The sequence below is a fragment of the Engystomops pustulosus genome, chromosome 7 (genome assembly GCF_040894005.1).
Source record: "Engystomops pustulosus chromosome 7, aEngPut4.maternal, whole genome shotgun sequence".
In the NCBI taxonomy this organism is placed as follows: Eukaryota; Metazoa; Chordata; class Amphibia; order Anura; family Leptodactylidae; genus Engystomops; species Engystomops pustulosus.
In genome coordinates, this window is record NC_092417.1 from 55,053,758 (window position 1) to 55,630,473 (window position 576,716).

General features: G+C 40.8%; 1 protein-coding gene and 1 long non-coding RNA gene across 3 annotated transcripts; one reads left to right on the forward strand and one right to left on the reverse strand.

Moving 5' to 3' along the window:
- Positions 1-10,848: 10,848 nt before the first annotated feature.
- On the reverse strand, positions 10,849-464,613 carry MDGA2 (MAM domain containing glycosylphosphatidylinositol anchor 2). Of its 2 annotated transcripts, none has more exons than XM_072115988.1 (17): positions 463,783-464,613; positions 260,588-260,727; positions 234,071-234,245; positions 178,654-178,850; positions 170,607-170,739; positions 141,368-141,637; positions 108,860-109,189; positions 81,537-81,830; positions 49,669-49,938; positions 44,177-44,325; positions 29,176-29,353; positions 27,238-27,258; positions 22,039-22,194; positions 21,718-21,876; positions 17,016-17,146; positions 14,403-14,508; positions 10,849-12,344 (listed from the first exon to the last, which is right to left on the reverse strand). In XM_072115988.1, exons 1-17 carry the CDS (start codon positions 463,853-463,855, stop codon positions 12,250-12,252), a joined length of 2,877 nt encoding a protein of 958 aa, XP_071972089.1. In that variant the 5' UTR covers positions 463,856-464,613; the 3' UTR covers positions 10,849-12,249. The 2 variants fall into 2 exon arrangements, with proteins under 2 accessions (XP_071972089.1, XP_071972087.1); XM_072115986.1 differs by having other exon boundaries at positions 178,642-178,850.
- Positions 159,657-221,606, forward strand: LOC140069829 (uncharacterized). The gene is made up of 3 exons (XR_011848860.1): positions 159,657-159,741; positions 160,401-160,557; positions 221,490-221,606. It is a non-coding gene; the product is annotated as an uncharacterized lncRNA (long non-coding RNA).
- Positions 464,614-576,716: the final 112,103 nt, after the last annotated feature.

The window sequence follows — 576,716 nt, forward strand, 5'->3', positions numbered from 1 at the left end:
AAATGACCAAAAGATTTTATAATACCTAGGATGAAACACAAGGCATCAGAAGACATGCAAAGAACAGCAATGGAAGTTTTTAGAGTAATACATTTCACACAGGCAGATTTTAGAAGACTTGTATAAACATGGCAGTATTCACAGAACTAACCTCCATAATTGCACATTCTTAATTGAGGGTTAAAAAATCATTCATGAACAAATGCAGAGCCTAGCCATAACCAAAAATGTCTAAGAAATATAGAGAATGTAAATAACTTACAGACTAGAGATGAGCGAACACTAAAATGCTCGGGTACTCGTTATTCGAGACGAACTTTTCCCGATGCTCGAGTGCTCGTCTCGAATAACGAACCCCATTGAAGTCAATGGGAGACTCGAGCATTTTTCAAGGGGACCAAGGCTCTGCACAGGGAAGCTTGGCCAAACACCTGGGAACCTCAGAAAAGGATGGAAACACCACGGAAATGGACAGGAAACAGCAGGGGCAGCATGCATGGATGCCTCTGAGGCTGCCTAATCGCACCATTATGCCAAAATTATGGGCAACAGCATGGCCATGACAGAGTGACAGAATGAAGCTAGATAGCATCTAAAACATCCAATAATTGACCCTGACACTATAGGGGACGGCATGCAGAGGCAGCGGCAGCAGGCTAGAGAGTGGCATGGCGACATACCCTAATTGGACTCAGGCTTCAAACCAATGGGTGTCAGAGAGGAACCAAAGGAGGTGAGCAAGAAGCGCTCAAATAATATCGGTACATGATAAAAGTTTGCCAGTATATTTTGTGGATTACACAGCAGGGTGGCGACAAAGTTAACATGGAAGCCATGAAAACAACCCAAAATTCTGCCTGACACAGCTCGTTTGATAAGGGGACCATGTATGCTTACAGTTCATGCCAGTCGCTGCACTGGCTGCCAGTCTCCTTTCGAATACAGTTTAAAATAATAATAACCCTCATCCATAAAGCTCTGTATAATGCTGCACCCCCCTACCTCTCCTCTCTTATCTCAGTCTATCGCCCAACCCGTGCTCTTAGATCCGCCAGTGATCTTAGATTAACCTCTACCCTAGTGCGGACCTCCCACTCGCGTCTCCAAGACTTCTCTAGAGCTGCACCAATTCTATGGAATGCTCTGCCCCGGACTATCAGACTAATACCTAACCTCCAAAGTTTCAAACGTGCTCTTAAAACCCATTTCTTTAGGCAAGCCTATAACACTCATTAACTGCATGAAGTTTTAACTCTTCTACTAACCCGTCCTGTGTCGTCCTCCCATCTGTTATCCAGCAACCAACAGGCACCAGACTTCTCTGCAGTCCCATTCACCCTGGACCTGGTATATAAGATGACGGCTGAGTGGTTCAAGCGACAGCAATTCCATTTATTATATTTTTTTCTATTCCCTAAGAAGAATGGCTTGACCATTAAATATTCTTTTACCTCGTGTTACCCCATCATCTTCATAAACCGTAAGCTCTGGCGAGCAGGGACCTCACTCCTGTTGTTCCATACAAATGTTGTGCTCTGTTACATTACATTTGTATTTGTTTCCTATGATTTGTAAAGCGCTACAGAATATGATGACGCTATATAAATAAAGATTATTATTATTATTATTATGGAGGCAGTGAACTAGTAGTAGATTAAAGGTGCTGCAACTATGTTAGTTGGATCTTGGGATGGAGCTGGCGCTCTGCAGCCAGGCGAGCTTTCGCCAATCCAAGCCCCTGTCTCTAGGCTACTCCCCAAACAGCACTTCTAAGAACCTTTTGTATAAGATCAAGTGTAGTAGCGTTCTTATAAGTTTAGGATATGACGGGTGAGGGGAATGTAAACAGATGCGCAAGAAGCGCTGAAATAATATCCCTAAATGGTAAAAGTTTGCAAGTATATTTTGTGGATTACACAGCAGGGTGGCGACAAAGTTAACAACTTTGATGTGGAATGCCCTGTAATAGCTCTTGGGCGGTGTGCCTTTTATCGCCTAGGCTCAGCAGTTTCAGCACCGCCTGCTGTCGCTTAGCGACGGCACTGCTGCTGTGCCTAGAGCTACCGACTGATGGCGCCATGCCCACGGATGGTAATTCGGAGGAGGAGGAGGTGGAGGAGGGGTGGGAGGAGGTATAGTAGGCCTTTGAGACCTGGACCGAGGTAGGCCCCGCAATTCTCTGCGTCGGCAGTATATGACCAGCCCCAGGGTCAGACTCGGTCCCAGCCTGCACCAAGTTAAGTGTAGTAGCGTTCTTATAAGTTTGGGATATGGCGGGTGAGGGGAATGTAAACAGATGCGCAAGAAGCGCATGATGCGCATGGAGCTGGCGCTCCGCTGCCAGGCGAGCTTTCGCCAATCCAAGCCCCTGTCTCTAGGCTACTCCCCAAACAGCACTTCTAAGAACCTTTTGTATAAGATCAAGTGTAGTAGCGTTCTTATAAGTTTAGGATATGCCGGGTGAGGGGAATGTAAACAGATGCGCAAGAAGCGCTGAAATAATATCCCTAAATGGTAAAAGTTTGCCAGTATATTTTGTGGATAACACAGCAGGGTGGCGACAAAGTTAACAACTTTGATGTGGAATCCATGAAAACAACCCAAATTTCTGCCTGACACACCTCGTTTGATAAAGGGACGATGTATGGAGGCAGCTATATGGACGACTTTTGGAGGTAGCAATGGAGACAACGTGTGGAGGCTGCTATGGAGACAATTTAATTTGGATAGTGCCTGTATGTGGCAGTCCCAAACATTTTTCAAACCAGAGGAGCAGGTAGGTGGCCCTCCAGTAAAATGGAATAGATTGAGTGCCTGTATGTGGCAGTCCCAAAAATGTTTCAAACCAGAGGAGCAGGTAGGTGGCCCTGCAGTAAAATGGAATAGATTGAGTGCCTGTATGTGGCAGTCCCAAAAATTTTTCAAACCAGAGGAGCAGGTAGGTGGCCCTCCAGTAAAATGGAATAGATTGAGTGCCTGTATGTGGCAGTCCCAAACATTTTTCAAACCAGAGGAGCAGGTAGGTGGCCCTCCAGAAAAATGGAATAGATTGAGTGCCTGTATGTGGCACTCACAAAAATTGTTTCAAACAGAGGACCGGGTAGGTGGCCCTCTAGAAAAATTAAATGCATAAAGTACTATAGCAAGAGCCAGTGGGCCCTGTCAAAAAATAGCCAGTTTCCTCTGCTTTACTGTACAAAGAGGAGGAGAAGGAGGAAAATGAGGAGGAGGAGGAGTGGATCAATTATTCAGGTTGAGCTTCCTTCACCTGGTGGAGATTGGAAATTCTGAGAAATCCAGCCTTTATTCATTTTAATAAGCGTCAGCCTGTCAGCGCTGTCAGTCGACAGGCGTGTACGCTTATCGGTGATGATGCCACCAGCTGCACTGAAAACCCGCTCGGACAAGACGCTAGCGGCAGGGCAGGCAAGAACCTCCAAGGCGTACAGCGCCAGTTCGTGCCACATGTCCAGCTTTGAAACCCAGTAGTTGTAGGGAGCTGTGTGATCATTTAGGACGATGGTATGGTCAGCTACGTACTCCCTCACCATCTTTCTGTAAAGATCAGCCCTACTCTGCCGAGACTGGGGACAGGTGACAGTGTCTTGCTGGGGTGACATAAAGCTGGCAAAAGCCTTGTAAAGCGTACCCTTGCCAGTGCTGGACAAGCTGCCTGCTCGCCTACTCTCCCTCGCTACTTGTCCCGCAGAACTACGCACTCTGCCGCTAGCGCTGTCAGAAGGGAAATACTGTTTCAGCTTGTGCACCAGGGCCTGCTGGTATTCATGCATTCTCACACTCCTTTCCTCTGCAGGGATGAGAGTGGAAAGATTTTGCTTGTACCGTGGGTCCAGGAGAGTGAACACCCAGTAATCGGTGCTGGAATAAATTCTTTGAACGCGAGGGTCACGGGATAGGCAGCCTAGCATGAAATCTGCCATATGCGCCAGAGTACCAACGCGTAAGAATTCACTCCCCTCACTGGCCTGACTGTCCATTTCCTCCTCCTCCAACTCCTCCAACTCCTCTTCTTCTGCCCATACACGCTGAACAGTGAAGGACTCAACAATGGTCCCCTCTTGTGTCTCGCCAACATTCTCCTCCTCTTCCTCCTCATCCTCCTCCACCTCCACCTCCTCCGATATGCGCTGAGAAACAGACCTGAGGGTGCTTTGGCTATCAACAAGGGAATATTCTTCCCCTGTCTCTTGTGACGAGCGCAAAGCTTCCGACTTCATGCTGACCAGAGAGTTTTTCAACAGGCCAAGCAGCGGGATGGTGAGGCTGATGATGGCGGCATCGCCACTGACCATCTGTGTTGACTCCTCAAAGTTACTCAGCACCTGACAGATATCAGACATCCACGTCCACTCCTCATTGTAGACTTGAGGAAGCTGACTGACCTGACTACCAGTTCTGGTGGAAGTTGACATCTGGCAGTCTACAATCGCTCTGCGCTGCTGGTAAACTCTGGATAACATGGTCAGTGTTGAATTCCACCTCGTGGGCACGTCGCACAACAGTCGGTGAGCGGGCAGTTGGAGGCGGCGCTGCGCTGCCCTGAGAGTGGCAGCATCTGGGCTGGACTTCCTGAAACGCGCACAGATGCGGCGCACCTTCGTGAGCAAATCAGACAGATTGGGGTATGTCTTGAGGAAACGCTGAACTATCAGATTTAACACATGGGCCAGGCATGGCACATGTGTCAGTCTGCCGAGTTGCAGAGCCGCCACCAGGTTACGGCCGTTGTCACACACAACCATTCCCGGCTTGAGGTTCAGCGGTGCCAGCCACAGATCAGTCTGCGCCGTGATGCCCTGTAATAGCTCTTGGGCGGTGTGCCTTTTGTCGCCTAGGCTCAGCAGTTTGAGCACCGCCTGCTGTCGCTTAGCGACGGCACTGCTGCTGTGCCTAGAGCTACCGACTGATGGCGCCGTGCCCACGGATGGTAGTTCGGAGGAGGAGGTGGAGGAGGGGTGGGAGGAGGAGGAGGCATAGTAGGCCTGAAACACCTGGACCGAGGTAGGCCCCGCAATCCTCGGCTTCGGCAGTATATGAGCAGCCCCAGGGTCAGACTCGGTCCCAGCCTCCACCAAGTTAACCCAATGTGCCGTCAGCGATATATAGTGGCCCTGCCCGGCAGCACTCGTCCACGTGTCCGTGGTCAGGTGGACCTTGTCAGAAACGGCGTTGGTCAGGGCACGGATGATGTTGTCTGACACGTGCTGGTACAGGGCTGGGACGGCACATCGGGAAAAGTAGTGGCGGCTGGGGACAGAATACCGACGGACGCCATGAGGTTGCGAAAGGCCTCGGTCTCTACTAGCCTATAGGGCAGCATCTCCAGGCTAAGCAATCTGGAGATGTGCACATTAAGGGCTTGGGCGTGCGGGTGGGTTGCACTATATTTGCGTTTCCGCTCCAGCGTCTGGGGTATGGAGAGCTGAACACTGGTGGATGCTGTGGAGGATCGTGGAGGCGACGATGGGGTTTTTGTGGCAGGGTCCTGGGCAGGGGGCTGACTATCAGCTGACACAGGGGAAGGAGCAGTGGTGTGCACGGCCGGAGGTGAACGGGCTTGTTGCCACTGAGTGGGGTGTTTAGCATTCATATGCCTGCGCATACTGGTGGTAGTTAAGCTAGTAGTGGTGGAACCCCTGCTGAGCCTGGTTTGGCAAATGTTGCACACCACAGTCCGTCGGTCATCCGGTGTTTCCTTAAAGAACCTCCAGACTTCTGAAGATCTAGCCCTCACCGCAAGAGCCCTCGCCACGGGAGCTTCACTAGTTGACACATTTGGCGCTGATGCACCAGCTCTGGCCCTGCCTCTCCGTCTGGCCCCACCACTGCCTCTTCCAACCTGTTCTGGTCGAGGACTCTCCTCCGTCTCAGAAGCACTGTGTTCACCCGGCCTCTCAATCCAGCTTGGGTCTGTCACCTCATCATCCTCCGATCCCTCAGTCTGCTCCCCCCTCGGACTTCCTGCCCTGACAACAACTTCCCCACTGTCTGACAACCGTGTCTCCTCATCGTCGGACACCTCTTTACACACTTCCACTACGTCAAGAAGGTCATCATCACCCACAGACTGTGACTGGTGGAAAACCTGGGCATCGGAAAATTGCTCAGCAGCAACCGGACAAGTGGTTTGTGACTGTGGGAAGGGTCCAGAAAACAGTTCCTCAGAGTATGCCGGTTCAAATGCCAAATTTTCCTGGGAGGGGGCAGACTGGGGGGGAGGAGGCTGAGGTGCAGGAGCTGGAGGAGTGGCGATTTCGGTGACATGGGTGGACTGCGTGGAAGACTGACTGGTGGTGGACAAATTGCTCGAAGCATTGTCAGCAATCCACAACATCACCTGTTCGCACTGTTCTGGCCTCAACAGTGCTCTACCACGAGTCCCAGTAACTTCAGACATGAACCTAGGGAGTGTAGCTCTGCGGCGTTCCCCTGCTCCCTCATCAGCAGGTGGTGTCTCACCCCGCCCAGGACCACGGCCTCTGACCCCTGCAGTAGTTGGACGCCCACGTCCCCGCCCTCGTCCTCTACCCCTAGCCCTCGGGTTAAACATTTTTAAAATGAGAGTTATAACTTTATTTTTTTTTTAACTTTTTTTTGTTTTTTTTTGTGTTTTTTGTTTTTTTTTGTGTTTTTTGTTTTTTTTTGAGTTTTTAAAACCAAACAATGCTATCCTATTGCTATGGCTATTTTCTAGCCAAGTATCAAAGCACACTACTATGCCAGATGAGATGACACTGAGTTAGTGCCTAATTGAAATCCAACCCCTACTAAATTTTCCCACTTCGGTCTTTGCTATGGATATGTGCGTCACTAAGCGCAGAACACAGCGGTCGCAAGTCTCACTACAAATTGCTCAGAATTGGCTAGTACATGCACTGCAGAAAGTACAGCCACCAGCAGATCAACCAGAAATCAAATATATAGAACGCTACTGTAGGCGTAAGTAAGCTGTTTGTATTCTCCTATGGCTATTTTCTAGCCAAGTATCAAAGCACACTACTATGCCAGATGAGATGACACTGAGTTAGTGCCTAATTGAAATCCAACCCCTACTAAATTTTCCCACTTCGGTCTTTGCTATGGATATGTGCGTCACTAAGCGCAGAACACAGCGGTCGCAAGTCTCACTACAAATTGCTCAGAATTGGCTAGTACATGCACTGCAGAAAGTACAGCCACCAGCAGATCAACCAGAAATCAAATATATAGAACGCTACTGTAGGCGTAAGTAAGCTGTTTGTATTCTCCTATGGCTATTTTCTAGCCAAGTATCAAAGCACACTACTATGCCAGATGAGATGACACTGAGTTAGTGCCTAATTGAAATCCAACCCCTACTAAATTTTCCCACTTCGGTCTTTGCTATGGATATGTGCGTCACTAAGCGCAGAACACAGCGGTCGCAAGTCTCACTACAAATTGCTCAGAATTGGCTAGTACATGCACTGCAGAAAGTACAGCCACCAGCAGATCAACCAGAAATCAAATATATAGAACGCTACTGTAGGCGTAAGTAAGCTGTTTGTATTCTCCTATGGCTATTTTCTAGCCAAGTATCAAAGCACACTACTATGCCAGATGAGATGACACTGAGTTAGTGCCTAATTGAAATCCAACCCCTACTAAATTTTCCCACTTCGGTCTTTGCTATGGATATGTGCGTCACTAAGCGCAGAACACAGCGGTCGCAAGTCTCACTACAAATTGCTCAGAATTGGCTAGTACATGCACTGCAGAAAGTACAGCCACCAGCAGATCAACCAGAAATCAAATATATAGAACGCTACTGTAGGCGTAAGTAAGCTGTTTGTATTCTCCTATGGCTATTTTCTAGCCAAGTATCAAAGCACACTACTATGCCAGATGAGATGACACTGAGTTAGTGCCTAATTGAAATCCAACCCCTACTAAATTTTCCCACTTCGGTCTTTGCTATGGATATGTGCGTCACTAAGCGCAGAACACAGCGGTCGCAAGTCTCACTACAAATTGCTCAGAATTGGCTAGTACATGCACTGCAGAAAGTACAGCCACCAGCAGATCAACCAGAAATCAAATATATAGAACGCTACTGTAGGCGTAAGTAAGCTGTTTGTATTCTCCTATGGCTATTTTCTAGCCAAGTATCAAAGCACACTACTATGCCAGATGAGATGACACTGAGTTAGTGCCTAATTGAAATCCAACCCCTACTAAATTTTCCCACTTCGGTCTTTGCTATGGATATGTGTGCCACTAAGAGCTAAACACAACGGTAGCAAGTCCCCCTGCTAATTCCTCACAAAATGGTACTAGATGCAAATTAAAATAAAAAAAGTAGAACGTTATTGTAGCCCTAAGAAGGGCTGTTGGGTTCTTTGAGAATCACTCCTGCCTAACAGTAAGCTAATAGAACACCCTAACGCTTTCCCTGACCAGCAGCAGCTCTCTCCCTAGCGGCATCCAGACACAGAATGATCCGAGCAGCGCGGGCAGCGGCTAGTCTATCCCAGGGTCACCTGATCTGGCCAGCCAACCACTGCTATCGACGTGTAAGGGTACCACGTCATGCTGGGTGGAGTGCAGAGTCTCCTGGCTTGTGATTGGCTCTGTTTCTGGCCGCCAAAAAGCAAAACGGCGGGAGCTGCCATTTTCTCGAGCGGGCGAAGTATTCGTCCGAGCAACGAGCAGTTTCGAGTACCCTAATGCTCGACCGAGCATCAAGCTCGGACGAGCATGTTCGCTCATCTCTATTACAGACCTGAGAATGCCTGTAAGTGGTAAAATACAGAATCCTGAAGCCCAACAGACTATGATAATTCAAAAGGCTATGGAGCATGTCGAAAGTATGTACAGAAAATATAACTTAGAAGACATTAAATATGACAGCTCTCTGAAGAATTAAAAAAACAGTCTAGTTATAAAGGCGGTCTACCACCTCCACAAAGAATTCCATATTCCTTGTTTATTTATGTCAAGTATGTTACACAAGATATTCCCGATATATTCCATTTGGAGCACCAAGGATTCGTCCTCAGCACCCGAGACATTCCTCTTTCTAGCTTAATCACTTACCTCTTTTTTGAATGTTGCCACAAGCTTCTCAGAAGACAACTCTCTTGCTCATCTGATGAAGAAAACAGTAATCTAGGAGGGCATATCTTTTGCATCTGGACCCACCATCAGGTGCATAGACTGACTTATTAGCATATGGATTCAAATGAAAATTTTAATCTGTATTCGGATAGAATTATTTCTCTGGTTTATAGTATTTACATCATCAGGGTTAGGGTGCACTTAACACCCCTAGCCCCCAATCACACCTTGGCCAACCACATTAATGACTAGTAGCTAGGTTGTGTTGGGTTGTTTGCTGTTTGGTAGCCAATCTGGAAATACGTAGAGGATGCGTGGAAGGCACCTGAACCCACATCATCTCATCTTTAGACATCAGTCCATCAAGTCCAACCTATTAATTCTACATTATTCAGTGTTGATCCAGAAGAAGGCAAATAAAACCTGGAAGGCTGATGCCAACTGGACAAAAGTAGGGAAAAGTTCCTTCCCGACCCCTAATATGGCAGAAAGAGTAACTCCCTGGATCAACAAAAACTAAAATATATTACTCTCCAGAAAGGCTTCTAGGCCCCTCTTGAACACATTTAAATTATAAACCATTACAACATATTGTAATGGTCAATCTCAAGTCAATAAATAGAAGACAATTATGAATCATTCAGTTTCCCAGAAAGGTGGGTTTCCACTGTGACAATATGTCCTGAATTTCCAAAGAATATTAGACTCTTCTAGACACATGAAAATACACAGATGCTAGTGAGGATTTCACCTGGTATTAATAAGTAACCCCAAACTCACATCACAGTATCCCCCAAATTAGGATGGTACACAGCAAGTGTATAATGTTGGCTCATTTTTCGGACAGAATTAGACCTTGAGGTACAAGTAACATCAACATTCATGTCAATGTTTACATTACAGCTACTGAAGGATTCTCTACAGCAAGAAGCAGGAACACAACCAGGCAGTTTCTGCCACTTTCGGCATGAACAGGACAGTAAAAAAAATGCTGAAAAGGTAAATAAATGCGATATTTTTATATTATTTTCATAGCTGTATTAATGTTAGTAACAGCTTTATGCAAATAAAGTTGATTAAGGTCCCACTTGTGCCTGACATGACCACTACAATGGTGCCATATAAGAGAAGTGGCTGTGCAAGCATGTTAACATTTCCACCAATGTACTAATCGAGGTCTGTACTTACCATCAATTCACCTGAATTTTCTTAAGAGGTGGGTTATCAATTTAAATCCATATTAAATTAGACATTGAAAGTTACTGCTTTTATGAAACCCCATTACTTTATTTTTGAATATATAGAGAAATAACCAGTAGACCACTTCTCATACCTTACCTGGAAAGAGGCTTTATTGAACACAGCTGAAAAATGTATGGTTTTTTTTTTTGGTTCAGTTAAATTACTGAATCAGCACAAACATTTCTACAGTTTTTGAAATGAAATAAAATAAAAATCATAAAATGGTAATCATTCTACTATATATTCTTGTGCTTCGGTTCGTGTAAATCAATTTCAGCAATGTTAAATATATATATTTTTTTTATTTATAGCCCAATTGCTTGCATAACATTTTTGTAACCATCATGTGTTTTAAAGAACATAAAAGAATATTTTTGTAGATAAAAGTATTTTCTTTAAATGAAGTTAAACTTTAAGATAATTTAAAGAAATCAAAAAAATATCTCCAAATGTTCATAGCCAACATTATAAGGGACATATACAATGCACTGAAAAAGTGGCTGGTTAAGGTATGGTATTTAATCAGGTAGCTCAGTCATTTTTTTACAGTTTTATGTAAAAGTGTAATTTCTTTTTTTTTCTTTTTTTTTTCCAAACTTGCCAAAATAATAAAATACTATGTCACAATCTGCTCAGAGTCTGATTGGCGGGCAGAGGCATCGGACCCTCATATTTTTTTATCTTAAATGAAGACTAATAATTCAGAGTTTCTGTTGGGTCACTCGAGCTGTAGTCTTAGATATTCAGAACATTTTCCTCTTAAGATCAGACTGATTTCATTTCAAATGTAGATAAGAGTAAGAAAATCTTTTTTTCCCCATTAAAAAAAAATATTGTATTGAAAGTCCTTGGACAACTTTTCAAACCACCTAAACTGTATTTAGAAGAAAAGTAGGTTTATCCAATTTTTGGAGATCAAGGTATAAGATACTGTCAAATGGGTAATAAGCGAGAAGGCCATGGCTGTTTTTAAAAAATAAAAATCCAAAAGCAATACATATATTTGTGTATATGTATATGTGTCAAAGAAGCTTATGCAGCAACTTAAGTCCATGTATTTTTGTAGCAATTTTTTTTCTAAATCTGGCCTGCATTCTATATTCATGAATTGCAGTTTGCTTAAAAAAAAAAGTTTGTTTTCCTTTTTTTTTGTATTTTTTTTTTTCATTTCCACAAACCACTCACAGCAGTGCAAGCTTGTTTAGCTAACTTTTTCAGGCTTGTTAATTGAAGGCACTTGGTTTCCTGGCATTTTATAAAAGGTGGTGGTTTGGTTCCTTTATTACAGCTGATGATGGGCCTGGTGGCGGCTTTGTGTCCATAAGCAAGCAGAGTCACCTAAGCTGAAAAATGCTTGTAAGACTAAGCTGCTTTTCCTTGAAGACATCTACATGCAAAAAAGATACGGCATACCTTTCATTAGCAAAGCTGTGGGACAATATGGAGTACAGAGGTCTTAGATGGTGGCAGCCAAGGCAAGAGGGCTTACTGATACTTGTTCCATACTGAAAACCTTTTTGAATGGAAAATTAATGCCAGATCTTCGTGTACCCTGTTAACTGTGAGGTTTAGGTTGGCAGGCCATTAGGTGTCCATGGTAACAAGCAAACTCTATTCATTTGAAAGAAAACCAGCCATGACGTTGTGCTTTGACAAGGATTCTCGTAATTCCTTCCTTTAAGAGAAAATTCAGATTATTCTTGAGAGCCACAGAAGCCCTGTAAGGTCTCTCCTTTATTTCACATCTCAAGTATACTTGTAATAAGAATTTATATCCCTTGTTCCAGTAATTCCCAGTGCCCCAGTGGAGGAATCTTTGGTAGATTGTTTTTTTTTCAGATGTCCATTTACAAAGACTCTTTCTTCATACCAGTGCCTAGTGAATCTTTTGTAGCCTCTGCCAGGATATGGTCACCTTTGATGACTTAAAAAAGAAAGGAAAAGGAAAACTGGATACAGCCATATATGCAATATAGTCCCAGACACTTTCACTCCAGAAGGCGGAGCTATGAGGATAAAAAAAAATAAAAATTGAAAAAAATTAGTAGTCAGCAATGTCATAGCACAACACTAGAGATGAGCGAGTATACTCGTCCGAGCTTGATGCTCGTTCGAGTATTAGCATACTCGAAATGGCTCGTTGCTCGGACGAGTATCTCGCCGGCTCAAGATCGAGCATTTACTAAACGAAACACAGTGAATAACAGTGAAGAATACAATGAAAACAGTGAACACAGGATCATTTAAGTGAAGAACACATTGAAAGAACACAGTGAAGAACACATTGCAGATGTTCTGTACATCTGCTAACTTATCCAAACACACGCCTGCCAAACGGTGCTCTTCACAAATATTGTTCTTCACATCTGCAATGTGTTCTTCACACATATTGTTCTTCACATACTATTGTGAAGAACACCGTTCGGCACGCGTGTCTTCGGATAAGTTAGCAGATGTACGGAACATCTGCAATGTGTTCTTCACTGTGTTCTTTCAGTGAAAACATCTGCAAACATCTGCAATGTGTTCTTCAGTGTTCTTCTTTCAATGTGTTCTTTCAGTAAAAAATGCTGGAGTCCCCCATCAATGGGGTTCGTTATTCTATATGAGCACTCGAGCATCGGGAAAAGTTCGACCCGAGTAACGAGTACTCAAGCATTTTGGTGCTCGCTCATCTCTACACAACACATAAAGCTAAATAGCTACCTAAAGGTACTCTCTGTGGCCCAAGTGGATCCCGCAAACTCATCAACTGTACTAGATACCAAGAAATAATCATATTTTATAGAAACTGGTTGTGTTGCAATGTCAGTGCCTGATAAAGCCATATTTGTACAAGAACACTAGACATACAGATTTCTCTACAGTTCATTGAAAACATTTGTATATGTAGTATTCTTGTGTGGATACTACAGGGAGGTGAAGTATTGAGGTACCATGTTCTATACACTGGATACATTTTGCTCCTCCTCTCTTCCTTGGTTGATAACCTAATCTTGTATAAGGAAACACTCTGTCTTAACCCTTTAATGACCAGTGACATAATAAGACGAGACAGGTTGGCTGCGGGTGCACGGAGAGGGCTCTATAGCTGAGCCCTCTCCACAGCCGCTAAGTTTTTGTTGCATATTGCAGAAAAGACTTACCTATTGGTGCTCGCACCAATCGCAAGTGTTGTCCTGTACATCGCCAAAGAGATGTAAAGATTGTCGCTCCCCGTGATGTCATCGGAGAGCAGCGATTGGTTGCCATGATAGCCTGGGTCTTCTGAAGACCCGAGGCTGTCTCGTTTTAAACCATTCATGACAATGTGTGATTTGCACATTGTAATGAATGAGGAGGAAAATCCCCATATACTGCCATACTGTAGTACCCTAGGGGGTATGAAAAATAGTAAAAATAAAAAACCCATGTATATATTTTAAAAAAACTTAAAATTTAAATCCCCCCCCTTTCCTTAGAAGTCATAAAAATATAAATAAACAGTAAAAATCATAAATGAGTTGGGTATCGCCGCATCGGAAAATGCCTGATCTATCAAAATAGAATAATGGTTTTCCACTGCATTTAATCCCATAAAAGAAAATAACACCCAAAGTCGAATATTGCACTTTTTTGCGATTTTGAAAACTATGAAAAAATTCCAAAATGGTAGCATTGAAAATGTCATAGAAATTCGCAAAACATAAGTCCCCCCACAGCTCTATACAGCTGTACAGGAGGTTTTAGTTTTTGTAAATGTATGAAAACATTTTAAAATCTATACAAATTTGTTATCTCCATTATCGCACCAACCCAAAGAATAAAGTAGACATGTCATTTGGGGTGGACAGTGAAGCCGTAAAATCCAAGCCCACAAGAAAATGCCACAAATGCATTTCATTGCATTTAGAATTTTTTTCCCACTTATGACTGCTGAGGGTCCTAGTAATATAACCACCATCAATCACTTGAGAGATAACATTAAAACTTGGGGCAGTCCTTTTAACTCAAAATTTTCTAAAAAGCTACTAAGTTTTTGCTTTCATTTTAATGAAAATTTAAGAACAGAACTTGGTACATACAAGTGACTGGCTGATCCACCTTTGTACATTCTCCCTCAATGATCGACACATCATCTATGGCGATGTCACCTTCAATACCAGGACCCCGGACACCTTCAAAAATGATCTATATTGGTAAAAGGTGACAGTTGAGTATTAGAGAAAACTTAAAGTGGTATTCCCACAAAGTCAAGTTTCTTATATGTACTCAGAACAACAAAATAAAACATTCTCTAATTCACTGTTATTAACAAAAATGCATCATTTCACAGATATAAGTCCAACCTGTCTCTATCAGTCCTGCTGTACACAATTTCAGTTTCCCCTAGACACGACCCAGTAAATTCTCACTTATGGTTGTCAGCCATCTTGGATTTGTGTGTGAGATCGTGGTGCAGAGATTACAGTCTGTAGCCCCGCTCCCTGCACGGAGCTCACACAGAGACACAGACACTTGCTGTCAGGACATTGTGAGCAGAGAGAGAGAGGTTGCAAACAACAAACTACAAGGAGATTAGTGACCTGGGGAAGGGGGATGAAGGCACATATTTGTGAGATGTAGCAGTGCTCACATTGTAACACTGTAATGGTCTGTCAGCCTGTGTCTTTCAGCCTCTGTGTAATTATCTCATGCATCTCTGATCAGTCTCATCTCTCTGTCTATGTGTCAGTGTGTTAGTACAATTTCAGAAGCCAAATGAAAGCCTATATACACCTGTACCCTGATAATGTAACCCTACAGAACTAGATGGATAATATAGTAACGTGTCTGCTTAGAGAGGCCCCGCCCACACCCTGGGATTTTGGATTGAGCAGCAGAAGGAGAGATAAGAGCTAAAACAGCAATAAAACTGAGTAAAATTGTAAAGTAAAGGGTTAAAACAATCGATGTTGTGTTAATATCACTAAGGGATAGAACATTTTAGAAAAATTTTAGTTATATATACAAGCTATATGGCAAAATCCAAACCATTACAAATATCTGTCTAGAGAAAATGAAAGTCCAAGTCAGCAAAGTCTTGAAAAAACTCCTAAAAAGGAGGGGTGCAACACAAATCAGGTCCAGGCCTCCAAACGTATAGAAGTAGAAAAGCTGGCAGCACTCCAGGTTCTACATGAAAGAAATGAGTAAGATTTATCGAAAGTGGGGCAAGTTTCGGTGTCAACCGCCTTTGTCAAGCTTGATGATCTTGGTGATCTATATATCATCTCCATTATGTATAATCATGTCTAACATAATAACATTTTGGTTGTAGTACAATAATTTCCCTTAAAATCTTAATCTTGATCAAGCCCTAGGTGGGAAGCAAAGCATGTCCAATTATATTCTGTGGAAATGACAACTGAAGAGAGACCAGAATAATACAAATTTGAACGAGACACCAATAAAACTGTAGCTCCCAGTACTGGGTACTGACACTGTGCCAAAATTGCAATTTGGCATGCACAGCGAACAACCTGTACCATTCTCAGATTTAATGGTATTTTTTTTTTAGCAATTTTTAACATTGTACTTTTTATTTATCACAACTGCTCAAATGACCAGTGGATTTGCCAACGATCAGTCTTGAGAAATTAGACGTTTGTTGTGCTATAATATACTTGATTTATTAATCTACCTGTAACTGGAGCACTTTGGTTTAATAAGATTTTTGTAAATTTGTTAATGCATTAAAAGTGAGCTTCTGGTTCTGTCATTCATTTTCATTATGTTGTCTTTGAGTATTCAGACCAGATCCAGTATATTAAAGCAGTGTTCATAAAATATATAAACCATCAATAAGTAGACTAAAAGGGATGAATGGGTCTTCAGAGCTAAATGCTGGTGTCTTTGATGTTATAGGCAGAGCCCTATTGTCAGACTGAAGTTGGGAACAATCAATTAAGGTAAATGAAAATGTGCTTGCCCAGAATCCTACTACGAGAGGGAACAACCTAATGTTTTTAAGGTCCACCTTTACGTTTGCAAATTTATGTACCTGATCACATGAAATCACAGCAGCCTCCATGGAGGATAGGGAGGAGTAGAAGTGCATGGAGGCATGCTCGGATTTCATGTGATCAGATATATACATGGTGTACATTATGCTACGTAAAGAAACTTAGAAGACATCACCCATGTCACATGATATGAAGTGCTGAATAGTGTGGAGACATAAGGCATTGGGAGGAGAAGATTGGAGGGGTTGGCCAAACAGGACATGCCCCCTCTGATGATAGGTGATATAACTTAAATTTAGTTTAATTGGGATGGGAAGGAAACAATTTGTAGCTAAAAGAAGGGTGTCAGGGCTCTATGGGAACCTGTCAATAGCTGTATTTGTGAAAATGTGGTGACAGATTCCCTTTAAGCTACCAAGAAAAATGGAAAACACAAAAATCTCATCATGCCTTACGTTTATGAATGGAATCCATGGCACCAATGTTAACAGTGATACACAGCAAAATCAAGCAATACATTTTGAGAGGGTCATCCAGCACTCAAATCACCTCACAAGTAATTAAATAGGGAACTTAATACATTTTCCAGACATACCTTAGTTGTTGTCTAATAATTTGTCATTTTAGAGAAAATTCTCTAAGTTTAACATCTAGAATTCACCTACAGAAACCCATGGGGTTAGTATGACTCACCTGAAATGAAGCCGTTGGGTGTATATTAATGCGGGCTTGATGCCACTGCTCTCCTTTATTCCCACTAGCCGACCAGATTTCGATTTCTGTGCTGGTTTGCCCTTTAAGTCGAAGGAATATGTTCAAGCTCCCTATGAAATAGAGAAACAAAATCCACTATTAGGACTTATCTAAGCACATTGCTGATCAGTAACTACTAGAGACGAGCGAGCACTAAAATGCTCGAGTGCTCATTACTCGAGTCGAACTTTTTTTTTAGGGGGATCAAGTCCTGTTTCTTCGTTTTTTTTTATTCAATGGAATATTCGTGGGACTTCAAAAAGGAGAATGACCCGTGTTAAACATCTTCAATGTTTTCTTCACACATATTGTTCACATACTATTGTGAATAACCCCTTTCTGCACTCGTGTCTACTGATAAGTTAGCAGATAGCAGATGTATGGAAACATCTGCAATGTGTTCTTCACTGTGTTCTTCACTTAAATGATCCTTAATTATCCTTAAATAAACCTGTGTTCATTGTGTTCACTGTGTTCACTGTGTTCTTCACTGTGTTCTTCACTTAAATGATCAAGTGAAAGCTCGTTCTCGAGTAGGCAAAATACTTGTCTGAGCAACGAGCTGTTTCGAGTACGCTAATACTCGAACGAGCATCAAGCTCGGACGAGTATGCTTGCTCATCACTAGTAACTAGCATTCAGATGAACTGCCATAAAGCAGACACAACCTTCTACACTGTCCTCGTAGATACTACAGGTTTTCCCCTCCCTGAGGAGGATTATAGAATAAAAATGTAATAATAATTACACATTATCTTACCTCTATAGACATTAATTTATAATAAATTCTCTTCAACCAACTCAAATTAAAGGAACCATATTGTGATATGGGAGACTGACAGTGGAACTTTACAAACTTTATATATTGAACTTTAGTAAGAGGACATAGATAGAAAAGTGTCTCTCCCTAATGAACCCTATGTGCTGGCTGGATACTGAATGCAAGGCTGAAGTCATTTGGAAATGGAGACTGCTAAAGAATCATGGTGTTTCGAAATCAATGTCGATGTGAACAAGACTGTTCAAAAGAACAAGACTCTCACAGAAGTGCGACAAGGATCTGTAGGCTCGCCTACCTCATTAAAACTTCTATTGAGAAGGGAAAAGGCTGGTCAAGCACGCCAAAGAACATGCTAACAATATCAGAAGGGGAATGACATTGTTACTTTCTTTGTAGCTCAACCACACTAGAAAAAGATGTTTTGTTCAAGTAGAGAAAGTAAAAATTGGAGTTAAAGCAGTCATTTTAACTTCAGAGGGTTATACTGGATTGTAAATATGGCAGCTCTACTCCTTGAGTAGGATCATGTATAGGAACTCAGCTCGACTAAACTCTGGCAAAGATGCAATACTAGCCATGTGTGGAGATGTTGCTGGAAGAAAGCAGCCATGTTTTTCTAATCCTATTAAACTGCTTAAGAGGGTTTTTACCATTGGTAGATTATTGGCAGATTTTTGCATAAGTTTTAAATGAAGTGTTTCAAATATTTCATTTTAGTTCTTTTACAAAGGACCTAGCTGTTTGACACAATGACAAAATGCAGAATTCTATGTGCTTGCTCTAGAATTGTTATTTAATGGTAAAAATTAAAGACATGTATCCAACATTCATATCACAAGGCATAGATGTCTTGTTACTGGGGATGTATTGGAAAAAGGGACTATAATTCTTCTTGAACTGCACTATAGTAAAATGGTCTTTCAACTGTTTCTGCCCTGTAAGCCATGATGGAAATTCAATAGAAATGAATGAAATACAGGACAAGATCTTTGTGCACTCCACTGACTTCCTTAGGACTTCCTGGATGGCTTACAGGAAAAATGATCCCTAAAGGTGCAGCTTAAAGTTACAATCCCCCAAATGCCCAATTGCTGGGGATCTCAGAAGTCCTGTGAGAAGCTAAATTTTCCTTCCTATAAAATATTACAATTATTTATCTCAAACAAATAGTCCAAACAGAAAACCACATTGCCAGAAATTGCACCTATTTTCCCCTGGTTTGGTTTGGGGCATTACTGTAGCCTGCCTGTTCTGGCAAACCTTATATCTATGCCAGACAAGACTTGCAGACTTGTCCACAGCCACCCACTAGATGTATCAAGTGGCTGGTGCCTCTATATATAGAGGGGCAGGGAAAACTGTGCACTGGAATGCGATACACCCCCCCCCCCCCCCCAGAGAGCCATGGAGCATAATTTTAAGAATGGATATAGTTAATCCAGCTAAGGGCTCTAACTAATTTATGGACTAAAATGAACGACATTGGAAGCTGTGCAGGCCAACACAAGGAAAAAATCTAAAACCATTGATCATCAATGGAGGATCAGGGACAAACATATTGACAAGACGCAGGTTGAAAATTTTACTGAATCTAAATGTTCGTTTCACTGATTCAGGTGTGAAGAAATCGATCAAGGAGAGAGATGGATGAGAATTGATCAGGAGCTCTAGCAGCAACAAGAGACTGATTACGTATATCCACAGACAGTAAACAGGATTAATGGCCGTTCTCTGGGTGTTTTATTTTGGCTAAAATCTCTTCCGTTCCACATGCCGGGTTTTAAAGCGCAGCAACTTTCTTTGCTTTCTTGCCAAGTTTCATTTCATTTTATCACATTCTTTATTATTTTCTATTTGCAGGACCAGGCTTAGAGGTGTTCAATTGATGCCATACTGAATCATACTGAATGGGGAGGCACCACTAGTAATGTATTATTTGGCAATGCTACTTGGAGACTACATGGTATATTGCTTTAGGAGTATATGGTGGTCACACACCTGGGGTCTTATCCGACATAAGTCTGCCCTGATGATAAAAGTGGAGCATAGGTTTCATCATCTTCGGCATCTCAACAGGCTCAAATGATGAGAGGTAGCTGACTCTATATTGTATGTGTATGGACAGGGTTTCAGGTTTCACTAAGCACTGGGGCAACAGAGCCTCAGTAGGCCCATTTGCCATGAATTCATGTGGCGTCATTAAAAATTCTGAATCTAAAACAGTCTCCTGTTTCCTAAAATAGTTTATCATACCAATCAGCCCCTCATGGTTATTTTATATTAAGCCCCCCTCACTCCCTATGGATTCATTAGAAACAGTCCCCCTTCACCACCATGGATTCCTGTGCACAGCCTTATGTTGGCCCCCCTAGCAGACTTGCCCAGGTATGCCCAGTGCTGGTGCCGGCTCTGTGTATGGAACACAACAATAAAATATATGTATTATGTTATTAAACCTCCTCTATGGGCAGTTGCATTATTTTTTCACATTTATATTTTTTGAAAGGGGAATTCTTGTAGTTTTGTCCATAGGATAGGTGATATCTTCTAAATAACTTGAAATCTGACTGTAGGGGATGGGAATCCATTATGGTTAATTCTATTAGTCATTACCAGAATACCCTTTTTATTATATGTTTGCACAAAGGGGTTCCAGCATTGTATCAAGAAAATAATCTCCAACCAACCAATCCAATGTAAAGATTTAACTTGACCTTGAAATAAAAATGTGGCCTTACCTATTTTTGGCTCAACATTATTGGTGCAAGATGACCAAGCTCAAATAAACATGTGATTTTTCATACTTATAGATACCTATCCCATTTATATATCTCTATGTATGGATCCCTTTATATAGTAGTTGTGAGGAATTTGCTGAGTCCCTAGGTTTTTACTAATTTGTCATGATTTATTAAATTTGCTTCATAATTATGTTTCTGAATTCAGGCTAATATAAGGCAGACATATCGCTGGCTCCTATTGTACATGTTGCTAAAATATTTTTGAGAAAATTGTTTATAGAAAAAAACAGCAGTGATTAAGATAAAGAGTAAGGTGGCAAGTTCTCTTTAAATCCAAAGTATATTGAGAAATAAGCACAATGTGTGAAATCCACTCTTATATGGAGAGAGCTCAGAACAGAACAATAAAAATGGGATAGATTGCTTACTGAGCCACAACAAAGCACCTGCTGTTATCAAGGAGCTATGTAATCATCACAAGTATGTTTTGCCATTTGGAAAAGTGTTAATGAGTCTTATAATTGATTGCACTAAATAGTTGTCTGGCACAACAATGCACGGAGAACATGCCCAAACCATTTGAGAGCCTGGACATGGGTGATTGGCCATCATTAAGTTGAATGCAGCTGACTAGCAGAGATAGGGATTTTATACCAATAGATTCATTTTATTGAAACATTTACGCCAGTATCTAGGAGGACTACTTTACTTTCTTAATTTTGTTAATTTTATTTTACTGGACATGACCATCTTGATCAACATATGAGAAATGGACACTTAAGAATTAGGTATAAGCTACAAAATGAACACGTCCGATTTTGCCTGTAGTGGGCATTACAATGATTGATATAACCCTCTAAGGGCATGCATGAGTCACTTTAATGAGGATGCAGCTATACATCGCTGACCACTGATCTTCCTGTCCATTGGATTTGGATTGATGACTTGCATTTTAGTACATGTAGTTTCAACAATTGCGAAAATAGAGGAACACAATGCGATATGGAGTATGGTTGAATTTTCTGTTGTCCACTTTTCAAAAATACTAACAAAGTTCTGGCACCATTATACAACATTCACTGAAACAATTTAGTCAATGATATCCCATAAAATGACTTACCTATATGCCTGCCATACATATGATAAAAAAAGCTAAAACAATAAGCTGTATTGCTGGAGCCATATGGATTCTTCTGCGCAATGTTAAAGACAGGACTAAATAGTCGGGCCTTTTCTCCTTCTAAGCGGGGGCGAGAGGTCTCAATGTACATATAAAAACCTAGAGGAGGATAGATTTTGACACTGCTGAAATTTTTGAAAATTTTTAACTGACACTTTTTAAATTATGTTACATTGTCAAAAAAAGAAGAATGACTATACAGATAATAATCAGCTTGTTTATGTACACTTTACTACAACAGATATCGGGGGATATATATACCTTGCTTGGATCCGCCAGCATCTGTTGTGGGCCCTGTGTTCGGGGTGTACCTAGTATCTCTTGTGCTGGCACTCTGCTTTGTCCAATCAAAAATATCAGTTTCATCTTGGGTGAACAAGCACATGTTGCCATCCTCAAATCCACAGTGGAATTCTCCTATAAGAAATCCAGACATGTAAGAGTTAGTAGAGAAAGATGAAAGTCTGACTTTTTTATACTGAAGAAAAAACAAGAGTAAACTACTTTAGTTGTATCCTACCAATTCTTTTGAATTTTTGAAACTTTACTACATTACTCTCAAGAAGATCGAATGCATTATAGACGAAGTTTGATGGGAAAACTTGATTTTTCAAGTCAATTTGATTGACTGAACTGTTGTGGTTTTATGTCTGAAGGTAGATTTGAACAGGACCTTCTGATGAGACCTCAAAGCGACCCAGGTTTTACTCATTTAAAGGCATCTACTAAGAATAGGGTCACAATGTGGACATGCACATAGTCTTAAGGTAGACCCTTAAAATAAATCCTTCTGTTGGGTTAAAGTTACCCCCATCCTCACTTAACAAATACTTTACACACACAGTGGGGGAGATTTATCACAAGTTTCTGAGGTTAAATTGTTCTAGTTGCCCATGGAAACCAATCAGAGCTCAGCTTTACTTTTATAAACAGTTATGGGAAAATGAAAGTTGAGCTTTTATTGGTTGCCACGGACACTTCTGATAAATCTCCCCCACGTTATGTGAATAATCTTTCTACATTTTTGGATATATCATTTTATTGTCCCAAAATAAAAGGTACTCCAATAATCAACAACATATATTCTAAAACTTAGTTCATATTTTCTCTGTCAAGTGTGTATGGGGCTTAGTAGCTTTCCTCTGACTTATATTTCATTGATGGTAAGCTTTGTGAGCAGGGCCCTCAACGTTTCATGTGAACGTTGTATTACTCTGTAATATCTTATTCTATTTGCATATGTATCCTGTATACTGTTTTGCAGAATTTGCATGCCTAATACATACTTTAAAATCTTCTGAAAAAAATTTCTGAACAGGGATTTATGATTCAAATCAATGCCTAATTCTCCATGGAAGGCCTACAGCTATGTCAACAAGAAGCCTCTGTGCCGCAATAGAACTACAATCAGAGTCTAAAAAATGGCAGATTTGTTCTGAATCTACGACCCAATGAATAGATTTGCTCATCTCTATGTAGCAGTTTACTATTCATCTCCTAAAAGAGCTCATTTTATTCAGGTAATTATTGTTTTCCAATAGGGGTTCTACAGGAGACGAAAATATTGTTGTCTATTCTGTGTGATATGAGCACTTCAGTACCGGAACATGCAATTATTTTAATCACATACAAGCAATTATCAGTTATTTTTGGCTCTAATAGTAATGGAAATGGAAGTCGCTGGTAGGTGGTAATCTTTTTCTATACATATTTAAATCATGTGTATGATACAAGCAGTGGCCTCCAGCAGGTGACTTCAGAGGGGGTATTAATGAAGGAGTCTGCCAAGCCATTCTGCATGCCAGATATGATATTGACATGATAGATGAATCATATCATTTTCTTTACATCCAGAAAACAAAAGGTCAAGCTCTCAGCTTGACAATGACCCTATAAACTGCAAATAATCCCGAGCTCAGCAGGAACAACAGAAAGATTAATAACAGGTTTACACGCTTAAGGACATTCATAGCTGATCGTAGCATATATCAGGAAACAGATTTATGCTACAGTATCTACATAAGATAATTTGGTTCTTCATAAACAACCTTTGGAGCATTTATGGAAAAAGGTAATTATGAAGGAATCTTCTACTAAAGAAAATAGTTTTTTACCATGACTCCCACCTCAGACATGGAACTATTTTTACTGCTTCAGTTGTGTCTGGTACTGCAGCTCATTTAAGTGAAAAGAGCTTGGCTGCAGTGCCAGACACAACTACTCATATGTGTATGGCATATAAGGGTACATTATTAAAGGGGTTCACCATGAATGCTAAACATATAAGTATGTATAAAACACTAATGGGGCCACCCATATATGTCAAAGAGACGCCGGTAGCAGAACTGGGGCCTTCCAGTGACTTCCCATCTTTTGTTGGTTTCCGGTTGATAGAGGGGTCATCATACAGTCATTACTATTTGCACACACCCTCCATCATAAGAACTCCCATATCAGTGGTTGGAAGGGTGGGTCAATGAACTAATTTAGGGCTCATTCACACATCCATTTTTTAATCAGTTGGTGGAAATCAAAGATAGCATATTGACACTTTACTAACTATGTGGCTACTGGGGCATTGAAAATGATACTTGTAACTTTCCATTCCTTAAAGGACATCTATCACCACTTTAGGGGTGTTAGACAGCATTATAACTCATGCTCGTTACCTGTAGGGGATGATCTTGCTTCTTTCAGCCATTTTCCAGGCTCCAGAATCACCGATAAAACGACTTTATAAACTTAGCAAATAGTACTGGAGGCGCTCTGGGTCGCGTCACCTGAGTTCAGTGCATGCCACTGGCCAATTGGCCAATTGATATGCATAACTCCTCTCCATTGCAGTTCCCTACCCTCCCGTGACGTCAGCCAGTTTGTAAGAAATCTCGGACAGACGCGGGAACTTGTCCCTTACACAGCCCACACGGTCTTACAAGCCAGAGAACTGAGATGGAGAGCCGTTATGAATATTAGTTAGCCAGGGCATGCATAAATTACTGAGCGGAGAAGCTCAGGTGACTCAACCCGGAGCACCTCCAGTACTATTTGCTAAGTCTATAAAGTCGTTTTATAGGCGATTCTGGAGCCTGGAAACTGGCTGAAAGAGGCGAGATCATCCCCTATAGGAAACGAGAAACGAGAGTTATAGGACTGTCTAACACCCTAAAAGTGGTAGATATCCTTTAAAGGAAAGGACCAGTGACTGTGGTAATCTTATATGTGTTATCCATGGCCTCCTTCCTTCTAAAATCAACTTTTAAAATTATCCTTATGGTCCTGAAGTGCTCCTGGGGGTGTAACCAAAACCCCTTACTGCAATATTTTCACAGGTTTTTACAGGAGCTATGCAGGAGCATCCCCCTCCCACTGTGTGCTGAAACTTCCGATGCTGCTAATATTAGATCAGGCAGAGGAAGGGGGAAGTGCTAAGGGAGGAGGGGGAGCAAATGGAACAGTCTGTGAATATGAAGCATGGAAGGATCTGTGAACTGCCCCAGGCTCATTAGCATATATATAAAAGTTGATTTTTAGAAGGATAACAAATATAACAAGATTACCACAGTCACCATGCCTGGATCTATGAGTAAGTGTCCCTGGTTTATCTGAAAAGATAAAGGTATGCACTATTTATTTTATCGTTGAGGTCCATGAATTTTCATAGAAGTTAATGTTTTTCCAAAAAAACTAATAACAGTGAAGGGTGCGGGGAAACCAGACATTTGGCCATCTAATTTTTACACACCATGGCGGATATTCTTTGCTGGCGCAGAATGGGCAATTATTAAAATAGACCATTACTTAAACTAGTGTCAGTGGATAAATATTGGTAGTCAAATGGACTAACTCCCCAGTAAGCTCACCAACTAGTAGTTCTGGCTTTCTATATAACTAATGTTTTGGACTATTTGACTGTTTATTGTGCTAACATGATCAAACAATTGCTTCTCGTAATTGTAACATTTATACGGTGGATAAATAACCATGCTTGCCGAGGTCACAGAATGGAATAGACTCTGTGTATACTGTGGTGCCTAATCTAGGCAGTGAGCTATAAAAATAGCTGCAGCTTTAATGAAAAAATTATTCTCTGAGTGCTGAAGGCTGAGATTTCTTCACAAAGAAGAACAAAATTAAAGACAGAACAGGGAACTTTAAATGGAAGGAGCTTCAGTGATCTTTTCTCCTTTAAAGTGAGTATATTCATAACGTAGCGACAAAGGTCAATCTGTGAACTTTTGTTCTCGCACTAAAAGCCCCGGACAATAAATGCAGATATATCTTTTCTAACCTGACATCCAAAAATTTGTAGGTATAACTTTAGACCTAAGAACTGCTGAAATTTAACAGAAAATGTTTACATTGTGCTTTACTTTTTAAAATATTCTATCCAAAATTTTTATTTAGTAAATTAATTTTCACCCCCCCCCAATCCTCTTAGAATTCCTCATCATTTATCATAATTCTAAATGCAACCCCAACTTGAATGCGAAACCCATTGGTCACTTACTCCTACCCCCTCTTTTAATGGCGGCCATAAAATTACGTGAGCACCTGCATATGAATGTGTTCAGTCCATAGCATATGACCAGCACATGGGTCATATTTCATGGGTCATAAGGGGTCTTAAGATATGTAAACATATGATCCTGCCAACCTGGATGTACACTGTGAAATGTTCATTGGATTTACTTGTAGGACTCTCACTGGATTTGATGCTTAATTACTTTGAGAGAGAATACAAGGCATCATGGGATCTGTCGGCAAGCTAACTGGTCTCAGCTTGAGGGCATAGACTGACAGACATTAGTCTCCACCCACTTCACTCTGGATTTTTGCTATAACTTTGGAAAGAAGGGTGAGTAAGGCAATATTGGCATTACATATGAGAATTTGGTAAAATCATTATAACTTTACAGTTACACTTTAAGAACAAACCTACAGGAGCTTCAGAATCTTGTACATAAACTGGGGACTGTATACACAAATATAGAGGCAAACTTTTTATGGAGGCCAAGAGAAAAGATATTGTTTCACAAGTTATTATATGGTGCCCCTTCTAGATGGATAAAATCCACAGAATACTGTGCCATATGGATTACATAACAAGAAGTAGTAGGTTCTGACACCTTAATAATTCTGGTGCGTCGCCTGCACTAGATTTAAAATTTACATTATCCTGAGGTGAAATTATTACTGGAGCAAGTTCTAGTAAACCTGGCCCCTTTTAAGAAAAGTAGAAAAAAGTGGCACAAAGGGTAAATAAAAAAGACTTTTTTCATAACTTGCATGTCAATTTTCAAGGATGGTGGATTGGCTCCATAGTGTTGGAGGTCTTATTTAGCATGATATGACAAAGGGTGTAGAAAAAAGATACTTTCCAGATAGAGCTATTGCTAAGGCTTGATGGGACTGATGAGTGATAATAACAGTAATCTAACATTTTTTAATCTTGATACTTACTTAAATGTGGATTAATTGGAGCTGAAAATATAAAGTAAAAACATGTTACAATAGGGTTCAAATTCACATTCACTTAGTATTACATGTCATCATGCATTCTACAACTTCACAATTTAATGCCTCATGCACACTTGAGTTTTATTGCTTTCTAATGGGTGCTGTCACGGTGTGGTGCATACACTGTGCCTAAATGCAGTGGGAAAATGCAAACTATCTGCACCGCAAAAGATGGAGCAAGTCCTATTCCACAGTCATTTCCTGAGGACATCACCAGCTTGCGGCCAACAAAATGCATCTGTTCGTGTGCACAAGGTCTTTCCTTGACAAAAAATAATTAACATTTAGGTTCTTGCTTACTAATTGAGCATTTAGGAAGAATCCACACCACATATGTGTTGCATGTGACCCTATTGTGCAGCTTCCGACAGAGGTGTGTCGCACACCCATGTTATAGGTACACCAAAAAAAGTTGGTGCACTCTGTCGGAGAACTACAGAGGGCCCCGGATTCAGGAAGAATGGGCGTCACAAATCATGAATTTTGCACCCTCTGCTCACCAACAGGCAAACTGCACATAGAGCAGTTTGAACTGTTTTTAGTAAATGTGCCCCATAATTATCAGATAAGCTGTAAATGTCAACTAAATCCCTTTGTATAAACCTTTGTAACCAGTGAAAAATTTTACTTTACTTAAAAACCTTTGCTATCTTGTGTATACAGTTTCTGTATAGACCTGTGGCTACATTTAACACCTTCTACCTCCCCCTGGTCCTTGCTAACCTACAAACACAAGATACAGGACTAGACATAAAGAAGGTTTGTTTGTAATTTACAACTATGGAAATACATAGGTCGGCATGAGAGCTGTATAAACAAAACTGTACAGTAGAGAATGGAATAAGGAACTAGATAAGGAATGGCAGTGGAACTGATATAGTTAGATTATAGTTCATATTGGCATCATCCCCCCCCATGGCTTTGTAGCTGGGCGAGCATGAGCCAGATTGCCTGGGATTTGAGGCTGTTCCCTCCCTGTTCCTGGGGTGACCGCGAGCTGCCTATGTTTATTGCTGCTGACGTCAACAGCTGATGTTGGTCAATTGTGTTAGAGATGATGTGGTCTCCCGCCCATTATAGATGGGATCAACTTGCGACCACTGTTGCCAGAAGTCTATGGGTTATAAAGGAGACCTGGTATGCTAGATTCCTATTCTGGTAGACTTCAATGGCTAATGGAATGGGGGGATATATGGAATAGATCTCTGATCCCACCATATCGCTACGGGGGGCAAGTGACATCAAATTAAATAAGTGTAAGTCCCTGGATTGGTTAGTTCTACATATCTTGACCAAAGTAGATGGAATAAATTGGCTGGTATAGCACTTGTATTGTGCATGTTGCTGCTGAGGTGGATTTCTATGAAAAGCTAAGGGGAGTGGCGTAGGGTAGTCATTTTACTCCAGCCTACGCCAATCTCTACCAGGACTGGTTGGAGAGGTAGATTATCTTCAATGACAGCATGGGACAGTGGAAACATCACATCACATTATGGCAATGTTTCACAGATGATATGTTGATCATCTGGATCAGAGGATCCTCCCTTAACGTCAATAATGTGGGCTCATACTTTACAATGGAATTCCAGGAGAGCCAAATTTTCTTCCTGGATCTAATTATAAAGAAATCTCTGACAGGTATTGCCACCCATATGTACCACAAACTCACCGCAACTTACAACCTTTTGTCGTGGGACAGTTTTCAACCGAAATCCCTAATCAGAGGGATTCCCAAGGGTCAGATCCTACAGGAGTAACTTACTTTTATCTGATTATCTGTCATTGGTTACACATTAGTAATACAACAACATATAATACAATAACAGTCTTCTAATTTCTGCCAGTACATCAACAAACCCAAACATTGTAACAGACACTTACCGCTGTACTTGATAATTCGAATGGCTGAGTCCCCCTCTCCAAATCTGTTGATAGGGGTGAGTCTGATTTCATATGGTTCTGGCTTGACAAGTTTAGTCAAGTTATTAGTAATTAATTCCCCTTTTTTAATTGGTCCATCAACTGAAATCTCTGTTTCCCACCAGCGTTGTTGACCTGCCTGTCATAAACAAGAAAGAGAGAATATCTACTGGTAGTTCATTCACTTTATAATAAATAGTAGATTTAGAGATAGATAGATAGATGATCATAGGTAGATAGATAAATATTAGATAGATAGATAGATAGATAGATAGATACATAGAAGATCATAGATAGATAGTATAGAAAGGTAATGTAGAGAATGCATCAATAAACACATTGATTGATTAAATAAATAAATGCATCACTTTAATTGTTAAAGTTTAGAGAAACTCAAATAAAACTTTCACAACAGAAGTTTTCTAACAAAGGACAAAACAAAGATGCTTTACAGTGTGTGACCCAACTATAAAAGAGTCAGTTTACCAGCATTGTGATCTATAAAAATGATGATAAAACACTGAACACTGTGATGTGCAGAATACATCCATCCCGCACTGCAGCAATGGATCATAAAGGAGATGTCTAAAATCGGTAAAACTCCATTGTAGTTACTTTGCCACATAAGTTTTACTTCCAAGTAGATATTCCCTTATCCTTATCCACCCTTTACCACCACTACTACACAAAGAGGCTTCTTATAAATTACAGCAATGACACAATTCACCAATATGGTCTCTGTTGGCCATCATCTTAAAATGTGCTGGATGGCCACGACCCACCCTTGATCTATACAGTTATTATAGCAGCATTTATATGGGGACTTGCATGTTACACAGTAACCCAAAAGATTGAATAACAAGTCAAAGACAAAATAGAGTACCCTGCCAGCATCTCATGAAAACAAATTAATCAATTTGAAACAAATTAATTTACGTAGAATATTACATGACGCAGATGACAATGATGCAAGTGATATATATGGATGTGGTTCTGATAAATGGATAGGGGGTGGGTGTTTGCTTCTGTCTGGAGTAGAATTGTAGAATTGTACAGGAATTGGAACAGGCTATAGCTTTTGCTCCCATTTGGGTCGTCACTGCCCCACTCCGTAACATGGCACAGCTCACTCCACACCCCTTCACTCCAACTTAGTAGGAAAGTGGCATAAGGGGGCAAAAGTCCCAAATTGTGCCCTTGTGCCTGGAATCACAACTTTTTAAAGGCTTGTACTGGCATACAAATCCCTTTACCTAATGTACAGCTTCTACTGTCTCATCTACGCCCGCTAACTAGATAGAGGAAGATTTAAGAATTTATTGTAATAGCATGGTATAAAGATATAACATACGGCAATAGACTGCATTTCTACTTATTTTTATACTATACTATTACCCCTCCAGCCCGCCTATCAGTCATCCCCTCATTCTGTAGTAATCCCATGCTTTTATGTCTTGTTTTCCTCTTTATGTCATCACGACCCTCAGTGGTGATTTTGCTATTTATACTAAGGGATTGAAAACAGAAAACCATCTGTATTTTTAATTAATCCCATTAGGGCCCCAGCAGGTTTACAATGATAATAATTTACTCTCGGATATAAATAGCGTCCGTGTTACTGAAAACACAATCCCTGTTATCTAGACATGACTCATATTCACACAGCAGGACTGACCAACACGATTTTTTTGATGATTTATTGAGGCGGCCAGAAAATAATCTTGGATTTGTATTTCATAAATAAAAATTCATTCCTGCTGTACAGTATCTCATTATGTTTTCTGAGCCTGATGGCAATAGTAGCTTTCACGTCCAAAGCTTTAGCCTTTATAGATAACCTAAAGGGAATGCTCCAGGCAAAACTAATACATGGTGCTATGCCCAGTGCAGGGATTTAGAGGATGGCACATGAGACATGAGTTCTCTCTTGTGTTCTTTGAATTTATGTCTCATGCACATCAATCATCCCTTAGGCCCTCTTTCCAGCTTTTGTTTTGCCCAAATTATTAATTTAAGTGTTTTCAGACAGTGCTTTTTTATTCTTACATTTTCTTCATAGTAGAATAAAGGTATGTCAAGTGATAGACACATAGGGGCACATTTACTTACCCGGTCCGTTCGCGATCCAGCGGCGCGTTCTCTGCACTGGATTCGGGTCCGGCCGGGATTCATCAAAGCAGTTCCTGCGCTGAAGTCCGCTGGAATGCCTCGAAATACACCGGCCTATCCAGGATGAAGGTGAGTGAAATTTTCGCGACACAATTTTTTTTTAAAATGCGGCGGTTTTTCCGAATACGTCGGGTTTTCGTTCGGCCATGCCCCCCGATTTCCGTCGCGTGCATACCGGCGCCGATGCGCCAAATTCCGATCGCGTGTGCCAAAAACCCAGGGCAATTCAGGTACAATCGGCGCAAATCGGAAATATTCGGGTAACACGTCAGGAAAACGCGAATCGGGCCCTTAGTAAATGACCCCCATAGCATCAAGCGAGATACCCAATATGTATTAAATGTAAACCTTTCACCTGCTTTCACCCCATTAACCTCCCCCAGGTATGGTTTGACGATTACAACTTCATATGCAAATAAGCGCAGATAAGGGAGTTTGGAATGAGTCACTTCCGATGCCATATTCATATATTGGACTTTATAGAACGTAGGACCATAGTATATTCCAGATTAGAATATCATCCTTCAAAATGCATATGACGTATATACTTGAGTATAAGCCAATTTTTGTGCTGAAAAATTCCCACTCTTATACATATATGCTTGAAAAGAGTGAACACTCACCGAAACGTTGCATCCTTGAAATAAAGATCACCCCGCTTTGATTCCCTATTGGGGTGCTGCTGCTTTTCATGAAACTACATTAGGATCCTTTGCCACGGATTTCACAGACTTTGCACCCAGATGTATAGGTTGTGCTGCCTTGGATCTCCTTCTTTATAGATAGATAGATAGATAGATAGATGTGCAATGACGTTACTCAGCTCTGCCTACACTGCCAGAAAGACGCCAGAAACACATCAGTAGCCGTGAGGGTTATGCAAGAAGAAAAGGACATGGGGGGGGGGGGGCTAGTATTACGTTTAGTATTTTTAAGGGGGCTTTACTGGCCATTTTATTAATGAGTGGGGGTTTGTTGTGCATTTTGTTACTGAGTAGGGGCTCTGCTGGGAATTTTAGTACTGAGTGAAGACTCTGCTGGACATTATATTACTGAATGGGGGCTCTGCTGGACATTATATTACCGAGTGGGGGCTCTGCTCGACATTATATTACTGAGTGGGGGCTCTGCTGGGAATTTTATTACTGAGTGAAGACTCTGCTGGAGATTATATTACTGAGTGTGGGCTCTGCTGGACATTAAATTACTGAGTTGGGGCTCTGCTGGACATTATATTAGCGAGTGGGGGCTCTGCTGCACATTTTATTGATAAGGGGGATCTGCTTGAAATTTTAATAAATTGTAGCGGCTACATTTCCCACCCTACGCTTATACTTGAGTCAATGGGGCAGATTTACTTACCCGGTCCATTCGCGATCCAGCGGCGCGTTCTCTGTGCTGGATTCGGGTCCGGACGGGATTTATTAAGGTAGTTCCTCCGCCGTCCACCAGGTGGCGCTGCTGCGCTGAAAAGCATCGGAACGCACTGGAGTTCACCGGCTCGGGCTGAGTGAAGTTAAGTGCAAGCTCCGTGACAGATTTTTTGTTTTAAATGCGGCGCTTTTTCTGAATCCGTCGGGTTTTCGTTCGGCCACGCCCCCCGATTTCCGTCGCGTGCATGTCAGCGCCGATGCGCCACAATCCGATCGTGTGCGCCAAAATCCCGGGGCAATTCAGGGGAAATCGGTGCAAATCGGAAATATTCGGGTAACACGTCGGGAAAACGCGAATCGGACCCTTAGTAAATGACCCACAATATGTTTTTCCAGTTTTTTTGGGGTGAAAGTAGGGGCCTTAGCTTATACTCAAGCATATATGTCCATATCTCCGGTCTTATAGTTCACAGAACCACAAGCCTGATGATATTTTTAACTTTAATCTGATAGTGTGAAGTACTATGGAGCCCAAGATCAGGCATCTGAACTGCCCCCCCCCCCCCCCTTCAGTGTCTTAGCATGACCCATCTCAGGCCCTCTTCACTTCTTTCAGATCATTTGCTTATGACTTTAAAAGTTATTTTCTATGGGTAAATATTCAAATAAGATATTCTAGAAATAAAAACCTTTTTTTTGGAGTTGGTAGTTTAGTAAGGTAAAAGCTGGTGACAGTGTACCTTAAATGTCTAATGCTTAAAGTTAATATTCTGTGTTTAAAACAGATTGCTGATTTCTTAAAAAAGCACCTCCTGTCCTGACCACTGGTACAGGGTAGTACTGCAACTAAACTACATTCATTTCTATAGAGCACCAAGCAGGGACAGCTGTAGCACTGTAGTTGGAAAGAAGCAGCCATGTTTGATGAAATCTGTCTTGTCTAACTTTGCACCTTTTATTTGTAGGCTTTGGTTACATAAAAAACACAATTTTACATGAGAAAAAAAATCACAATTTTGGTTTATTTTCTTAATTTTCTGCTCAACTTATGTCTTGCCTTCCCCTTACCACTAGGCTACACCTCTTTGCCATACATGTTGTAAAAGTGTATAAAATCCCTCAACTAGAAAGCTCCAGTGCTACATCGACCAAATAAAGCTCCAGTAACCATTGTGCTAATATTCCCCCTTGAATGGATCGATTTGTTTAATTTTGCTCTTATAAACTGATGCAAAGTTCTCTATATCACATGTAAAGCAACTAACTGGGGAAATGAATGGCTATGAAGACATTGATTTCATTTATAATTTACAACATACGAACTTGTCACTTATTTCAAGTAAATGAAGTTTGTCTATAATTTATGTGCTCCGAGTGCTATTTATTTCTTGCTCAACTTTAATCATTTTATATAATAACTGAATTTGTGAAACATGAATATAATATGACATGAATGCTAAAGGTTCAGGTAGAGACTGACAACTGGAAGGTGTTTTAATATATGGTCATAATGATAAACCATTCTATCTCAGGATGAGGTTTATTTCTTCCACTGTATACAGCCACACAGTCACTGCTTCCAACAAGATCTACACTGTCTTTTGCTGCTACCAGGAAATCAGATTGTGATCCCATAACACCCATTTGTCACTACTGACATTAAAGAAGCATATTGGTGGATAAGGGGGCTCATCAGTAGTGACGTGTACTGGTGTTAAATAAGAAAGTCAGTGTTTTTCTGACATGCACCATGGCTAGCACAATGCCATCATAAATGCCAGATGGCAATGCATGTTAACAGACCGTAAACATTGCCTAAATAACTGACCCCTGATGAATTTAAGGTACAAATGTATTATTATGGTTCACAGCAAAGTCAAATAGGGCATTGATGACATAGCGCAGTAATCCTTAAACCTGTCATCAGAGAAAAATAAACCACTGCTAGGATGTTGAAAAGTAGCTGAACAGCATCCAGATTTGTTTCTTTAATAATAATGAATAGCACACACAGATTACACAGCGCTCGTCAAATCAGTCCCTGTCCCCAACGGGGCTCACAATCTAATCAACCTACCAGTATGTTTTAGTGTGTGGGAGGAAACTGGAGGAAACCCACGCAACACGGAGAGAACATACAAACTCTTTGCAGATGTTGACCTGAATGGGACTTGAACTCATGACCCCAATGCTGCAAGGCTGTAATGTTAACCACTGAGCCACCATGCTGCCCTTTCTTTCATGGCCCTGTGTGGTGGCATCATTCAGAAAATCAACTTTCGAAGTTGCAGAAAGTTTAACACCAAAGTCAAGCTTCCCTGTCTCTGAACACCTCCTCCCTTGTGATTGAAGTTATGTCCCTGATTGATGCAGGACCATCAATTACAGTGAATGCGGCATTCTGGGACAGAGAATGCTGATTGTAGTGTTAAACTCTCCGCCTCCTTGACTTCATTAAACCAATTTACATCTCACTTCAAAGTTGATTTTCTGGATGATGCCACCACACTGGGACATGAAAGAAACATTATCTAAAAGCTGCTAAGCTGCTTCACAACACACTGGTTTATTGGACCAATTTCTGCTGACAGATTCCCTTTAATGCTGAGCGATAGAGGCAGAACAGCATGAAGGAGCGCCTTCGACTTTCAATCATAGCCCTAAGTTTTCAGTACACAGGAATGTTATACTAAGAATTTTGGTGTACATCTATACTTCAGTGTCATACCAATTGCAGTAATTGTTGGCGATAAAATCCAGTGTAATCTTCAGTAACTTTGGTTAGTAAGGTAGAAGGATAAGGACAGACAATAAGAGGCAAATCTCTCCTTCTGGAGAAGTCTGACAGGTCTGTTATGAAACATCATTCAGATTAGAGAGAAAGAAAAAGGAATCAGTCTTCTCATACTCAGCAGCAAGACAAATCGGTGTCATAAAATTCTTACTCCTAATGTCCATTACATTACAGCTACTCGCATGGATTGTAATGAAGTAGAGAGACCAATTATTACATCATCAGGCTGTAAGAACTTCTATTCAGTAAATACTCTATATATACTACTATATATACTATATGTAGTGTAACTATGTTTGATCCTTATGGATGATGTCCTATTGCACTAGAAAATCAATTATCAATACTAAATCCAGATTGTTGTGGAAATAACAACCTTTATGGATAGCTTTGCTACGTAATTTAAAGGAGCTATCACTTAAAGTTGAAAGGTTCCCTCACGAGAGTCAGAAAGCTTTGAAAAATGGCCAGCTAGCAAGAAAAATCCAATGATCGGCACAGAGAGTACTCAATTTGCAGGTGAAAACCATAAATCATTATTGGCATCTCATTAAAAATGACACATTAGCCCCAATGGGTGGAGGTTCATTATGAACTGAAACATGAAGGTTGAAAACCAGAGACTCTTCCGTGGTATCAGAAAGGTAACACAAGGATAGAGATGTAGAGTATATATTTTAGATGAATAAAAGACTGATATACAAAAGTAACTAATAAATAAACAATGAATTATCACATTTTCTACAATTACATGTATCGGCATAATGATGTTGGTAAACAGCCTCATTATCAATGAGATCCTCCAGTGGCATACTTCATCTTTTATTAATATAGTCGATATACGTGGACTCTAGAATATACAGTACTGTAACAGATTTTACAGATTTATGGCCTTTTGGTCTTTACAATACATAAACTCTTTAATACCTTCAATCAAACTCTAACATGTAACATCTAAATCAGGCGTGATAAACCATGGGCACTTAGATCCTGGCACCGTGACTATGGCAATCTTTATATATTTGTTATTCATTCTTGTTGTCCGTACTTTAAAAAAAGTATGCTAATGAGCCAGAAGGGCCCTAAAAATACATGTAACAATATAAAAGCTATCAAAATCCCCAGTTGACCAGTACATCTGTCTACCTCAAGGTCGCCTGTAGCACAAATGTGGCTTCTATGGGACCTTTGGAGTCAGAGATTTGGGTTGTCCCATTAAGTTACAAGCACCTGGGCAGAAAAGCTGCATTATTAGCAGACAAGTGGGTGTGAAACTGGCTCATATTTCTTCCAAAGTAGAAAACAAATACTAAATTCTTTTGTTCTGGTTTTAAAAAAAAATCTTTAAGTTTCATATTTAAATCTTTTCTAAAAAAAAAAAAATACTAGGAGCATGTGATGATCCAAACCCAGACAACCAAAAGCCACGACTGAAAGCCGCATAGCATTTACCTATTTGTATTTCAAAATAAAAGATGTGAGGTTTTCCCCCGTCACATTATACGATACGCTTTACCATTTTTGTGCTACCCACCTTTATTTAGGCTTCTTAACCAATACACTTTAGCTAATAGACTGAGAGATTTATCACTGCACTTTCAAGACTAAAATTTAGTCCTGTAGAAATCCAGCCAGCACTGATAGCTGCTGCGGCACGTGAGGAAACTTCAAATGAATGGTTGCCACAGGTATCATAATGATTTATACCATCCATAAAACCGGTGCTTTAAAAATAAATAAATGCTTCCGAGAGCAAGATCCCGTTTCTCCCTGAATATAATATTATCACACATTGATCTGCAAACAATGCAGTATAATAAAGTTTTGCGATATGAATGAAAAAAAAGGGTAAAAAGTTTTTCTTGAAAAAAAAAACCACAAGATAATGTCCTGGCTTGATACTGCCAACTTGGAAATTAGTTTCAAGTTTTAGAAAGTGGGGATTTCAGCTTCGCCAAAGAGAGCGGATAGGAAGGGAGATAAGGATGCAAAGAACATTTATAAAAAGGTGAAAGAGAAAGAAATGTTCTTTCCTCCAGTTAATGTAAAATTCACAATGTTGTATGGGAGTTCAGACACGGTTCTATTTGCCACGGTAATTTTTTTTTTTTTTTTTACAAATATTTTAGTACATGTGCACAGAAAGAAAATGATTTCATAATCTTTTCATAGTTGAACTGACATATCAGTTTTGGATAATCTATTTCCATTCAATTATATCCTGCTGACTCTATGTATTACCGTATATCAGGCTAATGAAAGTAATATAAAGAAACACGGCATGCAAAACCAATATACCTAGGACACCCTATTATAGCAAACCTCTCAATATTAGTTCCATTTCTCACATAGTTTGTCATATAGTATGTGCCTGATATATGGTGCAGGCAAGGTTCAAAATAAATTCAGACCTCAGACCAGTAACCAAATTTAATAGGAGTTTGTAGGCCATGATGTTATCACATCAAATATTTTTTCATAACAAGCTACCACCAAGCACTGTATTGTACAGTATTGTATGGGTGGCGATAAATGCAACTTTTCTCGATGTGGCTAGTTTCTCTGACTTGATTTTTTTTTAAAGTTTTTTTCAAAATGTCACAATTTATGGCACAAAAAAGTACTAAATATGATTACACTCAGCAGAGGCAGGGGCCGGATGCAATTCAGTTTGCTATTTAAGCCTCCACCAATGCCTGTCACATTTTAAAATCCTGGGTTCCCGCCTGAAAGCGTTATAAACTGAGCCGACGATGGTCAAAATCATGCCATGCTTTGAGGGCATCTACCACCAGGATGCAGGACTGTATGCAAATGAGCCTGATCCCCTAAGGCTCATTTGCATATAGTCTTTCATCCTGATGGTAGATGCTCTTTATGGCATATTTTAGGAGCTTTACATGTATACACACTGGTCACAAGTCAAGTCACACCTGCTTTTCTCCCTTTTTTTTTATTGCCCATTCTATAACCATTTAGTAGTCCTAAGTGTGCAGCTCCCCACGTCTTATGAAACCCTTTTTCCAAATGTGATGCAAGAATTCAATAGAGATCACAAGCTTTTAACTAAAGACTTTGGGTGCACCTCCGTAATGTACTCAAAAAATAGAGAGTGTAACGCAACACCCCACCCTAGCTGTGAATAAAAAAAAGCGCATCAATTCTGACTCAGCTAGCGTATTTTATCTGAAAACCAAAATGTTTGAGTAACGGAAACACACATGTTTTAGTTTCCCTAACGTTAGACAGAATTGGAGAGTTTTCAGTAATCAGAGACACAAATGTGAACTTAGCAAGCAAGTATGGTTAACTCTTGAATCTCTTGGCCATGCCTATACAATTGCTCCAATTTCTCATTCTTCGCTCAGTTCTCCAGAATAATCATGGTGAGGTTTTATGCATTTTCATGTGACTTTTTAAAAGTCCCTGTAAATAAATCAGTAAAAAAGTCGGCTAAATATCTGTATCCTTTAGCTAGATAATGAGATCGGTTTGCAGTGAGTTGAAGTGCAGTTCTCAAACAGTCGCAAAAAAATGCAGAAATAGAAAACTACACAAAAATATGTGTAACATTGAAAAGAAAAGATAAGTCTCCCCCTCCAAATATAATTACGTTTTCAAAGTAATAATAATAATAAGAATTTAGATGTTTGCTTATACATTTCTTCCAGTCCAGTATCATATCATAGTTATGGTGGTCTGTAACAAGAGCCAAGCAATTTTGATCATTTAAATAAAATATGAGTTTAAACCACACCCAAAAAATTAACTAGACCCCAAAGTTAAAAAAAAGACCCGTAAGGAAGTACAGAATGCTGAATGCCTCTGTTTCCCAGATCAACCTGGGGTTTGTGGTTGTTTAAATATTTCTGCTCATTCCAAACATTTGGCCTTTTCTGGTTTAAGTTTCCAGTAAATTAGATCATACTAGCCAATGGGAAGGTAGCCTTTTATTTATATACAACACACATAGGAAAGTCCCAATTATAAAAGGCTTAGTGTCTCATTCAGGAGTAAACATTTTAGGGGTGGATATCCTGTGAATGGGTGGATAACTTTAAAAACACTGAGTAAAAGGTGCCAAACTCCAAAGGACCTGAAAATTAAGTTACCGTAATAGTATTTTTATCTTACTATGCCTTGCCTGCCAACTTTTTAGTGGTCAAGGCATGTATAAATGTTTCCACTTTGGGCTTGACAGAGTGTGGAGTGAGGCTGACAATGGCGGGAATACCCCGGGCCTTTGCATTTACTATACTCACTACTGGAAAACTGGCGTAGACTAAAGCTGAAATCTCTGCCATGTCAGACATGTTTGGACTTGGCAGAGATTGCTGCCCGATATACCAAGAGGCCAGAGCCAATTAGTATATCCGGTCTGCACAGCAGCAGCGAAGGTCAGGTCATTTATGACTATAATTCAAATCATTCCTTCCAGTATGTTGGCTGAAATTATGAGAAAAGAAAGTCAGGGCAGGGTTCTCTTTATTGTACATGGTTCCAGGTTTTTTAAAACTAATATTTATTACATTTATTCCTTATATTTTTTCTTACCATTTCTTACTTTGTTTGTATGTTCAACAACTGCACAGCATGTCCTTACAGTGAACACTTTCTATAGAGTTAAACTATGTTCTCGAGAACATTAATAAAATCTTTCCACATTATGTCGCCTTTTAGATTCTGTCCTTGCATTATGAAAACATTCTAAGGAAAATGCAATCACTAAAAGCTTTCTGTTTGTTGGGTATCGGTCTATCTTTGTGGACCTGCACTCGTTAATGTGTTCATTTTCTCCATGGAAGATACTTACTGTGATGCTTTTATGTGACGGAACATTGAAAAGAGGAACTTACAAAAACATAAACCATTTGCCATATTCTTCTTTTATGAAACAGTCGCTCTCGGTATGATAGAAGGTTAATGCAATCACTATTACTATACATGATAAAGGGAACATTTAACACTTTGTGTAAAATAACTATGGGGACTGAAAAACGTGTGGCAAGAAAGACCCTCAACATTCAAAAAGTGACTCCTCTAAGAAACAAGCTAACTGGAGTAGAATGTATTGAGATCAAGACAACCATCATCCAGAGAAGAGGACATGTAAATGCATATTGTAGGAAAGGTCACATTGCTACAAATGTAATAGCCCCAAGTTTATGCAAGATAATGGATTCTTCAAGGTAGATAGATAAGAGCAGCATTTGTTACAATGAAGGAGAGTACGCTCTTCAAGTAGTACAGGATGGGCATTGTCCCTACTCATTTGTATCTATGTTGAATGAACAGAACTCAACAATGCAGTAGCAGTGCCTACAACAAAGTACCAGGATAAAACCCATAACAAGTTAATGGTATGTGTCAGGTTTCATCAGGGGGTTTATCACCTTGGCAGAGATATATAACTGTATACAACTCATTACTTTTTTCATCAATTATGACCGATTATTTGAAAAGGGCCTTAAAAGCATAACCTAAAGATGTACACAATACACTAACTATGATGTATTATTTATAGTATTTGTCTCCTCATATATGGTAAAGGCCTAAAAAGCCAAGGCTCCAGTGCGTTAGTACTCCGCATCCAAACTTGTTATGCCACAGAGGAGCCTCTTATACTGATGGCTCTATAGACCTTTCTCATACTTTGGTCTTACTCTTGTACGAGTCATAACAGTGTATCAGCCTTGACCACATAACAGTTATTTGCCAACCTCTGGAAATAGAGCAAGCGAATGTCTAATGTCACCTCTATAATAACAGCCTCATATTTCTCCTGAAACTTCTGGGAATCATTGAGTTCCTTTGTGATTCCATTTAGAAGGTCATAGTTTATATGTCCCTGTGGGGGTAGTAGACGTGTCCTTTAAGTTTTACTTCATTTTATAGCTATAAATAGATGTCTAGGAATAGCATATGGACGATAATATTTTATTGTTGTTAGGTCACTAAAGGTCATCATGTGACAAATACAGCCATTGTATAATCCAATTGTGCTGATATTTGCAATACAAATTGTTTTATGAACCTTCCTCTCCTGCAGAAGCTCACTTTGGGAAAACCCCATACTTGGGGTTACACAGCCATCATGAGATATTCCAATCTGCAGAAAGCATGATTTAGTGATTTACATACGGATATATGTATCTTTAAACCCGACACTGAACATTAATGTTGGCAATAGACAACATGGGAGCTCAAATGGGAGCTCAAATATGCAAAAAGTGTCAGATTAATCTACCCCTAACCTATTAGTTTTACCTCCCTGAGGCCATGCATGCTTTATACTTGAGGTAATGTTTTGGTGTGTGGCATCCAAATAGTGACTTGTTGCTTAAAGTTCTACTTTTTCTGCTCATAGAAAATGATTGTTCCAGGAATATCAATTTTCTTCAGTGATTTGCAGAAGATGAACTTTTTACCATACACGTGTATCATTTGGCTTTGTCCGTCTGTTTTTTGTGACTTTTCTTATCTTTTCTGCTGGCCAAATGTATCTTAGTTATTTTTTTATCTTATTGATACATGTGTTGTTTAGTCTTTAGTGAATTTCAACTTTTTAAAACAAAAAAGCAAACAAAAGTTCTCCCAAAGTCGCAAAAGCTCCAAGCTAACTTCTACACCTGGTCAGGAGTACAAAATTTGAGACTTTGTTTTTAAAAAAGTTGTGGAGTCTGGATTGAGGTGATAATTTAGGGTACACTGCAGAAATATAGACAATGACCAACTTTGAAGGGAGACGATTTTAGGCGCAAAAAAAAGTTTGATACATGTGCCCCTTTGTGCATTGTGTTCTTTTCCACCTATTTCAGGATTGATGGTCATTTGAATGATCTTAAAAAGTAGCACGCAGTTGAATCACATATTATGACTGTTTATTTCACCCAGGTCTTTTACAATGTTTATGTACCTTTTTCTAGCTTTGTGTGTTTCTGTAACACATTGGACAACATTTATTAAGGTGTTTGTGCCAGTTTTCTGTTTGACTGTGTACTGAAAAGAATGTGCAATTTATAAAGTGTCTGCGCCAGTTTTGTGTTGCGGTTACTTCTAACTGCACCACAATTCTGCAGCATGAACAAAGTGAACCAAAAAAAATAGTGCACACTTCTGGTGCAGTGTAGGGTGCGCCAGATAAATACTGTGCGCCAGTTTTGATTAATCTGCACACTCCACAGGCAAACTGCACATAGTACTGACTGCACTAGTTTTGATAAATGTGGGTCATCATCTGAGATGATGCATAGTTTTCACTAACCAACATTTCCAAGGCTTTGTATCTTTTATTATATACACAAAGCTCCACACTTCTATTTCATTTCATTTACTCAACCTAATTTTACCAATTATTTCCAGGAAAGGTCATTATGCAGAGTTTTCCTTACTTTTTCTCTCTGCATTCAGTAAGACTGGAACATTACAGCGTATCATTAGTTACATTGGGGGAAAATCATTAATCACCTGCACCAGATTTGCAGAATCCTAATTTGCACAAACACAATTATGAAGGCTTTTAGATAATTTTTTGGCACTTTTCTGTCTCGTCTAACAAAGGGGGCTTGGTCTTGAGAGAGGGGTGTGGTCTCAGAAAAGGGGTGTGGTTGGACAGGAAATAGTGTGTGTGCCAAAAAATAAGGAGAGTGCTCTACATTGAGTCGCACAGTTTAAGCCAGCCAAAAGCATATATTTAAGAGCAGAAGTCAGCAGTCTTCGGTTGCTTTCACACAGCATATATGGCGCGATTGCTCACCCTCGTCTCTTCATAGAAGATAGCACCAGCCGGCCATAAGCATGCTATATCTTTTCCCGTTGTACGGTACAGTGCCCCACACGTGTGGTCACATACCACCGGCGGGCCTAAAGCCATCTATGGGAACTTATACATCTCCACACAGCAATCACAATGATGAATCTTTCACAGGACTACACTAGTGTCATTGAGCTCTGTGATTCTGTTGAGTCGGAACCTGTGACACATTATTGAATTCCCCTTATTATGTCTAAAAACAATGTACAACTTAGATAACAATCAATGCAGGAATTCAGGAAATTTCAAAATGTTCACTTCTTTCTTGAAACTCTATTTGAAAATCTAAAGTAGACAAATCCTTTAAGAACAAGCTATTTAAGTAAGTGGCAAGAATCATGTCTCTTCCTGTCCTTACCCTATTTTCTTATTTGCAGCATACAGCAATCAAACAGACAAGCATCCTCCAGGAAGATTGTTGTAGACTCTAAATGAGAAGTCTTCCTGCCATCTGTTCTATATGGTGCGAAAAACAGAGGCCAAATCTGCATGCATAAAACAAGTGATCTGTATCTGAGTGTACCTGTCTTGTATTTTACAAGTATGCTTTCATCTCAACACAAGTTCCTTCAGATGGAAGTTAATCTTAAAATGTAATTAAATTTTTAGGCCTTTAAATTGCAAACCTGCCATCGTATCTCCTGCTCTGCACAGCACATCCGTAACTAAAGAAATCAATTCCCAGTGAGTAAGAAGGAATGATTACCCTTTGCAGAATGTTTTTCAACGCTTTAGTATGCGCCTTACAATCTCAAGACAAGCAAATAATGCGCCCATTAAATTGTTATCGTATTGTTTAATGTAAGGGATTACCTGCTTTAGTCCCAAGCGGTATGCCAGTATGCGGTCCACAGCATCCGGGTTCATCTGTGTCCACTGTAAACTGTAGGAGTAGACACTGGCTTTACTCTGCCATAAGGGGTTGTAGGTGTCATAGTAGAATTCGGGGGGATAGGCCTTTCCTGGAATAAAAATAAATACATTCAATCGAACAATGTCATAAATTTCTTTGCATTAGTACAATTTTATTCAGTAAATGGTATTGGTCCTAAATTCAGGGGACATGTCAATGAAAAAGCCCCTTTATAATAGAACAGCTTTTTAATACCCTATGTAACAGAACTATAAGAAGTATAGTGGCAACCCCCATACGCTGGGCCAAATGCTATCTATATAAGAAGACCAATGTTCCAATTCAGTCACGGGCAGATAGGCAGCTGTTCCTATGGTCCTATGAACCTATGAACCTTTTAACCAAAGGAACTTGTTTACTGTACATTATATGAATTAATGAAAGGCATCCAGGCCTATCTTGAACATGTACAATGTATCACAACCTCCTGGGCAGAGAGTTAACATTGCTTTAGTATAAAATCTATGTCTATTGTGATGATAGAACCATATCCCCACTAGACATGGAGGATGCCCCCTCCCTTGGCCACAGGCCTAGGATCATTCAAAAAGATCTCTGTACTGCAATTCATGTATTTGTACATTGTAATTAGATGGCCCTAGAAAAAAGAAATGTCATAACCTTCCCTTTATTGCCTTGATCACCCTTCTCTGTGCTTGTTCCCAGAGTTGAAGGCTCTATCTGATGTCCGAGTTACATGTGTGGTCTAGGCCAATCAAATATCTCCCCCTGCTGCCCTGTTCTCCTCTTACTGTGTGTTCTCTCAAATGCATTGCGAGGAAGCAATACGGCAGAAGGACCCCTTCTCCAGTTCCTTCTATTGAAAATTTTGTATAGTACATTAGATATTAGATTAGATGAAGCTGTAGAGCCAGGGGAACTTCTGGAGAGGGGGGGGGAGATCATACTTACTTCTTATACACTTTTACCTTTTCTTGTTCCTGTATACTACAGGTCTATAGAGTTTTCTAACACAATTTACAGTATACTCTACCATTTGCCGGATACAATTGAGAAGCAGCACTCCGGTATCTCTGAAGAGAAAGGTTTATTCCACCAAAAAATGTGCGACGTTTCACCAATTCAATCAAGGCATTATCAAGCCCTGGGGTTGCTGCCAGACCTCTTAGAAGACCTGCACCCGATTATTGTTATACACACGGTGCCGCTCAACAACACATTGTTTGGATTTCTCTACCATTTGCCTATACTTGCTTTGCCTGACTGTAGAGTCCATGGACGAGGAGACAAACACACTTATTCCTGGACTCTATAATTTGGCCTCTTTTAAGCATCATCTTTTCAATCCATCCACTGAATTAGTTGCATTACTTCTAAATTGATGAAAATGTGAGGCTCTATTACGGTAAAAGCCCTTACTTCTCATTGCATTAAATTACTGGGGAAAATTTTTTTAGAATCAGGAAGGACTTTTACGGGGAAGCACTAAAAAAAAAAACGAATACATTGAAAGGAAAATGCTCTTGAGTAAGATCTTTCACTTAGCACTTGATGAGTTCAAATGTAAAAGCTTTGTAATGCAAAATATGGAGATAAACAAGACAAGGCCATTCTATAAAGAAAGTAACCTCACCTATTCAAGAATAACTCTAATACAGTAGTAGTAGAGTAGTGATGAGCCCAGGCAAAATGACACAGTGCCCAATCAACACATCTGAGTAATCTAAAGGTTTTTTATTTTAACATATGCATATTTTTATTTTATTTTTTATTGTGTAAAAAAACCTCTTCTTGCCTAGCTGCGGAACTGGATTCTAAACAGTTTTAGAATTTGCTTTTCAGTTGCTACCTAGACATACAGTATGTGTTTACTCTTCATGGAATTGTCTGGCCCCTTATCCATCTCTTATAATGATGAAATATTTACATAAAGCTCCATCCAGTGCAAAGTACTTGTTTTCGGGGAAACACAACTCAGCTCCCTATACAACAAATAAGATCTAAGCTGAAGTTCCTTGGAGCCACCACCTAGAGTGGATATATGAACAGTAGGGTGCTTCCACAGCTCAACGACAGGGTCTATATTCTGATATAGACTATTGCTGTACCTATCTTCATTTAGTTGCTTGATGAGGTTATCCTGCCCTAATGACTGCTGTGATGGACAGTATGAAAACCATCAATTACTGTCAATGATGAGATTGAAATCCAGTCCATCTGTAGAGAAATTACACAAGAAAGCTGTCACCAGAAATATCTGTCGGTTTTTGCTGTGGGTGGGTCTACTATGAGTTGTCCATTGACCGCAGAAAATTCATGTTACTTTGATCTAACCTATAAGTCCATATGCCTTAAATATCTACTAATGGAAACTTTATATCTGCAACTCTCCAATATTAAGAGGATGTGGATTCCTGAGAGGTGGAGATGAGGTGAGAAGTGGCTGCAGAGGTTCACCTATTTCTCAATAGTCTATTTTAGGGATCTTGAAACATGTGGTTGTTACAGTGTCTCATTTAAATATAGGGAGCTAAACTTATGCAAATTCTTACTGTATCTCCATCATATCTCTTCCTCAAAAACAACAAGGAGGATCAAGAAACACCCATTCTTCCAACATATGTGAGTTGTAGAGGTCTAAGCAATTAGCTAATGACTGGCTTGTCAAACATACTACTTATGACTAGAATAGAAGGACCATGAAACGGAACCCCTGCCTAAAATACATCTAAGGTATACTGTGCTGCAGTAGTCCCCATCTGAATGAAACTACAGCAGTCCCTGACCACCATGTAAAGGCCTGTAGAAAGGTAGGTTCAGAATAGGGTGTGGGGTTGGGCACAGAGTAAAGGCAGGGTATGTAATTGAACACTTTTATGTACCCTCCTTCCCCCATTAGTCCTTGGAAATAGTTTCTTTTGTACAACCAGTCCCTGGTTCTTATATGGGTGGGGAGCACTACTGTATTGTATTCCGTTCCCTACACCTGCCTTTTTTATAGAAGCCATTTGTGCACCCATGGTATACATAAGTAATCTGATAAGTTATTACATTCCCATACACAGAAGGGCTGGTGCTTCATGACTTTGCACAAAACTGAACGAGTAACTAGTGCAGTCTATAGCATGTAAATCAAAAGTCTACAAAAAGTCCAATAACCCGCCAGGGCCGCTGAACCACCTTAGCATAAGGAACATTTATTTTTAGATTTGCTTCACCTTCAGTTACTCCAAAATCTGAATTAAACTCAAGATCAAAGAGAAAAAAAATGACTTTCTTCTGAAAACATGTCCTTGTATAGCATATTAGAAATGCCTGCAGCTCTACAGTACTGGTGTGATTCCTGACAAGGAGACTAACACACTCAGTTTGATCAGCTAGGAAGTGGTGATGCTTAAGGCAGAGTTGAAGATTCCCTTCTCTCTTCTTCTTTTCCTTCGTCAGTCTATAGAGACCTGCAGAGCATACAGTCTTCGAAAAAATCCTTGTCACGTTTAGTTCTCTGTAATAAAAGCATTTTCACTGTCCTGGAACGTGTGACAATTGTTTTACAAAATACTATTACTTTATAATGTTTCATTAATATTGCAAATGCGTTTTGAAAATGGGACTCAAAGGTCAAAATATTAAAGGGATGAGCCATTGCTTTACGTAAGCTGTCCATGTGCCTTTACTGCCTTACTTATAATCTCTGAATGTTCATCAAGTGATTCAGCAGTCCTGATAACTATTTTAGTGCTGTCTGAAAACTCTCTATGGATCTTTGTTTACAAGTCTAAACATTGATGAATAGGAGGATCTGTAGCAGGAGAGTAATGACTCATCCAGCTCCCTCCCCCATCTCTTTCTGGGTCTGTCAGTGAAACTTACTGTGAGAGAAAGAGGCACAGTGGATAACGCCATTAGGACAAACTAAAGGATGAGAAACAAGAAGCTAAGTATATATGCAGAGGGCAGCATGGTGAGAACAGGGGAAAGAAGCAATATTTATTACATGGGCTATTGGAACCTGTCATCAGGTTAAAATGTCATATCCTGATGACAGATTCCCTTTAAAGTGTATTAAGGAGGTCTGCAATACCAGAAACAACCCATGGACATCTGTAAAATGGATTTTGAAGTAAAACTGACTTGTTTTTCTAATCTTGTACAGCCCCTTTAAAGTTGGGTGCCTACAACATGGACACATTTTCCCTGTTTGTCTTCCTAACCTGCAAATTGTAACCAGCCTTCTCAACTCACCAATGTTTAAAGCAGAGCGGCTGTAGCATATCATTAATTTTCTTTACACAGCTAATACGTTTCAGCAGACTCTGCTGTTATCCACATGTAACATCAATTTATCTCCTAATTGCTCTCAATTTATTGCTTATCATGCTAAACATCCCTCCAGATATTCCGTCTTCATGCTAGGTCGCAAATAACAAGTGAAACAAATGACGCCAAATAATGTTATATATTAGTTATAATTTAAGAGTGACCCTAAAAAATCCAATTTCCTGACAAGGATAATGTCTCCAGTTGTATTTTTCCCCCTGATGTTGTAGTTTAGCTTTTACTACAGGTAATAAAAATTATACTTCAATTCATCAGTCATGCAGTTTTGTTGCCGAATTAGCCTCAGTTCCTTTACATGTGATGTGTAAGGAGATGGAAAAGTATGCTAATTTAGATTAGATCTTGTTAATAAAGGTTTCCAGCCTTTTAAAGCAAATGTGTAACTTGGGACCCATGAAAAAAGGGTCCGCCACCCTTGCTGGTTAGTTTTGGTTTATGAATTTCCTCTCAAGAGCAATTGGCCAATAAGTTTGATGGTTGGAACAAACACCAAACCCTTCAGAAGTGTTTGGTAGGGTTCAGCAGTCCAAACTGCGCTGTACAGGTATGTGCTTAACATTGTGAGTTCGGATCTCCGAGTCCGCGTTCAGGCTTTGGCTCATCCACATCAGTAACACCCACGATCAGGTGCTCCTCACTAAATACCAATCCGCACCAATTCCGGTGGTAGCAGTAGGTGTTTGAGTTTGGGTACCCAAACCAACCGTTTTGTCCGTATGAACCCGAACTGGTCCGTTCATTACTAGTAAATTTGGGAAGGTCAGGCGTCATTTGCACCAAGACAAAATACCGGGTTTAAGATTAGCTGATTTATGAGCAACCAATAATTTTCTTGTACACATCCTCATAATTAGTCCAACAATAATTTGGGCACCATAATGCAGATTTTATAGCTATTGTAAAGCTCAGTGCAGTTTCCACTTCAATTCCATGCAGAAAATGCTTAACAGAAACTGATTGTGTGCGGAAGGACCTTATATTAATATAGTAGAATATGAGAAAGTACTGAATAAAATAGCTTTGAATTTACTTGGAAACCAGTCAATATGGAAACCTTAAAAAGACACAGAATTGTTACCCTGTGCGGCTTTACCTGTAACAAGAAAACTGCACCGTCCAGATCCGGCTTCATTTATAATGCTGCAGTTGTATGTGCCATAATTTTCCCTGGCGTGTATATTCACAGTTAGTTCTGTGTAGTCTTGAGAGTCAAATTGCCCCTTCTCTAATAATTTGCTTCCCAGTCTCCATTCATACATAAGAACCCGGGTAGGGAAAGCTCTCAAGACTCTGCATCTCATGGTCACGGTGGTGCCCAAACCTTGCCTAATTTCCTGGAAGCTTGGTTCAACAGCTGGGGGATCTGCAAGACAAAAATAATAGAATATCATTTATTGTTTATCTTTTTTGTATCATTCTTTATTTAGGAGGTATTTCAATATAATTATACAGAATGAAAGACAAATAGCAAGTGATGGATTCAGAACAGTAGGAAGAAAAAAATACTAAATGTGTCATAAGAAAATCTCAGAACTAGTCTAGGGTGAGAAGTTCATGTATATACATTAGGTACATTAGGTACAGAAATCTTTCACTCTTTTTGCCAGAAAAGTGTTTATACAATTGTCGTGAGTGCCGGAAAACTGCCAAAATTGTGTCGCGACGACACTTTATAAATAAGGTGAAAGAGGTGTAGCAAGAGAAAAAAATTATTTTCAGCCAAAATTCTGTTGAAAGGTGATTAGAAATGACCCCCATAATCTCCTGCAACCACAGTAGGAGGTATTGGGGTTTTTCAGTGCTGAGAAATCACCATTCTTACAGCCACTAACTTAAAACTAGCATTGGTCCAGGAATCATGGGAAGTAGAGTTACATTGTGAGAGTTAATAATTGGGATCCCAGAAACATTACTTGTGATTACTACAGAGTTCCAGCCAGAAGGAAGAGATTAATGGGTATTCCCAACTCATATGGATCATAGAGCCTTTAGTTTATCCACATCTCCTGTAAACATTTAAGACATTAAAATACAAGTTATGGATTAGGAAGAGACTCTGTAACAATGTAAAAGACACAGAGAAATGTCAGCTGTTATTTTTAATTCCAGTCTTGACTGTTATGTACACTGTGTTTAAGGGCAAACTCCACCTTTAAGAACATCCTGAAAAAATAGAGCAACTTGGTAAAGGGTGTGATTGACAAATAGGTTGCTTTATCACATATTGTACAAAGGTCCTTTACATCCCGGTGCGACTCCTAGGTTACTGACGGCACTCAAACATTAGATGTAGTCAGAAGCTGCATTTTTGTGTGGCTTGTGCTTCTTCTGATCATCAGCCCTTATAAAGGGGTCCATAAACATGACTTCCATATCATACATTACTACACACAATAGCCCACATTTATTAAAGGTTTTGCACCAGTTTTCTGTCTTACTGTGCACTGAAAAGAACGTACAAACTGCTTGCACATGTATTTATATAGAAGTGACTGAGTGCACTGTGTCCAACAAGACAGAAATCCTGGGAAGTGTGTGATAGAGACAGTGGCGAAAGCGCTAATACTGTGACATATTAAAGGAAACCTACCAGTTAGAATGGCAGGGGTAAGCAGTAAGTACCGAGCACCAGCTCAGGGTGAGCTGGTGCCGGTACTTACTTTCATTAGTGTTATTAACCGTTGTATCGCGGTTTTAACACTTTTTAAACTTTAGAGCAGAAGAGGCTTCGGCGCTCCGTGCGCACGCCTACATAGGAAATGCTGGAGATGCGCGTGCACGGATAGGCACAACACTATTGAGGACTTTGCAGCAAATTGGGTCTGGTGCAGCCTCCAGAGGGTGATCTCCTGGCAGGAGATCTCCGTTATATCCTCGGCATTAGTCTTTGTTCACTTGAGAAAGGGGTTCTTTCACCCCAAAACACATTGTGTTTTAAAGACCTTAAATAAAAATCTCTAATATACCTACCTCTGAGTGCACCATCCATCTGGACCACCACTACAAACCAACAAGACAGAAAAGCGTGCACCTAATCGATCGTGTTGGTGCTTAGTCGAAGTTTGTGCCACAATTCTCTCTGCACCACAATTCTGCAGCATGAACAAAGTGTGCCAAAAGAAAATGGTGGCCATTTCCAGTGCAATGCAGGAGGTGCCAGATTATTTCCAGTGCAATGCAGGAGGCGCCAAATTAATGAAGACCATGCACCAGTTTTGATTAATCTGGCGCACTCTGACCACACCACAGGCAAACTGCAGATAGTACAGATAATAAATGTGGCCCGATATGTTTATATATTTATACTACTGTCCTATTTGCTTTTTAGAACACAGTGTAGATGGCAAACCATTCTTTTAAACTCTTCAGCCATCAAATTTTTTGCCATTATTTACAATTCTCTTACTTGTCATTGCTTATAGACTTGTCTTTTTTCATCTGTTTTGCTGAATGCTTAAATACGCTATTTTATTTGCAACACGCCTCCGGGTTAGCTAACATACCAACTACATCCCCTAGATTGATTCTGTGAGAAGACATTGCTATTCACTTGTAACAGCAAACAAGAGCTTTGGGGCTTAACTGCTTGTCACACTTGTCACACAGCCCCGGCACCGACACATTCGGAGAACACTAGAAAGTGCTTAGACTTATAAAGCAAACTTCTCAAATCAATTAGTGGGTGGTGGTGTCCCCGCTGATGACTTTCTTTTTGTCTTGGAGCCATACTTGTAATAAGTAACATTAATTTAAAAACCTTACACTTTGCAGGTCATTAATCTCTGTCTGGCATTGTAGTCTCTTGGAGAGACAGGAAAAGCCATCCTGTCTATTCGAAAATGACTTCTTTATCTTCTTTTGCAGGCGAGAAAAAAAAAAAGGGAAAAAAGTCAGCAGTAAAGTTCACGTCCAGGTTAATGCTTTTGAAGGACCATAATGTATTTAAAGAGCATTTCCCCTCAAAAATGTTCTTATAAACATACAATGTGTGGAAGTTTCCTATTATATGCAGGGACTTATATGAAGGGAACAAGCTGGATCGGTATATAAATGTTTATTTCAAATCCAACAATAACCCAAGAAATTGTATAAAAATACAATAGAAAAATAAATTAGAGAAAGCATATATGCTCCGACATATACTTTTGTACTGTGTAGCAGTTTGTGTTTCTTTTCTACCGATAGTATGAGGAATTCAGCCATCATGACAAAATTTGAGGTTATTTTATTTAAACAGGGGGATACTATCATGCACTTGAACTTGCAATGTATGGATAAGCTATAGGGAAACCCTAGGAAATCTGTGAACCAAAACCCGGACTTCCAATTTCACACATGACCTTTAGTTTTTTTAAATTGCATTCATTCATTTGGGGGACCATTACTTTTAGGTCAGACTGTGCAGAATGAGTTACTTTATGGTGGTCAAACCACTACCGCACCTACAATTTCATAATGCCGTATGATGTCACCATATATATTTTATTGTTCTCCTGTCTGGCCGTAGAAGTTCTACAGGTCGGGCAGGGTCGTAGTTTGCTCAGGTGTCACTTGAACGTATGAGCAAGCTAGTACTATAAATGGTAAATTATAGTCACAGGGTCAACATCTGTAAAGAGTTTGTATGTTCTTTCCGTGTTTGTGTGGGTTTCCTCCGGGTCCTCCAGTTTCCTCCCACACTCCAATACATAATAGCAGATTGATTAGATTATGAGCCCCTTTGGCGAGCTCTGCATAGGGCTGCGTAAACTGTGTACTCTATATAAATAAAGGAATATGCAATAGGAGATGAAGATGCGGCACTCGCCAATACATGCAAAATAATTTATTGCGGGTGCATAATACAGGGAAGGAGCGGGGCCTGGCTCTGCTCCTTCCCTGTATTATGTACCCGCAATAAAGAATTTTGCACGTATTGGTGAGTGCCACATCTTCCATGCATATTTACATGGACTATTTTGTTGTCAGCTGAGCACCCCCTACTATGCTTGCTTTTTGTGGCCCCCTACCTAGGACCTCATCTTGGTTGCATGTGGCTGTTGGTGCCTTGTTGCAGTCGGATTGTGCCCAGTGCTCTTGCTCTAAATTTTTATAAATAAAGGAATTATTATTATTATTATAGTTGGGGGCCTGGTACAGATTTTGTACTGGGGCTCCGTAGCTCATTGTTATGCCTCTGGCTGGGAGCATATTCTGATACAAATGTAGAGATGACTGCGCAGAGCAGGGGGGGAGCATAGTTGTTCACATCGGCCTATTTTTTGCTTGACTTCCATTGGTTGTTTTGGGCATGCTCTGTGAACTGCAAAGTTCACTGGGTCAGGAGGAGGGAATTAAATCCTTCATCTGTTTTAAATAACAAAGTGACAAAGTATTATCTTATGCTGTACAATGCACCAAAAGTAATCTTTTTGTTATGTTTCTGTTGTTTCAACACTGAGTGATCCATCTCTAATCTTTGACAGGACCCACATAATCTATGATTCCAACATAGGATTACCATCAATGCAGTTTACAATGTCCTATGAGATTCCAAAGACAAAGATTGAACTATTATTCCAGGAAATGTGCCGCTTGTACATAAAAAGCCCATGAAGCCAGCTAAATGTTTCTATATTGCCTGGAGATATAGGAGGCTAATAATATCCATTATGTTTTACAACGGTACTATCAGATCTTATTGAGATGTTGCACAGGAGAGATATTTATTTGCCGAAACGGAGGAGGGGGATAAAAAAAAGTTTTGTCTTGCCTTTTTGTTTCTCAAAGAAAATTGTAAAAAAAAAATTTCATGCAGGAGAAAAGACATGATCCTGCTCTAGGAGTAAAAACTTTCAAATTCCTTAATAAGCATTAAAAAATATGCAATGTTCAGTATGGTGATTTATGTATGTGTAGACCAGGCAGATCCTATGCGTTTCGACTTAGTCTTATTCATGGCAAAAATTACTGAGATATCAAAACTTTGAAAATCATTTGGTCAAGCCAGAGGTGTATAGACCTTTGGGACCTGACCAGTATCAAAGGGCTCAATACCTGGAGGTTAAAGTTACAGGACTTACAGGCCATTTTAACTCCACCCCTGATTTATAATAGAAAAACTGCACTGGGATTGGTCCAACATATTCTTTTACAGTTTTCTTATGTCAGGTCTAATTAAAAGGGATCTCTCCTTTTGGGAATGTCTACATCTCAGAAACTCTTTTGACAATGAGCTGCTCAGGATGTGTCCTCATATAGTGTATTGGACTCTGGTCCCAGGTAATCAATTGTATTCTATGGCAGAAAGTGCCCAAACTCCTTACTATGCACCTCACATGAAATCAAGTAGTACATCAAGCCTATTCCTATATATGAATGACAGATCGTCTCAAGACATAGATACTTTTTGTAACTATTCTCCACTCTAGGGGATCGACGTGGATCCTGAACAAGGGACCCACCTCCATTATCACATCTATGCATTACAGTAGTGAGACTAAAGATATCAGGAGTCATTTACTACCATTGTTTTTCACTATTCTCCAATCTAATAAAGACTTTGCTATGATGGGCTACAAAAACCAAAGGACAACGAAATCTGCCTGTTTTTTCAAGTAAAAATTCAAATATCTGAACATTTGTTAAATGAAATAACAATAACTAACGCATTCCAGGTCAGCTTTCATATTTCATAGGCAGATTACTAAATAAAGGGATTCTGTTATTATGTTGCTATAAGAATTTTGGCTTTTCTTTTTGGCCATGGGACAAATTAGTTTACAAACTCTATGAAATGTCCTTGGCGTTTCTCAAAGTGGAAGAAAGCAGATAAAAATAGCTGGATTGTACTGTGTCTGTAAGTCGTCATTTTCTTGCAGCAGGGGACAGAGTTCTACTTTTGCATCACAAAGGTTGAATATTATACATAGAATATGTAACCCTTCCCCTGGGAATTTAAGTCACAGCATTTCGATGGGATTGGTATAAAACATATCTTCTATGTGGCTTTAGACAGTGTTTCACATTTTTTATCATAATAAAACATGGGCACTTACCCATAGATCCAGGCACTGTGACTGCGGTAATCTTCTTATATTTGTTATCCATGGCCTCCATCTTTTTAAAATCAACTTTTAAATTGATTCTTATGAGCCTAAGAGGCTACCCTAGCCCCTCTGTAATCTGGATTTATAGAGTGGTACACTGTCACACCGTCCCCCCCCCCCCCCTGATTCCTCTGCACTAATATGAATATTCTCTGCTGAGAAAGTTATGTATTCTTCAGATAGAAGATGAAAATTAATAAAGTACCACTTGTTTTACTAGAACACCAACATAACAACTGGATGATAACATTTTGTCAATTCCGCACATATGGGTAGCATATGGTACAAATATACCATTTTGTACTGGACATTCTGGTTATTTTCCTAGGTTTTTTTGTAGCATAGCATGGTAGCTGATATTCTTGACAAAGCTTGTACAGCAGCTTCCTGACACTGCCATATACCAAATGCTGAAAAGACGGATTATTAAATATTGTAACTAATGAAATAACAAACCAGGATTCACATTCCATATACAGCCTAATAGCCAAATTAAAACCATGCACATAATACATATTCAGCTCATTGTGAGAAATGACATTATCGGCCTCCAACAAGTGGGTTGAGACAGTTAACGTTGGGAAATCTCAAAAGCCACTTCTTGCAAACGGACATTGAAAATAAAATTCAGATAATTGATTCTTTTCTTTACAAAAAGCAATGACTAATTGTATTAGAGCAGCGCAGAATACTTGCTACCTACTTGTAATCGTCTTCTTTGGCGGAGTATAATAGACACTAGTTATGTTTTTGTGTAGCGCACATTTATTGACTGCTGAATGCTGATTACGACATTATTTTTGCTTTTGCTTGATTTGTGCTTTTTTTTTCCCCTGAAGGAAGATTGGATTCATACAGCATGCAATTATGCTGCACTACCTTATTTTTTAGGTAACCATAGTAATAACAGTGATTTAAGAAGATTTGATTCCAGCCTCCTTTCAGTAACTTGATATGGAAAGTATAGGAGAGCGGTGGTAAAAAGTGCTGGAAAAACAACAAGGTTTTATTTGCTCTTGTCATCAGTTGACTTGTACAAAACATGTTAAAATAAAAATAGCCAACTTAAAATATAAATCTTTTACATTTTGGATGTGGGTTACCTTAACCCTTTAAAGAGGAGACATGTATTCACTACCTATAGGATAGAGTAAATGTCTGCTGGGGACAAAGATCTCTGGGACCTTCAGATATCAAACATTTAGGACAAAAGCACAGTTCACAATACAGTACAAATTTTTTTTTTCTTTCTGGCACTTCTTTTTGTGACTTTTTGAGGAATATTGGTGTATTTGCCCCATTTTTGGGATTTTTCCATCCACATGGCACACTTTATTGCAACGAGTCTTGCAATAAAGTCTTGACTGATTTATCTATGGAATGCCGATGTTGATGTTTAAGAAATTCACACATTTTTGCATAATTTTGCAAAAAGGCGCAGGAAAAAAAATTAGAAAAGGTTGCTCAAAAATTTGCAACTTTTGTCCAAATCTTTTTTAACGTTATATGTCAGATTTATGACCCTCTAAGATAAATCACACAATGCCCCCCAAAAAACAGGTACATATTTTGAGAATAAAGATAACCCCTTTGCCATACCATGACCTTCCACAATGGCTCCCAGGCTTGTTATTCAGCACGATCTATAATAGTGTGCCAGTAGCACACTATTATTAATCAATAGGAAAATCCCCTGTACTGAAATATAGTAGTATTGCTGTATCTGTTAGAATCCATCAGACCCTCTGGAGTTCAGGTAACCAAAGGGGTCTAAATATTCAGTAACAATTTTTTTTAAAAAGTAGAACATTTTTTTTTAATAAAAACTTAAAAGTGGAAATCACCTAACATAAAATAAATAAACATATGACATCATAAACATAATATTGACACATCCCAAAATGCATGTTCTATCAAAATATATAAAAGTTTATTTACGGGGGGTGAACCCTGTAGCAGAAAATAGCGCCCAAGTGTTTGAAACGCCAATTTTTTTGCCCTTTTCCAACACATAATTACCGTATATACTCGCGTATAAGCTGAGTTTTGTATATGTATATGTAGTATCTCTGTGCTCATACTAACCTAAAGAATAAAGGTAAGGTGTAATTTGCAGCTCACAATGAAAACTGTAAAAACAAGAACAGTTTGTCAACTGAAAACAAGCCCTCATGCAGCTGTGTACACAGAAAAATAAAAACGTAAAAAAAACAAAAAGGGCTGTGTCCTTAACGGATTAAAAACCCTGTTTTTGATGTTATTCCAGATAGAAAAGTAGACATGTATTGATATTCTCTTTGTCCATGTAACGTGGCACAAGGCTCAGGCAACATGTGGAATTTTTTTTAGAAATCTCATATTTCATCTCATACTTGGCGTAGATTTCAGTCATCATATTTTCCAGAAAACTGTTGCAGGCTATCATAAATCTGGTGAAAGTCTCAGAAGGCCACCACCACCCAACCCACCACCACTCCACTTTTTATAAAAAGTTGTTGGGGCATTTCTAAATTCATACATTAACGTAATCTGCATCAGATACATACACTGGATTTAGTAAAACCTTATAATTTATGACCTAAGACATCCGCGAAACAAAGGTTTGGTAGATCAGTAGGAGAATGGTGGACTATAAACTGAATAATGGTATTGGAGGAATTAACGCTAAGTACAGTAGATACCGAGCTCCGCATAGAAGACGTCTCTAGCTGCATCTTATTAAATTTAACTGTGGCAATGTTCTCTCCTTGCAGCACTGCTGGAATCGGAGTTCATGAAAAGGACACCCTCATTTAAATGGATGAATACTAAAGAGATAACATTTGAATACTAATAATAATTGCTGCATAGAAAATGACCATCCCTTTTATCTATGATAATAAGTCTGCGGGGAGTATCTGAGAAAGTGAAGCAGTTTAGAGGTAACATGTATACACTTAATATGACACTGATGCCTTGTTTAGGATGTTAGGTAGGTTCTTCCTGCTATGTGAAGCTGTATTAATGTCATATATGTACACCTGTATTGGATATGACTTCTACAATCAACTTAGGGGGAGCTGCTTACCATATGGTCACATGATAAACTAAAGAGAAGGATCCCAGTAACTTTCAAATAGAAAGAAAAGTGGATGAATTATATACTGTACATAAAATATAATTACTCGATTTCCACACAGAGAACTAACAACCCGTCTTTTATTGGTTCTTTCTGATAAACTTTATCAAAAGCACATCCAAAAGTCTAATTCAGGCGGCTGTAATGGGGGCTGTGATCTGGTGGCATGATGGCCTCCATAGACTTCTGTGTCTCCTGGTGACTGTGGCTCACCTCCTCCTCTGATCCGGCAAGCACCTGACCATGGCATTTTTGCTATGTAAGGATACATTTGGTGGAATCTCAACGTGTCCATACAACATATAGCTAGAACTTATATACATATAATTAAGATATTAAATGTGGTTCTTATGTATGCTGATATAATGGGATCTGTCCTCCGGTCCCTAATCCTCCACTCTGAATGGAAGGAGAGGAATGAACATCCACAGAAGCCAATAACTGGTTCAGAGTGTTTCCACAGTTTCCTTATATGGACAGTGACATCACAGGGGTCTTCCCTAAACAAACACTTAGCGGTGGTCTGGGTACATTACTGTTGCATCTGCCCCCTATAGACTTCAATGGCAGGATGAAAAGATGCATCTTCTGCGACTTTCCATCTTGCTTTTTGCACCGGATTCAACGTATACTGTGCAGCCGGATGCAAAATGTAGGCCTCCAATCTATGTATATGCTCAATGTATTAGTCAGTTGTTTTCGGTTGTAACCTTAGACTTATGCAGGTTAGACAGCTATAGTAGGTTCATGTAAAGTGACTAGTTTGGGTTCAATGGATCGAGACTAAAATAGGTCTTTGTCTGTAGTTTAAAAAGTAATTGGTCCGCAGAGCAAGTATTACTAGTCATTAATCATTCTACATACAGTATATATCATCCATGAAAGAAATCAATTGAGAAGTTATTCTGAGTAGTAAAAAAGGAATAGATGCCAAAGTTTTTCAATATTAATATCTGATCAATACCAAATATGCAAATTCAATTGAAGCAAAATACAAAAGTCAATATGGGAGAATATTTTATGCTTTTCAGGCTTTTTTTGCCTTCTTAAAAGTGGTTTTCTTTATGAATCACCTATTTTGCAAGATCTGAGTTAGGGTGTGGTCCCACAATGCGTTCTTGGACCGTTTTTGGTGGGTCTTTAAACTCACTAAAAACGTATGCGTTTTTCTATGTTTACCATGCGTTTGGCTGGTTTTTCTTTGTTCCTGAAAGTGTAAGCAGCTGTAAAACTGACTCAAACCAGCCAAACGCATGGAAAACGCACCAAGAACGGCCCAAGAACTGCCCAACAATGCATCATGTGACAGCGCTTTTATCCTGTATAGGTTGTATTTGACTTTACAGTGTTCGTTCAGATGGATATACACTGCAGTATTATTTAATAAAAGTGATAAAAGTGGCGCTATTTAAAAAAAAATTAATCTTGACTAAATTCACCTTAAAAAAGGACCATTGAGTACTGTATTACAAGTTAATGTGTAGCCCTGCCCCTGGAGATATACAGTAATGGCTCAGTAAATTTTCATCATAACATCAGAGGACGTGTATTTATATATATATATATATATATATATATATATATATATAGCTTTTAACCTACATTTTTATTTCAGAGCATTTAAGACTGCTGAATGATTAATTCTGTACACCGTGTAGTCTGATCAACACAATTCCCAGAATTCTATTTATAATGACATAGTGTATGCATCAGTACACCCATCTAGCACGCTACAGTAGATTAGTAAGAAAATACAGTAAAGACACAGAAAGACAGAAGTTATTCATTAGTAACAGCGATGGTTTCCTATGTCATAAATAAATCAGGAGGAATGTATCGAAATATACTGCTGGTAAAGTGTGTTTCTATATGGACAGATATATGTGACATGAAACTAGAGAGGTTTAAAGGGGTATTCCGGGATTAAGCATAATTCATATACAAATGGGTCCTTAAAGGTGTATTCCCATGAAGACAAGTTTGTTATATGTACTCAGGATAACAAAATAACACATTCTCTAATACATTGTTATTAACAAAAATGCAACATTTCACAGATATAACTCCAACTTGTCAGTCGTGTTGTACACAATTTCAGTTGCCCCTAGACATGACCCTGTAACTTTTGACTTAGGGTTGCAAGCCATCTTGTGTGAGATCATGAAGCTGAGATTTCTGTCTGTCTCTATGCTGTGTGGCTGTAGCCACGCCCCCTGCACGGAGCTCTGAGATACTCACATCCTGCCAGGAGATCATGAGCAGCGAGAGAGAGGCTGCAAACTAACAGGTGATCAGTGATCTGGGGGAAGGGGGAGGCAGTAAAAGGGCTATCCTCACATCCTACAGATCCACCTACCACCTGATCTACCTTTATAGGTAGATTTGGGGTGGTAGGTTCCCTTTAACTTGGGTAGATGAAGATGTAATTACATGTGTAACGTCCGTGCCTAAACGTCCCTCTATCCGCACTTGGCAGATTAGTTGCCGTTAATTCCTGTTTGTGTTTCCGGTGTGTGAACTGGGACTTAGCCTTTGTTGTGTTTTGATATACTGAGCCACACCCTGCTCTGTACAGTTCAGCTCTGTCCTGCAATTGTTACTAGCCTGATGTAAACTGCTGCTGGAGGCCTATTCAGGACCTGGTTTATATGTCTGCTCATTACCATCAGACCTCGCCGGTTATATTATCATATCTCAGCTCCATTTCTTGCTTGTGCTTTCTATGGTATTCTATGGCTTACTCTAGTTTCGGCTTACTCTAGATGTCGGCTTTGTTCTAAGAACTATCCCTCTCGGACTATTATTATGTACAGTACCCACTATCTGGTTGTGTCTCAGACCCCTGACCCCGCTTTCTGTGTTTTGTGCCTTCACTGTGACTAAGGGAGGGCCAGTAAGTAGGTAGGTGACAGCATGGGGTCTCAGCTTAGGGTTTAATTTCCCGTCTGTCATCCTGCGCCCTCTCGCCACCTGTCCTTACAACATACCTGGTTCAGTACGGACCAGTAGGAAGACACCTGTTGCTGGGACCAGTGAGATGGCCTGTCCCAACTGGGTCTACTTGCATGAATGCAAAGTTCTTTCCTGATGGCCCAGCTACAGAACATTACACATATATTATACTGGATACGTTCAGTCAACATTAATTGACAACCATTAGTCAGGCTCTATTGTTAGGAAGCGGGTGGTATAAACTTCAGCAGAAGACCTACTTGATAACTCCATATGCCAAGGGGCAGATTCCCCAATTAGAGAACCAGATCAGTGAGGTCCTACCTATATATGATCAGTTTAAAGCAATGGCACAGCAGAGGTTTAATTGCTGCTCTGCCATTTGGAGTGGGGGTATGCATTGAGGACTGCAAGTATAATTTAGCTTTGTACCCCTGAACCTGAATTTGCCCTGATAAAAATCTCTTTACAAGTATAATTTGTAATTGTGGAAACTGTCTATGATAAGACAATAAAGGCCATCTATAGTAGTGTATGTCATATAAGTGTTCTATACAACAAACAATGGACCTTATTGTCCGGATATGGGTTAATCTTGACTGCCCAAAGGCAGTTTTGTAAAATATTTCCTCTGTGTCATATAAGTGGTTACGTCTTCAGGGACTACTAAAAGCTACATAATTTACCATACAGGGGTAGTTACAAGCAAGGGACCACCCTCTGTTATGTCCATATGCTCAACAACCTCCCCCTAAAAATAATAATACTAATGAAACAGTAGAATAGAAACAAATTCTATGTAAATAAATCACTGAAATTATCAGTACATGTAGATGGAAAGAATTAGGCTACATTCACACTGCCGCATGGGGGATGTATATATGACCAGGGCCGGTTCTAGACAAAGTGGGGCCCTGGGCAAAACTAAAAGTGGGGCCCCAAAATAAAACTATTTTATGACCAGTCACAGTCAGCAAGAGGCTCCCTTTAGTATGGTAAAACAAACTGTAATATTTTATAGGAGATAGATAGATGATAAATGATCAGGTTATAGAAAGTAGACAACTAGACAGATAGATGTTAAGCATCTTCACCCGGACATTCAACCAAGGAGTATTAACCCCTTCACCGCCTGGCATTTCTGGATATTTTGTCACGTTTTTGACCAGAGCAATTTTTACAATTTTGACATGTAAAAATAAAATCGAAATTACAGTAAAAAGAATTAAAGTAAACCCAACAAACCACATATTTTCTGAAAGCAGACACTTGCCCCATTTTCAAAATTGCATTAAAGAGTTTATAGACATAGGCGCCTTCATGGAATTTTGATTCAAACTGAAACATGTTATAAAAAATACTTAAAATTTGACTTTGATGGCAAAAAATATGCTCCAAACAGAAAATATTTACCTTCACATCTCCTAAATGTAATGTGTAGAGTTCACAAATGTCCCATATTGATATGTTCACATCAATGAAATCCACATAATATCACTAAAACTGTAATAACTAGATATCTGCTTTTCAGCTAGAAATTTTAAGACAGTCAGAACCTGCAAAATACAGCAATAAAACAGAACAAAAAGTAAAGGCGCCATTGGCAATTAACATTCAAAATTTCCTGTACAAATCCAGATACGTTTATAAAGAAAATATACTTTCCTAAAACAGCAATATATGAGGAGATCATACAGACCCCACATGTGTTTATTCATCAAAATATGCAGCAAAGGGAACGTTAAATTCACAGGGGACACCAAACAATTTTTGCTGAAAATCACACAGATCTATCATGGTATGCTCCCTTACAGAATGGTAACCAAATAAATAACTATATATCCATAAACCAAGCTAATGAGATAACAAAAGTCACTATTAGATGTGCGCTAATGTATTAGCCAAATAATAACAGAACCCTCTGCGCTTCATAAGAATCTGAGTGAGAACGTCGTAACATGGGTGTAAATAATGGAGGACGGTGTGAAGAAAAAACTTTATCCCAGAACATGTGTGTGTTTTTGGTGTTACATATAACTTTATGGACATGTTCTGGGTCACGGTGTTAATATATAATAGCAACATTAGGGGAAGAGGATTGAATGTTTATCATATCAGTCAATTTTCTAAAAAAAAAAAAAACTATCATGAATTAAGAGGCAATAAAAGAGAAAGTGTGTTCTTAGATAGTTCTGCATAGAGAAGGGTTAAAAACATGAATATTAGTTGATATTATCCCTTCTCAAAATGCAGTAACATATAAAGTGAATATTTCCATTATCTGTGAGGTGCAGCAGCTCCTGTGTGCAGCAAACTCTCCCTGTAGCCTGATGGCTAAGAATCTGGACGGGACTACACTTCAGGGGGCTATATCTCTGGCTCTGTGACACATAGAACATCACTTCTTTTTTCCTATGAAAGAAGAGTCGCCTCTTTTATATGAATCTAAGTGTTTATAAGTGCCAGGAAAACGGAGATATTAATTGTTAAACTACCGTCGGGAGTGATTTTTTTTTATATATAAAAATGGAACCTGAAATTCTCACCTTAAACCTGAATATCTTTGGATCCATGGCACCTAGAAACACAATTCAAAATTTATTGGAAAGAAGAGAGTATCCCCTTTCAGGGGGCCATTGGCAATTGCCCACTTTGCCTACCCATAGTGCCGGCCCTGTATATGGCCTACGTATATACGGCCAATATATGCCCCCATAGATGGCAACGGGCACACGGCGTTCCGCTACCATACCAATCCGTACCCCAGGAAAAGATAGAACATGTCCTATCTTTTCCCGTATTAAGGCGCCGCAGCGCTCACCTCCTCGTCCTCTCCCCGTGCGCTGCCGTGTGCCCGCCGTGCTACGGTATGGCGGGCAACGGCAGTGTGCATGTAGCTTTAGATGAATATTGCACTCCTGGGTTTGGTGGCTGTAATCAAACCCTAAAACGCAACTGTATCATAAACACATGAAAGAATCATAAACCTTATATAAATAATGGCTCAATGATTCTTAATGTAAATGTTACATATGTGACTAGAATATTCTACAAGCCATAAATTCCCATAGTAAAAATTTAAGCCAGTCCCCTTTAAAATTAAATTACAGTAAAGCAGGTCCTTTACAGCAGTACTTGCTTTACTGTTGTAATGATGGCCCTGTCTCCAGTTCTAAGGCTCAATGTCAAAAATAATCAGCTAATGTCATACGAAAAGCATACGAGCTTCTAATTTCATATCATCCCAGATGGACTACGTACTGACAATTTTTTTATTTGCCCTTTAAGTGGTGTCATTCACTTTGAGCTCCTCTTAGTAATCGCAGCAGATGCAATCATTTAATTAAGATCAACTAAAATATGGCAGTCGTCTTATTTAGAAAATGCACTGAAAAATGGGACTGCAGCATTATTAAAAGAGAAATTAGATCTTACTGCAAAAAGTTTGTCAGCCAGAAAATTTGCAAACTACCAGGTAGTTGACTTAACCCCTTAACAACTTTTTTTTCACTTCAATTTTTCACTCCCCACCTTCAAAAATCTATAACTTTTTTATTTTTCCACAGAAAGAGCTCCGTGATGGCTTATTTTTTGTGTAATAAATTGCACTTCAAAGTGACGGTATTTAATATTCCATGGCGTGTACTGTGAAGCGGGAAAAAATTCCAAATGCAGTGAAAATGGTGAAAAAACGCATTTGCAACGTCTTGTTGTGCGCTTGGATTTTACAGTTTTCACTGTAAGCCCCAAATGCCATGTTTACTTTATTCTTTGAGTTGTTGTGATTACGGGGATACCAAATGTGTAAAGGTTTTATAATGTTTTCATACATTTACAAAAATTAAAACCTCCTGTACAATTTTTTTTTTTTTAATTTTGCCATCTTCTGGCGGCAATAACTTTTTCATACTTGTGTACGGAGCTTGTGTACGGAGCTTTGGGAGGTGTCGTTTTTTGAGACTTGTGGGCCTGCCCGACTGAAAGCTGCAACAGCGCAGCTCCCCTGCCCCTGGAAACAAATAGGGGAACGGCCCGGATGGAGCGCAGCGTGGGACACCAGGAGCACCAGTACTAGTAATTTTTTAATGCAGCCGACCCCTGCCACCTCATTTTTTTTTACTTAATATCAGAGAACCCCTTTAATATGTGCTGCTCCAGTGTATTTTTCACTCCAGCCCCTAACCGCTTCCAAGCAATCATTATGTTTGGATCTCTACTGCCAGGTGACCGGACTGTCTGCTAAAGGACCTCTCTCTTGACAATAGAGTGCCAAGTTAGCAAACTGTGTAGCAACTCTATCATGAAACTATGCTAAACCGGGTCTCCAGTGTCTGATGGGTGGTCCTTAGAGATGAGCGAGCACTAAAATGCTCGGGTGCTCGTTATTCGAGACGAACTTTTCCAGATGCTCGAGTGCTCGTCTCGAATAACGAGCCCCATTGAAGTCAATGGGAGACCCGAGCATTTTTCAAAGGGACCATGGCTCAGGAATAAAATGTGTTATTTAATTGAAAAAGAATGTCTTCTGATAAGTGATCAGATGTATGCAAACATCTGCAATCTTTTCTTCACTGTTCCGTGCGTATATTATCTCCCGACAAGTTAACAGATGTGAAGAACAGTGAAGAATAGAATAAAAACAGTGAACACAGGATGATTTAAGTGAAAAACGCAGTGAAAAACACAGTGAAGAACAGATTATAGATCTTCTGCACATCTGCTTACTTGTCGGGGTGATACGCTGTCCCGGGATCCGCTCCTCTTCTTCCACTGAAGTCTCCCCGTGCTGCCCGATGTCTGTCTCCCCCGTGCTGCCCGATGTCTGTGTCCCCCGTGCTGCCCGATGTCTGTGTCCCCCGTGCTGCCCGATGTCTGTCTCCTCCGTGCTGCCCGATGTCTGTCTCCCCCTTGCTGCCCGATGTCTGTCTCCCCCGTGCTGCCCGATGTCTGTGTCCCCCGTGCTGCCCGATGTCTGTGTCCCCCGTGCTGCCCGATGTCTGTCTCCCCCGTGCTGCCCGATGTCTGTCTCCCCCGTGCTGCCCGATGTCTGTCTCCCCCGTGCTGCCCGATGTCTGTCTCCCCCGTGCTGCCCGATGTCTGTCTCCCCCGTGCTGCCCGATGTCTGTCTCCCCCGTGCTGCCCGATGTCTGTGTCCCCCGTGCTGCCCGATGTCTGTCTCCCCCGTGCTGCCCGATGTCTGTTTCCCCCGTGCTGCCCGATGTCTGTCTCCCCAGTGCTGCCCGATGTCTGTCTCCCCCGTGCTGCCCGATGTCTGTCTCCCCCGTGCTGCCCGATGTCTGTGTCCCCCGTGCTGCCCGATGTCTGTCTCCCCCGTGCTGCCCGATGTCTGTCTCCCCCGTGCTGCCCGATGTCTGTCTCCCCCGTGCTGCCCGATGTCTGTCTCCCCCGTGCTGCCCGATGTCTGTCTCCCCCGTGCTGCCCGATGTCTGTCTCCCCCGTGCTGCCCGATGTCTGTCTCCCCCGTGCTGCCCGATGTCTGTCTCCCCCGTGCTGCCCGATGTCTGTGTCCCACGTGCTGCCCGATGTCTGTCTCCCCCGTGCTGCCCGATGTCTGTCTCCCCCGTGCTGCCCGATGTCTGTCTCCCCCGTGCTGCCCGATGTCTGTCTCCCCCGTGCTGCCCGATGTCTGTCTCCCCCGTGCTGCCCGATGTCTGTCTCCCCCGTGCTGCCCGATGTCTCCCTGCTGCTTGATGTCTCCCCGCTGCCCGATGTCTCCCTGCTGCCTGATGTCTCCCTGCTGCTTGATGTCTCCCCGCTGCCCGATGTCTCCCTGCTGCCTGATGTCTCCCTGCTGCTTGATGTCTCCCTGCTGCCGTTCCGCGCGTATCTTCCGACAAGTAAGCAGATGTGCCGAACATCTGTAATCTATTCTTCACTGTGTTCTTCACTGTCTTTTTCACTTAAATGATCCTGTGGTCACTGTTTTTATTCTATTCTTCATTGTTCTTCACTGTGTTTTTTTAATTAAATGCTCGATCTCGAGCAGGGGAAATACTCGTCCGAGCAACGAGCCGTTTCGAGTACCTTAATACTCGAACGAGCATCAAGCTCGGACGAGTATACTCGCTCATCTCTAGTGGTCCTAGATCTGTCAATATATGACAGTACAGAAACAAAGAGTAATTACAATTATTGCCCAGGCAGGAACACAATGCCAATTAATGAACAAGTTTGGGTTAGTGAAAGGTCCTCATTTAAAGATATTGCAGACTCCACAATATGCCATTTGGAATGGGACTTTTTGCAAAACCTCAAATCAAGTTCCTACATGTCAATTGGGTTGTAGGTATACAACAGGTTGGAGGCAACTGCTTTAAAGGAGTATTACTAAATGGCTATTTACCTCCATTCCAGGAGCAGTGTGATGCCCTCCTCTGGATTTTCAACAAGCTCAGATGTGGGCCAGTACTTGTATACTTTGACGTTCACTGTAAATAACTAAGACATATAGAAGTCATCTCCATCATCCAATCCATTGAAGTATCTAAAAGTAAATCTGAGAGTTTCTTAAATAATCTACCCTTATATATATGAATGTATAGGATGGTTAGAAGTTGCTTGCTGAACATACAGTGAGGGTAATGTGTCACGACCTAGCAGACCCATCTCTTCACCTTTGGACCAGAACGAGACTCGTCCTATAGGTGGGTATTTGTCATGCATCACTCCTGAAAACAGTAAATCATGTATACCTCTCAGTAGCATTGCCTTTCGAGTGCAGTCATGCCTATTCTGTGTTCATGATACCTTGGTCTCAAGGTGAATTATGAGTAATATCACTTTCCTGTCCTATGAATCTACTTACAGTATTTCATAATGGAGCACAATTTAATTTGCACTGGTATTAGCAGCCCTATGAAATTAGCCTGCTCTGAAAATGATCCCTTGCTGTTCTTTTTACTAATAAGATAATTTTAAGGCATAGAGATATGTAAATTATGTCACTTCTCATGATATGACATGATCATTAAGATGCAAGCCAGGCTCAGTGATACCAGTGCTCCAGCATATAAATAGCTCCGGCGAATTGTTCCTGATAATTTGTGAGACATACACACACTTGATTAATGACACTGTGATATGCCTTGACTTAACTTAATCACTTAAATATCAGTTGATATTGACAAAAAGGGAAAGAGTTATGTGACAACGTCTACCGTCGCAGGCGCGGCCATGGCCTGAATTTTAAGTATAGTCTGAGGAGGCTGTCGTCCTATCTCAGCATCAATTCAACACATCGAGATGAAAGGGATCATATATTTCCTACTTTGGGTAAAAGGAGTTCTAGTGTATAGTAATAAATATTGGTAAAGGTTGTGCAGTCACCCCATTTGTCACATATTACAACTTCTATTTTGTAAACTGTGCAGCTTTTCTACTGGCTGGGACAGGACGAAATTTGGTAGTGGGAGCCTCATTTCCCTTTGCTATGATGGAACAAAACGGTTTTCAAGTTACATAGTTTATACGGTTGAAAAAAGACGCATGTCCATCAAGTTCAACCAAGGAATTGAAGGGGTTGGATGAGGAAGGGATTTAGGGGAACAATTCTATATAACATAACTGTCAATGTTATTTAGGTGTAAAAAGGCATCTAGATCCTTCCTGAAGCCCTCTGCTATCCCTCTGTTTCACATTACCAATCCCTCCCTAATAACCAAACCCTGTCCAAATACTTGTTGGGCGCTTGCTAGTTTCTTTATTGGCCAAGTTTAGAAAATTTTAACATGGTGAGTAGATGACCATAATAGGATCACCCATGTTTTGTTCACCCTGTTAAAGCCTTTTTGGAGCTGCCGGAAGGCTCCGGTAGCAGTGGTTCCTGAGATCCTGAAGGCCCTCAGAATAGGGTTATTGCACGCCCCTCCAACCACTCACAGGGGAATGGTTATGATGAAGGGCAGTGTAACTAGATGGGCCTGGATAAAACTTTTCAGTTGGAAGACAGGAGGACACTGAAGTCCTTGGATCACATGACCCACCGATCCTACTTTTAGCTTCAAATAACGTTTAAAAGGGTAAATATATAGTAGGATTGACAATATTAGGGTCACCCATTTCCCCAGTAAACTTTCCTAAAGGTGGTTAATCCTTTTAACAAGTGATTGGCCCGTGGACCAATCTAAGGGCCATCTAACCTGAATGTGCTTGCCCCCATCGGATTGCAGCTACAACACGTTTTCAGGCCTGCAAATTACCAAGAATGACTGGGAATCCCAGGTTTTGTTGACCATTTAAGCCAGTGTCTGGCAAAATAGGCATTGTAGGAATCTTCTGGGTTGCAATGAGGCTAGAAACGGAAAACAAGTGTGGATTTGGTAAATATTGGAACGGCAGAAGTAGTGGATCAGGTAGTTGCTTTGTGTATTTGCTCATTTGTTACACATTTTTATCCTGCTGGAATATCCCTTTATCTTCTAACACATTCGGGTCGACTGTATACAGTAACCACCTTTAGAGCTCCCATTGACAGCAATGGAATCGATGCACCAGTATAACATTTATTCCCAGTGTTTCCCATGCTTTATTAGTAATGCCCTTCTTCGCTTGTAAAACTGGGTGACAGTGGGTGCACTGGACCTTGTGGCCACACCCATGGAGCATCAAAGTGGTTATTGGCAAATTAATAAAATTAAAAAATATGTACTCAGGCAACAGATTTTCTCAAGAAAGACATAAGTGTGATGCAGGACTCTTCACCTATAACAATATATGTTAACTTTATAGTATAAAGGTGACCTAGTTGCTGAATGAGCCCCTTTTATGCTAAAAGAAATCAACAATGGACAGCATGATGCAGTTGCTAGGGAACATGCAAAGCCTTCTGGGTATCTCCGAATAAGTTGAATAACTTCAGACTACATTAATCTAGAGGCTGACATTTCCGCATTGTACAATGTGTATGATAATAATTGCATTTGTGAGGAATTTGTCAAGACAGGGAAAGGAATAATTCATTTTAGTAATAGGTTCATTAAATGCAATTGTGAACTTTGACACAGCAAAGGTATAAGCGATGAACTCACTCAAACAATCTATGACAGCATCTATTAAAATGACTACTCTGCTGCTCGTCAAAATAGGTTTTCTCGATAATTCATCTCTAAACTTTGAATCGAAATTCAAAGGTAACATGAAAAGCATCAGAGACAGTGATCTTGAATTTTTCATCAAATGCAGCATTTTCCAGATACTGCACCAAATCTGTGAAGTCGTTTTATCAAAATTAATTGATTTGTACGTATGGAAAGGAGCACAGTCACAATCGTGTGCAGAATTTTATATTACTTGTGAAGAATAGTTCATAGAAAATCAGTTGTACACCCTTATGAAGCCAACCAGGAAGAAAATGGGCCACAAAGTAGGGTATACTCCTGACAAAGCAAGGTGAAACACATGTCGGGTTGCTGTCCACCCTTGGTCTGTATATACCTGTGTATGTGTCCCTTGTCCTCTGTTATTCCTTTGAATAATGTGCAATGCTTGTTTGAAGCAAATACCTTAACTTGTTCTGAGGACAAGACCTTATATACCTCTATACAGCTTACTGGGTTCTATTTATTATATATATTTAGTTATTTGACCATTGGTGGACTTTTTCTGTGTATGATGTCTTTTTAAATTGATTTGTTTTAATTTATCTAATAAACTGTTATTTTATGCTTTCTACATTTTTGTTATTGTTTACTTTTTTGTGGTAGTAGCTAGGGACGTTAATTTGCTGGATTGACTGCACGGCTGTCAATCTGGCAATATGTCCAGGTTGCATGGAATGTAACATCTTTTTCCATCCTTCTATGATGCCTCGTGCCAATCAGTCCTTCCACTTATATTAATTGATGGAAGAAGGTGTAGTAAAAAAGTAAATTGGTGCAGCTTTGACCGTGGCCCCACCCCTAGTGCACTGAGAAGCATATTTACATAAAGGAATATACTCTAAACTGACAGATCACTGAAAAACAGGAAAGAGATGTCCACAAAGATTATACAGGTCCCAACACAATGCAGCTATGGGAGGAGGGGCACTATGTTTAAACAGAGACCATTTATTTTTATTGCACTTCGCTTAAAAACAGTCATTTAAATCATTATCATATTCAAGGTGTCCAGCTTACTCATGAGTGGGAGGCACAGCCACACCCCCAGTGCTTGACTGACAGCCTGTATAATGATGTGAGGTATAATGGTGTAATGGCTCCTCCATGTGCTTCCTGGTGCTGGCGCCCCCTGCAGCCTGTGTGTGTATGAGATAATCCTATACACATGACTGACAGCCTGTTTAATGGTGTGAGGCATAATGCTGTATTGGCTCCTTCATGTGCTTCCTGGTGCTGGCGCCTGTGTGTGTGTATAGGAGAGATACAACAGCTCCAGGCAGCCATGTTACAGCAGAACATGTAAGGTACTTGTGTAGCTGATGTTTGTGTCTCACACATGTGTATTAGGAGGGAGAGCATGTCAGCAGATGCAGCACACACACTAGCAATGCTTTACTACACATTACACACATACATGAGCAGGGGGAGGAGAGAGGAGGGGTAACAGGGGTGACATCACTGCCTCTGACCATGTGACCAGCCTCATTTACATAATAAAGAAAATATGATTTTATAATGATTAATGTATGAATTGACTAGATAAAGGCTGTAATGGATCATTGTGAGCTGCTCCAACAGGTAGTAGTGACAGAGACCTGATGACTGGTGTCCTTTAAGGAGCAGGTTGGAGGATAAGTCAGTGTAATGGTCAGTAAAGCCAGATGTAGCCCTTCAGGCTCATTAGCATAATTTTAAAAGTTGATTTTAGAAAGAAGGAGGCCATGGATATCATTACCACAGTCATGGTGCCTGGTTCTGTGAGTAAGTGTCTGTTTTAGCATCCTTGTTTTTGATGGTAGATTTAGCCCTTCAGGCTCATTAGCATAATTTTAAAAGTTGATTTTAGAAAGAAGGAGGCCATGGATATCATTACCACAGTCATGGTGCCTGGTTCTGTGAGTAAGTGTCTGTTTTAGCATCCTTGTTTTTGATGGTAGATTTAATTTAAGGTCCTAAAAGGTAGATTGGTCATGGACAGTTAGAGATCACATGATCCTCCATCTCCCACCATTTTCTGCCACCAACCAAAAGAAAAAGGTATTCCAGCAAACCTAGAGCTGCCAACCGGATGTCTGACTGACCAAGTGATCCTAAAGCACATTTCACTAGAAAAGCATTGACGTGGGGATGCCCAAGCACAGTTACTCCACTATCATCAGTTTTATAGAGATTGCAAAACATATGGTCATCCTTGACTACATTAGTAGAAAGTACAAGAAGATTGCTTGGGTTATCGCTAACAGTCAAATGTCTGCATGAGGCCACCTACACATGAACGTGCTTGATCTGAAGAAACGGACCAGTGTGCAGGTCAGATCCCTACTGCTTGGACCTTGTGATCTGACGTTTCGACAGACATGTGCAGGTAGCTTAAGTCACTTTGCATTGCAGATTTTTTCTGCTACTCGCCATCAATAAAGCTGCAGCTAACCTGGGCCTTGTGTAGCAAAAGAAAGTCATGGCTGCTTCCTTCAAAAAACAGCACTTTCCCTTCCTGCACAGTTTCATTACCACACACAACTTGCAGTCAGGTGTGATCTAGTTCTTATACTCTATATTTAAGGAAAATTTACTTTTACTTATTAGGAGCAGAAAGTTTTGTTCATGCCAGATTGAATTTATACAATGACATCACCTGCTTCATACTGCACAGATTTTTTTTTTGCCTTGAACTTACTCTGAACTTGGATTGTGCGTTAAAATGTATAAAACAGGCAGATGATTCATATTTTGTTCATTGTTCATCCAGCTTTTCTGCTAAAGGTTTTTCTTTGGTCGCTTACTTTGGGATTTATTAGTCCACTGAGCAGACTTTTCTACAAAATACAAAAAACCTCAGTACAAGCTGTTCCTTCACATATACACGCCATATATAAATATGTCTATATGTATTTACGGTATATCATTATCTGTAAAAATTACATTATTAAAGAATTTAAAAACCTATATATACAGCTAATGCTGTCATGCAGCAACCCATTGACAGTAGTATGCCATTACCCTGCTGCATTGCCAGCAAGCCCAATGTAAGCAGCAAGGGTCTTGTTTTCCCTACCAGTCACTATATTTACTGTAGAATATACTCAAGCAATTGGATATAGGGTTATAACTACAGATGAGTAGAGTATACCCCCAGCCCACACTATACCCAGGTTTAAAGTGGCCTAGCCCAAATTATACCCCAGGTATACCTTGGCCAATACCAGATTACCCCCCCCCAGGCCACAGTGTACCCCCATCAGTCACAATGCGATATACACAAGAATCACTTTATTTTTCTACATTTAATTGGGGATTTAATCATGGTAAGTGAGAAACCTAAATGTTTTCAGACATCACTGTCAGGCTTCATTCCCACATTGAGGTTTTCTGATGCAGTTTTTTCGCAGGGTTGGATTCTAATGGATTGGAACATATAATGGAGATGCTGCCCCCCTTTTATATTTACTCCACTCCTGGTTTGGAAATCAAAAACTGCTTTCTTTCAAGCATCCCCCATTCTTATCTCAACATTCACATTACCATATGCAGACATTTCTTCAATTACATTTTATTAAAAATTGTCCCTGTGTGAAGATACCGAATGAGCCACAGACCCTCTAGGTAGGCGCTGCAGGGGGGTCTGATGTATGATGTGTAACTGTGGCGTGTAAGGGGTTAAACCCCTGCAGTTTCTGGTAGCAGCTCTGTTTAGGAGCCGGTGCTGGGACCTTGACGTAATAGTACTGCATAATGCAGAAACTCACTTCCTGCCATGCAGTACTATTATGTCACATGTTGGGAAGGGGAGATACAGGCTCCAAGCATTGCTGATAACACTTGATACACACATTCACTCCAGAGAAATTCAGCACAATCCAGAGAAAAAGTTTATTCCTTCTGTAGGTCCAGAATGGAGGAGCAGGACTCCACGTTCTAACGAGGTTTTAGGAATACAATGGAAATAAGTCCTGCTCCTCCTTTTAAGCCCTGCACCATGTATTATTTAGTCAATTGGCTTTGACTGGAGTGTTCCGGAGAGTTCAAAATGATAATTTCACAGTGAATTCAAGTAAGCCTTACACAATCTCTCTTTGACCTTGAACAATGACCCTTTCTGTAAAATAAATTAAAAGTAATACTTTATATTCTACCCCTAAGGCTATATTAATGGATACTACAGTTCTTAAAATAACCATTAGGTCAATGTAGATGCTGTAACAGCCAGGGCACAGGCCACCTATAGCCTCCCTATAGCTACAACCCTTCTTACTTCAATTTATGAAAGAAAATATTTTACTAGGTTAATGTCATAATGTTAATTAACACAAACGACATTATGTTGTGTCTGTGAGAAAAACTGATTTTTTATACTTTTAGTAGGTACATTTGTATGTTTCTTCCTCTTTTCTTATCTCAGAGTCTTCCTTTATCTCACCAATTTCAATTCGCTTCTTTAACTCACTTAGGCTTCAATTCCATTTCAATCACACAGACCTTAGTATTAACATTTTATCTTACATTATTCAATACAGTCAGTATACAGTATGGACCATTTCCATCAATCTTAACTCATCAATTTCCAGAGATTATTAAAGCGTATTCCCATATTATTCTAGTATTATATTTGTGAACAAAATAAAATTTAATATCATAAAATATTATAAGAAAATCATGTAACCCTTTCTTTCATTTTGTGGTTTCCCAAATCAAACCTGGAAGGAGGGGGTATAGCAGCAGTACCTCTCCCTCAGTGTGGGAACATACAGGAGAAGACTCAAAGTTAGGAGACAAAAGATAATGGGGCAGATTTATCAAGTGTTGTAAGGTAAGACAAATTTATCAGATCAGATTTGTCAAAGATAGTGTGGGACTATTTAGCACAAAACAAGAAAGCCTCCAGCTTCCTTAAAATCTTCATATTTCTATTTGTTGCAAATCCATAAAAATCATAGTATGGGCTACAGGCTTGGCATAAAAAAAGATATTTGTGATGTGTTTCCACACACAAGGACAATAATAGTCCTTTGTCAAGCTTGCAAGTACGCTTTTTTCCACCTAGGAAATCGCCATGTCTCTGCCCCTACAATGATTTTTATGGATTTAAACATTTTTAGGACACTGGATGGTTTTTTGTTTTGTGCTTCTACATGAGAGGTAAGCGAGCGCCTTACTATCCACTTTATTGTTACAAAAAAAAAATAGTGTGTGTTTAGACAACTTAGTCATACTTTACACCTTCTTTTAGTTTGTCTAGGTTTTACGTCAGGAACCTGCACCAAAATTTTATGCATTAGCAATATTTTTGGTGTGTGGATATTATGCCAAAACCCTGCCTCCCCTTTTGTCGTACTGGTGAGAAAATGTCTGAAAAATGTCTAAAGCCATTCACAAATGTGGAAGAACAGTGTATTTGGTGCAAATTGGTGAATTATGTTAGAAACAGATTAATAAATCTCCTAAATTGGGGCAGATTTATCAGAAGTGTCTGTGAGAAAAACTGTTTATGACAACCAATCAGAGCTCAGCTATCATTTTATAAATTTGTGTGGGAAAAATGAAAGGAAAACTCTCATGGCTACCATTTAACTATCACAGTTTTTCTCTCAGACACTTCTGATAAATCTCCCCCATTGTGTCTACCAAAAGCAGTGGCCCATTCACCTAACCATGACTTCTCCTGAGTAATATTCTATCTCTATTGTAACTATCAGCTAGATTAAAATAGATTAAAATGGTCCCATACAATGGAGCCTTGAGGTATAACATGGAGAACTTGGGGTCCCTACTTTTAGATGTTCGTAGTGGTTTCCAAAAGAGATACCGCCCAGAGATATCTTAAGAAGATAGCTATAGGCAAATATGAGGATGTCATGTTTATATGCTCAGTACAGCAATATATAAAATATTTAGGGGTTTGCAAATTGAGTCATTTTCATTAGTTTTTTTTAAATTTATAATGTAATTGTAAAGTTCCAAATACAAAGATTTAACACGCCTTACCACACATACCAGTTAACAGAAAAAATGGGCAAAGGAAAAGAGAAAATTAAAGAGATTTTGCATGTTTCCTACTACCACTTGCTACTGGCTTCTGGATCTAAAGAAGAGGGAGTCCTCCAACGAAACGCGTAATCCCTTGTCAGAAAATTCATCATTTTTTATAAACATTTTGGTATCTATCTGACCTATTTTTGCTCTAGTTCTAATTTTGTGAAACAGGATCTGGAAGGCTGCTTAGCCTCATACTAGTAGTGGTTTATTAGGTCATTTTCTGATGACAGGTTCCTTTTAAGATGACCACCTCTTTAAAGGAAATCTATCATTAAAATCCATCATGATAAACCCGGAACACTTTCTCATAGATCCAGGCACTGTGACAGGGGTAATCTTCTTATATTTGTTATCCATGGTCTCCTTCCTTCTAAAATCAACTATTAAAATTATGCTAATGAGCATGAAGGGCTCTAGTGGGTGGTACTAGAGACCTTCCATGCTGCAGATGCACATGCTATTACACTGTACAGAAGCAATTTCCTTCACTGTGTGTTAAAAGTGAGATTACATCAGGCAGAGATATATAGCGGGAAGTACTGAGGGAGAATAGGGGAGGGCAAGACATTGTAACACCCTGTGAATCTGCAGCACAGACAGACTCTGATAATTTAAAAGTTGGTTTTAGAAGGAAGGAGGCCATGGATAACAAATATAAGAAAATTACGACAGACACGGTGCCTGGATCTATAAGTAAGTGCCCCTGGTTTATCATGATGGATTTCGATGGTAGCTTTCCGGTAAGTGACAAAAACATGCAACGCAAAAAATCTTTTTTTTCTCCTTTTCTATACATTAGTCAGTTACTGATACTATACTATACTGATATTATAAGTAAGTGTCCCTGGTTTATCATGATGGATTTTGATGGTAGCTTTCCGGTAAGTGACAAAAAGATGCAAGGCAAAAAATCCTTTTTTTTTCTCCTTTTCTATACATTAGTCAGTTACTGATACTGAGATGCACCACATGGAGTGCAGCCATACCGATTCCAACCCATGACTCTCCTCCTAATGGGGTATTTTTAGCCCCACTGGAGGAAGCCAGCTGTGCTACTACTGTATCGTTCTTCAAATAGGGGTAGGAATGTAATTATTCAAGATTGCATACAGTCCCCCTGCTGTATCTAGAGCGGATGTAATTGTAAGTGATAAAACATTGTACATTAAAATACTCCAAACAAAGCATGATGCACTGTTAATATCTAGTCAGTCTTTTAGGGTATGCTGACGGTGGAAAAATCATCAGGGAGAAAATGTGTCTTCCATGTAATTTAGCTTTTTCTATATGTATGGTATCATTTATAGACTGTGGCTATTTTTTAAGCGATTTATTGTTTCTTACAAACCTTTTATTTACCAACTTCTTATACAGATTCATTATGGGGCAGATTGGTGTAGATTTGATTCCTTCATTGATAAAGATTATAGGGCAGATTTACTTACCCGGTCCGTTCGCGATCCAGCGGCGCGTTCTCTGCGCTGGATTCGGGTCCGGCCGGGACTTAATAAGGTAGTTCCTCCGCCGTCCACCAGGTGGCGCTGCTGCGCTGAAAAGCATCTGAACGCGCTGGAGTTCACCGGCTCGGGCTGAGTGCAGGTAAGCGCGCCCCGAGCGACACATTTTCCGTTCTTAAATGCGGCAGTTTTTCCGAATACGTCGGGTTTTCGTTCGGCCACGTCCCCTGATTTCCGTCGCGCGCATGCCGGCGCCAATGCGCCACAATCCGATCGCGTGCGCCAAAATCCCGGGGCAATTCAGGGGAAATTGGCGCAAATCGGAAATATTCGGGTAACACGTCGGGAAAACGCGAATCGGGCCCTTAGTAAATGACCCCCTATATTCCTTCTGTAATAGATATACTGGTTTGGCTTTAATCCCACATCCTGTCATTAGGCTTCTTGAAAATCATAATTGATGGTACAGGAGCTGCCTTACAAGGTAACTAAGAAGCAATGCTTTCTTTGTTCCTTTCTGGAAAATGTATTTGCATATTTCTCCATGCAATAACTTCAGCAGTGGTGGTTGTATCCAATGACAGCCTCCCATTTCTAAGAGACCATATTGGTGCAATCAGGGGACATTATCTTCACATGGGTACATTTTTAAATAACATCCAATTGATGTCGCTGTAGATGGGATTAATATGAATGACATAAATTCTGCTTGGTTTTTCGATCTGCAGAATATCATTTTTTGTAAAAAAAAAAGATAGGACATAAGTTAAATGATAAAAAATGTAAAAAATGATAATTGTCATATTAATTAAATATCAATAATTGGAACTTTATGACAATTAAAATTGTCATGTCACCTTGGATATTACCAAAAGTTCATAAAGCAGGAAAACAATGGGTTTTGGAATTAGATCAGTGAATGGAGCTTATGCAGCAAATATCAGTCTTCTAGAAAAAGAATCTCTCGGCGCTAATTGACTGTGACATAGGTGCAGAACATGGGATTAGCCAAGCACGATCTTTTATATGGGTTACTGTTCACTAAATATGCTGTAGGTATGTAAAAAAGATTCATCTATCAGCCATTGTTAGCTGAGCAAGACTTATCAAAGAACTAAAGTGGATAAAGTCTAAAACAAACAATACTATAATGCTATCATTCACATACAAGAATTTTAATATAACTAGGTGAACCCAAAAGCACCCTGCCAGGGTTGTCCCTTAAAAATGTCTTCCGTTGACTTCCGTTGAACTTGAAGTTGGCATCACAGGTTAGTTAAGCTGAACATGTCCACTTGCTGGGATAAATATTGTTTATGGGAAAACCCCTTTAGGTGACAAAATGTACTTTTTAAATGCACTTCATAGTTTGTTACCACAATTCTCCCAAATGTACCAATCCACCAAATGCTGTGGGGGCAGAAACCGGGACCGGAAAAGGAAAAAGCACTAGTTTGCTCCTTGAAGTTAGATTTTGCTAGATTAGATTTCAAGGCCTATGTCAACTTTGCAGCACTGCTGAGATACCAGAGCAGTGGAAACTTCAATACAGTCACTCCACTTCGGAAACTACGCTCCTTAAAAAAACCTAAATCAAACTCAAACATGATAAACCAGTGACACTTACACCATGACTGTGGTAATCTTCTTGCATTTGTTATCTATGGCCTCATGCCTTTTAAAATCAGCCTTTAAAATTATGCTAATGAACAAGAGGGGCACAGGGGGGTGTTTCCAAATAGTGTTTTTATAACAATTTTCACTTTTCTGTCATTATATGGAAATTTTGTATGGGCTTTTATGACATTAATATTTTTTTGATTCATTTCATTTTTTAACTTTCTTTTATTTAGTCCTCCTATGGGACTTGGACAAGCAATCGTCTCATTGCTTGCTTAAAATATTGCACTGCAATATTCCAATGGATTGCAGTACGTTTGAGTGACCAGATTATGTCATAATCTAGTGGGTATTTAATGATAGTCGGAGACTGCTGTGGAGATGATCAGCCCCCCCAAAGAGGGTGTCGATCATGAGGTAACAAAGCATAAAACCTTTTGTTTGCAAAATCATGTTGGCTTAAGCATCTACAAATTTAAGACCTGTGATCTGAGTTATCTACAACCACAGGTGTAATGTCAGAGTATTGATGGTTAGTTACAGATGACACCCTGATGTTAATGGTGGGGACTCCGCATGTAGAGCGCAGAGCTGGACCAGGTCAACCAAGAGCTGCAACAACAAGGGACAGTGAACATTTTTGGGAGTAATGCAAACATTCATTTTTGATCTTTGTGCTTTCAGATGGGCTGCATATGGTCCCACAATAGTGGGACAGCATCCCAAGACCATTTGAACATGGTAATAAACAAACTTTGGTGCCATTGTAAAATATTTTTGAACTTTATTGTGAACCGAACTTCATTTATAGTATAAAGTTATTAACTACAAGGCCTTATATGGCTCCAAGATATTAAGCATGCTCCACCTCTTAAAGCATACCATATTATTGCGTATCTTTGTAATATGTAGCACCCTAGAAATAAGACAACTGATAACTGATTATACATACTGTACATAGGGAATTTGTCATCAAAGTGGAGTGAATGAGAATGAGTGAACCTAACGGGGCTTGGGTTCGGCAGGTACCTTGAATAAAGGTTGGGCTCCGGTACCCAAACTGAAACTGAAAAATTAATTGGCAGCTTTGCTGCTCTGTGATGGGGGTATGAGTGGGGGAAGGGTGAGCCCAGATCCTGACCCCCAACTTCTGGCATGGACCCAAACATTGCTGTTTGTGTCCTTTCAACCATTACAAATATCCTCCTCATATGGAGATATCTTCTGCTGGACCTTTGGGGCTCTGTGCTGTGCCAGAGCATGGACTAACCATGGATGTTTTGGTACCACAATGGGCTATTCCTGTCCTGAATGTACTGTAGCTAGGTAGATAGGTCTACTAAAAACAACAAGTAAACTTTAAAAAAAAGGATCATATATAGTTTTCAAAAACCCTAGTCCCCTATTACTGGAGACATATATTTCTTTATATACTAAAAAATATACTTTTTCCTCTTACTTTTTTATATTGTATGTACAGATCACCTTTTATATAATCAGAATTGACAGGTTTTCCTTCACCGCAATGTAAACATGATAAAAAAATAATCATGGTCATGACCCTTTGTACTCACATTGTACAATCAGCTCAACTGTAGTTTCTCTGGGCTTCACATTAAATCCATTGTATTGACTTGTCTGACACCTGTAGCGTCCTGTCATTTCTCGAGATACATTTACTATCCTTAATATTCCATCATAACTCTCCATCTGCATTGATCCATCGGGCATTGGTACTTCTTTGTCGAATCTGGACCACATAATAATTGGCTTGGGCTTCCCAGATACTTGACACTGCAGCTCTATGGTATCTCCTTCTCTCGCCACCATTTCGTTCTTGCCATTGGGAACTGTGAGATTTGGAGGGACTGAAAGAAAATGAAAAAGTTAACATGAGCACTTCTTAAAACTGTAAATCATAAATTGTATGAATTTAACACATGGAACATACTTTCAAGGGCATTGCCTTACTATGCTTTGTCCAACGACGCTACTGAAATATTAAGCAAGTGACTTTGCTGTCAACTACTAATCATCTATTTCTTGGTGGCATGGATGGCTATAACACAACAAACAGACCCATATTCACCCCTTCTTTGTCCTCCGCTGCAGAGTGTCACCTCTAGTTCTGCTTACCAGTCCATGTACATTCCACCTCAGGGTGAGATCACTATCCACCACTACCACCGATTACAAAACTTATGATTATGTTAAATTGTAGATGCCACGACTTTAGTGTAGAAAACATGTGTTGGTGAGGAGAACAAGGTGCAAGAAAAGAGAAAAAAAATGAAAAGACAAATGATCCCCCAAAAAAGTCAAACTCAGGCCCCCCTATCCATGGTCCATGTTGAAAGCCAAGGGGGCAAATATATGTACTGTATTTTCGGACTATAAGGCGCACCGGATTATAAGGTGCACCATCAATAAATGCCTACTAAAACGTTCATATATAAGGCGCACTGGATTATAAGGCGCACCTGATTATATGGATGAATGACGAACAGGTAGCAGACATGTGCACAGTTCAAGGCAGCTGTTGTCTATATGTATGGTTCATGCATAAGACGCACTGGACTATAAGGCGCACCTTTGATTTCTGAGAAAATCAAAGGATTTTTTGTGCACCTTACAGTCCGAAAAATACGGTATAGGTTGATCGCTACCAGCTTCAGCTTATTGTGAAGCTTATACATTCTTTCAACTTTTTTGTTTTCTTTTTCTTTTCTTTCACATAACCTGTATGGCTTTATATATTTTTTTATCCATAATATAGTTGTGAAATAGATATGTATGTTCAGTACAGTGCTTGTTTTATAGTTCCAGAACTAGTCAGAAAATAGTTGCTTAAAGTTATACTAATTTTTCAGTCAAAGAAAAAGTTAAACCATTAACCCAGGGGTATGTTTTATTTTTATTTGTTTGCTTGTTTTTTGTGTTAACAGCAATAGCACAAACAAAATGAAAATAAAGTCTACAGTCCGACCATACCATTAAATTGTGAAATATAAAAAAGCACAATTATAAATATATATTTATATGCACCTTCTAGTCGATCACTTTTTTCAATCACTGAGGTGTATAAATTTGCATGTTTTTTTTTTTCCACTTCTTAAGCTTTGAACAACAGTCGGATTTAAAATGCAAGGAAAAAAATCTTTTTGTTATTGGAATGGAGCTGCTAAGTTATTATTAGAATTTAGCTTCAAGCATTTGTTGTACAAAGAATCATGGGTCAGTGACTGGAAAATCAGCTGGTGTATGAGCGAAGGTTTCGTGCAGAGGAGTCTTCATGTATATAATCAGCATAGTATAAGACATTCCTGGCAAGTATGTCTTGTAACTGCTCCTTCGCGTCTCTCCCAGCAGGTGCTGCTGCTGCATAACTATTTCATACTCACAAACTGCATACACGCCGGATGAGCAACAAGCCCAGCGCGACAACATGTAAGTGGCTGCCATGTGAAAAATAACTCAAATGAAAAATAAACATGAAAGCTTTTTTCAGGATACTGAAATATCACATCAATTAATTTATTTTCTTCAAATGTCTAATAGAATTCATAGATTAATAAATAGATTATCTACATTATTTAAAAATAAGCTGATACAATAAACTAGTTGAAGAAAAATATTTGGAAATTGATTGATTGTAAATTATTTACAAAATATGTATCCTTTATCATTTATATATTTATTTGAAATATTTATACTTACTTCAACATAAAAAAAATAATTATGGCAATATAATAATACAGGCGGTCCCCTTCTTAAGAACACCCAACTTACAGACAACCCCTACTTACAAAAGGACCTCTGGATGTTGGTAATTTACTGTACTTTATCCTTAGGCTACAATGATCAGCTGTAACAGTTATTAAAGATGTCTGTAAGTAACCTTTATTGTTAATCCTGGTCCAACATTTTTAAACTCCAATTGTCAGAGAGACCAAAAAAATTCTGTCTGGGGTTACAGTTATGAAATATACAGTTCCGACTTACATACAAATTCAACTTAAGAACAAACCTACAGAACCTATCTTGAACATAACCCCTGAACTGCCTGTAATAATAATAATAATAATAATAAAGTGCATTATAAAATAATAATATTAATAAATAATAAGGGTTTGAACCATAAATAAGGACATTTATACTACGCTTCGGTTCTGTAGCCCATGAATAAACTAACGCAGAGGAAAAGTGCATTTTTGGAGTCATGTTTATCTTATTATTACATTCATATAGGCACGGAATATAAATGAGAAAACTGATGTCTGGTCTTTATTAAAACAGTGGATATTTCTTAGTATATGCATCGAGCAGTTTAGGCAGATCTTGTTATGTGTCTGCTGTGCCCTTTGCTGAAAATATTACCATAAATAGCGCTGGCCTTTTATGAGCATGGCATTTTCTTAATACCCGAGGTCAGAAGCAGACAGCAATGGTACAGATCTATAAGCCAGTACAAGATCACAGTAAACTTCCCAGATATCTCCCCCTTTTCACTCTGACTATACCATAATTTTATTTGTTACAGATTTTATTCAATTTGGCTGGGTGGGGAATTGTAGGTTACAGTATAGTGTTGGAAAACTCGAAATGTTTTTTAAGGGAATTTCATTATTGATGGCTTACCATTATTAGAGCATGGGCACCCCCATCTAATAGGATCCATTGAGGGGGTCTGCACTTTGTTTCTTATGGACTATGGCTCTGTCTGATAATGAAGCTTATTATATTGCAGTTAGAGCTGAGCTGCAGTACCTGACACAGCCACAGCCATGTATGGCTCTATGTTATAGGTCTATACTATTGTATAGAGTCTATACTAGAGTTGAATGGACCCAAACTTTAGGTTTGGTAGCTCTGCCTAACCCAGAAATGTTGCTTGATGGGCTGCAGAGCAGTCAGTCAGTCAGTAACACCCCTAGCATTTAGGCGAGGATATGATTGGCCAGGTGAGTCCACCAAGTGTCCAAGGAGCCATGCCTAGTTGCTAGGGGTGATTGGGCAAATTTGCCGAACAGAGGACACTGAACCTAAAGTTTGGGTCCACTCATCGCAAGGCATAGTAAAGGTCCAGATATATATACGGATATCCACCTAGATAATTGACGAACCCCTTAATGACTGCTGTATCAGGCTTTTACCGAGGCCATTAAGAGTGCGTCTTTCTACGTCAATGCAATAGAAGAAGATTGAAGGACCTAGTGTCCTGCAAATGCCGGGCTGTGAAGACACACTTACACCTGGGATCGGAAATACCCTTACACGCTGTGGTCAAGGCTGCCGGGTCCTCTGTTCACCGTGTTCTGCCTCCTGGTGTCATCATGCTCAGTTACTTACATTACAATCTGCAATATATGGATTGCAGTGTGTGAGGGCTTGAACAAGTAATCGGATGAACGCTTCAAGTGTGTTAAAAATGTAAAAATTAAAAAGGACAAATCTTTTTATAATTAAAAATAAAATAAACTAAAAGTCCCCAAATCACCCCAGTTGCATATGAAAACCAAATAAAGTATATAATACAAAAAACATACATATTTGGTATCACTGTGTTGGTATTAATCTGTACAATAAATCTAAAGCAATATTGAAACCTTACAGTGAACAGCGTAAAAAAAAAACCAAAAACTTCCCATAATATATAAAAATCTTCTTCAAAAAAAGTTACATTCCCCAAAATGATATGACTGAAAAGAACAACTCTTTTCACAAAAAATAATCCCTCAATCAGGGTTGAAGTCATGCCCCTGAAAATTTGTCGATACTAAAAAAGTGATTTTCTCCAATATTGCGTTTTCATTTTTCACTCCCCCCCCCCCTACAAAAATCTATAACTTTTTTATTTTTCCATGTACAGAGCTGAGTGATGGCTTATTTTCTGTGTAACAAATTGCACTTCATAGTTATGGTATTTAATATTCCATGCCATGTACTGGGAAGCGGGAAAAAAATTCCAAATGCAGTGAAATTGGTAAAAAAAACTCATTTGCCATATTCTTGTGGGCTTGGATTTTATGGATTTCACTGTATGCCCCAAATGACATGTCTACTTTATTCTCTGGGTCGGTACGATTATGTTGATACCAAATTTGTAAAGGTTTTATAATGTTTTCATACATTTACAAAAATGAAAACCTCCTGTACAAAAAAAATTTGGGGGATTTTGCCATCTTCTGGCGCTAATAACATTTTTATACATTGGTGTACGAAGCTTTGGAAGGTGTCATTTTTTGCGGCTTTTGATGATGTTTACAATGTTATCTTTTTTTGGACTGTACGACCTTTTCATCACTTTTTATAGAATTTCTTATTTTTTTTAAATGGCAAAAAAGTGCCATTTTCGACTTTGGCCGCTATTTTCCGTTAAACGCAGTGAAAAACTGTTATTATATTTTGATAGGCCCTATGACTAATGGATTGAATAAGCATCCCATTAAAATTATTATATTGCATTTACTGCATCAATAATGGGTTCACAATCAACATGCGTTATGTACAGTTTTATTCTCTACAGATGTTTTTGTCATGGGTTTTCATATAAATGAAATGATGGAGGACCTCTGTAGAGGAGAGAAAGACATTTTTTTATTTACATTGTGTATCTACAATTGAACAGATGACAATATCAAATAGTCTTAATTTTAAATATTCTACTATTTTATGTAAACAGTTCCAGTGTCTCCCTGGTTACAGACTACAAACAAACTCAATGTAGTCAGATTCTGCAGTCATATCACCTTTTGTACTTCTTTCTCAGAAGAATATACATATATATATATAAGACACACCCCCTTGCCCAATCACTGACTTTTGCGTTGCACATGTGCTGTGAGCAGCTACCTGGACAAGAAGGATTTATTGAAGGAAAGCGCTAAACGTGAGAGATTGGGACCAAAGACATCCCCTGAAAATAAGACCTTGTGCATCTTGAGAAACGCTGTAAACTGTTATCTACATTTGGTGTGACTTTGCAAAGTTCTTGGGGCATTTAGTTAGTGAAGGGCCCCAGGCTTTTACTCTTCCTTAAATCCACACAGTATTATATTCTTGGTATAGAAAATCAAAATAAAGTAAAATTCACATTTTAATACTGCATATATCGGGTTTGGAGCTTTTAAAATATTTATTTTTTTACAGTTTCTTTAGTTAAAAAGAAAATTGTAACTATTACATTAGTCATTTCACTGAACAGACTTACAAAATTCTACAAATGACCTATCTTGTCCCAAAGCGGCTGCATCACATTAATTCTTTACAGCCATCTGACTGCTTCAGAAGTTCTGCTGCAATTGGGACTCACCCAGTGACAAAACATTGCTTGAAAAAACATGAAATAATAAAACAAACATCATCACAGAGACATGGCAACAAAAATTGGTTCCCAAAAGTTAAAAACGTATTTATTTATGACTCTTTGGTGAGTTTGCATAAAAAGACACTGAAATTACGTGTACTGGTTATTCAAATTGTCGAATAACATTAGTTTTATTGTTTATTTACTGAAATACAGGATGTAGGATATATTTTTTCTCTTTTTTTGAGAGGGGAAGTTTCTATTCTTCTCTCTCATTCATTGTAGTCTATGGGCTACTGACTCTACTGGTTCTTTTCCACATACTCGGTTCTGCTACACCTAATGCAAACTTAGTTCACTTGAACTTTTACTGGATGAACGTGGGATTGCCTAGTGGTCTGTGGTGACAGAATCAGCAGACACATTGGCCCACATTTATTAAAGTGTTTGCGCCAGTTTTTTGTCTGACTTTGCACTGAAAAGTACATGCAAACTGCTTGTACACGTATTTATAAAGTGTCTGCGCCAGTTTTGTGTCATGGCTTCACTGCGTTTTTTTTGGGACAGAGTCAGACCGTGCACTACATTATTACTGTAACTCCACAGAATTGGTGCACACTTCCCAAGCAGTGCAGCGGGTGCCAGATAATTAAAGACTGTGCACCAGTATTCAATAATCTGGTACATTCTGCACATTAAAGAGGCTAACTACACATTGTGCAGTTTGCACTACTTTTGATAAATGTGGGCCATTCAGTTACTAATAGCTGTTTTCAGGGTTTAATCTATTCTTTCACATATTCCATGCCTCTTCTTAGTATTCAGCACTTTATTTAATGTGACTAGAGTGATGTCATACAAGGTCCTGTTATATATGCAACATCTACCCCATGTATGTATCTGATCACATGAAATCACAGCATGCCTCCATGGAGGAATGGGGAAGTGTAGAAGTCCATGAAGGCATGGGGATGAGAAGAAGGTCATAGAGGCATACTGTGATTTCATGTGATCAGATACATACATGCGGTAGATGTTGCAGATGTAACAGGATCCTAGATAACATCAACCTGGAAACATGACTTTAAGTGACCAATGATGTAACAGAGCTCTCTTTTAATGTTCCATGCAGCAGCATATCATAGCACTAAAACCTGTCAATCAGCAACAAGGAGGCAGGGAAAACATCATCAGGTGAGTTGCTGTAAGTTTACAAACTTTTTTTTTAATATTGCAGCCACGGAAATTAACAATTTAGGGATAAGGGTAAGACTTTTTAATCATAGTTTTTAAATTTCAATGGCAGGTTCTCATGTGACCCAACAGAAATTTGTTCTTGGTAGGCTCATATAAAGAATCTTGGACCTGAAGAAGGGGAAATTCTCCCCGAAACGCATTGTCCCTATGCTTTCACCTGTTCATCGATTACCAATATCTACTCTTTGTATTCTGACTAGACCGAGTAAGCAGCGCAATATCATATCTGGCAGCCCACTACTATCTCTAATCTTATAAAGAATATGGAACAGGCATGCATTAAGAAGGTACAAACATGGAGTTTAGAAACATGTTCCAGGTTTATATCCCATGGATCCCTCTCCTTAATATCAACACGTTCACTAGGTTTTACAGTATTTAAAGCAAGGCTTTTAGTCCAAATTCCATTTTCCTTATTATTAGCACAGCCAAAGGGTTCTACAAGAAGATAAAGTTGTTGAATTAAGATATTCGTTCCAAGCCTCAGATAAAGGTTTCATAAGAGAACAAATAATAAGCTCAGTTTGTGGATATAGGAACAATACCCTATTCTTAAGACAGAGTTTAAAAAGCAATATTGTGAGCTAAGCTAAAGAAGGGGTAGAAAGGCCCACCAACAGAGCAATACCACTGGTACTAGTGTGAAGGTGATAGGAGCAAGGACATTTGGCCACGTCAGAGGCATAGAGTGAACAACCAGAAAACAATATCTGATGATACATTAGACATGTATAGCCAACACAGCTAAAACCCCTTTTCCTTTAGGACTCCAGTTGCTTGATTCCCTTTGATGTCTGTAGGTACAAGACAAAGCCTCATCACTTGGTTCAGGATAGTGTAGGGGATGTGTCTATAACTTATGTTCCCTATGAAATCAGTGGCTAGTTTAGAATAGATATAAGGACAAATACAGTGAGGGAGGCACCAAGAGCTGGATGGAGGGTACTAGGTTTCTGAACTCTCAGGTTTTGTTTTATGAAGGGACGATCACTATAAGTTGAATCTTCTAGACCATAAAGCTAATTTTGTAATAGGGCCCCAAATAAATAATAAAAGTGTGAGCTTTGGGACCCTTAGACAACAAGATCCAGGTTTGATTGTCCCCTCCAATGTTCCATGCTTTAATTTAACATGTACACTCAGCCGTAATGTACATCCGCAGCCTCCGTACACAGTTAATTTACAGAATATATAGAAAGCTGTAAATATTTCCTAGTCAGACATTTGAGCCTTTGTTTCTCGTTCGGTTCTGCATTGTGCTGATCTTTTAATAGAATAACAGCCAAATAGAGCATGCAAAATGGGCATAAAATGTCTGTTGGGGACGTATCAAAAATTCATGACTGCATCACATCAATTGTTATTATGCAGGTAGCCAATACTGAACATCTAGTTCTCTAGTACCGAGCCACATTGTTGTAAACTGTGCAGGAATGATGACTGTTATAGAGGGAAATATGTCAAATCTGCTTTAAAGAAAAATCACTGAAAAAAATACAGCTGGCATTGCTAAATGTCAGGATTAAGGATGAACAAACCTTTAAGTTCGGACCGGGTTTGGAGCCGGGTACCGAACCCAAACATTCACAGACGTCATTGGGGAATGACGATTAAAGATTAGGTGGCGTTTAAAGAGTTAAAACCAGCGATGGGTGCCAGCAGACTAGGATCGCTCATCACTAGCCACCGTATTATTGATATTTCCTTTTTTTCCTACTGAACAGAGGTATATATCACTGTATACAAGGTATATACCTTGCTTGATTGGGTATTAATATAATTTGCCGTAGTCTAACTATCTTGTACTTTGCACATCTTTTATTTTGACCAGAAAGATGCACCCAATTTTAGATAACTGTTGTGCATTTTGCCTTAAAGGAATTCTACCCTCAAAACCAAACATAAATGATAAACCATGGCCTCCTTCATTCTAAAGGAAGATCTTACTGCACAAGTGCCGAGGAAGCAGGAGGAGGCAAAGCCCGATCCCAGCGGGGATAAGGTAGCCCCTCATGCTCATTAGCATAATGTAAAAACTTGATCTTAGAAGGAAGGAGACCATTGAAAATAAATATAAGAAGGTTACTACAGTCACATTGTCTGGAATGAATGGTTTATCACGCTTGATTTTGGCTGATTTCCTCCCCTTTATATGGCCAGGCCTTTGGATGGAAGGCAAACATATGGATAAATCTGCCCAAACCTAGTAATTCTCCATTGGAGATTTTGTTTGGATGATTTACAGAGGTACGCATAAAAAAGAGTTGCTAAAATGTCCTGATTCAAACATCTATCTCTCCTTTTATATTTCCCAAGAAAATTCTAAATAATCAGTAGAGAAGTTGTCTAGCATTGTACTGTTATTGTAGGATGGTGCTTTACCATCACAATGAGAGTGGGTATTGCTGCAACCCTGTATATCCAATTCAAGTTAAACTGAAGAGCTAAGTTCTTCTAAGGAACCTTTGTGCTGTGCTAGTAGGTTCTTCAGTTTTAGCAACAACCTGTTTGGACCCCAAATCAAAACTGGTACAAATCCCACATGCTCCTTGTATACTCTGTATACCAGTATGTTTAACTTGGTCATGCAAGTACTACTCAGCATGTGCCTTGGCTTTACCATTGTACAAATGAAAGACTTTTTCATGTCACCTTAACTAACTCATGGAATGTAATGTCCTTCAATCAGGACCTATTTTCATACCCTCTTCTGGACCCAAAATGGGAAAAATAATGTATGTCTTTCTTTTACTGTGCCACCATGGCTAGTGTATTTTGTTTAATAATACAAGTAAAAGCTATAAATACCAAGTATGACCTATGTGTATAAGTGGTGCTGTTCTGTAAACAAAATGGGACACATCTTCCATTATGATGTTCCAAAGAACATATTGATTCTCATGGAGAAAGAAACATGGATGTGCGTATTATTGGATATCTTTACATCATATACTCTGGTTCTAGATGGGTTAACATTGGGGCTTGCCGTGCAACAGAATGAACCCTTTACAATAACGATTTGACTATTTATTAACAAAAGAACAAAGGAAAGGAGATTCTTTAATCAGTCTTTCTTTTATCTGTCCACCCAAAGGCTGTCCAGCTCTCTCCAGCTTTACAACCTCTTCCTGTTATTTGCATAGAATACAACTGGAATTAGGAAAATCCCTGCGAGCTAATGAAAGTGATTATATAAATGAAAAATAAGCAGCAGCCACATCATATACTGCATTTTTGTTACTGATGGAGGAATAATAAGGATGTGTCTCGAGGACAGAAATATTTCTTCTACGGCCAACAGAAGTGATGGCGCATCTTGGACTATGAAAGCCATATGTGGGCCCTCAAGTGTAGTCATGAAAACCATCAAACGCTGTAATGAAACTGACTTTCAAGAGGACCACCCCAGGAACGGAAGACCACTCCAGGTGACTACCTCATGAAACTGATTGAAATAATGTCAAGAGTGCACAGAGCTGTCATTAAAGCACAAGGGGGCTCCGCTGCAGAGGATTAGGTCATTAGAAATACCAACCTCAGAAACAACATATTAATAGCTACACAGATTAAAGCCCACACACTGTAAAGCTTCAGAGATCAAGTTGTAGACCAGAAACCAGAAGTTTACATATGGTATATAAAAATAAATATATACATGTTTTTCTCACTAAGAGACATGAAATCAGAATAAACCTTTCTCGTTTTAGGCCAATTAGGATTACCACAATTATTTATATTGGCCAGATGCCAGAATTATGACAGACAGATACTTTTTTAGGTAATTTCTTTCTACTGATTAAAAAAGTTCCATACATTTCATTAGTATTTGGTACCATTGCCCTAAACTGTATGGTTTGGGTCAAATGTTTTGGATATCCTTCCACAAGCTTCTCACAATAGTTGGTAGAAATTTGGACCCATTCTCCCTGACAGAACTGATGTAGCTGAGCCATGTTTGTAGGCTATTTGCTTGCAGCTTTGCCCATACATTTTAATAGAACTGATCTCAGGGCTTTGTGATGGCCAATCCAAAACATTGACTTTGTTATCATTTAGCCACTTTAGTCAATAGCTTCAGGTCATTTTAGTTTCATTAGACCACAGGCCATGTCCCCAAAAATTAAGGTCTTTGTTCCTGTAGTGGCATTGGCTTGTAAACCCAAGTACTTATAAGTATAAACACTACTTATTTCACTGTGGATAATGACAGACTCTTACCAGATTCAGCCAGCACCATCACAAGAGTAAAGTTCTAGTTGCCTGTGGTAACCAATCACAGCTCAGCTTTCACTTTCAAAACTGCTGTGGGAAAATGCAAGCGTAGCTCTGATTGGTTGCCATGAGAAAATAGAACACTTTTGCGCTCAGATACTTCTCATAAGTCTCCACAGCGCCTCCTAAACGTGTACATTGTATTGTGTGCTGTACTGTATACTATTTACCATGTATATATTAAATTATATGCTTTTAATTATGTAATACAGACTGTAAACTATGCATACATGCAGAGATGTCACTTGGAGACTTCTGAATGGGGCCCCAACCCCCTTAAATACATATTTGCTCTGTACTTTAGAAGATGTGCACTGTTATATACATATTATGCCAAAAGATGTACAGAAAATATGATATTCCTGCTTCCTCAGGGGGCCTGAGGAAGCGGGGATACGCGAAATACACTCATCATTAGCATACATTATGGGTAAGTTAACCTAATATAACTTAGATGTATGGGTAACCGAACACTTAACTTACTCTAAACTCTATGGGGCAGATTTACTTACCTTGCCCATTCGCGATCCAGCGGCGCGTTCTCTGCTCTGGATTCGGGTCCGGCCGGGATTTATGAAGGTAGTTCATCCGCCGTCCACCAGGTGGCGCTGCTGCGCTGAAAGTCATCTCAACGCGCCGGAATGCACCACCTCGGACCAGGTGAAGGTAAGCGCTTCGCAAACGACACTTTTTCGGTTTTTAAATGCTGCGGTTTTTCCGAATACGTCGGGTTTTCGTTCGGCCACGCCCCCCGATTTCCGTCGCGCGCATGCCGGCGCCGATGCGCCACAATCCGATCGCGTGCGCCACAATCCCGGGGCAATTCAGGTACAATCGTCGCAAATCGGAAATATTCGGGTAACACGTCAGGAAAACGCGAATCGGGCCCTTAGTAAATGACCCCCTATGTGTATTGCACAGGCAATTGATCTTGCACTTTTCATCTTATGAGACTATACGGTGAGCTGCTATGAAGCTGTATATGCACTGGCACTTTATTCTGAGACTGTAGCAGTTTACCCATTTGATGATGCCCAATGAAATTGTGTATTGTATGTTTTTGTGATGTGCAGAGGCACTAAATGGAATACCGGGATCAATTTTCATACTATATCCTAATGTAATTTCTTTACTTTTAAAAAATTCTTTAATAAAATGAATTATATTTTTAACTATGTAGTCATGGGCTGTATAAGGACTGAGTTTCACTCATGCGGTTGTTAAGAGCTATAAAACTGATGTATTGCAGGGTATTAGCACTGTCAGCCTATGCTGATGCACAGACTAAGACACTGCCTGTAAGGTTTCATCTGTGTCAGAGCCTTACAGGCATTTACCATGGACAGACCCCAGGCTTGGCATAGCAGCAATCGGCACTCCCTGAGAATGCTGCAGTGGGGCGCCGATCAAGCAGGGAATCTCCCTGCAGCCATTTAAATGCCTCGGTTGCGCTGGCTGTGGCATTTAAAGGGTTAACACCCGCAATTGGAGCTCACTCTGATTACTGCTGACACCCTGCTATTCCCTTTGCCAGCTCAGCTCAGGAAGCGGTTAAGCATTATATAAGTGATGCGGACAGCAGCAAGGATTTAGGTAGATGGGTCTTGATACTAAGCTTTTATAAGGGCCCATTGGAGTATTAAAAAATAAGTGAACTCTAGAGCAACTAAATAAAAAAGTAAATAAACTGTATTCCATAATAATTACAAAAATGTATGGTACGTACACGAACATGCAAGAAGAGTTAACATGTTTTGGGTGGATAAACTGTCCTTAGTCGTAACTAGAGATGAGCGAGTATACTCGTCCGAGCTTGATGCTCGTTCGAGTATTAAGGTACTCGAAACGGCTCGTTGCTCGGACGAGTATTTCCCCTGCTCGAGATCGAGCATTTAATTAAAAAAACACAGTGAAGAACAATGAAGAATAGAATAAAAACAGTGAACACAGTGACCACAGGATCATTTAAGTGAAAAACACAGTGAAAAACACAGTGAAGAATAGATTACAGATGTTCGGCACATCTGCTTACTTGTCGGGAGATACGCGCGGAACGGTGCGAACAAAATACTAAGTGAAGAACAATATATATGTGTGAAGAACACATTGCAGAACACGGTGAGCAGGACAGAGACAACGAGGAGCAGCACAGAGACACCGGGGAGCAGCACAGAGACACCGGGGAGCAGCACGGAGACATGGGGCAGCGGCAGCACGAAGACATGGGGCAGCGGCAGCACGAAGACATGGGGCAGCGGCAGCACGAAGACATCAGGCAGCAGCACGGAGACATCGGGGCACGGAGACATCAGGCAGCGGCACGGAGCGGCACGGAGACATCGGGGCACGGAGACATCAGGCAGCGGCACGGAGCGGCACGGAGACATCGGGGCACGGAGACAGCGGGGCACGGAGACATCGGGGCACGGAGACAGCGGGGCACGGAGAGCAGCGGGGCACGGAGACAGCTGGGCACGGAGACAGCGGGGCACGGAGACAGCTGGGCACGGAGACAGCTGGGCACGGAGACATCGGGGCACGGAGAGAGCGGGGCACAGAGACAGCTGGGCACGGAGACAGCTGGGCACGGAGACATCGGGGCACGGAGAGAGCGGGGCACGGAGACAGCTGGGCACGGAGACAGCGGGGCACGGAGACAGCGGGGCACGGAGAGAGCGGGGCACGGAGACAGCTGGGCACGGAGACATCGGGGCACGGAGACATCGGGGCACGGAGACAGCGGGGCACGGAGACAGCGGGGCACGGAGACAGCGGGGCACGGAGACAGCTGGGCACGGAGACAGCTGGGCACGGAGACATCGGGGCACGGAGAGAGCGGGGCACGGAGACAGCTGGGCACGGAGACAGCGGGGCACGGAGACAGCGGGGCACGGAGACATCGGGGCACGGAGACAGCGGGGCACGGAGACATCGGGGCACGGAGACAGCGGGGCACGGAGAGCAGCGGGGCACGGAGACAGCTGGGCACGGAGACAGCGGGGCACGGAGACAGCTGGGCACATCTGCTTACTTGTCGGGAGATACGCGCGGAACGGTGCGAACAAAATACTAAGTGAAGAACAATATATATGTGTGAAGAACACATTGCAGAACACGGTGAGCAGGACAGAGACAACGAGGAGACATCGGGGCACGGAGACAGCGGGGCACGGAGACAGCGGGGCACGGAGACAGCGGGGCACGGAGACAGCTGGGCACGGAGACAGCTGGGCACGGAGACATCGGGGCACGGAGAGAGCGGGGCACGGAGACAGCTGGGCACGGAGACAGCGGGGCACGGAGACAGCGGGGCACGGAGACATCGGGGCACGGAGACAGCGGGGCACGGAGACATCGGGGCACGGAGACAGCGGGGCACGGAGAGCAGCGGGGCACGGAGACAGCTGGGCACGGAGACAGCGGGGCACGGAGACAGCTGGGCACGGAGACAGCTGGGCACGGAGACATCGGGGCACGGAGAGAGCGGGGCACAGAGACAGCTGGGCACGGAGACAGCTGGGCACGGAGACATCGGGGCACGGAGAGAGCGGGGCACGGAGACAGCTGGGCACGGAGACAGCGGGGCACGGAGACAGCGGGGCACGGAGAGAGCGGGGCACGGAGACAGCTGGGCACGGAGACATCGGGGCACGGAGACATCGGGGCACGGAGACAGCGGGGCACGGAGACAGCGGGGCGCGGAGACAGCTGGGCACGGAGACAGCTGGGCACGGAGACATCGGGGCACGGAGAGAGCGGGGCACGGAGACAGCTGGGCACGGAGACAGCGGGGCACGGAGACAGCGGGGCACGGAGACAGCGGGGCACGGAGACAGCGGGGCACGGAGACAGCTGGGCACGGAGACAGCGGGGCACGGAGACAGCTGGGCACGGAGACAGCTGGGCACGGAGACATCGGGGCACGGAGACAGCGGGGCACGGAGACAGCGGGGCACGGAAACAGCGGGGCACGGAGACAGCTGGGCACGGAGACAGCTGGGCACGGAGACATCGGGGCACGGAGACAGCGGGGCACAGAGACAGCGGGGCACGGAGACAGCGTATCTCCCGACAAGTAAGCAGATGTGCCGAACATCTGCAATCTATTCTTCACTGTGTTTTTCACTTAAATGATCCTATTCTTCACTGTTCTTCACATCTGCTAACTTGTCGGGAGATAATATACGCGCGGAACAGTGAAGAATAGATTGCAGATGTTTGCATACATCTTCTAACTTATCAGAAGACATTCTTTTTCAATTAATTAACACATTTTATTCCCGAACCATGGTCCCTTTGAAAAATGCTCGAGTCTCCCATTGACTTCAATGGGGCTCGTTATTCGAGACGAGCACTCGAGCATCTGGAAAAGTTCGTCTCGAATAACGAGCACTCGAGCATTTTAGTGCTCGCTCATCTCTAGTCGTAACATATTAACATGTGTTATAAATAAGGATGGTTTATCGTCCTGAAACGTGTCAACTCTTCTTGCATATCCGTATACACACAATGCAGTTTTTCATTATTATGAAATAAAGTTTTTTCGTTTTTATTTTAGTCATGCTGGAGTTCACTTATTTTGTCTACTTTCACTTGCTATAACCCAGCGTCCTCCTCTCCGTGCGTTGACTCCAATCATTGTAGTCCGTTTTTTTTATTCCCTCATCTGTATTGATGAGCTGTGTTTTGGAGTCTTGTTATGCCACTGCTGTGTAACCTATTCATATATTCTGTAAGCTATATAAAATGTAAGAATACTGTGTCATACCGATTGTTTGTACTTTATACTATATATATATTTCAGTACTGTATCTATTTACAGCATATTATAATCCGCTGAGTGTCTATGTTTTATATAGTACTTTATCTTTGTACTGTATAATATAATCTGTTGAGTGCATTATGTATATCCTATGTATGTACTGTACAGCACTCGTTATATAGCACATGTAGTATTGCAGATGTACGTATAATACAAACTACTAGATGTGTCTAGACTGGAAGCGGCTCCCGTACACATCAGTATGCAGAGAGAATAGATGTTACGATGGTATAAGCTTCAGTTACGGTTTCACTTGCAGCTTCAGTGTTTTGCTGGAAATATTTATTTTTAGATTCACTTTTTGAGCAGGTTTCCATGAATGATGTTCACACGTTGAAAAAGGCAATTGTTATATCTGGAGGTGATGATAAGGTTTCAGAGGGGATGGCTTTTTGGCTCCATTCATACCACTGCACCATATCCCTACAGACGTCCTTTCTGGCTAGCCTTAAGGCCTTGTGCCACAGGGCTAATAGATACTGGGGCTCATTTACTTACCCGATCCTGTCGCGATCCAGCAGCGCGTTCTCCGACGAGGATTCGGGTCTTCCTGCGTTTCACTAAAGTCATGCGCCTGATGTCCACCAGGTCCACCATCCTATTCCTAGTGCATGTAAGTGTGTGTCAAGCGACAAATTTAATTTTTTAATACCACGTTTTTTTCCGAATCCGTCGGGTTTTCCGATGACCACGTCCCCGATTTCCTTCACGTGCAACCCGGCACCGGTGCAACACAATCCGATTGTGTGCACCAAAAACCCAGGGCAGTTCAGCGCAAACCGGTAATTTTCGGGAAACCTAACGAAAATTAGCGATTCGGGCCCTTAGTAAATGAGCCCCACTGTATCTGACATGGAAACTGGTCTTTTCCATCCAAGCATGAATCCTCCATTGCTCTGGGTACCTATGACAACACTTCCTGTACTCTAACTTTAGTGCTTCAGTGTCTTTATAGGACCCAAATTGCAATGCACATTAGACTGGAGATCACTACTATAAGTTATAGAGGATTTGTGGCAATCTCAATGTCTTAGTCTATAGGACAACCTTCACATAAGAACATTTATAACTGTGGAATTATAGTATGTCATCCCAACACTACAAATAGGTAGATTTCATATAACATGTAATACATCGGGGCAAATTTACTTACCCGTTCCTGTCGCGATCCCCGATCCAGACGGTCAACGAAGATGAAGTCCGTCGCGATTCCCATAGCTTGTGCGCCCAATTTCCTGCATCTGCAGCTTCCCCGCTGAGGTCCGCCGAAGTTTACCTTCTTCTTCCTGGTGTATGTAAATGCTTGTCTTGCGGCACAATTTGAATTTTAAATCCAGTGCGTAGTCAGAATCCGTCGGGTTGTCCCATGGCCACGCCCCCAATTTGCGTTGCATGAAAGTTGGCGCCAAGTATCTGATCACGTGCGCCAAATACCCCTGATAAATGCGGCGCAACACGGTAATCCAACGAAAATGCGGTCCGCGGACCCTTAGTAAATGAGCCCCATCATATGCTTATCAAAAGAGGTGGATCTTTTGTAGATTTGCATATAAAACAAAGCTTTTTAAAAACTGGGGGCACCGCTAGATAAAATGGGGAATTTAGATGTCTCTAGATTTAGGATAAAAATATTGGGAGGTACTGTCCAAGAGTCAAAGTGTAGGTTTTGTTCATGCAGTAGATGCAATGTACTTACCTTCTGTCGGTACAGGAGTGCACCATCCATGAAGCGAATTGAGCTTCTTTCCTCAGGCAGCAGGATAGGGGGCAGGGGCACAGTCCTAATAATAGGGTCCGTTTATACCCAATGTTGCGATGGGTGTGAGATACTACTAAAAAAACAGCAGAGACTTTAGATTCATCCCTGTGTATGTACATATATCTTGTGTAGCCCATCCTACATTAAATCAATTATGGCAGCGGAAGAACAATACTTTGCTGCACTTGTGGGAGGAAGTGACCTGTCCATTCATGATATAGTGTTAGTTCAGTCTTGCAGTTGATAGAGGGCATAGTGCAATAAGGAGACAAAGTAGAGGTTTTAGCCTGAAAGATTATAAAAGGAGCAGTATACTGCATACTGTATTTTGATTCAGAGGTCAAGATGATTTTTCGATGTGTGGACTTTGTAGAAGGCAGTGACCTGTTTGTTCATTGGATTATAGCAATGAGGAGTGCCTGTGTAGGTGTTGATAGAGCATCACGTACTTCAGTATATCTGATTTCCTGCAGCAGCAGGGGATGATTATGTTGATCTTGCAGCGGTGATCTGAACAGTGAACAATTAGATAATCATCAATGTACATCTTTATCTTATTTATTTCTTTACAGGAGCTCATCATTTTTCTCATTTTATTTCTTTACTTCATATAGTGGGTTGCAGATATTTAGAAGCACGATTTAAACCCGACTGCACACGCAGTGGTGTGATTATGAATCATGCTTCCTCAGTTAAAGGCATTGCAGTTCCCATGGTACATTTTAAATCTCGGATGATGGATTGGTTTTTATTGCCCATGAAATAAAAATGAGAAAAGAAAAGTAAATTCAATGTAATGCCATTCAGCGGTAGTCAACACAGAGGGGGGAGATGGCTTCGCTTTGTCTTTATTTTACCATTATTCTCTAAGAAAAAAAATCACAAAATACAAATTCACTAGAGATGCATTTGCTGCTTAATGAATACTACATCCAGACAATATACAGAAAATACATTTACCTTGGCCTTATATAATTCTGACTAGGCCATAAATAGGTTATTGGTTGGTGAAAAATAGCTGTTTAGTGGGGACCCAACACAGGGGAGTCCCACACAGATCATCGGTTCAGGGGCAGCTGGTTTTGTGTTCCTGCTATAGCCATGGCTCCTATTCACGTTTAATGGGACCCGTTGCTGGAGTGATGGCACCAGGTGCTACATTGTAATGATGGCCTATTGTTAGTATCACCTATTCTGGTGGAGACTCCCGCTTCGAACCAAAATACTTTAACTGCCCCAGCATGGAGCTCAGCACTTCCACTACACTGAGTCAGCTTTGTGATCAGTATTAGTGCCGATGAGCTCAGTCACCCACTCTGGGCTTTCTCTCTATCTATTAGACTTTATTTTTACCACCCAGTTGGCCACCAGCATTCAGTATCTTCATGAAAATAGTGGATAAAGGCTTATTATGGCACAACCCCAATCACAATGTACCATAATGGTGTATTTGAATATTTGCTGATTCTACTCAGCTGTGAAAAACCATGGTCCCCATTTTAACTTTCTTCACTACCATGTGTAGAGGTGGTGAACTGGCCACACAACTCTGGCCAGATCACAACCTCCTTAGAGGTTCATTAAGCCTGGACACAGTTAGGTGAGCAGTATTTGACCAAGCAGGGTGACCGCTCTGTCAAAGATAGAGCAGGTCCTATTTTTTACTTAATTTGCAGCACCGCCACTAGGCGTCCTACAGAGCAGTGTTCATCCCCCCTTATCTTTTCCACCTGACCGTGTGCTTTGTCTGGGTTTCTGCATGAGTTCCTAGTTATTATAGCACATAGAGGATCTGCCTAGGTCATAAAAAGACAATTATTTGTGGGGGCTATTTAAGTGAGGTGTTATGGATGGGATCAGCATCTACAACCAAGAGAAAAATTAAGATATTTAGCTTCGCTTGAAGTGTTACTTTAAAACAAAAATGGAGATTTTTTAAAACCTTTACAAATACAACAGTGGTCTTAATAATATCTCTTCTAAGGTAAGTTGAATTATAGGCCATTGTGGAAACTACTGTTTCAGTTTACTTTCTTTATAGGGAATCTGTCGTCAGGAGCCTTTTTTCCGCCCCCCCCCCCCCCCCCATGTCTCCATAGAGAATAGTGTACACATTGACAAAGAGTTTTTAAAGTAAAACTGGCTTTAAAGTTACCTTTCTGTATGCAGAGTAGTGTCCCTAGTCCCATAGGAGTAGTCAGTAATGAGTACCCCCCTCCCCCCCTTGGGAAAACACTCCGTCATGCATCGATTTCAAATTAAAAAAAAAAGACTTCCAATTCCCCCTTATCTCCTCCCCATTTGCTTCCCCCCTCAGGACATCATACATGTCTGCCTCACTCCTCACTGGCCACTCTCATGAGACAAGGGACACAGCTCTTCATAGCCATAGGTAAACTTTGATCTAACTTATCTTTTCTTCAGAAAAAGACAGTTTTACTATAAAACCTCTTAGAGGTTTACTATAAAACCTCTATGGGGAAATGGGGCGCCGGAAGAAGGGCCCCTGATGACAGGTTCCCTTTAAAGAATAACTTTAACCGTCAGGAGTTCTTTTTTTTCCAACCTATCACCCTGTGGTGGAAAATCCTGTAGTACATAAATACATCTAATATTCTGGGACTTAAATTCCTTCACATCAGGGATTCATTGAACTTCACTCAAATTATGGTCGTTTACAGCCACTTTACAACAATACATATGTATCTGACTATTACAAGATGCCTTTTCATTCCAGATTAACGTGAATTTTACTTTTAGCAGTCTTTTAAGTTGAGTAATTGTACAAGTCTGTATGAAAAATGCCAGTGGAACACAACAAAGCCATCACTCTGCAAATTTCCAATTATCCCGTTGCCTTCTGTCATTCTAAACCGTACATCTGATGTTGTCTTACATCAATCATAGACTAGAAGACATTGAATATTCCAGTGCCTGGCCAGCTCCTCAACATCTAAAATTATGTCAAACAGTTGTCAAGACATATTCCATCTTTGCCATGATGCAGATAGTATTTTAGGATCCCCACACCAATCATAGATCCATGTTTTATGAATCTTTCTTTCTGTTATTCCCTATAATGTTGAATGCATGTAAATGAAAACCTTGAACACTCTACTCGCCATAAAATCTCAATAGGGAGCTCTCGAAAATGTGTAACATGTCAATCTGTGTCTGACAACATCTCTGTTTTACTTAAAATTGCATCTTGCAGATCTTCAAGTCCCAATCTTACTCTAAAAACAGTAATTTTAAACACTTTCTTCTTCTATCTATCTTGTCTTTTCGCTTTGCAAAAACGACTTATTGCTATGGATCTGTAATTTTTTATATGCATTGTAGAAAATAGTTTTAGAAAAATCAAGCTGAATGTTTCTTTGGAACAAAAATCTTGAAAAGTGGTACGAAGGGAAGAAGGGAATTTAAATTGAGAAAACTTTGAGAGTAGGTGACAGATCTACATGGGAGACCACATATAGTCACCAGATAGTGTTTAACCCCTTGACCAATGGTGAGATACCAGGCGTATGCGTGTCACCTCCTTCGCCGGATCATAGCCGTGACAGCCAGTAGCCTAAGTGAGACTCCCAGGCTTGTCATATAATACAATCTATAGCAGTGTGCAATACTGTACTATTGCAGTGTAAGTTAGGACTAATCAGACCTCCTACATTTCAAATACCCTCATGGATCTAAAAATACAGTAAAAAAGATTAAAAAAAAAAAGGAATAAAAATATTAAAAAATTAAATAAAAATCTATAAAAAAGTTCAAATCACTCCTCTTTCCTTAGAACTGATATTAACAAATAAACAAATTAAATGAAAATATGTTAGGTATCATCTGTCCCAAAAAACGGTTATTCCCAGCGTAGACCACGTAACGGGCAAAAGCCCAAATATCCGAATCGTCACTGTTTTGCCATTTTGCAACTCATAAAAAAATTAAAAGGTCTTACAGTCCCCAACATGGTAGCATTGGGAACAGCATCTCATCCCACAAAAAATTACACCTTACATAGGTCCGTAAATCCAAGTATGAAAAAGTTATTGGCCTCAGAAACTGTCAATAAGAAGTACAATTTGTAATGCCAAAAACAAGCCTTCACACTGCTCCATACATGGAAAAGCTCTGCATATTTAAGGGGTTAATGGAGTAAAACAGTGTTGTCAACCTTCTACAAATGTTTTTTGGTTAAAAGGATCTCTTAATGGAATTATCTCGCCCCTGATGCATTTTGTTAGGGGGCGCACTTGAACTGGCACCAAGTTGCAGTCCTCCATGAGCTTCTGTCTCAATTCAGTTTCAGTGAACTGCATGGAGAATTCTGGGACATTTGACTGCTGTTGGTTCCCCACTTATCTAATACTGATAACCTGTCAAATCTGATCAGACAAAAGGACTAGACAACCCTTTTATTAACCGGTTAAGGACCAGGCCCTTTTTTGTTTTTTCACTTCCATTTTTCACTCCCCACGTTCAAAAATCTATAACTTTTTTTATTTTTACACGTAAAGCTTGTTTTCTGCATAACAAATTGCACTTCATAGTGATTGTATTGTATATTTCATGCCGCGTACTGGGAAGTGGGAAAAAATTTCCAAATGCAGTGAAAATGTTGAAAAAACGCAATTGCAGAGTTTTCTTGTGGGCTTGGGTTTTACAGCTTTCACTGACGTGTCTACTTAATTCTTTGGGTCAGTACGATTATGCATATAACTAATTTGTATAGGCTTTATAATGTTTTCCTACATTTACAAAAATTAAAACCCCCTGAAAATTATTTTTTTAATTTTGCCATCTTCTGGCGCTAATAACTTTTTCATACTTTGTTGTATGGAGCTGTGGGTGGTATCATTTTTTGCTACTTTTGATTAATTTTTTAATGATATCACTTTTAGGATGGTACAACATTTTGATCACTTTTTATTGATTTTTTTATATTTTTCAAAATGGCAAAAAAGGGCCATTTTTGACTTTGTGTGCTATTTTCCAGGGTTAAATGCAGTGAAAAAGCCTTATTATATTTTGATATTTCAGACGAGGTGATATCTAATATGTTCACAATATGTTCATGTTTATTTATATTCATTTCAGTCCTAGGGAAAGGGGGGGGGGTGATTTAAATTTTTAGGGTTTTTTATAATTTTTTTTAAAACTTTTTATTTTTATTTTTACTATTTTTCCAACTCCCTAAGGGTACTTTAACCCTAGGTTGTCTGATTTATCCTATTATATACCACCAACTTCCTGAAGCCGTCGGCAGTTTTGCTGGCGGCGATCACCGGGATAACACCCGCGACCGGTGCTTGCACCAATCCTGGGTGTTAACGGTAAGTCTTTACTGCAATATGCAGCAAAGACTTACTGGCTGTAGAAAGGGCTCAGCCACCGGGACCTGACACGCGCCGTGAATAAACGGTGGGTGGTAACCGGTTAAAATGTGATTTATTTTAGTAAATTCCTGTATCCTGCACTATACAGGCGGCCCCCTACTTAAGAACACCCGACTTACAGACAACCCCTAGTTACAAACGGTCCTCTGGATGTTGGTAATTTACTGTACTTTAGCCCTAGACTACAAAAAATTTGGCTGGGGCTACATTTATAAAATATACAGTTCCGACTTCCATACAAATTCAACTTAAGAACAAGCCTATAGGACCTATCCTGTACGTAACCCGGGGACTGCCTGTATTGTGTATTTTCTTACAACTCTGTGTTGGGCCTTTCTTCTGTTATTTACAATGGTACATTGCTCCTTTTAAGAAAATGATGTTTTAAAATTATAATTTCATGGGACAGGCAAATATTTACCTGGACTAGACCCATTACAAATGCTTAGATGTCTATTTTACAAAGTGAGTGGTTTACACCTTTTATCATGAATTTCTGTTATTCTCTAGGTCAGGAATTTGGCCACCAACTTAAAATTCCAGTACCATCATAAGCCATTTGAACATTTTAAACCACACGACTAGACACTTGGCTGCCTATATACTGTTGTATTTTTAGTGGATTGGTATTAATGGGAACTCATCACCATGAAAATGGGATGTAATTGGTAGGCAGCATGTTCTAGTGTAGGAGGAATAGATTAATATATAGTTTTGTTAGGAATATTCTGTAGAACTTTTTATGTATTTATTTATTCATCTCCATTCTCTATGCTTTTAGCGTGTAGAAGAATCAAGATTATCAAGACAAGAGATTATCACTGATCAATAGTCCTCATGTTTGGTCTACATCCAGAAATAACTGTCAATCACTAGTAGGACTGCCCACCTGACACATTTTCAAAACTTAGAAATAGAAAGATATAAATGAATAATTGATGTAGAGGTCAGTGGTTAGAAAAGGTTGTGGTCTAATCAAAGACAGACTCTGCAGGACACACTCTGGGTGCACCAACTGCCTTGTTTGCATACAAAAATGGTAATTTCTCAGGAACGGAATAATGGACAGAAATAATGAAGTTATTTTTTATCAATTTTAGTGCATTTCTCCATAACATACTGCTAACAGATTGGGGTGGTGGTTAGACTCCCTTTAATATTATAAAATAATACAAAAAAATCTATTTTTCATACTACTAAAAACAAGTCCATGCATAAATCAAGTAAAGATGCAAAATCTATTGATCTGAAGAATGAATGTAAAATATTATTTATGGTACACTAGTAATAATGTAAATGATGGTAAAATAGTTTTCTTCTTTTCAGTTTCAATAAAATAGTTAACAAAGGTTATAGGTTTCTGATAACAGTGCCTGTCACATAAAACAAGACCTCATATGGCTTCATTGGTTATAATCAGTGATTATGATTTTATTGTAGTTTTCCTTTAAGATGTGACTTACTTATAGCCCTGTAATGCATAAATGACCAATCATTTTATTGGTCTTATTTACTAAGATTCCCGCGGCCACATTTCCACCGGTTTTCCGGGGAACAGGCATTTAAAAGGGGATCGTGTCGCACGCGCCTCGGCGCCGGCTTTTATGCAACAGAAATCGTGGGGCCGGTCATTGGACAATACGACTGATTCGGACAAACCGCAGGATTTAACTTAAAAATTCTGTCACGCAACCAATGCACTTACATGCACCGTGAAGAAGATGGTGAACTCCGGTGGACCTGATCAGGGAAGCGACACATGCAGGAAATTGGGTGCACGATCTCAGTGAATCGCAGCAGAGTTCATTCTCGTCGGACATAACGGATCGGGGAATGCGCAGGGACAGGTAAGTAAATGTGCCCCATTATGGCTTTGCCATAAGTCCTCCAAATAACCAGTTCAACCCTACTTCATCCATCCAACTTATTTCAAACCCCCCTTTTTAGGATACCTAGGGAAGAAGTATAATGTCTTATGCTTAAGGCTATAAAAGTCAATGGATCATATAACCATTTACAGCTTCTACATCCTTTTCTATATCCCTTGCAGCATCGGAAGTCTAACATAACTTATATTGTGTACAGCTTTAAAAGACAGAATGCAAAAATCACTTTGTAGCTGAGAGAAGCAATTGCCGCTCAGATGGGTTGTGTGTCTTTAATTTGATACTACTGATTGAACTCTGCTTCACAGTTACAGAAAAAGCTGTATAAATACCCCTCTAGCAATACAATCTTTAATGAAAACCCAGATATGATTTACAAGGAGCCGTGCTTGTGTTAGCCAAAATAATGCTGAAGTAATAGCTTCCACATCCAGAGGAATAGAAAATAATAATATGGCAGACTTTTATCTTTTCAGTTTCAGTAGATAGGCTTTAAAGGACAGTTAGACCTCACAGACCTTAAAGGAATAGGAAAGCTTCTAAAAGAACTTATAAAGCATATGAAATTTAAGCAACAAAAATAAAATATTTTTGGCTAACTTTAGCTTTATTCAGGGACATTAATCCCTTAAGGTCCTGGAACCCAAACAGATGAACATGACGCCACGTAGAAGAACATGATGCACTAAACGCAATACTTTTTAATGGATAAGCACCCGTGACAATTAGTAACCCCTGATTCTGCACTCACCAATCTCGTCCTACCTACTTACTCAAACCAGCAACTGGTCGTCGATCCCTCCCTATGCCAAAGTGCAAAACACAGAGACAAATACAAAACAGTACAAACAGATAAGAAAAGTCACCAGAGCCTGGTCACAACATAGTAAAATACCACAAAACAGTGCAGTAGTCTGAACAGGTGCTAAAGATCAGGATACTAGGAAAACAATGAACAGTCACAAAGAAGGTATGGACCAAACCAAGAAGAAATTCTATAGTTAACACCCTAGGGAGCAAGTGACTAGTGTGAGAAGCTGTCACAATGGGTTAACTTATAATTAACCACAGCTAATGCTGCAGGAAAGAGATGGGTGTAGAACTTAATCAATACAAACAGCATACCCAGCTAAACCCATGTTCACACTGCAGTTCAGTTAGGTACAAAGATACAGTCACTGTCTTCTCAGATGCATACCACAGACAGATGATGACACCAACACAGGTGTTACAGTCACATAATATTCTTAAAGAAGTAAGAATAGACTTCTATGATGAAACTGGAGATATTTTTGCTTCCTGGTTTGTTTAGTCTCTGGCATCATAGTCCACTTTTTTGTACCAAGAAACTGGCCCCTACAAGGTTCCAGGAAGAGAAGAAGACCTGCAGAAGTTGTTCCTAACAAACTTTATAACTAACCTACAGCAGAACTCCTAAAGTTGAGCAGACCATTTTTATATTTTACAAAAAAAAAGTAGTTACCCTATGAGCGCTACTCTTTCTTTACTTTTCCAGTACACATGTACAATATTCTTAGAGAGACATTTTAGGAATCTGGAAACCTTAAAATAGTTTAAGCTAAAGGAACCATTTCCCTTATGCTAACCTACTACCTCCCCCACACCTTCCTTCCAGTTGGATCATCATTTGACTTAAAAAAAAAATGAATTGCTCCTCTTCCAAACACAAAGTACAAGAAAAGATACATAGGGAGACCCTTTTCATAGCCAGTGCTCCAGGGCGCTGCCCACCCTTTGTCGTTTATATATCATCAGGCTTCAGCCTCTTGAAGTATCTGCCACAGCGGATAAACTGCCGGGCAACAGCCTGTGAACGTCAATGCAGAAGTTTACAGGCTAAGGCAAGTGCACAGGCAACCACCACTCCACGCCCACATGGTGTTGATTGTAGTGCCGGTTATAAATCTTCCCCATACTGTAGAAATTAATTGTGGAGAATTTTCTAGGATAGTTATCATTTCTGGAACCTAAAAGACAGACCTGTTCCTTTTTTTCATTAATGATTGAGATGGTGCTTTGATGGATGCAAAGGGTTGTCATTTTGGGTTATCAATTGTATTTATGTTAATTTTAGTATTGCACTAATTCTTAAAGGGGCCTATAGGAGTCATATGAAGGGCATATAGGTGCTTATAGGAGTCATATGGAAAATAAAAATATTTAAATAAAATACCTTACCTGTGCTGCTGGATATGTTCACATCATTGCTGATATCTGGAACACCTCCCCCTTTCAGCGAAGCAACACATGTGTATGTCCCAAAGTCTGTAAATTTTAAATCAATGATATCCAGATTGGTGGTGCCTGGGGAAACATCAGGATCTGTCTGAGTAATGACCATTCTTTCAGAACTTCGTAGAGGGCGGCCATTTTTAAACCAACTAAAGGTTAGTTCTTCAGATGGAATGGCTTCCACTTGACAAGATATTTTCACCTCTCGGCCAATTTGGATGTTGTCATCTTTGTGGTAGGGATCGGGGGTTATCCAGTAACGTCCTTTTTTTAAAGCTGAAATTAGAAAAATGTACATTAAGAATATGTTTCTATATTTTTGCATGACAGATTACATGATGCAAGCTAAGATTAGGTCACCATCTTTTTCTTTAGGACTGAGCACGCCAAGGGCTTTGGTAGAATGTGCGCCATTTACCATGACAGCTGGCAGAGGACGCAAAGCTACACTCAATGCTGTCATGAAGTGCATGACTTCTGCTTAATGTGGGCACCAGGGGCTTTGCCAGGATGTGGGCCTACACTGTGACAGCTGGCAGAGAACGCAAAGCTCCGTTCATTGCTGTCATGAAGTGCATGACTTCTGCTTAATGTGGGCACCAAAGGCTTTGCCAGGATGTGGGCCTACACCATGACAGCTGGCAGAGAACGCAAAGCTCCGCTCATTGCTGTCATGAAGTGCATGACCTCTACGTAATCTGTGAAAGTTGCATGACAGAAGGACAGGAGTGCATAAAGTTGGTGGCTCTTGGATGGCTCTCAAAATACCCCGAAAACTACAATTTTTAAATTAACGTTGTATTCGTTTTCCCTGTAAATCCTAAGTGTTCCAGACAATCAATTCCATCATGCACCATACTTATATAGGAGAGACAAATTAGTATTTTTGAATATGGACAAATTCCAATTTGCTATATGCAGCCAAATGAAATGGTAATTGAAAAAGATTTTTTTCCAGTTGTCCCTCTCAAGTAAGGGACTTTGCAATCATTTAGGAGAATCTGCCTGGAGAGTGCTGACCCAGCATGTTACTCAGTGTAATTACTGCTCTGTTCATGCAGGAAGGAGACGGATAGCTGTACTTTTGACTCTGTTACTATCTCAGATTTTAATAACCATTATTGAATGTGCTGTATATAGAGACAATTTTCTGCTGGGATATAAAGAGTATTTTTAGATTCTATCCAAATACACAAACAAGCACATTATCCTCCTGAATAATTTATTAATTTGAATGTTTAATAAGCAGATTTACACAACTGCTTGATTAAAACTGCTTACTTTGGAAATAACACACAGGCCACAGCACAACATGCAACCAAGAGTCAATATCGTAAATGCTTGTTTTATCTGGCCTTGGAGAATCCACAGAATATTACAAGCAGATGTCCAGTAGTGAGATTAGAAATAAGTCACTGCCTTGTGGTGAATACTTACCTTAAGGGCAGAGGTACAATCAGTGGCTGTGGATGTAGCTATAGTATCCAGCTCACCAACAACGCCCAGGCATGAGCAACGCACGGATCTGTTACAGGTTCCAATCCACATGATAAAAATTCCACAATTCAGCATAGTATAAAGGAACTGCCTAGTATAAGGATTGTCTCTATAAATGTCTATAAGAATGATAAGTCTAGGCTGTGGCTGGTAAGGCAGCAATCATTTGGTTGAGGCTCAGCCACGGACAACACTGGTGTGGTTTTTAAAAATGTTTATTAATTTTTAATAGTTTAAAACAAACAATCTTAAGATGCCTTCCCATAAGAAAAGCAAAATCAAAGTTTTTGTTTATGACATCCAAACAAAGACTGATGGTAGAAGTGACTAGAAATATACACAGCTCTATTCATTTACACTATGGGAATAAAATTGCAAGCGGTATTCAACAGGATCATAATAAGAATAATGATTCCTTTATTTATTTAGCGCACACAGATTATGCAGCGCTGCACACAGCTTGTCAGATCAGTCCCTGTCCCCACTGGGGTTGACAATCTAACCAACCTTCCAGTATGTTTTTGGAATGTGGGAGGACCCGGAGGAAACCCACGCAATCATGAGACAAGGAACCACACATAACCCTGATTGGGAGGGGTGCAGCATATCAGAAATTTAAAGAGGACCTGTCACCCTGGAAAACCCATCCACCAAATATGCCCCCCATAATCCTCCCCCCAGCCCCTTTCCCCCTAGCCATTTTTTTTTAAATTTATGTCCAGTAAATTAATTTAAACTGATTTAAGGTCCTCTTTAAGACACTAAACATGGTCTTTTCATTTTTTTTTTGCATGAAATTCGGTGTATAATATATATATATATGAGAGAGAGAGAGATATGATATGAAATGGCGGGGTGTTACTGCAGCCGACCCATTGGTAAAGATGGCTAAAGATGGTGGTGGTGGTCATCTTGTTTCTAAGGGACAAAATGGCTACATTTTATCGGAAATTATCTTTATAGGATTTTTTTTTTATAAAATCCAAAATGAAGTAATGTATATATATGGTAGAATTACATTAAAGTAAATCTACCAGCAGGATCAATGATTGTAAACCAAACACACTTACATGAAGGTGTGTACCCCCTCTGGCAGGATCCACTCTTATTTTTGCTTCTTATACTTGTTTTTACAGAAAAAGGCTTTAAAAATTTTGGGCTTAATTAACGGCTATAAAGCTTGGAGACCCTCATGTTCATTAGCCTTTTTTTTGTAAAAACAAGATCATGAGGAGCTAAAATAAGAGCTAAAGTACTGTATACAGAATATGCCATTACTGAGAATTTATTGAACACCCTAGTTATTGGGCTCATCCCAAATTGTGTATTTCCTGAATTGGGGATATTTTTTCCCCTAGACTACTGTTTTAGAATATTGTTTTACCCTTTCTCCGAGTCTCCTGTGAGACAAGACAAACGAAAAAGTACGACCATATATCACTCATACCATATGTGACAACTTTTCTATCATTATTTTTGATGGAAACTATTGAGGAGAGAAGAGGGAATGTTGTAGAGGCTGCTGTCTATACCTGCACTGTGAGGCGAATGTTCTAATAGTCTGCACTCATTTCCATTCCATTGTGGAGGAGAATTCATCATCCGCTCACACAGTCTTGTCTCAGCTGTTGTAATATGCACTGACCAGTCTCGGGTGAAATTGAGAACATGCTACAGTTTTCCTTTTCCCCGGTCTGCTCATATTCAGATGCATGTAACCAATGAAGTGTGACACTGTATTTCATCAACACATAACACGTGCACCGTACACCTCTATGAAAATACATTTATTTGGAAGCGATGACTTGGATGGAAAAAAAAAAGTGTCAGAGTGATTCGGAAAGATTTTAACCCTTGTGGTTGAGTAGTGGTGTAAAGTAATAGATAGCAATAAAAAATCATTGGCCCCATGGACCAAGAAATGTACTGCAAGGCAGCTGCGCAATGATCTACAATATTAGCACCATTATGCTATTACATACCATAGACCTCCTCTGCCTTCATATCTCCTCCCATCAGTTACATCCTAGTGTTGGGGGGGGATACATATGGCGGTGAAGCTTTTATAGAGTGTTGGTGTTCAGATTTGCTAGAGCAAGGCATATTGGTGAGCTTAGTACTTGACATATACCTCAAAAGTAAAAAATATACTACCTAAGGTTTAAGTAATTTTGATCTACCAGAGAAACAAATTTACTACAGTAACACATAGATAACAGTATGTCCCACCGAGTACCAAAGCAGTAGTAAGGAAATTAACGTCTTCATAAATATGGGGTGTTGTTCTTGCTCCCAGAGCAAACTTTGTCATGCGCCCTTGCATTACACATTCCGGTACTGCTCAGGATCCCATACATCTCATTACACCCACTGCCGCGACATACCACTATGTCCAATGTGTCAGGGGCATGAGCGGGCATAAATAAACTGCCTATGCACCAGAGACACTGGCCACAAAGAATTCACCCGATTTGCCATCACAGTGGGTTTATTAAGATGCATTACTCTTGGGAAGTGCCAGACTGTATAATGGGAAGGGGCCATTGAAAAGAAGTTGAAGATGCCAATTCACAAATCACTCCAAAGTTAAACATTTGGAGAAAATAAAGGTATTTTTGCATAACACATAGAGGGCGCTATAATATGATATAATTAGTTTCATATCACTGGGGCTGATTGTAAACCCCCTTAAGAACTAGGGTCTATTTCGCATTATTCTAAATCTATCATCAAAATCAAGCATGATAAAGCACATACATCCAGGCAGTTGCAGGCACTAGCCTTTATACCAAGTACATTTATTGTATGGCGTTTGATTGTTAACATATAAAATGTATTGTACTGTACATGGATATAGAAATGCTATGGAAATGTGTGTTTGTTTATAGGTATAATTGTGCTGGTCCATCTGTGTTTATTATGTACTTTTGAACTGACCATTTAGAGTCATGATCCTCTCATTCATGGAAAATCATAACTGTTATTGATTAGAGATGAGCGAACATGCTCGTCCGAGCTTGATGCTCGGTCGAGCATTAGCGTACTCGAAACTGCTCGTTGCTCGGACGAATACTTCGCCCGCTCGAGAAAATGGCAGCTCCCGCCGTTTTGCTTTTTGGCGCCCAGAAACAGAGCCAATCACAAGCCAGGAGACTCTGCACTCCACCCAGCATGACGTGGTACCCTTACACGTCGATAGCAGTGGTTGGCTGGCCAGATCAGGTGACCCTGGGATAGACTAGCCGCTGCCCGCGCTGCTCGGATCATTCTGTGTCTGGATGCCGCTAGGGAGAGAGCTGCTGCTGGTCAGGGAAAGCGTTAGGGTGTTCTATTAGCTTACTGTTAGGCAGGAGTGATTCTCCAAGAACCCAACAGCCCTTCTTAGGGCTACAATAACGTTCTACTTTTTTTTTTTTTTATTTGCATCTAGTACCATTTTGTGAGGAATTAGCAGGGGGACTTGCTACCGTTGTGTTTAGCTCTTAGTGGCACACATATCCACCTCAAACACCAAAGTGGGAAAATTTAGTAGGGGTTGGATTTCAATTAGGCACAGTCTGCCATTTGTCCTTTTTTATTTTACGTTTATTTTGTTTAATAACTCAGTGTCATCTCATCTGGCATATTAGTGTGCTTTCATACTTGGCTAGAAAATAGCCATAGGAGAATCCAAACGGCTTACTTGCGCCTACAGTAGCGTTATATATTTGATTTCTGGTTGATCTGCTGGTGGCTGTACTTGCTGCAGTGCATCTACTAGCCAATTGTGAGCAATTTGTAGTGAGACTTGCGACCGCTGTGTTTTGCGCTTAGTGACGCACATATCCATTGCAAAGACCGAAGTGGGAAAATTTAGTAGGGGTTGGATTTCAATTAGGCACAGTCTGCCATTTGTCCTTTTTTATTTTACGTTTATTTTGTTTAATAACTCAGTGTCATCTCATCTGGCATATTAGTGTGCTTTCATACTTGGCTAGAAAATAGCCATAGGAGAATCCAAACGGCTTACTTGCGCCTACAGTAGCGTTATATATTTGATTTCTGGTTGATCTGCTGGTGGCTGTACTTGCTGCAGTGCATCTACTAGTCAATTGTGAGCAATTTGTAGTGAGACTTGCGACCGCTGTGTTTTGCGCTTAGTGACGCACATATCCATTGCAAAGACTGAAGTGGGAAAATTTAGTAGGGGTTGGATTTCAATTAGGCACAGTCTGCCATTTGTCCTTTTTTATTTTACGTTTATTTTGTTTAATAACTCAGTGTCATCTCATCTGGCATATTAGTGTGCTTTCATACTTGGCTAGAAAATAGCCATAGGAGAATCCAAACGGCTTACTTGCGCCTACAGTAGCGTTATATATTTGATTTCTGGTTGATCTGCTGGTGGCTGTACTTGCTGCAGTGCATCTACTAGCCAATTGTGAGCAATTTGTAGTGAGACTTGCGACCGCTGTGTTTTGCGCTTAGTGACGCACATATCCATTGCAAAGACCGAAGTGGGAAAATTTAGTAGGGGTTGGATTTCAATTAGGCACAGTCTGCCATTTGTCCTTTTTTATTTTACGTTTATTTTGTTTAATAACTCAGTGTCATCTCATCTGGCATATTAGTGTGCTTTCATACTTGGCTAGAAAATAGCCATAGGAGAATCCAAACGGCTTACTTGCGCCTACAGTAGCGTTATATATTTGATTTCTGGTTGATCTGCTGGTGGCTGTACTTGCTGCAGTGCATCTACTAGCCAATTGTGAGCAATTTGTAGTGAGACTTGCGACCGCTGTGTTTTGCGCTTAGTGACGCACATATCCATTGCAAAGACCGAAGTGGGAAAATTTTGTAGGGGTTGGATTTCAATTCGGCACAGTCTGCCATTTTTCCTTTTTTATTTTACGTTTATTTTGTTTAATAACTCAGTGTCATCTCATCTGGCATAGTAGTGTGCTTTCATACTTGGCTAGAAAATAGCCATAGCTATAGGATAGCATCGTTTGTTTTTAAAAACTCAAAAACACAAAAAAAAACAAAAAACACAAAAAAAAGTTAAAAAAAAATTAAAGTTATAACTCTCATTTTAAAAATGTTTAACCCGAGGGCTAGGGGTAGAGGACGAGGGCGGGGACGTGGGCGTCCAACTATTGCAGGGGTCAGAGGCCGTGGTCCTGGGCGGGGTGAGACACCACCTGCTTATGAGGGAGCAGGGGAACGCCGCAGAGCTACACTCCCTAGGTTCATGTCTGAAGTTACTGGGACTCGTGGTAGAGCACTGTTGAGGCCAGAACAGTGCGAACAGGTGATGTCGTGGATTGCTGACAATGCTTCGAGCAATTTGTCCACCAGTCAGTCTTCCACGCAGTCCACCCATGTCACCGAAATCGCCACTCCTCCAGCTCCTGCACCTCAGCCTCCTCCCCCCCAGTCTGCCCCCTCCCAGGAAAATTTGGCATTTGAACCGGCATACTCTGAGGAACTGTTTTCTGGACCCTTCCCACAGTCACAAACCACTTGTCCGGTTGCTGCTGAGCAATTTTCCGATGCCCAGGTTTTCCACCAGTCACAGTCTGTGGGTGATGATGACCTTCTTGACGTAGTGGAAGTGTGTAAAGAGGTGTCCGACGATGAGGAGACACGGTTGTCAGACAGTGGGGAAGTTGTTGTCAGGGCAGGAAGTCCGAGGGGGGAGCAGACTGAGGGATCGGAGGATGATGAGGTGACAGACCCAAGCTGGGTTGAGAGGCCGGGTGAACACAGTGCTTCTGAGACGGAGGAGAGTCCTCGACCAGAACAGGTTGGAAGAGGCAGTGGTGGGGCCAGACGGAGAGGCAGGGCCAGAGCTGGTGCATCAGCGCCAAATGTGTCAACTAGTGAAGCTCCCGTGGCGAGGGCTCTTGCGGCGAGGGCTAGATCTTCAGAAGTCTGGAGGTTCTTTAAGGAAACACCGGATGACCGACGGACTGTGGTGTGCAACATTTGCCAAACCAGGCTCAGCAGGGGTTCCACCACTACTAGCTTAACTACCACCAGTATGCGCAGGCATATGAATGCTAAACACCCCACTCAGTGGCAACAAGCCCGTTCACCTCCGGCCGTGCACACCACTGCTCCTTCCCCTGTGTCAGCTGATAGTCAGCCCCCTGCCCAGGACCCTGCCACAAAAACCCCATCGTCGCCTCCACGATCCTCCACAGCATCCACCAGCGTTCAGCTCTCCATACCCCAGACGCTGGAGCGGAAACGCAAATATAGTGCAACCCACCCGCACGCCCAAGCCCTTAATGTGCACATCTCCAGATTGCTTAGCCTGGAGATGCTGCCCTATAGGCTAGTAGAGACCGAGGCCTTTCGCAACCTCATGGCGGCGGCCGCCCCTCGGTATTCGGTCCCCAGCCGCCACTACTTTTCCCGATGTGCCGTCCCAGCCCTGCACCAGCACGTGTCAGACAACATCATCCGTGCCCTGACCAACGCCGTTTCTGACAAGGTCCACCTGACCACGGACACGTGGACGAGTGCTGCCGGGCAGGGCCACTATATATCGCTGACGGCACATTGGGTTAACTTGGTGGAGGCTGGGAGCGAGTCTGACCCTGCGGCTGGTCATATACTGCCGACGCCGAGGATTGCGGGGCCTACCTCGGTCCAGGTGTTTCAGGCCTACTATGCCTCCTCCTCCTCCCACCCCTCCTCCACCTCCTCCTCCGAACTACCATCCGTGGGCACGGCGCCATCAGTCGGTAGCTCTAGGCACAGCAGCAGTGCCGTCGCTAAGCGACAGCAGGCGGTGCTCAAACTGCTGAGCCTAGGCGATAAAAGGCACACCCCCCAAGAGCTATTACAGGGCATCACGGCGCAGACTGATCTGTGGCTGGCACCGCTGAACCTGAAGCCAGGCATGGTTGTGTGTGACAACGGCCGTAACCTGGTGGCGGCTCTGCAACTCGGCAGACTGACACATGTGCCATGCCTGGCCCATGTGTTAAATCTGATAGTTCAGCGTTTCCTCAAGACATACCCCAATCTGTCTGATTTGCTCACGAAGGTGCGCCGCATCTGTGCGCATTTCAGGAAGTCCAGCACAGATGCTGCCACTCTCAGGGCAGCGCAGCGCCGCCTCCAACTGCCCGCTCACCGACTGTTGTGCGACGTGCCCACGAGGTGGAATTCAACACTGACCATGTTATCCAGAGTTTACCAGCAGCGCCGAGCCATTGTAGACTGCCAGATGTCAACTTCCACCAGAACTGGTAGTCAGGTCAGTCAGCTTCCTCAAGTCTACAATGAGGAGTGGACGTGGATGTCTGATATCTGTCAGGTGCTGAGTAACTTTGAGGAGTCAACACAGATGGTCAGTGGCGATGCCGCCATCATCAGCCTCACCATCCCGCTGCTTGGCCTGTTGAAAAACTCTCTGATCAGCATGAAGTCGGAAGCTTTGCGCTCGTCACAAGAGACGGGGGAAGAAGATTCCCTTGTTGATAGCCAAAGCACCCTCAGGTCTGTTTCTCAGCGCATATCGGAGGAGGTGGAGGTGGAGGAGGATGAGGAGGAAGAGGAGGAGAATGTTGGCGAGACACAAGAGGGGACCATTGTTGAGTCCTTCACTGTTCAGCGTGTATGGGCAGAAGAAGAGGAGTTGGAGGAGTTGGAGGAGGAGGAAATGGACAGTCAGGCCAGTGAGGGGAGTGAATTCTTACGCGTTGGTACTCTGGCGCATATGGCAGATTTCATGCTAGGCTGCCTATCCCGTGACCCTCGCGTTCAAAGAATTTATTCCAGCACCGATTACTGGGTGTTCACTCTCCTGGACCCACGGTACAAGCAAAATCTTGCCACTCTCATCCCTGCAGAGGAAAGGAGTGTGAGAATGCATGAATACCAGCAGGCCCTGGTGCACAAGCTGAAACAGTATTTCCCTTCTGACAGCGCTAGCGGCAGAGTGCGTAGTTCTGCGGGACAAGTAGCGAGGGAGAGTAGGCGAGCAGGCAGCTTGTCCAGCACTGGCAAGGGTACGCTTTACAAGGCTTTTGCCAGCTTTATGTCACCCCAGCAAGACACTGTCACCTGTCCCCAGTCTCGGCAGAGTAGGGCTGATCTTTACAGAAAGATGGTGAGGGAGTACGTAGCTGACCATACCATCGTCCTAAATGATCACACAGCTCCCTACAACTACTGGGTTTCAAAGCTGGACATGTGGCACGAACTGGCGCTGTACGCCTTGGAGGTTCTTGCCTGCCCTGCCGCTAGCGTCTTGTCCGAGCGGGTTTTCAGTGCAGCTGGTGGCATCATCACCGATAAGCGTACACGCCTGTCGACTGACAGCGCTGACAGGCTGACGCTTATTAAGATGAATAAAGCCTGGATTTCTCATAATTTCCAATCTCCACCGGGTGAAGGAAGCTCAACCTGAATAATTGATCCACTCCTCCTCCTCCTCATTTTCCTCCTTCTCCTCCACTTTGTACAGTAAAGCAGAGGAAACTGGCTATTTTTTGACAGGGCCCACTGGCTCTAGCTATAGTACCTTATGCATTTAATTTTTCTGGAGGGCCACCGACCCGGTCCTCTGTTTTAAACAATTTTTGGGACTGCCACATACAGGCACTCAATCTATTCCATTTTTCTGGAGGGCCACCTACCTGCTCCTCTGGTTTGAAAACTTTTTGGGACTGCCACATACAGGCACTCAATCTATTCCATTTTTCTGGAGGGCCACCTACCTGCTCCTCTGGTTTGAAAACTTTTTGGGACTGCCACATACAGGCACTCAATCTATTCCATTTTTCTGGAGGGCCACCTACCTGCTCCTCTGGTTTGAAAACTTTTTGGGACTGCCACATACAGGCACTCAATCTATTCCATTTTTCTGGAGGGCCACCTACCTGCTCCTCTGGTTTGAAAACTTTTTGGGACTGCCACTTACAGGCACTCAATCTATTCCATTTTTCTGGAGGGCCACCTACCTGCTCCTCTGGTTTGAAAATTTTTTGGGACTGCCACATACAGGCACTATCCAAATTAAATTGTCTCCATAGCAGCCTCCACACGTTGTCTCCATTGCTACCTCCAAAAGTCGTCCATATAGCTGCCTCCATACATCGTCCCTTTATCAAACGAGGTGTGTCAGGCAGAAATTTGGGTTGTTTTCATGGATTCCACATCAAAGTTGTTAACTTTGTCGCCACCCTGCTGTGTTATCCACAAAATATACTGGCAAACTTTTATCATTTACCGATATTATTTCAGCGCTTCTTGCGCATCTGTTTACATTCCCCTCACCCGGCATATCCTAAACTTATAAGAACGCTACTACACTTGATCTTATACAAAAGGTTCTTAGAAGTGCTGTTTGGGGAGTAGCCTAGAGACAGGGGCTTGGATTGGCGAAAGCTCGCCTGGCAGCGGAGCGCCAGCTCCATGCCAAGATCCAACTAACATAGTTTTAACTGCAGCACCTTTAATCTACTACTAGTTCACTGCCTCCATACATGGTCCCCTTATCAAACGAGCTGTGTCAGGCAGAATTTTGGGTTGTTTTCATGGATTCCATGTTAACTTTGTCGCCACCCTGCTGTGTAATCCACAAAATATACTGGCAAACTTTTATCATGTAGCGATATTATTTGAGCGCTTCTTGCTCACCTCCTTTGGTTCCTCTCTGCCACCCATTGGTTTGAAGCCTGAGTCCATTTAGGGTATGTCGCCATGCCACTCTCTAGCCTGCCGCTGCTGCCGCTGCCTCTGCATGCCGTCCCCTATAGTGTCAGGGTCAATTATTGGATGTTTTAGATGCTATCTAGCTTCATTCTGTCACTCTGTCATGGCCATGCTGTTGCCCATAATTTTGGCATAATGGTGCGATTAGGCAGCCTCAGAGGCATCCATGCATGCTGCCCCTGCTGTTTCCTGTCCATTTCCGTGGTGTTTCCATCCTTTTCTGAGGTTCCCAGGTGTTTGGCCAAGCTTCCCTGTGCAGAGCCTTGGTCCCCTTGAAAAATGCTCGAGTCTCCCATTGACTTCAATGAGGTTCGTTATTCGAGACGAGCACTCGAGCATCGGGAAAAGTTCGTCTCGAATAACGAGTACCCGAGCATTTTAGTGTTCGCTCATCTCTATTATTGATCTGTGACCTGACAAAAATCAGCAATAAATCCAAAAACAGTGGTTTATTGTTGATCTTAAATTATTAAACTACTACAAAATTGATGCTCTGCTCAAGATGTCATTGGGGGAGATTTATTATATGTGTCTGAGGTAAAACTGTTTTAGTTATCCATGGAAACCAATCAGAGCTCAGTTTATAATTTATAAACAGCTATGGGAAAATGAAAGCTGAGCTGATTGTTTGCCATGGGCAACTAGAACAGTTCTGCCCCTTTCCCACTTGCGTTGCGGATCACGTCAGAGTCTGATCAGGGTGCGATCAGGGTTTGGTCAGTGAAAAAATGAGATTTTTCATCAGAGTTTGTTCAGTGTCTCAGTGAAAAGGACTGAGGACTGAGCTCTATCTTTTCTATGGCAATTGATGCGTGAAAAACACATTGCACTTGCATTGGACTTGCATGTGTCTCAGAGTGCAATGCGTTTTTGATGCACAGACGTGAGTAAAAAAAAACGTGTGTGTGCATCAAAAAAAAATGCAAGTCTAAAAAAGCCCAATGATAAGAATGGATCAGAGTGCATGCATGTTCTGTGCGTCAAAAGCATGCGCAGAACAGGCGCGTGAAAAACGCAAGTGTAGAATGGGCCTCACACTTTCAGGACCTGTTTTTTCCAGGATTTTGCCTTTTTTTTTGTCCTTTTGGGACTTTTTTTTTTTATTTTTCTGTTTATAAAACTGCTTGTTATCTGTTGGACACACTACTCTCTAATAAAACCATTTAATAGTCTGTAACATGTCCTGGGGAACTGGAAACAAATCCCGGAATAAGGGTTAGTTTTCACTTTACAGTCCAGATGACACATCCCCTTTATTCTTTATGACTTATACGATCATGGGGATATTACATTTATACCATTTTGTTAAGTCTTACCACCTACAACGTTCACATTTTATGGGGCTAAGAATGTTCAAAAGAGACAAACTGGAAATGTTTCTTCCTGTTACACCATTTACATCATGAGATAATTATTTTTATATTTTGAAACATTAGGTTTTTGCTAGAATTTTTTGTGCTCCAGTGAGATTAAATCAGGCAGAGAGAAGGGGGAAGTGCCGAGCAGGAGAAAAGGGGGGGGGGGACAATTTAACAGCCTGTGAATCTTCAGCATGGAGAGGCTCTAGAACCAACCCTGAAGCCTTTCAGGCTCATTAGCATAATTTTTAAAAGTTTATTTTAGAGGGAAGGAGGCCATGGATAACAGATATATGAAGATTTCCACAGTCAAAGTGCCTGGGTCTATGAGTAAGTGTCCCTGGTTTATAATGGTGGATTTTGATGGTAGATTTCCTTTTGATTTCTAAAATAATTTATAAACCCTTAGTGATGATATATCTTGTACGTAAGAAGAATACAATGTAATGGAAACTGAATATGCACATTTTATGTACATCTCCTAAAACAGCCTACAGTCTTTCAAAGCACTAATTGTTGTACATGTCAGTCTTCACTGTCCTTTTGGAATTTCATCCATAATGCTGTAAAGGGATATTCACCTTCAGTGATGATATTAAATAATAAATTGTATTTTGCTTGTAAAAGCCAATAGGCCTTAGTAAGAAATCCAGATTATAGACCATAAAACAATTAGGATTTCAGAATTTAACCTTCACATATTTTAATAGTGATTCAAAATTGCAGCAAGTTGCAAATAAGAGTCAGCACTATGTTCACAGAAAAAAACATATGACTTAATAGCATGGGCCTAATGCTTTGATCCTGTGATATGCATGTAAGACAGCCATAGTCGCGGCCTATATAAAAGCAATGTGCGGCTTGTGAACATCATTGTAATTAAAGCTTTGAAGCTGCAATGTCATGGACATGTGTTCCCGCTAGATAAATATGCCAGGCATGCTGTATGGTCAGATCATACTACAGAATTAATTCATCCCTTCTACACGGAACAATCTGGATTTCTGTAATAACTGAGGCATCACTCAATGTGGCCTTTATCTCCACAGACACAGGTTATATCAGTAATATGAGAAAGCTCATAGTAGGCCTGTAACTTCCCCTGCAGCAGATATAGCCGCTTGCTATGGAGCCCGATGACTTAAGGAGGCCTGTCTTAGAAGATACGGACATATAACACCAGCAGGGACACCCAGCAACCAAGGGAATAAGGTTCTCCATGCTTCGGCTTCACCAGTGGTTCATTCTCTTCTAGGGAAGGATAGGAGACAGAAGTCCCATGGAAGTGAATTGAGTGCTAATGGAGAAAATGCACCTATGCTTCATATCATGGCTCTCTCAGCCAAAAAGATTTCTGACACATCCCATGTTTATAGTAGGAGAAATCCATCTGGGGTAAAGAATCTAAATTAACTTCTTGGTGGGTGGGTAAATAATGAAGGAAACATTGCACCCCCTTTAATCAGGTGAATGGCTGGTGGAATAGAAAGGCAGGTGCAATTGTTTCTAAGGCAGTGGTAGCAAACCTTTAAGAGACGAGTGCCCAAACTACAACCAAAATCCACTTATTTACCGCAAAGTGCCAACATTGCATTTTAAGCAGTAACTTATTGCTACCTGCTCTTCAACATCTATCAATCGTATTCGCCCCTTAAGGCCACCAATACAGTTGAAAGAAAGAGGCACATTCAGACTATCATTGTGGCTTCTCACCAGGGTCTCTCTTTACAGTAAGAATGTAGGGTCCGGTGGGATGACCTACAAAGATACTGCAGTTCTATCAAAACATTCTCACTTTTACCGCAGTTCCGAACAGCCAATGAAGTGTCGTTTTAAAATAGTGCTGATTGCAGCATCTCTTAAATTGCCTGGGTCTGCAGGAAGATTTGATGAATTTGGTCCTGTTTAGTGAGCTCTGTCTTGGGGTCAACGGCCTGAGTGCCCACAGAAAGGGCCACCTCTGGCACCCGTGCCATAGGTTCGCCACCACTGTTCTAAGGTGTTGATATATTAGGTCCAACTTCGTCTACTTGATTGACCTTGATTGGTTATAGTTTCTTGAGATAGCACCAGAAGTAATAAATAGTTACAGTGTTAATATAAATAGTTACAATTTAAATGAAATCTACCATCAGTCAAGCATGATAAAGCAGGGGCACTTACAGATCCAGGCACTGTGGCACTGTGTCTGTGGTAATCTTCTTATAGTTTTTATTTTTAACAACTTATTTAAATTTTTTTATTCCTTTTTGTACTAGCTACAAATATACTAAAATATATAATATAAAATTATACAAAATGTACAATAAAAAACATTTCAAGGAAAAATAGATTTGTTTCTATATTTAAAAGCAGATATCTTTTCAGTTTACATTTTTAATTGTATCATGAAAATACAGAAAACTCTTTGAATGAGAAGGTGTGTCCGAACTTTGGGTCTGTACTCTATATACTGTATATATTTATTTTTTTAATGGCCAAAAAAAAAATTCCTGGTTTAGCTATTTGGGATACTAAACCAGCAAACCATGAGGGCCTGTGGGTGGTTAATGTCCCAAAGCTCCCTGAAAGGTTCCTTTTAGGGTTCTTCAATGAAGACAACCTTAAATATATATTTTTTTCCAATTTTTCTATCTATAAAAAATCTCAGCTCAACAAAGGAACTGATTTTGCATATTTATTTCTCTAAGGTTCAGGTGGTATCTATCTTAAAAAAAAAAAAAATCTTTGCCTTTGAGACATTTAACCATAAACACCATGTTGGTACATTACATAGTGACAAGTGCTCATTTGCCATTCTGTATTATAAACTTTTAGGATTAATGAGGCATAAGCTTCTGCTGAGTACCTTATGGCCTTCAATGTTGGATCACCAGATGGTAACGATTCCCCTGGAGTGTCCTTTTGTTATTATTAAAAACTGGCAAGTTTGAAAATCAGCAATATCAGGAAAAATTAAAGCATCACAATAAACTATTTCCGTTCTTTTCGAGAAAAATAATGTGTGTTTTATCTGAAGGAGCAAAGTCTGCAGGAGCTCATCCAATGCTTATCCCAAGCTGCAAAGCAAATAATGAACCATGAAGCAGACGGTTACCAAATTACTAAAACAGTCACCTCATGTTCTTGATTTGTGCATTTCATTGCTCAGCTTTTTGCAAAAACATCAAGGTTGCTTTGATATATTTATGTTCCACTACTGTAAATGATTTCTTAGCAAACTTTGGGTCCATAAAGTTTTCACACCACCATATATGGTACAGTAAATGTTCAGATCAGAGGCAATCAAGACTTGGATTATGTTATTTTTGTATGGTGTCATAATCTTTGGTTGTACCTTGGAGTCACAAAGTAGTCAAGGCTCTATGCTTATCGCAGCTAAGCATTTGGTAGAAGTTAAAGAAGTTAAAGAAAATGTTAGTTTGTAGGTTCAGAAGGAATCTGGCATTTTTCAGCCACAGAGCGAAGCAGGATCCAAAAAATTCAAAAACATTCATAAAAAATTGCCGGACATAGAAACGGCCTTTCATGAAAAAAAATAGTTTTAGGTGTTGTATACCAATTTCCGGGACAGTTGGAGAAATATCGGTTTGGCCCGAATAAATTTGGACACAATCCAAAGCTTTTGCAAAAATTAGATGAAGCTTCTACATATTGAATCTTTGATGATTCTTTAGTTCTTATGCAGGGGAAATATCTGTAGGAGCAGAGGAATACCAAGTATTTATAGTTATGTCTAAAGTAGCAATAAATCTGTGACACCAAGGTTCTTATTCACACAAGTATTGTAATTATCTCTAATGTAAAAGAATAAGAAGGACGGTAGGGAGAGTAGAAGATGAAAGGAAACGGTAGTTTTGGAAGAGATAGTGGAAATTATGACTAACAAGCAGTGAGGATCTCATTGCTATGGGTGCAGATTGGCTTCAGCACAGGCTATTGAGTCACAACAGAGTTGAAACCTCTTTTGGATAAGACACAACCCCATCTAATAATGAGATGCTAAGTATCATCAAGAATATATTCAGCCCCACTGCCATTCTCAAATGAATACTTTAAGGACACATTGCTTTTTTTTTCCTTTTTGTATTAACATAATGCCAAGAAGGTGTTAAGAGGCAGACTTCACAGGCTATTTGCATTTTTAATAATATTTGTATTATTTTTTGCTCTATGTATTTGCTAGAAATACACTAACTATATAACATAAAATTATACAAAATAAATAATATAAAATATTTAATGGAAAAAATAGATTTAATGGGGCTCATTAACTAAGGGTCCATGCATTTTCATCGGGTTTCCCGGCGGTTTCCGTTTTGCGACGCATTTAACAGGGGATTTTGGCGCACGCGATCAGATTTTGGTGCATTGGCGCCAGCTTGCAGCCAACACAAATCGGGGGGCAGGCCGTCAGACAACCCGACGGATTCGGACTACTCGCGGGATTTAACATTTCTTGAAGAAGAAGGTGAACTCCGGTGGACCTCGGGGGGAGAAGCGACGGATGCAGAAACTTGGGTGCACGAGGTACGTGAATCGAGCCGAACTTCATCTTCGTCGGACCGTCCAAATCGAATTTGCTGCAATGTCTCCATATTTAAAATCTGATATATTTTCATATTTTTTTCTTTAAATCAATACAGCTATATGCAATCAATATAACTAATTGATAGGTTCATTGGCACTATATTAAAAGAACACATAACTAGGTGTCTGACTTTTATTATTGGAGGAATAGAAAAGCACTATTCTCACCATTATGTTTTTGCATTTTCTTGTGCTTTTTTTCACTTCCCAGTTTTTTACACTAAATACACTGGTACTGCCCCGATTCCTCCCATCTAAACTGTCTGCTGCCTGAGGGGAGCTATACACTGGTGCCCCTATGCCCCATTCAGTAGTAATATATCAGTTATTCTTGCCAAAGGCTGTATCCAGTTTGCTAACACTATTTTTTGTCAGTAACTTTACTGCTTCAAACATTTAGCCTGTTACCCAACAGTTCTGTAACAGTTTAGCAGAGTTCTCATAAAGCAATTGTGCAGTTTCCTACTCTGATAACTGTTTAGGGCCTGGTGAATACTTAGGAGAATGCAAATTACCTAAAAAATATCTATGCAGACACTGAATCAGCAGGGAATGCTGTGAAATATCAGCCGCGGAACAGTGAATTCAGCTCTTGAGTATAATATAGGCAAAAGTTCAGGATCAGTGCAATGCAATGTGTTTACAAAGTGACTAAACTTTTTATGCAGATTCATTCTAATTGTATTCACTCGCTTTAATGTTTTTACCAGAAACGGGCCACATTTCTACTGCGGAGAACATGTTAGATGACACATGAGTAATGTCAGCAACCAATAAGAAAGCATCTGGTGGAACAGTCAACCTTTAAAGTCATATCCTTTAAACACATCATAATAATTAGATCGCCGACGTATATTCATCCTCGATATACACAAACATTTCAATATCAAGTAATTATTTTCCGGTTATGAGAACTGATGCATTCACATTTTCAATTTAAATGCAAATATTTTTAATGGTTCGCTCACAGTTTTCTGTGTTTTTGTTTGAGCAAGAAATAAATAAGAGAACTTTTACTTTTGAATATATATGCAGGAGACAAATGTCAGTTTTCACAGTGAATGAGCAAATTGACTTCTGTTCAGTGTCTGGCTGGCATCACTGCATGGGGGTTTATTCTACATTCACTTCTCACTTTCATATTAGAACAATAGATCTCTGTGCTACAGGGGTAACAATACCTAAAAAAAACCCAAAAGTTTCTTGCCCAGCACTACTGATTGCAGTAGAACGGTCAGTACCACTCATGTCCGTGAGTTGCGCATAGTAGACCAGATCAACTCTGTTGGCGCTGCCCAGAAAAGGGTCAATGGGGGTCATTTACTAAGGGACCGAAACGCGTTTTTCCGGCGGGTAACCCGAATTTTACAGTTTTGCGTAAATTTTCCCTGAATTGAGCTGGGTTTTTGGCGCACGCGATCAGATTGTGGCGCATTGGCGCCAGCATGCACGTGACGGTAATCGGGGGGCGTGGGTGTAAGAAAACCCGACGGATTCATAATAACGTATTTTAAAAACAAAGTGTTGCTTGACACGCACTTACCTGCACTCAGCGTAGTTTGGTGAACTCCAGTGAACTCCGAGAACGCGCCACAGAGAACGCGCCACTGGATCGCGAATGGACCGGGTAAGTAAATGTGCCCCAATGTTTTAAGAAGAAAGCCTTTATACTCATAGTTCTCAAGGCCACTAGTAAATTAATGGGTGCTTATAGTGTGCTCAACAGTGGAGATCAAAATAAGCCCTAAATATGGATCAAATTTACCACTCAGGACAGTAGATTTTGCCCCCTAACAGCAAAGAGTATAAACCCAATCATAGGTTGGACCATCACTCTTTAAAGGTTCCAAAAATGTCACAATAATTAAAAAAAACTATATAAAATTGTACGATATAAGTCAACCTCCAGTGAGGAGCTAAGGAATTATACATAATGTTAATCTGTATTGTTGGAAATTATATAACAACACCAGGGTGCAGGATCCAGCATGCCCACAGATCAGCAGGTGAGAATAAAATAAGAAGGCAGCTCCATTCTCTGTGCTGTGTTCAAATTAGGGTATTGCAGATCAGCTGGAAGCAGACCTGCAGTGACGCGGTTCAGCCATTAAACTGAGTACTATGCAGTTTACTGTCAATTTAACTTTTTAGAAGCTGCTGAAGATGGCTCGACCTGTAGGGGTACTGGCTATTGGACTCCAACCAATATATATCTTTAATAATAGATTGTCATATTTTTTCAGCCCAAAAAATTCCTTAAATAAAGATGATTGCAATACATCCAAATCATACAGTCTGTGGATAATAACCCTCTGTTTAGTCACTTACCCTAAGGAGGTCTTTAAAATATTCCCATTCAGCTTTAAAGTGTTCGCGACTTTTGAAAACCCCTGAATTTGACTATGAGCTTTGTGCTCAACCAATCAGCTAAAATCTGTATAATGAAATGGCAGGATCTATTCCTTCCGTAAGGATCTAGTAGGAGTTGAAATAATACTTTATCGGCATAATGGGAAAAACATATGATGCTTGATGATGTCCCAGTGTAGATAAAGGAGTTGAGTATGCTACTATATACCATGGAAGAAATACTAAAGAATGTGTATATGCCGATAGGACATCTGAATATGCAAAGTCCATAGACACCCACTGTATGCCAAACAGTGTGCAGAGTATAACATATAACCGTATACATGGATACAAACAACCCCCACTTCTGATACTTTATATTTTACTACCGCATCTAAGAGCACTAGATTTAGTCAAATTTATCATCCAAGAATTCGAAAACACCCCCACATTCACCAGAGAATTTTGGTTTCTGACAGCCTTTGACTAATGTATGGATATCGATTCAACACTACGAACAAAGACGATCTTTCATCTTCATTGGGATGAATTATGTATTTCTGTGATTTCTACATTTCTCAGTAATGTTATATATTTATTTCATACCATGCAGATTCTGCAGCCACATTGTTAGTATTCATACAATTTAGACATCATTACGATTTGAATGTGATACCGTAGCCGGCTGCCATGCATATAAAAATCCTCGGAGAGCGGCAGCAATGACCTATGGTTCCCACTGAATAAGTTGGAGAGTAAATCAGCTTTGTTTATCCCCAGCTATTCTTGCTTTTACTTTATTTTCCAGCTGCCTTAATTATCGTCACAGTCCACAGTTTATTTTTTTCCCTCTGTAATTTCTGTCTCTCACGCATCTGTCACTGACGGATGACTGTAGAAAATTCATCTCTGATTGTTTCCAGTCTATGCTACGTGCACATACTATAGGACTCTGTAATAGAATTGATGGATGGGTCTTTCACAATATTTAAGGCTGATCTGTCATTGGGGGGGGGGGGGGTGAAATAACTAGGAGTAAACAAATTTTAAGAACACAAGTACACAATGTACACAATGACAAAAAGCACAAATCTGGTTCCTGAAGCTCTAGAACCGTCTGGTCCTGCATGTTGCATAAATCATTTATGTGATTGCTCCAGCAGTCATGATGTCATGTATAGCATTTATGTCAGTGCTTAAGCCACTTTGATCCCCAAGACTCCTTAAGTCGCTAACCCTACAGTAATTTTTTTATGATGCATGAGGCTGCTGCAACCGCTCCGATCCCCATTACTCCTACAGGCTTGCTTTCATGTTCTTTTACATTAATCATATGACTGCTGCTTCCAATCCGATCCCCAAATGTCAAAACCTACTGGTCCGGTAGTCATGATGTCTAGACATTGTTCATATTATTCCAGTAGTCAGTCTAATCCCCAAAAAATCCTAAAACTTTTAGTCATGCCGTCATGATGTCATATACAGTAATTACGCTTTTGTTGTCACCATTGTGATTCCCAAAGCTCCTGGTCCATCCTTCATGTGCCTGCTGCAGACCATCACCAGTCTCAGAAGGGATATAGGTAGAGATGAGCGAACACTAAAATGCTCGGGTACTCGTTATTCGAGACGAACTTTTCCCGATGCTCGAGTGCTCGTCTCGAATAACGAACCCCATTGAAGTCAATGGGAGACTCGAGCATTTTTCAAGGGGACCAAGGCTCTGCACAGGGAAGCTTGGCCAAACACCTGGGAACCTCAGAAAAGGATGGAAACACCACGGAAATGGACAGGAAACAGCAGGGGCAGCATGCATGGATGCCTCTGAGGCTGCTTAATCGCACCATTATGCCAAAATTATGGGCAACAGCATGGCCATGACAGAGTGACAGAATGAAGCTAGATAGCATCTAAAACATCTAATAATTGACCCTGACACTATAGGGGACGGCATGCAGAGGCAGCGGCAGCAGCGGCAGGCTAGAGAGTGGCATGGCGACATACCCTAAATGGACTCAGGCTTCAAACCAATGGGTGGCAGAGAGGAACCAAAGGAGGTGAGCAAGAAGCGCTCAAATAATATCGGTACATGATAAAAGTTTGCCAGTATATTTTGTGGATAACACAGCAGGGTGGCGACAAAGTTAACAACTTTGATGTGGAATCCATGAAAACAACCCAAATTTCTGCCTGACACACCTCGTTTGATAAAGGGACGATGTATGGAGGCAGCTATATGGACGACTTTTGGAGGTAGCAATGGAGACAACGTGTGGAGGCTGCTATGGAGACAATTTAATTTGGATAGTGCCTGTATGTGGCAGTCCCAAACATTGTTCAAACCAGAGGAGCAGGTAGGTGGCCCTGCAGTAAAATGGAATAGATTGAGTGCCTGTATGTGGCAGTCCCAAAAATGTTTCAAACCAGAGGAGCAGGTAGGTGGCCCTCCAGTAAAATGGAATAGATTGAGTGCCTGTATGTGGCAGTCCCAAAAATGTTTCAAACCAGAGGAGCAGGTAGGTGGCCCTGCAGTAAAATGGAATAGATTGAGTGCCTGTATGTGGCAGTCCCAAAAATGTTTCAAACCAGAGGAGCAGGTAGGTGGCCCTGCAGTAAAATGGAATAGATTGAGTGCCTGTATGTGGCAGTCCCAAAAATGTTTCAAACCAGAGGAGCAGGTAGGTGGCCCTCCAGTAAAATGGAATAGATTGAGTGCCTGTATGTGGCAGTCCTAAAAATGTTTCAAACCAGAGGAGCAGGTAGGTGGCCCTGCAGTAAAATGGAATAGATTGAGTGCCTGTATGTGGCAGTCCCAAAAATGTTTCAAACCAGAGGAGCAGGTAGGTGGCCCTGCAGTAAAATGGAATAGATTGAGTGCCTGTATGTGGCAGTCCCAAAAATGTTTCAAACCAGAGGAGCAGGTAGGTGGCCCTCCAGTAAAATGGAATAGATTGAGTGCCTGTATGTGGCAGTCCCAAAAATGTTTCAAACCAGAGGAGCAGGTAGGTGGCCCTGCAGTAAAATGGAATAGATTGAGTGCCTGTATGTGGCAGTCCCAAAAATGTTTCAAACCAGAGGAGCAGGTAGGTGGCCCTCCAGTAAAATGGAATAGATTGAGTGCCTGTATGTGGCAGTCCCAAAAATTGTTCAAACCAGAGGAGCAGGTAGGTGGCCCTGCAGTAAAATGGAATAGATTGAGTGCCTGTATGTGGCAGTCCCATAAATTCTTCAAACCAGAGGAGCAGGTAGGTGGCCCTGCAGTAAAATGGAATAGATTGAGTGCCTGTATGTGGCAGTCCCAAAAATGTTTCAAACCAGAGGAGCAGGTAGGTGGCCCTCCAGTAAAATGGAATAGATTGAGTGCCTGTATGTGGCAGTCCCAAAAATTGTTCAAACCAGAGGAGCAGGTAGGTGGCCCTGCAGTAAAATGGAATAGATTGAGTGCCTGTATGTGGCAGTCCCAAAAATTCTTCAAACCAGAGGAGCAGGTAGGTGGCCCTGCAGTAAAATGGAATAGATTGAGTGCCTGTATGTGGCAGTCCCAAAAATTGTTCAAACCAGAGGAGCAGGTAGGTGGCCCTGCAGTAAAATGGAATAGATTGAGTGCCTGTATGTGGCAGTCCCAAAAATTGTTCAAACCAGAGGAGCAGGTAGGTGGCCCTGCAGTAAAATGGAATAGATTGAGTGCCTGTATGTGGCAGTCCCAAAAATTCTTCAAACCAGAGGAGCAGGTAGGTGGCCCTGCAGTAAAATGGAATAGATTGAGTGCCTGTATGTGGCAGTCCCAAAAATGTTTCAAACCAGAGGAGCAGGTAGGTGGCCCTCCAGTAAAATGGAATAGATTGAGTGCCTGTATGTGGCAGTCCCAAAAATTTTTTAAAACAGAGGACCGGGTAGGTGGCCCTCCAGAAAAATGGAATAGATTGAGTGCCTGTATGTGGCACTCACAAAAATTGTTTCAAACAGAGGACCGGGTAGGTGGCCCTCCAGAAAAATTAAATGCATGAAGTACTATAGCAAGAGCCAGTGGGCCCTGTCAAAAAATAGCCATTTTCCTCTGCTTTACTGTACAAAGAGGAGGAGAAGGAGGAAAATGAGGAGGAGGAGGAGGAGTGGATCAATTATTCAGGTTGAGCTTCCTTCACCTGGTGGAGATTGGAAATTCTGAGAAATCCAGCCTTTATTCATTTTAATAAGCGTCAGCCTGTCAGCGCTGTCAGTCGACAGGCGTGTACGCTTATCGGTGATGATGCCACCAGCTGCACTGAAAACCCGCTCGGACAAGACGCTAGCGGCAGGGCAGGCAAGAACCTCCAAGGCGTACAGCGCCAGTTCGTGCCACATGTCCAGCTTTGAAACCCAGTAGTTGTAGGGAGCTGTGTGATCATTTAGGACGATGGTATGGTCAGCTACGTACTCCCTCACCATCTTTCTGTAAAGATCAGCCCTACTCTGCCGAGACTGGGGACAGGTGACAGTGTCTTGCTGGGGTGACATAAAGCTGGCAAAAGCCTTGTAAAGCGTACCCTTGCCAGTGCTGGACAAGCTGCCTGCTCGCCTACTCTCCCTCGCTACTTGTCCCGCAGAACTACGCACTCTGCCGCTAGCGCTGTCAGAAGGGAAATACTGTTTCAGCTTGTGCACCAGGGCCTGCTGGTATTCATGCATTCTCACACTCCTTTCCTCTGCAGGGATGAGAGTGGAAAGATTTTGCTTGTACCGTGGGTCCAGGAGAGTGAACACCCAGTAATCGGTGCTGGAATAAATTCTTTGAACGCGAGGGTCACGGGATAGGCAGCCTAGCATGAAATCTGCCATATGCGCCAGAGTACCAACGCGTAAGAATTCACTCCCCTCACTGGCCTGACTGTCCATTTCCTCCTCCTCCAACTCCTCCAACTCCTCTTCTTCTGCCCATACACGCTGAACAGTGAAGGACTCAACAATGGTCCCCTCTTGTGTCTCGCCAACATTCTCCTCCTCTTCCTCCTCATCCTCCTCCACCTCCACCTCCTCCGATATGCGCTGAGAAACAGACCTCAGGGTGCTTTGGCTATCAACAAGGGAATATTCTTCCCCCGTCTCTTGTGACGAGCGCAAAGCTTCCGACTTCATGCTGACCAGAGAGTTTTTCAACAGGCCAAGCAGCGGGATGGTGAGGCTGATGATGGCGGCATCGCCACTGACCATCTGTGTTGACTCCTCAAAGTTACTCAGCACCTGACAGATATCAGACATCCACGTCCACTCCTCATTGTAGACTTGAGGAAGCTGACTGACCTGACTACCAGTTCTGGTGGAAGTTGACATCTGGCAGTCTACAATCGCTCGGCGCTGCTGGTAAACTCTGGATAACATGGTCAGTGTTGAATTCCACCTCGTGGGCACGTCGCACAACAGTCGGTGAGCGGGCAGTTGGAGGCGGCGCTGCGCTGCCCTGAGAGTGGCAGCATCTGGGCTGGACTTCCTGAAATGCGCACAGATGCGGCGCACCTTCGTGAGCAAATCAGACAGATTGGGGTATGTCTTGAGGAAACGCTGCACTATCAGATTTAACACATGGGCCAGGCATGGCACATGTGTCAGTCTGCCGAGTTGCAGAGCCGCCACCAGGTTACGGCCGTTGTCACACACAACCATTCCCGGCTTGAGGTTCAGCGGTGCCAGCCACAGATCAGTCTGCGCCGTGATGCCCTGTAATAGCTCTTGGGCGGTGTGCCTTTTGTCGCCTAGGCTCAGCAGTTTGAGCACCGCCTGCTGTCGCTTAGCGACGGCACTGCTGCTGTGCCTAGAGCTACCGACTGATGGCGCCGTGCCCACGGATGGTAGTTCGGAGGAGGAGGTGGAGGAGGGGTGGGAGGAGGAGGAGGCATAGTAGGCCTGAAACACCTGGACCGAGGTAGGCCCCGCAATCCTCGGCGTCGGCAGTATATGAGCAGCCCCAGGGTCAGACTCGCTCCCAGCCTCCACCAAGTTAACCCAATGTGCCGTCAGCGATATATAGTGGCCCTGCCCGGCAGCACTCGTCCACGTGTCCGTGGTCAGGTGGACCTTGTCAGAAACGGCGTTGGTCAGGGCACGGATGATGTTGTCTGACACGTGCTGGTGCAGGGCTGGGACGGCACATCGGGAAAAGTAGTGGCGGCTGGGGACCGAATACCGAGGGGCGGCCGCCGCCATGAGGTGGCGAAAGGCCTCGGTCTCTACTAGCCTATAGGGCAGCATCTCCAGGCTAAGCAATCTGGAGATGTGCACATTAAGGGCTTGGGCGTGCGGGTGGGTTGCACTATATTTGCGTTTCCGCTCCAGCGTCTGGGGTATGGAGAGCTGAACGCTGGTGGATGCTGTGGAGGATCGTGGAGGCGACGATGGGGTTTTTGTGGCAGGGTCCTGGGCAGGGGGCTGACTAGCAGCTGACACAGGGGAAGGAGCAGTGGTGTGCACGGCCGGAGGTGAACGGGCTTGTTGCCACTGAGTGGGGTGCTTAGCATTCATATGCCTGCGCATACTGGTGGTAGTTAAGCTAGTAGTGGTGGAACCCCTGCTGAGCCTGGTTTGGCAAATGTTGCACACCACAGTCCGTCGGTCATCCGGTGTTTCCTTAAAGAACCTCCACACTTCTGAAGATCTAGCCCTCGCCGCAAGAGCCCTCACCACGGGAGCTTCACTAGTTGACAGTGGCGCTGATGCACCAGCTCTGGCCCTGCCTCTCCGTCTGGCCCCACCACTGCCTCTTCCAACCTGTTCAGGTCGAGGACTCTCCTCCGTCTCAGAAGCACTGTGTTCACCCGGCCTCTCAACCCAGCTTGGGTCTGTCACCTCATCATCCTCCGATCCCTCAGTCTGCTCCCCCCTCGGACTTCCTGCCCTGACAACAACTTCCCCACTGTCTGACAACCGTGTCTCCTCATCGTCGGACACCTCTTTACACACTTCCACTACGTCAAGAAGGTCATCATCACCCACAGACTGTGACTGGTGGAAAACCTGGGCATCGGAAAATTGCTCAGCAGCAACCGGACAAGTGGTTTGTGACTGTGGGAAGGGTCCAGAAAACAGTTCCTCAGAGTATGCCGGTTCAAATGGCAAATTTTCCTGGGAGGGGGCAGACTGGGGGGGAGGAGGCTGAGGTGCAGGAGCTGGAGGAGTGGGGATTTCGGTGACATGGGTGGACTGCGTGGAAGACTGACTGGTGGTGGACAAATTGCTCGAAGCATTGTCAGCAATCCACGACATCACCTGTTCGCACTGTTCTGGCCTCAACAGTGCTCTACCACGAGTCCCAGTAACTTCAGACATGAACCTAGGGAGTGTAGCTCTGCGGCGTTCCCCTGCTCCCTCATCAGCAGGTGGTGTCTCACCCCGCCCAGGACCACGGCCTCTGACCCCTGCAGTAGTTGGACGCCCACGTCCCCGCCCTCGTCCTCTACCCCTAGCCCTGGGGTTAAACATTTTTAAAATGAGAGTTATAACTTTTTTTTTTTTTTTTACTTTTTTTTGTTTTTTTTTGTGTTTTTTTGTGTTTTTTGTTTTTTTTTGTGTTTTTTGTTTTTTTTGAGTTTTTAGAACCAAACAATCCTATCCTATTGCTATGGCTATTTTCTAGCCAAGTATCAAAGGAAGCACACTACTATGCCAGATGAGATGACACTGAGTTAGTGCCTAATAGAAATCCAACCCCTACTGAATTTTCCCACTTCAGCCTTTGCTATGGATATGTGCGCCACTAAGCGCAGAACACAGCGGTCGCAAGTCTCACTACAAATTGCTCAGAATTGGCAAGTACATGCACTGCAGAAACTACAGCCACCAGCAGATCAACCAGAAATCAAATATATAGAACGCTACTGTAGGCTTCAAGAAGCTATTTGTATTCTCCTATGGCTATTTTCTAGCCAAGTATCAAAGGAAGCACACTACTATGCCAGATGAGATGACACTGAGTTAGTGCCTAATAGAAATCCAACCCCTACTGAATTTTCCCACTTCAGCCTTTGCTATGGATATGTGCGCCACTAAGCGCAGAACACAGCGGTCGCAAGTCTCACTACAAATTGCTCAGAATTGGCAAGTACATGCACTGCAGAAACTAAAGCCACCAGCAGATCAACCAGAAATCAAATATATAGAACGCTACTGTAGGCTTCAAGAAGCTATTTGTATTCTCCTATGGCTATTTTCTAGCCAAGTATCAAAGGAAGCACACTACTATGCCAGATGAGATGACACTGAGTTAGTGCCTAATAGAAATCCAACCCCTACTGAATTTTCCCACTTCAGCCTTTGCTATGGATATGTGCGCCACTAAGCGCAGAACACAGCGGTCGCAAGTCTCACTACAAATTGCTCAGAATTGGCAAGTACATGCACTGCAGAAACTAAAGCCACCAGCAGATCAACCAGAAATCAAATATATAGAACGCTACTGTAGGCTTCAAGAAGCTATTTGTATTCTCCTATGGCTATTTTCTAGCCAAGTATCAAAGGAAGCACACTACTATGCCAGATGAGATGACACTGAGTTAGTGCCTAATAGAAATCCAACCCCTACTGAATTTTCCCACTTCAGCCTTTGCTATGGATATGTGCGCCACTAAGCGCAGAACACAGCGGTCGCAAGTCTCACTACAAATTGCTCAGAATTGGCAAGTACATGCACTGCAGAAACTAAAGCCACCAGCAGATCAACCAGAAATCAAATATATAGAACGCTACTGTAGGCTTCAAGAAGCTATTTGTATTCTCCTATGGCTATTTTCTAGCCAAGTATCAAAGGAAGCACACTACTATGCCAGATGAGATGACACTGAGTTAGTGCCTAATAGAAATCCAACCCCTACTGAATTTTCCCACTTCAGCCTTTGCTATGGATATGTGCGCCACTAAGCGCAGAACACAGCGGTCGCAAGTCTCACTACAAATTGCTCAGAATTGGCAAGTACATGCACTGCAGAAACTAAAGCCACCAGCAGATCAACCAGAAATCAAATATATAGAACGCTACTGTAGGCTTCAAGAAGCTATTTGTATTCTCCTATGGCTATTTTCTAGCCAAGTATCAAAGGAAGCACACTACTATGCCAGATGAGATGACACTGAGTTAGTGCCTAATAGAAATCCAACCCCTACTGAATTTTCCCACTTCAGCCTTTGCTATGGATATGTGCGCCACTAAGCGCAGAACACAGCGGTCGCAAGTCTCACTACAAATTGCTCAGAATTGGCAAGTACATGCACTGCAGAAACTACAGCCACCAGCAGATCAACCAGAAATCAAATATATAGAACGCTACTGTAGGCTTCAAGAAGCTATTTGTATTCTCCTATGGCTATTTTCTAGCCAAGTATCAAAGGAAGCACACTACTATGCCAGATGAGATGACACTGAGTTAGTGCCTAATAGAAATCCAACCCCTACTGAATTTTCCCACTTCGGCCTTTGCTATGGATATGTGTGCCACTAAGAGCTAAACACAACGGTAGCAAGTCCCCCTGCTAATTCCTCACAAAATGGTAAAAGATGCAAATTAAAATAAAAAAAGTAGAACGTTATTGTAGCCCTAAGAAGGGCTGTTGGGTTCTTTGAGAATCACTCCTGCCTAACAGTAAGCTAATAGAACACCCTAACGCTTTCCCTGACCAGCAGCAGCTCTCTCCCTAGCGGCATCCAGAGACAGAATGATCCGAGCAGCGCGGCCAGCGGCTAGTCTATCCCAGGGTCACCTGATCTGGCCAGCCAACCACTGCTATCGACGTGTAAGGGTACCACGTCATGCTGGGTGGAGTGCAGAGTCTCCTGGCTTGTGATTGGCTCTGTTTCTGGCCGCCAAAAAGCAAAACGGCGGGAGCTGCCATTTTCTCGAGCGGGCGAAGTATTCGTCCGAGTAACGAGCAGTTTCGAGTACCCTAATGCTCGACCGAGCATCAAGCTCGGACGAGCATGTTCGCTCATCTCTAGATATAGGCAATGGACTGAGAGACCATTAATTAACCATGCAATTTACAATGTATGTGATGATTTTATTGTAAGACAAGGAAGGTATCACCTGGGCTGGATCCCAAGCGGTGAGTTTCTGGGGGGAATGAGAAGCTGCAGCCTGTGTGTACCGGTGTTGGTCTCCTCTCCTGCATACTCATCCAGCCCCCTCCCTACTTCCTGTCATGTGCATTGAGCAGGCGGGGAGAGAGGAGGATGGTATGGATGGGAAGAAGAATGCATGAGGGGATACAGGCACACAGAGGCAGCTGCTGCTCCTCCCCCAGGACTCACTGCATGCTGCTGGCAGGTAATGTGAATTAAGGTTATATAAACTACTGAAATAATTCAGAACTTGGACCAAGGCATTTTTAAGATAAGCATAGCATAGGGTATTGGAACCTGTCACCAGCTAAAAATGAGGTTCGCTTTAAAGAGTTAACACTGGCAATTTGTGCCATCCAGAGACATTAATCTAAAGTAGTACCTTTACAGTGTAAAGTACTTTGGCATATTTTCTTGTTCTTATGATCTAGTAGAACATTTCTATTTTTGCCTTAGCCAGCTAAAAACCTGTGTAGATATATTATTTAGCTCTGCTGGGATTAGTATGCAAACATTTTACCCATAAGGCAGTTCTGCAAAAAAAAAAAACTAATTTATCAGAATGTACAGAGTCATTTTTCAGGATCAGATCTCAAACTTTTGTACTCAAACACGTTTTTGATTTCCATAAAGACATAGAAAATGTTGATTTCCACACAGTTCATTTTGCTAAAATTTCCCCGAACACCTTTCACGGTATAATAAGATGCAAGCGATAGCCATATACAGAGCAGTGCAGGTTTTATATTTTGCCTTGTATAGGTTTGCACCTCCGCAAATATTCACAAATGCAAATACATTGTCATTGGGATTTGCAGTATTAGCCTAGAGTTAGTCTGTGAAAAGCAGCCATTTAGAAATACACCAGGGTATTCTCTGTATGTGTTATCATCTTCAATGATGAGAAGATGGAGAATATTCAACTTATCTTGAAAACAAAGCAGTAACTGAAGAGACATGTCGCTATTTTTATGCATATTACTGCCATCATGGGGCGTCTCTATAAAGTGTAGAAGTAGAGGTCTCTTCGGGTTTTGGGGGGAGACATGTTGGGCAGGGGCATAACTAGAGGGCTATAAGCCATAGCAGCTGCTATGGGACCCAGTGTCAGTGCCAGCACTGGGTATACCTGGGCAAGTGTCGGGGTCCAGAGGTCCTGGGTGACCCACATAAGGCTGTATATAAGGAATCCATGGGATGAGGGGGCTTTAGCTAATGAATTCATAGGGGCTGAAGAGGGCTTTATAAAAAGTAACTATGAGGGGTCTGTATATGAAACATTCATGAGGGGACTGATTGGTATGATAAACTAGGGAATATTTTAGGGAACAGCAGACTGTTTAAGTTTCTGAATTTTTAATGCCGCTACAGGAATTCACTGTAAAGGGGCCCACTGATGAAGTGTTGCCCAGGGGCCTACTAAAACCGGGAACCGGCCCTGATGAGATCCACAGTGTAAGGGGGCCCTGGCATTTGACCTGAAACACTGAAGAATGGAGGATGTGTCTCATTAAATACAGGTGTTGCTGCACATTGTACGGCATAATAAGTATATAGCACCGCACATCATCTACAGTACACAACTGAGCCTGTAGCTCAGATGAGAAATATATATATATATTTATTTATTTATTATTATATTGTATATAAGGGGGTAGGAGTCTGCTATGGAGACCTGCCTCTTCTAGTTACGCCCCTGATATATAGTTAAAAGCCCTTCTTTCATGTGCAAAAAAACAAGTAATAAAAGAGAATTATCCATTTAAAAAACAGTGTCTCACCTGTTGCAACAATGCTACATCCATGTTCTCTTGACTACAATAAAAGTTCTACATGTTCAATAAGGGGCTTGGTTGCAAATTTACCAAAAGATATGAAGGTCTTTTTTGTATTGATTACCCCAACCCTCCCAAAAAATCATTCTTTTCTTAAATTATCTCTCTGGTTGACGATGGCTATGTAAAGGTAGTAGCCCTAGTTTCTAATGCTGTCTCCAAAATCTCACATTCATGTCATCCAGTGGATTTGGTAGAGATAAAGAAAGAGAAGTTGTAGTTCTGGGGGAATATATTGGGTAAAAATTACAGGTAGTGATGAGAAAACCTGAAATTTTGTTCAGGTACCAAACCACACAGTCAGAAACACCTGAGTTTGGTGCTGTTTGAATGCCGCCAACCAGCAGCATTTAAATTGATGCAGCACTTGTGTGGCACCATTTTGGGGAGAATTGTGCTCTCCATGATATCATTGAGAAGCACCAAACCTCTCTAAAATGGCAGTGTGTTGTGTCTTTGTCACGACTTTGCCAGCAGCATTTAAACAGCATGCGATAGATGTGAGCATTAATTTTTAGCATGTCTGATGGTGAGTTGACACAGACCTGAACTCAGTTCACCAAAGTTCAACAGAGACCCGATTTATTTCATTTCTGGTCCCCTCAGAACAACTTGCAAGTCAACTAGGATCAGAAATGCATATATAGCAATGAAATCTACTGTGAGTGGGTAACTAAAGTCTACTCTCCACACCTGTCCCGCACATTGAACACTCACATGGATATAGTGAATGAGTCTTCTTTATTGTGTAAGAAGTTGCAAAACCACACACAGTAGTGTCTTCAGATCAACAAGTTGAATCCGTGGATTTCAGAGGTGTCACGAGGATTACTTAAATTGGAGACTAGTTTGGAGTCGTAAGTGCCAAGGATGAGCTGCTTTACATATGTTTCTTTATTATCTGTCAAAGAGGGAATCTTTCCAAAGTTTTCTACCTACCGTAGAAAGGTATATGTCCAACCACCTCAAGCATGGGGAATATATGCATATCACATACAAGGCTGACACCACCTTGCCCTGTTCATTTTCTTACCTCTTACTATTATACTTGTGGACTTTTTCGCAGGATTTCCGACATTGTTGTTGGCGACACAGCTGTATGTCCCAGCATCTTCAGAGTTGATAGATGGTATTGTTAATGTTCCACTATTTAGCACAGCCTTTTCTGGAAGATTTCCAACAGATCTAACCCAAGTCAACGATGGTGCTGGTTCTCCACCTGTTGTGACACATACTAATGTTATTGTTTCACCTGGATTGACAACAATGGGGTCTTCAACCAGAAGTTTGATAGATGGTGATGCTGAAAATAGAAAGAAAGAGGAGAATCAAGTTAATCACTGTAAGTAAGCAAACACTTTGTGTTAATTTCTGATACATATTACTAAATTTAATAATCCGAGTAATTTCTAATTTGAGTCTTTCTGTATTTCAGTATGGTGACCCTCAACTTTACAAAGCTATCACTTAACTCTTAAATGCAATTTGGTGATATTTCACAGTATTACAATTTTTTTAAATTTTTTTCTTATTTAAAAAAGGCCATCTGAAGATGATATTGGTTTGAAAATGTCATTGATAGAAATTTAGAATGTGATAATAAAACACTCTATATAACAAGAACTTGTTGAGCTGGTTGTTGAGCTAATTTTTTCCCCAATATCTTGTAATTTTAGGGTTGTACATCGATTTAATTTACAGAAAATGCAATACTCATTAAACAGTCACTTGGTATGTTGGAGAAAAGACTGATGTCCAATTTGTTTCCAGTTTATTACTTATTCAGTTATGCAATTAAATTAGATTCTAATAGCAAACAGTTGTGTATAGACTTGTAACCACCATATACACTGCCAATGTCAAGTGGGTTGGAGTAAAGCCTTGCAGCACTAGGAATGTATTCTCTGATGTTACACATGTTGTATCACTTTTGGGTTTACAAACATCTTATCATCATTTCCCTGCATCATTGGATTTGCATTTTTACAATCAATAGGAGTAACAATTTACAGATAAAATCAGCATGGGTACAAATGAAGAATATAATACCAGAAAAAAAAAATTGTCTCCGGTAAAAGAGAATGAAATAGCAATTACAACCTCTTAGCACAGTATTAAAATAGCATCTTTGGCTGAGTATGACACTAATTGCCCATCATGGAAATGGTAAGTGCCATAGATATTTTAATACTTAAAGAAGAATATAGTGCAGTCTTTTTGAAAGCAAGCCAAATGATAGGGTATGTAGCTACATGGGTGTATATATAGCTATGTATTAAAACATGTCTTAAAGCTCAAAATTATAAGTTAAATGAAGTCTATTATTTCTTATTAAGGAATAGGGTAAGATTCTCTAAGACTCATGTGACCACCCTCCATGATCACTATCAGAGCTGAATTATAAGATCTCTTGAGTGGTAAATGGCCTGGAAAACCAGTCATCTAGGCCATTCACCTCACTAGTCAGTACGATTAACTGCAATTACAAGTCTCTGATACCTAAACATTCAAGCCTGAAAATTGCTTAGGTACTGATAATTCAAGGGGAAGCATTCTCACACTGCTGTGCTCTTAGCTCTTTGCATTGAACTGATCAACAGGTCCTAAACTCTCCTTTAACCCCTTAACGCTCTGCGCCGTAGCTCTACGGCGCAGAGGTGTAAGGGATGTATGAAGAGGGCTCACGGGCTGAGTCCTCTTCACACAAAGGTGGGGGTTTTTGCATTTTGCACAAAACCCCCACCGCTAATAACCGCGGTTGGTGCTTGCACCGATCGCGGCTATTAACCCTCTCAACTCCGCCGGCAAAGTCGCCGGCGTGCGGGCGCCGCCATCTTTTTTCCGATCGCCGCACCCCCGAACGTCATCGGGGGGCGGCGATCGGTTGCCATGGTAGCCTTGGGTCTTCTTTTGACACGAGGCTACATGGCTTATGCAGGTTCGTTGCAATGAGCCAGTGGCTCATTGTAATGTATGACCTGCAAAAATGCCATATATTGCAATACTGTAGTATTGCAGTATATGGTAGGAGCGATCTGACCATCTAGTGTTAATGTACCCTAGATGGTCTAAAAAATAGTGGAAAAAAAAGAAAAAAAAAGTTTAAAAAATAAAAAAAATTAATAAAATATTAAAAGTTCAAATCACCCCCCTTTCCCTAGAACGGATATAAAACATAATAAACAGTAAAAATCATAAACATATTAGGTATCGCCGCGTCCCAAAATGCCCGATCTATCAAAATATAAAAGCGGTTACGGGCGGGGGTGACCTCCGGGGCGGGAAATGGCGCCCAAATGTCAGAAATGCGACTTTTACACCTTTTTACATAACATAAAAAATGAAATAAAAACTGATCAAAATGTCGCACAGACCTCAAAATGGTAGCAATGAAAACGTCGCCTCATTTCGCAAAAAATGACCCCTCACACATTTCCGTGCGCCAAAGTATGAAAAAGTTATTAGCATCAGAAGATGGCAAAAATTTTTTTTTCTTTTTTGTACACATTCGTTTAATTTTTGAAAATGTATTAAAACACAATAAAACCTATATAAATTTGGTATCACCACGATCGCACCGAACCAGAGAATAAAGTAGGCATGTTATTTGGAGCGAAGAGTGAAAGTCGTAAAAACTGAGCCCACAAGAACGTGACGCACGTGGGTTTTTTTTCCATTTTTTCCACATATTTGGAATTTTTTTTCAGCTTCGCAGTACACGACATGTTAAAATAAATAACATCATGGGAAAGTAAAATTTATTACGCACAAAATAAGCCCTCACACAGGTCTGTACACGTAAAAATGAAAAAGTTATGGATTTTTGAAGTTGGAGAGCGAGAAAAACCCTGCGTCCTTAAGGGGTTAAAGGAGTCTGCAACCCAACATTTTTAAAATCCAATTATCACAGAGACCAAAACATTTGGCTGGGGTTACAATTATAAAATATATGGTTCTGACATATATTCAAATTCAACTTACAGAACATATCTTGTATGTAACTAAGGGAATGCCTGTATACAATGGTTTGTAAAAGTTTCCATAACCCTTGAGCTTACTGTGTTGTGCATATGCATTCAACCATCAGCACTCTGATACCCCTAACTAAAATCCAGTTTGTCCAATTGGCTTTAGAAACCATTACATTAGTAAAAAAAAGTCCATCTTTATGTTATTTAATGTCAAAATAACTACAGTGATTTTGTGAAGGCCATTGAGGGTTGTTAGAGAATATTAGTGAACAAAAAGCATCATCAAAACCAAGGAATCCACCAGACAGGTGTTGGATAAATAGCCCAAGCTCTAAACATATCATGGTGCGATGCTCCATCTACAGGAGTATGGCACAACTTTAACCTCTCAAGACATAGGCGTCCACCTTAACTGACAGCTGAGCAGAAGCTGCTAAGAAGCCCAGTGTCACTCTAGAGGAGGTTTAGAGAGCCACAGCTCAGGTGGCAGATCTGTCCACAAGACACTGGTTATGTACTCCATAAATCTAGTCTTTATGGAAGAATGGTAAGAAGAAAGCCATTGAAATCAAGCCATAAGAACCCCCATCTGCAGTTTACAAAAAACTACGTAGGGGGAACATCAAGCATATGGAAGAAGGTGCTCTGGTCAGATGAGACCAAAATTGAACTTTTTGGTCTAACTGCCCTGAACACACAACCCTCCATTCTGAAGCAAGGTGGTAGGAGCATCATGCTGCTCAGATGGTCAGGACTGGTGGATAGATGGATTGAGCTAAATACAGGACAATGCTTAAGTACAAGCTTTCCGAGGATTAGGACAGACTTGGGACTGGTGTGGAAATTCACCTTCCGGCAGGACAACGACTCTTAACATAGAGCTGAAGTTTTAATCGAATGAATGGTCTAAATAAAAGCATTTACATGTTGTTTAAAATGTCTGCGCTTGGTGTTCTTCCATCAAATAAAATATACGGGATGTCAAATACATTTCAATTTGTGGATAAGTTCAAGGGGTTATGAATACTTCCGTAACTCTGTGTAACTTATATTTTGGTATTGTAGTGGCAATGCTTTGTTTTATGTTAGTGACTTTGGACACTGCGGGGAAAGTTGTTCCCAAGAGCCTCCAATGTGATAACTATTTACACCTCACACCAGTCTTCTCTGTGGCTGGTTCAATGACAAGTCAAGAGTATTAGCTGTGTGGAGGCTTATGGCTTGATAGGCACAGTGTGTCCATATTTTAGGCATTAAAAGGCTGAGGGGTTTATTAAGATTTATTATAATGTGCTAAAGTTTAATTACTTGTTTTGCTTTGGCCTGGAACTGAAATGCGCTTAAGGATTCTAATAAAATCCTCCTTTACTTTCCATCTGTCTTGTGGATTCCAGTGCACTGATTTATAGAAGAGATGAAAAGGCTCAGTCCAAACAGAAGCACAGATTGTAAACATGAGTTATTGTTGGTCACATATTAGATGCCAGGGCCTATTATTACAGGCAGTCCCCGTGTTATATGTACAAGATAGGATTTTTAGGTTTGTACTTAAGTTGAATTTCCAAGTAAGATATTTTATGCATGTAACAAAAAATTTTTTTGTCCCAATGAAAATTGGATTTTCAAAGATTTTTGCTGTCATGGGAACCAGGATTATCCATACAACTTAATTACAGACACCTTACAGAAAACTATTGAAGCCTAGAACTAAAGTAAAGTATCTAGAGAACTTCACAAAATGGGCAGAGAGGTCCATCTGTAACTAGGGGTTGTCTATAATCGGGTGTCCTTAAGTCAGGGATTGCCTGTAATGTAAAACCAATGCTTGTTATATTAGGAGACATATAGCTATGTTTTGTCTATAGAGCTCCTATGCTGATCAAAGCATATCCATTATTGTCCTCCAGTTGACTTAGTCTTCAGGCAGGTAAATAGATTGTATTTGTTAAAATGAATGCAGGATCAGACTACACACAGGCTTTGTTTGTAGTCTGTAACAATGGAGACTGAATTTATGTAGACATGTGACCACATAGTCTGCATCTGAGCTGTATACACAAAACAGTAGGGTACTGCAAATTATTTGAGGCTTTTCAGATAAACTGGAGCTGAACCAAAAATAATAGCCAAAACTACAGAATATTATGGCAACACCTTTGACATCCAATTAAATATTGGTCGTAAAAGTACTACACACATGACTCACAGAACCTCCAAAGACCTCTACTCATAAATAGAGATGAGCGAACATACTCGTCCGAGCTTGATGCTCGTTCGAGCATTAGCGTACTCGAAACTGCTCGTTGCTCGGACGAATACTTCGCCCGCTCGAGAAAATGGCATCTCCCGCCGTTTTGCTTTTTGGCGGCCAGAAACAGAGCCAATCACAAGCCAGGAGACTCTGCACTCCACCCAGCATGACGTGGTACCCTTACACGTCGATAGCAGTGGTTGGCTGGCCAGATCAGGTGACCCTGGAATAGACTAGCCTCTGCCTGCGCTGCTCGGATCATTCTGTGTCTGGATGCCGCTAGGGAGAGAGCTGCTGCTGGTCAGGGAAAGCATTAGGCTGTTCTATTAGAATAGTGTTAGGCAGGAGTGATTCAACAAGAACCCAACAGCCCTTCTTAGGGCTACAATAACGTTATACAATTTTTTTTTTTAGTTGCAGCTAGTACCATATTGTAAGGAATTTGCAGGGGGACTTGCTACCGTTGTGTTCAGCTCTTAGTGACACACATATCCACCTCAAACACCAAAGTGGGACAATTTATTAGGGGTTTGATTTCAATTAGGCAAAGTCTGCCAGTTTTTTTTTATTTTACGTTTATTTTTTGATAACTCAGCGTCATCTCATCTGGCATAGCAGTGTGCTTTCATACTTGGCTAGAAAATAGCCATAGGAGAATCCAAAGGGCTTACTTAGGCCTACAATGGGGTTATATATTTTATTTCTGGTTGATCTGCTGGTGGCTGGCCTTGCTGTAGTGCATCTACTACCATATTGTGAGGAATTTGCAGTGAGACTTGCGACCGTTGTGTTTAGCGCTTAATGACGTACATATCCATCGCAAAGACCGAAGTGGGACAATTTATTAGGGGATGGATTTCAATTAGGCACAGTCTGCCAGTTTCTTTTTATTTTACGTTTATTTTTTGATAACTCAGCATCATCTCATCTGGCATAGCAGTGTGCTTTCATAGTTGGCTAGAAAATGGCCATAGGAGAATCCAAACGGCTTACTTAGGCCTACAATAGGGTTATATATTTTATTTCTGGTTGATCTGCTGGTGGCTGGCCTTGCTGTAGTGCATCTACTACCATATTGTGAGGAATTTGCAGTGAGACTTGCGACCGTTGTGTTTAGCGCTTAGTGACGCACATATCCATCGCAAAGACCGAAGTGGGACAATTTATTAGGGGTTGGATTTCAATTAGGCACAGTCTGCCATTTACTTTTTATTTTACGTTTATTTTTTCATAACTCAGCGTCATCTCATCTGGCATAGCAGTGTGCTTTCATAGTTGGCTAGAAAATAGCCATAGCAATAGGATAGCATCGCTTGGTTTTAAAAACTAAAAAACACAAAAAAAAACCACAAAAAAAAAACCACAAAAAAAAAGTAAAAAAAAAAAATTAAAGTTATAACTTTCATTTTCAAAATGTTTAACCCGAGGGCTAGGGGTAGAGGACGAGGGCGTGGACGTGGACGTCCAACTACTGCAGGGGTCAGAGGCCGTGGTCCTGGGCGGGGTGAGACACCACCTGCTGATGAGGGAGCAGGGGAACGCCGCAGAGCTACACTCCCTAGGTTCATGTCTGAAGTTACTGGGACTTGTGGTAGAGCACTGTTGAGGCCAGAACAGTGCGAACAGGTGATGTCGTGGATTGCCGACAATGCTTCGAGCAATTTGTCCACCAGTCAGTCTTCCATGCAGTCCACCCATGTCACCGAAATCGGCACTCCTCCAGCTCCTGCACCTCAGCCTCCTCCCCCCCAGTCTGCCCCCTCCCAGGAAAATTTGGCATTTGAACCGGCATACTCTGAGGAACTGTTTTCTGGACCCTTCCCACAGTCACAAACCACTTGTCCGGTTGCTGCTGAGCAATTTTCCGATGCCCAGGTTTTCCACCAGTCGCAGTCTGTGGGTGATGATGACCTTCTTGACGTAGTGGAAGAAGTGTGTAAAGAGGTGTCCGACGATGAGGAGACACGGTTGTCAGACAGTGGTGAAGTTGTTGTCAGGGCAGGAAGTCCGAGGGGGGAGCAGACTGAGGGATCGGAGGATGATGAGGTGACAGACCCAAGCTGGGTTGAGAGGCCGGGTGAACACAGTGCTTCTGAGACGGAGGAGAGTCCTCGACCAGAACAGGTTGGAAGAGGCAGTGGTGGGGCCAGACGGAGAGGCAGGGCCAGAGCTGGTGCATCAGCGCCAAATGTGTCACGTAGTGAAGCTCCCGTGGCGAGGGCTCCCGCGGCGAGGGCTAGATTTTCAGAAGTCTGGAGGTTCTTTAAGGAAACACCGGATGACCGACGGACTGTGGTGTGCAACCTTTGCCAAACCAGGATCAGCAGGGGTTCCACCACTACTAGCTTAACTACCACCAGTATGCGCAGGCATATGAATGCTAAACACCCCACTCAGTGGCACCAAGCCCGTTCACCTCTAGCCGTGCACACCACTGCTCCTTCCCCTGTGTCAGCTGATAGTCAGCCCCCTGCCCAGGACCCTGGCCCAAAAACCCCATCGTCGCCTCCACGATCCTCCACAGCATCCACCAGCGTTCAGCTCTCCATACCCCAGACGCTGGAGCGGAAAAGGAAATATAGTGCAACCCACCCGCACGCCCAAGCCCTCAATGTCCACATCTCCAGATTGCTTAGCCTGGAGATGCTGCCCTATAGGCTGGTAGAGACCGAGGCCTTTCGCAACCTCATGGCGGCGGCCGCCCCTCGGTATTCGGTCCCCAGCCGCCACTACTTTTCCCGATGTGCCGTCCCAGCCCTGCACCAGCGCGTGTCAGACAACATCATCCGTGCCCTGACCAACGCCGTTTCTGACAAGGTCCACCTGACCACGGACACATGGACGAGTGCTGCCGGGCAGGGCCACTATATATCGCTGACGGCACATTGGGTTAACTTGGTGGAGGCTGGGACCGAGTCTGACCCTGCGGCTGGTCATATACTGCCGACGCCGAGGATTGCGGGGCCTACCTCGGTCCAAGTCTTTCAGGCCTACTATGCCTCCTCCTCCTCCCACCCCTCCTCCACCTCCTCCTCCGAACTACCATCCGTGGGCATGGCGCCATCAGTCGCTAGCTCTAGGCACAGCAGCAGTGCCGTCGCTAAGCGACAGCAGGCGGTGCTCAAACTGCTGAGCCTAGGCGATAAAAGGCACACCGCCCAAGAACTATTACAGGGCATCACGGCGCAGACTGATCTGTGGCTGGCACCGCTGAACCTGAAGCCAGGCATGGTTGTGTGTGACAACGGCCATAACCTGGTGGCGGCTCTGCAACTCGGCAGACTGACACATGTGCCATGCCTGGCCCATGTGTTAAATCTGATAGTTCAGCGTTTCCTCAAGACATACCCCAATCTGTCTGATTTGCTCACGAAGGTGCGCTGCATCTGTGCACATTTCAGGAAGTCCAGCACAGATGCTGCCACTCTCAGGGCAGCGCAGCTCCGCCTCCAACTGCCCGCTCACTGACTGTTGTGCGACGTGCCCACGAGGTGGAATTCAACATTAACCATGTTATCCAGAGTTTACCAGCAGCGCAGAGCGATTGTAGACTGCCAGATGTCAACTTCCACCAGAACTGGTAGTCAGGTCAGTCAGCTTCCTCAAGTCTACAATGAGGAGTGGACATGGATGTCTGATATCTGTCAGGTGCTGAGTAACTTCGAGGAGTCAACACAGATGGTCAGTGGCGATGCCGCCATCATCAGCCTCACCATCCCGCTGCTTGGCCTGTTGAAAAACTCTCTGATCAGCATGAAGTCGGAAGCTTTGCGCTTGTCACAAGAGACGGTGGAAGAAGATTCCCTTGTCGATAGCCAAAGCACCCTCAGGTCTGTTTCTCAGTGCATATCGGAGGAGGTGGAGGAGGATGAGGAGGAAGAGGAGGAGAATGTTGGCGAGACACAAGAGGGGACCATTGTTGAGTCCTTCACTGTTCAGCGTGTATGGGCAGAAGAAGAGGAGTTGGAGGAGGAGGAAATGGACAGTCAGGCCAGTGAGGGGAGTGAATTCTTGCGCGTTGGGACTCTGGCGCATATGGCAGATTTCATGCTAGGCTGCCTATCCTGTGACCCTCGCGTTCAAAGAATTTATTCCAGCACCGATTACTGGGTATTCACTCTCCTGGACCCACGGTACAAGCAAAATCTTTCCACTCTCATCCCTGGAGAGGAAAGGAGTGTGAGAATGCATGAATACCAGCAGGCCCTGGTGCACAAGCTGAAACAGTATTTCCCTTCTGACAGCGCTAGTGGCAGAGTGCGTAGTTCTGCGGGACAAGTAGCGAGGGAGAGTAGGCGAGCAGGCAGCTTGTCCAGCACTGGCAAGGGTACGCTTTACAAGGCTTTTGCCAGCTTTATGTCACCCCAGCAAGACACTGTCACCTGTCCCCAGTCTCGGCAGAGTAGGGCTGATCTTTACAGAAAGATGGTGAGGGAGTACGTAGCTGACCATACCATCGTCCTAAATGATCACACAGCTCCCTACAACTACTGGGTTTCAAAGCTGGACATGTGGCACGAACTGGCGCTGTACGCCTTGGAGGTTCTTGCCTGCCCTGCCGCTAGCGTCTTGTCCGAGCGGGTTTTCAGTGCAGCTGGTGGCATCATCACCGATAAGCGTACACGCCTGTCGACTGACAGCGCTGACAGGCTGACGCTTATTAAGATGAATAAAGCCTGGATTTCTCATAATTTCCAATCTCCACCAGGTGAAGGAAGCTCAACCTGAATAATTTATGCACTCCTCCTCCTCATTTTCCTCCTTCTCCTCCTCTTTGTACACTAAAGCAGAGGAAACTGGCTATTTTTTGACAGGGCCCACTGGCTCTAGCTATAGTACTCTATGCATTTAATTTTTCTGGAGGGCCACCTACTCGGTCCTCTGTTTTAAACAATTTTTGGGACTGCCACATACAGGCACTCAATCTATTCAATTTTTCTGGAGGGCCACCTACCTGCTCCTCTGGTTTGAAAACTTTTTTGGACTGCCACATACAGGCACTATCCAAATTAAATTGTCTCCATAGCAGCCTCCACATGTTGTCTCCATTGCTACCTCCAAAAGTCGTCCATATAGCTGCCTCCATACATCGTCCCCTTATCAAACGAGGTGTGTCAGGCAGAAATTTGGGTTGTTTTCATGGATTCCACATCAAAGTTGTTAACTTTGTCGCCACCCTGCTCTGTTATCCACAAAATATACTGGCAAACTTTTATGATTAACCGATATTATTTCAGCGCTTCTTGCGCATCTGTTTACATTCCCCTCACCCGCCATATCCCAAACTTATAAGAACGTTACTACACTTAACTTGGTGGAGGCTGGGACCAAGTCTGACCCTGGGGCTGGTCATATACTGCCGACGCCGAGGATTGCGGGGCCTACCTCGGTCCACGTCTCAAAGGCCTACTATACCTCCTCCTCCTCCCACCCCTCCTCCACCTCCTCCGAATTACCATCCGTGGGCATGGCGCCATCAGTCGCTAGCTCTAGGCACAGCAGCAGTGCCGTCGCTAAGCGACAGCAGGCGGTGCTCAAACTGCTGAGCCTAGGCGATAAAAGGCACACCGCCCAAGAGCTATTACAGGGCATTCCACATCAAACTTGTTAACTTTGTCGCCACCCTGCTGTTTAATCCACAAAATATACTGCCAAACTTTTACCATTTACCGATATTATTTCAGCGCTTCTTGCGCATCTGTTTACATTCCCCTCACCCGCCATATCCCAAACTTATAAGAACGCTACTACACTTGATCTTATACAAAAGGTTCTTAGAAGTGCTGTTTGGGGAGTAGCCTAGAGACAGGGGCTTGGATTGGCGAAAGCTCGCCTGGCAGCGGAGCGCCAGCTCCATCCCAAGATCCAACTAACATAGTTTTAACTACAGCACCTTTAATCTACTACTAGTTCACTGCCTCCATACATGGTCCCCTTATCAAACGAGCTGTGTCAGGCAGAATTTTCAGGTGTTTCACCACATACATAGTGGAACTCGGCGCGTCTGTCGCCGCCATGCTGGAGACCTGCAGTTGCAATCATAGAAGCGCAATATGGATGCCCCATACTGTCGCTCTTAATCATGGAAGTCCTCTCCATGGCTGCCTCCAAATGTCGTCCCCTTATCAAACGAGCTGTGTCAGGCTCATTTTTCGGGTGTTTCACCAGATACGTTATGGAACTTGGTCACTATGTCGCCACCATGCTGTGTTATCGACTAAATATACCGTCAACCTTTTGTTCACAGAGGAAATAATTTCAGCGCTTCTTGCTCACCTCCTTTGGTTCCTCTCTGCCACCCATTGGTTTGAAGCCTGAGTCCATTTAGGGTATGTCGCCATGCCACTCTCTAGCCTGCCGCTGCTGCCGCTGCCTCTGCATAGTCCCCTATAGTGTCAGGGTCAATTATTGGATGTTTTAGATGCTATCTAGCTTCATTCCGTCACTCTGTCATGGCCATGCTGTTGCCCATAATTTTGGCATAATGGTGCGTTTAAGCAGCCTCAGAGGCATCCATGCATGCTGCCCCTGCTGTTTCCTGTCCATTTCCGTGGTGTTTCCATCCTTTTCTGAGGTTTCCAGGTGTTTGGCCAAGCTTCCCTGTGCAGAGCCTTGGTCCCCTTGAAAAATGCTCGAGTCTCCCATTGACTTCAATGGGGCTCGTTATTCGAGACGAGCACTCGAGCATCGGGAAAAGTTCGTCTCGAATAACGAGTACCCGAGCATTTTAGTGCTCGCTCATCTCTACTCATAAACCATATCAATATATATATATATATATATATATATATATATATATATATATATATATATATTTATGCACAGCACTTAGTCCTTGCTCCAACAATAAATCAATCCCAGAGTTCACGCTGATAACAGTCTCGAGGACTGTGACAACTGATTTATACTATTGCTATCCTGAAATAATTATTTTTAGATCTTTTTATTTTGAAGTGTTCTGCAATTTTTCTATTTCAGTTCCAAGGATGTCAGCTCTTCAACCATTGTTTAGACAAATAGAATGAAAATCATCCTACCAATTTTTCCTTTATTACCTTTCTTTACTTTTACTAGTAACCTGGGGTTCTCCAAAACTAGAACGTATGACTGTAGAAATGGCTGTACTACAGTACACACATGTGCGTGGGATGAGATATGTTACCAGACAACCAACTGTACGCAAAGCCACCATGTAAATGTAACCAATGATGTTGAGTTTAGAGGTCGAGGTCCAAGAAATATATCCAGGCAGTTACAACAGGTACTGCCACATAAGACATTATCTGATAATGTGGCATGTTTTTGGTATACATGGCTAGATATGGATTTATATCTATACAAATTATTTGACTCCTCTTGTTTCATATATAGAGTATCATTTATTCTTTTATGTTAGTCATATTGATTTTATAGGGGTGTTTCTGATTATTGTGGTGGGATTTTGGGTCAACCACTCCTAGATGCAGGTACTGGTCCAAAATTATGTGCGTTGTGCCTTATTTTTTTCGGGCACATTTGATATAATTGCGCCTAAATTCGCAATTTTTACAGTTGCCTAGCAAAGTTAGCTGCACAGTTTTTGAGCTATGCACCTTATATAAGGTCAGTCCAGATCAGGCTTAGGAAAATTTTCAAAAAAATTTCAAAGTTTTCAAAGTTTTGTGCAACTTTTTAATTAAAAGTCGCAAAATACCCAACGGGCTCAGCTGCTTTATATATCACCCATCAGACAAATCAAGTCTAAAACCTGGAAAACAACTAAGAAAAGACACACACAAATGCTATGACTAAAGATAAATGACCCCCCCCCCCCCCGTGTGTTTCTTACATATAGCTTAATAAAATTAGTATTTTTACTTATTGCATTGGTCATTTGACACATGTTTTCTTTTTTTTTTTGTATGGTCTATGATGATGTGTGACCTTCACACCTTTGCATTGGTTGTCCCTAAATTGTTGATTTAAAAGAAAAATACACATCAGGATCCATTACACTTATTGCAATGTATAAATTCATTTAGATGCATGCTTCTTTTTTGTTATGACTGTGGCTCCTCAGCTGGGTCTCCAACATAAGTTATTCTCTTTCTATCATGGAGATACTATTGTACACCTTATGTGGGTGAGGAACTTGATATGTAGGATTTCTCTAAGTGGTGTTTACTAAAGGTGTTTTTTCTTCTTTCTAGAAAATGTACATTTCAGATGGTTATTGTGTATAGAATTCAATAATGTTTTTTTCTTATATAAAAAGGTCTGTTTCCATTGTTTTTTCAATGTCCTACATGCCAGTACAGCAGTCTCTATACTCATCCTGAGTATAAATGTAATGTAATGTATAATTCTGCTATTCTATAGGCACCGGTAGGAAACTAAAAAGTGAATCTAATGTACCATTACAGCTTTGTCTTCTTGGACAAAGTGACTATTCTACAAAAGATTATCATAGATGTAACACAATGAACATCTAAGGAATGCTACACCATTAACATAAGCCATATGCTATTTACATAGAACACCATTCATGCACTGAGTGTTACAATCCGCACGCAAGGTTAATAGCATAGAGCAACATGGCGCACTGTATTATTAGTGTAGCACACTAGAAGGATATTTCCCTATTGTCACATCGGTATGAAGAGTGTGGGGATAAGCAGAGTTCTTTCATGTTATATTAGTAGGACATATATAATCTTTATACAAAAGACCTTTTTCTTCCATCCAGAAGGATCTCATTGGTTTATCACTAGGCTTCTATGATGTATCTATAATTGAGTAGAGCATGGTTCTATTATTCATTTAGGCTCTTGACAACCCTAGCAGCTGTCTACCCATTAAAACATCTTTCTTCTCCACTCTTTGTAAAAAAATAAGTTCCTTATTTTCTAAGTTTAACACCTTACACCTTAAGAAGGAGACATATTCACAGAGACCATTGTCCCATTTTGAGTAGCAACGCAATGGACATGACAGTTGTTTGAAACTGGGGATTGGGCTACAGAGAGTTTATTTTATGTAATAAGGGCAAAACTCTTTCCTATAAAATAAAAATGTGTTGTATATGACCCTATTCTGGGGACCAGGTTCATCTTATTATTTTATAGTAATGTTTAAAGGAAATCTACCATGAAAATCAATCATGATAAACCAGGGACATTTACCCATAGATTAAGTAACTGTGACTGTGGTAATCTTCTTATATTTGTTATCCATGGCCTCCAAACTTTTAAAATTATGCTAATGAGCCAGAAGGGCTGTGAGGAGTGTCTCTAGACCCTCTTCTTACTCGTTGTTACAATGATCAGAGCAAGTCTGCCCTGCTGATTTTCTGCTGATTGTAACAGCCTGTGAATCTGTAGCACTGACAGGCTCTAGATTCACCCTCAGGAGCCCCTCAGGCTCATTAGCATACTTTTAAAGGTTTATTTCAGAAGTAAAAAAGCCATACATGACAAATATAAGAAGATTACTACAATCACAGTGCCTGGATCCATGAGTTTATATTTGCTTGATTTTGGTGCCCCTGGTTTATATTTGCTTGATTTTGACCATAAACCTTTAGTGCAATAAATCAGTTAGCCTTCTATTTATTCCCAAAGTGGAAAAGTAAGAATGAGAAAAGGTTTGATGCTGGATCTTCATTTTACACTAAATACTCAGCCAAAACACTAACACTTAGGCCTCATTCACACGACCATATGGGGGACGTATATACGTATATACGTTGGTACCGTACTGTTCCGTAGTCAGGAAAAGATAGGACATGTCCGTGCGCCGTGCACCATATATCCCCATGGAGAGGGGCGGGGGTGAGCAGCGCTCACCTCCTCCTCCTCTCCCCGCCGCCCACGTGTGTTCACATATGCCCATGACCCTACATCAGAAGAGGACCCAATTTAGATTTAGATACTCTTCTCCATAATTACATCATTTTTATGGACTGCTTATTATGATATATATATATATATATATATATATATGTATATATATATATATATATATATATATAATGTGGTATCATCTCATTGTCTGCCCTCACTCACCACATTTTTATGCTTCTCACTTCTGATGCCACTTCCCCACAGCATTTCCCACAATCCCCTGCAAAGATTAACAGTGGCAGACATCCTGTCATCACCTTCCCACCTCTGTTGATGTATCTGACCACTAGAAGGGGTGGAACTAAGAGTCACGAATGTGGAATCTCCAAGATCACCTTTTGGTGGTTAAAAATTGTATTGGGAGAGCTAGTTGTCTTCAAAGATTTTAGATTTGACACTAAAAACCTCTTCAATGACAATCTTAAAATATGTTTTTAGGACATGATTTTATTCCTGATATATCTATTTTAGTATTGTATATACTTGTATTCTTTCTGAAGTGTATTAATGGACAACAGGGCGTTTCCCTTTTGGGAAGCCCATTGTAGTTAACAAACATAAATTGTCTATTTTGGGTCTGGTGAGTAGTTTCCTTCACATAGTTGAGGTCTAGAGGAGAAGTTATTAATTCCTCGGAAGACTGGCCGTCCTCTTGACTTGAATCATTACCATGTTCATTCCAGCAGCTATAGCTTAAATACTGCAGCAAGGAAATTTAATTCTCCAGGCTAAGATTCTGCAGTATTGTATTAGAAAGATTATGACCTTGAGCAATTGTATTATCTGACTGCCGAGTCCTTTGTATGGATGTGTTCTGTGCTATTTTGATTATTTTAACTTTATCCGCTGCATAGCCATCATTATATAAGAGACAGAAGCATTAAACAGATTACGTTCTAAAATTCAGGTCAATAAAGCCCTTGCAAATATTTGACTGCTGCTATTATGTTAGAGTGGTCACAATGTACAGATCCGCCAGTCATTTAGTAAGAAATCAGCATATTATGATACGTTATCTGGGATTTTTATTTTTGCATTGTTTTATACATGAAGACAAGGTTACTTCATAGTCAAGTGTAACGCCAGAATATGTTACAGCATATACATCATAAACTTCCTCCCTCCAGCTCCCGAGGTCTTCACTCCAGTAACCACATACATTTGCTCTATGTCTGCTACTACTGTGCTACTTGAATTAGGCATGCTGCAGTACCAGAAACAACCACTATGCCATGAAAGTCACTGGGGGTCATTTATCTTTAGTCAGGACATTTGTGCATGTTTTTTTTTTTGTTATTTCGGGTTTTGGACTTGTTTGATTTATCTTAGAGGTTGATATATCTGGCAGCTGAGTCTTTATTTTTCTTAGTTTTTTTTTAAATAAAAAGTCACACAACTGTTAAAGATTTGCAAACTCCTCGGCCACGCCTTCTAAAGTTTCTCCTACACATGATCCGGAGTTTATTTGTGCCTTTTTAACCATGATTTGCTTAAAAATTCTTGTATGGTTAATTTTGGTAGGCGTGTGAAAAAATTTAGGACCAAATATAGAAATATGCAAACAAAGTCATAAAAAGAAAAAAAAAGATCCCTACTGTTTCTCTTTTGTTACTTTGTTGAGTGTTGTTTCCCATAATTCTACAAGTGGTAGAAATGATCAGACAATTGGATTAGAATTTGCTTAATTAAGTAACGTGTTTATGCAATGTTTTATAAACTCTCTTCGAGTGGTTCCCCGACTTAAGCTTAAATACAATTTTTTGTTAAAATAACCTTATTTGTCTGCTCCATTCCAACATCAATGATCCAGTGGTCAGATGGTGTATAAGCGGTGTATCACCGGATTAAGCATTGACATCTACACCCATGACCAGTCAATGATTGCCATTAGCAGTAATACGTCATGTGTAAAGAGGTTGCTGAGGCCAAGGTAAGTATTTTCTTTTTTTATTGAGGGACCAAACAGAGATGCTGTAAGGCCATTTTATGAAATCACCAATCAACCAGGACCTGTTGGTGGCTTAGAGTTCCAAATAACTTTGAGTTTGAGTTTGACAGCTACTTCAACATGGTGCCACAATTTTCTTAAAACTATATATTTCAATGTACATCAACTGAGGGGCTTTAGAATTTATTAATTATTGGACATGAAACATTTATGCTATAAAATTTGACTTTTCACTCCTCTTGCGGCTTTCTAAAATTGGATGATTTTCAGTGGAAGAAGGATTGCCTAACACAAATTTGTGTGTAATTTCTTTGTACGTAATAGATTTGCCATATAATTTATCGAAAAGGATGTCTCAAAGAAATCCTGATGGGATTTTTTTTAAAAACAATCCCTTTATATTTGCCCCTGTATGCTCTAGGAGCAGTCCTCCACATTTATCTTTAACCCGCTTACAAAAAACATAATTTAATTTATTGTATTAAATGTAATCACATTTTGGATTTGAAGTTGCATCTGGTCCATACTGAAATTCCCAATGAATCATCTCAGAGCGCGTCATTCATATTTTCCCCCATAGCTTTTAGATTACATTATAGCGAGAGGTTATATTTAAGGCACCAGACACCGTTGCAAATTAGTTGATTGTCAGCAGTGAAGCTGCTGCCTCCTATGGAAATACTTGGAAACCCTACTGTTCATTCTCCACAATGAAGATCTCATGCAGCAGTCACAAACTACTCATCGGAGGTGGGGAAAATCAAATTATCGTCATTCGCACCGTTTGAATATGGATTTTGGTAGAAAAAAAAAATCTTACTTATCTTCAAAGATTATACAAACAGTAAATGTGATAAAAAAGTGCAAAGAGATATCAAATGTGCGAACACCCTAACTAGATGACAGCGAATTAACTCTAAAGCCACAGGATACACAAAAATCTCAGCAAGAAATTTGCTCCATCCAGTTTAAATAACAAAATAGTCTCATCACACAGCGGGATCGCAGGAGATGCTCTTGATATACACTGTTCAGTTAGAAAGTTAAAAAGGTTTATAATTACATATATAATATAATTACACTGTGACCATGTCCTGCCGTACCTTCAATTAGGACCTAGTTTGACATTTGCAACATATAGTAGATATTGCTGTAGACTAGGAAATGTGAGCATCTGGTCAGTACATAGAAACCTACAAATTATTCTTCTCCTTGTCTTCCCCTCTGGTGCATTTCTATAATGTTTTTAATGTATTTTTGAATAAACATACCGTATGTTTTTTTTTTTTAAAGAAAGAAGAGGACGCTTACATTTTTGTGACCTCCAATAAGATGGTCTTTCTCGGAAGATACGAGGTCAGCTGGTCACCATGTCATGACTTGATGAGCCTCTTGTAAAGGCAGACAAGACAGTCATACACAACGCCAGATTTATCACATTGTCTAATACTGAATGATTCGGTCAGCCTAATCTAGCTTTAGAACTTCTATTTGTTGATTTTGTTTATGTGAGGACAATGCACCACAATATTGGCTGAAAGGAACATTGTTTGACACATTGTAAGTCCCTACTTTAGCCAACAAGTCGTAACTTCACAGATCAACTGCTTAAAAAGATCAAAGTGTTTGGATGATCACTGTGATCTCAAACTTTATTAAAAGTAGGACAATAATCTGTACATAAAGAATTTTATAGAATTGGTTTTTTTTAATATATATGTCATGGGAATGATTGGGTAAAAAAACAAAGAGCAAATTCCCACCTTCCCCATTGTCCGGTTCAGCACGGTGCCACCCATCATCTCGAGCCTCTGTTTGCATTTAGAGACTTGGTGGTGACATCACACTGATCACAATTGCTGCTGTAGGAGGTGAGCAGGTGTCAAAGCCGCATCACCTATGTTGAACCAGAGCCCAGAGACGTTCCCAGGCCATATACATGTTTGTTGTATCATATATGTATATATATTATATGTATGTATATTTATATTTTGTATATATGGTTGTTCTCATAGGTATGGAGCTACTGCAAACTGCTAAACAGTGGTGGTTCTGGATGTTGGACCTTCAGCTCATACCAGAATAACAGAAAACTCCTTTAACTATTTGGGCATTCAAAAGAAGATGTTCTTGAGCACTCACAGCACTCAATTCTACACCATGAAGTTGGGGGTAGGCTTTACTGAACAACCAATGTGCTTGTTTTGCCCATCACTTCTAGTACAGTGTATGTACAGGATACATATGGCACCACACTATTTATCTAATTATTAATTCAAGACCGTTTTATTCACAATGTCAGCGTAAATGAAAATGTTCTTTTACAACAATTAATTCCAGATGGATACAGCTAAATATAACTTCCTCTAAAAACAAAATTAATTTTTAGAACGTAGAAGTGACACCCGTAACAACACGGAAAGCTTGGCAGAGTTTTATCTCATTGTTTTTAGCAGTTATTCATTCAGTTACAATCCTATTTTGGTTTCATAAAACCTCACTGCAACCTTCAAAAGTGGAGAAGATCAAATGATGCCACTGCCATTTTTTATTTTTTCCAACTCTTGAAGAAAATCTAAACTTAGTTATTCAGCATTTTCTACTGCTTCAGAATCCTTCAGGTTAGAAGAAATTTAGTGAACACAGATGGCAATTTCCTCTTTTTCAGGTTTCATTGATCAGCTGAAGGGTTGATACTTATCAAAGCAAAGGGGCTTCGGTATCGGGGGGGGGGGGGGGGGGGTTTCAAACTGATTGTTTGCCTTTGAGTCTACATAGAAGATAGTATACCATGCTGTTTTTTTATGGTCGCATAATGACTAATGGATATCTGTGTAGGAGTATTATTTACTGAATGATTCGGTAAGGCTAATGTAATTTTAAACCTTCCATTTGACAATTTGGCTGAAATGCACCTTGTTTGGTCAGTTTCTGTTTTGGCCAACAACTCGTAACCCCATGGATCAACTGCTTGAAGAGATCAAACTGTTTGGATGATCACTGTGGTCTCACACTTTATTAAAAATAGGACAAAAATCTACACATAAAGTATTTTCCAGATTTTTTTTTTTTTATATTTGTCATGGGAATGATGGGGTAAAAAGAAAAAACAAAGATCATATTCCCACCTTCCCCATTGCTCCGGTGCTACTCATCATCTCAGGCCTCAGTTTGCATTTAGAGGCTTGGTGGTGACATCCCACTGACCATGTTGAGACAGTTTATCACATTGTCTCTTTCATGGTGGAATAATTACTAATGGACATCTGTGTGGGAGTATTTTTTAGGGCATTACTACAAATGGGGCCACTTTGGGGGTCATAACTAGTGATGGGATCGGTGAAGCAGTACTAGTCCAAAGGATGGGTAGTTATTAGAGATGAGCAAGCATACTCGTCCAAGCTTGATGCTCGTTCGAGTATTAGCATACTCGAAACGGCTCGTTGCTCGAACGAGTATTTCGCCTGCTCGAGAACGAGCTTTCACTTAAGGAAACACAGTGAAGAACAGTGAAGAACACAGTGAAAACAGTGAACACAGTAAACACAGTGAACACAAGAACACATTGCAGATGTTTCCGCACATCTGTTAACTTATCGGAAGACATTAGTGCCGAACGGTGTTCTTCACAATAGTATTTGAAGAACAATATGTGTGAAGAATCTTGATTCAATGGGGTTCGTTATTCCATACAAGCACTCGAGCATCGGAAAAAGTTCGACTCGAGTAACGAGCACTCAAGTATTTTAGTGCTCGCTCATCTCTAGTAGTTATTACTATGGTTGACACATTTAGGCACTTTTACTATTGAGCACTCTGACATGATAGTTTATAGTCACATTATGGGGATTCAGTATTACTTCTGAAGGAATTATGGTCGGTACCGCTAGCTCAGATGATAAAGTGATGAGCCTAAGATTTCTGTGTTGCAAAATCTGTGGAGTTTAGTTGTTGCCATAAGAAGGTGACAGACACATACCTGTAGCTAGCTGCAGGCATGCTGAGGAGGTATATTAGCTTCTTTAGCCAAAAAAAGGCTTTCACTAAAAACAGCTTTTAGAATGATGCTAATTACTATCAAAGGCTCCTGACATGTCACACGGAGCTGCTGGGGCACTCTCCTCTGTTCCTAATTATGCACTCCTCTGATAGTAATTAGCATCATTCTAAAAGCTTGTGTCCAACTAGATAAAGGTATGTGTGGCTTAAAAAATGGTTTTGTAAGTGGCAGATTTCCTTTAAGAAGTCATAAGAGAGAGAACTCCTCCAATCAAAGACGCCATCTGTGAATCATCATGTTTTTAGTAAGTCCTTGTATTGGCCTTGAGCTCACAAGTCTGCAGCATCATTTTGTGAGTTAGGACTAACCTAAGGAAAAATATGATCAATTTATTTTGGTATACATGGAACTACAGCAGCAGTACCCATTAATACAAGAAGCTACTTCAGCAATACACAGCCATATATTTGGTCATACATAGAGATGAGTGAACATACTCGTCCGAGCTTGATGCTCGTTCGAGCATTAGCGTACTCGAAACTGCTCGTTGCTCGGACGAATACTTCGCCCGCTCGAGAAAATGGCATCTCCCGCCGTTTTGCTTTTTGGCGGCCAGAAACAGAGCCAATCACAAGCCAGGAGACTCTGCACTCCACCCAGCATGACGTGGTACCCTTACACGTCGATAGCAGTGGTTGGCTGGCCAGATCAGGTGACCCTGGAATAGACTAGCCCCTGCCTGCGCTGCTCGGATCATTCTGTGTCTGGATGCCGCTAGGGAGAGAGCTGCTGCTGGTCAGGGAAAGCGTTAGGCTGTTCTATTAGAAAAGTGTTAGGCAGGAGTGATTCAACAAGAACCCAACAGCCCTTCTTAGGGCTACAATAACGTTATACATTTTTTTTTCATTTGCAGCTAGTACCATATTGTGAGGAATTTGCAGGGGGACTTGCTACCGTTGTGTTTAGCTCTTAGTGACACACATATCCACCTCAAACACCAAAGTGGGACAATTTATTAGGGGTTTGATTTCAATTAGGCACAGTCTGCCAGTTTCTTTTTATTTTACGTTTATTTTTTGATAACTCAGCGTCATCTCATCTGGCATAGCAGTGTGCTTTCATACTTGGCTAGAAAATAGCCATAGGAGAATCCAAACGGCTTACTTAGGCCTACAATAGCGTTATATATTTTATTTCTGGTTGATCTGCTGGTGGCTGGCCTTGCTGTAGTGCATCTACTACCATATTGTGAGGAATTTGCAGTGAGACTTGCGACCGTTGTGTTTAGCGCTTAGTGACGCACATATCCATCGCAAAGACCGAAGTGGGACAATTTATTAGGGGTTGGATTTCAATTAGGCACAGTCTGCCATTTACTTTTTATTTTACGTTTATTTTTTCATAACTCAGCGTCATCTCATCTGGCATAACAGTGTGCTTTCATACTTGGCTAGAAAATAGCCATAGGAGAATCCAAACGGCTTACTTAGGCCTACAATAGCGTTATATATTTTATTTCTGGTTGATCTGCTGGTGGCTGGCCTTGCTGTAGTGCATCTACTACCATATTGTGAGGAATTTGCAGTGAGACTTGCGACCGTTGTGTTTAGCGCTTAGTGACGCACATATCCATCGCAAAGACCGAAGTGGGACAATTTATTAGGGGTTGGATTTCAATTAGGCACAGTCTGCCATTTACTTTTTATTTTACGTTTATTTTTTCATAACTCAGCGTCATCTCATCTGGCATAACAGTGTGCTTTCATACTTGGCTAGAAAATAGCCATAGGAGAATCCAAACGGCTTACTTAGGCCTACAATAGCGTTATATATTTCATTTCTGGTTGATCTGCTGGTGGCTGGCCTTGCTGTAGTGCATCTACTACCATATTGTGAGGAATTTGCAGTGAGACTTGCGACCGTTGTGTTTAGCGCTTAGTGACGCACATATCCATCGCAAAGACCGAAGTGGGACAATTTATTAGGGGTTGGATCTCAATTAGGCACAGTCTGCCATTTACTTTTTATTTTACGTTTATTTTTTGATAACTCAGCGTCATCTCATCTGGCATAGCAGTGTGCTTTCATACTTGGCTAGAAAATAGCCATAGGAGAATCCAAACGGCTTACTTAGGCCTACAATAGCGTTATATATTTTATTTCTGGTTGATCTGCTGGTGGCTGGCCTTGCTGTAGTGCATCTACTACCATATTGGGGGTCATTTACTAAGGGCCCGAATCGCGTTTTCCCGACGTGTTACCCGAATATTTCCGATTTGCGCCGATTGTACCTGAATTGCCCGGGATTGTGGCGCACGCGATCGGATTGTGGCGCATCGGCGCCGGCATGCGCGCGACGAAAATCGGGGGGGCGTGGCCGAACGAAAACCCGACGTATTCGGAAAAACCGCCGCATTTAAAAACCGAAAAAGTGTCGCTTGGGGACCGCTTACCTTCACCTGGTCCGAGGTGGTGCATTCAGGCGCGATGAGATGACTTTCAGCGCAGCAGCGCCACCTGGTGGACGGCGGAGGAACTGCCTTCATGAATCCCGGCCGGACCCGAATCCAGACCAGAGAACACGCCGCTGGATCGCGAATGGGCCGGGTAAGTAAATCTGCCCCATTGTGAGGAATTTGCAGTGAGACTTGCGACCGTTGTGTTTAGCGCTTAGTGACGCACATATCCATCGCAAAGACCGAAGTGGGACAATTTATTAGGGGTTGGATTTCAATTAGGCACAGTCTGCCATTTACTTTTTATTTTAGGTTTATTTTTTGATAACTCAGCGTCATCTCATCTGGCATAGCAGTGTGCTTTCATACTTGGCTAGAAAATAGCCATAGGAGAATCCAAACGGCTTACTTAGGCCTACAATAGCGTTATATATTTTATTTCTGGTTGATCTGCTGGTGGCTGGCCTTGCTGTAGTGCATCTACTACCATATTGTGAGGAATTTGCAGTGAGACTTGCGACCGTTGTGTTTAGCGCTTAGTGACGCACATATCCATCGCAAAGACCGAAGTGGGACAATTTATTAGGGGTTGGATTTCAATTAGGCACAGTCTGCCATTTACTTTTTATTTTAGGTTTATTTTTTGATAACTCAGCGTCATCTCATCTGGCATAGCAGTGTGCTTTCATACTTGGCTAGAAAATAGCCATAGGAGAATCCAAACGGCTTACTTAGGCCTACAATAGCGTTATATATTTTATTTCTGGTTGATCTGCTGGTGGCTGGCCTTGCTGTAGTGCATCTACTACCATATTGTGAGGAATTTGCAGTGAGACTTGCGATCGTTGTGTTTAGCGCTTAGTGACGCACATATCCATCGCAAAGACCGAAGTGGGACAATTTATTAGGGGTTGGATTTCAATTAGGCACAGTCTGCCATTTACTTTTTATTTTACGTTTATTTTTTGATAACTCAGCGTCATCTCATCTGGCATAGCAGTGTGCTTTCATACTTGGCTAGAAAATAGCCATAGGAGAATCCAAACGGCTTACTTAGGCCTACAATAGCGTTATATATTTTATTTCTGGTTGATCTGCTGGTGGCTGGCCTTGCTGTAGTGCATCTACTACCATATTGTGAGGAATTTGCAGTGAGACTTGCGACCGTTGTGTTTAGCGCTTAGTGACGCACATATCCATCGCAAAGACCGAAGTGGGACAATTTATTAGGGGTTGGATTTCAATTAGGCACAGTCTGCCATTTACTTTTTATTTTACGTTTATTTTTTCATAACTCAGCGTCATCTCATCTGGCATAGCAGTGTGCTTTCATAGTTGGCTAGAAAATAGCCATAGCAATAGGATAGCATCGTTTGGTTTTAAAAACTAAAAAACACAAAAAAAAAAACAAAAAAAAAAACACAAAAAAAAGTAAAAAAAAAAATAAAGTTATAACTTTCATTTTCAAAATGTTTAACCCGAGGGCTAGGGGTAGAGGACGAGGGCGGGGACGTGGGCGTCCAACTACTGCAGGGGTCAGAGGCCGTGGTCCTGGGCGGGGTGAGACACCACCTGCTGATGAGGGAGCAGGGGAACGGCGCAGAGCTACACTCCCTAGGTTCATGTCTGAAGTTACTGGGACTCGTGGTAGAGCACTGTTGAGGCCAGAACAGTGCGAACAGGTGATGTCGTGGATTGCCGACAATGCTTCGAGCAATTTGTCCACCAGTCAGTCTTCCACGCAGTCCACCCATGCCACCGAAATCGGCACTCCTCCAGCTCCTGCACCTCAGCCTCCTCCCCCCCAGTCTGCCACCTCCCAGGAAAATTTGGCATTTGAACCGGCATACTCTGAGGAACTGTTTTCTGGACCCTTCCCACAGTCACAAACCACTTGTCCGGTTGCTGCTGAGCAATTTTCCGATGCCCAGGTTTTCCACCAGTCGCAGTCTGTGGGTGATGATGACCTTCTTGACGTAGTGGAAGAAGTGTGTAAAGAGGTGTCGGACGATGAGGAGACACCGTTGTCAGACAGTGGTGAAGTTGTTGTCAGGGCAGGAAGTCCGAGGGGGGAGCAGACTGAGGGATCGGAGGATGATGAGGTGACAGATCCAAGCTGGGTTGAGAGGCCAGGTGAACACAGTGCTTCTGAGACGGAGGAGAGTCCTCGACCAGAACAGGTTGGAAGAGGCAGTGTTGGGGCCAGACGGAGAGGCAGGGCCAGAGCTGGTGCATCAGCGCCAAATGTGTCACGTAGTGAAGCTCCCGTGGCGAGGGCTCCCGCGGCGAGGGCTAGATTTTCAGAAGTCTGGAGGTTCTTTAAGGAAACACCGGATGACCGACGGACTGTGGTGTGCAGCCTTTGCCAAACCAGGATCAGCAGGGGTTCCACCACTACTAGCTTAACTACCACCAGTATGCGCAGGCATATGAATGCTAAACACCCCACTCAGTGGCACCAAGCCCGTTCAACTCCGGCCGTGCACACCACTGCTCCTTCCCCTGTGTCAGCTGATAGTCAGCCCCCTGCCCAGGACCCTGGCCCAAAAACCCCATCGTCCCTCCACGATCCTCCACAGCATCCACCAGCGTTCAGCTCTCCATACCCCAGACGCTGGAGCGGAAAAGGAAATATAGTGCAACCCACCCGCACGCCCAAGCCCTCAATGTCCACATCTCCAGATTGCTTAGCCTGGAGATGCTGCCCTATAGGCTGGTAGAGACCTAGGCCATTCGCAACCTCATGGCGGTGGCCGCCCCTCGGTATTCGGTCTCCAGCCGCCACTACTTTTCCCGATGTGCCGTCCCAGCCCTGCACCAGCACGTGTCAGACAACATCATCCGTGCCCTGACCAACGCCGTTTCTGACAAGGTCCACCTGACCACGGACACGTGGACGAGTGCTGCCGGGCAGGGCCACTATATATCGCTGACGGCACATTGGGTTAACTTGGTGGAGGCTGGGACCGAGTCTGACCCTGCCGCTGGTCATATACTGCCGACGCCGAGGATTGCGGGGCCTACCTCGGTCCAGGTCTTTCAGGCCTACTATGCCTCCTCCTCCTCCCACCCCTCCTCCACCTCCTCCTCCGAACTACCATCCGTGGGCATGGCGCCATCAGTCGGTAGCTCTAGGCACAGCAGCAGTGCCGTCGCTAAGCGACAGCAGGCGGTGCTCAAACTGCTGAGCCTAGGCGATAAAAGGCATACACCGCCCATGAGCTATTACAGGGCATTCCACATCAAACTTGTTAACTTTGTCGCCACCCTGCTGTGTAATCCACAAAATATACTGCCAAACTTTTACCATTTACCGATATTATTTGAGCGCTTCTTGCGCATCTGTTTACATTCCCCTCACCCGCCATATCCCAAACTTATAAGAATGCTACTACACTTAACTTGGTGGAGGCTGGGACTGAGTCTGACCCTGGGGCTGGTCATATACTGCCGACGCCGAGGATTGCGGGGCCTACCTCGGTCCAGGTCTCAAAGGCCTACTATACCTCCTCCTCCTCCCACCCCTCCTCCACCTCCTCCTCCTCCGAATTACCATCCGTGGGCATGGCGCCATCAGTCGCTAGCTCTAGGCACAGCAGCAGTGCCGTCGCTAAGCGACAGCAGGCGGTGCTCAAACTGCTGAGCCTAGGCGATAAAAGGCACACCGCCCAAGAGCTATTACAGGGCATTCCACATCAAACTTGTTAACTTTGTCGCCACCCTGCTGTGTAATCCACAAAATATACTGCCAAACTTTTACCATTTACCGATATTATTTCAGCGCTTCTTGCGCATCTGTTTACATTACCCTCACCCGCCATATCCCAAACTTATAAGAACGCTACTACACTTGATCTTATACAAAAGGTTCTTAGAAGTGCTGTTTGGGGAGTAGCCTAGAGACAGGGGCTTGGATTGGCGAAAGCTCGCCTGGCAGCGGAGCGCCAGCTCCATCCCAAGATCCAACTAACATAGTTTTAACTGCAGCACCTTTAATCTACTACTAGTTCACTGCCTCCATACATGGTCCCCTTATCATACGAGCTGTGTCAGGCAGAATTTTCAGGTGTTTCACCACATACATAGTGGAACTCGGCGCGTCTGTCGCCGCCATGCTGGAGACCTGCAGTTGCAATCATAGAAGCGCAATATGGATGCCCCATACTGTCGCTCTTAATAATGGAAGTCCTCTCCATGGCTGCCTCCAAATGTCGTCCCCTTATCAAACGAGCTGTGTCAGGCTCATTTTTCGGGTGTTTCACCAGATACGTTATGGAACTTGGTCACTATGTCGCCACCATGCTGTGTTATCGACTAAATATACCGTCAACCTTTTGTTCACAGAGGAAATAATTTCAGTGCTTCTTGCTCACCTCCTTTGGTTCCTCTCTGCCACCCATTGGTTTGAAGCCTGAGTCCATTTAGGGTATGTCGCCATGCCACTCTCTAGCCTGCCGCTGCTGCCGCTGCCTCTGCATGCTGTCCCCTATAGTGTCAGGGTCAATTATTGGATGTTTTAGATGCTATCTAGCTTCATTCTGTCACTCTGTCATGGCCATGCTGTTGCCCATAATTTTGGCATAATGGTGCGTTTAAGCAGCCTCAGAGGCATCCATGCATTCTGCCCCTGCTGTTTCCTGTCCATTTCCGTGGTGTTTCCATCCTTTTCTGAGGTTTCCAGGTGTTTGGCCAAGCTTCCCTGTGCAGAGCCTTGGTCCCCTTGAAAAATGCTCGAGTCTCCCATTGACTTCAATGGGGCTCGTTATTCGAGACGAGCACTCGAGCATCAGGAAAAGTTCGTCTCGAATAACGAGTACCCGAGCATTTTAGTGCTCGCTCATCTCTAGTCATACACAATCCTATGGATACCCAATTGATTGAAAATGAAAGGGGTTGCTAAAACAGACAGGTCAAGAGTAGTTACAGATCCATGCTCTATGACCATGTCTAATCAGGGTTGCATCCCCTTGTAAAGTCTGAAGGATGATAATTCTCTGCAGAGCTGCTGTGTAGGCCTGATAGATCACCATATGGTTGAGCTTGATTCTGTTTCTGTATTTATGTAGAGAGCTTGGTTTTGATCCCATTTTTATGTTCTGAGCCTGAGTCTGGTGCTGTATTTATGTGCATGGTTCTGCTGCTGCAGCATTGTATAGCAGGCTAAATTCTGGTGCTGTATTTAAATGGTCTGATGATGTATTAATGCACAGAGGTTGGTTTTGGTACTGTATTTATGTTAAAAACTTGGATCTTGTGCTGCAATTTTGTACAGAACTCTGTTTTGGTGAAGAATCAATGTTTTAAACTTGGATCACTATAGTTTAAACTAATTATGGGGTATTCGATTTCGGCTGTGAGGGGCACAGTTTGTTAAAACTAGGCTAGTTTTAAAATTGTAGACTAGAAGAGCGAACAATTTGGAAACTATAGGAGAAATGATTGCTGCCATAAGATTGAGTTAGGCTACATTCACACGAACTTATGGGGGACATATATACGGCCGATGTATATATGGCGTATATACGTCCCCCAAGCCCTTTTATGGCCTCACTGCGCCATACGAGATATGTGCGGCACCGTACTGTTCCGTAGCCCTAGTAAGATAGGACATACTATGGTATGACGGGCATACATCGTGTGAATGTAGCCTTAAATTGTATATTTACCGTTAATAAAATACATTTAAATATAATAGTTGTTTAGCACAATGTCCTGGATAAAACATGTATTAACATGAAATTAACATGGAGTCAGTATTATCCTACCAGTTCTGTTGGTGAGCTTGAAGGAAACCATCTTGTCTGGAATGTTGCAGACACTTCGCACCGAGGCAATACAGCTGTAATTGGCATAATCCTGAGGTCTAAGATTTTTCAGCTTCAAAATTTTTGTTTCACCCTGAAACAAAGATTAAGGAACATGAAGCCTTAGACATTACATTTTGTTCTTCTACTGGAATCTGGGCCGGGAAAACAAGGTAAATTGAATCCTGAAACACAGACAATGTAACACAAAGGAGGACACAGAGAACTGGCATGCATTTCTATTGATTATGATAGACAGACCTAGGCCTGGAGAGAAAACCTTGGTAGATATTCTATATCCACTTTCTAGAGAAAACAAAAAGAAGCATGAAACATGGAAGGATGTAACGTTCGCAGGTCCTGTTATCTGATTCTAATAATCCATTACAATATTTATTAAAAAAAATAATAATCTAAAATGTTCTACTTTTCTTTCCATAGCTATAAGAATGATTCCTTGTACATGAAATAAAAAATAGCCCAAACTTTAATTGCCCAATAGGTTTACGTGCAAAATTTTAAACATTTAAAGTGTAACTGTCATTCTGAGTAAAAAAAAAATAAAATGCATAGTTCTGCTCCAGGGGTCCCTGGGAATCATTCCTCAAAGTATTTTCCCTCTCGGTCCTCATCTAGTACCTTTTTTGGCCCATAGCAACCAGGGTTTCCAGCTCTCAAAAAACTACAATCAGCAAGATGGAGGGGCGGAGACTCCCTCCTGTCACCTCATCACAAGCACCTACTGACCAATGACAACAGAGCTATCTATCTATCTATCTATCTATCTATCTATCTATGTATCTCATATCTTTCTATCTCCTATCTATCTATGTATATCCTATCTATATCATATCTTTCTATATATCCATGTCTATCTGTCTATATACCTAAGTAACACTCCAGCACAGCACATGACAGGACAGCTTATAGACTTGGAGATTGTCTCCTGCCATTTCCTTGTGTGAGGTGATGGGGGAGGGGGGACTGCAGTTTCTGTCTGTGTGGATTATGTGTGTATACACAAGTGTAGGGAAAGCTGAGGAGCGATATGTGTTTAGGTGTTTGGTCACTACATTAGTGAGGTCTTCTCCCTGCACATGACTGAGTGCTGGGGCAGTGACACATGAGGTAATCAGCTGTGTGCAGGGAGAGTGAGGTAATCAGCTGATTGCAGGGGGAGGGGGGCGTGTCTCCTGTTCCATAGTCTCAACTTCTTTATGAAAACGAAATGTCCATAGTAACAGCTATCTGAGCAGTCACTGCCATCTAGGAGAAGTCTGCAGAATACAAGAGGAAGGAGCAGGATTCGGGTAACTAATCCAATTGCAAAAGGGCTTAAAATTACCTGCCCTACAACATATCAAAAGTTTTTTGAAATGACGGTTACACTTTAAAGCATGTGAAATAATTCCAATTTACATGTTAAAAATCCTTCATGGAGACCTGCCCTGGACCAGGTGCGGTTTTGCAAAAAAGTTGCAAAAAAAGTAATAAATACGTGAAATGTCGCACAGAACTTCTGGAAAATAAACATACATAACACAAGATACATAACACGAGGTGCAGGCAAAGGTGTACTTGAAAAACAACAGCAACATTTGCAGTGAAAAGTGGCAAAAACTGCAAAAGTTGAAATAAAGATACAGGTGGTCCCCTACTTAAGAACACCCGACTTACAGACAACCCCTAGTTACAGACAAACCTCCCTGCTCACTGTAACCTCTGGTGAAGCTCTCTGGATGCTTTACTATAGTCCCAGACTGTAATGATCAGCTGTAAGGTGTCTGTAATGAAGCTTTATTAATAATCCTTGGTACAATTACAGCAAAAAGTTTAGAAACTCCAATTGTCACTGGGGCAAAAAAAAAAAAATTGTCTGGAAAAGCAATTATAAAATATACAGTTCCGACTTACATACAAGTTCAACTTAATTACAAACCCAAGGACCCTACCTTGTACATAACCTTGTACACTCTTACTGCTTTGACAAAGACGTATGCTCGCCTCCCCAATCCGCCTGGAGAATTAAGACACAAGCATCCAAAACAGAAAGGGACAGTGAGTAGGGACACATTTTTAGGATGGTAAGAAATGTAACGCGATAGCACCAATATACTATAAGGGAGGATATAAGTTATAAGATCCAGCCACTAGCAGTAATTAGTTAATACCAGGGGAGGGGAGATCATTATATCATTATTTTTATGATTACATATGTCATCCAGCTGCAAAATTACTTGTCCAAAAGTCAATGCCCCTTAAATATTCTCCTGGAGACATCTCATATTATCACATTAGTCGTTGCCTAATAAAGTCATTTATGAAACATTTATAGATTTTTTCCCCCTTTTCTTCATTTTCTTTTAAAAATCACTTGGAAGATAAAAGGGAAAGATTCCTTTTTTTAGCTCCTCAGCAGCTTTTGAAATTTCTAGATGTCATCTGAGGTAACATAGGCAGGCGGCTGCCAAACTGTCTCAGGCGAGGCTCAGATACTGCACTTTCCTGGGAAAATGATGTCTTTTCTGTATTTGTATCCGTACATTCATTAACATGGCAGACTTACCAACAAAAGTTAGACAGAGAAACTTTAGGTCCAATGGGGTAGAATAGTATAGGACAAGCTACTCTCTGTATGTGGTTTGTTCTATGACCTTTGTTTATTATGACTATGAACCAGAACTGGCCTTGCAGAGGACCACAGGATCCAGGCTGGCCCAGACTCAATAACTGGCAGTAACAGTGGCATAAATAAGCAAGGATAATAAGAATGCCAGTGCAAAGGATTCTATAGCTGGGGCATAATCACTAGACCCCCACATATGCAGCATTAACCTGGATATGCCCCCCATCAGGAATAAGAAAACTATCTCTTTCACTGCTTTAGTATACCAGTTAGAGTCCCTTTGCTTCCCTCGACAATTAAATATACAGGTAGTCCCCAAGCTACGTATAATGTAGGTTCTTCAGGTTTGTTCTTAAAGCGTAACTGTAAAGCTACTTGGCAAAAAATAGTTTTAGCACAGCTGGAGAGAGCCTTTGATAACAATTCCAATGATAGCACCTAAAAGACAGGCACTATCAATGTTGATGGTGCCACAAGTGCAACCGGACAAGTGCAAGTAAATTGATTAAGTGTACACAAAATCGCATATATCATATACAGGTCAAAGATTGAGAACACATAAAAATACACCCAAAAGTGTAAACAGCAACCAAGGGCTAGAGAGTTAGTAGCCCAAACAACCCCCTGATAAGTTCTACTACAAAAGATGAAGAGGTTATATCGGAATCAAATATAAAGCAATAAGTATGCAATTACCAATATTCAAATAAGAAAGTAACTCCAATATAACTCTAATAGTAGAGCAAGATCATACAATACCCAAAATACATACACACTAAAGTAAGAAAAATGAAGGCATGGCCACAAAAGGGGGCGGGGGAAGCAGACCCCACACATAGGGCCGATTTGGCAAGCACTGTGCAGCGCTGCGTGATCTGTTTGTGCTATATAAATAAATTAATTATTATTATTTATTATTATTGTAACCCAATGGTGACTTCCTCAGGGTAAGTAGGAGAAAATGTAAGCCCAAAATAAGTTAATTACCTGAATTAAATCAGTGCAGCGATTAGTTTGGCATGTCGGAAAACAGCCCTCGACAATCAGATATACAGCCAGTCTCGAGCTTTGTACAATATAAGTTCTTTAGGTTTGTTCTTAAAGCGTAACTGTTAAGTTACTTGACAAAAAATAGTTTGACAAAAATTCCAAGGACAGCTATATCATGCTTCTGGCTTCTTCATATCCTGAGATATAGCCTAATATATCTAGCAGCCCTATCTGTAAAATCCTCTCTGCTTCTCCTAAAGTGGGAAGGACTTCCTGCTGTTGCATTAGCTAAGGGCACTGAGGCCAGAGCACTGAGGGCATTCACGTGCATAATCAGCTCAGCCAATCAGGACACATAATTAGTGTTACGGTTTGAACAGAGATCTAGTGCAGAGCAAGGCTGGGAACACAGTGCACTGGAGCTCTGCATCATACAGTCGTCTACTACATAACAAAGAAAAAGATATATTAAAACATGCCCAACTACACTATAAAACACCTACATAGGAATAAAAACATGAACACAGTTTGTGTACATATGTGAACCCTCTCCAGAACACCTCTCTGAGAGGACCCCCATAAAAAAGTTTATTCATTCAATGTGTGATTTTTTTATTTTTATTTTTTTACCATTTTACTATATATAGTCTGTGCAGGATCTGAATTGATGAGGACATGCATGATTTGGCACTGAACCAGCAGCTTTGTGTGTCAGTTGGAAAAGCCCCAACTGGATTTTCCAATAGGATATGTGGACAAATATGGGGCTGTTTCTGGAAGAAAGCAGCCATGTTTTTTATGAAAAATATAAACTAGAACTGTAATAATATGATATTCAGAATTTGTTCTAGTCATAAAACAAAATGTCTCATCATATACATCACACAAAGGCTTTTATAGTTAAGGTCTCACTGTGACTCCTGCCGATTACATTGTGGAACAGTCACAAAGGATCCACTCTCAAAAAAAACCACAACGACAACAACAACAACAACAACAACAGGTTGTGTAATAGATGAATGTTTGAATGAATTGAAATGACATTTCCCTGAATGTATTCAATACGTGTTCACTGAATGTTACTTTTGATGTAAAATGCTGTTTATTAAGCAATTTGAAGGTAGTCAGCAGTCACTTACAAGCGCGGTTATTGTCTGCGGCTGACATTTTACTTCATGCATTTACACAGTACTATTCATTATCAAAAAAGTTCATCTCAGTACAAGTATTTTTGTTAAACTTGATATAGAAATATATCTTTATTATTATTATTATATATGATTATTGTCTTTCTGGTGTGCTCGGCATCTGGGTCACAATGGTCACCATTACAGTGCCTAGGGCCATATTATAGGAAAACAAAAGGGGCTAACTGTTTGAATACATATGTGATAAAAAATGTTAAACAAACATTAAAAAAAATTTGGAGAACGTTTTTGGAGAACTTGAAGGCATTCCCTTCCTTAAGATATACAACTATTTACATACTTAGTGATCTTGTTTTCTCCAGTTCTAGAGCATTGAGGTACTTATCCATGATTTGTGGCACATTTCTTGCATCAGCTGCATGCAAGAACAGCATTTTATTTCACCTGTGGCCTAGTGATTCTGTGTATTCTACTGTGTTTCCCATGATTCTGACCTTTGACTTTTATTTGACATTTCTTCTGCTGTACAATTTTGTACCTCGCTGCCATCTTGGTGTTTTTGACTTTGCATGCTACTTGTATGTGGTTGTGGTCTGTATTTCTTTATTTTTCCACTACTGTACACTTACCAGGGTTGGGACCGCTACCCAGTTTTCCCTGCAGCTTAGCATAGGGCCAGCAAGTAGGCAGGGACAGATTTTTTGGAAAGTTCAGGGTGCACATCTTTCAACCCTGTCATGACATCTAATTGGCATTCTAAGAAGTAATTGAAGCAACTGTGAGGTGTCCCATAACAAATATATATACCAAAAATATCTGGACCCAAGTCATTGACAAAAAAAACAACTAAAATTTAAAAAATATTTATTTTTGTCTCCTTTAACAGTGATCTGCCTACAGGTATAGGATTAATGCCAGGGTTGTCTCATCTCATTTTTAGTGAGTCGATTTTTTTAATCATTTTGTAATTTATATAGATACTTTTGGGGGTGTTGTAGCACTGGTTGCATATATGTATAATAAAAGGTCTGGGAACCATTGAAATCAAAAGAATAACGAGGTGAATAATGAAAACAAATGAAGCCTGAAAGGTCATATACTAATAATAGGTTCTGTATGGTAGACTATTCTGACAGTCCTCTGCTTGTGCGAGTCCATTCTGTATGTAATATTAGATCTTGCCCTTTAAACATTTCCTGTTCTTTAAAAAAGTAATGATTTTCTTTACCACAGGTGTCTAAGGTTACCATGGAAACCTTACAGCCTGTACAAGGTCTTGGTAGAGAGACACATTTAACGCCCCAGTTACTTAATATTTCAATGTATCACATCTTTAGATGATTCTATAAATCAAGACATCATCCGGTGGTATATAAATATAAAGCACAATGTCAGATCTTACAGTGGAGAGGGGGGACTCATCACAGCGCCTAGCTCACATTACCACACAAAGCAAGGAGAGGGGCATCATTAACAAATTTAGAGATTTGACTTTACAGCGCCATCGATGGAAGCAAGGGGAAGTAGAACATTGGGCCACATTTACTTACCCGTCCCGTTGCCGCCGCCGATCCGAAATGTCCGACGAGGATTCGGAGCTGCAAAACCCGAATATGCCCCATTGTTTAAGTGACCCAGTCATTTGTGATTTTATTCTCAGTAGATTTTATACCATTTTTCAATAAACATAAATTTACAAAAGTTTCCTGATGTCCAGGCGCTCCATCTCTTTCCCGTGTGGACACATGATCTGCTCTGTGTATGAATGGGGTCACGAAAGCATTAATATACTTTTGTTGGATTTCTATATTTAGGGTCGGTCAATTTTAGATTGCTGGTCTACCAATACCAACATCTCCAACAATCAGATAGATCTGTCAAAGACACAGAGTATGGAGACAAGAGCAGAAAGCTTCATATACTGGGGCACATTTACTAAGGGTTCGCACACCGCATTTCTGTCGGGTTTCCTGACTATTTCCAATTTGCGCCGCATTTAACAGGGGTTTTTAGCGCATGCTATCGGATTTTGCCGCAATCGCTCCGACTTTCATGCTACACATGGTGCTCAAGTGTATGATGTTCCTTTTGCCCCTCCTTATGCACTGGATATATCAGAGGGCTCCTAGGGGCTGCTGCCTCCATCCATAATTCTGGGCCAGGTCTTGCTTGGTGTAGAATTGTTCTGAAACCGTTAAGGCCTGAATGATTGGAGGCTACTGTGCAGGCGGGGACAGGAAAACCCAGTGCTGTCCCACTCTGATAGGCGCACCCTCCTTCACAACCATAGCGTAAAGGGGGAATAATAATTCTATGTCAATAAACTGGTGTAAATATTTCCCATCGTCTCCATGTACATTAGATGGTTAGTCCACATACATTTCCCATGTAAGGCCCCATTCAGGCGACCATCGGGGGGATGTATATCCAGCCGCAAATACATCTCCACAGACGGCTATAGTGATCCGCTGGTGGTATGGTGGCACTGTACCGTACCATACATGGGGAAAACATAGAGTATATGTTATTGTGAATGCAGCCTAAATGGTTTCCTTTTGTTCTAAAGACATATAGATTTTTTTTCAGCTAGACAGATCCTCTAAACCTGCATAGAAATTCAGAGTCACATCCTTCCATTTTAACCTACACAGTCGGTCTTCGCTGACCAAAAGACCTTTCACAAACAGCATTAAATACAGTGTACATTACAAATTATGAATCTATAGGGCATCCTACAATAGCAGGTTATACTATGCAAAACTTGTTACCACTTATAACATAATAATGGCAGATCACACATTACAATGGAAAGTCTACCCGCTATCTGACCACAGACTGAACTTTACGTCAGTTTATTATGTCTCATAAAGGGGTCCATTCCACAAAGACTTTTATGACAGCTCAAGTAGAACCTAATGCAGTTACAATTTTAATATGGAAAAATTCTTGTAACATTTTCAGAAAACATATTGTAAATGGTCTTTGTCAACTCTTTTTTTTTTTTAGATAAATTTTAAGACACCATTAAGATGTGTAGAAAAAGTGAAGCTTTCCATCACTCGAGGGAATGGTTGTCCTATCTGAAGGAAGAGAACTCCCCAATTTGCCAATTATGGCTGACCCAGTCCAATAACTAACATGTCCTAAATGTCTTTGTGATGCAAACCCCTTTAAGGAATATGAATATTTACATTACCAACATATAGTATATATAATAAAGGAGTACAGATACCTTATTTCCTACCTGGGTGAAGAAAGGCTCATATATTTCCACCCCTTTATCAGAGCCCTGTAGGAGGATCTCCTCGCCCCGCTTCCAGCTATACCGGACTGGCGGATTGGAGTTAGCAATGCATCGTAAGAAAACAGTTCTCTCATAGTAAAATTGTTCCTTGGCTTCTCCTATACTTTGATGTACAGTCACAATGGGATCATCTAAATCTGAAAAAGAAGTAGTACGAGAAGATTACATAAGGTCCTCCAGTTAACCAAACACCTTCCCGTCTAGCAGAGCTGAGATACATTTAGCAAACTCCTAGAGGAAATGTTGTCAGGATATGACTAAAGGTTCCAAAGACTTTTGTGCGGAGTAAAAGAACTTGGGGAGAATTTTATCAGTTTTTATGATTTTGTGTTCGCCACAGAGAGACATTCTGTAAAACTACAAACATAAGGATGTAAAACATGTGTTCAGTTACTTAAAGGGAAGCTGGAAACACAGAAGGAGTTCAGTTATTCATTTTCTGGACTTAAAAGTTGCTATTTTTGTGGAAGATACGATAGATTTCTTATCATTTGCATCAGAAATTATTCTCCATTAGTGAACATAGATTGTTGTTTTGACACATAGAAGCTTAATATTTTCTCCTCACAGCTTTAGTCCAGCCGCAAAACAGACCTGCATACTCCAAATATGATGTAAGGACTCCCTGTCTTCCGGATGAACTGCAGCGCCAAAACTGTGACAGCTGCCACAGTACTGGCATTAAAGTTCGGCCAGTAGACAGGGAGTCCTTGCATCATATTTCAGTATGTGTGTATGACTGTGTTCAGTCTGTGGAATTGGAAAAGCATAAGGGTCTATTTCCACGGGCTGAAAACGTTTCTGCTCATCCATTTCTTTTTCTAGATCGGAGGGGCAATGTCATCTTTTTGTCACTCAATGATTCTCTATGTCATTCACATCAAACACGCGATGACACAACACCTTAGGTTTAGGTCATACTCCACTTTGCTATCCCCTGTGCTACACATAACCCAATCGGGCCATTTCCCTAACCTGCTCAACAAAGTTATATAAAAAGTTTTGCAACAAAGGGACAATCCTTTAGCCATTATGTGGCAAAATTTGGCACCTAACTAATAAAAGGTGAAAACTGGAAATGTCTTCTTCTATTATTACCGTAATTATTTCCTAAAATTCTCATATATTTGCCTGCATCTGTCTCTCATTGGGTTGCAGGCAGCAGATTCAAAGGATCCAGACTTCCTCCGATAACGTAGCAATAAATTATGACATAAATAGAGAAATAAAGTTGCTTTCTCGCATAAATCGGGTGAAGGGCACTAAACCTTTAAGACAACACATAATCTATAATTCTGTTGAGTACATGATATAACAATGTCGTGAGCCAAATGACAAACACGGCTCTGCCACATCTGTATGCATATGCTACAGTTATCAGTCACAATGCAAACCCATAAGAGGACACAATCTCATTTGTATTCTTCAGGTTTAAAACTGAAGGCAGAGCTGCTGACATTGAGGACTCACATTGCTACATCATTAGAAGGCCGACAGAGGTCCTGCATGTTCAATCAACAAGATGGAGTTTACATGTTGTATGGCACATCATCTATTTAGAAGGGTGGCATTAACTCTTTCTTTAGTGTGTTATAATGATTACCAAAAAAAGTGTAGAGCATCATAACACACACATCAAGTGTGGAAGAATATCAGGATACACACCTCAGAAGCTGAGTTACATCAAATACACACTGCAGCTGCTGCAGAACATCATAATAAATGACTAACATGCAGCAGGACATCATAATGCATAACTCTGCTGCAGAATATTATGATGAACATCTCATGTTCTGCAGAACACCATTATGCACCACAGCGGCTACAGAACCTCATAATACACACACTAGCTGCTGTGCAACCATAAAATACAAACCACAGCTGCTGCAGAACATCATAATAAATGACTAACATGCAGCAGGATATCATAATGCATAACTCTGCTGCAGAATATTATGATGAACATCTCATGTTCTGCAGAACACCATTATGCACCACAGCAGCTACAGAACCTCATAATACACACACTAGCTGCTGTGCAACCAGGGGCGGACTGGGAATTTAAAGTGGCCCTGGAAAAAGATTAAAAGTGGCCCCATGATATAGGCAGGGCCAATTTACTTTAGTCGTGGCCATCACAAGTAGGCGAGTCAACTAACCATAAGTGACAATAAGGGTGATGCCACACGTAAGTGTTTTGATTCCGCTTTGTAACTGAATCAAGACGCACTGGGGTGGATCGCATATGTGTTTGTACGTAAATGCATGCATCACAATGAGCGCCCGGTGTCCCGCATTTACACAATACGCGCTGATTGCCAATCACATACGTTTGCATAGAAACGCATATGCGATCGCCCATGGCCCGCCACGATGCGTTTTGATTCAGTTACAAAACGGAATCAAAACGCTAAGGGCGCGTTCACACGTTGCGTGTTGGCCTGGGTTTTCATTGTGTTTGAAACGCATTACAACAGCTGAGGAGAGGTGATTTGCCTAATTACAATACTGCGTTTCAAACACAATAACCCAGGCCAACACGCAACGTGTGACCCCTCCCCCCCCCCCCACCCACACACACACAGCAGGGGCCAGCACCATCTCCCCACACACACACACACAGCAGGCACCAGCACCATCTCCCCCCCCACACACACACAGCAGACACCAGCCCCATCTCTCCTCACACACACACACACACAGCAGGCACCAGCCCCATCTCCCCACACACACACAGCAGGCACCAGCACCATCTCCCCCCACACACACACACAGCAAGCACCAGCCCCATCTCCCCACACACACACAGCAGGCACCAGCACCATCTTCCCACACACACACACACACAGCAGGCACCAGCACCATCTCCCCACACACACACACAGCATGCACCAGCCCCATCTCCCCACACACACACAGCAGGCACCAGCACCATCTTCCCACACACACACACACACAGCAGGCACCAGCACCATCTCCCCACACACACACACAGCATGCACCAGCCCCATCTCCCCACACACACACACAGCAGGCACCAGCACCATCTCCCCACACACACACACACAGCAGGCACCAGCACCATCTCCCCACACACACACAGCAGGCACCAGCACCATCTCCCCACACACACACACACACAGCAGGCACCAGCACCATCTCCCCACACACACACACAGCATGCACCAGCCCCATCTCCCCACACACACACACACAGCAGGCACCAGCACCATCTCCCATACACATACACAGCATGTGCCAGCCCCATCTCCCATACACACACAGCAGGCACCAGCCCCATCTCCCATACACATACACAGCATGTGCCAGCCCCATCTCCCCACACACACACAGCAGGCACCAGCACCATCTCCCCACACACACACACACAGCAGGCACCAGCACCATCTCCCCCCACACACACACACACAGCAGGCACCGGCACCATCTCCCCACACACACACACAGCAGGCACCAGCACCATCTCCCCACACACACACACAGCAGGCACCAGCACCATCTCCCCACACACACACACACAGCAGGCACCAGCACCATCTCCCCACACACACACACAGCAGGCACCAGCACCATCTCCCATACACATACACAGCATGTGCCAGCCCCATCTCCCATACACACACAGCAGGCACCAGCCCCATCTCCCATACACATACACAGCATGTGCCAGCCCCATCTCCCATACACACACAGCAGGCACCAGCACCATCTCCCATACACATACACAGCATGTGCCAGCCCCATCTCCCATACACACACACAGCATGCACCAGTCCCATCTCCCATACACACACACAGCAGGCACCAGCACCATCTCCCCACACACACACACAGCATGCACCAGCCCCATCTCCCCACACACACACACACAGCAGGCACCAGCACCATCTCCCATACACATACACAGCATGTGCCAGCCCCATCTCCCATACACACACAGCAGGCACCAGCCCCATCTCCCATACACATACACAGCATGCACCAGCCCCATCTCCCATACACAGCATGCACCAGCCCCATCTCCCATACACATACACAGCATGCACCAGCACCATCTCCCATACACACACACACACACACACACACACACACAGCAGGCACCATCCCCCTTCCACCCCTCCAGCACTCACCTCTTCCTCCATGCTGCCAGGCCCGGGCTGTGCTGTGGGGGCGTGGTCTCCTGTGTAATGTGCAGGGCTGGGCCTGTGAGGAGCCCAGCGCTAGGGCTGACATCTTTAGGGAGAACAGGCTCCTGCACTGCCACCCCTGCTGTGCATCCATATCATAAGGTTAATTTATCATATGGATGCATCAGGGAGGGAGGGCAGTGCAGGAGCCTGAGTATAAGAAGTGATGTGCCCGACAGCTCGACACATGTAGTGAGGGAGAGGAGGAGGGGCCAAGCAGAGGAAGGGACCGGCCCCATCAGCTGCTCAGGGCACCAGCCCACCGGGAAGTCTCCCGGTAAAGTCTATGGCCAGTCCGCCCCTGTGTGCAACCATAAAATACACACCACAGCTGCTGCAGAACATCATAATAAATGAATAACATGCAGCAGGACATCATAATGCATAACTCTGCTGCTGCAGAATATTATGATGAACATCTCATGTTCTGCAGAACACCATTATGCACCACAGCGGCTACAGAACCTCATAATACACACACTAGCTGCTGTGCAACCATAAAATACACACCACAGCTGCTGCAGAACATCATAATAAATGACTAACATGCAGCAGGACATCATGATGCATAACTCTGCTGCTGCAGAACATTATGATGAACACCTCATGTTCTGCAGAACACCATTATGCACCACAGCGGCTACAGAACCTCATAATACACACACTAGCTGCTGCACAACCATAAAATACACACCACAGCTGCTGCAGAGAATCATAACATGCACCTTAGCATCCACAGAACCTCACAATTCATGCTGCAGATCAGAAACACTCCTCAGCTGCTGAAGAATATCTGGATACAAAACTCATCTGCTGCAGCACACCATAACACACATCTCAGCTGCTGCACAACCACAAAATGCACACCTCCGCTTCTGCAGGACATGCACCTCAGCTTCCAAACTACATACTGTATTTGAAATACTGCAGAAAATCACAATAAATAAAATATTGCTGAAGAACCTCATCATACACAAGTCAGCTGCTGCAGAACACGATAATGCATGCCACAGTTGCTGCAGAACCTCATAATACACATTTCGGCTGCTGCAAAACCCCATAATACACACCTCATCTGCTGCAGAGCATCATAACACACACCTCAGCTTCCACAGAACCTCAAAATTCATGCTGAAGAACATCTTCATACATTCCTTAGCTGCTGAAGAACATCTTGACTCAAACCTCTGCTCACCCTCCCTTCTTCTCCCAGCACTTCCCCCTCCCTCTGCCAGATGTAATCTCACTGCAGAAGAGGAAGTTTTAGCATGCAGAGGTAGGGGGAAGTGCTTCTTGTACACTGTAACAGCCTGTGAATCTGCAGCACATAAGGACTCGCCAGGAACGGCCGCAGCAGCCTGTCAGACATATTAGCATGAATTTAAGAGTTGATTTTAGAAGGAAGTAGGCCATGGATAACAAATATAAGAAGATCATCTCAGTCACGGTGCCTGGATCTATGAGTAAATGTCTCTGGTTTATCCTGATGGATTTTTTTGGTAGATTTGCTCTTCTGCTGCTACGGAATATCATAATACACATGTCAGCTGCTGCACATAATAATACATCTAATGATACATGTTCTAGAACATCATTAAAGGGAACCTGTCACCAGAGGGCTGAATTTCACTGGTGACAGATCCCAATAGGCACTGCATAGTACATTCCATAACACTGAGTTCCCCTCCGCTGGTGTAATATCCATGGCTAAAGCTGACCTGGCTCCCTGCCAAGAAGTCCTCCTCAAGTCCTGCAGTGATGCCGCTATTCAAATCTTCGGGTAATTAGCATAATCCTCAGTCCCCACTCATTAATATTCAATTTCTTCCCCTCCTGCATACTCCCTGTGACTAACCCTTCCTTTCTAACGTTGGCTCACAGCAATGGGAACCTTGCGCCTGTGCATTGAGCTGTACACCCTAAACGTCGTGTTAGAAAGTGTAGAGATGCGCATGTGCGCATGTGCAGCTAACTGCGAGTGTGCACGGCTCAAGGCACAAGTTGCCTGTTCAGTGAGCCGACATCACAAAGGGAGGGTTAGTCACAGGGAAGATGTGGGAGCAGGAAGAAATTGAATATCAATGAGTGGGGACTGGGACCAGGTCACCTTTAGCCATGGATATTACTTCATGGGAGGGGAACTCAGTGTTATGGAATGTACTATGCAGTGCCTATTGGGATCTGTCACCAGTGAAATTCAGCCTTCTGGTGACAGGTTCCCTTTAAACACACCTCATTCACTGCAATATATTATAATATACGGCTCTTATTTATTCTATATATAGCATTAAGGTTTCCATGCATGCCATTACCCTAACAATAATTAGATCAAAAATAGAGACAAACTGGTTGTGCTCCTGTAATTTATAGAAAGGTTAGGAATATTTGCAGAGCCCAGCTCACTGACAGATCGGAGAACAGACAGCTGCAGTCTCCGCTGGATCACACGTGCGCCAGTGCATCTGGTCTTTAAAGATCAAATAAAGTATGCATACATTTCATTACAAGCTCTCCCAGCTATATTGGATGCGGCCTTTAGTTCAACCTCAAATATTGCCAGCGTTGAGGAAATCCTTCCAAGAAGAATTGTAAATTGCAATTATTATAGTTTGTTAAAATTCATTTGGTCTAAATTGAAAATATCCTTGTAGCAGCAGTGCCTTAAAGGGGTATTCCCACGAAGACAAGATTCTTAAATATACTCAGATAAACATAATAACACATTCTCTAATTCACTGTTTTTTAATAAAAAATACGGCATTTCACAGATATAAGTCCAACCTATCTCTATCAGTCCTTGTGTATACAATTTGGGTTGTCCCTGGATCCAACCGTTAATCTTCTCACTTTAGGATCGGGGAAGACATATTTTTCTCATCAACATGGGAGAGAAAAAGAACTGGACTGCACATCCACACATCACACAATGATCTACTGCCACTAGGCTACATTATATAACGAACTCGAGGTTCTTTGTTACATATTGATCAAATTGTATAAGCCCTCATTGTAGTGGGTCCCTAAGCTATTGTGTGCGTCATCACATGGCATCCACCGCCACTGCAGCACAGCACCGGCAGGGATCAAGACCTCTGTGATGCCGCACACAATAGCATAGGGAACCACTACAATAAGGTCTTTGTGAAGTGGTTAGTGGACTCATACAATGTGATCGATATGTAAGAAAGAACCTCGAGTTCGTTATATAGTGTAGCCTAGCAGTTGTAGATCATTGTGTGATGTGTGGATGTGCAGTCCAGTTCTTTTTGCACTGCACTAAGCTGCGAGAGGAGAGCTACAAGCTACAGACAGATAAGGTCTTTATCCACATCAGATCTGACAGTGTGTGTGTATATATCTGTAGCAGATGTAGCAGGGTTGAGAATGTTATATGCATCTTATGGATCTCATCATCTCTGATCTGTCTCATCTCTCTTTCTATGTGTCAGATACTAGTACAATGTTCAGAAGCTAAATGAAAGTGTATGTAAACCTTGTACCCTGATAATCTAACCACATTGTCAGCACACAGGGATCATAATGTGTGCTGGAAATTTACACTGACCAGCCTAGGGAGTGATAGGAGCTAAAGGAGAAGTAAAATTGTAACGTAAGGGGTTAAAAATAAGAAAATTTGAGAATTTTCTTTAATGGGAAAACCCTTTTGACTTATTCCTTTATTCGTTCTCTTAATTTCATTTATTTATTCATGCTTTATCCTATTTTACTCTACAATATACTTCTGTAATGAACACACTATTGGATTCAACTATTATATGAGAATGTGGTGGAGAACATAGATGACTGAATTCAATACTTCATTTAATCCTTCCTAAATGTATTCCCTTGATCTTTGTTATTTTTTTCTTCATGCATTTATTCATCTATTATCAATTATATGAATCCACATTCTAAAATTGTAAAATGGACCTGAGTATTAAAATATTGAGAATACATACTGTACTTAAAGGGGTTGGGCACTTTCAGCAAATAATTGATATTGTTTGTGTAATGAAAAGTTATACAATTTTCCATTATACTTTCCGTCAATCTTTTAATTCCTCAGTTTTCTAGATCTCTGCTGGCTGACAGTGTATGGGAAGTTTCACATATTTTCCAGTGGACAGGAATCTGTCCATGATCATGTGATGTCAAACAGGTGCATGGCTCGTTAGAATCACAGAGAGTAATCAGTGCTGAGTGTTATAACGAGTTGTACACCTGTGTGACTTCACATGACCATGGATTTCTGTCCAATGGAAGTAAACTATGAGGCTTCCCATAGAATAACAGAAATAGATCTAGAAAACAATGAGGAATCGATACGGAAAGTATATAGGAAAATTGTGTAAGATTTCATTACACAAACAATTTAAAACCCTTTAATCCTCATGATTCCAATTTTATCCAATGGTATAACTGTAGAATTTACAATATATACAACAAGCAACTCAACACTGTCAGTGAAGCACCATCCAATAGATGTTTGAACTTAGGCTGCATTCACACTACAGTATGGGGGACGTATATACGGCCGACGTATATGCGGCCGATATACGTCCCCCATACACTTCTATGGGCTCGCGGTGCCCTACTGGAGACATGTCCTATCTTTTCCCGTATTACGGCGCTGCGGCCATACATCGCTATGGAGAGGGGCGGGGGTGAGCTGCGCTCACCTCCTCCTCCTCTCCCCGCGCTGCCGTGTGCCCGCCGTGTTACGGTGCGGCGGGCTCACGGCAGTGTGCACGCACCCTTAGTCTTTCACGCATTTTCCCATGAGGTGGTGACACAAGAGGTAAAAGCCATTCTTTATAATGGAACAGTATAAAATAATTTAATAAATAAATATGCTGCTGTTGAACCAGTCATCTGCCGCCATCTTATATACAAACTGCAGAGAAGCCTGGAGTTTAGGATCTGGTGTTTGCCAGATAACAGACAGGAGGAGGACACAGAATGGATTAGTAAAGAGAGAGTTGACATTTCATCCAGTTAGCGAGTGTGATAGGCTTGCCTTAATAGATGGGTTTTAAACTTTGGAGGTTGGTTATTAGTCTTAGAGCCTGGGGAAGGACGTTCCAGCAAATTGGTGCAGCGTAGGAGAAGTCATTCTTATGCTCTAATTCTGTGTGTGATTTTTTTTTTTTAATTTTTTAAAATTCCCAGCCCATACACCAGCAGCGGACTGGAATGACCATAAAAAACTTTGAGGGATCTGGCTTTGCATTAGCAGTAGTTCTATCATTCTATGCCAGAATTATGAAGTGGTGGAAAGTAGCCATGAAAAGTGCCAAAAAAACCTCAATGCAACTTTTTTGATATATTTTTTTTTACCCCAAAAAAGCCAGACAAAACCATTGATAAATAATCCCCCTAAGGAAGAGTCCCTGAAAATATTTCAGAAACAATATAAAAAAATGTAGTTGATTTAGTAAATAAATTAACTAGGTTATTTTTTATCCATTCATATAGTCTACAACTTTTTATTATTTTGCATTTTGAATACAATTTTTTTGTTAGGTTAAAAAACATAAAACTGGCTTGGTGGCAATATCTAAAAAGAACTATGGGAGATTTATCACATTCTTGTCTCTTTTTTGTGCCCTTTTTGCTACTTTTTCACCCGTAGAGCAAAGTCTACTGCAACCCAGTTTTCCAATGTTGGGCCTAATTTATCTTTGGAATATAGATGTTGATGTTTTAAAAAGTCACACATTTTGGAGCAAAAACCGCCAGAAAACCAAAAGACTCAAATGCCAGATTTAACATCCTCTAAAATAAATCAAACACCTTCTACCCCTGCCCCCCCCCCTCCAAAGGAAAATAAAAAGTCAGGTGCAAAATATCCAGACTAAAGATAAATGATCCCCCTTGAATTAAAGACAGCAATTATTTACTTTGCTATGTAACTATTCCATACAAATACTTCAAGCTTTATGAATCTCAAATCCCACTTTAAAAAAAAAAAAAAAGCATTCTTAATTCAAAAAAATATGAATTTATGCATTTCTTCATTCAGTCATTTGTTCTTTCACCTTCATAAATCTAATATGTTTAATATCTTACATGAACAAATTACTTGAACTAATTTCTTGAGAATGTCATTTCAGCTTTATCGGAGAAGACAGATGAACTGTGAGGAGTAATAATTATGAGAATTACATAGAGAACTCACATACAATGCAAGTCAGCTGACAAGTAACAGCCAATCAAAACTTATTCTAAACAAGAAGGCATGCTGAAAAGTTCCACTTTTCCATTGCCTTTCCACGGCAAAATTTGTGACATCTATGCCCATTCTGGCTTAGGCGCCATCCTCTTTCCAGGGAGTATGGCTGAGAATGCGATGATTAGTCTTATTTAGTTTCATTCTAACCTTTCTAGTCTTAACACTGGTTTACTCCTTTCTTAGCAGCCTTAAAGGGGTTGTGTCACCATAGCAAATGGCTGTAATTGAGCCCAGTGCATTGTGACAAGTACTTTCACCATTTACACTTATTACAAAATCTGCAGCCTTACTGAGATAACTCCTTTTGTCCTGGTTGCTGGCGCCCTCTAGTGGTAGCTGTGTTCCGTCCTGAGCAACAGCTGATCTGGCCGAGTCTGCACACAAGGAGTCAGCCAGCTGCTGCATATTCCTCCACAAGCTCACAGCTCCTCTCCACACTGAGAGATCAGCTGACACAGTCCAGCCAATAGGAGGTGAGAGAGGAGGAGGGGCAGAGAGCTTAGCTGTATAGTGATCCGAGTGATGCCTGTGATCTCCACTGTTTATTTCAAGCCCCTGCTCCACCAGGGCTTCCTGCATCACATGCCAGGTAAATGCAGCCAGACCTGGGTGTCTGATACACAGAGGACAGAGCCCTTCTAACATGGATCATAGCAATGTAGCAGCCCTCTCCTCCCTCCACCATTAGTCAGGTCACACAGGAGGCTGCAGAGATAACACAAGTAATAGGCTGAGCTCTGACATCTCCTGCAGTCCTCCTCCTGTACTCTCCTCCATTCACTGTCCCTCCATGTTACTCTGCTCTCCTGCAAAGGGGCCTAACTAACAGGGAAGTAGGTCCTAAGTCCTATTATCTATCATCTGTCATCTATTTACTATCTATCTTCTATCTATCCATCTCTTACCTATTTATATATCATCTATCTATCTATCTATCTGTCTCATATCTGTCTGTCTATCTATTTATCTATATCATATCTATCTATCACCTTTCCTATCTAGCTTCTATCTAGCAATCTTATCACAATAGATAGGGACACATTTATTACAGCTTGTGCACCAAAAAGCAGGCATACAAGCTGTGATTTAATCACAATTCCTTACAAAATACACAAGAGAAGCAATTAACGGCCCCAAAGTAACATACGAAAATGCAAATCTTTATTAATAAAAATGATAAAAACCATGTTAATGCACCTCATTTCAGGGACAGAGAAGTACAAAACAGTTTCCCTGAAAACACCCCTTAGGCTGCATTCACACTACAGTATGGGGGACGTATATACGGCCGACGTATATGCGGCCGATATACGTCCCCCATACACTTCTATGGGCTCACGCCCCTGTACGGGAGCGGTACGGTGCAGCACACGTGCGGCACCGTACCGCTCCGTAGCCCGGGGAAAGATAGGACATGTCCTATCTTTCCCCGTATTACGGCGCCGTGCGCCATTACTTTCTATGGAGAGGGGCGGGGGTGAGCTGCGCTCACCTCCTCCTCCTCTCCCCGCGCTGCCGTGTGCCCGCCGTACTACGGTGCGGCGGGCTCACGGCAGTGTGAATTTAGCCTTACTCCTGCCAAGTGTCAAATATAATCAAACATGATACTGGACCTTCAGAATAAATGGTATGAGAAATACATGAAATCAGAAAGATCTCTGACTCAATGGTACAATAAATTTATACAAGTAGAGCAAGGTTAGTGCAACCAAGTAGCTGGAGATCCCCAAAAGTGCATTGTCCAACTACAATACACATCTGCCATGATTCACAAAGGTGAGGCCAATGAGTTGTGGAATAACTGCCGCTGTCAGTGCTGTGCATGTGCCTGGCCTGGCCCCTCCCACATCTGCTTCTTTGTGGAGCAGAATAGAGGCTGAACAAGTATCATAATAACAAATAGAAAGGTATTTTTAATTCCAGGTTACCATTACATATAGATTTTTGAAATATTTTAACTTCTTTGAGAGCTTTTTGGAGTAATTTGTTTTGCGGCATAACCCCTTTAATTAATTTACACCATGTCTTTATATGTCCCTGTGAACTCTGCTCTGGTTTGATAATAGGTAATCCGCTGTAATGGACAGAATTTCTCCCAATTCACATTTGTGCCCTATTTGGATGAACCAATTTAATTTTTCTACTTGACTGGGGCTCTTACATCACATAATCGTATTTGTACTTTGGCGCAGGAAAGGAACTTCAACCAGTTGTCACCTACCGCCTAGGGTATGCTGGATAAATTGGTATGGACAGTTGGATAGGAATTTAGTCTTAGGAGTACTGCAGTTATCTGCCCTTGCAGTCCATTCCCTAACCCTGCATAACTAAAGCCATAGGGAACTGGTGACAAAATGTGCATTTTTTTTTCTGCAATGGATTTGACTCTGAATTTACCACATGCTGTTATTCAAACCCCAGCTTATTCAACTGGTGAGGATGGACTCTTAAAGGTAAAAGGCATAAAATTATAAGGGAAGCGTGCATTCATATGTTGGCAGTGATATGGATGTAGAAGAACATCACACCATGACATCTGTATTGTACTTTGATAACTTAGTAGCTTTGCATGGTTTACATCCTGAAGAACACGTAAAGGAAGTGAGGTACTGAGTAGGCGTGAATCTTAAAGGAGTTTTCCCACTTCGGCAAATTAATTTTTTGCATGAAGAAGATTTATACAATTTTCCAATATACTTACTTTATCAATTCGGTACAGTTTACTAGATCTCTGCTTGCTGTGATTCTATGTTTACTTCCAGTGGACAGAAATCTGACCATGGTCATACAGGTGCACGACTCGTTATATCACAGAGAGTGATCAGAGCTGTGTGATATAACGAGCCATGCACCTGTGTGACCATGGTCAGATTTCTGTCCACTGGAAATAAACATTGAAGGTTTCTATAGAAGGGCAGCAAGCAGAAATGAAGAAAACTTTGAGGAATTGATAGTGGAAGTATATTGGAAAATTGTATAACTATTCATTATTCAAATAAAAGTTAAGCTAAGGCGTGATGGTGGTATTTGGTGGGTTGCAACTAAATTATAGCCTTACCACTACTCATTTAGCTTTAAAGGCACTAAATGGGGGAAGAGTCAGGACCAACTTGTTATACTTGTATTGCATTTTTGCAGCGATTTTGCTGTGATTTATGTAGTGGTAGAACCTTAAGCTTGTACTGCTATCAACTTTATGTCAACTTGCATGATACATTGAGATAATAGTGTGTGCATGGGATGTTCATGTTAAGCCAATTATTATATCCATCCAATGTACAGTATTAGATCTATGGATAGATTAGTGGGAGAATTGCAGAAATTCCTATCCTTCACACTCCAAGACGCATTCTCTATAGTTATCATCACATGATAGAACATGGAGCTTACATCTTTTTTGCTTTGATTTTCTGTGCTTAAAAAATGTATTGACCTATGAAGTGACCTTTATCATATGGTACCTCAACCACACATCCAACTGAATGTCATAATGGAGAATTTCATTTTTGTGGTTGGTGAAAAAGGAAAAGGTTGATGTGTCGGAAATGCATTTGACTGCATAATTTCCCAAGTTTCTGAAATAATTCCATTGCTAATTTACAGTACATATATCTACCCTTCCTTTAAAGAATATAGAGCCCATCTTGCAAAAACAAAGCCTCATATAAATTGATCTTCAAAAAACAATGTTATAGTCAACCAAATTCTAAAAACACAAACTAAATATATTGGGCGGGGGGGTCCTAAGGTGAAGACCATCTTGCTCCTTAAGGGTTTTAAAGAAAAACTACCAACCGGATGAAGGACTGTAAACCAGGTACACTTAATTGATAGGTACACCTAAATGATCCCTCTGCCATGATCCACTCTTTTTTTTAGGTTCTTATGCCCGTGTTTTTACAAAAAAGGCTTTAAAGTTATGAAAATTAGCATAAGGGACATTGGGTTTAATAGCTGTTAATTGAGCCTAGAGCCCCTCAAGCTCATTTGCATATTATTTTGTATTTTTTTGTAAAATCATGTGTATAGGAAAATAAAGATCAAACAGATCCTGCCAAAGAGGGCTTATAATCCATGATCCTGGTGGTAGATTTCCCCCACCTGCGCACATTGCTTCAGATTTACTAAGATGTACAGGACTTAGTACATGGAATGTACAGCTGAAGTCTAGGTCATGGCTGGCATAGAATTACACTAAAACCTATGCCAGGAACTTTGTGTCGGCTATAGTTAACGTGTCCCACCTTGGCCTTCAACCCATCCCATGCCCCACTAGCCCACCCCCCTAACCCACCACATGCCCCGCCAGCCCATCCCATCCCATACCTCTAAACAGTGATAATAAATATTGTATACACTAAAAAGGACTATTGTAAAAATAATCACATTGTATGGTGTTTTAAAAAATTATTAGCATGTTTGGCATGAAATATGTTTTTGAACGCCTAAATTGTTGTTGACCTGCACAAGGCTGGGATGGGCTACAGGTAAGCAACATGGTGAGAAGGCAACAACTGTTGGCCCAATTATTAGAAAATGGAGACTAATGGAGACATGGTGACTATTAATCTTACCCAGTTTGAAGCTACATGCAAGATCTTGTCTCATGGGGTAAGAATGATTCTGGCCAACAACCCCCTTCCCTCAGTAATAGCATTGAAAATGGGTCATGACTGGGTCTTCCTACATGACAAGGACCCGAAACACACAGCTACAGCAACTAAGGATCACACTGTAAGAAGCATGTCAAGGTCCTGGAGTGGCCCAGTCAGTTCTGAAACCTGAACCCAATCGAAAATTCTTAGAGGGAGCTGAAACTTAATGTTGCTCAGCAACAGACCCAAAACCTGAAAGATCTGGAGAATATCTGTATGGAGAAGTGGGCCAAAATCTCTGCTGCAGTGTGTGCAAACTTCGTAAATCACTAAGGGAAATATCTGACCTCTGTAATTGCTAACAAACCCCCATTTCAATTAACTACATGATTGGGCAAACAGCGAAACATTCACCAATGAGAGGGGTGACCCAGTAGTGCACTTTCCACACTGCTTTTTTTGTGGATGGCCATATTGTCTGTTGGCCGGTAAGCTGTGTCTTTGAGGGCTGGATGCATATATTTGCAGGGAATCTAAAGCTCCGTTTTACAATAATGCAATTGAGAAATGGAAAGTACCTTTCTGATAATATTTACAATTTTTTGACTTATTGTAATATTAAAATGTGGGTTGTGCCTGATAAATAGGACATCTTTTGTTTTTTTGCCAGCTGGGAAGCCACTTTTTGATTCTTGAAGCTACAAATGTGTGATAATTGTGTAGAATTATAGCCAGGGTTACACCGGTACTGGAATACTTTTATCAATTACTTTTTACAGTTTCCAAGGTAACGCACTGGTAGCATTCTCAATGTGCCATAGTGAATAGTAGAAGATGAATGTTTAATAGGATAGTATTATGCTGTGACTGCATTGTTTAAGGTTAAGTTTCTTAACGACAAATAGATTGTTATAAGGAATTTGAACAAATTATTTTCTAATCCTACAAGGAGGCAGATTAAAAAATCGGAAGATGTGCATTTGTGAATTCAACCATTCCATGGAGGTAAGGTAGCCTGACTTCACCATAATCTCATGGAGTCTAGTTTTGCTTTTTCAAGTTCTAACATCTAAAGTCAGGTCCAATTATGTTCTGCATTCTCAACACCTACAATTAGAGAAAACCTTCACTTTAGTAATTAAGTTAATGGATTTTTATTTGCTCTTTGATCTCTAATAAAATCTAGAAATTAGTTTATTTGGTTTTATAGGTTGGTCAGCAAGGTGGAAAGAAAAAGATATAATAATGTTAGCGTTATGTTATTGCATTGAGTTTGGCACACAACCATTTCAGCATTTCTTTGATTTAATGTCCTGGCTCTTGGAATTAGGAATTCCATAGTATAAAAGAAGATAATAAGAAAAATACCTTACACCGAAAATAGGGGGGTCCTATCGAGAGCCAGCAAATATGGGCTGCCACATGATTGTGGGGATAATTTTCTTTGTCGTTTTAGACAGAAGGTGACCTTTTATATGGCATCAATCCTTAATTAAAGGTTAATTATTATTTATCACATAATAATAATACTATTATCTCAAGCGCGTAGTGCTACAGACTTTTCAGTAAAACAGGTCCCATCTAGGTACCAAAAGATCTACCCATGAGGGCAATGGTATCAATGTTGAATTGAGCTTCTATAGAATTTCTAGTTATTGACTGATGATGAGTAATTATTAGCTCAGGTTTGGCCAAACACTAACTTGAAATTGTGAACCTGGACCCTAACCACACCCCCAGTAATACTAACTTTTTAATCCCAGCAGCGTCATTTAAAAAGAAGCGTTGCATGGCCACAGTCATGGCCATTCCACAATGTTTGCAGATACCCTATATAATGAAGACCGTTTGGAGCTGACTATGGAGCTATGTTTCCTTTTTTATGGTTGTAAAATTTGGACGAGGCACATAGAAAAATGGCCTAAGCCGGGCCGATCGATGCCTGCCATTACATCCTGCAGCCCATAATCTTACTGTAATTTGTATAGGGCTATTTCTGATAATTGTCATTGCCGGGTATACAATATGTCTCATGATGGGAAATACATTACGTATAGCTGTGTGTATTTATTTTACTTCTTGCCAATAAGCAGGTTGGCTGATTACTTTTGATGAGGAGTGTTAGGGGCTTTTTAGCCCAGGCACGTTTCAATTTACAAATGATCAGGCCATAGCATTTTGTTCTTCTTCTTGATGAAAAAGCTTTTGCCTCTGAATACCTTAATTAAATGTGCTCCTGGTCAATATTTCCTTGACAGCTATTCAAGAAGTCTTTATTTGGCCATAATTACTTTGTAGATAAACCTATGATGAACCAATTACACTGCTGGGGAACACCCCTCTGTCAGAGGAGCATTGTTTTATTATCCATTTTCCAGTATTTCAGCATAACTTTATTAGACAAGCATGTCCTCTGCCGCTGCATGAAAAAAAAAAGCCTTTTTTTCCCAAAAATAAAAGCTTGGTCCTCTTGTGTGAAGTCTCTTTATATTCCAGCCAGCCGTTCCTGAGTCATCTCGGCTTCCCACGTGAGATCCATGACAATTAGAGATGAGCGAACATGCTCGTCCGAGCTTGATGCTCGGTCGAGCATTAGGGTACTCGAAACTGCTCGTTGCTCGGACGAATACTTCGCCCGCTCGAGAAAATGGCAGCTCCCGCCGTTTTGCTTTTTGGCGGCCAGAAACAGAGCCAATCACAAGCCAGGAGACTCTGCACTCCACCCAGCATGACGTGGTACCCTTACACGTCGATAGCAGTGGTTGGCTGGCCAGATCAGGTGACCCTGGGATAGACTAGCCGCTGCCCGCGCTGCTCGGATCATTCTGTGTCTGGATGCCGCTAGGGAGAGAGCTGCTGCTGGTCAGGGAAAGCGTTAGGGTGTTCTATTAGCTTACTGTTAGGCAGGAGTGATTCTCAAAGAACCCAACAGCCCTTCTTAGGGCTACAATAACGTTCTACTTTTTTTATTTTAATTTGCATCTAGTACCATTTTGTGAGGAATTAGCAGGGGGACTTGCTACCGTTGTGTTTAGCTCTTAGTGGCACACATATCCATAGCAAAGACCGAAGTGGGAAAATTTAGTAGGGGTTGGATTTCAATTAGGCACTAACTCAGTGTCATCTCATCTGGCATAGTAGTGTGCTTTGATACTTGGCTAGAAAATAGCCATAGGAGAATACAAAGAGCTTACTTACGCCTACAGTAGCGTTCTATATATTTGATTTCTGGTTGATCTGCTGGTGGCTGTACTTTCTGCAGTGCATGTACTAGCCAATTCTGAGCAATTTGTAGTGAGACTTGCGACCGCTGTGTTCTGCGCTTAGTGACGCACATATCCATAGCAAAGACCGAAGTGGGAAAATTTAGTAGGGGTTGGATTTCAATTAGGCACTAACTCAGTGTCATCTCATCTGGCATAGTAGTGTGCTTTGATACTTGGCTAGAAAATAGCCATAGGAGAATACAAAGAGCTTACTTACGCCTACAGTAGCGTTCTATATATTTGATTTCTGGTTGATCTGCTGGTGGCTGTACTTTCTGCAGTGCATGTACTAGCCAATTCTGAGCAATTTGTAGTGAGACTTGCGACCGCTGTGTTCTGCGCTTAGTGACGCACATATCCATAGCAAAGACCGAAGTGGGAAAATTTAGTAGGGGTTGGATTTCAATTAGGCACTAACTCAGTGTCATCTCATCTGGCATAGTAGTGTGCTTTGATACTTGGCTAGAAAATAGCCATAGGAGAATACAAAGAGCTTACTTACGCCTACAGTAGCGTTCTATATATTTGATTTCTGGTTGATCTGCTGGTGGCTGTACTTTCTGCAGTGCATGTACTAGCCAATTCTGAGCAATTTGTAGTGAGACTTGCGACCGCTGTGTTCTGCGCTTAGTGACGCACATATCCATAGCAAAGACCGAAGTGGGAAAATTTAGTAGGGGTTGGATTTCAATTAGGCACTAACTCAGTGTCATCTCATCTGGCATAGTAGTGTGCTTTGATACTTGGCTAGAAAATAGCCATAGCAATAGGATAGCATTGTTTGGTTTTAAAAACTCAAAAAAAAACAAAAAACACAAAAAAAAACAAAAAACACAAAAAAAAACAAAAAAAAGTTAAAAAAAAAATAAAGTTATAACTCTCATTTTAAAAATGTTTAACCCGAGGGCTAGGGGTAGAGGACGAGGGCGGGGACGTGGGCGTCCAACTACTGCAGGGGTCAGAGGCCGTGGTCCTGGGCGGGGTGAGACACCACCTGCTGATGAGGGAGCAGGGGAACGCCGCAGAGCTACACTCCCTAGGTTCATGTCTGAAGTTACTGGGACTCGTGGTAGAGCACTGTTGAGGCCAGAACAGTGCGAACAGGTGATGTCGTGGATTGCTGACAATGCTTCGAGCAATTTGTCCACCACCAGTCAGTCTTCCACGCAGTCCACCCATGTCACCGAAATCGCCACTCCTCCAGCTCCTGCACCTCAGCCTCCTCCCCCCCAGTCTGCCCCCTCCCAGGAAAATTTGGCATTTGAACCGGCATACTCTGAGGAACTGTTTTCTGGACCCTTCCCACAGTCACAAACCACTTGTCCGGTTGCTGCTGAGCAATTTTCCGATGCCCAGGTTTTCCACCAGTCACAGTCTGTGGGTGATGATGACCTTCTTGACGTAGTGGAAGTGTGTAAAGAGGTGTCCGACGATGAGGAGACACGGTTGTCAGACAGTGGGGAAGTTGTTGTCAGGGCAGGAAGTCCGAGGGGGGAGCAGACTGAGGGATCGGAGGATGATGAGGTGACAGACCCAAGCTGGGTTGAGAGGCCGGGTGAACACAGTGCTTCTGAGACGGAGGAGAGTCCTCGACCAGAACAGGTTGGAAGAGGCAGTGGTGGGGCCAGACGGAGAGGCAGGGCCAGAGCTGGTGCATCAGCGCCAAATGTGTCAACTAGTGAAGCTCCCGTGGCGAGGGCTCTTGCGGCGAGGGCTAGATCTTCAGAAGTCTGGAGGTTCTTTAAGGAAACACCGGATGACCGACGGACTGTGGTGTGCAACATTTGCCAAACCAGGCTCACCAGGGGTTCCACCACTACTAGCTTAACTACCACCAGTATGCGCAGGCATATGAATGCTAAACACCCCACTCAGTGGCAACAAGCCCGTTCACCTCCGGCCGTGCACACCACTGCTCCTTCCCCTGTGTCAGCTGCTAGTCAGCCCCCTGCCCAGGACCCTGCCACAAAAACCCCATCGTCGCCTCCACGATCCTCCACAGCATCCACCAGCGTTCAGCTCTCCATACCCCAGACGCTGGAGCGGAAACGCAAATATAGTGCAACCCACCCGCACGCCCAAGCCCTTAATGTGCACATCTCCAGATTGCTTAGCCTGGAGATGCTGCCCTATAGGCTAGTAGAGACCGAGGCCTTTCGCAACCTCATGGCGGCGGCCGCCCCTCGGTATTCGGTCCCCAGCCGCCACTACTTTTCCCGATGTGCCGTCCCAGCCCTGCACCAGCACGTGTCAGACAACATCATCCGTGCCCTGACCAACGCCGTTTCTGACAAGGTCCACCTGACCACGGACACGTGGACGAGTGCTGCCGGGCAGGGCCACTATATATCGCTGACGGCACATTGGGTTAACTTGGTGGAGGCTGGGACCGAGTCTGACCCTGGGGCTGCTCATATACTGCCGACGCCGAGGATTGCGGGGCCTACCTCGGTCCAGGTGTTTCAGGCCTACTATGCCTCCTCCTCCCACCCCTCCTCCACCTCCTCCTCCGAACTACCATCCATGGGCACGGCGCCATCAGTCGGTAGCTCTAGGCACAGCAGCAGTGCCGTCGCTAAGCGACAGCAGGCGGTGCTCAAACTGCTGAGCCTAGGCGACAAAAGGCACACCGCCCAAGAGCTATTACAGGGCATCACGGCGCAGACTGATCTGTGGCTGGCACCGCTGAACCTCAAGCCGGGAATGGTTGTGTGTGACAACGGCCGTAACCTGGTGGCGGCTCTGCAACTCGGCAGACTGACACATGTGCCATGCCTGGCCCATGTGTTAAATCTGATAGTTCAGCGTTTCCTCAAGACATACCCCAATCTGTCTGATTTGCTCACGAAGGTGCGCCGCATCTGTGCGCATTTCAGGAAGTCCAGCCCAGATGCTGCCACTCTCAGGGCAGCGCAGCGCCGCCTCCAACTGCCCGCTCACCGACTGTTGTGCGACGTGCCCACGAGGTGGAATTCAACACTGACCATGTTATCCAGAGTTTACCAGCAGCGCAGAGAGATTGTAGACTGCCAGATGTCAACTTCCACCAGAACTGGTAGTCAGGTCAGTCAGCTTCCTCAAGTCTACAATGAGGAGTGGACGTGGATGTCTGATATCTGTCAGGTGCTGAGTAACTTTGAGGAGTCAACACAGATGGTCAGTGGCGATGCCGCCATCATCAGCCTCACCATCCCGCTGCTTGGCCTGTTGAAAAACTCTCTGGTCAGCATGAAGTCGGAAGCTTTGCGCTCGTCACAAGAGACAGGGGAAGAATATTCCCTTGTTGATAGCCAAAGCACCCTCAGGTCTGTTTCTCAGCGCATATCGGAGGAGGTGGAGGTGGAGGAGGATGAGGAGGAAGAGGAGGAGAATGTTGGCGAGACACAAGAGGGGACCATTGTTGAGTCCTTCACTGTTCAGCGTGTATGGGCAGAAGAAGAGGAGTTGGAGGAGTTGGAGGAGGAGGAAATGGACAGTCAGGCCAGTGAGGGGAGTGAATTCTTACGCGTTGGTACTCTGGCGCATATGGCAGATTTCATGCTAGGCTGCCTATCCCGTGACCCTCGCGTTCAAAGAATTTATTCCAGCACCGATTACTGGGTGTTCACTCTCCTGGACCCACGGTACAAGCAAAATCTTCCCACTCTCATCCCTGCAGAGGAAAGGAGTGTGAGAATGCATGAATACCAGCAGGCCCTGGTGCACAAGCTGAAACAGTATTTCCCTTCTGACAGCGCTAGCGGCAGAGTGCGTAGTTCTGCGGGACAAGTAGCGAGGGAGAGTAGGCGAGCAGGCAGCTTGTCCAGCACTGGCAAGGGTACGCTTTACAAGGCTTTTGCCAGCTTTATGTCACCCCAGCAAGACACTGTCACCTGTCCCCAGTCTCGGCAGAGTAGGGCTGATCTTTACAGAAAGATGGTGAGGGAGTACGTAGCTGACCATACCATCGTCCTAAATGATCACACAGCTCCCTACAACTACTGGGTTTCAAAGCTGGACATGTGGCACGAACTGGCGCTGTACGCCTTGGAGGTTCTTGCCTGCCCTGCCACTAGCGTCTTGTCCGAGCGGGTTTTCAGTGCAGCTGGTGGCATCATCACCGATAAGCGTACACGCCTGTCGACCGACAGCGCTGGCAGGCTGACGCTTATTAAAATGAATAAAGGCTGGATTTCTCAGAATTTCCAATCTCCACCAGGTGAAGGAAGCTCAACCTGAATAATTGATCCACTCCTCCTCCTCCTCATTTTCCTCCTTCTCCTCCTCTTTGTACAGTAAAGCAGAGGAAAATGGCTATTTTTTGACAGGGCCCACTGGCTCTTGCTATAGTACTTCATGCATTTAATTTTTCTGGAGGGCCACCTACCCGGTCCTCTGTTTGAAACAATTTTTGTGAGTGCCACATACAGGCACTCAATCTATTCCATTTTACTGGAGGGCCACCTACCTGCTCCTCTGGTTTGAAAAATTTTTGGGACTGCCACATACAGGCACTCAATCTATTCCATTTTACTGCAGGGCCACCTACCTGCTCCTCTGGTTTGAAACATTTTTGGGACTGCCACATACAGGCACTCAATCTATTCCATTTTACTGGAGGGCCACCTACCTGCTCCTCTGGTTTGAAAAATTTTTGGGACTGCCACATACAGGCACTCAATCTATTCCATTTTACTGCAGGGCCACCTACCTGCTCCTCTGGTTTGAAACATTTTTGGGACTGCCACATACAGGCACTCAATCTATTCCATTTTACTGGAGGGCCACCTACCTGCTCCTCTGGTTTGAAAAATTATTGGGACTGCCACATACAGGCACTCAATCTATTCCATTTTTCTGGAGGGCCACCTACCCGGTCCTCTGTTTTAAAAAATTTTTGGGACTGCCACATACAGGCACTCAATCTATTCCATTTTACTGGAGGGCCACCTACCTGCTCCTCTGGTTTGAAAAATTTTTGGGACTGCCACATACAGGCACTCAATCTATTCCATTTTACTGGAGGGCCACCTACCTGCTCCTCTGGTTTGAAAAATGTTTGGGACTGCCACATACAGGCACTATCCAAATTAAATTGTCTCCATAGCAGCCTCCACACGTTGTCTCCATTGCTACCTCCAAAAGTCGTCCATATAGCTGCCTCCATACATCGTCCCTTTATCAAACGAGGTGTGTCAGGCAGAAATTTGGGTTGTTTTCATGGATTCCACATCAAAGTTGTTAACTTTGTCGCCACCCTGCTGTGTTATCCACAAAATATACTGGAAAACTTTTACCATTTAGGGATATTATTTCAGCGCTTCTTGCGCATCTGTTTACATTCCCCTCACCCGGCATATCCTAAACTTATAAGAACGCTACTACACTTGATCTTATACAAAAGGTTCTTAGAAGTGCTGTTTGGGGAGTAGCCTAGAGACAGGGGCTTGGATTGGCGAAAGCTCGCCTGGCAGCGGAGCGCCAGCTCCATGCGCATCATGCGCTTCTTGCGCATCTGTTTACATTCCCCTCACCCGCCATATCCCAAACTTATAAGAACGCTACTACACTTAACTTGGTGCAGGCTGGGACCGAGTCTGACCCTGGGGCTGGTCATATACTGCCGACGCAGAGAATTGCGGGGCCTACCTCGGTCCAGGTCTCAAAGGCCTACTATACCTCCTCCCACCCCTCCTCCACCTCCTCCTCCTCCGAATTACCATCCGTGGGCATGGCGCCATCAGTCGGTAGCTCTAGGCACAGCAGCAGTGCCGTCGCTAAGCGACAGCAGGCGGTGCTGAAACTGCTGAGCCTAGGCGATAAAAGGCACACCGCCCAAGAGCTATTACAGGGCATTCCACATCAAAGTTGTTAACTTTGTCGCCACCCTGCTGTGTAATCCACAAAATATACTTGCAAACTTTTACCATTTAGGGATATTATTTCAGCGCTTCTTGCGCATCTGTTTACATTCCCCTCACCCGCCATATCCTAAACTTATAAGAACGCTACTACACTTGATCTTATACAAAAGGTTCTTAGAAGTGCTGTTTGGGGAGTAGCCTAGAGACAGGGGCTTGGATTGGCGAAAGCTCGCCTGGCTGCAGAGCGCCAGCTCCATCCCAAGATCCAACTAACATAGTTGCAGCACCTTTAATCTACTACTAGTTCACTGCCTCCATAATAATAATAATAATAATCTTTATTTATATAGCGTCATCATATTCTGTAGCGCTTTACAAATCATAGGAAACAAATACAAATGTAATGTAACAGAGCACAACATTTGTATGGAACAACAGGAGTGAGGTCCCTGCTCGCCAGAGCTTACGGTTTATGAAGATGATGGGGTAACACGAGGTAAAAGAATATTTAATGGTCAAGCCATTCTTCTTAGGGAATAGAAAAAAATATAATAAATGGAATTGCTGTCGCTTGAACCACTCAGCCGTCATCTTATATACCAGGTCCAGGGTGAATGGGACTGCAGAGAAGTCTGGTGCATGTTGGTTGCTGGATAACAGATGGGAGGACGACACAGGACGGGTTAGTAGAAGAGTTAAAACTTCATGCAGTTAATGAGTGTTATAGGCTTGCCTAAAGAAATGGGTTTTAAGAGCACGTTTGAAACTTTGGAGGTTAGGTATTAGTCTGATAGTCCGGGGCAGAGCATTCCATAGAATTGGTGCAGCTCTAGAGAAGTCTTGGAGACGCGAGTGGGAGGTCCGCACTAGGGTAGAGGTTAATCTAAGATCACTGGCGGATCTAAGAGCACGGGTTGGGCGATAGACTGAGATAAGAGAGGAGAGGTAGGGGGGTGCAGCATTATACAGAGCTTTATGGATGAGGGTTATTATTATTTTAAACTGTATTCGAAAGGAGACTGGCAGCCAGTGCAGCGACTGGCATGAACTGTAAGCATACATGGTCCCCTTATCAAACGAGCTGTGTCAGGCAGAATTTTTGGTTGTTTTCATGGCTTCCATGTTAACTTTGTCGCCACCCTGCTGTGTAATCCACAAAATATACTGGCAAACTTTTATCATGTACCGATATTATTTGAGCGCTTCTTGCTCACCTCCTTTGGTTCCTCTCTGACACCCATTGGTTTGAAGCCTGAGTCCAATTAGGGTATGTCGCCATGCCACTCTCTAGCCTGCTGCCGCTGCCTCTGCATGCCGTCCCCTATAGTGTCAGGGTCAATTATTGGATGTTTTAGATGCTATCTAGCTTCATTCTGTCACTCTGTCATGGCCATGCTGTTGCCCATAATTTTGGCATAATGGTGCGATTAGGCAGCCTCAGAGGCATCCATGCATGCTGCCCCTGCTGTTTCCTGTCCATTTCCGTGGTGTTTCCATCCTTTTCTGAGGTTCCCAGGTGTTTGGCCAAGCTTCCCTGTGCAGAGCCTTGGTCCCCTTGAAAAATGCTCGAGTCTCCCATTGACTTCAATGGGGTTCGTTATTCGAGACGAGCACTCGAGCATCGGGAAAAGTTCGTCTCGAATAACGAGTACCCGAGCATTTTAGTGTTCGCTCATCTCTAATGACAATGCTCAGTGTGGCAGTCACCCTGGAATTGAACAGTCCAATGTAATGTTGTGCTCCAGGAAAGTTTGATATTTAGAGTAAATGTCTCCAATTCTATGTTTTAATGGTATAATGGGTGCGGCTTGGAGCAATGTTTTACAGTAGGTTAGTCAATCATAAGGTCCTTTTGCATGGTGGTCCCCTTGTGATGGGAAATAATGAGGCTTTATGCTATAGCATTTCTGTAGGTAAGATATTATAATAGGGTTCGAATTTACAAAACTGAACCCTACAGCCCTTTTCAGTTTTTTTTTATTTTTTCACTCTCTCGCCCCAATGCAAGAACTTTTGAATTCTTCCATTTAAAGGGATGTAGGAAGGCTTGTTTTCTGCAAAACAAATTATACTTTGTAGCTGCACATTTTATTATCCCATGCAATGTACTGGGAAGCTGGAAAATTCTAAATACAATGAAATTCCTGTGCTTTGTTTTATGGACTGTGCGCCCAAAAGACACATCCTCTATATTCTTTGGGTCAGTCCAATCAAGGAGATGACAAATTTATAGGGGGAGATTAACTACGCCTTTGTCTCCAGTTTTCTAGCAGAGTAGGCATCTAAAAAACCTGTGTTTCATGTATCTCACAGAAGGAATGAAATGAGGAGGCAGAGGCGTCACATTTGTAAAACCTTTCCAGGAAATACTGGATTGGTATAGTACTAAGTTATGCTCACCTTTTTGTGTTGTATGAGGGGTACAACTTGAGTATCAGGGTTATTATATCTGGAGTGGTTTAGACTTCCTGTTCTGAGGTGCTCAGTGTTGCCCTCAAGATGAACACAGTGTAAAGATATAGGAAGAGATTCCCCATGTGACATTGGTGCCAATCCCACAGTATTTGTGTACAGAACTTTGCTTGTAAAAAGTAAATAAAGTTCTTTTATGTTTTCCACCTCTCACAATACTTTAGGCAGAGAACGGGGTAAAGGGTGGTGAACCCCTGGGCCGCATTTACTATAGTCTCTGCTGAAAAATGTGTTAATACCAATTATCACCAATTACGTTCTGTATTACCATATTATAACACCTGTAACATTTTCATATATAGCTGGATGATGTGTTGTTTTTTGCAGGACAAGCTCATGTTTTCTTTGAAACCACTTTAAGTACTGTATTGCCTTTTGATCACTTTTTATAAAAATTTTATGGAAGGGAAAATAGCAAAAAAAATAGCGATTTTGCTATTTGGATGTTTCTTTTTCAGTTACTTGATTTATCACATGGGATAATCTTTTTTTTTCTATACTGTGTCAGGAATTTTTAAACACGGGGCTATCTATTATTTTTATGATTACAGGGAAAGGGCACAAAAAAAAAATTCAACTTTAACTTTTTTTAGGGGGCTGTCTAGATGTACCATAGGGATCTGATTGCTCATATAGTATACTGCAGTATTACTAAATTGTTTTAACTAATAAAGCAGATCAGCAGTAGAACTGTCAGGGTCTAATATAGATTGCTGTATGACAGCCATGAGTGATTCTTTATAGAAAGGTTTCCAGCGGCCACGTCCTGCCTCTCAACAAGTTGGCAGCACCCATGAGCTAGTGGCACCATTTAAGTGTATTGAAGGATTTTGCCTTATCCTAGTTTTATCTTAGACCCTGCCTCCAGCAATGATCTCAATCAAGATGCACCAAACAAGCCTTTGCACTTAAAAAGTTAACACCCACAATCGGACGTGTCTAGAGGAATCTGGTTTTACCATTTCTATATATTTTCTCTTGTAAGGGCAAACTTACTGTATTTTATAATGGTTGATACATTAAAGTACACTATTGGGAATTCAATTGGAGTTTATTTTGAAAGAGAATATATTGCAGGTTATGGGCAATATATATTTGTGATGGAATATTGATCTGGCAATTTATTCAGCCACAATTTATTCTTTACTATGGATCAATATTAGAGATGAGCGAACATGCTCGTCCGAGCTTGATGCTCGGTCGAGCATTAGGGTACTCGAAACTGCTCGTTACTCGGACGAATACTTCGCCCGCTCGAGAAAATGGCAGCTCCCGCCGTTTTGCTTTTTGGCGGCCAGAAACAGAGCCAATCACAAGCCAGGAGACTCTGCACTCCACCCAGCATGACGTGGTACCCTTACACGTCGATAGCAGTGGTTGGCTGGCCAGATCAGGTGACCCTGGGATAGACTAGCCGCTGGTCGCGCTGCTCGGATCATTCTGTCTCTGGATGCCGCTAGGGAGAGAGCTGCTGCTGGTCAGGGACAGCGTTAGGGTGCTAGTAGATTACTGTTAGGCAGGAGTGATTCAACAAGAACCCAACAGCCCTTCTTAGGGCTACAATAACGTTCTACTTTTTTTATTTTAATTTGCATCTATTACCATTTTGTGAGGAATTAGCAGGGGGACTTGCTACCGTTGTGTTTAGCTCTTAGTGGCACACATATCCATAGCAAAGGCCGAAGTGGGAAAATTCAGTAGGGGTTGGATTTCTATTAGGCACTAACTCAGTGTCATCTCATCTGGCATAGTAGTGTGCTTCCTTTGATACTTGGCTAGAAAATAGCCATAGGAGAATACAAATAGCTTCTTGAAGCCTACAGTAGCGTTCTATATATTTGATTTCTGGTTGATCTGCTGGTGGCTTTAGTTTCTGCAGTGCATGTACTTGCCAATTCTGAGCAATTTGTAGTGAGACTTGCGACCGCTGTGTTCTGCGCTTAGTGGCGCACATATCCATAGCAAAGGCTGAAGTGGGAAAATTCAGTAGGGGTTGGATTTCTATTAGGCACTAACTCAGTGTCATCTCATCTGGCATAGTAGTGTGCTTCCTTTGATACTTGGCTAGAAAATAGCCATAGGAGAATACAAATAGCTTCTTGAAGCCTACAGTAGCGTTCTATATATTTGATTTCTGGTTGATCTGCTGGTGGCTGTAGTTTCTGCAGTGCATGTACTTGCCAATTCTGAGCAATTTGTAGTGAGACTTGCGACCGCTGTGTTCTGCGCTTAGTGGCGCACATATCCATAGCAAAGGCTGAAGTGGGAAAATTCAGTAGGGGTTGGATTTCTATTAGGCACTAACTCAGTGTCATCTCATCTGGCATAGTAGTGTGCTTCCTTTGATACTTGGCTAGAAAATAGCCATAGGAGAATACAAATAGCTTCTTGAAGCCTACAGTAGCGTTCTATATATTTGATTTCTGGTTGATCTGCTGGTGGCTGTAGTTTCTGCAGTGCATGTACTTGCCAATTCTGAGCAATTTGTAGTGAGACTTGCGACCGCTGTGTTCTGCGCTTAGTGGCGCACATATCCATAGCAAAGGCTGAAGTGGGAAAATTCAGTAGGGGTTGGATTTCTATTAGGCACTAACTCAGTGTCATCTCATCTGGCATAGTAGTGTGCTTCCTTTGATACTTGGCTAGAAAATAGCCATAGGAGAATACAAATAGCTTCTTGAAGCCTACAGTAGCGTTCTATATATTTGATTTCTGGTTGATCTGCTGGTGGCTGTAGTTTCTGCAGTGCATGTACTTGCCAATTCTGAGCAATTTGTAGTGAGACTTGCGACCGCTGTGTTCTGCGCTTAGTGGCGCACATATCCATAGCAAAGGCCGAAGTGGGAAAATTCAGTAGGGGTTGGATTTCTATTAGGCACTAACTCAGTGTCATCTCATCTGGCATAGTAGTGTGCTTCCTTTGATACTTGGCTAGAAAATAGCCATAGGAGAATACAAATAGCTTCTTGAAGCCTACAGTAGCGTTCTATATATTTGATTTCTGGTTGATCTGCTGGTGGCTGTAGTTTCTGCAGTGCATGTACTTGCCAATTCTGAGCAATTTGTAGTGAGACTTGCGACCGCTGTGTTCTGCGCTTAGTGGCGCACATATCCATAGCAAAGGCTGAAGTGGGAAAATTCAGTAGGGGTTGGATTTCTATTAGGCACTAACTCAGTGTCATCTCATCTGGCATAGTAGTGTGCTTCCTTTGATACTTGGCTAGAAAATAGCCATAGCAATAGGATAGGATTGTTTGGTTCTAAAAACTCAAAAAAAAACAAAAAACACAAAAAAAAACAAAAAACACAAAAAAACACAAAAAAAAACAAAAAAAAGTAAAAAAAAAAAAAAAGTTATAACTCTCATTTTAAAAATGTTTAACCCCAGGGCTAGGGGTAGAGGACGAGGGCGGGGACGTGGGCGTCCAACTACTGCAGGGGTCAGAGGCCGTGGTCCTGGGCGGGGTGAGACACCACCTGCTGATGAGGGAGCAGGGGAACGCCGCAGAGCTACACTCCCTAGGTTCATGTCTGAAGTTACTGGGACTCGTGGTAGAGCACTGTTGAGGCCAGAACAGTGCGAACAGGTGATGTCGTGGATTGCTGACAATGCTTCGAGCAATTTGTCCACCACCAGTCAGTCTTCCACGCAGTCCACCCATGTCACCGAAATCGCCACTCCTCCAGCTCCTGCACCTCAGCCTCCTCCCCCCCAGTCTGCCCCCTCCCAGGAAAATTTGGCATTTGAACCGGCATACTCTGAGGAACTGTTTTCTGGACCCTTCCCACAGTCACAAACCACTTGTCCGGTTGCTGCTGAGCAATTTTCCGATGCCCAGGTTTTCCACCAGTCACAGTCTGTGGGTGATGATGACCTTCTTGACGTAGTGGAAGTGTGTAAAGAGGTGTCCGACGATGAGGAGACACGGTTGTCAGACAGTGGGGAAGTTGTTGTCAGGGCAGGAAGTCCGAGGGGGGAGCAGACTGAGGGATCGGAGGATGATGAGGTGACAGACCCAAGCTGGGTTGAGAGGCCGGGTGAACACAGTGCTTCTGAGACGGAGGAGAGTCCTCGACCTGAACAGGTTGGAAGAGGCAGTGGTGGGGCCAGACGGAGAGGCAGGGCCAGAGCTGGTGCATCAGCGCCACTGTCAACTAGTGAAGCTCCCGTGGTGAGGGCTCTTGCGGCGAGGGCTAGATCTTCAGAAGTGTGGAGGTTCTTTAAGGAAACACCGGATGACCGATGGACTGTGGTGTGCAACATTTGCCAAACCAGGCTCAGCAGGGGTTCCACCACTACTAGCTTAACTACCACCAGTATGCGCAGGCATATGAATGCTAAGCACCCCACTCAGTGGCAACAAGCCCGTTCACCTCCGGCCGTGCACACCACTGCTCCTTCCCCTGTGTCAGCTGCTAGTCAGCCCCCTGCCCAGGACCCTGCCACAAAAACCCCATCGTCGCCTCCACGATCCTCCACAGCATCCACCAGCGTTCAGCTCTCCATACCCCAGACGCTGGAGCGGAAACGCAAATATAGTGCAACCCACCCGCACGCCCAAGCCCTTAATGTGCACATCTCCAGATTGCTTAGCCTGGAGATGCTGCCCTATAGGCTAGTAGAGACCGAGGCCTTTCGCAACCTCATGGCGGCGGCCGCCCCTCGGTATTCGGTCCCCAGCCGCCACTACTTTTCCCGATGTGCCGTCCCAGCCCTGCACCAGCACGTGTCAGACAACATCATCCGTGCCCTGACCAACGCCGTTTCTGACAAGGTCCACCTGACCACGGACACGTGGACGAGTGCTGCCGGGCAGGGCCACTATATATCGCTGACGGCACATTGGGTTAACTTGGTGGAGGCTGGGACCGAGTCTGACCCTGGGGCTGCTCATATACTGCCGACGCCGAGGATTGCGGGGCCTACCTCGGTCCAGGTGTTTCAGGCCTACTATGCCTCCTCCTCCTCCCACCCCTCCTCCACCTCCTCCTCCGAACTACCATCCGTGGGCACGGCGCCATCAGTCGGTAGCTCTAGGCACAGCAGCAGTGCCGTCGCTAAGCGACAGCAGGCGGTGCTCAAACTGCTGAGCCTAGGCGACAAAAGGCACACCGCCCAAGAGCTATTACAGGGCATCACGGCGCAGACTGATCTGTGGCTGGCACCGCTGAACCTCAAGCCGGGAATGGTTGTGTGTGACAACGGCCGTAACCTGGTGGCGGCTCTGCAACTCGGCAGACTGACACATGTGCCATGCCTGGCCCATGTGTTAAATCTGATAGTGCAGCGTTTCCTCAAGACATACCCCAATCTGTCTGATTTGCTCACGAAGGTGCGCCGCATCTGTGCGCATTTCAGGAAGTCCAGCCCAGATGCTGCCACTCTCAGGGCAGCGCAGCGCCGCCTCCAACTGCCCGCTCACCGACTGTTGTGCGACGTGCCCACGAGGTGGAATTCAACACTGACCATGTTATCCAGAGTTTACCAGCAGCGCAGAGCGATTGTAGACTGCCAGATGTCAACTTCCACCAGAACTGGTAGTCAGGTCAGTCAGCTTCCTCAAGTCTACAATGAGGAGTGGACGTGGATGTCTGATATCTGTCAGGTGCTGAGTAACTTTGAGGAGTCAACACAGATGGTCAGTGGCGATGCCGCCATCATCAGCCTCACCATCCCGCTGCTTGGCCTGTTGAAAAACTCTCTGGTCAGCATGAAGTCGGAAGCTTTGCGCTCGTCACAAGAGATGGGGGAAGAATATTCCCTTGTTGATAGCCAAAGCACCCTGAGGTCTGTTTCTCAGCGCATATCGGAGGAGGTGGAGGTGGAGGAGGATGAGGAGGAAGAGGAGGAGAATGTTGGCGAGACACAAGAGGGGACCATTGTTGAGTCCTTCACTGTTCAGCGTGTATGGGCAGAAGAAGAGGAGTTGGAGGAGTTGGAGGAGGAGGAAATGGACAGTCAGGCCAGTGAGGGGAGTGAATTCTTACGCGTTGGTACTCTGGCGCATATGGCAGATTTCATGCTAGGCTGCCTATCCCGTGACCCTCGCGTTCAAAGAATTTATTCCAGCACCGATTACTGGGTGTTCACTCTCCTGGACCCACGGTACAAGCAAAATCTTTCCACTCTCATCCCTGCAGAGGAAAGGAGTGTGAGAATGCATGAATACCAGCAGGCCCTGGTGCACAAGCTGAAACAGTATTTCCCTTCTGACAGCGCTAGCGGCAGAGTGCGTAGTTCTGCGGGACAAGTAGCGAGGGAGAGTAGGCGAGCAGGCAGCTTGTCCAGCACTGGCAAGGGTACGCTTTACAAGGCTTTTGCCAGCTTTATGTCACCCCAGCAAGACACTGTCACCTGTCCCCAGTCTCGGCAGAGTAGGGCTGATCTTTACAGAAAGATGGTGAGGGAGTACGTAGCTGACCATACCATCGTCCTAAATGATCACACAGCTCCCTACAACTACTGGGTTTCAAAGCTGGACATGTGGCACGAACTGGCGCTGTACGCCTTGGAGGTTCTTGCCTGCCCTGCCGCTAGCGTCTTGTCCGAGCGGGTTTTCAGTGCAGCTGGTGGCATCATCACCGATAAGCGTACACGCCTGTCGACTGACAGCGCTGACAGGCTGACGCTTATTAAAATGAATAAAGGCTGGATTTCTCAGAATTTCCAATCTCCACCAGGTGAAGGAAGCTCAACCTGAATAATTGATCCACTCCTCCTCCTCCTCCTCATTTTCCTCCTTCTCCTCCTCTTTGTACAGTAAAGCAGAGGAAAATGGCTATTTTTTGACAGGGCCCACTGGCTCTTGCTATAGTACTTCATGCATTTAATTTTTCTGGAGGGCCACCTACCCGGTCCTCTGTTTGAAACAATTTTTGTGAGTGCCACATACAGGCACTCAATCTATTCCATTTTTCTGGAGGGCCACCTACCCGGTCCTCTGTTTTAAAAAATTTTTGGGACTGCCACATACAGGCACTCAATCTATTCCATTTTACTGGAGGGCCACCTACCTGCTCCTCTGGTTTGAAACATTTTTGGGACTGCCACATACAGGCACTCAATCTATTCCATTTTACTGCAGGGCCACCTACCTGCTCCTCTGGTTTGAACAATTTTTGGGACTGCCACATACAGGCACTCAATCTATTCCATTTTACTGGAGGGCCACCTACCTGCTCCTCTGGTTTGAAACATTTTTGGGACTGCCACATACAGGCACTCAATCTATTCCATTTTACTGCAGGGCCACCTACCTGCTCCTCTGGTTTGAACAATTTTTGGGACTGCCACATACAGGCACTCAATCTATTCCATTTTACTGGAGGGCCACCTACCTGCTCCTCTGGTTTGAAACATTTTTGGGACTGCCACATACAGGCACTCAATCTATTCCATTTTACTGCAGGGCCACCTACCTGCTCCTCTGGTTTGAACAATTTTTGGGACTGCCACATACAGGCACTCAATCTATTCCATTTTACTGGAGGGCCACCTACCTGCTCCTCTGGTTTGAAACATTTTTGGGACTGCCACATACAGGCACTCAATCTATTCCATTTTACTGCAGGGCCACCTACCTGCTCCTCTGGTTTGAAGAATTTTTGGGACTGCCACATACAGGCACTCAATCTATTCCATTTTACTGGAGGGCCACCTACCTGCTCCTCTGGTTTGAAACATTTTTGGGACTGCCACATACGGGCACTCAATCTATTCCATTTTACTGGAGGGCCACCTACCTGCTCCTCTGGTTTGAAAAATGTTTGGGACTGCCACATACAGGCACTATCCAAATTAAATTGTCTCCATAGCAGCCTCCACACGTTGTCTCCATTGCTACCTCCAAAAGTCGTCCATATAGCTGCCTCCATACATCGTCCCTTTATCAAACGAGGTGTGTCAGGCAGAAATTTGGGTTGTTTTCATGGATTCCACATCAAAGTTGTTAACTTTGTCGCCACCCTGCTGTGTTATCCACAAAATATACTGGCAAACTTTTACCATTTAGGGATATTATTTCAGCGCTTCTTGCGCATCTGTTTACATTCCCCTCACCCGGCATATCCTAAACTTATAAGAACGCTACTACACTTGATCTTATACAAAAGGTTCTTAGAAGTGCTGTTTGGGGAGTAGCGTAGAGACAGGGGCTTGGATTGGCGAAAGCTCGCCTGGCAGCGGAGCGCCAGCTCCATGCGCATCATGCGCTTCTTGCGCATCTGTTTACATTCCCCTCACCCGCCATATCCCAAACTTATAAGAACGCTACTACACTTAACTTGGTGCAGGCTGGGACCGAGTCTGACCCTGGGGCTGCTCATATACTGGCGACGCAGAGAATTGCGGGGCCTACCTCGGTCCAGGTCTCAAAGGCCTACTATACCTCCTCCCACCCCTCCTCCACCTCCTCCTCCTCCGAATTACCATCCGTGGGCATGGCGCCATCAGTCGGTAGCTCTAGGCACAGCAGCAGTGCCGTCGCTAAGCGACAGCAGGCGGTGCTCAAACTGCTGAGCCTAGGCGATAAAAGGCACACCGCCCAAGAGCTATTACAGGGCATTCCACATCAAAGTTGTTAACTTTGTCGCCACCCTGCTGTGTAATCCACAAAATATACTGGCAAACTTTTACCATTTAGGGATATTATTTCAGCGCTTCTTGCGCATCTGTTTACATTCCCCTCACCCGGCATATCCTAAACTTATAAGAACGCTACTACACTTGATCTTATACAAAAGGTTCTTAGAAGTGCTGTTTGGGGAGTAGCCTAGAAACAGGGGCTTGGATTGGCGAAAGCTCGCCTGGCTGCAGAGCGCCAGCTCCATCACAAGATCCAACTAACATAGTTGCAGCACCTTTAATCTACTACTAGTTCACTGCCTCCATAATAATAATAATCTTTATTTATATAGCGTCATCATATTCTGCAGCGCTTTACAAATCATAGGAAACAAATACAAATGTAATGTAACAGAGCACAACATTTGTATGGAACAACAGGAGTGAGGTCCCTGCTCGCCAGAGCTTACGGTTTATGAAGATGATGGGGTAACACGAGGTAAAAGAATATTTAATGGTCAAGCCATTCTTCTTAGGGAATAGAACAAAATATAATAAATGGATTTGCTGTCGCTTGAACCACTCAGCCGTCATCTTATATACCAGGTCCAGGGTGAATGGGACTGCAGAGAAGTCTGGTGCCTGTTGGTTGCTGGATAACAGATGGGAGGACGACACAGGACGGGTTAGTAGAAGAGTTAAAACTTCATGCAGTTAATGAGTGTTATAGGCTTGCCTAAAGAAATGGGTTTTAAGAGCACGTTTGAAACTTTGGAGGTTAGGTATTAGTCTGATAGTCCGGGGCAGAGCATTCCATAGAATTGGTGCAGCTCTAGAGAAGTCTTGGAGACGCGAGTGGGAGGTCCGCACTAGGGTAGAGGTTAATCTAAGATCACTGGCGGATCTAAGAGCACGGGTTGGGCGATAGACTGAGATAAGAGAGGAGAGGTAGGGGGGTGCAGCATTATACAGAGCTTTATGGATGAGGGTTATTATTATTTTAAACTGTATTCGAAAGGAGACTGGCAGCCAGTGCAGCGACTGGCATGAACTGTAAGCATACATGGTCCCCTTATCAAACGAGCTGTGTCAGGCAGAATTTTGGGTTGTTTTCATGGCTTCCACAACAAACTTGTTAACTTTGTCGCCACCCTGCTGTGTAATCCACAAAATATACTGGCAAACTTTTATCATGTACCGATATTATTTGAGCGCTTCTTGCTCACCTCCTTTGGTTCCTCTCTGCCACCCATTGGTTTGAAGCCTGAGTCCATTTAGGGTATGTCGCCATGACACTCTCTAGCCTGCTGCCGCTGCCTCTGCATGCCGTCCCCTATAGTGTCAGGGTCAATTATTAGATGTTTTAGATGCTATCTAGCTTCATTCTGTCACTCTGTCATGGCCATGCTGTTGCCCATAATTTTGGCATAATGGTGCGATTAAGCAGCCTCAGAGGCATCCATGCATGCTGCCCCTGCTGTTTCCTGTCCATTTCCGTGGTGTTTCCATCCTTTTCTGAGGTTCCCAGGTGTTTGGCCAAGCTTCCCTGTGCAGAGCCTTGGTCCCCTTGAAAAATGCTCGAGTCTCCCATTGACTTCAATGGGGTTCGTTATTCGAGACGAGCACTCGAGCATCGGGAAAAGTTCGTCTCGAATAACGAGTACCCGAGCATTTTAGTGTTCGCTCATCTCTAATCAATATGTATGTTTTTTTTATTGCCCTACCTGAATTAACAATGTAGGATTATAAATTGGACTTTATATTTCTTCACAAGAGTATGTTGTAATGTAAAGGTAGATAGTAGCATATTTCATCTTTCCTCAATCAGGTTACAGAAAAACCTTATACACATTAGATAGTTGGCCAATTCCTTTGATTTTCCTTTCCTTTTAAATCCCTGGATCAAACAATTGCTCTTCAGCCAGTTACTAACTTCATGTGGCAAGATTATCCAATCATTTAAATGACATCATTGTGAAGACCAACAACATGCAATGATTGGTTAATGCAGCAACAAAAATTGGCGTCAGGAGGGACAAGTGGTCTAGTCCTTACCATAGGAATTATAATAATGCTGACCATATCTTGCTGTTTAAAAGATACCGTGTTTCCCCAAAAATAAGACAGTAGATCTAATCAAAGACAAGGGGGAGTCATTTACTAAGGGGCCGAATCACGTTTTTCCTGAATATTACCGTTTTGTGTCGATTTTCCCTTAATTGACCTGTATTTTTGGCGCACGCGATCGGATTGTGGCGCATCAGCACCGGCATGCATGCGAAGGAAATCGGGGGGAGTGGCCGTCAGAAAACCCGGCGGATTCGGAAAACCTGACGTATTTTTTTAAAAAAAGTGTCGCTTAACACGTGCTTACCTACACCCAGCAACGATCCGTGAACTCCAGTGGCTCTCCGACGGACATGAGAGCCACTGGCCTTAGAAAGACCCAAGGTTGTCTTGGCAGCAAACTGTTGCTCCCCAAAGATCTTTTTTATGCAGATCTGCAATTTGCACATTGTAATAGATGATGTGGAAAGTCCACATATACTGTAGTATGGCAGTGTATTGTACGATACTAGACAACCTAAGGTTAAAGTACCCTAGGAGGTCCGAATTATAGTTTTAAAAAAAGGAAAAAAATTATAAAAATAAATTAATAAAAGTTCAAATCCTCACCCTTTCCATAGAACTGATACAAAAATAAATTACAAGTAAAATCATAAACATGTTAGGTAACACTGCAACAATGTCCGGTCAATCAAAACATATAAAAAAATTAACAAAAAATGATCATAAGGTTGTACACTACTCAAAATGGTAGAAATGAAGATGTCAGCTCATCTTGCAAAAAATGACACCTTACATAGCTCTTTACACCAAAGTATGAAAAAGTCAGAAAGTGTCAGAAGATGGCGAAACAATTTTTTTTTACGGAGAAAGGAAGAGATACTCAGCACTCAACTGCAGACTTAGACGGCAGATATTCATAAAATAATAAAAACAGAACACATATCCACAGAGACCAACAACCAGACCTACACGTTTTGGCTGATCAGACCATGAATAAGGCTTTATCAGTTGAAACGCGTAGGTCCGGTTGTTGGTCTCTGTGGATATGTGTTCTGTTTTTATTCTTGGACTTAAATAAAGAAGATTTTATGAATATCAGATACTGAGTTTCTCAGTTTACTGATATGTTGGGGCCTCCACATAATCTAAGAGCAGCTGCTGACAACAAAAGACAAAGCGGCTGGAAGGGCGAGATAGAATCGCACATAGTGCGCTAATTTTTTTTTTACCTACACAAAGTTTAAGTTTAAAAATGTATTAAAACACAATAAAACTTGTATATATTTAGTATCCCTGTGATTGTACCAAACCCGAGAATAAAGTAGAGGTGTTATTGAGCGCAGTGAATGTCGTAAAAACAGAGCCTACAAGAAAATAGTGCAATTATGTTTTTTTCATCGATTTCAACGCATTAGGAGTTTTTTCTCGATTCCCATTACAAGACATGGAATAATAAATATTGTCACTACGAACTGCCATTTGTTATGTAGAGATAAGACCGCATACAGCTCTGTCCACGAAAAAATGAAAAAGTTATACATTTTTGAAGGTGGTGAGTAAAATATAAACAAAAAAAGGCTGCACCCTAAAGGGGTTAAGGACCATTATGTCAACTACTTCTCTAACATCCTAATAATTCTACAAACACTACATTTCATCTTGAATTTCTTGTGACTCTATTTCTCATTGTTTCCAATTTATCATATGTAGCAATAGCACTTTCCTTTCTCGTCCAGGTAGCTGTTTGTAGCACAATGCAACAGTCAGTGGTTTTATCCCATTAAATCTTCACACATATCACAACCTCTTGCAGTATATAAATGATATAGTTATACTTATCATACTTCATCCTGGTGGTAGATGTCCTTTAAAGGGGCTTTCCAAGGGAAAGGGCCTAATTTGCTGATCAGTGGGGGTCTCTGTGCTGAGACCCCCATAGATCATGTAAATGCGGGGTCCGTCGGGCCTTATTTTCAGGGGGTTTCTTATTTTCAGGGAAACAGGTATATCATAATTTTTACCTTTCACTTCTGTCAGCAGAAATTGACCTTATAAATCACTAGCAGTAAATTGTGAAGCAGATTAACACTTTCCAAATCATGTTTCTTTTATGACATCATTCAAAAAAATCAACTGTACAGTGAGGTATAAATTGTTTTTATTAGGTTACAGATTCAAAATTCCCCTTTGGCTGTGTTTAAAACTAAAATTCGGGAGAATTGGTTAAAGATTTCTCTGGCTTAGGAACATCAATTACAGTGAAGGAGGCATTCAGAGATGGGGAGAGCTTGACTTCAGTCAGTTTTACTCTCCACTTTGCTCAGTGACTTTATACATCCAATCTCCATCTCACTTAAAAGTTAATTATCTGGCTGATGCCACCAAGTGAAATATGATCAGGAAGGTGTTATGCTGCGCCACATCATATTAGTAGTGGTTTGGTAGGTCAGTTTCTGCTGACAGGTTCCCTTTTATTGCCATTTTAATAAAAGAAGGGTCCCAACTTGACCAGCTAATATGACGAGTAGACCAAATAATAGATGTTTTCAGTTCACGTACTGTAAGTTTCAGGCTCCTTTTCATGATTTTACAGATTTAGATTCAGGCCTGGCAGAATTTCACTGTGCAGTAAATATTAATCTAGGGATGAGATTTCCTTTGGGTGACACTACAGACAAAAGAAAGTTCTTTTTATAAAAGATTTTCATTTTCCTTTTGAAAATTCGGACCTCTAGTTTTTCTTTCACATCACAGAAGGAGCTTTCAAAATCCGAGCTTAAAATCATCCTTTATTTTGATGCAGGCATAAAAGGCTTATTAATATGATGTCTTTCATGCATGGAGTGTATTGTTGGGTGGGAGAGGGGTGCCTAAAGGAAAATTTTCATGTGGGGAATGAGTACATAACAAGGGGAAGGGGGATCTCGAATGTCATTCACAAGTGTGGAGCACATAGAAGAAATTGCTGGTACATATTAAGTTCTTGTATATCTCCCATTGTGAATATTGTTCTAGAAAAAACATAGGCTAGGGACAACCATGGCAGGCTTGCTGTTGAATGAGCCTGTTGCACATGGCTGGTTTCTGCTGTGCTTTGCATTGCAAGGGTTGAAATTAGCAAAAATAATTTAAATGCTGTTGATTCTATACCCATAATTTACAATTTATACACAGTGGGGCAGATTTATGATGCCTTGTATGGCAGTTTTCTGTGGTGTCTGCGATGGAGATGCCATGGGCAGCCAAATTTACTACAGCCTGTGCCGGATTACGGGTGCAGCTTATAGCTGAAATCTATGCCAGGTCTGACCTGGCACTGATTTAATTCAGGCTGAACCATCTTAGTTCTTTCGGCATGCTGTGCACCGGTAGGGGAGTGAGGAAATATTATGATGCGCCAATCTTAATAATTCCCCCTAGAATGCAGATGTGTTATTTAAAGCTCATTGGTCATGTGTGGCACTAGATCTGGATGAAAACTGCCATTTTTTTTTATCCTGGATACATATTTCAGGCTTCAAACATAAAGATATAAAATTGTTTTTGAACCCGGCTTCAAACTTCTCCACAACATTACTATGGACCGGCCTGGTGTGTTCCTTGGTCTTCATGATGCAGAACCCTGAGACCATCACACAGCAGGGGTATTTATACAGAGACTTGATAACACACAGGTAGATTATATTTATCATCATCAGTCATTTAGGACAACATTGGATCATTCTGAGATCCTCATTGAACTTCTGGGGTGAATTTGCTGCACTCAAAGTAAAGGGGCTGAATAATATTGCACCCCCCACTTTCCAGTTTATTATTTTTTACAAAAGTTTGAAATAGCCAATAAATTTCATTCCAATTCACATTTGTGTCCCACTTGTTGTTTCTTCACCAGAAAATTATATAAATTATACAGTAAATGAACCAACCTACTTCATGCTACAGATAATAAAACCCCCAAGTTCATATTGTAGATGTATTGGATGACTAAAAGAAATTGTGTCAGCTATTTTTAAGGAGCTAGCCTATCGGTTAATATTGCCGTGTAGCTGTGAATTTATAAAATTAGTTTGGTGGAAAAGGAAGGGGTTGTGGCTAAACATCTGGGAGAGATATATGATCTCTTTGTATATTTGTATATAAATCATAAGGGGAAACCCCAGGAGAATTGACCAGATTTGAAAACCCATTGTTCCATTTCAATGAACTGGCTTTACTAATCCATTTTATTTTGCTACATTTAAAGGTCTTTCATTTAAAGAACATCCCAGGTAAAATTGATACACTGCGCTATGTCTAAAGTAAGGCCAATGATCACCTAAGATAGAATCCCTGAGTCATACAGGCGGTCCCCTACTTAAGGACACCCAATTTACTGACGACCCCTAGTCACAGAAGGACCTCCCGACCCACTGTGACCTCTGATGAAGCTCTTTGGATGCCATTACTATAGTCCCAGGCTGCAACGATTATATGTAAGGTGTCTGTAATGAAGTTTTATTGAAAATTCTTGGTCCCGGGACAGCACACAATTTTAAAAATCCAAATGTCACTGGGACAAAAATAATTTTTGTCTAGAGCTACAATTTTAAACTATTCCTGTTCCAACTTACATACAAATTCAACTTAAGAACAAACCTAAAGACCCTATCTATACGTAACCAAGGCACTGCCTGTATATTGTTTTGTGAATCCCATACTGGGCATAACATCCAGCATTAGTCCTATCTGGAGTGTTCCTTTAAGGGCATATAAAGAAAAGCCCATTAATCACAGTGTCTGTTGCTGTCCTAATACACAAGACTTCCACTTAGCAGTCCTTTTTTTTCAAACTGAAGCTCCAAATAGCACAAGCTAATGAGTTAAAATCGGCAAATGTGTCTGCAAAAACAGTGCTTTTATCATAATGGCAGAAAATGCTTGGGTCAGACTGTAGTGATGCTTAATATGATAATTTATTTTCTTCCACCTAAAATGAATGTGTTCAAGCATTGAAAAGAGACTTGATTGCTTCATTCAGCCACCGTTCCAAAATACTTCTGGAAATTATGTATATTTATCTTTCAAATCAGACTGCGGTCTAAATATAGCGGCCTCTGTTCTTTTCCCGGGGCCTTTACTATAGAAATAGAATAAAAATACAAATCTTCCACTCGTTATTCTGTTTGTTGCCTTATTTTTTTTTTTTCAATACTAAGATGTCGTCTGAATTGTTTACATGGTGTCAGTGTATAAGGGATGCTGTTATTTGCATATGAAATTCACACGTGTATCATCTAACATAGGGAAAACGAGATCATCATCGTTACATTGTCTTAATAAAAACCCTTTGATGGGATATTGATGAAACTGGATCCGTCAAGATGAATGCAAATTATTGTTTTAGGAAATAACTGTACAAACGTTTCAATTACCGCACGGCAAATTACACGGGAGAATTCAGTGATTTCAAATAAAATTAAACATGTACATTTATGACGTGCAATTAAGTTTACATTAAGCAATTTAATTTCTTTCTCCCAAAATGCAGAGATTTCGAGCTAAAAGAATGGAAATTTGGTTCACCGATGCAAGACGGGATCCAAGGTAGGAGATAATACAGAAGTCAAAGTCAGGGTTTTGCTATAACGCTGTTAATAGCCTGCACGGAATCTGTCATGTACCCCCCAAGACTTTGATCTTTGAATAAAATATACAATATTAAGTTAATATGTAAAACACAGAGGAGGTGATGTTTCTTTCAATTTTTTTAATCTATGTGTGGCTTTGTGTTGGTGCAATGTTGTCGTTGTGGGGCAGTGGGAGTTTTGTGTCTTTTCTATGCGATGAATAAACATAGACCAAAGCAAAGTCAATTTGACACACACCCTTCTTGCATCAAATTCCGGGACCCAAGCATTCTAGGGGGCCCATGGCCACTCAAACCACCCACCAAATTTTATGCTGAGAAGGACCTCCACCCATGAAATCTGTTCCTGCTGTCAATACATGTATACAACAGCCATCTCAGTACATTTGAAGGTCATCCAAAGGTCCTGAAACCGCAGATTGAAAGCAGGGAGAAGGGACACATCCTTCATTTCCCAAAAAGCTGATTACACATTGGAAGTGATTCCACACTTGTAGGGGCAACAATATTCATACAGTCCAGGATCCAAGTCCGTCGTAATCTGCCCCTGACATTCACGTAAATTCACGCAAAATTATTCCAGTCTCTCCCCACGGTGTATGTGCCGCAACTTTTTATGTGTTTTGCAACTATTTCTGCAACTGGCAGACAACAAATAAGAAATCTGCAAAAAGATGTATTACAGGGCCAAAAGCCACTTAATAAATCTGATGGGCAGCGGAGCTCCACAGACACATGTAGAACTGTCCCACGGAAACTGTGTAATAATAAATCACAAATTTAAATTGTAAGTTAACCTTTGAAGCTTATTTATTTCAGAAATGAATAGTGCAGGTGATAAAGTAAACTCTGCAATATGCTACATTAACCCCTTAATGATTAATGTTGAACCAAAAGTGGATATAACTTTGGAATATATCCAGGTGATTTTCTCATGACACATTGCAATTCCTGTTAGTTGAAAAATTGGGATGACTTTTTTTTGCATTTATTTATGAAAAAAGTACATATTTGGGAAAATTCTCAATTTTTGAAATTCAAAGTTTTCAACTTTTCTGATGCAAAATCATAACACCAACATAATTTCATAGCTTACTGAATGTCTGCTTTATGTTTACATGTTTAGGTTTTTTTTATGCGCCCCCTCATTTTTGTAGGATGTTATGAGGCTTAGAACTCGATTTTCACATTTTCATATAAAAACGCAAAATCATACCTTTGAGGAACCTGCTCAGCTTTCCGCTCAATTTGTGTTGGTAAACTGCAGTATGGGCGCATGCCAGGGCATTGAAGGGAAGCTGCACCATTCAGAGCAGATTATGCATTGTCACTTTTTATTGGCTATACAATCTTTATTTTTTGGCAATTTGGACATATAAGGGCTTATTTTCTGCGAGATTATATGCACTTTAAAAATACAGGTAGTCCCCAGGTTATGTACAAGATAGGTTCCATAGGTTTGTTCTTAAGTTCAATTTGTATGTAAGTCGAAATTTAATATTTTACTGTTGTAGTTCCAGACAAAAAATTTTTTTTGCCCTAGTGACAATTGGGGTTTCAAAATTTTTAGCTGTAATGGGACTAAGGATTATCAATAAAGCTTCATTATAGACACTTTACAGCTAATCATTGCAGTCTGGGACTATAGTAAAGCATTCAGAAAGCTTCACCAGAGGTCACAGTGGGCAGAGAGGTCCGTTTTTAACTAGGGGTTGTCTGTACTTCATATTAGTGTGTCTTATTGATGACATTGATGAGGAAAAGAAAATCATATATTCTGGTTTTGGATGGTTTGAATTTAACTAACTGGAGCCTGTTTCCATGGCATCACAGTAGCCTGCATAAACGCTTCAGACATAAAACAATAGTGATATATTTTTTTTAAATGTAGGATATTCTTAAAGTTGCTTTAAAACTTAATTTACAATACAAAGAGAACAGATTTGGATGGTGGACCTTCTCTTTAACATCGTGATTTAGGGGTGGGCAAAAGTTACTCCAATGGAGTAGCCATCTTGTCCTGTAATCTAACCAGACATCCAGTTGGCTGAACAAACTTTTACATACATATTTCTGAATGTTTTAGGTTGGGCTTTTCTATAAAATCATTTCTGTGTTAGGTTTATTACTTCTTTTAATATTTTCCTGGATAGTGCTTGATTACCACAGGACCATTGTTATTGTCCAAGGGAAATAATTCAGAAGACCCTCTCCACGCCCCTACAAAGTGCTCTTAAATCATTTGTGTCTGGTTCATACTTTGAGTTCCTTAGTTACAACTTGATCTGTAAAGCACAGAATATGATGGCGCTATATAAATAAAGATTATTAATGTGTAGCCAGTAATTTACCACTTATCTCTGATTACCTATCACTGCTATCATCACATGGTGAAGGGACAACATTTTCTTTAGGTTGCACAAGTTAAGGCTTTTCTGTGCTCGCAGGAGCAGGTTGTACATCCCTTGTTGAAATCAAAACTCTTACAAAAACCTATACACACAACACAAGAGCAGATAAGAATCCAAATGTACAAATAAGCACTATAGGCACGTGTTCAGCGAGCAGGGCAATCCCAATGCTTGAAATTTGACACACATCGGTGACAATCTGTAAGTGACTTGGTCTTGAAAGTACACAGCTGACAGGATGAGTAATGGCAGGACACATGACGATGTCATATAAAGATATGCTCCATGCTGTTTAGGATCAGCTTCAAAACTGTAAAAATCACAGCTTATATTTTAGTTAACATAAAGTCGACAGTTTAATGGTGTGCACAAAAATACGGAAAGCATAACACGAAGGGACATCTATTTTTTATATTCTAGATATCTATATAGTCTAGATCAGTGGTGGCGAACCTATGGCACGGGTGCCAGAGGCGGCACTCAGAGCCCTTTCTGTGGGCACCGGGGCCATCTCCCCAGCACACCAGACAGGATTCAAAGAATCTTCCTGAAGTTCCAAGCAACTTAAAAGATGCTGCTTTCAGTGATATTTAGATACTTACTTTGCTATTTGGGACTGTAGGAAGAGGGAGAATGAGTAGACAGGGCCAATTTATCTTTGGAGGACCTCCTGCCGGCCTCACTATTTTCTCTGTGTACAGAGGGACACTGGAAGAAGCTAAAATTATGAAAATTTTCCATCTTCCTACTGTGTTGCTGTCCTCAGGAGGCCAATATGATTGAAAGTTGTTGAAAAGGGAGCAATAAGTCACTGCTTTAATTTTTGTTTGGCACCTCACAACAAATGAGGGGGTTTTGGGTTGCAGTTTGGGCACTCGGCCACTAGAAGGTTCGCCATCACTGATCTAGATATTCTACTGCCAATTCTAACATTGCGCCTATATTGTGCCTAAACTTTGGCAAAAGTAAAGTGATTAATAACAGGCAGGAACTCAACTCATCACAGATGGTTGTAGCAACAATGCGCCAGAATTAAGGCGCAACAACGAGACTTGAGCGCAGAACAGTGATACATCTGGCCCCAGGTGTACAAAATGTGATTTAGTCCCCATTCCTGGTGCAAAGTTGGGAATTGCACATACTGTATTCTGCCCCCTACACCACTTGGGCAGGGACGGGGCAATGCTGGCCTGTTTCAGGCGCATGCTATAGTGCAGTCCTATGCCAGGCTGGATCTGGCATAGAATTGAGCTTGACAAATGATGCCAGATATCAGCCTCTTAATATATCAGCCAATTCAAGGGGAGGAGTTTGGATCATATGCTGACACATTACTCTGTAGTATCCATTTATAATAAATGTCTAGTATGCATGTATTTTTTCATACTGCACATTTTCTACATTTGAAGAATAATATTTTTTATTCACAGAAATCTAATTGAAATCAAGGAGTAATTTGCCATTGCAATTTATTGGTTCATGTAATGCTTTTATTTTCCTGTGGGGGCACTTTAGGGAAACTGATCACTTGCTGTAAGGTTCCCCTTCAGATGACACCTGATTATTGGGTTTTCAGAATACAACCTTGTAAAGAATTTATTTTTAGGAGAACATATTTAAAAAAAATACTTGTGTAAGGTGTATAACACCTGTAATTTTAAGAACTTTCTGTTAAACATTAAGTTTTGTCTCTTAGTCTCAATCCATAGATTTACATTTTCTTCCCCAAAAAGTATTTTTGTTGTACTTTGAACATGACAGGGTGGCCAGAACTGAAATGAGTTAGAAATGAAAGGAATAATGTGCTTTAGCATCAAAGCTCTTCTGAAATGCCAGACTTTATATTACCTGTGTGAGATTTCACTTGTCTGCCAGTTCCCATCATTCACCTCATTTATATTATTCTGCTAAATCTTCTGGTAGTTAGATTTGCTCAGTAAACAGATCTGGGCCTTTTCCAGCCTCGTTTACTATAAATTGCCCAGATCTGGTGTCATTTATGGGGATAATAGTGTGTTGCTTACAGAACGTTTTTTCCTATTGCAAAACCCAATTTCAAAGATTCTATAGAGTATTTTTGAGTTAATAGGTAGATCCTCAAAACGGGACCTTGATCAAGTAGATAGTGAATTGGAATATCTTTTCCTCTCTGGAGGACTAAGTCCATGCATTAAATGGATGGCCCATTAATATGAGTAGTAATTCTGTAATCTTTAAAGTCTTTCATATTCCCTTACAGAGTTAGGCTTCATGCACATGACCATACGCATTTTGCGGTTGGCGTTTTTGCGGCTGTTTTCTGGCTGAAAATAGAAGGCCAAGTGTCAACCATATGTGACTCATATGCCACTGTAAACTGGCAATATCTGCCAAAAAATATGATAGATAGGCACCTACATGACCTGGTCTCCCGGGCAATCCACTGCAAAAACAGATCCTATATGGTGGACAACACAATGGGGGTCAGTTATCTTTATTTTTTTTTTATTTTTTCTGTCTTTTTGAGACTTTTTTGGCGCCTTGACATTTTTTGCGCCTTTTTGTGGACATTGTGAAATGTCCACCAGACATTTGTTTATTGTCAGTAAGACACATTTATCTTCTATTCCAGATTTACTAAATTTTGACGCAAAAAACACTAGACGTTACCATTCTTAAGTTAACTTAGAAAATGGAAAGAAGTGACTTGAGACATTTGTAACAAATGTCAAAAAGAGATCTAAAAGAAAACATTTAACACAAGGAAAAAGTGAGAAGAATAAATTACCAAAGTAGCAGATGGAAAAAAGACAGGCAGATATAAGATAAATATAGATAATATAAATGGCCCCAAATATGTAGGTCTCTTTTTGTGCTCCCATAGACTTCTAACAAGAGACTGTACAGCAGAAGAATGTTAAAAAATGGGACATGTTCTATTTTTTACATTGCGGTCTAATGGCCAGTTCACGGTGCAGTGAGAAATACGGTGACCAGATACATAGCCGTATTTTCTATTAAAGTCAATAGGGCCATTTTAAGACCTCAAAAACCAAAAAAAAAACTGTGATGTACATGAGACCTTGTACTGATCATTGAAACTCACAGCAGTGAGCAATGGTCTCCAACCATTTTATTACCACAAACTGGCTGCATGGCACATTTTTTTCCCCAGGGACTGGTGTGGGTGCGCTTTTGCCCCCATAGTCCCTAAAAAAAATGTATACCTCACCCTTACCTAACCACAACCTAAGTGGTTGTGGTTCTCTTTCCCACAGCCCCACCTCTTCTACTGCCTCCTTTTGATACAGCTGCCCCCCTTATAATGTCCTGTACTCTGTGACACTGTGTGGTGCCAATGAACAGGGAATAGCCTTCAGAATACCTTGCGCACTGTGGCAGTAGCACAACTATCAGTGTATGCTGGACTCCTGCTCTGATGAGCTTAAAGGGGTATTCCAGGAATCAGCATAATTCATATACAAATGGGCACTCAAAATATAAGCTAATGTGTAATTAGTTGTTATTTAAAATTTTGCTCCCCTTAGCAGAAAATGCTGGTGACATAGACTGTAATGAAGAATTAAAATGCTACCGGCCCTTTAATCAGCCCGTTAATTTCCTCCATGCGGTCCGTTGCAGGACAGAAGATGGCTGCTAGTCACATGTCCACATCACATGTCCGGCACCTGCCTGGGTGGGTCATGTGATCACCACTAAGTTTGGCTGTAGTCGGTTGGTTGCAGTGCATCCAGTATGGCCAGTGTTGTGGTGATGGCAGTTACACATCATTACTATGGTAACAGAGCAAGAAAACCTGTTACATCATCACTGGGAGCAGAGCATAAGTGGTAGGAGGAGTTACTGAGTACTAAAGGATCATGGAACTTGTAGTTTCCAGTGGCGGCCATCTTAGTGATAACTCCACCTACTTTAGAGAGGCCATAAATTTTGTAAATCATAAAATCAAACTATTTAAGCTCCGTTTTGTGACTAATGACATTGAGTATTTTTTTATTCATTTAGTTATATCATCATGGATTTTTGTGTCAGACGTTCATATTCCCGGAATACCCCTTTAACTTCTGAGCTTGTGCTCACCATGGCAGGATAGTACAACAGAAGCAGCTGTCATACAACTTAATATCCTGTTGTGATGCAGCTAGGGGTTAACAAAAAAGAATATTTACAAAGTGGGAAACCCTTTTGGGGTTTTTTAACTTTACATGTCCCATAGGAAAGTACATCTTCATAAACTACCTTCAATAGCTGCCACCCAGACTTGTCATGATGTACATGAACAAAGGAACAACACTATAGCCACTGAGTGACATCCCAGTGGGACTCTTCTCTGCCTCCGTGACTCCTTATAGGTCATTTAAAACTGTTCAATGTGTGTTAGGCTAAAGCTAAATCTCTGAATCAGAATATAGAGCGACATCATTGTGATCTTGTCACTGTCCTACATAACAGGTTGGTGGCCATTTGAGGGCCTTCATCCTTATGACAAATTTCCTTCAATTATAGACAGCTGCAAAGTGGATCACTCCATTAGAAAATGATGTGATGTCATTACTTCAATGTAGCAAATCTCCTGATTCTCACTGTGAAATGTATCATGTAAGTTGTGTCTCTGACCCAGCAAGTGATAGAGGGGTCTTGAGCTTCTTGAGGCATAGGGGTCCAAGTGAGCCTTCACAAATGATTTATAGTAGTTACTATATTACTTTAAAAATATCACTGATTATTACACATGAAATACTCTTTAAAGATCAGCTTAAAAATACATCACAAGGTTGGAAGTTCTGAACAGTGAAAGTCTCTATTGAAACTATAGAATGGAGACTTGTTCAGCAGAAGTACATATAATGCGTCGTCCATACAGCAAAGAATGACGGCCTTTGATGTGCTGTTCGTTCATTCAGTAAGGTTCCTTTCTCTCCTATTAAATGGATTCCTGCAGATGCCCACCTTTATCCTCCTCACAGAGGGGGCCTATATGTTACACAACTTGTGTAGAAAACAGATTGTATTTTTCTGTAATTTTTCAGTTTTTTTTCTTAAGTAAAATTCGTAATATAATAAACTGCTGTGGGAACGGCAAATTCTTTATTGAAATTGAAGTCTTGACTATTGTTTGGTAAAAAGACTCCACTTCCATCACCACCATGGACAACCGGCTTTCATTGCCTGATTGTGGCATTTTTTTCTATTATGCCCTTAATTATGGAGCCTGTCATCTTGGTTGAGCTTGTGTAACAGCATTTAGTGAAATGCTTTACAGCAGCTTCATGGAGATAGGCAACAATAGAGTAGAACAACTTATTGAAGCCTATGGAGAGTTTTGAGTCTGGTCTGGGCAGATAGGAGTAACAGATAAGCTGTGATATCATCTTGTCAGTAGTGGAAGCAGTGATGGTGATTTCTATGCAGATATGAAGCTGTTGTCTTCTATTGTGATCCTGTCTGTGATGTAAATGAGGTTACTACTGTATAGCACACTTCTAAACAATTAGTAATTGTCAGGGTTTTAAGAGAAATATTTATTCTGTCAAGGCAGATAAGTCTGCAGACTTAGGAAACAGGCACGGAATAGGGGTACAAGTACAGTAATTGGTTGCAGGCTCTTAAACATGGATCAGAGTACAGGTTCAGGGTTTGGTGCCAGGTCAAGGTTTTGGGTTACTGGATCAGATCAGGGTACAGAGTTCTGGATAAAGACTAGGCGTAATTACGTTCAGAGAGTCAGGTCACAGAAGAAACAAATAACCAGCAATGAGTCACCTGAGCAGTAGTCATATATCTATCCCAAAGATGCCGCCCCCAGCAGCTGACTGGTTATCCGTTGTATTACTAAACCCGCAGCTGAGAAAGCAGTGAGCTGAGCAGCTAAGAACTCAGCAGCCAGAGCCCAAACAGAGTATTCAGAGAATCATGGAGAAATCTTACTAGAATTTACAAAATTCCCAAACTTACATATACCATATAAACTTTAAAATTACAGAATTATGTGATGACACTTTGCCTTTAAAAAATAACACATCACAGTTTTTTCACATTCAAAAACCCCAGGCTGTACATAGTAAAATGTACCAAAAATCTCTGTTATATCAATACACTTGGCGCTCACAAAATACTGGTTGAATACTCCCAATGTTACTATAATTACTCAGCTGCTCTACGTTTTTATCCCAAGGACATTTTTTGTATTTATATTTTAAGTCATGGACACACATTAGTTGTTGAGTATGTTTCAGGATAATAATAAGTAATAATCAATAAATACTTTATGTAGTATTAGGTTGTATAATTAGTATAACATAGTAAAGCCCAGGTTTCCTCAGGGCTCAGTCCTAGGTCCTCTTCTCTTCTCCCTCTATACTGCACCCATTGGACAAACCATCAGCAGATTTGGTTTTCAATATCATCTTTATGCTGATGACACCCAGCTGTATACCTCAGCACGTAACATCACTCCTGCCTTAATCCAGAACACTAGTGACTGTCTCTCTGCTGTCTCTAACATCATGTCCTCTCTCTTCTTGAAACTTAATCTTTCTAAGACCAAACTTCTTGTCTTTCCACCATCCACTAACAGAGCCTATCCTAACCTCTCCATATCAGTCTGTGGGGTCACCATAACCCCAAAGCAGCAGGCCCGCTGTCTTGGGGTTGTGTTGGACTCCGACCTCTCCTTTGAGCCACATATTCAATCTCTTGCTCGCTCTTGCCGGATGCATCTCAGAAACATCTCCAGAATCCGACCGTTTCTCACATTTGAAACCTGTAAAATGCTAACTGTTGCTCTGATTCACTCTCGACTAGACTACTGTAACTCTCTACTAACCGGTCTTCCACTCACCAAACTCTCTCCTCTCCAATCAATTCTTAATGCAGCATCCAGGCTCGTCTTTCAGACTAAACGCTACACGGATGCCTACAGTTCATGCCAGTCACTGCCAGTCTCCTTTCGAATACAGTTTAAAATAATAACTAGAGATGAGCGAGCACTAAAATGCTCGGGTGCTCGTTACTCGAGCCGAACATTTCCAGATGCTCGAGTGCTCGTTTCGAGTAACGAGCCCCATTGAAGTCAATGGGAGACCCGAGCATTTTTCAAAGGGACCATGGTTCAGGAATAAAATGTGTTATTTAATTGAAAAATAATGTCTTCTGATAATTTGCAAACATCTGCGATCTATTCTTCACTGTTCCGCGCGTATATTATCTCCCGACAAGTTAGCAGATGTAAAGAACAGTGAAGAATAGAATAAAAACAGTGAACACAGTGAACACAGTGAACACAGGATCATTTAAGATAAAAACACAGTGCAGAACACAGTGCAGAATAGATTACAGATGTTCGGCACATCTGCTTACTTGTCGGGAGATACGCGCGGAACGGCGCGAACAAAATAGCATGTGAAGAACAATATATATGTGTGTGAAGAACACATTGCAGATGTTTAAATACATCTGCAATGTGTTCTTCACACATATATATTGTTCTTCACATGCTATTTTGTTCGCGCCGTTCCGCGCGTATCTCCCGACAAGTAAGCAGATGTGCCGAACATCTGTAATCTATTCTGCACTGTGTTCTGCACTGTGTTTTTATCTTAAATGATCCTGTGTTCACTGTTTTTATTCTATTCTTCATTGTTCTTCACTGTGTTTTTTTAATTAAATGCTCGATCTCGAGCAGGGGAAATACTCGTCCGAGCAACGAGCCGTCTCGAGTACCCTAATGCTCGACCGAGCATCAAGCTCGGACGAGCATGTTCGCTCATCTCTAATAATAACCCTCATCCATAAAGCTCTGTATAATGCTGCACCCCCCTACCTCTCCTCTCTTATCTCAGTCTATCGCCCAACTCGTGCTCTTAGATCTGCCAGTGATCTTAGATTAACCTCTACCCTAGTGCGGACCTCCCACTCGCGTCTCCAAGACTTCTCTAGAGCTGCACCAATTCTATGGAATGCTCTGCCCCGGACTATCAGACTAATACCTAACCTCCAAAGTTTCAAACGTGCTCTTAAAACCCATTTCTTTAGGTAAGCCTATAACACTCATTAACCGCATGAAGTTTTAACTCTTCTACTAACCCGTCCTGTGTCGTCCTCCCACCTGTTATCCAGCAACCAACAGGCACCAGACTTCTCTGCAGTCCCATTCACCCTGGACCTGGTATATAAGATGACGGCTGATTGGTTCAAGCGACAGCAATTCCATTTATTATATTTTGCTCTATTCCCTAAGAAGAATGGCTTGACCATTAAATATTCTTTTACCTCGTGTTACCCCATCATCTTCATAAACCGTAAGCTCTGGCGAGCAGGGACCTCACTCCTGTTGTTCCATACAAATGTTGTGCTCTGTCATGTTATATTATATTTGTATTTGTTTCCTATGATTTGTAAAGCACTACGTAATATGATGGCGCTATATAAATAAAGATTATTATTAAAGCAACAAGATAATTAGTTCACTCTTACATGGAAGGGTACACCTGAATAAGACCTGTTTTTAAAGATTTTATGTAATTTTTTTTCAATCATTTTTTTCATAGCCTTTAAAATATTTTCACTGTTCATTTTTGGTAAAAGTGCAATGCATTGTAGTTTTCAGTCTGGTTCATAGTCTAAATACTAGATTATAATTCTATAGTGTTTTATATACCTCAGTCAAGTCATTTACATAACACGCTTAATTATAATATTTACATATTTCTGTGTTGTGTCTTTCTTTTTTTAACTCCATGTAACTCCCCTTCCTGTACATGCTAATAAACTTTTTATAGACCTCAATGAGTCGGCTCCTGCTATTGCTACCTATGGCCATGGGGCTGCTGTAAAGCAAATCACTAATTGCTGTTATTAGAGTTCAGGCATCATGGTAATGAAGGCAATGCTAGCGGCACGTGTGACATCATCCTTAATGTCAGAGGGTGGGGGGTCTTGTTGAGCCAAACCCAGTCTTGAACTTCTATGAACCCAAACATTGCGGTTTGGATCTGCTCAATGCTGTTTTTCAGTAAAAAAGAACATTTCTGAATTCCAAATATTCTGTTGTAGCATTTCAAAATACTGCACAAATGTGTTGGACCCTTTTGAGCTATATCTCTCTACAATACTCTGTCTTCCAGCCCTTCAACATCCGAAGTAGCCAAGATAATATCCAACATAGCAAGAAATAAAAACTTCTGCCTTTCTTGGATCATTCATAAATACTAGCTGTAATAGTGCTCATTTCCATCTCACTTGGTCACTCACCCAAGGATCATGTTGAGCAACATCACTTCATGGAAAGTTTGGGTCTGTTTTAAATGAGACAACCCATTACAACAAAATAGTGTAGCAGAAGGCTCAAAGTAGTCAAAATGAAATGAACCTGGGACAGCACTTATATTCCTCTTTGTAGAGGTGAATTCAAACAACAATATCATGGACCTTTGGGGAGGATCAATCAATTCCCCACAAAATTCATAATTAATTACTGTAGTAATTAGTCCAATGGCATGTAAAAAGTTGGGAATGGTTTGTCACATTGATTCCAGATCTTATGCAGATACATGACTGAACTAGAATTTGTTAGGATAATAATTCTGCCCCATACGTCCTTGTAGCCCATAAGATCATGACCAGAAATCATCTAGGACTACACACAGTAATAGTTCTGCATTCCTTATATTGATGGCCACAAGAACAGCCACGTCCCCCCACTATTTTCCATAATTCTATGACAGGAGAATATATAGTGCTTTCATCCAGCTATAGCTCTCGAGTTGTAAGCATCATTTTCCACCACTTACAGTATTCTGTCCTTTTGGCCTATTATGTGTTATAAGCTCTTATATTTATGCATCTATATCCAGTTTTCCATCACTTATAACAAGCGTGAAGGTTTTAAAGAAAAAAATCAGGAATGGATGCAAGTATGTGTGGCATACAACTCATACAAAGAATAATCAGTGTGGACTATACATAAAGCAGGAAAGATGTGAGTGGTCATCAATTGTACTATAGGCCCCATGTGTCAGTATACATTCTATAATAACAGGGTTAGAAGAAAATAATGTCCTTTATACTCACAGTATACATCCACTCGGATTGACTTTATTGCAGGAGAGCCCAGCCCATTTTCTGCTTTGCAGTAATATCTTCCTCCTTGGTGTCTCTGGATATTTGTAATCCTCAAGGTCTCATTGAATACACTGGAGTCTTGAAATCTATCGGATGCACTTCCTGCTGTTTTGGTCCACCTGATCTGAGCAAGCATCAGAAAATACAGTTAGTGTGGTACCAGGAAAGTAGAAACACAAATTGGTTAACATGAAACTGACAGCCAGGACTAGTTTTTAATACTCTATTCCAGTGATGGCGAACCTTCTAGAGACCGAGTGCCCAAACTGCAACCAATATCCACTTAGTTACCGTGAAGTGCCAACGTGGCATTTTAAGCAGTAACTTATTGCTGCCTGTTCTTCCACATCTTTCAATCGTATCAACCACCTGAGGCTACCAATACAGTTGAAAGAAGGAACGCAAATGCAGACTCTAGTTGTAACTTTTCTACAGGGTCTCTCTGTAGATAAAGAATGGTGGGTCCAGTAGGATGGCCTTCAAAGATAATGCAGTTCTGTCAACACCTTTTCGCTTTCCCGCAGTTCCAAACAGACAATGAAATGTTGCTTTAAAACAGCGCTGACAGCAGCTCTTAAGTTGCCTGGGACTGGAGGTGGATTAGGTCCTATTTGGTGAACTCTGCCTGGACCCATGGTCTGAGTGCCCAAAGAAATGGCTCTGAGTGCCACCTCTGGCACCCGTGCCATAGGTTCGCCATCACTGCTCTATTCCTTAGGATAGATTGTCAATATCAGAAGGATGGGGGTCTGATATCAACCAATCAGCTGTTTGAGAAGGTTGCGACACTACAATAAGTCTTGCTTCCTTTTTAATCAGTACCATTAAAGGAAATCTACCATCAAGATCATGGATAATAAACTTAATATACTTACATGCTGGGGTCTTCCCCCTTTATTAGGATCTGCTTTTCTTATGCCCTCGATTTTGAAGAAAATATGCTTTAAAAATTCTGCAAATGAACCTGAGGAGCTCCAGGCTCCATTAACTTCTATGGAGTGTGAAGCCCCTCAGGCTCATTTTGAAGCCTTCGTAAAAACTATGGCATAAATATCTTAAAGAAGAGCAGATCCTGACAAAGGGGGCATACACCAGCATGTAAATGTACTTGGTTTATAATCCATAATCCTGATGGTAGATTTCCTTTAACTCCTACCAAGACTGGGCTTAGTAGGCCACAAAAAAGCCACAGTGGTTTTCCCAATGCTACAGTTTTCTGATATGTCGGGGTTCTGCTTTTTATTGATAGGTAATCATCAAACAACACATTGCAAAGACACAAGTGCACCTTGACCTTGTTTAAAATTAACTAAAATGTAGTGATACATCTAGTAACATAAGTTCTTTGAGCAGGTACTTAAAGATGGATAACAGTGTGATAGTGGCGTTACACAATAGATCATCTGCATGAAGGAGAACATATAGAACATGCTGCAGTGAAAAATGTGTTTATCCTCTCCATAGATGAACAATGATGGCCTTACAACTACCTCTAGGCCCCATCCCACCACTGAAAATTAAAAAAAAAGAATAACTAAACCTTTGAAGCTTTTTATAATTTCAGAAATGAATAGAACAGGTAAGAATAGTAAACTTAGTAATATACTTCAGTTTCTCTGTTTTTTTTTCTTTTTCTCCTGTAGTGAGCAGTGTATCTGAAACCATTCACTGGAGACAGTATTCTATGTAAAGTCTTCAGAAAAGTATTTTTTTGGAATGGGGCACATCCTAACACCACCTTCCCATATTTGAGGTTCAAAGACCATTTATTTATCTCATGAATTCTACCTGTTTTGAGAAAAAGTTGACACAGCTAATTGACTCATAACTGCACCTTTTGTGGCTTAGAGGGAATGCAGCAAGCCATAAAATGAGGTAACAAATGGCAGCCATTGAGCTAAACAGCTGACTTATATTATATTTTATAAATTCCATGGGCCATATGCTCCAAAAAGGGGTTCACATACATTACATAAAAAACAATCATGAATAAGTACAAAAGATACAAAACAAGACTGAACTGACTGGAGTGCAAGGAGAACACACAACCTAGGCAGACTATGTAATTCTTTAGGCCAGTGACTCTAAAAGAGAAATACTAAGTAAACTAGGGAAGAATGGAGGCAGAGCATAAGACTAGACTTTCTCCGCAGGTTTTTTTCAAATACTTCATCTCATTTCTAATCTCTAATCTTTCATGTGCACCCCATGGTTTACACATAGAAAATTAAAGCTCTGTGATACATATTTGTATATGAGAAAAGTTATTCATGTCAGGTGAGACATTGGGGGACATTTATTATAAGTCCGCTGTTTTGTATGACTTTTCTTAGCTTTTCTGCTGGTCAGATGTATCTTAGAGGTTTTTTCTTATTGATACATGTGGCGTTTGGTCTAAAGTGAATTTGCAACTTTTTAAAAGAAAAGTTTCAAAAGGTCTCCAAAAGGCGCCATCGGGCAGCTGTAGATTTGCCCAAAATGTGCACTTTTTTTGCATCTTTTTTAAAAAGTTGCAACTTTCACATCTGGGTAACTCAGGGAACACTGCAGAAACCTGGACGATGGCAAACATTGAAGGAAGAAGGGAACCAAACGTTTGATATCTGTTCTCCATTGAGAGTCCTGCTTACTCCACCCTCACACATTGATTAACAAGCGTCTTTCCACACAGCTACAGGGAGACCTCAATCAGGACTCTTACTATCTTTTCTAGGAGTCCAGTTAGGATTTACTCTTTACTTAGAAGTCTCGCTCCAGATCATACAAAGCAATGAATGAAAGCTCATCTTCTGTCTCTCTAAGATACTCAGTGCTGCTCTGACTTTTGTAATGAATTAACTAGCAGGTTTTCTTTAGATCCCTGTATAGCTCCTCCTTTTTGTCTGCGCTTGGCATAGCACTGTAGAACAAGACAGGAGTTATTTTTTTTAGGAGAAGTGTTTCAGATTGTAAGATGCTAACATCATCTGGTTTATAAGGTTTTTAAGATTACCTAAATCAAAGATGAACAAATTATAACTTTGAGTTGTTATCTCAAGATCAACTATGCCTTCATATTCCAATAGATTTTACATAACGGTTGGACATTTATGATCATTAATAATAACAATAGGTATGCACACTAATATTAAAATCCGTCTCCATTCTTCAAATATTAATGGCTCTCTAAAGATGAAATGTCATTCACCAGTGAACTTTTCAATGCCTAGGGCCTAACAATGTTGATCTAGCTTGATCAAGCCTCGGATCACTTGTGTTCACTGTTCTACAAGAGAAATAAAAAAATAAAAGTACACAATAAAGTATGAAATGTGAATATTCCAATCACATCAGCATAAAGTGCCTCTCTATATAGAATACATTTGCTCCTGCAACATGTAATGAATAGTAAGAAAGGAAATAGAACAATTTACAGAATACTAATAACGATCCATGAATACAATGCGGCTTTTGGTTAGCAGAACGGCTTTATATTATTGTTCATTTATCGAGTGCTAGTATTGCAGATACTACCTATTTTATGGAGTAAAGTGATCAAAATATGAAAAAGAAAAATCTACGTGTGATGAATTTATACCATCCAATAACGTGATATCAAGTGATTTACCGTGCATCAGAACGTACCACGGTGTGATTAATATACCCACTTGGACTATACAAGCTTTCTGCCTTCTCCCTATTGTACCCACCGAGATGACAAATAATAGCATGCAGCACAGGCCAGCAAATTGTGGATTTACATCTCAGGCTCGATGGAATAGCTTTATTTCTCTGAATGAAAATTACAAATTCCATATAAAGAAATTGCTATCCCATATGAATAAGAAGAAAAACAAGATGGATTATTTTCTTCAAGAACAATCAATTTAAAAGGACACTTGAGCCTCTGAGTATAACTAATATACACGTGTGTAGAAGGCAAAGGTGTTCTGAATTGTAGATGTCACATATCATTACAGTTGTAAGCCCTTGACCTGGAAAACATTGGTGATGCTGTTGATCATGGGTAGTTTCTAATGTCCAGATTCCAGAATGTCTATTAGACTCTTTGTAAGGGACTGAACTAATGACTTTTATAATTCAGTTTTGGAAAGATTGTTGGAAGTTCTTGAGCAAACATAAAGCAAGTGAACAATAGGAGTAGGATGTAAAGGAGAAAGTATGTAAACTCCTCTTTTAAATGTGTGTTTTGAAAGTGTTACTTGGGGCCTAAATTTTTATTTTTAAATGGTAAGTATGCATTAGCTTCCTACTACCTTGTACCCGCTGAGTGAGTCTAACCTAGGTCGGACATTTTATTTTGGGTTAACACTGGTATTAGAAATTAAGCATTGGTATCTACAAATCCCAAAACAGTATTCATCTCTTTATTTAAAGGGGCATCCATGATAAGTCACCAGTGGCAGTGGCGTAACTTGAGGGTGTGGTCGCAACCGGGCCGAAGAGGCTTAGGGAGCCCAGACTTTGCCCTGGGACCTATCAGCTTTAAGTTATGCCACTGGCGAGTGGTTTAAATTGCTGTGAGTCCACAGCCCAAGGATCACAGATTTGAGATTAACTACAAGTAGATGCTGGGGTTGCAGCCACACGTCACGTTTAATGCATGCTTTTAAAAACGCATTGCAAAAGCTGAAGAGAGATTTGCCTAATTAAACAGCTGTTAACACTTGTGCTTACAAAAAGCAACCATTAACACATTGTTAACACAAGCATTAATATTTGCATTTTGTAAACACAAGTGTTAACAGCTGTTTAATTAGCTGTCTCTCTTCAGGTTTTGCAATGCATTTTTAAACGCATGTGTTAAACACGACATGTGACCACATCCTCGAGGTTAAATCTGGAAGATTTATCTGCCTAGTATTATATACTGCCTATTTGTTTGAATTAGTTGTAGACTACATTTCCCACGTGATAGCACGTTTTAAGTCATGCCCATTTAATTTACGCTATAAACTGCACCTGGAACTCGAGCAGACCGTAGTTTGTGTACAGATGTGTGGTGTCACCACGCTGGGCCAGTCCATGACCTGGAACCACCCCTGACCATGTAGCATAGTAGAGAAAATAGTCACAAAGCTCTGTGTCAGGAGTATTCAGATGTATAAGTCGTGATAAATCCCCCCCATTTGAGTAGTAGGTCCGAGCACAGTGGCCCATACATGCAGCTGCTGTATCTATGTAGACAATGAAGGGGGCAAAACATTTCCTGGATTGAAGATAATCAATGGGATTCTTGGGGTTCAGATCCACACTAGTAGTGAATATATATATTTTTTTTTCATAAAAAGGCATCTGCAGTAAAAAGTACATTCTTGAATATGAATTGATCAAGATAATAGTGTCTATTTCTGAATATTTTTAGTGGTTTTAAATCTTGGAGGAAATATTTCTATTTTGAGGGGAGTATCTGGATCTTGTTTATATTGCGTTGAATAAAAGAAGAAGCCAGGACAATAGTGCGTGTAGAAGACACATTTTTAAGAATGTAATCTATTGGGCACTAGAACATTTTCAGCGTCTCACTTGAGACTGTTATTGCGACTGGAATATTAAAGTTACTTGGGTCAGACTGGAGTACTGGGAGAATAAGTTTTTCAAGCTGAACATTGAGCAAATGTGATATTGGTTACTGTCAATTATGTGTATGGCACTTAAATTAGTAATTATTATTTCACTGCTCTCCAGCCTGCCATCCTGCTGGCTTGCTTGCCTAATTGTGTTCTGCATAGCTTCACTCGCTTGGCCAGATTGTCACTCTGCACCTCAATTGATTTTTGTAGGTTGGATTCACTGCCAATTTCTATGATCATTTAACTGTCTTTTGCGTTTGATGTTTTTTTTCAGCAATTGAAAAGTTTCATGTTCACAGCATCTTGAATCGACTTAACAGAATTTCGAACAGAATTATATTTACAGAATATGTAATAATTATTAAATAGACAGAAGAGCAAAAGTTCAGGAAACTGATCCAAAATCCGAAGATCTTAAAGGACAATTGTCACATGTGACTTGAGTCTAACGTAAGGGTAATTTGAAGGGATTCGGGGGTGCAGTCTGGCCTAAGGGCATTAGGAGAGTGATATAATGTCCCTTTGTCTTACAACAAAAACAGTATTTCCAGTTTTTTGGAGAGACTTTTTTATGGAGTGCCCTTTATGGCTTTCAGTTACACCCATGATGGAAGACCACATTGAAAGCAAGGTCTTTAAATTAGTATTATATCAACCAGTCAAGTTTCTAGTTTACTCTCTACCACTGCAACATAAATCAGAACCATAGGTGGATTCTGACCTTCTGATAAAATGTTAATGAGATGAACTTGTTATAGTCCCAGATCCTTAGCAGCAAACGGAATGCCTTTATACATATTGTCATGCTACTGAAGACCTTCTACATGAGGTATTTGCTTGGAAGCTAAAATTATAACTACTCAGGTTTTATTCTAAGGCTCTGGCAGAAGTTGTTACCTCCTTCCTTTGCACAGCAAAAATGGAAGATCTCTGAGCTAGTTGGAGGACTTCTCCAAGTTGATAATTGAGTTTTGGTTGGCTTGGCTTGGCAAGTAGCCAATGATACTTGTCACAGATGCACCCGCGATCCTAGTCGCAGATCGCGGACAAACCCGTGTCCCTCTATGTGTCGCGGTCCCCACTGCCACTGTCCTGATCCACACTCCTGGCTGTACTCCTGCATGGGCACGCACTCCCACTGCTAGGGCATGCGCGCGCCGGCTCTTTAAGACTTAAAGGGCCAGCGTCCTCTTGATTAGCTCTTACTTATCCGGCTCGCACTTTTAATCCAGCACCTACCTTCAATCCCCGCCGGATCTTCAGGATCATTTCCTGCCAAGAAAAAGCCCTCCAGTGTTCCCTGTGTCTCCAGTGTTCCTCTGTGTTACAGCGTTACCAGTATTCCTGCATGTTTCCTGCTGTCATCTCAGGTTTGGAACTGTTTCCTGCATTTCCTGCCGTACTACCTTGGCTGCCACCGTGGGCCTCATACCATCTCCCGCGGTGGTCCAGAGGGTCCACAGACTCTTCCAAGAGACTTTTCCACACACTTTCCCTCCTGAAGTGTGACAATACTTTATTTAAAGTTCACGACTCAATTCTTTTCTCCTTAATGACCTATGGGCCAGGCTACTTACCCAAAACAAGAAAGAGAGAAGAGTTTTGAATAGGTTCTCACTCGCAGATAGAAAAAATAATAGGTTGCAAAACAAGACCCCTCTCCTCCAAAGGCCTTACACTCACTAGTTCATGGTCTAATCAAATGGTACTAAAATTTTCACTGGGAGAACAAAATCACACTGTAGAGGCTACTTTGCTTATCATTGCCAAATGGGTGGCACAAAATAAATAATATATAAAGTTACAAAAATGAAAAGAGAATGAGGAAGATGCCTTTCCTCATTTGTTCTCACATCAAGAAGATACTACATAAACTCTGTATAGAACCAACAGTTACCAAAATCGTACTACAAATTGTAGCAATGGTTTCCCTGTCCTGTTGTAGGAGCCAATTATAATAAAAAAAGGCACAAAATAAGGATTTAGAAGATGCAGAAGGAAATAGCCTGCTGGTGCCAGTCTTTGATAAGATGGGTTAACTACTATAGAGTGGAGTTACACTGTCTTGGCTTTGATTCCTCTATCCCACAGTGTTTAAAGTCATGGATGCTGGTACCTAACCTGCTGGCACAAATGTAAGAAATACTCTCACTGTGTGCTAGTGCTTTCCTTCACAATGACGGAAAACAACAACGGTGACTGAGATATAACAGTCCTGTAACCAGTTATATACTGTTTGTAGATGGGAGGTCTCACAATATGAACCAACACTAGGTTATAAGAATAATAGGATGGCTACCAGCATGGTGGTCTAGCATTCAGATCTACTGGTCTATAATTGAGACCTTACAACTGGAATTAATTTCTAAAAGCTGATAAAGCTTGCTAATATCGAAATGAGCTCCAAAATATTCAGCTCTATTTCCTTATCTTAAGCCCATGTAGGAGAACCTTACTTCTGCTGTGCCCATTGATGGAATGGAATGACATAACATAAAATAAAAAAACTAGAATATTATTTGTCACTGAAAACTGAGTACTTGTTCTTCATTCTTCAGTTTTGATCTCTATTTTGATTCTTTTATTGCTGGACCCATCATTGTTGGTGACACTTAAGGAGTTAACACATGCGATTGTGTTTGGGTGCCCTTATCAGCAAACATGAGTATAATACAGGCATGATGTGTACTCACTAGTAAATGAATTCCAAGTTCACAACTGTTACCTGTGTAAAATCATGTGTCACCTAGGCACAGAAATCTGACAAAGGACATTTGTTTAAATGCTAGTCTAAAATCACTTCTGGGATATCTGGCAATATCATCCTTAAGATGTGAAAAAGATGTTTGTAATTGTAGGTGGGGTAGACTGTAAATGATATTCTTCATGGGAGAACCTTTTTACTGTGTATTACATGTAGATTAGTATAATTAATAAAATAGTATCCAATAAGCTCCTGAGCTCCACCTATTGGTGGATGATGGAGGCCAGAATTATCTTATTCTATTTTTACAACAATGCAGGGGTAACGGATCTATGCAGATGTTATCTATAGATATATCAACTAAATCTTCACAAAATTATCCATCTTTAATTGATCTTTAAATGAAATCTAGATTGGCATTCACACATTCCTTCAAATTTGTAAAAAAAATATATGAAATGGAGATCTCTTTCTTCCTGCAGATAATGCTGGGTACTAATTTAGGCATGAGTCAAGTTTAGTTTTGTCAGTTGCTCAGTGAACATTGGTAAAATCTTTCAGTGAGCTGAATAATGTCACACTAAATCATTTTCAATTTTTATAACAAGAACTCGCTTAATAATGAAACAGCTGCCTCATTCTGGGCAAACCCCCGAAAACTCAATTTATCTGAAAGCATTAGAAGTTAATAGGGATTACACACTTTAACTCCATTATGTAGGTATTCATATATTATTGATTTAGATATTGTGTACTCACAACCAGCTGTGAATATGAAAGGTATATAGATAGGATATAGTTTTATATCTAACTGTATAAACCTATTTAGGATAGCTACCAAAACTCCCCTCTATCTATTCATTTGACATATCATGTCTATGTCTGAAACAATGCCACCCTCTCCAAAGCCACCATTAAAGAAAATCTATGAACCGTGAACATTTATTAGTTGAAATGGGAATATCCCTTTAAGGTGTGGGATCTAATTGTTATGCGAATGTATAGAGAATCTCTGTGTTGATAACTTTTGAACCACAGATATTGCAAATCTGAATGTGGCAATCGAAAACAATACTTCTAGGCACTTACATGGCATCTTTACATTGGAAAAACTAGCTCTTAAAGGAAATCTACCATTTGCTTTTATGCATTATGAACCAAACATACCTTAAGAATGCTTTAGCTACACTGATGCATAAATATATCTTGTACTATCCCTGAACTGAGTGGTTTTGCTGAAAAAACAATTATAAAATTATGGAAATGAAACTCTGACACCTCTAGGGCTGCCTTGGCGCTCTCCTCTTACCCTAATTATGCACTTATCCAGCCTTGTCCTGCCCACCAGTAGCTAAGAATAAAATCATTGTGTTGTCCCTGACAGGCAGAAGTAATTAATCGCTGCACCATCACCCAGCTGCTGTGTATGAGTCATCCAGCTCAGGTCGATTAGTCCTGCCTGGACAGTTCAGGCAGCTCTTTTATGCACAGAAGACGGTCAGTGAGTTTTCCCAAGTTCTTGACTTTTATAATAGTTATTTGAGCTAAACCACTTGGAGCAGGGATTAAACTAAATATGTTTTTGCATCAGTGTTGCTGCAGCATTCTCAAGGTATGTTTGGTTCACAATTCATAAAAGAAAATGATAGATTTCCTTAAATTTTTTTTAAGATAAAAAGTTGTACAATCTACCAAAATTCAGAATTCAAACTACAAGTCCAATAAATAAGTGGAAGGGTCTCCCTACAAATATATAATCAATCTCTATAAGCTTGGGAACAACCCACCGCCACATAAAAATTAACATTTAGAAAACTAAATATCCAATTTATTTATTAAGTTCTGTTTAAATTATAATTAATTTGTAATTTAACATTATATGTTCTTCATCAATTCTTTACGTTTTTATAACACACAGCTCTGAAGCCGTCATGGTTGAAGAAGGTTCAAGTTCTGAACCAAAACGCCTGGCAATTTTATTAATAAAGTCCGATATTGATCTTAATATCAGGAGTGCGGAGTATTTGTTGAACGCTTATCATACACGTGCATGGAGCATCAGTAGAAGTTTAACTCACTATGCTAGTAACCAGTCGTGCACCTGTGTGACCATTTCTGTAGACTGGATGTTAGCATAGAAACTTTCTACAGAATGACAGCAAGCAGAGATCTAAAAACGTGAGGAATTCATACTGAAAATATTATGGTAAATTGTATAACTTTTTTATCATAAAAACAATAACATTAATTTATTGAAATGGGAATATCCCTTTAAGCTCTGTGTTCAGCACCATGGACAACACCTCCCACCAATTCTGGTCTTCTTTGATATGTTCCATGATTACCTTTCCTTTTAGTAAAAAACTTGACTATTTTGTGATTATTATATAATACATTGTAAATGTATCTGAGATGAATGGATAATGACTTATGAGAAAATGTAAAGGTTCTCAATTGACTTCCAGCCTTGCGAGTCAAAAGAGCAGCTTGAAATGTACCGTCCAATTAGTATCTATTAAGTCCAATCTTACAGAGTTCTTTTATGGATATACACGATAACCTGTCCCGTTAACCCTTCCACTTTCTGCATTACCTTTTTATGATTGGTTGAAGTATCAAACACATCAGGGCACATTTACTAAAGCTGGTGCATATTGTGATATATGCAGTTTTAATGGAGCGTGTACCAGATTCAGGATTTCTGGTACAGGTTCTTCATGAATCTGGCGCCCCCTGCACTGCTCCGACAGAGTGCACCACTTTTTTTTGGTGCACCTTTAGCATGTGGCATGCAACACATTTCTGTTGCATGTTAAATCTGGCGTGCGGTTTGACTGAACACCGGAACTCCCCCTAATTTTTGCCGCATGGTGCCTAGTGCAGCTGTGCCACAAAACGGTGCGACACAAACGTGGTGCAGACACTTCTTAAATACCTGTGCAAGCAGTTTGCATTAGAAAGAATGTGCAAAGTCCGACAGAAAATTGGTGTACAGCCCTTAGAAAATGTGCCCCAATGTACCCACTGTATTGGAGTGATGATCATGGATGCAGGTTGTAGGAGTATTCACTATGTATGTTGTACAACTCTTTGCTATCCTCATCAAAAGTTGCATGGCGCATCACAGGAAACATAAGCTCCTATGCTCATGTGGGGGGTCCTTATGATCAGGTACATACCACCTGATAAGGTGCTATTGTGGAAAATCCCTTTAAATTAAACAGAGGTTTTGTTCCACTTCATCTGTATAACAAGGAAACTGTTATCAGAAGCATTAGCTTTTACACTATATTAAACATTTGCCCTTTTAAATAAAATATTTCAGGTGCCAGCGCTGTGGTTGTTATATAATGTATGTACAGAAAACTTCCAATCCGTCTAGTAGTTATAATGAAGAAGATATTGTTGTTGTCAGGTATAACCTTTGCAGCGTGTTTACTGTAGACTTCAGGAAAGTGCAAGGAATGATTCACGCAGTAACCTTCCTAAAGTGAGTGTCCCCCAAATAACACCATTTTATCGTGAAGCTGATTTACCATTTTCATCCTATTTCGCTTACAGAATTTCCAATCCACAGTGTACATCCCCAACGAAAGGGATTTTTGGGGACTTGGACATTGATGGTCTATTTTTATGATTCATGAATGAATTTGAATATCATTATATTAGCATTTGTAGCATATAAAATGTAAAAGGAGAGGCTTATTCAGATGGACGTATACTAAATGTTTTGTTTGAGGATGGCATACTGACCCATTGATTTATATGGGTTTGTTCACATGTCTGTTATTTTCACAGATGTGCTGACCGTGAGAAAAATATTGCAGCATAGAAGTCAATGCATCTGACAAAATTGGACGGCACATGGATGACATCGCTATGTGGTTACTGCATCTTAAGAGCTGAATTGCAGTAACATGGTATGACCACTATACGGAGAATGGAGCTGACTCCTTTCTGTTCCATTTTATGTTGCTCAGGACAGCTGATCTGCAGGGGTGTTGAGTGTTAGACCCCCACCAATCGAATATTGAAGGCCTATGCTTGAAATCCTATGATTATATGTGGTACAGAATCTCCCTTTAATGACATATCCTATTATTTCATTATTATTTCATTACTTATTCTTACAACAAAAATTAAATCAATCTTGATTTCAAGGATGCGACAATGTGTACTGAAAAAAATATTTTCCACTTCACTGAACTGGGATAACGCCAGAAAAAGACTTGAATTTATGGGCTTTGGAATAAAAACCCATCTATGGCTGAAAGGTGTTTAATCAAAGTTGGTGGCAAGCAGAGAAGGAAGCTTTTGAACTGAGGCCAAATATACATTCAGGTTCACATGGCACGCTAACGTCCTACTCATGTTTGACTTTCTATATAGATGAAAATATGTTCTGTATCTTTTACCATGGCCATCAACAAGCATACATATAAGAACAAGCAAAACATTATTTTGGAATTGTGTCATCTTTCTCACCAGCAGTTGTATGTCCAACCCCTGACCTCATGCAAAATCTGCTAATGTTCAAAAATTCAAGTTTCCGAAATCATAGTAGCATGTGTTAGGGACCTCTGTTACTGCATGCTGTGAGAGGGGATGGGGAGCAGAAAATTAAAAGGAAATCTACCACATGGTTGTAGTTCTTCAAAACCAAGCACATTTACATGCTGGTGTGTGTCTCCTGAAACAGGATCCACTCTTCTTGCCTCTACTAGCCTAGTCTTTTATAATTATGCAAATGACCCTCAGGGGCTCCTGTCTATGTCACAGGGGTTTCCACTCAGTGGGTGGACATGGGTAGAAATGATGACTAGAGGCACAAAAAATTAGCAGACATCAGAATCAGAAATGACATAGGTAGGAGAACCTGATGCTCATTTTTCTCAAAAATTAAGATATCAGCAGAAATTTAGGTTCAATAGAAAATTTTAACTAGATACTATCGTACTATACTTCATTCCACTTGGCACAAATATTTCAGGGCAGTTCCGACTGGTGTTTGAGGAATTGTGAACGTAAAGGATCTCCCCTGAATATTTTTTTGAACCTGCACCATTCTTATGCACTTCTTAATTGACCTCAATTCTAGGCCTCCAAATTATCGCAGACTCTCCACTGGCCTCCAGGCTTATTTTGTCACATACTACAAAAGGCCAATCTGCAGATTGTCAAGTCTTGGAAAAATCCTTCTATCTCCCCCAAATGTGTCTGTTTTAAGAGATATGCTGGGACAATACTGTGTATCCGAAAAAATCCCTCCCATCATTTTATTCAATGTGGGGCCCATGGCTAACACTTCCAGCCAATGTTGATTCAGAAATCATCTGACCTGTTGATGACCCACACGACTGCCTTAGAAAGCTATGTGTAACCGTAAATTAGGCAGATGTTACACTGTTATGAATAGTTGAGACATGTGTGAACTGTAGCAGATCTTAAGAGTAAATGGATATGATTCCCATTCTCAACTCCTGTTTCACTTACTCTCCCCATTTCCTCTAGTTATATTCTCATACTTGGATATATTCTACTTTTGTATTTAGACTTTGTTTGTATCATTTCATTGCAAATTCCAAAATAATGTAAAATGATTCGATGCCGGATGAAAGCCCAGTTCCAGAGCTGATCCGCATTGCCACCAATAAAAGTCTTAATCGAGAAAGAAATCATCTCTCAGGATCGTTCTTGAGCACCGGATAACTCTTCACTATTTACTGGGTCCACCAGCATTTTACTTTTTTACAATTTATCTGATTCAATAAAGAGTATTGAAAAAAATTAATTATAATGCCAGAAATGGTGATAGAGTTATTATAAAGGAGTCAATACGTTATAGGTACAATGAAATTATGACATTGAAAGTAAAAGTTGACTGCACAAAAACAAGATTTCAAACTGTAACATTGTAAAAATAAGAACATAAAAATGACAAAACTGATTAAAACTGTGAAATCTGCACCCGCTTTGAATTCAGTGTTATCCTCTGCCCGTAAAGTACAGCAGAAGATGGTTGCATTCTGTTCTGCACTAAACTCTGCCTTATTCCACTCCTGGCTCCATAATCAGTTTTCACCACACACCTCTGTCTTCTTTTTACTTTGTTCTGGGTTGCAGACATTTAAACTAGCAGTGATGAACAGATGCCTCCTTCGATCTCTATCTGGATTGAGTCTCGGATATTTGTCTGCCAACTACCCAGTCTTCCTTCGAGATTGCTACCATTTTCTGAATTTCTGTATTTTGGGTTCTTTGACCCCTTGCCTTCTTACCATCAATCTGTCTCTTGATTCTACACTCTTGCTTTTCACTGATATTTGTATGACTATTTTTTTGTGTTTCTTTAGTCCTGTTAGCGCCTATTTTATCACTTTGGCATAAAATGGGATCATTAACTAGTTGTCACCTACCGCTTAGGGTAGGATGGATAATTAGGTAGGGACATTGTTGACATTGAGATTTAGGCCTTTTCATTTTTCCCTTACAGCAGCATTGCAAAAACCCAGATGTTGGCCATACAACATGTCAAAGAATCTGAACACATGCAAGATCCAACCAACCCCCATGTTAAAATTCCTTATGTGTTCTTATTGCTTTTTAATTGTGTTTTTTTTTTAATTTCACAACATTCAAGCCATTTTTGTTTTGTTCTTCTTAAATATGTCCTTTTGGCTCATAAAATACATTTGTGAAGATTAGTATTTCCTTCAGCACCTTAGATAGGACATCCATTAGTGATTCAGCATAAACAACAGTCATTAATGTGATATTAGTCTTAGTATAATTTTAGGGTAACCGGGCAACTACATGATTGATTACATGTTGGGTAATTATCCTGTGCTAGTGGTCATGACTTGGTTAACTTCAATGTGATATTACTAGTGGCATGAGCCCTATTACTGTCCATTTTGCTCACCACATCCTACCTACCCAGCAGAATTTACCTTTAAGATTCAGCAGTAAGAAGGTTGACTCCTTCATCGATCTCCTGTCTTCATAGTTTAAAGGTCACTTCTCATATCTGATTGTCCTGGACCTTTCTCTTGAATGCAGCCATGTCTATCATAGATTTGTTTCAGAATCAGTACACACCATGTGATACACTCTTCTGGGTCATGCCATTCAGACCCAAGAGACGGACGAGTGGGAGTAATGAAAATCTTTCTACCATTCTGATGTTTGCAAAACATTTCACTCAAAACACATTTCAGTTCAAGTTATGATACAAACAAACAAATAATTACAATGTGGGTATTAAAGTGATATTTTGGGCTTTAATAATTGATTACCTATACTTAGGATAGGTCATCAGAATCAAATCGGTGGGATCCCACTGTCTGAAGTGGTTGGGCCAACACTTTTGGAGGTTATATACAGTATATACATGTCTATTGGCATGTAAAATTCATACATAAGAAATCTTCAAGGTCTTGCTCACTGTGTATTAGCTCCAATTGCTTAGCTTACACTTAGCCTACATTCACAGGAAAGTATGGGGGTCATATATATGGCCGGTAAATATACGGCATATTTACGTCTCCCATACACCGGAATGGCCTCATGGCGCTGTACGCGAGCACGTGTGCTGCACCGTACCGTTCCGTAGCTCGTAGAAAGATAGGACATGTCCTATCTTTCAACGGATTACGGCGCGGGCCAAATGTTACTCTATGGAGAGGGACGGAGCTGTGTGGCGATCTCCACCCCCCTCCTCTCCCCGGCGCCGTTGTATGCCCGCTGTACTACGGTATGGCGGGCATACATCGTGTGAATGTAGCCCTAGGGGAACTCATAACCTGTACACTTATACTGCTTTCAGTAAAAGTAAAGGGAGCCTGTAATCAGTAGCCTTTTTTCTGGCTCCCCAATGTCCTTATAGAGAATAGTGTACACATTTCCAAAGTGTTTTTATAATAAAACCGGCTTTTCCCGATAAAAAGAAACATTAGATGAAAGTTTATCTGCAGAGCAGTGTCCCGTGTCCCATGAAAGTGGCTAGTGAGAAGCGATTCCCCCACCCACCCTCCGGAAACTGCTCTGTCATGTGTCTATTTCAAAAAATAGGTATTTGGGCATTTTATTTCAAATAGATGCACAACAGAATGGTTATCCAAGGGGGGGGGGGCAACTTCTCACTGGCCACATCCATGGGACACTGCCCTACAGAGAGCAAGGTAAACTTTCATCCAACTTTTCTTTTTATCATGAAAAGCTAGTTTATCATAAAAACACTATGACAATGTGCACACTATACTCTATGGAGACATGGGTGAGCCAGAAAAGGGGCTCCTGGTGACAGGTTCCCTTTAAGTACAATATTTACAGTCAGTTTTGATTAGGGCAGATGTAACATCTGTGCCAAATTTAGGCTTCAACATTATCTTCTGCCTGTAATGTACAGCTGAGGATGCACGATAATTGTGATTTTGTACTTAGTTAGACTTTTGACCTGCACTTTTCTGAAGACTGCCTTATTTTACTCCTAGCTGCCTCAATGTCCACTACATTCCTCTGTCTCCTCTTGTTCTAGGTTGCAGACAGTTAAGCTACCTGTGCTGGCCAGTGTTTCCTCGATTTTGTCCCTTGCTTGTCATTTGATCTTAAGTGTTTGTCTCTCAATTCTGTACTGCATTGTCCTCTTGGTTTTGAACCATAATTGTACCATTTTTCTTTGTTTGTTTGTCCGGTTTTTGTCACTGTGTTGTGAATGACGACCAGTTCCTACCTACAGTCTAGGTTAGGATAGACAAGTGGGTAGGGACAGCTGGCTGGGTCTAGCTTTATGGCTCACTGTCCGTGTCAGTCTTTTCCATTTCCATCTTATTGTCCATTCCCAAAAAGCAGCATTACATTCAATATGTTGGAATTTGCACCAAATGTAAAAGTCTCAATATGTAAAAGTCACAAATTTAGTGAGCTATTAAAGTCTATTCCATTCCGTTTTGTAGAAATCAGTAGTCCAGTGATTTGTTATCTTCATTTCCCCCTCTGTTGTCTCTCTGTGCTGTTAGTTTTGGAGCAGGCTGCTATGACTCACACTTTCCCTGTTCTGCAAAGGAGCAATATAAATACATCTGCAGTTTGCACCCCTAATGATCAAAAAGATATATGGTAGCTGTTGCCGCCAATAATTTGATGGAGCTCTTTGTCAAAGTTAGGCCTATACTCAGTTTTCTGTGTAGATTCTCTGCAATGTCTGTGTCGAAGCTTTTTGATAACATATATTTTTGATAAACTGACATTTTATCTTTTATCCGGGATGTATTTTAAGCATTACACAGAACATGTGATCTTCTTAAATTCCACTTTGATAGAAAGCTGAATAACTTTACATGTCAATGTCTTTTCTATTTCAACAGCGCTTTAGATGCCGTCTATAGATGTGGGTAAGCAGAGGGGAATAGAAACTTTTAAGTATAAACCAGCTGCAGTAAATCAATACTTCCGAGAAACAGAGAAGCAAAGATAACACAGCACAAGGCTGAACATGAAAACCTTTTCTATAGGACAAAAAAATTCAGTAAACCATTAAAATAAAGTCTTTATGCAGCTTGACTAAACTGGATTTAATTTGAGCAGGTAAAGGTGGGCCAACTGTGCGCCTGGTCAATTGCTGTTAGGAGAACCTAAAGAACTGCAATTCGGGATCCTTTCTGGCCTTACTGAGGTGTCTCTGGCACCTTCCAGTCCCTTCAGGACTCTTCTCCAAATCAAAGCTGTCAGTTGGGTCAAGCTCTTTGCTATTGTCAGAAAGCTGATTGCCTAATCACTATCAGGGATGATTGCTCTTGGCGAAAGGAGCAGTGAACCAAGTAAGTTAATTGGCGAAAAGTCAAAAAGCAGATTGTGGAGCAGGAAAGAGCCGCTGCTGGTGTTACGGAAGCTAAAGTAAAATTGAAGCAGTGCTGAGCTTTACTACAGAGAATTAGGATGAATTTTACAGAGGGGTAGAATGTACTGTAAAAGCATTGGGGTCATGTAGGCCACCAACATTGTGTAACTAATTGTAGGGATCTTCCCGGGGGGGATGGAGGGTTAAGACACAGTTCACAGCAGACGTAGATGTATAAAAGGTGAACTTGGCGTTTATTTTTTAGCATAAACAGTCCAGCCAACATAAATACAGCAACACCGTGCTTTAAGAATTTCAAACAAAAAAACCTACCCGTCTGGGCGCTTACTAACAGGTTGTCTCACCTATCTGACACTCACAAACGCAGCGTCTGTAGCCTGAATATCGCAGGGTGAGTTTTTAGCTCCCGCAGTGGCTGCCTTCGCAACCTCCTCCAAACCCACATAGGCTGTTTAGTGGCTGAGAGGGGGGAGGGGACCTGTAAGCTTTGGAAAGCTTTTACCTTCACAGGCTGATTAGGAGGAGAGCTCACCTGACCCAAAACCTACCGAACTGGATCGCGGGGAGGGAGTGGCAAGATTAAACAACAACTCAGCAGCATAACACTGCTGAGCAACAGGTCAATCCTGGACTTACCATCTCACACTACGTAGCAACCTAGGTGAGATGTACACTCCCTCGAGCACTTCTCCAGTGAGATGTCTACATAATAAACAATGTAGAAGACTAAGAAAGAAACAAAGTTCTATCATAAAAAGTAGAAATCCTCACAATGTAATATATTCACATCTAAATTGACACAAGAAAATTTGTGGTGGTTGGGATCCACCAATGACATCATTTTTCTCCAGGTACCAAAGTAATATATTTTCTTATAATGTTAACCATAATTTTACTACTCCATAAAATTTGTAACAAAAATAGCACTAAACAACCTCAAACTGCCTGTTCATCCATCCAGACATTCAATATTGAAATTGAATTTGAAAAATGTATGGTATGTCCATAGGATATACAATAGATCCTCATTAAGTACAGGTGCAACCTCCGGGGACCCTTTCCTAGTGGAAAATGTTGGTCCCACAAACCATGTAGTTTGAAAAGAATTCCATGGAGAGTTGGCTGTGTTCCTCTTTTTTTGGTCTTGCTCTTGAAATCTGTACAAGTCAGGTAGCTTTATAAGTAGCCTAGTCTCATACAGTGACTGCACATGATGGCACAGGATGTTCCAGTAGCTACTTAATATAAAACAAATATCAATAATCATATGAATTATTCAAGTGAAGAGAAAAGCTGCCACTGCTGTTGGTTTCTTCCCTGCATTCGCCTTGGACATTGGATATTTGGGTAACAACCTTGGTTGAACTTGATGGACAAGTGTCTTTTTTCAACCGTATAAACTATGAAACTATGAAACCTCCTCCCATTGTATGCCGGCTCATTGGTGGTAACACTTTGATTGCATTTTTAGTCTCTTCTTGACACTTTGTCACGTTTACCATATAACTAGGAATTTAGGCCTAGAACTGTCATATAAGCGGGGAGTCAAATTCTTCAGCCCTGTGTATACACAGATCTTTGGACCTTTTTCTGTGCATTTAGCATGCTTGGTACTCTTTCTCATTTACTGTCATGTTCCGGCTGAGACTCAATTGGGAGGTTTAACATCACTACTTAGTGATTGACAGTGGGCAGTTACAGTGTACCAACACCTGGTTACTGTACAATTTTTTGGTCTGTATATTATGTGTTTTTAATGTTTTTAATCAGCGTTGTGAATTGTCTGTCATGGACCTACAAAATTTGATATATGTTTTTGCATGATCCCATGAGCATTTTGATGCATTCTTTTCCTCTTGTTTGGTTTGGTAATCTTGTTGTATCTGCACTTTGGTGTAAAAAAAAGTTGAGTTCTGCTAACCGATTATATTCATTAAATATATTTGATATTTGATTTACTGTACACAGAGATTATTAAGTCGGAGCATTACCATGTAAGAGTTTGGCCTTTAACTTTGAAGTTGTGTACTTTACAACTCCTAAATGTTGAGGAGACAGGCTAGTGTCATGGGCTTCCTGTGACCCAATGACAGAAAACCAGACTTCATGGGTCACTTTAATGGTGGTCTTCTTCCTACTCAATCAAAGGCCATCTAGAACATATCAAGTGGCCTCATGATATTGACGAATACAAGCACCATACAAGTAAAAGTCATAGATCCCTTCATAATTTCTGGGTGGTGACAATTTTATTATGGAATAACATAGAGCAAAAGCCAAGGTCACCCTAGACCAGTGGTGGCGAACCTATGGCACGGGTGCCAGAGGTGGCACTCGGAGCCCTGTCTGTGGGCACCCAGGCCCTCACCCAGCACAAAGGTCACCATTCAGGACTCCTCCTCCTGCAGTCACAGGCAGCCCAGAATGTGCCGTGTTCAGCACTATTTTAAAGTAACTTGAAGAGTAAGGGAGGAGCAAGGAGGAGTGGGCAGAGCTGGATTATCATTGAAGCCCCTTCTCAGGGCCTGCGATTCATCCTGTTAAGGGGACCTTAGAAGGAAGCTACAATAATAATCCGAATTTCTCCATCATTCTACTGTATTTGGTGTCTTCAGGGCTCTAATACGTTCGAATCTGCGACACAGCAGGGAGCAATAAATTACTTTAAATTGGCATTGGGCACTTTGTGAAAAATATGTGGCTTTCGGTTGAAGTTTGGGCACTTGGTCTCTAAAAGGTTTGCCATCACTGCCCTAGACCTTGTCAAGTGTAATCCGCAGCTCGTGTAAAGGATCCAACAAATACAGCAAACGCTAGAAAACTTTGCTGTGAATATCTTATATAAGGGAAGTGATTGAATAGTAGACGGTCTGTGAGTCACGATAAGGTGTGACTCTGCTTTCTACGACACAGCTAGAGTTATTAGTGCGGCACATAGGAATCTTCCTTTGATAAACATTTTCATATTCAGCAAATATTTCAGCAGATCTCCTGAAAAGTGTAATTGCTTTTTTGTTTTTGTTTTACTGTCTACTGTTACAAAAATGGCTGCATGAGCACCACTGCCAAGTAATATAGGAAATTAGATGAAAATTACTCTTAAAATGGATAAATAATGTCCAAGGCACCTTCTGTACATAATTTTTGAGGTCCATTGTGGTAAGGTTCCTTAACTAATATCTACCTAAATGACTATTTAACCCCTTAATGACCGCCCTATCGGGTTTTTACGGCGGTCATTAAGGGTACTTCTTCTGATGCGACGCCTTTCTACGGCGGCGCATCAGAAGAAGTTTTCGGGACACCGGGTCTCGCTGTTGCCGGTGTCGGGCTGTGATATCACAGCCCAGACCCGGCACTAACACCCGGGATCGGAAAAACTCCGATCCCGGGTGTTTAACCCCTTGCACGCCGCGGTCAAGCATGACCGCGGCGTGCAAGTGTGTCCCCCGTGGATCGGACACCCCCGGTGTGCTTACCGGGGGATCCGATCCCTCCTGCCGCTGCCCCGGGTTCCGACGAGTGACCCGGGGCTGTCGGCTCCTCTTCTCACCGGGTCCTGCCTTCCTGGCAGGACCCGGCTGTATGTAACTGAGCATGCTCAGCATGCTCAGTTACTTTCACTATACACTGCAATACAAGTGTATTGCAGTGTAAAGGCTTGAATAAGCGATCGGATGATCGCTTATTCAAGCCAAGAAGTAGAAAATGTAAAAAAGTAAAAAAAAAAAAAAATTAAATCTTTTTATAATATAATTAAATAAATAAATAAAATAAAAGTCCCATAATCTCCCCAGTAACACATAAAATGCAAATAAAGTAAATAAAACACAAAAACACGTACATATTTGGTATCACCGTGTCCGTATTAATCTGTACAATAAATCTAAATCAATATTGAACCCGCTCGGTGAACTACATAAAAAAAAAAACTCGAAAAACTTCCCATAATATACAATTTTTCATCAAACACCATCACAAAAAATGTTCTAAAAAGTGATCAAAAAAAGTTACGTTACCTAATATGATACGACTGAATAGAACAACTGTTTTCGCAAAAAATAAGCCCTCAACCAGATCTGACAACAGAAAAATAGAGAAGTTATGGCCCTGAAAAGTTGTCAATAGTAAAAACAATGCGATTTTCTCCAATATTGGTTTTGCTCAGGAAAATTGAGCAAAAATAAGAAAAACTATATAAATGAGGTATCACCGCAATCGTAGTGAACCAGAGAATAAAGATAAAATATTATTTTTACGTTACGGTGAGCGGGGGGAAAAAAATGCTAACAATCCAAAATAAAAATTGATGATTTTGTTTGTGTCCCCCTTGAAATAGTTAATAAAATCTCATGAATAAGCTTTAGACTCCCAAAATAAATTATTTATACATTGTATCTCATCCCATAAAAAATAAGCCCTCATATGATCGCATTACCAAAAAAAATAAAAATGTATAGGTTGTACAATGTGACAATACAAATCTGCTGTGAATGGCGCCTCCATTCATTCTATACTCGGCCGTGCACCCATACAGGAGTTTACCACCACATATGTGGTATCAGTACACTCAGGAGGAATTGGGCATCAAGCGTTGCAGTGCGTTTCATCATTTAATTTATTCTGAAAATGTCAGTTTTGGCCTAAATGAATGTATTTCCAAAAAAATTCTAGTTTCTAAATCGCAGGTCCATATTTTTTAACCCATGTGAAACACTTAAAGGGTTAATGGACTTAATAGAAGTTGTTTTACATATGTTGAGGGGTGAACTTTCTATAGTGGGGTAATTTATGGGGTTTTACTATTATTTAGGCCTTTCAAAGTCACTTGGAAGCTGAGTTGTCCCTCAAAATGTGAGTTTTGGCAATTTTCATGAAAATAAGAAAAATCGCACCTAAAGTTCTGCACCTCATAACATCCTAGAAAAATGACCGGAAGCATAAAATATCATCCCAACATAAAGCAGATATTCTGTAAATGTTAATTATCAAACTTTTTGGGTAGTTTTACTTCCTGTCTGGAAACCAGAACATTTCAAACTTGGAAAATGAAGAATTTTTACAAACTTTTGCCAAATTTTCACTTTTTTTCAGAACGAAACGCAAAACTTATCACTTAAATTTTATAACTAACATGAAGTACAATGTGTCACGAGAAAACATTCTCAAAATCACCGGGATATGTTAAAGCGTTCCGAAGTTATAACCAATTATCGTGAGACATGTCAGATTTGAAAAATCGAGTCTGGTCATTGAGCTGAAAACTAGTGTCGGTGATAAGGGGTTAAGAGAACCTGTCAGCAAAAATGTACGCGATAAATCACTATCTTGTGATTAACACTTCATTAAAAAAGTGGCGTAGAAGCCCTGAAATACCTAGACCGTGCAAACATTCATCTTTTTTTTGCATAAAAATACACCTGCGCAGCTACCTACTGGATAAATCAGTAGGCCTAAGCCAGAGGGGTGTCGCTTTCATCATACGCCATAGCACGAGCTTAGCATTGAAGTCCACCATTGAGTGGAGCTTAGCATTGAAGTCAAGCTCTCCCCACCTGAATTCGATGGCTGCTGACACGTTCCCTTTATGATGACAGGGCTATAATAGGGGTTTCCTGATTGAAAAGAAAATTATATGGAATAATCGCTCTCCTTGGTCTCTTTCTCATTTTCCAATCTCCACTTACTGGATCAAGTATTGTCCAGTCAAAGCCATTGAACCCCAAGTCCACCATAACCCCTGAACAAAAATGTAGTCACTATAATTATGAATACGTGCAGTATCCAGGGAGATCAGAAACAGTGGGAGGTGCAGCCAATAGTCAGCCATCCATCATTTAACAGCTCATAGTATTTTATAAGGATAAGGATACAGATAAGGCAGTGTCATACCCGCACATACAGATAAAAAACTATCTTGTATATACAGATTCATAATGCACAGAAATACTGAACTGGAAAAATGTCCATGTGAAAGAGGCCCGATCAGCTGATTCCAGGCCAGGCACCGAGCCCTACCACTACTGTTCTTAAACACCATAATCAATTGATCTGTGGGGGTCCGGAGTGTCTGACCCTTACTACACTAATATTCACTGAGGGGGATTTATTGAAGCATGTATGTCAGCTTTCTGACGTAGAAGCCTTGTACATAGTTGCAATTTCTGGCATAGAACTGCCCCTCCGAAGCCCCTAGACATGTCTGGTGTGACGGCAGGAGTGGGGTTTACCTCTCCCACTATGTATTATACAGTCATCAATAAGCTTGGAAAACCTCTATAACACCCATCCATTGCTGCTGCCATAAAGCAAATGCATCCTTTTTAATGCCACTAAAATGGAATCCATGAGAAATGTCCTTACAAATAAATACATAGGCAAAAGAAGTGATAGCCTTCACTCTGAATACTTCATCCTGATAACATTGACACTTCTCTAAATAAACCCTTCTCTTAAGTTTAGTAGACAAAGTGGTTTAAGTGCATTATAATTCTTGATTCCCTTTGATCTATCACATTAGTGCGAAAAATGAAGGAAACCACGTCGCTCTCCACTCTCAACTACAGCCCGATGATTGCTCATTAGTCTTCCAAGATTACTTCCCCAACAGGTTTTACAAAGAATTTCGACAAATAAAAGGTTGTGTCATAACGGGACTCGTCAGCCTTTTTCATGTTAGACGTCAGCCCTGCCACGTTGTCACGTAGCCTTAAATAAAGTATGTTATCTCCAAATAAGCAGATTCATTTACCACGATGGAACCGCCAGCACTTCCTGTCATTTGCACACTGTGCAAGTTGTTCGCTGCTTAAAATTCACAGCACACAGAGCCTGAGAGAAAGGCAAAAAGCCAGGAACAGGACCAAGTTGGCAAAAGCTAAAGATATTTGTTTTCTAGAGTACATGACACGTTACAGAACTGCAGGCATAATTACAACAAAGCAATAATATTCTCCGTCCCATCTTGACACCATCTTCTATAAGTAATGTTGCATGTAGGACAGCCCAGGAGGCTTAGAAGAATAAATTCGGGAAACATGGGAATTTGGAGGAAAAAAAAAGCAGCAACTATAGAAAACAAAAGAACTTAAAGGGGTTGGCCAATAAACCTCATGTATTTCGTAATGTGTGTTAGTGTGGGGGACAGGATATTAGGTAATTTACCAATATACATCTAGTAAAAGTACTGCACTGACTTCTTGGTGTAAATTAAAGCCTCCTGTCTTTAACTTCGTCAGCCTCTTGTCTTTTACCTCTATCTGTCCATGAACAATTGCCCTTAATGTTTGGAACAAGATCTCTGGCGAGTGATTTCTGTCTTTTTCGGCGCATTGCGATTTTTGCACCTTTTTGGGGACATTTTGAAATGCAAATTTATCTTCATTTCCAGATGTGCTAAATGTCGCATATGACATTTATCATTTCAAATTGTCTACAATTTGTTGCTAAATCTCCAGAAGAAACCATACTTTAAGGAAATCTACCATTTGGTTCTATGCATTATGAACCAAACATACCTTGAGAATGCTGTAGCTACACTGATGCAGGATTATATATATCTTGGCTAATCCCTGAGCTGAGTGGTTTTGCTGATCAAACAATTATAATATTCAGGACCTTGGGAAAGCTGGGTCAGCATGGCTGCCTTGATCAACACATTACACAGGGGAGCTTGGAATTACAAGATACAAATATCTTATCTTACTGAACTGAGTGGTTTTGCTAAAAAAAACAATTATAAAATTATGATTATAAGGCTCTGTCACTCCTGTGGCTGCCCCGACACTTCTAATTATGCCCCCTCACTGCTTCTAGAGGTACCGTAATCTATGCAGTCAAGGTGATCACAAAATTATTTCTGTAAGTTAAAAAAAAATCTATAACCTATCTCTTTGAGTTTATATATAGCAGAATTATGACAAAAACATAATGAGAGAGTTTTTTGTCATAAAGGTCAGGACATTGGAAGCATTCTGAAATAGGTGCTCCCTCCATTCATTTCAATTTGATAAGATGGTAAAAAACACAATCATTGGGTGGCAATAAGACGCGTATAGTACACGTATCACATTATTTTTCTAGCTGTAAAAGGAAAAACTACAAGAGCTTAGCTTGAACGAAAGGACATGTTTCTTCACCCAGCTACTTGTGCAAAACTTTTCAGAAATTTTCATCAAAGATCATGAAATAGACCCCAAGAGTTTAAAATTAAATCCGTTACCTTCTTTCCACACGTGAGTGCTCCATTCTTCCTTTATTTACTCCCAATTATCTTTTTTTTAAACACATTATCAAATGTTCTCAAAGATTTTTGTATTGTTCTTACTCACCTGTGGTCTCGGGTGTCCTGTGACTAGACATGTCAACTCTAACGTTTCTCCTTCCCGTATTGTGTACACCCGCTCTGAGTACCTCTCCTCCTCTATATTACACGCCAGCCCCGAGTGGATAATCCGAACAGTGGGTGGTGCTGTCAATGAAGCAGAAACAATTCACGATCACTACTATTGACATTTCCAAATTGTTATATTTTAACACTAAAGTATTTTATTAATAAAATGAGATCAACATTACACAAAGTTTATACAGAACCTTTCAAGTACAGAAAAAAATGCAATCTAGCATAATACAGTACTCACAGAGGTATTACCTATTAGTTTTGGAAAATAACAAGTACATTTATTGTGAAACATATTATCAACACACTGGGGGGTAGTGCCCTTAATGTATATACAACTATTAGCACTCAAGAGATATAGAGAGCCACCCTACGAGTCATTAAGTGGCTAAAAGAAGAAAGAAAATATGCGCCTAAGGGGTGTCAGTAGAGAAAGAAAGAAAGAAGAAAGATAAGAATAGAATAAAAAGGATGGGAGGGTATGTAGGGGGAGGGCATTACAGTCTAACTGTACATTAATTAAAAGATTTATAATCAGGAGACCCATGAAAGTCCAACCAGCCGGACCAGCATTCATAGTGATGCAAGACTCTATTATGAATATCAGCCATCAACTCTTCAGTTTGCTGAATTTGAGCAATTTCTTCAAACCAATCAGAGATGGAAGGCGTTCTAGTGCTCTTCCAAAGTTTAGGGATAACGGTTCTGGCATTGAGCAGGAGCTGAGCAAACAATGGGAGGGCTTTCAAACAGGATGAGGCAATAGGGGGAGCAAAACTATGGAGGGCTCTTTAGCCAAAGAAACACCCAAAAGCTTCTGAACTACAGCAAGAACCGTGTCCCATAAAACCTTTACTGTTGGACAACCCCACCAAATGTGAGCCATTGTTCACACCGCTTGAGAGCACCGCCCACACTGATCAGAAACTGAGGGAAAGATAAAGTGCAGTTTAGCCGGGACTCTACATATCTTAGATCTCTAAATAATAAGCAAATAATAATTTATCAATAAATATAAAATAGATTTAAAATAGATAAGATTTTCACATTTTTGCACAGCTTCCTACAGTTCTTTATTGTATAGCTAGATAGAGATAGATAGATAGATAGATAGGTAGATAGATAGATAGAAAAAACAAAAGGATTCAGCTGCACTAGTACAGGCAGTCCCCATATTACATACAAGATAGGTTCCATAGGTTTGTTCTTGAGTTGAATTTGTATTTAAGTCAAAATTGTATATTTTATAATTGTAGATCCAGACAAATTTTTTTTTTGCCCCAGTGACAATTGGAGTTTCAAATTTTTTTGCTGTAATTGGACCAAGGATTATCAATAAAGCTTCATTACAGACACCTCATAGCTGATCGTTGCAGTCTGGGACCAGAGTAAAGCATCCAGAGAGCTTCACCAGAGGTCACAGTGGGCAGAGAGGTCCGTCTTTAACTAGGGGTCATCTGTAAGTCAGGTGTCCTTAAGTAGGGGACTGTCTGTATATGAAAAATCGGTTGCTTTAAATAGATAGATAGATAGATAGATAGATAGCATTTTGTATTGCAAAAGAGGTGCTAAAATGTGTGTTGCACTTTATGTAAATGATATAAAATCTCCATATTAATCTTCTGCACACAGTATTTTTCCACAAAGGCTAACAACGCTGTATCACGAATGTGCGAAGTAGAATATAAACCCTCTCTTCTAATGAACGCCCACATATAATTCCTTCAGCATCCCGCATGCACTGTAACACTGACCGTTACTTTTATTAAGTCCTGTAGCCGGAGTTGATTCGATGTGTTTTGTTACATTTTCTTGGCCGGCTTTATTAAGCATCATGTGTCAGACCTGCGAGCTAAGTGAGCCTTGAATAAGTGCTGCGTATCCTGAATTGACCTATAATGTTTAGCATTTACAGGCTACAAGCAAATACAAGAACACAGCTTATAAAGCAATGAGCCAAAATAACAAACAACTTGTTTTAGAAGAAACATTTTGCCTTTGAAAAGGTTCGGCTAGGCCTGCATTACACAGGCAGCGTCTTAAAGGGATCTGCACCCTGGAATTGGATATCTTACTTATTACCACCACTGAACACTTATTAATACCATGAACGCTGCTTGTCTACATCTATTAGTCCATTCCAGTACAGACACAGGTAAAATTCTTTTGCTTTCATGCACTACCTTGTACTTAGTGTTGCTTCTTATTATTAGCAATAGGGGGGTATCGTGCAGTGGTGTAACTTTACGCTGATGGGCCCCAGTACAAGGTCTGTGCCAGGTCCCCCCGACTATAATGTATGGTTTATAGTACGAGTCTTCTCATATGGGAAAGTGAGACCTTTTGGGCCCCCAAAGGCTCTTGGGCCCAGTTGCGACCACATCCTCTTCACCTTGTGAAGAGAATTCTGGGCGTAGTTCTTAGGTACAGCCAACAATTGTGCCTACTTCCCACCTTACACTATGCCCACTTGGCCTAAAAGGGGGCATAATTGGTGTCATGATGGGTCGACATGTTCCTGACCCATGTTTACATATTACCCACATGTGGGACCTATCATAAAATTGGTCATGGTGCAACCCCTGCCGCATTTATAATAATATTTCCTTTATTTATATAGCGCACACAGAATCCAAAGCGCTACACAGAGCTTTCCAAATCAGTCGCTGTCCCCATGGGGCTCACAATCTAATCAATCTACCAGTAAGTTTTGGAGAGAACATACAAACTCTTTGGCAATGTTGACCTGGATTGGACTTGAACTCAGGACTGCAGCGCTACAAGGCTGTAGTGCAAACCAGTGAGTCACCATGCTGCCCACCACTGAGTCACCAGGTTGGAGCTTCCTGATAGATATGATGACTGGTGGATGGCAGGGATTTAGCTAGTGCTAAACACTAGTGCACCATGTGCCAGCTTATTATAAATTCCCCTCAAGGTTCTTAGATTTATGAAGTGCGACTTTTAAAAAAAATCTAAAAATTACATGCAAATATCCAGCAATCTGTTTCTGGCATAAAAAAATACTTAGGAATTGGTTGTGTAAAAATTTAAAACTTTTCACCAACCAATCTCAAATCCATTGCAGACGTTAACACCTCATTTTTCACATACTGTATATCACACATATGTACAAAAAGCTCCTAAGACAGTCTAAAAAACTGGCGCAATAAAACCTGCTCAATTATAAATCTCCCCTAAGTCTTCTCATTGTCTTTTCACCCATAAATATAGATATTGCTCAAAAATCAATTTTGAAACCCAATACGAGAGGAGAGCTCTTCATATGAGAAGCAGGTGAACTGTGGAAATACAGCCTTTATTAGACGCATTTCGGGCCTTTCAGCTGCAGTATGATGGATTAGTAAGTGGAAGAATTGATGGTAAACATCTCATAAGGAATCTAAGGAATTTCAGCTATTAAATCTTTTCCACCAGTCCAGGTTAGGGGCAAGTTGCCGTATAAATCATTTAGTTGGGTTTTGGGTTTATTACAATTATAATTGCATTTAGGATTCCTTAGATTTTGCTAGATTTGATGGTTTGTCTGTAATGAGTATATCAAGATGATGGAGTTACACAAGGTTATGAAAATAATACTTGTCCAAGCTAATAGGCTATAGTAAAAAATGTTTGCTTGATAAAGTTCCAACCCCTGGCCCTATAATTGAGAGGAACAAGTACCTGTACAGTAAAGCTGTGCCTATAGTAACAATTAAACAGGTATAACATGATTTCTCAGGATTATAGGGTTAACGCCTTGATTATTACCTTGAGGTAAGTATGGATTAACGGATCCAAGCAATCACCACAATGGAAACTTGGAGCACCTGTCGTGGGTGTCACACTTCTAATGGCACCTGCAAAGACACCATTTTCCCAAGGATCATAGATCCATACTGACACGGTACTTAAAAAGTTAACAACAGGGTGTCAATGGTGGGGGTTGAGCCGAACCCTGTAGCTGAAGGCCAGGTTTGGGGATCCAAACACACAATGTTTGGCATGGACCAGAATTGTGCAGATTTGGGTCCATTCATCACTAAAGGTATGCCTTCATTAGGCCTTAATTTAAGATCTGGAAAAAAAACACTTAAAGGGAATTTCTGTTTCTGATTCTGCCCAGTTTTTGTTGCCCCAGTGACTAGTCCTACAGATTGACTGATGTTCAGTTGATTTGTAAGAGGTCCAAGATATAAGCACTGTGGTGTTTCAGTAGCAGTACCCAAGCATATAGGGATTTTTTGCAGTGATGACAAGTTCAGTTTCCACCATGTTTCTACTGGTAACTATTGATGCAATTGTAATGTAATGGAGCCCATGCAATGAGATGTCACCATATAGCTGCAGCCTTTTCCTATCCTTTGGCCAAGACTGGATGTATTCACAAATACAAAGGATAAAAATTTGATTCAATAAGGATTTGGTGTGGTCACAGGAGTTTGATTATTTAGAAAAGATTTGATGAAAACTAGTGTTCCAGACTAAACCATATTTATTTATTCTAGTCGAATGGCTCTCGAGAGCTTGTGTGCAAACATTACAGCTGAGGCGCAGACAACAGATGTGTTTATATACTGATAAGAGAATACAACTGTAAACAAAAAGATATGAAGAAAGAAAAATGCTAATGAGTAGATCACACCTAGTTTTACAGAGTCAACTAAAATTTACAAATATCTGTAAATGACCTTGACACAACAGACTTCTGTCTAACACAAATACCATTTCATGCTAAAGACATACTTCCCCTTTATACAATTAGGTAGGGTTTCCAAATTTCTATTAGATTACATGTGTAAATGGAAATTAATTTATAATTGTAATGAGTGTATGTGAACACAGTTATTGCCATGTGTCTGTACTAAGTCAATAACCTAAAAAAAGACAATGTACAGTGAATGTCAGCTTTAGCTCGGACTCTTAAAAACTACCCCTGTTTAGTAGGATATTCTAGCTTCATCGGTTTGAGTAAAGAACTCATGTGACAACATGTGAACTCTTATGTCATCTGTCATGTTATTAGCCTGTGGGGGGCAGTCCCAGGATTTTACTATAAATAAAAGTAATTAGAATGTTCTCTGAGGGAGAGATGAAGCATTAGCTCTCTGTCTCTTCCCCTACCATCACCCCAAGGGGGAGTGGGGGTTTCTATTCTTCTGGTTTGTCTAATTCTCTCACCCATAGATAACTGGTTATATCCACCGCAGCATCTCATGTGATTGGCCAGTGAGCAATTCTATTGTATTATGTAGATAGAGCATGGTATAAATGACTTGTCTAGTAGGGTAACCCTATAACCTGTATACATCAAATTGCCCTATATGACCATAATACAGAAAAAAACAAAAAAGGGGCAAACAGAGAACGGCGCCTCAGGTGATATCTTCTAGAATAGTGGAAAAGCAACCAAAACCCATTTAGGGCTGCTCACCTGGTTACCAATTGGGGTTATGCCAAATACACCATCAAGAATGTGTGGATATTGCTTGTAGATTCACAGTCTTGTAGGCGGAGGACTTAAAGAAGCTCCCACTAGCCACACACCCGAAGTCCCAAAAATACAGGATAGTTACTGGAGTTGAGTCAAGATTTTTGCTGTGGATACTCCAATTCCTACTTAGACTTTAACGCCATTTTCTAGCCCTTTTTTTTTATTATTATTATTATTATCTCATTTCCTATATGACCATAACAGAAGGATACATGTTCTGATACAAACAAAAAAACATTTAGCATAAAAAATGAAGAAATTGTTGCCACAAAATAGTAAAATTATAATTGTCCACTTTTAGCAAATAATTGATATTTTTGTGTAGTAAAAATATACATTTTGCAATGTATGTCTTTCTATAGGAAGCTTCATTGTTTACTTCCTATGAATAAACATCGGTCAATGGTCATGTGATGTCCCACAGGTGCACGGCTCGTTATAACACACAGCTCTGATTACTCTCTGACATGACATGACCAGGGAGCAATTTCTATCCACAGGAAGTAAATAATGAAGCTTCCATTTGAATGACATCAAGCAGAGTTCTAGAAAGCCACAAGGAATTAATACAAAAAGTATATTGGAAAATTGTATAACTTTTCACTACACGAACAATGTCAATTATTTGCTGAAAGTATACAACCCCTTCAAATATTTTTAGTTTTAGTTTAGTTGATAATTTGAAGGTGAATGAATATGAAATCAACCCCTCTGCTACCGACCCCACACTCCCAACCTGTCCATGTGTTTAGTGTTTTATTATGTGCCAGAGGGGCCTGATCAGACCCTAGGGCCCTGTTGTGAAAGCTTCCTTTACCCAGCTTCCTTTACCCAGTAACTTCACCCCCTATAGAGTCATACCGGGTATATACACATACTACAGGCCTCTAGGGTTTACAATTACCATTTTGGAAAACTTTATGTTCCCGTCTAATTTTTTTCTTCACTGCTGCCTCAAGCAGGATCGGCTCTGGCCAATGCATAGTCCTAAAATATCCCAGGTGCTCACAATGTTGTTCTATAAAGGGACAAATGGAAGCATAAAACGGATTGATGCTCTGTCCATCTTAGTGACAACAAGTGCCTGTATATTATTCCCAGCCCCATAAAAACCCTTGATTAGTAGCGTAAACAAGCCACAAATAAAACATATACATTCTGCCAACCGTTAACTGTGTTATTTTCCTTTTCCCCCCTCTTTTTTAATGTTCCTTAAATTATCTCAGCCTGTCGTTTTTAGCAATGGAACTAAATCATACATTTCTGCAAAGTGTGAGGAAAAATATTAACACATTTTTATTACTATTATTTATGGCAAGTCAGGGACTTTTGCTAGAATCTGTAATTTTTTCAGAAAACGCAGTCAACATAGCATGAAAGAATCCATTTTTTCCTTATTCCCTGCTGTAAATAAAAACCAGTGCCGAAGATGGAGGAGAAAGAAAGACAAAAAAAAATGAAAAAATATGTCAAAAAATGTAATAAATTATTCCTGAATGGCACCAAAACAATTTTCCAATGAAGGATGTTGGTGCGGTGAGTTGACCTCTTTTTTTCTCATCTCAATATCATTATGTTGGCGGTTCTGTTTTATATAGCGCTTTCTGCCAGTGGCCTAGATTAGTTTATCAAAAAACCATAGTGGCAATTTGTTTACCATTTCTAGCAGGAGCTTGTACAATGAGCGTTCGGAGGAAATTCATCTCGAGACATCCACCGGGGGAGCAGTGGAAATCCCATTAAACCTGGGACTTATGCATAAAACCATGCACACTTTATAAGAAGAAGCAGAAGATCGAGTTTGGGATGTTATTAATGGAGACATTGCGATAGTCTCTGGGGAGTTGATGAATCTGTAGCCTCTGGATTTTTCGCCCGTAAAACAATAAGCAGCACCCAAGAGATATAGTCTTTTTTTTTTTTTTTTAGATGTAGCATCCTTGATAAATTATTCCCTAGGAAGTCATTGACCATTTAACTGTGGTGTTGGCTCTGCTGGGTTTAAGTATAGAGAGGTAGCGAGGTGGAAATAGTTATTAAACTGCTGTTTTATCATGGCCCGTTGAGTTTAGGTATCTCAATAAGGTTAGCTGAAGTCCAATTAAGTTCATAGAGAGCCCAAGGTAATCCTAAAGCCAATATTTTTCTAATAAAAACCTGCTCTGTTCCTAGCCAAACCAAAGTAAATTATTCTGGGAGCGTATCACCTAAGGATGTCTACTAGTCTACCATTCCATCCACTAATTTCCAAATGCATGTCCACTTTTCATTATATTCTTAAATGGATTTAGACTTAACATAGCCGCAGACAGTGTTAGGTAATTCTGGAGATTTGTGTGTGTGCTGATAGCGGCAATGTAAAAAATGCATTTCTATTCCAGGATTGTATGTAGTGAAAGTAGCAATGTGAAAAAAATACATTACTATTCCAGGATTGAAGCGAGAGTGCACTAGTTTGTGAAATCTCTTCAATAAATACAGCACATACTCTGCACTGTGTAAGAGCAGAAGGAGGCTTCTGGTTAGGTATTACAGCAGACAAGAAGGGCTGTGGAGCAGTTAGAATGCAGATATTGAAGTACCCAAGTATGGTATACATTGATCCCTAGGGACAATATTTAACAATACCTGAGGCTTTCTATGGACAAAACTGCTGGTGAATTGCTCTGTGCCACAAAAGACAGGATCACAATCAACTTTAAATGGTGGTGGCCTTTTATTTTAATCCTTTGAGCTTAGTTATTTTGCAAACTGGGTATATTTCAGGCTATGGGAACAGACAGAGGGCCTTAATGCAACATTCACTTCCCAGCTGTCCCTTTCTATTATCCATCCACAACCTAAGAGGTGGGTAGACAACTAGAGGACTTTCCCTCCCTGCACCAAAGAACAAAACATGGAGTAGTTGACAAGACAAACATAGAAGAAAAGTATTCAGAGCTGTGGAACAACAAAGAAGGCAAATGAAGTACAAAATCGCAAAGCAGAAGGTTAGTCTGACTATAGGCAAAATATCAGGATACCAGAATATAGAAATCAGAAAAACACAATGTCAAAACACAAGGAGCTTGCTGCCAACATAGAATATAGCAAGCACAAAGCACTGACCAGGAGAAGCTTCTAACAGAATCATGGCCCCTCTACAAAATATAGCTGCAGGAGAAAAACAATGACATAATCCGAGCATCCTCAGCCACACTTCACTAAGAGAGGATAACACCAGCACAGATGTTACACTAGGACAATGAAAATGCATCACAATACCAAAGAACCCCCTCATAAGCCCATTCCTTGTGGTTTCACAAGCTTAACATTGTATGTGGGGGTCTTGTTTACTCATGAATCCTTATGTATATGATTTGTTTTTCGAGCAGTATACCTCTGAAAAACAGACCCTCAATATATCTCCATTATAGTCTATAGGTGTTGTATTATTACTGCGTGGCTACGCCCCAAGTAATAATAGCTACCCAAGCCATCTCAAGGGTGAACACATCTGCCTATAACAGAAATGATTCCAGAATAAGATTAGCGGTTTGATTATTAGCCCTGCTTAAGTGAAGGGTTAACTCTATCAGCTTTAATTAAACATGAGTAATAAATCTAACATTCCTTCAGATCTTATTGCATTGCATTGATTTGCTCTGTTGTAGCACAGCTGTTCCGGAAAGGTGCAGATGTCGATACCATTGTTGTGCCACATGACGCATGAAAACGAGACAGAACAAATGCCGGGATGACGTATCCCGCAGAACATTGTCGTACATTAATTTTGCCTGTCATTTGAAGGTTGATGGCCATTCGCTGAGTGTGAAATTATTCAATAACAAAGATGATGTCTGTACGGCATTTACTTACTGATAACGCGTTTCTTGTCGCCAACAGCACTGAGAGCCGCATTGTTAAACATGTATTGTACATTTAAAGTATTAAGAGCTATATATCAGAGGTATTTCAGAGGTAGAATGCTTTTTTTCCAGGAAAAGTGCCACTCTTGGCCATGGCTGAGATTGGTAATACAACTATTATACACTTATACATATTCCAATCATAGGCAACCCCTTTCAGGACCAGTTTAAGCATATAAAATTGGACACAACTTTTCCTTTTTATATAGCTTATAGTATTTGTTCATAAATGTGATTTTTGCGGGATGATAAAAGCAGCATTCTTTTTCAGTTTATTGGAAAACAATTTTTTTTATCCATCCTCAGTTTGTAAAAATATTAGATAATTTAATGTGGATGCTGGAGAAATACACACTGGTTCCTGTGGTTTTTCTGGGCCACGTGAGCTTGTGGAGCTGCTAGTTTAGAGTTCAGAAGGAGTTGAGATACTGTTCTTTTTTCTTCTGACAGATTTGCAGTTAGTATTTTTGACCTGCTGGGTATACCCATCTTGGATGTACTGGCTATGAGGGAAAGAGACCTATTTTACAAAATGTTGCTGTAAGTCTGAACTTTTTGCTTTCCACTTTTCTAGCATTTATCACTTGTGACCAATAATTTCTAAAGTGTTTACCAAACCTGAATAATTAAAAGTAATCTATTGATTTCACAGCTTAAATATCAAAAGCACATTTTTTATTTAAAACCAAAAAGAAGTTAATGCTTCATGTTTTACAATGTTAAGCTGCAACAAGTAACCTACTGTTTAGTAAGAAACCTGCAGGTAGTTCTCTTAAGAGTTTTGTTGTTTAAAACTCGGTAGGTTTCTAAAATACTTCTACAACCGAGTGTTCAAAAATAATTCCCATTCATCACAGCTCTATGCTCTTCTGTCCAACATGCATTTTATAACCAACCATAGATGTCTTTCTACCCAGACCCAGTGGGGTGTGCTTCCCAGCGGACTCAAAACACCATTGTGGATTGTAAACACTATGATTTTGGGAAAAAGGTTTTTTTTTAGGTTTTATAAACCAGCTCCTTTTGTTCTCTGAAACCAATTTCGTGGTAGGTGCCTGTTGTGCTGTTGTGCTCACTCAGGACAACCCCTTCAAAGCATACATGCCAACATGTGTTATGCTATAGGAATAGAATACATAGGAAAATTGGTCCACTGGTGAACACAATTTTTAATAATTCACTCATCTCTAATGGGGATTAAAGCTAAACACATAGGGGCACATTTACTTACCCGGCCCATTCGCGATCCAGCGGCGCGTTCTCTGCACAGGATTCGGGTCCGGCTGGGATTTAAGATGGTAGTTCCTCCGCCGTCCACCAGGTGGCGCTGCAGCGCCGAAAATAATCTTAACGCCCCGGAATGCACCATCCCATAGAAGGTGAAGGTGAGCGCTCCCCAAGCGACACATTTTCGGTTTTTAAATGCGGCGGTTTTCCGAATACGTCGGGTTTTCGTTCGGCCACTCCCCCGCGATTTCTGTCGCGCGCATGCCGGCCCCGATGCGCCACAATCCGATCGCGTGCGCCAAAAACCCGGGGCAATTCATGTACAAGCGGCGCAAATCGGAAATATTCGGGTAACACGTCGGGAAAACGCGAATCGGGCCCTTAGTAAATGACCCCCATAGTTGCTTGTATAAACATTTGACTCTCATGAAAAAGGCAGATATGTACATTCCCTTAAATTAAAGGGGTTGTCCCATTTCAGCAAATTAAGGTAATTGTTTGCATAATGTAAAATTATACAATCTTTCAGTATACGTTCTGTATGAGTTCCTCACAGTTTTCTAGATCTTTTCTTGCTGTTTTTCTATAGAAAACTGATGCGACACATTTACTAAGAATGTGGGAAACTTCACTAAAAGTGTATAATGCGGGGTTCCCCAGATTCATTAAGAAGGTACAACAGAAATCATGAATCTGGCGCTTCCCTGCACTGGCCCGACAGAGTTCACCAACTTTTTTGTGGTGCACCTTTAACATAGGGCGTGCGAAACCTACCATTTGATTTCAGGCATTATGAACATTATGAAACATACCTTGAGACTGCTGTAGCTACACTGATGCAGGATCATATCTTGGTTAATCCCTGACCTGAGTGGTTTTTCTGATAAAACAGATATAACATTATGATAATTAAGCTCTGCCCCTTCTATGGCTCCTTCAGTGCTTGGTTCCCTGCTTCTCCCAGCCTACCAGTTTTTCTCTGCAGGAGATGATGATGCAATCACTTTTCTCCCTGCCAGACAGAATAATCAATTGCTGCACCATCCTCCAGCTGCTGTGTATGAGTGATTCAGCTCAGGTTGATTAGTCATGCTTCACTAACCACCATTTGTAATTCCAAGCTCCCCTGTGTAATGTGTTGATCAAGGCAGCCATGCTGACCAAGCTTTCACAAGGTCCTGAATGTTATAATTGTTTGATCAGCAAAACCACTCAGCTCAGGGATTAGCCAAGATATAATCCTGCATCAGTGTAACTTCAGCATTCTCAAGGTATGTTTGCTTCATAATACATCAAACCAAATGGTAGGTTTCCATTAAGTTCCTTTTAGTAGAGAATACAAATAATTACTGAGACACCTCATGCTAATATATGAATTGTATATAGGTCCATTCTGGGTGCTGAGTAAGGTTTCACAATGGTCCAACTTCATAGACTCTGTCCTGGGAGACGCATATTTAAAGGAGAAGAATGTGAGCGCATCAGTAGTTTAACATGTCAAGACATTTACTGCAAACATTTCTCCTCGGGTTTAAAAGAGTGACAATATAACTTTTAAGTCACATAAATTGTAAGATACAGCCAGAAGTGACAAGTGTGAACTGACATTTCCTTGGATAAGAAGCAGGAAACCTGGAAATGAATGATAAAAGAAACCGCAAAAATTGATGAAGGATTTTCTGCCACTTCTGAAACAAATACGCTTATAGACATCATACATAGAGCACCATGTTTATTGCTCTTTATCTCTGTTCTTTTCTTCTGGTGAAGCATTTCACAAAGGTTCTAAATATTACGGGTGTCCTACTATAGACATCCGGTTGAAGTGGGGAAAGGTCTCCTGCTGAAGCCCTCCTTCAGCAGGAGGGTCCTCCTTCCACTTGTTCCAGATCTCTGTAGTGCTTGTGTTTTGTAATCACATGTGTTCTCAACTTTGTGTAATGTATGTGAACCCCCTTATATACAGCAGTAGAGAATTCATGTAATAATAATAATAATAATAATAATAATAATACAGCATGGCAGAGAAAGGGAGGAACATGTCTAATTCCCTTGAACATACATGGGTAAACATAACATACATATTAAGTAGGATATTCTTCTCCCAGATTCAACGAGGTGCATATGAAGCATGGGAACCATCACTTAATTTTACACAACTTTTTCTTTTACATTGTATAAGCAACTATACAAAACTTTTTGTATTGCACATAGTACTATGCAGTGTTGTTGAACCTACGAGGACAGGGGTCAGAGGTGGCACTCAGATCCCTTTCTGTGGACGATGTAATACTGTCCTATCATGAAGTTCACCAGCCAACCCACCAGCCCTTTCCACCAGCCCACCAGCCCAGAAGTTGTTTAATTCAGTGATATTTTAAAGCAAAACATCCTGGGATTTTGGGGAATGCAGAAGGAGCGAGAAGATGCAGACCGGGTTGGATTATTATTGAACCTATTGGATCTAGTGTTGTGTATCCTTGTGTATCCTTCTTTCACGACATTGGTGTCCTCAGGATAAAAATACATTTTAAAACCACGGCAGGGTAAGGAGTGTGAAGTTAGTGCTTAGATTGCCATGTTTGCACTTTGTGATAAATAAATGGGTCTTCGTTGCAGTCTGGGCACTCAGTCTGATCACTGGTATGATGGTTTCAGATGTGAATGGTAGCCAAGATGGAGTTGTGAACTTGACAGTGACTTGAAAATAATCTATGAAAGCAGCGGCAGTAACAGTGTTTTTTCCTTACAATGGGACCTGATATATGATGTATCCTGCAGTCTGATCTAGCCTGATATCTAAACCCCCCATATCAGCCCCTTGTTACCCGCACTCAGGGCACTTCTTTTTGTCATAAGCCTGTGTTAAGTTGATCTCTATAAATACCATCTTTGCTACTTCCAAGTTATTTGCTCAATCACTTTGCATCATTCCTCCCTTTTCTTTCTTGTGTTAATGCCTTCTTACTTCTTGAGCCCTGCAGGTTGGAAATATATTACTTGACTTTCCTTCATGCAGAATATTTTAATGATTTCTGTACCTAGTGGTAGTATCTGTCCTTTTGCCTACGTTTTGCTAAGGGGAATCTACTGTTCTCATTAACTTCCGTGCATAGACTTAAACTTCATTCATTCAGCTCTGCGTAACAATTTCCAGAGACAAGCTCTATTATACTATTTATATCTCTTTTTTTACTGCTGCCTTTAGTCCATTTGGTTCTTGCTGGCTTAAGGGGTAGCTTCTATTGTAGGCATAAACCAAAAAAAACAGCAATCACATTGTTAGTTTAACCTTACAGCAAAATCCAGGACCCTCTCGTGCCAAATTAAGGTTTTAAATGTATTAGTCTGACTCACCATTATTTTTGTGTCCTAATTTAACATGTGGATGATCTGGTTATGAGCTAGATAGACTATACCTCATAGTATCTCATTTTGAAATATATATACAGTATGTAGTATTATTTTACTACATCTAATTATTACAGAGACCCGCAAGCTACAATATTTCAATTAATATACAACGTTGTTGGCATTTGCATTTGAGATAAAACAGCTGCAGAAAAGAAACTAAGCCACAATTCTTTAGCACATAATACATACAATTGATTCTACAGTCCATACAAAAACAACCCAAACTCACAATCACCTACAACACAATCACAGTCATAAAATGAAATATCAGTACAAGGACGTCCTTCCAAGATTTTATGAAACCTAGGCCTTTGGCCAGGACAAGGTGCCCTCCTCTATGCCTAGAGGAGAGGCGGTTCTACCATCACCATAGAGGGACTCTTTACTATGTCAGCAGTGAGACTATTGAACTCTGTACAACAAGATGTCGTGATTAGAGATGAGCGAGCACTAAAATGCTCGGGTGCTCGTTACTCGAGCCGAACATTTCCAGATGTTCGAGTGCTCGTTTCGAGTAACGAGCCCCATTGAAATCAATGGGAGACCCAAGCATTTTTCAGTAAAATTATAAACTTAACGAGCACAGTGAAAATACACAGTGCAGAACAGATTGCAGATGTTCGGGAACATCTGCAATCTGTTCCGGAGACACGCGTGCAGAGCGGTGTTCTCCGCAATAGTATTTGAAGAACAATATGTGTGAAGAACAACTTGCAGATGTTTGGAAACATCTGCAAGTTGTTCTTCACACATATTGTTCTTCAAATACTATTGCGGAGAACACCGTTCTGCACGCGTGTCTCCGGGACATCTGCGATCTGCTCCGGAGACACGCGTGCAGAACGGTGTTCTCCGCAATAGTATTTGAAGAACAATATGTGTAGAGAACAACTTGCAGATGTTGCCAAACATCTGTAATGTGTTCTTCACACATATTGTTCTTCAAATACTATTGCGGAGAACACCGTTCTGCACGCGTGTCTCCGGAACAGATTGCAGATGTTCCCGAACATCTGCAATCTGTTCTGCACTGTGTTCTTTCACTGTTTTCTTCAATTAAACAATTAAATTAAATGTTTTAATTGTATCTTTTTACTGTTCTTCACTTTTTTTTTTTTAATTAAATGCTCGTTATCGAGCAGGGCAAATACTCGTCCGAGCAACGAGCCGGTCCGAGTATGCTAATACTCGACCGAGCATCAAGCTCGGACGAGTATACTCGCTCATCACTAGTCGTGATGGCTGATAATTTGAACATTTTCAAGAGAAACCTCAATACTTTCTGGTGAGCAATAATATCACATTTTATGCTGATAAAACTTTTCATAAGTAGTTTCTGTTGATCCAGGGCGGTATTCCAACCACCATATTAGGGGTCGGGAGGGAATTTTTCCCTGCTTTGTGTCGCTTGGCATCAGCCTTGCAGGGTTTTTGCCTTCTTCTGGATCAGCTTCTTCTGCCTTCTTCTGGATCAACTCTGTACAATTTAATAGATGGGACTGATGTTTTTTTTTAACCTTATTTATGCTGATAATATGCCATTCTTCAACAGCAGTACATTCAGATGTAACAGGATACAGATAGATCAGGCAGAACAGGCATCACCCCACGCATTTTGGATCTGCCCTTCGTAGAGGCTACAGATCTCATGTGCTCACACACCCCACAAGTGATTACAGCTGTTTCCTCCAGGTGAGATCACATATATATATATATATATATATATATATATATATATATACATATCTACAAGCTGCAGTTACTAGACCGTTCATCAAGGTATGTACTATAGTCAGAGATGGTATTTAACCAATAAAAAGTTATCATATGCTGCAGATCACCAGCATCCTTTAAAATAAAGATGTTAAATTTTAAATCAATAAATATATAATGCTTATGTAATAAGAATTAAACTATTATCTTTGGCCAATTATTGTGTTTTAGTCTTAAAGGTAAACCAAGGTTGAACCAAGGGGTGGAGAAAAGTTTTATTATTGTGGATAGGAGATAACAATCTGATTGGTCCGAGCAGTAAGAAAGTGCTGATCAGATTGTTATCACAAAAGCCAGACCTCATTCACACTTGGTGTAGCGTTGGGTATCGGAATCTGCATCCTAATTTGCCAAACACAGTGCTCAACTATGGCTGACACACAAGTAGACAGTAAATGAGAGAGCTGGAGATACCTGAGTGATGTGTGTTGAATGGAGTGGGAGAAAAAATGCTCCACTTGCCAGTCCATCTATTAGTGTGTATTATCATTTGACCTCCACCAATTTTTATGAAGATTGGGGATATCAAACAAACTTGGTACAACCCCTTTATTTACCGGATTTGAAACATTTGGACTAAAAAGTTGCAACCAATTTCTTTGCTTTTCCTGGGTTAGTCAAAAACCCTGGATTTCATTAGCGACAGATATTTTTTACTTGCCCCTGATAAATATGTCTACCACATCTGGATCCACAAATCAAATATGGAATAAGTTTAGTGAAAATTTTAGTATGTATGTATGTAGTATGTAGGTAAAATGTGGCTCAGATCTGCAATAATTGTCATAACCGTAATTATTCCCCAGCCCCAATGTATTATGTGTATAAATTTAGCTTTGTTCTTTGCATCCAACTCAAGAAAAGAAGAAAAATAATAGGAAGCTGAAGGGGAAGCGAGGGGTTGGCGGTAAGAACTCAATTGCTCTGTGGAGCCACCAAAAAGGAAATAAAGAATGACCCAATGTCGATGCAAATCAGTGGTTTGTCATTCAAGATCATCAATCTTGAGGATTTATATTTTAAGAAAGTTAATGTTACTCATAAACATCCCTGTATATTAGGAGGACAATCTACAGACATGTGACTTTATTCCCGTTTTAAGGATCCTGATGGCAGCAGTTTTGCCAAAATGTTGATTGCAGCTCATCTCATATTCTACGTGCACCAAAAAGAGAAAAAAAATCATGATGACACAATTTTGAATCAAGTGATTATTTATAATGAAAGTTACCAGATGCTTCTGGGTCATTAGAAACAGCTGAGATGTGATGATCGAGCATTTGCATCTCCTTAATGAATGGAGCAACATCAAGGTTGAGGTAGATCTGTGTCGAGTTTATCATGAGTAGCTCTGGGATATACACCAGATGAAATCAAACTATTTTGCAAATAAAATCTTTCATCACCTTACACATTTTTACATTTTTGAGAAGCATCAGTATCATTGAGCATGCACGCTACATCTCAAATCACATTAAGTGGTAGCTCTCACTCACATGCACATCTTACAAGTAAAATTTCATTGGAAACTTAATTATTGTTCAAATCAAGTGCACTATTCTATAAGACGCTCCTTACTATACGACACATCCCAGATTTGGTCATCCCAAAAAAGGAAAAATATATTTGACACCAATTTAAAAATTCCCTGTTGGTCACATACAAGCACAGCACACACAGCCCTGCTACACACATTCACATGAAGACGCTCTGCTACACACATTCACATTAAGATGCTCTGCTACACAGAGAAGACGCTCTGCTACACACATTCACATGAAGACGCTCTGCTACACACATTCACATGAAGACACTCTGCTACACACATTCGCATGAAGACGCTCTGCTACACACATTCACATGAAGACGCTCTGCTACACACATTCACATGAAGACGCTCTGCTACACACATTCACATGAAGACGCTCTGCTACACACATTCACATTAAGACGCTCTGCTACACACATTCACATGAAGACGCTCTGCTACACACATTCACATGAAGACACTCTGCTCCACACATTCGCATTAAGATGCTCCTCTCTGCCACACACAAACACAGACACCTACTTCTACTTCATACCTAATCCCAGATGCAAATTTTGCCTTGGCCCCATCCCCTGGCCCTGTCCTGACTTTGGTCCTCTAGTTAATAACCATGTTGGGAAAGTCATGAGAGGGAGAGAGCATTGTGGAGCCTCTGTTCTCTCAGAAAACTGGTAAAACACTATGTAAGCGCTTCACCCGATCTACAAGGAGAGTAGTTGGGAGCGTATGGCAGTGCTGGATCCTTCTGACCTTCAGTATATAAGAAGCAGACACTTTTTAGCAATATTTTTTCCTCCTAAAAAGTGTATCTTATAGTTCTAAAAATAGAGTGTTTCAATGTTTTTTGTAGTATTGCAATTTTTACTCTGAACTATTAATCTACACAAACCACATCTCATTATATTCACATTCAGGATTATAGTAAAAGGTCACAGTTCACTGTGATAACACCCACCAAGAGTTATTGAAATCAGTGGAGAAAGGTCAAGTTTAGGCTGATTGTTAATGTAATGTGTTAGTTATGAAGTTTAACTTTACTACATCTGTATCTAAAGATTAAGGTTGGGAAGTAAGAATGTGCCTTACAGAGAATGACAATTAAGGCCGCCATGTAGGCGTGTGGAATCTTATAGCCATGGATGCTCCACTAGGGGGATTCTGGTAAAATATTATAAGTTTTCCAGGATGGTATAAGAAAAACCTCACCTCTTTTAACTACCTTATGAGGCCACTCCCTTGTTCATCAATCATGACCTACAAGAGGCCTTATGACATGGTGCGGGATTAAAAATAAACCAATCAACCAGTCAGTTCCTTCTCCAATAGATATACTGATTTGGTTTTAATCCCGCATGATGTCATAAGGCTTCCTGAAGGTCATGCTTTATGTCAAGGGAGCTGCCTTACAAGGTAGCTAAAAGAGACAATGTTTTCCTTATCCTCTCCTGGAAACTTGCATTTTTTCCCAGTATCTAAGGATTAGAAAGACTTTAACTTCTACAAAATGTGATATTTATAGTTTAACGTGTCCACTTACCTGCACCATTACCTCTGGATAATTCACTAAGCATGCCCACAATGAGCCTCCAATGGCCATCTCTAGCTGCTGTAATGCACATGGCCGTATGTTGTTAACAGCATACAACACATCTGACACTAGAAGGCTGATATCATAATTTTGTTTATAGAAGAAAATAGAAATTCAAACTTTCCATATAAGTTAAAAAAAAATAAAGTGCATCATTCTCTTTAGTAAAGTCATTTCAACCCAGAGTCGAATATCTATGAAGGTGAACAGTAACAATAACATGGTATTTGGGGGATACAGTTACAGACTTTACATTATGTCCCAGGCACAATAAGAGTTCTACTGTAGGTTGTCATTAATGCTTCTTATGACCTAAGACTTCACCTTGCTCATAAAAATTAGAGGAGCATGCAGTCCATTGGCTTTCCTTATTTTCTATTGGAGATGCGAAAGCAGTCGAGAGAAAAATCATTTTACCTTTTTGGCATAAGATTAAGGCAAAGATGTGTTCCAGCATTAGGAGACCGTTTTCATGATTTGTTATTGCCGCCCTCCATTCATTTCTATGTATTTAAATGCTGTCAGTATAGCGTTACCTAATTTACAGAACTGCAAACTCAAATGGATATTCCAAAGTAATACATGAATTTATTTCCAAAACTACATCTCTATGGAAATTACTTGGGAGTCCAACAATAAAAATAAAATATACAGGCTATACATATGGCCATTTAGTTGTAATGAATATCTCTATACAGATGTATTGATTTACTTAACATAGCTGTTTACCAAGACTATAAAACCAGGAATCAGGATACAGACATGAGCCGTAATTCTCAATTCCCAGACCTGCTATGCATGTGCTGTAATTTCCACCGGGAAGGTTCATGAAAAAGTATCTGCCTGTAATGTGCCTTTAAATAAATTACAGTGTCATATAATCTTGTGTTATTGCACATAAAAGTGTCAGATCTATTTATTTCTTAGATTGTATTTATCTTGAAACCTGGAGTGCAGTGATAGGTTCAGTTATCTTGTTTAGCACTGGCCTGGAAGAACTTGGGTCTGTCAGATAATATGATTCTTAGGGCCACCTGCTGCTATCTAGAGATACATCTTGAAGCTTTTGGACCCTATGAAAGATCTACATTTGGAAAGTGTTATTTATAATAACAATATTATTATTATTATGTCTACTACACATTATTATGTCTTCTTGTGTAGCAAGGTGAGCATTGTTCAAGAACAGTGTTAGAGATTTTTATCTAGGACTCAAAACAGTCCTTGCTTCAGTTGTACAGGCGACTTTCAAATTAAATATTTCATGGCTCCCGGTACCAGGGAGGCGAGAGCAAACCCAAGACACACGTCAGTCTCTTAGTGTATCTAAAGATCTACTCCCCGTTTATTTCACAAAAACACAGTCGTATATCAAAAAAGGACAGAAGAGTCATCAAAGAGGCGTGAATAGAATACTGCAATGCTATTGGCCATAATGAATTTACCAGCACATTCTGGGAAAAAGTTAATAGGCCTTGTTCCTCAGACATGTTTATCTACAGAATGTACAGAGAATGTCTCCAGAACCCATACATTTATTATAAGAAGGAGAACATGCTGAAGGTCAATCATCTCTCACATGTGCCAAGGAAAAACTTTTACAGGCAGGTTATACAAAAATGGCTGAATCATGACACTAGCTGGACAGTGGTCAGCGAACATGTCTGCTGTATCCAAAATGGCTGACAGTACGCAAGATGGTGCCCGAAACCAGTGCGATCTCCTTAACAACAGGGTCTTCTACAAATTGAGCTTCTAATGAGCTTGTTTTTTGCTAGGCCTTTGGGGACTATTATTTTGTCAGAGACTAGGGCCACTGATGAGTTATATGAGTTCAACCTCTTGCTAGATACTTAATGATATTATAGGATATTATAAGATAACCGAAAAAAAATATTTTCATAACACACCCAAAACTGGTGGTCTTAGGGGGTTGTCTACCCCAAAAAGATGAGCAGAATGAATAATATGTTGTAGAAAATAATGACTGATGATGGATGAATTTCATATCGGAAACCTGTCTTCTTATCTCCAATTTGTGTCAAGATGGGGAAGAATTGCAAACAATACATTTCCTATAACATTTATTCCTGCCAATTTGCCATCTATGCAGGTGAAAAGAGGACACGGGTCCCTAAACCAAGATAGCTCGAGGTACAAAGTTGTAAGGCAGTAGAATAGCTAAGGTTCAGGCAAGAGGTCAAGATCTCAGCAAAACACAGCAAAAACAAAGAATATCACCAGGGAGTCAGAAAGACAAGTCAAAAGCAAGCACCTATATAGTAGCCGAGTAGGAGCAAGTGGAGTTAAAGGACACTGCCCCAGAAGCCAATTGGTGCATTGCTCCAACACTTGAATAGGACTGTGTGCACACATATTGCCTGCTGATAGAGGATACTGGAATGTCAATCAGAACAGCTTTCTAGAGAACATATACCCAGGTTTGGTGTTCAGCCAGGAGACTGATCTTCCGAACTTTGCCAAAAATCATAAGGAAGGCACAATTCAAAGAGTTTACATCAGTTTGAATGAATAGCATGTATATTTTGTATAGCACCTAACTATATTTTTTATCTGATAATTGCTTGGATTGTAGAAATCAATATTTGTCCAGGAAATCTGATCTGGATAAGGTGATGGTCATATAAAAAAGATGGCCGTTTGAAGAGGTTTTAAAGTAAGTAAATACAACACAATCGTCTGCAGATAAGACATAATAATGTGTGCATCAATACTTGGGTATTTTCAGCCTTCTTCAACCAAAAGGACTTTTGAAAAAAGAAGATCGCATAATTGTACTCAATCATTTCTGAAGTGGACATTTTTACTATGCCGAGTCCATTCATAGGACATGGGAGTGGATAAACAAAAGTGCTCGTTCTCGGACACGCAAACTAATTGTGTTCTTGCATTCTTAAAGCCTCTCTCATAGCGTGTTTGTTACAACAGATTTTTGGCAGTGCTTCATCATTAAAGGAGAATGGCATAATAGATTCCTAGCTACCAATGTAACTTTTCTATAAGTGCGTACAGCTGCTGATTCAACAAGAAAAGCTCTAGGACAAAACAAGTGAAGCTACTGTTTGAAGGAAGTAATTAGAAAAACAGATGGGATCTTCCATAGAAGTTAGCTTACTTAGGCTGTGTGTGAATACTTTGCTGATCAAAGTCTTCCATGTATGATAAGTCTCAAAGCTTTTTTTTTCGCCCATATTTCCATTGGGTAAAATAAATACAGGCCCATGACTGTTTTGTTAAATAAAATACAGTTACTACTTCTTCCATGGCAAGAATTCAGAATACAATATAAGTTTTTTGCAAAGGATGTATTTCCAAAACCAATTGTTTACCTTACTTAGTGCATGACCATAACGAAGACCAAAACCGATAGTGTACATTACTAAATCCATAGCTAAGAATTGAGAGCAATGACATATATCACTGTAGTTGAGTACATTGAGTTGAATCTAAGGATGTCGTTAGCAAGATCAAGTCTAATGTGGTACAGTACATTGCCAAGATCATGACCAATAAAGTACATTGCCATAACCAAGACCAAAATCAATGGAGTGTGTTTCCAATGTCAAGACCTATGGAGTAAATTACAGAGCGTTCATTTCAATACACTAACAGACTTGTTCATTAGTTAAGAATGAAAGTTTTATGTGGTAACTTGAAAAACATGAGAAAAATGATCTTGCAAATGACCAGGTAGGAGTTACGAATATGGCACATTGTTAACTCAAGAGATTACTCAAAAAACAAGGGTTTGAAAGTTGGTCAACTGGACAGCCTAATAGGATCAAACAATAAGGGAACAATCTATCAGAGTGTGTACCAAACAGTAAGGGGTCAAGAACACTTATCAGATACATGGTGCTACATGGTGCTACATGGTGATACATCGACAGAAGGAAACTTTGTAGTCAGTGGATTGAAGGGATGAACTGCAGCCAGAATACTATTACATAGGCCCATAAATAACGAAAATAGGCTAAAGCCCAAACTCGGCTTATACTCGGGTAAAAAAATATGTATCAAAACTCACCTTTCTGGCTTCCCCCGCTGCTGGCTATATACTGGGGCAGGGGGCTCACTATATACTGGGGCAGGGGGTTGGATATATACTGGGGGATATGGGCTGGCAGGTGCTGGCTATATACTACGGGGCAGGGTCCGGCAGGCTATATACTGGGGAGGCTGTGACCAATGCATTTACCACCCTCGGCTTATACTCGAGTCAATAAGTTTTCCCAGGTTTTGGTGGTAAAATTAGGGGCCTCGGCTTATACTTGGGTCAGCTTAAACTTGAGTATATACGGTAATTGTGCAGATTGTGTCCCTCAATAATATTCTCTTTTCCTCGTATTACATGTTCTGTCATGGGTCATAGAAACTTGCTAGTTATTATTGTTTTATATACTTTGGATTACACATATTTTATATAATAGTTTTTAATGTCCACATTGAGACAAATCCTTTCAGTGTCACGCTACTCCTGGAGAATGAGGATGGCACATACTGTATGGGCCCTGACAGCAGCTGTCTACTTTTAGGGGACATGAATCTTTGATAAGGAGATGTCTGCTTTCTGTATACTAAGTCTCAAAATAAACAAAGTTAGTACTGTACATTTAATATGTCAATCGTGCAAAGAAATAAAAAACAGCTGTCCCAAAAAACTAAGCTAAAAGGGTGTCATAAAATATTAATTTTTGCAGTTGCAGTCGGCACTTCCATACTAAATGGATGACATTTGTCCGTGGCCGCTACCCATAGACAGCAGTATTTGTAATGACAAATACAGAGGACTTTTTTCTTTAGACATAGCTGCCAATCAAGGTCAACACCTCAAGAGTTTGCGTCATTTAAATATTATAAAAGTGTGAAGCCTATTTTGGAAAGGTTTGAGAGGTTAGAAACTGGTAAATGACAGTTGTTAAAGTCTATGCACATCTGCATATTAGAAGAATAGTAAACAAACACTTATTACATATCGGGGGGGGGGGGGGAATTCCTCCCACAGGACAATTCAATGGTAGCAATGCAGTGCTGGAAGCCCACACCCCCCCACATGCTTTCAAACAGTAACTGTAGGTCCTGTTTCTGCCAGCTCTGTCTATTCACATGGATAGGGTAATGAAAAAACAGGTTTCATTACTCTATCCATGTGATTTCCCTATCCAGCAACATTCAGTATCTGATCCTGGGAACATGCAGCATACCCTATCTACCTTACCAATAGAAGACTGGACCTCTGATATCTGCCTGATGCATAAGACACAAGGGGGCGTCCATTGGACGCATTTCCGTTGGGTTTCCCAAATTTTTCGTTTTGTGCGGGGGGCGTGGCCATCGGACAACCAGACTGATTCGGACAAACCATGGAATTTAAAAATCCAATTGTGTCTCAAGATCAGCACTCACATCCCCCGGGAAGAAGAAGGTGAACTCCGGCGGACCTCAGAGGGGAAGTGACACATGCAGGAAGTTGGACACACGATTTTAGAATCGCGGAAGCTCCGAATCCTCGTCGGACATTCGGACTGGCGGCGTCAATGGGACGGGTAAGTAAATGTGCTGAATGAGGGAATATTCGAAAGCAAAAAATCGTGGTTGCTTTATTTGCTTAATATGGAAGACATCGTAGAACATTGTCTCCACCCAGAAGCAGGAAACTGCTAAAATGTTACTGTATACATTGTCCAGAGATAATGTAAATCCCCTGAAACAATCCTTCAAATGTTTATATACACTTAAGTTTCCTTTACAGTACAATGTTGTGATGTAAATTAGCACTGACTGGATTTGGATAGCTTTAAAGATAATGTTGATTTCTTCAACAGGGTTTCTCAATGGTCCGATTTGTATAACATAAAATACTTTTAATTAAAAACTATGCAAACTTCAATTTTTCACAGAAACAGACAGCAGGCAAACTCTATGTAGTGTGACCCTACACTCATGTGTACCTGCTACCTGCTACATCAAAATATATTGGGGGGTATTTATGAAGATTGAAGTCATTGCTTCTGGTGTATGTAAGAGGAAAAAGCATAGTCCAGCTGCAGGTCGCCAAGTTCTTCGTAAAAACATTTTCTTTATTCGGAATTCCTTAAAATATTATAACAATCCACTGATACACAAAAACTACAGCAAGAAAATCAACCTATGCATTTCAGAAATGCTTCCGTTTTGATGGCTTCTCCATAATGAAATGGAGGTGATGCTATAACTACACCTAATCACATGATAAAAAACATCCAATAGTAACCCTATCAAATTATTTATTAAGACACTTGTGCACTGTGGCGTAACTAGGAGAGGCAGAGGCCTCTAAATTGAGCCCCTCTTAGTACTTAAACTCACACATGCAAGGTACAATCACACATTTATATACTTATGGGAAAACATATAGAGCATATACACACATACAGTGCCATATACAAACATACAGCATATATATACACAGACAGTATAATACAGTATATACAGACACCATACACCGTATAAACATAATACAGCATATGCAGATCACAGATACAGTATATATATATATATATATATTTATAAAACATATATGTTATATACATATTATGTTGTACAATATGCAGCAAAATATGTGTACAATGGTACACATCCTCCATTCTCTAGTATCAGGTCGGATGACAGGGCCCCCTGACACTGCATGCCCCATAGCGGCTGCTATGGCTGCTACCACTGTAGTTGGAATGAAATCTAAACCAGGGCACACCAGATGCTGACTTTTTGGGAAAAGTGTTGTGAGGGTAAGTAGAAATACTTTTTACAAAATATCTTGCAAGCCATAAAAATATGGGCCACAAATTTGTCATCTTGAGCCGTCAAGACTCATGTTTTTTTTTTTTTTTTTTTTTTATAGAGCTGTATACACAGGCTGCTTACTTTTTTTTTACAATCTTAGATTCTTAAGAGCAATCTGCAAATCGTTAATGCATAGATACAATGACATTTGATTGGCTACATCAAGGACATTTTCCTGGTTATTGATAATGATGACCTATCCATAGGAAAGGTTATTAGTAAGAGATCAATGGGGGACAGCAGCTGGTACCCAAACTGATTAGCTGTTCCGGAACTAACAACAGGGATTGGAATTATCTATCTGTCTATGAATACTTGATAGATAAGTATATATGATAGATAGATAGATAGATAGACATACACTAGTTCACCATGTATTTACAGTGCCTAAAATAAGCTCATAGAGAAATCACATAAGGACTTTCCCTACGGTAAGAGTGAATTATCTGTAAAAAGCTGTGATGTCACAGAGCATTTCTCTCTTTTATGCTATAATGTGTAATCTTTACCTGGCACAGATTCAGTTCGCCTGGTAATGACTTGTGTTTGGAACATTGCCAAATACATCTCAAGGTTGTCCTGTATGAGATTTCTAAATGTAGCTTTAACGTTGTGATCACCTTCAATGGTGAGTTTTGTTGTTCATCTGTATTGTAGTGTATAGCCAAGATTCCCACTTTATTGATTTTTAATTCACTTTTGATGAATGGAACTTTTCTGTTTGCCTAAAGGGGTATTCCAGGAATCAGCATAATTCATATACAAGTGGGCACTCAAAATATAAGCTCATGTGTAATTAGTTGTTATTTAAAATGTTGCTCCCCTTAGCAGTAAATGCTGGTGACATAGACTGTAATGAAGAATTAAAATGTTACCGGCCCTTTAATCAGTCCGTTAATTTCCTCCGCGCGGTCCGTTGCAGGAAGAAGATGGCTGCTGGTCACATGTCCACATCACATGTCCTGTACCTGCCTGGGCAGGGTCATGTGATCACCACTAAGTTTGGCTGTAGTCGGTTGGTTGCAGTGCATCCAGTATGGCCAGTGTTATGGTGATGGCAGTTACACATCATTACTATGGTAACAGAGCAAGAAAACCTGTTACATCATCACTGGGGGCAGAGCATACGTGGTAGGAGGAGTTACTGAGTACTAAAGGATCATGGAACTTGTAGTTTCCAATGGCGGCCATCTTAGTGATAACTCCACCTACTTTAGAGAGGCCATAAATTTAGTAAATCATAAAATCAAATTATTTAAGCTTTGTTTTGTGACTAATGACATTGAGTATTGTTGTATTCATTTATTTATATCATCATGGGTTTTTGTGTCAGACATTCATATTCCCTGAATACCCCTTTAAGTAATGAACATTGAGAAGCAAATATATTGCATTTTAGGTGAATCAGGAAAGTGGTGGATATACTAAAACAGTATAGTCTAGTTTACATTGTTAGCTTGGAAATTAAGAAACAGGGAAGAAAGAAGCAAAGTTGCTGGATTTGGCCATGGCTCCCTCCTGTTCTACATACAGATCAAGAATTCTGATATATGATATATGAATATCATATATGTACTACAGTATTCTGATATGGCCCACTGACTCTTTGTATTGTTCACGAGTGACGCTCTTGGCTTGCCCTTTGGAATGTCTTTTTGTTATCTATTGTTCTACTCCTCATTCTAATCCATGGCTCAGGTCCTAAGTATGCTTTCATTACATCCAATAACTTCATTGCATCATGCCTACTCTCCTAATGACAAGCCTGCTCTATATTCTTCACTGTTCTACTACTCCATCAGAGCTATAATAAGGACCCCAACTGGGATATCTTCTGCATCAATGTCTATGACACTTTGTGAGGGATGAAGAGGAAAGACCATGTCATTTCATAGAATATAGATTCTAGTTTAGCCATTGTCAAATTAATTTCTGAAAGAGAATGTGACTACAACACTTATTCCAATTTTATTTATTTTCACGTACAAAAGAAAGGTGACTGCTCCCTTATTAACTTGGTCATCGGCTCAGACTCTTATACAAAAGATCCATAGTTTTCTTGCTTTTTATACTCTTAATAATTATATGATATGTCATTGATATAATTCTAAGGTGCCTCTATCAGTCCTGGTGTACACAATTTTGGTTGCACTGGAATCCGACCTTAAATCTATGGTCAGCATACAGCATCTCATAGCACAGAGGAATCATGAAGTATCTAATTAGAGAGTCCCCGCCCACATTCTGGAATCTTACACTGACCATCACTGAGCTATAGGAGCTAAAACAGAAAACTGAGTAAAATTGTAAAGAATGGGTTTTAAAAATGATCTTTATTGTGTAAACATTGCTACAGGATTAAAATTTGCAAACTTTCTTTCATGGGCAAACCCCTTTTAAACTGAATCTTTTGAAAACTTTGCCAAAGCTTACTTTGTATTACAAACCCATTACAGGATAACTTTCCATGATACTATACTTTGATGATACTATCACTTTTTCATATATGTATATAGAAATGAATGTTGAATAATGACCACTTTCAGGATGTGGATGTGAAATTTTCTACTAAAATTCCTCAATTTTGTATAGATCACACTGCTAAATAGGCAAGAATTGAAAACAGATAATAAAAAAACTGATGCTATAATGCTGAGTGCATGATTGAGTGATTTTAAATTGTCTCTGAGTTGGTGGGCAGAGACCTAGAAACTGAGATTTATCTCCAACCCCATAGATCTCCTGCACAATCTGACATTAGTTTGTTTCCTTTCATCTTGCCAGCAAGACAGAATTCAGCACAGGTTTCAGAATGAAACACATTTTATCATGAAAGAAGGAGTATAAAAAGTAAAAGGCCAAAACAATTAGAGAAAAAAGTAGTTTCTTTTCAGTTAATATTTATTTCATTCATTCTGATTAATTGAAAGTTGTTGACAATGTAAAATATTGTGGCACATTTACTAAGGGTCCGCCGACCACACTTTTGTTGGTTTTCTTGACTTTTTCCGTTTTGCGCCGCATTTACCGTATTTTTCGGCCTATAAGGCGCACCAAAAATCCTTTAATTTTCTCAGAAATCAAAGGTGCGCCTTATAGGCCGGTGCGCCTTATATATAAACTTATACAGAAATGTACTACAGACAAGATGCACTGTACATTTACCAGTGTTTAACTAACATTGTGCCCATCCTGCCCTCCCATAGCACGAAGAAACCGGAGCTGCCATGGTGCCGACCACGGCAATCATCATCATCAGTAAACAATCCCCCATACCTGACAGCCCTGTAACAGGGGAAAGAGAAGGAGCCACAGGGAACCCCACAGGCAGTGGCGTACCGACCGCGGTCGCAGTGGTCGCCATTGAGACCGGGCCCATCGGACGGGGGGGCCCGGGCGACCGTCTCAATGGCGACCGCGGTCGGTACGCCACTGGCAGTCGCCTCTGTCCGTCCGGACAGGAAGCTCCTGCCCGTCCCTGTATAGTGCTCGATGCGGCCATAAGCGGCCGCTCGAGCACTATAACTGGAGCGATGTGGCCGGAAGACAACCCCGGCGCACATCGCTCCATGAACTGGGATGCGCGGCTGCGTGATGACGTCATCACGCGGCCGCGCACCCCTTCCTGCCTGCCCGCGGCAAGAAGATAGAAGACGCGAACCCGCTGCCAGTGGTGAGTATAGGGTTTATTTTAAAATGGGGCTTATTGTATAATTAATTAATTGGGGGGGGGGATATGTAATAATTGTGTGTGTGTGTGTGTGGGGGGGATCTAATAATTAATTGTGGGGGGGGGCAGAATATGTAATAATTAATTGTGTGGGGGGGGGGAATATGTAATAATTCATTGTGTGTGTGGGGGGGGGGGAGAGATTGTAATAATTAATTGTGTGGGGGGGGGAGATTGTAATAATTAAGTGTGTGTGTGGGGGGAATATGTAATAATTAATTGTGGGGGGTGGGCAGAATATGTAATAATTAATTGTGGGGGGGTAGAATATGTAATAATTAATTGTGGGGGGTAGAATATGTAATAACTCATTATGGGGGGGAGAGTATATTTAATAATTCATTATGGGGGGAGAGAATATTAAATAATTAATTGTGGGGGGGCAGAATATGTAATAATCACTGAAATATCGGTTAGCAGAAAGGGTTTTGAGGGTTTTTTTTAGGTAAAGTTGGGGAGGGGGGGGGGGGCCCCATTAGGAATTTTGTCCCGGGGCCCAGTGGACTCTAGTTACGCCACTGCCCACAGGAATAACACCCTGCCTGAGGAGGGAAGGAGAAGGGGCAGAGGGAGACCGCTTAACCCCTGCTGCATCACCCTGCATTAACCCCCAGCAGCCATACCTCTGAGATCGGAGCTCTCTGACACGCTGAAGACAAGTTTCCCGGGAAGTGTAGCTGGCTTGAACTGTGCACAGGTCTGCCACCTGCTGGTCATTTTTAGGTACTGCATTTGATCCTGCGCCTTATACTCCAGTGCGCCTTATATATGAACCTAGATGTCTTAGCAGGCATTTATTAGAGGTGCGCCTTATTGTCCGGTGCACCTTATAGGCCGAAAAATGCGGTAACTGGGTTTTTTTTGGCGCACACAACCTGAGCGGGAAAGCAACACATGCAGGAAATTGGACGCACGACCTTAGTGAATCGTGGCAGCTCCGAATCCTCCTCGGATAACGCACCTCGGGGATCGCGACAGGACGAGTTAGTAAATGTGCCCCATTAAATCACTACCTAGTGTCTTAAAGGGCCTCTCCACTCTGTACAATCCTAAAAGGGAATTTCTGCACAAAGAATTAGAAATCTCAATAGGCTCTTAGGTGATATGCAATTGAGTTCACTAAAATGGAGAAACCCTTGAAATGTGCACATTTTCTTTAGACGGGGGAGGGGGGATAAAAAAAACATTCTAAGGAGTCAAAACAAGGTGAAAGAGACATCTTTGTTAAGTTAATGACATTTAAATATGTCTCTAAAGCCCGAAGAAAGACTGTAATTTAAAGTTATCTGCTAAAGCATAATTCTTCTAGGGACTCTTTTGAACATAATATTTTTCATTTTCATAATCCTTAGATTAATGCTGGCCCACTTCTCAATTTGTCATTATACTGTGTGAATTTCTACACCATAAGTCCTGCCACCCTCAGACTCTTGCTCAGTATCCTTAAAAGATTATACAAAATTATGTAGCAGAGAGATAGCAGTGGCCAAAAATAGAATGTTTAATGGCCACAAGGATTTAGTCTCCTATAATGCAGCAAAGATGTTTGTGAAAAAGGGGATTAAGTTGAGAGACGGCTGAATTTTTATTTTTTTTTATTATAAAGAACATTATTTACCCGTAGGTCTGAGCTGTGTGAAGTGATGTAGGCATGTACAGACGAAACACATGAAATAAATTATGAGAAGGAATTCTTGTCTACTACTTCGTTCTATTTCCTAAGATGTACTCATTATGAAATAATTGACTCTGCTTATCTCCGGTTACAAGAAGCAGAGGACGATTGTAGAAACAGCCATTAAAATGCTAATAGAGAGAAGGGTTCACAGCTGGAAAGTAAACTTTCCTATGGCATTGCCTGTTCGATGAATGACCATGAGGAATTTCTTGATTAGGAAATTCCAGAAGAAATGTCATTGGTGAAGACAAAAAAAATATTAAACAAATTTATGTCATTGAATTTTAGAACCTTTCTGTATGGACATTGTATCACCTTTTCAACCAATCACATGACAATCCTGCCTAGTAATTGCTTTAAAATTGTGCTGAGAGCGACATATGTAGGAGGCTGAGTTTTGTCTTGGAAGCTCGATGGTTGGGCATTGGCCAACATTTGCACTGAGAAGGTGAGAAGTGCTCCTAGAGGAAGATCATGTGGTCTCTATAGAGGACCAGGTGGGAGTTCTGAATTTTGTTGGTGGTGTCTCTTATTTTAAAAAGGTGGTGGAGTCCCAGTTGTGAACTCTTCAAGAACATGTAAGGTACCATAATGAGTATGAGGTTGTACAGGATTGGAAACATATGGCAGCTTTCCTCCAAAGACATTGTCAAATCCTTAATGTCACACTGGTGACAAAAAACTGCAGCCTTTATGAGTTTCCAAGATATTTGTGAATGGAATAATTCAGAGTAAAGAAGGAACCAATAAATAACCTCCTGGACTGGATGGTTTGTTTAGATTAATAATGGGCACCGGGGGGCATAACAACAAGGGCTACAGTAAGCTCTAAAGAGATTTTCCAGTTTCTAATGTCATTACATACATTATTAGTGAAAGAGTTAGTAAAAAATGTGTAATGGGGGACTAGCTACTGAAAAATGGACAAGGCAGTGACCATTAATTCTGAACACACAAATCTCATCCAACCCACTTACTTTAACCACCCTTGATGGTGCCCAGTAACTGTTCAATGATCCCTCCTTGTGCCAAAGTCAAAAACACTAAACAGATAACAATAGTTGGCAGAGCCAAGTAAGAGGGCAAACACAGTACAAAATTACAGTAGTCTGAACAAGAGCCAAAGGTTTGAATACCAAAAACACAATGATCAGAGTCAAAAGCAAAAAACCTCTATAACCAGCGCACATGAAAGGGTGGGCAAGACTCTTATGTGATCTCATAGTCCCAGGTTCAATAGTGATTGGGTCAGAACAACACAGGGAGTAGGTGAGTAGTGTGAGAAGCTGTCAATTACATAGGGTTAAGGAGCAATGAACCAGAGATAATGCCACAGGAAAGCATAGTCAGCTTAAACCCTGGTTCACACTGTAGTTGTTGAAATGGAACAAAGATACAATCAGCGCCTCCTAAATTGCATACCACTGACAAAGGATGACACCGATACAGACCTTATATTATGCTAGAAACCATTTTTTATTTTAAAGGTACAACAGTAGATAGAAAGAAAGGCTGATTAGATAGATTGTAGAAAATGAGATAAACAGAAAATAAAGTAAATAGATAAATAGTAGAGATGAGCGAGTATACTGCTCGGTCGAGTATTAGCATACTCGGACCGGCTCGTTACTCGGACGAGTATCTCGCCGGCTCGAGATCGAGCAGTAAATTAATAAAATAAATTGAATAAAAGTATTTTTATTGTAAAAAAAAAATATTACACATGTTTGCAGATGTTTTACTTGTAAGAACACATTGAAATAACACTATTCTCCACTTTCCAGGTGTTCGCGCGTGTCTCCCGCTAGGTTCGGAGATGTTCGGAACATCTAAGTGCAGAACACATTGAAAGAACACTATTCTTCACATTCCAGATGTTCGTGCACATCTCCTAACTTAGCAGGAGACACGCGCGAACACCTGCAAAGTGAAGAATAGTGTTATTTCAATGTGTTCTTACAAGTAAAACATCTGCAAACATCTGGAATTTTTTTTTTTTGCACTGTTCTTTTACTGTTCAGTTTTATTACAAAAAATGCTCGGGTCTCCCATTGACTTCAATGGGGCTCGTTATTCGAGACGAGCACTCGAGCATCTGGAAAAGTTCGTCTCGAATAACGAGCACCCGAGCATTTTAGTGCTCGCTCATCTCTAATAAATAGAGCTATATAGATTGCTAATGAGAGAAGTATATACAATTACAGATAGATAAAAATAGAGATTTTAATTACTTATTACTATTTTGCTTATTGCAATGTGTAAAATTTCAAATAAAACCTAGATAAAAATAGAGATAAAGAACTGAATGGAGCAAATAGATATAACAGGTTATAATTAGATTGACTGAATGTGAGCAACTTTAATTGTGACATTTGTCAATTACTGGAACATGCAGACAGAGGATGCAGACACTGTGCATTCAATGTAATTAAAATCATATTTATTAAGTGCTCAGTTCTCCATTATATGCTGCAGAGTCAGCTATAATACTTTCTATATCTGCCTTCCATTACATTATAAACATGGTGTGAGCTGTTTTTATGGTTACATCCTAATACCAAAATATTAATGTCTAAAAATGATTTATTGATGAATTGGTTCAAATAATTTTATAGTGGTAAGAGTTTTCTTCATTCTGACCCAGAACGACTCTGTCTACTGTGTAGTGGCCGTGCTGGGGTACTGCAGGTCAGCTCCAATCAAATGGTTTAAAATCCAAGTGCTTACTACAACATTTGCAGTCTAGGTAGAGTCAGTGGGCACAGATGATAATCCAGCCCCCAGAAATTGTTAGGTTCACATGACTAGTGCATGGCCAGCAGGTACTACAGTAGGTTATCCAGCAAGAAAAACTATAAATTACTTGTACTAAATCTGTGCAATAATTCATTATTTTTAATTGTTTCTATAATTAACAAGATGATCACATTATTTACGATCATCATTACGTTATACCTGAAATATATTGTAATTACAAAATTGAATAAATGTACAAAACGTGAAAAATCTTCATTAATTTTAATTATCGTGTAGACAAATAATCGCTAACATGTTAAACAACTAGACAAATTACAATGCTCTTTGAAGGTCACAGCTTTCAGAAATCCCTCCTTAGAGATATTTTTGACATCTTATTTCCCTGTCGGCAGAAAATAATAAAAGCATTTTTTTTTTTAGTTTTTACATGTCATGTTGTATGAAGACAGGGATAGAAATGTCAGAAAGTGCTTGTATGTTTGTAGCTACAATCCATCATTTGTTTCACGGACAAAAATCAAAAACTTCTTGTGGGTCCGTTCCTGTGACTGATGTGTACATGGCTCTAATTGCTGTTGTATCCTTAACTAACAACAAGGTCATTCCAAGGTATCTGGCCGAGGATCCAATATAGTCGTATGTGATTATAAGGATCAATAATAAGAGAAATCATTTATGACCAGTTACAATTGTTTTATTATGGTATATAAAAGATCTAGTGAATGCAACTCATTATTCTTTGATTCTCATGTATTCTCTATGCCTTGTGGGGGAAGGATAGGGCTGCACCTACTTTTTAAGTTGGGAGTTTTTGGATGGCTATTGTGAGATGGCCTAGGAAACTGAAAGAAAATGTCCTGTCCTTTAAAATCAAAAAGTTAAGGCACTTAGTCAGATATTGAATGCATATAATGTGTATGTTTAAAGGGAGTCTACTAGAAATTTTGACCATACAAAGCTGCATTTAGTGTTAGGTAGCATGCCTGGACAAATTTGTAAGCATACCATTGTGTGTGTAGCTAGTAGTAGCAGGACTGTGAAAAAATAAATTTATATTCAAGGATTGCAGCTGGACTTAGAACACTGTGGTGCACTGGTTTGTGGGATCTGTTTAAGTGCTTTATTTGCTATTTCAAGATTCCAAGATTCTGAGTACTCAAACCTCAATTTAAACACAGCGAAGTCTTTGAGTAACGGTTATAGTATTCAAATTGAGGTTTGAGTACTCAGATCTTGGAATCTTGAAATAGCAAATAATTGATATTGTTTGTGTAACAAATGTTTACATCCTGTGGATGAAAGCTGGTCTGTGGTCATGTGATGTCACACAGGTGCATGACTCATTAGAATCATTGGTGTATGTTATAACGAGCCGTGCACCTGTGTGACATCACATGACCAAGGATCAGTTTTAACCACAGGAAGTAAACTATGAAGCTTCCAATACAATTACAGCAAGCAGAGATCTAGAAAGCTGCGAGAAATTGAGAAAGTAAATATTCTGACTTTTCGTGACACAAACAACATTAATTACTTGCAGAACGTGGACAACCCCTTTAAGATTAGTATAAAATGTGATACTTTAACTTCATAAACTGTATCAAATAGGTTTATTGAAATGGGAATATGTCTTGAACAAAATTAAAGGGCGGTAACATCAGTAACACTTTTATGTCTGCGATGTTACATTCTGTGGGGTTAAAAATATGTATCTCCACTCCTAAGGATAGGTCAATGGTATCAGCTTGGTGGGGTCTAATACATAGCACCCTCACAGATCAGATGTTCTCAGCAGATGATAAACAAAGATTGAAACAGGAAAGAGCTCCATATTCAGTGTAGTGGCTGTAGTGGTTGTAGTCCCTGCAACTTAATTTGAGTTGATCTGCAGTAACCTGGTCTAAACACTATACAGAGAAGGGCGCTGTCTCCTTCTTTGTCGTAGGTATTGGACCCAATCTGAGTTCTATGGAGGACTTTTTCTTTGGTTAAGTTATAAATCTTTAGCTTTAAATATATAGAAAAGTGGGTGTATTTTAAAACATTGTAACATTGTCAGCCCTCTATTTGTTAGTGTATACCATGCAGTTACTAGGCTTCAGGCTTTTCGTGTAAACCTAAAGGATGCCATGGGGTAAAACAAAAATCTGCAGTAAATAGATGAATTTTCCCAATCTGTGATGCAGGAGGTGCACAGTAAGAAGAGTTGTTTTGCTGAAGATTACTAACATGATCACAAGCAATTACACTGTTTAGACTGAAATGTCTTCTGAATTCTATGTTTTATGCAGCAGTGGAGCAGCTGGCCCGCGCTAACTCTTCACAAGAATTTTTGATTTATGCTAAACATTTCTGTATTTGCAAACTTTGAGTAGAAGAAGTTGAGCATAGAGAGCAACACTCGACCAATGCAACTCGGTTACAGAGCTGTGTAAGGTGCCAATTTTTGCAAGATAAGATGACATTTTCATTTCTACCATTTAGAGGACTGTATGAACTCTTGAACACTCTTTATTACATTTTTATGTGTTGCAAAAAGGATAAAAAGTAGCATTCTGGCGATTTGGGCGTTATATTCGGTCCAGGAATAACCGTTGTTATTTTTTAATAGATCGGGAATTTTGGGTCGGTGTGATACCTAATATGTTTATTATTTTATTTGTTTATTTTTATAGGGGTCGATTTGAAGTCTTAGGTTTTTTAAATTTATGGATTTTTTTTTTTTTACAAATTTTTAACCTGAGGGAGTCTGATTTCTCCTACCATATACTGCAGTATTGCAGAAAATTTGTGTCTCTGGCATATTGTTACAGATCTTCAGCAATGACAGGTTTTTGGGTCTTATAAAGACTCCAGGCTGTTGTAATGGCAAGAGATCGGGAGTTGGGATCAAAGGTAAAATGGCTGCACCCACGCACCGCTAGCTTTTGCCTCCGGCAGCAGTCAAAGGGTTATCACCCGCTATCGGTGTCAGTAGACATGAGCCCTTTCCGTACATACAGATATGTCACTAGTCGCTTAGGGTCCATTAGGGTCACTATTTAGGGTCCGAGGGAGCATACTTGTTTTACAACCACCGTGGCCAAAGTGCGCCCCTTGCCCCTTTTTTGCCCCACAATATCTGTCAGCTCCTGACTTCTTAATTCTTTACAAATGTCACACTTCCCTTTAAAATACCAGAGTTTATATTTGTGTAGATGTGAATCTCAAACCTTGGTTCTCCTGTGGTGTTTGTTATCACAGAACCTGAGATCAACCTTCTACTTGTCTCGTAAGTTATCAATCCCAAATGCCCAGACCTTATTAGGGCAGACTTGATTAGGACAATACATTTTAATTACAGTGGTGAATGTGCAGAACGAATGCAAATGACTCTTCCAATATGGATGACAATAGGATTCCTGTGAGTAGACGTGCAGAACCACTGATGCTTCACATTAAAGCACATATAACAAAATCTAATTATTGACCTACTCATGTCAGAGATTCTTTTATTATAACTCTGCATGACAACTGGGTGTATTTATTCTGGGTATCAAAGACTGAAATGGGTCAATCTGCTCTGAGATTGCCTGATTGTGAGGAACCCCTTTGGAACGGTAAAGCCATGAAGAACTAATGGTTATATAGCCCAGGTACAGGTTAACACTGAGTTAAAGGTGTTGTACAGATGTTACAAAAACATGGCTGCTTTCTTCCAAAAAACAGCACCTCTAATGACCATCAGTAGTTCCTGATATTGCCAAGCTCCATTCATTTCTATAAAGCTAAGCTGCACTACCAGCACAAACCAAAGTCAGGTAGGGCACTGTGTTTGGAAGAAAGAAGGCATGTGTTTCAACCTTTGTACAAGCCCCTTAAAAGTGTTGTCCGAGACTAACTAAAAAAATGAGATGGCCAGGAGTGGGCTGCATTAAAAAAAAATAGCTAGTACTTACTTCGTCCTGCGCTCCCTGTGTCCCACACTCTATCTGTGCCGTGCCCCTCTTTGTTTAGAGAGAAACTGAAGATCCGCTCTTGCAGCTTCCGGCCAACCACTGTGGTAACGGATGGGCATGCCCTAAGAGGGGCACGGCACGGAAAGAGCACAGCGGGGACACCGGGAGTACCGGACAAGGTAATAGTTATTTTTCAAGAGGTGTTTGGTCTGTAGTGAATTTGCGACTTTTTAAAATAAAAGTTGCAAAAAGTCTCCAAATGTTGCAATTAGTTCCCCAACTATTTTCTCTGCCTGCTCAGGGGCGGCCGTAGATTAGCGCCAAACTTTTTAGAAAAGTCGCAACTTTCACATCTGGATTAAGGTGATAACTCAGGGAACACTGCAAAAAACTAGGCGACGGCAAATCTTTAGGTGCAAAAAAAATAGCAAATGAGCACAAGCACCATGAAAAAAATTAAAGGAAAAGGCAATCCAAAAGTTTGATACATGTGCCCCATTGAGATTAAATGAGTTTAAAGGTAAAAACTAACGGAGAATATCACCGGAGTCCGTGCTGGAAGGGGCGGCAGCGAGGTGCAATTTCTATTCTGTAAATCATTAAAAAATGGATTGTTATAAGATATAGAAAACCTCTCTGTTCTATAAGGAAGCATGAGACGGAATCCTCGACTGCACTGCATGTAATTGTAGGTTTAATACAGATTACACGAGCAGTGTAAATATACAAAGAAGATGGATTTGTGATGAAACCAGATTATAGGTACAGTGTAAATATATCACAGAGGAGATGGAATTGCACAAATTCCTGTCATTATAAATAAGGTGTATACACACATATACAGTCAGGAAAAGGAGGGACATCCTAATTATACACACACTGAGCAGTTTATATTGAAAATCAAGGAAAGTAATGATCTGTATAATTAGACATGTAGAAGGAATTGCAGGAGTGTAATAATTACAGGTCAGAAAATACATCACATGTGAGGTATAAATAGCAGAAAGGAGGTATCCTTGTAATGGAAGCGGCTCGGGTCCAGGAGATATCTTATTAGAATAGGGCATCGATAGGAACCTTTCATGTCTGAACCAATTTATGCACTAAATCATCTGCGTGGTCAATATCTCTCAGTACACACGCATTTTTCTTTATCTTTGCTCTTGGCTAAACATGTCCAGATACTGTCATGAGAAAAGGAAATTGCAACTTCTTTGAATTTTATGATTTTATTGTATGAAGATAAAATAAAAAGAGTTTTGGTTCTGTTTATTACCATTATATGCCTTTTTTTCTTAGCAGTTTTCTCTAACTCCAGGTGAGATTTTCTGTTTTTCTTGAGCTAATGGGTAAAGGGTTAGAGTGTGACCACACGTTCAGTTTTTTGGATGCAGTTTTTGATGCCCAAACCTGGAATGGAGTAAAAGTAGGAGGAGGAGCAGCACCTTTCAATTATTAGCCTCAACCCATTATGATCCACACCTGCTTTTGGCTTCAAAAACTGCATCTGTAAAACTGAACATGTGGACGCACCCTTAGCTGCCGTGATTCCGGCCGGCCGTGGCCGGGTATGCCTATCCGTCCCTATACACAGCATTGTGTATGGGGGCCGGAAGCTGAATGCGGCCATGTTTGTTTACATGGCACCCGGACCGGAGCGACAGCAGCGCTGGATACCGGAGGGCACCGGAAGGTAAGTACAGCTTTATTGTTTTAGGCAGCCCGCTCCCGGCCACATATATTTTTTTTTCAAAACTCGGACAACCCCTTTAAAAACTCTCTTGTATTCAATTAAGCTTCACATTAAGGTAAAGCTTGGTAGATTCAATCAGTAGCCCATCCAATTGAGCACAATTCTGACTGCTAACTAAAGTGAAGCAGAGGAATTCAGCGTCTTATCAGCCTAACCATGCACACTTCAGGAGATTCTGGCACAGATGTAACACAAGATAAATCAGACACTAAGAAAAGGTAAAAAAGAAACTAGAACGACAAGAAAACAAAAAAATCTCCCCTATGTTTTTTTTCAGCAAAAAGTTGCAAACTGTTACACACAATAATAAAATGTATGTGGGATGCAGAGGTTCAGACAAAAACTGCAACTAGGCCTCCGTGCCTGAGAGAGCTGAAATATATCTTTATAACATCGGAGGACGCTAGTATAAGGCACATGATAGGAGAGAATCTGCTATATAATTTGTAGTGAGGCTAAGGAGCTTCTAGTTCTGGTTTATACATGGAGATATACAGGATCAGCCATCCCAGCAGCACTAGTCCTACAGAAAATTCCCATTAATATGACTGTATTTGTTTGGTGTCTGTGCACTTGTGGATTTCAATGTATGAATGCCTGTCTCTCCTTGACTAATGTCTTCTGATTGATGACTCTTGGGGACCAGGTTATTATGCAGTATTAAAATGCAGATATGATAATTGATGTCACAGAAAAGCTTAGAAGGGCATTCCATGTTCCCATTGAGAGCCCAGCACTGGGGAATAGACTCATTTACCCATGATGATCATTAATGCATGCTAATGGACATTTGCCAGGCAAAGCCTTATAACGAGTGCAGATGATCCAATGTAATGAAGTAAGTGAATATGTCTGGATTTCTTTATTTGCTCCTCAGTAATCTGTTTTAAAAATCAAATGAATAAGCCAATTAACATATCAATATACAGTGATAAGTAGATATATAGATAATAGATTGATAGATATGAGATGGATAGATAGCTATTGGTCCAATGCATAAGCCATGCTAGGCCCCAACACAAATATAAGCCCATATATGGCTTATGGTAATATCATATGGGAAAGTTACACCTTATGGGCCCCATAAACCTCTTAAGCTCGGTTGTGACAACACCCTCTGCACCCCCTCAATTTAATTTTTTCATTTATTTTTCCTAACTTTCAGAACATTTACTTTCTTTTAAATCAAATGGTCAATATCCCTTGAAGCCTGACTCTCTGCAAGCTTGGTCCTGGTCCAGCAAAAGTTAACATGCTCAGACTCTCAGATCTCAGCCCCTTTCACCTAAAGCAGAGGTGCTACTCCCTGAATGTGCTTTACTCTTTGCTGGTTATATTTTCTGGTTAGCTCTATTGACTGCACTTTATTGCTGTACTTCTGTGTTTGGTTTCTGATGTTTGCCTCTTGTTCTGTGACTATCCCTTTGTGTATGCATTTTTGTACCTTATATGCTCTCTCAGTTGTCATCTGGATTGTTTCCCACCCTTATTACACTTATTTGTTTGTCCTGTTTCATGTCTGAAATTTGTCATAAGAAGAGACCATCTTCATGGTTATCCCGTATCACCTAAGATGAGCAGAAACTAGCAGGCTAGGCTTTTGGGGGGATTGAGCTTTAGGATGCACTGTCATTTCTGTTGTCCCTGAGTCCAGTGTCCCCAATCCAGTGTTCTTGTTAGTCCAACAAGACTGTTTGTCTAGTGTGTGGCTGGGATTTTATTTTTAAAAAGACACCAATTTATGAGCAAAAAGGCCCTTTTTAAAATCAATAAATTGCAATACCACCAAACCCACAGAGGGAAAATGCATTGCCGAAAGAAAGACATCACGCATGCAGGCTCCTCAAAAACAATACATATACCTATAAGAAATAGTGAATATCAATCATGTGCATCATAATTCATATTAATTATGATGCACATAATTTATATTCACTATTTCTTATGTATGTGTATTGTTTTTCATGGATTTTATATTATTATATCGTGTGAAACAGACCTAAGACTTCTAAGAAAGATGAGGAACAAACTAGATTGTCTCTGTGTTATCAAATTAACCACTCGCTAACGACTCATTTAGCAGCATGTTAATGAAGGGACCCATATAGCTGTCACCCACAGTTCATGCAACTAGTAACACCAAGTGCATGAAGCCTCATGGTTCAGTAAAACTGAGAAAACTAAAAATCTATGTGGGGCTTATAAAAGCAGACATTTTTTTGTTAATATTTAATTGTTGAACAATCCCTTCTTTGTAAGAAGTGTCCTCAGATGATAAACTTGTCACAGGTTGTCCTTATATGACACTGTAATCTGTGGGAAAAATTAGTTCCAAAATCCTGCAGTGCCTCCACAGGAAAAATTAAGTATTACACAATTCAATATGTTAATGTCATTCATTGCTATGTGAAACATTCACATTTTAGCCACCAACCAGCTCCTGTGTGGAGTCTCTTTCTTTTGCTAATGTTAATAATTTTTGTAAAAGGTTATCTAATAATTAATTTTGTTAAACCAGAAAACTGTTTTAACTAAGGGCTGAACCTTTGGACATAATTAGCACTGTATCCATAGTGTCCCAGGGTTATTAGAAAGCAGGGCATTGTGGGATCTCAGAATGAACTATGCTAATTTCACAGCTAGCTCCAGCCACAGGACTTTTGATTGAGCTATGAATGTTAATAGAGAAGAAAACATGATCAAATTCAAAACCATTCTTAAAGAACTAAAACGGAGTATTTACAGATATTCTCACCGTTTGGCATAGATTTAGCAGTGAAATGTTGTAAAGTGAAGTACGACTTAATGCACAGCATTTACTAATGCAAAGTGGGAGAAAACAATAGACTATTATGAGATATACATTTTATATCTTCAGCCATTGCAGGAAGAGGCAATTACTGGGATCTGACTTTGTGTTAGAGGAACTTTATGATGTATATTTTTATGCAAGATAAAGTGGAGGTTGGAAAGGGCAGGAAGACGACACATAGACCTTGTGTGATAATATATGCTAATTGTTCTGAGAATGTTCTCTAATTCTAATGAGCGATGTATAGATGAATGATCCCTCGAGTGCCACTACTCCCCGCTCTATTGATGAGCCATTGGAGTCTGGTAAAATATCCTCTATTAGGAAAGGCATCAGAAATAGGAGTTAATAATCCCAAGGTAATTGTAACCTACAGCTCATCCGTGCAATTTAATGGCTTTCTGGGGTTATACAGCATAAAATGTCCAACAAGTGGTTGGATATATCCATACAGAACAGATATGATGTAGATTTTCTGCAATGCAAAACCATTAGCTGTTGACTCCACTCTCCACCTTTACTTATCAAATACTTCTGTATATGGCACTGAGGCCGGGTGGTAACATATCATGACAACTGTGAGCATCAGAGTCCCGCACAGCAGGGGCTGGGAGGGGAGCATGGCGTCTGCAGGGGAATAAGGAGCAATTATTAAATATGGGGCTCCACAATTGGAGAGCTCTGTGATATAAGAAGTGGGGACAACATTAGGAGGGGAGTTATACGAAGAGCATTATTTGTGAAGTCTAAAAAAGGGGAAGAGGGTAGTTTAACTTGGAGCCGAGGGTAAAACAGGCATCATAAGTGGGGGCTCCAGGAAGGTCAACTAGATACTTAATTTTTCAGAACAAGTGCTTAGCAGGTTAAGGAGAGCAGGGTTCTCTGAAGAAAAGCATTATTTTATATTATCTAGAAATTTCTACGTTATATTGAAGATAAATATAAAGTTGAATGTTTTTATGATAGAACAATTACGGAAAAAAATAATCACTTAATCCATCTTGGAACAATTAATTTGTAACATTCTTAGAAAGGCAATAGGAAAGTATAATTACATATTTCACTTCAATTATAGTTTGGCCACTTCTTACCTCCCATGATTAATGAATACATTGTTTCATTTCTTTGATATTCTTTGTATAGAGACATACAATACTTTGTGTATTTTTTTAAAATATGTTCTGAAAAAAAACATTTTTTACATCCAGCAGAAAAATGAGAAAAGAAGTCTAACTTGTAACCGTACATACACACAGCCATATATCGGCTCTGTACAAGCTCCAAGTTTCATATATTGATACATGTACAGTGCTCTACTCTCATAGATAGTGAATGGGAGTGTGTGACATGGTGCTTTGCTCCAATGCTCTCATTCTCAACCTCCCACTTCACCAGTAGTCAAGAACGCGACATCTGTTCTTGTGATCAGTGGAGGTCCCAACATTCAATCTTGGTACAACCCCTTTAATTCAGTTTTATGGCACTGTTATAATCTATAAAGTAGAGATGAGCGAACATGCTCGTCCGAGCTTGATGCTCGGTCGAGCATTAGGGTACTCGAAACTGCTCGTTGCTCGGACGAATACTTTGCCCGCTCGAGAAAATGGCAGCTCCCGCCGTTTTGCTTTTTGGCGGCCAGAAACAGAGCCAATCACAAGCCAGGAGACTCTGCACTCCACCCAGCATGACGTGGTACCCTTACACGTCGATAGCAGTGGTTGGCTGGCCAGATCAGGTGACCCTGGGATAGACTAGCCGCTGGCCGCGCTGCTCGGATCATTCTGTCTCTGGATGCCGCTAGGGAGAGAGCTGCTGCTGGTCAGGGAAAGCGTTAGGGTGTTCTATTAGCTTACTGTTAGGCAGGAGTGATTCTCAAAGAACCCAACAGCCCTTCTTAGGGCTACAATAACGTTCTACTTTTTTTATTTTAATTTGCATCTTTTACCATTTTGTGAGGAATTAGCAGGGGGACTTGCTACCGTTGTGTTTAGCTCTTAGTGGCACACATATCCATAGCAAAGACCGAAGTGGGAAAATTCAGTAGGGGTTGGATTTCTATTAGGCAATAACTCAGTGTCATCTCATCTGGCATAGTAGTGTGCTTCCTTTGATACTTGGCTAGAAAATAGCCATAGGAGAATACAAACAGCTTCTTGAAGCCTACAGTAGCGTTCTATATATTTGATTTCTGGTTGATCTGCTGGTGGCTTTAGTTTCTGCAGTGCATGTACTTGCCAATTCTGAGCAATTTGTAGTGAGACTTGCGACCGCTGTGTTCTGCGCTTAGTGGCGCACATATCCATAGCAAAGGCTGAAGTGGGAAAATTCAGTAGGGGTTGGATTTCTATTAGGCACTAACTCAGTGTCATCTCATCTGGCATAGTAGTGTGCTTCCTTTGATACTTGGCTAGAAAATAGCCATAGGAGAATACAAACAGCTTCTTGAAGCCTACAGTAGCGTTCTATATATTTGATTTCTGGTTGATCTGCTGGTGGCTTTAGTTTCTGCAGTGCATGTACTTGCCAATTCTGAGCAATTTGTAGTGAGACTTGCGACCGCTGTGTTCTGCGCTTAGTGGCGCACATATCCATAGCAAAGGCTGAAGTGGGAAAATTCAGTAGGGGTTGGATTTCTATTAGGCACTAACTCAGTGTCATCTCATCTGGCATAGTAGTGTGCTTCCTTTGATACTTGGCTAGAAAATAGCCATAGGAGAATACAAATAGCTTCTTGAAGCCTACAGTAGCGTTCTATATATTTGATTTCTGGTTGATCTGCTGGTGGCTGTAGTTTCTGCAGTGCATGTACTTGCCAATTCTGAGCAATTTGTAGTGAGACTTGCGACCGCTGTGTTCTGCGCTTAGTGGCGCACATATCCATAGCAAAGGCTGAAGTGGGAAAATTCAGTAGGGGTTGGATTTCTATTAGGCACTAACTCAGTGTCATCTCATCTGGCATAGTAGTGTGCTTCCTTTGATACTTGGCTAGAAAATAGCCATAGGAGAATACAAATAGCTTCTTGAAGCCTACAGTAGCGTTCTATATATTTGATTTCTGGTTGATCTGCTGGTGGCTTTAGTTTCTGCAGTGCATGTACTTGCCAATTCTGAGCAATTTGTAGTGAGACTTGCGACCGCTGTGTTCTGCGCTTAGTGGCGCACATATCCATAGCAAAGGCTGAAGTGGGAAAATTCAGTAGGGGTTGGATTTCTATTAGGCAATAACTCAGTGTCATCTCATCTGGCATAGTAGTGTGCTTCCTTTGATACTTGGCTAGAAAATAGCCATAGGAGAATACAAATAGCTTCTTGAAGCCTACAGTAGCGTTCTATATATTTGATTTCTGGTTGATCTGCTGGTGGCTTTAGTTTCTGCAGTGCATGTACTTGCCAATTCTGAGCAATTTGTAGTGAGACTTGCGACCGCTGTGTTCTGCGCTTAGTGGCGCACATATCCATAGCAAAGGCTGAAGTGGGAAAATTCAGTAGGGGTTGGATTTCTATTAGGCAATAACTCAGTGTCATCTCATCTGGCATAGTAGTGTGCTTCCTTTGATACTTGGCTAGAAAATAGCCATAGGAGAATACAAATAGCTTCTTGAAGCCTACAGTAGCGTTCTATATATTTGATTTCTGGTTGATCTGCTGGTGGCTGTAGTTTCTGCAGTGCATGTACTTGCCAATTCTGAGCAATTTGTAGTGAGACTTGCGACCGCTGTGTTCTGCGCTTAGTGGCGCACATATCCATAGCAAAGGCTGAAGTGGCAAAATTCAGTAGGGGTTGGATTTCTATTAGGCAATAACTCAGTGTCATCTCATCTGGCATAGTAGTGTGCTTCCTTTGATACTTGGCTAGAAAATAGCCATAGCAATAGGATAGGATTGTTTGGTTCTAAAAACTCAAAAAAAAAACAAAAAACACAAAAAAAAAACAAAAAACACAAAAAAACACAAAAAAAAAAAAAAAAAAAGTAAAAAAAAAAAAAAAGTTATAACTCTCATTTTAAAAATGTTTAACCCCAGGGCTAGGGGTAGAGGACGAGGGCGGGGACGTGGGCGTCCAACTACTGCAGGGGTCAGAGGCCGTGGTCCTGGGCGGGGTGAGACACCACCTGCTGATGAGGGAGCAGGGGAACGCCGCAGAGCTACACTCCCTAGGTTCATGTCTGAAGTTACTGGGACTCGTGGTAGAGCACTGTTGAGGCCAGAACAGTGCGAACAGGTGATGTCGTGGATTGCTGACAATGCTTCGAGCAATTTGTCCACCACCAGTCAGTCTTCCACGCAGTCCACCCATGTCACCGAAATCCCCACTCCTCCAGCTCCTGCACCTCAGCCTCCTCCCCCCCAGTCTGCCCCCTCCCAGGAAAATTTGCCATTTGAACCGGCATACTCTGAGGAACTGTTTTCTGGACCCTTCCCACAGTCACAAACCACTTGTCCGGTTGCTGCTGAGCAATTTTCCGATGCCCAGGTTTTCCACCAGTCACAGTCTGTGGGTGATGATGACCTTCTTGACGTAGTGGAAGTGTGTAAAGAGGTGTCCGACGATGAGGAGACACGGTTGTCAGACAGTGGGGAAGTTGTTGTCAGGGCAGGAAGTCCGAGGGGGGAGCAGACTGAGGGATCGGAGGATGATGAGGTGACAGACCCAAGCTGGGTTGAGAGGCCGGGTGAACACAGTGCTTCTGAGACGGAGGAGAGTCCTCGACCTGAACAGGTTGGAAGAGGCAGTGGTGGGGCCAGACGGAGAGGCAGGGCCAGAGCTGGTGCATCAGCGCCACTGTCAACTAGTGAAGCTCCCGTGGTGAGGGCTCTTGCGGCGAGGGCTAGATCTTCAGAAGTGTGGAGGTTCTTTAAGGAAACACCGGATGACCGACGGACTGTGGTGTGCAACATTTGCCAAACCAGGCTCAGCAGGGGTTCCACCACTACTAGCTTAACTACCACCAGTATGCGCAGGCATATGAATGCTAAGCACCCCACTCAGTGGCAACAAGCCCGTTCACCTCCGGCCGTGCACACCACTGCTCCTTCCCCTGTGTCAGCTGCTAGTCAGCCCCCTGCCCAGGACCCTGCCACAAAAACCCCATCGTCGCCTCCACGATCCTCCACAGCATCCACCAGCGTTCAGCTCTCCATACCCCAGACGCTGGAGCGGAAACGCAAATATAGTGCAACCCACCCGCACGCCCAAGCCCTTAATGTGCACATCTCCAGATTGCTTAGCCTGGAGATGCTGCCCTATAGGCTAGTAGAGACCGAGGCCTTTCGCAACCTCATGGCGGCGGCCGCCCCTCGGTATTCGGTCCCCAGCCGCCACTACTTTTCCCGATGTGCCGTCCCAGCCCTGCACCAGCACGTGTCAGACAACATCATCCGTGCCCTGACCAACGCCGTTTCTGACAAGGTCCACCTGACCACGGACACGTGGACGAGTGCTGCCGGGCAGGGCCACTATATATCGCTGACGGCACATTGGGTTAACTTGGTGGAGGCTGGGACCGAGTCTGACCCTGGGGCTGCTCATATACTGCCGACGCCGAGGATTGCGGGGCCTACCTCGGTCCAGGTGTTTCAGGCCTACTATGCCTCCTCCTCCTCCCACCCCTCCTCCACCTCCTCCTCCGAACTACCATCCGTGGGCACGGCGCCATCAGTCGGTAGCTCTAGGCACAGCAGCAGTGCAGTCGCTAAGCGACAGCAGGCGGTGCTCAAACTGCTGAGCCTAGGCGACAAAAGGCACACCGCCCAAGAGCTATTACAGGGCATCACGGCGCAGACTGATCTGTGGCTGGCACCGCTGAACCTCAAGCCGGGAATGGTTGTGTGTGACAACGGCCGTAACCTGGTGGCGGCTCTGCAACTCGGCAGACTGACACATGTGCCATGCCTGGCCCATGTGTTAAATCTGATAGTGCAGCGTTTCCTCAAGACATACCCCAATCTGTCTGATTTGCTCACGAAGGTGCGCCGCATCTGTGCGCATTTCAGGAAGTCCAGCCCAGATGCTGCCACTCTCAGGGCAGCGCAGCGCCGCCTCCAACTGCCCGCTCACCGACTGTTGTGCGACGTGCCCACGAAGTGGAATTCAACACTGACCATGTTATCCAGAGTTTACCAGCAGCGCAGAGCGATTGTAGACTGCCAGATGTCAACTTCCACCAGAACTGGTAGTCAGGTCAGTCAGCTTCCTCAAGTCTACAATGAGGAGTGGACGTGGATGTCTGATATCTGTCAGGTGCTGAGTAACTTTGAGGAGTCAACACAGATGGTCAGTGGCGATGCCGCCATCATCAGCCTCACCATCCCGCTGCTTGGCCTGTTGAAAAACTCTCTGGTCAGCATGAAGTCGGAAGCTTTGCGCTCGTCACAAGAGACGGGGGAAGAATATTCCCTTGTTGATAGCCAAAGCACCCTGAGGTCTGTTTCTCAGCGCATATCGGAGGAGGTGGAGGTGGAGGAGGATGAGGAGGAAGAGGAGGAGAATGTTGGCGAGACACAAGAGGGGACCATTGTTGAGTCCTTCACTGTTCAGCGTGTATGGGCAGAAGAAGAGGAGTTGGAGGAGTTGGAGGAGGAGGAAATGGACAGTCAGGCCAGTGAGGGGAGTGAATTCTTACGCGTTGGTACTCTGGCGCATATGGCAGATTTCATGCTAGGCTGCCTATCCCGTGACCCTCGCGTTCAAAGAATTTATTCCAGCACCGATTACTGGGTGTTCACTCTCCTGGACCCACGGTACAAGCAAAATCTTGCCACTCTCATCCCTGCAGAGGAAAGGAGTGTGAGAATGCATGAATACCAGCAGGCCCTGGTGCACAAGCTGAAACAGTATTTCCCTTCTGACAGCGCTAGCGGCAGAGTGCGTAGTTCTGCGGGACAAGTAGCGAGGGAGAGTAGGCGAGCAGGCAGCTTGTCCAGCACTGGCAAGGGTACGCTTTACAAGGCTTTTGCCAGCTTTATGTCACCCCAGCAAGACACTGTCACCTGTCCCCAGTCTCGGCAGAGTAGGGCTGATCTTTACAGAAAGATGGTGAGGGAGTACGTAGCTGACCATACCATCGTCCTAAATGATCACACAGCTCCCTACAACTACTGGGTTTCAAAGCTGGACATGTGGCACGAACTGGCGCTGTACGCCTTGGAGGTTCTTGCCTGCCCTGCCGCTAGCGTCTTGTCCGAGCGGGTTTTCAGTGCAGCTGGTGGCATCATCACCGATAAGCGTACACGCCTGTCGACTGACAGCGCTGACAGGCTGACGCTTATTAAAATGAATAAAGGCTGGATTTCTCAGAATTTCCAATCTCCACCAGGTGAAGGAAGCTCAACCTGAATAATTGATCCACTCCTCCTCCTCCTCCTCATTTTCCTCCTTCTCCTCCTCTTTGTACAGTAAAGCAGAGGAAAATGGCTATTTTTTGACAGGGCCCACTGGCTCTTGCTATAGTACTTCATGCATTTAATTTTTCTGGAGGGCCACCTACCCGGTCCTCTGTTTGAAACAATTTTTGTGAGTGCCACATACAGGCACTCAATCTATTCCATTTTTCTGGAGGGCCACCTACCCGGTCCTCTGGTTTGAACAATTTTTGGGACTGCCACATACAGGCACTCAATCTATTCCATTTTACTGGAGGGCCACCTACCTGCTCCTCTGGTTTGAAGAATTTTTGGGACTGCCACATACAGGCACTCAATCTATTCCATTTTACTGGAGGGCCACCTACCTGCTCCTCTGGTTTGAAGAATTTTTGGGACTGCCACATACAGGCACTCAATCTATTCCATTTTACTGGAGGGCCACCTACCTGCTCCTCTGGTTTGAAGAATTTTTGGGACTGCCACATACAGGCACTCAATCTATTCCATTTTACTGGAGGGCCACCTACCTGCTCCTCTGGTTTGAACAATTTTTGGGACTGCCACATACAGGCACTCAATCTATTCCATTTTACTGGAGGGCCACCTACCTGCTCCTCTGGTTTGAAGAATTTTTGGGACTGCCACATACAGGCACTCAATCTATTCCATTTTACTGGAGGGCCACCTACCTGCTCCTCTGGTTTGAATAATTTTTGGGACTGCCACATACAGGCACTCAATCTATTCCATTTTACTGGAGGGCCACCTACCTGCTCCTCTGGTTTGAAGAATTTTTGGGACTGCCACATACAGGCACTCAATCTATTCCATTTTACTGGAGGGCCACCTACCTGCTCCTCTGGTTTGAAGAATTTTTGGGACTGCCACATACAGGCACTCAATCTATTCCATTTTACTGGAGGGCCACCTACCTGCTCCTCTGGTTTGAAAAATGTTTGGGACTGCCACATACAGGCACTATCCAAATTAAATTGTCTCCATAGCAGCCTCCACACGTTGTCTCCATTGCTACCTCCAAAAGTCGTCCATATAGCTGCCTCCATACATCGTCCCTTTATCAAACGAGGTGTGTCAGGCAGAAATTTGGGTTGTTTTCATGGATTCCACATCAAAGTTGTTAACTTTGTCGCCACCCTGCTGTGTTATCCACAAAATATACTGGCAAACTTTTACCATTTAGGGATATTATTTCAGCGCTTCTTGCGCATCTGTTTACATTCCCCTCACCCGGCATATCCTAAACTTATAAGAACGCTACTACACTTGATCTTATACAAAAGGTTCTTAGAAGTGCTGTTTGGGGAGTAGCCTAGAGACAGGGGCTTGGATTGGCGAAAGCTCGCCTGGCAGCGGAACGCCAGCTCCATGCGCATCATGCGCTTCTTGCGCATCTGTTTACATTCCCCTAACCCGCCATATCCCAAACTTATAAGAACGCTACTACACTTAACTTGGTGCAGGCTGGGACCGAGTCTGACCCTGGGGCTGGTCATATACTGCCGACGCAGAGAATTGCGGGGCCTACCTCGGTCCAGGTCTCAAAGGCCTACTATACCTCCTCCCACCCCTCCTCCACCTCCTCCTCCTCCGAATTACCATCCGTGGGCATGGCGCCATCAGTCGGTAGCTCTAGGCACAGCAGCAGTGCCGTCGCTAAGCGACAGCAGGCGGTGCTGAAACTGCTGAGCCTAGGCGATAAAAGGCACACCGCCCAAGAGCTATTACAGGGCATTCCACATCAAAGTTGTTAACTTTGTCGCCACCCTGCTGTGTAATCCACAAAATATACTTGCAAACTTTGACCATTTAGGGATATTATTTCAGCGCTTCTTGCGCATCTGTTTACATTCCCCTCACCCGCCATATCCTAAACTTATAAGAACGCTACTACACTTGATCTTATACAAAAGTGCTGTTTGGGGAGTAGCCTAGAGACAGGGGCTTGGATTTGCGAAAGCTCGCCTGGCAGCGGAGCGCCAGCTCCATGCGCATCATGCGCTTCTTGCGCATCTGTTTACATTCCCCTCACCCGGCATATCCTAAACTTATAAGAACGCTACTACACTTGATCTTATACAAAAGTGCTGTTTGGGGAGTAGCCTAGAGACAGGGGCTTGGATTGGCGAAAGCTCGTCTGGCAGCGGAGCGCCAGCTCCATGCCAAGATCCAACTAACATAGTTTTAACTGCAGCACCTTTAATCTACTACTAGTTCACTGCCTCCATACATGGTCCCCTTATCAAACGAGCTGTGTCAGGCAGAATTTTGGGTTGTTTTCATGGCTTCCATGTTAACTTTGTCGCCACCCTGCTGTGTAATCCACAAAATATACTGGCAAACTTTTATCATGTACCGATATTATTTGAGCACTTCTTGCTCACCTCCTTTGGTTCCTCTCTGCCACCCATTGGTTTGAAGCCTGAGTCCATTTAGAGTATGTCGCCATGCCACTCTCTAGCCTGCCGCTGCTGCCGCTGCCTCTGCATGCCGTCCCCTATAGTGTCAGGGTCAATTATTGGATGTTTTAGATGCTATCTAGCTTCATTCTGTCACTCTGTCATGGCCATGCTGTTGCCCATAATTTTGGCATAATGGTGCGTTTAAGCAGCCTCAGAGGCATCCATGCATGCTGCCCCTGCTGTTTCCTGTCCATTTCCGTGGTGTTTCCATCCTTTTCTGAGGTTCCCAGGTGTTTGGCCAAGCTTCCCTGTGCAGAGCCTTGGTCCCCTTGAAAAATGCTCGAGTCTCCCATTGACTTCAATGGGGTTCGTTATTCGAGACGAGCACTCGAGCATCGGGAAAAGTTCGTCTCGAATAACGAGTACCCGAGCATTTTAGTGTTCGCTCATCTCTACTATAAAGTTATTCATATCACTACAAATTGATGATTACCACTAAGCTATAGTTTAAGATGATCTCCTTTGTTAACACAAACCAAATAGTATCATAATTACCATATATACCCGAGTATAAGTCAACCCGAGTATAAACTGAAGCCCCTAAATTTACCACAAATAACTGGGAAAACGTATTGACTGGAGTATAAGCCTATGGGGGAAAAGAATTGGTTGAGGCCTACCCGTGTTATGTAATGCCCAGCATCCTCTCCCAGTAATGTAATGCCCAGAAGCCTCACCCAGTAATGAAATGCTCCATGCAGCCCTTCCTCCACCAGAAAATAAATGCCTCATGCAGCCCCTGTAATGAAATGCCCTAGAGCAGCCCCCCTAGCAACTAAATGCCCTGTGCAGCCCCTCTAGTAATGAACTGCCTGATACAACCCACCTAAAAATGAAATGCCCCACAGCCCTCCAAATAATGAAATGCCCAAAGCCTTTATTGTATAAAAAAATTAACTTACATACTCACCTTCCGATGCTCCTCGATAGCCTGTACAGCTCCTCTTTCTTCTCTTCTTCATTCATTACAGAGTGGGCAGAAATGCATACATGCACTCTACCCAATGGTGCACACTATGAGGTCTGCAGCAGCCACACCGCCGCTTCATAGTGTGGGCTGGCAGGTAGAGCACATAGATGCGTCTCTGCCCCCTCTGTTATCAATGAAGAAGGGAAGCAAGAAGAGCCAAGCAGACTATCGAGGAGCTTCAGAAGGTGAGTATGTAACTTTATTTTTTATACACTCAAGTATAAGTCGAGTTGGGCTCAATACATTTTTTGTACTGAAAAACTCGCCTTATACACGAGTGTATAGTGTACTCAAATGTTCAAAAATCATGGTAATGTCAAATGTTAATGCTTCATTAATGGAGTATATAAAGGCTTAGTGCCTATTCAGCATGAGCTGTAGATACAGCCCTACTAAGAAATACTTTGACATCTCATTGATTTCTATGAACATATTGTAATACTTTATTTTACCTGTGGGGGAGCTGTAGGGAAATAAAGGCACACAGATTGTAGTTGCTAACTGAGAGTCCACCTTTTATAAAGGCCAAATAAGTCTATGTAGATTGTTTTTTAACCTTAAAAGATTCTATAAGTCCTTTTCTTATTTTTCTCTTCTTATTTTTCTAATTGACTATTAATTTTGACTTTTAGTCTCGCAGTATTATATTTTTCTTCTCAGGTCTGTACAAGGTAGGTTAATGTCTAACACAATTCCAATGCTAATCTACGCTTTTCTTTCAGGAACCAAAGGACTGAAAAGATTTTCTGAGATACAGGTTACAATGTGACAGCTTTCATGGCGCTATTGTATCCAGCTTGTTCATTTGCAAATTAGCTGACAGAATCTTGCATTGACCTTGTACTGTTTTAATATACAAATACAGTCGATTTTATGCGCGATGAATGATAACAATTTGTCAGCTCGTCCAGAGCACTTTAGTGAAAGTGGCTTTCATGCATATAATGAAGGTTTTTTCTTGTGAGTGACTGATGTATGATGTCCGGATATCATATGGAGGGGCTACTTAACTCTTGAGGACACTAAAACCCAACATCTCTGTAACTGAAAAAAATTGTGAAGTCCGGAAATTAGTGGGTTTAACATACTTAAGCTAATGTACATTCCTTTATATGATAGACAGAAACTTCCATATATGTCTCTAATTTGGTTAACATGCTAACACCCATCACTACAACTGATGGTGTGTGTCCTAATGTAGCAGCTGCACAGATCACAGGATGGGTCTCCCGCCAAAAGCCGAAGACTCAGGGGATAAGATAGAAGTGGTTTGTTATAGCTTTATGTCTTGAAAAAAATGTATACAATTATTATTTAGCCCACCAAATGAAAAAGTAGTGGATGTTAAAGGAAATCTACCATTAGATTTCATGCATTATGTACCAAACATACCTTGAGAATGCTGTAGCTACACTGATGCAGAAAGCTTGTTTAATCCTTAAACTGAGTGGTTTTGCTGAAAAAACAATTATGAAATTATGAAAATGAGGCACTGTCGCTCCTGTGGCTGCTCTGCGCTTCTCCCCTTACAATAAGTATGCACTGCTTCAGAAAACACTGTATTCACTGTGTTGTCCCTGACAGGCAGAAGTAATCAATCGCTGCACCATCCCCAAGCTGCTGTGTATGAGTCAGGTTATAGTCCTGTCTTTACAGAGCTCCGTGTAATGTATTTATGTAGGCAGCCAGTATGCTCCCAGCTTTCCCAAGGTCCTGAATTTTATAATTGTTTTTTGAGCAAACCCACTTGATTCAGGGATTAAACAAGATATTTTTCTACATCAGTGTAGCTACAGCATTCTCAAGGTTTGTTTGGTTCACAATGCATAAAAATAAATGGTATATTTCCTTTTAATCAACAAATACAGAAAACCGCTGACAGAGTTTCCTCATTAAAACCATTTGGAGTCCTGATCATTAAGGGAATATGTTGACTAAAGTAAAATTATGTCAATTATTTTTTGAGATATTTGGGGATTTTTTCACATTTTATAAAATATTAAAACTAGTTGTTTTTCTTTAAAATGTATCATTGTTTGCCATACCGGGTACATCATGAATCAATGCACTACGTTGAACAGATGATTTTGACTTGGTAAACGGCTTTTAGTCAAGAGCGGGAGGGCCCTGCTCTTGTTCTCTTGAAAACAGGAGAACAATTTTTGAAAAGATAAATATGAAAAGATGGTTTATTTTTGGCATTTCCTTGGTAGCATATCAAAAAATATTACTGATAATAAATATTTGATAGCTACATTTCATTTCTAATATCCCTTGTGCTTGAGCTCATATTTTATGGGAAACCAAATATAAAAGCCATAGCTTAAAGATGTTTGGATTCATTGTTGTGGGAGGGAGCACCGTATTGGCTGCATGGCCATAGGGACCTCATCCTACTAGTCTTTTTACATACTGGTGGGCCTGCTGGTGGCAGACATTCCGTCTGATAGCACTTCCCATCACTCAGGGGTAAGTTATTATCAGTTAGAAATACAAATACGTTCAGAATTGCCTTTAGAGATGTTTCTGCCTTTATGTCACCAATTGGATTCTATCCATGATCAGGGAAAGAAAGAAGTAGGCACAATTTTAGGTTTAGAATCTTTACTGATGCCATGACATATATTTTTGCCATGGCATCAGTAAAGGAGAAAACAACTTCTTTTTTAATTCGCTGCCAAATTGATTCCACTGCAGATCTTTGGGATATTCTGTGCCATAATATGTGTTTCAATACTTACAGACTTACAACAATTTTACTCCCAGCCATAGACCACCAATAATGAGACCCCTAGTCATATACCCATACTCAGCATGAATTTACAGGCTTCCCGTGTACCAAAAACCATGCACAAACATGCTGGGATCATCCTAAAATATAACAGACTGTCTTAGCAAATTACAGTAAGTTGTCCAGCGTGCAATTCAGGCAACTTTTCCAGCACCGTGTTTCGGTTGAACCCTAGAAAACCTTATGGTGAACCATGAACTTTTTAGACCTCAATTTTCTTGAACATTCCTTTAAAAGCAAATTATTTTATTTGTGGCTTCTAGTATTTTCTTTTATTTTACTTTTCCAAACTCTATGATGGAAACAAAGCCTTCAAGCTCCCGCATTGTAATACTGCACCTAAGTAATGTGTGATAAGACTATTACAAATATGTATTGGTGATAAATGTCACCACTATCACGTTGTCTCTTCTACACCTTCAATTTCAGCTTTGGACATATTACGTGCTTTTGTGTTGTCAATGTTATAAGAGAAATCATGCTTTAAGCATGCTGGGGTCAAGCAAGCAGAGACCTGACTGAAATCTATATTATTTTCTAATGGATGCCTGACAGTTTCACATTACAGAAAATGACACTGATGTGGGTTTAGTGAATGGGCGAAAAATTAGTGGTTGCAGCATGGCAGAGTTTAACCCGCGACCCACACTGAGGGTCATGGTGAATGTGAATTGAAATAAGGCACCGCTTATAGTGCTCCGGCAGAGCATTGCTATAAGCATACATATCTTATAAAAAAGATTTAAGCTACCATATCCAGTTTATATATAGACGTACAATGTAGATAAGAGAGAGCAGGTAGCACAAAGTCAAAATAGAGACCTCATTTGGTGCTGCTTAGTGCTATACACTGTGCCATACATGGATGATGTATGCTGTCTGAGGATGTCTGCCACTGCAGAAATGACAAAATTTACTTTGTATATTGCGGCTATGAGAGGTATTTTTGCTGCAAATGGTGATTCACATCACATCAAAACTATGATGTACAATATACTAGACTTGCTACTGTAGAAGGAAATGCTATATACTATATGGTTATATTAGTGTGAATAGTGTTAGTTTATTGGTACACATCCCTTTGGCACAATTTCTATTCATTGCAGTAAATGATGGCAAAGTGCTTGTAGTCTTTGAGTTAACCATGATCTGATCTCTTCTGTGTTCTAAAGTCAAACTTAAGATAGTCTATCCAACAGTTTAAAGGGAACCTGTCATTAGAAATTGAACTCATAAACCTCTAGCAATATGCTGTCAAGCAGCTGAATACCTTCCAGATTATGTTTCTTTCATGACCTGGTGTGGTGGAATCATCCAGAAAATCAACTTTGAAGTGTGATGTATATTGCTTTTATGAAGTCAAGGAGGCAGAGAGTTTAACACTGAAGTCAAGCAATCTCTGTCTTAGAATGCCCCATTTGCTGTAATTGATGGTCCTGTGTCCAGAGACATCATTGATCAGATCTCCTGGTGCATGATGTCGATCACATGAGAGGAGGTATTGAGAGGCAGGAAGAGCATGACTTCAGTGTTAAACTCTCCACCTCCCTGACTTTATACATTTAACTTCAAAGTTGATGTTATGGATGATGCCACCACACTGGGCCATGAAAAAGAACATGTTCTAGAAGCTGTTCAACTGCTTGACAACATATTGGTAGTGTTTTTTTGGGCCAATTTCTGATGACAGGTTCCCTTAAAGCTTGGTTAAAACTGGGACATGCAACAGTTCTTGAATGATCACAAGCACACCAGCAAATATACAACAGACTTTTATCAAAAGAAAACAATCAATCAATCAATGGGCCAGTCAACACCACAAAACTGAGAAAACTGTGCACAATCAAATGACCACAAACTTAACTGAACTGAAGCGATGTTGCAAAGCATTAATGGGCCAATTTCCTCTATAATTATGTGAAACCGATAAAATAATGTAATTGAAGGTAAAGCATGGATTATGCGATTTTGGAATTATTTTTTACTAAATAATTTGTTGGTTGTTGCTTTTGATTTAAGATCTTCTATCTGATTCCAAGACCTTCTAAGGAGTTTAATCTGTTGCTTTTTATATCCTGACATGTAAAACCTTGGAAATCAAGGAGGTGTACATTATTTTATGATTTTTATATATACTAGCACCTGGTGCTGTATCTGGCAGCTGGTAAGGTCTTTAGCAGCTAGGTTGTAAAAGAAGATGGACTCAATGTACTCATGTGAACCCCTAAAACCTGCTGTTAGTGGTGAGACAAGCTCAATGTCACCAAAGCACCAAAGGGAAAATATAGTATAGCAGGAGGTTTATTGAAATTAGTGCTGAATTTCAGAAAAATTCAGAAAAATAATAAATTAACTCAGAGGTGGGATCTGATTGGCTCTCCGTGGGGGGAAGCAGGGCAGTGTGCTGATTCCCTCCTCTGACTTGCTGCAGCAACACAGACGCTACAGTTTCTGGATTTATGCAGTTATCAGAAAATATTGGTATTTATGGGGTGTAAATGGGCTGTGCTGGTATACAGTCTATATGAAGATCTATAACTATAGTATTCGCATGTAGGTATCTAAACAGTTTTCCAAATAAGTATTTTATAATCTAGGCTACAAGACTATATGGTTGAGAAATACTAATTAAATTACTCCACAGATACAAAAAGATTATATTAATATAAAATGTATTATAAATATTGGAATTTTTGGTTAAAGTAGGTAGCATTTCTTCATCACGTTGCTTGGTGGGACAGACTTCTCGCTCCCTAAGTAGGGATCATGTTGTTAAAAATTTGAATCCCACCCCTGAAAATGATCATATAATGTTTTTGATGTCAAGATAATAATATTGATGTCATTACATTCATGTTAAGTATAAAATGTTGAACAAGCCAAGACACATGAGCTGCAATATCATAAAACCACTAGAAATATTTTATACAACCAATAGTCCGTTTCCTATTGATTCAAAACACTGATACAAAGATAACATCTTGAACCTGTTTTATTTATTGGAATCCATGTTTTCTTAAGTGGATGTTACTGCGCTAAAGTGTTCTACTAAGATTCCTCTATATATTATTGCCTCTAGCAGCCTCTTCTGTTTCTGCTAGGTAAGCAGTTCTCAAATAGCATTACAAGCAGCAGATGTGACCCACATTATTGATGGTGACCATGGGAAGGAACACAAACTACATTGTGTATATTAATCTTTTCATTGCAATCTGCATGCTGGAATATAAATAGAAGACAATTGTTCCCAACTTCTTTAACCCTTGTAATACATGCAACTCTAAGAAAGAAAATACAGGCAGTCCCTGGGTTTTGTACAAAATGGGTTCTATGGGTTTTTTAAGTTGAATTTGAATGTAAGTCAGAATATGTATATTTAATAATTGTAGCCCCAGCCAAATTTTTTTTGGTCTCTGTGACAATTGGATTTTAAAATTGTTGGATTGTCATAAGAACCAGAATTAACAATAAAGCTTAACTGTAGACACCTGTGATAACTGTTACAGCTGACCATTGTGGCCTGGGGCTAAACTTCAGTAAATTACCAACATCTAGAGGTCCACTAGTAATTAGAGGTCGTCTGTAAGTTGGGTGTTCATAATTAGTGGACCGCCTGACAGCTTCATACATACTATATGTATTGAAAAGGATATTATATTTACCTACACTGAAACATTTATTTAAATAATTTTGATATAACAATATTGGTCATTAGATGTGCCAAATTTGGCAAGCTAAGCCTTAGTGACATATAGACCACCTAAGGCAGTGATGCCAAACCTTTTCTGTAACAAGTGCACAAACTGCAATCCAAATCTCACTTATTTTTTGAAAAGTGATTTTAAGCAGTAACTTATTGCTCCTTGTTCAACTTTCAATCGTATCGGCCTTGAGGACACCAGCAAAATTGAAACAAAAGAGTTATCATTGTAGCTTCTCTCTAGGGTCCCTCTGTACAGGGGGGTCAGCAGGAGGAGCTGCAAATATAAATAGGCCCTGTCGACACCTTCTTACTTTTTCCTCTAGTCCCAAGCAGCCAAGGAAGCATTGCTTTACAATTGCACTGAAAGCAACATCTGGACGAGTAGAAACATCCCAGAGTAGCCAGCAGTCACAGGGATTCCCACAGTAGCAAGCAGTCACTGTGATGCCCCACAGAAGCCAGCAGTCACATGGATGCACCACAGTAGCCAGGAGTCACAGGGATGTTCCACAATAGCCAGCAGTCACAAGAATCCCCCACAGTAGCCAGCAGACAGAGAGATGCCCCCCAGTAGCTAGTGGTCAAATGTACTTACCTGCATGCGCTCCCATTATCACTGCAGTTTTATGTGGCTCTCCAGTCTCTGGTACAAGAATGTTGGCAGCACGGTGTGTAATTGCGATGCCGGTCTCTTGGAGATGGCACCTTAAAGATGCAGGTACATATAATTATTAAATTACATTGAGGAGTGTTCTTGAAGTGGGCCAAGATGCATAGGTTAGCATTGTCTTGGTCGCTAAGACAATCGGAAAACATAATTCCGATGGTCTTCGCAAACCCTGTGAAAGGGTCATTTGACCGTTGTGACCCACAGATTGAGTACCTCTGACTTAAGGTATTAGTTAGGGTGCAGTAATTCCTTGGTCTCTTTCTATGATTTATTTGGCTTTATAATTGACAGCAGTATTCATTGAAATTCTAGAATTGAATTTTAACATAAACCCTAACCCAGGATCCTAGGTTCAAACTGCCATATACAAAATGGGGTACAAACAAGGTCTCTGTGGAGTTTATACCTTGTGCTCAGTGGCAGATCAGTTCTTGGAAGAATGTGATGTAGAGCGGCACCTGGCATAGCTAAACATGCTAAATCTTTTACCCTAGATAAAGGTAATCTTAGATTTTGGCCGAGGTCTTTGAAGACCCTAACTATACAGGGTTAGTGTATTTCTGTACCAACCACTGGGAGAGCATAACTGTGTGCTCTACCCAAGGCAAAGATTCAATGTTGCCCTAGTCTTGTATGTATGCGTCCACAGTGGGCAAAAGTATCCTGGCACTGAGCACCCAAGGGAACATTCCCTGTTCATCTCGAGCAATAACCATAGACACATATTTTACATTCTAGGAGAAGAAAATAAGAACTATCCCCACAGGAGTCTACAATAAAAAAAAAAGTCCTTACCTATATATCATGTGAAGGTGATAGCACATATCCAAGCTGCCTTACAACTGTGTGTGAGCCTAGAATCTTAAAGTGACGATGGAATAATTTCTATTTAATGTCAGTCAGGAAAGCAGGTATAATAACTCTCAGTATCTGGAATCAATGACAGCATTTGATTAAAAAGTAACAGTGAATGTAACACATTGTGAACAAATTATGTGCATGTCAATCAAAAACCCACACTAAAACGGGGAGTGTGATTATACGCCATGACATGAGTTAATTTGGTCTATATGTTTATGCCACTGATCAGATTCAGATTTTTAGATTATAGAACTGACTAACCAATATACATCAGCAGGCAGTTCTAGCTCTTCCAGATAAGCCAGATGTATTTGTATCTGAGCTCAATTTAAATGAAGAAGGATACAGAGAATATATTGTTTTTCTGTAAGTCCATCCTATGTCATATTGTTATCTAAGGCTAGGTATTTGAAATTTGTTAATTGTTGCAGAAAACAGATTATTGTCTTCAATACTTTTACCATAAGGTAGTGCTCAGGCCTTTATAAAACTCTTGTAGTCTTAGTTACTAACAGCGCACCAGGTGGTCACTTTCAGTACTGCAAGTAAATTGATAATTCACAGGTCTAATCTCAAAGAAATATATTTTATTATGTGCACAATAAAGATTTATAGAGGTCCTTTTAAATAAGCTGATGATGAGCGAAGATGAGCGAATCATTCAAGATTCACTCACTCTATTTTTTATATGATTCTAATAGGGTGCAAATCTATGTTACCCTAAATGTCCTGGAAATTGGTATGTAATGGCCTCTAGTCTTCGAAAATACAGAGTAAATGTATAATAAGCTCCTATCTTGATTCGTTCTCCTTTCATTTTTGCTTTTCAGCAATGACAATGATAGCCCAACAGACATGGTGGAAATGGACAATAAGGCCCCTTTCACACTTGCGTTTTTCACACGCGTTTTCTGCGCATGCTTTTGACGTGCAGAACTTGCATTGCACTCTGACCCATTGTAATCAATGGGTTTTTTCAGACTCGCTTTCTTTTAAACACAGTTTTTTTTAAAATCTCAACATGCTCTACTTTTGCAAGTCAAGCGCGTGAAAAACGCACCATACAAGTCTATGAAGATGCATCAAAAACGTATTGCACTCTGAGACACATGTAAGTCCAATGCAAGTGCATTGCGTTTTTCACGCATCAATTCCCATAGAAATGATAGAGCTCGTTTTCTGCGCATGAAAAACGCACTGAAATTGCTTGAAAGTGCATTGAAAATGCGCATGAAAAACTGAGACACTCAACAAACTCTGAGGCCTCTTTCACACTTGCATTGCACTTGCATGTGTCTCAGAGTGCAATGCGTTTTTGATGCATCTCCATAAACTTGCATGGTGTGTTTTTCATGCGCGTGACTTGTAAAAGCAGAGCATTCTGAGATGTAAATGTGCGTTAAAAAATATGTGCATGTGTGCGTGAAAAAAAAATGCAAGTCTGAAAAAGCCCATTGATTACAATGGGTCAGAGTGCAATGCAAGTTCTGAACATCAAAAGCATGCGCAGGACAAGCGCGTGAAAAATCCAAGTGTGAAAGGGACCTTAGACTTCCACCATTATTGTATATTCAAGATTTGTCAAAAGCAATCAGAAAATCTTAAAATATTTGGATTCAATTTGGTACCCAAAAATACCAGATTCATTAAAAAAATACAAATAATTCTCTAAAAGAGTTTTTGATGGTTGCATAACCCACTGATTATTTATTTAATGAGAAATTAGGCAACCATAGTCCAGTTGTCCTGCAGAACCACTACAAAGAACACTTTGCATAGCACCATTCCAATGGAAAATCAATTGGTTGATGTAATGAATGGGCATAGCAGGTTTCCTGCCGAAGATAGACCCGAATGGGGACTCTTTTTAACAGGAGGTTTGAAAAATGGACTGTATTTTACTTGTTAAGCCTTATATTGCTGGGTAGTGAGGTGTCCAATAAAGAACTATTCCCAGCTGTTCCTAGTCGAATACTTTCTGGGTGCCTTACGTTCTTTAAGTCTGTATGGTTGGTTCCCGATGTAAGCTTAAAAGAAATCCACCATCAAAATCAAGCATGATAAACCAGGGACACTTACTCATGGATCCAGACACTGTGACTGTGGTAATCCTCTTATATTTGCTATCCATGGCCTCCTTCCTTCTAAAAATCAACTTTTAAAATTATGCTAATGAGGCTGAAGGGCTCCTGGAGGTGTTGCAGGAGCCTCTCCATGCTGTAGCTTTGCAGGCTGTAACCTTGTCTCTCCCATGCTCCTTCAGCACTGCACTCTGCTGTAATCTTACACAGTGGGGGGGGGGACATGCTCATTGCACAGTATGTACACAGAGGGAGTATGATAACTTCCCCCCAGCCTTCTGGCTCATTAGCATAATGTTAGCATAAGTTGATTTTAGAAGGAAGGAGGCCATGGATAACACATATAACCATAGACCAGTGCCTGGATCTATGAGTAAGTACCCTTCCACATTTGCGTTGCAGATCAGGTCAGAGTCTGATCAGGGTGCGATCAGGGTTGGTTAGTGAAAAACTGACATTTTGCATCAGAGTTCAATCAGTTTTCAGTCAGAGTTTTTTCAGTGTCTCAGTTTTTCACGCACATTTTCAATGCAATTTCAGTGCATGGGCCCCTCACAAGCCTGGAGGCAGCCCTTCATGTACTGTGTCTCTGCGACAGGGCTAGTTTTCATTTCCAAAATTAGACTTGGGTGCCAAACTATCCAGTGAGTCCCTGTCTTCAATTTTGGGTGACTATGAAAAAAGATTTCGATTCCGTGCCTGAATAAAAATCTCTCTGCATATGGCACTACTAAATATAAGGCAATGATGAAATACGGTTCCTCTACACTCCTAACAGTGTCAAGTGGTTTTCAAGGACTATAGAAAAGATAGATTGATGATAGAGATTGAGCTGGAGAAACGTTGCTTTATTCCATATAAAACAAGACTCTTTAACCTTTATATTCCAAGCAGGTCTAATTATCTCCATAATCCAGGTCATATCCAGCACATGAAGCACAAAAAGTATATTAATGATAGGATTTGGCAGCCCTCTATCGTCAAGCTATCTGACATGTACACAGATATGCCATATGGTGAGCAGAAGTTTGCCAGGAATGATGTGCGACTAGTCTTCTCTATGCACCAATTCATTACTCATTCCAGACAACATTTGCAAAAGCAAAATGAGCCAAGTAGCAATTTGTATCATGTCCAAAGGTAAAATAACATGACTACATGTAGGACACAAGATACAACATTGTGATAATGGATTTCATTATATTATCAGTGCCAGCTGTGCAGCTTTCCAGATCTTATAGGGGAAATCTCAATGTGAGTCTTCCTGATTGTAAAAATCTGGATCTATCTATCTATCTATACATCTATCTATCTATACATCTATCTATCTATCTATCTATACATCTATCTATACATCTATCTATCTATCTATCTATCTATCTATCTATCATCTATCTATACATCTATCTATACATCTATCTAACTATCTATCTATACATCTATCTATCTATCATCTATCTATACATCTATCTATCTATCTATCTATACATCTATCTATACATCTATCTATACATCTATACATCTATCTATCTATCTATCTATCTATCTATCTTCTATCTTCTATCTATCTATCTATCTATCATCTATCTATCTATCTATCTATCTATCTATCTATCTATACATCTATCTATCTATACATCTATCTATCTATCTATCTATACATCTATCTATACATCTATCTATCTATCATCTATCTATACATCTATCTATACATCTATCTATCTATCTATACATCTATCTATCTATCATCTATCTATACATCTATCTATCTATCTATCTATCTATCTATACATCTATCTATACATCTATCTATACATCTATCTATCTATCTATCTATCTATCTATTATCTATCTATCTATCTATCTATCTATCTATCTATCTATCTTCTATTTATCCATCTCATATCTATCTATCTATCTATCTATCTATCTATCTATCTATCTATCTATACATCTATCTATCATCTATCTATACATCTATCTATCTATCATCTATCCCTATGTGAAAAAACTCCAATCAAAACTCTCACAAAACATTGAGCCGAAAAGTGATTTTACACAAAGGGGGAAATGGATCCTTAGAATAAATCAGTTGATCAACAATCCATCTTCTGACATTTAGTCATTTGAATCTGTTACATTGTTACATTTAGGACATACAGGATCTTTGGTGGAAATATTTCTTCATTTTGCCTATTCTGACACCAATAAGGCCCCTTTCACACTTGTGTTGCCGTCAGAGTCTGATTAAAGGGCAATCAGGGTTTGTATTGAATTTTCATGTGTCTCGGAGTGCAATGCATTTTTGATGTGTCTCCATAGACTTGTATGGTGCATTTTCACACATGTGACTTGCAAAAGGAGAACATGCTGAGATTTTAGCACGCATTAAAAAAATCCATTGACAAAACCCATTACAGGCAGTCCCCGGGTTACATACAAGATAGGGTCTGTAGGTTTGTTCTTAAGTTGAATTTGTATGCAAGTCGGAACTGTATATTTTATCATTGTAATCCCAGACAGAACTTTTTTGGTTTCTGTGACAATTGGATTTTAAAAATGTTGGGTTGTCATAAGAAACAATATTAACACTAAAGCTTCATTACAGACACCTGTGAGAACCGTTATAGCTGTTTATTGTAGCCTAGGACTAAAGCACAATAAATTACCAATATCCAGAGGTCCGTTTGTTACTAGGGGTCGTATGTAAGTCGAGTGTTCTTAAGTAGGGGACCGCCTGTAAATGCAAGGGGTCAGAGTGCAATGCAAGTTCTGCACATCAAATACACGTGCAGAACACGCACTTGAAAAATACAAGTGTGAAAGGGGCCTAAGATGTCATTTTTGCTGGGGTGTGGTGATGTTTTAATTGCAACCATTTTGGGGACTGTACCTTTTGATCACTTTTTATCAAAATGTATTATTTGTTGCAAAATGTTGAATAAGATTTGTTTCGGCCTTTTGGGCTCTATTTTCCGTTGTGGGGTTCATCACCGGGAATAACGATTTTTATATTTTGATACATTGGAGCTTTTGGAATGCGGCCATATCTAACATGTTTATGATTTTGTTTATTTATTTTATATAAGTTCTATCAGTTTTTTTTTAAAATTTGTATTTAATTATTTTTTTACTACTTTTGAGACCCCCAAGGGTACTTTAAGCCGTGGATGTTTGATCATTCCTACCATATACTGCAATACTACACTATTTAAGTATGTTGAGAATCTATAACAGCCTTGTCTCTGCAGAATGACAGGTTGTGCAGTCTCATACAGACACGTGAGCCCTCTTCATATATCCTTAATGGCATTTTGATGTACATGTACATCATAATGTGTTAAGGGGTTAAAGGGGTTATTCGGGTTTTAAAAGGACCGGGCTGGGGTGGGCTATTTAAAAATAATAAACATCTACTTACCTCGCCTGGCACTGGGCACAGGGGGCCGGCCGGAAGCTCCCATCCGACACAATCTCCCAGCGCTTACAACGCTACAATAGGGACGGATGGGAGGAGCCGACTACATCGCGAACCAGAAGCTCCCTGTGCGCGGCGCGGGACATCGGCGGTGCCGGAAGAGGTAAGTACATGTTTATTATGTTTAACTAATACACCGCAGCCTAATAAATTTTTAAATCTCGGATAACCCCTTTAAGACCAATATTTAACCCTATTGCATCCCAAATTTGGTTACCCAATTTAACCATTCCATCTAGTACTTTGGTCTATTACTACTGAACCTACTCTGCCATGGTTTTCTTGTGCGGCGATGTCCACATCAATACCCTATGTGCAATTGACTAGTGATTTATAAAGTATAAGAACTATGTTTGTGTTTGGGACAACCATGCACCTTTTAATATAGCCCATACTTTTATTCTCTTGCCAGCAGTTGCTTAATAATGGCTCATAGTCTAGTACTAGTACTAGACAATTTTCTAGATTTTTTTCAACAAACATTGGGGCACATTTACTAAGGCCTGTGATCCCGTTTTTTGTCGGACTCTGCACATCCTTTTCAGTACAATCTGCTTGCTCATGCATTTATGAAGGTTTCTCGCCTTTAGTGGCACCGCTGCACTATTCCTTACACAACACAAATTTCTGTACTGAATGGGGCATTCCAATGCTCAGTCGGACCATGCGCCAGATTTAACATGCAAAGTCCGACAGAAGTATGTCGCACAGTCCATGTCAAAGTTGCACCAAAAAAAGTCAGAGCAGTGCAGGGGGCACGAGATTCATGAAGAACGTGAGCCACAAAACATGAATCTGGTGCCCTCTGCACACTACACAGGCACATAGCAGTTTGCACATAGTGTCGTTTGCACCGTTCTTAGTAAAAGAGCCCCATTGAGTGTAGATGTTAGCAGAAAGACAATAGTAAAGGATAAAACAATGCTTCTTTGTGGTCTATCCTTTGATCTGATGCTCTTTGGGTCAATGGAATATCTTTCAATGTTTCGCTTTTATTCGCCATTTTTTCACATTTCTTCACCCAAATACACAGCACATAAAATTTTTGTTATTCTCGAGAACTTTTATATCTTAAAAAGCACCACATAAGCTGTGATTAAAAAAGTCTGTCAGCTATTTTGCCAGGAAATTTCTACTAATTCAGTAGATAACATGTGTCTGAAAACAGAAAAGCGAATATTGCTAAGCATATTAAATGGCTGAATCCAGCCTGTCTAAATAATGTGCTCTCTTTATTTTATCATTTACTCTGAAATGCCTTTCACATTGAGAGGATAAAATGAAGTTAATGTGTATGCCATTTGCAAAGTGCCATATGAAACTGCAGAATCCCGTAGAAAGTACTGATGTATGCCCAATTATTCTATCATTCCCCGTTGCAGAAAAGTCAGGATGGTGCAGAGCGACTTCTGAAAGTTATTTATTAAATCAGTGATTGCTGCTAGAAAGGGGCCAAAGCTTAATCCTGTATTATGACCCATCGCTCACTGGTAATAAAAACCAAGGGTATCACCTAAAGAGAACTCTCCCTCTCGATGGTGACGGCAATGTCTTCTTATTCTGCATCTTGATTTATATTTTGGATTATTTAATAGGGCACACAAAATAAGAAGGAAATACGGATGCGCTCATATCTGCATGGAAGGCTCTGCAAGCACCATTTTTCATGTCAAAGTTAGAGATTTCCCTACAGAGTAAGATAGATTCTGTTTAAAGTCAATGTGGTCCATTGGACATGTTACAGCATTATGGCTAAAGTTATCATCAGAGTCTAAATATACTGGACCAAAGAGTTTTATTTCCAATACTTGTTAACAAAATCCGGCAGCTGTACAAACATAGACAAGCATGGCATGCCACTTTGGGATAATATCTCAAAATAGATGATCACTTATGCAAAGTTCAACATTAACAAACGAGCCTTGAAGGCCTTTTTAGGCCCTCAGTCTTAATAGGTGTTCTCTTCTTGTATTGATTAATGTAAATATTTTAAGGAAATCACTGATGGTAGACTACTTACACTTACATGCGTTTCTCCATCTTCTCTATGGAACTGTGCTTCTTATATCTGCGAATGACCACTTCTTTCAAAAAATTTGATGTAAAAAATATGCTAATTAACCTTACACCATCTGAGCCCCTCTCAGTTGTCTTTTAGTTTATTCATAACCCTATTCTTGGAAGCCCATCTTGTCTTTCCTGTGCTCCACACAGAGAGCCGCTGATGTCATCCAGTTCTTAGCAAGTTGCAAATCCTGTGCATGAAGGATCAGGTAGGCCTCTGAAAGTTAATGTGTGAATAAATTAAAAGATTCCTAATTGAGGACATTCCAGGATATAAGAAGCACACTTATACAGGGAAGATAAAAAAACACACATTAAGTGAAGGTAGTCTACCCTCAGTAATTCTGCTGGTAGATTTCCTCGAATGCAGAGATGCTCGACCGCCACGCCGCAGCCCAAGACCTTAAACTTAAAAGAGCTTCAACTTAAAAAAAAATCTCTATACTTACCTCTGTCTTCTTCTACCTGCGTCTCGGTCTTCTTCTCTTCCTATCTGGCGCATGCACTATGACCGGGCGGTTTCATGGCAGTGTGAGGCTATAGTGTGCGCGCATGGGCAGGAGGAGAAGAAACTGGAGGTAAGGCTAGAGTTTTCTTTTAACAGGGTTTTGCTCTGGACATTTTATTAAATGGGGGGGGGGGGGGCTCTGCTGTGTACAATTCATTAATGTGGAAAAGCTCTGTTGTGGACATTTCATTAACGAGGGGATCTCTGCTATGGATATTTTATTAGTGAGAGGGGGCTCTGCTGTGGATATTTCATTATTTGGGGTGGCTTCTGCTGGCCGTTTTATTCATATGTGAAAGCTGATACTGTACATTTCAATGATGAGGGGAGGATGCTGGACTTTTTATAAAAGAGTAGTGGCTATACATATCATTATATACATATGGAGTATGTCTGTGTGTCTGTGTTGATGGGTAGGATCAATATTTTAATGCCAGTTGTTAATGGGTGAAAAATGCTTAAATAAAGAATTTATATAAAAAAAGAGTAGTGGCTACATTTCCCACCATAGGTTCATACTACTTAAGTCAATAATATTTCCCTGTGTTTTTTATGGGGGGGGGGGTGTAAAATTAGATGCGGTGGCATATACATGAGTATGTATAGTATGAATATTTTTTTCCTCAAAGTGAAAAGGCTAAAGACAGGGGGACAGTATAGGTTTGTGTGGGATGCTATAAAAAGGGTATTATAATGTCCCCTTTTCTGTAGCCCCCTTCTTATATAGACAGACTGAAAAATAACCACTATAAGGAGGGGGCTTTTGAAGGGAAGCATTTTAGACCAGGGGCTTCTGGAAATAGCACATTGGGGCTTATTTACTAAGGGTCCATGGATCGCATTTCCGTCGGACTTCCCGACGTTTTTGGGGATTGCACAGAAGGGACAGTTATTTAGAAGGGGATTGTGTCGCACGCGATCAGATTTTGGTTCAATCACTCCGACTTTCATGCAACAGAAATTGGGGGGCGGGCCGTATGATCATCCGACGGATTTGGACTGATAGTGTGATGTAACTTTAAAATTGTGTCGCAAGCCATGCACTTACATACACCGGGAAGAAGAAGGTGAACTCTGGGGGACCTGAGCGGGGAAGCAACACATGCAGGATATCGGGTGCAGGATCTTAGTGAATCGTCGAGCAATGCACTTTAGGTGAACTCCTCGGACAAGTAAAAAAATGTGCCCCATTATATGTGTTAGGGTTAGATATATATCTCCAGGGCAAACAATTTTTTTTGGGTGCAGCTGGTCCCTGGATGCAAAATGGTTGGGGACCACTGCTACAAAGGGTTAAACAGCAAGGACTTACATTTTCTCCAACTCTGAGAATTGCACATATCATGCAGTATACACTGGAAAAAGAAATGGTGGACCTCCTTGTGACCTACATCTCCACAAATAAAAGGTCTTTGTTCTAATAATACTATCATATCAATACTTTGCCATAAATGACGTTAAAGTTAGAGTTACCCTTTAAATCGGACCTTTATCAGGAATCGTTATAATTCTTTCCTTGTCCCGTCAATTGTTGAGTCATTTTTATTCCAAAGCTAGTAAGAATCATGGTGATGTTTTTTCCACTCTCATCACCACGCTCACTGTAAATTGATAATATCCATTAAACTTGTAGCGTTAAAATAATAGTGTACACTGCCACGGTCACACAAATACATTAAAGCGTGTCACTTTAATATGTTCCCGGCAGGATAGGCAATTTTATCAAGCGCTTTATGGGCTAGTGTACTGAAGCACAACATCACGGCCTACTTCCATTTTTCTCACTACTTCCATACAGTATATGCCCTTGTGTCATAAAACACCATATGTTTTCATTCTGGGTACTGACCCTTTCAATTTTCCATCGAGTTTTGGATTAAAAATGTTAGAGTTATTGCCCATTTTTCCTTTCAATGAATAAAACATCAATGATGACAGAAAGTATCAAGACTGTTGCCATTGTTGTAGATATACAGTATATATATATATATATATATATATATATATATATATATATATATATACATACATACAGGCACATATATATATATATAAGCCGAATGTTGAAAAAAAATTCCATAGCAGTCTAAATTAAATAATAGGTAATAGAATCATAAAGTGATCCTTTAAACTACTGACCTGAGTCCAACTTCTGTTGTGGGCTTATTTGAGGGGCTTGTTAGAGATGCTATCCTGGACTATCTCACTGTACATACCCGTATAACCCAGCATCAACACGGGTTTATGAGTGATCAGTCCTGTCAGAAAAATCTGATTGGATTCTATGAGGAGGTAAGTTGTCTGGACCTTGGGGAGGCTGTGGATGTTTTGTATTTGGACTTTTACAAGACATTTGATACAGTGCCGCATAAAATGGGACTTCTGGGACTAGGGGAAAAATCTGTGTATTTTACTTAGAAGTTGGGTTTATATAGTAGATTTTCACTGATCAGACCAGACATGGAATATTTAGTCTGTACTATGTGCAGTTACCTGTGTATAGTGCAGGGGGTGCCAGATTCAGGATTTCTGGCGCACGTTCTTTATTAATCTGGTGCCCTATACCCGACAGAGGCACCACTATTTTGGTGCAGCTTTAAAATAGGACATGCAACACATTTCTGTCGGAATTTGCATGTTAAATCTGGCGCACGGTCCTACTGAGCACCGGAACGTTCCCTGCAGTGTACCAATTTGTGTCACGTGAAGCACAGTGCAGCGGCGCCAAAAAACGGTTGCGTGTGAGACATATGTGGTGCAAACACTTCTTAAATACATGTGCAAGCAGTTTGCACTGAATAGAATGTGCAAAGTCCAACAGAAAACTGGCAAAGCCCTTAGTAAATGAGCCCCACTGTGTACAGTTTTGGGCACCAATGTATAAAAGGGACAGAAACTAAGGTAATGGATAAACTAGAATGAACTACAGTGAAGAATAACTAAGCTTGAGATTTTTCAGCTTAGAAAAAAGATTGCTAAGGGAAGGCCTCATTACATTGTTCAAATACCTGAATGGTAGAAGCAGGACTGTGAAAAATGAATTTATAGAACAGGAGTATAGTTTTATCAGGTACACTGGGGACCAACCCTAACCTGTGCTCTTAGCTCTCTTGACTAAACTGCTCTACAGTCACACCCATCTGAAAGACTTATACACATTTAGGATACCTGCATGCGATGGGCGCAGTTATATGGGACACAAATAATGGTCCTGTGGACTGTTGTTTGCTTTATGTGGTTTATAGGCAGGTGAGCTCTTCTCATGCCACAATGACTATGGGAAATGACACAAGGACACCAGTAGGGCCTGCTCTATCTTTTGCATCTTGAGAGGTTGGCTCATGCACCGGTCATGGCATTCATAACCATAACCATTCATAACCAGAGTATAATTAATGGTCCCGGTAGCTTTTCTCGGGCCAATGGTGGATATATCTTCAGTAAAATAATAGAGAGACACAGTTAGTGATCAATGTGGATGAAGGGTAGAGTGAATATGGACAGTAGGGAGACTGGAGAAACATCACACTAGGTGAAGGCCACATGGTAAAGTTAGGGCCTCATCCAGATTCTGCCAAATTCAGATTCTACATGTATATAAAATCATCTTTACCAGTCTCCTTGAAAAAATATTTGAATGCAACTTCATAAAGCTCTTACATGGTAAAGATAATTACCTGATCCTCTCATCCATCTCATCTTGCTAATTACATGTTTAACATATATTGTGTATGACATAAAGTGAATCGTATTTTCTGCACATTACAGTTCTTCCCTGTGAAGGTCAGTCAACCACACAGGACCCAGTGCGGAGGAGGGGACTGCTTCAGCAGGTAATGGTATCTCAGGGGCCATAGTGACTCATGGGAAGGCATCTTAATGGGAAAATGTTATTTAGTATTAGACGGTTACCTGCTTTCTAGAGTCAAAGAACTACACATCACACATCATATGTGTATAGTAAGTATTAATGGAAATAGTTACAGGGGGTCTAACAAAGAACACGATCAGATTGAAAAGTAAGTAAATCAATTATTGGATCAATTAACCGACAACTGCCTGGTATTGAGAATGTGGGGGTTTATAGTACTGGCATTGCAACCAATAGTCAGCAAATTTCGCCATATTCACAAGTATCAAAATCTTCCTTTCCGTCCTCTAGTACAATATTTGTGTTGGCATTTTTCTCTCCAACACACTATAACACAGTACAGGTGGTCCCCTACTTAAGGACACCCGACTTACAGATGACCCCTAGTTACAAACTGACCTCTGGATATTGGTATTTACTGTACTTTAGCCCCAGGCTACAATAAACAGCTATAATGGGCTGGGGTTACAATTATAAAATATATAGTTCCGTCTTACATACAAATTCAACTTAAGAACAAACCTACAGAACCTATGCTGTACGTAACCCGGGGACTGGCTCTATATATATTGGTACAAAAGCTGTCATTGTCTTTATTGCACCAATTATGTGTCATTATTAGAGATGAACGAGTATACTCTTCCGAGCTTGATGCTCGTTCGAGTATTAGGGCACTCGAAAAGGCTCGTTGCTCGGACGAGTATCTCGCCAGCTCGAGATGGAACATTTAGTTAACGAAACACAGTGAAGAAAAGTGAAGAATACAATTAAAACAGTAAACACATTGAACACAGGATCATTTAAGTGAAGAACAGATTGAAAGAACACAGTGAAGAACACATTGCAGATGTTCCGAACATCTGCTAATTTATCGGAAGACACGCACGCTGAATGGCGTTCTTCACAATAGTATGTGAAGAACATTATGTGTGAAGAACACATTGCAGATGTATGGGAACACCGTTCGGCACACGTGTCTTCCGATAAGTTAGCAGATGTACAGAACATCTGCAATGGGTTCTTCACTGTGTTCTTTAAATGTGTTCTTTCAGTGAAAACATCTGCAAACATCTGCAATGTGTTCTTCTTTAGTGCTCGAGTCTCCCATTGACTTCAATGGGGCTCGTTATTCGATACGAGCACTCGAGCATCTGGAAAAGTTCGACCCGAGTAACGAGCACCCGAGCATTTTAGTGCTCGCTCATCTCTAGTCATTATCAATCATAACTATCGATAATATGTGTATCTATTTTAAACCCTTTCTGTTCATCTTTATCACAAATGCTTTATGTTTTATCTGCCATATCATTAGAGATGAGCAAGTCTATTTGTATGAATCTGTCATTTTTCAGGCATCAAATAAAATGTAAATCTGATTATAATCTATATATTTTCTTATTGTATTTTATCAATTTATAGGACAATTGGAGCAGCATTGGTTTGGAACCATTTGATTTGCATCTGAACAAATTAATCAAATCTTGGTGTAACATTTGTCAAGTAAAGTATGGCAGAAGCTGTGCTTCTGACTGTATTTTGTACTTAGTTTGCATTTTGTCCTGGACTAGTCAGAACACTGCCTTATTCCACTCTTTAATGTCTTAATTGATTTTCACCACCCCATCTCTCTTGTTGATTTTATTTAGGCTACAGACAGTTAAACCAGCTCACTTTCTGGACTGGGACTCCAGAGGTTTGTCTGCCCACTTCCCAGTGTTTTCTATAAGTCTTCGTTGAGCCTGTTAGCATTTTCTGGACTTCTGTATTTTGGATTTTTTGACTATTTGCCTTTCTTCTGACCATCTGTTTTTCTCTGGATTCTGTACTACATTGTCCTCTTGGTTTTGACCCATAATTATATTACCGCTTTTCTGTATTTGTTTTGTCCTGTTTTTGTCTTCGTGTATTCACTTAGGTGTAGAAAGGGAACGTTGACCAGTTGTCACCTGCCGCTCAGAGGAGGATGGATAATTAAGTAGGGACAGTTGGAGGAATCTACCCTTAGGGCTTAAGGTTCTACCTTTCCATCTTTAACTGTTCGCTTTCAGCAGCATTACACTTGGATGATTTACTCATCTCTATCATAGATAAATATTTAATATCTTTTTATCTTGATCACATCTGCATTTCTCATGGTGTGTTTGTCTTTCAGTTTATGTATATCGCACCTATGCACAATCTTATAACATAGCTCTCTTTATCATCTTCTTATCTACATTTCTATGTTTTTCATTTCTAAGTATGTATATTAAATCTAACTACAGTTATTTATCTATGTGAAAAACAGCAGCACAGTCCTAAGGAGATAAAACAAGGGTTCTATCCTGAGCCGCTCACCCGTAAGAGTCCAATGATGTATTCAATAAAACGGCAGCACTCCCAAATAATAAAAAAGTGGTTCTTAATTCCACCTTTAGGAACGTTTCAGCTGTGTGTTCAACCAAGACACATATCTATCTATCTATCTATCTATCTATCTATCTTTATCTCTTCTATTTATCAATTTATTTATCTGTCTATCTATTCATTTATTCAATTTCATTTCCTGTACCTCTTATCTATGTCATATCTACCTATCTATATATTTTCCTGTTGATAGTATAGATTCTAAGTCTTAGTGTAGACGAAGACAAAGCATTCTCAGATGATAAAATCTTCCCTTTTCTACAATTGTCGGCAAGGTATAAAGTTTATTTACTGAGATTTTCCTTTGCTTTCCTCTTTAGAAGCTAAGGGAGAGACTAAGTTTTCAGCAATAAATGACTAAAATGCTGGAATTCTATTTCATGTTCACACGGGGAGAAAATCCTGCCTGATTTATTTAGTTGCATATTCTCAGTAGAGAGTGTGGTATAGGATACAAATGCATTTTCAAGGGATGAACATCTAGAATAACTCAGTGTAATATAAGTGCCAGTATAAAGCTGGGTCTCGCAGGATTTGAGGTATAGTCTTTCTATCTCCTTCATCCTCAGCATATTAATCAGCATCAAGTAATAAGAACAAAGCTCTGGATGAAATTGTATACAGGAAGGAATTCTCCTATTCATTTAAATCATGCCACAAAATGTCACAACAAATCCCATACTTAAGAGGTCTTCCCATATTTCAGAGGATTTTGGTTTCTACTACTTTATTACATTACACTTTGAAAAAAAAACTGTTCATATACTTGTTATCTGGCAGTTTTGATAATCCAGCAGTAATATCACAGGAGAGGCCTGTCTCACAAGCTGTATGGTGGCATATTGAATAAATGTGACAACAAAATTTTACAGGATCAGTATTTATATTATAAGAAAACCCATATGGGCATCACAGGAGGTCCACAATCCCCCCCCCCCTTTCTTATCAGCCAATATCTATTCTAAAAATCTAGAAAAAACATGCAAGTTGCAGTTAAAAATTGTGGTGTCTGAGGTTAGGGAATACAGGGAATATACAGACTTTATGAAACTATACTTTATATCCCCTTAACGCTGAAGCCACTTTTCACCTTCCTGACACGGCCCATTTTTTCAAATCTGCCCTGTGTCACTATAAATGGTTATAACTTCGAAACGCTTTAACATATCCAAGTGATTTTAAAATTATTTTCTCGTGACACTTTATACTTCATGTTAGTTGAAAAATTTTGGTGTTATGTTTTGCATTTATTTATGAGAAAATCAGATATTTGGTGAAAATTTGGAAAAATTCTTGATTTTCGAACTTCAAAATGTTCTACTTTTTCCATACATAGTCATAACCGCAAAAAAAATGTAATAACTAACATTCACTAAATGTCTAATTTATGTGGACATGGTTTTTTAGGCTTCGTCTTATTTTTGTAGGATGTTATGGGCCTTTGAACGTTAGGTGCGATTTTTCACATTTTCATAAAAAACGCAAAATCCTGCTATTGAGGGACCTGCTCAGGTTTTAAATCACTTTGAGAGGCCTAAATAAAAGTAAAACCCCTTAAATTACCCCATTATAGAAACTACACCCCTCAACGTACATAACACAACTTTTATGAAGTTTGTTAACCCTTTAATTGTTTTACAGGGGTTAAAACAAAATCGTATACAACTTTGAAAGTAAACTTTTTTGGCTAAATGAATGTGTTTTTCAAAAAATGTACAAATTCTCAGTGGATAAAATATCAAAACGCTCCACAAAATTTGATACCCAATCCCTCCCGTGTATAACAATACCCCATATGTGGTGGTAACCTGCTGTATGGGCACACGCCAGGGCATCGAAGGGAGCTGCGCCATTCAGAGCAGATTATGCATTGTCACTTTTTATAGGCTATACAATCTTTATTTTTTTGGCAATTTGGACATATAAGGGCTTATTTTTTGCGACATGAGATGCACTTTACAAATAGTTCTTTTTCGTGGGTCATTAGCTTATTGATGAGATTTTATTAACTCTTGAATGTATGGAGGAAAAGAAAATTGTCAATTTTGGTTTACTTTTTTTTCATATTTTTTGGGGGTCGTACACCGTTCACTAAAAATACTATATTATCTTTATTCTATAGGTGATTACAATTATGGTGATACCTCATTTATACAGTTTTTCATTTATTTTTACAATTTTACTGGATAAAAACTAATATAGAGGAAATCTCATTTGTTTTTGCATCGCCATTTTTTCGGAAGCGTAACTTTAATAATTTTTGGTTGACAGAGCTAGTTTTGGGCTTATTTTTTACGTGTTGAAGTGTTCTTTTCAGTGGTACCATTTTGGCGCACATAACTTTTTTTGATCACTTTTTAGAACATTTTTGTGTAGAGATTTTATGAAAAATGTACATTTTTGGCGTGTTTTACGGGTTTTGTTTTTACGGCGTTCACCGAGCGGGTCCAATAATGTTTTTGAGTTATTGTACGGATTGTTACGGACGCGGCGATACCAAATATGGGAGGTTTTTTGGCGATTTTGTGTTTTTTTCACTTTATTGCATGTGTATAGGGAATATTTGTGTTTAGGGGACTTTAACTTTATTTAATTAATTCTTTTTATTAAAAAATGATTTTATGTAGTGTTTTTAACATTTTTTATTAACTTTTACAGGTTAGCTTGAACAAGTGATCCACTGATCACTTGTTCAAGCTCTTCTTCACATTACACAGTGTAATACAGATGTATTGCACTGTGTAATGTAACACACTGAGCATGCTGCGTATGCTCAGTGTATTACAGCCGGGTCCTGCCAGAAGGCATGGACCCGGCTCACAGAAGAGGATCGTGCAGCCCCGGGCACCGGCAGTCCCGGGGCTGCGATCGGAGCAGCGGACCCCCCCGGTAAGCGCCGCGGGGGGGGGGGGGGTCCGATTCTTCTCAAATGCCCCTAGCACGCCGCGGGTGTTAGAGGCGGGTGTAGGCTATAATATATAGCCGACACCCGCAGCTTCTGGCGCGGGCTCCGTTCTGGAGCCGGCGCCAAAAGCATGACGTACTATTACTGCATTTTGCGGGAACGCACCTCCCGCCATGCAGTAATAGTACGTCAAATGTCGGGAAGGGGATATTCTTTGTTTAATGTGAGCTTTGTTTTGTTTAGATCTTGCAGTAAGGCCTCACTGAAAATGCTCCTCCCTTTTGTGCTTTCCTGTGTTAATGTTTGTTTTCCGTATCTAAATGTTTGTATTTCTGTTGTGTCACATAAGTGAAAATAAAAAAATTTAATTAAAAAATGCTCCCCCTCTCTCTTCACAGCAGGAGAATGATGACTTATAATAGATGTTTCGCCTATAGTGATCTTGCCAAGGACTCCTATAAAACCACTTGCTCAGCTTAGCTAAGACTTGCTCTAGTAGTGACTTATCCAATATGCAGGATCCTTTATCAACTTGACATGCAGTCAGAATGGGAGATATTTATTACGGCTTGTACACTAGTAGTTTGACATACATCCCTGAAATATTAGAAATTCCTGGTGCAATGGCAGGAATTATGATTATTTCCCCCTTTATGCCACCTGCATGCCAAGTGGTCATGTAAGGGTGTGAAGAAGGTTGTGCTTGGTGGATGAGTGGGCTGGTGCACAGTGTTTTTGTGCCAGACCCTGCACACTTTCAATAGCTTGAGCCTGTTAAGCCAGCGGAGCCACCCCCCAAGTACTCCTGGAGACCATTGCCTCTTTATATATCTAGCGCACAGTGAAAACTTCATTACCCCCCGTAGAATATACATCAGATTGTCCACCACTATTATTGACTCTTATCTGGAATTATATTTGTAGAAAATTCCATGAGTTTGTATTTTCCATTGCTGAAGGGGTACAAAAGTAGAAGCTTTAGTGAGACTCTTGAGTCTAAAGACTTCCCTGCTACACAAATTGACACCAGTTCCATAAATAAGGTGAAAGGTACTGCCATGGGCACTATTTGCGCACCTACTTACGCAAATCTTTTTCTTGGGTGGTGGGAATCTGTTTATGTTTTCAGTGACAAGAACACACAATACACAGATCACATACTATTTTGGGGCCATTATATAGACGATGTCCTTGTCCTCTGGAGTTGGGACAAGGACACTTTTTATGGATTGGTTGACACCTTGAATAAAAATGATATAGGCATGAATTTTACACCCGAGTTCCATGCGTCGAAAATAAACTTTTTGGATCTAACAATAAGCATAAATCACTGTGGGGATTTGGAGACTGCAGTCTATCGGAAGGTTATATCAACAAACAGCCTATTAAATTGGAACAGCTGGCACCCTAAACCCCTGAAAAGGGAAATTCCTATTGGCCAATACCTAAGGGCCAAACGCAATTGTTCTTCGAACGAAGCTTTCGAGATTGAATCCAAAATACTATACCAACGTTTCCTTGATAGGGATTACCCTAAAAAGATGTTAAAACGGGCCTATAGGAGAGACAAATTTGCCAACAGGGACACCCTAATCTCAGAATCGGTACGAAAAAAGGAAAATTCTAAGATTGTACGTTGCATAGGGACTTTTGATTCCTGTACTAAGGATTTCATGAATATCCTGAATAGATACTGGTCCAAACTACAGTCAGATGAGGACCTGAAAGAAGTAATTAGCGATAGACCAAGTATCACCTATCACCGAGGAAAGAACATAAAAGATACCTTAGTTCACAGTCATTTTGAACAAAAATATAGCAGCAAACAAACGTGGCTAACAAGGTCTATTACAGGATCATACCCCTGCGGAGACTGTAGTTTCTGCAAATATATGCTGAAATTGAAACAATTTTCAGTAGATGGGAAGGTCTATACAATCCGGAAGTTTCTGAACTGTAAAAGTACCTGTGTGGTCTACATTGCACACTGTGCATGCCCCAAAATATACGTAGGCAAGACAGTTCAGGAACTAAGAAGACGAATATCTGCACACCTTAGTACGATCAGGACGAATAAGGAAACATCTTTGGCGAGACATGTAAAACTGAAACATGGAGGCAACATGAACCATTTGAAATTCTGGGCTATTGACCAGATTAAAATAGGTCCCCGGAGAGGAAATGTAGATAAGTTATTACTTCAACTGGAAGCCCGGTGGATAGAGCGATTGGAAAGCCCAAAAGACCTAAATGAGGGCTTTACATTCTCTGCCTTTCTGTGAACTACCTGGAAAAGTCTCCTCTTTAAAGTATCTGTTGTCATCCTCATGTCTCACATATCCGCAGATATCCTGCTACTAAATTGTAGTGATTCTCTAACCTGAAACCATCATGGTTGTCAGCCATCACGTCTCACATATCTGCAGATATCCTACTACTGAATTATAGTGATGCCCTAACCTGAAACCATCATGGAGGACCAATGGTACACTCATAACATGATACCCATTTTCGTGTTAAGGACAATCGAGGTCTCTCTTAAGTGTATGTATCACACTAGGAAATATATTGATATTAATTGGTGGATGATCTTCCACATTTACAAATAATGAATTATGAGAGAGATAATACTCATATTATGATCCCCTAATTCGTGGTTAGGTCAATCGAGGTCTTTCTTAAGTGTATGTATCAACCTAGGGAGCACACTGATTTAAATCGGTGGAGGATCTTCCACATTTATAAACAATAAACTATGAGAGATAATACTCTATGAGAACCATTAAATGGTCTCTATAAGATTTGGAATAAATTAGAATGACCAATATGGGTAAAAATTACATGAAAATACAGTGATAGTTGATAAAATAGTTGGACAATTTCATTATTTTTAGCAAATTTATCGCTCCATTAAATCTTGGTTTTGTATCACAATACAGCAATCCCATTCCACTGTCATTAAATATCTTCAGTGGATGTTATTAAGAAGTTTGACAATTACCTTAGGTCTCCTTATGAGTTGGATGTCCCACTACATTGAAAATAAAAGGTGAATGCTCCATCATATAGAAAAGAATTTCTGGCCAAATGGGACGAAAATAATTTGAAGTCCCCGCGCATGCGCCCAATTGATGGAAGGTGACGGGTCTGGCTTCCGCGCATGTGCGATTTTTCTGACTTGCGTCTTTGCACTTTTGGCCTCTGCACGTGCGCGAGGTCCTAATATTCGGCGTAATCAAACTCTACCCGCATACGCTAGCATAGACATCTTCTTATTGGGTGAGTGACTATCAATGGGAGAAATACGGAGTATCAGCACCCCATTGGTCTATATGAAACAACATCCACTATTGGCTAAGTGGAAGGGGAGTGTTGCAGTGACGACACAAACAGAAGTATTATAATCTGGAGCTGAGCATACACGAGTACACTCTAGCCCCGGCACCCCTGAGGACGCCACGGATGTGGCGAAACATGTCGGGGGGGGGGGGGGGCATTAGTGTGAAATTAGATTGTAGTTAGCAGGCAAAGTGTGTGTGTGTTGATCAAGAATGAGTACATGACAGCAAGGAAGATATGAGCGTAGCCTACCAAGGCACAGCAACTTATAACTGAGGCTAAATAGAAGACCTTGAGACTCTAGTGCAGCGATGGCAAACCTTTTAGACGCCTAGTGCCCAAACTACAGCCAAAATCCACATATTTTTCACAAAGTGCCAATGCGACAATTTAAGCAGTAACTTATTACTCCCTGCTCTGTCACATGTTTAAATTGTATAGGCACCTGAGGACACCAATACAGTAAAAAGAAGGTGTTTGGATTATCATTGTAGCTTCCTTCCAGGGTCCTCAGCGGTCTGGGATTGCAAGAGGCCTTGAGTCCTGTCTGGTGAACACTGTGCTGGGGTGATGGCGCAGGTGCCCATAGAGAGAGCTCTGAGTGCCACCTCTGGCACCGTGCAATAGGTTCGCCACCAATGTCCTAGAGCAGTGATGGCGAACCTTTTACAGACCGAATGCCCAAGCTACAACTAATATCCACTTATTTACCATGAAGTGCCAACATGGCATTTTAAGGAGTATTTCTACTTGTTCTTCGTCAATTTTCAATTGTATCAACCCCCCGAGGCCACCAATACAGTTGAAAGAAGGGCAAATGCAGATTCTCATTGTAGCTTCTCTCTGGGATCTCTCTGTAGAAAGAGAATGGTGGGGCCTCCAAAGACATTGCAGTTCTGTCAACAGCCTCTCACTTTTCAAACAGCCAATGAAATGTCGCTTTAAAATAGTATCTCTTAAGTTTCCTGGGACTGCAGGTGGATTTGGTCCTATTTGGAGACTCTGTCCTGGTCTGAGTGCCCACAGAAATGGCTCTGAGTGCCACCTATGGCACCCGTGCCATAGGTTCGCCACCACTGCTCTAGTGTATATACATGGAGTGGAGCATATAGAACTCATTGACAGTGACGTAAACTGTCAATAGAGCAATTACAGCGATAACAAACAGTACTGGAACACATGAGCCTGTAGACAAGCAAAAAATTAAATTGACACTGTATTTACAAAATAACTATAACAGTGTTGCAGTCTCAGGTTCATTTAGATTAGTTAAGTCAGTGAATAAGACTGACACCTACTGTTAGGACTAAGGTACTATCGCTAATATAACATGTGTATCTCAGGATACCTCAGTCAAACCGTCAACAAAATACTCCAATACCACACAATAAAGTTTCCACAACAGCCTGCATAATTTTAATATTGCACAAGAAATTGCTCACACCAATTTTTGGGACAATATACATGGTTTTTTAGAAAGATTTAATAAAAGTGAGGTTTTAATTGACAAATGAGTTTCAGTGAGGCGAATGCCTTTTTTGTAAATAAGTTCCATAAATAATACACAGTAGGTGGGAACCTGGTTTGAGATTTAATATTGGGTCCAAAAGCTGCAAGTTACATCTGTGATCAATAGGGCAAACACTGTATAGTCCAGAATGAAATCTCTTCAGCCACATGTCATGAAAATGGTTCATGACTTGAAGATTTAGTAGCGTTATAGCAGTTTATTGCACAATTGTGTCCAGAGTTGAATAAATAGCATTTGCATTTGGACGCCTTGCGATTGCTTATATTGTACGGTTTACTGAAATACAGAATAGATAATCTGACCAGGTGCCATAGGTTTTTCATTCATGGCTGTTAAAGGGATTCTACATCTACACAACCTCCTAATAGTATACATTTTTTTTCAAGACAACTAATCTAATATATTTTACTATTATAAAATGAAAGCCAATAATAAACACAAAGAATATAATGTTTTAGAGGTCCCTGGCAGTTTTGTTTTTAGAGATTATCTAATTATCTTCATTTTGCTTTAAAGTATTCCAGGAATCAGCATAATTCATATACAATTAGTTGTTATTTAAAAGGTTGCTCCCCTTAGCAGAAAAAAGCTGACAACATAGACTGTAATGAAGAATTAAAATGCTACTGGCCCTTTAATCAGTCCATTGATTTTCTCAGTGTGGAGCAGACACAGGACAGAAGATGGCCGCTGGTCACACGTCCACATCACATGTCCTGCACCTGTCTGGGCAGGTCATGTGATCGTCGTATGTTTGGCTGTAGACTGTTGGTTGCAGTGCATCCAGTATGGCCAGTGTTGTGATGAGACGTCATCTCAGTGAGGTAATGTGCAGTGATGGCAGTTACACATCATTACTATAGTAACAGAGTCTGTTACATCATCACTGGGAGCAGAGCATAAAAGGGAGGAGGGGTTACTGAGAAGTAAAGGATCATGTGACTTGTAGTTTCCAGTGGTAGCCATCTTAATGACAACTCCGCCTACTTTAGAAAGCCCATAACATTTTGTGAATCATAAAATATTTATTTATTCATAGCATTATGGATTTTTATAACAGACGTTAATATTTCCAGAGTACCCCTTTAAATACTCCATGATATAAATTGGTTGTTCAAGTTTGGATTGGAAATACTTCTTTCCTTTTTCCTTTTTAACTCTTTCTTCTATGAAGTTTCATTTCAAACTACATTTTGTCCAGGCCAAGTAAGAGAAAACAAGAAAATAAGAGAACCATGGGGACCCATTCTGTCACTAGAAAATGTGTAATCATGCTCAATTGACTAGGTGACCAAAGACAACTGCACATCGGTGTCAAAATGGCCGACTTTGAATATTCAGAAGCAAACAAGCTTTTTTTTTGGTGGAGTGTTGCTATACTTTTTATGAAAGTGCTTCTTAATTGATACAGAAGTATAATTACTGATTTTATCCCTTGCGAAGATTTCACCTAAGACACAATAATGTGAATGAAAATCATCCTTAGAAACTCATGCATGCTGTAGCGATCTCTCTGGATTCTCTATAACAAAGTGCTTTGTCTATTTTTTAGTTTCCTCAATCACATTGTTAGAGCAACTTAATTAAAACAATTTATTAAATGTAATTTGGTTTGGTGTTGAGGTGAATTATTCAAGTTATGGGGGATATTGTTAATATTTCCTGGAGGGAGATTACGATAATATTACCACTATTATGTAACTTTTCTTTGATGAGTAATAATTGGTATTGTCTTATGCCAATTTCACCTGTTTCTTCTAATTAAATATGCTAAAGATTAAAGAAGAAATCAAGATTATGTAATTTAGAAATTACAGGTGGTCCCCTACTTAAGAACACCCGACTTAAAGATGACCCCTAGTTAAAGACGGAACCCTCTGCCCACTGTGACCTCTGGTGAAGCTCTCTGGATACTTTACTGTAGTCCCAGGTTGCAATGATCAGCTGTAAGGTGTCTGTAATGAAGCTTTATTGATAATTCTTGGTCCAATTACAGCAAAAAATTTTGAAACTCCAATTGTCACTGGGACAAAAAACTAATTGTCTGGATCTACAATTATAAAATTGTTAGGGTTGGGTAACACAGAAGACAGGGGATAGTGTGCCCCAACCTCTGTCCCTTCCTATAGCCCCCCCACGCTAAACCGTGGGGCGACTACTTGAAGACTCGAAATACGCTGGATAAGTGTGGGAAGGGGAACACAAACAGACTGACAAACATAAAACACAAAAGAATGGTAAACTAGCCGGAGTCACAACGAGAGGGTACGTCAAGAGCAAAATCAGTACACAAAGAGTCAATGTCAAAAACGAGCCGAGGTCACAACGATACAGATACAGATACAGAGCAAGTCAAACCTAATGCTGAGCGAGTGGAGAAGGGATTTGAAACACTGGCACAGGTGACTAGTGAAGCTGCAATTTATGCACCTCCACTCCACCTCCAGAACCTGATAGGAGCTGGACAGCTTCTGGGAATTAACCCCTCATGGTGCAGAACAACCAGGCACCATGCAGAGGTACCACAAGTCCCAGCAGTTCTGAACACAACTCCTAGACAGCGCAAGATCTTAGCAGCCGCTGCCCGGGATGAGAGGTGGAGTTTGCGCGGATACGCGCCGGGGGTCGGAGAACGCTGCTGGCACCAGCAGAAGAACCAGAAGTCCCAGCATTTTCCCTAGCGACCCTGACAAAAATATACAGTTTTAACTTACATACAAAGTCAACTTAAGAACAAACCTATGGAACCTATATTGTACGTAACCCGGGTACTGCCTGTATGTTGACTTTTGTATCCATCATAATCTATTTATATATCATTATGTTGCATATCCTGGTGTTGAGAAACTACAACATATTATGTAGCCAAATGGTACAGGATATATTAATAAAGGTTACAGTTTCCCAGCAGCTAAAAGCCAGAGACTAAGGAAATCTACCATCAAAATCAAGTATGATAAACCATGGACACATACTCATAGATCCAGGCACTGTGACTGTGGTAGTCCTCTTATAATTGCTTACTATTGCCACCTTCTTTCTAAAAAAAACTTTTAAAATATGGTAATTAGCCAGAAGGGCTCTGAAGGGCTGTACTGCAGATTATATACCGCAGAGGAACGGGAGAAGTGCTGAGAGAGCAGGGGGAGCGTGAGACAGTGTAACAATCTGTAAAGCTACATCACAGATGAACTCTAACACCCACAAGAGCCTATCTGGCTCATTAGCATAATTTTAGAAGAAAGTAGGGATTAAGAAGGATGGAGGCCATGGATAACAAAAAAGAAGATTACCACAATCACAGTGCCTGGATCGATGAGAAAGTCTCTCTTTTTTATAATGTTTTTGACAGATTTCCTTTAAGCACTAGAGAAGCTTATCTGCCTATGAACCATGATGACACTCTATGGGAACGTATCTTCTTTTTTTTCTTTGGTTTATAATTGAGACTTATGGTAGGTCCTATTTGAGCCTTATCTATGATGATCAAGTCTTTTTCCTTGTGATACATGTTCAGTTTTTCCTATCCTGGCAGATGCAAGTTTTGGCTCTTTTCAAGACTTTTTGTTGCAAAGGTCTCAAATCCACATGGACACAAGCCATGACAGTGGGCTATGTACAGTAGTTGACACTACTGTAAATTTTGAATTTGAGGCCATGGCCTGCATTTTTAAATAATCTAGCCACACCCCAGGCAGATGAGGACATATCAGGGTGCAGTCACATGTAGCGGTTAGAACTAGTTTTTAAAAGCATTGGAGAAACATATGTGTTTTACACGTTACAGTGCGTTTGGTTGGTTTTAAAGTGTTTCTCTTCATTGTTGGAAGTGTTTACTTCACAGCTGCTTACACTTCCAGCAATGAAGGAAAAATGCTTTCTAACCAGCCAAATGCATGGTAAAATGTAAAACTCATGCGTTTCTGTAATGCATTTGAAAACACATCTCACACGTGGGACACTTACACACCCGAAGAAGTGACCAATCAATATCAATAAACTGTGAATGTAAACATGTATAAATTAAGAAAAAAAACTTTCCGTGCCCAGCAGGCATTTATGTGCAAAATTTTAAAAACGTAAAGCATGTAAACTGATTCCAATTTGCATGTTAAAACAGACTCCATGCAGATTTGTGGCTGAAAAGTTGCAAAAATAGATTAAAAAAGTTATACAGAAATGAAAAGTTGCATAGAACATCTGGAAAATAAAGATATATAAGGCACACTGCACAAGGTGCAGAGAAAGGTATACTAGAGAAACAACAGCAAAAAAAGAAACAAATGGAAATAAAGATACAAGTCCCCCTTTGTACTTATGTTGTAGAAGTTCAATACACAGGCAAGGGAAGAAGCATATATTCCTAGGATGGGAAAGTAAGAGCTCTGACTATGACAATAAAGGCCGTCTTGTAGGTGTGTGGAGACTTATGGCCATTGATGTTTGACTGGGGTATTCTGGGAAATACGTAAAATATTTTCCAGGATAGGATAAGGAAAACATTGCCTCTTAACTACTTATTTGCATTTCCTTTTTTGGATAACATTTTTGCCAGGGTATAAGTACAAGTAAAAATGGAGATTGTGGACCCTCTGAGAAATAGCCTGGTGGTCATGGTGGAGGGAGATGAGGGAATCTATTGAATGTCGCTTTTTCAACTGTCTTTACCCCGTAAAATTCCATTGTGGAAAAACATGAGGAGGGATAATGTAAATTGTCTCTTGAATATCAACAGTTTAAGCCAGGAAGAATTGTGTGCTGCCTCAAAACCACTAAAATAGACAACCGGGCTCAGATGGCATACATTCCCAATCCTGCATTATGTGCTGGTTCGACAGACAATTATGTTTAATATTTGAAGATTCTTTAAGGACTGGTTCTGTTCTACTGGACTGGCACGTAGCAAATATTTTGCCAATATACAAAAAAAAATGGATCCTGGAAACTACAAACCTGTGGATTTAACTTCTGTTTGGAGAAAATATTTTAGGGGTTTGTTAGAGATGCGATCCTGGACTATCTCATTGTACATAACCTTCTAACCCAGCATCAGGATGGGTCTATGAGGGATCGGTCCTGTCTGACTAATCTGATTGGCTTCTATGAGGAGGTAAGTCCCAGACTGAACCTGGGGGGGCTGTGGATGTTGTGTATCTGGACTTTTCCAAGATGTTTGATACAGTGCCTTGAAAATGATTGGTACATAAAATTAGACTTCTGGGAGTAGGAGAAAATCTGTGTATTTCAGTAAGCAATTGGCTTAGTGATGTTTTAGGAGATATAGTGAGTGACAAGACATTCTGGAGTCGTCACGACATAAGCTATTGGTTGAAGAACACTGATTTTTCTTTTCCCTAATATTCTTACATAGAATTTACTTTTCCCCATGTACCAGTTTTGTGATGATTCTATGCGGGATTACTCTGCTTAATATCATCGTCATCTGGTCTCCATACATAACATTATTTTATAAGAACGTTTTAAATAAATGTTTAATCAGCACAACATATTGTAGAACCATGTAAAGTGCTATTCCTGGAGGTCCCATAGGTTGCCACCACAGATGTAGCATTGCTTACTAATGATAATTACACTTTATTATAAAGAAATGTATTCATCTTACCGTGTAAACTCCATTTCTATCTTCTCTGCTACAGTACCATGGACTATAGCAGCTTCAATTACAGTCCCAACTAAGTGAGAGCCATTGCACAGCTCATCCATATCTACCTGGTTAACAGTGGCGTAAAATGACTCTACTGGGCCCTGGTGCAAACTTTGAATTTGGGGCCCCATTAACCTAAATTCTCCCTGCCACCCCTGTCCCGCACACTACACAGAATGATACTCATAGAACCAGACTCTTTATACACCTTATATGTAGTGTCCAGCAGCTCTTATTAAAGAAATGCTCACAGCAGCTGCCTTAATTAGATGTCAGCAGATGCTCCCTTAATGAAATATCAGCAGAGACCCCCTTAATGAAATGTCAGCGGAGGCTCCCAAAATGAGGTATCAGCAGAGGCCCCCTTAATGAGGTGTCAGCAGAGGCCCCCTTAATGAAAAGACATCAGAGACCCCCTTGATGAAATGTCAGCAGAGGCCTTTTTAATGAAATTTCAGAAAAGTCCCCCTTAATGAGATGACAGCAGAAGTCCCTTAATGAAATGGCAGCAGATGCCCCCTTAATGAAACGTCAGCAGTCGCCCCCTTAATGAAACAAAAACAATAAACTCTGTACTCACCACAACCAGCGATCCCACAGATCCCACGCTTCCTCTTCTCTCTGGCAGCAGTGCAGGTAGATGCACGTCCATCCGTGCACCTCAGCCATGCACACACTGTATGACGTGGGGGTAGCACCACTGATGATGTCATCACTGTGCGCTGGCACGATGAATAGACATGCAAGTGCCTGTCTGCGCCGCTATTGTAATCAATTGTGTGTTTGACATGCATACAATTGATTCTCCTTACATCTGACGACACCTGCAGACTGTTCATAATGTATCTTCCAACATTTGGAGCCTTGGAGCAGATGATTGCCTCCCAACTGTGTAGACTTGTAATTCACATGTCTCAATCACAGGCCGTATGCATACATTGTGACTTCTGTGACCCAGAAAAAAGAAGACATCTTCCATGAGAGATCTTGTTACTGGGTTTCTTCTTTATAAACTTTACATAGTCAACGGGTTTATTTCCTATGGAAATCTGGAGAACCATTGAATAGTATGAAAGTGTCGTAAATTGCAGAGCACATCTCTTGGCAATTGACACTCCCACAAACTATAGGGGAGAATGAGACCCTCATTGTTCAGACTGCTGAGAATCCCATTCTAGTCTCAGCAGTTGGAACCTCACAGATCGCCATGGATAGCAGGATACTTGAAAAATTGAGACAACCCCTTTAAAGGAAATCTACCATTGGGAATCTGGTTACTGAGGTAGATCATATGGTAGATTCATCATGGCTGCATCATCCTTAATCTGGTTTCTATATTCACTAGTATGCAGCCTTTGTCCTCAAAAATACTATTTTATAATGAAACAAAAATATGATATGAAAAGTGATTTGGAATATGTTGGCACTGGATAAAAACTATTGTTTTTATGATATTAATGAAATAATACTTAAAAAAGCACATCCTTGCAGGTGTCAACTGTTAAGATTTATGAATAAGTGCTATATTGTCTATTATATTGTGTTTTAGATGTAATAAATCTGCTTTTGTCCATTTTGAAGATCTCGCCTCGCTGTATTTTATCAGCCAAAATTCTAATTTAAATTCACAGCCCAATGATTTCCTTAAGAGATGTCAGCGTAATGTTAAAATTATTGATGCCAATCTATTACAGACCGGACTCCCAGCAGAGCTACAAAATGCCCCATTTGCTGTAACTGCAGAGGAGTCGACTACTCATTAAAATATTTCATGAACCTAGAAAAAAACAATAGCTGCCCTCCCCCGCTGTAACTTATTAGGACATATCTCACTGCTTAACGCTAAGGTAAATAAGTCCCAGTAAGAGAGCAGCGGAAAATGCAGAGAGTCGTATTAATTGCTTGGGAGTTAACACTGATTTGTAAAGGATGTGGCTTGATGGATTTGCTCATTGAATCCCATCTCATCTATGTCTACATGTAACTTGTTCAGAGCTTAGCTTGTTATTTAAAGGGAACCTACCATAAGGAATCTACCATCACAAGAAGACCTGATGGTAGATTCCTTCTGCCTGCTTCTGCCTTATCTGTGATTTAATATTCCTAGAACCAAACCTTACTTGTTAAAAACTTTATTTTAGTAATATGTAAATTACCTGCAGAGGCTACTGGGGTCGTGGAGTAGCCTTAGCTCCCAGTGCCCAATCAGGCTAGTACAAGCCCCAGGAGCCTCTGCAGGCGGTAACACAGGGTCACAGGACCTATTTTTAATATCTATGTGTCCACCATTAACATAAACATATTTTATGGGTTTCAATGTAAATGTAATAATGTCACATGCTAAAATGACTCGTGACAAGCTGCAACTAAAAACACAATGGAAGACGGTGCACAGCTAGACTTCATCGTCTTTAACTGCTCCGAACTGATGCACCAAATTTATGACACTTTGCATAATTTTGTCACACATCCCTTTTCCAAGTTTTTAGAAATTGAAGGGTTGTAAAAAACACCTAAATCCATTGATTCTTGCTGCACAGAGAACTTTGTTACAACAAAATATACAAATTGATACATTTCCCCTGATTATTGGGTAACCGCAAATTTCTTTGTGTTATATATACAGCCAAGGAGAGGTAAGAAGGGACACATCTTTACCATAAAAACCAGTAATAAAAGGTTGTAGAGACAAATTAATTCGGCTTTTACCCTTCCTATACACATTCACAACAATCAATCACTCTTCATGCTTTCTCCATACAGAATTGCTAGTAGTGTAGATTTGTACCATGTTAGCCATGGAGAGTAGAAGAAGAGTGAAGAAATCCTTCCGGCAACCACCAAACCTGAAACAACTTGTTGTCCGGAGTGCCCTGAGACCCCCATCAGAAAATAGTTCCTCACCCTGCCTGCAAAACAGGTGTAATACGTGGCAGCACATTCACACAGGTGACCTTATACCTCAATCACAGCAGGTACATAAGATCAAGGGGACCTTTTCCTGCAGGTCTTATAATGTGGTCTACCTTATTATGTGTCAACAATGTCCAACCAACCCCAAGCCTTTTTGTTGGGGAAACATGCCAGAGACTCCATCAGCGCATGAACTGGCACCGATCTGATATTAAAAATGAACGATCTCCCAGTAGCTACACATTTTCATAGAGGACCACACTATGTAAGATTTGCAGATTACTATTTTAATTGGACATTTCAAGACACAGAGGGGAAGGAAAGAATGGAGGGATTCAACACTTTACAAAGTGGTCTTGACATTCATGCCAGCTTCATGACCCCCTATCTCTGACCCGGTGGCCACAAGCAGTTAAGAGCCAGAGCTCTTGTGTCTTGCCTCACAGGTTTTTAGTCTGTTTATTGCCATCTTGTTCTAAATAAAATGTCCCTGCATTTATCAATCTGTTGTGGTAAAGTTTTTTTTAATATCCTTTGATGATTACTGCCTAGTGTGTATAAACTGCTGTGAATTTTCTGTTTCATGCAGAACATCATGTCTGACAAAGAGAACTAGTATTCTCGAAAACTCACCATCAAATATACTCAGTTGGCCTCAAAAAGGTATCGCCGGACTTCACTCTTCTTCCATACAGAATTACACATCCTACAGCCTAAATCTGGGCCAAATGCACTTTCATATTATCTTATGTCCAGGTGTATGTTGTAAAACAAATTTTTGCTGGTAAGATGACATCCTCATTAAGAAAGACAGGAAAAAATCCAGTTTTTCATAAATACAGTTTGACTAACCCAAACCTGCTTTATTTATATATTATGTAAAATGGTTTATTTGTAGCCTAACTTTATGATGTATACCTCTCCGTTTCCCATCAATGCTTCGAAGATTCTGTTTCCTGGCATGATTTTGCTTTCAACATTTACTTTTTAATTATTTTTCAGAATAAAATATCAAATAGTCCATCAGAATTAAACAGATTAATAGTGATAATATCTCATTATTTTCTCCAGTAGTAAAGTATGATACATTAAAAGGGTATTATATTGGAAGATAAATATGACAGATCTTTTAAATTAAACATTAACTATCTTATAATCCAATAAAGTTAAAATGGTTAAAGCAATTGACCTAATCAACCTCCTAATATCAGTAAACTTTCTATATACTTCTGGTTGGTAAGACACCTCAGGCCTTGTGATGGCTAAGACATTGTTTTTGATCAAATTAATTTTTGGTCTGTTTAGATGAGAAAACTACACCATATGCCCTATTGCAGACATCATAACTCTTTGTTGGCTCCTCGTATACCAACATTTTGCAAAATTTTACCTATTCCTATAACCTATACTAAAATTCAAGTACCTTTTGAGTAGCAATTCTACCCATGATCAGAAATTGGAATTTGTAAGAGCATTGAAACTCCCTAGCTACATGCCTATCCTACCATAGACGGTAGGTGACAACTGATTGCCGTTACCTTCATGTACTTTAGTGAAAGAATGGTTGTAGAAATATGGATAAAAAGCAAGAGCACAAAGCAGTACAGAATAAAAAAAAATGATGGCCACAAGACAAGCAAAGATCAAATATCATATGGATGTCGAGAAAACGCTAAAAGTCAGCTCTGGGAAGTGAGCAGATATTCCTATTAGATATCAGAGTCCTGGTCAAGAGATTGATTGGACTGATTTCTTGAACTAAACTACAAGAGGAGAAATCTGTCCATCACAGCTAGCTTAACTATCTGTAACCCAAAAAAAGTCAACAGGAAATGGGCTGGTGTGGTGGAAATCAATTAAGACAGATAAAAGTGAAATAAGGCAGAAGATGGCGCTGAAGCAAAAAAGGGCACAGATGTTACAATTATGGAATCTTGATTTTTTGATAAGATGTTGATTATTCATACAGTCTTATTTGGAATTTTTCCTTGCCGTGAGTCAAATGGCTTCTACCTTTTAGGGTTTTTCACCTTCCTTCTGGATTGACACTGATATAGGTTTAACTATATATAGTATAGGTTTAACTGGATAGACCTGCATGTTTCTTCATAATTAACTACTACTATACAATGTACCATATTCCACATCAACACTCCCTATGGAAAACATTTATTCAGTGTTCACTAAAGGCTTCTTTCTATTGTATTGGCCTACATTATATATCCTGCCTCCTTGGTTGCACAAGGAGTAAATAACCTGTTATATGTTATGTGTTCCCTTATCTTATGGAACATACAATTCTTTTTCCAATACAGGGAGGTAAATTATCAGATAGCTGGCAAATAAAACATCATGGATTTCGGAGTAACGAGATGTCAATGTTGAGGTCAAATCGGAGGAGAGGAAGACTTCAGGGAGATGACTTTCTCATTGACCCCAAAGTCTTCTGGATAGAAAGATACAATATCAGTGGGGAATATATATATATATATATATATATATATATATATACACACTCACCAGCCACTTTATTAGGTACACCATGATGCTAGTAACGGGTTGGACCCCCTTTTGCCTTCAGAACTGCCTCAATTCTTCATGGCATAGATTCAACATTCCTCAGAGAAATTCCTCAGAGATTTTGGTCCATATTGACATGATGGCATCACACAGTTGCCTCAGATTTGTCGGCTGCACATCCATGATGCGAATCTCCTGTTCCACCACATCCCAAAGATGCTCTATTGGATTGAGATCTGGTGACTGTGGAGGCCATTTGAGTACAGTGAACTCATTGTCATGTTCAAGAAACCAGTCTGAGATGATTCCAGCCATCAGATGTTGGGTACATTGTGGTCATAAAGGGATGGACATGGTCAGCAACAATACTCAGGTAGGCTGTGGCGTTGCAACGATGCTCAATTGGTACCAAGGGGCCCAAAGAGTGCCAAGAAAATATTCCCCACACCATGAAACCACCACCACCAGTCTGAACCGTTGATACAAGGCAGGATGGATCCATGCTTTCATGTTGTTGACACCAAATTCTGACCCTACCATCCGAATGTCGCAGCAGATATCGAGACTCATCAGACCAGGCAATGTTTTTCCAATCTTCTACTGTCCAATTTCGATGAGCTTGTGCAAATTGTAGCCTCAGTTTCCTGTTCTTAGCTGAAAGGAGTGGCACTCGGTGTGGTCTTCTGCTGCTGTAGCCCATCTGCCTCAAAGTTCGACGTACTGTGCGTTCAGAAATGCTCTTCTGCCTACCTTGGTTGTAACAGGTAGCGATTTGAGTCACTGTTGCCTTTCTATCAGCTCGAACCAGTCTACCCATTCTCCTCTGACCTCTGGCATCAACAAGGTATTTCCGCCCACAGAACTGCCGCTCACTGGATGTTTTTTATTTTTCGAACCATTCTCTGTAAACCTTAGAGATGGTTGTGCGTGAAAATCCCAGTAGATCAGCAGTTTCTGAAATACTCAGACCAGCCCTTCTGGCACCAACAACCATGCCACGTTCAAAGGCACTCAAATCACCTTTCTTCCCCGTACTGATGCTCGGTTTGAACTGCAGGAGATTGTCTTGACCATGTCTACATGCCTAAATGCACTGAGTTGCCGCCATGTGATTGGCTGATTAGAAATTAAGTGTTAACGAGCAGTTGGACAGGTGTACCTAATAAAGTGGCCGGTGAGTGTATATATATATATATATATATATATATATATATATATGGGGAGAAGTTCCCTGCTACAAAGCAGAACTTGACACACTAAAAAAATAGCTCATCTATGGGCAAAGCTGTCAGTCAAAATATGGGGGCATGGTTCACTTGCATCCCGGGAGAAAGAAGAGTCAATGCCAGAGGAAATGAGTCAGAAAAACTAATTTGCATATCAGAAAAATGGCTGTAATTAGGGTACAATGTCTCATTGGTAGCTAATATTAGTTGATATGGGGAGGCCTTGTAACCCTTTACCAGCAGGCATTGTTAGTCAGGGTGGTAAAAGTCTGGTGACAGGTCTTCTTTAAGGAGTTTGTCCTAATCTTAAAGTCCATTTCCAATCCAAAGACACTGTTTAGTGCACATTTAATGCCGATCATTATTTGTGACCATTTGGCATGATAGACACTTTACACTCTTGTAAACAGTAGGATTTAACCCAAGCTTTTTTTCTATTCTGTGTAAAATAAAATATTGTTCTTGCTTCTCTTTTTTCCCATCCCATGGATATAATGAAGATTCAAACCTGCGAACATGAACTGGGAGGAATGTGACACCTATCTTGTATTTTAGCTATTTATTAAAACAATCAGGACAAGAAACAACCACCCTCACACAGCTCAGGCTATATTTAGCTCCCTATTTCTCTGTGCTAAAAATAATGACAGCATTACACAGCTCATAAAGCCAATCCCTTCATGTGTGTACTTATTTTAATTCACTGGAACCAAAGTGAATCGCATTGTTACTCATCATTTCTTTCTGCTGGTTGGGTTTTGAATATCAAGATTAGTTGCAGTTTTGGAGACACTGTTGTAAGCTCTTACCAAACTGTAAAATGTTCTTGTCACCTGTCCAAGGAGAAAGAAATGAAGAAGATCTTTCCTAAAACTACTGACTTTAAATTTGCATCAGGGTCTCATCAAGCTTTTACAATTCAAACACTCAAACGTTTCAGAAATCAGTGGTCCAGTCTCGATGTGATCATCATTCCCAATTTTCGTGATGCCAAAATCAGACATCCCAGAAGCCTTATTATAGCTACACCCCTTACCCTTTCCACTTTGTGTGTCCACAAAGTATGAGATCCCCATTACCTGACATTATATAATATCCCGCTCTTTTGTGGTCACATAGTATAATTCCTCCTCTGTATAATACTTCTCTTTATAAAACCCTCCCACTGTACAATGCCCCATAATGTAAACAATTAACTTTTAGTTATCTTCCATTTTCCCCACTTATAATGCTTCAATGTCAGCATCCCCTATTTATTATGCTCCTTTTCTGTAGGCGCCCATTTAAAATGCCATTTTTTCGCTAGCTCCCCACTATATGGCCCTATTGATTTTTAACGCTGTTTCAGTAACATCATTTATAATCAGTCCCCATTTATAATGGTCCCATCTTTACATTGTTCCAGTTTCTGTTAAAACCCCCACATACAATCAATTCCTTCCTTTTTGATTTGAAACAATGAGACACTTACCTCTCCCTGTTCCCCTCAGCAACATATTTGTCTTCATTGCCACTGCTTTGTGTGGCTTTGAGGCAAGAAGACATCATCACTTCAGCATTCAGCAGTGACAGAGACTAATTGGTGGATCAGAGAGTAGATGTCTACCTGCTTCTAGTGGTGCACTAGCCATTAAGCAAGTTGAGCCTCTTGCCTTAGGCAGCACCTCCTCTAACAAGATGGGGGACAGTAACTGGCTACAAAGCAGTACCTGATACTCTTCACAACCAATATCAGCATTTGTGTGAGACACTGCATGGACAGCGGACAAAAAAAAATATATAACCTATATATGACTCCAGTTTGACTACTGGACATGGAGAAAGCATTGGGGGATCCTGTAGGTTGCCTCAGGCAGCAGAGAGTTTAAGGTGCTCTCCTGCCTGATTCACCATTGTGTTAAAATCTATCTGTATGGATAACAAGTTGAACTTCAGCATATACCTTCCTTCCTTAACGGATGATTGGATAGACCCAGAAATCTAGAACTGTCCTGTTCGTGGTAGAAGACTTTAGTCACTGCCTTCCGTCTCCATAGATATTCTAATTAGTCTCACACCTTCTGTAGAAAATTTCTCTTTTGTTCTTTAAAGATCTCACATTGGGTCTTCTGATCAGTGTGCACTTTTCAGGCAGAAAATGCATCCACATTGAGGCTTCACAAGCTGTTATTTTTTAATCCTTTTTTATTCTCTATTGGGCAATTACCCATAAGCACCTATGCTACATTTTCCTATTCATGGTGCAGATTGAAAAAAACAGTATGAGGGGGAATGGTTAAGATTTTAGCAGTCAGAGCTACCATGCCCGTGTCTGCAAATTTATATATGGTGACAAATTTACAGGTGCAATGAATCATTTTGAAGAGCTTGCAGCCTAATTTTACTACCTGACGCAAATCAGTCCCTGCTTTCAGTGGAGATGTTGGATCTCATCCCAGTCTAATTATGAAACTACAAAATAGTATCAATCTGCCTTTAGCTCAAGTACTTTTTTCTTAAAGAAAGTGTATGTTCACAACTCATTTTCCTCCAGTGTCTGCAAACGGCTCTTTCTTTAATTATTTTATTACTTAGTGTTTCGTTTTAAAGCAGAGCTGGGAGGCATTGTCGATTGACTCTTACAGTAAAATGGAAGATACAAAAGCATTTATTGTAGATAATTTGTCTTTAACAATAACAGCTATGCTCACAAAAAAAGAAAAAACTTAAATGTTCCACATTTTCCCTGAAAAGTGCCACTTATGCCCATAGGGTTTGTTCTATAATATGGATAGGTTGTAATACTGGAAACAGACGATGGATAGGAGTTGCACAATTTTTGGAAACTAAAATAGAGTTATTGTTCCTTGCTCATATAATTTATAAATAATATTTCAGGAAAAGGTTGAAATATACAGTTAAAACCTGATATGCTCTCCAACAATACAGATTTTTATATAAAATTGATTTTAATTATGGTTCATTTTACCTGATTACTCAACTACATATACAAGGTTTGACACAGGCAGAGAAACAACTGGAACTCTCACAAGTTGGGAAATTTTTTTTTAGTGATGAATGTACTTACAGGAGTAAATTGGATATGTTGATCTCTTGATATTACATACATGTACATAGGGGAATGTGCTATACTAGCACATTACCAAGTGGACCAGTAATAGTAACCTATGACACACATGTCTATGGTGACACTCTTTTATCCATCTAATCCCTGTCAGTAAAGACAGTTAGTTAGACACTAAATTTGTTGTGGACTTGCACCCAGATACCTGGGAACATTAAAACTGTGTCCCACAGTTGCTCTGTTAACAGCAGACAACTGGACCAAGGTTTATTCCAGTGACTTCGTAGAGTCATCTCAGATGTGTGTGCTCCTCAAACCCTGCCATTATCTTAAAGTAGCTACCAAAATCTCAGTGTACCCACCACAACTTCCTCACAGCAATACTGGAAGAGGAGAACTTTTCATTATTTAAGCTACAAATATAACAAAATTACGACATATTGGTGACGGATTTTGACTCACCAAACTCAAAAGGTTGATCATCACTTAAAAATGTGTATGACCTTCATCACGCTGACACAGAAACAAGGCCTATCCAATGACTGTTGGAATCCTATAAAATATAATACACTTTTCTATGAATGAAAACTGCTAATAAAAATTAAGAGCAAAATATTTTGAATGTTTATTCCACCACCTGTAAAACTGAATAAAAAACAAAATAGCATCTTTAACCTACAGTATGCTGGCATTATAAAACTAAATGTGAATGGAGGCTAAGTTTAAAATGTCCTTTGTACTGTAAAAAGAGCGTGATAAAGGTTATGGTGCAGAATAGCCAGTATCCTCCCATCCCAGAAAGAGTTAAAAATTGATAATTAAATTATTTGTAACTTAAAAATGTTGTTAATGCAAAAGTCAGTTGGTCATACAAAAGCACATATGGCCACAGCAACACAAAAATAGAAATCTAAAAATAATGCTCCTTCTTATGACTAGGTGGGTGAAGAGAGAAAACGTTGTCTTAACTAATTTAGTTTCCTATTAGTCACTGCTTCTAGAAATTAGGAGTCAGATACATATTTTTCTTTAGCTTTATCTAAAGAATATTTTTTGGGATATTTTCTTTTTGCTTTATTAACTATGTTCTGATTTTCCTCTCTCATGAAGCTCACTTGTTTTAAAGTTGATGGAAAACGGTAAGGGTCGGTTCACCCATTAAAGAGGAGCTTTCATCAGCTCACACATTGAAGAATAACATTCTGTAGGGGTTGCTATACAGATTCAGTGGCACTTTGTATTTTTGTTCTCGCCCCCACGGTTGCGGAGATATCAGCGCTGGTGTAATCTGTACGTTGTTTACATGATTGCGTTGTGTTTACATGCTGTTTGGGTGGCATTTGCATTTACATTGTATTTTTATAATGTTTGCGTTTACATGGTGTTTGCTTGCTGTTTACATCTACATGGTGTTTGCATTTACATTTCATTTTTATAATGTTTGCGTTTACATCTACATGGTGTTTGCATTTACATGGCATTTACATTGCATTTGCATTTACATTTACATGGCATTTACATTGCATTTGCATTTACATTTACATGGCATTTACATTGCATGTGTGTTTACACTGCATTTGCGTTTCCAATGTGTTTGCGCCCTGTTTGCATTGTGTTTTGTAACATTGCGTTTGTGTAAATGCAATGTTAACGGAATATTAGAAGAATGTTAACACAATACATAGCATCTAGCTGAGTGTTTAGGGAATTCCTACACTCTCTGCCACTGATTGGACATAATGAGAGAAGATTAGCATAACACACGCCTCCAGCTCCTCCTCTCTGACAGAATGGTCACATTCTAGGACAGATTTTGTACTAGTTATTAGAAATCCCAGTATCAACTACAGCAGCGTGACATTTGAATGTATTCCAGTATCTACCAGTCACTTCAATGTGTCTGTAATGCACTGAATGTCAAGCTACCATTTGCCACATCTGTACTTCGCCTCTTGCAAATCAAGACAAATTAAACTTAATACAATTTTAATGTCATATAATGGTTCACCCTGGTTGGCCGCACATAATGAAGCATCATTAACAAGGCAGTTTTTATAACTACAGCTAATCAATAACACAAAATTCCTAATGAGTCCTCGTACAGCCGTTTTACCATATTCAATGTAACATCGAGAAAAACAAGCTGATATCTTTATATTTCATATCACAGTCATAAATCACAGAGACAAATCATAAAGTGCTTCATTACCATGTACCACCTCATCTTAAAGTTCTAATAAGATCAATTGGCATGTTTTTTAATTAAATAGAAAAGGTCATAAATGACATGGAGGCAGAATCTCCATGTATAATCCCCTCCGCCTCCTCACATTAGATCAGTGAAATAGCATTCAGCAAGAAAACCCTGGGCCATTTACATGTTAAAAATTAATTAACTCCATCTGGACAGAAAATACAAATTTTGAGGAGAAGAGCCCATTACTGCTTTGGAGGCATTCTCTTAATTAATTCTGTCCCTTATGTTTTAATCCTTTACAGATTCATGGTCACAGTTTCACAAAGTACAGTTTGTTTTCAATTGACTTTCAATTTGCATTCTAATAAATACTCATTGTGAACCTTTTTACGAATTGGAAAAGACAAAAATATGAAAAAAAAAACCCAATGAAAAAAAAAAAAAAATTAAAAATAAGTACCCTTCTTGTAAAGATATGCTTGCTTGGTTATTGTGTTTAATTAAAGGATGTGTGGACTTGAGGGGAAGGAGGGACTCTTTAATGGCTTTCTCACTACATTTCTAATTAAGCCCCACTGAATGGTAGGCAGGAAAAACTGAAGAATCTTCTCTCGCTAATTGTGCTACGATGGAGTCTCGAAACCAGACCGCTCCATTTAATTTGCCATCAAACTGAATCAGATATTTGTTTGGATGTGTTTACTGTTAAACAAAATAAGCTTTTTCTACTGTGCGAAATCTCATCACTTACATATTTTTTTTTTCACGTTAGGAATTTTTTTTAGAAAACAATTGGAAGAGGTTTATCAGGGCTTGTGCAGCAGAAGCCATGAATTATTTACCTCCTTATGCCATCTCTTGCCAAGTGGGAGTACAGGGGTGTGAAGCAGGGTGTGCCTGGTGGCTGAGTGGGTGTTTCTTCTCCGACCAGCGCATCAGTTATAGCCTGCACCTGTTCAGGCCTGCATGGGAGCAGGTCAAGTCGCAATTCTACACCAGGGAGGGCTTGCCAGTGAATTGCTTGGTAGCGTAGCTCATTGCCGGATACATTAGGAGGATGGAGCCTGGATTGGTGAAGGAGCAGGGTTTTCATCATATGCTTTTGCATCTAGTGCCGACATATGATAATTTTTCCTCCATTTGAGAGGAGATTTTATGAACAAATTAGGGTTAAGTAATGTTTATCAATATCAGATCAATGGAGATATGCTTCCCACCACGCCAAAAGAGTTTATACATTTCAGATCCCCCTATGATCTTACATGAATGATGTACCCTGAGGATAGGTCATTCTTTATCCAAAATTGTTATATTTGCATTTCTTTTTTATATACCCCAACTTTTTTTTTACTTAGAAAGTCACACAAAAGTTTGTGCCTAGTTCAAGAACAACAGTGAAGACATCGATACGATGATCGATACATCGACCTGTGTTCAGAGAATATTGTCCAGCATCCACCGAGCATCAACACAGGTCAATGCATCGCTGTGGTTACTTGTACGATGTACTCACTGTTGTTTTTGCAATTGGCACTTAATGTATTGTTTGTGTATTTGTTATATGGAGTTAACATTTATTGCTTTCATATATACCTATTTGGGTATGACTTGGTTACCTTAGAGCACCGTCTGTTGATAATTTAGTCTGTAATGGTAGGTTAGTGTGCGTTAACTAAATAAGTTAACACATTTTATGTATACCGTAGACTACACTATACAAATGAATTCTGCAGTCAATGAACATATTCCCACTGATGGTAGAAGACTCACAGCTTCCTAATAAAAGAAATGTTTCAGTAATCTCCAAGACAATAAATATTAAAGGGGTTATCCGGGTTTAAAAATCTTTTTATGGCCGGGCTGGGGAGGGATAGTTAAACATAATAAACATGGACTTACCTCCTGCGGCGCCGCCGATGTCCCGCACCGCGGTCACTTCGATCCGTGCCCCTGTAAACAAACAGGAGCACGGAAGCCGCGCACAGGGAGCTTCCGGTCTGCGATGTGGCCGGCTCCTCCCATCCGTCCCTATGTCTCAGCGTTGTAAGCGCTGGGAGATGGTGCGCATGGGAGCATCCGGCCGGCCGGAAGCTCCCTGTGCGCCCTTGTACTGAAACCGGCGCACGGAGAAGAAGGGGCCGCGGCGCGGGACATCGGCAGCACCGGAGGAGGTAATTACATGTTTATTATGTTTAAATAGCCCTCCCCAGCCCGGCCATAAAATTTTTTTTAAACCCGGATAACCCCTTTAACCCTTTGGCCAGGGGTTAAAACTAAATCAGGTGCAATTTTGAAATTTAAATCTCTTTGGCTAAATTAATGCATTTGTCAGCTGAAGTTTACCTATGTAAAATAATAATTCCTTTATTTATATAGTGGACACAGATTATGCAGTGCTGCACAGAGCTTGCCAAACCAGTCCATGTCTCTAATGGGGCTCAAAATCTAATCAACCTACCAGTATGTTTTGGAATGTGGGAAGAAACCAGAGGACCTGAAGGTAACCCAGGACCCCAGTTCTGCAAGGCTGTAGTGCTAACCACTGAGCCACCATGCTGCCCAATGACACCTGCATCTTCTGACGCCAGCCCTGCTTGGAACTGGTACATACTGTAATAGTACTGCATGGATCAGCAATTGTCACTTTGGCCCATGCAGTACTATTACATCCTATGTAAAAGTGATGATGTGGTCTAATTAAGTGTCATATTTTAGGACCTCCTGATGTTGTAACAGAAGTAAGCAAGATCAGCAGGATAAAGTCCCATAAAACCCCTTTAACTGTATCCACTTGGAGAAGTTGGAACATGAATGTTGTTACGACAGCTGAGGCAATAAATGCCATGTCTCTAGAGAATATTCATACCACCTTGTTCAGTAAAGGACAGCACAGAACTGTGTATGGATATGGGGTTTACTTTAATGCAATATAAGATCATGTCATGAAGATTTATAAGATATGTTTGCAATGATGTCCTTCTGTATCCTGGGAGATTAAACATAACCTCAAAAAAGAACTTCAAAGATGTATGCAAATTACCTGTGAGGAGTCATAGGGACAGAGAAGAGTAACCCTTCAATGTTTTCTCATGGCTTGAATGGCACACCAAATCTGTGGGTCACCTGTGTAAGGAAGATTCCTTATGGGACAGTATTCAAGCCAGGATGCGTTAGACCATTGAAACTTCTCCCTCAGACTCATTACAGATCAACGGTCAAAGGACTTTTTCTGTGTGATGCTAAATCTTCCGGAATACAGAATTACATCACATGCACCTGCCATTGCCCTGGATAACAAGTGGGTGACATCTTGTAAAACTATGTCCTACAGATAGATTCCCTCTGAGAAATACTAACTTCTTACCAGCTTTGGGAATAATGAGGAGAACTGATTTGCACCCTACTTGTATGAGCATGCACATAAAGGCTAAACCCTTAGTCAAGGCGATGGATCACACTGTGATCCTTTCCATTCCTGTTGCTCTGTAACTCACATTTTCCAGCTGTATTAAAAGATGGTGCAATCGGTGTTTACAAAAAATTCCAGACATTATTTTGTTTTTGTCCATGAACCAAACATTCAGACCCACAGTACAGCTCAAGAGAAATATGTCCCCATTCAAGGTGCCCTTGCCACCCATCTAGATAAGTGTCCCCATATCCCTTATCCATCCAGATGTTAACATTATTTTGCCTTTCAACATGTTTTTTTTTTCAGCACTCTCTTTGTTTTCTTCACATCTCTCACTTATGATTTCTCCAGAGGAACGTTCTGTAGATATTCCAAGATAAAAATGCACATTCGCCACATAACAGAACATCTCTCCAGTACATTTCCATTTCTGCCTGTAAGCTACACACTCGCAGTATTTTTATGGCGCAATTAAAATGATTCACTTGTATCCAAATCAGCATTAGTTCAGGTACAATGTTTGATTTTAGAGTTACAAACTAGTTGGCTTTTCTCTTTCGCTGTAAGCAGCAAGAGATAAAATCTATTTTCTGATAGCATCAGCACTACGCAGCTTGGACGCCATAAAACTATACTAACCAGTGATTCCAGGCTTAGAGGCAAAAAGATTAAAAAATCCCCTGAGTTTACACAACGCTTTCTAGAGCATTATCACTCTGCAGATGAACACTGCTGTACTGCACTCCAGTTTAATTACCACAATTCCAACATTTATTCAAAGAATGTAACGTGACTCGAGGTATGTGCCGTGTTCGAGAATCCCCAAAAAACTGCCATCTGTCTTTTTATCTTATTTCACTTCAGGTAATTATCTAATTAGTATTATATTTTTTTTTGCTAATTGACACATAAATAAAAATAATTATTTGGTTTCAAACTGTATATTGTGGATCTAATATATACAGGCGGTCCCCTACTTAAGAACACTCAACTTACATACGACCCCTAGTTACAAACGGACCTCTGGATATTGGTAATTTATTGTACTTTAGTCCTAGGCTACAATAATCAGCTGTAACAGTTATCACAGGTGTCTGTAATGAAGCTTCATTGTTAATCCTGATTCTTATGACAATCCAACAATTTTAAAATCCAATTGTCACAGAGACCAAAAAAGTTCTGGCTGGGATTACATTGATAAAATATACAGTTCCGGCTTACATACAAATTCAACTTAAGAACAAACCTACAGACCCTATCTTGTATGTAACCCGGGGACTGCCTGTATATATATATATATATATATATATATATATATATATATATATATATAATATATATATGGAAAAAGTTATATATTTTTTTATTGTCACCTCCTGCATGATGCTTTCACTATAGAGAGTTTTTTATTTTTAAAATATCGGAAAGGAAGAAAAAGATAAGCACTATTAGCTCATTAAAAACATTCTAAACATGGATTTCAGAGTGATGAAAAATGGCCACGGAAACAAACAGGTTGACTCCTAATGGGCTTTCATTGCCAATTCATGCACCCTCTTTAATAGTAGGTAAAGGGGTAATCAGGTGCTCTCTGCACAGTGGGATCCTAGAGCATCAGCTGTAGGAGCTGGTGGTAGAGGAGGATGAAGAAAATTTGTATGATATAAATACACAGAACTACAATAAAAGCAAGTCCCGCCCATGAGGTTCCTGTCTTCTCTTTGGGGTCCTTTTTGCTAGAGGAAACACACCTAGCATAGAGAATGAGCAGTATGTTTGAAAGGTATGAACCCTCTAATGGTGGATGGTTCTGGTTGATATTTAACTTGAAAAGAAGTCAAGGAGTTCCAGCTTCACAGGCTCCTGGAGAACCTGTTATCCACTCCTGGGTCATCCCCTTCCCCCTTCTGCCGACGCACCTCATGTGTGCAGAATAACTTGGTCTCTCTTATAGCTTCACTGATGCAATGCCCTGGCAACCATGGATAACTGAAGCCAACTGAGGGACAGAGAGTGCAAATTCAAGATTTCACGTGTGTTGACAGGAAGAGTGATAACATGTTCCGGGAGGGGGGGGGGTGCACTTCTGGCTTTTTAGCATATTTTTTTCCTGTTCATTTCTGGACAAAAGTATCTATAAATAAAGATGATAAATGCACCTTCCTTTTTAGATTCTGAAATAATTTGGAATGGTTTTTAAGACCCATGGTTTACAGACCCGTGGTTACAAAAATATGTTTACTATTTACTGTAATGCAATTATTTTAGTTTAAAATTTGGTTAAATATACCAATTACTAAGTACCAGACAAAATCCAACAATACCTTTTTTGATTTTTAGATGTAATAGTGAATTTAAATTTTTTTTTACCACTACCTCTACTCAGCCGCAGAGAGTTCTTACGTCAACGAGTCAATAAATCCTCTGCGGTATTCAACTTTTTACTTTTTGTTCCAAACAGCTGGAGATTCAGCCTTTGAAACTGACAAACTGTATTTTTATTGAATAAAGTAATGGAACTTGTTTATCTCAGCCTGAAAGGGCACAATTATTTGAGACCTGGTTACTATCAAGAATTTATTTCTTAAGAAATTTACACATGAATGAGGCTTCATAGGTCGAGACTCTAGACAGGCTTTGATATATTCCACTATAGACAGTCAATGAAGAAGACTGAATTGCTGGAGGCTAAGGGGATAGGTTATGCATCATACATCATCTGTAACCATATAAACAGCAAAGACTAATCACTTGATTTATTCTTAATTCAAAGCATAAAAGGTATAAATTAGAGATGAGCGAACATGCTCGTCCGAGCTTGATGCTCGGTCGAGCATTAGGGTACTCGAAACTGCTCGTTGCTCGGACGAATACTTCGCCCGCTCGAGAAAATGGCAGCTCCCGCCGTTTTGCTTTTTGGCGGCCAGAAACAGAGCCAATCACAAGCCAGGAGACTCTGCACTCCACCCAGCATGACGTGGTACCCTTACACGTCGATAGCAGTGGTTGGCTGGCCAGATCAGGTGACCCTGGGATAGACTAGCCGCTGGCCGCGCTGCTCGGATCATTCTGTCTCTGGATGCCGCTAGGGAGAGAGCTGCTGCTGGTCAGGGAAAGCGTTAGGGTGTTCTATTAGCTTACTGTTAGGCAGGAGTGATTCTCAAAGAACCCAACAGCCCTTCTTAGAGCTACAATAACGTTCTACTTTTTTTATTTTAATTTGCATCTTTTACCATTTTGTGAGGAATTAGCAGGGGGACTTGCTACCGTTGTGTTTAGCTCTTAGTGGCACACATATCCATAGCAAAGACCGAAGTGGGAAAATTCAGTAGGGGTTGGATTTCTATTAGGCAATAACTCAGTGTCATCTCATCTGGCATAGTAGTGTGCTTCCTTTGATACTTGGCTAGAAAATAGCCATAGGAGAATACAAACAGCTTCTTGAAGCCTACAGTAGCGTTCTATATATTTGATTTCTGGTTGATCTGCTGGTGGCTTTAGTTTCTGCAGTGCATGTACTTGCCAATTCTGAGCAATTTGTAGTGAGACTTGCGACCGCTGTGTTCTGCGCTTAGTGGCGCACATATCCATAGCAAAGGCTGAAGTGGGAAAATTCAGTAGGGGTTGGATTTCTATTAGGCACTAACTCAGTGTCATCTCATCTGGCATAGTAGTGTGCTTCCTTTGATACTTGGCTAGAAAATAGCCATAGGAGAATACAAACAGCTTCTTGAAGCCTACAGTAGCGTTCTATATATTTGATTTCTGGTTGATCTGCTGGTGGCTTTAGTTTCTGCAGTGCATGTACTTGCCAATTCTGAGCAATTTGTAGTGAGACTTGCGACCGCTGTGTTCTGCGCTTAGTGGCGCACATATCCATAGCAAAGGCTGAAGTGGGAAAATTCAGTAGGGGTTGGATTTCTATTAGGCACTAACTCAGTGTCATCTCATCTGGCATAGTAGTGTGCTTCCTTTGATACTTGGCTAGAAAATAGCCATAGGAGAATACAAATAGCTTCTTGAAGCCTACAGTAGCGTTCTATATATTTGATTTCTGGTTGATCTGCTGGTGGCTGTAGTTTCTGCAGTGCATGTACTTGCCAATTCTGAGCAATTTGTAGTGAGACTTGCGACCGCTGTGTTCTGCGCTTAGTGGCGCACATATCCATAGCAAAGGCTGAAGTGGGAAAATTCAGTAGGGGTTGGATTTCTATTAGGCACTAACTCAGTGTAATCTCATCTGGCATAGTAGTGTGCTTCCTTTGATACTTGGCTAGAAAATAGCCATAGCAATAGGATAGGATTGTTTGGTTCTAAAAACTCAAAAAAAAACAAAAAACACAAAAAAAAACAAAAAACACAAAAAAACACAAAAAAAAACAAAAAAAAGTAAAAAAAAAAAAAAGTTATAACTCTCATTTTAAAAATGTTTAACCCCAGGGCTAGGGGTAGAGGACGAGGGCGGGGACGTGGGCGTCCAACTACTGCAGGGGTCAGAGGCCGTGGTCCTGGGCGGGGTGAGACACCACCTGCTGATGAGGGAGCAGGGGAACGCCGCAGAGCTACACTCCCTAGGTTCATGTCTGAAGTTACTGGGACTCGTGGTAGAGCACTGTTGAGGCCAGAACAGTGCGAACAGGTGATGTCGTGGATTGCTGACAATGCTTCGAGCAATTTGTCCACCACCAGTCAGTCTTCCACGCAGTCCACCCATGTCACCGAAATCCCCACTCCTCCAGCTCCTGCACCTCAGCCTCCTCCCCCCCAGTCTGCCCCCTCCCAGGAAAATTTGCCATTTGAACCGGCATACTCTGAGGAACTGTTTTCTGGACCCTTCCCACAGTCACAAACCACTTGTCCGGTTGCTGCTGAGCAATTTTCCGATGCCCAGGTTTTCCACCAGTCACAGTCTGTGGGTGATGATGACCTTCTTGACGTAGTGGAAGTGTGTAAAGAGGTGTCCGACGATGAGGAGACACGGTTGTCAGACAGTGGGGAAGTTGTTGTCAGGGCAGGAAGTCCGAGGGGGGAGCAGACTGAGGGATCGGAGGATGATGAGGTGACAGACCCAAGCTGGGTTGAGAGGCCGGGTGAACACAGTGCTTCTGAGACGGAGGAGAGTCCTCGACCTGAACAGGTTGGAAGAGGCAGTGGTGGGGCCAGACGGAGAGGCAGGGCCAGAGCTGGTGCATCAGCGCCACTGTCAACTAGTGAAGCTCCCGTGGTGAGGGCTCTTGCGGCGAGGGCTAGATCTTCAGAAGTGTGGAGGTTCTTTAAGGAAACACCGGATGACCGACGGACTGTGGTGTGCAACATTTGCCAAACCAGGCTCAGCAGGGGTTCCACCACTACTAGCTTAACTACCACCAGTATGCGCAGGCATATGAATGCTAAGCACCCCACTCAGTGGCAACAAGCCCGTTCACCTCCGGCCGTGCACACCACTGCTCCTTCCCCTGTGTCAGCTGCTAGTCAGCCCCCTGCCCAGGACCCTGCCACAAAAACCCCATCGTCGCCTCCACGATCCTCCACAGCATCCACCAGCGTTCAGCTCTCCATACCCCAGACGCTGGAGCGGAAACGCAAATATAGTGCAACCCACCCGCACGCCCAAGCCCTTAATGTGCACATCTCCAGATTGCTTAGCCTGGAGATGCTGCCCTATAGGCTAGTAGAGACCGAGGCCTTTCGCAACCTCATGGCGGCGGCCGCCCCTCGGTATTCGGTCCCCAGCCGCCACTACTTTTCCCGATGTGCCGTCCCAGCCCTGCACCAGCACGTGTCAGACAACATCATCCGTGCCCTGACCAACGCCGTTTCTGACAAGGTCCACCTGACCACGGACACGTGGACGAGTGCTGCCGGGCAGGGCCACTATATATCGCTGACGGCACATTGGGTTAACTTGGTGGAGGCTGGGACCGAGTCTGACCCTGGGGCTGCTCATATACTGCCGACGCCGAGGATTGCGGGGCCTACCTCGGTCCAGGTGTTTCAGGCCTACTATGCCTCCTCCTCCTCCCACCCCTCCTCCACCTCCTCCTCCGAACTACCATCCGTGGGCACGGCGCCATCAGTCGGTAGCTCTAGGCACAGCAGCAGTGCCGTCGCTAAGCGACAGCAGGCGGTGCTCAAACTGCTGAGCCTAGGCGACAAAAGGCACACCGCCCAAGAGCTATTACAGGGCATCACGGCGCAGACTGATCTGTGGCTGGCACCGCTGAACCTCAAGCCGGGAATGGTTGTGTGTGACAACGGCCGTAACCTGGTGGCGGCTCTGCAACTCGGCAGACTGACACATGTGCCATGCCTGGCCCATGTGTTAAATCTGATAGTGCAGCGTTTCCTCAAGACATACCCCAATCTGTCTGATTTGCTCACGAAGGTGCGCCGCATCTGTGCGCATTTCAGGAAGTCCAGCCCAGATGCTGCCACTCTCAGGGCAGCGCAGCGCCGCCTCCAACTGCCCGCTCACCGACTGTTGTGCGACGTGCCCACGAGGTGGAATTCAACACTGACCATGTTATCCAGAGTTTACCAGCAGCGCAGAGCGATTGTAGACTGCCAGATGTCAACTTCCACCAGAACTGGTAGTCAGGTCAGTCAGCTTCCTCAAGTCTACAATGAGGAGTGGACGTGGATGTCTGATATCTGTCAGGTGCTGAGTAACTTTGAGGAGTCAACACAGATGGTCAGTGGCGATGCCGCCATCATCAGCCTCACCATCCCGCTGCTTGGCCTGTTGAAAAACTCTCTGGTCAGCATGAAGTCGGAAGCTTTGCGCTCGTCACAAGAGACGGGGGAAGAATATTCCCTTGTTGATAGCCAAAGCACCCTGAGGTCTGTTTCTCAGCGCATATCGGAGGAGGTGGAGGTGGAGGAGGATGAGGAGGAAGAGGAGGAGAATGTTGGCGAGACACAAGAGGGGACCATTGTTGAGTCCTTCACTGTTCAGCGTGTATGGGCAGAAGAAGAGGAGTTGGAGGAGTTGGAGGAGGAGGAAATGGACAGTCAGGCCAGTGAGGGGAGTGAATTCTTACGCGTTGGTACTCTGGCGCATATGGCAGATTTCATGCTAGGCTGCCTATCCCGTGACCCTCGCGTTCAAAGAATTTATTCCAGCACCGATTACTGGGTGTTCACTCTCCTGGACCCACGGTACAAGCAAAATCTTGCCACTCTCATCCCTGCAGAGGAAAGGAGTGTGAGAATGCATGAATACCAGCAGGCCCTGGTGCACAAGCTGAAACAGTATTTCCCTTCTGACAGTGCTAGCGGCAGAGTGCGTAGTTCTGCGGGACAAGTAGCGAGGGAGAGTAGGCGAGCAGGCAGCTTGTCCAGCACTGGCAAGGGTACGCTTTACAAGGCTTTTGCCAGCTTTATGTCACCCCAGCAAGACACTGTCACCTGTCCCCAGTCTCGGCAGAGTAGGGCTGATCTTTACAGAAAGATGGTGAGGGAGTACGTAGCTGACCATACCATCGTCCTAAATGATCACACAGCTCCCTACAACTACTGGGTTTCAAAGCTGGACATGTGGCACGAACTGGCGCTGTACGCCTTGGAGGTTCTTGCCTGCCCTGCCGCTAGCGTCTTGTCCGAGCGGGTTTTCAGTGCAGCTGGTGGCATCATCACCGATAAGCGTACACGCCTGTCGACTGACAGCGCTGACAGGCTGACGCTTATTAAAATGAATAAAGGCTGGATTTCTCAGAATTTCCAATCTCCACCAGGTGAAGGAAGCTCAACCTGAATAATTGATCCACTCCTCCTCCTCCTCCTCATTTTCCTCCTTCTCCTCCTCTTTGTACAGTAAAGCAGAGGAAAATGGCTATTTTTTGACAGGGCCCACTGGCTCTTGCTACACTTCATGCATTTAATTTTTCTGGAGGGCCACCTACCCGGTCCTCTGTTTGAAACAATTTTTGTGAGTGCCACATACAGGCACTCAATCTATTCCATTTTTCTGGAGGGCCACCTACCCGGTCCTCTGGTTTGAACAATTTTTGGGACTGCCACATACAGGCACTCAATCTATTCCATTTTACTGGAGGGCCACCTACCTGCTCCTCTGGTTTGAAGAATTTTTGGGACTGCCACATACAGGCACTCAATCTATTCCATTTTACTGGAGGGCCACCTACCTGCTCCTCTGGTTTGAAGAATTTTTGGGACTGCCACATACAGGCACTCAATCTATTCCATTTTACTGGAGGGCCACCTACCTGCTCCTCTGGTTTGAACAATTTTTGGGACTGCCACATACAGGCACTCAATCTATTCCATTTTACTGGAGGGCCACCTACCTGCTCCTCTGGTTTGAACAATTTTTGGGACTGCCACATACAGGCACTCAATCTATTCCATTTTACTGGAGGGCCACCTACCTGCTCCTCTGGTTTGAAGAATTTTTGGGACTGCCACATACAGGCACTCAATCTATTCCATTTTACTGGAGGGCCACCTACCTGCTCCTCTGGTTTGAACAATTTTTGGGACTGCCACATACAGGCACTCAATCTATTCCATTTTACTGGAGGGCCACCTACCTGCTCCTCTGGTTTGAACAATTTTTGGGACTGCCACATACAGGCACTCAATCTATTCCATTTTACTGGAGGGCCACCTACCTGCTCCTCTGGTTTGAAAAATGTTTGGGACTGCCACATACAGGCACTATCCAAATTAAATTGTCTCCATAGCAGCCTCCACACGTTGTCTCCATTGCTACCTCCAAAAGTCGTCCATATAGCTGCCTCCATACATCGTCCCTTTATCAAACAAGGTGTGTCAGGCAGAAATTTGGGTTGTTTTCATGGATTCCACATCAAAGTTGTTAACTTTGTCGCCACCCTGCTGTGTTATCCACAAAATATACTGGCAAACTTTTACCATTTAGGGATATTATTTCAGCGCTTCTTGCGCATCTGTTTACATTCCCCTCACCCGGCATATCCTAAACTTATAAGAACGCTACTACACTTGATCTTATACAAAAGGTTCTTAGAAGTGCTGTTTGGGGAGTAGCCTAGAGACAGGGGCTTGGATTGGCGAAAGCTCGCCTGGCAGCGGAACGCCAGCTCCATGCGCATCATGCGCTTCTTGCGCATCTGTTTACATTCCCCTAACCCGCCATATCCCAAACTTATAAGAACGCTACTACACTTAACTTGGTGCAGGCTGGGACCGAGTCTGACCCTGGGGCTGGTCATATACTGCCGACGCAGAGAATTGCGGGGCCTACCTCGGTCCAGGTCTCAAAGGCCTACTATACCTCCTCCCACCCCTCCTCCACCTCCTCCTCCTCCGAATTACCATCCGTGGGCATGGCGCCATCAGTCGGTAGCTCTAGGCACAGCAGCAGTGCCGTCGCTAAGCGACAGCAGGCGGTGCTGAAACTGCTGAGCCTAGGCGATAAAAGGCACACCGCCCAAGAGCTATTACAGGGCATTCCACATCAAAGTTGTTAACTTTGTCGCCACCCTGCTGTGTAATCCACAAAATATACTTGCAAACTTTTACCATTTAGGGATATTATTTCAGCGCTTCTTGCGCATCTGTTTACATTCCCCTCACCCGCCATATCCTAAACTTATAAGAACGCTACTACACTTGATCTTATACAAAAGTGCTGTTTGGGGAGTAGCCTAGAGACAGGGGCTTGGATTTGCGAAAGCTCGCCTGGCAGCGGAGCGCCAGCTCCATGCGCATCATGCGCTTCTTGCGCATCTGTTTACATTCCCCTCACCCGGCATATCCTAAACTTATAAGAACGCTACTACACTTGATCTTATACAAAAGTGCTGTTTGGGGAGTAGCCTAGAGACAGGGGCTTGGATTGGCGAAAGCTCGCCTGGCAGCGGAGCGCCAGCTCCATGCGCATCATGCGCTTCTTGCGTATCTGTTTACATTCCCCTCACCCGGCATATCCTAAACTTATAAGAACGCTACTACACTTGATCTTATACAAAAGTGCTGTTTGGGGAGTAGCCTAGAGACAGGGGCTTGGATTGGCGAAAGCTCGTCTGGCAGCGGAGCGCCAGCTCCATGCCAAGATCCAACTAACATAGTTTTAACTGCAGCACCTTTAATCTACTACTAGTTCACTGCCTCCATACATGGTCCCCTTATCAAACGAGCTGTGTCAGGCAGAATTTTGGGTTGTTTTCATGGCTTCCATGTTAACTTTGTCGCCACCCTGCTGTGTAATCCACAAAATATACTGGCAAACTTTTATCATGTACCGATATTATTTGAGCACTTCTTGCTCACCTCCTTTGGTTCCTCTCTGCCACCCATTGGTTTGAAGCCTGAGTCCATTTAGGGTATGTCGCCATGACACTCTCTAGCCTGCTGCCGCTGCCTCTGCATGCCGTCCCCTATAGTGTCAGGGTCAATTATTGCATGTTTTAGATACTATCTAGCTTCATTCTGTCACTCTGTCATGGCCATGCTGTTGCCCATAATTTTGGCATAATGGTGCGTTTAAGCAGCCTCAGAGGCATCCATGCATGCTGCCCCTGCTGTTTCCTGTCCATTTCCGTGGTGTTTCCATCCTTTTCTGAGGTTCCCAGGTGTTTGGCCAAGCTTCCCTGTGCAGAGCCTTGGTCCCCTTGAAAAATGCTCGAGTCTCCCATTGACTTCAATGGGGTTCGTTATTCGAGACGAGCACTCGAGCATCGGGAAAAGTTCATCTCGAATAACGAGTACCCGAGCATTTTAGTGTTCGCTCATCTCTAGTATAAATCCTTGTGTTCTAAAACCTGCAAGATGAGACATGACAATCTTTTGTAGGTTTTATTTTAATTATGTCTCAACAATTTTTCTTGGTTTGGTCTCATAGAGAAAATGAAGGCTTTGGGGGGAAAGTTTGTTTTTTCACTTTTTTACTAAATTTGTTTGCTTTTTGAAAAAACAAATCTAATTAATTTGACAGATTTATTTTGAGTAATAATTGTCCCTTCAAGACAAACCCTTTTTTTTTTATTAATACAGCCACTTTGGAATATGACCCCCCCTCTTGTTACCTTTGCATGAAATTCTAATGTGAGCAGATAGTCCGACGTCACTAAAACCACACGTGTCGTATGAGTAAAATGTTAAGTGGCAGTAATAATTTACTTGCTTTTTGATAAGTTAAGTATTTATAAATCTGCAGTGTCAGAAGCTCTGCATTAGAGATTCGACCACACGAACTTTAAGGTGTACCCCCTATCCAATCACAGGCATGAATAGTAGGTAGGGGCGTCAATTTGCCGGATTGGCTGCACACATGGGCGCACCCAAAACCCTGGCCCAGAACTTAAATAAGCAATCCCACTCATCTCTATTCAGCAGCAAAGACCATAGGAGAGAAGAGAGGGCTGTGATGTTGAGCTGTTAGATGCTAGAGCTGTTAGATGCTAGTGGAAGAGGGAGAAGGTTTGTGTGACATAAAGACACAGAACTGCAGGAGAACCCAGTCCCACCCATGAGTTTCGCATGTTCAGTTTAAGGTACTGGAAACTAGAAAAAGTAAAAAAACCCTGCAAACTGCAAGTCTGAAAGCTAGGAGCCCTCAAGTGGTGGATGATTCACGTTGGTATTTGACTTAGAAAATGTCAACATTTTAACAATTGTGTTCAACAGAGCATGAGCTACTAATTGAGGAAGGCTGCTCTCTTTTGACCTGTGTTCAATCTTATATATGAAGTCAACATCCCAATCCTGAACATTTAAAAATCCAAACAATGTAGTCAAGACACTAAATACAGATGATGTCCTACTGTGGTGTGTAGGATTCAACTGATGACCTACAATAGTGTATATTTACTTATACTTTCAGTCTGTTAGTTGCCTGTATTTTTAGTAAACATAAAAATATAAAAATAATAATATAAGAAAAATACATTTTCGACTTTTTTCCGACTGTTTTTTTTTTTCAACAAGATATTTCAGCCCAATGACATGATATTGAGGAACTGGCGGTGGGACTGATGTCGCCCCTCTCTAGCTATAACAATAAAAAAGCAATAGATGAAATGAAAATACCATTTCAGGACTATTTTGTTTGTGTTCTGCAGCAGAATGCAGCTGTTGTCACAGAAGGTATAGACTTAAGAGCACTTTAGTTGACAGCCTAGTAAGTGCAGATTGGCAATGAGAGTTTGTTCAGCCTGCTTAAACCCATGGGAATAACCATGCACATTTCAAAGGTTTACTATCCCTGAAGAGATGAACTGGTACAAAGTATACCTGCTATGAGTACAGGAATTGAAGGGTAATCTCTGTTATCTATTTCACAAAGCAAAACCATGACATTTCTGAGCATCAAACATAAAATACGAGCGTCTCACTAGGTGGACATGTCTAGAACCCAGTCCAATGACAGATTAAGACATTTACTTCTACTTTTATTCTATCAGAATTCATACTGTGATATCATTGTTAGGATTTTTGATTGCTTGCCTCCACTTACTCTTTATAACCTGTTATAGGGGCCACTCCATTGATTTTGTTGTAGTTTTTTTATGCTTTTTTTCTCTAACTCCCACCGTTCTCAAATAAATAGTGCTGGTCATTGTCATGTATTGTCATGTTGGGATGTCTCACATTATGGGCTCCAGCCCAAGACTAGCCGTTTAAAGGACATCTACCACCAGGATTAAGGATTGTAAACCAAGCACACTGACATGCAGGTGTGTGCCTAATCTGGCCCGATCTGCTCTACTATAAGATTCTTATGCCCTTGTTTTTAAGAAAAACTTTAAAGTTATGTTAATGAATCTGAGGGGTTCCGGGCTCCATTAAACCTTATAGAGCCTGGAGCCCCTCAGGCTCCTTTGCATAATTGTTAAAAGCATTTTTTTGTAAAAAAAAAAAACATGGCATAAGAAGCTAAAAGAAGAGCAGATCTTGCCAGAGGGGCACACACCTGTATGTCAGTGTGCTTGGTTTACAAACCTTCATCCTGGTGGTAGATGTCCTTTAACAGTAGGTATCCTAATAAACATATTGGGTGCCAAAATTATCACTGATTACTGGGAAATTATGGGGGGATTCAGTAAAAATTATGTAATTTTGGAGCTCACTTATTTATGGAGTTCTATACAGTTAGAAGTATTGAATGGTCCTCTCTAACGTGTTGTCTAGTTCAGAGATCCTAATTCTGATGTAACGGGTGATGAATTCCCTGGACACAGCTCATGAATATTTTATACAGACAACTAATGGATTTTATCAGGAGTTGTTTTCTGTTGCATTTCTTCTTTAGTGGCAGCTTTTAATAATAGCTGGTAAACACCTTGAGGACACAGACTTTTTTTGTTTCTTGCTCATCTTCCAGAAGACTTAACTTAAAAATGAATTAAATCTCCTGAATACAATGGCAATCCTGCCACTTTTTATTAAAACTTGTACTCTGTTCACACCTACTTTGGGGTAGTCTGACTTTTTAATAATTTTCGATCAGGATGGCTGAACATGGTCAGTATTGCTGCAGTTGGGGACGTAACAAGAAGAGAAGGGCCCTGGTCACGGCTGACACAGGTGCGAAGGTGGAGTGGGATGCGGGTGTCCATTTTCAGCTGTTACAGATTAAAATCCGTGCATGCGCGGGTTTCCCTATTACAGCTTTCAGCTGCATGGTAGCTGTCCTCTGATACAGCCGAGGTACACAATGACACTTCCTGCTCTGTCACTCTTTACAGCAGGAGTGCATGGGATGGCAAGTAGCTGTTTCAGCACCGGCAGCGTAATGATGTTATTATGATTCTGGGCACGGAAGACACACATTCACCACCCACAGAGAAATTGAGGTGAGCATTTTCTTTCCAGTCCCAATCCTACACCACTTTACCTGCACTGCCACTTTAGGGATAGTGTGGCTCCTGGACAGTACATTATAGGAGGGGGTGTCTCCTGGACAGTATATTATGAGGGGGAATAATGCCTCCTGGACAGTATATTACAAAGGGTGGGGGGAATAATTGCTCCTAAACAGTATATTATAAAGGGAGGGAGATAATGGATCCTGGTATATTATAAGGTGGATAATAATGGCTTCTGGATAATATATTATGAGTGTTGGGGGGCTAATTGCTCCTGGACAGTATATGGGAAGAGGCAAATAGTGGCTGCTGGACACTACATTATATGGGAGGGATAGTGGCTACTGGACAATAAATTATAAGAGGGAGGGGTGGGACCCTGGATAATACATTATAAGTGGAGGATGGGCTCTTGGACAGTTTATTATATGGTAAGGGTATGAGCTCCTGGCTAGTATATTGTTGGGGGAGGAACACTTTTGGATGGTATATTAAAATAGTTATACAGTAAGTGATGTTTATATCTGCCTTATGGCAGCCCTGAAGTGCATTACATTTGTTGGTGAAAAATAGTAATGTGCAATATATTCCCTGCTGGTATAGCTTTATGTATGTGGTGTAATCATTGCTGTAATATTGGTAGTATTATACAGGTATGTGGATATTGGTGTGATTATACATAATTATATGCACCTGTATTTGAGTGTTTCTTATATATGGTGTGTGTATTTGTATGTGTAGCATATATATGGTATGTACAGTATACAGAGTATATATGGTGCTGTGTTTATATGTGTGTTATGCATATATAATTTATGTGTGCATATGACTGTGGATTGTAGTTTATGGGATTGGTCACACGCCCACGATACAGCAGAAATCAGCAGCAAAAAAGCCTTTAAGCTGTGTATTATTCATCCACAGCAAATAGGCAACATGCGCATGCAATGAAGTAGGCTGAGCTCCGCCCCCAGCTGTGGCAGGATTGCAGCTTGTTTCTGCTGTTTGTGGAATGGCTGTAGGACTACTTACCTTCACAGTACAGGCATAATAATATCATCTTAGCCAAGATCAAAACAGGTACAGAAATACTAATTTTGTCTGTATTTCTTTTATTATTTAGAGTTATACAATGAAAACTTGTAACTTGAATATTTATGGTGATTTTTATTTATATTATTTCTATTTTTTTTCATTTTATAAAAATTTATTTAACTTTATTACTGCCCCATACTTGATTTCAGTTGATGCCTTTTATGATACACTGCAATACTTCAGCCTGTTAGACCCAACCTGGGGCTAGGTTTAATAGATTTAATTCCCTGGCAGACCGATAAGCCATAATCAGACCTCCTGCTGTTCTGGCAGCTTACAATGCAATCACGGGGTGCCATCACTGGCGAGTATGCTCTTCTTGATGTACTAAGTCCCTGTAAATCAGGACATGCATTCTCATTCTTCCGTCCTCAAGTGGTTAATGGAGGTTTAGGAACCAAACACACTCTCAGTATCAGTATATATTATTCTCAGATATGTATATCAAAATACATTTCTTTCCTATACTCTATTTATTCATGTAACCGGTGTAGTAAATTGCAGTTCATGACCTGCTAGTCAACAATTCACAACAAAGCCACTGGGAGTAGGTAAAGTAAAGGTACAGGTGGTCCCCTACTTAAGAACACTCAACTTACATACGACCCCTAGTTACAAACGGACCTCTGGATATTGGTAATTTATTGTGCTTTAGGCCTAGGCTACAATAAACAGCTGTTACAGTTATCAAATGTGTCTGTAATGAAGCTTTAGTGTTAATATTGATTCTTATGACAACCCAACATTTTTAAAATGCAATTGTCACAGAGACCAAAAAAGTTCTGACTGGGATTACAATGATAAAATATACAGTTCCGACTTGCATACAAACTCAACTTAAGAACAAACCTACAGACCCTATCTTGTATGTAACCCGGGGCCTGCCTGTATCTGGAAAAGTTTTTCTTTTTTTTTTGGAAAATACACTTATAGTTTATTTCATTATAATATGTAGTTCCAAATTAGATAAGATCAAGATGGATTTGGGATATTATCCAATATATCCATCCATCTAGTTATCTGTCTAAAACTGAATTATATTTAATTCTAATTTAAAGAAGCTTTATTGGCAGGACCAAAAAGTTAGCATTGCTAAAGCATTTACAGAATATGGGATTGTGGGAAACGGGAGGAGGGGCAGAACATGGGGTGATGGGGATCAGGATGAAGGGGGATATGGGGTGCAGAGAGTTATAGCAGTCCATTGTATCATGTGTCTCTCAGTAGTCGGCAGGAATATTCTAGTTTTCACATTTCCTTGATGATGTGAACAAGGTAGACATGTTTTCTGTAGACTATAGAAGTAATTTACAGTCTTAAGTCAATTACTACAAAGCTCCATGAATACTGATCAATGTAAAGTACAAGGCAGCCAACTGCTGTTATGAAATGTACCAGATCAGTATTTAAATCCATCATAGACAGATGGCTAATTTGACTAAACCAACTTCTCTTTACACAGGAGCAATTCCGCTGCCTTCATGTCAGTATGATAAGGCTACTGCATCCCCAAGATTAATCTATCAGTTTCCCAGACCTTTCTTCAGGATAAAATGTGAATGTTCAGATCCATACTGTGCATTCAGATGTGAGAGAACACCCGAGGGTGAAAAGTGATGTGAACTTTTCTAATCTTGTTCTCCAAGACCATATGGGAGATATTCCCATAGTTATAATCAATGCATAAGAACTAATATCCTAAGCAACAGCTTCAGAATATAACTTAGAGCCATAATCATAATTCAGGAGTCAAGAAAACTTCTTTTTGGCTGTGATTCATTAGAACATTGGATGAAGAAAAAAAATGAAAAAGGGGTTTACATGAAAAAAAAAAACTATGCTTTTCTCTAGAAAGAACCAAATGCTTGTCTATAGCTCGTGCCAGGTTGTGAAGCTCAACTAGACACAGATTAGTTTTATTGAGCTCACTGCCAAAGAGTTGTCATTGGGAACTCACTAAAAGCGTTCTAAAAGGGCCTCAATGTATAGAGTGTAACATCATGGGTTATAGTTACAAGATTTTTGGACATGGGTTGTTGATTCGATCATGTTATTTCAAATTGCCAAACTTTGTTTGTGCCTCATGGAGATGATGCCTTCTTTTGCATCAATATTAAGGTCCCTTTCACACCTGAGATTTTCATGTGCGAGTCCTGCTTGTGCTTATGACGTTTTAAACTCGCATTGCACTCAGCCCTATTGTTTTCAATGGGTTTGTTCTTATTCACATTTTTTTTCACGCGCATGCAGTTGTTTTCATGCCCTATTCAAGTCTATGGAGACGCATCAAAAAAGCATTGCACTTGTGAGCATTGCAAGTGCAATGCGAGTGAAATACGTTTAAATGGATGGCTTGTTAGGTGATGTGAAAAAAAGGCAGGAAGTGGCATGTGGGTACCAATTAAAGAATCATGGGATTTGAAACATGCGCATGAAAAACACACTGAAAACACTGTAAAAATACAAACAACATGCATGTGAAAAACACAAAAACTCTAATGACTCCTAGCAAAAACTGACCAAAAATACAGGTAAAAATGCCAGTTCTTCACTCATTGCACTCTGATCTGCAACACAAGTGTGAAAGGGGCCACTACTAATAAATCCACAATTGGTTCTGGCACCGATAAAGGGTGTCACACCTTGTGATGTCATTGAGGGAGCACCAGTCCATTGCTTTGAGAGTCTGGAACCACTAAGAGTTTCCCGTAGCTTTCAATCTGCCACCACATAACAGGTTTGTAACTGTGAGCCCATATATATTATCATACTCCAAAACAAATACAGGCGGTCCCCTACTTAAGGACACCTGACTTACAGACGACTCATAGTTACAGACGGACCCCTCTGCCCACTGTGACCTCTGGTGAAGCTCTCTGGAGGCTTTACTATAGTCCCAGACTGCAATAATTAGCTTAAAAGTGTCTGTAATGAAGCTTTATTGATAATCCTTGGTCCAATTACATCAAAAAATGTTTAACTCCAATCACTGGGGCAAAAAAAAAAATTGTCTGGAGCTACTATTATAAAATATACAATTTCGACTTACATACAAATTCAACTTGAGAACAAACCTACGGACCCTATCTTGTACGTAACCCGGGGACTGCCTGTATTGGATTTCAGTATTTTGTTTGAGAGGTCAGATGTAAGGTTGTAACACCCTAGGGAACCTACAAAAAGTAAAAAAACACCCCTCCTTTCCCAAAAATCCACATAATAAATAAACAAAACTTACCATGTTAGGTATCTCCACATCCCAAAATAACTGATATATAAAAAATAATTATAACAAATAATTCAATGAACACTGTAATTGGAAAAAATCCCGTCTTTTCCTGAATTTTGCCTTCCATAAAAATGTTAATAATATATCATCAAAAGAGTGTGCATGTCCCTGAACAAAAATGATAGATCATCTTACAAAGGATAAACCCTTTGGACCTCCATGTAAAAAGGTTATGGGTGTCAGAAGATCGTGATATGGAGAGCTTTCTTTTTTTCTGAAAAATATATTACTTTTTTAGGTTAATAAAACGTTACAAAACTATTTAAATTTGGAATAAAAAAATAAAGGGGATCTGTCATTTGCTCATGTGCAGTTATGGAATTTTTGGAATTTAAATGTTTTCCACCAGGGTTTGCGTGAAATATTGCCAATGTTGTCACTAGGAAGGACAATTTCTTTTGCAGAAAACAAGCTGTCATATGTCTCTGCAAAGAGAAAAAAGAAAAGTTATGAGGTGTGGAGTAAAAAGGAAAGAAAAAAAACAAAAAAGGGCCGTTCCTTTTAAAGGTTAAAGAGGACCTTAGACCATCTTCACCAGCTTTTTTCAATTAAGATCTTTTCAATATCTCCCTCGCCACTATTCCTATGATATCAGTTTCTACTGCTATATGGGTGGACATGGACTGGAGCAAACAGCATGGTACCACCCATCTGATAGTAGAGAACCTGTTCACATCTCTGTGAGGCCACATTCATACATTGAATCCAAAGGCTCCAAATCCAATCCAAAGGTTTGCAAAACCCAATGGAAACGCAAGGTTATCTCAACATGCGATTAAAAGAGAAGCCATTGGATTGCAATCGAATCGCACAGTGTGAACCCAGCCTGAGGTCTGAAGTTATTTGCATTAGTTATTATGAGACCAACCCAGGAGTGTTGGAATAAACAGAACAGATGCAAGTCTTTCCAGCTGCAATATAGAGATAAGGTACAATGGAAAGACATGCACCTGTTCTTTGTGTTCCAAGACACCAGATTTTGTCTCACAATAACTGAAAACCTAAAAGAGTTGTGAACTGGGCATAATAACCACCACTATCTATCTCCTATCTATCTATCTATCTATCTAATTATCTATTTATCTCTATAAAAGGCAATCACTTTTATTCAATAAAAATGGCACTTGCCTTGTTAGTTAGTTATATTAATAAGCTTGGAAATTTGCTACTTTTCTTAGCAAAACAGTTATCCTCAAGCATAATGGGTCACATCCAATAAAATAAAAGCTAGGTAAGTTGATAAGAGGCCTGCAGTATAATTGCCTTCCACCTTACTGTTGCTAATGATGGGGTCACCTGAGTTCCTGTTTACATTCTGCTCTGTTACCCTAAGGAAATTTCTTCACAAGTTGTTCATATAAAATATTCGATAATTGCATAACTCCCCCCGTATGACAACCCATATCTAGTCTGCTAACAGCTGTTTTCCTAGTGATCAGATTAGCTGCTCATTTACTGCTGCTGAGAATCAATTAGCCGTGTTCTCGGTTCTATACAATGCCATCCAGGAATTTCTTAGGACAAGCTGCAGACTTAGAATTTCAATGAAATGGAACCTTTAGAAGAAGAGAGTTGGAGCTGACAAGAGCCCCCAAGTGATCCCCTATATGCTGTGCTGAGTTAGCAGAATTATGGACTGTACTATTGACATTCCAAATGTAGTATATGGCCAAAAGTTGTAAAATGTAAAAATAGTAAAATGTAAATGGCCGTAATGGGGGCAATTTATGGCCAGATAACAGCCCCCAGGGAGGGGCATCCTGGCAGCCCCAACGGCTTTCTATGGGGAGGGAAGGGTTGTGGAGTGCTCATCCCCCCTCCCTTCTCCACCAAAATGTGTTCTATGCAGGGGTTACAGCCTGGACAAGCACATGGCCATTTCGGGGTTGTACCAAGATTGGAATCTCCTACATCAGTTTTCATTCTTTTGCTGTCGTGGAGTTAGATATGCCCTATTAAATTTATTAAGAGGTTCAAGCCTCCGAATAAATTTGGAACATCGTTTATAGCTAGTGCATATGCATCTTGAATTAGTGATTTAAACGTTATGTGGCCATAACATATTACGAATAAGTATCCAATGACAGACAATTCTTTCTTGTGCATATGAAAATACACATACCACAGCGACATGTGTTCAAAACTCCATAGATTGTCCTTCTGCAGTAGTAGTCCACTCCAAACTTATACAATATTCAAGGACATTGCCTTATGGAGCAGAGTGGAGTGAGTATAAGCTAGCCACGTTTCAAGGGGACCTCTCCTTTCTGGTTGACTATGTATAGGCAAATGTAGTAAATGTTTGGATTCTAAAGTTCTTTTTTCCAAAACTTTCCATACATTTTAGGAGGAGTGATAAATAGATACACACACAATACATTAAGGGCATCTGATCCCTTCATGTTGTTAGTCCTAGTCACAGACTGGTACTAAATACTTTTAACTATAACTGTTGCGATGAAGAAAGGTGAACATATTTGCATGCCTCAAGCCCCTTCGACTAAGAAAGAAACATTTTCTTTATTGAACCATATAAAAAGTTGCAAAAAAATAAGGATACAGCTACAGAAATGTACGTGTTTCGGCACAAAGTCTTATTCATAGTCTTCTCTGTGTGGTGGCTCCTGTCACACGGTCAGTCATTAGAGAACTTACAATTGTCATTAACGAGGAACAATGAAATATTTTTATTGCGGTAACACACAGAATCTCCACTAAGTTACTATAACCATTAAGCATTGTGTCAGCGCCACATTGATGGGGCCTCTACTTAATTGTACCATAAGCCTTGATCTACGGCAAGAACTTCACCGTTTATTGCCACATTCCCTTATTCGGACACCTTTATTAGAAGCCTTTTATGTAAACTCTCTAATTTGCACATATTTTTACTCCTATTTTCAGCAATTAATTTGATGGGTCAGATACACCCATTACAGTCAGGGCTGCAATAAAATGAATTCAATTATCTATCTATCTATCCATCCGTCTATCTATCTGTCCGTCCGCCCGTCCTTCTATCTATCTATCTATCTATCTATCTATCTATCTATCAATCTATCTATCTATGTCATATCTATCAATCTGTCTATCAATACATCTCATATCTATCTATCTATCTATCTATCTATCTAAAATTCCAAAAATAGGCAGCACAACAAGGTAATTCAAAGTTCAAAGGTGAAGTTTATTCCAATGCTAATAAACGTCACCTTTGAACTTTGAATTACCTTGGAGTGCTGCCTTTTTTTGGATTTTTATATAACGGTCCACGCCACGGAGCCTACAGCTGTGCACTCACAGCTCATTTGCTGTGCTGCTTTGGATTTTCCTTTATTATCTATCTGTCTATCTGTTCATCTCATATCTATCTATCTATCTATCTATCTATCTATCTATCTATCTATCTTATATCCAACTCTGTCTCTCTGTCTATCTATCTATGTTCTATCTATCTATCTATCTATCTATCTATCTATCTATCTATCTATCTATCTGTCTATCAATTCATCTCATGTCTATCTATCTATTTATCTGTCTATCTATCTATGTCAATCTACCTATTCATTTCAGCCCTACATGTCTGAAATAACTTCCTACATATGGTACAAGAATTAAGCTTCTTGGGGAATGGAGAATGTGTCCCTTCTGCCTGCTTTCAATGTTTGGTTTCAGTACCTTAAAGATCCATAAGGACATTTACTTGCTGACCCTAGTCAATAGAAACCCTTTCACTCATCCAAACCCATTTCCTACACTGTACTGAAGAGACCCAACCACATTGCTGTCTTTAGTTGGGGAGCTTTATCTAATGAAACCATCAAAAGTGGTTGGGCTGTGAACACAATGGAACACATTTATCATAGCTTGTAAACCTGAAAACAGCCATAAAAGCTGGGATATTTCTGAACTCTACCCCTGTATGTCAGGTGGACTTGGAGAAGGCTGTTCCATGGAGTGGGCAGGTGCTGGGTGTTGCTCTCCCATGCCCATGCTCTTCCTATAGCCTGCGTCTGTTCAGACCTAGCTTAGAAGAGCACCAGCGAGGTCGAAGCCTCCTGATCAATCAGGCGAGCGCCCGTGGGTGAAGCTAACATCCAATGTCAGTGAGCTGCTGTACAGGCATGGCATCATTTGACTAGGCCGCTGCTGGAAGATAATCAGTCGCAGGTGTTTCTGGATTAATCAGTATTATACCCTCATACAACAAAGAGTTTTTAATGTGTTGACTTTTAGCTATTAAGCCATCGAAAATTTGTCCTTACATGCCGTTTTATTTCATCGCTTTATTAAAGCTGCTGTTACCAACTGTATCAGACAAAACAGAGCGTTTATTTCAGCAGTGATACATTTAGTATACAGAGCTATGTGTGAAAATCCCATGCAGTCAGTGAAAAGAGGATATTTCAGTGCTCTGCGTATGACAGGAGGATCAGCTCCGAAAGGAAGCAAATTCTCAGGAGAAACCTTTGAAGATAAAATTCTATAAATATGCCTTGTCTATACAAAACAGCTAGATATCTTGACTTGAGTATACTATAACTGACTATGACTATATATATATATATATATATAAATATATATATATATATATATATAACATAAAAAATGTAAAAAAAATAATAATGATATCAAATTTCAAAACAATTTGCAATAATAAAAAATTCAAATCACCCTTGTTTCTCTAAAACAAACAATATTGCAAATATAAGATATTCTCGCATCCTGAAATGCTAGATCCATTTTTATTTGAAAATAAATAACAATAAGGTAACCTCCACAAAGGAAAAAAGTATCCAAAGCTTTCAAAGGCACCAAAATGGTCTAAATGAATATCTTACTCCGTTCTGTATTCAAAGAATAAATTTACATTGTCAGAATGTGAGGATACTAAGAACTTTTGTTTTTAAAAGCTTTATTTTTTTAATCATAAAAAAGACATAACAAGAACTATATAAATTTGGTATCTGTGATTGCAGAAATCTAAAATCTGGCATAATGCATGTCATGAACCTGCTGTATTTGACACTGATGGTATTTTCTTTGTATTCTGAATGTTTTAGCATTGTAGAAAGTCTTGAAATAACAGTGCATTAAGTTTAGATATTAGTGTGGCTTTTATAAGTCAAGAAGGTGCTCAACAATTATGATTTGGGGGCAAGAATTACGACTTCAAAAAGAGTCAAAATTGGGTCTAGCAGGTTGGACACAATCAGCTTCTTTGGTCCAGATTTACACATGTAACTTTTAAAAAGTGTGAAATATTGTCCTAATCCAAGTAAGGGAATAGCATAAAAAGCAGAGAAACATTCAGAAAAGTTTCAAAGATGCACAAAAAGTTATAATGTCATGAACTATTTCATCAATTTGGCAGAAATAATAAATGAATGTAATAGGCAATTTCCCCCGAAACTGGAGTAGCATAAACTTGCAAAAAAACACACAACATTTTGGTGCAAGTGAGCCTTGAATATTGCAAATTGCAAAATTTTGCAAGTAATAATTCTCAAATGAAATTTGAATTCTTCTTTTTGCTTCACAAATGTTTTCTTTATAAAATTTCTAAAATAAACCTTGGTGACTAAAAGACTGATTCAGCTAAAAAAAGGAAATTAAAGCTTTAATTGTTTAATTTTTTTAATAGATTTTTTTTCGAAATTTTTATATAAAGCTAAATAAAATCATATATAAAAAATTCTTTATACCAAAGACAAAAAATACATGATTTTGAATATAACCCATCTTAACAGTAATGTTAATGTATAAATTTGGGGAATTTATAATTTTTAGGTAACCATTAAAAAAACATTTTATGCAACAATTTATTTTAGAAACATCTGTATTGAAACATTGCGGTTAATATCTACAAGTTATATTTTCATTATTTTTCACCATTATCTATAATCAATTTATGTAAATGTGAAGGAATTTGTTTTACAGAATTTTGCATTAAAATGGGTTTTAGATACATCACCAGCTCTAATTACGTTGATATATTAAGCCAGTATTAACTAAGGATCAGGATATTGAAATGGTTATTGCAGTGACCAATTCAGGCATGGATCTGGCAAGACACTTAGATGACTATTATCTGTCTTGTCAGGTGGGCCGTATGTGATGCACACAGTGATATATCGCACACACGGCCATAGGTTACACGTCAAGTGTTAGTGGGTTTTATTTAAAATGACAGGCCTGATATCATAGGCAATCTTCATGGTCAGTGCAATTTATATATCTGTCAATGGCCCCATCTAGCCTTGCGTTTTCCCAAGAAGGATAACTTAGTCGATGCTTCCATATGATTAGCTACAGAGAGGACCTGACAGCCAAATACATTTTAATTCTGGCCTTTGGCCACCCATTTCTTGTTACAAATTAAGAAAATCACTCAACCCGAGCCTCTGACCACATGTATATTGACAAATGTTTGTATCGCTGCCTTCTATCTTATTTGCTGTGATACAGATTCGCAGCTTTGTGATTAGCCACCATGGAACATTGGATTACAGACTATTAGGTTACGCTCAGATGCTTTTCATTTTTGAAATGACAAGCTTCTCATAAACGAAGAACATTTTTATAGAAAATTGAATGGAAATTTTAATAAGAATTAGGATGATGTGAGTATAGAAATGTTACACACAGTATGCAAGATATCAATGTTTAGATGAGTAATAGTTTGATAATTTGGGCATGAAGAAGAGACAAAAATCTCCTGAAGACTTAGCCCACAACACCAAATATCACCAAAAGAACAACCCGAAACAGCAGATCCGCAAGAAAGGTTGAGGAGACCAATGGCTTCATGCACAGTGCTGGCTCCAATGAAAAGCATGAAAAGGCTAAATAAAATAGACCATATTGATCTGCAAATTACTTGGTGGTCACTGGTCCGAAGTTCCAAAATAAGGGTGCTAACATAAACCTGATAGAGTGGTAAATATTGGTGAAATCATCATTATGTGAAGCACAGGAATGAAAACCGATAGTGTCATTTCTGGAAAGCAACCTGGCACTGTGCTCCACAATAAAGGAAAAGAAATATTCTACATGATTATTTAGAAATAATTAGAAATTGTACATAACCAAATGTCATAAATGTTACAAAGATTATGAAGTGGAAGTGAGAAGAATGTTGGGTACTGCAGCTAAACAGGACACAAGGTGGTTCATGCCATCTGTTCCATCATAAAAACTATTTGAAAGTAATCTTCAAGAGCCCCAAACTATCAGTATACCCAAGAGGTAAAGAAGTTTGTACTTATGGTAAGTGCACACTTCCTTACAAAACAATTGTCTATAGAACCCAATGTATGTGGATCAATGTACTCAAACAGCTCATAGCGTCAGACTGATCTTTTATTATTTTAAAGCAACATGTTTTGGCTCCATTCTGGAGACTTCATCAGGCAGGATGATGGCAATACTTTTCTAAGGAAGTGTGCATTTACCATAAGTACAATCTTCTGTACCTCTTGGGTTTACTGATGGTCTGGGGGGTTCTTGAAGATTCTATTTCAAATAGTTTGTTTGATGGATCAGAAGGATTGACCCACCACGGGCATTCCAGAATTATTTGATGGAGACTGGCTGCTGCCATGTTTTATGGTGATTTCACCCTTAAAAAGGTGAACACAAGCTGACCAGTTATTGTGTTAACAATATTACACAAGGGTCTAGCCCTTTGTTTGTCTCTTCACTTTTGTTTGGAACAAGCTGACCCCAAACCAAGGTATGCCCACCTGTCCTCAACCTCAGAAAATGTATCAATAAGAAAATTATTGTCTAAGGTCCTACTGTATGTTCTGCATATAGGCAACCGGCAGAAGGATAAAAAATGCATAATGAGAATAATAGTAATAAAATAATAATCTATTTTCATTAATATCAACATTATTACAATATTATATTTTTCAATTACCAGATAAATAAAAAAATGTTGAAAAAAATGAAGAAGTAAAAAAACTGGTAAACGTGTTGAAAATTGTTTGAGTTGATCAGAGAGATGCATTCTCTGCAACTAGGAACTGAACTTCAACTATGGAGAAAAGTAAGGGGCCCAGAATCATTCTCCTCTGGGGGCCAAGGTATTTGCCTATCATTAATCTGTAAAGATACTCACAATCAATTTATAATTAATAATAAGAGACCATTGAAGTGAATAACAAATTGACGTTGTGAATAGAGAAGGCCATCTGTAAAGTGATACAGGATTTGATGGCGCAATATAAATAAAGATTATTGTTATATCATTATTATCATTGCAATGGGTCAAACCTTCTATATTTTCCAAGTCACTTTTCAAGGAGTTAATCTCTCCCTAGAGAGCAATGTGAATGTCAATGGGTTATAAACTAAGATTCATGAGTCACAGCGAGGAAACGGAGACTGTTGAGAATTAGGGGTTTGTCCTTGTAACATTGAGATGTGAGATTTCAGAAATTATGGGCAACAATGTCACTTAAGAAATCATTGATTTTACCATTCAGAGATGGTTATATTTTTGTTCTGATAGGATTAAATAATAATTCTTACCACAAGTAAATATTGTTGCTTTAATGTCCTGTTTGAAACACAAAACCCTCTGTGAATTATGGGAAGGATCGGAAAACTGCGGAGGGATCAATAAGACAACGATCTGTTGGGATGATTTGCAGATCAGGCAAATAGCTTGTATTTGTGGAAATTGATCCATAGATCTCCAGTGCCACTTCACCTAGGTTATGGTGAGTGTTATAGATAATATATCATGATTTTTACCATAACTTGAGCATTATTTTTAAACCATGTAAAGTTTAAATGTTTATATTGGTTTTATGAATACGCTCAAATAGATGTATGGTGTGAAGTACAGTGCAAATCTATGTGATAAACAATGCAGAAATAAGTTTTGTGATGACAAATATAAAAACTTATGTTATATTTATTATGAAGCTCAAAAACATTTGGTTAATCCTTTCAGACCAGTTAGGCCCAGTTCGCAACTATGTTAGGTCTTCAGTTATTACCTTCAGTTGTTGTGAGCCAAAACCAGGAAAAACATAGAAAAAGTGCAAGTCCAGCGACTATACAGATACTAAGTTATAAAGGATTACAATAACTAAAGGCCTGACAAAGATGGGAAATGAAAATGATATATAATTGTATATATAAATATATTTCAACTCTTTTCTATCCGACAGGTTCAATAGAAATACAACATGTTTTTGGAGGCCTATATCAACGATTTTTACATATTGTATGATATATGCAGTTTTTAGATTTGTACTTAATAGATCCAATTTTTTGAGAGACCTAATGATTCCTTTTTTTAGGTCTTGTATGGAGTATAATGGAGTTGCCACAGAAGAAAAAATGGTCAATGGCTCACCTTTGTCCCAACTCGTGCTCCAGGAGTGCGTCCGGACCCAGACGATTGCACATATGCAGGAAAAAGTAGTTCACTCCGGCACCGAAGAATATCCAAATTCAAATTTCTTTATTTAATCCAAAATTTCAATATTATATGGTAAAAGCATCCAGAATAGCGACACCTTGTATTTTTTGTGGGATACAGGCCTACGCGTTTTGGATGTAACGTACACCCTTGTGCCATGATTAAGGGTGTATGTTACATCTGAAAAGCGTAGGCCTGTATCCCATAAAAATACAAGGTGTTGTTATTATGCTTTTACCTTGTAATATTGGAATTTTGGATTAAATGAAGAAATTTTAATTTGGATATTCTTCAGTACCGGAGTGAACTACTTTTTCCTGCATATAATGGAGTTGGTCTGTCTGTTATATAGGGGGACACATTTAGTGTCCAGCCCAGAGTGACTCGATGTCTGTAACATGTTGGTTTTGCTAAGAGATGTGAAATGAGCCTTATCTGTAAGTGAGGAAAGTTATGAGGTCCCATATACTTCCAGTAGAAAGCTTCCTCAGTAAGGTCCCTCTTAGGGTTGTCTTTCATAAGATCTCAAGCATCCTAGGCAGATCGTCTAAGGTCAATTTATTTATGGGTAATCTTGGACCATAAATAGTAAATAGAAAGTAATTTAGGTAAAACATGAAATATTCCACTCGCAGTCTTCTTCAATACTGTGTAGTAAGCACAAGCAAATTATATTCTTTCATTTACAATTCATGAAATGTATCATATGAATAAATGACTGATATGGAATAAAGTTTGCTATTATGTCTACCAACAGTGTTGATCGCTCATGTTAGGTATCATTCCGGAGAGCTGTTTAATCATATTTTATGCATGTAATTTGTAACAGCAGAACTATGGAAATATTTCAATCACTGCAGCTTTGAAACTGCAACTTTGCCGATGCTGTTTGGGGAGGGGCTTCATAATGGATACTGACAGCTGTAGTCTCCAATGAGGAGCTTTTTACATCATTTCATGACTCGGTGTAAAAAGCAGACAGCTCTGCATGATGAAGAACCTTGCCCAGTAGCACTTGCAGAGCTGCAGACTTAGGAAGAGAAAAAGTAGTTTTTCTACAATCGTGTTGCTTCTTTGTACATTTGTACCAAAGCAGCTCTCCTGGGCTAAAATGCTGCAATTTTGCACTGCTGACAGATAATTAAAGACTAATTTGTAGGGATTCCAATGCCCATATGACGAACCCAGATTATAAATGTGGGGATTGTATTATTTGTTGCACTGGGGTGCAGGAGCTTTACAGGGTAGTTGTCCTAGTATTTCTATATGACAAGCAGGACTTTGTCTCACAGAAATCCATCTGGTTCCCGGTGGCAATACATTGAAATTCTTCGAAGCCTAGTGCATAATGGATCATTTTTGTCACTTGAAATAAAGAACTCACAAGCTGCTCAACCTTATCCTCTTATATTTGACATATGTATTCCATTTAAGAAGGGTTGTAATTGTAATCCTTCAGATGTATGTCAAGAATGATGCAGCCTGAGCATTGGATTGTGGACACAGAACAGGTTGCTCTAGGAATTACTATAATTGCTTAGCAACAGCAACCAAAATTCAATGCAGTTATCAGGTGGCCACCCAATCTACAGTATTGATCATATTCAAGATCTATGGGCTGCACGACAAAATGGAAAGCTGTCCTCATATGGACTTTTTAATGGCCATTTATATTTCTTAAAGGGTATTCTCATCAGGGCATTTACATTTAATTTAATTCATTTTCCATATGTGAACATTTCTTGGATGTTATTAAAAATAATGTTCCTGTGTGAAGATAATTTCTCATAAATGTAGGAATGTTGACCCTTAAAAATGAGACAGTTTCCTCGGATACGACCACCTCACATTTTGGCAGCAGTGGCCAGACATGCGCTATTGAGCCCTGTCTGACCTCCTGGATTCAGCAATCATTACTACAGGACGGCTGTGGGACATGCCGTAACTCCCAGACATTTAATATTCAGAAACTATTTGTTTCCTTGTGGAATCTCTCCAGCAGAGGTGGCCGTATCCAAGGACACAGTCTTGTTTCTAAGGGACCATATGACTACATTTATGAGAAATTATCTTCACACAGGAACATTTATTTTAATAACATCTAATTGAAGAAATGTTTATATATGGCAGATTAATGAAACTGAATTTGAATGCCCAGATGAGAATACCCCTTTAACCTTCTACCTTCCAGCTTGTAGCCTCTTTATCCCCTGACATTACATTCAAGACTGGAATTAATGGGCAGAATCAAGCAAGATGGACAAATTAGCAATGTAGCTACAGAAATATAGACTACTAAAAAGATCTAATACAGGAGCTAACATGGTTGGCTGGTGTTGCAAGAGGGCAGAGGAGCAACTCTAATTTTTCTGATAGATGCATATAAGGGTTGTATCAACAACTACATTTATCCCCTATCCTGTGGATGGGGGGTAAATATCAAATCACAGGGGTCTCAGTTGTTGAATCCCCTGCAAACTGCAAAATGGCGGATCGCAAGTTCCTCTTTATCTGCTCCATAGTTCAGGGACTACCAGGTCACAGCCTCGCTGTATACTGATCTTGTAGTCCGATAGAAGTCAATGGTGCATAATGGGCTACCAAGAATTATGGGATAGTTATCGGTTAACAGAACTGACCTGAAACTTGCATTCCCCCATTCTGCTGATTGTGGTGATGTCCAAAAGCCAAGACACACTGCAATCGGATATTTATCCCCTATTATGTGAATAGAGGATTGTCAATTTATTCAGAGGGGCAATACAGCAGAGTTATAAGAAAACATGATCCAGAATTCTTATTTTATGGAGACATGTAGACATGTCACGAGAGGTGACATATGTTGTAGAGGTAATTATTCCCATAGAATAAGATTAGAAGAAAAGGAATAGCAAAAATAAATAATCTATAAAATACTGTATCCAAGGTTGATAACAGATTTTTGCGTCAATCTATGATATGCCAAGATATGTCAGTGGAAACTAACAATGCATTACCAATTCATCATTATTTACTGCGACCTAGATTCAGGTTGTAAATATTTCATGGTTCAGATGCACTAAAGGTCCTTCAAGAGCAAATAATATTTGATGGACTTCAGAGCCATGTTGTTAAATTGTTGATAATGACCCTATTCTATAACATAAATCATCTTTCACAGCCACTGAGGCTATAGCAACAACTCCCAACAGGCACACTGGGAGTTGTAGTTTTAGAAATGAAAATTCAAAGTTGGAAAAATACTGGTCTGTAAAGTCTTAATCTAGAACATTAATAACGAATCCCACTGACTTATGAACATACAGATCAATTGTCTTGTCCATAAGAAGCAATTGAACAACCTTGTTGTATAGAATATATATGTGCTAAATCTGGGCCCATTCATGGTGCGGTGAGACATGGCAGCCTTATGCATCTTGACCGTGTCTAATAGAAGTCAATGGAGGCTGTGAGCTAGATGCAATTAGTGCGGATAGCACACTGCCCCATATGCAGTTGTGTACATGAGGCCTGAATCTAAATTTACTCTTCGTATTAGTTAGCTTTCTTTTCCTCATGAGATGCACCAAAATTATAATATTCTTTTGTCTTACAAGTCTTTAAAGGGTCTAAAAACTCTATTAGCAATGGGATACAGTACCAGGCTTGCCTCTCAAGTTTTACATTGTACTGATTTGTAAACAGTATGCAATAGGCACCCAAGCTCCCTCTAGTGGTGGCAATACTAAGCCAAAATTATAACCTTTAGTATTTTGGTCAAGGGAGGGGATATTAGGGTTTATAGAATGTTAGAAAGCTAACTTCTTAAAAAGTAAGAATTCAGATGTAATATGAATTATAATAAGTATAAATGTATAACATTCATGTAACTTTCCATCTTGTGCTAAGACCCAATAATGATTTATAAATATTTCATATATATATATATATATATATATATATGTATATATATATATATATATATATATTACAAATGGATTGTTTGTAGTCCATATAACCCATATTTAAACATAGAGACAAAGAAAATCTACATGAACTGAACATGAATCAGAAAAAAACATTTTCAGTTCACAGCAGGTGACAAAACTCTGTAATTTGGCCCCTAAACTAATCCAAGACATATGCTTTGTGCCCCTGGGGTGTCAATATAACACATTTCTATAAGCTGTCCTATGACTATTGTACAGTTAAAAGAAATTTTGAATGCGCCATCTGGCAAATAATAAAATTGAGTTAAAAACAGTAAAAGAAGTACGGTAGTCATTTGAAGAAAAAAGAAATGTTTTATGTATTGCCATTGGAAGCCGTTATAACAATAATTTGTAACAAGTAGGCTGTGTGATTTGTCTGTAAAGTGTGGTATAGACATGTGAAAGGAAACTGCAGATTTATTGCAGTTAGAGCTTTGATTGCTATACCTATGTAATAACCATTCATCATTATTTTTTTTTTTAATGTAGAAAATTTGAAAAAAAAGTCATTTTTTTAAAAATAAATAGTGCCACTTTTGTCTTCAGGTTATTACTGGTATTAGAGCTCAACCATATTAACTTAAATGGAACTGAGATGCCTTAACAAATCTTTGCACAGTCATGGTGATCTTCTCTATCAATATTTAGTCATTAGCCATGGAATTCACAGTGTCCCAAACTAATAACACTCTTTGTATTAAAACGGTAATCCTCAACCAACCGCAGCTAAAATAGATCCCATCCCTATCTTGGATAACAGATTTGTGGACCTAACTCTCTCCTCTAAGTCCCCTTTATCGGTGGCTTCCATGAATCTAATTGTGGATTATTGAATTTAGGACTTTGCTTAAGGAGAATTCAATTCTTACATCTATTACTCATACCTACATACAGTAATAAGTGCATGGCCACCTCCATACCCTGTGAGTGACACAGGAAGTCACAGGAAGTACCAAGTAATGCTGCACAAGGGTCATGTGACCCTCTGCTCCTGACAGCTAATGATAATCTTCAACAGGGTAAGTACTATATGGGTGACCCTATTAGGGTCTTAAGCTTTGATATATGTGGCCAACCCCTTTAAAACACAATAAAATAATTGTTACAAAATTTTGAATGTATTATACATAGTAGGGGACATGTATTTTTATTTCTGCCAGTTTAATTGTCTCATTTTTGCGACTTTTCACTGCAACTTTTGTTGTCGTTTTTCAAGTACGGCTTGGTCTACACCTGCCGCAGTATCTTTATTTTCCAGATGTTCCGTGCTACTTTTCACTTGTGTTTCCCTTTTTTTTCTTATTTTTGCGACTTTTTAGGCGCAAATCCGCACCTGGTCCAGGGCAGGTGCAAAGGAAGGATTTTTTTCATGGAGCCTGTTTTAACATGTAAATTGGAATTTAAATGTTTAAAATTTTAGTATTTACATCTTTTTTGAAATGTATTGGTTACTTCTAAGGGTGAGGTCACATGTGGCGTTTTGTTTGCATTTTGAAAAGCATTACAACAGCTGAGGAGAGGTGATTTGCCTGATTACATTACTGTTAACATTTCCATTTACCAAACGCAATGTAAACACGATGTTAACCCATTTGTTCACACTGCGTTAAGGCACATGTTAACAATGTGTTAAAACTTGCGTTTTGTAAATGCATATGTTGCAACAGTAATGTAATTATGCAAATCACCCCTCACACGCGATGTGTGACCTCACCTTTATCACCACATGCAACCTCTGCCCCATATGTCGTCATCTCCCTTGGGTGTGACAAGAGTGCTTAAAAATGCCTCAAATCCCAAATTTACAGTAGTTTGCACTCTTGCATATAACCCCTTCACATGGCTGGTGTCCATGTGGATCTGAGACATTTACAACAAAAAGTCTCAAAAGAAGCCAAAATGTTTGTCTACCAGGATACGAAAAGCTGAACATGTATCACAAGTAAAAAGACATGATCATAAAACCCTTCCAAAAAACCCTTCCAAATGTCTAAATTATACACCAAAGAAATAAAACATGATACATATATCCAATATATCAAAAATTTAAAAAATAAAAAAAAAGATGCCAAAATCCATAAGCCTTGTAAGAGAATGGGGGTCATTTACTAAGGGCCCGATTCGCGTTTTCCCGACGTGTTACCCGAATATTTCCGATTTGCGTCGCTTGTACATGAATTGCCCCGGGTTTTTGGCGCACGCGATCGGATTGTGGCGCATCGGGGCCGGCATGCGCGCGACAGAAATCGGGGGGGCGTGGCCGAACGAAAACCCGACGTATTCGGAAAAACCGCCGCATTTAAAAACCGAAAATGTGTCGCTTGGGGAGCGCTCACCTTCACCTTCTATGGGATGGTGCATTCCGGGGCGTTAAGATTATTTTCGGCGCTGCAGCGCCACCTGGTGGACGGCGGAGGAACTACCATCTTAAATCCCAGCCGGACCCGAATCCTGTGCAGAGAACGCGCCGCTGGATCGCGAATGGGCCGGGTAAGTAAATGTGCCCCAATGTGTTCATATATCTTTACTTGGGGAATTTACTATTCCACTAATTTTTTTTTTTAGTTTTTACCTGAAAGTATCAAAACCGGCTTTCTCAAGCCGTAATTGGAGCAGACTTGTTACCATTTGATACATCTCTATAATTGTAGATAAGGCTGCCTCAAACAGGCCCCATACGTCTCGCTCCATGAATGACATGACAATCCGAGCGACCGTGTGCTCAAGTCGATTTTAAAAAATCAAGCAAGTTGACGACTGACAGCTTTTAATGCTAAATATATCAATGCAGAATAGAATCTGGGTCCCCTTGAAAATATATTCAATTCTACCTTGTGTGAGTATCATCTATGTATAACATTATAAATGCTGGCTTCATCCAGTGATACACACAGATGAGTCTGTTTGTTTGGGTTCATCTCTTTTCATTCTCCTTTCTTATAGATACATCTGTAGAAAGCGGTATATAAGTTAAATTGCCCCAAGAGACACAATGACCTATAAAATGATGTTTTTCCTTCTGTAAGTGTCATTTTCAGTTATAATGCCTCCTGATTACAGTTGTCTTCCTACTTTCTTGTACTTCTCTGTTCTCTTCCTTGACATATGCCACTTCATCAATTTCTTTTACTTTTCTTGCGGTCGATCGGAAAACTTAATGCTGTGAAAAATGAGTGTTTTTAATGGGCAAGTTCAGACATGAAGATTTCCCCAGAAATATCATCTTTTGCATTTGAAAAGGTGAAATCTATAATAAATCCAAAACATAGTATGAAGTATATGTAAATGTATTGTACCACAATGTGTTGTAAATTTTCAAGCCTTAAAACAAAAAGTAACCCAAAAGTGTAGATTAAATGTTCGAAACGCGTAGGCTGACAGCCTCATGCACATGCCTTCTTGAGATCTTTTACCCTTGCTATGTTTTGGATATCCTCATAAGTCAGTAACTAGATAATCATTCTAAACATTGGGCCACGTGTTTGTAGAATAGGTAATGTTGAGGTAATGTTGCTTTTATTCATATGTATAAAATATCACTTGACTTTCATGGCTGAGCAGGCAAAAATGAATAAGGAAAAAGAATAGGGACAAAGAAAACTAACATTAAAGGACATCAACCATCCGTTTACTGATGCTAGATGTTTCCTATTAAGAAGTTCCAGAGGACCGGCTCCTCAGGACTACTTTTATTATTACTCTAAATTCTGTGATTGCGGCAATATAGAATTATAAAAATAATGATATTTAGCCTTGGGCACTCCGGTGACATAGCACCTCAGAGCATCTTGTGTTACAATTTATTCACTCCCCGTATGATACAAGTCCTTTCTGGTCCCGCATATCAGTTGCTCGCGTGGGAAAGGTTGGCACTTGTATCATTCAGGTAAGTGAATAAACTATAACACAAGATGCTTTGAGGCACTCCGGCTACATCACAAACTGATTAGCCTAATTTTTATAACTCTATCAGGCCACAATAACGTCGTATATAGTTATAATAAAAAAGGCCTGAGGAGCAAAGTTCCTCAGAAACTTCTTAGTAGGACACGACTACCATCAGAAAACTGATGGTAGATGTCCTTTAGGGCTTTTCATTTACATTTTCACATAAGGGAAAATTCTCATGGGTCCTCAGGAATCATTTGGGCACTTTCCTGTACTCTGGGATCACAGCCATTGAAAGCTACTTATCCCCTAATTAGTATACTTATCATTGTGGAAACTGTCTTCGCAGGACAACTTTGCAGGTGTACAAAGTCCCATACACCAAACATCATTGTTCAAACATTTGGTGCTGGGCAGCATAGAGAGAAACGGTCCACCAGCAGGCATGACCTCTTCATGGCAACTCAAAATCTCATTTGCAGAAAACTAAAACCACAATTTTATCTAAAATGACAGACCTCTGAGAAAGCCATATCTGGAAAGTTTTCAAAGTGATCAACACAATGCAGTTTTATTTGTGGGTGGCTTTGTGGGCGGTAGACTCCCTTTAATGAAAAACGGAAACTGTTCCTTTTAGCACCACCTTAGGGAATAAGCGTTTATCTAGGAAAACATGTACTGATTATCTGTTTGACAATTATAATTGCTGAGCTTTGTGGATGGGGGCACCACCACTGCCTCGGGCACTTGGGAGAATGCCTTGCCTTCAAAACTTTCAAAGAGTGTAAGGTGCCATTTAGTGGATATTTTCCGCTCACATTAGTTATTTTGTCCAAATTTCTTTATTTGCCAATGGTTTCCCAGCCACTTGTTTTAATAAATGTCCCTCAATGTGTTTTTGTGTTGTTTTCAATCACAAAATGAAATTCAACAAGCGACATCTTCCCTGGAGGTCAGCTGGATATAACTGTATTGAAGATTTCTCTGGAGAAAAGACTGTCAAAACACCAGAACAATCCTTTGACCTAGTGTATCATATCTTCAGCAAGCAGAACAAACACCCAGCTCAGTTTTCATCTAATCTCTAATTCTCTCCATTTCACTGGAGCTCCAGCGTTTAGACGAATAATGTGTCGGATTAATAATGACAGCCATAGTTGATCTTTAAACTTTTGTGAGATTTAGTTTCATAGTAAAAGAAAAAAAAAATTGTGGAACGTTTATAAAGGTTCTCCATATTGTTTTATTTTCACGAAAATATGTTCGGAAGGAGATGGAGAAGGTCACGTTTTAACCTGTATATGGTCTCATTTCACGCCAATTTTATCTCAAGCTGAACACTTGAGTCATTCAAGAGAAACATTTTTTAGGGACACTTTGCTTGGCAACAGGTTGGTTCTAATTTAATAGATGTTCTTCCAGTGGGTCCAGGGTTTGACACAATATGCAACCCAATAAAAAGATCAAAAGACTACCTCATTTAGATCTTCTAGATTACATAACCTTTGTTTTACAATGTTATTAAAAGTGGAAGTGAACATGTTATTTATAAATAGTAGGTGCCCTCTCAAGGAATACTTTTCTCTGGTGACCCAAGGAGCCAAAGCTAAAGCTTCCTGAGAACCTTAGGCTAAACCTGCTGAATTTGGCCTTTAAAATGGCTGTACACTTCTTTTTTTCCTGGTCGATTTGCTTCAACCTAGCATCTATTACAGATCCTCAAGAACTATGGTCTATAAAGGACCCCTTAAAAAACGGTTCTGACTAGGATATGTTCAAATGCTAAAAGTAATGGCCTGGGGATTGATCTATGTGCAGCCTCATGTCCAGTAAAAAAAACAGACAGTGCACAGATGATTTTGGTGCGCCATTGGCCTTATTCAAAAGGTTATGGTTGTTTAACTAGACCAATGCAAGTGTTTGGCAATATGTGACTTATACTTGCACTGTGAGTTATTACATAAAAGCAGAAAGTTAACTAAGGTTATATTTTCCAAAGTTCTCCTCCACCTAATTATAATGCAGTATAATGCGGGTTATAGGCAATGTTTGTGTGAAGCTGTGTCTCCCAGCAGATGGTCTAACTATACATAGAACAGTGACAGATTTATTGCTTTGTTCCAATAAACTTTTACTGTGTGTTAAAATAAATTACAACAAATAATATCACATTAAATAAATGAATAGCAAACATGTCATTACGGGCGGCTGAGCAATGAGATGTCATGAGGGGGGCAGCACAGTAAAACCAAATCAATTCCTGTTTCTATAAAATAGTTTCAGTGTATTGTGCTGTGCATTTTAAATCTACCATACATATAGCATGTAATGCTTGTGGAAGCTTAGGGGCAGATTTAGGCAAAGTTTTAAAGGGTTGGCCACTTTACCTCATCTATTTTGTAATATGTGTGTATTAGGTAATTTACCAATAAACATCTATTAAAAATTCTGCACCACTTTATTAATATGCAAATTAAAGCCTCCTGCCTTTTACCTCATCAGACAGACAATCCTGACCCTCAAATGGCTTCAGATGGAGGGTCATGTGATCTCTATCTGTCCATAAACAATCGCCCTTATCAAAGAACCTTATGATAGTATTCATGAATAAAAGATCAGGGTCCTGACAGAGCGATTCTTCATGGACAGATCAATAAAGAAGTGTTTAGCTTTCAATACATGTACATTGGTAAATTACCTAATATACTGCCCCCCCCCCCACACTTGCGCACATATTATAAAATACATGAGATAAGGTTGCCCACCCCTTTAAGGTCACAAGCCTACTACTCATAAGTAGTACCACCTGTGTTGTTATGAATAAATACTGAAGCGTTCCTGGTGAGTGCCGCGATTTTCTTCACATCTATTCTACTACTCATAAGTGTTGTGGGTTAGCTACAGGTATTTCTTGATAGATTATCCCTCAGTGATACAAAGTGGGGGGAATTATTAAAGACTGGCACTTAGTGTCCCTGCGGGTGCACTGCATGGTGAATACGTCATGAGGCTCTGGACACTTGGTAATTTTGTCAGTGAGTATGTGCACCAGAAAGCAATCTCCAGCAGGGCTGACCGAGCAGAGATTTCACCTGAACGCCCTGCCTGTTTAGTTAACATGATGGACTAGGGCGGCACTGTCACCATCTGCCCTGCACCCTACCAGCCAGGGCCAAGTGTGGGTCGGAAAACCTTAAAAAATGTCTCAAATGTTGCCTTTTACAATACTGAATAAGAAAATGGATCACAGTCTGTTTAGTCATGGATGAAATTGCTCATGGAATATCCACCGTGGACAGCAATTGTGTCACACGTTCCTGGACTTGAAGCAGTGCTATCTAGCCATCAATCACAACTGAGATTTTATTTAACAAGAAAAATAGGCAATGAAAACTGTTCTGTGGTTGGTTAGTGTGGACAATAACAGGTACGGGTGCTGCCCAACCAATTCCTTGACTAAACCAATGACAATGCATTCTAGTGATTTTGGGTCTCTCATGAATGACCTCTTTTTGAAATTTAATTTCTGATTTTGGCGATTGTATAAGAATTGCTGTTCAATCCACACGCCTTCAAGACCAAAAGCCGCTTAGCGAGTGAGTTAATGCATATACCACTTTGTTAATGACTTGTAATGGTCTCATTTTCTACTTTTTGTAACATCCTTTCCACTTATGCCCCGTACTGGATGGTGCTTCCTTTATTTAATATCTCCCTAATACGATATTACATTTTGAGCATCTAACCTTTTGTCTTGAACATGGTAAGTAAATTGAACCTCCAGAGACTGTTGGCAATCCTATAGATAGATTACAGAAGTGCATTAAGAGTTACATAGAAGAAGATAAAATCAGTGAATGGAAAGCAAAAAAAAAGAAAGAAATCCATGTCACCACCTGTGCTCTGTTCTATCATCCCTGGTCTTAATCTGTGACTATAATCTGGATTAAACTGTCCTGATATCACATCTGCTGTGCAAACCATAAATAGGATAAATAAGCAGTTTCCAGTAAAAGGTATTTAGCTAGATGGGAATATTATTCAGCTGAAGGGCTTCTCTAATGGATTGTAAACTTGATGTTGAAGCAAGTTGATGGCCAAAAATTGAGTCTACTTTTACAAATGGAATCAGATGTACAGCCCGGTGTATCCGTGCCATCCTAATATTGCAAAATTATCCTAAAATTTGTCTAATCCCGGAAAATGAGTTATCTCAAAAAGCGTTTTCCTAGTTGTTTGTGAGTCTTGCTCTTTCTTCTCTATAGGTGCAGGAAAATACAGTCATCAGGAACACTGATTTGTGGAGGGAAACTGTAAAAAAGTTACAACCCCCAAAACACCCCCGTGGCCTCTTTATTACTAGGAATGTGAGGTGGAACATAAATCACTTGCTGTGATCAAGGGCCTAACTACAGTGGTAGGATCCATATCAGCTGCTATGGGGCCTGCAGTGTGAGGGGGCCTCAACATCCACGATATTGGGTGTGTATATGCTCTATCTCTGTATATGGTATTGTATGTATGTGTGTATTTGATATATATATATATATGTGTGTGTGCATATGTGATGTGTATATGCGGTATGTCTGTGTATATGATGCATACCTGTATATGGAACTAAATGTATGTGTTTATATGCTGTATTTAAGCATATATTATTTAAGAAGTTTATGTAAATCAGTTTTCTGTCCTGTATTCACTAACAGCTGAGAGAAAAGGGAATGTTATAAAAGTGTTTAATGTTTTAATTCTTTACAGTCTCTGGATAGTCTAATCTTCATGCAGTGATAAATCATCAAGGTAAATATTCCCTAGGCATGGAAAGCGTTAATCATTAGCCTCCTTATCTGTCTGAGGAAGATGGAACCTGTGAAGGCCTCAGATACACTACTGGCTACTGGAAAAAGAAGCACAAAAATGTCCAGATAAGCTGTTTTCCTTAATGACATTTATTGTAAAGTTTTGGTTATAAGGTTAAATTACACTTTAAAGGATGACCGTCCGGATGCCCCATCAAAGTGAATAGAGCATGGAATGCACAAAGCTCATGAAATTAACTCCATTTATGGCATAGTCTCCTTAGTGGAAATGTGTCTGTTTCAACATATGTACTTAGATTTGGATTAAAAATACAGTCTTGGCTGTCAGGGCATAAGGTCAATGTTTTCAAACAGTTTTTTATGTTCACCCGTATTTCTTACCGAGTTGAAAAGAAGTAGCCATCTCTCACAACACAGATGTAATTGTGCATACTGTGACATTCTTTATGGTAGAATATACTAGATTTTTTGCAGGATGAACTCGATTCCATATTTCTCTTATGGCTGGCAGCAGGTGCTTTTCAATGAATTAGAAGCACTTGCAACCCAGAACGTTTAGAAGAGATCCATCTAAACTGCAAGATACTTATTCTCTGAGAAAAAAAAGCCTCCATTCTTATCTCTGGCAAATAATTCCACTACAACATAATATAAAGTGAAAACATTTCAGGAGGTCTTCACAGGAAAATGTTCTCCTGGATGCATCTCTACACTATATGAAAGAAGGGCATTTACAGCAATTATTGGAGATGCAGCCACTGCAGGTTGAGAATAGAAGGATTTAGGCCACGGGTATAAGACACATTTTATAACAGAACAGAATTACAGGCTGTATTTTGACGATAGCTTTTTGTATTCTGTGCAGGGTAAAAATAGACTCGAAAAAGATACATAAAATCCGCAGACAGGTGCAGGTGTTATCACTGAAATCTGCCCTAGTTACTGTATAGCCTGTTATTTGCTGCACTGAGAACTGTCTGCCGCGTAATGATTCACCTCGGGTGAGAATGTGTTGCTGGTAATTTGTATCGTCATTTCAGCGGCGCCTTTACATTACCACTTTCTAGGGTAAATATTGGAAATGGTTACTTTGTGGAGCATGGCTTAGACAAAATGTATAGAAACTAGCACTAAAAGCGGTTGTCACATTGGTCGTCTAGGGGTATGGGCGTCATGATGGATTTTGTGAACCCTGACCCCTTCTTTCTGTAATATCCCCCGCAGTTAGCGAATCAACTAATCTAAAGGTCTCCTTTTAGTCTCTACCCCTACTAATATTTAGTTTCTATACCCACTAGTATTTTTATGTATATGGCTGAGACATACACTCACAACCATTATGGCAGCACACAGAGAGACCTATGATACTATGGCGCCCCAAGTGAGACTACTTTCTAGTGAGAATCTGAGCCTGCAACAAATTTATCAACTATCACAACTGACAAATTTATTAATCTTTTCCCTCCAGTTTCCTAATTTTACATGCTGTTTCCCACTTTGGGCATTACAGGACAGGATGGAGCCAGCAGGGGGCATGAACCCTCTGCCTTACCACTTTTATTATAGTCTCAACCATAAAACCGGCAGATACAATACCTAAAATCTCCACCAGAGATCCCACCCAGATCTATTAAGAGTCCGGTACCCCTTGGTAGACCTGGGACACAGTGTGCTGGTGGAGGTAGGCACGCCCGCTCCAATTATTTCCACCTACCTGGCAAGCCCACCTTCCACTACTGCCGTGCACGATGCTAGTTAAATCAAATGCTGTATCAGGCACTTCAAGAGGGGACGATTGGGTGTGCCAGGCAGGGAGATGTCTGAGTGGAGTGCACCTGCCTCTAAATAAAAGGGCAAAAACGCAGGACAATGGGAGCGGCTGTTATAAACTCTTGGACAAGTGGAGTGTGTGGCATGAAACTGCAATTGTGACAGAATTATGTAGTGAGGAGCTTGATCTGGTAATACAGTCTGGCTACTTCAAGCCTGTTGCCCTTGAGCAAATCTGTTCTGACAAATTTGCTCTGTGCACTTGCACAATTTACTGGACCAAATGTAGAATCACTGAACTGAACTCAGCATGTCCTTTAAGTTCAGTGATTCTAGGTTCAGTCCAATGACTGAAACTCGCACCAAACTCGTGCATAGGCAACAGGTATTAAAGTGACTGGTGGTGACCTGCGATAGCACTGACAACCTCTTAACAGCTGGGGCACTATGTGGGGAAGCAGACAGCCATGGGGTCATAATGATAGTATCAGGCATGGCCCCATGCATAAATATGATTTTACTGATTCCATGCAACGTCTGAGTAATAGTAATGAGATAGTGAAGGATAATCTGCAGGTCCTCCTGATAGTTCCTGTGAGTAGAATACAGTAGTTGATCATAAATAAATATGACAATGTCTCTCACATGAAATAAAATGTTTTACAAGAGATAAAGAATGAGCACTGCATGATGGGAAATCTTTTTCTAAAAGTCTGCTCCGAGACAGCAGTTGTCAGCTCTGCTTGTATTCAGCAATGATCTATGCAGGGGATTGGGCTGATTTTACATGTTCCTTACTTAGGTTATTATTAATCCTAAAATATTTTTTGTTATAGCGTTTGATAAACATTTTACTTAATCTTATCACAGAAATTATTAAACACATTAGTAAAAAAGTCCATGTCTCAATACATTAAAGGGGAAGTCAATTGCAGAAAGAACTAATTCCTAATGCTGTATTAGGGAGTAAATGGGCAATGATCCCCCAGTTTAAGTGTCTTATTAAAGTCAATATAAAGAATGTCTCATGGTTTTACATGATACACGCTCCCCACGGATTTGTGTAATACCTAATATTTCCTCTGACGGCGCTGTAGGGAAACATAACAGTTGGTCAAGATTCTGTACAATTTAGAGCTGGTTGTTGATAATCCCAGAAACAAGATATTATGTGATCAATTTGATATGTTTATAACAAAACAATATCATCCCAGAGTCAGCAACCTGTCCAGCCTTTCTAATCCTGCAAATTGTTGGCTCAGAAAGAGAACCTTTCACCACCTCACACATGTGGAGGAACATGCTGTAGGGGCTGCTACATAGATTCAGGGGCACTTTGAATTTTCTTTCTACCCTCCACAGTTGCAGAGATATCGGTCCTATACCAGACCATGACAATCCTGTGTACTGTCAGAGAGGAGGTGCTTAGAGGGGGCATGTGTTATGCTAATCATCTCTCACAAGTAGAAGATTATTATAACACACACCCCTACCTTTGCTCCAGCTCCTCCTCTCTGACAGTGGAGAGAATAATAATGGTCTGATATCTTTACTAATAACTCAACAACTAAAACTGTGTAGCATCTCCACATGTGTGAGGTAATGAAAGGTCCTCTTTAATGTCCAAAAAACTCAAAATACAAAAGTTGTGATTCACTGTCTTGATACAAATGTAAGAATATAAAAATAATTTCTTCAATCCTATTAGTTTGTAGATCAAAGGTAGCATTGTTGCTGTAAGGGTGTACGATACTTGTGGGGTGCTAGCATTAATAAATGCAAACTTTATCCCCTTAGAGAAAACCTACCACACCACCCTGTAGGCTATTTAATCCTGATGCTGGCACATACTTTGGTTAGGCACAGCAATCTTTAGTTTAGCTAAAAAGACAATTAACTGACATATGTAAATTAGCACTCAAGTGCTACCTCTACGTCATCAGCTTCCGATTGTTAATTAATAATTATTCACGCCTCCATCTTTCTACCAGCCCTCCTTCAAGTGCTGAGAGCCGTGACGTCACCGAGCTCTCGTCACTTATCGCGCGTGTGCAGACACTAACTCTCGCACAGCCGGCCGGCTCGGTGACATCAAGGCTCTCCGCACCAGAAGGATTTCATCATGCGAGCAGTGGTAGGTTTTCTTTAAGGACACAATCTTTTTTCATTCCTTTTTCACTCCCCATCTTCAAAAATCCATAACTTTTTCATTTTTTCATGTACAGAGCTGTGTGAGGGCTTTATGCATAACAAATCTTACTTCTCAGTGATGTTGTTTATTATACCATGCCTTATACAGGGAAGCTGGAAAAAAATCCAAATGTGGTGAAATTGGTAAAAAAATGTATTTGTGTCACCTTCTTGTGCGCTCTGTCTTTATGACTTTTACTGTCCGCTCCAAATGATACATCTACTATACTCTTTGGTAATATATTCTATATTTTATTTTTCGGTACAATCACATTAAAACCTACTTTATATAGGTTTTATTGTGTTTTAATACATTTTCACAAATCAAACAAGGCAAAAAGAAAACAATCGTGTACAGAGCTTGGTAAGGTGTCATTTTTGCAAGATTAGATGACGTTTTCATTGGTACCATTTTGAGGACTATGTAACCTTTTGATCACTTTTTATTAAATTTTTTGTGTGATGTAAAATGGTGTAAAAGTCGCCTATCAGACATTTGGGCGTTATGGGGTTCAATATATTTTATTAGATCCGAAATTTTGGGACGTGGAAATACCTAATGTGTTTTCCCGGTTTATTTAGTCTTATATGAGTTCTAGGGAAAAGAGGGTGATTTTTAATATTTAACTTTTTCTATATTTACTATTTTTAGACCCTTTAGGGTACTTTAACCCTAGATGGTCTAGGATACTTCAACCCTAAATGGTCTGATTGTTCCTACCATATACTGTATTGCAGTATATGGCATTTTTTACATAGCATTCAATACATTGAGCCATTGGCTCATTGTAACAAATCTTCAGAAACCAGACAGCCTTGAGTTTGGCATCTTTGCCGGCTAGCACTGACTGTGAGCCCTCTTCATACATCCTTCATAGCTCGCTGATGGATATATCTGTCAGTGAGCACGAAGGGGTTAATTGTATTAAAGGGGCCAAACATGTTTCTGAAACTGTTGGTCTTTACTGTAAATTCACTAATAGTCTATATGCAGTAGCAGAATATAACATCGCCAAGTTGGATATTGTTCTCATAATAAAGAGAAGGACTACTACCCTTTAATTCTTCATATAAGTGTGATCTATGTCAACCTGCATGAATACAGTACTTCCTGGACCTTTAAATGTTCTCCAAAGGTCCTAAAACTGCAGAACATAAAATGGACATAAGAGTTTTCCCTACTTTTCGAAGAATCTTGGTTCATTTTTTCTAAAAAAAGACTTTAGAGCAACAATTTTTAAATTTTTAATGAGGTAATTTGCATTTGATATATTTTGGTATGTCCGTTCAATAACCTGGAATATTTCCTAATCACCATTGATTCAGAATTAAAGGATTAAAAGAATGTTAATGTGTTGGCATAATTTTATTTAGTTTGCTGGGCTGCAAGATGGGTCACAACAGGACAAGAGAGTCTCAGCTGTGGAGAAATCCCCCCTCCCCCTGTCTGCTTTCCTTGCCAGTGACCTTCCCCTTACTGTACTCTGAAAAGTGATCCTTGGGCAGCTTAAACAAGCCTCTGTTCTGTGGATGATTTTAATTTGTGCTGTAGTGCTAAAACTTGTAAGGAGTCAGTATTCTATGCCACTTGTCACAGGTTTTGACAAAATCACATTACATCTAATAACTCTTCATAGTCACTATAACGTAATGATTCCCTGCCACTTCTAGACAGATGTCAAATGCATCTCGGCTTCCAGATCCTAAATATTGTTTAACTCCAGAGACTTTTATCGTGGATAAAAACTTTTATGATTACAGGCGGTCCCCTACTTAAGAACACTCGACTTACATACGACCCCTAGTTACAAACGGACCTCTGGATATTGGTAATTTATTGTACTTTAGTCCTAGGCTACAATGATCAGCTGTAACAGTTATCACAGGTGTCTGTAATGAAGCTTTAGTGTTAATATTGATTCTTATGACAACATTTTTAAAATCCAATTGTCACAGAGACCAAAAAAGTTCTGTCTGGGATTACAATGATAAAATATACAGTTCCGACTTACATACAAACTCAACTTAAGAGCAAACCTACAGACCATATCTTGTATTTAACCCAGGGACCGTCTGTATTTGAATAGAAGGAAAATGTATGCAAAGATTCTTTTACACTAGAAATGATCTCAGATTTTCTAAACAAGATAGGTCTGAATTATACCACAAATGATCCAAATACTGGATCATATTATTCTAAACTTAATATGGTTCAAAATGGGCAAAATTGGTTAAAGCCATAGGTTTTGGAGCATCTATCTATAGGACCAAGTGTATTCCACTACAAAGTTAAATTGGGTTTTTAAATGTTGGTTGATTGTTGTTGGGTTAATTAAATCGAATCATTCACAGTCAGTGATTGGTTGCAGCAATTACCAACTCCTGCCTCAGAACAATAGGAACACACCAAGAAATAGCACATTACTAAGCAATAAAATCCAAGAATCCATGGGGTGGCATGATTATTTTTTATTTTTACACAGCCGACTAGGTTATATTACGAGATTTATTTCAAGTTGATACTTGTAATTATCATATCCAGCTTATATTATCCAAATGGTATATGTTATTGAACATCTGGCACCTACTAAACTTTTGTCCTTCACCAACCTTTATACAGTTGCCATAATGACCATATAATTATAGTTCCAAATTATAGATGAGTAGACCTGATGGTCAGGTTCGGCATTCGGCCACTCATGGCCATTTCTAGTTGCTAGGATTGGCTGTATGACCACCAATCAGGAAGTATGTTGAGGTCGGCCATTCAAACCTGAATGGCAAACCTGGACCCGACCATCGGGTCCGCTCATCTCTATTCCACTTTGCACCACATTATTAACTAAAGTATAAATGTAGAACTTGCTGACTTTTCTGGTGGTGCGATAATGATGTAATATTTCACTCTACTTTTACCAGAATGAGTCACTGAGTAGTACCCATTGTAAATGCTAGGGTCACAAATTGAAATTCGTGCACCAGGTTCCTCGCGAGTTGATGGCTATGTTTAGCTTCATAAGGATTTTTGGTTGTACAAACCCTCAAGATGTGTTACATCAATTAATTCCTGGTCATCTCTAAAATAGATTTAGCTACATAGGATTTCCTGCATTCCGATGTGGCATAATTTGGTGCATAATTTGGGCTTCTTTGTACCAGAAACTGAAGTTACTAAAGAGCATTGAATTACTTTTGAAATTAGGCCAGTGAATTCGAGCCTGACCAAGTATGACATCTACTTTGAGAGCAACAACTAAAAGAAGCAGCAGGGAATCTTAAACCTCATGTATTTCTGAAGCATATAAAGAAAGAAAATGTCTAGTCATGGTATTATTTTAAGGGTTTTCCAACATTTTGCTCCATTTATGCAACATGATCAAGGAGTATATGACCTTGAAGCCTCACCAATTTGCCAAAATACTGGTCATAACAAAAGTGAAAGAAAAAAATATTCAGCTTCCACTTATTATGAGAACTTTTTCGGTGTCCTAATCCAATTGTCAATGGATCCATCTGAGCATCCCAAACTGGCAACTACATACAATTGGAACATGAGAACTTACCTACTAAATTCTTTTTTTTTCATACAAATGTGTCTTTTCTTTGATTCTAGGCTGTTTCACGGCCCCTCACTTTAATGGGGTAAGCTCAAGTACCAGGCAAAGGCAGATTCGTATCATTGTCACTGTCAAAACTGAAGTAAAGGTGCCCCAGATGGATAGGGGTGATTTATGGGTTTTACCTTCATTGCTTGGAATATTAATTCAGAAGTACTGATTAAGAACCGACTTCAGAATTGAACCTGTTGTGTATATCCCGTATGCACCATCACTAAAAAGATGCTACCAAACACTTTCAAAGAAAGAGGGTTGAATTCACTGTATGACTTTTTGTAAATGTGTCTTCTATACTACCAGGGGTTCTTTCGGCTTATTGTTGGTGTGTCCAAGCTTTCTGTTTGTAGCCCTAGAATTGTATTAATGTGTTTGCCTTTGGGGACCCTGTTAAACAAATGCCTTTACCAGTAAATCTTCTTGGATGATTTATGGGGACTATTCATCAAGGAGCTTGCTGTGCAGCACATCGATGATATATTAGTGTAATGTGTCCCAGACAAGCCTACTTTGATGACTTTAGCTATAACACAGTTATATTAGGAAGAATTTGTTCAAACTATTAAGCTGGAAAAATACATGTCCAAAATAATCATTCATAGAATAAACAAAGTGAAATCGGGCACTATAGTACTGTTGGCAACCTTGCAGTGAGCATGGTAAGGAAATAATTCCAATAGATACTTTGGTAAATAATGAAAACATGAAAAAAAAACATGAAAAACATGAAAAAATTTACATATCCATATCCTTAGCTCTAACATGAGTTATGGTGGGAGGGTACTAAAGAAAACAACAACTCCAAGGACTCCTCCCCAATGTTTTGTATATAGTCAGCATTCAGGATCCCAGTGCCGATAAGGATCCCCTAGCCCTGTGTAGCAGTAAGGCAGGGGACACCAGTAAAATAATATGGTTTGGCTACATTATTCAGAAACATAGCTGGATCAGCAAGTTGAATCTTTGCCATAGATTCTGCAACAAATCAAGCCCCATCCTTATTCAATCTGGGAATTTCTTCAACATAAACAAAATTTCTGTTATTTAAATTAGCAAATGTTTTGCCAATTCTAAAATTCTTGGCAATGTGGTAAATTTGCTTTCCTTTTGCCAAAACTATATGTATTTGTCTACAGGTTTTGTCCAATATTGCAGTTTCTTCCCATGTAAAAGTGTTATTTAAGAAAAATAATATAATAACTGCATAATGCTAAGAAAATATCTAACCCTTCAACAAACTTTGCAAAAATCAGTACTCCAGTGTGAGCAAATGAGAAGTAACACTGGCCATTTTGTGGCCTTTAATTTTCATCTTTGCCGTCTGCGTCTCTGGTGTAAAGTCCCCTATGAGCTGATGTGACCTCACTCCTCGCTGTATAGATCTTCTGTATAATCTTATTCATCATGTAATGTCTTTTTTCAAGTAAGATAGAATTGAGCAAAGATTTCAGAATGAAAAGCAGGTTAGTAGGGAGATTGATAGAAACTTAAATAAGTGAATATAAATATTCATGTATTTCAAAGTCTCTTGTATTCCCCTATTCTTTAATTTTATGTAAAGTTTGTTTAACATTAATGAGGGGCATGAGCCATTTTTTGCTGTACAGGGCAGAGAGATTCACATTTCCAGGTGCACAGCCAAGAATTGTGACTTTTTTCCTCTCCTGCCACTTTCACGCTACGTTTTTGAAAAGTGGGCGTCATAGGGCAGGGCAAAGGTTGGGCTGGATTGGAGCCCCCTGGCCACTAAATTTACTATAGCCTGTGCCAGGATGCTGGTACCAAAAATCTACACCAGGAATGCCCTGGACCAGAATTACTGAGAGGTCAGAACCACATAGTACTCCTGGTATGTTATGCACCGGCAGGGAAATATTACGACTGCAGCCGGATGCACTGGTATCAATACATTCCCCCTCATAGACTTTAATGAACAAAGTAACTTAAGCTCCAAGGTCCATTAGCATTTCAGAATTCTACTGTTTGCACCTTCCTACCACTTTTCTGCAGATCTACTTTAGTAAATCTCCACCTCATTAGAAGAGAATATTATTCAGTCACCGTCTTTTATGGGCCTTTTATACATGTATTTCTGCATGAATGATTTTCTTTATACATATACTACATTATTTTTCTAGCAAAATACCGAGGTAATTTACAAACCTCTAAGCTTGCGTTAAAGATTTGGAACGGTAGTCAACATCTACATAATGCCTATCTGAGCATCGTCAAATGTGACTCTCAACCTGAGCCCGCAGCCATAGCACTAATGAATGTATAATTTAATTTAGGCTGCTTCAGTCACTAACCTCTGCACATTTCTCACTGAGGAAGATTGATTGAGGTGCTAACGAAACCAATAGCTTAAGAGCATTAGGAATAATCTATTGGTATCTAGGTCATAGGCAGTTGGGGTGATGCTCTGCAGAGGACTTTACAATGACTACAGAGGTTTATTTTGGCTGTTTAAGCCTCAGCTGTAACACCACAGAAATAATCTCACATACCAAAGTATACTGATAAATCTCCCATTTTTTTAAACAATACATAAATACATGAAATATAGTACACAGATATATTATAAAGCAAAAAAATGAATGTATAAATTAAGGAAAGGCATGTGAAGCTAAAGGACCTAAAGGGTTCTGTGCACTATTGGGGAGATTCATTAACCATTTCTGTAGTTCTCTGGTAGAGAAGGCACTTAAATATCCCCCAACCCGCCAGTTTCCTGGCTTCTGTGACCCGTATGCCATTTTGGGTGTGGCAGGGAAGTGGACGGTGTGAATTTCTGGTCTGCCAAATTTACTATAATCTCTGGAAAATGGTGGAGACTGTAAACCTCCGCCAGATCAGACCTGGTATACAGGTCCGAACTGGCGGAGTTTGCGCTTGTATCTATTAAGAGGCCGGAGCATCTTAGTAGATATGAGCTCTGGAGCGCTAGCAGGTAGTGGTGGGATTTAAGACTGGCGTAAGACTTAATTTGAGGACACTTACTTGCTAACAGTCCTGCCAATCCAGCACATAAAATACACCTTTATAGGAATACCCCAATGTGGTGACCCAGGCTTGTTTGTAATACCCTGAACAAGACAATGGGGCAGATTTATCAAGCAGTCTGAAAGTCAGAATATTTCCAACTGCCCATGGCAACCAATCACAGCTCCCCTTTAAAATATTCATGAGCACTGGTGAAATGAAAGCTGAGACAATGTGGGTGCCCCATGACCAAGCTATTGCACAGGGCTATAAGTCTTATCTCAGGTGAATGTTGAATAGGATTTCAGCTTCTGGGTTCAAGAATAGGAGGGGGTATTTTTCATATGCTGGCATATGATAAATGTCAAACCCCAATGTGTCCTGGTGGACACATTAAGAGTCTTAGGTCAGGCAAAACTACGCCACGTCCGACCACTCCACTGGTGACCGTGCTCCTTTACACCCACATGGCATGGAGGTAGCATAGTCATAATAATCAAAAAATTCTTGAAGAAACACCCTAACAGAAGGTAATTGTCTCTAAAAACATCACATGGTGGAATATAGAGTGCATATAGGTTTGTTATAAATACCCGTTGAGACTTAGAGTGCCACCATCTAGGTTGTGTAGTCATGACCTTGCTAAAGTATGTACATAAACCATTATAAAGCCCAAGCAACAGCAATTATTTGTACGTGGAGATTAGTGGAGCTAATAAAAACTATGTGAGACAGGATTTTACACTTACATAATAGACTTCTCACACATTTACATTGAATTTGAAGATTACTTTTGAAACTACCGATGCTTATGAAAAGCCACCTGGTCCGCTTTCATCTAGATGAATCATCCAGTGAATGTATGTAAGTATCACTTGTTGAAAGCGTTTGCTTAAAGGTAATTAATTATGTCTTTTGTGTGGTTTATATGGCATTTAGGAAGAAGCATTGCTGTTAAAAAACAAAGTCTGAAATAAATCTGTACAGATACTATTCCATGCAGATGGTGTATGTAGCGAAGCATACAGAAGCAAATCAGATGCACAACTGAAAGCTAATGGGCCCCAAAGTAAATGTTGGGGCTCCCATTCACAATGTCCTATAAGACCAATAATGGAATCCATGCTATCACTTGGGATGCAGTCAAGGAGAAGCAGGATGCTGACCCCACCCTTTCCACATACTTTAAACTGTATCAGCATCCAAAGGGTAACACTACAGTTAAAGGGGTATTCTCACCTGGGAATTCACATTTGATTTAATTTATTTTCCATATACATACATTTCTTCAATTGGATGTTATTAAAAAAAAATCCCATAAATGTAGCCAAGTTGTCCCTTAGAAACCAGTGGCCAAACATGTGCATTTAAGTCCTGCCTGACCACCTGCATTAAGAATTCATTACCACAGGATGACTGTGGGACAAGCAATAACTCCTGGACATTTCATATGCAAAACCAATTTGTTTCTTGGTGTAATCACTCAAGCAGTGGTGGTCGTAACCAAGGACTAGAATCTTGTATTGAGGGACTAAATAACTACGTTTATGGGAAATGTTTTATATATTTTAACAAGATCCAATCGAAGAAGTGTATGTATATAGTACATGAGCTAAATTAAATGTCATTGTCCGGGTGAGAATAACCCTTTAAAAGCTATGGCACGGGAGGGAGGGAGCAACTGACTCTTTGCTCAGCCAATTAAAATTTAGCAGTACAGTTGGGGGAAGGTTCAGACACTTTACTTAGGACCCTAGAGATACTAATTACAGCCAGGTGGCTTATGTGGTATTGGTGCTACTTCTGCACCCGTATAAACGCTGCATACCCCTGTTGAAAACTATTAGATTTTATTTTGAGAATCTAAAGGAAGTAGCAGAACTCCACAGTAGTACAAATTTTATGGACCACACAGAAATGTATCCATCTCTTAAACCCACTATAAGAGAAGCTCAAACTATGACTATGTATCCTGCATATAATACAGAATGAGTAGGTTATGCAGTCTAAATTTCAATGCTAAATGCTGCATCCTTTTAACCTTTCCCAGTGAATGGCACATTTTAATAAAAAGATCATTCATTAAATAAAGCCGAGTAATCGCCTCAGTGAGTGGTGGTCACATATGGTGGACATGTCTGATGGGGAGAGGTGACAGCCATACTGAATAATAGGGAGACGCAATTGGGCTGCTGAATTATAATAGCGGATCATGGGATTGGTTTAGAGTTGGGTGCGGGCGGTACTTAGTGTATGATGCTTGTATGTATGAGAATCGTATATACTGTATAATGGGAAGCAAATCTTTATTCAGATCTATTGCATTTCTACATATTCACTGGAGGAATAGATGAAGCCCTGCATGCCAGAAGTATCCAGAAGAATGTTACAATTTACTTTCTTAGGCCACATTCACATGACCACATGGGGACTGATGATATGGTCTCACATTTTACAACTGCATCACAGCCCCCATAATGGTCTATGGCACCAAGTCATACATGGTGTCTCACTGCACTGTGACCGAGCCAGCCTAGGACGTGTCCAATATTCCCTTTTTTTCACCATATTACGGCAGGTCACTTGCTATGAAGAGGGGAGGGATGAAGATCGATCACCCCTACTCTCTCTCGCACCCAGCTGAGTGCGTGCCCGGGCTATGGACTGAAAGACAAATTGGCATTTAACAACACATGGTTTATGGCAGAAATGGGCAGTATACATTTATTTGGCAACTTTATAGAGGGTAATTAACAAGTGACCGGTATAGACCTTTATAAGGCCTGGAACATTGATTATGGCAGAAATATTTACATGTGCTGCCAACTGTAATGAGGGAACTACAGCAAGGGACCAGTATAGATCATCATAACGGAAGGTACTTGCTATTAAGTAATGTGCCCAATATGTGCCATAGTCATTTATGAAAAGCACTTCTCTGGGTGGCAACACATGACTTGCTGTAGAGCTGAAGTCTCCAACCTCATTACATAGCAGCTCACAAGACATTTTTGACTACAATAGGTTATTTGAAGCCTAAGTCCCTTATATCAGGATGGTAGAAGGAATATAGCTACACTGTATACATGATCTAACTGCCTTTGTGAATTCAACTGGGACCAATAAAGCACTGCTGAAGATATTGAATTATAACATTTGGGACATGGTTCGAGTGGGACCCCAAAGGCTCTGCAAATTGGTATATCGGGGCTCTGTTACAGATTTCACATCAGATTTCGGGAGCTGTAACTTATAGCTTTACGTGAATATTATAAAATCTAATGGTAATGATTACATTATCTTTGTAAAACCAAGTCCAAGACAAGTTTTCCACACTTATTCTAAAGACTGTTACAATTTAATTTATTTCTTCTTTAGCTAAGGCCACACAACTCCTATCCGCAAAACAGCAAGTGTCGACCCTTAAATTAATGTACGGCGTTCCTCATTAGACAACACAGCCATCTGCTTTCTCACTGTCTGCCTACAGACTCCTACATGGGATGTAAACACTGAGATGCTTACTCTGAGAAAGCAGGGTCAAAAAAAACCACATCACTTGCTGCTTATTTGTATTCAGTTCAGGTTTGCTTGCAACAAGTCAGAACATGTGTTCCTGTACAGCAGTGAAATCACAGAAAATATAGAGGGAAAACAATATGTACTGTACAAATACAAAAGAAAAAGCTGACGATTGGCAGAGAAAGAAAGACAGATACATAACAGTTAGTAAGATTGCCCATGTTATATTATATATTGTTAGATATAAATATAATATTTAATATGCTGGTGGAAAGCAAAATGTGTATTTACAGGGCTGGCACCAGCACTGGGCATACCTGGGCAAGTGCCTGGGCCCATAGCTGCTGGGGGGCCCACATAAGGCTGTACATAAGGAATCCATCGGAGTGAGGGGGCTTATATAAAATAACCATATGGGGACTGTACCTAAAATAACCATGAGGGGGCTGTACATAAAATAACCATGAGGGGGGTGTACATAAAATAACCATGAGGGGGCTATTTGGTATTATAAACTGTTGAATATTTTAGGGAACATTAGACTGTAAGTTTCTTAATTTTTAATGTTGCCATGTTAGTTCACTGCAAAGGGGCCCACTGAGGCTCTGTGTATTTATATTCATTATTGAAGACAGTTGTGATGTAATATATTAAAACGTGTCTACTCTGTATATTTAAAACTGAACTGGTCAAGGTCACATGCATGATCCTAGGTGGTCCTATATAGTGCACTTAACTGGACCTTCATTTTATATCGGGGTTTAAAAAAATCTGCATTTAGCATTATAAGTGAAATATAAGTAGGAGAAGAGAGGCACTTGTGATTTGCTTCCCCAGCACAGCAAATAGTAAAGAACTGAAAATTGATTCAGGACCTAACCAAATCTTGTCGAAGACTGTAGGAACTTAGAAAGATGGAGGACAGTGTCCTTAATCATGAATGTGCCAATGTGACCTGTGAGAGGGTATTCTCAACTAGCATGCTGCATTAAGACAATGCAGAAAGAGGGACTAACATCTAGTGTATAGAACTGTGTTCTATACAAACAGCTACATTACGTACCATGCAGTATGCTGATTTTACTAAGGGAGTATTCACGTCAACAACATTGTGAATATAGCCAAAGTTGTGAGAAGATGTGTAAACACCAAGATCTGTGCTGTTATTGACAAACTTTCAATCAACCAAGTTGCTTCTTGTAAGACTCTTGTAACACAGATGGAAAGATAATTGATTTTAGACTTCATCTTTATGCCAAAGAAACATACCAGAGATAAATTTAATATCAGCCAGATGATGATTTATTTTATAGCAGGAGATTCCTTTCCTTGTTATCTTTTACATGGGTATTGCCACTTCGGAAACAGAATGAGCTCTTTGTAGTAGTTGGTTAAATTATTAAAATAACAATAACTCAAGTGCTGCACGATTCATTAATTAGCAGCCAATTAATAGGCAAAAGAAATAAAATGCTCTGGAAAAGCCTCGTTTTTTGAAAGCTTCTTTCTGTTTTATCCCTGCAGTTTATTATTGCTCTGACTTCATGATTGTCTATCAGATAAATGTAGATCAGGGGTCAGACAGTAGGTAGAACCAGTCAATCACAACATCTTTGCTCAGCGGCTTCTCATTACAGCCTGGCCAACTACTCCGTCCCACCCTGACCCATTATGTAGTCACCTGAGGTTTCCTCAACCAGACTTGTCACTTAAAATGCAAATGTAACTAATTATTTCCAAACCTTTAACCTGATGAATTCGCCACTTGACAATCTCTTTCTATTGATTTTTCATATTTACTCAAATATTCCACCGTTATAGAATTATTGGATAAATTATAGATGTGTGGATATTGCCAGAGGGCCAAGGAAGGAGGCAAACACTCAATATGTATGAAGTCTAGAATATAAAAAAAACCTCCTACTATAGGAGACAAAACACAACAGTTCATCATGATTGATCATGGAAATATATTTCTCCTAAGGTTTCAATGTAACAATTTCATAAAGAACTTCATTACTCACAGGTAACATAGCTTCTACATTTCAAGTTGATCATATATTCCCTAGAAGAAGAAATTAGTTTTGAGACTGGTCCTGTGGTCTACAAAAACATCTGCATCCTAACAAGAAAATTACCCTAGTGGCCAGTGGCGGACTCCAAATAGGTTTGTCTACTACAGGTCTTTTTAGGATCAATATTATGTACCTTGGTGAGCCAGTGCAACTTTAAGTGGGAACCAAGATTAGGAACCATACTTTACTACTATCTGACCTTCACACTAATCACAACTGGAAATGCTTTGCCAGATCTATGAGAACTATCCAATAATATATGTATTTTTATATGTTTAGTTTTATTTATTGTCAAAGAGAAATTTAATTCTCATTCAGTACTGTGGGTAGAGCCTTGCCAGCCCATTACCTAAAACATATTTTTATATTTTTACAATCTTTAAAATGTAAATAATAAATGATAGCATTCTATAGAAATGTCAACCAGCTTTATTGCTTGACCAAGAAAAAAATGGCCATTTATCTTGAGAGTTTGACTTTAATTCCAGTTACCAAATCACAAGACCTAACTAAAATAAAATTGTTGACATCTTACATGGGTAGAATTTATTAAGAAGCGTAAGAAGACCAAGACAATTATTCTATTTTCATATTCTGAGGGGAGATTTCCTTTTAAAGCAGAGGTGGACGTATGACAACATTACTAACATCAGTGCTGGTCACCTTAAAAAGTCAACATCCATTATAGTAAAAGAGATGGCAAATATCTTCAAATAACAACAATAAAAATTTTAGACAAGAATCTATGGATTTTGCACAGTGTTCTCCTATTCCCATTCTCATGTTCTCCTAGAAGAACAATGTCAAGAAAACATCAAGATTGTGCAGAAGAAATCACATGCTCTCTATCAATTGTGTGTCTTTAACATGATCCGTAAAATAAGTGGTTGACTAAGACTTGTTAAGCGTAGAGAAGATGTTACAAGTCCCTGGCAATATATAGCACAGAGAAGAATGTTGAGCAATCCCGTGGATGGTGATTGTGTCATCTTACGCTTGTTAGAGGCAGAAACACAGCTTGACAATACCGCATATCACAGCAGGTCTCTGTTATTCTTCATTACAGTCAGAGACTTCAATGTTATCAAGAACTCAGCATTGTATATGTCCATAAGACTGTGAACACGCGAGTTCCCATCACAATTATGGTAATTATCTTTTTTCCCTGCGTCGGCTAAGCAATAAAGGATGTTTGCGAGAGATGGATTGGTGGCTAAGGCAGCCGAGTGTGCTCCAGCCTTGTCCGGTTTCTGCCGAACACTTCAAGAGATGCAGGATAAGTCACTTTATCTCTCTATGCCTTGGGTACCTGCAATAGATTAGAAACACTACAGGCGCTAAGATTTACTACGCCTGACTAGTTCCGCCTTGTATTCACAATACAAGGGGAAAAAAAAGAAGCAAATAGAAAAAAATGCATTTTATTTCAAGGTTCATGATACCGAAACATATTGTAAGGAGAATGTAGGAAAGTGATAGCAGAAAAGATTAGTAATGAGAATATTACATATGCAGATGAGACAAAATACATGCACTGGGATTTTTACGCCTGGGTGTTATGGATGATTCTCTACATTCAAATGCTACAGATCCCAAGTCGACTGAAATCTATTAAATTGGTAACATCCATATGGGCAGTACACACAATAGGTTAAACCAGGTGGAGTCAACGGTGAAGAGTCTTTTGTGTTGTACAGCACCAGCATAACAGATTAGATTTTAGCAAAATTCATTCATGCTTCAACACGGTGAAGACTATCTTGCTTTACCAGTTTTCAACGTTTACCGTGTACATGTTGTAGAACTGGCGGTGATGACTGAAGTTATACTACAGCAAAAAAGACACATCTGCTAATGACATTCAATGAATTTCCAAAATTCTCTAGCAAAGCTATCCCATTTTGATAATTTGGTCATACTCGACAGGTGGCCATAGACATTTAATGGCTGATCACTGAATACTTGCTTAGGTAGAATCTGTTATTCATAGGAAGCACATAAAAACATGTATGTATAGTTCAGTTGTATTTTGCAAGTTGAGAGAAATAGCTCACTACTGTTAACTGGAAGAAACCATCAGGTATATTAAAAACAAACATGAGAAGTGCAATTGGTCTCCACAATCTGCCAACAAAGAAAACAGTTGGGTTGACCTCATAATCATTAGTGCTATCACAGTTAACAATAATAATAATAATTCTTTATTTATATAGCGCGCACATATTATGCAGCACTGCACAGAGCTTGCCAAATCAGTCCCCACGGGACTCATGATCTAATCAACCTACCAGTATGTTTTGGAGTGTCGGATAAAACCGGAGGACCCGGAGGAAACCCAGGCAAACACAGAGAGAACATACAAACTCTTTGCAGATGTTGACCTTGATGGGACTTGAACCCAGGACCCCTACCTCTATAGAAAATATCATTATATCACTACTGTCAATAGATTATACAACCATCTACACCTTCTACCTGCACAGACCAGGCCTAGAAAATTCTCCATAGACATTCACTAAGTAGGCTCTGGACTATTACTGACTATGGACGTGAGGCTTCTGGTGTTACTGGAGCTCAGGCAATACAGTTATCCCTCAAGAAGTACTTCTATACAAAATTCAAGGCACACAAAGCCACAATAGGGCCCCACAGGCATCAATTAGTCTAGTTGAACATGCTAGTCATCACCAATTGTTATTTCATCATATGTGTCCATCATGACAGCTACTAACACTGGTATATAGACTCATTTAGTTCTGAAAACTATCAACTGAGGACTTGTCATCTGCAGGCATTGGATGTAAGAAGTAGAGATTTCCTTTGTATTTATATGTTTTGTTAGGCGTGAACAAGCGCATGTGGGCATAGTAGACACTACTGAGAATGTGCTACACATGCACTAGGGCCCGTGCCCTGGATCTTTTATGACCCTTAGCAATGCCCCTGGGTGTTTTTTAGATGCCTTACCTACCTTTAATGAGATCACTGTCTCATAATCATGCAATCTCCATTTCATTCTCTTAATGTAATAACTGTAAGCAAACCTCCAAGAGTGGAGTTGTGGATGGACAAGTGCCAAGAGTAAGGTGCCAACAGTGGTGCCTAAACCTGGGTATATATCTTTTGGGGGCATTTATTATGGCCTTTTGAACCTCTTGCGCTTGAATTTATGAAGTGAAGGTGCCATAATATTGGTGTTTTCCATCACTCTCGACTTGCTTTATTTTTGGGACACAAAATTTTGGCGTCGCTTGTGAATCCACCACTTTTCCTGTGCTTATATTTTTCTGATATCTTTTTTGGTCCTTTTTGTGCAACAATAGCCCAGCTAAATGCTGGTCTAGGGAGTTCTGAAATATTTAGTCAGTGCGCCAATGTATGAATCCCTTGTGCAACAAACTTAAAAATATAGAACAGTTCAAGCGCCAACCTGCGCCAAAAATAATAAATACCCCTCTTTGAGTCTAGCTCTGCCTCTAGCTTTAGATATATTTCGAGATTGGAGTATTTGCTTCGGGTGAAAATACACATTGTTCTATTTAGGATTCAGATTCAACCTGCAATATTGTTTCATGTTTTCCTAGACGCAGCGTGTGCCATATGTTCATTGTATACAACCTGTCGCACGTTTTTAATAAACAAACAAGTGTTTTACAGTTTCTTTGTTAAAACATCCCCCTCCATTTACTTGCCGACATAAAGACAATTTATTGGCCCCACTTCCTTGACACCTACTGTCTTGTGTAGAAAATTGTTTGCACTGAAAGATAAAATGATCCAAACCGCAGGCAAACAATATAGCAATAATTAGACGTAAAAAATATGGTACCCTTTAAATGAAGGCCAGACGTGTATACATAGTAGATAAGCTTTGTGTTTCTTCCATGGCATGACTGCTGGTTAACATTGTACCTCTCTCTAAGCAGTATGTTGTAAAGTGTAGACCAAACTGTGGATTTCAGCAGAAGAAAGGAGATAATGACCCAGAATTTCAATCCAGGTATAATCAGAAGCAGTTACCATTCATATCTGCAAGAGAAAGGCAGCAGAGGGATACAACGTTCTGCCACTTTGTCCGTCCATGCCTTGAATGTAGATGAGGAGAGCATGCTGAAGCCTTTATTGATTTCCAGCCTGGAATTAAGTATACGTACACTGCTATAATGGAAATGCGATTATTTGTCTACAATGAAAAAAAATTGAGTTTTTATTGTCGGTTCTTCTTTTCTGGTCCCATAAGGTTCCTCTTCTTTCATGCAGTAGTTTACTTTTATACATTTTAGTCTAAGGTCTTTATTGCTGAGGAAACGCTCCTTAGAATAATACTGGTGTGTAATAGAAGGGGTGGAAATAACATAAAAACAGATTATTATAGCTACTGCACCTTTATTTACTGACAGCACTATACGTATCTAAGAACTGCATTAAAGGGATGGACCATAGGAACATCATAAAGGGAGTCTCCTCCTTTCAGAACTTCCTTCAATAAGTAAGAAAGGAGAGCAGCGTCTCCTGCCCTTATGGACCTTGCCTTGCCATGGACTATATGGTTGTAAATCTAACATCACATTTCTCCTTTAGTGGCTTTTACAGGGATGTAGGACAAGACAAACCTTCTGCTTGATGGAACTCACATCCATGGTGATCAACTGACTATTGGGATGGTTGTTTCTAGACAATGATTTCTTGCTGGAACAGCCTCCTTATTGATTTTTTTGCCATAATTTGCTATAACTTCTAGTGAACTACATGCTGGTGAGGCAGAGTAACTCAAAGGTAGTTTTAATGAGAGCCGAGCCATTGAATGAGGCTCAAGCATTGTGCAGTTGGCAGCTCATTTCTATGCTCTAAAAGACTATTCATACTACAGCACCAATCCCAGGAGCGGATATATTACCTAGCATATGAATATACAATTTTAAAAAGATTAGGATGGATTTGGTTGGTTCCTTCCCCATTTATTGCGGGATGATGTCCAACTATGATGATTTTAGAATTTACGGAGGAGATCAGTGGCCATAATGTGTGTGATAAAAGGACTACTTTGTCTTTGCTTATATGTTAAGAGAGCTCTAGCTTTTATACGTGATTTACCATTATTTGTCAATACAGTGGTAGATGTGTGTGTACTCCCCCAGCATATAGTGGCGGCAGAACTATGGGCCCTTTAGACAGTCCAATCTGTTTTGCTGGACTATATATCATTAACAAATAAAGCTGTAAGAAATTGACTCAAGGGCAAAAAAATGCAGCTGTTCTAAACCCTTCATTGTTTTGTGACAAAACCTGGTACTGATGTTAGCTAGGAAGCCGCCATTTTCTATATACTCTATGCTGCTGTCTGATGTACAGTACTGGATGGGCTACTTCACCCCCTTAGTCCATGGTGTTCCAGGGGTTACCTCTACTGTATAGACACCCTTGCTAACAGAGAAAAGGAAATGAAAGAACATGAATTTGTAGCATGCAATAACATCTGTTTGTCCCCATATGCAACTTGCATTATGAAATTGCCATGACAAGCAGCGCTTTAACAATATTTCGCTGAAAGAAACGTGAGATTGAAAAACCTCAACTTATTTACTGCTGTAGCCTGGCATTACTATTTATAAGCTATGGGACTGGATTGTATGGCGGTGTAGGAATGAGTTGCAATCCAATTCGTCAATGATAGACAGCTCTGAACGCTTGTCTCACGCTAAACTTTCATATGTTATTTCCCACCAGTTACCAGGCTGACTATATCAATATGCGCATCTCATTTTCAGGGGCGCAACCCCTCGGCTGTATCGCTGAGGGTTTTAGCTATGTCGAGGATGGACATCAGTGAAAAAATAGCTGTTCAATATTACATATGTTATACCCATTGGAAGATCCTTAACACTGCCGCTATTGATTGTCGATTGTATTCAAGTAGTGCTGCAAGGAAGGCGTTCATTTTTACAAATGGCATGAATTAATTATTATTACATATTACATACAAAATGGTATAGATTCAGTATTTTACATACTATTTTGTGCGTACAGCTCCAAGGCAGACTTTAGTGTTGACTAAAATAAACCTTATGTGTAGATAGATACTCTATCATTTGTAGAATGGGTAGATTTATCATATGCTGGTACTATGTGCACTAGCGTATGATGAAATCCCCCCCCCCCCCCCCCCCGGCACCAAGCGGATGTGTTGGTTGGCATGGCATAATATTACACCATAGCCTTGCTGTCCCACTCAGCCACCGGACACACTCCCTTTCATGCCCACTGATGTGAATGTGGCATAAGGGGGTATCTATTTCAGGGGTTGTTTATTTTATGGTTTTATATATGCAATTTTCAATAAAGATCATCATAATGTATCAAAAAGATAGTATCAATTAATTGTACATAGCACAGTAAGGCAAAAGCCAGTAAGGGGCCTGGGGCAACTAAAAAAAGTGGGCTCGGGCTACCGCCATTATAACATTGCACACCTGAACCACACACACGTGCACACACCTTGTCCAAAAGCCACCCAATTTGTAGAGTAAAATGAGTCATCTCTAAGGTCGCTAACTATCTAGGCCAGATCTTCTCAAACTTATGGGGAGCCTTTTCCGATATAGAAATTTGAAAAGGAGGTCATAGGTGTTAGCCAGTTCAACCGTCTGTGCATCAGGATCCTTCCAAAACATAATTATGACCCCCACGATCGCAGAAGAGTATAAATGTAAAGAATATTTTATCATAGTGACCCTATACATCCTCCCAATGACACCCGGCAAACATACTTGGGGGTTGAGAAGTCTAGGAATGAAGATATGACATGACCTCAGACTTATTTCAGGGTTTCAAATGCCGGTTTGCAGGTGTACAAGCCCCGATAAATCTGCACCAATGTGTGTACCTTTGTCTAAAAACATTTCAGGAAATTGTTATAGAATGACATATAACAAAGTTATGGGGTGTCATCGCTATTCTTAATCCAAAATGGTCAAATAATGGATTATATAGTGCATTATATAAATGTATCTACAAACAAATATAGTGTACTTGTCCTCTGTTGCTATGATTAGAGTAATGTGACTGCTTCTCTTAGAGTTTTGGGTGATCATAGATAAAATTGGATTTAAAAAAGGGTATGTATGACAATATTACAGGCACATGTTAAAGGGGTTGTCAAGGATTAAAAGTGAATAGTCTTTAGGATTGGTTATTAATTACAGTACAGCATGTTTTTTATCCTTCCCAGTATATGAAGACGTCTCCTTTTGATTTCATACTATACAATACTGATAATATCACCTGATCTTTGTGAGGCCAGGGTGTCAGGCCCTCGCAGATCTCCTAATAATGACCTACCCTAGGGATAAGCCATTGATTGTCAGTCTGGGACACTATTTTAGCTAAGAAGTAAAGTTGCAACAACTGGATTCTGTGTATATTTCCTTTGCACTTAGATGATCATCAGGGCCTCAAGCAATAGAATTTAGTATTTCTCAGAAGAATAGTACAGTATCAGACTAGAAATGATTGATTTGTGGAAGCTTTATCAAATTTTATATATATATATATATATAGGCGGTCCCCTACTTAAGAACACTCGACTTCCATACGACCCCTAGTTACAAACGGACCCCTGGATATTGGTAATTTATTGGACTTTAGTCCTAGGCTACAATAAACAGCTATAACAGTTATCACTGGTGTCTGTAATAAAGCTTTACTGTTAATATTGATTCTTATGACAACCCAACAGTTTTAAAATCCAACTGTCACAGAGACGAAAAAAGTTCTGGCTGGGATTACAATGATAAAGTATACAGTTCTGACTTACAAACTCAACTTAAGAACAAACCTACAGACCCTATCTTGTATGTAACCCGGGGACTGCCTGTATATATAATATATTTAATTGATATTTAACTCATTTTATGCTACTTGTGTTCCTTTATTGACTTTTTTATTGGATTAAAACCATTATATAGCACAGCTTCTTGCATTGTGGTTCAATATAATACCTACTGGTGCCAACACATTTTCTTCTATATTCTTTACCCTTTTACTTGAGATAACGAGGAAAGTGTGAGAGCACAATCCTGGTCACAAACTGTGCAGTGATGCCCCTCCTTTCCTTAGAGTGTCTGAAATATGCCAGATTTTTGTTGGAATGTATGAACCAACAAAAAGATTGTCTCATCTCTATCTCAGATTATTCTTGAAGTCAAAAATAGGAGCACCCCAGCAAGATTGTGCGCCGGAGATCCTGCATGTGTCACTTCCCTGCTCAGGTCCACCAGAGTTCTTCTTCCATGTGAGTGCATGTCTTGTGACAAAATTTCACATGTTAAATCCCGCGTGTAGTCCGAATCCGACTGCCTGCCCCACTACGCAATCTCCAAAAAGTCGGGAAACCAAACGAAAATGAGGCCGCGGGACTCTTAGTAAATAAGCCCCAATGTGATTAGTGCTGTAAACTCTATGGTACAGGTCAAGAACGCTTAATTACAGCTGTATTATATCTCTTAGCCTAACGACAGAGGAGGATATTTCAATGATAGCAGGACAACAGTGACTCAGTATTCTGTGAATCTGATAAATCTTAGAAAATACTTTTTGCCTATGTCAAGGTCAGAACTTTTTTAATGTTATTTTATTTCTGTTTTAACAGAACACAATGCTCTCTTTGGGGATCCAATTGGAAGCGTCTCATTTTCCATTGCTTGTGTTTACATATTCGAATAAATAGTGTCTAAAAGCTGACACATCTGGTTATATGCCATGCACAGTATCAGGCCCCTATTGCTCCCACGGCCGATCCCAGATTGTTCATTAACAATGCACACAGAGGATCCATTCCACAAAGCATCTTGGTATTTCACATTTAAGAAATATGGGCATGTACGTCGCTTCCTAGCGCCTGCACCATTAGAAGTCTCAGATATACAGTTGTACAACCTATTTGCTGCAGATGTGATTGAGCAATAAAATCCACGGAAGACAAGCAAGCTGTTTATATGTTAATTTCTTGAATACATCTGAATACTGCTATGGTTCGTTATAAAACTGCTTCACAGAGCCCCCCAGGGAGCAGGCTGCACTTCTACATTCTATTCCGCCTCTTCTCAAACTTTGCAAAAACTTTTCTGTTGCTGTTCACTGGCTCATACAGTTGTTGAACAGACAGATATTATTATGCTAAAATATCAACAAGTTCTCCTTAATGTTTTTTTCTACTTTTCAAAATAAAGTTTGATATCTGTGACCAAACCATTTTAACTCATTGGTTTTGTCAGGCTTTTTTAGGTCTTTTGAGACTTTTTGCTCCTAGTTGCACAGGACTATTTCTGGTGTAAGCATAGAACTACTCCTAGTGCAAAGCCAGATACATGACTTGCGACTTTTGCAAAAAGTCACATAAAAAGTCTCACAGTTCTTCCAGTCCCCCGCTGGTGTATGCACTGGGACTTTTTATGCATCTTGCTACTTTTTGAAAAAAATCTATTAGAACATAAGAACATTTATTAAAGGACCAAAGCCACATTTATTAATCTGACAGGCAACGGAGCTCCAAAAACAAACATAAAACTGTAACAAGGAGCCTGCCTGATGATAAATAACCCCATTATGTCTCAATGCTGTCTTAAGGCACTAATCCTAGAGGTAGGCTGCCAAATGCATAATTGGTTCATGTAGTGTTTGGTAAGAAACCTATGACCTATGTCCAGTGATGGCTAACATATGACATGACTGTTAGAGGTGTCAAGTCAAGATATCAAGTGGAGCAAATCTCCTGCTCAGAGCTCGGCATAGTGCTCTTTCCTAACCGAGATAAATTAGCTCACACAATGCTGTCTGCTGGTTGTTATGACTACATCACAGTGTCAGCATCCTGAGGGGTGGCGCAACTCTCCTGCTGAGTGCGTGGCGTGAACAGCGGCCATCTTACTTCCATTATTTTGAATCCAGAGCTCCCACCCTCACTAAATTTATTGCAGACCTGCACCCAGACATTTGGGAGCACCACAACTGTGTTTCACAGTTGCCCTGTCTGTGGTTGACTCCTGGAACAAGGTCTATTCTGGTGACTACAGGGGGATAGGAGGGTTATCCCAGGCTTGTGCTCCTTGCACCCTATTATCTTAAAGTTGCTACCAGAATCCCTGCTGCCAGTGTACCCACATTTACCTCAGCAATACTGGGAGAAGAAGTTTTCTTTAAAGAGCTACAAAATTGCTTATAAAGTGTTATACTCTTGCACAAAGATCAAATTTATTGGAATGGGCAGAGCCTCTTAGCTTCATGGTAATGTGAAGTAGGCAGACACGGTCATTGCATAAGGGGATTAAATATTGCAGATAAAAACACTGGGGATTTTTGGTGAGTGGACAGTGGTCATCCAGTGAATAACTGTTTGTGAAGGAGATAGAGGAAGAAAAATTCAGAAATGTTTGGGCACTCTTGCCTATGCTTGAGCCCCATGAGGCCTAGTATAATTAAGGTCATGTAGAAATTCTAAGACGCCACTCCATTCACTTCAATAGTTGCTTTTTCACCTTAGGTGAAGTTTTCTTCTTTTGGCTCCATCTGTTATGTCAAACAGCAAATACCTTATCTGCGAATAGGTCCTTTAAAGTTCAGAGCCAAAAAACACTTAAATAATCCTCTCATTATACCATATACATAGATGAAAAGTCGAAAACTTAGAAAATTTTGAACATTAGACCTCTCACTATGATTCTTGAGTTTGTATACATTTCATGGCCAATTCTCCGCCATGTTAATTGCTAACTTGCTAGTTGAGGATCCAATTTAATGGCCCCATACCAGTTGGGTAAGCTGCTGCCATGGTAAGAACAGTAAGTGAGGTTATCTCTGGTATAATACATGTTTTAGTAAACCTTCCACATCTTCCCTGTATCTGAGACTTAGCTCTGAAATGATAAAATACAAATTGACAGAAATCTTGCAAAGATACAAGATTAATTTGCAAAAAATAAATCATTTTTCACGTCCATAATCATAACGTACCCAACACAAATCAAGTTTTCTTTGTCAAGGTCTCGCCAGTGATGTATTTTACAATCAACATTCAACAAGTCACAAAAATAGATGATTAATTGTGACACCAGTTCAACCTGCGCAGAAGTGTCCATCAACAGCTGACATCAGCAAGCGAATCTTAAGAAAGAGCACCACCACGTCCATTGCTTTTTCATCATGAATAAAATAATACATTAAATTTCAGCTGTCACAATTAAACTTTATGTACTTGGCCTCATTTGCCTCTTTCTAGGTCTTTTCACACAATTTTGGTTTTATGCTGATATATTTTAAATAAAAAAATATGAAGAGGCTGCCAACATACTTCAATCACTTCTAATGGTTAAATGGGTTGTACCATAACAAATAAGCCTTTTAATTTGAGGGTTGCCTGCCAGAGATTTTAGTTTAAGAAGCCCATTACCAGGTGTGGATTCAGACTGCCCTGGGCTGTATAAATAGTATAAACCCTACAAATCTGGAATCACTTCCTACATATGGTACAAGAATCAAGCTTTTTGGTGAATGGAGGATATGTTCCTTCTGTCTGCTTTCAATCTAGGGTTTCAGGACCCTTGGAGGGCCTTCAAAGGTCCTGAAATGGCTCTTGTGTGCATGTGGGTGAAGGATTTCATGGGTGAATGTCCTTCTCAGTTTAAAATTTGGTTGGTGGTTTTGGTGGCTAGGGCCTCTTAGAAGGCCCCCTAGACTACCTATATTATAATACGCTACTGCCCATTGCTAATAAGCTGTATGATAACTGTCAAGCGAATGAAGAATAATATTGCAGTTGTCTCGGGGCATAACTAAAGACTCTTTAAGACTTAGGGCAAATATTTAGCTTGGATCCCCATTCTCTTGCCCATCCATACCTTTTAGACTGTCACATGACCCATAGATGAAGCACAGCAGCTAGGTTCATTGTGAGTATATGAACAAAATTTGTTCCGTAAATCTGATTTTACTCCCAGAATAATTAACAATACATCTTTTCTAGTAAAGATAACTTAGACAAAGCGCTGAGCTCTATATAAGGTGTATGGAAATACCATAGCAGCTGTATGTATGTATACATTGACTTGTTCCTACACATGGTAGATACCTCTATAATATTGTATAGATAATGCTCCAGTTTTATCCGGTGATGTCTTTTGTTCTCATTGAAAGTAGCAAGAATGGAGTAAGAGGAGAACACTGTAACCCTTATTTTTTTTAATTTTTTTCGATTTTTCAATAGCCTTGGTTACTTGACTTGCAGGGATTTAGGAGTTGCGATAAAACTTTTAAAAACAAAAACTGCATTTGTTATACTTTTTGTATCAGCATTTTCTTTACCATATAGAAAAAAATAGTTTCACAGCTTAAGAGAGAGAAAAAATGTGTTCCTGTTTACACTATTATATATCACATATTTTTTTTAATCTGTTCAAAGATGCGACTTTTATTGCCATCGGTTAATACACACTGGAATGCTGGAAAAATATGCTGTGGAGGAATGTGCACAATACATCTTGTGGTGTATGCAATAGTGAATGATGAAAAGTTTTAGAGGCTATTGATGAATGGGCAGAACTGTGCTGAGTTGAAGGAGCATATGCTATATAAATAATGATAACTAGTATCATCTGCTATCATCATTTATAATAATAATATCACTAATTGAACCTGTTTAGCTATAATCTCTCGTAGAACCTGGTAGCCTATGATCAATTTCACTACACTACCTCCACAGGCAAAATTTAGAATTACACTGTACTGTAAGAACTGTTACATTATATGTGCTGCAGTTTGGGAAGCAGGCAGGGAGTCATTGCATCATATTTCTGTATGATGCAAGGACTCCTGTCCTGTGCAATGTGTTCAGTGTGTGGATTGGACCAACATACAAGCTGAACATGATGTACACAAGAAATATGACCATGGGTGCCTCTGTATGAATGTATCACGGTACTGCTTAAGAAATAGAATGGAATAAACTAGTTGACTTATTTCATAAAACAGGCTCTAATAAATAAAGGCATCCATTTAACACAGGTGATAATAATGGGTGATGGGTGCCTTTGTATGACATTCATTACCAGCCTCCATTAAACACACCTTTGGGTGACAGGCCACTGGGTTACTGTGCCTCAGTATCTCCAGCCCCGGTTTCTCTCCTCTTTGCTCTGGGATCTCCTCTTCTCAATCCTTCCTTCTTCTTGTTCTTCCCTGGTGTTACTCTTAAGGCTGACCCTCACAGCCACCGTTTTATTGGAACAGACATATTGTTAACTTTGGACATAAGGGGGGAGCGTGCATGGTGTACATACACTTTTGTTTCTCCATGTATACTTAGTATGTGGGTCACCTTTCATTGTTTTATTGTATGAATATGCCAGGAAAACTTTGACATTTTGCCTATAGCAAAAATCTAAAATTTGATTGAAACAAAGGCTGACTCATAAACTGATCTCTGGTCCGGCAAATATATAGATGAGTGTTCAGGACAAATGTCCATCCAGACAACCCCTTTTAGTAATCGAGTGACCATTAAAAGGACTTAATGGAGAGATCAAGAAGCCCTATATTTTGAGAAGCTGGAAAATACCACCCCATGTATTATGTTTAACAAGTTACTGTATGGGTGGATCTCACAGTTTCCTCAAGTAAAGGGAAGCTAAGCTTCCATTCCCAGGGCCGGCCACCAGAGAACAGATCTGTTACCACAACTGGGTTCCCTTTGTGAGTTCTGGCACAGGAAGCAGCTGATCAGTAGAGGTACCTGGTATCAAATCCCAATCTATGAATAGATCATTGATACTAATTACCCCAAAACCCTCATAAATGAAGAGATCAAGTCAAAAACAAGATAAAATCACAAAACTAAATGAATTGCAGAGTAAAATGAATGGTTTCTGATGACTTCTTTGGTGCTGAGACATCAATGATTAGATCCTCAGAGCTGATTATGAGCCGGCCTGCGCTCATGCTTCCCTGCGCACTGCCGCTGACATATGACTAAGTGCTAAAATAGAAAGTGGAATGTCGTTTTGATATGTGAAGTGTGTCCTCTTGTCAGTGTAACCACTATACCACTAATCAATGCCAGTGGTTGTTGATAGAACAGTAATTGTGCTTGTCTACAACTTCTAACTAGATTAGACAGCTTTCTGTTTAAAGAAGCCTTAGGGTTTCAGCGGGCACCAAATTCTATTACCGCTGCTCTGATCTCTCGCAATGTATAAGTCTCTAAGCTGTAATATACTCAAGCCGTAAGTCAAATTTTTATTAAATATCACCAAACTTTTGGGGTCAAGAATGGATTGGAAGTTTTTCATTAAAGGCGAGACTAAGAGAATATATTAGGTAGAGGTTACAAGCCGCACTCACTCTTTCTGTCATTAATTGTAAGCCGTTGCGAGCATGGCCATCATTCATATGGTTCCATCAGGACAGGTTACTGCTCAGTATTGTCTTATTCTGTTTGTATATGAACCCTGTGATTTGACAATCCTTTTCTCATGAAGGTCGTGTGATTTGACCGAAACATTGATTCTGGATTGCACACTTAAAGTCAAATATAAATAAAATTTTCTTGAATTAAAGAAGATTCCATTACATATGAAAAAGTTATTGGCTTCAGAATTTGGCAAAATGAAGATATTTTTTTCGTACAAAATGTTTTAATCTTTTAAAAACCTATTAAAACTTAATAAAACTGATATAAATTTAGTATGCCTATAATTGCATCGAGCTAAGGATTAAAGGAGAGGTGTCACTTGGAGCGCACAGTGAAAACCATAAAAACAGAGCTCTCGGGAAAATAAGGCAAAAGCATTTGAAACTTTTTTTCTGCTTCCCAGTACACAGCATGGAAAATTAAAGAGGACCTGTCACCCTAAAAAAGTACCCCATTATTAGAATTGTTAAACTGTTAGCTTTATCAGAACCCTCCAATAAAGCTAGCAGACACTGCAGCGACGTACCCCCAGAACACCGGACCGAGCCCACAGTGGTCCGGCGTATTCATGAGAGGGCGGAACAAGGTGGCGGTGACTGCCGCATGAATCCTTGCAGTCAATGCTGACCTACGTGGAAGGGGCGGTCTGGGGAAGAAGCAGAGCTTCGGACCCCCCCTTATGAATACACCGGACTGCTGTGAGCTTTGTCCAGTGTTTTTAGAGTACCGCGCTGCACTGTATGCTAGTTTTATTAGAGGATTCCGATAAAGCGAGCAGTTTATCACTGCTAAAAATGCAGTAGCGCTTACTTTACTAAGCAGCTTTGAGCTTTACTTACTTTAGTAAGCAGCTCCCAGTGCTTATGTTATAGGATGCCACGTCTTCTTTAAATACCGCCAATAGAAAGTGTAATTTGTTATGTAGAAAACAAATCCTTATGAAGCTTCTTACATAAAAAAATGTGAAAGTTATTGAATTTTAAAGAAGAAAAGCAACAAATGGAAATGCAAAAACTAAAAAGTGCACCGGCAGGAAGGGGTTAAGGTGTTTCCCCGAGTGAACATAAATAAAGACATGTTAATAGGAAGTATTTTATAGTAATAAGTTGATTTTTTAATGGAATTTTTTTCTGTAAATTTCAGCTGTTTTTTTAGCATGTAATTACGGCACAGTATGTCTTCTGTGATGAAAATTCTATCAGACATGGCAAGAATTATTTATCCTGGAGCCCCTGTTTTCCCCACATGTAGCAGACATTTTAATGCTGAAGATTTAGGTGTGAAAGCTAGTCAGAATCTAACACTTTGAGAGTGTGCATCCCTAGACAGTCATACTGAAACAGCGCAATAACATGTCATTTCCACAAATTGCATATTTCATTCCACTTAGATAGGAAGAATTCTGGAGCCGAGAGCGCAATTGTGACATTCAACTCAGTGCCAAAATACTTGCTATTTGTGAGGTTTTTCTATGCAAACTTAAAATGGCTTTACCTTGAATATGTATTTTGTGCACAGACATTTGTCAACATCTCATTTCTACATTAGAGCAAACATAAAGCGCTCGATCTATCTATCTATCAACCATCTATCTATCTATCTTCTATCTATTTATCTATCATATATTTACAATAATTTACACATGCAAAATTTTGAGAATAAAATTCAGAGACATCCTGAGATGGGATGTAGAAAACTGCAACATACAATGACCAAAATATATCTTTGTGATATCCCAAAATATTAAATGATCCCTGAACTTTCAAGGGTGTCAAAAAGGCAATTATCAATTATTCAGAAGGATCAGTGCTTGTGTTAAAAGAGTCAATTGTACTTGTAAGACACAAGTACATTTATGACATTCTCCTCTCAACTTTTCAAATGTTATTATCTTCCCCAGTGCTTAGAACTAACCAAAATCCCTCTGACCACTGGATGTTACATTTGGAGACTTGGGGGTGGGATTCAGCTTTATGGGGCACAATTACTTACCTGTCCGAGGAGTTCACAGAAAGTGCATTGTCCAATGATAAAGCACTCTGCCGCAATTCACTAATATCATGCGGCCGATATCCTACATGTGTCGCTTCCCCGCTCAGCACATCAGCTTTATGGGGCACATATACGTACCTGTCTGAGGAGTTCACAGAAAGTGCATTATCCGACGATAATGCACTGTGCCGCAACTCACTAAGATCGTGCACCTGATATCCTGCATGTGTCGCTTCCCCGCTCAGGTCCGACAGAGTTCACCTTCTTCTTCCTGGTGTATGTAAGCGCTTGATCTTGCAACACAATTTAAAAGTTAAATCCCATGCTCAGTCCAGATCAGTCCGATCATCAATTTCTGTTGCATGAAAGCCAGCGGAGCTGCGCCAAAATCCGATCGCGTGTGACACAATCCCCTGTTAAATATCTGTCACAGCCATGCAAAACGTTGGAAAGTCAGACGAAAGTGCGTCTGTGGACCCTTAGTAAATAAGCCCCTATGTGTTAGGCAATTGCAGATGTCAAAAAATCAGTAGCACCATGCAAACAATATTATATAGGGTGCATGTCCACATGGTCTTAACACACAAGATCAATAGTTCAAAAAATGAGGGTGCATTCCAAACGATTCATTTTTCACTCATTTTTTGAACTATATACAAGCCGTCACTATTTTACGTACAAGATAGGTTCTGTAGGTTTGTTCTTAAGTTGAATTTGTATGTAAGTCGGAACTGTACACTTTATAATTGTAGTTCCAGCCAAAATTTGTTGTCTCTTTGTCTCTGTGACAATTGCATTTCAAAAATGTTGGATTGTCATGAGAACCAGGATTAACAATAAAGCTTCATTGCAGACCCCTCTGATAACTGTTACAGATGATTATTGTAGCCCAAGGCTAAAGTACAGTAAATTACCAACATCCAGAGGTCCGTTTGCAACTAGGGGTCGTCTATATATTTATATATATGTCCCCGAAAATGCCTATGGTGCCCGGGGTCCGTGGGGTGAGCTCTATGTGTGTTTACTGCACTGTGTCCACAAAAGAGATAGATCCTTCTCTATCTTCAGCCATAAGAATGGCTGTGCAACGCTCTTTCCTATGGAGTGGGGAGGGGTGAGAAGAGCTCATCCCTTCTCCTCTACAGTGCACTGGAGATGCACCCTTAATGTTACAGTCAGGAGTGCAGGTTTCATGTAAAATTCTCACTCTTATGCACACACAATCTTATGCAATATTAAAGGGGAGATTCCCCTCTATTAAATTGTACCAGAAATGTGTTTCTAGATGCCACAGTCAAGTAGATGGTCCTGGCAGCTGAGGGCAGCATGGAGAAAGAGAAGGTGGGAGCTGTCAGATGCAATGGCTACAATAATCTCATTCAAAGAAACTGCCTTTGTTGGACATGTGAAATAACTCTAAAGTCACAATAAATTCACAATGGAATTCAGGTTTTGGAGAGTTACAATGTTCATAAAGATTAATAATTTTTTTTTTTCAAGAATAAGGTGGATTTTTACTCATGGAAAATTCTTTACCTGAAATTGAGCCCTAACTCATTTTTCGGAGCAAAAAAATAAACCCTGGGGCATATTTAACAGGACCTTTGCGACGTGTTAACTTATTTCTAGAACTTATTTCTATTTCTTACAATTATTTGCCCCAATCCGCCACCTTCATGCCAGTGGGACGTGAAGGGCAGTGAAGGGGGGCGTGGTTGGCCAAGCAAAGGGCATGGTCAGTCAAGCAAAGGGCGTGACCAGCTGGAAGTGGGCCGGCGCAGGGCAATATTTTCCAGCGCCGGCACACTCGCTGCCGCTGGCGAATTTTCACACATTCACGGCTGCATCTATTTCTTCGCCAGGCCCTGTCTGGCGTAGTATAAACGCTGCGCAGCCGCCTGCCCCCAAAATTTGGGAGTAACATTGCATGAATCTATCTCCTACCGATGTGACAATCTATCTATCGAACATCTTATCTATCTGATAATATGATACAACGTTTATATGTTTATGCACAATGTTCACATCTATGTAAAGTAGGGGGTCAGAGTACTGAAATTTGTAAAGGGATGTATATAGACCATGAGTATACATTGTACATGCAGCTTGGATTACAGAAGCTGTCTCTTCTCATTTCCATTGGTTATCTTTGCACTGTAAATTACATTCCGGCTGATATAATTGTATTATATAAGCACTTTCTGTCTATTAGCGTGGCAAGCACTATTGCTATGCAGTCTCCACTGCCCAAAAAGAACGTATTACCATTACAATTAAATTAGAATACGAGTCGTTTTATACCTGTGGTGAATATAACAAGCACAAGTAAAATGTTATATGAAACTTCTTATAAAACACATAAAGATTGAATATACAATTTGTGAGGAAATCCAAAATATGAGGATATGAGATGTCATTGACAAGCTGTGTCTCAGTGTGTTACAGCACAATACACACCATCACCCTTAAAGGGAACTTACCACCACGATTCTACCTATAAAGGTAGAACGGGTGGTATTTGGATGAATGGGACGTGAGGATATCCCTTTTTTGGGCTAATCCTCACGTCCCGGCTATCCTTTAGTAAACTTTAATAAGTGGGTATGTAAATTTTTTTTAAGCGGCTACTGGGGCGTGGAGTAGCCGGAGCTGAGGTTACACATCGCGGCTACTCCACGCCCCAGTAGCCTCTTTTCTCCGCCTACCATGTCATCTTCGTCCTTATACCCGGCGCTCTGTGCATGCAGAACGCAGGCCTGCGGTTGCACGGCCATAGCTCCGAGGCCAGCGCTACTGCGCATGCGCAGAACGCTGGGTACCCGGACGAGGGCGCGCAGCTACAAGCCGCTGTGCGCCGAAGATGACATGGTAGGAGGAGAAAAGAGGCTACTGGGGCGTGGAATAGCCGCGACGTGTAGCCTCATGTCCGGCTACTCCACGCCACAGTAGCCGCTTAAAAAAATTTACATACCCACTTACTAAAGTTTACTAAAGGATAGCCGGGACGTGAGGATTAGCCCAAAAAATGGATATCCTCACATCCAATACATCCACCTACCACCCGTTCTACCTTTATAGGTAGAATCGTGGCGGTAGGTTCCCTTTAAAGGGAGTCTACCACCTCTGCAAGAATTATAAGATGCTAATCTGTGATTTCCAACAGACCTTTATTATTCAATTTAAAACCACATGCTAATGATGTATTTGGTGCACCCAAGTCATGTCCTGAACACCTGGAGCACTGCTTTTCCCAACTGGGCCAGTACCCTCTCTGTAAGAAGTATGGAGCCACACAGGAAGGAAAAGGTAGTGGTCCAGGCAGGAATAGCTGTGCTCCAGGTGCTGATGACATGTGCTAGGTGCATTACCTGTCCCATTAGCATATGGATTAAACAGGGAATATCTTAGACATAGCATAATAATAAAGCAATGTTGGAAACCCCAGTGTATGCTGCCAGAAGATTCTTGGGCTGGATTAAAAAACCATCTTGTGTCTGATGCTGCAGGTTAGCTTCATAAAGGGAATATGTGTTAACTGCTTATCCAGTTAACCACCATTGTACCAGATACCCTTAGTATTATAGATAGCAATCAGATCTGTGTGTTATGCTGAGCCATGCACCTTTTATCCACAGGAAATAAACCATGACCCTTTCTATAGAATGACAGCATGCAGAGATCTAGAAAAATGTGAATAATTGATACAGAAATTTTCTTGGAAAATTGTATAACTTTTTATTATACAAACAATATGAGTTATTTGCTATAATGGGAATACACATTTAAAGGAAAGCACTCCTATACAGAGTAACAGCCTGTGAAGACAGAGCACAGAGAAGCTCTGATAACACCCAAGGAGGCAATGGATAACAAATATAAGATTACCAAAGTCTTGGTGCCTTATCTATGACAATGTAGCCCTAGACTTTATTTTGATGGTAGATTTCCTCTAAGTTGAAAGTGCCATATACAGAACATGTGAATGGTGACCCCCATCACTATCTGCTATATGATGATATAGAGTACAGGCAGTCCCCGGGCTACATACATGATAGGGTCTGTAGGTTTGTTCTTAAGTTGAGTTTGTATGTAAGTCGGAACTGTATATTTTATCATTGTAACCCCAGCCAGAACTTTTTTGGTCTCTGTGACAATTGGATTTTCAAAATGTTGGGTTGTCATAAGAATCAGGATTAGCAATAAAGCTTCATTACAGACACATCTGATAACTGTTATAGCTGATCATTGTAGCCTAGGACTAAAGTACAATAAATTACCAATATCCAGTGGTCCGTTTGTAACTAGGGGTCGTATGTAAGTTGAGTGTTCTTAAGTAGGGGACCGCCTGTACGAGTAACCAGATACTTTTTACCCATTTGAGGTTTTCAGAATCTGGTCCCTGTTACTAGTATCGTATACTATGCTTTTAAGGTGAGGCCTATGTAAAGGTGATGTACGAGTAAAGGAAGTGACATGAAATGTTTTGCTTATTAAAAGAGTTATTCAAGATATGAAAACAAGACTTCTGCTTCTATCAAAGGCCACAGTAATGCCTACAGGCCATTTGTGGTATTGCAACCCTTTACAGGAAACTCAGACACCAGTACTTGAAAGTTAAAACTCTATGTCTTTATTTTTGGACCATAGTATTGGATACAAAATTTCTAGCATGACAGCTTATAACGTATACATCAGCAACGTGTTTCAAACGCACTATGCGTCCTTCCTCATGGCTGTATAGTATACAAAAGAGAAGTATATGTGGGTCACTAAGGTCAGAATTATGTCCGTTGTCGGGAACTAAAATAAATATGTACATTGGTAATTTTGAAAGAATTGATTGATCCACCCATTGTTATTAGGACAACATCGAGGATGAATATATCCTTAGATACATAGGGTTGGTTATTAATATACAAGCAATGTAATTTGATAGTTTGCAAAGTTTTTTTTTAACAATTGTGTTTGTTTATCTATTTTAATTGTGGGATAGCGCACGGAGAGGAAGGGGTGTAGCAATCCAACAGGTGGTGATAATAATCAAAATCGCAATCCACCCCTTTTTAGCTTGTGTGCTTCTCTTTTGTGTACTATACAGCCATGAGGAAGGACGCATAGTGCATTTGAAACGAGTTGCTGATGTATACTTTATAAGCTGTCACGCTAGAAATTTTGTATCCAAGACTACAATCCGAAAATAAAGACATGGGGGCAGATTTATCAAGTGTCTGAAAGTCAGAATATTTCCAGTTGCACATGGCAACCAATCACAGCTCCCCTTTAAAATATTCATGAACACTGGTAAAATGAAAGCTGAGCTGTGATTGGTTGCCATGGGCAACTGGAAATATTCTGACTTTCAGACACTTGATAAATCTGCCCCATGGAGTTTTAACTTTCAAGTACTGGTGTCTGAGTTTCCTGTAGCTGGATCCAAGATCACAAAGTGTTGCATGTCATGTTTCTCCAGTCCAGGAGTGGATCTACAGCACGGAAGGAACATCTACATGTAATGTTCGGTGAGCAGACTGTTTTTTTCTATATTACAAATATTGCAACCCTTTCACTTCCCTAGAAGTTGGCTTAAATACGAGACACAACCCATTTTCCTTAAACCTGGACTACCCCATTATTTCACAGGTAGGGCACTCAGACACATTTTCATGGACTGATTAAGCCATTGAAGTGAATGGGTCAGTGAAAAACAAGATTACACAAAGGTTTATGACAAACACAGTCAAGAATCAGCGACATTTGTGTAAATGCTGCCATTTTGTGCAGTGTCAGATGTGAGGTTCTTTGGGCCCACCCTTTATCAACCCGTAGACATTAGAAGGCTTTATGTTGAGGTCTCTTTTGCTACACCACTGATGTACAATATTAGGTTAGAGCATGGATCTGATGGTGGAGCCTCTAGGTTTGTGTGAATATGGCTATGATCTTTGTCATTTCTATGTTTCTTCATTTCTCTTCACATACTTTCACATTCACAAAACAAGAGAAAATATCATAACATAGGCCTCATGCCATAAACAGACATGTACATACACCGCAATACAAATCTATGCAGTCTGTATTAAGAATTCTTTAATTATATAGCGCCTACAGATTACGCAGTGCTACACAGAGCATGTGGCCCAGCTCCAATGTATTCTGGACCAGCTGACGGCCTTAAAATATGGTAATATGTATGAGTCCTTATTCCTATGACCCCTGTTCTATTCACTACCATAGGACTGTATCGCTGTACACCATCATGGTATATGGTGATCAGTACTATTAGGGCGCTGCGGTGGCACAGGTTTCAGCTGGTTCCTATCTGTATCTGTGAAATGAGAGCCCTTTTGTACACTGAAACTGCGCACCCTTTCCCCCTGCATATTCTCCGCTAGTAGACAGTAAAATTAATTGGATGAAGAATAAAATTAGCACAATTTGCTTGGTTAGCCTATTGGAAATTCAGTGTGAAATGTATGCAGTCATTGCTATGTAAATCAAAACCATTGTATGAAATTTCAATATTTTTCCATTTGGATAAAGCTATGGTTCACAGGCAAAAAGAACAAGTTACGAATAAACTAATAGGGCGAGCACGAGTGTGACGCACTGCGAGAGCAGGCGTGTATTATCCGGCACATGCTGGAAGCAAATGTCCCATGGTAAACCTTGTCGTGTATGTTTCCAGAGACATTGGATTAGGTGGCAGCTCTCCTCTATCTCTCTTTTTCTTGTTTGGTCTTTTAATCATGTATCACTGTATAATATCTGCTACGTTCTCCCTATGTTTTATTGCTCTTTTTCTCTTCCTCTCTCATCATTACCTCTTGTGCTGCTTATTGCTTTTTCATGCAATCTCTACTCTTGTGTCTCTTTGTTCCTTTCGTTCTATCTCATTTCTTGTTTCCTTTTTTTATTACTTTCACTCTTTTGTATTTTTTCTTCTTTTGCTTAAGTCCATCTTTTTCCTTCTCTCGCTCTCTGCAGGACATTAAAGGAAACCTACCACGGATCTACCTATTAAGGTGACAGGTTCCTCTAATGTATAGTCATATAGCATTTTTAGGGCAAATTTTTTCATAGACCAGAACTTTTATACATTTTAATTCCCCCAACATTCAAATTTACTAAAGAGGCTACTAGGGCGTGGAGTAGCGGGAGCTGAGTCTACACGGTGCGGCTACTCCACGCTTTAGTAGCCTCTTGTGTTCTGCCTACCATTACATCTTCAGCGTGCAACCCCTGGTAGCTGCGCACACTCATCTGCAAAGCTGGGTTCTCCACAAGTGCCGCATGCCGGCCGCCAGCTTCGCAGACCAGTGCGTCCAGCTCCTTGCAGCTGTGCGCTGAAGATTGGTAGGCGGAATGCTAGAGGCTACTGTGGTGTGGAGTAGCCGCACCGCACATCATGGGCTGCTTTGGACTGCAGAAGGAGGCTTTGAGTTCTTTATTTGCTGGAGCAATGGCCTGGGTGCCTATAGAGAAATCTCTATGTGCCACCTATGCCAATTGGGCCATAGGTTAATCACTACTGCCATATAGGAAGATGCTTTATAACCTTTCTATTACTTGGTACACCTTTCCAGTTTCCAGGCAATCTGTAATTTTAATGAAATTTCAGTTTTTATTTTTATGCAAATTAGAATTTTAGTAAACCAAGGACAATGCCATGTCATGGTGCCATGGTGCACTTGTTTTCTTCCTGCTCCTTCTTTCTATAGGGTGTGCCAGCTTATTAAAGGAGGAGTGATGCTGGATGTCAAAAAGTGGCATAAATAGGAGAAATCAAGTGCACTAGCAGGCACTGACCCATCCCGATTGCACTGAGGATCTAATTTGCATAAAGCTAAATACAGAATTTTCTGTTTTCTTTCTGACAGATCATACGGAAGCAAGAAAAGAATGTGGAACAGTTGATAGGATCTATTGAGAAAGTATCTGGTCTATAATGGAATCAGAAGAATAACAGTGATCCACAAACAATGAACAGGAAAAAGCAACAAATTACAGATTATTCTTCTGCAGTTGTTAGAGAATCTGAGGTTCCATGTGTTGGCACTCATGCCAGTCCTATATCTGGCAATCAGATACTACATCAGCTGGCTCTTCAGCACAGGGTCTGCGGTTTATTTGTCTGCAATTTATTACACGTTTATTCAACACAGTTGGATGAGCACTGAGGGAATCTGCATAAACAAACATGAAACCTGAGAATGAGAAGGTCTAGTAATAGCTGATGAGGATGAATCACTCCATAGTAAAATCATCATTTTACATTGAGACTGCTTTCCAAGCACCACTGACCTTCATAATAAAGAAGAAATTAAAATGTTTGCTGACACGATTTACAGTTAATGGTCACCATCGAAACTCAGGCCAAGACCATAAAATGGTTCTCTTAAAGGGGTTTCCTCAATTTATATTATGTCATGTGGGATATGTTATAAATTCCTGACTCTCCAATACTACTCTGAACCTACCACCACGGAATTACCTTTAAAGGTAGATTGGGTGGTAGATGGATCTAAAGGATGTAAGGATAGCCCTTTTAAGGGGTAATCCTCACATCCCCACAATTTTTTATAACATTTATTCCCCTAATATGTAAATTTTGTAAAGAGGCTACTCCGTGGAGTACCCGGAGCTGATGCTACACGACGCGGCTACTCCACGCCGAAGATTTTGGGTAGGAGGATCAAAGAGGCTACTGGTGCATGGAGTAGCCGTGCCGTGTAGCCTCAGCTCCGGCTACTCCATGCCCCTGTAGCCTCTTTACAAAATTTACATATTAGGGGAATAAAAGTTATAAGAAAATTGCGGGGACGTGAGTTGGTAGATTTGTGGTGGTAGTTTCCCTTTAAGCATCAGAGTTGATGTGGGTCAGGGATGAACCATAGCTCTTATGTCTTCATCTTATAGAAGAAGACCATGCTGAAGACATAGTGGTAGTTGGTTCTATAATTGTTATAGTTATTAAGAATTAGAAATAGTCATTGCAAATGTAATGTGGACACTGTGCTCAAGGTCAAGAGGTACGACAGTGCATCTAAAATTTAAGCCCCCCAGCAGCCTTGCTTGCTTGCCTTTGTATTTCGTAGGCGATATAAGGCAACCACAAAGACGGTCCCTTCGTATGCTAAAGTATGTACAGACACAAAACAAGACAGTTGAACAAACAGAATAAGGGCAGCCAACAATTCATATCACAGCTCAAATCAGCACATAAGTTACAAACTTGCGTACAAAAAGAATAGTCTACAACGAGAGGCAAACAATGGTAAACAGAAGTACAAAAGTATATCAATGAAGAGCTAGAATGGGAATATAACCAGCAATGAGCATAGCATACACTGGGGCTAGGAGGTCTACTCAAGGTGACAGGAGCAAAGCTCTCAAAATCTGAGCATGTTAAACCTTGCTGTACCATGGCAAAGCTTGCAGAGAGCCGGGTTTGGTAGATTCCATAAGCAGCTCAGCTATTTGAGAACTGTTCAGACTGTCGATTTAATTGAACTAGAATGTTCAGTGTCTTCTCAGCCTGAACATATGTAATGCAGATGTTACAGATGTAACAGCAAAGCTGATAAATAAACATGGTGGTTTGGTAGCTTTTTTGACTGCTGCTATTTATTGATCCTGTACATAAATGTATATCAAGAGAAAGTGCCTGGACCTCAAATTAGATTAAGCACTCCAATTTCTCAGGAACCCAAGTCCAAACAATATCACAACATGCTAGCAAAACCCTTGAAAAGCTGCAGCCTACAACTCAACTATGAGGTAGTCACACATAAAAAACTAAATTGAGACAGGTATAATGGGATCATTACATTTCATTTGCCTAAGCATCGAGATCCCTTGTAAATGCACCCTAGACAATGGCTAGTAGCTATGCAAATATCCTATTGTTCCTCTAGGGGACCCCCCCCCCCCTAGAAGAAAGAAGCCAGACTAGAAATATGTACAAATAATGAAGAAAAATACTTTATTTAGACAATTCATTAAAACATTAAAAAATTCAGGTAGTGGCAAAGGCAGAAGAATAGGGGGGCATCACCGGACACAGCAGGTGGAGGAACATATATGTACATATAAATGGGTGAGACTTGATTATTTAAGATGAAAATGGGGCACTTAATGTGAACCAACAATAAAGCTGTATATAATGCAAGTATTGCACAAAGTAATTGAAAAACATAACAACTCGTCATGAGGAGAAGTCTTACCCTGGTGTTTTGAAGGTAATGCTCTACTGTCCGGGATGGCACCCTCCCCGTCGCGCGTTTCGGCTCGGAATGAGCCTTTGTCTGGGGGTGCACCAGGGTAAGACTTCTCCTCATGACAAGCTGTTATGTTTTTCGATTACTTTGTGCAATACTTGCATTATATACAGCTTTATTGTTGGTTCACATTAAGTGCCCCATTTTCATCTTAAATAATCAAGTCTCACCCATTTATATGTACATATATGTTCCTCCACCTGCTGTGTCCGGTGATGCCCCCCTATTCTTCTGCCTTTGCCACTACCCGGATTTTTTAATGAATTGTCTAAATAAAGTATTTTTCTTCATTATTTGTACATATTTCTAGTCTGGCTTCTTTCCTCTAGTGGTGTCCCCTAGAGGTACAATAGGGTAGTCACACATATCAGATATCATGAAACAACATTGGGGGTTAATTACTAAGGGTCCCGCGGCTGCATTATTGTTGGGTTCCCTGACCTTCAAGGGATCGCGCCAGGGATTGTTGTGCACGTGATCGGATTGTGTCGCAATCGCGCCAGCTTCACACAACACAAGTCGAGGGGCGGACAGCGAACGATCCAACGAATTTGGACTAAACGCCGGATTTAACAATTAATTAATTTGTGTCGCATCTAATGTACTTACATACACCTGGAGGAAGATGGTGAACTCCAGCGGGCCTGATCGGGGAAGGGAAACATGCAGAATATCGGGCGCACAATCTTCATGAATTGCGGCAGAGTTCATCCTAGTTGGACAGTCCGGATCGGGGATCGCGCTGGGACCGGGTAAGTAAATGTGTCCCAATGTCTTGATGGTCAGGTCAGCACTTGATACACATGATTGAACATGACCAGCCAAGAGGAGAGACCGCATTGGGACATCTTTCTTCCACCATGGCAACAAAATGGACAACTACTTAAATTTACATGTCCAACTGAGAAATTTAGAGCAATAACAAACGGAGAAACTATTAGGCATAGTTATTCCATGCAGAATTTCAAAGGGATTGTCTTGGAAAGGCAAAAATGTTTGCATACTCCCTCTTTAACTCTTTTCTCATATAAGTTAATAAAAAAGTTTTACATTTTAGTTGAGTTTTTCAGCTTGACTCTTACAGGAAACGTAGAGGGCCCCAAAGCAACCATGAACATGAGGTCTCTATAATGAGCTGCTTGACACCCCACACCATAAACATCAAACATTTCTGAGACAATTTTGATCTTCTTCTTCTTCCTTACTACATAACCACATTCCCATTGGAAAAATTTGCCCTTGATCCATTAAGGCAGTTTTCCAGATGGAGGCAATGTTCCGAATATAAACTAAAATATAGACCCATTACCTGCTGGGATATTCATATATGTAATTTTCCCTTTAGTTTCTGAAAAAATGTCCTGGGAATTTTGACTCAACCTCCATTAAAAGCTGAAGCCAAAAATATAAAATCTGGGCGAAAAGACCCTCAGACTTACTGGACTCATGCTGAAGGAGTTGGAGCAACCTCTTTGGCTTAGTATTGCAAATTTAGTAACATACAAGCATAAAATATTGTGCAGTTATAAAATGTCAATGATAATATTTCAACATGAGCAACAACATTAATCTCTTTGGCCTCCTCTATAGAAACCACCACTTACCTGACTCATATATCACAAGTCACTTATAACTGGCAGCTGCATACATCTGCATTCATTCTGTTCTCTTCTAATCAATCACAAGGAGAATTCTTGTCATCATCTACCTTCAGCTATTGGACTCCACCAAAATATAGGATGTATAGGCATCTCAAGGCATATGATTGTTAATAATAACTGGTTATGGAATAGACCTCCAACTTATAAATGATAACTTTCCTAACTGGATTGATCCTAAACTACACTAAAGATTGTCACAAAGACAAGTGGAGGGAATAAGATCAATAGTTTGGAGTGAGTAATTGTGAAGGTAACTTTTACAGTCAACTAGATTTATATAAAATCTAGTTGACAGCCCTTATGTGAGTGTAATGGTCATCACTGTTTTTCATCCAGTTCTGTGTAGAAAGCTCACAAGGAAATAAACGATAGAATGTACAGTCTTATATTTCTTACTAATAATGCCAATAAGCAAAGTAAACCACGAGACTCAGTTTATCCCCAAACCAAGACCTTACCAACTCATGAAGACATTAAATCTGTACTTTTCAAAATAAATTCTTACATTTCACTATTGGATGACTAAATCAAACAGCCCTAAAAAGTACAGTAATCAAGAATGATGTATATCATTGCCTACTATGATTTGCTTCAATAATTTCATATGCAAATCGTTTTACATGATGTCCTTCTAACGAAAACCTAGAGAGTCCTCATTTTCCCAAACACTTCTAGAGAAAGCCTATGAGTCCTCGTTTCCCCACCCACCTATGGAGAAAGCCTATGAGTCCTTATTTCCCCAATCACATCGAGAGAAAGCCTATGAGAGAAACTCTAGAGAAAGTCTATGAGTCCTTCTTCTTTTTCCACCCAACTGCAGAGAAAGCCTATGAGTTCCTTTACTTACCTAACTCTAAAAAATGCATATGAGTCCTTCTTTCCCTATTCACCACTAGAGAAAGCCTGAGTACTTCTTTCACCACTCACCTTTAGAGAAAGCCGATGAGTCCTTCTTTCCATAATCACCCCCCAAAAAAGCTGATGAGTCTTTCTTTCCCTACTCACCCGTAGAGAAAGTCTATGAGTCCTTCTTTCCACACTCACCTCTAGAGAAAGCCTATGTGTCCTTATTTCCCCAACCACCTCTAGACAAAGCCTATGGGGGTCATTTACTAAGGGCCCGATTCGCGTTTTCCCGATGTGTTACCCGAATATTTCCGATTTACGCCGATTTTCCCTGAATTGCCTCGGGATTTTGGCGCGCGCGATTGGTTTGTGGCGCATCGGCGCTGCCATGCACGCGACGGAAATCGGGGGGCGTGGCCGAACGGTAACCCGACGGTAACCTTTCCTCATAACTAAGACCCTCCATACCCCTTATCATTTTTGTGGTTCTACGTTGAACCCTCTCCAGCTCCAGGGCATCCTTTGTATGGACCGGAGCCCAGAACTGGACAGCATATTCCAGGTGATGCCGAACCAATGCCTTGTACAGTGATAATATTACATCCCTATCATGAATGTCCATACCACTTTTGATACATGACAAGATCCTACTAGCTTTAGAGGCAGCTGCTTGACACTGCATGCTGTTATTCAATTTATGATCTACTAGTACCCCCAGGTCCTTCTCAACAAGGGACTCTCCCAGATTTAGTCCCCCAAGTACATATTTTGCCTTTGGATTATTGGCCCCCAGGTGCATAACCTTACATTTATCCACATTAAACCTCATTTGCCAAGTGGATGACCAAACATTCAATTTGTCCAAGTCACCCTGCAGCCTATGAACATCCTCCATAGACTGTATTACAATACACAATTTGGTGTCATCTGCAAAAATAGACACGGTGCTATTAATTCCTACCTCTATATCATTAATAAATATATTAAATAGTAGTGGGCCAAGCACAGAACCCTGGGGTACACCACTCATAACTGGTGACCATTCCGAGTAGGAATCATTGACCACAACTCTCTGGATACGATCCTTCAGCCAGTTTTCAATCATATGTCAACATATGATGTATTCTCCTCCAACTAGTACTCACCAGATCTATCAGGAGGCTCTTGTGCTGCATTGGCGGAGCGGTTTTACGCCTGGTCCGAATTTGTACATGCTATAGCTAGTGTGCAGGCCCAATCAGCCGCCCCATTCACGCCACGTCTTGGTGTGTAACGAGGGAAAAATACCAAAATTGTGCCTATTTCAGGGGTTCTATGCCAGATTTCAGGTGTATAAGCCTGTACAAGTAGTGCTGCGTTTGGAGGAAAGTGGCTATGATTTTGTAACATTAAACCAGATTATTCTGAATGAAACTCAACATTTTCTCACAGTGACTGACCTTACAACAGTTTGCAAAAGAGAAAGTTTAGTATAGGGAAAAAAAAAGAAAATTACAGTATAGTTCACAAGCAAGGTCAGGAAATAATTGTAACAACTTGAGAAAAGGAAGGAAGTTTTACACCCTTAGTGGAAGTTGGTGACATTGGAATAAAAGAACTGCATTTGGCAGGTTCTACCAGAATAAAATGCATTTAAAACCAAGTAAAACCTGAGAGAAGACATTCATTTTCTCAGTCCCCAAGAAGGAAAACATCTCCTTGTGACCCTGGGATGACAGTCGGTTTCCTCCCTGAATCAAGTTTCCTTAGATTAATTGGCATCACCCTTGTGTCCTATTTTTCTGAAAGGGTGTCTAACCTCTTCTTAAAGATCCTATAGTTCCTGCCACCCTTGGTAATGATTTCTATGCCTTCACTGCCCTTATTGTGAAGAACTTCTTTCTCTGTTAAAGGTGAAAGCTCCTTTACTGTAATCTCCAGGGATGTCCTCTTGTCATGTGCCCTCATCCCTCCTCTGTAAAGGCTATATTGCAATATCTCTGCAAAGAGAAAGGATTTATGAAGACTGGCGTGTAATCCATAGCGGCTGTGACAAGTATAATGACTATGGGAAATCACAAAGAGAGAGGCGGAAAATAGCCTTGCTCCTGCAGAACCTCTTGGATGATAAGACTGTTTTTCGGCTAATCTTACACTATAGATATAACAAAACTATGGTGTCTTTCCCCACCTCCGGAGACCCAAAGACTAAATAACTGAAAGCCATCAGTCTCCAAAACATGATGCAGTCAAACAACAAATTCATCTCTGCTACTTCTGTACAGCGAGCACATACCTTGTATGTATCAGATGAGAAGCTCTCTTTTCCACATCCCTCTAGAGACTCCTATCCAAGTAGATACATCTCAGCTTCTCCTGAAACCTTTGTGGAAATGGCTATCGATTGGAAATGCTTATTAATTACTAGTTCTGCCATTCGTGCAACCAGACCACCTCACCTTGTGGTCAATGCTAAATGTAGAGATATAACAAAACTAAATTTAGTCAACTGTAGCAGAGCTGAGTGTGTCAGATGTAGAAGTGTTGGATTTGTCAAATCGGAAGAACTAATCTTTTAATATACATAACAACATTACTTCTCTAGAGGTGAATCATTTTGTTAATGTATGCTCTTGAAATATCTGGTGCAAACCGATGTGCAGGGTCAACATCAAGCTCTATATTTTTGGGGTTTTGTGGGTTCATCGATGTAAAACAACCAATCAACCAAAAATAATTAAAGGCTATTTTAACCAACAGTAATCTGGTCTTTCTTAATTATGATTATCGGTATGAATTTATTATGTGATAGAATTCATTTCCCAATTCATAATAGGTGTCATAATAGGTCAAAATAGGTTTTCATGAACCATTTTTTTTCTTCTCTAGATGCTACTTCTCCCACACACTGCTGGCTGTTTTTTCCTTGAACAGAGAAATCAGTAGCAGTAGGAGGTCTCAGCAGGTTGGAAACACTCACTGAAGCTGAATACCATATATAATTGAATATAAGCTGTCCTGAGTATAAGCCGAGGTACCTAATTTTAACACTAAAAACTTCACCCAGTATATAGCCTGCCAGCCCCTGCCCCCAGTATAAAGCCTGTCATCCCCCCCCAACTACTTAGAAGAACAAAGATTTCTGGTTTCTTCTCTGGATCCCTCTGCACTGGAAAAACCCGGTCTGTAATGAGTAGGGGAAGAAGCATTCACAGTTAAGAATTCAAATTAAATTTAACAAAGAAGAAATTATTTTTCACCATTATAAATGCAAAACAATGATTTATTGAAAAAATGCCTCAAAGGTGTACATCGGTTTCTAATGAGAATTTAGCTCTTCTAGATATCTATGAAGTAAAACTTTCATTACCACCATGTCCAAACAGAGAAAAGAAATCACCATGATAAAACAATAACAACCATAGATGTACGGTTTGGATTTCACAGAAAATTCTCAATAGAAATAGCTGGGAAGAAAATAGTGTCAGGCCAAACATACAGTATCACAGTGTTCAGCTAAACTGGGTATGACAGGGAGTTCATTAGAAATCAAGAAGCATTACTGTACATCTCTTAAAATGGCTCTCCAAGAATATATGTAAAGTTTATTGGACACCACAAAGGACATGCTTACACTACAAATAGTAATGGGGTCAACAGGAACTGACCTTGAGGAATCCTACTACAGGTCATCCTGGGTTGGCGCCTATGAAACATGTCTATGTATAAGATTATGTGAATTGAAATATCTGCACATATTCTTCAGCCATGGATGTGTCGCTCAAGGGGCTCAACTTCTACAGCTAGTATACTGCTCACTTAATGGGTTTATAAAGAGAGGACCAGAGAACAGAGGGAATGAGACTCTACCCCACTGCCAATTAACTACCACCCATGTTGCTCAGTCCATTAAGTTTTTTATAGCCATAGCCTGACTTCTTAGACACCCTAGACACCAGTGCTAGAGCCTTCTCTGTTAGGTCCAGGCTGTGACAATACAGTTTTGGTACAGAGTAAATACTCCCCATCTGAGGTCCGCACTTGCCTTTGAGGGTCTTTGTCTTACTAGTAGACCTAACAATTATAATAATCTAATATACTACATTTCACAGGCCCCTCCTCCTCTACAGCATGCTGCCGTATGCTCATCTGGGCAGGGTGAAAGTAGTGCTGTTACATGTGGGATGGTCCGGGCCTTGTGGTGCCCTGTGGCATTACTCGCTGACTTGTCAGAGTCTCATGTGGACACAATGGCTTCCACGGGAACTGACTACTCTCTGGCGCCTCCCTGTAATGTATCCTCTCTTCGGGGGGCAACTATAGAGGTTCTGAACCACCGTTCCATCCCCTCCTGTTACAAGTAGGGTTTCTGGGTGTTGCCCACATTAGAATTTCCCTCCTACCTTCCAGGAAGTTGTAGGAAACACTGTGGGTGTCACCATTGCTTACCCTTTCTCTGCCTGCCAATTACAATACAGTACAAGGAATAGATAGCACAGTTTACATAAGAACATGTTACCTCATGAAACATATAAGACACCACTAGTGCACAGGCGTCATCCTAGGCCCAGCCGCAGTAAATGCACCCTGATAGACTACTAAATAAAGGAAAAATAGCACAGCTATTAATAACAGAATGGTAATGCAAGGTAACTGTTTATGTATTAAAACTGTTTCTGTTAAACTTTCCTAAACCAGAGAATTGAGTATGAATTGAGGCGAAGTGATATCAGTGCTTGTCAGTCATATCAATTTCTAGTTTATAGGACAGACTGCTGTCTACCTCCATAGCTTTTACAATACAATAAAACTAATTATTTCACATGATGCACCATAAATCCTGCAAGGAAACAGTAAACTTATATATTAATGTGTCTGCTTAGACTAGTCTAAAATGTAAATTATACCACCTGTGGCGCACATATAACATATTGTCCTATCTGCAGACAGCATGCGGATTGTACACAGAAGAGCTTATTTACTAAGGGTCCCGCACCCGCATTTTAGTCGGCTTTCCCGACTTTTCGGGGATGGCACCGAGGATTGTGTCGCACGCGATCGGATTGTGTCGCAATCGCGCCGGCTTCCACGTGACACAAATCGGGGTACGGGCCATCGGAGGATCCGGCGGATTCGGACTAAGCGCGGGATTTAAAATTTCAATTTGTGTCGCAAGACATGCACTCACATACACCAGGAAGAAGAAAGGGAACTCCAGCGGACATGAGCGAGGAGCGATACATGCAGGATATCGGGCACAGGATCTACGTGGCACAGTACATCATCGTCGGAGAGTCCGGATCGGGGATCGCGACCTGGACATGTAAGTAAATGTGCCACAGTATCGTATCTACAGACAGCATGTAATAGAGCAGGAAGAGCAGATAAAATTGTACGCAGAGGCCCACATTCATCAACGGGTGCAGTTTGCCAGTGGATTGTACAGGGTGCGCAAGATTTGTGAATTGTGGCACACGTTCTTCGTGAATCTGGCGTGGCAGACTATACACAGTGTAATAATTCAGGCAGATTGTTATAGAACAGGAGGAACTGAGCAGTTTGTACACAGTGTTGTATCTACAGGCCAGATGTTATAGAGCAGGAGGAGCTGTGCAAATTCTATCTTCAAGAGAGTGTTATAGAGCAGAAAAAAGATTGAAGACTATACACAGTGTCCAATCTGCAAATAAAATATTATAGAGCAGGAGCTGAGCAGATATATGCTGTTTTTTTTTTTTAGAAGTGATTCAATATAACCTGTTGCTGATTGAAATCCCTGCATTTTCAACACTCATGACAAGTCCATTGGTTTTCCCTACTGGCAGTCACTGAATAGAACAACCCACTGAATTCCTACCTACATAAAAAGCTAAGATTTCATTTGATAAGTTACATGTTTTCCAGATCTTTCAAACAAATATGTAATTTCAATCTTCATGTTCCTCTATGCCATGGCGCCGCATAGACATGGTGACAGGTTCTAGGTAAAAATACATGTGTGGGGAGGTCAGTTCCCTGCTCACAGAAGTTAAATGAACTTTTACATTAGATACTAAGTATAGTGTACTGTAATATGTGCATTTCTACACTTGGTCTACACTTGTTGTGAAGTAGAATTGTTCTACTCTTACCATTTCCAATAAATAACTAATAAAAAATCTTGATACATTATGTAATATATGACAATAATATCAATATCAATAGTATCAATGATAGATGAATTACTGACCCCAGATATGTCATTCTTTGGCTTGTAGCCTATATTCTATATTTTGTGGGAAGTTCCGTTTTCATTTAATCTTTTCTGATTAATCACAAAAAAAAATCGCAGTCACTCTACTTCCCTCCTGGTGCTTTTATTACCCTTTTTGTGATTATTTTGTAATTATTTTAAAAAACATCACTGAAAGTGTAGTTGGCTCCAAAGACAGACATAGGACTATCTCAAGGAGCCTGCCTAATGATAACTAACCCTAACCCCATTGGGTCCATAATGGAAAACAGTAATTGAGTGATTCCGGGTCAAAAAAAGGAATAATGGAAATGGACGGCACTCTTAGTAAGCCACACCGGTACTGTGTTAAGAAAGCTTCATCCTTTATTTCATTCTATTTAGGGTGCAACACAGGAGTAGCAAAATCAGCGATCGGCGCGTTTCGACGTGCGTTTTACTCATGACGTGCACCGCCACATGGCTGTTTAAAGGTGATTGGGTGAGCGAACCAGAGTCACTTTGTTTTTCTAGAAAAAAAGAATAAGGTTTAAAATCGATATAAGTCCTTCAAGTGGAACTACTACTAGTGTTAAACCAGGGGGCTGCAAACACCAGTGCTATTTGTGCCCACTCTCGCTGAGGACAGTAGAAATGGGCTTAGATACCACGACCATGTGTGCATACATGGAATACATGGTGCTACGTGCCAGACATGGAAACAACGGCTAGCACACAGCCGAAATACACATTCTTGTAGTCGTAAACAGAATAAACCTTAGATCAACCTTTCTCCTGAAGATGTCTTATAACCAAACTAGCAGCCCACAAAGCCCCACAATCCTCTCCAGACTGACATTCATTTTATTACCATTCACCTTTAATAATTGCTGCCATTTCTACCTTATCTACAGTCAAGAACTCTTTTCTACATTGATGTCAAAATCTACTTTCCCCAGCCACAATGTACCCCCCCCCCTGCTGCTATGCCCAGTACTGACCACATGTTTGTTACGTTAGTCAAGTCACATCTTGCTGAAGAATCCCAAGTTCTTAACTCTGATTATTAGAGACTTCCCAACCCATGTATTACTGTGGTCACCCACCTTTAAACTTTCTCTATGTTTCCTGGTTCCTAATGTTGCATTACACTATTACCAGCTCCTGACATGGGAAACCTGGAACGTATACAGTCGGAACGGGGAGGTAAATGTAAGCGATGAGTAATCTGCCTGTTTACAAACACGGCTCCCTCCCGTCTGCTGACAAATGAGATTCAGGTGAATTATGAAATATGAAGAATATTCTACAAGTCATTAAACAGTTACCAGATTGACAATTACCGATCTTTCTTCATGTTTAAAACAGTATAAACATCTTCCCATATTCATCCTCCAGATGTTTCTCCTCATGGCCCATTAAACCCACTGGTCGCCTGTATATTGTAACATACTGCAATGTGTTCAGGAGATCTCGTCCCACCTATGATGCCTATGCATTGGGTGCCATTGATAGACCAAAGTAAGTAGAAAATACTAGTGCTGCTTCTAAGATGATATTGTATAAGGACAGTCTAGGCTTTGTTCCTAATGATAAGAGCTGGTATCCATGATCAATGTGGACATTGAAAAGGGAACAAATATATATCACTTTTATTCCATTTATTTTGCTTAATATTGGTCAACAGTGTTTATTCCGATCATATCCGATGAAGATAATCAATTATTATTATTTGTCATATTCAAGATGTCCCATGGTTTTTAAGTATTGTGTTTGGGAGTTATGGAGCCAATATAGAAAATCCTTTATTGGGGGATCTATGCCCTAAAGTTTTATATGTGAACAGTTTCCTAGTTTTATGCTGAATATGATTAGATCATTGCTTGGATGTAAGAGTTGAGCACAATGAAATCTTGTAGACTCTAGTTCCGGTATTCTCGTAGTACTGTATACTATAAATGTCATATTCAAGATGTCCCCTGGTTTTCAAGTATGGTGTTTGGGAGGTATAGAGCTAATATAGAAAATCCTTCATTGGGGATCTATGCCCTTAATATGTGAAGAGTTTCCTAGTTTTATGCTGAATATGATTAGATCATTGCTTGAATGTAAGAGTCAAGGACAGCCAATGAAATCTACATACTACAAATGCCACACAGCAAATGCGGATTTCTTGATAGTGTATTGGGTAATGAATTTTAGTTTTGTGAATTTAAAGAGAACCCGTCATGCAAAATATCCCCCCTAAACTAAATATATTTTCATAAACTGCCATTAGAGAGCATTGCATCTATCCCTTCATTGTCCCTCTATATGCCTGTAAACCTAAGCAATGAGGTTCTAAAGCTGTATGCAAATGTCCTGTGAAATGTCCAATGAATTATTAGCATATTCAAGCTGTCCACTCTATTCATGAGTGGGAGGCACAGCCACACCCCCAGTGCTTGACTGACAGCCTGTATAATGATGTGAGGCTGTATAACGAGGTGCTTCCTGGTTCTGGTGGCCACACCCCCTGCAGCCTGTGTGTGCATGTGTGTGTGTTTAGGAGAGATACAGGCAGCCATGTTACAGCAGAACATGTCAGATTCATGTGTAGCTGATGTCTGTGTCTCTCACCTGTATATTAGGAGGATGCAGCATGTCAGCAGATGCAGCACACACACTAGCCATGCTTTACTATACATTACACACAGACATGAGCAGGGGGAGGAGAGGGGAGGGGTAACAGGGGTGACATCACTGCCTCTGACCATGTGACCAGCCTCATTTACATGATAAAGAATAGATGATTTTACAATGAATAATGTATGAAATAACTAGATAAAGGCTGGGGTGGGATCCTTGTGAGCTGCTCCAACAGGAAGAGGTGACAGGACTAGTGGCAGAGACCTGATGACAGGTGTCCTTTAAACAGAACATGGTGGTGAAAAAGAAAGTGTGTGACTATTGTGTCTACTGGCATCGGTACAGGGGTCTAGTGGGGCATGTGCCCTGCGTGCCAGTGTAGGACAGGGTATATCATTATAGGGCTATGGTAGAAACCTGGACCAATGCCCCGGTGTAGGGAAGCCTAGCTACTGCACATCTTGAGATCCTTTATCAGCTTTGGTAGGGAGGATCAAATGTATACAAACCTCCCCAATTCTTACTTAAGCTCTATATGTAGTCATCATTGATATTACACCCACCTCTTATTCAATATCAGGTATATGAACCCCTTATCATACAAGACTTCTTGGATTCATAGAACGTTTAGTCATTGTAGGTTTCGATAGGCTATCCTCAATGCATTAAATAATTTACCCAATGTTAATAGACATGAATATAGAAATGGAAATATCTAAAGATATAGAGTATATTGTCTCATTGCATTAAACATGAACCATCCCCCAGCTCACTCAGAAATGGATATTCTAAAGATATTCTATAAATACATTCTATATCGTCTGGATTGTCTGTAGTCTATTTTTATCCATACATCTTTCCATATACCAGGTGTAAGACTATGTGTGAATTACAAGGAAGCCCTGAAGATGTGTGCAGTAGCCCTCGCTCCACTTGTCAGTATAGCACGTCATATACGTGTGTTATATTTTATTATGTGTAGGAGGTAGAGTTTTTCTGGTGTAGGTTATGTGGCCTATTTGATGCATGGTAAGTGCTGCATAGGTAGTGAGAAAGGGGATGATACAGTGCAGATGCAGTAGACATTGACTACGGTATATGTATGCGACATCCATATATGTTATATTATATTATGTATAGAAGGTAGGGCTTCACTTGTGTAGGTTATGTGGCATACATGATGCATTGGTAGGTGCTCTATAGGTAGTGAGTTAGGGGGTGATACAGTGAGTGAGGCACAGTATACATTGACTATTGTATAGGTGTGCGACATCAATGTACATGATATATATTATGTATAGGAGGTATAAAAGGGGTACAATCTCCCTTTTGCAGGCTATGTATTCTATATGATGCATGGTAAGTATTGTTAGTGAGTGTAGGGATTGTACAATATGTAAGGTACATATATATTAAGTAGACATTGACTATATTATAGGTGTGTGAAATATATATATTGTACTATGTATAGATGGTATAGCTTGTGTAGGTTATGTAGCCTATATGATGCATGGTAAGTATAGTTAGTGAGTGTAGGGATTATACAGTATGTAAGGTGCACATGTATTAAGTAGATATTGAGTATGGTATAGGTGTGCGCCATATATATATAAATATATTTATATATATAAATACATATATATATATATATATATATATATATATATATATATATATATATAAGGTAGAGCTCCAGTTATGTAGGTTATGTGGCGTATATGATGCATGGTAAGTAAAGTTAGTGAGTGTAGGGATTATACAGTATGTAAGGTACACGTATATAAAGTAGACATTGACTATGCTATAGGTGTGCAACATATATATATATATATATATATATATATATACATATATATATATATATATATATATATATATATATATATATAAATTCACTTGTGTAGGTTATGTGGCCTATATGATGCATGTTAAGTGCTGAATTGGTACTGAGTTAGGGGGGGATTTAGTAAGTGAGGCACATATTTATACAGTAGATGTTGACTATGGTATAGATGTGCGACATCCATACATGTTATATTTTATTATGTAAAGCAGGTAGAGTAATCCTGTGTATATGTTATGTAGTCTATATGATGCATGGTAAGTACAGTTAGTGAGTGTAGGGATTACACAGTATGTAAGGTACATATATATTAAGTAGGCATTGACTGTATTATAGGCATGTATCATATATATATATATATATATATATATATATATATATATATATATATTATACTGTATGTCATATTGTACTTTGTATAGAAGGTTTCATTTGTGTAGGTTATGTGGCCTATATGGTGCATGGTAAGTATAGTTAGTGAGTTTAGGGATTGCACCATATGTGAGGCACATATGTATACAGCAGACATGGACTATGGTATAGGTGTGTGACATCCATGTACTAAGCTGTGGCATGTGGATGGCTGGGTAAATTCTGTCACCATCTGGCATTGACTTTTTGCTGACCTAGATTCTATGTGAAATGACTGAGAAACACTCGGGGTTTACAGGGCATTCCTAATGCACAGAGTCTACACAATATACACTGTGTATCTTGCCCAGCTTTCGGCGTCTGATTTCCCATTTACTGTTCATTGATCTGTATTTAGGAAACACATGAATACTCTACACTACCCAATTACCCTGGCATGAAATCTCATCATCCCGAACAAGATGTATTTCATTTTGCTGGGAGATGTCTTAAAATAATCATCTCGTGGGCTGTGAAGCTTGCAGTTTGCACACTAAGGCGACGGTGGCCCTTCATCCATCCATGTATCCTGCGTATGGGTTGTCAATGAGTATTTAAAATTAGGGAAAAAACTGACCTAACATATTGGATTTCCTGCAGAGGACAGAGATGCTGCTGTGTGAGAACAGTGAGGGGTCTGTTGGGATGCAGGCACACCCCCAATCCAATAACCCCCCTCCAGGCATCATGTTACCCCCGCCCACCGGCTCCTTCATACACTTGTATGGACCAATTATGATCATCTCAACACTAAACACAATTAAATGGGTCTTAGCATCTCCTGAAGGGGGGTTTGCATCATATCTCACTGGAAAGGAATATTGGCAACTACTACTGTATACTGGGATTAGATGTGTTTTTCAAACACCATCTGTCAACCATTAGTGTATTTATAATATAGCAAAGTAATTCAATCACAGTTGATTAAAGAATATGTACCAGAACTTATTAATATGTGCAGTACACATGTCCTAGACACTGCCCAGGAACATGAAATGTAACATCCCTGACCCCCCAACACCCGCCCCAACGCCATTCATAAGAGAGTCCACCATGACTCCCATCCCTTGGATGACACCTTCAAGTCTACAACTTTGCAGTGCCCCTAGTGATCTATAGGTGTCAATGTAATTATGAAGAGTCCAAAAACGGAGGTCGCCAATGAGTAACATGATGCAATGATGAATGATAAGCTCCACTCTCTGTCTGATCAGCTCCCAACACCATATAGTTTCTGCAATCACAATGTGCCATTTAGAGAACATTTTAGATGACACAAAGGCATTTTTTTCTCTACCTTTACAGCGCTCAACTGTTTTGTCAATGGAAAATTGGATGATTGGCGCACATTTGCAAGCTCACACTATAATGTCTGCAACAACTGAAGCAACACAGGTAATGGGAAATAACATGTAGTTTAGAGAGATAGTCGGTGAATTGAGGCTTTGCTGTGATTAGACTAATGGCATCTCTGTAGTTGGGCTCGTTGAGGATGAAAATCGGCTAAATTATACATTCTAAGGCCAACCATGTAGACTTGTGGTGGCTACAATGTGTAGACTACATCTGTGGAACAATGCCATCTAAAGTAATTAAACTTTAGCATAAAATGACGATTTCCACATAGGGCGAAGACTTTACATTCATCATAGAACACAGCTGGTGCTCACCAACCAAGTTCTTAATTATAAATGTCACAGTCCTCCAAGCATCCCCTTCTGAGGAGGGTCACGTGAGATCTGCAGAGACCAGGTAACATACCCCAGATACCAAACAGCCATCCTAATGTTACCTTTTAAGAGAAATATGGAACATACAAGGTCATGGAGACAGTTAGAGAAGACAATGTTCTGGAATTTTATGTCAAGACTCACCATAAACCCCTTGACTACAGATGCCTTCAATGAGAACTGTCAATAACCACAAGACAAGGAAACTTAAATCCATCTTCACGTTAACATGGACATATCCAGCCCGGAGACACAACAGGACCTTCCAGAGGCCAGTGACCGGCAAACTACCCTCTGGTCTCAGTTTAGATTCCAACTCACAGGTGGCCCCTGGTCATGACACTGAGGAGCCTGCAGCAGGTATTGCTCTTAGTATATTCTTCTCCTCCTATGGTAGGACACAGGGAAATCCCATGCAGGCAGGAAGGCAGGGTGATGGGAAATTGCTCCTTGGTCAATTTCTAGAGGTGTCGGGGCAGGTGGGGGAGGGGGTTAAAAAGTAACTGGCAGTGGTCCCTGGAGAAGAATTAGGAGATTGCAGTCCAACCAAACCCCTCTACATTCTCCTGCCCCCATTCCATTAGTTGCCATTGCAAATGTAAAAAAAAATCCAAGATCCAGCAAGACGGGGGGAAGCAGAGATCTGGGGTGCTGCAGCAGCTGAGATCACTCATCACATCCAAGCCAATGACATGACGGAGCATCCATGTCCAGGCACAAGGAGACCCCCGAGGAAGGGACAATGAATGGAGCAGGAGCAGCCCCGGCTGCAGGCAATGCTGAGCAGGAGGCACCTGGCGGCGAGGGCGGGGATGCAGCACGGAGGAATCCGGGGGCGCCGCTGCGGGCCGGGTGTCAGTGTGTGTGTGCAGCCCGAGCACCGAGCTGTGTGTGTGGTCACGTTGGGATCTACGTGGAGAGAGGAGCTGGAGCTTGGTAGCTGCAGCCAGGCGACGTCAAAGCTGCATGTCCCCCACCCCCTCCTCCAGCCCTCCCTCAGCAAGAAGAGCTCATCAGTATGGGGAGCACAGAGGATGGGGAGCACGGCGCCGAGCACACCGGGGGCCCCTCCACCGCCAGGACCCCCGCCACGCCAAGGGTTAATGCCGGGAGGAGCAGCTTCAGCACCCTGGACAGGTCCTGCAGGACACAGGGGCTGAGCCTGGATGTATGTGGAGAGACTGGGGGTAGGAGGGGGATGACATGATGACAGGGTATGTTACAGATAGATATACATATAGACATAGATGTGATATATATACATATAGGTGATAGATAGGAGATTATATAGAGATCATAGACATCACATTGAAATAGAAAATCTATCTATCTCAATCAGATTGAGATAGACAGAATATAGATATTAGATATAGACAGATAGATATTAGATTATTAGATATAGATAGATAACATATAGAAGACAGATGAGAAATAGATATATATTAGATATAGATAGAGGATATACAATATATGAGAGATAGAAGATAGGTAGATAATATATGATACATGAGGTAGATAGACAGACATAGAATATTGATATGAGGTAGATAGTTTTAAAAAGAATATATTATAGATACGAGCTCATAAATTCCAAAATTCCATAAAGAAACTGAGTCTCCTTTAATCTATGTGCAACCCATCAGTCCATAGTCTGGAGCTTCCTTTAAAGCTTTAGAAACATCCAAAATATGGATTGAAATTTGCATATGGACTAAAGGAAGCTAAATTTTGGATTGCTGCTAATCTTGGATGTCTCTGGAGGACCTATCCCTGCTCTCATGTTCATCTAGTGGGACACTCATTTACTTTGCAGCCCTGGATGTTATGTTAGACCAGTGATGGTGAATCTTTTAGAGACAGAGTTCTCAACCTACAACCAAAACCCACTTATATGTCGCAAAGTGCCAACATGACAATTTAAGCAGTAACCTATTGATCCCTGCTGTATCACAGGTTTCAAGCTTATTGCTGTCCTGAGGAAACCAATACAATCGAAAGATGATGGAGAAATTTGTATTGTAGCTTCCTTCCAGGGTCCCCTGAAGAGGAAGAATCAGAGGACCAAGAGCAGGAGCTCCAATGATAATCCATCTCTGTCCACACCTTCTCGCTTCTCGTATAGTCCTGGCAGTCAAGGAGGTGTCGCTTTAAAATAGCACTGATCATAGCATCTCCTGGGCTGTCTTGGACCACAGGAGAAAGCTTCAGTCATGTATAGCAAATTCTGTGCTGGGGTGAAGGCCTGGCTGCCCACAGAAAGGGCTTTGAGTGCCACCTCTGGCACCCGTGCCATAGGTTTGCCACCACTGTGTTAGACAATAAATAGATGATAGTCCACCCCTCACATTTTTGGAAATCTTTTATTAGGTCTCTTCATGGCATAACACTGTGGACACCTTGATACAACGTGGGAGTGTCAGTGAATAGACAGAATCCGCAGTCTTACTATTTGCCAGATAAATCATGCTGGGTTATAAATTTGGAGTAGTTTACGAGGTCAAACCTATTTTCGGACAAGTCGGAAACTGCCTAAAAATTGATTAATAAATGTGGCGCCAGGCATGTCAGGTGCAAAAAAACTACAGAATTCCGAATTAGAAAACGGGTAGATAGATTTGGAATAAATAGATTTGAAAAGAATATAAACAGATATTGACTTGAGAAATATTTTTAAATGGAATACAATATGGAATTGATTAAAAATATCTAATTGGGTCTGGGCACCCATCCAACTAATGAAGTTTTTACCTAAAATTGGTAGGTTTGTAGATGAATGGATAGATAGATAAATAGATAGATGATAGCAGCTCTACCTAGTGATCTTTCAATGGAGATAAAGGTGCCTGCAGTGATAGGGAACCCCCATAGAACAAGCAATGGAAGTGGAACTAGTTATTTCATATATACAATGTTTAAGTCCAGCAATTCAAGACATTTCTCAAGTAAAGACGGGTCTTGTACTGTTGGCCTTTGATTGTATCACTGCACATCATAGATCATCATAGGTGTTAGAGACGTTTGTATAAGATGCAGACATCCAGTATTAGCCCAGGCTTAGTAAATATGTCTCAATATTGACACAGATTGCTGAATACTTGGCAATGGAGGCGCCCAGTGACATGTAACCAGGTCCCGGTGTGGAGCTACGGAAATTGATTAACACATCACTTAAAAGGTTTGTTCTGTTCCTGGTTGATTCTCTGCTCTCTCATTGTAATGTGATCTCTCCCTTGTCCCATTTTAAAATAGAAGAAGAAAGCATGGCTTCTCAGCCACTAAGTGGATGAAACCTATTACACAGTGTATGCATAAAAGACTGCAGTAAAACGATAACAAGAAAGGCTGGACACATGGTAATATACGTAATGTGAGAAATGCAGGACAAGAGATGGATTGAGACTGACCGTTAAAGGAAATCTACCATCAAAATCCATCTTGATAAACCAGAGGGACTTACTCATAGATCCAGGCACTGTGACTGTGCAATCTTCTTATATTTATCATACATGGCCTCCTTCCTTTTAAAATCAACTTTTACAATTATGCTAATGAGCCAGTAGAGTTCTGGAGGGTGTTACCAGAGACCCTCATACTCGGGCATTGTAGGCTGTTCCACTATGTGGGAGTGTGTTTCATACTTCCCCCTCCCTATGCCTACTGTAATCTCACAAATTGGGAGAGGGGAGTGCCCCTGAACGATGTGAACAGCCTGTGAAGCTACAGCATGTAGGGTTTCTGGCAACACCCCAAAAAGCACTTCTGGCTCATTAGCATAACCGCATAACCACTTTAGACATTGAACAGTGCAAAGTATACATTATTTTTGCACTTTATTATTAAATTCTGCCTCCTTTCGCCATGTACAGCGTCTCCTAACTGCTGAATACGGACATCCCCTATAACCAATTACTTCCTATCTGCATAGGGATGGTTACTATTTAGATCTTTTCTTTCAAAATGAGGCTGAATACAAAGGGGTTTTCTCAGATTATTTATGGCATATCACAGGACATGTCATAAATAGATGATAGATGTGGATCCTATCTGCATGGAGAGTGTGTCATGCTCATCATTCTTTAGGATCAACAAAAATAGCTAAGACACTCAGCGCTCCTATAGAATGGGGAACGGCAAAGTCGCAGGCTGGTGTGGGCAGGGGAAGCACTGGACCCCCTTTCCTGAGACAGGAAGATATTACCCAAATCTATTATCTGATCATGATATATAGGTAGACAAATAGGTTGGTCTAGATGGGAAGACTCCTTTCATAGCCAAATATATTACAGAAAGGCATAAAATAACTTTACCAACAATGTAAAACCTGTTATGCATGGCCTCCTTCCTTCTAAAATCAACTTTTAAAGCTATGCTAATGAGCCAAAAAGGCTCCAGGGGGTGTTAACAGAGCCCTTCTGTGCTGCTTCTTTGTTGGCTGTTACACTGTCTCTCGCTCCTCCCTCTTCACTTTCCCCTCCCTACACTGACACAGTGGGAGATGTAAGTGCTGTATGAGTGTAAGTGACAAATATCAAAGACTACCACAGTCACAGCGCCTGGATCTATGAGTAAGTGTCCCGGGTTTAATATACTTGATTTTAGTGGTAGATTTCTTTTAAATTATGTGTATATATGATGTGACTGCCCACTTGTATGGAGGAGTCTACATTGACAATGTTTTACAATTATATTTAACAATTATGAAAATACTGAATATGGTGCCTAACGAAAATATGGTGATTGCTTGTGTGTTATAGAGAAGACAATGTGGTAATACAGATATTATCTATTGCATTAAAGCAACAAACAGGGAACACATTACATCTGGATCATATTGCCAGAGCTACCATAGATAATGTTACAGAAAATGCATCCACCTACTACATGTATGAGCAGAGTGCGTAATGTCTGACTTCCACCTATAGTCCTATAAATCATTCAGAAATATAATTGTAATAGTTGAAGGGATTGTCCAGTTAAACCCATTTTCGTATAAAGTTTTAAAGAGGTAATAGAAAGGCCATAGTTACACAGTATGCCCGGACCTGTCCTATAATGCAGCTATACATACAACGCCTGTGCCCTTCCATCCCCACAGAGCTGTACCAGGGTTTTTTTAAATTAAATAAAAACCCCTTTCTATTTATGATATTTAATATTCCATGCACTGTACTGGAAAGCTTTTACTGCTCTTTTACACTTGGGGTCTGATTTTGATACCTTATGATGCCTCTGGTAGGGTTTGTTGCAGATTGCTCTGTGACAGGCCTGGGTGTCTCAGTGAGACCACAGCTCCTGATGACTTCATGCGGGGCAACAATTTGAGCAACTTAAAGTGAATCAGAATTTTACATTTTCACCTAATGACAAATTCCTATTGCCTTTTTAATACTAAATCCTAATCTGATTTTATATTTAACATTACTGAACTCACTTTTAAAAGTATATAAAAGTATACCTAGCTCCCTACAAGCAACTGCATCAAGTCATGGGGGCATCTCTTATAAGGCTACATTCCTTGCTTCATCATTATTATCTCCTCTGGGCTCACACAACTTCCCTCCATCTCCTACCCCCCCCCCCCCCCCTCTTACAGATGTGAGCTGACCCTGTGCTGAAGGAAAATCTCATGGCCGTAAGAGGGAGGGAAGTTGGTAGAGCAGTGTGAAAAGGATGCAGTGACGTGAACGCCTCTATGACTCAATGCGGTTAGCTGGAATTGACCCAGGTACACTTTTAACCCCTTAATGCCCAAGCCCTCCTTTGTTTTTATGTTTCCATGTTTTGCTCACCTCCTCTAAAAATCCATACTTTTTTATTTTTCTGTGTATTGAGCTGTATGAGTGCGAAAAAATTCCAAATGTGGTTTTCAGGATCAGTGGTAAAATGGATCCTCTGGACCACCATGGACAATGACATAAGCCGACCCATGGGACTGGAGTCTAAGTGGTACATGGTTTTTACCAGAGCCCACTGCAAAGCGGGATGGACTTGCTGTGGCGTGGTACCACCAGGTCCTTCCACAGGCGCGACTTTATCCGTGGTGGCGGCCGAGCCATAGTACAGAATCATCAGGCAAACTCATGGTCGGGGACAGGCAGGAGGGTGAGACAGGCAGCACAGGATCAGATTCGGGAATGTAGCAGTAGGTTAGGTCAGGACTGGCAGACCGGAATCGGAGTCGGGAGCAGAATTGAGGTCACAGCGAGAAATCAGGATAATCGTAAAGGGCATGGAACAAAGCTTTCTCTTAGGCATGGAAGCACAGAGGGAGCACGGGGAGAGAGAAGGCCGCTGCTGGAGCCGGGAGAGGTGAGTTAATGGGCAGGCTCCGGGGACACAGTAAGGCACATGGGTGCGCCCGTGACCCGGGATATGGGTCACAGGAGCACCCGTGGCTGTGACAGTGGTAAAATTGAAAAAAAATACTTGTGCACCCATTTCTTGTGGGCTCTGTTTATGCGGCTTTTATGACTTTGATGTCTTGGTTAATTAAAGACTTGATATTCATCTTATCCTCTAGACTCCTGTAGCTTCTTCTACTTTTTTGTTTGGCTTTTTTATATTACTGTGTATAGAACCATAAAATATATTTTTAAGGGATGGAGTGAAGTTTTTATTATGGGGACTTTACCATCTATTAATTACTTTTTATAAAAATGTGTAAGTGTTACCAATGGTAAAAAAGTGTCCATTTGGGCATCTGTGATTTATCTCCAGTAAGAACCGTTTTTATATTTTGATAGGTCGGGAAATTTGGGATGATGTGATACCCAACATGTGATTTTTTGCTTTCACTATAACTAGGGCATCTAAAAGAGCCCCAGATAGTCTGGGGCTATTGAGACCAGCTTAACCTTTTACCCTCTATTCACTACATAGCAATACTTCAACTCTACATAGTGAAAACATGAGAATGGAGAAGGGATAATAAACCACTTGTACCTTCTCCCTAGGTTCTCTGCAATCTGAACAGAAGCAAGAAAAACTTCACTGTTGCCAAAAGTCAGTGGGTAGTTGGGCACAAGTTAGAATATTTTCACCAAATTAGGTCCCAATGGATGAAGGTCCCTAAAATGTCCATTTCTCTATTATTCAGAATTGTAGGTAAAAAAGATAAAGTAGGTTACATAACTGAACAAATCATTTAAAATGCATCATTCTGATGACATCAGAACTGCATAAATTCTGCTGAAGTAAAAAGATTAGGATCCTGACCACTGTTTAATTAATGTTCTTTTACCTATCAGGGAACATCTACTTTCAGCTTGATTAAAAATCACTCAATCTACTCATCAATCATAGTCCCATCTGCGAAAAAACAGAAATATGAGGTTAAAAAAAGCCCTTCCTTATGCTGGTAGGGAAGAGGTCTGTTTAATATATGATACAGGTCACCACTTTACTTGGGGTGTTATGTATTGTTTATGCTGAACATCTATGATTTATTCAGTTTCTTCCAGACAGAGAAAAGTTCTTCCACTTAGAAATAAAAATAGTCAAATAAAATTGTAAACTTGGTGCAGTCAAAATATATTTACCCAGAGGTGATACTTAGGGTTGTGTTCCAGATTTTTCAGTGATAACTTAAAGGGAACTTGTCACAAGAGGGCATTTTTAAGACTCTCCCATGTCCTCACAGACAATAAACAGCATAACCCCAAACTGTATTGACAATAAATTAGATTAAAGCTCGTGTCCTGTCAGACTTATCTGATCAGCTTCTATGAGGAAGTAAGTCCCAGACTGGATCTGGGGGAGGCTTTTCAAATTGCATTTAATGTGCATACAATGAGACAGCTGGGACTAGGGGAAAATCTGTGTATTTGGGTAAGTAATTGGCTAAATGATAGAAAACAGAGGGTAGTCATTAATGGCACATTCTCAGATCTGGCTGATGTTACCAGTGGAGTGTACCCGGGGTCAGTATTGGGGCCACTTCTTTTTAATATTTTTATTAATGACCTTGTAGTGGGTTTACACAATCAAGTTTCGATTTTTACAGATGATACTAAGCTGTGTAAAGTAATAAATACTGAGGCCAATAGTATAGCATTACAGAAGGATTTGTGTAAGCTTGAGGAGTGGGCAGAGCAATGGTTGATGAGGTTTAATCGAGATAAATGTAAAGTTATGCACTTGGGCCATGGAAACAAAAAGGTACAATTATATTCTTTTCAGTCAAATACTTGGCAAACTGGAGCTGAAAAAGACTTGTGGGTATTGGTGGATGGTAAACTTAATTTTAGTAACCATAACCAGGCAGCTTCTGATAAAGCAAATTAAATTATTGGATGTATCAAGAGAGGAATAGTTTCTCATGATAAAGACATAGTTTTGCCCTTACACATATCACTGGTCAGACCACACATGGAATATTGTGTACAGTTTTGGACAGCAGTGTATAAAAAGGACATAGTAGAACTGGAATGGGTGCAGAGGAGGGCAAACAAGATTTTTAGGGGAATGGGGGGACCAGACTACAATGACAGATTACAAAATTTGGGATTTTTCAGTTTATAAAAAAGACAAGGGGGCATCTTCAACGCCTAGAAGAGAGGCAATTCTACCATCGCCATAGACAAAGGTTCTTTACTGTAAGAGCAGTCAGACTATGGAACTCTCTGCCACAGGAAGTTGTTATGGTGGACTTTATGTACATGTTCATGAGAGGCCTGGGGAGCAAAAATATCACGGGTTATGGGGAAAAACATTTGTTTAATTCTTAAACATTGGACTTGATGGACTTGTGTCAATGAATATAAGGTGGGTTATATTCTATGATACTATGAAAGTTTACCTGTGTCCCTGGAGCGAGTTCTGCAAGGAGCATAGTGCCCCCCGCTCCAGAAAACACTTATCGTCAGGCACATTAAAAAGAAAACCCTCTTCCCTATCACTACTTTCCACCTCCGCTTCTGTCCGCAACAAGTGCATCTCACTTTTGCACACGCATCACCTTCATCTGGACATGCATAGATACAGTGGAGACAGCCGGTACTTCATGAGCCGGGTTACCAGAGAGTGAGGCATCGGCAGGTACACAAACTTTGAAGTGAATTCCTATTCATTTTCATGGATGCCCCTTAGTATCAAGGTAATTAATCAAGTCCCCTTGTAATATGACTATTAAGATGTCTATAAGTGACCTTTCCATGACGGCTTCTTCAAGCTGAGACTTGCTACATATTCAGTAAAAAATAAGTCACAAACTACTTTGTGAATAGCTCAAATATAAACCCCATCCTTTGTTGGAAAGGACACCTCCTGCTTTGTCAGATAAACAAGTATAAAGCTACATTCACACTGCCGTATGGGGGACGTACATATGGCCGACGTATATACGGCCGATATACGTCCCCCATAGATGGCTATGGACGCACGGCACCCAACGGGAGCGGTACGGTGCCGCACACGTGCGGTACCGTACCGGTCTGTACCCCGGAAAAAGATAGGACAAGTCCTATCTTTCTCCGTAGTACGGCGCCGTTCCCCATATGTTCCTATGGAGAGGGGCGGGGGTGAGCTAAGCAACGGCAGTGTGAATGTATGTATGGTAGATTTGCATTTAAAAGAGAACCTGTTGCCAGCTCTAAATTAACCACTAAATTAAGAGTACTTTCAGATAATGAAATATTATTTCTGCCATTCCCTCTTTTAAGAACTGATGTATAAAAATTGCCTCCAAGATGGGGGCGGAGCTTGACCACGCTTCATGGCAGACGTACTTCACTGCCCTCCTGCTGCACGGAGAGGTATCTGATCAAATAGCACCGCCCATCCGTGGGTGAGTACTTTAGAGATCGCTTGACTGAGCCCTCGACACCAAAGCGGGCTGAATAAATATCTTAAGAACTATTAAACCCTTTTGGAAGCAAGTAGAGAGACTAATCTCCATTATTGTCAACAGGCCCATATACCTTACAGCTGAGTCTGTCCTTCTATGGCTTCTGCACCAAATGTGGAAACCTTCTAAAACTACAAGCTCGGTACAAGCAACAAAATTACTCATTCCTTCTAAATGGTTGTAGAAAGAACAACCCTAGTATTTGGTACCAGAATGGTATAACAAAGTGGATCATATCCACAGGATAGAAGAGCTAGTAAGCTGGTTGGTGAGGAAACAACACAAATTCAAATCCTTCTGAGCACCATGGATCTCCCATAGGGAGAACACTGATGACATCCTGAACCATCAAGAAATTTGGGCTCCTGCGTTAACCCAACCACTATTCATTGTACCTCCCTCCAATAAAAATCAAACACCCCACCATGCCATAGTAAAATGTGCTATACAGCTCTTCACTTTCTGCATTGCCATCTGTGTACACTAAATACTCTGTGTTTGCTTAATACTTATTCTTTTATTCCATGTTTTATACATCATGAGTAACCTTAGAATTCCTTTTTTTTGACTGGACCATGGTTTACACTTTATGTTTTACAGGCTTAGATGTTCATATCATGAATATTCACAGAAAATGCCCCCCCCCCCCATAATTCTCGCTTCCTTCCATCTTCTCCCAGTGCCAACACTTGAGAAGATAACCACCTTAAAGAGAAATGTCTCCCGCCCCTCTCCCCTCCACCACAAATTAAAGACATTTTATTAAGAAAAATGAAAACAATTATTAAAGCATTTCAAATCTTATATTCAGCACAACAGATATGCAACACAGATTAAAGGGGTATTCCAGGAATAAGCACAATTCATATAAAAATAGGTCCTTAAAATATAAGCTGATAAGTAATTAGTTGTTATTTGAAATATTTAGCAGAAAAATGATGTTGACATACACTGTAATGAAGAATTAAAATGCTTCTGGTCCTTTAATCAGTCTGAAGGAGCAGCCAAAGGACAGAAGATGGCCATTGGTCACATGTTCACATCACATGTCCTGCACCTGCTTTGGCAAATCATGTGTAAGTCTGGCTGTAGTCGGTTGGTTGCAGTGCATTCAGTATGGCCAGTGTTGTGGTGAGAACCATGTCAGTAAGGTAATGTGCAGTGATGGCAGTGACACACATCAATACTATGGTAACAGAGCAGGATGGTTTATTGGATCATCACTGGGAGCAGAGCATAAGAGGAAGGAGGAGTTACTGAGAACTAAAGGATCATGGGAATTGTAGTGTGCTGGCCATCTGTGTGATAACTCTGCATACTTTAGAAAGGCCATAAACTTTTGTGAATCATTTAATCAAACTATTTAAGCTCCATTTTGTGACTAATGACATTGAGTTTTGTCATTTTCTTTTTTAGCATAATTTTTTTTGTATTAGACGTTCATATTTCTGGAATACCCCTTTAACTAAATAATTGTACTTTATCCGCAACTCCTTATAATGGCATGGATAAGACTGCAGCTCTGGATGTGACTGGAGTATCACATATGATGTAAGCTGTGCAATAGAAAACATATTACCTCATACATAAGCTGCCTTTTACTAAGAATGATAACGGCAGATTGTTACTCCAGTCACAGCCATGCTCTAGGCATCTGAGATGATCTAATGTTAGGCCACATTCACACTGCCGTTGCCCGCCATACCGTAGCATGGCGGGCACACAGCAGTGCCGGGGAGAGGAGTAGGGGGAGAGAGCGCTGCTCAACCCCCGCCCCTCTCCATAGCCTAACATAGAGCCCAGCACGGTATTCCGTTGAAAGATAGGAGATGTCCTATCTTTCTACGGGGTATGGAGCGGTGCGGTGCTGCACGTGTGCTGCACCGTACCGCTGCTGTACGGCGCTGTGAGGCCATTGCAATGTATGGGGGACGTATATGTGTGAATATAGCCTTGGATAGATGATTGCAGCTGCAGATGTGACTGGAATATCACAGATGATATAAGCATCGAAATTGAGAACATATTATCTCATCTTACTTCACATATTTCCACATATCAACTTAGATATTTCCTTACGTATAACCTCATATTACCTCATATCACCTTACATATTGCCTCACATATTACCTCACATATTACCTTGCATATTGCCTGATATCACCTGGTAAAAATTTTGATTAAAAACAAGTCTATGACATTCCTTGAGTTACAGGGAGCATTCCCTGAGTTAGAGGACAGAGCAGATTCCTTTAGCGGACATACACACATACACTCAGCCTTATATATTAGATAGAAGCACATGCTGGATGTGATTTCATTCATATTTCAAATGACTACAGAATCATGGTTCTAGGGCCTGCAGAAAGATAGAAATGGCAGTGTCCACTCTCTGGGGAGCGGATTGTGCCAAACACAAGATAATATTTAGTTTTATGCCAGGCAGGACCCAGCATAGAACTGAGCAAGGCACATGAAGTACCAGGAAATTGTACCAACACTGCCTGATATCTATCAGTAGGCTGGAGCCTCTTAATAGATCTGATTGGTGCCTGGAGGTGGGTGTTGGATCATATGATACATATGATATAGTATTTTAATAATATCCTTACATTTGGTGAATACAGCTCCTATGTGTCTCTATGTAGTAGACAGAAAGCCCTTGTCGCTGGAGTAATAGAGGATATTGGTGGGTTCTATGGCAGATTTAATCATAGTTGGCAGATGATGGCAATACAGGAGCTTATATTTGCTTGGAGAAAATATATATAATGTAGGAATATCCTATAAGTGCCCATCAGCATTTCACATTTGTTTTTATATGGATTTGACTCCTTGGGTACACAATGTTTTGTTAGCTCCAATAACTCCAGTTATTATATAATGTCTCCCCTCTAGTTGCAATATATTTAGTGGCCCATTATATTCAGAATAAATGTCCTCATATAACCACCTATTCCTCCATCCCATTTCTCCCATCATATTATATACACACAATCCATTTTATTATCTCAGCTTTACCGTTGCCTTATTTTCCTCTCTAGAATTTGGAGAAGAGAATTACTAGAGGCAGTATAACTTCTGAAGGGAGTTGAATATTTTGGAGTCAAATTAATGGCACAGTTACATATTGGTTATATGTGCCCAAGAAAAACATATTTTTCTAAAGTTTAATGCTGTTTGCTTTATTTAAAGTTGTTGTCCTCTGTGGAAAACCTATATTTAATTACCTATTAACACATACTGTGTAGGCAGAGTGTGACTCACAATGGAATTATTACTCTATGTAATGCTTTATTTCTCCTGTGGTGGCCCTGCAGGAAACTTGAACCCTTGCTGACAGGGGCCCTGCTGATAATAGCTGATAAATAGCTAGAAGGTCCCAGCATTAGGACAACCTGTCAGCACCTTTGTTTTCCTTAGCATAGGAGCAGATAAATAACTTGAAGCTGTTGGTCACCATTGTGTAACCTACACTAGCTCCACTGGTATAATGTACTATTTATAGCACTGGCCTAGATTTATCGGTTAAAAACTTATTATAGGGCCCCTATGTCTCCATTGCCTGGATTTAACCATAACCTCCACAACCCTTAAAGTTAACCCCTGGACCTCACTAACAAAAGTACATTCAACCAGATCTACCAGGTAGAAGTCACCTTTATTCTTATTGCACCAGACAAGATTAATGTAGTTTAACTAATAAAGGTTGTATATATTTTTAAAAGATGTGCTATCTATTTGATATTTTACATTTTAATTGCAATTCAATGGTTGGAACCCCAGCAGAAGAACAGGGAATTATTTAATGGTTCTGAGGCAAACAATGTGATTTTAGAGCATGGGCCACATGGTGCAGAAGCAGGAACCCACCTCAATCTGAGAGAAGAAGTCTTTTGTGAGATACCATATGGATATATAACAAATACTATCTGTATAAAGTTCCAGTAAGTGTAAGGGGTGGGGGTAAAACTTAACTTGAAGCTTTCCTAGGGTGGTCCTCAAAGGGGGACAATCAGTATACTGGAGAGAAGCCAAATTTAAGAGAAATCAAGCAAAGGAGCAACACAGAGAAAGCAGCTCAAAGTTTATTTATGGTAAATCAAGGCTTATTTTATACCCATACAGAAGGGTGCTTACTCTTTAGGCGACTTCACAATCATTGGTCAGCTTCATCATGCTATGAAATAATTGATTAATAACACAATGGGGCAGATTTACTTACCCGGCCCATTTGCGATCCAGCGGCGCGTTCTCTGCACTGGATTCGGGTCCGGACGGGATTTATGAAGGCAGTTCCTCTGCCGTCCACCAGGTGGCGCTGCTGCGCTGAGAATCATCTCAACGCGCCGGAATGCACCACCTCGGACCAGGTGAAGGTAAGCGCTTCCCAAGCGACACTTTTTCGGTTTTTAAATGCGGCGGTTTTTCAGAATACGTCGGGTTTTCGTTCGGCCACGCCCCCCGATTTCCGTCGCACGCAAGCCGGCGCCAATGCGCCACAATCCGATCGCGTGCGCCAAAATCCCGGGGCAATTCAGGTACAATCGGCGCAAATCGGAAATATTCGGGTAACACGTCGGGAAAACGCGAATCGGGCCTTTAGTAAATGACCCCCAATGACATGAGGTGACAGATCGGTTGTTAGGTTACAAAGCTATAACAAGTAATAATAAAGGTAATAATAGCCAGGTGGTATTGACCTTGGATAAACAAGTTATCAACTGTATCATTCAGCACCAGGTGTAGACCGTTGGTCAATTTCATTAAACATTAATAATAATTTTATGTTCTGAAGTTTTCAGCATTTATATGATTATATGACAGACCAAAGTTTTTTCAAGACCTTTCACATTGACCATGAATCATATTTTCCACATACTTACATTAAAAACCTTTAGCGTGCTAAATCATTAGAAGGAACTTAAAATATATTTTTTTTCATATAAGAAAAAAATATGGAATCTATACCTATGAATCCCTCCTTTTGAGAACAGATATGAGGCCTCTCCACGTACTTCAGTAGTAAAAGGCCACAGTGAGACTTCAAGTTTATGGGGCAAATTTACTTACCCAGTCCATTCGCGATCCAGCGGCACGTTCTCTGCAGTGGATTCGGGTCCGGCCGGATTCATTAAGACAGTTCCTCCGACGTCCACCAGGTGACGCTGCTGCGCTGAAGAGCATCGGAACGCACTCAGGTTCACTGGCCTATTCCAAGTGAAGGTAAGCGCAAGCTCCGCGACACATTTTTTTAAAAAAATGCAGCGTTTTTTCACGAATTCGTCGGGTTTTTCGTTCGGCCACGCCCCCCGGTTTACGTCGCGTGCATGCCAGCGCTGATGCGCCACAATCCGATCGCATGCGCCAAAATCCTGGAGCAATTCAGGGGAAATCGGCGCAAATTGGAAATATTCGGGTAACACGTCGGGAAAACGCAAATCGGGCCCTCTTTAAATTACCCCCTATGTGTCTTCACCAAATTCCCCAGAGTGAGAGAACCTCATATCTCATTCTCACCTACAATATTCCTTCTCCTTCATCCTAATAATCCTTGTGGTGAAGATTAGGGTGCATTTCCAGCCACACTGTCTTGGTGATGCAGGTGTCAATCAAACATTGTATATATCCTCTAATACAAGGGAAACAGCAGCATCCACATGTGACAAGTATTGCCGTTCTGACAGCCAACGAGATAAGGAGGCTGGACTCTATACTGCTTCATTTTCCCTGCCAGGACTCCAACCATTTGGTAAAGTTGTTATCAATAACTGAGTTTTCTTCAAGTTCTACAGATAGTGATGTTAAACCCTTTAAAGCTTTTGTGACCTACATCGAGGGCAGAGTCGTTTGAAATATAATGGCAACAATAAGTGCCAAACATTTTACATACTCCGCCTTTTTCTGCTAGCAACATATGTAGACCCATTCTATCCTGCCATGCCATCAGAGATGTTGCTCCCAAATGATCAGCTACACATATTATTTCATCCCTGGTATAATTTATGAATCTTTGCTGATTATAATAAATGTAGTTAATCCAATCTATATATTTTTTTTAATTGTTACCAAAAGAGAGAGTTGATTCAAATCTTGCAGCTATTTGATTTCTGACCCTAAACTCATCAGGCAATCCTCATGGAACCCCAATATTATCTATTTATGGATCGTTTGGATGGTGGATCCAAGAGATTAGTTGGAAGAGCGTTAACACCAGTGCCAGAGAACAACTACCTACCTTATGGGTACTTTAGGTCTAAGTTTCATAACTTCAAATAGCCACCATATGTCAGTTATAGCTAAAGTTTGATTAAGGAACCATATTGCCTTATACCCAATTTTATTTTCATCTAATAAGGTGGCATGATCACAGAAATCTATGGTGAGATTACCCAAATGTTTTCTGGCAAAAAGTATAGTTTCCTGGATATGCAGAAACTCTTGGAGGTACCTGATCTGTTTTGGGTGGTGGGTACAGTTTTGAAAGGGAAATGCACAAATCACCAGTTGCTTCATAGGAAGCATTATACTTAGCTAGTATACATTGTAAGCCTTTTGGGTAATCAGAAAGTCCATAGATGAGGTCTGACAGTGGCACAGGTTATACAATTTATCCATTCATTCCTTTCTGTGTCACCTGTTATATAGTTATCCTATTCTCATGATTTATATCTTGTAACACTTGGAAATTTAAATCTAACACTGTTGCTTTGAGAAACACCTCTGTAGTCTTATTTCTTTGTATGGGGATAGCTTTTAGCATGAAAGTACTTTGTTGGATTGGTTTTCCTGGGATATATAATTCCAGGACATAGAGACTGTCATCCCCAGGAGAAGGTTGCTAATTTTTTATTACATGAGAATCACAGGATAGGTATGTAGTGTTACAATCATATCTGGGGTTGGCCCTAGTTATGGTCATTTTATTAATGAGGGGTTCCCCTGTTGGGGTAAGACAAGTAGAAGCGTCCTTTGGGGGATATCTCTATGAGATTACAGTATTCCAGGCTGCTTTTGACCAGGACCTACAATTTTTATTCCCAGGTCTCGTTACACAAATTTATGTAACAGCTCCCCGGGACCCATTGAGATGCTTGTCATTTATGTCCCCTCAAGTCTTACTAAATTTGAAATGTAGTTTGCAGCGTAATATAGCACAAAAGTACTACATAGAGGTGTTAAAGCACATGGTGGTTATGAAATAATTTTTGGTTATCAACCCGTTGGACAGCTCTTCCTTCTGAGGGAGAGGTTATCAAAAGTAATAGGAATATAATCATTCTTTCCCTTGAATACTTTACAGTGACTTGTGTGGATCCAATAGGGTTTCCCCTCAAGTTTTACTGCTGTAGCTACTGTGAGGGGAACTTGAAATAGACCATCCAACCTCCACTCTAGTAGTTTCCTGGTGTGTCTTTTAACTACAAGCTAGGCTCCTGGCTGGAGAAAATGAGTTCCTTCTCGATTCTCTGAATCTGGAATAAAATCAAATACTTGTTTAAGCACAGATGATAGTCTTTTGTGGAGACTCTGGACAAAACTAGTGAGACTATCGCATTGCAACTGTAATGTATGTGGGAAATATAGGCCTAGTCTGGGTGCTGACCAGAATTTCAAAAGAAGACAATCCTGTCTTCCTATTTGGTATGTACCTGATGGAATATAAAGCCAATGGCAACCATTCAGTGCAAGGCTTCCCTGGTTCCTCCCTTGCTTTTTGGATTTTTAGTTTCAGGGTAGTATTTAACCTTTCTATACCTTCCCACTACCTTGTGGGTGATAGGGTATGTTTAGTGCCTGTGTAACCCCTAGCATTTACATACAAAACAGTAAAAGAAATGTAGTCTGCTCACTTGATTGCTTTGCAGGTCTTGATTATTTCCATATGTTGGTTTCCCTATCGGAAACGACTTCATATGAACAAAAGTAAGTATCCTCCAGCACTCTGGAACTTGGGATTAAAATTTCATCTTTTACTCCAACATGAATCGGACATACTCAGGTTGACCTATGCGTTTCGATCTCTACACTTGCGGCTCTTAGTCATGGTCTGATCACATCCGTCAACTCACCTGAAGAAACAAGAACAAGAAACAAGGACAAGAAATGTCCTTCAATGTGAGGCGAGATGGATCTTCGGCCTCCAAACTGTTACCCCTGGGGGCCTTAATGAATTGCTCAGCTACGCAAGCTTCTTAGATCAGTAACATGGTGAATACTTGTCCTATGATGTCTTTTTAATCTGTACCCAATCCCCTTGAGTAAGTTATCTGTTTGAATACCATAGTACTGTACCACTGTGGTCCACGAAGAGTTATAAGTCTACTATTCTTTATGTGTCTTGCCGCCATGGTGCCTTTAATATACCACTACTTTGGGGATCATATCTAAGTTTGGATGTGCCATTGTATGATTACTATGTCCATGTTGCAAATAGGCACAGCAGTGGACCTATAAGGAAATCCCCCCTATACTCACGGCGTTGATGCATTGGGGAGGTGTGTCCGGAGTCCTGTAGGCTACGAGAAATTGAGCGAACGACGTACTTCCGGTCCAGACTCGGTGGCCAGCTGTGATAAGTGGTGCATGCGCAGAATTGTTGTGCGCATGCCGGACACAGTAAACCGCTGAGACCGCCGCCACAACTAAACAGACAGGACCACTGCCTACTGGCTACTACGCTGGAGATCGCTATCACTTATCACATAGTGATGCGATCTACCGGCTTTACTTTGTTGTCATGCAGGGATATCAACTTCGCCCCTGATGAATCCATGAGACTTTGTAAGAAACGCGTTGGGTAATGTACAGCAACGGTGTTATAGTGTAGGGTCATGCACGATAGGACTAGCTGTGGACTGTCCTTGTTAGGACAGGAGATATTTGGGGACAACTAGGAATAGTACACAGTGATAGGGCATATCTAGTAATCTGTACTATTGCCCTCCTGGGATCTAAGAGGATTGGATGGCCGGCTGTATCCACGTCTGCAGACCCTGGGATCCATCCTCATTGTCTGCCCACGCTCCCTATACATCACTGACTTGGTGAGACTGATCCTCTCCTATCACTTTTACTGGGGTATTCGTGGATGCCCTCTGATGTGTATATATAATACTGTTGCTGTCTAAGTATGTTACTGGCGAGATAATCATGGTGGCAGCTATTGTTTATTTGATGTGTATAAACTAATTGACGTGTATTTTAGATTTATCTTAGTAAATGTTAAGTTTTATTAATTTTTCTTTACCTCATGTAGTATATTGTATAAATTTTGGTGAGGTACTGGGCTGTTGCTTGTGTTGGTGCATACCCCCTCCCTTGTGACCTGCTGAGAAAGCCCTATTGTGGATTTTTTGTTATATATACTTCCACTTATTCATGTATTGTGGTGAAGGCTACACTATGTGAAAAAATCACTTAAATAAAATAGAAAGAATAATTTAGTGTGTGCCTTTGTACTGAAAGGATAGTCCCATCTGATCTTAGGATTTGGGTCTCCCAGAGGTGGAACATTGTTCCCTCCAATCAGAGTTCTGCTGTCTATGTACACAGGTCCATCCTTTGGTACCTCTTTAAGTGGAAACTCTGCAAAGGGGTTTGAACTTGGGCATTAGATTGGTATGGCAAGGGCATTTTTGCTTTCTTTATGTATTTAATCCCTTTTGGGGTTTCTTCCTTTACCCAATAACCTCCTTGCTTGATTTATTTTGCTACTTTTGCCCAAGCTCTTGCTTGTCTAACTAATTTATTGTCCCTATTACATTCCATGCTGGTTACTAATGCTGATTCCCAAAGGGAGTGGTCCAAGAGATCTCCACTCATTCTTAACTATTTCAACTTCTTTCTTGAGTCTTTTATAATAGCTTTCCATGTCCTTCCAACTCATAAGCACTACAACCCTCCTCCTCACTGCGGCTTGTACTACCCATTATGTTTCCCATTTACCACTATCTTTCCTCTGGCTATTTCTAAAATGCTTTGCAACTTGTGGTATCTACTTCTTATCACTGACCATAGTGAACCTTGTTCAGTTTGTAGGTGTACTGACCCCCAAAATATGATTTATGACTTGGTCAAGTGACTACACCAGAGTTCTGTCACTAAATCCGCTAGGCTCCTGGGTGAAGAATGTCACAAAAAGTTCTAAATTAAACTTAGCATACATGCCTCTAGCTTCAATTAAATCTGTATTATGGCCCCCTGCTCTATCACGTCATAGTACTCGCCCTCTTTAGACTCTTAAAGGGGTTGTTCCCATTGTGGAAGTCTTCCCCAATCCACAAAATAGGGGATAACTTCCTAATTAGAGACAATCCAAAAACTGGAACCCCCACAGATCTAAAGATTAGATTTTGCTCTGATCCTAATTGTAACTTTTAAGTGGGTATACAAAGGAAGCTACATTATAGGGTAAATGCTAGTAAGACCCATAATAGTAATTCAGTAGTATTTCAATGTACCATAGGCATAATCCATGCTATGTTGCTGGCTTTGGGCTTCGTGTAAAATACGTTGTGCTGGACAACGTTCCCTGCAAGGTACAGAATCGTAAAACAGAATAGTAGACACTTCCAAGAAAACAAGTCAGAATTACAGCAATGTCACAGCAGAGTAACACAGAATCACACAAGCCAGAAAGACAAAGTCATTCACTGGTAAATATAAATAGAGTGCCAGGACGCCACCCCTGAAGCTGGTTTTGTGCTGGGAACTGTGACATATTCCCAGCCATAGATAGATTACGGACTATCAGTCACCCAGGTTACCATCAAGCATTGAGCCGAGTATGGTTCTGAACCAAGAGAACTAATCTACTGCGTTGACTTTCCGGCAGTTCTGACAGTACGTGTTGGTGGTGTCCGTTTGGAGCTATAATTTATTAATTGAATTTTAATAACTTTCTAGAGAGGATGAAAAAAAAAATTATTCCGGCCTTTTTATTTTTTATTTACAATTTTGCACCGATAACCATATAGCATGAATAACAAGTTGTTGTTATTCTACAGGTCAGTAGGATTTGGAAGATACCCATATATAAAATGTTTTTCTAGTGTTATACAATAGAAATGCTATTCTAAAAATAGAATTTGTTATTCCATCGACAAAGTTAGTTGAAGACTTTTTTGTGTGTGATGAGCTATCATTTTCATTGGTACCATTCAAAGGTTTCTGCAACTTTTTAATCACTTTTTTAAGCAACGTTTGAAAACAAAGTTATAAAACTACAACATATTACACAATTTATTCGGAATTTTTTAACACATTCATCAAGTGGGTAGATTAATGCATTCTCTAGATAGATCGGGATGTTAAAAACAAAGAAATAGCAAATAAGGAAGGTTTTTAGTAAATTAAAATTTTTTATCATAGTAAATGATTTTAATGAAATAAAAGGGATTTGAAGTTTTCAATCCCCTTAATTTTTTGTACTTGTACTAAGTATCAGTGGGTTGCTGATTATGGGGAATGACCCTCATGTCAGTACTGGGGGTTTAAGAGGTTAAATAGCTGAGATTGGTGTTTGCTCCTAATCTGATCACAAGCTGAGCCCGTGCAAGCATGGCAATGGGACTATACGTCATGGTGCACCACATTAGCTCTCATCACAACATAAAGTTCCATTGTGGTGCTTAAAAAGGTTGAAATACAGTATGGATATATGTATTTATCGATAAAAAACCCCTAAAAATGTGGATGAAACACCTAAAAATATAGCCATATTTTAATACCAAACTAAGCCATTTATTTAAAGGGTTAATACTGCACTTTGAGAAGTTGCATAGTAGCATAGAATTTATAGAGGGCATGTGTTATATCTATGTCCACATTCTTCCAGGATTTCAAGTAAAATGTGTAAGAGTCTACTAGTCTCCTTTTCAATATTTCAATGTTATGCTATTACACAGTTTCTGCACTCTACTAGAATACTAATACACTGTGCACTGCAGTAAAATATTGGATTCATTCTAGAATTTAAAAAAAGATCTACTACCACCTCTTGAGAAAACAGGATAATACATTAACTATAAAGGTGGATTGTTTTCTTGTGAATTCCTTCCAGCAGTGTGTATTAACCCCTTGTATGAGATGAACATTTTAGGTATCTGTGTACAAGGGTTTGTCTCTCACACTATGGAGGTCACTGACTAGTCCACCAAAGAACAAGAGCATCCAAATGTGGGCCATTTAATATTCGTGCAAACATAATCAGTTGATTAATGTGCCAGGTTGTCGACGGCTTTGTAAGTCATGGTTAATATTTTAAACTGAATCCGTTACAATTGGTGGAGATACTGGGCGATGAAAAGCGGGGAGACAGATGGATTAGCCAGGCAGCAGAATTAAGGGTAGATTTGAGGGATGCTGGAGACCACAGAAAAGAATAAGATAAAGCAGAGTCAACACTAAACACAACATACATATGTTCATACAGCACACACAACCAGCATATACATATACAACTCACATATTGGCACATCATACAAAATACATTGAGCACATATATTTTATGAGCAAAGCAACAGAAGCAGACTCGTTATCAAAGTAAAAGTAGGAGACAAAGGCACATACTGAGAGCCATAATTCGTCTGCACAATTCATGCTCCTTCCTCTGTCCCGTCTCACTTTCTGTGCAAGGGGATCCTTCGGATAAAGGGGATGGATACGTTGACTACCTGAACTTCTGTCTGCTTATTTAGTTGCAGTAGAAAGAAGCCGGCTTCCTCCGATGCACAGGGTATTCCTGTTCTGCCTTCTTCAGAATGACACCAGCGGCAGGGGGGCCTCTAGATGATGGGGGCCTTGATCAAATGCCTAGTGTGCCCCTCCAAATGCCAGCCATAGCTACACTACAGCACATATTCTGATGGAGAATTTTTGGGGAACAATGTGTATTTTGGTTTGCTCAAATCATTCGAGACAGTCTAACAACTCAGAAAACACTTTGTTCTTTCTTGCACACAACATAGTTTGTATGGATATTAGCTGTATTTTGCTTGTTGTCCAAGGTACCCAACCCCTTCCCACTGTCAATGTTATTCACTTCTGCTGCCAATGGTTGTAGTATTATGAATATTTGTCTGTCTAACTGTCGCCTCAAATGATCTACTGTATCTATAAAATATCTCAAATGTAATTTTTTTTAACGCAAATAATTGGTAATCATAATAATTTCAGGCCCCACTGGTGGAGAAAAGCTTCAAAAGCTTCTTTACATCAATTCAACCATCACTTATTGGCAATCAACTAGAAGAACATAACAATTAATGCAATAATTACAGTATCTAAAACCATTTCGGAATGAATCACCGATTATAAGCAAGGTGCATGATATGAATAAACATGGTGCTTCGGGAAGGTAAATTATACATGATTCAACCTTTCAAATTCTCGCTCCCAGGTGATCTGTGCTTACTTTGCGTGTACAATTTCAATTCTCAGTGTACGATCATAACTCTGAGCCCTATGTATAATTAAGTCTTGCTGCAAAAGTTGTTATTTTTTTACTTCACTGTAGCTCAGGGCAAGAATTTCAGAGAAGTTTATTTGGGGTGTTTATAGTTAACTGTTTATGGTCCAGGATTTTTTTGCATTTATCATGGCATTTTAGTTATAGTTTCCATATAGAGTACATATAATTTATTGATAGAGTATGATGTTAAACACTGCAAATTTTATGTTAAATTTTTGTATTTTGTTACATCATGGGTCATGCATTTGCCAAATATAAACATTATATTATACCTTAGACCACTATATGGTCTAAGGTCCAAGAGTTTAAAATTCCTTTAAAAGCAATGTGTTGTGAATTGTTTTCTGGATGGATTACACTTTTTGGACCGCACTTTTCTTGTTTGATTTGGACCAGTATACAAAGTTGGGCTACTGTGAAAATTTGAAATTTACCCAGGTATCTTAAAAAACTGTTGTGCCTTATAATCACGCCATCAATTATATGGTTATTAGTGAGCAAAGGATTATAAGGGTTAAACATGATCATGTTTGGAGATTTATAGTTCTTTATTTTGATATACTGGACTTTGCAGGTTGAAGATAGTAGAATGTTGTAACAGATACCCACTGCTACTCTACCCATGTTACCCGCTGGGCATTTCATAACATCCATTTATAATAAGAACCATGAATGGGGCATAACACCTTCATACCACCATTGTATCCATTGTGGGTAGATTTGGAAGTAGAGAAGGGAGTGGATTTGCGGAGAGAATATAGGGGTTTGATTAGTTTAGCTAAACCAAAAAAATCAATTACCAGGTTGTCAGGGGTCACTAGTGTGTTTATAACTGGACAATATTGTTGGAGAGGGAGATATTTTAGCGTCCCTGTACTAGTCTGGTTGACACGCTCTAACCATGTTCCCTTTGGGTAGCCAAGTCAGGACCGATGTTAAAAAAAAGTGTTTAACACCATAGCGCAATAAGACGTAACCTTACGTCTTGCTGCGCATGGGGGAGTATAAAGAGGGCTCACGGGCTGAGCCCTCTTCATACTCACTGGGCATTTGCTTCATTTGCTTGCATCGATCGCGGGTGTTAACCCTTTGATCGCCACCGGCAAAGCTGCCAGCGGCATTAAAGAGCGTGGGCGCCGCCATCTTGGCTCCGATCGTCGCTCCCCGTGACTTCATGGGGGAGCGGCAATCCGTTGTCATGGCATCCTCGGATCACACAAAGATCCGAGGCTATCATGATCTCGGCTATCTATTTTAATGTACGATTTGCACATTATAATAGATGGTGAGCAAAATCCCCATATACTGCCATACTGTAGTATGGCAGTGTATGGTAGGATCAATCAGACAACCTAGAGTTAAAGTAGAAAAATAGTAAAAAAAATAAATTAAAAAAAGTAACAAAAAAAAATTGTATTAAAAAAACATAAAAATTCAAATCACCCCCCTTTCCATAGAACTGATATAAATATAAATAAACAGTAAAAATCATAAACACATTAGGTATCACCGCGTCCGAAAATGCCCTATCTATCAAAATATAATAACCGTTTTTCACTGTGTTTAACCCTGTAATGTAAAATAGCGCCCGAAGTCGCAAATGGCATTTTTTTGCCATTATGAAAAATAGAAAAAATTCTATAAAAAGTGATCAAAAGGTCGTACAGTCCTAAAAATAAAAGCATTGAAAAAGTCATCAAAAGTCGCAAAAAATAACACCACCTGCAGATCCGTACACTAAAGTATGAAAAAGTTATAAGTGCAAGAAGATGGCAAAATGAAGAATTTTTTCTGTACAGGAGGTTTTAATTTTTGTAAATGTATGAAAACATTTTAAAACCTATACAAATTTGGTATCCCCGTGATCGTATTGACCCAATAAATGAAGTAGACTTGTCATTTGGGGCGCACAGTGAAAGCTGTAAAAACCAAGCCCATAAGAAACGGCGCAAATGTGTTTTTTCATCATTTTCACTGCATTTAGATTTTTTTTCCCGGTTCCCAGTACATAGCATGGAATATTGAATACTACCACTATGAAGTGCTATTTGTTAGATTTTTGAAGGTGGGGAGTGAAAAATAAAAACGCAAAAACAAAAAAGGGCCTGGTCCTTAAGGGGTTAAAGGAAATCTACCATCACCATTTACCATCTACCATGATAAACCAAGGACAGTTATTGATAGGGATCACTATATATATATAATGATAACATAGAAAACAAAACTATTGGAACTGATTTAAAGGAAATCTACCATCGAAATCAAGCAAGATAAACGACAAACACTCATAGATCCAGGCAATGTATACAGACCCCTTTAAATTTTTCACTCTTTGTTTCACTGCAGCCAATTGGTAAGATCAAAAAGTTCTCATATTTGCTCATTAGTGTACAGAGTGTCTCAGAGTTGTTCTGAAGCCTCTGCTTTGTTATTATATCTGTGTGCTTAGGGTCATTGTCTTTTTGGAAGGTGCAGCTTTTGCCCAATCTGAGGTCCAGGATATCTCAATACTTGGCTGCATTTATCTATTCTTCAATTGCCACCAGTCATCCTGTCCCTGTAGCTGAAAAACATCCCCATAGCCTGATGCTGCCCCCACCATGTGTCACTGTTGGGATTATATTTGGCAGGTAACGAGCTGAGCCTGTTTTTTTCCACACATACTACTTAGAATTAATCTCAAAAAGTGTAATCTTCGTCTCATCAGACCAGATGATCTCATTTCTCCTAGTCTGGTAGTCTTGTGTTTTTTTGCAAACTTTATGCAGCTTTCATATGTTTTACACTGAGGAAAGGCTTCCGTTGGCACACTCTGTCAAAAAAAACCCAACTGGTGGAGGCTGCAGTGATATTTTGTGGAACTTTCTCCCTTCTCTCTACTGCATCTCTGAAGTTCAGGCACTTTGATCTTGGAATACTTCTTTACCTTTTTTATCAAGGCTCTTCCTCACACAATTGCTTAGTTAGGCTGGAGGAAGAGTTGTGTTCGTCACAAACTTCTTCCATTTAAGGATTATAGTGGCCACTGTGCTCTTAGGAACCTTGAGTGCTGAAGAAATTATTTAGTAACCTTGGCCAGATCTGTGCCCTGCCACAATTCCGTCCCTGAGTTCCTGGAGCAGTTCCTTAGACCTCATAATTCTTATGTGCTCTAAACTGTGAGGTGTTATATAGACAGGTGTGTGTCTTTCCTAATCAAGTCCAATAAGATCAGAAGGAAATGAACAGCATGTGAATTAAATATGAATGTTACAGAAAAAGGTCAGAATACTTATGACCATGAGATATTTCATTTTTTCTTGTTTAATAAATTAGCAAAAATATCTACATTTCAAGTTTTTTCTGTCAAGATGTGGTGCAGAGTGTATATTAAGCTTGATTTTAATGGTAGAATTTTGTGGGAGTGGACAATATAAAAAATCGCTGAATTTTGCTATATGAACTTCATGAGACAACCACTTTAACTTTCCGTTAGTGTTGGCTAAAGGCAAGGCTTACTATTTTGGGCTTACTAGCAGAAAAATTTAGCTTTAGTATAGCTGGAATTTTTTACCTACTATGTAAATAACATGTAAACATTCATTGAAGCCACTTAGAATTGCAGGGCCATATTATTTCGCTGAAACAGCATCATCTATGCTTAAGAACCTTGACTGGTATTGCAGCTCAGCCTCATTCACTTAAAGGGAACCTTTTATCAGGTTTTCCCATTAAGAATTTATTATAAAAATCCATAGTTCATATCTTTATTTAATCAATTTTAAAAAGTAGCTGCCTCCTTGCCAGCAGACTCACAGAGGGTGTATTTCCTCTTCTTCAACGTCTCCCTCTGCTCCCTCATTCCTCCCTCAGGTGAGTCTCCCGGCAAGGTGCCAGTTACTTAAAACTGATTTAATAAAAATATGAGCTATGGATTCTTAGCATAAAAAGCCAATAAGACACTGTAAGAAAACGTCTGTGGGAACCTGAAATTAGGTTTATTGGAACCCTGATGACAGGTTCCCTTTAAATGAGCAAGAGTGGTGCTATTTTCAAACAAATCTTAGGTGACCCCATTAATTCCTTGTAATATTTTTCTTTTTCATTGATTTTAATGACATTTTCCAGAAACTAAGCCTGCTGGAACTTTTCTTCTACTCCTGACAATAGCTTTGACCCCACTAGTTGCTTTTTGCAAATTCAGTTCCAGTTGACGTTGATCCAGAGATAACAGCTTCCACGGAACATTCTGTCTCCCTGATCTATTTTGTTTAAACTTATTCAACGAGATTTCTCTTTCCCGTTTGATACTTAAAGCTTCATTGGCCACTTTGTAGAGTAATTGTCATTTGTCGTCATGGAAACCTCTTTCTCCCAGAAACGTTTAGTAATGTGCTCCCTGTTTTGGCTGTGCCTCGACAGACTGCAGCCATCATTGCTTCCCACCTCTTACATTACTTCCAGCTCGCTTACTACACTGTATTTTTCTCATGAGTCACGTCTGCCATATAAGGATGCCACTCGCTCGATCCCCCGCTTTTCCTTGTGCCGTGTTCATTACAGCGCAGATATGTCCACATTCCACAGCATAACTAAGAAGACGCTGGTGGATAAGAATCCTGGCTGTGTGGGTCTTATCGTCATAGTATCCTTCATTTAGGATGATATTCTGAATGGCACAAGGTCCTCCGTGCCAGCTGTTCTTTTTACTGGCACTTTTTATTTTTAACATAATGGCCCCAAACCACCCGCTATGTTCAATGCTTTCTAAACAGAATAACACTTTGACTCAAGGGTACACAGGTGCCTGGCACGTCTTTGTTAACAACTTCAAGAAATGCTCATTTGTGCCAAGCAGGTATACATGTAGTAAGAAAATAACATTCACTTTGGGCTGTGATGAGGAACACAATACCCTGGAGCTACGAATTCATGTGATAACCTACTTATTGTGAAGGAATTCTGAAAATGTAAGAATTACTAAATCAATGAAGTTCAGTTATGATGACCTAGAGATGAGGCAACCAAGTCCAACACTTGGTGTTTTTTTATATTGTGTTGAAATTATTGTCCTTATACAGTATGATATATTTTGCATGGGGCACATAATGATCAGTTGCAGTGTAATGGGTATATGCATGTGTTCATATAGCAGTGCTACCAGTTGTGGTGTGAGGGCAGGGGGTACAGCATGGTCAGTTATGGTGTGACTGACATATGATACATATAGTGGGCACAGTGTGGTGGATTTTTGTGTGATGGGTATAGATGATAAATATGGCAGCATAGTGTCATACATTGTGGGGAACATTATGGTAAATTGTGGTGTGAGGGGTATATATGATAAATGTAGGAGCACGGTGTGGTCAGTTGTAGTGTGAGGGATACACATTATATATGTGGGAGTACATTCTGGTAAGTTTTGGCATGATGGTCATATATGATAAATGTGAGGGTACATTGTGGTCAGTTGTGTGAAGGGTATGTATGATTGATCTTGGTGCACACTGTGGTCAGTTGTGGTGTGAGGGGAATATATAATAAATGTGGGAGCACAGTGTGGTGTGTTAGGGTTCTATATGATATTTGTGTGGGGGGCACATTGTTGTCAGTTTTGATGTAGAACAAAGAGGAAACTATACACTAGAAGATGGTTCATTGAAGGCACATTTATACTAAACAATTATCATGATTATCATGTCATGAAGTCAATATAATATTATTTGGTTGGTTTTCACAGAGGAGATGGAGTTTAAAACTATCTCTAATCAATTATGATGTTGTACGGAGCACCTCAATTCTTAAAATCAGTTATGCATGTACCATCATTTCTTTAGACTAAGATGCTTTGTGTCTTAGCTTTAAGATTTACCACTTGAGCCCACTACCCCCTCTCTACCTGGATACACTAGGTACAGGCTCTGGGGTGCCTAATGGCAAATACAGCCCCAAGCAGCATGTAGATGAGCTGCAAAAGCTTGGCAGCCAATTTTACAGCCATTGGTCACCATGATGTTCTGGATCTGATGGCGCACAATCATGATCTGTGAGTTCTTAAATGCCTTTTCTGCCTATGCCTGATCAGTCACTGACTACATTTTAGACAGACTCCGTAGAGTCAATCATAGAACATCAATGAGCCAAGTCTGCCTTCCAAAGAGAGCAATGCCAGAGGGTGTGAGGGACTAAGTCATCCATTTATATGGCGTGTATACTGATAATGTTAGGTCCTAATATACTGGGTCTATTGTGAGATTATATGTATATACAATTCTTTGTATGTGTCAAGATTGATGTCTTGGGGATTGTCTTTCTTATCATTAAGTCAAATTATTAAACAAGAGCAGTGCTTGACCTGCTTTTTATTTTCATTTTGTTTAGAATTTTAGTTCCATTTATGCAGTACCTACGTCAAATTAGGCGGACCAAGTGATTGGGATATTTTTTTTATAAAATTGTAAAATAACTCATGATGGAGGGGTCTTAATTTAAATTTAACCTTAATAATGGCTTTGCCTAATTGACAGTGCCCATTACTAAGGACAGGGATTCGACTTAGGCTACATTCACACTGCCGTTGCCCGCCCATACCGTACCGTAGCGGGCAACGGCAGTGCACGGGGGAAGTTATGGCGCACAGAGCCGTATTACGGGTAAAGATAGGACAGGTCCTATCTTTTACCCGGGTACGGAGTGGTACGGTGCCGCACGTGTGCTGCACCGTACCGCTCCCGTAGGGCGCCCTGTGTCCATTGCCGTCTATGGAGGACGTATATCGGCCGTATATACGTCGGCCGTATATACGTCCTCCGTACGGTAGTGTGAATATAGCCTAAGACTGTAAACAGCTTACACAAACTGAAGAGCCAGGTTCAACTTAGAACTGGAACCAGTGTAGACTACCACTACTTGACTAAGGAAGTCCAAAATCAATAGGCTCTCCCACCACTGTAATGCCCACCTACTGCTTTATTGTTACTGACTGATTACACAAGGTGTAAATACATGATTAAAAATTTAAAAAATATATAATTGCTTTCTGTTTCTTTAATCAGCCAGATACAATGAAGTAGTAGCAGCTTTACTGGCTTGGGAAAGCCCACAGTTTTAATGGGAACCTGTCACCCGGAGACCCATTTTTAGCACTCCCCCAGTTCCCACAGAGCATAGTACATACACTGCCAAAGTTTTTGTATAAAAATTAGGTTTTGCAGAAAAAAAGATATGTTATATATTACCTTTCAATGCCATGTGCTGTGTGACTAGGCACTAGGCACCTGGGAGTGGCTATAGAGGAGCAGTGGGCGTCGCTAAGCCAAGTAATGGGCGTTTTCATATATTTGGAAAGGGCATATGGAGGAGCGGTTTCCCAAGGGTGGGGGGACTGCCCCTCTATAACCACTCCCAGGTGCCTAGTACCTAGTCACACAGCACATGGGATGAAAAAGTACTATATAACATATATTACATAACCTATTTTTTATACAAAAACTCTTTGGCAGTTTATGTACTATGCTCTGTGGGGACTGGGGGAGTGCTAAAAATGGGTCTCCTGGGGACAGGTTCCCTTTAAGGCTTTCTCAGACCCAGCCTGCACCTGCTCCAGTGACTGGCCTTATATAGATGGTTTTGTACAATATATGGCTAATAATGGCCACAATTATACCCCAGTATACAGTAAGGTGAGGCACAAGTATAAGCTTAATTGTAGATCAAAGCCGTGGTCTTCCTGTAATGTTTTTATTTAACAAGCTGTATATACCTAATATCATGCAAATACTACACTGATAACATTGACAAAAATAATTTCTTTTAATTGAATTTTTAATATGTACTATAATAAGTGTACCTTTGCATAATTTATGGCATATATGTTAATGAACCTTCCCAATTGACTGATTAATAATGTAGGTGCATTACTCTACCGGACTCAAAATCAAACAGTATGGTAAAAAAGAACTGATAGATTTTATAAATAATAATGATAATGGAGATGGAGGAAATGGAGAGGGGTTAACCCTCGCAAACAGGGGTAGTTCCCTAGACTGCACACTGTTGAACCTTTGGTCCTGCATCTGGTCACGTAAGGATTGTTACCTAGGCTTGTGCATGTATAATGGCATCCCATCTAAATAAATTATCTGAAAACCTTAAAGGAAGACTTAAAGCAGATACTTGCTAACCAAACTGAAATGTTCATTAAATACTTACCTGATCTCGGGTTACATAGAAACACACTTTTTTATGAAGTGCTGATGTATCTGAGGAAACATGTTACAGGTAGCTATAAGTCTGCTGACAGATCCCTTTAAAATCTCTGCCAGTCGTCACACAGAAAGAAAGAGCAGGGAGAAACATAGATTATAAAGAATTTGTTTGTAGTCCTGCGCACAGGGGTTGTATACATTTCTTAATTAAGTGTTTTGCTGTCACTTCACAGGACTGTGACATTATTTTTATGTGTTTCTTATATTGTGTACAGCGCAGTGCTACACCCTGATAAGGAGTGAAGGGGTCCAAAACGGTTTCAAACTTCTGATCATTGGGGGTTCCATTATCCTTAAAATAAATTTATATTTACACACCTTACTATTAGACACATCCCAGATTTACTTATCCATAAAAGGAAATATATATTGTTATATATACACAAACACACACATCACTGCTATACACACACAAACACATTCAGCACTACTATGCACACATAGGAACACTCTCAACACTGCTGAATACACACACAAAGACATTCAACAATACTATACACACAAACACACTCATCAATGCTATACACACACATAAACACACTCATCACAGCTATACACACACACACACACACATTCAACAATACTATACACACAGAAACACGCTCATCACTGCTATACACACATAAACACATTCAGCAATTCTATACACACAGAAACACACTCATCACTGCTATACACACACACAAACACATTCAGCAATACTATACACACAGAAACACACTCTGCACTGCTATACACACACACGAACACATTCAGTACTGCTATACACACACAAGAACACACTTATGACTGCTATACACACACACACACAAACACATTCAGCACAAATATACACACAGAAACACACTCACACTGCTATACACACAAACACATTCAGAACTACTATACACATACAAAAGCACACTCATCACTGCTATACACACACAAACACCTTCAGCACTACTATACACACAGTAACACACCCACACTGCTATACACAAACACAAACACATTCAACAATAATATACATACACAGAAACACACTCATCACTGCTATACACACACACAAACACATTCAGCAATTCTATACACACAGAAACACACTATGCACTGCTATACACACACACAAACACATTCAGCACTGCTATACACACACAGGAACACACTCATGACTGCTATACACACACACAAACACATTCAGCACAAATATACACACAGAAACACACTCACACTACTATACACACAAACACATTCAGAACTACTATACACATACAAAAACACGCTCATCACTGCTAAACACACACAAACACCTTCAGCACTACTATACACACAGTAACACACCCACACTGCTATACACAAACACAAACACATTCAACAATAATATACATACACAGAAACACACTCATCACTGCTATACACACACACAAACACATTCGGCACTACTATACACAGTAACATACTCTCACTGCTATACACACGCACACAATCACATTCAGCACTACTATACACACAGTAACACACCCACACTGCTATACATAGACACAAACACATTCAGCAATTCTATACATACACAGAAACACACTCATCACTGCTATACACACACACAAACACATTCAGCACTACAATACACAGTAACATACTCTCACTGCTATACACACACAATCACATTCAGCAATTTTATACACACAGGAACACACTGACACTGCTATACACACACACAAACACATTTAGTACTGCTATACACACAGAAAAAAAACTCAACACTGCTATATACACACGAACACATTCAGCACTACTTTACACACATGAACACATTCAGCCCTACTATACACACAGGAACACACTCATCACTGCTATACACACACAAACACGTTCAGCACTACTATACACACAGTAACACACCCACACTGCTATACACAGACACATTCAGCAATACTATACATAAACAGAAACACACTCATCACTGCTATACACACACAAACACATTTGGCACTACTATACACAGTAACATACTCTCAGTGCTATACACAAACACATTTAGCACTGCTATACACACAGTGACACACTCATCATTAAATACACACTAGAGATGAGCGAGCACTAAAATGCTCGGGTGCTCGTTATTCGAGACAAACTTTTCCAGATGCTCGAGTGCTCGTCTCGAATAACGAGCCCCATTGAAGTCAATGGGAGACCCGAGCATTTTTCAAAGGGACCATGGTTCGGGAATAAAATGTGTTATTTAATTGAAAAAGAATGTCTTCTGATAAGTTAGCAGATGTATGCAAACATCTGCAATCTATTCTTCACTGTTCCGCGCGTATATTATCTCCCGACAAGTTAGCAGATGTGAAGAACAGTGAAGAATAGAATAAAAACAGTGAACACAGGATCATTTAAGTGAAAAACACAGTGAAGAATAGATTACAGATGTTCGTCACATCTGCTTACTTGTCGGGAGAGGAGATACGCTGTCCCGGGATCCGCTCCTCTTCTTCCACTGAAGTCTCCCCGATGTCTCCCTGCTGCCCGATGTCTCCCTGGTGCCCGATGTCTTCCTGCTGCGCGCGATGTCTCCCTGATGCGCGCGATGTCTCCCTGTTGCGCGCGATGTCTCCCTGCTGTGCGCGATGTCTCCCTGCTGCGCGCAATGTCTTCCTGCTGCGCCCGATGTCTCCCTGCTGTGCCCGATGTGTCTCTGCTGCGCCCGATGTGTCTCTGCTGCGCCCGATGTGTCTCTGCTGCGCCCGATGTCTCCCTGGTGCGTGATGTCTCCCCGTTCCGCGTGTATCTTCCGACAAGTAAGCAGATGTGCCGAACATCTGTAATCTATTCTTCACTGTGTTCTTCACTGTCTTTTTCACTTAAATGATCCTGTGTTCACTGTGTTCACTGTTTTTATTCTATTCTTCATTGTTCTTCACTGTGTTTGTTTAATTAAATGCTCGATCTCGAGCAGGGGAAATACTCGTCCGAGCAACGAGCCGTTTCGAGTACCTTAATACTCGAACGAGCATCAAGCTCGGACGAGTATACTCGCTCATCTCTAATACACACACAAACACATTCAACACTACTATACACACAAAGAAACACACTCATCACTGTTATACTTTTCTTCTTACTCATATAGAAGTTTGTAAGCATATGGCTCGTGTTTAAAAAAAAAAACCTGTTCGGGGCCTGTTTCTGGATTTTTCACTTTTTTATTGTTTATGATTAAGAAACAAGTAAAAATAGACTATAATTAAAATCACAATAAAAGTGTATTGTTATTTAGGAGATGCGTTTCGTACCTGTTTCACAGGTACAAAACGTTTCACGGGTACGAGACTCATCTCCTAAATACGCAGATATGTTTTTATTGTGATTTTAATTATAGTCTGTTTTTACTTGTTTTTTAATCATAAACAACAAAAAAGTGTAAAATCCAGAAACTAAAAGAAGCTATATGCTCACAAACTTCTATCTGCAACATACACACTGTTCGGGGGACTGTGCGTCAACCAAGTGCATCCCTGTGGATTTGGTCTACAAAAGCACTACAAATTGGTTGTGGCTTATGACACAACCTTTCAAGGTGAGCACCTAGTTGTAATTATCTACTGAAGGTTGGTATTACTTAACCTGCTACACTATATTTGGCGCTTTTCACCTTTTTTTCTTTAACATAAATTTTCTTCTTACCCAGTCCCATCTGCAACTTCTTCTATGTTCCCTAACCTGGAGCAGTAAGAGTGGGACTAAAAGAATATTCCCATCTGGGCATTGACATTTACCATATATACTCGACTATAAGCCTAGTTTTCCAGCACAAAAAATGTGCTGAAAACCCAAACTCGGCTTATACTTGGGTAAACAAAATATAGGTTTTACCAGGTTTTTGTGGTAAAATTAGGGGCCTCGGCTTATACTTGGGTCAGCTTATACTCGAGTATATACGGTAATTAAATTGAACTTGAAGAAATCTTGCACTTGAAGAAATGTATGTATATGACAGATGAATTTAATAAAATGTGAATTTCCAGATGGGAAAACCTCTTCTGACATCACTCTAGGTCCTGCAGAAACACAGGACCTAGGATCTCGGAATGAGATTGGAGAAAGAGAGAACAGTGCAGAAGTTCTCCTCTCTTATAGATCAGGGGAAAAGCTTTTTCAGCGCTTCACCCAATCTCCAGGACAGCGGTCAGGAGGGTCTGGCAGTGCTGGTTCATCTCAACCTTCAGACAATAAGAGGCAGACAAGTTTTTTTCTCACTAAATAGTGCATCTTACAGTCTGAAAATTACGGTACTCCTTTTATTAAATTCTAATTGGTATTTGACAAATATAATAGAAAAGGTGAGCAAAGTTTTGAAATTTCTTATTGAACAGTTAGATAAACTTTTTAACATAACGAATGAGTCTGTGTATGAATCATAATATTGTATCAGTTCCTTAATTAAATTATTATGTAGATTCATCCAACCCATGAGTCATAGTTGGTAGAAGCATTATGAATGGGAATTTGTTTTTGCTTATTAACTTATTAACTTTTGTTTGTTAAATTTGGTTTGCTCTGAGAATTTAAGCTATTAATATAGGTAAATGTTGCCTTTCAATAGTTCATTAGTTCAATAAATCATATTTTCCAATATTTTCAAACTTGTAATACTAAGCAATCCCCTTAGATCAGTGGTGGCGGATCTATGGCACGGGTGCCAGAGGTGGCACTCAGAGCCATTTATGTGGGCACCCAGGCCTTCACCCCAGCACAGAATTTGCTAGATGTGATTCAAGGCTTCTTCCTGCAGTCCAAGACACCCATGGACAGTTCTATTTTATAGCGACACCTCCTTGGCAGCCAGGACTACACAGGAAGCGAGAAGGTGTGGACAGGGATGGATTATCGTTGGAGCTGATGCTCTGGGTCCCCTGATTCTTCACCTTCAGGGAAGCTATAATCCAAATTTCTCCAATTTTTTTCTATCATATTGGTATCCTCAGGACACCAATACAATTGAAACTTGTGATACAGCTGGGATCAATAGGTTACTGCCAAAATTATCATGTTGGCACTTTGCAACATAAAACTAGGTTTTTTTGTAGGTTGAGCACTCCGTCTCTAAAAGGTTCGTCATCAATGCCTTGGTGCCAGAACAGTGTTGTCTGTCCTGCCAAGAACTATGGAAGCCCTTTACACAACATACCATGACCCTATGTATTCTCATCACGGTGCAATGTTCTGCATCCAATTGCATTGTAGGGTAGTATATATTACCAGAGATCATAGTTATTACTCCATGACCTTACCCTGCACTTTATATCTCCAAACCTCATGTCTGCCAGCAAGAGCCGCTTTACACAAACATGCATTAAATAAACATACCTATATAGGCCATGAATATTTTATACTTCAGTTATTGGCTTCATGTGCTATTACTTGGAAGTACATTCTATGGAGATTGCCTGCATTACTATTGCTGCCGGAGATGTATGTAGTATCCTTGTGGATCAAAGATCAAAGCCAAATTTTCCTAGCAACAAATGTAAAATCACTGCCGTCTTCGAGGAGTCCAGGCCAACTGCAATTGAAGCGAAGTGGAGTGAAATTAATGATTGTTCTCATGTAGCTGAGCCGGGTATGATTGCCATAATCTTTTAACATCTCACTAAGGATCGTAACTAGAGATGAGCGAACACTAAAATGCTCGGGTACTCGTTATTCGAGACGAACTTTTCCCGATGCTCGAGTGCTCGTCTCGAATAACGAACCCCATTGAAGTCAATGGGAGACTCGAGCATTTTTCAAGGGGACCAAGGCTCTGCACAGGGAAGCTTGGCCAAACACCTGGAAACCTCAGAAAAGGATGGAAACACCACGGAAATGGACAGGAAACAGCAGGGGCAGCATGCATGGATGCCTCTGAGGCTGCATAATCGCACCATTATGCCAAAATTATGGGCAACAGCATGGCCATGACAGAGTGACAGAATGAAGCTAGATAGCAACTAAAACATGCAATAATTGACCCTGACACTATAGGGGACGGCATGCAGAGGCAGCGGCAGCAGGCTAGAGAGTGGCATGGCGACATACCCTAAATGGACTCAGGCTTCAAACCAATGGGTGGCAGAGAGGAACCAAAGGAGGTGAGCAAGAAGCGCTCAAATAATATCGGTACATGATAAAAGTTTGCCAGTATATTTTGTGGATTACACAGCAGGGTGGCGACAAAGTTAACAACTTTGATGTGGAATCCATGAAAACAACCCAAATTTGTGCCTGACACACCTCGTTTGATAAAGGGACGATGTATGGAGGCAGCTATATGGACGACTTTTGGAGGTAGCAATGGAGACAACGTGTGGAGGCTGCTATGGAGACAATTTAATTTGGATAGTGCCTGTATGTGGCAGTCCCAAAAATTTTTCAAACCAGAGGAGCAGGTAGGTGGCCCTCCAGAAAAATGGAATAGATTGAGTGCCTGTATGTGGCAGTCCCAAAAAGTTTTCAAACCAGAGGAGCAGGTAGGTGGCCCTCCAGAAAAATGGAATAGATTGAGTGCCTGTATGTGGCAGTCCCAAAAAGTTTTCAAACCAGAGGAGCAGGTAGGTGGCCCTCCAGTAAAATGGAATAGATTGAGTGCCTGTATGTGGCACTCACAAAAATTGTTTAAAACAGAGGACCGGGTAGGTGGCCCTCCAGAAAAATTAAATGCATAAAGTACTATAGCAAGAGCCAGTGGGCCCTGTCAAAAAATAGCCAGTTTCCTCTGCTTTACTGTACAAAGAGGAGGAGAAGGAGGAAAATGAGGAGGAGGAGGAGTGGATCAATTATTCAGGTTGAGCTTCCTTCACCTGGTGGAGATTGGAAATTCTGAGAAATCCAGCCTTTATTCATTTTAATAAGCGTCAGCCTGTCAGCGCTGTCAGTCGACAGGTGTGTACGCTTATCGGTGATGATGCCACCAGCTGCACTGAAAACCCGCTTGGACAAGACGCTAGCGGCAGGGCAGGCAAGAACCTCCAAGGCGTACAGCGCCAGTTCGTGCCACATGTCCAGCTTTGAAACCCAGTAGTTGTAGGGAGCTGTGTGATCATTTAGGACGATGGTATGGTCAGCTACGTACTCCCTCACCATCTTTCTGTAAAGATCAGCCCTACTCTGCCGAGACTGGGGACAGGTGACAGTGTCTTGCTGGGGTGACATAAAGCTGGCAAAAGCCTTGTAAAGCGTACCCTTGCCAGTGCTGGACAAGCTGCCTGCTCGCCTACTCTCCCTCGCTACTTGTCCCGCAGAACTACGCACTCTGCCGCTAGCGCTGTCAGAAGGGAAATACTGTTTCAGCTTGTGCACCAGGGCCTGCTGGTATTCATGCATTCTCACACTCCTTTCCTCTGCAGGGATGAGAGTGGAAAGATTTTGCTTGTACCGTGGGTCCAGGAGAGTGAACACCCAGTAATCGGTGCTGGAATAAATTCTTTGAACGCGAGGGTCACGGGATAGGCAGCCTAGCATGAAATCTGCCATATGCGCCAGAGTACCAACGCGTAAGAATTCACTCCCCTCACTGGCCTGACTGTCCATTTCCTCCTCCTCCAACTCCTCCAACTCCTCTTCTTCTGCCCATACACGCTGAACAGTGAAGGACTCAACAATGGTCCCCTCTTGTGTCTCGCCAACATTCTCCTCCTCTTCCTCCTCATCCTCCTCCACCTCCACCTCCTCCGATATGCGCTGAGAAACAGACCTGAGGGTGCTTTGGCTATCAACAAGGGAATCTTCTTCCCCCGTCTCTTGTGACGAGCGCAAAGCTTCCGACTTCATGCTGACCAGAGAGTTTTTCAACAGGCCAAGCAGCGGGATGGTGAGGCTGATGATGGCGGCATCGCCACTGACCATCTGTGTTGACTCCTCAAAGTTACTCAGCACCTGACAGATATCAGACATCCACGTCCACTCCTCATTGTAGACTTGAGGAAGCTGACTGACCTGACTACCACTTCTGGTGGAAGTTGACATCTGGCAGTCTACAATCGCTCTGCGCTGCTGGTAAACTCTGGATAACATGGTCAGTGTTTAATTCCACCTCGTGGGCACGTCGCACAACAGTCGGTGAGCGGGCAGTTGGAGGCGGCGCTGCGCTGCCCTTAGAGTGGCAGCATCTGGGCTGGACTTCCTGAAATGCGCACAGATGCGGCGCACCTTCGTGAGCAAATCAGACAGATTGGGGTATGTCTTGAGGAAACGCTGAACTATCAGATTTAACACATGGGCCAGGCATGGCACATGTGTCAGTCTGCCGAGTTGCAGAGCCGCCACCAGGTTACGGCCGTTGTCACACACAACCATGCCTGGCTTCAGGTTCAGCGGTGCCAGCCACAGATCAGTCTGCGCCGTGATGCCCTGTAATAGCTCTTGGGCGGTGTGCCTTTTGTCGCCTAGGCTCAGCAGTTTGAGCACCGCCTGCTGTCGCTTAGCGACGGCACTGCTGCTGTGCCTAGAGCTACCGACTGATGGCGCCGTGCCCACGGATGGTAGTTCGGAGGAGGAGGTGGAGGAGGGGTGGGAGGAGGAGGAGGCATAGTAGGCCTGAAACACCTGGACCGAGGTAGGCCCCGCAATCCTCGGCGTCGGCAGTATATGACCAGCCCCAGGGTCAGACTCGGTCCCAGCCTCCACCAAGTTAACCCAATGTGCCGTCAGCGATATATAGTGGCCCTGCCTGGCAGCACTCGTCCACGTGTCCGTGGTCAGGTGGACCTTGTCAGAAACTGCGTTGGTCAGGGCACGGGTGATGTTGTCTGACACATGCTGGTGCAGGGCTGGGACGGCACATCGGGAAAAGTAGTGGCGGCTGGGGACCGAATACCGAGGGGCGGCCGCCGCCATGAGGTTGCGAAAGGCCTCGGTCTCTACTAGCCTATAGGGCAGCATCTCCAGGCTAAGCAATCTGGAGATGTGCACATTAAGGGCTTGGGCGTGCGGGTGGGTTGCACTATATTTGCGTTTCCGCTCCAGCGTCTGGGGTATGGAGAGCTGAACGCTGGTGGATGCTGTGGAGGATCGTGGAGGCGACGATGGGGTTTTTGTGGCAGGGTCCTGGGCAGGGGGCTGACTATCAGCTGACACAGGGGAAGGAGCAGTGGTGTGCACGGCCGGAGGTGAACGGGCTTGTTGCCACTGAGTGGGGTGTTTAGCATTCATATGCCTGCGCATACTGGTGGTAGTTAAGCTAGTAGTGGTGGAACCCCTGCTGAGCCTGGTTTGGCAAATGTTGCACACCACAGTCCGTCGGTCATCCGGTGTTTCCTTAAAGAACCTCCAGACTTCTGAAGATCTATCCCTCGCCGCAAGAGCCCTCACCACGGGAGCTTCACTAGTTGACACATTTGGCGCTGATGCACCAGCTCTGGCCCTGCCTCTCCGTCTGGCCCCACCACTGCCTCTTCCAACCTGTTCTGGTCGAGGACTCTCCTCCGTCTCAGAAGCACTGTGTTCACCCGGCCTCTCAACCCAGCTTGGGTCTGTCACCTCATCATCCTCCGATCCCTCAGTCTGCTCCCCCCTCGGACTTCCTGCCCTGACAACAACTTCCCCACTGTCTGACAACCGTGTCTCCTCATCGTCGGACACCTCTTTACACACTTCCACTACGTCAAGAAGGTCATCATCACCCACAGACTGTGACTGGTGGAAAACCTGGGCATCGGAAAATTGCTCAGCAGCAACCGGACAAGTGGTTTGTGACTGTGGGAAGGGTCCAGAAAACAGTTCCTCAGAGTATGCCGGTTCAAATGCCAAATTTTCCTGGGAGGGGGCAGACTGGGGGGGAGGAGGCTGAGGTGCAGGAGCTGGAGGAGTGGCGATTTCGGTGACATGGGTGGACTGCGTGGAAGACTGACTGGTGGACAAATTGCTCGAAGCATTGTCAGCAATCCACGACATCACCTGTTCACACTGTTCTGGCCTCAACAGTGCTCTACCACGAGTCCCAGTAACTTCAGACATGAACCTAGGGAGTGTAGCTCTGCGGCGTTCCCCTGCTCCCTCATAAGCAGGTGGTGTCTCACCCCGCCCAGGACCACGGCCTCTGACCCCTGCAGTAGTTGGACGCCCACGTCCCCGCCCTCGTCCTCTACCCCTAGCCCTCGGGTTAAACATTTTTAAAATGAGAGTTATAACTTTAATTTTTTTTTTACTTTTTTTTGTGTTTTTAGTTTTTTTTGTGTTTTTTGTTTTTTTTTTTGTTTTTTTTGTTTTTTTTTGTGTTTTTGAGTTTTTAAAACCAAACGATGCTATCCTATTGCTATGGCTATTTTCTAGCCAAGTATGAAAGCACACTACTATGCCAGATGAGATGACACTGAGTTATTAAACAAAATAAACGTAAAATAAAAAAGGACAAATGGCATACTGTGCCTAATTGAAATCCAACCCCTACTAAATTTTCCCACTTCGGTCTTTGCTATGGATATGTGCGTCACTAAGCGCAAAACACAGCGGTCGCAAGTCTCACTACAAATTGCTCAGAATTGGCTAGTACATGCACTGCAGCAAGTACAGCCACCAGCAGATCAACCAGAAATCAAATATATAGAACGCTACTGTAGGCGTAAGTAAGCTGTTTGGATTCTCCTATGGCTATTTTCTAGCCAAGTATCAAAGCACACTACTATGCCAGATGAGATGACACTGAGTTAGTGCCTAATTGAAATCCAACCCCTACTAAATTTTCCCACTTCGGTCTTTGCTATGGATATGTGCGTCACTAAGCGCAAAACACAGCGGTCGCAAGTCTCACTACAAATTGCTCAGAATTGGCTAGTACATGCACTGCAGCAAGTACAGCCACCAGCAGATCAACCAGAAATCAAATATATAGAACGCTACTGTAGGCGTAAGTAAGCTGTTTGGATTCTCCTATGGCTATTTTCTAGCCAAGTATCAAAGCACACTACTATGCCAGATGAGATGACACTGAGTTAGTGCCTAATTGAAATCCAACCCCTACTAAATTTTCCCACTTCGGTCTTTGCTATGGATATGTGCGTCACTAAGCGCAAAACACAGCGGTCGCAAGTCTCACTACAAATTGCTCAGAATTGGCTAGTACATGCACTGCAGCAAGTACAGCCACCAGCAGATCAACCAGAAATCAAATATATAGAACGCTACTGTAGGCGTAAGTAAGCTGTTTGGATTCTCCTATGGCTATTTTCTAGCCAAGTATCAAAGCACACTACTATGCCAGATGAGATGACACTGAGTTAGTGCCTAATTGAAATCCAACCCCTACTAAATTTTCCCACTTCGGTCTTTGAGGTGGATATGTGTGCCACTAAGAGCTAAACACAACGGTAGCAAGTCCCCCTGCTAATTCCTCACAAAATGGTACTAGATGCAAATAAAAAAAAAAAAAGTAGAACGTTATTGTAGCCCTAAGAAGGGCTGTTGGGTTCTTGGAGAATCACTCCTGCCTAACAGTAAGCTAATAGAACACCCTAACGCTTTCCCTGACCAGCAGCAGCTCTCTCCCTAGCGGTATCCAGACACAGAATGATCCGAGCAGCGCGGGCAGCGGCTAGTCTATCCCAGGGTCACCTGATCTGGCCAGCCAACCACTGCTATCGACGTGTAAGGGTACCACGTCATGCTGGGTGGAGTGCAGAGTCTCCTGGCTTGTGATTGGCTCTGTTTCTGGCCGCCAAAAAGCAAAACGGCGGGAGCTGCCATTTTCTCGAGCGGGCGAAGTATTCGTCCGAGCAACGAGCAGTTTCGAGTACGCTAATGCTCGACCGAGCATCAAGCTCGGACGAGCATGTTCGCTCATCTCTAATCGTAACTATCCTAGTGTCATCCTGTAGCCAAGAGACCTGTAAAGTAATGTCACTCATCTCGTTGTTATTCCTCCTATTATTATTAGTAGTATTTATTATGTAAAACCTTATTGTTCCTTATTGTGATACCATTTTTAATGTGTATTCTATGGCACAATATGAGGCTATGGGGGATATATCATACACTGGCACTAGGTGGGTCAGTGTATGATGTTCATCCTGCCACTTGTATGCGCAAGATCAGATCAGGGGGGTCAGCGCCAAGCTATAGGTAGTGTGCAGTTGCCCCATGCCGGCCCACACCACTGCTTGCGCCTTCCCCTTCACGCCCCTCCATGCCCATTTGGCATGGAGGTGGCATAGGGAGGGGCACCATGTGACAAGAATTGCACCTATTTTTGGGCTCTTACAACAGAAAACTGATGCACAAGCCCTGTTAACCCCCCTCCTATATGTATAACATCTAAATGGAGGAACAATCAATAAAATGAATCTATACCTTCTAATAATTCAACACCATATTTGACTCACTGAGTCATTATCACTGATCAGTGATCTCACTCATTCAATATAAAATTAAACAATATTAACGGTAAAATAAATCCATGTGTTTTATATTTATTATAAAAAAACATGATCATAAAAATAAATTTTGTCCATAGAAATAAATGATTCACCTTTATAAAAACTACCCACACAAGAAAGAATAAATCTACAAAAATAAAGATACTGAAAAGATATCTAAATACTGACGAAAGCCAAAAACTTAAAATCTATCTCCCAAAAAAGAATAAAAGATATTTGCATATTTCTGTATAATAGAATAAATGAAAAAAGTGCTAAGTGCAATATAGTAAAAATATTGCACTATAAAACTATAACGTTGAATATATTGGGATTTCAGGGGAACAATTTTTAGCTAAAATAAAAGTGTCAGTTAGTTACTAGGGCTCTATGGGAACCTGTCACTACCTATATTTGTGAAACAAAAAATGTCCGCAAGGCTGGGATACACTACCTTCCTCGCAGGTCCGAAAAAAAGACTATTTCCAGGGCGCACACCGATCCAAGATTTTGGTAAAGCACTTGGGGTATCCCAAAATTTATTGCACCAGGGAGCGCTTGTTTTTTTTTGTTTTAGTATCTTATATTTGTGAAAAATGTGGCGATGGGTTCCCTTTAACCCCTAGGCAGACCTAGACATTATAGTAGGAACCTGCGGGTAGATACTTCCCGCACCAGGACGTGCTATAACGTCCTGCTTCTGGCACCGGCTCACGAACGGAGTCAGCACCAAGAGCAGCGGCTGTCAGCTGTGTATCACACCCACAATTGGAGTCGACTCCAACCGCGAGTGCTAACCCCTTACACACCGGTGTGTAAGGGTGTTCCCGCTATGGATCAGATCCCCTGTGCTGCTTACCGGGGAATCCGATCCACTTCCCCAGGGCTTCCCGATGTTCCTGGAAGTCAGAGCCCTTCCGGGTGTGACTGTAAACTGTCTGCGCATGCGTGTGCATGCTCGGACAGTTTACACTGCTCTACAATGAATTAGTATTGTAGAGCAGTGTAGTTAACTTTTTCATACTTGAACTTGAACCAGTGATGTTCTGATCGCTGGTTCAAGTTCAAGTATGGAAAAGTAAACAAATGTAAAAACACTAAAGTTTACACATTAAAATAAATAAAAAATAAATACATAAAAATATAAGCCCCTAAAATGTCACTTTTCCATAAAAACACTTAATAAAGTATAAAAAAAACAAAGAAACACATAAAAACTCCACATATTTGGTTTGCCGCGTCTGGACCCGCATGGTAAACGCTAGAGGAAAAAAACGCAAAAAAAGTTCCGAAAAAAGATCATTTTTAATTAATACTTTAAAAAAATGATCTAAAAAGTGATAAAAAATGTTCCATACTCTAAAATAAGGCCACTAAAAAGAAGAACACTTCCCGCAAAAAATAAGCCCTTAACCAGATTTGTCAGCCGAAAAAATAAAAAAGTTATGCATATCAAAAGATAGTGATGCTAAAATGAACAAGATTTTCTCCAAATTAGTTTTTATTCAGTACAATTGAATAAAATACACAAAACACCCACATATTTGGTAATCCCTGCGTCTGTAACAATCTGCATAATAAAACAGAATCATTATTACATATGCAAAGTGAACCCCTTAAAGAAATACCACAAAAGCTAAAAAAAAAAAGATAATTTTTAATTAATACCCTATAAAAATGCTCTAAAAAGTGATTAAAAAAATGTTATGCACTCTAAAATAAGAACACGAAAAAGAACAATCCTTCTCACAAAAAATAAGCCCTTACCCAGATTTGTGAGGTGAAAAAATGAAAAAGTTATGCATATGAACGACGGTGATGCTAAAATGAACATCATTTTCGCCAAATTATTGAGTAAAAATGGGAAAAAAAGAAAAAATCTATATAAATGAGGAATTTGCATAATCGTGGCGACCCATAGGATAAAAATAATATACTACTTTTATTGTATGGTTAACGGCTAGAGATGAGCGAGCACTAAAATGCTCGGGTGCTCGTTATTCGAGACGAACTTTTCCAGATGCTCGAGTGCTCGTCTCGAATAACGAGCCCCATTGAAGTCAATGGGAGACCCGAGCATTTTTTAAATAAAACTGAACAGTAAAAGAACAGTGCAAAAAAAAAATCCAGATGTTTGCAGATGTTTTACTTGTAAGAACACATTGAAATAACAATATTCTTCACTTTGCAGGTGTTCGCGCGTGTCTCCCGCTAAGTTAGGAGATGTGCACGAACATCTGGAATGTGAAGAATAGTGTTCTTTCAATGTGTTCTGCACTTAAATGCTCCTGTGTTCACTGTTTTTAATGTTTTAATTCTATTCTTCACATTGCAGGTGTGCGCGCGTGTCTCCCGATAGGTTCGGAGATACGCGCGCACAGCTGCAAAGTGAAGAATAGAATTAAAACATTAAAAACAGTGAATACAGGTCCATTTAAGTGCAGAACACATTGAAAGAACACTATTCTTCACATTCCAGATGTTCTGAACATCTCCTAACTTAGCGGGAGACACGCGCGAACACCTGGAAAGTGAAGAATAGTGTTATTTCAATGTGTTCTTACAAGTAAAACATATGGAAACATGTGTAATATTTTTTTTTTACAATAAAAATATTTTTATTCAATTTATTTTATTAATTTACTGCTCGATCTCGAGCCGGCGAGATACTCGTCCGAGTAACGAGCCGGTCCGAGTATGCTAATACTCGACCGAGCAGTATACTCGGACGAGTATACTCGCTCATCTCTATTAACGGCCAAAAAAAAAACCTTCCTTAAAATTGATTATTTTCATTTCCTCCACCAACAAAGAGTTAATAAAATCTCACCAATTAGCTATAGATTCCCCAAAATTACATACCAGAAAAGTGCATCTCATGTGGCAAAAGAAATAAGCCCCTATAGGTCCACATTAAATAAAGAAAAAAAATTATAGCCTGTACAATTTGACAATGCAGATCTGCTCTAGATGGGGCCTCCTTCCATTCTATGTCCGGCCGTGCGCACATACGGCAGGTTAGCACCACATATGGGGTATCACTGTACTCGGGAGGAATTGGGCATCAAACTTTGTGGAGCCTTTTCTTTTAATTAGAGATGAGCGAACATACTCGTCCGAGCTTGATGCTCGTTCGAGCATGAGCGTACTTTAAACTGCTCGTTGCTCGGACGAATACTTCGCCCGCTCGAGAAAATGGCAGCTCCCGCCGTTTTGCTTTTTGGCGGCCAGAAACAGAGCCAATCACAAGCCAGGAGACTCTGCACTCCACCCAGCATGACGTGGTACCCTTACACGTCGATAGCAGTGGTTGGCTGGCCAGATCAGGTGACCCTGGGATAGACTAGCCGCTGCCCGCGCTGCTCGGATCATTCTGTGTCTGGATGCCGCTAGGGAGAGAGCTGCTGCTGGTCAGGGAAAGCGTTAGGGTGTTCTATTAGAATAGTGTTAGGCAGGAGTGATTCAACAAGAACCCAACAGCCCTTCTTAGGGCTACAATAACGTTATACTTTTTTTTTTTTTGTTTGCTTGTGGCTGGGCTTGCTGGCACTAGTAGTGCAGCTAGTACCATATTGTGAGAAATTTGCAGGGGGACTTGCTACCGTTGTGTTTAGCTCTTAGTGACACACATATCCACCTCAAACACCAAAGTGGGAAAATTTATTAGGGGTTTGATTTCAATTAGGCACAGTCTGCCATTTCCTTTTTATTTTACGTTTATTTTTTCATAACTCAGCGTCATCTCATCAGTGTGCTTTCATACTTGGCTAGAAAATAGCCAAAGGAGAATCCAAACGGCTTACTTACGCCTACAATAGCGTTATATATATTTTATTTCTGGTTGATCTGCTGGTGGCTGTCCTTGCTGCAGTGCATATACTAGCCAATTGTGAGGAATTTGGAGTGAGACTTGCGACCGCTGTGTTTAGCGCTTAGTGACGCACATATCCATCGCAAAGACCGAAGTGGGATAATTTATTAGGGGTTGGATTTCAATTAGGCACAGTCTGGCAGTTTCTTTTTATTTTACGTTTATTTTTTCATAACTCAGCGTCATCTCATCAGTGTGCTTTCATACTTGGTTAGAAAATAGCCAAAGGAGAATCCAAACGGCTTACTTACGCCTACAATAGCGTTATATATATTTTATTTCTGGTTGATCTGCTGGTGGCTGTCCTTGCTGCAGTGCATATACTAGCCAATTGTGAGGAATTTGGAGTGAGACTTGCGACCGCTGTCTTTGGCGCTTAGTGACGCACATATCCATCGCAAAGACCGAAGTGGGAAAATTTATTAGGGGTTGGATTTCAATTAGGCACAGTCTGCCATTTCCTTTTTATTTTACGTTTATTTTTTCATAACTCAGCGTCATCTCATCAGTGTGCTTTCATACTTGGCTAGAAAATAGCCAAAGGAGAATCCAAACGGCTTACTTACGCCTACAATAGCGTTATATATATTTTATTTCTGGTTGATCTGCTGGTGGCTGTCCTTGCTGCAGTGCATATACTAGCCAATTGTGAGGAATTTGGAGTGAGACTTGCGACCGCTGTGTTTAGCGCTTAGTGACGCACATATCCATTGCAAAGACCGAAGTGGGATAATTTATTAGGGGTTGGATTTCAGTTAGGCACAGTTTGCCATTTCCTTTTTATTTTACGTTTATTTTTTCATAACTCAGCGTCATCTCATCTGGCATAGCAGTGTGCTTTCATACTTGGCTAGAAAATAGCCATAGCAATAGGATAGCATTGTTTGGTTTTAAAAACTAAAAAACACAAAAAAAAACTTATATAAAAAGTTATATAACTTTCATTTTCAAAATGTTTAACCCGAGGGCTAGGGGTAGAGGACGAGGACGAGGGCGGGGACGTGGGCGTCCATCTACTGCAGGGGTCAGAGGCCGTGGTCCTGGGTGGGGTGAGACAATACCTGCTGATGAGGGAGCAGGGGAACGCCGCAGAGCTACACTCCCTAGGTTCATCATGTCTCAAGTTACTGGGACTCGTGGTAGAGCACTGTTGAGGCCAGAACAGTGCGAACAGGTGATGTCGTGGATTGCCGACAATGCTTCGAGCAATTTGTCCACCAGTCAGTCTTCCATGCAGTCCACCCATGTCACCGAAATCGGCACTCCTCCAGCTCCTGCACCTCAGCCTCCTCCCCCCCAGTCTGCCCCCTCCCAGGAAAATTTGGCATTTGAACCGGCATACTCTGAGGAACTGTTTTCTGGACCCTTCCCACAGTCACAAACCACTTGTCCGGTTGCTGCTGAGCAATTTTCCGATGCCCAGGTTTTCCACCAGTCGCAGTCTGTGGGTGATGATGACCTTCTTGACGTAGTGGAAGAAGTGTGTAAAGAGGTGTCCGACGATGAGGAGACACGGTTGTCAGACAGTGGTGAAGTTGTTGTCAGGGCAGGAAGTCCGAGGGGGGAGCAGACTGAGGGATCGGAGGATGATGAGGTGACAGACCCAAGCTGGGTTGAGAGGCCGGGTGAACACAGTGCTTCTGAGACGGAGGAGAGTCCTATAGCAGAACAGGTTGGAAGAGGCAGTGGTGGGGCCAGACGGAGAGGCAGGGCCAGAGCAGGTGCATCAGCGCCAAATGTGTCACGTAGTGAAGCTCCCGTGGCGAGGGCTCCCGCGGCGAGGGCTAGATTTTCAGAAGTCTGGAGGTTCTTTAAGGAAACACCGGATGACCGACGGACTGTGGTGTGCAACCTTTGCCAAACCAGGATCAGCAGGGGTTCCACCACTACTAGCTTAACTACCACCAGTATGCGCAGGCATATGAATGCTAAACACCCGAATCAGTGGCACCAAGCCCGTTCACCTCCGGCCGTGCACACCACTGCTCCTTCCCCTGTGTCAGCTGATAGACAGCCCCCTGCCCAGGACCCTGGCACAAAAACCCCATCGTCGCCTCCACGATCCTCCACAGCATCCACCAGCGTTCAGCTCTCCATACCCCAGACGCTGGAGCGGAAAAGAAAATATAGTGCAACCCACCCGCACGCCCAAGCCCTTAATGTCCACATCTCCAGATTGCTTAGCCTGGAGATGCTGCCCTATAGGCTAGTAGAGACCGAGGCCTTTCGCAACCTCATGGCGGCGGCCGCCCCTCGGTATTCGGTCCCCAGCCGCCACTACTTTTCCCGATGTGCCGTCCCAGCCCTGCACCAGCACGTGTCAGACAACATCATCCGTGCCCTGACCAACGCCGTTTCTGACAAGGTCCACCTGACCACGGACACGTGGACGAGTGCTGCCGGGCAGGGCAACTATATATCGCTGACGGCACATTGGGTTCACTTGGTGGAGGCTGGGACCGAGTCTGACCCTGGGGCTGGTCATATACTGCCAACGCCGAGGATTGCGGGGCCTACCTCGGTCCAGGTCTCAAAGGCCTACTACGCCTCCTCCTCCTCCCACCCCTCCTCCACCTCCTCCTCCGAACTACCATCCGTGGGCATGGCGCCATCAGTCGCTAGCTCTAGGCACAGCAGCAGTGCCGTCGCTAAGCGACAGCAGGCGGTGCTCAAACTGCTGAGCCTAGGCGATAAAAGGCACACCGCCCAAGAACTATTACAGGGCATCACGGCGCAGACTGATCTGTGGCTGGCACCAGCTGAACCTGAAGCCAGGCATGGTTGTGTGTGACAACGGCCGTAACCTGGTGGCGGCTCTGCAACTCGGCAGACTGACACATGTGCCATGCCTGGCCCATGTGTTAAATCTGATAGTTCAGCGTTTCCTCAAGACATACCCCAATCTGTCAGATTTGCTCACGAAGGTGCGCCGCATCTGTGCGCATTTCAGGAAGTCCAGCCCAGATGCTGCAACTCTCAGGGCAGCGCAGCGCCGCCTCCAACTGCCCGCTCACCGACTGTTGTGCGACGTGCCCACGAGGTGGAATTCAACATTAACCATGTTATCCAGAGTTTACCAGCAGCGCAGAGCGATTGTAGACTGCCAGTTGTCAACTTCCGCCAGAACTGGTAGTCAGGTCAGTCAGCTTCCTCAAGTCTACAATGAGGAGTGGACGTGGATGTCTGATATCTGTCAGGTGCTGAGTAACTTTGAGGAGTCAACACAGATGGTCAGTGGCGATGCCGCCATCATCAGCCTCACCATCCCGCTGCTTGGCCTGTTGAAAAACTCTCTGATCAGCATGAAGTCGGAAGCTTTGCGCTTGTCACAAGAGATGGGGGAAGAAGATTCCCTTGTTGATAGCCAAAGCACCCTCAGGTCTGTTTCTCAGCGCATATCGGAGGAGGTGGAGGAGGATGAGGAGGAAGAGGAGGAGAATGTTGGCGAGACACAAGAGGGGAGCATTGCTCAGACCTTCACTGTTCAGCGTGTATGGGCAGAAGAAGAGGAGTTGGAGGAGTTGGAGGAGGAGGAAATGGACAGTCAGGCCAGTGAGGGGAGTGAATTCTTGCGCGTTGGGACTCTGGCGCATATGGCAGATTTCATGCTAGGCTGCCTATCCCGTGACCCTCGCGTTCAAAGAATTTATTCCAGCACCGATTACTGGGTATTCACTCTCCTGGACCCACGGTACAAGCAAAATCTTTCCACTCTCATCCCTGCAGAGGAAAGGAGTGTGAGAATGCATGAATACCAGCAGGCCCTGGTGCACAAGCTGAAACAGTATTTCCCTTCTGACAGCGCTAGCGGCAGAGTGCGTAGTTCTGCGGGACAAGTAGCGAGGGAGAGTAGGCGAGCAGGCAGCTTGTCCAGCACTGGCAAGGGTACGCTTTACAAGGCTTTTGCCAGCTTTATGTCACCCCAGCAAGACACTGTCACCTGTCCCCAGTCTCGGCAGAGTAGGGCTGATCTTTACAGAAAGATGGTGAGGGAGTACGTAGCTGACCATACCATCGTCCTAAATGATCACACAGCTCCCTACAACTACTGGGTTTCAAAGCTGGACATGTGGCACGAACTGGCGCTGTACGCCTTGGAGGTTCTTGCCTGCCCTGCCGCTAGCGTCTTGTCCGAGCGGGTTTTCAGTGCAGCTGGTGGCATCATCACCGATAAGCGTACACGCCTGTCGACTGACAGCGCTGACAGGCTGACGCTTATTAAGATGAATAAAGCCTGGATTTTTCATAATTTCCAATCTCCACCAGGTGAAGGAAGCTCAACCTAAATAATTTATGCACTCCTCCTCCTCCTCATTTTCCTCCTTCTCCTCCTCTTTGTACACTAAAGCAGAGGAAACTGGCTATTTTTTGACAGGGCCCACTGGCTCTAGCTATAGTACTTTATGCATTTAATTTTTCTGGAGGGCCACCTACCCGGTCCTCTGTTTTAAACAACTTTTGGGAGTGCCACATACAGGCACTCAATCTATTCAATTTTTCTGGAGGGCCACCTACCTGCTCCTCTGGTTTGAAAACTTTTTTGGACTGCCACATACAGGCACTCAATCTATTTCATTTTTCTGGAGGGCCACCTACCTGCTCCTCTGGTTTGAAAACTTTTTTGGACTGCCACATACAGGCACTCAATCAATTTCATTTTTCTGGAGGGCCACCTACCTGCTCCTCTGGTTTGAAAACTTTTTTGGACTGCCACATACAGGCACTCAATCTATTTCATTTTTCTGGAGGGCCACCTACCTGCTCCTCTGGTTTGAAAACTTTTTTGGACTGCCACATACAGGCACTCAATCTATTCCATTTTTCTGGAGGGCCACCTACCTGCTCCTCTGGTTTGAAAACTTTTTTGGACTGCCACATACAGGCACTATCCAAATTAAATTGTCTCCATAGCAGCCTCCACACGTTGTCTCCATTGCTACCTCCAAAAGTCATCCATATAGCTGCCTCCATACATCGTCCCCTTATCAAACGAGGTGTGTCAGGCACAAATTTGGGTTGTTTTCATGGATTCCACATCAAAGTTGTTAACTTTGTCGCCACCCTGCTGTGTTATCCACAAAATATACTGGCAAACTTTTACCATTTAGGGATATTATTTCAGCGCTTCTTGCGTATCTGTTTACATTCCCCTCATCCGCCATATCCCAAACTTATAAGAACGCTACTACACTTAACTTCGTGCAGGCTGGGACCGAGTCTGACCCTGGGGCTGGTCATATACTGCCGACGCCGAGGATTGCGGGGCCTACCTCGGTCCAGGTCTCAAAGGCCTACTATACCTCCTCCTCCTCCCACCCCTCCTCCACCTCCTCCTCCTCCGAATTACCATCCGTGGCCATGGCGCCATCAGTCGGTAGCTCTAGGCACAGCAGCAGTGCCGTCGCTAAGCGACAGCAGGCGGTGCTCAAACTGCTGAGCCTAGGCGATAAAAGGCACACCGCCCAAGAGCTATTACAGGGCATTCCAAATCAAACTTGTTAACTTTGTCGCCACCCTGCTGTGTAATCCCCAAAATATACTGGCAAACTTTTATCATTTACCGATATTATTTCAGCGCTTCTTGTGCATCTGTTTACATTCCCCTCACCCGCCATATCCCAAACTTATAAGAACGCTACTACACTTGATCTTATACAAAAGGTTCTTAGAAGTGCTGTTTGGGGAGTAGCCTCGAGACAGGGGCTTGGATTGGCGAAAGCTCGCCTGGCAGCGGAGCGCCAGCTCCATGCCAAGATCCAACTAACATAGTTTTAACTGCAGCACCTTTAATCTACTACTAGTTCACTGCCTCCATACATGGTCCCCTTATCAAACGAGCTGTGTCAGGCAGAATTTTGGGTTGTTTTCATGGCTTCCATGTTAACTTTGTCGCCACCCTGCTGTGTAATCCACAAAATATACTGGCAAACTTTTATCATGTACCGATATTATTTGAGCGCTTCTTGCTCACCTCCTTTGGTTCCTCTCTGCCACCCATTGGTTTGAAGCCTGAGTCCATTTAGGGTATGTCGCCATGACACTCTCTAGCCTGCTGCCGCTGCCTCTGCATGCCGTCCCCTATAGTGTCAGGGTCAATTATTGGATGTTTTAGATGCTATCTAGCTTCATTCTGTCACTCTGTCACTCTGTCATGGCCATGCTGTTGCCCATAATTTTGGCATAATGGTGCGATTAAGCAGCCTCAGAGGCATCCATGCATGCTGCCCCTGCTGTTTCTTGTCCATTTCCGTGGTGTTTCCATCCTTTTCTGAGGTTCCCAGGTGTTTGGCCAATCTTCCCTGTGCAGAGCCTTGGTCCCCTTGAAAAATGCTCGAGTCTCCCATTGACTTCAATGGGGCTCGTTATTCGAGACGAGCACTCGAGCATCGGGAAAAGTTTGTCTCGAATAACGAGTACCCGAGCATTTTAGTGCCCGCTCCTCTCTACATTTAATCCATTACAAATGTTTAATTTTCCACCAAAAATTAATGTATTGTCAAAAAATCTTACAATTTGTAGATTGCACCTGCATTTTGTTTTAAACCCCTAAAAAACACCTAAAGGGTTAACAAACTTCTTAAAAGTGTTTTTTCATACGTTGAGGGGTGTAGTTTCCATAATGGGGTAATTTACGAGTCTCGCTATTATTTAGGCCTCTCAGTGTCAATTAGAAGTTGAGCAGGTCCATCTAAATACGGGTTTTGGTGATTTTACAAAAAATGTGAAAAATGATACCTAAATACTGAGCCTCATAACATTCTAGTAAAATATGTGGAATCTTAAAAAACCATGCCAACATAAAGCAGACATTTGGGAAATGTAAATTATGAATTTATTTGGGTGCTATGACTATATGCTTCAAAAGTAGAGAATTTTGAACTTTGAAAATAAAGAATTTTTCCAAATTTATTTTTTTTTTCATAACTAAACACAAAAGATTTCATCCAAAATTTAAAACTAATTTGAAGAACAATGTGTCACGAGAAAACAATCTCAAAATCCCCTGAATATCTCATGGGGGGTCATTTACTAAGGGCCCGATTCGCGTTTTCCCGACGTGTTACCCGAATATTTCCGATTTGCGCCGCTTGTACATGAATTGCCCCGGGTTTTTGGCGCACGCGATCGGATTGTGTCGTTTTTGGCGCATCGGGGCCGGCATGCGCGCGACAGAAATCGGGGGGGGGCGTGGCCGAACGAAAACCCGACGTATTCGGAAAAACCGCCGCATTTAAAAACCGAAAATGTGTCGCTTGGGGAGCGCTCACCTTCACCTTCTATGGGATGGTGCATTCCGGGGCGTTAAGATTATTTTCGGCGCTGCAGCGCCACCTGGTGGACGGCGGAGGAACTACCATCTTAAATCCTAGCCGGACCCGAATCCTGTGCAGAGAACGCGCCGCTGGATCGCAAATGGGCCGGGTAAGTAAATGTGCCCCATAGTGTTCCAAAGCTATAATCACTTATAGTGACACAGGGCAAATTTAAGAAATGGGGCTGCGACCTAAAGGCCAAAATAGGGGTTAAGGGAATCTTCTACCTCCACCAAGCATTATCATCTGCTGGAAACATGTTGTAGTAAAATGCACTTTAATTTTCAACATAACTTTATTAGTTGTGTCCTTTATGTCGTTTCGAGGTATATCCAGTTTTATATTATGCTAATGAGGCAGTTGGTGCAGCCATGTCGTGTCCTATAAACTTGAGCATTAGCATTTCCAGGGCAATCGCTTCCCTCTTCTTCCAATATTGTCTCATTCTTCTTGCATGACAAATATCCATCCTTATTAGAGATGAGCGAGTATACTCGTCCGAGCTTGATGCCCGTTTGAGTATTAAGGTACTCGAAATGGCTCGTTGCTCGGACGGATATAATCCCCTGTTTTTTAATTAAAAAAACACAGTGAAGAACAATGAAGAATAGAATAAAAACAGTGAACACTGTGAACACAGGATCATTTAAGTGAAAAACACAGTGAACAATAGATTACAGATGTTCGGCACATCTGCTTACTTGTCGGAAGATACGCGCAAAACGGTGCGAACAAAATAGTATGTGAAGAACACATTGAAGAACACGGGGAGCAGGACAGAGACATCGGGGAGCAGCGCAGAGGCAATAGGGAGCAGCGCAGAGGCAATAGGGAGCAGCGCAGAGGCATCGGGGAGCAGCGCAGAGGCATTGGGGAGCAGCGCAGAGGCAATGGGGAGCAGCGCAGAGGCATTGGGGAGCAGCACAGAGGCATCGGGGAGCAGCGCAGAGAGATCAGGGGGACTTCATTGGAAGAAGAGGAGCGGATCCCGGGACAGCGTATCTCCCGACAAGTAAGCAGATGTGCCGAACATCTGCAATCTATTCTTCACTGTGTTTTTCACTGCGTTTTTCACTGCGTTTTTCACTTAAATGATCCTGTGTTCACTGTGTTCACTGTTTTTATTCTATTCTTCTCTGTTCTTCACATCTGCTAACTTGTCGGGAGATAATATACGCGCGGTGAAGTGAAGAATAGATCGCAGATGTTTGCATACATCTGCTAACATCAGAAGACATTCTTTTTCAATTAACCATGGTCCCTTTGAAAAACGCTCGAGTCTCCCATTGACTTCAATGGGGCTCGTTATTCGAGACGAGCACTCGAGCATCGGGAAAAGTTTGTCTCGAATAACAAGCACTCGAGCATTTTAGTGCCCACTCATCTCTAATCCTTATCTGATGGATAAAGCGTAACGGTCTAGGAGGGAAAATCAGAGATTGGGGTGCTAAGGACATTTGGTCCTTGCACCAACTGTGTCTCAGAAATACCATAATGGACAAAAATAAGAAAAGCGTTCATAGTGCATTCCTCTCCAACATCCTGCCAGCAGATTATCATGCTTTGAGGAGGCAGCACACTCCCTTTAAAAACCACATATAGTGCATCTACAGCTACTTTTTAGTTGGCCAGTGGCTTTTTATTCACCAGCCAACAACCTGTAAATGCTCAGGGATGGTTTCAATCAGCAAAAAACTCATTAAAAGTAATAACTAAAAGATGGGTGAGAAAAAAGGCTATGAGAGAGGAAAAACAATAAGGGCACCTGAGAGAGCGCACTTAGCACAGTTACAGAAATATTTGCTATAATGATGCAGAGGTACAGAAATGCACACAACATTCAGGTTACATGCAGTGTTCCTAAGCATATTAGTATTAATAGGCATCTACAGCTACCGAATGAGTGATGAGGATGATGCAGGCTGTCCAAATACACTGGCCCACATTTATCAAAAACAGGTCTGTCCTATGTGCAGTTTGCCTGTGGAGTGCACACTCCGATAGAATGCACCGCCTGTTATTTTTTTTTGTTGCACCTTTAACATGGGACGTACAACACACTTCTGTCTAACTCTGCATGATAAATGTGTAGATCTGACCGTACTGCCCCTGTATGTGCAGAAAAATTGTGTTGTGTTGGTTATAGTGCAGCGGCTACACAAATGAGTTGCATGCGACACATAATAATTCCGTTATTTATAATTCCTTTATTTATATAGCGCACACAGATTACACAGCGCTGCACAGAGCTTTCCAAATCAGTCCCTGTCCCTGTCCCCATGGGGCTCACAATCTAATCAACCTACCTGTATGTTTTTGGAGTGTGGGGGGAAACCAGGAGGACCCAGAGGAAACCCACGCAAACACGGACAGAACATATAAACTCTTTGCAGATGTTGACCCTGGATTTGAATTGAACCCAGGTCCCCGGCGCTGCAAGGCTGTAATGTTACCCACTAAGCCACCGTGCCACCATATGTGTGTGTCTCAGACACTTCTTACATACAAGTGCAAGAAGTTTGCACGAGAAAGAAGGTGCAAAGTCCGGCAGAAAACTGGAATTTGCATTTTAGTAAATGTTCCCTACTGAGTAACAGTTACCCTCTTTGCTGGCCATATAGTAGCCAAAGGGGAGGTCTACTCTCTATGAGCACACAATCCTTGTATTCTGTGTACAGTTGGAAGGTCTGTTTACAATCTGCATTTATTCCTCATTACTTGTTACAATTGTGTAATGAAGGAAAAAACTTTTTGTTTGTTTTTGATAATATGGAATTGCAGATCTGCAAAAAATTAAAATTGAAGTCGTCCTGATTCTATAAATAAGAAATCTGCCTTTTCTCCTTATTGAGCTGCTCTGCAATAAACATGGTGCACGATCAGCAAAAACAAAAGTGAATAGCAACCTAGTTATATAAAATAAAATTACAATATAGAAAAGTGACTTGATCAAGCGCTCTCTCGGCGGCACAAAATGTTCAGGAGGGATAAAGCAGCACAATAAATGTAAGTTTATTTTCTTTATATAAAAGAAATTCCATCTGTGTACGTCTATTACTCTTCATAACACAGAGCAGAATAATTAAGTTTTAGCAGCTCACAGAGCAGATTAAATTATATTTATTCAATGCATAGCAAATTTCACTGCATGGGTGACATTATACAGTGAGACAGAATCGCTAGACAGTGCCCTCTACTGGACAAGAGACCTGAACTAAAGCGCAGCTTCACTCCCTGACTTCAGGAAAACAAGGGAAACGATTTGTATGATATTATGTGTGTGGCCGTGGAGTAGAAAAGTAGAAAAAACACAATTGAAACCATAATAATCTAACTATGATTCTACAATAACATAATAATAACAACAAGAATAATAAACTGAAAACTAAATACTGAACTAGTCACAAAAAAATCTCACAACTGGAAATATAATTATATATAATATTTTTTGTAGTTGAATGACTAATAAATATATTAGTCATTCTACTACAAAAAATATTTATGTGGACCAATTCTACGATTTCAACCATAAACAACTATGATATTAGCAATACCAGAAGTGATGAAATTGCTTTATTTTTTTCGAGTTAATGAGCATTGTGAAAAAAAATGTTTATAGAAGTACATTATATAAACCCCTTCCAGCACCCCAACTTAATAGTATGTCTGTGCGAGAAGGTACTTCCCGAAATCAGACAAACCGTAATGTTGTGTTTCTGGCAACATGTATTTATGAAGTGTCTGTGCCAATTTCATGTTGTGGCTGCATGCCACCACATTTTTCACCTAAAGGGGTGTCCCAGTACTTATTCAACTCAATACACTTCTGAAGGGGTTTAGATAGGTTAAAAACAATATTAGCAACATTTATTTGTTTTTATTACTTTTTTCCAAAGTTAGGAAAACACTATAATAAATCTAGTAGTGATGTTGTCTGTGACAGTATATTAGTGAAGAACTGAGATTGAGAATTTGGTTATTTTGTATGTACAGTGTTCAGTAGTGGTGCCCCATTAGTGACCCACATATTTTTCTGGTCTTAGTGATTGTGGGGCTCTCTTTCTTAAGAAGTTTTACTGTTTATGCTTGGATGACATTCCAGTTGCAAATTTTTGCTCAGTATTCTTCCTCTACCGACTTCAATCTGACATTCCCACAAAGAAAAATGTTGCTACAGAGCACAATTATTCTTTATGGCCTCAACACATTACAATTAGGAGCCGACCCGTTAAAATTCAGGTTCTGCCAAGTTCAGTTGAACCATGATTTTAAAATCTTGTTCAGTACCAAAACCTGGACTACAACCCGTAACACCCTCGTCCATGCTGACAAGTCACTAGTGGCATTTAAAATCACGACTACAGCCATTTTAATGGTACAAGTGCACTCAAAGTTTGCTTCGGGTCCACTCAACATTAATTGAAATTCCCTTTAATGTCCCCACATAGCGCTTATACCCTCTGTGGTGATAATATCTAATTCATGGAATGGAGATTCGAAAATTCATCTGCTATTCTTACACAAGACCTTGTAACACATGTAAGCAGTGATCACCCAGACCTCCTCATAAAATTAATGGAGGGGGAAGAAGAGCCATTCTACATCCTTTCACTAGTTCCGTAGTTCAACCATAGGTTATGACCTACTCACTAAATGTCACAGGTATAAGTCCCTATCTGGATTTAGACAGCAAAGGAATATGTGGCATAATTCAGTTTCACCAATGTCCCCATATAATTACAGGTGGACTTTTGCAGTAAATATGTCCATGGGGAAGAGGTGCCTTCACTACAATAGGGAGGAATTACATAACCCCTAAACTATTACCACTAAACTCATCATGCACAGTATGTATGTGTGTAGAACATTACGAGGAAAAAGCTGGAATTACAGCCAAGTGTATAGAATGCCCAAAGGGCAAGAAAGATTCTGAGGCATCCAAGGTTTGTGTACTCCTCCTAGTGATAAAAGGCAATTATCCTATGCCAGGCCTCCTGGTGTCATCACAAGCAGGGGATGGTCAGGGAATCTTAGAATCTATTTAGATGAAAGTCTCCATCTAAAAAATGGTCATTCTTTGGGGGTCCCGGGTCGGACAGTTTGATCAGACCTTTCAGCCTCCCCAGGCGCCAGACTTAAAACTTCATGTAATGTATTAAGTTCTGTTTTCTTCCCTTTTTATTTTACCAAACTGTTATATGTTTATGTCTGTTTAATGTGTCCCCCTTTCTGTATAATAACCCTTGTTATTTGCAAGCACTATCTTTTTGATATTAAACATCCATTTAATAAGAGCCTTCTTGTGTTCTAACGATTCCATAACTCTGAAGAGACGTTACCTACATTGATTGCTTAATTTGTAATTGTAATCTAATATTAGTGCATAATACATCTTAGGTTTCTTGTCAGCCTTTATATATTACAAATGGTGGCAGCTAAATCACTCACATTCTTGTCAGAGCACGATCCAGTGAGATCTGGCAGGTCCCCTTCCCGAAGTCAGATCAAATCAACGAGCAGCCAGGTCCTGACACCCTCATAGTGTCCACACACAGTATAATGCCTACTTACTTCCACTGCAGTGAATGACCCCTTTCAGCCCCAACTACACAGTAAGATATTTCCTTGATGCTCCCACCTAGTTACACACATAATGTAATGGCTTTCCGATACTCAACATCCCATGCATAACCCCACCTTGACCGAGTCAGCTGGCCACACCATTCGTCCACCTATGAAGGGAGGAGGGGTGAAGAACATTCACCCCTCCCACCTCCTGCTCTTGGCCCTGTGCTCACCCGGGATCCGGGCGGGTAAGCACCCAGGGATGAAGCCTTAGTCTTAGCACCCCACACACAATGTTCTGTAGTTGGTACATTGTATAACTAAAACCTGACATAACATAAACACAAAAATTAATAATATTAATTTTACATTCCATTCTGATTTTAATTAAAGGTCTGGGTTATAAAAAAAATTAAGAGATATCCAGTCACTTTACTTTAGAGCAAAACTTTTCTTTTAAGTTTGATATTACAAATCTATATTTAATATTAAGAAACTCTGCAAATCCTTCATCTCAAGTTCCATTATATCCCAATTACAGGACATTGTTAAGACGATTTCAGGAAAATGATTTCTTTCTTCTACTGTTCTTTTAACAATACACTGGTAATATTTAAAATACTGTAAATTTTACTAGAAGAAGTTCTCAATGGACCCCTATTGGTCCTGGAACTGTAATAGAAGTTACCTGCAGCCACCACTAAGAGATTAAGTGAAATTTAAGTAAAGTAGGTATCATAAAAGGGGTTTTTAGCTGGATGATATTGGATGCAATGGCCATTTCCTTTAATAATAACACAGAATGATGACATACTTAGATTAAATATGACATAACGCATGTTTCTAGATTCTATAGAAGAGGAGATAGGTGACACTACGCCAGCAGTCTATGACTCTTCTCTGCTCAATTTCACATGATTTTGGGGGAGATTTTTTATAGGTAGACAAGTAAAATTTCACTTAAAATATGGAATACTATAAAGGACATTTCATACCCTACTAGAGGGAGTTATCAGTTTAGTGGGATAAAATCTTGCGACCGGATCCCTTTAAGTCATAATAGTGCAAAATTATAATAAGCTTAATTTTAGTCTATTCTAAAAATATATTTATATTGGTATTTCAGTTTTAATTATACAATAACCTTGTATAACCATCTGTTTCCCTCATCCACAAATTAGTACAAATCCTATATCCCAATATATTTCAACAATTTCTTCCTGTAAAACTAAACAAGTTATTTTTTTTATCCATCTGCTCGACCAAATGGAGAGCGTGAGTGAGGTGGTTTGTAGATCAAGCACTTGTCATACAATCATACAGACTCCAAAGTGATTTTGACAGTGCCCTAAGAGACTGCTTTGTGTGTAGCCCGTGGAAGGAGCAGATACAAAGACACTTCTCTCAAAGGAAAACGGAGTTCTCACCCTGATGTTGACATATTTCTGTAATGAAATAGCACAAATCACTGAAAGCCAAGTGACATTGCATGTGTTAGGCAATAGGCATTGTTTTATGTGTCACAAGGAAGTGCTGAATCTATGAGCCCAAGGGTTGGTCTCTGTTATAAGGATAGAATAACATACATTTTTCTGTGGCCAATTCATCCTCCGGAAAGAGCTTCCTCTCCTGAAACATTCAGTCATGCCTTAAAGTCAAAGAATTACACTGTCAAAGACTGTGGGTAAACAGAAGGTCAAACTTATATTATTAAAAAGGATTACTTAAATTGACAAGGATTCTTGTTTTGTTCTGAGGCCTCCAGAAGAATATGTCTCTCTAGCCTACATTAACATTAAGTGCAGGCAGGTTAGGCCAAGTCCACATCGGTGCTTGTGGTTCCCAATACTATTTTCCATTATGGAAGAGAATAAAGATAATAATGGTAAACCGAAGACCTTCTTTTAACATCCAATCTTCTAGATCTGCATGTACAGAAGTTTCCCTTCCATTACAATGGAAAAAATAAAGCAGTAAAATATATATTTTTTTGCCTTTATAAATTATAGAAATGAACTCCAAAAACTGGTAATTGCAGAGTGAACTAGACCTTATAAGAACGGTTGACCACTTTTTATTAGAAAGTCTGTTGAAAAGTTTTCTTGCCACTTTGCCAATATCTAGACCCGAGTCTCGGTGCTGGAATATGTGTCTATTTTTAAAAAGTGATAAAGGCAGGCCCCCCAAATTCCTTGTTCTAACTTGTTCAAAGGCATCTGTGAATAGACAAGCAGTCAAGCATTCTCATCTCTCAACTCATTTCTCCAAGAGTGGTAGGAACAGCCATAGGATCTGCTCTTGGAGCTCTGATAGAAGTGAGAGGAAAGAGTTGTACATGTGCAGCCACTTCCCATGGGATGTGTCTATGGTACAGAAGGAGGACCTATGTTGATTAATAAATTGATAAATTGATAAATTAATTGCATGTTACATGGATGTGCCATACATATCCATGCTGAGATTACCCCATTTTAGGTCCTTTTACAGCAAATACTTCAGGAATTACAGAATTGCCTCTGACCTTTTGATATCAATTAGTAAAGGAAACAATAAAACCATGATGATTTTCCTTTATATGATGAAATACAGCATTAGTGCAATTTTTTTTAAAATGATTTTTCTTTTTGGGCAATCCTATATAGTTTAAAGGATCCATGACCTTAAGCTATGAAAACCTGTTCTAATCTAAATACTTGGTGATATTACTTTTTCCATTAAAATCCCTTGTGGTAGAGGGTTACTTTTCAATAGGCAATAGGCCGATGACTCTCTGGTCATGGTGCTTAGCATTCCATCTGACCAGAGGAGAAGTCCTCAGAGACATTCTGCATGTGTGAGTTTAGTCAACCACTAGCCATAGTAAATATAGTCTGGATGTGATATGTGACTACTTAGACCAGGTGTATGTACAGCAGTACTAGAAGGATCTGGAACCCAGGAGGCCCTTTAGAGGAGATAATTAACTGCCGATTTCAACAGGCTCTCTCTGGATATCTACCATCATATTACTTGATGGTAGATGCTTCAATTAACCTCCCCCCATCCCATCAGCATCGGCAGTAACCTTCTTTTTCTATCTTGTAGAAGTGTATGCAGAAATGATATAGAAATAAAGCTTTATATCTATTTTTAAGGGAATGTTCCTTTGTTGGGAAGGAATTTTTCTTGCATAATGGATTTTATTTGAAATAAACAAGTCCAGGGTTCATTTTTTCAAACTTGATTTGTATGTTAATGGTCTGATCGATGCAGTTATTTCTACTTTCTAACGTTTCCTGAAATAACCCATATAGATGAATCTATCTATTGTCATAGTTATCATAGTATATAAGTTTCGAAAAAAACGCAGTTCTCTCATGAACATGTACAAAGTATCTGCTATAACAACCTCCTGTGGCAGAGAGTTCCATAGTCTCACTGCTCTTACAGTAAAGAACCTTTGTCTATGTTGATGGTAGAATCGCCTCTTCTCTAGGCGTAGAGGATACCCCCTTGTCCTGGTCACAGGCCTAGGTATACAAAGTACTTTAAAAATACCCCTCCACTACCCATTCAGGTATTTGTACTTTGTAATGAGGTCTCCCCTCAGACATCTTTTTTAAGATGAATAACCAAAAGTGTAGTAATCTATCATTATTTTCATGCCCCCCCCCCTTTTCCCCTAATAATTTTGGTTGCTCTCCTTCGCAACAATTCCAGTTCTACTATGTCCTTTTTAAACACTGGTGCCCAAAACTGTACACAATATTTCATGTGTGGTCTGACCAGTGATTTGTATAAGGGCAAAACTATGTCCTTATCATGAGAATCTATCCCTATGTTTATACATCCCACAATCTTATTTGCTTTATTAACAGCTGCCGGGATCTGGTCACTAACATTAGTTTCCAGACACCAATACTGTGGCCCAAATGCATAACCTTACATTTATATACATCAATCCTCATCAACCATTTCTCTGCCCATTTCTCCAGATTCCATTGGCCTTGGTATTAAATACTTTACGGAGCTGAGTATCATCTGCAAATTTTGAAACTTAACTTTGTAAACCCTCTATGAGGTCATTAATAAAAATGTTAAAAAGAAATGGCCCCAATGCTGACCTCTGTGGCACTCCACTGGTAACTTCTACCCAATCTGAGAATGTGCCATTAATGATGACTCTCTGTTTTCTACCAAGACAACTGTTTCATTTTATGTACCAACTTTTTATGTGACATTGTATCAAATCAAAATAGAAAAATCCAGGTATACCACATTCACAGCCTCCCCCAGGTCTAGTCCAGAACTTACTTCCCTATAGCAGCTGATCAGATTAGTCTGACAGGACTGATTTCTCATAAACCCATGCTGATGCTTGGCAGACATAAACATTTTTTAATAGAACATCAAACATAAAAAATACACTGCGAAAAGAACATGATAGCAATGCTTGAACACTCTATTTCTTATACTGGCCACATCCTTGACCTCCCTTTAGCACTGCCCTAAGCCTATAGACACTGATAGCCCACAGATACCTCAATTGAAGGCCATTTTATATTCAACAATTATCAAGTATTGCAAGACACCACACTTAATTCTAAAAGACTATTTGTGTTACCCCATTTCTGTGGAGCACCTTCTTCCCCACTCTTATATGCTATACCCTTTTGCCCTGCTGACCTACTATGCCCCTGTCCCTTTAAATTATGAAACCCCTTTTTCCCCATTCTTTAAGACCAATAAGCTACGTATATCCACCCCTATATATTTAAAACCATATTGAGAGGTGGCTCACACAATGGTGGTATGAAAGGGGGCCAAAATATTGGGCATATGAGAGGGGGACACAATGTGAGGGGGAGATGAGAGAGCCCACACTATGAGGAGGGGATTAGAGGGGCCACAATATGAGATGTGGTGTGAGGCCACAATATGAGGAGGAGATGAGAGGGGCCACAATACAAGGAGAAAATGAGAAGCCACAATATGAGGGGGAGATGAGTGGCCACAATATGAGGAAGAAAATGAGAGGTGACAATATGAGAGATGAGATGAGAGGGGACCACAATTTGAGGTGCAATGAGAGGTGGTCACATTAAGAGGGTGAGATTAGAGTCTACAATATGAGAAGTAGGTGAGGGGCCACAATGGGAGCTGGCAGATGCAATTATTGCTTTTAATAAGTCCTACCTAATGCTGGACCTTACATCCATGTTCACAAGATTGAATTACATTTTAGGCGCATCTGGAGAATTGTCACGGGCTCACCAGTGCTCCTCTGCCCCCACCAGCGCGCCGCCAGCGCATCACACCTGTCCCGGCTCCTGGCTCGCTCCCCTCCGCTGTGCGCGGGTCCCTGACTGCTAGGGTGCGCGCAGCACCTTCTCCAGATTTAAAGGGCCAGCGCGTCATTAATTGGCGCTGGCCATATTGTCCAATTCCACATAAGCCTGCCTCTTCCTGCAAGCCTTGCCGGATCTTTGTGCCTCATAGCCTAAGAGAAAGCTTCCAAGCGAGTATTCCTGCGTTCATGTGTATTCCTGCGTTCCTGTGTATTCCTGCGTTCCTGTGTATTCCTGTGTGTCCCCGCTCCTGAGTCCTGTGTTGCCGTGTTACCCAAGTTCCTCCGTGTTTCTGTGTTCCATGTGCCTGTGTTCCCGTTCCCACCTGCCTGGACCTCCCGTTGCTGACCCCGGACTTGGACTTGACATTGCATCTCTGCCGCCTGCCCTGACCCTGTGCCTGACTACGAGATTGTCATCCGCTAAGGTACCTTGACCTCGGCTGCCACCGTGGGCTAGTCGCACCTGTGGAACGATCTGGTGGTATCCTGCCGCAGCAAGTCCAACCCGCTTTGCGGCGGGCTCTAGTGAAAACCAGGTGCCACTTAGACTCCGGTCCCAGGTGTCGACTAGTTCCCGCGGTGGTCCAGAGGATCCACTGATCCTGACAAGAATCTCCTCCCTGACATCTGAATGCAGACATGTTTAGACCTGAATGCTTGTGTTGTATAAGTAGCAACAAGCCACATTACTACTTACTGAACCAAAATATTTAGGTCTGAACACAACTGTGTTCCGGAAGAAGATTTTCTAGATGCACCTAAAATGCATTTTAAATCTCAATTCAATCACATCTTGTGCACATGGACTTAAGTTACGTTCACATTATAGGGCACATTTACTTGCCTGTCCACGTCCCGATTCCCAATCCGGAATGTCCGACGAACATAGATTGTGCTGCGATTCACTAAGAGCATGTGACCGATATCCTGCATGTGTTGCTTCCCCGCTCAGGTCCGCCGGAGTTTACCTTCTTCTTCCTGGTGCATATAAGTGCTTAGCTTGCGACACAATTTTAAAGTTAAATTCCGCGGGACAAGAGGGGTGTATTTACATGCGGTTACATGTTAGGGGCTGGAGCGTTAGTTACGTAGCACTGCAATTAGGAGGATGGGGGAGCAGGAGGAATGTATTTATATAGGATTGAATGATAGGAGGCTGGGGGACCGGAGGAATGCATTTACATAGGAATACATGTTAGTAGCCGGGGGAAAGGAATTATGCATTTACAAGGGACTATGTAAGGATTCAGGGAGTGTCTTATATGTAGAATTGTATGTTGGGCAGGTGATTATTTTTTTTTACTTTGCTTGCTGGTGAAGTTAAAGGAGTTGTCTCAAATTTGAAAAACATATCTGCTTCCTTCCATAAACAGGTAATACTGCAGCTCAGCTACATTAAGTTTTTCACAAAGCACAAACTCTAGTCAGGTGTGGTGCTGTTTGTGGAAGAAAGCAGCCATGCCAATTGCCAGACAGAACATTTTAAATGGTAGAGAGCGTGTTATTTTACATGGGAATGTGTGTTGGAGAGATGGTTTTTACATGTGTCACGCTAGAGGTTATGGATCCTCTGAACCACTTCATACGATGGCACAAGCCACTACCTGGGACCATAGTCTAAGTGATACCCGGTTTTCACCAGATCCCGCCACAAAGCGGGTTGGACTTGCTGCGGCATGGTACCACCAGGTCATTCCACACGCGTGACTTGTCAGCAGTGGCAGCCAAGGTCGAGGTACAGAAACGCAGGCAATTTGTAGTCGGGGACAGGCAAGTGTCAGGACAGGCAGCACAGGATCGGAGTCAGAGACGTAGCAACAGGTTAGGGCCGGCGGCAAAGCAGCAATGTCAGAAACGGAACCAGGGTCACAACGGGAATTCACAGAAAGAGCACAAGGAATCAGAAAAGCTTTCTCTAGGGCGCTAGGCATGAAGATCCGGCAGGGGCTTGCAGGAAGAGGCAGGCTTAAGTAGATTTTACTAAATGGACAACACCAATTAATGGCGTGCTGGCCCTTTAAATTTTGAGAAGGTGCTGAGCGCGCCCTAGCATTCGGGGCCGCGTGCGCACAGCAGATGGGAGCGAGCTGGGAGCCGGGAGAGGTAAGCAGCGCTGGCTAGCGCTGGCGGGGGCAGGGAAGCACGGGTGAGCCCGCGATATGGGTCGCGGGACCACCCGTGACAACATGGATGGGACTGGTTAATGATGTACATGGAGGCAATCAGTATATGTCAGGTCACACTGGTACATGATACACCAGTAAAGTATGTGACACATCCAGTATGGCTAGGGTTGTGGTGAGACGCCATCTCAGTATTGATGAGGTAATGTGTTGTGATGGCAGTTACACACATCATTACTATGGTAACAGACAGTCAGTTAGACCATCACTGGTAGCAGAGCATGATAAGCTGTTACTAAAAACTGAGGGCTCATGGGACTTGTAGTATCTTGGGTGGCCATCTTGTAGATAACTCCGCCTACTTTAGAAAGCCCATAAAATTTTGTTAATCATAAAAGCAAACTATTTATGCTCACTTTTTGATTAATGACATTGATTTTTTTGTTGTATTCATTTATTTATAGCATTATGAGATTTTTATCAGACATTCATATTCCTGGAATACCCCTTTAATAGTGTTTGAACATACCTTATGATGTTCTTTCAAGCCAAATTGGAAAGCAGGGTGTAACTGCAGGAACAACAGACGGTGGTGTTCTGTCATTTCTTTGATATTGAGCTGCCCAAATAGAATCTTTGTTTTATCATATACTTGTATGGCACATGAAAGTGATGAGCCCCACTGACCACTTTGCTTTGGTGTCCAATAACGTTACTTTTCTCTCCCTTCTCTCTCATCAGCGTTGTATTAACTAACAGAAAAAGATACATTTAGATCTGTGCCATTTTCTCTGGGGTTTTTTACTACTAGGTTCACTGTACAGATGGAGATCACCACTTGTCAGATAAAATTGACTTGCAATGCACAGGAAGCAATTACCAAATGACTTTATTCGGGGTCTTACATTTTTAGATACAGACAGTTCAATGTTCTCAAAATCAAAACATCATTTTGGCAGCTAGATATGTTAACTTTCACCCTCAGGAGATCTTTGTGCCACTTTAATGCTCAAGCAATATGAAATGTTGTTGAATTGAAATACCACTTGCGTCCTGCAGAGAAGAGCAGCGCTTTTTGGGGGGAAAGAATCCATATATCTCTTTACCCAATCGAATGATGTTCATCTGCTCAGTTTTTTACCATAGAATTAAAAAAAAACATTTGAGGAAGGAAGTCAAACACAAATTAAAAAAAAAATTCTCATGTTGTCAGAAAGTTCTCTTTAAACAATGCAATTATTTCCCAGTGGTCCAGATAGATGTTTTAAGAGAAATAATCTATTTTGTACTGACATGTAATTATCTCTATTTCTCGATGGATTGTTACCTGCAGCTGTGTGGAGCCGCGATAGGGACCTATCATTCTCTTATATGCAAATATGTTAATGGGTTATTTGGTGAATTGCTTTTGTTTAGAATAACAATGACTTCTCAGCTTGTAATAATCCAGAAGTTGATGTTTGGTTTCTTGTGTAGTTGAATGTGAAGAAAAAACTAAATGGTTAAAAATATTTCATTGTTCCTGTAAAGAGGACCTGTCACCCATAAAAAAGTACTAGGAGCAGCTCTAAAATAGGCAGATCCTAGCTTTATCTCAGCTGTAGCAGTGTTACACTTCTTGCTTTATCAGAACCCTTCACCAAAGACAGCAGACACTGCTGTGAAGTACAATAGGAACGCCGGACCACACTCAAAGCAGTTCGGTGTATTCATGAGGGGGCGGGAGTAGGAGGCGGTGACTGTCGCATGAAGCTCGTAGTCACTGCCGGCTTATGGAGAGGGCACGGTGGTCCAGGGAAGAGGCAGTGCCTTGGAACGCCCCGCATGAATACGCTAGACTTTTGAGCGTGGTCCAGCATTCCTATTGTTCTTCACAGCAGTATCTACTAGCTTTATCTGGGGTAAAAAAAATTAATAAATTATATATATGATCTCTGTTTTGTCCCCAGGTCTTCATGTGAGTGTTTCAGCCATTCAGTAACTGAGCAATCGTGTTCTGCTGACTTGCAGTGTCATTGGTCAGTCACTGAATGACAGGAGTGCCCAAGTGTCATGGTGACAATGGACTCCAATGTAGACCCACTCATTTATTCCAGGCCACACAGAGATGACTATTTTGTATATAATTATTTTATTTTAAAATGTCTTGAGAAAAAAAAAATTGCGTAGGTGAAACTTCCATAAAGTCTAATCAAGTAATTCTATAAATTCATATTAAACATAATTTTTTTAATAACATTTTGATACAAAACAAACATAGGTGAAGGGTGTCTAATATATCAAGACTCTCTTTTCTAATGAACATAAGATTAGGTTTTTATTCTTTGAGACTAAAGAATGTTTAAAATCACTAACAGCTGGCAAATGCAAAAATATATACAAAAACATTTTTTTAATTTTTATCATCTTACAGTTTTTCTGCCTCCAATAAACATTTTCAATCACCAGTTTCTTAATACATCATTCAAACTCCTTCCATCATCTTAAAGATTAATTAAAACTTTGAAGCTTTTTTCATTTCAGAAAACTTTGAAGCTTTTTTTCATTTCAGAAATGAACAGAGCAGGAGAAAACAGTAAACTTGGTAATATACTTCCTTTGCTTCTGCTTTTTTTCTTGTAGCAAATGTGTATCTGAAAGGTCCCTCCACTTCAGACAGATAAGGAGGCTAATATTTAACTGCTTCTGTAGCAAAAGAATATTTTCATTAAAGACTCAACTCAAACATAAGACCCATTATCAGACTCCTTAATCAATCAAATATCAGTGGATTCAGGACAGAAAGTTATGTTTTATAGCGAAAATGTAAAAAGACAAAGGCAGCGTGCCAATTCGTGCTTCGGGTGTCTGTCCTCCCGGTTCATGCAGTAGCTATAAACAGGGTTGAGCACATTTTATACTTGTTATACTAACTTGCATTTGGCAGAACATTAGTGTGTTGTTTATACTGAGCTCATTTCTGCTACTTTGCAAGATGGGAACATATGGTGAAAGGGACTGCGGATCACACCCAGTCATTACTAACAAGTGGCATGATATGTGTCACAAACACAGCATTTCATGTGGATTTGATTGTACGATTGTGCTCTTCCTTTGTCTCTTTAGTTCCTGCATTTCTGTGATGTTTCAGTGTCTTCCTTGTACTACACTCGTTTTCTGTATGTGTATATTATGTGTATGTGTATGTGTATATTATTATTGGTAATAAAGTATTTTTGCTACATTATTTTAACTTTTTTATTTTTCATTGTTCAGAGCGGCATGTAGGCTTGTTTTCTACATAGCGAATTGTGCTTCAACGTGACAGTAATTCCTATTCCATGCCGTGTAATGGAAACTGGGGGGAAAAAATCCAAATTCTGTGAAATTGGTGTAAAAACTAATTTGCACCATTTTCTTACGGGTTTGGTTTTTACAGCTTTCACTGTGCACCCCAAATGACACATTCCCTTTATTTTTTGAGTTGGTATGATTATGGGGAAACCAAACTTATACAGGTTTTATTGTGTTTTAATTATTTTTAAAAACATTAAAGCCTTCTCTACCGAACAAATCTTTGTTTTGCCATCTTCTGGCGCTAATATCTTTTTCATACTTCAGTGTACGGAAGCTGTGTGAAGTGTTATTTTTGTGGGACATGCTGATGTTTTCTTTGAAATCATTTTGGGAACTGTACGACCTTTTAATCACTTTTTATTAAATTTGTCATATGTTGTCAAATGATGAAAAAGTGGCATTTTGGGCGTCATTTCCCATTACGAGGTTCAACCCCTGAAATAACTCTTGTTATATTTTGATAGATTGGACATTTTTGCAACGCAGCGATATCTAACACGTTTATGATTTTAATTGATAATTTTCTTTCCATTTAATATTAGGTCTAAGGAAAGGGGATCATTTATTTTTTTAAAATGTTTTTGAACTTTTCTATATTTTTTTTATCATTTTTCAGATCCCCTAGGGTACTTTAACCCTAGGTTGATTTATCCTACCATAAACTCCCAGAGCCGATCAAACAGCTGTTGGTGTTTGCTGCAATATACAGCAAACACCCAGCTTTTTATTCAGCCCATGAGCCCTGTCTATCCTCCCCTTACCGATGTGTGACTAACAAATATGTTAGACTTCAGTAAGGGGTTAAGTTATGAAATTGATTGTAACAAAGAAATACTGATTGTCCAATATATAGAACTCTAAGGAAATATGTTGTAAGACAGACACAAGATATTAATAAGTGAAAGTTCAGTGCAAACACCTTATGTAATATGGAATTAATTAAAAAGGTTAAAAAATGTTTACAAATATATGGGATGTTAAGTTAACCCGTCAATCTCAATTTATGTACCATCCTTGAATGGGATCCTAAGACATGCCACTCCTATAATAATACTTATATGCAGAAAGTCAGAATTTTGTTATTTTAGAGTTAAACTCTGCCTGAGAAACCCATAGTGGGGAATTTTATCTGCTGTTCCCTAGTTCCATTATTTGAAAACTTACCCTCATGATCCACTAATTAGTTAAATGGGTAATGCTCTTCATATGTTCCTGGTGTCTGAATTTCCCTATTCTGACCACACTTTCTCGTTGGTAGCTATTGTATATGTATTTATACACACACTACACATTCAATAACCTGATTCTCATGGTGTGAGCACAAAATGCAAAATGGAAGTTACTTCCCTTTGGCAGCACTTACAAGTCCCTCCAGGAACATGTTAATGCAGAGCGGGTGATTTAAGGGATTAGTCCTAATTTACCGAAGCCTTGCAATAGATTTTAAGGGACATTTTATGAGCTTTTATTTTTTATGAAAATGAATGAGACTATAAAAATATCGAACTTTGTAGTAAATCCTCTCTTTTTTTATGTAATAAAATCAATGCTTCCAATTTTAAGACAACAAACAAACTGCAGCTTCCAGTGTATTTCAAGAAGACGACACACGGGAGGGACATAAAATTGTGCCTTGCCATCGTTTCTCATCCTCTTCTTTTTTCCATCTTTTCCTTTCATATTCACCTTGTGTATTTAACTAACTGCCATTGTGTTTTTCTTGAGCTTATTTCACCCGTTTCTACGTCATACAAAGGAATGTGCATGTGTGGATTTAAAGGGCCACTCAATATTAAAGAAGGGAGAAAAACATGGCTGCTTCCTTCTAACAACATGATCACACGTCAAAGGGTTGTATATGGAATTTCAGCAGTGAAGAGAGTTGTCCAGCTGTACAAATCAGAGCCTTTAGACTGGTGTGGTGGTGTTTTTACTGTGGAGTAGTAGCACGTCCATGTGATACAATATTGTACAATACAGTATTTAGACTTTCAACTATATGATGTTATATTCCTCTTCCAATCCTATAAAGAATACAGGCTATCACCATAAATCTCTTACTGTCCTTCTAACGAGGAATATATAAAATAATATAAGCACAGTCCAAATAATTAGTAATACAGACCCCATACCATACAACATATAATAATACAACCAGAAAACTTATGACTAATAATACAGACTGGGTGATGCTACAGACTATAAAGAGGAGAGAAATAATATACCCGAGATCCGGAGATCTACAGACCATAGAACAAGCAGTTTCTTATAATGCAATACAGACCAGATAATGAACCCCTTCGTGCACCACGATGTACTATAATGTCACAAGCTGAGCTCCTTCCATACACAGTGGGTGTCAGCTGTATAACAAAGTCTAGCTACCGCAGTCAGTGCTTTTCACCTGTTACGTGTCCCGGTTAAACCCAACCACAGCAGTGCTGCCGGTGGGCACCACCGTCTTAAATGGCTGACCGCCACCCTGCATGATGTCATTAGAAGAGACAACGTAGAAACAATTTCATAAGATCAGCTCACCATCCTGCTCAAACAGTCCTCACCACTCGGACCCCAATAGCTTCAGCACGGACAACCTCGGCCACAAAGTAGGATTCAAGGGAAGGAAATCTCCAGCTGGATGCAGGAAGTCGTTGTATCAGTAAAAAATCCAAATTTATTCAATTCATCTTAAAAAATGGTTTAGAGCAGAGCATATAGGAAGAATAAAAATAGGCATGAGGGCAAGCAAGCTTATGAGGCAGATTTACTTACCCGGTCCTGTCGCGATCCAGAGGCGCGTTCTCAGTGGAGGATTCGGGTCTTCCGGCGATTCACTAAGGTAGTTCCCCCGATGTCCACCAGGTGTCGCTGCTGTGCTGGATTACATCGAAATGCACTGAAGTTCGCCAAGCCAGGCCGAGTGCAGGTAAGCGCGTGTCAAGCGACACTTTTGTTTTTTTGTATGGCCACGCCTCCCAATTTCTGTCGCATGCATGCCGGTGCCGATGCACCACAATCCGATCGCGTGTGCCGAAACCCCAGGGCAATTCAGGGAAAAATCGGCGCAAAACGGAAAAATTCGGGTAAACCGCCGAAAAAATGAGATTCGGGCCCTTAGTAAATGACCCCCTATGTCAGTGATGGCGAACCTATGGCACAGGTGCCAGAGGTGGCACTCGGAGCCATTTCTGTGGGCACTCAGACCATCGCTCCAGGACAGAGTTCACCAAATAGGACCAAATCTTCCTGCAGTCCCAGGCAACTTAAGCAACACTTCTTTGGAACTGCGGGAAAAGTGAGAAGGTGTTGACAGGACTACATTATCTTTGAAGCTCATCCTGCTGGACCCTCCATTCTTTCTCTACAGAGTGACCATGGTGAGAAGCTACTATGAGAGTCTGATTTGCTCTCCTTCTTTCAACTGTATTGGTGGCCTCAGGGGGCCGATACGATTGAAAGATGTGAAAGAACAGGTAGCAATAAGTTACTGCTTAAAATGCAATGTTGGCACTTCACAGTAAATAAGTGGATTTTGGTTGTAGTTTGGGCATTCGGGCCCCAAAAGGTTTGCCATCACTGGTATAGGGGATACAAGAAAGATAAAGTCCCTTGCAGGAGCAGGAAGGGGGAGGACATCTCATGCTTCTTATAGGGCAGTGGTGGCAAACCTATGACACGGCTGCCAGAGGTGGCACTCAGAGCCCTCTTTATGGGCACCCTTACAATGCACCCCAGGGTAGAATTTGATCTCTAATTTTCTACCGATTGCAGGCTATTAGAGATCAGCAGTAATATAACTATATAATGCAAAATAGTAGTATTGCAGTATATACTAAGAGTGATCATGCTCTCTAGGGCTCAAGTAACCCTAGGGGGTCTGAAATAATTGTAAAAAAAAAAAATAACCCCCTTTCCCTAGAACACATAAAAATAAACAGTAAAATTTATATACATGTTCGGTATCACCACATCCCAAAATACCTGTATCAAATCAAATATAAGAAAGATTATTCTTGACCGTGAACACTGTGATGGCATGTGGTGCCCAAATGTCCGAATCACAACTTTTTTGACATTTATGCAGCCAAATAAATATTTGAATAATAATTAACAAATGGTCCAAAATTGGTCCCAAATTGATAGTTCTCAATTTGATATAAATTAAAACACCAGCATTTACTGAAAAAAATCACACGTTACAAAGTTCTGTATACCAAAGTATGAAAAAGCTATTTTATTTTTTGTCAATTTCACCGCACCTTTTTTTCCAGCTTTACAGTATAGTGCATGGAATATTAAATGGCACCACTGAAAGGACAGGTTATCCAACAGGTAACTATCCTTCAAACATCTCTGTTAAAAACCAAAAAGCAAAAACAAAAAAGGGCTACCACAAGTCCTGAAAGGGTTAATAACACAGACCCCAGTCTGAGGTGATAAATAATATATAAACAGACCAGGAGAAGAATTATAACACAGCTCCCAGGACAGACAATTTTTAACAAATACAACACAGTTCATATAATACAGACCAGGAGATAAATAATAACACAAAGAGCAAGAGAAAAAAATAATGCAAACCTAAAGTGAAACAGAGTGTGGGGTAAAGAATATCAGTGCTGAAGGGGTAAACACATCTAATGAAGATTACATGGTAAAGAAGAAAAGAGCAGATGTGTATAGAAGCAAAAAATCTTTATAAGGGAAATGGACATGGTTAAAAACAATTAAAAAACCCTTTGTGGGTATACAACCATATACTCCCCAAGTACTGGCGGTATATTAATGTATCATCATCTGAATCAAGTCAATGTATTTAGCTGGGAAAGCAGACAAGTACATGAAATACAAATGACCAAGTAAAAACCAATGAATAAGGTTAGAGTATAGGTCATGCTTGATGTCAAGGAAGCTGCCTTACAAGGTAGCTAAAAGAGGTGTGGTTTTCCTTAACCTATTCTGGAAAACTTTGAATATTTTCCCAGAATTCCCCTAGTGAAGCATCAAAGGCTATAAGAGTCCACATGCCTACATGGCTGCCTTAATTGGCAGTTTCCATAAGGAGAACTCTTACTTACTGACCCTAGTCACCAGCCTCTAACTCAAACCAGTTCCCTACACTGTACTGAGGAGACCCAATCAGGTAGAAACAGCACTGTCTGGGAATCTGCTCCTTCTGGAAGATATACTGGTTTGTTTTTAATCCCGCATTATGTTATAAGGCCGCTTGCAGGTCATGCAAGAGTGGTGTGGATTTCCTTATAACTTTGTATATTTTTCCAGGGATGAGGCACAAGGGTATCCGGACAATAGTGTGGTTGGTAGTTATAAAATCTTTTAAAAATTATCTCAGGAACACAACGCATTTCAGAGTCAACCACGACTCCTTTATCAAGTGAGAAGCATGGGTGAAGGGTTAATGTCCAGAAGGTCAGCTCTAGCTCATTGACCCTTCACCCACCCTGCAGTCTATTCACTTGATAAAGGAGTTGTGGTTGACTTTGAAACGCGTTGGGTTCTTAAGATAATACAGGCAGTCCCCGGGTTACATACAAGATAGGGTCTGTAGGTTTGTTCTTAAGTTGAATTTGTATGTAAGTCGGAACTGTATATTTTATCATTGTAATACCAGCCAGAACTTTTTTGGTCTCTGTGACAATTGGATTTTAAAAATGTTGGGTTGTCATAAGAATCAATATTAACAGTAAAGCTTCATTACAGACATATTTGATAACTGTTATAGCTGTTCATTGTAGCCTAGGACTAAAGTACAAGAAATTACCAATATCCAGAGGTCCATTTGTAACTAGGGGTCGTATGTAAGTCGAGTGTTCTTAAGTAGGGGACTGCCTGTAAATAAAAAGATTTACAACTACAAACTGCCGGTTACAAGACGACTAATGATAGTGGATCACAGGTGCTTACACATGAGATATCTGAGACACTGTAACAAGCCCTTCACATCTAGCAGGCATGATAATAATAGGTCCTCTCAGGTATGAAGATTCTCACTCAGTATGCCTGTGAGATAAGGATTGCCTATTTGGATAGTATTATCATATCCCGGTATATTTTTATCTTTACATATTCTGCATATTTATGCCCTTCTTATACCCCCCAGGTGACAGTGTAAAGTAAATATGACTGGAAGACAAATATCAGATCTTTTCTCATCACTCATCACTCATCACAGCAGACAAACATGTAATGCTCATCTCTCCAGGGTGCTATAATGTTAATAATAACATAAAATCCATAAAATCCACAATATACCTCCGTGTGTGCTGCTATGAATATCAATCATCAGTCTTTCCCCTTCTTGTTTCTGTTGCCCTTTAAGCCTTAAAGGTTCTAATCTATTTTCGGGGAGATTGAAGTTTCTCATCTTATGTACATGCATTATTTTTTATTTACCGCCATACATCTTCACGATGTGCTCCTTCCATAGCTTCATGATGTACAATCTGTCATGCACTTTGCATAAAACACTCAGTACCACAGGAGCTACATTATAAAGTCTCGGGAACGTGCATCAGATTGGAGTATTCCTAAGTATTTTCCTTTTCTTGAGAAATGTTGATAAGACTGCAGGAGAAAGAGGGAAAGGACTGAGATTATCAAGTGCGGGAAGATTAGAGGCTGTGTGATATACATGTGCTATATACACATGAGGATGTGTGATATACATGTGCTATATACACATGAGGCTGTGTGATATACATGTGCTATATACACATGAGGCTGTGTGATATACATGTGCTATATACACATGAGGATGTGTGATATACATGTGCTACATACACATGAGGCTGTGTGATATACATGTGCTATATACACATGAGGCTGTGTGATATACATGTGCTATATACACATGAGGATGTGTGATATACATGTGCTACATACACATGAGGCTGTGTGATATACATGTGCTATATACACATGAGGCTGTGTGATATACATGTGCTATATACACATGAGGATGTGTGATATACATGTGCTACATACACATGAGGCTGTGTGATATACATGTGCTATATACACATGAGGCTGTGTGATATACATGTGCTATATACACATGAGGCTGTGTGATATACATGTGCTATATACACATGAGGCTGTGTGATATACATGTGCTATATACACATGAGGCTGTGTGATATACCTGTGCTATATATACACATGAGGCTGTGTGATATACATGTGCTATATACACATGAGGCTGTGTGATATACATGTGCTATATACACATGAGGATGTGTGATATACATGTGCTATATACACATGAGGCTGTGTGATATACATGTGCTACATACACATGAGGCTGTGTGATATACATGTGCTATATACACATGAGGCTGTGTGATATACATGTGCTATATACACATGAGGCTGTGTGATATACATGTGCTATATACACATGAGGATGTGTGATATACATGTGCTATATACACATGAGGCTGTGTGATATACATGTGCTATATACACATGAGGCTGTGTGATATACCTGTGCTATATACACATGAGGCTGTGTGATATACCTGTGCTATATACACATGAGGCTGTGTGATATACATGTGCTACATACACATGAGGCTGTGTGATATACATGTGCTATATACACATGAGGCTGTGTGATATACATGTGCTATATACACATGAGGCTGTGTGATATACATGTGCTATATACACATGAGGCTGTGTGATATACATGTGCTATATACACATGAGGATGTGTGATATACATGTGCTACATACACATGAGGCTGTGTGATATACATGTGCTATATATACACATGAGGCTGTGTGATATACATGTGCTATATACACATGAGGCTGTGTGATATACATGTGCTATATACACATGAGGCTGTGTGATATACATGTGCTATATACACATGAGTATGTGTGATATACATGTGCTATATACACATGAGGATGTGTGATATACATGTTCTATATATACACATGAGGCTGTGTGATATACATGTGCTATATATACACATGAGGCTGTGTGATATACATGTGCTATATACACATGAGGCTGTGTGATATACATGTGCTATATACACATGAGGCTGTGTGATATACATGTGCTATATACACATGAGGATGTGTGATATGCATGTGCTATATACACATGAGGCTGTGTGATATACCTGTGCTATATATACATGAGGCTGTGTGATATACATGTGCTATATACACATGAGGCTGTGTGATATACATGTGCTATATACACATGAGGCTGTGTGATATACATGTGCTATATACACATGAGGCTGTGTGATATACATGTGCTACATACACATGAGGCTGTGTGATATACATGTGCTATATACACATGAGGATGTGTGATATACATGTGCTACATACACATGAGGCTGTGTGATATACATGTGCTATATACACACAGGCTCGGTCTGGCCCGCCGGGGGGCCGGGTAATTCCCCGGTGGGCCCCAACTCCTGTCATTATGGCAGGGGCCACCGTTCGTATCCATCGGAGGCCCCTGCCAGTGGCTGCAATAGTACTCGGTGCGGCCGAAACGGCCGCTCGAGTACTATTCCTGAAGCCAAAGCTGTCAGTGTGACGCGGCCGGCTGCTTTCCGGTGCACGTCACACTGTAACTTAGATGCGCTGCCGCGTCGTCACGTCATCGCCGCGCCGTGACGTCACGACGCGGGCGCGCATCTCTACCCCGTCCCACGGCAGCAACAGAGACAGGACGCAGGATGAGGTGAGTACATTTTTTTTTTTTCCTAATGGCAAAACAAATGGAGGTGGGGGTTAATGTGTATGGGGGGCCTGTTATATGAAGGGGGGTTAATGTGTATGGGGGGCCTAACTATTATATGAAGGGGGGCCTAACTATTATATGAAGGGGGGTTAATGTGTATGGGGGGGGGCCTAACTATTATATGAAGGGGGGCCTAACTATTATATGAAGGTGGGTTAATGTGTATGGGGGCCTAACTATAATATGAAGGGGGGTTAATGTTTATGGGGGGCCTAACTATTATATGAAGGGGGGTTAATGTGTATGGGGGGGCCTAACTATGATATGAAGGGGGGTTAATGTGTATGGGGGGGCCTAACTATGATATGAAGGGGGGTTAATGTGTATGGGGGGGCCTAACTATGATATGAAGGGGGGTTAATGTGTATGGGGGGGTGGCTAACTATGATATGAAGGGGGGTTTAATGTGCATGGGGGGTAACTATAATATGAAGGGGGGAAACATGTATGGGGGGGGGGTCTTACTAGAATCTGGAGGGGACAGTGTGTATGGAGGTGGCCTATTTAAAAAAATCTGGAGGGGGGTAAATGTTAAATGCTTAGGGGGGGTGTATAATAAGGGGGGGAGTGTGTATATACAATATACAGAAATAAAACTATTTATATGTAGCGGGAATGTGTCAGCAGGTAGTTTCCCTGTAACCAGCGCCCTGTGCAACAAATCATTCACTTTATATTATAATACAATTAAATAATGTGCAGATACTAGGTGTAAATAAATAAATAGGAGGCAAGTTGTAAAAATATATAATTGAAGGGATACTATATGCCCATTAATAATTTGGGGGGGATTATATGTATAATAATAATTAGGACATGGTATAAAAACGTATTAGTACATTTTGTATCAAAATAAAAAGTAGATTGTTATATTATGTTATATTTTTTTAGTAGGGGAAATGAATAAAAATAATTAGAAGGGACATTAAATAGATAAATTAATTCATTAAAATAACTCACAGAGGAACCAAATATTGGGGGTCATTTACTTACCTGGTTCTGTCGCGATCCAGCGGCGCGTTTACCAACAAGGATTCAGGTCTTGCGGCGATTCACTAAGGTCATGCGCCCGATGTCCACCAGGTGTCGCTGCTGAGCCGAGGTCCGCCAGAGTTCACCAGTCTATCCTTGGTGCATGTAAGTTAGTGTCAAGCGACACTTTTTATTTTAAAATAGCGCAATTTTTCCGACGGCCACGCCCCCGGATTTTCGGCGCATGCAACCCGGCACCGATGCGACACAATCCAATCGCGAGATTGCGCGATTTGGACCCTTAGTAAGAGTATGGTTCCCCCCATCTAATTAATGGGGGGAACCATACTTTTTTATGGCACAGTATTTATTCACAGACTGTAGTATAGTAATATATTTGGGGGTAACAATGTATTATTTGATATGCTGGGGGCACAGAGGGGTTTCTTATGTAGATTCTTTAGAAGTACAGTGTGGGACATAGTTTTATCCAGGTGACATTACACTGTAAGTAACTGTGGTATTTTTAGGGGCGCAGTGCGGGGATCTGCTTCCCAGAGCTGAACACATCTGACAGAAAATTCTGCAACCAGATTTTACGATGATGCTGGATGTAAATGAGAAGACATGTCACCTGCGAGGTACAAGATCCTACTTCTCCCTGTGTCAGATCTGTATTGTAGTCACTAAATAACCTTCTAGTGTGAGACAGGTCTCAGAGTATGTACGGTTATATCTATAGGGTCGGAGAGCCAGGTGTGACTTGTCTATGTGGTGCGGGGACGCCAGAGTAGGGTATCATTTCCTTATTGGAAGGTTGGTGCAGTGCGAACACTTACATCCCTAACCACTGCCCGGGACACCAGGGGTAACTCTTATACTATTCCTAACATTAATGCCCTGAGGTAATGTCACCACTGCAGCCCCTGTACACAAACCAAGAGCCGAGCACTAGCAGAGAGGGATTAGCTTATCCTTTATTTCACACCCCCCGCTAGTGCTTAGAAATTCCCTTATCCTAGAATATTTCTATGTAGTAGTAGTAGGTGGGCCCCCAAAATCAATTTCACTGGTGGGCCCCAGGTACCCCAGTCCGACCCTGTATACACATGAGGCTGTGTGATATACATGTGCTATATACACATGAGGCTGTGTGATATACATGTGCTATATACACATGAGGCTGTGTGATATACATGTGCTACATACACATGAGGCTGTGTGATATACATGTGCTATATACACATGAGGCTGTGTGATATACATGTGCTATATACACATGAGGCTGTGTGATATACATGTGCTATATACACATGAGGCTGTGTGATATACATGTGCTATATATACACATGAGGCTGTGTGATATACATGTGCTATATATACACATGAGGCTGTGTGATATACATGTGCTATATACACATGAGGATGTGTGATATACATGTGCTATATACACATGAGGCTGTGTGATATACATGTGCTATATACACATGAGGATGTGTGATATACATGTGCTATATACACATGAGGCTGTGTGATATACCTGTGCTATATACACATGAGGCTGTGTGATATACATGTGCTACATACACATGAGGCTGTGTGATATACATGTGCTATATATACACATGAGGCTGTGTGATATACATGTGCTATATATACACATGAGGCTGTGTGATATACCTGTGCATATACATATGAGGCTGTGTGATATACCTGTGCTATATACACATGAGGCTGTGTGATATACATGTGCTATTTACACATGAGGCTGTGTGATATACATGTGCTATATACACATGAGGATGTGAGATATACATGTGCTATATACACATGAGGATGTGTGATATACATGTGCTATATACACATGAGGCTGTGTGATATACCTGTGTTATATACACAAGAGGAAGTGTGATATACCTGTGCTATATACACATGAGGCTGTGTGATATACCTGTGCTATATACACATGAGGCTGTGTGATATACATGTGCTATATATACATGAGGCTGTGTGATATGCCTGTGCTATATACACATTAGGCTGTGTGATATACATGTGCTATATACACATGAGGATGTGTGATATACCTGTGCTATATATACACATGAGGCTGTGTGATATACCTGTGCTATATACACATGAGGATGTGTGATATACATGTGCTATATACAAATGAGGATGTGTGATATACATGTGCTACATACACATGAGGCTGTGTGATATACATGTGCTATATACACATGAGGCTGTGTGATATACATGTGCTATATACACATGAAGCTGTGTGATATACCTGTGCTATATACACATGAGGCTGTGTGATATACCTGTGTTATATACACAAGAGGAAGTGTGATATACCTGTGCTATATACACATGAGGCTGTGTGATATACCTGTGCTATATACACATGAGGCTGTGTGATATACATGTGCTATATATACATGAGGCTGTGTGATATGCCTGTGCTATATACACATTAGGCTGTGTGATATACATGTGCTATATACACATGAGGATGTGTGATATACCTGTGCTATATATACACATGAGGCTGTGTGATATACCTGTGCTATATACACATGAGGATGTGTGATATACATGTGCTATATACAAATGAGGATGTGTGATATACATGTGCTACATACACATGAGGCTGTGTGATATACATGTGCTATATACACATGAGGCTGTGTGATATACATGTGCTATATACACATGAAGCTGTGTGATATACCTGTGCTATATACACATGAGGCTGTGTGATATACCTGTGCTATATACACATGAGGCTGTGTGATATACCTGTGTTATATACACAAGAGGATGTGTGATATACCTGTGCTATATACACACGAGGCTGTGTGATATACCTGTGATATATACACATTAGGCTGTGTGATATACCTGTGCTATATACACATGAAGCTGTGTGATATACATGTGCTATATACACATGAGGCTGTGTGATATACATGTGCTATATACACATGAGGCTGTGTGATATACATGTGCTATATACACATGAGGCTGTGTGATATACATGTGCTATATACACATGAGGATGTGTGATATACATGTGCTACATACACATGAGGCTGTGTGATATACATGTGCTATATATACACATGAGGCTGTGTGATATACATGTGCTATATACACATGAGGCTGTGTGATATACATGTGCTATATACACATGAGGCTGTGTGATATACATGTGCTATATACACATGAGTATGTGTGATATACATGTGCTATATACACATGAGGATGTGTGATATACATGTTCTATATATACACATGAGGCTGTGTGATATACATGTGCTATATATACACATGAGGCTGTGTGATATACATGTGCTATATACACATGAGGCTGTGTGATATACATGTGCTATATACACATGAGGCTGTGTGATATACATGTGCTATATACACATGAGGATGTGTGATATGCATGTGCTATATACACATGAGGCTGTGTGATATACATGTGCTATATACACATGAGGATGTGTGATATGCATGTGCTATATACACATGAGGCTGTGTGATATACCTGTGCTATATATACATGAGGCTGTGTGATATACATGTGCTATATACACATGAGGCTGTGTGATATACATGTGCTATATACACATGAGGCTGTGTGATATACATGTGCTATATACACATGAGGCTGTGTGATATACATGTGCTACATACACATGAGGCTGTGTGATATACATGTGCTATATACACATGAGGCTGTGTGATATACCTGTGTTATATACACAAGAGGAAGTGTGATATACCTGTGCTATATACACATGAGGCTGTGTGATATACCTGTGCTATATACACATGAGGCTGTGTGATATACATGTGCTATATATACATGAGGCTGTGTGATATGCCTGTGCTATATACACATTAGGCTGTGTGATATACATGTGCTATATACACATGAGGATGTGTGATATACCTGTGCTATATATACACATGAGGCTGTGTGATATACCTGTGCTATATACACATGAGGATGTGTGATATACATGTGCTATATACAAATGAGGATGTGTGATATACATGTGCTACATACACATGAGGCTGTGTGATATACATGTGCTATATACACATGAGGCTGTGTGATATACATGTGCTATATACACATGAGGCTGTGTGATATACATGTGCTATATACACATGAGGCTGTGTGATATACATGTGCTATATATACACATGAGGCTGTGTGATATACATGTGCTATATATACACATGAGGCTGTGTGATATACATGTGCTATATACACATGAGGATGTGTGATATACATGTGCTATATACACATGAGGCTGTGTGATATACATGTGCTATATACACATGAGGATGTGTGATATACATGTGCTATATACACATGAGGCTGTGTGATATACCTGTGCTATATACACATGAGGCTGTGTGATATAAATGTGCTACATACACATGAGGCTGTGTGATATACATGTGCTATATATACACATGAGGCTGTGTGATATACATGTGCTATATATACACATGAGGCTGTGTGATATACCTGTGCATATACATATGAGGCTGTGTGATATACCTGTGCTATATACACATGAGGCTGTGTGATATACATGTGCTATATACACATGAGGCTGTGTGATATACATGTGCTATATACACATGAGGATGTGTGATATACATGTGCTATATACACATGAGGATGTGTGATATACATGTGCTATATACACATGAGGCTGTGTGATATACCTGTGTTATATACACAAGAGGAAGTGTGATATACCTGTGCTATATACACATGAGGCTGTGTGATATACCTGTGCTATATACACATGAGGCTGTGTGATATACATGTGCTATATACACATGAGGCTGTGTGATATACCTGTGCTATATACACATTAGGCTGTGTGATATACATGTGCTATATACACATGAGGCTGTGTGATATACCTGTGTTATATACACAAGAGGAAGTGTGATATACCTGTGCTATATACACATGAGGCTGTGTGATATACCTGTGCTATATACACATGAGGCTGTGTGATATACATGTGCTATATACACATGAGGCTGTGTGATATACCTGTGCTATATACACATTAGGCTGTGTGATATACATGTGCTATATACACATGAGGATGTGTGATATACCTGTGCTATATATACACATGAGGCTGTGTGATATACCTGTGCTATATACACATGAGGATGTGTGATATACATGTGCTATATACAAATGAGGATGTGTGATATACATGTGCTATATACACATGAGGCTGTGTGATATACATGTGCTACATACACATGAGGCTGTGTGATATACATGTGCTATATACACATGAGGCTGTGTGATATACATGTGCTATATACACATGAAGCTGTGTGATATACCTGTGCTATATACACATGAGGCTGTGTGATATACCTGTGCTATATACACATGAGGCTGTGTGATATACCTGTGTTATATACACAAGAGGAAGTGTGATATACATGTGCTATATACACATGAGGCTGTGTGATATACATGTGCTATATACACAAGAGGATGTGTGATATACCTGTGCTATATACACATGAGGCTGTGTGATATACCTGTGATATATACACATTAGGCTGTGTGATATACCTGTGCTATATACACATGAAGCTGTGTGATATACCTGTGCTACAGCCCCCATAGTTTGTTTGGTGTGCATAATATCTATCCATATGCCTCTGGTTAGGAGGTACACTATGTGTGGGGTTACTGCTCACTGTAATCAATGTTTTAATGACAATCTCATGTAAGTATATGGAGCTTTCTTCATATTTCCCTACTTTAAACCTTGAATGGATTTGATGTTCAGCTTTCGTATTGCCAGACTTGTGGCTGAACAGACGATCTGGCAGATGGGCGTCCCTAACTACTATCCATGGCTATGATTGACCATGGGAACCTTAGTCAAACCTATCCATGGCTAGTTGCTAGGGACCTTCATTTGCCGGACTGGTTGTTGGGCTGCAAATCGGGCAATACGTCTCTACTTAGGAGAGATGATTTTCAAGTGGTTGGATTTTTGTTTTTTTGGGACATAAAGAACAATAAGCTGCTGTCATTGGTATATTTTCCCCTCCATTTAACTACCTTCGGAGCATAATTCTTTTTGGTGGGAAAAAGAGCACAAAGTAGTCAATAATCCTTTATCTGTTGGCCCAAGGCTGAAGTAAAGGTGTTTACCAGGAATAAATATTTTATTAAATATGGCTTGGGGGAGGGGCTAAAAAAGAAATACCACTTATAATCCTTTTCTCCGTGGCACCCATTCAGCCACTTTGAAGTCTATCACTGCCGTTCCTGTTTGTATACAGAGCATTCTTGCCGTAGTCAAAGTTCAGGTGCGTGGCCGTAGTCGGGACGGCAAGCAGGGGCCGGCAGTGACAGACTGTGCAGTGGCTGAATGGCAGTTACGGAGGAGCTGATTATAACACATTTATTATTTTTAGAGCCCCTCAGCGGTATATAATTTTTTTTCCATTCCCGCACAACCCCTTTAATTTTTAAGACCTCCTCTTAGGTAAGAGTGCTGAAGCCAAATTAAATTTTATTAAATTTACTAAATTATCTGCTCAACAGCTATTTGTGCTAATGTTTCTATATTTATTTAATGAAAGAAATGTTGTGGCTGCTTTCACACCATGGCCTGCTGTGGGTATGGATATTTTTGCACTAAGCTTTTGTAAAACATGCTTTACACATGGGACAAAAATACTAATGAAAAGAAAGTAAAACCCGAGGTCTTTTTTTCTGTAATGGTGGGAGAGTGTGAAATGGAAGTAAAGGTGAAAAAAGAGGTAAAGTTAAAAACAAATAAATTAACAAACCCAAATATTTGATGGATTATAGGGTTAAGTGTTCCCCTTCTAGGTTTCTCCAGTCAATTTCACTTGACTAATAGATATTTGTAATTTGTAACCAATGCCTTAGGCAACAATTAGCATTTCATTGGTTCATGCTGCTTGGGGACATCCATAACTGTTCAGCTGAATGTTATGTACATTTACATAGATAGATCGGGGAGATACTTGTGAAATAGATATGAGATGAGTGCATGAAGACAGGAATGTAAAGCAGTCATAATATCATAGTAGAGAAGGTTGGAAAAAGACATTGATCCATCATGTCCAACCTATTAATTGCACATCATACTGTGTAGATCCAGAGAAAGGTAAATAAAAAGCCTGAAAGGCTGATGCCGATTGGCACAAAATAAGGAATCACTCACTGGTAGTTATGAGTGGACTCAAACTGCAAAATTTTGGTTTGTGTCTAACATGATGGGGGACATTTACCAAGGGTCCGCGGACCACATTTTCGTTGGGTTTCCCGACTTTTTCCGTTTTGCGCCACATTTAACAGGAGTTTTTGACACACGCATTCGGATTTTGGAGCAATCGCGCCGACTTTCATGCGACACAAATCGGGGGCATGGTTGAAGGACAACCTGACTAATTCGGACTAAGCACGGGATTTAACATTCAGAATTGTGTTACAAGCCATGCACTTACATACACCGGGAAGAAGAAGGTGAACTCCGGCGGACCTCAGCGGGGAAACGACACATGCAGGAAATTGGACATACAATCTTAGTGAATCGCGGCAGCTCCGAATTCTCAACCGCAATGCACCTCGGGGATCGCGACGGGACGGGTAAGTAAATGTTCCCCCATGAGTTAATGGCTTTGGATTCCTGAACTCGAACTCATAGAATCTTATAGCGCAGTGACAGTAACTACATGTGTACACCCATGCCAACTTCTACCACAGTACATGCTTGTTTATACCCAAGTACCCATACAGCCTTCTAGTGTAGTGACAGCAACTACATGTATACACCCATACTATCACTCAAAGTGAAAATAGCTGCATGTATATCCATAGCATTTTATAGCACAGTGAAAGTAACTGCATGTTTATAGCCATAGCCTCTTATAGGACAGTGACATTGGCTGCATGTGTATAACAATACCATCCTCATAGCATCTTATAGGGCTGTGATAATAATTATGTGTGTGTCAGGTTACACACACAATAGCCCTGTCTAAAGCAGATAATACAGCCTTGATAATGCCGATTCCACTATCAGGAACCTGCTAACTGACTCTGAGGGACCCTGCAAGTGGATAGGTAGAGCTTACTTGGCAGTTGATGGATGGTGGAGCGGACACGTAAGATGAAGCCAGAGACAAACCAGCATACACAAATGGACACTGAGGAAAAAAAACAACAGATACAGACAAGCAAGCAGAGTCCGGCAGAACCGGGTCAAAACCAAGATGGCTGAGAAGCACAGAAACAAGTTAGTAAAGTGAGGTTGTGTAAACATAGCAGAGGTTGGATACACATAATAGCAAATTTAGCAAAAGTATGAGGAGACTAGTAGAACCTGCAAGGTGTAATGGAACTGGACAGATATATAAATTATTTCCCGGATGCCGCTCCCAGCATCTGACTCTTGCTGGACAGGGCTTAGCTTCAGAGAAGTGGGTGTGGCTCAAACAATCTCTAAACAGCAGCAACCTAAGTCGAAGTAAACACACACAAAAACACAAAGAAAACTTAATGTCACCAAAACCGCACTCTGCAGACAGATGAAGACTTTGGCATGGAAGTGCATGAAGTGTGCATACCCATACCAATGTATTGGTACTTTCCTTACCATATATTACAGCCTTCCATCTGTTTAACCCCTTAAGGACGGAGGGTTTTTCGGCTAATTTCTCGCTCTCCAACTTCAAAAATCCATAACTTTTTCATTTTTACGTGTACAGACCTGTGTGAGGGCTTATTTTGTGCGTAACAAATTTTACTTTCCCGTAATGTTATTTATTTTAACATGCCGTGTACTGCGAAGCTGAAAAAAAATTCCAAATGTGGAAAAATTGAAAAAAAACCGCACGTGCGTCACGTTCTTGTGGGCTCAGTTTTTACGACTTTCACTCTTCGCTCCAAATAACACGCCTACTTTATTCTTTGGTTCGGTGCGATCGCGGTGATACCAAATTTATATAGGTTTTATTGTGTTTTAATACATTTTCAAAAATTAAACGAATGTGTACAAAAAAGAAAAAAAAATTTTTGCCATCTTCTGACGCTAATAACTTTTTCATACTTTGGCGCACGGAAATGTGTGAGGGGTCATTTTTTGCGAAATGAGGCGTCGTTTTCATTGCTATCATTTTGAGGTCTGTGCGACATTTTGATCATTTTTTATTTCATTTTTTATGTTATGTAAAAAGGTGTAAAAGTCGCATTTCGGACATTTGGGCGCCATTTCCCGCCTCGGAGGTCACCGCCGGCCGTAACCGTTTTTATATTTTGATAGATTGGGCATTTTGGGACGCGGCGATACCTAATATGTCTGTGATTTTTACTGTTTGTTATGTTTTATATCCGTTCTAGGGAAAGGGGGGTGATTTGAACTTTTAATATTTTATTAATTTTTTTTATTTTTTAAACTTTTTTTTTATTTTTTTTTTCACTATTTTTTAGACCATCTAGGGTACATTAACCCTAGATGGTCAGATTGCTCCTACCATATACTGCAATACTACAGTATTGCAATATATGGCGTTTTTGCAGGTCTTACATTACAATGAGCCACTGGCTCATTGTAACGAATCTGCATAAGCCATGTAGCCTCGTGTCAAAAGAAGACACGAGGCTACCATGGTAACCGATCGCCGCCCCCCGATGACGTTCGGGGGCGTGGCGATCGAAAAAAAGATGGCGGCGCCCGCGCGCCGCCGTCTTTTAAACGCCGCCCGCGACTTTGCGGGCGGCGTTTAGAGGGTTAATAGTCGCGATCGATTTTGTGCAAAATGCAAAAACCCCCACCTCTGTATGAAGAGGACTCAGCCCGTGAGCCCTCTTCATACATCTCTTATACCTCTGCGCCGTAGAGCTACGGCGCAGAGCGTTAAGGGGTTAAATTTAACAGCCATATTTAGATCACAGATTTTAGATCACATTGATTTCAGCGGGGTTCAGGTTTCAGTCAAATTTGGGTATCGACTATTAGAGAGAGCAAGATGGTACCCGAGCTGAGCTTTTGTTCAAAGTTCAAAGTTGGCAAACCAGAATTTCAACTGGTTTGCTCAACACTACTTCATGGATCAACAGAAACTTTTTACAAAAGTTTTGTTACCAAAGGTTTTGAAATAAATTTTTGCTCTCGAGAAAGGCAATGTGCAAATTTTCAGCCATTACAACAGAGAATTCCAGTCGGATAGCTCTTACACTAAAAAATTCCAAAACCAACAAACTAAAAAAATTATAGTATCCTAATAAGCACCTGAAACCAAAACACAATAACCAGAGAAAAAAGTAAATATATAAACTTATTTCATCAATCAAAAAAAAAAGGATATGCAAGCATGATCCATAAAAATGTGCCTACCAGCCCCTGGATTACATCAAAATGCTTAATAGACATCCAGTATGTGACAATAAACAAGAGCACAAGGCAATAACAATATAAGAAAAGTAATATAGACCAGGAAAGGGGCACAACACCCCAACACCTGTTTCGCGACATGTCATCTGGACCATTCTGAGGGTAGGACCATTAAAGAAGGTGAGGAGAGCTTGACTTCAGTACCAAACTCTCCACCTGTATACAACCATTTTACTCAACCATCTCACTTCAAAGTTGATTTTCTAGATGATACCACCACACTGGCCCATGAAAGACACATTGGGGCACATTTACTTACCTGGTCCTGCGGCGCGTTCTCCGTCGAGGATTCTGGTCTTCCTACGATTCACTGAGGTCCTATGCCCAATGTCCACCAGGTGTCGCTGCTGCACCGAGGTCCACCGAGGTTCGCCAGAGTTCACCAACTTACTCTTGGTGCATGTAAGCGCATGTCAAGCGACACATTTTTTTAAAAAAAATACAGCGTTTTTTCCGAATCCGTTGTGTTTTCCGACAGCCACACCCCCGATTTCCGTTGCATGCATGCCAGCGCCGATGTGTCACAATTGGATCGCTTGCGCCAAAATCCCTGGGCAATTCGGCGCAAACCGGTAATTTTCGGCAAACCCGATGAAAATTTACCCTTAGTAAATGTGCCCCATAATATGTGCAATGTTAAGTTGCTTGAAAATATACGGGATAATTTGGGTCGATTTCATCTGACAGGTTCCCCTAGCTGTTGTGAAGCTACCATACTCGAGTATAAGCTGACCCAAGTATAAGCCGAGGCCCCTAATTTTACCACAAAAACCTGGTAAAACCTATATTTTTTTACTTGAGCATAAGCCGAATTTGGGGTTGCCCCTTTTTTAGTGCTGAAAAACTAGGCTTATACTCGAGTATATATGGTACAACTCCAGGTATGTTTTAATGTTTCAAAAATTGTTTCAATGGGAGTCCTGAGAGCACCAAAGCAAGTGTGTATTCTGGAGTGCTGTAGGTTTTGGTTTACATATACATTATACAGATATGTGATGACTCACTATTTTATGACCCAATACATGCAAGCATATTACAACACTGTACATCGTTATCCCTCTTTGGATCCATAATACAGAGAACATAGACTTCATTGGGACCCAGTTTATTTAATATATAGACACAATTTTTTTTCTTAAAATCCTGGAACATTACATCTGCAGTCTCTTTAAAAAATGATACAAAGCAATATTACGCACCAAAGGAGGTACACAAAGTGCTCATGGCTTTGTATTACAGGTCTCCTGAGCCCCTGTGCCTACATACAGCCTCCTACACACATGTCTGCTTCATAACGTCAGATGAAATGACTTCTTCTGTAGAATACCTTTGCTTACAAAGAATACAGAATAATCTGCACATTAATATCTGAATTCCTTGGACATGCCCGCGACTGGCCTTTTTTTCTTTTTACAATTCTTCCCATTAATTTTGAGGATAGGGCTTAAACATGAATCCTGACAAAAGTTCATTATGGTAGTTTAGAACATCTAAATTAATGAGATTAATTAATCTCAGTCTTCCATAAAGAACACTATTTAAATGAAATGATGAGGATTGTAATGACATAATTACCGCACGAAGGATTGCGAGATAAAATCAAAGTGATTGTACTGAGACATTCAATCATTTTTTTTCCTCTTCCACAATCTTTTTATATTATCTTTGTGCTGATTTCAAAATGTTTTGTCATTTAAGCTATATCTTCTCTTTAGTGGATGAAATTTAGTCTACCGAACAAGAGATCCCAGGAGATTTTGGGGGCAGTTAATGTCAGACTGTGTCTTCATCCTATTTTAGGATTATACACTCACCAGCCACTTTATTAGGTACACCATGCTAGTAACGGGTTGGACCCCCTTTTGCCTTCAGAACTGCCTCAATTGTTCATGGCATAGATTCAACAAGGTGCAGAGATTTTGGTCCATATTGACATGATGGCATCACACAGTTGCCGCAGATTTGTTGGCTGCACATCCATGATGCGAATCTCCCGTTCCACCACATCCCAAAGATGCTCTATTGGATTGAGATCTGGTGACTGTGGAGGCCATTTGAGTACAGTGAACTCATTGTCATGTTCAAGAAACCAGTCTGAGATGATTCCAGCTTTATGACATGGCGCATTATCCTGCTGAAAGTAGCCATCAGATGTTGGGTACATTGTGGTCATAAAGGGATGGACATGGTCAGCAACAATACTCAGGTAGGCTGTGGCATTGCAACGATGCTCAATTGGTACCAAGGGGCCCAAAGAGTGCCAAGAAAATATTCCCCACACCATGACACCACCACCACCAGCCTGAACCGTTGATACAAGGCAGGATGGATCCATGCTTTCATGTTGTTGACGCCAAATTCTGACCCTACCATCCGAATGTTGCAGCAGAAATCGAGACTCATCAGACCAGGCAACGTTTTTCCAATCTTCGACTGTCCAATTTCGATGAGCTTGTGCAAATTGTAGCCTCAGTTTCCTGCTCTTAGCTGAAAGGAGTGGCACCCGGTGTGGTCTTCTGCTGCTGTAGCCCATCTGCCTCAAAGTTCGACGTACTGTGCGTTCAGAGATGCTCTTCTGTCTACCTTGGTTGTAACGGGTGGCGATTTGAGTCACTGTTGCCTTTCTATCAGCTCGAATCAGTCTGCCCACTCTTTTCTGATCTCTGGCATCAACAAGACATTTCCGCCCACAGAACTGCCGCTCACTGGATGTTTTTTCTTTTTCGGACCATTCTCTGTAAACCCTAGAGATGCTTGTGCGTGAAAATCCCAGTAGATCAGCAGTTTCTGAAATACTCAGACCAGCCCTTCTGGCACCAACAACCATGCCACGTTCAAAGGCACTCAAATCACCTTTCTTCCCCATACTGATGCTTGGTTTGAACTGCAGGAGATTGTCTTGACCATGTCTACATGCCTAAATGTACGCCATGTGATTGGCTGATTAGACATTAAGTGTTAACGAGCAGTTGGACAGGTGTACCTAATAAAGTGGCCGGTGAGTGTATTTAAAGAGGAGCTGTCACCCCCAAAAAGACCCCCACCAAATATGCCCCCCATAATCCTCTCCCCAGCCCCTTTCTAGCAAAATTTATGTCGGGATAGTTGGTTTTAATAGATCCGACCTCTTACCAAATAAGAGGTCGGATCCTTGTATCCTGTGTGCTGGCAATCAACCTTATTCATGAGGGGGGCGGCCGACACTCCCCTACCATGCCACTGGCAGCGGGGACCTGTAAGAATAGCCAGCAGCAGAGCATATATTGCGCAATCACTGCCCGCTCTCTGCCATTCGTCCGCGCCGTGCTTTTTGACAGCGCTGGCCGTGCTAAACTGACAGAAGCCGCACAAAAAAGTGCAGAGAAAACAATGGGAGAAATTTATCTTTTTTCTTCTAGTTTTCCTGTCAGTATGGTTCCTTTTTTGGCTTGTTTTTAGTCTGATTTGTTTGTGAATTTCTGGGTGATTGCACCGCTACCTGTTAGTCTAAGGCCACATTTATCAAAATGATTGCAGCATGTACTATGTGCAGTTTGCCTGTGGAGTGTGCAGAGTGCGGCAGATTGATCAAAACTGGAGCACAGTCTTCATTAATCTGGTGCCCCCTGCACTGCTCTGGAAGTGTTCACCTTTTTTTGGTGCACCTTGTTCATGCTGCAGAATTGTGGCACAGACAGTAATAACTGTGGCACATGCTCCGAGTAAGCACTTACACAACCCCTTTAGGTGCACATTTTTTCTGTCTTGTCGGACACAGTGCAGCCGCAATACAAAACTGGTGCAGACACTTTTTAAATACATGTGCAAGCAGTCTGCATGTTCTTTTCAGTGCAAAGTCAGACAGAAAACTGGCACTGACACTATAATAAATGTGAGCTATGGTGTCTTACCACACCATCGCTGAGCCAAGTGGCTGTACCACAAAATATAGGTCGTATCCTGTATTTTGCCTTCTTTTATGGCACGCAGCTGTTCAGCTTTCAACTACGAGGGACTTCTCCCTCCTGCACCTGGCTAAGGCCCTGGCAAGCGTACATTCATGCGCATGAGGCCTAACATTGCTGCCTTGACTAGAAGATGCAAACGCCAGATACATGTGAAAGGAAATATCCCAACACTCACTTTTTTCTTTGCTGATTCTTTTATTCAATGATTACATAGTATATACAACCCAAAGCTAGTAGTTGATAAAGGCTTGGATGTAAGCCGAAGCGTGTTCTTTGTATATACTATGTAATCATTGAATAAAAGAATCACTGCAAAGGAAGAAAGTGAGTGCCGGGATATTTCCTTTCACGTGTATCTGGTGTTTGCTCGTCTGTCCACGTGCACCTTGCTACATGGAGTGTCGTCCTTATCTACATTCTTTAGACTAGAAGATGCGACTCTTTTTAAAAAAAAAAAGTTGAACATTTTTCATCCAAAAAAGTCCCAAGTTGGTTGTCCTGCTTCTTCCTACTAAGTTCATCCCTTGAGACCAGAAGAGTATTGCATATTTTTTTGCAACTTTTTCAGAAGTTGCTGATGGCCAATACAACTAACTTTAGTCTAAATAGCTGGATTCCTGAGATAAATAAAGCAAATCCAAAAGCTGTGGAAATACAAGTTGTGGTGCAAATATGGAAAAGTTGCAGAGAAATGAGCAAAAAGCTAACTGCTCAAAAATGTGTGACATTTTTGCACTAACATTTGAAAGAAAAATAAAGATAAATCTTCCCCTTTGTGTTGAAATCATAAAATGTTACATTATTACTATAATCAGAGATTCTAATATTTCCTAAACAAAGCAAAGGGAAATAAATAAGGACTTACAAGATCCAGTTTCCATAGTTACTTAGTGTAGCAACGTTTATGCTCCCAACGTTTCTGTTTGACATCACTCTTTTTTTTCCCACAGATTCAATATCTCCTGACAATATTTCAACGTCCAACCGGAGTGATGACACGACCATTAAATGTCAAAATTATAGAAACAAATATTTCATTGGGAATATTATAAAAGCGTTGTTTCTCCGAACTTGCCAGTCTGAGGAATTCATTGTCTGCAATAATTTAGAATAAACACTTTACAAGTAAGATATGATAAAGTGATTGTCAAACATAGGGTGTACAGAATATAGAAAGCCAAGCGAGTGTATATGTCCCCATAGGTATACAGTGTGGCGATTAAAGAATTAAAACACCCTCTTAAAGGAAATTTACCATCAAAACCAAGCATGAAATACAGGTACACATTCATAGATCCAGGCTTTGTGGCTTTGTCTTATATTTGGCATTCGGTGTCTCGTTCAACTTTTCAAATTATGCTAATGAGTCAGAAGGGCATTCATGCTCTATCTTCACAGGTTGTTACACTGTCCCACTCTCTCCCCTCAACATGCTTCCTCCCTATCGCTCCTATAATCTCACAGCAATAGCACACAGTGAGATGGAAGAAGTGCAGATGTGGAGACAGTGTAACAGCCTATGAAAACAGAGCATGAAGTGGTTTAGGTAAACCCTTTCTGGCTCATTAGCATAATTAAAAAGTGGATTTTACGGTACCTGTATCTATGAATAAGTGTCCCTGATTTATCATGATGGATTTTGATGGTAGATTTCCTTTAAATTGGTTCTCCACAAAAACACTACCTGTTTTTGTCGCAAGTTGTACTAGGACTTGCACCTCAACGTTCCTCTCCTCTCATAGTAAGGCTTGTTGTAACGCACTTAAGCCAGCTACGCATTGCACAAGTCTGAAGAACAGTGCCGTAATCATGCCTGGTTACTGTAACATACTACTATTCAAATGAGCAATGCAGTAGGTCATCAATAATAGTTCTGGAAAACCCCAGCAGGCATTAAATGACAGGCAGTCAGTGTCAGACTGGGTTTCCTTAGGCCTACCAGAGAAAATCAATCTAGGGACCCACACTTCATTATGTTGTTTTCTGATGGACCTCTGGGGTTCAGTATTGGGTTGAGCCAGGGCCCACCAGAGGATCCTCTGGTGGGCCAGTCCGACACTGCAGGCAGTCCATATAGCTTGCCTGATCCCAGAGAGGGATGTTATAGCAGCTCTCCCCCCCCCCCCCCCCCCCGAGCCAACTGATAGAGCTTCCAAACACTGGACACTGTCTTACAGTTTATATTTTAATAATCTTAGGCAAACATTACATAAAATTGTGAATAAATGACATTCTTTATCTTGCACTTACATTTAGATTATATGCAGTTCAGAGACAAATTTACAATTCTGCTATTCATCTTTGGAATCGTTCAGCAAGGGACATCTGGTGGTCATCAAATACCCTTAAATAGCAATGGTTCCATAGACATAAGGAATTGATAGTTGTTGTTTTTTCATTAAACCATATCAGATGCTAGAAGAGTGAATAGTTTCAAGACAATGCAATGCAAATCACCTAAAATTCAATATATACAACTTCATATGACAACACACTAAAGACTCCACAATGTAATTGTTTACTTACCAGAAATCAAAAGTAGTAGCATAATAAAAAACTGAATACAATTTTATTTTTTCCATTGATTTTAAAGCTAGTGACATGATCCCATACATCCCAATTAACTGTCACCCTTATTTTAGCTAAAAATAGTTTCCCTCAGATCCCATATAATGAACTTTGTAATTTTATCCAGAGATGTCTATGGAAAGTTGTGGGGGTCTCTGAATCCAGCGGCTCTTTCCCATGCTTTCCCAGCATTCAGCCGTAATGTCATGTGACCAGGTGACTTCATCTCATGTCCTTTAGCCTTCTTATATTAGCAAGTTGTACACCAGGAATATATCTCATCACATGAAATCACAGCATGCCTGCATGGACTTCTACTCCTCTCCATGCCTCCATGCATGGATTTCATGTGATCAAATATATGCATGGGGTACAGTTTGCTAATGTTATGAAGCTAAAGGAACTGAGATTATGTCATCCTGCTCACATGACATTACTGCTGAATGCTGAAAAAGCATGGGAAAGAGCTGCTGGATTGAACCAGAGGAGGTCATGCTCCCACAACTCGCTATAGATATGCCTGGATACCAGTTAAAATTATAAATTTGATTTTATGGGGATCTAAGGGAAACTATCTTTAGCTAAAATAAGGGTGTCAGTTAATTAATAGGACTCCATGGGAACCTGCCACTAGCTGTATTTGTGAAAAATGTGGTGACAGGTTCCCTTTAAGAGGGTATGTAGTTTAGTGTTGCTAATTAAATATCCTTGATTAATTGATTATCAGCAAGTATGACCACTGCTATTAAAGCAGAATTGCAACTAGCAACTAACTTCTCTCAATTCAAATGAACTGAAGCTCAGTTATAGTTCTCAAGGATGCCCAATATACATAGAATAAGGCTTGAAGTGTAGAATCCTTATCGTTCTGGTATTGATGATCTATCCTATATCCTATCTATCCTATCAATATATCAAAGGTTGAAAACCCCTTTAACAGTACAAAATATTCCAGTATATTAAATCCAAGCATGTTGTAGCATTACAAAGGTTGGGGCTAAATGAGGGGCTTAGGTCTGATTTGTCTTTGGTGCCTGTGGAGCCACATACAGTATTATAAATTGCCCTAGGTAGATGGGGGGCCCTCTTACATATTTCACATTGAAGCCCAGGAGCTTCCAATTACACCACTACTTGCTCAGCATATAGTTAAGTAATGTACCATTACATGGTGATTTTCCTGATATAAGGATCTGACTCACATCAAATTAGAATATCTTTTAGTTATAAAAGAAAATAAATATTTCAACCTTCATTCAGCAGAGCCAACAAGACTTGGTCTTACATGTATTATATAGTACCCCTGGAGGACGTGTATGAAAGGAAACCTCTTGTGCTCTAATAATGGAATCCAGAAGGCTGGAACAGATTTTGAGCCCAATGGCATGAATAAAAATGAAATACAAATAGCAGCTGGCTAAAAAATGGTAATTCCAATTATTGTTCCTATAGCATATGTCTTGTTGAATTGCACCAATCATTTGGTCTTGGGTCTGAGAGAAAGGAAAAAGCAGAATACATTGTGATTTGCTGAAATATAATTTTAAGTGCATTTATATTTTGTGACTCACTGGGAAGATTGGAAATGTGAACTCTGTCAGATTCAATAGAAAGGAGCTCTGTATTCTTTGCCTTAACACAAACACTGATTTTCTTCTGCGCAGAACATTATCGGCCATTGTCTTGTCGCACGATTGTGGGGGTGTCGTGGTCTGAATGCGGTAGGAATTGTGAGTATTATATGTTCTTAGAGGTAGTTCTTACATAAAATGATGGGTTTATTTTTCATTTGTACCTCGGCTCCCATCTTCAACATGTAACTGACTAATATTTGTAAAAACTCAATTTATTTACTTGGTTTGGTTTCCGAAACTCACCGGTCGCTGGAAGAAAAGTCATTTTATTTTCGGCAGCACACAAGAGATATAATATGTTTCAGACATCACGTCATAGGGTTGTCTCATAAAAAGTCTATTCTTTATAGCCTATTACAGAAGTATGAGTTAATAGAGGGGCCCTCTATTAAAAATAGAGACCCTGTGACACATGATACAAACAGCCTATTAAAATGTCATGGACAGTCTGTCATGTTTAATAAGAGGTCTCACCAAATTCACATGATTGTGGTGGGTTTCAACTAAGAGACATTGGGGCTCATTTACTAAGGGTCCGAGGAGCGCATTTTCACCGTCTTTCCCGACGATTTCCGTTTTGTGCCGAATTTAACAGGGGATTTTGGCGCATCGGCTTGCACATGACTGATTCGGACTACGTGCGGGATTTAACATTTCGAATTGTGTTGCAAGGCATGCACTTACAAGCACCGGGAAGAAGAAGGTGAACTTGACCTCGGCGGGAAAGCAACGGATGCAGAAAGTCGGGCACACGAGCTATGTGAATCGCGCCAGACTTCATCTTCGTCGGACCATCCCAATTGGGGATTGCAACAGGACCAGGTAAGTAAATTTGCCCCATTATTGTCAAGGGGCCTTTATAATCAGGGATAGATTTTACATTTGGGGGCCACAGTTAAAGTGTAGCCGTCATTTCAAAAAACTTTTGATATGTTGTAGAGCAGGTAATTTTAAGCCCTTTTGCAATTGGATTAGTTACCCGAATCTTGCTCCTTCCTCTTGTATTCTGCAGACTTCCCCCTGATGTCAGTGACTCCTTAGATAGCTGTTGCTAGGCACATTCCGTCTTCACTGAGGAGCTGACTACTGAGGGAGAGACACCCCCTCTCCTCTCTCCCTGCAATCAGCTGTTTACCTCACAGCTCAGTGCTCCAGCACTCAGTCATGTGCTGCCAGAAGATAGATAGATGATAGATATGAGAAATAGATAGATAGATAGATAGATAGATATGACTAGATAATAGATGATTTATAGATATGGTGTAATTGGTCGGCAGCAGGCGCTTATGATGAGGTGACAGGGGGAAGTCCCGCCCCTCCTTCTTGCTGATTGTAGTTCTTTTGAGAGCTGAAAACCATGGTTGCAAAGGGCCAAAAAAAAAACTTTGATTATTCAGAAATCATAAAATGACAGTAGCCTTGCTACTGGGTGCTCAACAGAGAGGTGTTTAAAAACACAGATGGCCTAGACTCACTAACTCTAGATTAATTCAGTTACTTGTGATGTATTAAGCCATTGCATTAAATCCTATCCTGGATAGCATATAACATGTGGGCAGTGAAGCAACAAACCCACTTCGTAATATGGCAGTGGGCTTCAGCATTGGGTAAATACAGTTGCTATCAGAAAGAGCAAAGGGCTATAGATACTACCTCGAGTGTTTAGGGTTGGCAGTTTTAATGATGATGAGTGCAATGGATTATTATCATCTAAATCCATGCATCAAATTCTGTAACATGAGATCTCAATTATATACAGAAGAGTGTCACTCAGTTTCTTTTTAGATGTATTGATAATGCTACAGTAGCCCTTGTTTAGGCACAAATCTTCGCACAAATTCACCTCTAGCTCTATGCTCAACAAACACGCTGGATTAGCTGCAGCCAAACTGTCCACAATCTGCTATCCCTGGAGGTATGCACAGCTAGATAAAAAGTATAATACTAGGAGCCTCAGCACACTGCTATTAAAAAGACTGTCAACATTAGACCCCTGACATTTTTTGCCAGAGAACCGGCTTCATCAGGGTTCGGGCTAATAATAACTAATATTATTAATATTGATTATTAAAGTAAAGAAGTTTGGGACAACCACAACTCTTCCTAAACCTTGCCACCCAGCCTAACTAAGCAATCATGGGAGAAGAGCCTTGATGAAAGAGATAAAGAAGAACCCAAAGATCACTGTGGCTGAGTTGCAGAGATGCAGTAGGGAGAATGGAGAAAGTTCCACAAAATCACCTATCACTGCAGCTTTCCACCAGTCAGCGATTTATGGCTGAGCGTTCTGATGGAAACCTCTCCTCCCTGTAAGACATATGAAAGCCGCATAAAGTGTGCAGAGCACATTGTAAGCAGTATGTGTGAAAAACATCAGGCACTGACCATCAACTGCCAAATACAATCCCAACAGTGAAACATGGTGGCAGCGTCATTATATGTTTTTCAGCTGCAGGGACAGGATGACTGAATGCAGGAAAGATTAAAGCTGCCAAGTAAAGAGATATCCTGGATGAACATCTCTTCCAGAGTGGTCTGGACCTCAGACTGGGCCAAAAGTCTACCTTCTAATAAGAGAATGACCCTAAGCACACAGGTAAAATAACAAAGCAGTGGCTTAAGAACAACTCTGTGACCATTCCTGACTGGCCTGGCCAGAGCTCTCACCTAAAACCAATTGAGTATCTCTGGAGAGTCTGGGAAATGTCCTCCACAAACGTTCACCATCCATCCTGAGGGAACTGGAGAGGATCTACAAGGAAGAATGGCAGAGGACCCCCAAATCCAGGTGTGAAATACTTGTTGCATCATTGACTCATGACTGTACTTGATCAAAAGCTGCCTCTACTCAATACTGAGCAAATGGCCTTAATACTTATGACCATACAATATTTGCATTTTTCTTTTTTAATAAATTAGCAAAAATAGCTATAATTCAGTTTTTTTATGTCAAGATGGGGTGCAAAGTGTATATTAATGAGCAGAAAAAAGAACTTTTTCTATTTTACAAATTGGCTGCAATGAAACAAATAGTAAAAAGCTTAAAGGGGTCTGAATACTTTCTGTACCCACTGTACAATCCCACCCACTATGCTAATACTAACCTGTGTGACATGGTTCCACAGGTGCGACTAGCCCTCGGTGGCAGCCGAGGTAGATATGCAGGACATAGTCCAAGGCCAGGTTGACAGTGGTAGAACAGCACAGGAAGGAACACTGGAATTCACAGCAGGAACATGGGAGAAGAAACACAGAATGGGAATGCAGGAACACAGAAGCAGGAACTGGAATGGAGGAACACTGGAATCACAGAGGGGCTTTCACTTCACAGGATATGGCTTGAAGATTAAATAGCAGACCCTGTGTGCTGGCCCTTGAAATCTGTGAGTGCCTGCGCGTGCGCCCTAGGGAGCGGGGACGGGCGCAGGCCTGGGCTGGACAGGAGTGGGAGCGTGGAGAGGTAAGTATGGAGAGGGGTCCAGGTCAGCACCATTGAGAGGGGCACGGGTGTGCCTGCAATCCGTGACATAGATCGCGGGGGCACCTATGACAGTATTCCCCCCTTCAGCCTCCTCCTCTTCTTCTTGGTCCCGAGAACCCTTTTCCGGAGAGCAGGTCTGATGTACGTTTTGCCGGGAGATAGCTGCTGAAGATCCACCGAAGGTACCATCAAAGGTTGTTCAGGAGGGTTGATACGCAGAGGAACTGGTTCTTCTCCAACAACATCCAAAGAAGTCGGGACAGGTAGAGGTGATGCCAGACAGTGAGTGGCATTCTGCTTTCCAATGCAGGTCCTCCCCATTCTATCAATTGAGTACCGGGTGTGAAGTTGCAGCCATGGAAGACCCAGGAGGACAGGTGAAGTGGAACTGTGAAGTTTTACACAGTTCTCTGTGAAAAACTCACACTTGAAGACTGACAGGCTCAGTGCGGTACCAGATCAGAGAGAAGCTGTCCACTGACCAAGGAAATGACTACAGGTTGCTTGAGAGGAACCACCGGAATGTGATGCCGGAAGACCAGAGCGGCATCCACTAAGTTCCCCATAGAACCAGAGTCCAAGAAGGCTGAGACTTGCAAAGCAGTGTGAGTACTGACACCGATGAGTACAGGAACTATCAGGCGTGGGGAAACAGTATTCACACCTAGGGAAATCTCTCCCAGGTGCCCTAGGTGCTGACGTCTCCTGGACGTGGGAGGATGGACAGGACAAGCCCCAATGAAGTGCTTGGCACTGGCACAGTACAAGCAGAGGTTCGCCTGACAACTTATGCAGTGTTCCTTGACGGTGAGACGGGCTCTGTCGACTTGCATGGCTCCACTTAAGGCTGTGCATCCGAAGGCTGGAGCGGCCTTCGGGAGACCGGTACTGACCAAGGTAGTGGTGGAAGCAGAGTCTGCGGTTGCTCGTGATGCAATTCTCCAGCACGCTTCATAAACCGCGCATCTATCCGGGTGCTGAGACCACTCAGAGTAGCCAGCAGTTCACGGCAGCTAGTGCATCTTTGACCTGTGACGACAGTCCTTTTTTGAAGGTTGCTGACAAGGACGCCTCATTCCAGGAGAGCTCGGAAGCCAGGGTGCGGACCTTGACATCAGCCCGTTTCAGCTGAAGAAGCTTGTGCGGGTTCCTTAAACACGGAGCAGAATTCAGCCAGGAATGCAGTATGGGTGGTGTAGCCCACACCAGGGCCTTCCCGGAAAGGAGGCTGAGGATGAATACCACCTTGGAGCATTCGGTGACAAACTGGGATGGGAAACACAGGAACATAGAACACCTGAGCAGAAACTGGAATGCAGGAACACTGCAAACACAATGGGGCTTTCACTTCACAGGATATGGCTTGAAGATCCAGCAGGGAATGGTGGGAGCCGCTGGATTAAATAGCAGACCTGGAAGTGGCCAGCGCCAATCACCTGTGGCTGGTCCTTAAAATCTCTGAGTGTCGGCGCGCACGCATTAGGGAGCGGGTATGCGTGCAAGGCCTAGGCTGGATGGGAGCGGGAGCGTGGAGAGGTAAGTTCAGAGAGGGGCCCGGGGCAGCGCCACGGAGAGGTGCATGGGTATGCCCACGATCCGTGACATGGATCACGAGGGCACCCGTGACATTACAGTAATAAATAAATTATGATTTATCCTACAGCTAGGGCAAAATTTTCAATAAGTCTAGCTCCACGTTGAGGATGTGATCTTTATGATCTCAGCTATGTAGCCTGTAAGTATGACTAACAACAGATCCATTATTGGATGCAAAATGTCATGGTCTGCACTGCAATCCAACCCAAGGCAATGGAGATAATGGTCACAAAGTAAGGAAATGGCCGTCTCCACTTCCTGTGTGCAAGTTCTTTCATGTAAAGTACTTTTTCCACCCACCATTACCATCCACAGCCTCATTTCTATTACATTTTCCCCAGGCATCTAGAGTTACATCAAGTCTTGTCCCCTCCAAACAACGCAAGATTTATTACAGTCCATATTTTTACTATCTGCTAAATGCGAATGTTTGTCATTAGATTTAATAAAAGAAGTCATTTAGCTTGGAACATGGAGCAGTGCTTGGATGAGAGATGAATTGTTTCTGCTGAAGAAACCATTCATGAAATATTATTTATATTTCATAAACCATCGCATAAGCCATATCATGAATTAATAGGCCTTGAAAATGGATTATATACCACAGATTTTCAGAATCAGTCATACATGAAATTGACACTGCTTGGACATATTCAGCAAGAGAAGGGATGAGTGTCTCCAGTGATCTTCTCTTTTAGCGTCAAATTTTCAAGTAATTTAGATACCTCCGAACCCTGTGACCTGATAGTAGCATTAAGTTTCATACAGAAGATAAACATATTTCTGGGGTAAACCTATTTCGGTGGCATTAGTATTTCACATAGTACCTTGGGAAATCAAAGAAGATATATGCCAGAAATACAATAGACTTGGTTGGAGAAAATGAACATGACCTTCATTACATGAAAAAGTCTTGTTACGCCTAAGACATGAAATCTAATAACAGAAATATATTTTTCAAAGCTTTTTATATTTTTTTCATTGGTACTAAATAGATTAAATCAAACCTGCATTTAGCGGGAACAAACACTTGGGTCAAGGATGTTAAATAGAGGTCGCAAAACCGTGTGTCTGAGCAAATCTAAGAGAAATTACACCATATTGTTCAGCCATTTGGAAATGCAAGGCGGTGTTGTTTATTTGTAGCTTAAAGGGGTAATTTTTTTTACATGGCTAGATTTTATAAAATAAATAAGTGAAAGAGCATATACTCACCTCCTCCGTTGTTCTGATTCAGCCCCATCGACACCACCTTATTTTTTTTATTTTAGAAGCCTCCCCACCCATATATAAAATAATTTTTTTACCTATAACCCCTTCATAAGAGAGAAACATTCCAGAATGTCCTAAAAATATAGTATGTTGCTGCCTTGTTCAAAGTGGAGACTAAAGGACTAAGGAGCACATTTACTAAAAATGTGGGAAACTGCACCAGTACCGATTGCGGGTGTTTTCCCACTGATCGCCGCCGGCAAAGCAGCTTTGCCGGCGGCTTCAAAAAGATGGCGTTGCCTGGGCGCTGCCATCTTTTCGAGGTTCACCGCTCCCCGTGGCGTCATCGGGGAGCGGCGATCCGTCGCCATGGTAGCTTCGGGTCTCACGAAGACCCGAGGCTACTTCGGGTTAACTCATGCATTACAATGTGCTATCAGCACATTGTAATGTATGAGTAGTAAAATCCCCATATACTGCCATACTGTAGTATGGCAGTATATGATAGGATCGTACAGACACCCTAGGGTTAAAGTACCCTAGGGAGTCTGAAAAATAGTAAAAATAAAAAAAAAGTTAAAAAAAAAATTATAATACAAAACCCTAAAAACTCAAATCACCCCCTTTCCCTAGAACTGATATAAATATAAATAAACAGTAAAAATCATAAACACATTAGTTATTGCTGCGTCCAAAAATGGCTGATCTATCAAAATATGATAATAGTTTTTCACTGCGTTTAATCCCGTAACGGAAAATCGCGCCCAAAGTCGAAAATGGCACTTTTTTGTCATTTTAAAAGACATTTAAAATTCTACAAAAAGTGATCACAACTTTGTAAACGTCATCAAAATCCGCAAAAAACTACACCACCCGCAGCTCTGTACACCAAAGTATAAAAAAGTTATTAGCGCCAGAAGATGGCAAAATCCCAAAACAAAATTTTGTACAGGAGGTTTTAATTTTTTTAAATGTATGATAACATTATAAAACCTATACAAATTTGTTATCTTCGTAATCGTACCGACCCAAAGAATAAAGTAGACATGTCATTTGGGGCGCACAGTGAAATCCGTAAAATCCAAGCCCACAAGAAAACGGCACAAATGCGTTTTTTTTTTACCAATTTCACTGCATTTGGAATTTTTTTCCCGCTTCCCAGTACACGGCATGGAATAATAAATACTGTCCCTATGAAGTGTAGTTTGTTACGCAGAAAACAAGTTGTTACATGGAAAAATAAAAAAGTTATGGATTTTTGATTATGGGGAGTGAAAAATGAAAATGAAAAAACAAAAAAGGGCCAGGTCCTGAAAGGGTTAAATACATGTGCAGGCAGTTTACACTTGAAAGATTGTGCAAGGTCAGGCAGAAAACTGGCACAAAGTCCTTAGTAAATGTGCCCTAATATGTTCTTCTTGCAATGACTGGCACATAAGAAGTCATGGAACAAAGGCAGATGTCAGCATGGGCAGCAAACAAGAAAACTTAGTCAAGGTTAAAAACTTGGTAAAATAGACCATAAACACACCATTGCAGACTCCAGGAACCAAAAGGGCATAATTATTAAGGTCAGGAGATATGGGTTAGAGTCAGGTTTGGTTGATATTTTCATTGCTCTAAATGGCGTCAATGAATTTAGTGCAGTTTGCACTGTTTATAGTAAATGCCCCAATTTTTTTTCTTGTGAGATTTGATACTCAGGCAGGTTCTCAGAAGGCCTAAATTATTACATGGTTTGTTTAAATGCAGAAATATTGCCAAAAAGAAAAGTATTTTCAGTAAATACTTGGTCAGGATTCCTTTGTCATGAATGACTGCATCAATGCAGTGTACCATGGAGGAGATCAGATGACAGCCCAGGTTGTGTGATAGCAGCCTTCAGCTTGTCTGCATTGTTGGGTCTGGTGTCTTCCATCTTCCTCTTGACAATATGCCATAAAGTCTCTATGAGGTTAAGGTCAGGAGAGTTTGCTGGCCAATCAATCACAGTGATACTTTGGATATTAAACCAAGTATTGGTAGTGTGGATAGGCGTCAAGTCCTGCTGGAAAACGACAATTCCATCTCCAAAAATCTTGTATGCAGAGTAAAGCACAAAGTGCTCTAAAATTGGTAGATGATCTTGGTCTTTGGCCTTGATAAAACACAGTGTACCTACGCCAGCAGGTGACATGGCTCCCTAGACCATCGCTGATTGTGGAAACATCAAGACCTCAAGCAGCTTGGATTGTGCCCCTCCACTCTTCCTTCATATTGAAATTCAATATTTACTTTCATCTCAAAATAACACCTTAGACCACTGAGAAATAGTCCAGTTGTTTTGCTCCTTGGCCCACGTAGTACGCAACTGGTGTTGCCTGTTGGTCAGGAGTGGCTTGACACTTGTAATGCAGCACTTGTAGCCTATGTCTTGGAAATGTCTGTGTGTGGTGGCTCTTGAATCACCAACTCCAGCAGCCACTCTTTGTGAATCACCCCAAAATATTAAAATTTTTGAATATGCTGGTTGCTTGCGTACCTTTATCAATTACACTTTTTCCATCCACACTTTGCATTAATATGCTTTGATACAGCACTCGGGTTTTTTAGCAATAACCTTTTGTGGCTTACCCGACCTGGACATCTGTCAAGTCATCAGTCTTCCTCCTGATTGTGTCGCCTACTGAACCACACTAAGGGACTGTTTAAAATACCTAGGAAACTTTTGCAGGTGTTTTGAGTTAAATATTCGTGTTTTATTATAATTTTGTGAGATAATGAGTTTTTTTTTATGTTTCTTGGCTGTAAACTATGATCATCAACATTAACATAAACACTTGAAAAAATTCACTCTGTTTGTAATGACTATACGATATGAGTTTCACTTTTAAATTACTACAAAAAATGACTAATTTATTCAGAAGCACCTGTATATTGTTGGGTCCGGCTCAACCAACATCCAACCCCTTTTAATTATATTTCAGTATAGGTCAAGTTTTATTTGTTTTCATCATTTGCAGTATGTCAGGTGACATTGGTCTAGGCATATGGCTTTGGCTTCATAATTTTTTTGTATTTCTGTAAATCTTTTTCCACAAAGTGATATATTCTTCTGCTCAACTTCTGTTCAGTAACATGTCGCTTACAGACATGGGTGAATGATCAGCATGACCGATTCTCTAAACCATCACCTATCAAAAACACCTATCAAGGAAACCTGTGAACGTAAAATCTATGGAGTTGTGAAAATGACCAGTGGTCAGTGTTAATGTCACAAGCAGGTGTCCTCCTTCCTCTTGAAACCCAACAGGCAGCACTCGATCTTATATTGTCTTTGAGTATCCTGCAACACTTAACTTCCAGTGAACTGTGAAGACGCTGACAACAGTTGGCTGTTGTAATCCTTTCAAATTACACAAAGAAGAACATGTTTTACTGACAGTACATGACTTTTAATGTTTTCGCTGGAGTACCCCGCTGTTTCCTACAATAGCCTTTTAAATACCTCTTGATACTTCTCTCACCATTAATAGAGCTGAGAGACTTTGTTGTAATGAGGCACTCTGTTGTGGTGTTACAGGGAGACACGGATCACGTAGTACAAAAGCCGCATAGAACATTAGGCTTATAATGTATTATTATTGTTATCACCAAAATTACCTCTACATCTGAATAATTTGGAATTTCATTTCATTTCTGTGTCACTAATTACATATAGGTTAGAAGGGATAACAGTAACAGTGTATTTGTCATCATTTCAAAATAATGCTTCAAAAAGTTTACAAGGCAAAAAGTCACTGATTTATTCAACTTCACAAAACTTTGTATTACTATAAATGGATTATGGATCCTCAATGCATGATTCCTTATGCACAGAGCTTACTTTGGTGGCAGACAGAAGCTTTCTATATATATAATCCAATAATATTTGGATAATTGCCTTTATGTATACAGGTATATATAATATATATATATATATATATATATATATATATATATATATATATATATATATATTTATATATACCTGTATACATAAAGGCAATTATCCAAATATTATTGTTCTCTACTCCCTTTTCCCGATGCTCAAACATTATTCACCCAATTTGCAACATATTAGTTCCTTCTCTAAAGCCTTTCTCAAGGTTTTTAGAAAATCCTTGATGATGGTCTCAAAATATTGCACTCTGGGTAAATAAAGTGCTCCTTTTATTTTTTCCTTGAATTGTTGGGAGTGCTGCCTGTCTTTTGCTTGTCTATCTTTCTAACTATTTATAACTATATAACTCATGTCTGTCTATTTCAAGATCTAAATCTGCAATACATTTAACTGTTTTCGCATTTTGTTATGTCAAGCTTTTACAAGATTTGCTACATCAATTTGGAGTAAATACACTACGATAAGAATCTTGTATGTTCCTGCAATATTGTTAAAAATTCCTACATTTTTCAGACCCTTTGACCCTTTGATCACGAGTTAGAAAAGTATATGGTACCTATAGAGTCCTTCTCTGTTAATAGTGATCAGGAGAGCAGAGACTGTAATAACTGTGTCGGTAACACTAGTACAGATTTCCCCTCTCCTGCAGTTCCACAGACTTGTTGTTTTTTTACATGTCATTGAAGTTAAAGGGCATCTACCACCAGGATGAAGGACTGTATGCAAATGAGCCTGAGAGGCTCCAGGTTCCATAGGTGTTAATGGAGCATGGAGTCTTTCATCCTGGTGGTAGATGTCCTTTAAATTGAGTTTCTTACTTAGCTGCCACACATTTAAAATAGTAGGGTGGTCAACGGGGGGGGGGGGGGGTCGATGAAAGATGACTTGAGTTCTTCTACTTCTAGAACAGCTTTCAAGTACCCATTCTCATTGCATCATGTTACCTTGTAAAATAGGCAACATCTGATTATATGACCCTCCTATTCTGCTCATGTAAATGACACAAGAATGATTTAGATGCTATTCATGAGCTGTGCGTAATGTATATAATAGACTATTAAGCTCTACTTCTCTTGAAAAGCTAAATGACATCTGCAGTAGCGTTCGGAGGCGAGGCAGACTTCTGACATGGCAGCTAGACCCCCGGCATAGCAATAAACCTTTAGAACACTACACTAGCCATTCATCAGAACAGCAGAACCAAGGATTCTCAGCAAGTAACAACCACAGACAGGATTTTTCTTTGCTCTCTAACAAAGAGAAATATGTTGTATTATTATAGCAGCTCAAATGTGACCATTATCTCATGATGATTTCCATTTGTCTTACTGCTGTTTTTCTAATTTACTTTTCATTTTGTTTCAATTTTTTGTAAAGCCAATGTAATTTACTTTGTGCTGTTATTGTGTTATAGTGAATCTCCACTTATATATGCTGTTTCAATTTTAGGTCTAAGATGTGAGGATTAGATAGCTGACACATATTTATGCTGAACAGTAGAATGACATAAACCTGACTGCATGCTGCCACCACTAGAGGACGCTAGGCATCTTAGAGAATGCTATTATTTACTATGTAGTTAGCTAAGATCCACCTAGTGGTATATTTGCAAAAACTATCTACGGTAAGAGTATTGTAATGTATGTCAGATTACATTCTAGACCAGAAAAATTGTAGATCTCAAGAACTTTGTAATGCATTGGTGTGGGACAAAGTGGTTTTTGCCCTTCTCCCCATTCAGCTCATATTAACATTAACTCCCGTCTCCAGATGCGCTCTTAATTCTAAGTATTGATCTACTTTGCTTTAAAAGTTTTCATGAATTCAGCAAGAACAGTTTACTTGTCCGATATTGCAGTTTTTTCTCCATTCATGTGCAATACCAGACAGCACAATTTGGCTCTGCTCCGAGAAATAAAAGTAGACTATTTCATTGTGTATCTGTGCACTGTGGACGGGGATTGCACTGTGAATGTTAATGATGTGTACCTTTAATAATGTTATGAATGTATGTCAGCAAAACTGAAAATAATGGATTATTATGAAGAAGGCATAAGCCGTAAGTGTCTTATCCCATCTCGTTGCTGTGTATGAATTTGTCCTTAAGCTTATTTCTATTTTAAACGTAGATGTAATTAAAAAAAGAAGTTTTAATGAGGCTCCTGTCACCCAAGTGCTGGATTTTCCATGGATTTTCTATTTCTATTAAAGCCTTCACCTGATACTTAGAGCTTGGCATTATAGACACTCTCCCCTCCTATTCTGTCTCTATCCAGACTGAGCTACATCACATCTGTAATGGGGACACGGGACTCAGGACCAACAGAAAGGACAGTGAACCCTAAAACTCCAGCCCCCCAACATCCCTGCCTGCCACAGCATATCCTAGGTCATACGGGACAACCACAGGGAAGGCCCCTCTCTGCACTAAAGTGTGGACACGTAACAAGGCAAACAACACAAAGGGGAGGTCGAAAATCCAGGTCACAGCAGAAATAGCTAGTCAGGCAAAAAATATAAGATAAAGAATATTCATTTATAAGAGGCAAATATCAGAAACCAGAAATACAGCAGCAGCGAAACAGTAGTGCAATGTCACTAATAGCAAAAAGTAACAGTCACTTTCACTAGAGAATCAGAATAGAAATGAACGTAGTATAGACTCAATACTCTACAGAGACTATCGGGTAATAACTGAAAGATACTCATAAAACACGGTTTCAGGTTTTTTTATGAAATAATAATGTGAGAATCTTTTCTTGGCACTAACACTCTAGATGTTGCAGACTGTCTTGACTTCCTCTACTTCTTTTTAATACAGGCACAACAGGGTTATAAAATCTAGAAATGCATTAGCAAGCTTTCCAGGGACAAATCTCAGACTGATCTGCAAAAAAAGGGACTTAAGGGGCCTTTTCTGAGGTAACACCTTTATTTTAACTTTTTTTTTAATTTGTATGCTTATTTAC

Bases quoted from the DNA above. Each gene is read 5' to 3' on its own strand.
- MDGA2 (XM_072115986.1), bottom strand. From the start codon at position 463,855: ATGGATTTAAGTTTCCTTGTCTTGTGGTTATTGACAGTTCTCATTGAA. The intron at 22,195-27,237 runs GTAAGTATCAAG...GATTTCTTATAG, and splicing joins TCCAATTAATCCACATTTAA to GAGAATTCCACTGTGGATTT. The intron at 21,877-22,038 runs GTATATATATCC...ATCCTCCTCTAG, and splicing joins TGCTGGCGGATCCAAGCAAG to GTTTTTATATGTACATTGAG.